This window comes from Nyctereutes procyonoides, unplaced genomic scaffold (genome assembly GCF_905146905.1).
Source record: "Nyctereutes procyonoides isolate TBG_1078 unplaced genomic scaffold, NYPRO_anot_genome, whole genome shotgun sequence".
In the NCBI taxonomy this organism is placed as follows: domain Eukaryota; kingdom Metazoa; phylum Chordata; class Mammalia; order Carnivora; family Canidae; genus Nyctereutes; species Nyctereutes procyonoides.
Genome location: NW_026575051.1, coordinates 70,046,959 through 70,623,674, shown reverse-complemented (window position 1 = coordinate 70,623,674; position 576,716 = coordinate 70,046,959). Strand labels below are relative to the sequence as shown.

General features: G+C 45.2%; 5 protein-coding genes across 6 annotated transcripts; 4 read left to right on the top strand and 1 right to left on the bottom strand.

Annotated features, from left to right (window-relative positions):
* Window positions 1-61,703: 61,703 nt before the first annotated feature.
* LOC129512435 (basic proline-rich protein-like) lies at window positions 61,704-82,582 on the top strand. Its single transcript, XM_055329636.1, has 6 exons — window positions 61,704-61,828; window positions 66,244-66,286; window positions 73,850-74,002; window positions 75,116-75,182; window positions 80,407-80,950; window positions 82,513-82,582. The coding sequence occupies exons 1-6, from the start codon at window positions 61,704-61,706 to the stop codon at window positions 82,580-82,582; spliced, it is 1,002 nt and encodes a 333-aa protein (XP_055185611.1).
* Window positions 82,583-174,566: 91,984 nt separating this feature from the next.
* Window positions 174,567-422,812, top strand: HS3ST5 (heparan sulfate-glucosamine 3-sulfotransferase 5). 2 transcript variants are annotated; one of them, XM_055330394.1, is made up of 5 exons: window positions 174,567-174,662; window positions 275,816-276,006; window positions 325,205-325,309; window positions 414,675-414,813; window positions 421,135-422,812. In XM_055330394.1, exons 4-5 carry the CDS (start codon window positions 414,707-414,709, stop codon window positions 422,063-422,065), a joined length of 1,038 nt encoding a protein of 345 aa, XP_055186369.1. In that variant the 5' UTR covers window positions 174,567-174,662; window positions 275,816-276,006; window positions 325,205-325,309; window positions 414,675-414,706; the 3' UTR covers window positions 422,066-422,812. The 2 variants fall into 2 exon arrangements, with proteins under 2 accessions (XP_055186369.1, XP_055186368.1); XM_055330393.1 differs by having other exon boundaries at window positions 325,205-325,313.
* A 6,193-nt stretch (window positions 422,813-429,005) lies between these two features.
* On the top strand, window positions 429,006-447,253 carry LOC129512434 (translation initiation factor IF-2-like). The gene is made up of 4 exons (XM_055329635.1): window positions 429,006-429,169; window positions 430,068-430,442; window positions 431,557-431,733; window positions 446,941-447,253. Exons 1-4 carry the CDS (start codon window positions 429,006-429,008, stop codon window positions 447,251-447,253), a joined length of 1,029 nt encoding a protein of 342 aa, XP_055185610.1.
* A 29,325-nt stretch (window positions 447,254-476,578) lies between these two features.
* HDAC2 (histone deacetylase 2) lies at window positions 476,579-505,236 on the top strand. The gene is made up of 14 exons (XM_055330176.1): window positions 476,579-476,777; window positions 486,824-486,936; window positions 487,970-488,087; window positions 490,182-490,256; window positions 490,857-490,995; window positions 493,426-493,567; window positions 496,961-497,053; window positions 497,134-497,242; window positions 500,174-500,314; window positions 500,538-500,646; window positions 501,463-501,593; window positions 502,430-502,585; window positions 504,139-504,196; window positions 504,866-505,236. The coding sequence occupies exons 1-14, from the start codon at window positions 476,726-476,728 to the stop codon at window positions 504,894-504,896; spliced, it is 1,467 nt and encodes a 488-aa protein (XP_055186151.1). The 5' UTR covers window positions 476,579-476,725; the 3' UTR covers window positions 504,897-505,236.
* Window positions 505,237-567,468: 62,232 nt separating this feature from the next.
* Window positions 567,469-574,760, bottom strand: MARCKS (myristoylated alanine rich protein kinase C substrate). The gene is made up of 2 exons (XM_055330825.1): window positions 574,026-574,760; window positions 567,469-571,433 (listed from the first exon to the last, which is right to left on the bottom strand). Exons 1-2 carry the CDS (start codon window positions 574,125-574,127, stop codon window positions 570,510-570,512), a joined length of 1,026 nt encoding a protein of 341 aa, XP_055186800.1. The 5' UTR covers window positions 574,128-574,760; the 3' UTR covers window positions 567,469-570,509.
* Window positions 574,761-576,716: the final 1,956 nt, after the last annotated feature.

Genomic DNA, 576,716 nt, shown 5'->3' with positions numbered 1-576,716 from the left:
CCCACCTCCTAATACCATCACCTTTCGGGGGCAACATTTCAATATATGGACTTTGGGGGGATGCAAACATTCAGGCCATAGCACAATCCCATTGGTTTCTCCCATTTTCTAGACTAATGTCATATGGAACCATTGACATTTCTGCCATGGTTTCTCCCCTCTGCTTCATCTCCCCTCTGAACATCTGAATGTCCTGCTCTCTCTGCTTAAAACGTTCTCCTCTCTCCTGCACCCTTTGCCTGGACAGCTGTTGCTCATCCTTCAGAGCGCAGCTTACAATTCGCTAACTTGTCCTCTCAAATCTTTCAATTCTTGGTAAGTGTTGCGTCTCTGGCCTCACACTGCATGCTCATAGTTACTTTGCCGTGGAACTTACCACGGAACTCACCACATTATGTTGCTGCTACCTGCTTACTTCTCTCTCTCTCTACCCCACTAGATGTAAGCCCCTTCGAGCAACTGAGCACACTGCTTACCACTGAATCCCCAGAGCAGGTCAGTGTTCTGCACGCAGTGGGCAGTCGACAAATACAGACAAATGCATTGAAGATCAATTTATAGCCCAAGGTGGTGTAATAAAGAAAACTCTTTTAAGAGAATTCAAAAATAAAGGAATGAATGAGAGAGAAATAAAATTCATTGTCCACTATTAAGGTATATACCACTATTTTTTATATGTATGCACTGTTTATGCCTTGCCTTCTTTTAAACAGATTTGGAGATAGATTACAATACACATATTCATATGCTTTATTTCAGACTGATAGTTTTTTGAGCCAGTTGATTTTTTTTTTTCATTCAGATTATCCACGTGGTTATGTGTAACTAGGTAAAGCTAATATTAGGCTGTAAGAGTCTGTTGGCCTTGCTTATTCCTTCTTGCAGGTACTGTAATTCAGTGAATTTGAAAAATGTAAGACAAGTTGTCAAAGAAGATAGGAGCATTCACATAGGCCCTAGTACTTAGATTACTTTTAGAAAATGTTCTATCAAATCTTGCCTAAGGACCAGATGATGATGTTTCACATCTGTCCTCAAGTTAGTGGATATTAAAATGTTCTGGTCTTTCAGACCTCTTGATTATTGCCATTCCCTTCACTCTGCTTATGGTAATGAGGAGTCTACTTCTAATCCTCTCGAAACATGTGCCAGATAATGTGACATTTACAACTGGAATGGGCAAATTTTCAAATCCTTTTTTTTTTTTTGTCTGAGGCCTATTTTGTTCATTATTAAATGATAATGTTTTTACATGAAACTTCATTTTCGTGGCTCTCATTCGAGCTACAAAGATACACAGTAAGCATCGAAATGGGACGTCAAAATACAGTGTTGTAAGAAGCTTATTTTCCCCAATAACCCCATGATGATGTTCCCCTGTTGGCATTCTGACCCAGAATACCTGTGGACATTTGTTCCTCATAGAGCTTGTTTAGTTAGACTAAGGTGGCCGGCCAGAGCCTGCATGAGTCACTCAACACAAACTGCATTGTGGGTGGTTGACTTGGCCACAAAGTTTACGTGCTTTTTTTTAGATGGAACAATTTCCTGCGGTGTCACATGGCCAGATAACCTCCAATGGTTAAAAAAAAAATTCCATCCTCTGACTTGGTGCTAGGTTCTTTTTTTTGTTTTTTTTTTTTTTGTTTTGTTTTGTTTTTTGTTTTTTCCCTTCCTTTTTCCACTGTTTGGCTGTTAGTGATTATATAAAAGAGAACTCCCAGAGCTTCCAAACCATGTACACTATTTGAGGACACAAACAAACAAATTTAACTGTGCCATTAATAACTCCAGCACATCTTGGAAGCGATCAGAGAGACTGGCTCCTGCTAGAGTTTCTCAACCTTGGCACTATTTACACTTTGGGCTGGATGACTCTTGGTGGTGAGGCATATCTTTTGTATCACTGGCGGGCGAGCAGGGTTCCTCACCTCCCCCCACTAGATGCCAATAGCAATTCTTCCTCCAGGTCTGACAAAAAAAAAAAAAAATCTCCATATGTTACCAAATCTCCTCAGGGAGTTGGAGAGAGAATCACGCCGAGGTGAAAGCCATGACTTCTCTGCTGCCTTTCAAGTCAGGAGATTTGCTGGCCATCTTTGCTTTCATAACTGGAATCTCTTCCAACCTGAATTCAGTTTCCTAAATATCTAATGCGTTGTGTCTATAGAATTATAATCTTCAAATCATGTTATATTCTGTTTGCTTGCATCTTTGATCCTATTACATGCGCCCGAAATCCTAGTGTCCCCGCTATTTCCAGCAACGCCAACCTCTCACTCCCATCCCTGTCACTCATTCAAGCACATTGTTGTGATGACTGTTCCCGCTCTCCTGCTTTAGCGACTTCCCCCTTGCTTCTGCCCATTCCTGTCTGAATAAAACACGCCATTTCTCACTTCACTTTAAAAACAAATTTTAGGGATCCCTGGGTGGCGCAGCGGTTTGGCGCCTGCCTTTGGCCCAGGGCGCGATCCTGGAGACCCGGGATCGAATCCCACGTCAGGCTCCAGGTGCATGGAGCCTGCTTCTCCCTCTGCCTGTGTCTCTGCCTCTGTCTCTCTCTCTGTGACTATCATAAATAAATAAAATAAAAAATAAAAACAAATTTTAAAAATATTTAAAGATAAAACAAAACTCTGTCTCCTGACTCTACTTCCTTCAGAAATTGGTCCATATGTTCCTTCACCTTTAAGAAAATCCTTCCAAAGTTCTTTAGGTTCACTGTTTCTAATTCTTCCCTCTCACGCTCCCTTGAGCCCAATCCAACCCAGAGTGCGTGATGCCTAGGGGCACCTGGGTGGCTCAACTGGTTGAGCATCGAACTCTTGATCTTGGCTCAGGTCTTGATCTCACGGTTGTGAGCTCAAGCCCCATGGTGGGCTCTACCTTGTGCTCTGAGTCGGGCTCCACACTGGATGTGGAGCCTACCAAAAACAAACAAACAAATCGTGTAGAGCCTAAAACATGCATAGTTGAACGAATAAACTAATCAACTATAGCCCTACCTTTGTGCAGGGACCCTCTTTCACATTCCTCAAACTCTCAGGTCTCTATTCTCTTCACCTACAGGAGCTCTGACCCAGGAAGTAAGGGTGGTGGGCAGAGCTATGCTAACATCCCCGTTTATTGTTTTCCTCTCCCAATTCTCTATAAACTCCTCACCTATGAACATGATGTGTTTTAATACCATCCTCCCTAGATAAACAAACAAAGAAACAACAACAAATACATCCCGGCTTTCCATGATACCCTACGGCTTCCCACCTTGTGGTTCCACATAGCTCTGAAGCTATTGAGGTAACTCAACTCCCAAACTACTTTTCTCTCAAGTTCCTGCTTCTCGCAAATCTAATGCATCTTGCTTTCAGACTATTGTGTCTCCTGGGAGATTAAATAAATTCCTCCATTGACTTAGTCAAGGTGTTTGTTTTCAGCTGTATCTACCCTCCCCTTCTTATTTTCCGTGGCGAAGAGTCTCAACTTCACAACCTAAAGTGAGTGGTGTTGAGGTTGCAAGGAAGAAACTATGAAACGAATTACCCAAGAAGACTATTTAGGGGATATTTCAGAGTATCATTATCCTGCTGTGCATGACCACCTGCCAGTCCTATTTATCACTCTGTAGCTCAAGGGGAAAAAAATTAATAATAATAAGGCACCAAGGCACAGAGGCTATAGTGCATTGAAATATTCCTTGGGTATGAGGGAAAGACAGAAATTTTCAGAGTTCTGTTCCCTGAGTTTATTCTCTGTGTAGCTCTACTTGGTAACGAGCTGGAACTTGTCACCGGACCATTGCCAGTACCCGGAGTGGTCTTCTCTAACCTCTCTGATTTCTGCGGAGGCCAAAGTCTGCAATGTCTCCTTTTCTTAGAAACTCACAGCTGTGACATTTCATTTGACTGTGTGACGTCCTGATCCATTAAAAAAAAGAAAAAGTGGCATAGTCACTCTCCTCTTAGTCCTACCACAGAAGTACTTCAAGGATTTTCTTTCTCAAGCTCTATATAGTACAATGCCACACTCAAGTTACTGTAAGATTGAACTCTAAACTGCGCTTGCCTCACTGGATTTTCGATGTGGATGTTGCACGGTATTGTTAATGCAGAGAAAGTTCTTATGAGTTTCTCCATTTGGTCCAGTTCTTGAGAAGCTGAGCATCTGGAAATGATACCTCAACACATTCACCTTCTGGAAATAGTCATCCCTAAAAATAGGTGCTCCACCTATTCCATGGAGATAGGCAGCGTGTGCTCTTGCGATGGCACGTCAGCACATCAAGGGGTGATACAGTGAGCTAAATTTGACTTTCCTTCACTTTAAATTCTCATCTAAGAGAGATCTGCCATTTCCATAATATTAAAATAAATCATAGATTTACTATTTTGTTTGTTGCTATGACTTGTTAATTAAATCACAATGTGGTTATGTTTATTAAGTCACAAATTATACCTTTTGGGGAAGAACAAGTTCTGAAATGGAACATGTTTACTTGATGTTTTCCCTCCCATCTGCCTTAAGGGGAGAAATAATTAAACGTAACAAAGCAAGAGGCAAGTGAATGTGAGGAGAAACATGGTGAGAAAATTTCTTCCAGCTGAATAAACCTGTAAAGTTCTCAAGGCAGACAAATTGCTGCAGATGAAAAGCTAAGTTGAATCTAAAATAAGACTTAAAACTGGAAGACTTCACATTTCAACCTCTTTTCTGGAACTTTCAAAATGGCCTGAAACATAATGAAAAGCTGAGGGCATCACATGCCTTCTTCCTAATCTAGCCAGCTGTCCCTCCCCCACCCCCACCCCCAGCCCCCCCCCCCCATGCCCCAAAGAGCCCCTAAGACTTCATAGATGAGCAAATGGCAAAATAGTACCAACCTCACTTGGAGACTCTGGTAATTGAAAATGTGTGGTTTTCCAAACCTGCTCTGTCCCATCCGGTCACCACTAGCCACATGTACCTATTTAGACTGTGAAACTATTTATTTTAGGAACTCATAATAAAAATCAAAATGAAGAATTAAGTTCTTCACTAGTTAGTCACTTTTTAAGTGCTCAGTGGCCCCGTGTCGCTAGGAACCACCGTACTGACTGGACAGCGCAGATATAAAACATTTCCAGGATCAAGAATACTCCGTTGGACAACACTGTCTCGCTGCACGTAAGACTGTTTATCTTTCTTATGGGCTTCTAGGCCGCACGCCCCAGCAGGACTTCTTGCGCTGATGGCAACGTTCTATGACTGCGATTTGCCACAACACAAGGGAGAGGCAATAGTAAGATGCTGTCCCTGAGGTCGAGACTGTGAGTAGATCAGAAAATACCATCTCGGTGATACGACATAACAAAAATTAATATACTCCTTTAAAATGTGTCTCCTCTGGCCTGCCCACACCACATGTAAAAATGTCCAATTTTAGTCAATCCCCTGAGTTAAGACCAAAGCCTTATTAACTGTGTCATATAGGAGTGATCATCAGTACCAATTATTGACACCTTAACACCAAATCAAACTTTGTCTGATGATGGAATATGACTGTTGAGCGTGTAAAATGTGGCAAGTGTGACTAAGAGACTGAGTTTTCAGTTTTATGTGACCTGAATTCATTTCAATGTAAGTAGCCACAGGAAGATCCTTGTGGTATTTTAGGTGGCACAAGTCTATAGGACGGTGCAGAAGAAAGGACTGGGCAGGTTAGGGAACGCAGTAGACAGAGTTGAACATGGCCCCTAAAACACTGGTACCCTGGATACCCTTCACCCCACGAAAAGGCAAGGTCTAGGTATTTGATGGGGTTTCCCCACTGCGGTTAAGTTACTATGCCATTAACTCCGAGTTAATCAAAAGATAGATTATCCTAGGTGGGCCTGACCTGCTCAGGTGAGTCCTTCCAAGGGACTGTGCTCTCCTTGTAGAGAGAGATTTGAGCATGAGAGAGGTTGAACTTGCAAAGCGCTATGTCACAGGGAAGGCTGGGTGGTGAGGGGCAGCGGGTGACCTCTAGGAGCAGAGAATCGTCCCCAGCCAGCAGCCAGCGAGGAGAAGAAAAGAGGCCTCCTTTCTACCATTGCAAAGTAGGATCCTGATCATGGCCTGAATAAGCTCGGAGAAGGACCCTGAGTCCAAAATGACATCACAGCCCTACCAACACCTTGCCCGTGGTCCTGGGAGACGCAGAGCAGAAGATGAAGTCAAACCACGCCTGGACACAGAACCCACAGAACCTGGGAGAAATGCATTTGTGTGGGTTAAGGGAAGCACATCTGTGGTGCTTGTGATGCAGCAACAGAAAAGTGATACGGAGACTCTACGCTCGGCCTATTTCAGGGAACACGCTTTGTAAAAACTTTTCCCAGAATGCATCCATTTACAGGGTAACATTATCTATTGTTAACTGTTTCTTAAAATGGATACACAGGTATTTCTCTGGCAAATTTTGTTGGCCTGACTTTTGTGAATTGGAGGAGGAGGAAGAAGAGGAGGAAGGAAGAGACTGCATGGCGATGATGATGCGGGCAGTAGTGATGACAATAACACTGTTCAAAGTGTTGATGGCAGTGATGCTGAGGATAAATCATTCGTATGAGTGCCGGGAGGATAGCCTGTATTTATTTCCATGGGTAATAGAGAGCCAAGAAAATGTTCTTGCCATCAATAAGGGAGATGTCATTTTTGAATCAGCCATTGCTGTGTGATTCGCTAGGTGATAATCAATACGTAAAACGCGTGATCTGAATTCAAGACATTATATGGTGAAGATCTGGGCCAAAATAAAGCAGAAGCATTCTAGCAGGAATTCATATCTGAACATAACCTCAAATTAGCATTTACCTTTTCCTTTCAAAGAAAGGCCGATTCCAAACTAACTTCTTGGATCGAGACACGAAAAGCATTAGCGTCACCTCACCTCTAACTTCAACTAGATAGAATTATTATAATGCTACAAAAGACGTTTTGACCTCTGTGTTTAGTTTATTCATTTTGTAAAATTAAATGCTGTATCTGAACCAAAATATATAAAAAGATTTCCTTTGTGACTATATTTCATTATATGCAAGCTAACTTGACCCAATAAAAGCTGAAGATCATATATGCCTACACGCAGGGGCATAATCTCCCCTCACAATAAACCACAAGTAGAATACAACGTTCTTTTACATGATAACAGAAAGGTAAAATGTAGGTCAGACATTCAGAGAAATTTAAAAAAAGAAAACATCTTTATCATTTTATTCAAAAGAACTAAGTGTACCAGGTCAGCCCCCGTTCTCTGGCCCAGAGCGATGGTGTGCTGAGGCTAAGCAGCAAGGCGGACCAGAGCCCTGGCCGTCGGAGCGCCATGATGCTCACCAGAGTAGGCCAGTAAAGCTCTCCCTGCCTTAAAATCGACGTGCACACAGCAGACAACTTCTTGAGGTCCTGAGCTCTTTTCAAATCCTTGTCAGTCAAAACCCTAACCGGACTCGGGCACTGCTACTCACAAGGGTCTTTCAATAACAGACCAGCTGACATGGAGAGAACACTTAGGACTGTCTGTCTTCAACCCAACGCAGGCTTCAAGCAGAGATGCTCTGGTTTTTCTGACCCTAAGCTTTGGGGGCGAAAATCGTCCTGCCCTCTTCATTCTCCGTTAGTCCAGAGAGACGATGAGCTAGGTGGAATCATATACAGGCAGCAGGGAAGCATCAACTCCGTGTCACAACACACCACACTGAACAAAGGATCTCTGCTTTCGGACAATTGTCCATCTGTGCTTCACAGAAAGGACGGAGCCCTGTACCCAACAGAGGAAGTTCCTGTCCTAGAGAGATGATATAGCGTGGCCACAACTGAAGGGGGTGAGGGGGCAAAAGCATCATCTTCCTCCGTGACTCCAAGCCAATCTCTTTTTTTCTCCAAAAATATATTTATTGGGATCACTTCTCAGCCTTTTGGCTAAGATCAAGTGCAAAAATTACTTATTGAGGACCGACTCTGGAAAGACATCCAGGCGGAGACACTGGAGATATGTGGTGCCAAAGCATCGTCAGAACAAGTTCTAGAGGTTGGCTGTGTGCTTACAGTAGGTGGTACCATATTGTGCAACGTAAAATTAGTCAAGAGGATAGAACTCATGTTATCTGTTCTTACCACAGTAACAGAAGGATATGCCTTATACTTGTCACCCCAGGAAATACGTGTAAATAAATTATGCAATCAATCCTTTCTGGTACATTAAAAAAAAAAAAAGTCTAAAAAAGGACAGCATCGACTTCGCCTCGTGGTGGATTATGGAGCCATCGGGGAACCAGACATGAACATGTAAGCACGCAAACATATATGGTGAGATATGTGGTGAGCGTTATAACAACACACGGATTGGCGAGTGCTCCTGTGGACATTCACAGAGATGCCAACCCCTGAGCAAGGGACAAGGAGGCCCGGAGAGACGCTCTGTGGTTGGGGCAGGATGTTCTAAACAGAGGGAAGTGGGGAGGGGTGTTGGAAGAGACCTGAAGCAGGAGTGAGCCTCACACATTTGAGGAACTAAGGGCTAGTGTGTGGCAGGGGAAGAGCAGACACGGAGGCCGAGAACAGGAGAGTGAGCAGGGCCCAGACATGCAGGGCCGTGTGGGCCACTTCAGGAGGCCAGATTCTCCCCGAGAGTCATCTCTTCACGTGTTCTAAGCACACGAGGTTCATAAACCAATCTATAGTTTAAAAGAAAGAGTTGGGGGAGATATTTGTGAAGGCAGCAGGGCTCATGAATGCTAAATTATCTTGCTGGTTTAAAAAGCTACGTAGGAATACGTGCCCCAGGCTCACTCGGCCGTCAGTACCCAGGTTTCTGACCACACGAAATGAGACTGCGTAGGAACCCGAGTACGGACTCACATGTCATTGCCTTTTCCTCAGCCTAGGCCTTGGCCAGGCATTTTCTTAAGTGCGGCCCTACTGACGTTGGGGGCCGGGTCATTCCTCCTCAGGGAGGCTGTTACATGCCTACGCAGAGGCACCTCTGGCCTCCACACGCTGGAGGCTGTGGCACACGGTTCCCCAGGCCCGCTCCTAGCTGTGGCATGAAACAGGCCCCAAGATCTGGCCAAACGTCCCTTGCAAACCCACACTGGGACGCACGGAGCTGGTCGTAGTCCAAGAGGCAATATTACCCCCTTAGCATATATGGTATCTTTGAGAACCCACAGCTACAAAGGACCTCAAGAGCCACCTCAGAAATTCCCTGACCGATCCCACAGACACATAGAACACTTCATTTCAGATCATTGTTAACATCACCTTGGGCAGCCAGGGTGGCTCAGTGGTTTAGCGCCGCCTTCGGCCCAGGATGGGATCCTGGAGACCAGGGATCGAGTCTCATGTCGGGGTCCCTGCATGGAGCCTGCTTCTCCCTCTGCCTGGGGCTCTGCCTCTCTCTCTCTCTCTCTGCCTCTCATAAATAAATAAATAAATAAATAAATAAATAAATAAATAAATAAATAATTTTTAAAAAAATCACCTTGATACTCTTTGCACCTAAAATATACACCTTGGGGCACCTGGGTGGCTTAAGTCAATTGAGTGTTTGCCTGAGGCTGGGGTCCTGACCCCAGTGTCCTGGGATCGAGCCCCGAGTGGGTCTCCCTGCTTCATGGGAACCTGCATCTCCCTCTACCTTAGCCCCTCCCCATGGCTTGTGCTCTCTCCCACTCTCTGTCTCTCTCAAATAAATAAATAAAAATCTTTAAAAAATAAAATAAAAATAAAATGTGTATCTCAGGTGAATACTTTACGTTCGGGAGCAACACGGATTTTGGCGAAAATCCTGGGGCTTTGTGCCAGGCAGCACCACCTTCCTGTGCCCCAAGACACTGGGAGGGCTCCACCACTGACTTGTCGCTCTCCTCCCTGCTCTTAAAACTTTCCACCTGACCCCTTCGTTTCAGATGATTTAATCTCTGATTATCCTCGAACATCTTATTTAGGAAGCCCTGGAGATCGCTCATAAAACAGCTCACCTTCAAGGAGAAAGGGGGTTGTAAGAGATGAGACCTGTCTGGGATTATGCCCGGTGTATGTTCGCTGGTGGTAAACACCAAAAAAAGGGAAGACCCTTCTGAAATGTCGGGTTCTGCAGGCTGCGATTGAACCTACCTTGCAAAGAGATGGCTTTGTAGGGCTTTCAGGGAAGACTGTGGCATAAAATCACAGCTATATATATATTTGGAGCCACTAATATGGGGTATTATAGTTTTGAGGTCTCTTTGGACTTTTTTTAAACTATTAGTACCATTTGCTCTTCAGACTTATAAGGTTGTATGATGTGCTGTGGGAACCCCTACTGCAGGAAAAGGAGCGAGTGCCTGCCCGGGGCCCAGAAGAAGTTGAGAGCATCTCCCTCCTCCCACCACAGATGCTTGAAGATCCCACCCTCACACCCTGTCTCCTCGGGTGTAACTGTGCAAACACATTGAACCAGAAGAGTTCGCTCAGCCCAGAGGGGTCACCCACTCATTGGGAAGCAATGTGAGCACAGAGAAGGGCGTAGATTTGCAGCCAAAGTCCCAGGGCTGGAAATCTCATTCTGCCACGATTCATTGGGGCTTTTTTTTTTTTCATCTTTCTATGATTTGGTTTTCCCATTTGTAAAATGAGGCTACTAACTAGGCCTGTTGTTGGGCTGTTGTGAGGAACAAATGAGTTCACACATGTGAATACGAATTAATCGACGTGACTACAGTTCCTGGAACACTGGAAGGCCAGTTTCTGTTTTCCTTGTTAGTTCATAAAAGTCTAATGGTATTAACCGTCTTGTATTTAGCTTCATATATTTAGGAGGGGATACATCAAAGATTAGATACATTCGGATGGAATAAAATAAATCAGCAAACGCCTAGAACATGGGAAATTGCCCAGAGGCCACAAATCAAACTGAAATAAAAATCAATTTGTAAGTATTAATATTTGAAGAGCTCCTATTATATCAATGGCCTTTGTTATACATGAAGGGAGAGATGGTAAAGAAATGGAAGGCCTGATTCCATGCTCCAGAGAGCTTATAACTATGTAGAAAAAAATTAAATATATATTAAAATAGATACTCAGGTATCACAGTGAGCATATGAAAGAGCCAGCTGCTGGGGATCCCTGGGTGGCGCAGCGGTTTGGCGCCTGCCTTTGGCCCAGGGTGCGATCCTGGAGACCCGGGATCGAATCCCACATCGGGTTCCCGGTGCATGGAGCCTGCTTCTCCCTCTGCCTATGTCTCTGCGCCTCTCTCTCTCTGTGACTATCATAAATAAATAAAAATTAAAAAAAATTAAAAAAAAAAAGAAAGAGCCAGCTGCTGCGTGGCACAGGGAAGAAGGGCGGGGGGCGGGGGTGCTGCAATGGTGTGTCCTGCAGACGAGGGTGCCTCACAGTTGGTAATAATGAAATGGGTGAAACACAATTCAGGTGTTCAGCAATAAAAACCTAGTCTGTCATGGGGCAGACATCCATCCACATGATGACGTGGCTTTTCTTTTTTTTTTAAACAGAAAGACTCCCGTGGCATCTTAGTGTAAGAAAATGCAAGTGACAGAACACAATGTTTGTCATGGGCCCACTTTATAAGTGTGTGTGTGTGTGTGTGTGTGTGTGTGTGTGTGTGTGTGTGTACACAGCCTCCATGAATACCTACAGGTAAATAAATATACCAAAGTTCCAGCAATTACATCTTTGGATGGGAATTCTTCTGGATGACTTCTACTCTAGTTTTACATTTTTTTATCTACTGTTTACATTTTTTTACAATAAGCACTGAAATATTGTATTTTTACAATAGCATTTTTTTACAAATCTACAATAAGCATTTTTTTACTCTTATTTAGGAGAGAATAAGGTGGGGGGGGTGAAGGGGAGAGAATGAGAAAGGATTAAAAGAAAATCTGTTTTTCCTAACCCTGACAAGGCCTATTAACAAGCTGACGTGGTGTGCATTTTATTTTATAGATCTCTCAGAATTTATTATAGAGCCACTCAATGCACTTTTTTATATAATGATTAGCTTATATTATGCAGTTCTTGAGTAGAATTCAGGACGGCTCCGCATGCTCATTATTTGTGCAAGTAGCCAGGACAGCCAACTCTCACAGCATGACAGGTATTGACACCACGGATGGATGAAATGTTTTCTAAGCACTGAAATGGCACTTTAAAGGGGTGAGGGGAGAGCTGCAGGCTTCCTGGTCATTGGAATATATATGAGTCATTCGGAGACTAAGAGCTCCAAACGTTAACTCTCTAATCAGAGGACACAGCTGGAGAAGAAGAAATGGTGGGAAAACACTTGAATTTCAGGGCCGCGGCTTATCTTTAGCACCACGAGTCTGCAGCCGAGAAAGCTTGCTGCACGATACGTTCGTAAAAAGGCAAGGGAACGTCCCAAACGAGTTGGCTCCCCCCACCAAAAAAAATGGATAATATCCCAAGTTAAAAAATTGTAAAGACTTCCTATTTGGGAGGAAATAGTTCAAAACCCGCACACACATAAGGCCAACTTACCTTTTTCCTCCGCACGTTCCCAGGCAACCAACCAACCAAGGAGGAGGTGAAATCCATCTTTTACTCCGGCCTTCCACCTTCACCCTCTCTGTCCCTTCCCTCCCCACATGAAGCCCAGGCCTCTCAGGCTGTCGGCCCTTGCTTCTCAGAGGAAAACAATCCACCATCACCAAGTAAAAATACCCAACCAGGATCGCATATAAACTGAGCCAGTTTCGCGTCTGTAGCTGTGATCGTGGACACGTTACCTCAACTGTCTGGACCTCAACAGGTGAATTTGGAACTGGAGACTTATCTTTAGTCCCGTAATCCTGTGCCTCCATCATAGTCGAATCCCCTGTGCCTTAACCACATTAGGGAATATTTGAATTTCAGGTCAGCAGAGACTGGAAAATTCTAGCTCAAAACAACAGCAAACAAAAATGTGTCCTCGGGATAAAATTCCAAGCACTGACAACCTGCATAGGACAGAGAACGTGGAGCCTTTCTAGGCTTCTCCAGGCTGCACGACAAATGCACCCCTGCCCCCGTCCCCCCAACTCATGTCTGCGATAGAATCCTGGGCCACAATTCCCAATAGGTCGGTTCTGGCGAGGCACCTGGACCCCCCTGCTCCCCTGGCCTCCCCCTCTCCTGGGTGTCTCTTCAATGGACTCTGCCCATTAGTCAATGTGGCTCCCGAGCCCGCGAGCGGTGGGCACACCCTGCTGGCAGCGCGTCATCATCAGCCTCTCTAAACCTCAGGCCTCTGGGCGGCTCAGGGCTGGAGCATCTGCCTTCGGCCCCGGGCATGACCCCGGGGCCCCAGGATCGAGTCCCACATGGGGCTCCCAGCAGGGAGCCTGCTTCTCCCTCTGCCTGTGTCCCTCATGAATAAATAAATACAATCTTTAAAAAAAAAAAAAAAGAAAGAAAAGTTCTGTTACATATCAAGTCAATCCCATGATATAAATTCTTCTGTTTGCCTTCATCTTACCAAGGAGGGGACCAGGGCTTGAATCCATTAATCAACTTACCCCAAAGCACAGCAGGCAGAAAAGGGCAGACCTGAGATTTGAACCAGGTTCTGCCCGCCTCCAGAGGCTGAGCCCTTCTTAATCACTGCTCGACGCTGCTTCTGCATCGTCTGACCACAGCTCCAGCAAACTCTTCACGGAGAAGGTCTCCAATCCCATCACACCCTATGCACGATTGGCCTCGAAGTAAGCTTTTTCCATCAACACAGCTTTCTTTTCCCCTGGTACTCCCCTCTCTTTAACTCACTGCGCCACCGAGTAAAGTGTTTTCCATTGGCCCTGGATGCAAAGCGTGCTGATGGGGATGGATGGAAACTGAAGTTATTGTCGTTTTAATTCCCCAGTTAGGATCATCACAGGAACAGCCCAGGATCAGGATGGGACCAAACCTGAAGACTACAAGGATGATCGCAATAACTAGCATCCATTAGGCATTGACTGTGTTCTAGTCACTTTGCTCTGAACTTTGTATGATTGTTTCATTTGATCTTCATGCCAACTTTATAAAGTAGGCGTCTTTATTATACTGCTGAACAAATGGGGGAAAAATTGAGATGGGAGAGCTTACGTAACCTACTCAAATCCATGCATTTGTGATTCCTGAAACCAGTCATCAAAATCAAGCAACCCAACTTGGCTCCCAACCACAAAGCTACATTAATTCTCTGGAGATTGGCCTCTGTTGACTCAGCAAGCCTCCGTGGGGAGGAAAGAAAAAGCCAAGGAAGAGACAGGAGCCGTCAGTGTGGGCTGCCTCATTCCTTTCCCATCCGTGGAGGCAAATATTGGAATGACGATCATTTAGGAGAGTTGCAGTTAGGAACATGTAACACTTCGGTGGAAGAAGTCTAAGACATTCCTCCAGAACAAGAAAGAAAATGGCAACCCTCGAATTCTGGAGAAGTCTCTGACCGCTGACTTCCTGACATCTAGACAAATAATTAGGACAGACGAGTTCGGTTGGCAGACAGGTCAGGTAGGTCCATCGCATTCTAGCATTTACCACATGTATCACGACGATTTGTTTACGTGGCATTTCTCCTCCTAGACTTTTGGGGTATTTGAAAATACAACTGTCTTAGTTCTTGCTAGCACATCAGACACGGTGTGGATGCTCCGTATCCATCTAGGATGTTTCTCCTCCCAAGAGGGAGTTTTACTGAAGAGATTGCAGATCAAGGCTGCTCAACATGAATGATGTAATCCCTGGGGTATCACAGGATTTGTTTACTCATTTTGGGGGGCGGGGGGCAGTTATACTCACACATAGTTCAATGTTCACGGGGCACAAGAGAGTTTGCGATGCAAAAATCTGCCTCCAAATCTTGTCCTTAACCACCCAATTATCCCCACACCCTCAGGGGCAACCAAAAGTCATCAATTATTCATATAAGCTTCAAAAGGTATTGTATGCGCACACTAATGTAAATTTGTTTTCTTCCTTCGTACCCTTTCTGCAAAAAGGCAGAACATGATTCCCATGAGTTTTTCCATAAAAAGAAACCCTAAAGTTCATTCACATGAATATATAATGAGTTTTCTCAGTTGTTATGCTTTTGTTCATTCGCCTTTTAAAAATTTGTTTGTCTTTAAGAGTTCTCTCATGTCCCGTTGTAAGGATGCTCCATTGTTGGTTGACGCAGTCCCTGCCATGGGTATTGAAAATGTTTCCAACAAAGCTGTTCTTTGTTGGCTGTTCTCTCCAGGAAAACCTCCTGTTTGGGGAGCAGATTTTGGAGGTCATTTCGTTAATATTATTATATAACATTGAGGTTCTATTTTTATTGAAATTACGCATGCCTAGCTTAAACAGCAACATTGTTCTACAGGTTTTTTTTATTTTTTTATTTTTTTTCTACAGGTTTTTTTATTTTTTTTTAATTTTTTTTTAATTTATTTATTTATGATAGTCACAGAGAGAGAGAGAGAGAGAGAAGGAGGCTCCATGCACCGGGAGCCCGACGTGGGATTCGATCCCGGGTCTCCAGGATCGCGCCCTGGGCCAAAGGCAGGTGCCAAACCGCTGCGCCACCCAGGGATCCCTACAGATTTTTTTTAAATAAAAAATTATGAATATGATAGAAATTCAACATCAAAATCACAGGTGTTCACACAAAAGGAATTTATGTCCTCTAAAAAACAACAATCAATATATTTCGAGCTGGCTTAAACTTCCCTGATGTGAAAAAAAAAAAGCCCAGAAACTACAGAAGAAAAAGGGTTGATGCGTTCCAGGGAAAATTATATCTAGACACATTCTGTCAAAATTTTGAATTACCATAACACAGTTAAATCTAGGCAGAAAATATGTTCATAATAAAAGGGAAAATTAACTTAGATTTATAATTCTCTGCAATATAAAACAGTAAAAGTCGTGGAAGCAACATTTGAGAAACTCTTAAAAGGCGAATTTTAATGGTGTTAGAAATTGTGATGAAATATAAAGATTGAAAAGGCACAAAACTAGTGATAGAACATATACATCTGTTGTAGAAGGAAACCATTTGTACTACTTTAAGTACAAAGAACTTTCATAGGAGGAGATAGAGCCTTAAAAAATCATTGCAAGACATGCAGGTATGGGCTCCACTATCTGGTATTCTAGGAATGACACCCAGGAAAAGCCACCGTGCCCCTCTCTTTAATATTCAGGAAACAACTGCCCAATGACTACATTCCCCAACTCCCCTGAATGTAAGAAAATCCACCCTGGCCAGTAGGACTGAACAGGAGTGATGCGTGTCATTTGTGGGCTAGGGATTTTAAGAGGTATGAGTGCTTTTTCCATAATCTCTAGCTTTTCCTGCTATTTGGACACACAAGATATGAAGCCTGGGGGAAGTCAAAGCCGCAAAATGGAAGGACAAGTGTCAGCCAACAGGAACGCTGGCATTGAACTATTATAAAAGGAAGAAGTGGAATGTGTGCAGGCAGGGAGATTTTAGGGTTGATTACAAACAACTGAATTACTCTAATAAAATAGCCAGCCTTGGGATCCCTGGGTGGTGCAGCGGTTTGGCGCCTGCCTTTGACCCAGGGCGCGATCCTGGAGACCCAGGATCGAATCCCACATCAGGCTCCCGGTGCATGGAGCCTGCTTCTCCCTCTGCCTATGTCTCTGCCTGTCTCTCTCTCTCTCTCTCTCTCTCTCTCTCTCTCTCTCTATCATAAATAAATAAATTTTTAAAAATAAAAATAAATAAAAAAATAAAATAGCCAGCCTTGCCTGTCTATGGACTTGGAGTCGGCATTGCAATTGGGAAGTTAAGGAATCAAGAGACTCTTTGGAACCACTGACATCCAAGGATCTGGACGGGGCCACTGTCACCCAACTGCCTCAACACAGCTGCGAAGCCAGTGACTTCAGGCTGGGTTGCAACTGCTGCAGACACCATCCCTCTGGCTGTGCTTGCCTGGCCGGACCTGGCCGGAGCGGGGAGCAAAGGCAGAAGGCTGCTGCCTAGCCCAACCCCACACAACTCACAAGGGGGGATCTAATTGCCAAAACTCATTTACATCCAGAGTGTTCTCTCCAAGAGCATCTAGAAAATACACTCCTTAAGCTTTCTAGCCTCTGCAGTATCAGGAAGCATGATGGAAGGAGGCGCGATAAGGGCCTGGGGGACCGTCCACCATAAGCACCACTTCACTAGGACTCCCGTGTTCTTGCATCTAAAACACACCCATGTATACATGGAGGTCTACAAGAAGATGCACTGCAAGATTAAGTAGAGTTTCTCCTGAAATCAGAGAACACGGGCATAGTTTCCTTTCTTTTCTACGTTTCCCAAATTTTCTAGAAACATTCTTTTAAAGTATAGTAATGTAGCAATGGTGACAACTCATCTCTTTTTATATTTGAAATTTACTGTGATTCCATTCCTTTACTTCTACCACTTATAACTACTCTCACATAGAAGACCCACAATAATATAAAAAGAAAAGGATTGTTGATAAGTTAATCATTAAACGTGTCATTCTCCTGCCTCTCCTCTGATAGACTACTTGTGCGTGATTTGCCTTCATGGCTAAATCGGAAACTACCTTGAATACAGGAACTGTTTCTTTGCACACACATAATCATGTTAAGCAATGGATTGTTGATTACGCTAAGTACATTTCTCCATGATTAGTAATGATACAAAAATAACCTGTCAACAAAGCTTATCAGGAGAAAAATGACAGACTTGAGAAAATACGGTGTTATTTTGGTAATGAGTAGAGGAGCAAAAAGAAAGAGATAAACCAAAAAATTATATGTATGTTTGTGTATATTTATATCCCATTCCTCCTAGAAAAGGAAATGGTTTTAACAGAGATTTCCAAAGGGGTAGCAGTCTTGTTTTCTATTCAGTGGGCCAGATAGGGGGAAAAAAAAAAACATAAAAAATGAACAGTCGATGATGAAGTGTGGCCAGTTCTAGAGTCTCCACTCAGTGAAGGGAATTGTGGTTTTTCAAGCAACATTCAGAATCCATTTTTCTGCCATCATTTATCTCTATTGCATATCGAATGTTCTATCTTTCTAGCCAGCTACTCTGATAAAATGTAAGTAAAGAACCACCAGTGATGTTATAAATGAAGTACTTAGAAGCTTGCAGTAATAGTAGATATTAATAATAACCTTAATGAAAATTTGTAGCAACCCAATTTATCATTGGAAAAAGTGGCAGTAAATGGTATTTGGTGCTGTTGTCAAGAGCTCACAAAGAAAACCTATTAATTAATAATGTGTAAGTACAAAGTTGCAATATTATAATCGCCACCAAGATGTATGAGTATAAGCTACCTCTCAATATTTCTAACTATTAATATTTCCTTAGATTTTTTTCTGAAGAAATGTACTTGGAAGCCTTCAAGACAATGTGTTTACTAAAAACCCTCCCCCGCCTACCAGCAGGTACAACAATAACTATGCGGTTTGCACTCCCCCAAATATCCCATCTTCTATAGTATGACTGTCTCCTCCTTATCAAGCTGTGGAGTTAATTTCCCTCCCTTGGAATTTGGTAGGCCTGTGGCTGCTATGAAAACTACAGAGGAAGGTGACACTATGTGGCTTCCACAGCTAGGTCATATAAAGCCATGCAGCCTCTGATTTAGTCTCTTAGAACCCACACCCTAGGATACTCTCTTAGGACCTTCATGTGGGGAACCAAGCTGCCATGATTAGAAAGATCCAAGCCAAGGTGAGGTTGCTTGTAGAATCGTGAGTGATAGCACCAGATGGGCCCAGTCATAATCAACCACATTGGGCCCGGATGTTGTACCATATATAATATCAACTCAACATGAATTAAAGAGATGGAAGACCTAAAAACATAAAACTCTCATAGACACAGAGGAACATTTCTTTGACCCTGGTCTTGACAATAACTTTTAGAATATGATAACAAAAGCTCAAACGACAAAAGTAAAATTAAACAAATTAAACAAGTGAAACTATATCAAACTAAAAAACTTCTGTACAGTAAACAAAATAAAAAGGCATTCTATGGAGTGGGAAAGAATATTTACAAACAACATATCTGATAAGGGGTTTATATAAAAAATATATAAGGAACTCTTCTAATCCGAAAGCAAAACAAAAGAAAAAGAACAACTTGATTGAAAAATGGGCAAAGAATTTGAATAGGTATTTTTCCAAAAAAGACATACAAATGACCACTAATACATGAAAAGATGCTCTATATCAGTAATCGTTTAGAAACTGCAAATCAAAACTACAACAAGGTATCCCTTCACACCTGTTAGGATGGCTATTACAGAGAAAAAAAATTAAACAATAAATCTGGCTAGGGTGTGGAAAAAAAAGGAACCTTTGTACATTATTAATGAGAATGTAAATTGGTACAGCCATTATGGAAAACAGCATGGCAGTTCTTAAAAAAATAATAATAGGAATACCATATGATTCAGCAATCCTTCTTTTGGGTATATTCTTGATGGAGATAAAGTCAATATCTTGAAGAGATATTTACATATGCTCAGTGCAGCATTATTCACCATAATCAATATATAGAAACAACCTAAATATACATCTACAAATGAATAAATAAAAAAAAATTGGAGTGCATATATTCAATGGGATATCATTCCGTCTTTTAAAAGGGGCTCCCATCTTTTGCAACAACATGGATGAACCTAGAAGACATTATGCTAAATGCTGAAGCTCAGGAAGTTTTCTTACTCCAATACTTTCATTTTTTTCTCCCTGCCTATAAGACTTCTTGAGCTTCAATGTTCTCACCTGTAAAATGACTAAAAGAAAATGTATCTTATGTAAATAATTATGAGGATCAAGGAAAAATATATATAATGTGTTTGGTGCAATCATTTGATAGGTAATCATTATTATTGATAACAGCATCAGAGAGCTCAACGTACAAATAAGAGGAACTTAAAATTACAAAAGAAAGAAAACGAGAGCAATTATGGAGAGTCATAGGAAAAGCCTCCAATGACTAATTTTTACGATGGTAGAATAAGGAGAAAAGAGTCATAAAGGAATCTCCTTGAATGACTGTGTACACATATCTTCTCAGAGAGAAGTTAGTCTAGAGAAAATCAGCAACACACAGGTGCCATTACTTGTTCCTCAACATTCAAAGTCAAAGTAGGTGACTTGAAAGAGGAACTGCTTCATGACCACACACAACCTGATTCCAGGACTGCAGGTAGATACAGGAAGGTGATGACTTCAGCAGATTCCATTTGAAAGACAAGAGTGTAAAAGTTACAGTATTTCCAGGAAGAGATTTATGCTTTCAATGTGTTGGCTCTTTATCATGTTTTTCTTATTATAGTTCACCAGAAAAGAAGAAAAACAAACAAACAAAAAGCTTTGGCCTCCATAGACAAAGACTCAACTTTGTCACAGGCCTCAGAACTCATACAAAAACTAACTCCAAATGGATCATTTTAAAACATTAAACTTTTAGAAGAAAGGTTAGAGAGAATTCTCAGTATTTAGGACTAGGTGAGGAGTTCTTATTGTTGACATCAAAATATGGTCCATGAAAGAAAAAAAATGGGCCAATTTGAATTTATCAAAATTTAAATTTTTTCCTCTGAAAAAGACACTGTTAAAGGGATTAAAAGACAAGCTCTAGACCGGGAGGAAATAATTACAAAACACAAGCAAAGACTAGTAGCTAGTATCTAGGATTGTCAAATTCACAGGGGAACAAAGCCCAATCATAAAACAGGCAAAAAATATAAACAAATATTTCACCAAAGAGGGTATAAGATGGCAATAAGGACATGAAAAAGTGTTCAGCATCATTAGACAAATGCTAATTAAAGCCCCAATACAATATATCACCTTACATGCATCAGAATGTCGAAAATAGTGACACCACCAAATGCTGGTGAGGATGCTGAGAAACGACATCACTCCCACAATATACATCAGATTGTAAAGTACAGGGAAGATAGTTCGGTAGTTTTTTGTAAAAACTGACACGCGATGACCATACTACCCAGCAATAGATCCTCAAGCATTCATCCCAGAGAAATGATAATTTGGTATGTCCATACCATGGGATACTACTCACTAATAAAGAGAAATGGACTACTGATACCCATTACAACTTGGATGAGTCTCTAGATTATGCTGAGTGAAAAGAGTCGATACCAAAGATTACATACTATATGATTTCATTTACATGACACTCTTGAGATGAAAAAAATTATATAAACGGAGAGCAGGAGAGTGGTTATAAGGGGTCGGGAACGGTAATGGTTATAGGAGGAAGAGGTTACCAGGCATTAGAAGTTAAGTTCAGGGGTTGGAGGAGGGAAAGGACATCCACTAGGAATTTCTGTAGCGATGCAATTACTTTGTTTCTGGACGGTGGTGGATACACAAACTCAAATGTGATAACAGTGCATGGAACTAAATATACACACGCATATAATTGGGCAAATCCAAGGAAAATTGATGGATTATAGTTTTGCAGGATATTACCATTGGGGGACACTGGGTGGACAGTATATAGGATCTTTCTGAATTATTTCTTATAATAGCATATGAATATAAAATTATCTCAAAACAAAATTTTGTATTCTTTTTAAAAAGCTTTGACCTGGGGTGCCTGGCTGGCACAGTCAGAATAGCCTGTGGATTCTTGATCCCCGGGGGCATGAGGTCAAGCCCCACCCTAGGTGTGGTGATTACTTAAAAATAAATAAACTTTTTAAAAATTCAAAAACTCAAAATCAAAACCTCTGACCTATGAATTTAATGAATACCCTTAGTTACAAGCTTATGAGAAGAAAAACATCACTTTTAAACAACTACAAAGTTTTAATACCGGATATATCACTGTATAAGAAAAAAAAAAAACTTCATAGTTTTCCTCAAGATAACTCTGGACTAATTAAACTGATTTCATAACTTTAGTCTAAAAATAGTTCCATATGTTCCTCATGATTTACCAGCATGTAAAAATACCATTAGCACAATGTTCTAGTTTATGCAAATCTTGGATGCATTTTCTTATGTATAGTCTATTTTGAATTTCCTAAACTTCCTCTCTTGGTTTGGTGTATCAGATAAACTAAGATCACTTAGAAAATTGAAAAACTTTGGGTTTAACCCAATTAATTACTAAAAAGTATTGTCTTAATCAAAAGAGATCAGCATATATGATGTTACAAATCAAAAGGGTTTCATATGTATGTTAGCCTAAATTGTAATTTCCAAATCTTTAGTTAATTTTAAGATCTTAAACTAACTTTAATGTGATTCAGTTAATAGTCTTTATGTATATGGACAGCTCAGTTTTAAAATACCTGTGCTCTTATTTACTACATTATGAAGTAACCATCAGGTAACAGGTTAAAAAGGCAAATGAATCTGTTATGTTAGAATTCACATTCATTTTAAAGAAATGCAAAAATACGCAATGGTAAGGAAATATGTACACAAGATAATGAATATATATTGGTTTGTTATGGGACAAAAAGAGAATAATTTATTCTTAAAATAACAATATACTAAATATAACAATATATAAATATAACAATATACTAAAATGTAAAAGATAATAAAATACAAATCCGATGGCTTGTACCATAAATGTAGGTCTGAGAAGTGAACCTCATCTGCTTCGATGTATAGTACTTAGAAATAATGAGGAAGGAAACGATAAAATGTGTTGAGATTTTTGACAAAGTTGGATAAATGTGATGAGTTTATTTATAAGGAAAAAAAGACTCGTGAATCCTTTATTGAATATGGTTGTATAGATAATATCTAAAAAAGTGAAAGTAAAATCTGTGCTTTATTTGTAGAAGGTCCAAGTCATACCCTGTTCAAAAAATGTCCCTTTCTCTCTCACAATAACTGTGTTTTTCAGCATCCTCTTAAATCATTCCAATGGAAGTGCCTTATTTTTTGAAAATGTTGTTCGTGCTAATAATTGCTATTCACTGCAGCGTTAAAGCATTGCCTGTTAACTTCTGTTGTTAGATACTGTGATATATGTTCTTTCCTTACCTCTTCTGACGACTCTTCTTGACTTTGTCTTTTGCAAATTCAGGTTCCAATTTCAGAATAATAAAACTATTAAGACTTTTTTTTTGAGATGTAAATTGTATTTGAGCTTCCTAAATGACCAGAAAGTAACATAGAGATTTATCCCTTCATTTTTAAAAGGAGGCATATTAAAAATAATTAGCTATGTTTGACATGCTCCAGATGTTCAATCAGCTCAGTACTGTTAGGAGAGCTGTCCTGTTTATTTTTGCTTTCTAAATGAAAAAAGTCAGCTTCTTAAGTGAATTTTATATAGGTAAAGGACAGTCATATGTAAGTTTTTGTGTTTTTTCCCCACTTAAAAATAAACATAAGCATTTTCATGCTCAAAACCTGACAGTTATGTCAATAAATTAACTTTTAATATAATATTATTAGTTTAACCTTACCTATTTTGCTGGCATTCATTCCATTTATATACAGCATACATAGGCTATATATAGTGTATATATTATTTAATATATATATTAGCTTGATAATATATAAATTAATTAAATAAAAATATATTAAATATATAAATTTCAATATATATTTATTTATATATAGTATATGTATATATCAATATAATTACATAATAGATATATCATATGTACATATTATATATCTATATTTAGACACCAGCATACATAATTGAATACATCATTGGCCTTATTTTGAACAAACTGTTGTCAGATCAACTAAGAATAAGAAAAATAAAAGTATTTATTTTACTTTCACTAATTCCTTCTTTGATGCTTTTCTCCACTTTACATAGATCTCTGTTTCTGACCTATTTTATTTTCCTTCTCCCTACAGAACTTCTTCTAAAATCTCTTGCAAGGCAAGTCCATCGGAAACGAATTCCCTCAATTTTTGTTTGAGGAAGTCTTGATTGCTCTTTCACTTTTTTAAAGATATATTTATTATTTATTTATTTATTTATTTATTCCTGAGACACAGAAAGAGAGAGGTAGAGACACAGGCAGAGAGAGAAGCAGGCTCCATTTAGGGAGCCCGATGTGGGATTCGATCTCAGGATCCTGGGTCACCCCAAGGTCACCCTGAAGGCAGATGCTCAACCACTGAGCCACCCAGGCTCCTCTGCTCCTTCAGTTTTGAAGGATAATTTGTCAGGATACAGAATTCTAGGGCAGTGGGGTTTTTTTCTTTTACTGCATTAAATATTTCATTCCACTTTCTTCTTGCTTGTGTGGTTTCTGAGGGTAAATTAGATGTAATTCTTATCTTTGTTCTTTGGTAGCTTAGATGTATTTTCCCTCTGCCTTCTTTTAGGATTTTTTCCTTTAACTCTGGTTTTCTATAGTCTAAATATGATATGTGAATGTGTAATTTTTTGGCATTTTTTTCTGTTTGATGTTCCAGAGCTTCCTAGATCTGTGGTTGGTGCCTGAGATTCACTGGGGGAAATTCTCAGTCTTTATTGTCTCCAATATTTCTTCTGTTTCTTTCTCTTTTTCTCTCCCTTTCAGCATTCCCATTACACATGTGTTATACCTTTTGTAGTTGTTCCACAGTTCTTGAGTATTCTATTTCAGCCTTTGTTCACTTTTCCGTTTTGGTGATTTCCACTGAGATTTCCTCAAGCTTGGAGATTCTCTCCTCAGCCATGGCTTGTTTACTAATAAGGTCATCAAAGGCACTCTTCATTTCCATTACAGCGCTTTGATCTCTTGCACTTCCTTTTGATTCTTTCTGCAGACTTCCATCTCTCTGTTTACATCGCCTATTCTCCGTGCTGTTTATATCACCCATTACAGCCCTTAGCATATTAATTAAAGTTGTTCTAAATTCCTGGTCTGATCTTTCCAACATCCCTGCCACGTCTAGTTCTGACTGTTATCTTTTCCAACTGTGAGGGGTTTTTTTTTGCCTTATACTATATATTTTAATTTTTCTCGATAGCCTGACATGATGCACTGTAAAACGAACTGTTTTCCTAATGAGTTAATAAGGCGTAAGGGGAGAGGAAGTGTTCAGTCCTAGGATCAGTCTCTTAGTAAGCCTATGCCTTCCAGACTCTGATTTGCATTTGTACTTATTTCCACCTCTCCTCTTCTTCTGGGACAGGATGACCAGAGCCAGCTAGAGCTGGGGATTTCCCTTCCCTGAGGTCAGTTTGGCTCTAATTAAAACCCCAGCAGGCTAAACTCTGGTTAAGTAGTTTTTCCTGAGGGCAGACCTTGTTAAGAGGAATAGAATGCTCTCCTGAATTCCAAACTAGTTCCTTCTTCCTTCACCCTGCATCAAGCACAAGCGAATTTCCTGCGAGAACCCGGTCTAGCTCTTGGAGGTAAAACTCACAAAAGTGGAAGGGACCCCCTATGACTGGGGCCCTCGCTGTTTTTAAGTCACAGACTTATTATCTCTGAGCCTCCAACAATTCATCAATTACCAAGCAGTGTCTCCCATCACGGCACTGGATCCCACAGGCATTTCTACTCAGAGGTTTCTGCTTCCATAAGTTGTGATTTCATGTATTTGCCTATCTTTCCAATTTTGGGGGTAGCAGTTTGCCCTGTGTCCCTACTTCTCTTACAGATCTAAGAATAATTATTGATTGTCCAGTTTATTCAGCTTTTTACTTGTTAGGATGGTGTGTCAACTTCCAAGCTCCTTACATGTGGAACCAGAAACTAGAAGTCTTGTTTCCTTTAGATTTAAATACCTACTTAGAGTACTATAGATGTATTATAGCCTATTGTATTACAGCCTATTGTTATATTATTATAGTATAGCCTATTAATATTGGTGACATTCATAATGTACTTAATGGTACAAATTAAAGACTCTAAAGATTTAATAATAGCCTCACCCTATCAAGATGATAATTTATTAAAACTTTATAAATTGATTATATATTATAGTTCAACAGAATAGACCATTCCCTTCCATTCTAATATTTTTAGCTATTGTAATAAAATAACCACAGGCATTTAGCCTTATCCACAAAAAGCTTTCTTCTCTTTGCTTACGTTAATCTAAAGGTTCTGCTACAGAAATAAAAAAATCAAGTGTCCCGGAAGAAACACCAGAAAAAACCTCAGCAAAAGACTGTAACAGAGAGACGTGACCTTTGTTATTATAAACTTTTTGTTCAGCCTTCCCAAATTATCACCATGGAAGGGCCTTTTAAAACTGATTCAGACTCCCTGCGAGGAGCCTGCTTCTCCCTCTGCCCGTGTCTCTGCCTCTCTCTCTGTGTCTCTCATGAATAAATAAATAAATCTTTTAAAAAATTAAAAAATTAAAATAAAAAAATAAACTGAATAAGAAAACTGATCAGGATCTCCTAGATTATTTTGGTCTAGAAGCACACGAATCAGTGGGAATGGACTGCTTCACCCAAGGAAAACTACACAAGAATCAATTACCTATGACTCAATGGACTAAATTAACTGATTGAACTGGAGTAATGTTGTATTTTTAATGCACATTTTAAAAATTCCATTTTTTTCCTCTTAGTTTCAGTCTCACCCTCAAGGTAACATTTTATTTATACAAATTTGAAGAAAACATTCCATCACTGGCACCTTCTTCCAACAAAACCCTCAAAATTCAAAAGAAGAAAATCTTAAAAAAAAACAATATAGATACTAGGCTAATATGACATAGAGTGGTTGACCTTGTCATTGAAACAATAACAGTGGTTGAAACATAGGAGTGGTAATTTTACTAGATTGCTTTGTGACCATGTAATTATTTACATAAATTGAAAGAAGTGTCTTCTTTTTCCTACCAGAATAAAATTGAATGAATCAAATTTGTAACTTTGACCAAGCCAAAAATCTTGCTTACCTGGGCCAGATAAGCCCACTATTTAGAAGGAAGGGCCCTCCTTCACATGTGGAAATGCTCCCTGCAGCATCCTCCCAGGAGAAATTACTGATACCCACCCCATGGCTCATAAGGTCCCAGACTTAGAAGTAGTAAAAAATGTCACATCTGGCAGGCCAGGATCACCAATTTTTAAAAAATGGAGTCTCAGAAAAAGATAACATCCTCACAGTTACAGGTTCTGCATGAGAAACCTGGTAGAGAATCACAGGATGGTTCTTCCTTTTCAACCTCTGTAGGATTGATTAGAACAATGAAAGTCTTCAGTGACATAAAAGTAAATTACAACCTCAAGTTTTTAAAATACCTCCAGATAAAACTTTGAGGCTTACTATTAAGGATTGTTTTTTTTTTTTTAGTCATACTAAGAAGAAGTCAAATCTTTGTAATCCACTGGCCACATGAAACGAGATGTTAAGGATACTAGAAAAATAAGCACTTAACTGTGAAGAGTCACTGTAGAAAGCAACTAATACTTTGCCCTGCTTCCAAAATGAGTAAATACTTCATGTATTCCAGTCAAAAAAAGAACTCTTTAGGGGGAAAAAAATAGTAGGAATTTTAACTGGTTTGATCCCCCAAGTAATAATAATTTGAACATTTCAGATAAGCCTGAGTGCCCAGACAAAAACAATTTTGGCCTCATCTTTTCTATGCAGATGTTGAAGCCGAGTCTTAACCTTTGTGAATATAATAATCCTCTCACAAAGTTGTCGCTTTTTTACTTTGAACAGACAAATGAATTCAGAAACCTTCCTAATTTTGCAAGGTATTTTTTTTAAAAAAAGAAAAATATTAGGCATGGTGTTATTTGGAGAACTAGCCTTCCTTGTAGGTCGACTCTTTTGTTTCTTTTTTAAAAGTTTCTGAGTGTTTTTCTGACAAACCGTATATTGGTAGAGAGCGAGGCGAACAAATATACACATTTAGTGCCACAAAAGGAGCCATCATTTTTGGAAAATAATCTGAAGATATACGATATATAGTAATATAATTAACAAAGATTAATTACAGTAGGAAGTGAGTTCCCAAATATGAGACTTCAAACAAATGCAAAAAGACACTGGAAAGGGATAAATCAGGGATGCTGGGACAGCGGAACAATACTTCTGAGAATCAGTCATCTTGTGGCAGGTAGACACGAGGTATGTTATGTAGAGAAGAGGCCTCAGAATGGGAGGAAGGGGGCGCCCGGGTGGCTCAGTCGGTTAGGCGTCTGCTTGAGTCTGCCTTCGGCTCAGGTCATGATCCTGGTCCTGGGATCCAGCAACCCATGTCAGTCTCTCTGCTTCTCCCTCTCCCTCTGCCCCTCGGCCTGCATGTGCTTGCTCTCTCTCTCTCTCTCTCTCTCTCTCTTTGTCAAATAAATAAACCCTTAAAAAAAAATGAAGGAAGAACAAGAGTGTAGGCAAAGAATAACAAGACACTAACTCCTCTCCCGATGAACTCGTTAAGGTTTTCCTTGACTCTTCCAGCACAGAACTTCACATGAGAAAGACAATTCTCATTATAAGAAAAATTTTAGAGGTAAGAAAAAATAAAAACAAAAACAAAAACCCACCTCATACCGGCTCCTGGAATTTGAGAGTTATTGGAGTTTTGAGGAATTTGGAAAAGGTCTTCATTTATTATTAAGCAAGGTAAAATTAAATGTATTTCTGCCACACCAGAGATTACTAAAAAAACTTATTTTTCTATAAAAGGTCTACACATTCTCCAAACAGAATCAGATTTTGGCAATGAGAGAAAAGTAGTCGGCAGCATTTTTACTCTGCTAAATCCAGAAAGACTCAGTGCTGAAGATTCACCTTTGATCTTTATTCTTTATTCTGCTACTGACATTTCTTTGTGAGATTTTTGCGTTGGATGCTTTGCCGTCAGCGGATTGGTAGCGGAAGTTGAGTTCATGTTGTTTCCCTATATGCTTAATTTTTAATGACAGGTCTCTGAATTACCAGATTGTGTCAATTACCCCTCCAAGAAATCTAATTTTGTTAATGAAATTAGTTGCTTGGAAGAGAAACATAAGCATTAATTTCAGTTTAGCAGTTTCTCTTGGAGCTGTAGCAGGTGCTATTTGACTAAATTGCCAGCACTTGATAAAAGGGTGTATCAGGCCTCACACTCAAATCAAATCAAAGCTGCCCCAACAGCCCCACCACCAATGATGCGGCACGTGGTGGTAGATCTGGAAAACAAACCTTCCAAACCCCCAATAAGACACGTAGTCATTTCTCTGAAAAAGAATAAGCATGACTTTTTTTTTTAATTATCTCAAGGCTCACAGTTTTTTGTTTTTTTTTTTTATTTTTTATTTATTTATGTTAGTCACAGAGAGAGAGAGAGAGGGAGGCAGAGACACAGGCAGAGGGAGAAGCAGGCTCCATGCACCGGGAGCCCGATGTGGGATTCGATCCCGGGTCTCCAGGATCGCGCCCTGGGCCAAAGGCAGGCGCCAAACCGCTGCACCACCCAGGGATCCCTCACAGTTTTGTATAAATACAAAAGAAAGTTAAAAGTGAAAGACATTACCTATGGGAGTTTAGAACTAAAGCACATTTTTTTCCCGTAGGGGCACCTCTCTATAAAAACCTAAAATGTAATTTCTATTTCCCTTATCAAGATGATTTTCTATTTATTGTTTTACTTCACATTGCTAATCACAAACTCTTGGTATAATCTATGTTCTCACTTGCAATGACAGGGAGAGCATATAATCATCATTCTTCTTTCAGCAAAATCACATTTTTTGCCATCCACTTTTATTCCCAATACATTTAAATGTTATTTCCTTTGCACAAAAATGCCGGAGTCCACAATTCCACCGAAATGCAACATTTATTTTATTTTTTTAAAGATTTTATTTATTTATTCATGATAGACACACACACAGAGAGAGAGGGAGAGAGAGAGGCAGAGACACAGGCAGAGAGAGAAGCAGGCTCCATGCCGGGAGCCCCACGCGGGACTAGATCCCAGGATTCCAGGATCCCGCCCTGGGCCAAAGGCAGGCGCTAAACCACTGAGCCACCCAGGGATCCTCCATATTTATTTTAAACCCCGTAGAGAAGCGCACTTAATTCTTAAAATAGAAAAAAAAAATCTTAATTTTAGTTAAGAGTTTCAACTTCCTTTTATCTATCTTTTCCCCATAGCCTGCTAAAAAGACCATATATCAAACAGCATTTGTTGAGCACTTACTTCAGGCCAAGCATTGCTCGGGTTTCTGAGGATACAGCAACGAGTAAAATCCAAGCCCCGTGTCTGTTGGAGATGATGTCCTGGTAAAAAAACTCATCAGATACAACTTCTACAATCTGGGAGGAGCTCCGCTCACACCCTAAAGAGAGTGGGTTAGGATTCCCTGAAACCCTATTGTGAGGGCATCACAAGTAACAGGAAAAGATGGAGGTGGGCAGGAAAAGTTTTGCTGGAAAGGAGTTATTGTTTTGGTTTATTTATTTATTTATTTATTTATTTATTTCTTTATTTATTAAAGTTCAAGTTGCCAACATATAACATATCACTCAATGCTCATTCTGTCAAGGGCCCCCCTCAGTGCCCATCACCCAGTCACCCCATCCCCCCGCCCACCTCCCTTTCTACTACCCCTTGTTTGTTTCCCAGAGTTAGGAGTCTCTCATGTTCTCTCACCCTCACTGATATTTTCACTCATTTTCTCTCCTTTCCCCTTTATTCCCTTTCACTAATTTTTATATTCCTCAAATGAATGAGACCATATGATGTCTGTCCTTTTCTGATTGACTTACTTCACTCAGCATCATACCCTCCAGTTCCATCCACATCAAAGCAAATGGGGGGTATTTGTTGTTTCTAATGGCTGAGGAATATTCCATTGTATGCATAGACCACAGCTTCTGTATCCATCATCTGTCGATGGACACCGAGGCTCCTTCCACAGAGTGGCTACTATGGATATTGGGGTGCAGGTGTTCTGGTGTTTCACTGTGATCATCCAGACAGTGTGGTCCTGCACAAAAACAGACACACAGATCAATGGAACCGGATAGAGAACCCAGAAATGGGCCCTCAACTCTATGGTCAACTAATATTTGACAAAGCAGGAAAGACTGTCCACCGGAAAAAAGACAGTCTCTTCGATAAATGGTGCTGGGAAAATTGGACATCCACATGCAGAAGAATGAAATTAGCCCATTGTCTTACACCAGACACAAAGATAAACTCAAAATGGATTAATTATCTACATGTGAGACAAGAATCCATCAAAATCCCAGAGGAGAACACAGGCAACACCCTTTCTGAACTTGGCCACAGCAACTTCTTGCAAGATACATCCACGAAGGCAAGAAAAACCAAAGTAAAAATGAATTATTGGGACTTCATCAAGATAAGGAGCTTCTGCACAGCAAAGGGAACAGTCAACAAAACTACAAGACAACCTACAGATGGGAGAAGATATTTGCAAATCACCTCTCAGATAAAGGGCTGGTGTCCAAGATCTAGAAAGAACATATTAAACTCAACAGCAAAGGAAAGGAGTTCTTGTTAACTAACCACTAAAAAATGAAAAGGAATGGAAGAGTCATTCAGTCACTTGATTGGATAACCCATTCCTGACAAGTTCTCTATAACATCTGTGCTTTTCCTTGCATCACAAGGCATCGTGGCCCAAGCCAAGGCAGACGCTTGACCCACTGAGCGACCCTGGGACCCCCGCTCTCATTACATTGTTGAGGCTATTTGGAGCTTCCTAGCTTTAAGATTATAACTCCAAATAATAAGTAATATTTGTGACCCTTTATAGTTTTCCAAAATACTTTCGCCTTTATCCCTTTATTTGGTCTTCCAAGGAATGCTGCAGGGTAGAAAAAGTACGATTACCCTCATTTTACACTTGAGGAAAATAGGCCCAGAGGTTGTTCCCCCCGAGGTAGGGCTTCCAGGAGTGCCCCCCTCCTTCCAAACCCATGGGGTCTGTGTACCACATTGGCGTCATCATGTGGAAAATCTAGTTGTTTCATTCCAATAAAAATTCCTTTTTTAAGTAATGATGTGGAAAACACAACCCTGGGCTTCTCTGGGCCAGCATCCCAGCTGCGAGGACACAGGTGGGGTGCGGGACCCGGTGGCGGACCTGCCCTCCAGCAGTGCCGGAGCCCCCAAGCCTGTGCACTTGCCTCCTGTGCGGCTCTCCCTCCAGCCTTGGCCCCCGGCCGCGCCCAGAGACAGGTCACCCTGCGGCCCTGGGCCCTGACCCGCCGGTGCCCGGACCCCTGGGGCTGAGCCCCACCTGCAGGGCAGGTCTCTTTGTTGGCAGGACCTGCTGGGGGGCGGGGGACCCCCAACTCTGGCCTCCAGAGGGTACATCTTCTTGAGAAATAAAATAATGATCCACGTGAAACAAGACATAAGTCAACGTGCCCGAAGTACAGGTTTCCCTTGAACACAGTCTCCCTTTGTCTTGATTACAACTAATCTTTAAGGAAAGCCACTATGGGAGACTTTTATGAAATTCTCATTTTAGGGTTAAAAATGTGCTGGTGCACCCAGGTCCCTGAAGGTTTTCTACTTCCTCTATGACTTTGTAGGGCAAATAATAACAGTGTATTAGAAACATTTTCCCAGGCAGCCCCGGTGGCTCAGCGGTTTAGTGTCTCCTTCACCCCAGGGTGTGACCCCGGGGTCCTGGGATCGACTCCCACATCGGGCCCCCTACAGGGAGCCTGCTTCTCCCTCTGCCTATGTCTCTGCCTCCCTCTGTGTCTCTCATGAATAAATAAAAAAAATCTTTAAAAAAAAAACACTTTTGCTACCAGGTTACCATACTCTTGTTGAATTTCAAAATAGCACAGGATATTTGAATTAAAATACATGTACTGGGGCACCTGGGTGGCCCAGCGGTTGTGCACTTGCCTTTGGCTCAGCTCATGACCCCGGGGTCCTGGGACAGTGTCCTGGGATCAAATCCTGCATCAGGGTCCCCCAGGGAGCCTGCTTCTCCCTCTGTTTCTCTCTCACTTTTTCTCTCTGGCTCATGAATAAATAAATACAATCAAAAAAGAAGAAACAAAAAAAAAGAAGAAACAAAAGAAAGAAAAGAAAAGAAAAGAAAAGAAAGAAAAGAAAAAAGAAAAAAGAAAAGGAAAGGAAAAGGAAAAGAAAGAAAAGAAAAAAGCAAAGAAAGAAAAGAAAAAAGAAGAGAAAGAAAAGAAAAAAGGAAAGAAAGAAAAGAAAAAAGAAAAGTAAGAAAAGAAAAAAGAAAAGAAAGAAAAGAAAAAATAAAAGAAAGAAAAAGAAAATTAAAAGAAAGAAAAGAAAAAAGAAAAGAAAAGAAAAAAAAGAAAAGAAAAGAAAAAAAGAAAAGAAAAGAGAAAAAGAAAGTGAGGCAGCAAGCAGCCTAACACCACAGGTGAGATCCAGCACCTCAGCCCGCGGCTCAGGACGCTTCCACCTGCTGCCGATGCCCGAGTGCTGGGCCCTGGGGGGTCCCGCTGCGGCCTCCGAACCGGGATCCAAGCCGGCCCGCCCCGCCCTGCAGGGACACCCCTCCCCCGCCCACCCCGCCCTGCGCGGTCACCCCCTCGCCCTCCCGCCCCCTCCTGTGGGTTCACCCTTCCCCCTCCCGCCCTGCCCTACGGGGTCACCCCTCCCCCTCCCCCTCCCACCCCGCCCTACGGGGTCACCCCTCCCCCTCCCGCCCTGCCCTACGGGGTCACCCCTCCCCCTCCCCCTCCCGCCCCCTCCTGTGGGTTCACCCCTCCCCCCCACCCGTCCTGCGGGGTCACCCCTCCCCCTCCCCTCCCCCTCCCACCCCGCCCTACGGGGTCACCCCTCCCCCGCCCACCCCGCCCTACGGGGTCACCCCTCCCCTTCCCCCTCCCACCCCGCCCTACGGGGTCAACCCCTCCCCCCGGCCCATCCTGCGGGGTCACCCCTCCCCAGCTCCGGGGCTGCACCCGCGCCGGGGGGACCGCCCAGGTCACTGCACCCCTCTGGGCCCCGCAGGCCTGACGTGGTATGACGGTGAGGTCGCACCTTGTGCATCTCCTACAGGTGCCCCCTGCCCCCGAGGAAGTAGAAGAAGCGGAGCTGCCGGAGGAGAGACCCCAGGTGACCCCGGAGGCGACGCCGAGACCCCCTACCCGACGGCAAGGCCCTTGGAGCTGGTGAAGGCGGCGCAGCCCCGGGGGCGCCCGAGGGCCCGTGGACTTCCCTCTCCCGGGGCCTCCCACCCCAGATTCTTTCCCACCGCCGTGTTCTCTTTCTCCCTTTGTTCTGGATTTGAAAAATAAGTGTCCCTCCTCCTCCTCCTCTTCTTCTTCTTCTTCTTCTTCTTTTTTTTTAAGATTTTATTTATTCATCAGAGACCCCCCAGGCAGAGGGAGAAGCAGGCTCCCTGCGGGGAGCCCACGGGGGACCCGACCCCGACCCGGGGTCACAGCCTGACCCCCGGCGCCCCAGTGCCCCCCCTTCCCCACCGTGTCGGTGTTTGCACCTGGACCCCCCTCCCTTGGAGCCCCGGCCCAGCAGGGAGCAGGCTGCGGTCACTAGGGGCCCGGGCATGGCTCTGCCCCCGTCCTGGGTCATCCAGCACCTGCTGGTTCACACCCCACAACCTCAGGCTCTGCCCCTGAAAAATGGAATTGTCCCAGCGTGTGTCCCGGAGGAAGCTCTGGAAAAGAGCGACATGTCCTACCATGGCCCCTCTCTCTTTCCTGCACCCTCACTCTTGTCTCTTACCCTGATTCTCTTTCTTCTGCAACAAATCTCCGCAGTTCTCCTGACCTTGACAGCACGGCCCTCCACCCCGCAGCGCCCTCTCCTACCACGTCTCTCCCTTTATGGCCACTTTTTTGGAACAGTCATACCCCTGCAGTCTTGCCCCAACGCTCCACATCTCTCGAGTTTCGCTGCTGATGTTACTGAATTTGCTTCCTCAAAGGTAACATTGGCCTCCTAGTCACGGAGTCCTGTGTCTTTGCTCTATTTTTAACTCCTTGAAACATCTGTGCCATTCAGCACAGTCGAATACCCCTTTGTTTGAAATAATTTATCTCTCAGCCTCTATTTTTGTGCTGTATCTGTGTATTTTTGATCACTCTTTCTCCTCCTATCTACAGATGTAGCCGTTTCTTAATTTCTTCCCTTCACCCCCTCTGATTAGACGTGCACAGTACTCCTGAAATGTCACCGAATCCAGCACACTTATCCGGATGACCCAGTGCCCCCGACGCTAAGTTAATAAAACACATTGGGGGATCCCTGGGTGGCGCAGCGGTTTGGTGCCTGCCTTTGGCCCAGGGCGTGATCCTGGAGTCCCAGGATCAAGTCCCACGTCGGGCTCTGGGCATGGAGCCTGCTTCTCCCTCCTCCCGTGTCTCTGCCTCTCTCTCTCTCTCTCTGTCCATCATAAATAAATAAATAAATAAATAAATAAATAAATAAATAAATAAACAAATCTTTAAAAAAAATAAAAAATAAAACACATTAATTATCTGGTTGCACATTCTGTAAACTTTTGAACTCAAAACACGCCATGGACCAAAGTCATCCCACTCCGCAAACTGGGTCTTCCTCACAGGGCGTGAAAGGTCGTGCATCCTCGGGGCCCCTGGGTGGCTCAGGGGGTTGAGCATCCAACTCCTGGTTTCATCTCAGGTCACTATCTCAGGGTCTTGAGATCAAGCCCGGTGTCGGGTTCCACACTATGCTCAGCAGGGAGTCTGCTTGAGATTCTCTCTCTCTCTCTCTCTCTCTCTCTCGTTTTCCCTCCACCACTTCCCCCTGTGTGGGCGCTCTCTCTCTCTCTCTCTCTCTCTCTCTCTCTCTCTGTTTCTCAAGTAAATAAATCTTAAAAAAGATATTGGCATTCTCCCTGGCAACCAGTTTCAAAGTCTCCAGGTTACTTCCCCTCCCACCATCTCCTCCTCCCCCCAGCCAGTCACCGATCCCGTAAACTCCAGCTCTATGATATTTTCACATTCATCACTGTCTTCCAGTTTAATTGGCATCTCCATGGTTTGGGGTTTATTACTTCTTATCTGAACTATTATAATAATCTCCTAATTTGTTCTGACTCATCTTAAGTCTCTCCCTCCAGCTTCCCCCACCCCCCCCCACCTTCATTTCTGAACAAATCCATCATCGGTGTCAGATAAAGCCTCAGTTTAATTTGATAAGTGTTGATGAATAAGAAACTTGAGAAGAGAAGGAAGAGGAATTGGCGTTTGGTGCAGCAGCTGGTACCAGTATTTCACTATATTTTCATGTTTCATATTGAAAACACATTGTGACAGATGCACAGGACTGCCCACGCACCGTCCATTCCATCCATTCCCTCCTTCCTCTTAAGGAGGGGACCCCCGATTTTGTTCAGGCTCCCGTCTCCATCTCTCCCACAGGAGGATTCAAAGTCGTCCGTCCTTCTTTCCTGACCGTGATCCTGGCCTAAGGGTAATCGGGTACCCCAAAATGATTCCTAAGGAAGGGTTTGTATTTCATGGTGGGCTAAGAATGTCTCTCCCTCTTTGGACGGGAAAAGGGAGCATCTCACTCACTTTGCCACAACCACCAGTCTGGGCCGATAAGAGGCACCAGGCCGAGAACAAAGTGGACGAGAGCAGGGCCGAAGGTCAAGAGTAGTGAATAGAGTCAGGGAGCAACACGCTGCCCGCACCCCCCCAGGACCACTGATCCCACGGGGGCACGTCTGTCCCTATGTCTCCCCATTTGCCTGCTCTGCTGTGGGCTGATGAGTGCCCTGATGACACAGTTGAGCCCGGGGGCCCAAGGCTGCGGGGCTGGTGGCGGCACAGCCTAGCCTGGAAACTGCCTTTCCCGCTAATCCATGTGCCTGGATCGCAGCTCCCATCAGCTTGAAGCCTGTAGGAATATTTCAGACGTGCATTGAGACAGGAGTGTGTTCTGCAGGCGTGCGTGCTTCCCAGCTGTTAACTCCGGGCTCCTTGAGATAACGTGGGAGGCCCGTGCACTATCCTCCTCTCGCAGACACCGAGGGATGATAAATAACTTCCTCGGGGTCGCACAGCAAGTCATTATCGGGGCGTGGAGTGGAAACAGTGACTCCCGACGAGGACCCCCGCTCTTCACCAGGAGCCCTGCACAATGGGCACAAGGCTTCCCAACCGGTGTGCTGTGGGTGCGCCGCGCTCCCGAGGAAAGGCGTGCAGGAGAGAGCTGGCCGGTGGTAGTAGCTCTGCGTCTACTGGAGGGAGGCTGGCAGCGGGATGGATGGGGCTCTTGGATGGGGACGAGCCACCTGAAATGCAGTCAACCTTTGGCTAAAGGGGGGGGCAGTCCCCGCTCTCCTGCCAGGTGGGAGGCCTGGTAATGGTGCAGGCAGGGAGGTTCTCACAGAAACCTTCACAGATGGCCTGGTGTGACCTTGCAGTGATACCAGCCGTCCAGGCCAATGACCCGAGGGCTTCTGCACAGAATCAAAGCTAATTCCAGACCCCCTAGCAGAGCATCTACCTTCTACGTCCAACCTTCCTCTCTGGTCCCCTACCCCTGGCCCCCCACCCATCCTTCTCCCTTACACATATCATTTCTTCTCATTGAACTTGGATCATCCAAACTATCGTACATTAGCACTGATCATTCCTTCATGGGGAAATTTAACTTGCACAGAGATGATTTTAGGGCCACAGCGAGCGTCTATTTACTAGAAACAGAAATAACCTCAGCAGTTGGACGTCTTTGTAATAATGCGGTGGGACATATGGTGAGGGCAACGGTGGCCTCCTAGAAAATGAGGTTAGCCCAGTGGGAAACTCTGTCTTATATTTCCAAAAAAAAAAAAAAAACTCTGTTCAAGTTCTACTCTACTAACAGATGAAGTAAGGTCCCTGTTCGTGCTCCATCATGGAAATGTGCATTCTCTGTCCTGGCTCCTAAAAAGAAACCAGGGGCACAAATTAGCCGGGCTTGGTAGAGGAGCTTCATGCAGCCGTCATTTCATAAAGTAACTGGAGAATAACAACTGCAGGGTTCGTTCCTGACTCTTGATTTTCATCATCTCATTTTCTTTTTCTTTTCTTTTCTTTTTTTTTTTTTTTTACTGTGGACATAAAATATCCCTCCCTCCAAAGCTGCTATGAAATAATATCTCGGAAATAAGTAAATTATCACTTATTATCTCCATTCAGTAATGGTAGCTTGCTAAGGTGCTTCTTGTATTGGCGTAGCAGGCTTCATCAAAAGGCAATCTTCCAGTTTTTTCTTAGGATTACAAGTGTGCTATCTGAACAGGATAAATATTTGGCATTCATCTTTCTTCTTCAACTGTCACTAAGATCTCGAGGAGAGGACACAGCAAGGAGGGATTAGCAGTGGTGATACTTGGGGTGCCAGGGTGGCTCAGTCAGCTCGGCGTCTGCCTTCAGCTCAGGTTGTGATCCCAGGGCCATGGGCTCCTCGCTCAGCAGGGCGTGTGCTCCTCCCTCTCCGTCTCTTCCTCTCCCCCCCACTGTTCATGCTCTCACTCGAGCTCCTGCACTCTCTCTCTCTCTCAAATAAATAAATAAATAATCTTAAAAAAATACTGATTATAACTGCATTAACAGTCTTACATCATCAATAGTATGAGTAAGGAAAACTCTTTCGGGTCACTGTCAATGAGAAATCAAGGAAAAACAAGGGGGAATTCAAGGAAAAACACAAACCAGGTCTGGTACTATCGGGAGGTTTTGCGTGTCTCACTGTTTTTCTGGCTCCCAGGAGAAAGGTCATTCACATTACAGACCGCGTAGCAGCATGCTAAATTTTATTAGTGGAAACCTATCATCTCTCCAGTTGAAGGAATGTAGAGGACAAATAGGTTAAAATATTTGTCTCAACTATTAATTAATGTGCCTCAGGTGATCGCCTTCCTATTAATTTCATTGTATCACAAGAAAATATAGGAAGAACAACTGCACATGCTAATCAGTGCTGCTTACAAAATAATATAAGATAGACTCTCAGTGCGTCCGTGTGAGTCAGCAACACCACCACCACCATCAGGGCAGCAGCTATTAAACACTGTTGAGCCAACACATGCCATGCTTAATTCTACCAACATCTGTGTTTCCAACTAGGTTGGTGTTTATGCCAAGATAACCAAATCAGCAAAATGCCTTACAACCCAGCCATGCCCTCCATTAAAGTCGTAGTGACAAGAACACAAATTAAAGTATAAAAATAAAATTTGTATTATGCTGATTCTATCTGGTTTGGGGAATATGTAAATATTGGATTTTTTTTTTTTTTAGGGAAGGAACATTTATTAATTTTTTTTCCTAACCCAAATATAACACGTCAGAATTGGAATCTCAAAAAAGTCTTTAAAAAAAATAAAAGAAAGGTGTATTAGGATTTTTTTTTTCATAGAAAGTGACATGATCACATTCTATCTGGCTTAAGAGAGGAAGGGAATTTTTCGCTCAAGTAATTGAGAAAACAAGTGTTGCACCCAACTTTAGGGAGAGACAGGGATCAAAGATTCTCTTACTACTCTTTTTCTTGTTTTTCTTTTCTCTTTCCCCCCCTTTTTCCTTCCTTTTATTCATTTTTTTCTTTCTTCTTTCTGTGCGGTAGTCTCATTTTGTTTGTGATTTTTTTCCATCTTTACTGAGAAATAATCGATAAGTATAAATGTGTGTATTTAAAACATACAACATGATGATTTGAGATAGATGAGTGGAATGATCGCCAAGAGGAAGATAACACATCATCACCTCACATAGGTAACGCGCGTGTGTGCTAAGAACATTTATGATCTATTCTCAGCCACTTGCAAGTGTACAGCACCGTATTGTTAACTACAGTCACCATGCTCTACGTTAGATCCTCAGAACGTACACATCCTATAACTGGAAGTTTTTCCCTTTCATCAGCAATCTCATTTCTCCCTGTCCTCCCTCCCCTCACCCCTGGCAACTACCACTCTAGTCTCTGTTTCTATGAAATTGGTTTTCTACCTAGATGTCTCCCTGTGCAACCACACCTGAATGGACAGTAGCGGAAAACCAAGAACACAATGGTTGGCATAAGAGAGGGGCAATTTCCCAAAGGAAGTTTGAGCGGGGGACGAGGGCTGAAAGGATGCCTTCGCAAGAGGAGGGAAAGTTGGGCGGTAACTCCAAACGATAGGCATCTTCTACACGGGTGCTTCCCCCTGTGGTCTCCAGGCCAACAGCACATGCATTTCCTGGGAAACTGTTAGAAACGTATATTCTCTAACATCTCTCCAGACCCACGGAATCAAAAACTCTGGAGGTGGGGCCCAGCCACCTGTTCCACAAGCCTCCTAAGTGACCCTAATGCTTGCTAAAGTTTGAGAGGTATTGTTCTACGTGAGGATTCCCGAGGAGCATCATGAACATATATCCTGCATATCCGACTGTCGCACCTTAATTTGTATGCCTTAAGTCTAGGGATTTGTGCTAGGGCTCATCATAATCTGCCAACGTTGCTCCCGCTCTGATGTTTCTGCTGTCGGTTAATGCCACCACGTTCCATCTGGGAACTAGAGATCCATCCCGGAGTTCTTTTACCCTAGACCCGATTACTGTAAATTATAAAGTCCTGCCTGTTTGACCTCCTATCTATTTATACCAGCTTCTTCACTGATCTCTCTTGCACTTCCCTTTCCCATAACCTCAAATTCATTTCTTCTCGATAAACAAAGTAATACAATTAAAATGTAAATCTGATATGTCTCACCCCTGCTAACACACTCTGAAGGCCTGCAGAATAAAGACTACAGATTTGCATGCTCCTTAGCTAAGGCACCAACCATCTGGGTGGACCTTTGCATTGCTCTGCCCCACATCTTAAGTTGCTCTCCAAAAAAAAAAAAAAAAACATGCTATATTTATATGCACATTTTTCTAGGAAACAGGTCTTCAGCTTTCATCAGATTGTTATAGACTCAAAAGGTTTAAGCAAATGTGGACACAACAGAGAAGAAAAATAATCTGCATTGTCAGGTACGTGTCAATGGCTGAGAGTCTTGTGATAACAGGTGAAGATTAACCCATCAATATGAAGCCGTTCCGATGCTCATTAGGGTGACAACATAGGTAAACTGCACTATAGAGTCATTGTGCCGAGTTAACCATGGTAAGAAGGATTTTTCATAAGAATGAAAATACCATAGTTCTAATCACGGTAATGATTAGACTCATGCTAATTATTACCTGAGAAGGTTGACGTAGGAGCTAGAACACAAACCAAAGCAAACAAACAATGCTCTGAAGGAAGAATGCATTTAATTTGAAAAGATTTGGTCAGGAGAGTGGGTTAAGATTGTGATAGCTGTTTTTGAGGACTACCCAGCACATTTCCCATTAAATCTCATTATTTTTGTAATGTCCCACAGTTACTCTCTCGTCCACTCTTCGTGGCGAACGTGTGACCCACGAATGACCAATTATTGTGACAGATTTTCCATCACAGTAATTGATGCTGGGGTAAGCATTTAACAAATAAGCAAGACAAAGCAGGGGCCTTCTTAAGTCGGTAAGTGGATATTGGAAAGTCGTTCTCATACAACTGTAGGTGCTGAGACATTGCCCTGGAAAACGAAGACTGTTTATGGCAGTGGTGGGGACTTGCGAGAAGGGGGAAACTGAGTCAATAGATAAGGAAAAGCTAAAACAATAAAAGGAGAGAGAGGAGGAGAGAAGCCCTGAAAACGCTGTGTGAACCCTTGAACTCTTACTTTTCTGTATTTGAAGCCAGGTTCACTTTGGACTTCCCAGCTATATGGACTGATGCATTATCTTTTGTTGCCTGAACTACTTGAAGGAGGATTTCTATCATTTGCAACAGAAAAAGATCTGCCTAATATAGGCTTTGCTGTCATTCCACTTGTCATGGGGACAGACACCAAGTCAGAACCCAAACCAACCCCCTAGTGTCAGAGTAACTCTCAGGCGTTACTAGGGATGAAAGGCACCATGATGAGGTGCTTTCCTGTTGACATCCTGAGATCATCATTTGCTGTGTATGTTTTTCGTGCTTCGGTTTTAACAAATACGGTGTTGAAGGGCCCTATCCGATCTGTACACAAAGCACCGTTGGCGTATGGAGGCAGTACGGAATCAGCAAAATTGCCAACCACCAGCTCCGTACGTTTGGACAGGTTGCTCAACCTGCTAAGCCTAGTTACACTGTCTACCTCAAAAGATCTTACAAATAAATGTGGTAAATTATACACGCTACTCTATCTGTCATCACATATTTGCTTGAATAAATATTCTTTGTCACAGATGCACGCATGCAAATAGAAGAAAGACCAGCTGTCTTTGCTCTCTAGACCTCCCTCCCGCCCATCTCTTCGTGACCTGGAAGGATGGGCCCTACAGATGGCATTACTCAGCCTCCTCCCTCGTCCTCTGGCTTCTGTGCAGGCCCGAAGATGGTAGACACCTGCAGGATAATGGAGGTGGGAAGAGAGCGAGTTCAGAGTAGTGATCTCATCAGGCCCCCTCATTCTCATGGCTGTACCCCACGCCGGCTTCTGGTAATGACTCTCCAGTACCACAAGTCCTTATGTACCTCAACGGCTTCAGTTGGTTTGCCTATCCACTCCCATCCCTTTGTAAACAGTCCCTCCTTAGCTCTCTCCGGTCAAATATTTTGTGTGCACCTCTTTCCTCTCAGTACCCAAATACATCCAATGGGTAAAACACAACGAGCAAAACTGCATGGTCTAATTAGCAAGTAAGAAGTTGGTCCTTTTTTTTTTCCCCATTTTCAAAATAACAGAAATAAATAAAATTAAAAAAAAAAAAAACCCTTCCTAACATCCTGGAACTATAACCCTTTTTCTCGTCTTCCCACCATAGCACGCCTTGTAAAAAACAGTTTACAGTGAATCCCCCATTTCATCAATCCTTTTCACAGACATCAGCCACCACATCTTTTCATGAGAGTCTCCAGCGAAAGCTTCTGAATTGCAGGTATCCTTTGTTGGGTTAAGACAGTTTCCTCGGACTTCTAGTTTGCCGAGAGTTTTTATTATAAATGGATGTGGAATTTTATCAAGTGTTTCTTTGCATCTATTGAGACTCATATGGGTTTTACTTGCAGTCTATTAATGTGATGAATTACACTACTCAATTTTTCAACTTTAAACCAGCCTGGCATTCTTGGCATAAATCTCACTGGGTTATTTTTCCTTCCATAATCAACTAGGTTCCAGTTACACATCTCAACTCAGAATTTTTCAGTCCATGTCCATAAGGAACATTGGCATGTAATGCTCTTTCTCATTGTACCTCTCAAGTTTTGGTATCAGGATTATGCTAGGCTCAAAAACGGAGTTGAGAGGTGCTCCTTACATTATTTTCTTTTTGCTTACTCCCTAAGTGTTTTTCTCATAGTTTTGTTTCTTTGCAGCCATTTTTTCTACATTTAATTCTGTGTCCGTGCTTTAGGTCTTAGAATTTCCCAAGATTCTATTTATTGTCTTAGTGCATGGCAGAAAAAAAAAATGGCATAGTAAATAAGTAGGTTGGGTCCAGATTAAAAAGGGATTTGTAGTAAGCCCTTGTTACATTTCTGCCTGAAAAGCTACTCCAACTTCTGTCAAAAGCCTTCATAGACTCTCAATCACTGGCAAAATTAGAATTGCATTTGGTTCACACGTTTCCCTCCTCCTAATATGTCTTTCTTTCTCTCTTTCTCTCCTTTTATAAACTTCATTTCTTCTGCTGTTCATTTCAAAGATAGCTCCTTCCATGAAGACTTAGTAACACTCTTGGTTATAAAAGAACACCATCCCCTCCCGTTTGGGCTCCTCACATTATAGCACTGAACTGATAGCTCTTTAACAAAACCCATTTACTTTTGCCTCCTATAATAGTTGCGTATGTACAAGTTTTATTGCCACCTCCAAACCCAATCAAACTAAACTACTTATGGGAAGAAGTATATCCCATCCATTTATCTCCTGCTGAGTCCAGTTCAATGTCTAATCATTTTTAAACCATTAAAAAACTATTTGTAGCTAATGTAACATTGTCTGTCAACTATACTTCAATTAAAAAAAAACTGTTTTTTAGAGTGAATTCAATTAAAATTGGAATGGACAACCCAGAATGTCTGGCCATCTTAATCTGTATCTTGTTGGGATCCCTGGGTGGCGCAGCGGTTTAGCGCCTGCCTTTGGCCCAGGGCGTGACCCTGGGGTCCCAGAATTGAGTCCCACGTCGGGCTCCCTGCATGGAGCCTGCTTCTCCCTCTGCCTGTCTCTCTCTCTCTCTCTCTCTCTGTGACTATCATAAATTAAAAAAAAAAAATCTGTATCTTGTTGAACAGCAGGCCAACCGAATTCTCCTTGTAGGCAAAGGCCTTGTCAGCACCCTTATTCTTTTCCTATGGCATTTTGAATCCTGCTGTTAAAGTAGATATGTTAAGAAAATATGTTTTTCATAAGTAAATTGAATGTAGATAAAATTCTTACAAAAAACTAAACGTCCAATTAGTATGTTCTATTAAATCCATGAGCTTATACAAAAGGTACCATAAAAAAAAAAAAAAGGGATCCCTGGGTGGCGCAGCGGTTTGGCGCCTGTCTTTGGCCCAGGGCGTGATCCTGGAGACCCGGGATCGAATCCCACGTCGGGCTCCCGGTGCATGGAGCCTGCTTCTCCCTCTGTCTGTGTCTCTGCTTCTCTGTCTCTCTCTCTGTGACTATCATGAATAAATAAATAAAATTTAAAAATTAAAAAAAAAAAACAAAAGGTACCATAAAGTTCTACAGCAATGCACAAGGGAATTTTTACAGACTTTTATATTAAAAAAAAAAAGTCATGATTATTTTCTCCAATGTTTATTCTTTCCAAATGTTTGTATCTATGCTGGATCTTGATGAAAGGAAGGAAAAAAGGAGATAAACAAACTATGTCTTACAGTACTATTTCCAGCCTGTAGTAGCTAACCTGCAATAAAATGAATATATCTATTTATATTGACTTCCTAGTGAGGAAAAAAATTGATAAATAAACAGCAACAACAAAAGAGCAGCAGACCTTCCATCCCCAAGAGTATTACCAAGGCTCCGTGCTGAAGTATAGAACTCAGCAGTCATGCCATCAAAGCATCACGTAAAATCTGAGAAAGCAGGCTATTTCTAAATCAATAAAACATCAGATTGGTCCTACTTTTGCTGGAAAAAAATTCTAGTAGTTTAAAAAGAGTGAAATACAGAAATAAAAAAGATAGAAGATCAAAGTTTTACTCAATATTACTTTTTTTTTGTTTTGTTTTTTTAAATGACATTTGAACACCAAAAAAAAAGAGTCACATATTAGAATGCGTATAAGAATTGGTAGGGTTTTGTTGTTGTTGTTGTTGTTTTTAATAGAGGCACAGATACCTCTCGGCTGAGGCTAATGTTAGCATCATAGCTATAGAAGAAAACGGTTGGTAGGATTAATTGAAGTCCCTACATGCTTGCTGATCTTTCCTTCACATAACTAACTTGTCCAATACTTTCCTAAATGCATTTTCCAATTCCTCTCTCTGACTCTTCTGGCCCACGCCGTCTGTTGTCCTAGTTTTCCTCTCCCCTCACCTCTTCTAGAAGACTATCTTGGCACGTATTAGTCCAGCCAACGCCCTTATTTTTCAAAACATGAAATAGGCTTTTCAAATATAATTCAAACCCTGGCCAATGATCTAAGTATTCAGAAACATTTCGGGGGGAAAAAGAGAACCCAATCTTATTTGTTTTCTGTCTCTGTTTCTGCACTTGCGAGATGAGCTATCTTACAAACATAAATTGGTAAATTTAAGTTTGGGTCGAACAAGAAATCATTCAGATGACATAGTTCACAGGAAGAGAGAATGAAGGAAGATGAGATGATCCTTATTAAGGAGAAGGACAGGAGGGACAGCTATGTGAGGGAAATAAGCTACCAATCAAGGGCAATGAGTAGTCCACCAGAATCTATATAAAGAGAGAGAGAGATATCCAAAGGGAAGGAAGTTGAGGTGATTTGGAGGGTCAATCAGTCTAAAGAAATGGGGATAGAAATAATTAGCAGATAACGGTGTCAAATATCTAGGAAAAGAAACAAGCTTAAAAGAGTATGGATGTAACCAATTTTTTTTTCTAATAATTGTGCCACTTGCATTGTAGACTATGTGAACAGAGCTCCTGAAGTTGTGCCCTGCCCAGTGAGTGTGCCCACAGGTGATGGCCGTGGCTATCAAGAAAATGCTTTAATTAAACAGAAAGCCCTCCATCCGAGAATCTTCCATAAAGTACTTTGTGTTGTATATCAAGCCGACAGCACGGCGCGCTAGAGAGACCGTTCTGTAGGCGTCTGAAGACCAGGCTTTCACCATCGTACCCCTGATATTTTGAACTCTGTGAAATTACCATGATTTGACTTTTTTTATATTAACATAAAATGTCGGTTTCCTATCGTTCAACCTAATAGTTGCATGACCTTGGTCAAGGCATTTTACCTTTCTTGGTAACTGGGTTCTTATCTTACCTATAAAGTGAGCACTTAGGACTAGATAAGTGAGTGCCAAACTGTATTTTGCCTTTCGTCTTTCACATCGCTACACACTGCTCTCAGCAACATCTCTCCTCCGCACGGTGATTCCTAGGGGTACAGAGGCAGAGGGACCACATTTTTTTCTCTCCTTCACACAGTTATTCTGATAAGCTCCTTCACTGAGCCATTCCTTTTTCCTGCCCCCATTGAAAACACTGGACTGAGATGCTGGACTTGTCTGGGGGAAGAGAATAGTTCTTTGAGCGTTAGGCTAGCTAGCTGGCGCTGACCTTCTAGAAAACTAAACCCCATAGTTACCATTTTAATCTATCCACAGGTATATTGAGTATTCTGAGATTCTTCTTTTGCAGCAAATGTAGGTCACAGGCAATGAGCTGAAAGCATAATTATTTTGATGGCCCATTACACAGGAAAAACTTTGAGCCCAAGGGCAACACGCTAAAGTGGAAAATCCTTGGCTGTCCTTTCAGAGGGCAGGTAATGAAAGGGATAGGACCAGCCTTACATAGGAAAAGACAGACTAGAGCTACTGGACTTATGGCACTGGTGACAGCATTTTGTAATTCCTGTTTAACTTCCTATCCTCACAGGGGGTTAGAGACTCTTGAAATTATCCGTCTTTGCATCCCATTCATCTTTATATCCCAAATATCACTCAGAATGCCTTCTCGGCATTTGGTAAACCCTTAATGTTTTTTTTTTCTTTAAAAAAAAACTTTATTATTATGAAATAACTTGAGAATCTGGACAGAAACTTTGCAAAAATAGTCCTTTATGAACTAGTTTCAGGTGTTGTTAACATTTTGCCGCATTTACTCTGCCCATCTAAGCTATTTTAAAGTAGGTCACAACTATCATGCCCTTTACCCTTGAAATACATCAGGACATTTCTAAAAATACAAGATTATATAATCATATTACAGTGATCAAAATCCTACTATAATCCGTTTCTGCAGTCCATGATCACAATTTGCCAATAATCTCAGTGTTGATATCAACATTTTCAGTCGATGATACAGATATTACAGTTAATTGATAAAAGATTAATGATTTCCAAATGAAAACCGAGGATGTTCTATCCTCCTCTTTTTTCTTACGACTGAATTTGTTAACACCTGGAATCTCATAGACAATAATGCAAAGAAAATGAGATTTGAAATCAAAAGACTTAAGGTCCCTGGATGTGTAACCCAGAGCAATTTTCTTAGCTACCAACTTCTTATTGGTAAAATGTATTTCACTCTCACATTGTGAGGTACATTGTAAAAGGGTTTGTAAATGGAAACTATCCAGGTCTTAGTGATACCCCTAACTAGCTAACTCTCTCCTGATCACAGAGTAGACACTGCAAAATATCCAAAGATAAAAATACTAACACTCACTAGAATAACAAAACACATATCCAAAAGAAAGATAATGAGATTATTCCAGCAAATTTGATTGCACGAGTCTAAGGTTTTCTCGGCTTTGTCACTATTGACATTTTAGACAGAAGAATTCATTGTCATGGGGGCACGGGGCTGTCCTGTAAATTGTATGATGTCAAGCAGAATTCCTTTTTAAGTTGCCCAACAAATTGCTACCAGCTTTAGAGTTACTCATTCCCACTTCGTTGTGAATATGTGCACATATACATGTACTTTCCAAACATTATTTATTGTACAACTATATTTTTACATGTGTGTTTTGCACACTGGCCTGAGAGCTCCTCATGTGTCGGAATCATGGTATTTCTGACTCTCTCAGTACTGTAATATAATTCCTGATAAGGGAAAGGAGAGGAGGGAAGGAGGAAGGAAGGACCCCAAAAACATAAGAGCTAGTGGGGTAATTTGCAGAAGGAAAGAATGACCTGCATCCCACAATGCCTCATGAGAATCTATCCCAGAAAGTTACTGATATTGACCACCATGTTGACTGAAGAGTCTAAAATTAAAATTCATTAAGCACCAGATGCCATATGCTCAAATTTCCTAATTTTAGCTTTCTGTCAGGAAAGATACATGCAAGGAACCTTTATGTATGTTCGTACGACACTCTTGCTTCCAAAATGATAAAGTTAATATTACGGAATTGTTGTTTCTTCCTTTTCTTCTTCCAAATAATATGAGAGGCATATGCACATTTAATTAAATGAAAAAGTTTCTCTTACTTTTTTTTTTTTTTTTGGAAAAGATATTTGATGCTGTTGTTTTGTTGTTGCTGATTTCGGTTAGTACACAAGAGAGAAGGTCAAGATAACTTTTTTTAGCTATCTTTTTTTTTTAAGACTTTATTTTTATTTACTAGAGAGAGAACAGAGTGAGAAAGAGGGAGCACGAGCGGGGTGAGGAGCAGAGGGAGAGTAGCAAGCAGACCCCTTGCTGAGCAGGAACCTCAACGTGGGACTCTATCCCAGGACCCTGAGATCATGACCGGAGCAGAAGGCAGATGCTGAGCCTATATCTAGCAAACCTATAAAACTATGTTATTAAGTTCCTGTAGATAATATGGAATTGAGTTATGTCTTATTTTCATACATAAAGTTCCAAGGAAAACTTGGAAAATCTTATATAATAACTTGTTTTATACCTTTCATAATAAAACTTTCCTTTCATTCCCTTTGATCTCGATATTTAGTTATCTAGTGCCTGTGTTTCAACAAGAAATAAGAAAAAAAGTGTTTAGGTTAAAATGTATTTAGGCATAAAACACTTTATCTTACTGTATTGAATATTGGTGTTTTGACAAGAAGAATAAAATTGTGAAAGGTAAATGGACAAATTGAACAAGAGATTTTTATATAGAATGCTGTAACAGAACCAATACATGAAGACTAAGTATGTTAAAAAAAAAAAAAAACCCTTCATAGGCTTCAAGCTGCCAGAATGCCTGTAAAATAACCTAAAATCCTGAAAAGAAAAAAGGTTTTCCTCTGCTCTCAATTGCAGATAGTAAGAGAGATGGAGCTAAAAAAAAAAAAAAAAAAAGTTATTGAATGTGGGACAGTGAAGGCTTCCTACTATTTTTATTTTTCCTCCTATTCATATATTCATCAGATATGAAGTGTTCATGAAGCACCAGTTATGTGTCAAACACTTTTAAGAAACTGGGGTGTATTAATGAATTAAAACAAAACAAACATTTCCAGAGCATCTAAGCAGCACAATAGGTTAAGCTTCTGACTCTTGGTTTCAGCTCAGGTTAAGATCTCAGAGTCCTGAGATCGCCCTACATGGGACTCCACCTTCAGTTGTGGACTCTGCTTAAGACTCTTCCTCTCCCTCTGCCCCTCCCCACCTGGTTCTCTCTCTCTCTTTCTCTCAAATAAATCAATAAATCTTCAAAATAACAACAGAGATTACAACCATTGTGGAGTTTACATTATAAGCAGGCAAAGAGAGACTAACAGTGACTGCAATTAATAAGTGAAGCACGTGTTACGTTAGAAGGTGATAAGTGCTATGAACCAGAGGCATATCCTAGAGAATACTAAGGGGATCACGCATGGACAGAAACAGGTTGAAGCATGGAGTAGTAGGATCAGGATAGTCCTCAGAAAAGATAAGAACACATACTTAAAATATCTAAAAGAAGGGGAATTGGTGACGCAGATTCTGGTAGGAGAAGCATTCCGGGCGGGAGAAGCAGGTAAAGCAAAGTCCTCGAAGGCATCATATTCGGAAACCAGCAGGAGGGAAGCATGGCTGGAATCCAGTACGGGAAGGAAATCAGGAGGAAATGAGGCAAGACCCGGGCTTCCTAGTCCCTTGTATTTTGTACGACTTTTGTCTGAGCAGGATGGGAAGACATCATGGCATCTTGAACAGAGGATTGATGTCGGCTTTTCGTTTCTTTTTGTTTTGTTGTGTTGTTGAGCCACACAATTGAAGCAAAAGCCACACAATTGAATGCACGTTGAAGTGTACAATTCAGTTACACGTACATGTAAATACTCAAGTCCTTCCCCAAACATGATAGAGCACAATCCCATCACTCCAGAAAGTTCTTTTATGGACTTTGAATCACCTCCTCCAGAAGCAACTGTGGATTCTTTCATACACAGACTTCTTTCAACAGGGATTATTTTACCTGTCCTTGAACGTCATAGAAACAGAATCAAACTCCAGGTGGGTTTTTGTGTCTAGTTTCTTTCACTTTGCGTAATGCTTTTGAAATCAGCCTATGTTGTTGTCTGTATGGGTCGTTGATTCCTTTTTGCTCCTGAGTGGTATTTCATTGTGCAAATACAGTAATTTGCTATTTGTGATTCTTTTGATGGGCGTTTGAGCTATTTCTGGTTTTTGGGAATGAGAACTAGAGCTGCTGGAAACATGCTTGTACAAGTTACTTCCTGGACGTGTCCTCACGCCTCTTAGGTTAATACCTAGAACTACTGACTGTTACATGTTTGGCTTTACAAGAAACTAACAATGGGTTTTCCAAGGTGGTGGTAGCACCTTCTGGTGCGACCAGCAGTGTCGGAGCTCCAACCTTGCCGAGAATAGAGACTGACTTTTTTTTTTTTCTGGTTGTTGTATAACGGTCTATTATTGTGATTTTCATTCGCTTTTCCCTGATGATTTGTGAGGTCAGCACCTTCTCAGATACTTTGTGACCATTACATATCTTCATTTGTGATCGACTCAATTCCTTTACTCACTTCATGGAGTACTTGACTCCTTAGTGCGGATTTGAAGGAGTACTTTAAATATTCTGGGTAAAATTCCTTTGTTGGGCATGTGTATTGTGTTGGGTCCGTAAAATTCCTTTGTGGGGTATGTACATTCTCCTAGTCTCTCGTTTGGCTTTTCTCCCTCTTATTGGTATGTTTTAATGAACAAAAGTCATAAATCTTGATGGCCTAATTTATGATTATTTTCTTTCATGTTTGGTGCATTTTTATTCTAAGAAATCTTTGCCTATGCTCTTGGGTCACAAAACTATCCTCCTGTATTTTCTTCTAAGAGGTGATAGTTTTGAGTTAGGGACAGGTGGGCTAAGTAGGGAGAGATAGATGGGGGGCAGAAGGGGGGTGGCTATGGGATCAGGCTCCCAGAGATCCCAAAATCCTGAGATATAAGGAAACCAGAGATAAGGGGACAGGCCAGACCACTTGCCCGAGGTGTGGGCAGGGAGGGAGCCTTGTTATGACAAGCACCTGTGACCAACGAATAACCTGACCCCAAAGAAGTAGCCATTAAAGATGTTCTCACCAGTCCCCGCTCAAACCAAGATGGCACAAGAATCTGGAGGCCACAGGCTTCCCAGGCGGTTCTCCATAAAAGACCAACCCTACAAGGCCTCAGGGGCAACCCTGTGGGGACCCCCCTCACCCTTAAGAGCTCTCTCTGTATCCTCACTTCACGAACTCCTATCCCTTTACTCACTCTCCTTCATCCGCAGGATTCATTCTTACTTGGGGACACAAGCACCAAGCTCTCTCATATCAGTTTTAGCTTTTACATTTAAGGCTCTAGTTTATCTTGAATTTATTTTTGTGCATAGTCAAGTTTCCTTGTTCCCATGTATTTATCTAGCTGTTCCAGTACCTTTTGTTGAAAATGTAAAGTCCGGGATCCCTGGGTGGCACAGCGGTTTGGTGCCTGCCTTTGGCCCAGGGCACGATCCCGGAGACCCGGGATCGAATCCCACGTCGGGCTCCCGATGCATGGAGCCTGCTTCTCCCTCTGCCTGTGTCTCTGCCTCTCTCTCTCTCTCTCTCTCTCTCTCTCTCTCTCTCTCTGTGACTATCATAAATAAATAAAAATTAAAAAAAAATGTAAAGTCCATCCGTCGTTTCCTGGCCTCTACTGTTTGTAATGACAATTTGGCCAACATTTGTATAATTGTTTCCCTATGTGTAATTTCTTTTTTTTTTCTCTGACTGCTTTCAATATTTTGTCATTATGTTTGGTTTTCAGTAGTTTTACTATGATGAGCCTAGGTGTGGTTCGTTTTATATTTATATCGCTGAAATTGATCTGAGCTTTTGTGATCTCTGTTCATCAAATTTGGGAAATTTTTGGCCAATATTTTTTAAAAAAATAATCTTCCCTGCTTTCTCTTTACAGTTATCTACTTTGAAGTTTATTGACCCTTTTGTATTAGTTTTGAACTGGTGTCATAATAAATTACCATAAAGGTAGAGACTCAGATCCACATACATGTATTATCTTGTAATTACGTAAATCAGGAATCTGACGTAGTTTTCATTATTTTAAAATCAAGGTGTCAGCAAAGCTGTGTTCCCTTCTGGAAGCTCTAGGTAAACCCATGAAGGCTGTTCACAGAATTCAGTTCTCTGTTTTTGTGAAACTGAGGTCCCTATTTCTTTGCTGCCTGTCAGCCAAGGATCATTCCCCGATTGTAGAAGTAACCGGCTTGCTTTGGCATGGGATTCCTCTTTCTTCAAAGCCAACCACTTTGAGTCATGCGTCTCTCATACTGCATATCTTTCTATCTTCTTCCATTGTCTCAAATTTCTGATCAACTTCCACTTTTAAAGGACCATGGGATTACACTGGGCCTAGCTGGATAATCCAGAGTAATCTCCCTATTCTGAAGTTCGTAGGCTTAATTTCATGTGAAAAATTCTTTTTGCCATATAAAGTGACTATAAAGGAAAAGTTTGCTTCCTCCTCTGTGACTCCTTTGTATTGACACTGAATACCTCCGACACGCCTGGTCACCAAATGCGTGTGGGGGTACAGGGTGGTTTCCACACACCAAGAAATTCTGTGGTACCAGGTGGGTGTCCTACAATGTAACACAATTCTGACATTACCTATCTAGAGACAGCATCGGATCCTACCAGGTTGAAGGTTCAGTCCTACAAGACTGCCCCTACCGTGGATGCCAATAGCAAGTCCAGGTTGTTACCTCTACTTCCGATTACCAGGGCTACAGATTAGAGGTTTCCATGACCCCCTTCCTGGGTTTGATTGCTTTGCTAGAGTGACTCACAGAACTCAGTAAATGTTTGGGGTTTTTTTTTGTTTTGTTTTTTGTTTTTTGTTTTTAACAGGATTGCAGGTTTATTATAAAAAGATATAACTCGGGAACAACCAGATAGAAGAGATGCATGGGGCAAGATATGTGGGAAGGGATGGGGAACTTCCATGCCCTCTCCAGGCCACAGCTTTCCCAGCACTCCATGTGATCATGACCAGGAAACCCTCTAAACTCTGTCCTTTAGGGTTTTTATGGAGGCTCCATTACTTAGGCATAATGGATTAAGTAGTGGCCACTGGTAATTGACTCAATTTCTAGCTCTCCTCTCCTTCCCAGAGGTCAAAGGGTAGAACTGGAAATTCCAACCTTGTAATCCAAATTTGTTTCCCTGGCAACAGCCCTCATCTTTAGGTTGGGAGGCAGTGAGTTAAAAGTCACCTTACTAAAATAATAATAATAATAATAATAATAATAATAATAATAATAAAATAAAATAAATCACCTTACTGAGACAAACTGTGGTGTGGCTGAAAGGGACTTATTATGAATAACAAAAGACACTCATCTTACCTTTATCACTCTGATGACTTGGGAAATTCCAAGGTTTTTTGGAGCTCTTCCAGAAACTGGGATAAAGATTACATATATATTTTTTTATAAATCACAATATCATAGTGACATATTCACAGATCCCAGGGCTTAGGATGTAGACATTTTAGGGGGACATTCTTCTGCCTACCACAGCTTTTTAACTGCTAATTCCAATCGGCTGCTAAATCCATCCATAGAACTTTTTTTTAGATGCTAAAATTTTCATTTCAAGAATTTCTATTTGGTTTTTTATAGTTTCCATTTCTCTACTGATACTTCCCATCTGTTCACTCTCTTTACGACCATCTTTTAAATTAAGTCCTTGTGATAGATTCTTTAGTGTCCTTGACTATTAATTGTGTACTAATTTTCATGGTCTATTGATGATTGCTTTCATTTTTGAGAGTACCTCACATTTTGCCATATGTAATAGATTTTTATTGTACACTTGGTATTGTGCACATAGACTTTGGATTCGGTTATCTTCTTATGAGAAGGGATGATTTTTTCCCCCTAATAACTAGTGAAATTATTGGTTGATCACACTGAATTTTTAAAGCCTTGATTTTATACTTTGTTGTGACAATATATGGAGAGATAGAAAGAGAGATCAAGAGAGAGCACACACGCACTTGTGCTAGTATTTGGGCAAATCAGGAACGCAGTATTTGCACCTATTATGAGGAATCTCATAGGTTCCAATAGAAAGCCTAAAATGGTTTACTTTTTACTTGGCAAGAAACTCCAAACTCTGTCTTCCCAGTATTGGTCACCAGCTATAAGCTATGCTCAGTGTTTTCAGACATCAAGTTGATTTCTTCCGGGCTTTTTAGTATATGCGCTCTGTATATGAATTTTAGGGAATCATCCACAGGTTTGAGGGGGTCTTGCATGAGTGGCCCCTTCTCCAGGCTTTCTCCTCCTAGCTTCTAGTTACTCTGATATCTCCTAACTCTGTTCTCTGAAATTACAAGTCAGTAAAACTGACTTCTGCTTAGTTTCATTCAACTGCAACACGTATTAATTAGATATTGTCCTTAGGGAGGGAAAAAAAAAAAGCCTTGTAAGCATGACCGTTACCTTCTTTTAAATGTCAAATCCCTCTCAGTGTCTGCCTACTTTGTGTACTTCTCTAGTACCTTCAGATAGCTATTTAACACATACTGTGTCCAGTGTTCAAAATTGCTGTCTCCAGAAAAATTAGTCTGTTACAAGCAACTCTACCATTAATAGAACTGGAAATTTCTCCCCAATTTTTAAAGAATAAGGATACCTTTTTAAAGGATAAGTCTGTCTTCTGTGTTGAGAATATATGGTGGGACAGGGAGACAAGGATAGAAGCTAAAAGACAACTAGGAGCTTATTGCAGTATTTCAGGGAAAAAACAAGGTGGGCTTGTAGCAGAATGGTGGCAGTAGGTGGTGAGGGGGCGAATCAGGATAGTTTTTTCATAGAACCTAAAGAATTTTCTCATAGACTGAGGGAAAGCATAGAACATAGAAGTCAAAGATTTCTTGAAGATTTAGTAACTTAGCAATTTCTAGCAACTAGCTTGGGAAAGTTATGCTGGGGCCTTGGGAGGAGGAGAACAAAGAATATACGTTTAGTTTTAAAGATGTGCATTAAACATCCGGGTACAGATAGAAAGTAAGCAGTTGGATTATAAGTCTGGAGTTCATGAGAGAGGTCTGATTAGAGGCATAAATTCAGGAGTTTTATCAGTTACCTATTGCTGTGTAATAAATTATCCCCAAACTTAGTGTCTTAAGTGTCTAAAAGGAAAAAATATATATATATATATACACACATATCTCACACAGTTTCGAAATGTCCCAAATTCAGATATGGCTGAGCTGAGTGGGTTTCTCATAAGGTTGTAATCAAGCTGTAGCCAGGGCCATAGTCTCAAGACTTGATTGAGTCCAGAAGATCTGCTTCCAAGTTCACCTGTGTGGCTGTTGGCAGGAGGCTTTAGTTCCTCATTATATGGGCCTCTCCACAGGGTTCTCAGGATGCTCCACACAGACCACTTGAGAGAACCCTAAATGGAAACCCTGATTTCAAAGGTGACATTCCATTACTTAGTCCTATTCCACCCATTAGAAGAGAATCACCATGTCTGGTCCACACTCCATACCGGAAGTGGAAGTAAGCTCAGTCATTTGGAGGGAGGAATATCAAAGAATTTGAGAACAGCTCTTTAAAACTACCATGGAAGGGATCAGCACATAGATGATATTTAAGGTCACAGGATCAGATAAGTTTACCAAGGGAAAGTATGACATACAGAGAAACCCAAGACCCGATCTCTGGATCATACTAACAGAAAGAGATCAAAGAGAAGAAATGAAACAGGTAAACAAGGTTAAGGGAGACATCAGTGAGGTAGTAGGAACACAAGGATGGTAAAATCCTTGAAACTAAAAAAAAGAAGTGTACGGTGTACACTGGGATAGACCTTACAATGAGAAGTAGACTTTTTCCTTTTTTACGTTTCAGCTTCCTGGCATTAATTGTACTTAACATGTGCTGTATAATCGTTACGTGCTCAGGTATGTTTTGCATTTTAAATGTATTATTTCATCCAACTAAGGAAGACAGTTTTAATATGTACACAATGGAATATTCCTCAGCCATTAGAAACGACAAATACCCACCATTTGCTTCGACATGGATGGAACTGGAGGGTATTATGCTGAGTGAAATGAGTCAATCGGAGAAGGACAAACATTATATATTCTCATTCATTTGGGGAATATAAAAAATAGTGAAAGGGAATAAAGGGAAAGGAGAAAAATGAGTGGGAGATATCAGAAAGGGAGACAGAACATGAGAGACTCCTAACTCTGGGAAACGAACTAGGGGTGGTAGAAAGGGAGGTGGGTGGGGGGTGGGGGTGACTGGGTGATGGGCACTGAGGGGGGCACTTGATGGGATGAGCAGTGGGTGTTATTCTATATGTTGGCAGATTGAACACCAATATAAAATAAATTTACAAAAAAAATTTTAAAAAAAGAAGACAGTTTTATTATTTAGCATTTTAGAGATAAGAAACAAATGGTTCAGAGAATTACGTAACTTGCCCAAATTCACATAAGTAAACTGCAAAGCCTATAAATGAATTACAGTCAGCCTAATCAACACCCCAAGTTCTAGCACCAGCTTTCAAGCTAGTCACTAAATCATAAATGCTTTAAAATGGTTATGTCTTTCATTTACTGTTATTTAGTTGTTTTAGTCATAGAAACAGAGTTAGTGTTTATGAAAAATTGACCATAATCCCTAAGATTCTGACAAAATGTCTTTATAAACAAAAGGATTTACTCCAACATGCAGAGTGTTCAAACCACATTGCATAAAAACAATAAAGCATAATGATTCTTCTTCAGCAATGTCCATTGCATTCAACTTTTTTCCCCCATGTCCAATGCTACCTGTTTTCCTATTTACCAGTTAGTCCTTTTATTAGCCTCCCATGGCTCTCCCACAACATTCCTCTCTATACATAACTGCCACATTAGCCTCCTGAAACACAAATATCAACCTGGCTTATCACAGCTCAGGAAGCTCCAATGACTGAATGGAGCCAAGTCCAGACCTATGGTTCTGGCATTTCTTTCTAATCTCATCTTCTTAGCCTGGCATCCAGGACAGCCAGACTGTAAATATTTCATGCAGGCCTATCCCCGGTTCTTTTTTCCTTTCCTTCCTGAAATGTTCACACCTCTTCCAATCTTCCTCCATATAATCAATAAACCTGTTTCTTGCCTGGGGCCACAAGGACCTCTCCATTCACTGAACTCTCGGCACTTACCATTCTGCTTTATATTCTTCATTTTCTTTTTAGTGCCTTCCTTTGCCATTGCATTCACTGAATCTGCGAATCTCATAGTGTGTGTGTGTGTGTGTGTGTGTGTGTGTGTGTTATACATAATACATGCTTAATATTAATTTAATATAAACTACTATTCTTAAGCTGACAGCAAATATTCTATATGCAATAATAACAAATGCAGAGAGCTTACTTACTGTGCACTTTGTTCTCTTCTAAGAGCTTTACATATATTAACTCATAAATTTTATCTTTTAACATTCCTAAAACATTGCCAAGTGTCTAAAATCTATTTTTGGGAAAAAGAACTATTGAATAAGCCGACTTGTGTAGTTTAAATAACATGTACGAGGGGCACTTGGGAGGCTCCATCATTTGAGTGTCCAACTGTTGGTTTCATCTCAGGTCATGATCTCAGCGTCATGAGATCGAGCCCTGCCTCAGGCTCTATGCTCAGCAGGGAGTCTGCTGGAAATTCTCCCCATCTCCCTCTGCCCCTCCCTCTGCTCTCCCTAAAAAAGTAAATAAGTCATTAATTAATTAATTAATAACATGGGCAATGTAGACCGTATATACCACGTATATGACTTAAGCAAAGTAGTGTCCTGTGCTCTTGGCTTCACCCTCAAAGTACAGATGGTGAATACTGAAGTGAAGCTACCACACTATCACTCCTTTCTTTGTAGTCTTCCATTTGCCTTCTTAAGTCATCACCCTTGGCAAGAAGAGGGAAGGAAAGCAATGGGAGAAAAATAAATAAATAAATCATTCTCTTTATCCCATCTACTTTAAATACCGAATAAATGTAAACACCGAATGATGTTTCAATGTACATTTAGCCTTATTAGGTAACTTCATTATAAAGCACTTCATTACATTGTGCATATAGGTCCAGTTTGGTCCAATTATGTCTCATACTGCAAAGTGACCTTGGGTGTCTAAAACAATAAAAACAAAGAGAAGTTATCCTATTTTATTGATTGTAGTATCTGAGCTTGGAATGATGGTAATCATAGACACATGTAAAGTGATTGTATCAACACTATGAAGTTTCATCCTCGGAGCTTTTTTGTTTTGTTTTGTTTTGTTTTGTTTTGTTTTCACAAGGACTTAGGAGGGCAGACAGCTAACATTTGCTTTTTCTTGACAAAGAACAAGTCTGTATTGATAGCTGAGAAGAGAAAATCAACCCATTTATTTTTACAATCAACTTATTGTATTCTGTGGTCTTCTTTCTATACATTGCCCAAAAAAGGCTACTGATTTCTGTGGATCTAGCAGTTTCAGAAATGGAACATTTTATGAGTGATATCAAAGTAATACAAAAGTTCCAAAGAAAGACACCTGGAATTAGAAATCCTGATAAAGTAGAAACTACTTTGCAATTTCCTCAAGGTGCTCGTTTAATATTGTTTCCTAGTACTTGGCAGATTCTCTTCCTCATCTCTGTCTCGCTGCACCTGAACGCAAAGACAAATGTACCCATAACACTCCCATCTCTAAAGGAAAGAGGGAGAAAAGACATTTCCGGACCCAGCAAAGAATTGTGCCAGGGTGATTTGATGGGCTCCCCAAAACCTAGTCATAACGTTTGCTCTGATTTGGATTTAATCAAAAGCACTATGTGGAGTTTTAATTAAAAAAGAAAAGGAAAAAAGAACTATTACTTTCTTGAGCTATTACAAAGGAATAATTATGTGGTAACATATTGTTTTCACAGAACCAGATGAAACTTCAGTATATCCTTCCAAATCCCCTCATGATTTAATCTTGAATTGAGCAACACAGAACAAAAGAATCAATTCCCTTTTTAAGAAACAAATGTTTAATCATCACACTGGACCTAAGCCAACCTGAAAAATCCTCAAGACTGGCAAAAAAAGCAAAAATAAAAACAAAAGACACTTAAAAACTTTTTCAAAGATAATGCCAGCACTGTCCAGTATTCTTAAATCGTTCGAGTTTGTCTTTGCAAATTCAACTATCCTACTTCTCTATCCTTTTTTCACTTGCTATTATTTGTCTCGAGCATCTCACCTTAGGTGCCTAGAGCTACCAAATCTACCCTTGAACCTCAATGTAAATATGTAGAGAAATAAGCAAAAAAAAAAAAAATTTTTTTCTAAGAGATGCCAACAGTATTACTTTTTTCCAGGGTTTTTGCCTTTTAAATGCAATTTTAAAGGAAACATCTCCCGAGTACGCATTCTGTTTCCAATTCTGGAAAAAGTGAAGAAGAGGCTTGGGCCCTGCATAAGGGTTCTCACAGTCTACCATGGGAGATAGAATTATACCAAATGACCAACCTACACTAAACTAAGCTTATGAGAGTATAGTGTGAAAGATACAGAGAAAAAAGAGACATTTTGGAGGCCATAGATATCTGGAGATATTCAGAGGAACTGAATATTTGGGTTTAGAGCTCTGTAAAACATCAGAGCTAAAGACATTATCTTGAAAAACATGATTGTTATCTATCCTTCAGTAACAGAAAAATGTGTAGATGAGTATTTTGCAAAACCCATGACTTCGACTAGTAATCTCATGAGACTCTTTGGAGAAAATGGAGCTCTAGGATTAAATAAAATGAAGAAACACCACATGCTTTACTCCCTCCTTTGGACATTTGCAAATGACATTAGCATTTTAAAAGCACTGATAATTCCTACATTTAGGCAAAATGTAGGAGGAAAACAAGAAATATTTATTAAAAAAGCCAAAAGAACAAGACATTTCAAGAAGATAAATATGATTGTCTCAATCCTAGAAGTCCTGAAAGTTAAGAACTGGCTGAGAGCGTGTCTTGTTCATGTTGTTGTTCCAGGACCCAGCAGAGACCCTGACATATATTATGCATATTATGCAGATTAATCAGCGAATAAAAACATGTAATTCCTCGTGCAATTCCATTTAACACTCTACTAAGTGCCCATAAAGATAGAAAAAAAAAGGCAATTGTACAAACAAATTCAAACAAAAGAACATCACTCCGTTTTGAAGAAAGCTTCATAAAATACGTAGCATTTAATATAGATTTAGAAGCGTGTTCTTAGACTCTATAGTAGTCATTCTCAGTAGAAAGCAGGGAGGGCAGTTTTGCTCTCCAAGGAACGTTTAGCAATGTCTGGAGACATTTTTGGTTGTCACATGCTACTTGTACCTACTAGCCAGCCACCAGGGAGACTGCTAACCATGCGACAGTGCGTAGGACAGCCCCCGAGAGCAATTAACAGCTCCAAAATGTCTATGGCACAGCAGTTGAAAAATCCCGCTCCACATTGTAGGATAGATCCTCACATGCAGAGCAACACCGGTGAGTCCAAATCGGGCCTAGCAACAGCCCTTGATTTACCCTTCTTTGTCTGGCTGAGCTGCCTTCCCCTTCAAGAAAGAAATTAAGTCCATCCTTTCCAGGCTAATCACCATTAGAAGCATCCTAAGATCTGTGCAAATCGATCTGCCTTTGGTTCTAGAGCCAAAGAATGGACCTAGAAGTGCCTGGACCTAGAAGAAGAGCAATCCAGACTCATGAAGACAAGAAAATATCCTTTGGAAAATGCCAGGTCTGGATGAATCACCTAATTGTGGTGAGAAAACCTTGCTTGCCTGACCTGTGGCAAATTAAGTATATAAAAGAATAAGAAAATATGTGATTTTCGTATTTTAATAAATAAAACTGAGTTAAGAGTTATTCACTGAAGAGAATAAATCTTTTCCAACATCAAAGATTACTGATGTTTTTTATAAATTGTACCTTAATCATAATGTCTCTCCCCTCTGTTTCTAATGACTCCCCTCCTTTTTCCAGCTCCGATGCAGTGTTGTTTTGGTAAATTGGCTCTCTGAGAGGGGAAAAAAAAAAAAAAAAGTCTTGATTTGCCAATTTCCATGGTGTTGATATTTTCACCATGGCGAAATTCGAGCTGCCAAAGGTTAATCAACCAGCTGTCAAGATTCCTGGCTATTTAATCCTGGAGCAGGGAAGAGCCACCTCCATCACACCACTGAGAAACGTTACCTTCATTTCATTACGGTTAGCTGCCTGCATTGATGTTTTTATCGCCAGGCTAGGAATCACTTGAGGGTAGGAACTGCACCAACAATGACAAAACTAATAACATCATTAGTTTAGTACAGAGGGGGATTATTTGGCTGAGAATCTTGAATCTTTAACAGAAAGGCTACTGGCTTTTCCCCACAGCAGATAGAAATGATCATTGGAAAAGACAGCAAGTACACACATTTTATCACTGGAGTTTGACCTCAAGACTTGGAATAGAATCCCAAACTCCGGTGAGCAAGAATGGAACCCAAATGAGTCGCCCCTGGTGAATCTCCGGCCTCTATGAACACGTGTCACATATTTCCCTTTGCTCTTTTTCCCTAAACACACAACCTAAGTCGAACATCTTTCCACATTAGTAGTAGGAGGTAGCCTAGGAAGATGGGTTCAAGGCCTAGAATAGCAAGCTAGCACATCCCCTCAAGTATTCCTGGAGTGCAGACTCCATCCTGATGACGAGGGGACTTTCTGAGGAGGTTAGACAAGGAAACATTTTTTTCAAAGGAGAGAAGACAAAAAAAAAAAATAAAAATTTAAAAATTAAAAAAAAAAAAAAAAACAAAGGAGAGAAGACTTTGGATCCTCGTAAGACACAGACCTAAAAGGAGAGAAGCCCAAGTCCCAAAAACTTGAAAGCATTTGCAAATACCAGAGATTTTAACTCCTTTGCTCATCCCACCACAGCTCTGCCCTCCGGAAGCCCGGCGCCGAGGTGTCTCCGAGGAATTCCTGTTGCTCCTGAATCGGAAGCAGGCCGACCCGGGATGGAACCGAGGGATGGTTGGTGTGCGCAGAAAAGAGCCTTGAACGCTCACTAGAGGCAGACAGTGGCTCTGGCGGGGATCAGCAGACTTTTTCTTCAGGGCCAGATAGTAAATATTGGAGACAGAGAGACAACACAGTCTCTGTTTGCAGAGACTAAGGCTTCATCGTTCCCATGTCGTGATATTTAAGTTCTCTTAATTTAAACAGAGCTAAGTCAGAAAAGAGAAAAATATTAACAATGATATTGAATAGAACCTAAGTATTTTGATCATTCCACCAAAACCAACACAGGATAAGAACAACGTAACGCAAGGATCAATACCCTCTTCAGCACTGAAGGGCAGCAGGAGTCACCGGAACGCCTCGCTGTTACTCTAGCAGGTACAGCCACCTGTTTTGGACAGAAGACTGCCAAGCAAACCTCTCCTTGATGTGTCAGCACCTTAAATTATGCTCCACGTGGGATTCTATTTTTAACGTGCAATCTGTGAAAACAAGAATTATTTAACTGAAACTTCGCTTTGGACACAGGCTTACCGTTCAAACGACCGTTTGTGAACGTGAGGCATTTTACGCGTATTCCCAAAGCTCTTTCCCCACAGCACGTCTGTACACGCTGAATCGACAATTGCACCAGAGTCACTCCGGTATTTGCAGCCGCCTTAACTACCAAATCAAATCGCTACATGGTCAATCGGTTGATCAATGCCTAATTGATTGTGAAGATGGCCAGAAATATCAGCCAACTTGTTAACTGTTGATAACTGGAGATACAAAGTCAGTAAGCGAAGTGGAGCTAGGAAGTTAAAAGAATATACTCAGAATTGCTCTGATCAAAAGAACTATTTGGATGAATGAGGACGAAATTTTATTCCATTTTTTTTTCCTCTTGGAAAACTCTGAACATTTCATACTTAGAATTCTTGACATTTGTTAACTACTTCCCCCAACGTCTTATATGGAACTTGAAATATGGACTCCCTCAATCCTCTACCAACATCACCACTTTGCATTTATTAAAATACAAGTAGGAAACAGTATGTTTCCGGGAGTAGACCCAGATAGCAAGGCCAGTGAACCAGTGAGTTTTCATAAGCAATATTGACCATATCAATACATAAAAAGGATGGGGTAAGAAAGCAAAGGGGAGAGGAAGCTACAGAAGAAGCTACAGAAAATCGACTTCTAAGAAATTACATAGAAAAGTAGGTGAGTGGTTGAGAAAACAACCTCACATAATTTAAAAGTTATATTTTACTAATTAATTTGATTTTGCATATAGTTTTATAGGTGTACCTAACATACATGAAACTAAATGAAATTAGAACTATATATTTGTTTACATGTGTTGTATTTTATAAAAAATATCCATGTAATTTCCAACAAATAGGCTATCTTGCAGACAGCATACAGACGCCCTGGTTGATTTTTTTTTTTAAAACTTACATCCAAAATATGTGTGGCTATGAGTATGCAAATAGATGCTATTATATTATAAAAACTTTTTGGGATTTAATGTTAAAGTCCTAAGGCAAAGGAGCTCTCTGTAGCCTTTTAACACCTTTTTTTTTTTCCGTTCATAACTTCCTTTGAGCCTCCAGCCCAAATGATCAAGAATTAGCCTCAGTCTTACTGTTAGAGATGAGCTACCTGCAGGGCAAATGCACGAGGTGACTTTCCTGAGATCACGCTGACAGCTAACGGGTACAACTGACGTACGATCAAGCTCTTCTGACCTTTTCGACTGAACGACGCTGCTTTCTACCATATCAATGCTGAGACATAAGAAAATAAGCCTTTTATCTTACAAACAAGCAATCCTTTTCCTGAACTTGCTGAGAATTTGTATTTACATTGAATATAATGCGCACGTTTATCAGGAAGAGTCAGAATAAGTGAAGCCACCGCAGTGAATTAGACGTCTCTGCTTATAGAACAATATGAAAACACACCCAGTCTCGGCCTCATTTGAATTCATATTTTAAGAACTTAATTGCCTGTTTGTCCAGACACACTGTGCTAACCACAGGGGAAGGAAACCAGACCTGCTTCTGTTTCAGCCCAGTTGACATGGGAGCGATAATTCCTTGTTGTCTTAGAACGAGAATGTAAAATTATCAATATTTAATGGTTGAGATGTGCTGGTACACGTATTTTCTTTGACCTAGGTTTTCCTCTTCTCTTCTTCTTTAGCCATGCCCTGTCAAGAAGATAGAAAAATAAATAAAAATTGTGAAACATAGTCACGGCAACAAGTGACTAGATTTTTACCACCAGTGGGATCTGTAGCTTATCAGCAGTAAGAATGAGAAGTAACCGAGAGAAATTCCACTAAAAAATGTTAAAATGCGAATAGAGGGGCACCTGGGCAGCTCAGTCAGTTAAGCATCTGCCTTCAGCTCAGGTCATGATCGGGAGGTCCTGGGGTAGAGCCTCACATCGGGCTCCATGCTCAGGGGGGAGCCTGCTTCACCGTCTCCCTCTGCCCTCCCCTCCCCACCCCACGCTCGCTCACTCTCTTTCTCTCTCTCTCAAATAAATAAGGTCTTTTAAAAATATATAGATAGGTAAGTTTTCCCCTAAAACCTGCATCTGAATAGTGTTGGAATCAAAAATACTAAAATACAAGTCAGCTGACTCTGGCTCCGGTGGGAAAGCAAGACATTGCCTAATTGTCCACCCTCTCATTTGTCCTTTATGGGTCCCCTTCGAATGCAGCTTCTTTCCCACTTCACATCTTCATGATAATTCAAATTCCGCAGCATATGTTGAGTGTCTGTCATCTGCCAGGCGTTGGGAAAAGCACAAAGTTCATTATTATTGAGCTGTTCAAGTCTATCTTTCTTCATTTTACAAATGAACAGGTGAAATATGTAGAGTCTTTCAATATTACTCATAGTTTTTATCATTGCTGTTTCTCCCCTAATTTTTTTTTATCATTTTGTTTGGCTTCATATCAATATTTTGACTCCTGCTTTTTTTCTTTTTGTGAGTCACAATTTTTTGAGTATTTATTATACACCAAACCCAATGCAAATATCTTATAGATATTATCTCATTCCGTTTTTCTTGACCTTCAAAATCCATAAAGTAGGCATCATTATTCCCACTGTGCAGATGGGAAAAATAAGACTCCAAGGTTCAGTCATGGGTGGTCACACATTAATTCAGCAGCAAAGAGGGATCTGAAATCCCCAAGTCTGTCTGATTTTAGATCTCAGGCTTCTAACTTCTAACCAACTGAGCTTCTGCTTTGCTATGCTATCATACACATCAACACATACAAATATGGATTGAAATTATAGACTTATGGTGGATATTCCTCTAATAGTTTATACGGAAGAGGAGTAATTGGTCTACCTTTCTTGCACACATTACTCTCGCCATCACACCCACGACCCCTGCCATTGCCCATGTGAACGTCTTAATTTCCTTCTATTGACACTGAAAAATTCATCAGTCTGACTAACATTCACAGGATGTTAACTTTGCACCCCCCTGGAGAGGGAGAGGAAAGAAACATTTCTCCCTGCCAAGCTAAAGCATATTTCAGCTGCTGCATGTAACAGATAAATTCCAAGTCTTCCATACTTCTCCCATTTTCTTTCTCTTCCTTTTAGATCTGGGCTGGCCTATCGGTTTGACCAACAGAGCATGAAGAAAGTAACGCTATGCTATTTCGAGGCCCAGGCTTTAAGTGAACCAGATGTTTCGCTGCATTGATGTCCCAAAGCCCTGAGACACCCCAGAAGAAGTCTACCCCGCTGAAGAAACTTCATGGAAAGGCTTTGAGACGAATAAGAGCCGTGGACTCAGCTGGACCCAGTCCTCCACCCATTCCTACCTAATTTCAGGTGGGAGTCTCTTAAGTCATCTTCCCAGGAGACAGATTCTGAGATTTGTGTTCAGGAAATTATTGGAAAGGTCTCCCAAGAGCAATAGTTATTAGGGACAAGGAAAGCAGGTTGGACAGAGGGAGAAGTTGAGCTGTGATACAATCGAAAGAGGTGAGCTCTGGAGCTAAGATGGCCCATGAAAGTTGTCCTATGTTGAACCTAAGAGGCAGAGCCCTTATGCTTCGGTGGGGAGGAGCATTTGGTGACATGCTACACCCATGCATGCAGAAGGGGGTCAGACAAAGAGACTCCTGAAGAGTTCTGAGCATGTCCCACCACATCCACTAAGTGGAATCTCCGTGAAAAACATTCTTCGATTGACTGACTTTAATTCATAGGAATCTCAAGAGAACTGCCCCGGCGGAAAAGCCTTACACCCTTAATTCAGCTAGACATCAGACAAAAAGAGCTTAATTTTGCAAGAAATGTTGCAATGAACATGGCTTTCTTTCTGTTAGGCTTTTTAGATATAAGGAATACTAGGTGTGAGTCCAAAGAAATTATTTGTTAGTCATGTGATCTCAGGCAAATCACTTATATGACAATAGTTTTGAGTTTGTGCCATGCCCTGAATGGAGGAGCAGTGGGGGTTGGGGAGGAGAAAAGGCTTCCATCACCCTCGGGAGGCTCAGGGAGATGAAGTCAGTGACCTTCCCAGAGCTTCGGAGGCATCTTTTGTAGAATGGAAACAATTCTCTCTGCCTAAACTGTATACTAAGTTTTTGCCAGCGGTGAATAGTTGATTGTGTAAAAGTCTATAAAATAGTGAAGGACTAAAGGAAGTTAAGGTGGTATTATTATTATTATTATTGCTATCTTTAATAATAAATGAATTTTTTGTGTTGCCAGATATCTCATTCAAAAAAATTCAGTCAAAATGAACGCGTATTTGTATTTAATATCTTAAGCGTCCGGTGGAAAACATACGCTGAAGGTTTGGTGATAAAAAAATGAAGAAACAATTTTTTTAAAAAAAGCTTTTATTGGATCCCTGGGTGGTGCAGCGGTTTGGCGCCTGCCTTTGGCCCAGGGCACGATCCTGGAGACCCGGGATCGAATCCCACATCGGGCTCCCGGTGCATGGAGCCTGCTTCTCCCTCTGCCTGTGTCTCTGCCTCTCTGTCTCTCTCTGTGACTATCATAAATAAATAAAAAAATTTTTTAAAAAAGCTTTTATTCAGGAGTCTGTGCAAATCAATTTTCATTGTTCTTTCTTTTCTACAAAGGAATAGCTTCTTCAAATATGTATCGCTAGCATGTAAGTTATATTTTTGCGAAACGCCCTAAATTAAAACTGACAAGATTCTTCTCGCAAACCCTATTCTCATAGTCCTTTCCTGACACCCACAGTCTTCAAACTAATTTTAGTGGAGAAGTAGGAAAGTCAAATTAATATCAGCCTACTGGGAGTATCTGGTCCAAAAACCTTCCAATTCCAAAGTTCTTTTCTTAGATTTTGGTTCCATTTTTGTCCTAATTGAATATATGGAGAATCAGTTAAGACGTATATAGATAAGAAACAATAAAAATCAAGTCTGACTATGTTAAACTGATAATAAAACCTTCAATCTATCTGCCTCTGATTTCCTAGACAGACAATTTATGAAGCAGGAATCACAGAGTAGGCTGCAGATAATATTATTGTCAAAACTGCTGGAGAAGGGATTATTTTTTTTCTTTTTTTTTTCTTTTACAAATTAATTTTCAATTTCAAATGGCCTAAAGCAGCTGTGAGCCCTTGTTACTCTTTTAATTTACATCAAATTATCAGATGCAGGTCTTGATGAAGTGGGAGCTTTCTCTTCAGTCAAAGCAAGAAGGAAATTGTTGCCTTTCCCTGGGTCAGCGTTCCCATTTTGCTGTCACAAAATGGCCCTAAAAAAGCTACTGCCTGTTTTCCTTACTCCTGTTGGCATCAATCAATAAGGACATGGTTTTTGCAACAGTTTAAGCTGAAATGAAATGACACCACCCAAGAGCTCTACTCATTTAACTACTTAAAAGCTTTTTGACCCGTTTAGATAAGCAAGGAGATCTTACTTTCACTCAAAATCTCACCTTTTTGTTGAGGTGTTTGAATTGTTTACTTTTGTTTCTGTAACAGAGGTTGATTATTAGACCAAAATCACCTCTTCACTTCTGTGCCTGGCCCAGCACCCAAACATCCCAACTAAATAATGCTCAAGTTCTATTAAGACAATAAAAAAAAATGTTTAATGAGTTATTTTCTCAGCATTCCCACAACCCACCTCTATTTGATTTGAAAAATCCTGCAGCTGAGCTCAAATCAGACTCTCACAGGCTCACAGTGGCATGTCAGATTTGTGCTCTGTGCAGCTGGTATCTGAAGCATATGGTTTCTCTTGATTCAACAAGAATCCTGGCCTTTAGAGCACTCATCAGAGAATTTCCCTAAGAACCGACTTCCTTCCAGCATTTGCCAAAGACTCGCTTAAGACAATGAACGCTTGATACAAATGGGATAAGGGACATTTTAATTATCCCCGAATCCTGGATATTGCAAACACTGTACCTTTATCACCAGCTACCCAGAAGCTTATCAAGAGTTTACAGAAACAAGCACTTTTATGTTCTCTTGCTGGAAGTAAAAACTTATTCAAACTTTCTCTTGGGCACATAACAGTGTGAAAGAAAATTGAAAATGCCCGTTTGCTTTGACCTGAAAACTGCACGTTCAAGTGTTCACTCTAAGCAAATTACTAGACTTTACACAAACTTACATGGATGCTGACTGAAACATTTTTATAGTGAAGATAAATGGGAAATTCATACTCATAGATACAAGGTTAATTAATTTAAGTGTGACCTAGCAATACAACAAAATACCATAAATCCACTGGAAAGATTAAGGTAGCTCTCTCTGTATATAGATCTGTAAAGATACATTAAGTAAAAAAAAAAATGTGGAAATGCGAATGTAATTGGATCTGGGTTTTGTTCTTGTTTAAATGTATATAAACATACACGTGCATATAAAAAATATAGAACGATAACAGTTATTCAAAGGTGGTGGAAACTCCTTTTAGACTTCGTATGTCTCTGTATTTTTAACTTTTTAACAATGAGCCTATATTATTTTCTTATTTTAGGAAAAAGTGTATGTATTCACTACAAAAATACTCTGAAGGAAACCAGATTGCATTACAGTATTATCTTAGTTCCCGCTTAACTTGGAGAGTTAAAACGTAATGTTAAATTCCCAGATTTATAGAAAAGATGATAGAATAAATTTGAACGATGTTTCTAAGCAAACTGTAGTAAATCACAACCGTAACCGATAACATCTAGTCCTATGCTAAGTGCTTTACATGTTTCATTTTAATGTCCAGAATGTCCTAAAAGAGGTACTATTATTAGGGTTCTATTAACAAAGGTACGATTTTTACCCATATTTTACACAAATGACTAAATTAAGATTCAGATATATTTTAAAATGTTGCCGTTTTGTAGTAGAATTGAAACACTCAACTAGGGATCCCTGGGTGGAGCAGCGGTTTGTTGCCTGCCCTTGGCCCAGGGCGCGATCCTGGAGACCCGGGATCGAATCCCACGTCGGGCTCCCGGTGCATGGAGCCTGCTTCTCCCTCTGCCTGTGTCTCTGCCTCTCTCTCTGTGACTATCATAAATAAATAAAAAACTAAAAAAAAAGAAACACTCAACTAAATATGTCTCACTCAACAGCCAATGGTTTTAACCATTGTAGAAAACTACCTCAGTATTTTATTACGGTAAGACCATGGTTGGGAACAAAACAGCCATTCTTCGCCTTCTTGATGTGACATATTTAACATACGGATTCAAGGCTTCAAAAAGGTTTAAAAAAAAAAAAAGTTGAAAGAGCTAGGGGCAGGGGCGTAGTCTGAGAAGCCTCCACCAATACCTAAGCCAGAAGAAGGTCAGAGGTAGGTGGCTTTAGACCGCTCACAGAAGCTTCCACATTTATCAAAATCTCTGGAAAGCTTCCATCAACTATAGGTAGTTGGTAGGAAAGCAGCTGCTTGTCAACGGCCTGTTGAGGAGGCTCCACGACATCTCACGTCTGCTCATGCATCTGGCTGCATCTGCCTCGACAGGACACTGGCTTATCCAATCCCACCTTCCAATCTCACCCAGCACCCCTCATTGGCAAACGCTAAGCTGAAGCAACATGGAACAATTCCTGGCTTCCCTGCAGCGCCAAAGTGACCTTCGAAAGACGAGGCACAGCACTGAGTAGACACCAAGTAATCCAAAATTATTGATGTGCTCAATATTCCCCATACGTGTGGACATCTACATCTGAACACTGTTAACCAGATAACCGCGGGCCCGAGGTGAGTCACTTGCCCTCAGGACAGCAAACCAAGACTTCATTGCAGTTTTGACCTCTCCAGGAGCAGAATTTCAAGCCAATCTAACTGGGATTTCTGGCCAGCACCCATGAGGTATCTGGCACATAGTCTCTTTCCATCCATCAAAGGAAGATAAGGCAATCCACCTACTAAGACCCCCTAAGAGGAGGGGACCTTACCTGAAACCATTCTTTCTTTTTGCTAATGACTTTCTCGCCCTGCCTTCCTTCCCATAAAAACCTTCCATTTTTGTACAGCTGCTCAAAGCACCCACCCCTCTACCTGTTAGATGGGCTGCTGCCCAATTCACGCATCATTTAACGAAACCAATTAGAACTGAAAATTTACCCAGTTGAATTTTGTTTGTGTTTGTTTTAAATATTTTATTTACTTATTCATGAGAGATGCAGAGAGAGAGGCAGAGACACAGGCTTCCGGAGGGGAGCCTGATGCGGAACTCGATCCCAGGACCCCAGGATCGAAGGCAGATCCTCAGCCACTGGGCAACCCAGGTGTCCCAAATTCTGTTTTTTTTTTTTAACAAATCCGTGTATGGCTAGATCAGTACACACACACACACACGCAGTTCAGGTGTATATACAGGCACTATAGCCTACTAGTTAAGAACATTGACCCTGAAGGCCCATTTATCTGGGTGACTTTGGACAAATTGCTTAATCTCTCTGTGCCTCAGCTTCTTTCATCTTTAAAATGGGCATAATTGGGATCCCTGGGTGGCGCAGCGGTTTGGCGCCTGCCTTTGGCCCAGGGCGCGAGCCTGGAGACCCGGGATCGAATCCCACGTCGGGCTCCCGGTGCATGGAGCCTGCTTCTCCCTCTGCCTGTGTCTCTGCCTCTCTCTCTCTCTCACTGTGTGACTATCATAAATAAATAAAAATTTAAAAAAAATAAAATAAAATAAAAATAAAATGGGCATAATCATATTACCTACACCATAGGATCATTGTGAGTGTTACATATAAATTTTATACAGCGTACAACATTGCCTGGCACATCATCGTGGTGTATCATGTTTTAATTGTTATTGTTTGATTTATTATTTGACATCACATAATCTTCTGGTCTGCAGTGCAGGGAAAAGTTGAGCTTTCTGAGACCACGTGAAGCCAGGCCTCAGCCTATTTGACTTTGTTTTTGCTGAAGCTCGGAAGCAAATTCAGCATGTGTTCAGAATAACTAACGCGTGCCAAAGCCTAACTCTTCCTTCACTGCTCTTGGTAGACCTTTATTCCACATTCTGTCCTCAATGTCCCACTTACGTATTCAATTCGGAAGATAGTAGAATATAAAGAGGAACTTAGGAGAAAAAGGAAGAGAAGGAGGGAGAGGACCGGCTCTTCCACCCTACACTGCCTGATTTCCACCTTCCCTCTCTCCTCTCTTATTGTTAAGTGCTTCACAGACTTTTTCAAAAATTGTTTATTTCAGTTATTATATCTGGTTATAGCATAATTCATTTATAAAGGTTTTTTTAAAATTTTTTTTGATTTTTTTTTATTTATTTATGATAGTCACAGAGAGACAGAGAGAGAGGCAGAGACACAGGCAGAGGGAGAAGCAGGCTCCATGCACCGGGAGCCTGATGTGGGACTCGATCCAGGGTCTCCAGGATCTCGCCCTGGGCCAAAGGCAGGCGCCAAACCGCTGCGCCACCCAGGGATCCCAAGGTTTTTTTTTTTTTTTTTTTTTTTTTAATGTTTCCTATTGGTTTCCTTAGAAAACACACCAACCATGATTTAATAACAAAAATAAATACATAAAAATAAATAAATAAGTAAATAAATAAATAAGTAAATAAATAAATAAATAATAAATATTTTTTAAAAATCCTTGCTGCAATCCCACAACTCACCCTTGAGTGAGACATAGCTGCCCCGGTGAGAAGCAGTTTGAATGCAAACCATTTCCTGGAATTCCAGGCATCTGTCCTGTTATTTGTCAAATCACCGGTTGTTTTCACCATCCAGTGTGTCTTCTAATACAGGACGGCTCATTCCCAATGAGTAGCAAACAGACCTGATTTACTTCTGTTTTCAAACTCTGGAAGTTGAATTTCTCTTTACCTGACGTGTCCCCAGATCCCCTCAAAAAATCATTTCAAGTATGTCACAGCCTGTTTTTTAAAGTCAGTCACATATCTTTTATATTCGCTGGGAAAAAAATCCCCCCCTTCATTCTCTCTCCCCTTGAGGTGGTCTTCAGAGCTCCCAGAAGTGAATTCTGTAAAAGCTGCACGGCTTACGTTTTCACAGCAGGTCACGCGGAAACCTCTCCTGTTAATCTGGTGACAATTCACTTATCCATTTTCTCATGATGCATTAATGAACCAGCAGACAGATCTCACTTTTACACAGTTTTGAAAGATTAAGTAAACGGGGGTAACGTCACCCCCACACGCAGAATATGTAGATATGATTACCTCTGACTCGAGCTGTCAGTCTATTCTTAAAACTCAAAAAGAACCGGGAAATTAATAAAGGTAGTTTGCGCGGCCTTTGAATCAGGACAGGTTCTCCTCTCTAGGCAAGACTGATAATGGATTTGGAACGCGTGGGGAAAATTTGCTGGCATTTAAAAAACCTATACCGCTAACTCTCCTAAATGCAGTTTTCGAATATACAGTAGCTCTACCCGCCACAACAGCACTTAACATTTATAAAACGTTAAAGGATCAAAAGTGCCTTCCTCCTTTTTCTCCAACAGCCCAGCTTAGTAGACGGGCACGTGCATACACGCACCCACATTCAGTCTTCATTTCTGTTTGCCTTGTCAAGAGAGCACACGTCATGAAGAAGTAACGGTGATCACAGTGAGGGGGAACCTGGAGTGTCCACATAAATTCCGTGGAGCTCGTGCTTCAGCCTCGTCGATACCCTAACCCACCCCTATCCTTGCTTTATGGCTTTGAGAAAGACTAACGGGGGTGGCGCACCGAGCTACCCCTCTGTGGGTAACAGGTGCCCGTGCTGGGCCCCTTGGGGGTCACGGACCCCAGCGTTAACCCAAGACCCCAAAGCAGCACCAATGGTTCCAGGTACATTCGGCAACGAGGGAGGGAGAGAAGATTCGGTCCAGATTCCTGTGGCCGGGCCCCTGCCCGGCTCTTGGAGGTGGGAACAGTGTGCAGAGGTTCGGAGGCCACTGGCCAGCCCTCAGGGGGTCGCCTGCCCTGGGGCTCCGTGGGCAGTGCCACCTGAGGGGCCTGCTCAGGCCAGACTGAGTATCCTGCACCCAGGACTTGCCTGCGCTCAGCTCATGGAAGGAGGCAGAAACCACAGGCCCCGGGTCGAGGCACCGGTCGAGAGCTTGGTCTTAACCAGGGGTTGAGGTGCCTCCGTGCCCCCCAGCAGCGGTCCCGCGTCCCTCACTACCCCCCAATACTTCAGCGCCTTGCTTTGCCCCCGCCCTGCTTCGTGGTCCCTGGGACTCATGCATTCGGAGAAGCCCTGGGCTCCCGGCCACGCTCCCTGCTCGGGCAGGATTCCGGGGTCACTCCCGCTTGTCCCCAGGACCTTCAGGAAGGTGCCGCCTCCAGGGATCCAGCTCAGCCCGCCCCACCGATCCGTGCTCTCCGCAGCCGCTACCTGATGACCAAAGGACTGTCCCCCCCCTCCCCCTGGCTGCCCACAGAGGGTAGCACAACCCCCGACCATCGGCCTGTCTCTGTCTGGGCTGCGGCGACATCCTCCCCTCTGAAGTCCTGCATCTTCCCGCCTCCCCTCCAGGGTGTCCCCACGATGCGGCCACAGTGTTTTTTCAAGATGCGACACTGATACCATTTCTTATCCCCAAATACTGTCCCCTTCCCTCATCCCCTGCTTAGGTCAGATGCCAGCAGCCTGGACCATCACTTCTGGGGGGCACCTCCCCTGGCTCCCCTGACCTGATTTCTTTAAATCATCAGACTTAAACTATTTAAAATATTCTACATCCTTTGGGGATCCTTGGGTGGCTTGGTGGTTTAGCACCTGCCTTTGGCCCAGGGCCTGATCCCGGGGTCCCGGGATTGAGTCCCACATTGGGCTCCCTGCATGGAGCCTGCATCTCCCTCTGCCTGGGTCTCTCTCTCTCTCTTATAAATAAATAAATAAATAAATAAATAAATAAATAAATAAATCTTTAAAAAAAATATTCTACAGCCTTGTAATACCATGAAGCACTTATTCATAGGTCGAGTTGCAGGTTGTGGTGTCACATTCACGACGTTTGCTTTTATCTTCCAGCTTATCCCGAGCTGTCCGGTGGGTGCACAGCCCAGAATACAGACTCCTGGGCGCGCGGCGGATGAAGGTAAGCGATCTGGTAGGTGAGTGGGGGCCCATTTGCAGGACCGCCTGGCCTCCCCCGACCTTGACTCCAGCGACCGACACCCCTTCAAGTTCACTGATGTGAAGTGTTTCTAAAACCTTTATAAATGATGCCCCTTTTGCAATAGTATAAGGACCATCGTTCACAGTCCTAGAAAAATTTAAGTAGTATATATTTTTAATTTTTCTTTATTTGTGATAGTCACAGAGAGAGAGAGAGAGGCAGAGACATAGGCAGAGGGAGAAGCAGGCTCCATGCACCGGGAGCCCGACGTGGGATTCGATCCGGGTCTCCAGGATCGCGCCCTGGGCCAAAGGCAGGTGCCAAACCGCTGCGCCACCCAGGGATCCCCCTGGAAAAATTTATATGAGATAAATAATGGCAAGGAAAAAAGTAGCATGTCTTACAGTTATGAGACATTGCTTTGATCTTTCCTGTGTTAAGTTTTGTATCAAACGAACCGGCAGTTACACTGCATTTGGGAAAACCAACGCCCCTTGATCATGAGGCTGCATATTACTTGTCTCTTCCGAGCAAAGGCAAGGAAGTGGTTCTCTTGTCTTGAAGGGATCAAACCGAAACACCCCTGGAAGGAACGTTGTTGGCTGTTTCACTACTTAATCCTCAAGTGGAGGTGGGTCGCCCAACACCGCTCCTTTGCTGAGTTCAGGTGGCACGAAGTGACAACCCAACCCCGAATCACGGTTCTGGTGCCCTTGCCACAGCCAACCCACACATTCTAGTGCTCTTTTGTTTCTCCCCCCTTTTTCTCCCCTTTAACATGGTGATAATCAGAACAAATTGATTTTGTTTCTCAGGTTGCTAAAATCCTCCCAACTCTTTCTTCAACACCGGTGCTGAATAAATCATTGTAATGTCCCCCCGAAGTGAATTGAAAATTAATTTACACAACCAAGATGATCCTCCTAATAACAGGGTACATGGAATGGGGAAATTGGAAATCATTACCCAGCAAACATTATCTGCATTATTTTTGTAGCTGCTTTAGATTGCATTGTAATAGAAAATTAGGAGACCGGCTGTGAAGAAGTTTAAGAGGGTCCCCTGAAGAGCGTCTGCTTTAAAATTGATTCTTTAAGAAAGCATTAAAAAGCTATTGGAATTGATTGCCTGCTAATATAAAGGAAAAACTCTTCGCCACCATTTGAGTTAAAAAAGAGCATCTTCATTCATGCATGTTATTAAAACTACTGGCCTGAAAGCCCCTGTAGAAAGATAAAGGATATGGATGGGATATTAAAACAGCAATCTTTACCTTATCTGGGATTTAAACTTAATATGTTGCTTTTATTAATTTAGCAGGAACCATTAGTTAGGATGTCAAAGAGTGGATTTACAATTAAAATGCTATAGAACGGCAATATCTTTAATAAACAATGGACCAGGAATTCTTCATTAATCTTCCAAGCATGAGGCACACCCCTACGAAGAATAAATCCTGAATTTACAGTTTCCTTTATTGCTAAGTTCTCTGTGCAGCAGCAATAAAAGTCATAGCTGATAAGGCCCCTGATTAGCTCTTGAAGCTTCCCCCGAAATAGGGTAATGACCAATCAGATCCCAGCAGTTGGCCGGATAGAAAACGGCATTTGCCATCTTAAAAATATGTCTTTTGAGTGTGGAAAGGCTCCCACGTATCTGATGCAGGGGGCTATTGTTGAAGAAATGATATTGTAGACAGATATACAAACATATAAGCAAACCCCATAGGGTGCCTTGACACTAAATTATTTTCTTTTTATAGCCTTTTGATTTTCACCACATTCGGTGGGAAATTGCCTTGTCTCTTTTAATACATGATAAATAGGACTACTTAACAGCAAGGAATAATGAGCAAGCGATGCCTTTTCAAATGCAATATATTACCTTTTTCTTTAAAAGTTATCTCGGATTTAGTTAAACTTCGCCCTTACCCCAATCGCTGCCTTCGTCCCACTCACTCCTAATGGATTATGAGTGATTTCTACACAGATGAACTTCATCAGCGATTTAGCGGGGAGAGAAATCGTAGCATAGACAGATCACATGTAAGCGAACACTACCTTCATGGAAGGACACCCCCCCCCAGGACCACCTTGGAGCCTCCCTTTTACTGTCATCATCAGGTCCGTGATGATGTCATAGAAATAGCCTCAAAATCGGCCTCTGGGGCACCTGGATTATGAACCCTCTGGAGATAACCTCCATGGACCCACTCACGTTCTGCGCTCTGCCGGCTATCCGGGCTCGCCTGACACCACATTGCTCACATGTCAGCTTCCAGCATGAACACGAAACCTAAAATGTGCCTTGGATTTCACACCGGAACACTTCTTTACTAAGAATACTTCTCACAGAGATTGCTTAATAAGGTTTCCTATATCGATTTTATTAATATTTTATTTTTAGTTGATTAGTAGGGCGACTGATGCGACACATCCTTGTTTTACCTGGCACCGTCCCAAACAAAGCCTGTTGCCTCGAGTCATTAGTAAGAGGGTCTCTTTCACTCTCAAAAGTGTTCTGTTTTAGAAGATAAATCATGTGGCCATTCTATTTGTAAGTAATTTCTGAAATATGCAACTTTTAGGTCATTTGTCATGGAACCTAGAGTCATTCTTGTCAAAATAGGCTTTAAGTTTAAAAAGTAAAGTTTTTATGCTTTCAAAATCAATTTCAGTTTCTTTGCCACCCATAAAACTTAAAAGCTGGGACTAGAAATGATTCCATAAGTCGTGGTTATAGATATTTAATTTTCTTAATGTCAGTGATAATAGAATCATTGTTCAAATGTAAAAAAAAGTACTAGAAGGAATTCATATAAACAAAAAAAGTTAATATTTTTATTAATGATTTATGAGAATTTTGGACTACAGAGGCCTTATATGGTCTCAGAAAGATTTTAATGACTAAAATACTAAGTGAAAATCTCCATAAACTTGTTTCACAAAGACAACCATTGTTAATGGCTCTTTGTCTCTAGACCCAAAAAAAACGGGCTTTTTGGTTTGGGTTTTTTTCAAATGAGATCATATATTTTTAAACTGGTCTTTCACTCTGTTGCCAGAAACCAGAAAGAAAAGCTGTCTTAAATAAAACACATAATTGTATTTCTTTATCATGTTTCCTGATTTTGTTGGTAAAATGGCATAGGTTAAGTAAAGGAACCCTGTTGAGCGTGTCAGCCTCTTTCATGTCCATGTTCCTGGGCTTCTATAAGTTTTTTTTTTTTTTAATTTAAATTCCTCACCAATATCACTAGGATTGAATACCACACCAAAACTAAAACTAAGACAAAAAAGTGAGATTAATATGAATTTTTTTTTTAAATCTCCAAAATCAACCATGCAGGGTCTTCTTTAAATTGAAAGCTCTGTTTATTGTATGGATATTATATATCAATGACTATTACAAATAATTAATAGAGATCTGCTAATGTTTGTGATAAAAATAATAATTACATTGTTAACACATATACCAAAGCAGGAGAAAATTTCCTGACAACCCAATAAAAAATTACTATAATCTCTACTAATATTATTATTGATTTGTAACTTGAGATTACAGAAGTCCTGTACAATTCAGGAGAGATATATGTGAAATTCCTCCTTGCTTGAGCTTTAGAATTTCTTTAGAATTTCTTTTTTTTTTTATTTTTTTTTATTTTTTTTATTTTTTTATTTTTTTTATTTTTTTAGAATTTCTTTTCATAAAAGTTCTCACTACTTAGAATTTGAAATTTTTATTCCCACCAACACACAGGCCCAAATAACCCCAAGTATATTTCTTGGATATCAAACTGATTCTAATATTAAATGAGACCATAACATTCTTTTTTTTTTTTTTTTTTTTCAAAAAACAAGGTCTTTCAGAACCATTGATGACAAACACCAAACCAGAAATGTTGGCACTTGCAGTTTTACTGTCCTAGAAGGAAAATGGCATAGTAGCCACTTAAAAGTCAGGGTTTTTTCCCTAAGAAAATGTTTCATATGGGTTCTTTCCAAACAAGGGTCTGGGCACCTGCGGCTCAGGGGGCTGAGGTCCACCCTCAGGTCTGGAGGGGGCCTCGGGGGCCTCGGGGAGCTCTGCTCACCCCTTCCCCGCCCTGCACCCCCACCCCCAGCTCCTGCTCCCTCTCTCTCACTCTCTCAAATGAACAAATAAATTACTGCATGTCATTTTTTTTAGTCAATTCATCTGTACCGTGGTGCAAGTCCCCTATGGGAGCCCACCCGTCTTAGGTGGACCCAGCGGCCGTCACTCCCCAAATAGGCACGAAGCCAGAAACTCCTCCCAGGATTCTAGTGCAGAGGAAGGTCACCCGCCAGGAGGCATATCCCTCTGGAAACTGGTCGAAAATCACTCTAAAATAAAAATATAGATAAAAGAAAACTATTCCAGAACCGGCTCCACGTGTCGAAAGGCCAAGGTGGAGGGGGAACAAGAGAGGAGAGCGAGGCCCCGCAGCGCCCACCCCCGCCCCCGCCGCCCTGTCCCGGTCCCTGTGCTCCAGGGGCCACACCCGTCGGGGGCGTCCGCCCTGCACCCCACAGCCCGGCCTCGCCTGCTACCGGCAGCGCCACCACCTGCGCAGCTGCCCCGGCCCAGGCTGGGGGGGGGCAGGAAAGGAGCACGTGGGAGCGACCGGGGAGGGCAAGGGTGCGGGGGGAGGCAGGGGGGTGCAGGGGGGTGCAAGGGGGGGCAGGGGACCGCAGGAAAGGGAGCACGTGCGAGCGACCCGGTCGAGGGCAAGGGTGCAGGGGGAGGCAAGGGGGTGCAGGGGGGTGCAAGGGGGGCAAGGGGCCGCAGGAAAGGGAGCATGTGCAAGTGACCCGGGCAAGGGCAAGGGTGCAGGGGGAGGCAAGGGGGTGCAGGGAGGTGCAAGGGGGGGCAACGGGGGGCAGGGGGCCGCAGGAAAGGAGCATGTACAAGTGACCCGGTCGAGGGCAAGGGTGCTGGGGGGGCAAGGGGGGGGGCAGGGGGCTGCAGGAAACGGAGCATGTGCGAGGGAACCCATGTGCACACACAGGCCCACGTGCACACACGCCCCCACACACGTGCGCGCACAAGGAAAGCCGGAGCTCGGACACCTGCGAGGATTCCCATCCGACCCGAGGCCTCCGGGTGAGCGTCGGCCCCGGGAGCTCAGGTGCTTAACACGAGGCACGTGGAAGTCCGAGCCCCTCCGCTCGCGCTGGCACAGAAAGCGAACACGCGGCAGGACCAGCCCGCAGACCGCCTGACCCCCCAGACCCGCCGCACCCCCCTGCACCGGCAGCCGGGCCGCGCTCACCACCCTCCCTGACGGGTGCAGGCGTCAAGAAGAATTCTTTGAACAGCTGCATCCCGAGCAGACGGGCTTGGAGACAGGGACGGACACACCCCCGAGAAGAAACCTGCGGAGGCCAGGCCGGGGTGCACGGCCGCCCTGCTCGGCCCTGTCCCCGGGAGCCGGTTCTCCAGCCCCCCATCCCGCCCCCAGCAGCAGGCCGCGGAAATACTGCCCGGCAGCTCCTGTCTGTCGGGGACCGGCAGCTGCCGTCCCAGCTGGACGCCCCGTGCCCCCCGGGCACCTGCCAGAAGCGCTTGGGCGCCGAGCAGCCGCGGGGGACCCAGGTGACCGCACCTCACCTGTGCGGCCACCCGCTGAGGCCTCGGCCGCGGGATGCCCGACCCTGCGCCCACAAGCCATCGGCTGAGGCCCTGGGTGCCCCTGAGAGCCCCCCGTGCTGCTCACGACCCGAAAGGTAAGGACCCCGGTGCCTCTGAGTAGCGGCGGGGAAGGCAGCTCTGCGGCCTTGGGGGCAGCAATTCCGCTCACAGGCACACCTGGAGACACGCGGCTCTCTGTCGCCGAGGGCAGCGGATCCTCAGCAGAACCCAGAGCACCCAGCCCGGACTTGGGCTGGCCCGTCACTCGCTTTGCTTTCAGAAGATAAAGTCCTTCTGAGTCCTTCTTTCAGGAGGGAAAGCCCTCTCCGTCCTTCCCGAAACTCTGGTCTCCATGAGCCCAGATTTGCTACCAATCCTGTTGCATTTATGATCAGCAGTAATGAGAGGCCCTTACTAAGGGCTCTAACCGTGTCACACACGTTGTCTCACCTACCTGGACACTGTTGGAGCTTGTGTAGACAAGGGTGGCGCAGGCGACCTGGCTTGACATTGGTCCCAGAACTGCCCTCCTGCCCTACAAGTCTTGTTTTTGCAGGTGCAGGACGCTGTGCCTTCAGTTCTGCTACGGTCCCACTTCCACACTGGGTGGGACTCTAGGGGAGCTGTTGCTCACCTGGGCTGCGACTTCCTGACCTAACCTAGCCAGTGGAGGGCAGGGGGATGTCACCAGAGGGTCAGTCATGGGGAATAGGGTCGTCGGTCTCTGAGTGCACGTGAGCCTTGTGGAACAAGGATACAGGGAGCAGGGAGAAGGCCCCCACTGCTGCAGGCCAGAGAGCATTAGGAGCCAGGTGTAGGGCAGCCCGGGTGGCTCAGCGGTTTAGTGCCTGCCTTCAGCCCAGGGCCTGATCCTGGAGACCCAGGATCGAGTCCCATGTCAGGCTCCATGCAGGGAGCCTGCTTCTCCCTCTGCCTGTCTCTGCCCCCCCCCCATCTCTTAATAATAAATAAATAAATTCTTTAAAAAAAAAAAAAAGAGCCAGATGCAGTCAGAGCACCACTGGTTTCTTTGTCATGATACAAACCCAGCCTCCTGGTGAGTGAGGCCACGACTGGGAAAAGAAGACCTGAGAGATGAGAAGAGAGCGTGGGGGACAACACACCCTGAATCCAGGGAGGGCGCCGCGGGTGCCAGGCCTCGACTTGCTGGCGGCCAAAGCCGACAAAAGCCTGCTCTGTGTAGCTAGAGTCGGACTGGGGCCAGCGCGGCAGGACAAGCCCGGGTTGCCACACTAGGAGAGCCACTGGACCCAAACCTCTGACTATATCACCGTGTCAACTACTGTGTGTTCCCTGAAGGCCACTTAGAGATGGGCGTCCTATGGTTGTTGATAACGCGACCAAGATAAAACGCAGACATTGCACCTAAATGCCCCACGCATAGACCCAAGATTGGTAACGAGCATTTTTGTTAAGATTACTCTTTTTTTTACTTTATTTATTTATTCATGAGAGACAGAGAGAGAGAGAGGCAGAGACACAGGCAGAGGGAGAAGCAGGCTCCACGCAGGGAGCCCGACGCGGGACTCGATCCCAGGCCTCCAGGGTCACGAGGTGCTAAAACTGGGTCAAAGGCGGTGCTAAACTGCTGAGCCACCCGGGCTGCCATAATTACCCTTTTTATGTTTTTATCCAGGACTGTCCTGACGACGGGTGCCGTGCCTCCCCCCGTAACCCTTCTACGGGGCCCGGGCTCTAGGACGTAGAACATGCTCAATACCTATCTTTTGAATAAACAAATATTTGTAGTAATTTACCAAGAAGACTTTTCTACCTGTTATTTCAGTTAGTTGGGGGGTACCCTTGCCCAAGATAACTGCACGTCCTACCCCCTTCGTCTATTCAGATCTTTGCTTCGAGGATCTGACTTTCCCTGCGAGCTCTCCCCACGGGGACTTCCGACCCGCTGCCCTCCTCACTGCTCTTCCTCCACTTTCCTTTCCTTTTCTTGGCGACACTCTCACCTGCTGAAAGGGACATAGTCTGTGCCTGTCACTCCAGCGGGCGAAAGCTTCTTGGGAGTAGTGCCTGCATGTAGGAGGCTCTCAGAAATGGTTGAATGATTAAATATTTACATCGTCAACAGTGTATTTGACGTCGATGCAGTCTAAGGAAACGAAGATAACGTCTTCCAATTATGACGTGTGTGTCCCTCCGTCAGATGGCTGGCCATCGCGTGAACTCTGAATCCAAGACTCTTCTGCTGAATCCATGCTGGTCATCATATTGATTAACACGGCATTGCCTGAAGACAGTCTGCTCACCCGGCCATCTGTTTGTGCATGTTGTTATGCTAATGATATCTTAGCCTAGATTAACTGTAGTAATATGTTGAGGCTTAGTGAAATCTAGGTGTAGATCGTGACCCAGCCAGATAAACTGGACATATGTTATTTCTTAAAAGGGCTTTCTTTGGCTTTGATTTTTTAACTATGACCTAACGCATTTGTTTACCATCATCGGTTTTTAAGTAAATACGGATGCAGACCCCCCCCCCCCAGCAATGGTAATTTGCTAGTAAAATTATATTTTGAAAAAACTCACCAATTTAAAAGTAATACATAGGGAAAAAATTCAGACAAAAACCTCTTTTGCTAGAAAGTGATTATGAAAAAATAAATATATCAAGGCAGATTAACTAGGGAAAGCATTCAGTTTTTACTTCTGTTTCATTAATCTCCCGGTTAGATTGACTTTGAGATAGAGCTTTAAGAACCGTGACAACCATCACTGTTCTCTGTCTCCCGGCTTCTGTGCCCAGGTATTGCTCTTATTGGTAACCTTTAGGGCTATTGAAAAATGACATATTCGGGTACTTTTCCATGAATATCATGAACTTTTAGAAAAATATTAAATTGCAATTACAGTACAAATCAGTAGCCCCGTGTAATTAAAATAATGACAGTGCATTGTCTCTTGCTGACTCCAAATGTCTAGCTCCTTCTTGCTCTTTATTCCTCCAGTTATCAGAGAGAACAGCTGTGGTTCTACATGGGCTACACCTGGCAGCTTGAAGCATCCAGATGCCAACTCTTGCTTTAAAAAGAAAAAGGGGAGGGGAGAGGGGAGAAGGAAAAAAGCACTCCTTTTCAAAATGATGTTTATTTCAGACGCAAGTAGTGCTTGGAGTGGAGATTAAAGGAGAGAAACTGGGGGAAGGAAAGGAGCCAGACTTCCATTTGATTTTCATCTGTGACGAATACAGATGACGTGTCATTAAAATACCAGTTCCCTGAGCGAGGGATCACTCCTTTCTATTGGAAAAGTATAAGTTAAGTCTCAGCTCACGCCTTTCTGTGCAAATGGGTGACTTGGCTGTAGTTTCCCTCTTTCTTCTGACAACGGAGGTAGGCCAGGGCTTTCATCCCTAATGCGGAGAAGAGGTCGCCATGTGACATTTATACCAAGAGGGGGAAGCCGTAAGAAATATCAGAACCTGGGACCCTAGGAGAGAGAGGGCAGGAAAGGTTTTACGTGAATTAAATGGAAACGCAACCTCCTTTGTTTTGAAGCTTTACATAAAACATCAAGTAAATTAACCTAGAAGTTGCAAACTCCAGACTGACCACATGTTCTTCATTTAGAGTCTATGTAAAATTATGCAGACAGTGTGATTACCCCCTTGAACACAGCAAATGATCAGAGGGGGCTTAGGGTGACTTGTCTCATAAGGATCACAGTAAAACGTTGGGTTTGCAAGGGCTAGCAGGGAATTACCTAACGAGGAGTACCTATTCCTGAGGACTTCTCCTCGCTTCCCACAGAGGGAAATATCCAAGTGATACTTGTTTTTGAACTGAGAGCAAAGGAAGAAAACAAACCCGTCATAATTACAGTCGTGTCCTGGACAATGGCATTCTTCCCCTTGCAGTTTTGGTTTCTTTTGGGAAAGAATCCTTTTTCTCTGCTTATTCTAATCATGAATTACAACTCAGCTGGCCTCAGTAATTTTTACAGAATGAATTTACCCACTTGTATCAAAAACTCAAGTTCACTATTTACTCCTTAACATTCTCATACTCTATCTATGTTGATATACAGACGTTAAGACTGAAGTATTTTTCTTCCTTTCTCTGTTAATTCTCATTAGGAATTCCTGGAGGCATTTTGCAGCTCCTCTTCCTCCAGTCTAACTCCATTATATACATGTAATATTGTTATTTGCCTCTATATGTGTCCCTAAGTCATGCCTTTTCTTTCATGCCAATTTAAATAACCCTGGAAAAGGAAAATCTATCTTCTTTCACTACTTAATACTTGAATCATATCCCCTACAATTCACAACTGGTACCAGGACAGTCTTATAAATGCCACCATCAAAAAATCATCCGTAGCCAAAAAATTAGTAAGTAATTCATCCTCAGACTGAACCTAAGTACACATATTTAATCTTTCGCTCACATTCTTCAAGTTGGTTGTTTTGTTTTGTTTTGTTTTAGTTTACCACTCAGCCCCTAGCTCACATCGTAATCAACAACACCAACCATTCTTATTTTAAATGTATTCGTACTCAGGGATCTCAGCTCTTATTCTAGTTAAAATCTCCTGGTGTAGCTAATACCTTCTCCGCAGAACCTACAATTCTAAGAGCCACGTCCCTCAAAGACGAAGAGCACCCAGGGACAACTCAATCGACAGATCGTCTTTAGGAACTCTAACAGCTTCCACTTACAGACTAAGCAACGAGAAATAAAAAGCAGAGCAATATTTGGAGAAACTCAAAAAAAAAGACCTTCTACAATTCAAACAACACAGGGGCGCCTGGATGGTTCAGTTGGTCAAGCATTTGACTTGATTTCTGCTCAGGTCATGATCTCAGGGTCCTGAGATCGAGCCCCAGGTCAGACTCCATTCTCAGCACAGAGTCTGCTTGTTCCTCTCCTTCTGCACGTCCCCCCCACACACAGTCTCTCCCTCTCTCTCTCAAATAAATAAAATCTTTAAATATATATATACATAATATAAAACAAACACCACAAGCACACAAAAATTCACTTAAACTCCTTACAATTGGCTATTGCTAGTTAGAATACCAGTGGTTTGTTAAATGAAAAACCCCAGCTTTGTAAAAAGTAGATGGCTATATGAAGGATGTTTAAGCAAATAAGATAGTGGCTTATTTGTGTCCACTGGCAGTTGTAAATTCCAGTCCTCACCACCAGTCCTGGAACTAGCTCAGGGGCCGGGCCTGCACAGGGCACCTGCCTTCTCAGGGCAACCAATGCTCCCGTGCTGGCCTTGGCAGTAATGATCACAACTCTCCTCCACAGACTCCTGGGGGACAGACAAGCCCTCGCTGACCCACGGGGTTCCCATCATGTCCTCTCAGCTTGTAGGCCCCATCCAGAGGTCGGCTTCTCTTTTTTTCACTGGATATTGTTCAAACCCCTGGAGAACATGACTATTTTTAAGAAATTGCTTCATCCTGTACTCATCCCATTATTTCCTTCTTTCCAGCCCAATCTCTATAATGCAAGGAGTATTATTTGACCTACTCCTATGTGCAGACACCATTATCTGGGGAGATATAATTGCTAAAAAGTATGACTCTTGTGGAACTTCTAGTCACGGTGAAGCTTAAAAACTTAACCACGGCTTAGAAAGAGGATAGTAGAAGACACTATGCATTTAATTGCCAAATGTTGTGTTTCAAATATCAAGAACAAGGGCTGTTCTTGACCTCCTCTAGGCCAGGTCCAGGCAATTGACACTCTTAGAAGACTTTCTAGGTTATTCTAATATGCAGCCAGTGATGAGATCCACTGTGCTGGAAAGTCTCCACTCTGACCCACAACTAGCTTTCTGTCATTGTTTAGGAAATCAAGAGGGTGAAGATACAGATACTAACCTATTGTATCTCAAACCTTAGTCTGCAGGAGAAATATCTGGGGTTCTGTTAAGCAAGCATGGTTCTGGGGCTTAGCCTCCAGAGAATCACTTTCCACTGTCCTATGTGGGGACCCAAACTCACATTTTCAACAAGAGGCCTTGATGATGTTGATGCAGATGGTCATTAGACCACACTTTGAGGAAAACCACTCAAAATCCCGTCACTATAGACCTGGATTGGATACACTTAGCATCATAATACGTAACCCAGAATCAACAATTCAATGTGAAAGTCTTGAAAAACTAAAGTATCTTACAAATATATCTTAATATCCTTGTCTTGCACTACTTCATAAATATTCCTTTTAATTTTATTTTTATTTGTTCACTTTTGAAGTAGTCTGTATGCCCAGTGTGGGCTTTCAACTCTCACCACTGAGATCAAAAGTACGACCCTGAGGGTATCCCTGGGTGTCTCAGTGGTTTAGCCCCTGCCTTCAGCTCAGGGCATAATCCTGGAGTCCTGGGATTGAGTCCCCCATTGGGCTCCCTGCATGGAGCCTGCTTCTCCGTCTGCCTGTGTCTCTGCCTCTCTCTGTGTCTCTCATGAATAAATAAAATAAAATATTAAAAAAAAAGAGTATGACCCTGAGATCAAGAGTCGCACACTCTACCAACTGAGCCAGCCAGGCACCCCTATTTCATTAATGTTCTTAGTAGGTAAAATGAGTCTATAAGAAGCAGTTTTGTTTTGCAGTCAGTAGATAGACGTTCATAGTGCTTTGGAATTATCCTTCTCCTGGCACCATCATGACTTAATTGGAAAAGGAAACAGTTGAGATTCATTGTTTTGGGAAAACAAAAATGGAGAAAAGATGAAAAAAATGGAAAGAGAGAAAAGGACTTTCTTCCAATATTGTGCATGCACGTGCCTGTGTGTGTGTTTTCCTTGTCTTGTTTTTTGGGGGAAGAGAGAAAAGGGGTAGCAAAAGCAACGTAAAGTTTTTATTGTAAAATTATTAAAGCTTTCAACTAATGATGTACCCCTATGGTAAAAAGTCTATGACTTGCTCATCTTGGCTCAGTGTAACCAAATCGTCTTACTTAAACTACAAAGAAGACTATTAAAGCCATGTCTGGTCCTGAAGGTAGAATTTTTACATGAACAAAAAATAGGATAGAGACAGAGTCCCCTCATGGAAACTGCACAAGGCACATAGTCTTCCCATCAGTAAGTACTTACTTACTGAAGTACTGGAATTAAAGTACTTACCGAAGTACTGTACTGAAGTCAAACGTCAAGGTACGGGTTGGAAAAAGGGCCTCGATGCTATCAAATGCATAACAACGTCTGCCAACCCATATAATGGACTCCCTATAATTATCTTTGTTTTATTTTTAGACTAAAGTTTCATAAGTGACGTTAATAAAAAAAACGGATTTTGATACTTTTAAATCTCTGCAATTATTTTAAGATCACGAGCGAGCATTTTATTCATTTAGTTGGCTTCACTCTCCTCTTCCAAATCAAGCCTTGAAATTCAACTGCTTTAAACCGTCTGAATCCGGCCTCCCTAGGAACAGACGCACCTGCAGAAGGATCAAAGTTCTCATTGACCTTGAGAACGCAGCAGTTCAGCGGAGTAATCTCATTTAGTAAAAAGAAAACCATATGTGAATCAACATTAACCACTCTTAGCCCACATCAGGGAGGATGGCTCCCTTGGCACCCGTCTGAATTTCGAGCTGAGGAATTTGGCCAGAGCTTCCTCTCGCTCAGCCAGGACAGAGTGATGAAGAGGTGCAACATTAGCATAATCCGTTGCTCCGTATTTCTGCAGTTTTCCAGCCCTCTCCCCCATAAGTTTGCTTTCAACAGAAACACAGAAAGGTGTTTTCACAGACGTCGTACTCTCCAAGTCAGTTCCCTGTGCGTCAGGGAGACCTGAGCTTAGTAAACCTAAGTTCCCACAACTACTAACACCTTAACGGAGAACGTGCTCTGTGCCTGACCTCAGACGGGCAGCTTCACACGTACTCTGCTGCTCATATTCACGAAACCCCTCAAGTAACTCCCGTCACCTCCACCGCACGGAGGAGAAGAGCAAGGTTGGGTAAGGCCCAGCGATTCCCCCCGAGGACAGAGTGAAACCGAGGGCAGCCGAACCTGTGGGACACAACCGCGGCCCAAACGCTTTGAATCACCCGTTTCCACTTTCTGTGCGGCATCGAAAAAGCGGACAGCTAACTTTTACTTGGTGTTCACTGTGTGTCCGCCACCGACTAGGTGCTCCCATGCGTGAGTCCTTTTAACATTGCTACTAACCCTGCGAGGAAGGTGTGTTATTGGTCTCATTCTGCAAGTGATGAAACCAAGGCACCAGAGGTTCAAGCAGCTTGCTCCGTCTCCAAGCTCGTACACGGGGGACCCCCGATCTTCCCCGGACAACCCGCATCACCGTACGTGTCTTTAACCACGAAGCTGTAGGAATACTAATAGTTTCCAAGTAGCCGTTTTTTAGATTTAATTAAAACGTGCAAACACATGCTCCAACCGTCACATCAGGGTTTATCCCAACAAGACGGAATGTCAGTGTGAGTAATCGAGTTGATAAAAAGAAAGACTCTAATGCTTTACCTGCCAAAAGACAGGCAGGGAAGACCAACCGCACATCAGAGACCCCGCGCTGTGTGAGATGACTCCTGGGTCTTTCCCAGAAATCAAGAAATCTCAGCCTTAAGAAGCGTTCCGTCCTAAATGAAGGTGTTTTGTGCAAACCCCTTAGCAAGCCCCTTGGCACACCTCAGTGGTGCAACAGACAGCACACGGGGCAGGTGTGGGTCACGACACTGCGGTGCCGGGGAGGGGACACTTCACATATTATTTCCACCACTTTGCCTTTTCTGAGTTTTAGCATCACGGTTGTGATGCATGAAGATTAACATAATAAATCTTACAGGAAATAAACGCACAGCACTTCATAGAAGAGGAGAGCTCTCAGGGAAAAGAAGGGATATCGTTTATAATAGTAGCTTCTGGTGGGTTCGGCAAATTTGAAGGAAGAGGCAAAGAGACGATTATCAGTCTGTCTTATGGGAACTGGTCGGGACCTACCAGCTTGAGTTCTGAGGCTCGTTCTCCGAGAACAGTACGACTTGTTAGCAAACACTTCCATTAAAAGAAAGGGGGGGGGGGAAACATGTATCTGCAGAGGAAAAGAAAATTGCAACACTCTTTTACTTAATAAAATAGCAAATATTGACACCGAATGCGGACGTAGCCCCTGCCTGAATGTTATGTATCAAGATGCCTACAGAGATGGAGCATCTCTGAGCTGCTTTGGGGCTGTTTGTCCTCACTGGGCACCCCGCTGGCGCCCCTGGGAGTCCAGCCGGTGACCCTTACGGGGTTGCCCTCGCAGCTGCTGTCCCTGTTGCGTGGTGCTGATCCTCTGCCTGCAAAAATGTGGGCTCCAGGGAGGCCCGGCCGTGCGGGTCAGCGTTGACTATGATTCTAGTCTTCAGGGAAGACACGGTCAGTCACGTTAATAAGGAAAGAAAAACAGAGTCGAAATTCTGTCCTTAGAATTTGGACTGTTGTCGTTCTGGTGTCATTTAACCACCGATCCTCTGAAATGAATCACTTGTACAGAATTCATGAAGTGAGCGAACAAATAACTTAAGGAATTTTTTTTTTTGACTCCCGGTTTCTGACCCTTATATGAAATTCATTTATTTTTCTTACATAGAATTTAACGAACAAACAGGAAAAGAGAGAAAATGGCAACAGGCTTTGCACCTTACATGAGTGCGTTGTTCCATAGGCACCTCCGTTTTGAAAAGTTTGTGTTGTCTCTCAAGTTATTAAGCTGACTCAGATGACTTTAAAAATAAAAGTTGCTTTCTGGCCTTTTTTTTTTTTTTCTGAGAATCGTCTGATCCATCTCAGAGTCATTGCTACATTCCTAAACGCCACTCTCTGCTCACTACCAAGAGAGGATTTCTCGGTCGTCTCTTAGATACTTCAAAATGCGTAGTGTTGGGGAATTAGGTACTCCTTGCAATTATATTCAGAGCTTGTATCACAAGCTACACTCTTATTTTTTGAAATATAAATACTGCAATTTAGATGGCGTGGCACTATTCGGGGCGGCTTGCCATATGCCTTTAATTTCACTGAGAGACATGCCATCTGCCACGACATTCAATAGTGATTACAAAAAAAAAGAGGAAGGAAAGAAGAAGGAAAGGAAGAAAGAAAGAAAAAGAAAAAAGTGTCAAAGAAGAAGGAGATGAAGGAAAAAGAGAAGAAGAGCAGGAGATTGTGACCAAATCCAAGAATGTCGTCCATCATGCGCACCTTGGTCTGGCCCGGTGCCGTTCATTACCTGTCATCAGAAGTCAAAGTCAGACAATTTGAACTAATTACTCTTTTTCCGTAGGCGATGAGCTGAGCGCGATGCGGTGCACTCAGCATGATTATTGATATTGGTTTAGAGAAAAGTCTTTGATATGAAGTAGAAGCCAAAGATCCTCGGGCAATTTAAATTTTAAAGGAGTTTTGGCCCAGAGACTAGGATTAAAACAGGGAGAACTCACTTATATATATAGTTAATTTATTTGTGAAAAATTAATACCTTCCTGGGTGGGGGGAGGGAGGTTAGAGAAAGAAGAAAATAGCAAAAAGTCAGGATTTTGAGGGAATGTTTTTCTGTTGAGGGAGATGTCTCCATCTATTTTGGTCCTATATTTTATCAAGTGTGAAATCATCTCAGTGTTTTAAAGCTACATAATAAAATTGCTGTGATAAATCCCTTAAGATGATTCCCAAAGAACGGAAGTAATTTTTCTTAGAAGCTTAAAAATAGAACTCTCCTCAAATGTATCCAGACAGTGCCCGCACAGTCCGTATTTCGTCAAAGAAACAAAAAACAGCAGAGTGAGTGTAAGTTTTATGGGAAAAAAATTTATAAATAGCTGTGTGTTTGTTTGGTCTCATTTACCTAGACAAGGAAAATATTTAAACCCTATGGACCAAATTTTGGCTGAGAGAATAGCATCTGAACAACACAGCTGGATTGTGACCAAAGTTTTCCTTATAAAATAGAAAGAGAAAAAAAAATGTTGCTAAACTGTAAAACTCGTTTTGAGAATGAAATACAATCTTGTTTTAGAAATCTATAGCCAATATTATAAGGCAGTCGTGTGCCTTGCTTGTGAGATTTATTCGAAATGTTTTATCCCAGAAACTTAAGCACGGGTAAAAAATGGTTTCCAAATAACTGAATTTCTAGTACTCGTCTAGGAAATAAATCTTAACGGAAATATTTCCAGCTCCCCAAAAGTGACTAATTACAATAATTATATTTGTCCTGAAATTATATTTGGCCTAGAAATTTCATGTCATCATTCATTTAAAAAAAAATTAGTGGGTATCTAGAAAAACACTATGGGAAGTTCTAAAAAAAAGAGCTCAAGAATAGTGTATGGTATTTATATATTGCTTTATCATTTATTTACAATGTGTTTGTACCGGCTTTATCTCTAAAGCGTATTTTTCTATTTTATAGATAAGAAAGCTCCGGCTTATCAGGGTTAATCACCCACCTGACGTCAAATTGCTAATAAGAGTTAGAGTCAGAGGTGAGGGGATCCCTGGGTGGCTCAGTGGTTTAGCACCTGCCTTTCAGCCCAGGGTGTGATCCTGGAGTCCCGGGATCGAGTCCCGCGTCGGGCTCCCGGCATGGAGCCTGCTTCTCCCTCTGCCTCTCTCTTTCTCTCTCTCTCTCTGTCTATCATGAATAAATAAATAAAATATTAAAAAAAAAAGAATCAGAGGTGAACTTAGGTCTTATGAAGCCATGTCAGAGCTTCCTAGGGACGGAGCAGGCGGGGAGAGAACCCCCGAAGCTTCACTCTTAGCCCGAGACACCAGGGCGTCAACGTTCAGAGCTGGACACACACAACCCCATAGAGTTACCCTCAGGTTCTCCATCTTCTTTGAGTGGAACTAATAACATGTTCGACTATTTTTAGCAACAGACTGTATAAATTAAGGATTTAAGAATTTATTGGAAGGGCACCTGGGTGGCTCAGTCAGTTAGGGGTTGGCCTTCAGCTCAGGTCATGATCCCGGGGTCCTGGGATCGAGACCCACCTTGGGCTCCCTGCTGAATGGGACGTCTGCTTCTCCCTCTCCCTCTCCCTCTATTCCTCCCCCCTGCTCATGCTCTCTCTCTCTCTCTCTCTCTCTCATATAAATAAAAAAATCTTTAAAAAAAGAATTTACTAGGGAAAGTGAAGGGGTGTCTTTACGTCACAGCTTCCTACAAACTTCTCAAGTGACCGGTCATACACACATGAAACACCGTAGCAAACAAAGTGTGCTTGCTCGTAATATCACACCTTGAGGTAGGAGAGCGAAGACTTGATCAGTGCAATTAAGGAGTCAGACACCACCTAACAGGGTTTACAGAGAAGGAACATCTCAGGGTTTACTTTTCTAGGCCAAAACTTGCACATATAAGTCACTAAAACTTGTGAGCATGGCACAGTGGCATTAGAGAATTTCGAATTCTTAAAACGAGTAATCACTCTGCAAAGTATCCAATAACTTATTTGTGGAGACGGTTTCGTCTCAGAAACTCTTCGGTTGCTGTGCGACTAGAACTGGAGGTGCAGGGTCCGCTCCACACAGAGGGCGTCTGTCTCCCAGGGAAATCCTCACGCGGGCAGCGTGAGCGGGACGGCGCAAGGGAAGTTGCAAGTGCGCTGAATTTCTTAGAGAAAACACTTAAGGCCCTGAATAATATTCCTCAGAGCCGTGCCGCATCTCCCGATTCTAGAAATACGTACAGCTGCTAAAAGAGAAAAGGGAAAAAGGAGCAATGGGAGGAAAAGACGAGGAAAGTAAAGCAGGTAATAAAACAAAGGTCATCCTTGCGGAGCCGCCCTTGGGGGGATAAAACCAGGTTGAGACACCCAAGGCCGTGGGAATGTGGTTCTGTCCCGTTGGCACGAAAGAAGCGGAATGCGGGCGGACAGACGGACAGGTCGCCGGCCCTGCTGCATCCTTGTCTATGCCCTGGACGAGCCCAGCAGGAAGTTGCCAGGAGCTCCTCACTCACGGGAGAGCGTTGCCTTCACCGGGCCAAGCTGCGGTCATAAAACCTTCTTCTGCTTTTCCGTGTGTTAATCAAACACAACCCACGTCCCTTCCTCCAAGAAGCACATGTTACATAAGAAGGTGAGATGACATGACCGCCAAGGTCTCTCCAGCTCTCGCAGGAGAAGTTGATGATAAGTGAAAAAAACGCCTTCACTGCGTTTTGAAGAATCACCAAGTTGGAAAGTTCTGTTAAAAAAAAAAAAAATGCTAAAAAAAAAAACAAAAAACAAAAAACAAAAAAAACATGCTTCTGAGACTCTTACCCTGAAGTTAGAAGAAAGGGTGGATGATTCATATAATCAACTTCCCATGAAGTTTGGGGTGAAGTGTTTGTCCGCAGAGCATATGGATGAAATTCCCCAAACTGAGATTTGTTTTTAGTTCTCCTCCCGCCACCTCCCATTTGCCAGTTGCTCTTTTTTACACTTGCTGGTCTAAGAATTTGCTTGGCTCTTTTCCTCCATTTAATGACTATATTTAAAAAAGGATTTGGCTAGATGCCTAGAGGCTCTTGGGTATTGGGTGCCATATAAACAAAATTAATTACTTATCTGAGCGCCAATGCCAGGTCACTGGCAATGAGAGGTTATTTGATAAAAAAAGTGGGGGCTGGGACGTGGCACACGGTCGAGAGCATTTCAACAAATGGCCCTATGCTCTCTGCATAAATCAAGAATGTGCAAGAATTGGTAGAAATGATCCTACATTTGTGTTAATATGGACATGGTGCTTTTGTGGGCTTTCTTTTTTTTTTAATATTTTATTTATTTATTCATGAGAGACACACAGAGAGAGGCAGAGACACAGGCAGAGGGAGAAGCAGGCTCCATGCAGGGAGCCCGACGTGGGACTTGATCTGGGGTCTCCAGGATCACACCCTGGGCCAAAGGCAGACACTTAACCCCTGAGCCACTGAGGCATCCTTTTTTTTTTTGTTTTTTTTTTTTTTTAATATTTTTTGTGGGCTTTCTTCCACGTGTTTTCAGGTACGTTATTTCCTTTAGTTGTCAGAACAATCCCATCCGCTGGCAACTTCCGGAGATGACTGACTTCATCTTACAAAATTAAGGAACCAAGGTCCCGAGGTGTTGAGCTGCCATGTACACGTTTTTTTTGGGTCTTTTTTTTTTGTTTGTTTTTTTCCATTCACTAAGGAGACTCTGTAAGCTGCTACTAAGGCCAGATGTCACCCTGGGAGTAGCAGAGTGACCAACGGTCCCAGGTCACCCAAACTGAGGCGTCTCATGAGATGCAGGCTCCCAGCGCTAAAACAAGACAATCCTGGCCCGGGTGGGGCGGTCGGGGCCACCCGAATACAGTTCCCGTCACCTTCACGACACACCACAGCGGTGGGCCCGTAGGACATCTCCGTCTCCCTCTTTCATCATTTTTCCCTCACTCGGGACTTCTCCTTCTAGACCCCAACTCCCAGCTCTGTACCAAAAATTCCCTTTGATGGGATCCCTTAGGGACCAAAAATTGCCCTCCTGCTCCCCAGGGTCTCCGAGTTATTTGGCATTGTCACGACCTGGGGTTCCCTCTTCCTCACTTTTTTCCCGGGCCTTTCTCTGTCTGTCGTAACGGCCTGGGTGTGCCCGTCTAAACGTGCACTTGAACGCACGACCTCGCCCCCGTGGCCGCAACAAGGCAGCTCTGACACAGGGATGGGACTGATGCAAAGACTCCTCTACTCCCGGCCTCCCACCAACTCTTCCAGCACAAAATCTCTAAATGCAAAGGATCTTTTTTTTTTTTTATCTCGCAACCAATGCCTGGTCTTGACTTTCCTTTCTCTGCTGTTTGGCAACATCCCTTGGCCCCGGGTCCCATCACAAGCCACCCTTGGTTCTTTCCACCCCATCTGATGTCTTGCCCGTTCTTAACAGGCAGTTTTCTAGAAAGTTCTTCACATTCATCCGTTCTTTGCTTTTCTAGCTATTATCGCCAAGACGAAGTTCCTCTTTCCCTCTCTCTAGTTTACCGGATGAACCAGCTACACCCAACCTATCCACTCCCCCTTCAACTCATTGCTTTCCCTTCACTCCAGTTTAGTCTACACTGCTGCCAAGTTCAAGTGTGTTCTGATCTTCATTCCTAATGTTCTTTTAGATGCACATTCTCCAGCCAAAATAAACCACTTGCCATGGAGTCCTTTCCTCTCTATGCCTTTGTTGGCCTCATTTCTTTTTTTTTTTTTTATAAATTTATTTTTTATTGGTGTTCAATTTGCCAAGATATAGAATAACACCCAGTGCTCATCCCGTCAAGTGCCCGCCTCAGTGCCCATCACCCAGTCACCCCCACCCCCCTGCCCACCTCCCCTTCCACCACCCCTAGTTCGTTGGCCTCATTTCTTATGTGTGGAATAGCTTTGCCGGTCGAGATCTTACTCATCTTTCAAGACAATCTTAAATTTTGGAAGTTTCTTTTTTTTAATTTTTTTAAATTTTATTTATTTATTCATGAGAGACACACAGAGAGGTAGAGACACAGGCAGAGGGAGAAGCAGGCTCCATGCGGGGACCCTGATGTGGGACTCGATCCAGGGTCTCCAGGATCACACCGTGGGCTGAAGGCAGGCACTAAACTGCTGAGCCAAGGGTTGTCCAAATTTTGGAAGTTTCCGATGAAATTTTTGTAGTTCCAAAAGGAGGTAAACCTTCCTTCCTTTGAACCCTTTTTCACCTTGCACTCCCGAATGACTCCTGTCACCTGCTTCATATTGTAATGATGTGCGTCCTCTTCTGGGTCCTCCCCACTAGACTGGGAGCTCGTTGGGACCGCGACTGCATCCGACCCATCACAGGGCCGCTGCGTAACACAACAGGCGCTTATCAAGCTTGTCTTAGGGACAGAAACGCACTAACCCCTCTCCTAACTCTGGCCTTGAAAGTGCATTTTTTAGAAAATTCATTTCGGATGTTTGAAATTTAGCCTGTGACCTAAACAAATATAGGACGACTGCATGAATGTTGTAATTAAAAAAAGAAAAAAAAAAAACCAAGTCTCAAGCATCCGAGGGTTATCTAACATCAACGCGAAGTTTGTGAGCCCGGAGGGATTCGCACCAGGAGCTTTACTTTAGGGTGTAGGTTTGTGCACGCACGTGTCGCCAGCCCAGCCAGCTCCTTATCAGCTCCCCTGCAGAAAAGGCCGCGGAGAAGAAGAGCTATTCCAGGATGGGCAATCACTTGCGTTCAGAAAATAGGCTTTAATTGAGTAATTTTTCAGATGATTGAAATTGAATTGATATTGCACTACAGGAAAAATGCGTGATTTTGGCCTAAATTGTTTCTCCCCGTCTAGAGAGGGCCACAACAGAAGCATGAAATTCATGCAGTTGGGGAATCATAAACATTTGGATTTCGGGACCGTCCCCAAAGAAACCCATCAATCTGCGCCTTAAAGGGTTTCGCTTAATTAACCTGGAATCAATTAAAACATCGGAACCGAAAAGGTTGGTGATATTTGTTGAATCTCTGCGGAGGCAAGTCCCGAAAGAGCAGAGTTGAGGAGAAGCAGAGGCCTTTTTCACAAAGTTTTCCGAATGTCCTGAGGGCTTCGGGTCTGCATCCGGAGGGAAAAAAACAAGGGATGGGCGAGAAGAAAACCCTATGAGAGTTTACCCTGTCCACTGCCCCGGCCCCTTTCCCGTCTCCCCGGGCGCCCGGGCCCCCCAGCCCTGCACCAGGCCTCAGGGCCGCCTCTCGGGCACAGCCGTCTTGGGGAGGCCTGGGGCTCGCCCTTGGCCTCGTGAGTCAGCTGAGGCCTTGCCCCCCAGTCTGAGCCGAGCCGTGTCCAGGAAGGGGGGAGATGAATGCGTGGCCCGTGCACCTGACACCTAATATCTGCTACTCAGATTTGGGGTTTGATTTAGCGTCTCTATCAGAGAGGTGGAGGAAACAAAGTCTTTTATCTTCTTTAAATAAATCCACGCGCTGACGCACAATTTACCTTCTCTGGCAGTTTTATTACTCAGAACAATGGGCTTTTTCAGTTGTGCGATACTGTGGCTTTTCCCGTTCCTCTCACGCTGATAAACAGAAACATTGAGGGTGGCACCTTGCACGGGCCGCGGCCGGGGGCAGGCGCGGCCGTCACACTGCGAAGCTGCCGGCTGTCGTCTGTCCCCTGAGATAGAGCAGAGGGTGCAGAGCAGGCCAGCCCTCCCCCCCCAGGGGGCCTTTATGGACTTCGCGATAGGGACACGCGAAACTGCACAATTCAGTCCAGGGGCCAGGAGGGCCTCCACTGTGCAGAGGCCGGGCCGGCGTGGTGAGTGGGGTCCGGGTCCCTGCACCCCGACCCCGCGGCCCGCAGCTGAGTGCAGGTGCTCTGCCTCCGAGCCACACGCCTCCCTCTTGCTCAGCACGGCCACCACCTGCTCGACAGGTGCCCAGGTGCCGCATCGCCCGACGGCCGGGCGTCCCCTGGTGACCTGCACGCGAGGCCTCCCTTGTCTCGTTTGCACGAAGGCGCCCACGAGCTGCAGGTGGGCCTTGCGGATCTGACGCGTGTCTCTCTGGATCCACAGCAGGAACAGCGTGCAGCGGGCTCCCGCGGGCCGGCCTGCCCCCCAGGAACCCCGCGGTCTTGCTAATGGAGCGTTTGCTCCGTAGGAAGGCAACTGAGGGCAAGAGGACAGGCCGGGAAGACTCCTGGCGTTCTGGCCGAGGGCCCCCTGGGTGGGGTGGGGGGGCGGCGTGAGGGCGCCAGTGGTGTCCCAGGGGGATACACCAGAGCCACGTGTAGCTGGCCCTGCAGCACTGCCGCGAGCCCCCAGGGAGCGGCTCCCAGGGAATAAGCCGGCTCTCACCCCGGGGTGACACGTGGCTCCGGGTACAATGTGCCTCCCACGTTTGAGTCACATCTCGCGTGTGACAGGGCAGTTCCTGAGGCAACAGAAGGTAGCAAAGACCGAGCTGCACGGTGAGGTCGCCCTCGGGAGGAGCGGGCAAGCCCAGGTACCGCCTCCCTCATCTCCCCGCGGGTCCCGGGGGAGAGCAGCAAGCGAGGTGCAGCAGGTGCTGCGGTGATTCCGTGCTCTCTGCTGTCGCCCGCCCGGGCCTGCTGCTCTCTCTGTCACCCCCACCCCCACCCCCACCCCGGGGTCTTCCTGGTGCTTCTCCACGCCCGTCAGTCTCTGACCCCACCTCCTCCCCCTTTACTTGGAGCAAATGTGAACTAGCATTTCACAGAGAAGTTGAAGATGAGCTGCCGACCCCCTCCCCTGCCTTCCTCATCCGTCCCATGAGTCGACTGAGGAGCGGCTGCAGCCGGCGCCGGAGCAGGTGCACCTGCGCGGAGACGATGGAAGAGGCACCTGTGGCCTGGCGCCCACTGCCCTACACAGAGCCGCGGCCTCCGCATTCAGCCCTCCCTTCCTCCCGCCGGTTTCAGGAGATCTTCTCCAATCTTATTGGGCCCGTATCAGGGCCTGTGGTCTGGTTCTTATCCCACGAGCCTCTCTCTTAAAAACTCTCTCTTCTCCTTTATCTTCTGTTTCTTTTTCCTCTCAGCGTGTAAGACTCAGTGCTCTTAAAAAAAAAAAAAAAGGGATCCCTGGGTGGCGCAGCGGTTTGGCGCCTGCCTTTGGCCCAGGGCACGATCCTGGAGACCCGGGATCGAATCCCACGTCGGGCTGCCGGTGCATGGAGCCTGCTTCTCCCTCTGCCTGTGTCTCTGCCTCTCTCTCTCTCTCTCTCTCTGTGACTATCATAAATAAATAAAAATTTAAAAAAAAAATCTCCCCCGAGTCCTGGCTACTGATCCCTCTCTTTCTCTGTCTTTCTCACAGATTTCAGGGACTCCTTGCTGACTCTTGGCGTATTTACTTCCTCCCGACCAGCCTGAAATTGCTAAACTTGCTCTCACTCCAGTCCCTGAATCCCACGTGCATGCTCCAGGTCTCACTGGTAGCATTTTCGGTAGTGCACGAGCTTTCCTAAGCTAAAGCCTCCCTTCTGGGGACCCCTGGGTGGCGCAGCGGTTTGGCGCCTGCCTTTGGCCCAGGGCACGATCCTGGAGACCCGGGATCGAATCCCGCATCGGGCTCCCAGTGCATGGAGCCTGCTTCTCCCTCTGCCTGTGTCTCTGCCTCTCTCTCTCTCTCTGTGTGTGTGACTATCATAAATTTAAATAAATAAGTATTTTAAAAAAATAAATAAAGCCTCCCTTCTTTAGGCTCCCAACCTTCCAGCACAGCACACGCTCTGGTTTTCCTCTTCAATTTCTGGCCCCGGACGCTCAGTCTCCTTTACGGTCTCCCGATAAACGCCGATGTTGTGTGAGACCCTCGTCTCCTTTCACTCTGTTCACTTCCCTTGGGTGACCTCGATCGACGGTGAAATGGTTTCAGTTACTTTAACCCAGGAGAGTTCAAATGTTAGCGGGCATAAGAATCAACTGGAACACCTGATTCAGGCAACGTAAACCGGGGCCCCATTCAGTATCGGGCACTGCAGACAACCCTGAGCAAAGCAGGCCCCACATTCAGATTCCCCTAAGCACTGAGCCAAGCTGCAATTTCTGTGAGGTCACAGACCGTGTGTGTCGTGCCCATCTTGGAGCTCCCTGAGCCCAGCAGGGTGTCCAGCAAACTGACGTGCCGCGCTTCATACCCGCAGAACGAGTGAATGTGCGTGCGGGGGCCTCCCACCCCGGAATCGCCAGCCCGGACTTCAGCTTGCGTTCCCTCCTGCCCCCCAGGTCGGTGAGCAGCCACGTCACCCACTGATGACATCCCTGAGCCCTCCATCTACCTCAACCCTCCATCCGATTACTTTGTAAACGGACCACGTTGATCTTTTAACATCGTGCAAGACCCTGCACTCCTCTCTGTCACCATGGCTGGTGTCCTAGTCCAGGCCACTCTCCTTTCTCAAGTGCACGGCTTCAGGGCTCCTCTGACCAGTCCCACTGCCTCTTGCTAGTGCTCCAAGCTCCCTTAAACCAAGACTGCATCCCAGGGTCCAAGCAGGTGAATACGGCTCCCGGGACCCTTCATGAGAGGGCCTCTGCTTGCCATTTAACAGACCCGTGTGCAGCCCCGTTCACCTCCATTCACCCCACTTTAGGCTCTACTCATAATAATTCGGGGAAGTATTTTTCTTGCTTTTGATTCTAATTATTTCTTTCTTTTTAATTTTTTAAGATTTTATTTATTTATTCATGAGAGATACAGGGAGAGAGAGAGAGAGAGCAGAGACACAGGCAGAGGGAGGAGCAGGCTCCATGCGGGGAGTGAGACTCGATCCCAGAACCCCAGGGTCACGCCCTGAGCCAAAGGCAGACGCTCAACGCTGAGCCACCCAAGCGCCCCTAATTGTTTCCTTTGACAAAACCTTTATAGCCTACACTTATTGACGCTCCAGTTCCATGTGAGAAATCTTATTTTTTAGGTCTCACCTATATGAGCTATTTAGTTTTTCACATTTTTACTCCTTCACTATGGAGTTTACAATTTCCAGCCTTTGTTGACTTAATCTAGTGTTTTTGACACAGCCTGTTGTTATTTTTGTTGTTCCATGAAGCCTCCATCATATTGTTAATGTCTCACGATGTATTTTTATTTTCCAGATTAATTTTTGAAATTTGAATTATTCCTCTAACAAAATATTTTTCAGCTTGTCTCTAACTGCTGTTTTGGTGAAAATCTTTTTAAGCGCTTTTGTGCCTCCTCTCTCACTCTGTTGGAGTAGGTCTCTAAACGGCTTTTCGAGAATGTGGACAGATAACATATTCTTGTAGCCCTAGCAAAACCTGAAATTATCTTTCTGTTACCTGAATGACAGGTTGATTCTATAAACTATTCTTGGGTCACAGGATTTTTTTAGCCCTCGGTATTGATTTTTGCCATTCGTTTTGCATTAGACATCTAAGACCAAACTGGATTTTCTTTCTTTGATGGTGAATTGCATTTGTCTGCTTAGGTTCTTACGAGGTATGTTAATCTATGCAGTTCAATACTTTTTATTTTATGACCAGGTGGGGATATATTTTCATTGACTTTTTTTTTCTCCTGGAAGACAGTGAGGGTGTTCAATCCCCTGTTGAATGTTGGCTCCCTAATATCACCAAATCAACCTGTTAATAAGGCAAAGTTGAGTCTGTTGCTTACCTGGCTGAGGGAGCACAGTACCTCCTCTTCCTAGCGTCGCTGGAGGGAAGAAGGCAAAGTTAGGATGCTTTATGAGACTTTGAAGTCTGGCTGAAGGTAGCTCCTGGGGAAAAGGAGGAGATTTGCTTAGGACAGGGTAAGCATCATGATATAATAGTATCGGGTTGGCAGGCGCAGCAAGGAGAGAATTTTGTCCTGGGGTTAAAAAATAGGACAACAATACCATTATCACACCTGAAATATTAGTAATATTTCTTCTTATTATTGACTACGAGTGTTCAAGATTTCCCAAGCTGCCTAATAAATTCGAGGGGCAAAACAGTGTCTTGGGAGGTAAACTTTCCTTCAAAGCTTCCTATCGAGGAGCTGATGGGTCTTCCTAGACTTTTCCAGAGTAAACAAAAAGGTTAATGTCACTTTTATGCCCCTGAACAAGAGTTTCTGGGAATAATAAAGCCGCGTGAATGCGGACAATAGCAGGGGCACCTGAGGGCTCAGTGGGTTAAGCATCTGCCTTGGCTCCGGTCGTGATCCCAGGGTCCTGGGGTCCAGCCCGGTTTCGGGCTCCCTGCTTGGTGGGGAACCTGCTTCCCCCTCTCCCTCTGCCCTAATGCCCCAGGTCTCTCTCACTAACTCAAATAAATAAAATCTTTTTAAATAAATAAAAGCAACGAGAGCAGTGTGGGTACACACAGATGGTTTCAGTTTTCACTGCATAGACTTGTCTTTCTTCAGCTCAGGAAAGGATTACTGATGGGGGGGTTGGGGTCTTCCCGCATTTGTCCACAGCTCTTCTTCAGGATTAATGATTATTCGTATGGTGTCTTTGCAGTTCTAGCTCCCACATCTACTCCCTTCCTGATGATCTTCACCATCTTGACTCCTTGTCGCTTTTCGCAGCATATTCTGAAAGATCAGACTAGTTTTTTTTAGTCCACATCAACACCAACGTTCTGCAGCATCAGGTCTGCGCTCTAGTGCTCTCAGTGTACATGAAAATGTAAAATCTTCTCATTTTTCTTGTTTGAGACTTCCATTTTTAGGTCTCCATGTTCATGTTTATTCATTTCAGGATGATCTTTTCCTAATGGAACATGTCCCTACTTCATAGTGGACCTGGCCCTGGCACTTCCCTGCGGGCTCTAGATAGTTTTCTGAACTTTATTTTGGATTCTGTAGTAGATAATCTGCACGGTATTTCATTCCTGGAATGCTTATTAATCTTTTCCTTTTTCTGGCAGCATTTGTCAACACGTTCTAGATTGTTGCCCTGCCCAAGGAATGAGGAATTCATTCCTGGTCTTGCTATTGTTTCTCCCTTTCTTTCTCTTTCACCCTGCTTGTCCATGAGTAAGGCACGTTCCTCTATATTTAGTGGTTATCAAAAATTTAAAAAAAGATGATGAAATTGCCCGATGTCCTTTTTTAACCCCTGGTACTGTGGTAAAATCATTCTTTCAGATCTCAGCTCGACTCAGTTGAACATCTCCTCCTTGAAACTCTTCCTTACACTGATTTTTACCTGCCTCACTGGCTATTCTTTCACCGTATGCTTTGCTGCCCTTTTATTTTGTTGCTTTTTTGTTTGACTTTCAATTTTTAAATATTGGAATGTTTCAAGGCCCTGTCTTGACCTCATTCTATTTTTCCATTTCTTTAAATATTCATGTGCTGGTGGTCCCTGGGTCTACGTTTGAATGCTGATGCACATACATTCTCTTTGGGCTTCTAGACACATTTTTCTAAATGTCTATCCAGCTCTCTCTCTCTCCCTCTCTCTCTCTCTCTCTCTCTCTGGCTAATAGGCAAAGCAAATCTAACATAAACAAAGTAAAACTATTGATATTTTTTCTCACTTACCCTCCCCTGGTCCTCTATATCTTAGTATCACGTCACACTATCGAATCCTTCATTGAGGCCATTAATTCAAAACAGTCGTAATTTCTCTCTTTCCTTCAGTTTCACTTCTAGCCTAGTAGCAACTTCTGTTGATCCTACCTCCAGGAGGTAGCCAAAATCCTATATGCTCAAGCCTCTCCACTCCATATATGCTCTTGTCCATGAAGTCCTGGGCACACCCTAAGGTAATTTTTATGTTTGCAAGACCTTTTCTCTGTTTTTCTTTTTTAAAAAAAAAAAACAAAACGATTTTATTTATTTATTCATGAGAGACACAGGCAGAGGGAGAAGCAGGCTCCATGCAGGGAGCCCGATGTGGGACTTGATCCCGGGACCCGGGATCACGCCCTGAGCAGAAGGCAGAGGCTCAACCGCTAAGCCACCCAGGTGCCCCTCTTTTCTCTGTTTTTCATCCCCACCCCCAGAACCTTTCATGGCAATTTTTTTCTTTTCATATTCAGTCTTGAATGTTGTCTCACTGAGGTCTTTCTAAAATAGCTTCCCAATTACAAATGATGTTTACATCATCTTGTTTTTTATCTTCTGTATAGATCTCATCAATACATTATTTTTCTTCTTATTTATTTTTTCCATTGGCTTATTTTCTACTCTTCTTAACTGCAATATTAGTTCTGTGAGGGAAAGACCTTATCTACTTTTTATATTTCTATATCCATGGTTCCCTGAAATTGTTTCTCATAAATAGTTTCTCAAATGAGCAAATCTATGGCCTGAGGGTAGATATTAACGCGTTTAATTCCTTAGCCAAATCACAGGTTTTGTCAGACTTGGATTAAATACACAGGTGCTCAGAAGTAATGTAATATATGACAATATATTCTTGACTGCATTGCTATCAAGAAGCATCTTATATCATTCTCACCTCCTGTCTTTCGCTAATGAATGCTAGGGATCATATCTTCTGGAAAATTCTATGTCAAGCCAATCCTCTCTTCCATTTTCTTCCCACTTACTTTTCCGTGATATTTCATTATCTGCCTTCGTTGGGTTGGGGAAACTGACCCACAGAGCATCACCTAAGAGGAAGAAGGTCTGGGCTTATGTTGGTTCACACGTTGGGTTTATGGGTATGAAACCCATAGGAGAAGGGAGAAGTATAACATCATAGTTCATTTCATTAGGTGATAACCTTCGTGATATGAAACCAAGGCTCAAAATGACCTAAACCCTAGGAAGATTTTCCAACAACCCATTTTCATTTACCTAGTAATTATTGTCAATCTTTTCCAAATAACTGGCACTTTATCCCTGTGATAAGAGGGTTCCCATTTATCCCTCACCCAGTTCATCAATTTTTGTCATCTTACTTTATCACAGAATATGAAGTAAACCTTACTAAACTGCAAACTTTCTTTGGATTTCACCAGGTTTTCCATTAATGCCCTGTTTCTGTTCCAGAATCCAATCCAGAATACCACATGGAGTTCAAAAGTCATGTTTCCTTAGTCTCCTCTGGGTTTTCACAGTTTCTGCCCTCCCTTGGTTTTTTTTTTTTTTTTTTTTTTATGATTCTGAAAGTCCCAAGTAGGACTGGCCAGGTATCCTGTAGAATGTCCCCTGAGTCTAGATTTGTATCCACTAGAGAAACAGAACTAGGATGGATGGATCTGCAGGTGGATAGATAGATGTGTAAATCAAGGAATTGGTTGAGTGATCATGGCTGCCAGTTCGGCAAGTCCAAAATCTGGTATGCACGCCATCAGGAAGGGGAGGCTGGAAGCCCTCCCGCAGGAGCTGATACTGTGTTCCAGAAAGTCTATTTCCTTGGGGGAACTTCACTTCTTTTCTTAAAGCCATTTAATTGAATGATTGGATCTGGCCCACCTCAATTATTGAGAATAATCTCCTTTGCTTAAAGTCAACTGATTGTAGAGGCTAATCACATTTATAAAACACCCTCCCAGCAACACCTAGATTAGTGTTTGATCGAATAACTGTACTATAGCTGAGCCAAGTTGAAACATTAAACTGAACATCACACTGGAATTACAGATTTTTTTTTTTTTAAGAATGCACTGGAGGTATATATCATAGCAGGAAGTACAAGCTATCCACATCACATCACTGATGAGTTGACCTTCATCACTTGGTTAAGGTGACATTTGCCAGGTTCCCCACTGTAAATCGACCGCTCCTCCCATTTCTGACTCTAATCTTTGGAAGTTATCCACAAAATCTAGCACACTCTGGGGAGCAGAAGGAATTAAACTCTCCCTCCTGTAGTGAGCAGTTTCTCCATCTATTTTTTGCATTCTTCTGTAAGAAATATCTGTCTCTTTTCCCCATTTATTTCTTTATTCAATTATTTATTTTTGTCAGGGTCATGTATATATTCTGGATTGCAATCTATACTGCATCGTTTTATTGATCGAATTGCTCCAGCTCCAGCTCTAGCGATCGGGAGCTCTTTCAACTTGGTTCCTGTGTCTCTTTGACACACCCCCAACCTCTTACTTGTGAGCACTTCCTTACTTCCTGGTACTTAAAGGTAACAGACTCCTCTTCCATTTTCCCTGCCCTGGCCTAGAAACAGTTATTTCTCCAAGGAGCTTGTTGATCTTATTGGAGAACGATATTTAGAAACCAAGATCTGGGTGCGCATTGTGCTTGTTGCTACTGGGGTGTCATTGCTGCCAGGCCCTCTCAGAGGACACTGCTATGTAATATATATACTTCTACTAACCCGTGAATCTTTAATTGTCTCTATATTTATCCAGGAGTAGCTATAGTAAGCTGAACATGAGCTGCTCCTGATGTCTCGGACTCTAATCAAGCAGTACAGGGTTTATTCTAGACTTCCTTTCTTGTTCATCTGTAATTCTACTCACTAACAATGAGAAACTTGTCCCCCGCCACCCAACATCCATTTTCTTTGTGCAACCCCAGTGCTCTTATTAAAGCAATTTCAGAATTGTTAGTCCATGCCTTCATAAGAAAGTTGCCAAGTAGACTATGCTGTTTACAAGTAGTTTCTTTTTTAGTTTGCGTACTTTTTTTAGTTTTTTTTAAAATTTTTTATATATTAAGCTTGACTCTTCATTGTGTTCCATTCTTTGGATTTTGACAACTTGATTTGTGTAAACGTAATCCCAGGACCATATAGAACATTTCCTTCGTGCTAAAATCTCCCCGGTGCATCCTCTTTGTAGTCAACCGCTCCCACTACCATAATAGGTCTAAACTTTAAGTATTATTTTTACTTTTTAATCTTTTTTCTTTATATGTTTATGGTAATTTTATTAAATAATTACAGGCAGAGCTAAATTGGGGTATGCTAAGCGTAAGGCCTTTTTCTATTCATTCTATTTGGAGCAAATGTTTAATAAGCTTTTCATCTTACCATGCATTTGTGCTGGGTGTAGAGTATATACAGAAGAATAATACTTCCTGGGATGCCTGCGTGGCTCAGCGGTTGAGCGTCTGCCTTCGGCCCAGGTCATGATCCTGGGGTCCTGGGATCAAGGTCACCTGCTTCTCCCTCTGCCTGTGTCTCTGCCTCTCTATCTGCCTCTCTCGTGAATAGATAAAATCTTTAAAAAAATAATACTTCCTTATTAAAGGTGATGCTTACTTCAGATACTATATTTAAACTTTATTTTTATTTCTTTCTAATGACACTTTAAGATTTAGTCGGAAACTGAACAGAAGCTTTAAGAAACCAAAAATGCTTAATGTCATACCGATGAAGATATAGTAGGGAAGAAAATAAGATGGTCTTTATGAACTCAACTTGCTCTTAGTCATTGATAATGAATGACATATCTGATTCAATGTTTTAAGACAATTCTATACAAAATGTAGCGATTTACCATGGGTCAGCTTTTAACTTTAGAATATAATATATATATATATATATATATATATAAGTCCATTGTCATATTTATTTTATAGTTTACAAATATCAAACCAGTAAACCTTGCTTGTTAAGTTTTATTTCCCATGAAGTTAAGAAAGCCCAGGCGGCCACTTGATACCTCAGCCAAGTGTGCAATTGTATATTTGTGTTTATTGGGGAAGGGAGTTTAGATTCATCTTTGAGGGGTTCATGATCTCATATTCCCTGCTGTCTTCCCTATTTGATTCCATATATCTCAGTCTGCTTTGACTTCAAATACCGTTAGAGAAAAGGTATTCTGAGAATTCCTAAATAAAGTGTAATTATCGTAAAAAGAGACGCAAAAAATTAGATCATTCTTTCCATTATGACAATTTGCTGCTGTGGAAAATGGGAGCTAGATGAATTCAGAAAACGAATGAATTAAGAAATAAAACTTATAGTCCCATTTCACTGTCTCATTTTTAAGACAGAATTCCTGAATTAATAAATCACCTACTATAGGACTCTCAGAGACTTTTCCCATTACTCTGCATACCTCAAATCAACTAACAGAAAAAAATTGCAATTTCGTCTCATCTGAAATTCTGTGGGATAAAAATGATTTATCTGTTTTAACCAACCTGATCCGATGACTCTGCTTTCAGAAATATTTTTGGAAAGATGGCTGCCTTGACAAATACATTCTGAACTAAATGTATAAAATGCATTTTGAGCAATTTAAGCGGTAGGAGAGAATACAGAGGAGCATTTGTAACTTGGCTAAATAGAATTGAAGACCCCAAGGGGTGAGGATGATAATTTTCTTGTATAGACCTGATAAAACCTTTCTTTGACTTTACTCCCAGGGCCTGGGTATTACATAGAACCGGGGAGGTCATCTAGATACCAGGTTTTGTAATTCAATCTTGTGTTTACAGCCGAATGTCCCTTGTATTCCCATTATCTCTTCACTGAAAATAAATGTGGTGGATGCTCATAGCATCTGATCTCTTTGGGAAACTGTTCGACAGAATGATTCATTCATTGAGAGAAAGTTTAGGTGCAGACCGAAATGAAAACGATGCTTTCTAATTCACCATTCCAAAACACATTTGACATTTTGTTGTAAGCTGTGTCTCTTGCAGCGGTTAGGGTGATTGTTTTGCCCGTCGCTGGTTGCAGATGTTGGCAGCGGGAGATCCGGAGCAAGTAGCAGCTTCTTGAGGGGATAGAATTAAATGTGTGAGAACATGGGATGACGTCATGCTTTTGCGGTCATCTTCCGAACTGCTCTGCAGAGCCGAGTTCTGGAATCCCCAGTAACCGCTGGGAAGGTCTGCTAACCTTAAACCCTGAAGAGCTCGAAGCCTCTGCTGGTCATAAAAAAAGCACGTCATCTTTCATAAGTAAATTAGATGACAAAGAAGCCTCCATGGCCAGCGCAAAGAAAGAAAACTAAGGATTTATTTGAATAATTAAATAAAAGAGGAAGTTTTATTGAATTATTCAGGTAATTGCTTCAATTCCCCCACTTAGCCTTGCCTGTGAAGACCTGACAAAATGCCCTTTTCTCCTACGTTGAGCCTCTAGAGCAACCTAAAAGGATGCCGACAAACATGAATTTTGCATTATAAAATAGTCTCAGTGAGTGACAGCAATTTCGAGATTAGGGTGTTGGCCTCCTGAGAACACGTTTCAGGAACGGAAAAGGTGCTCTTAGAACTCGTTCTTTGACTCTTACATAACGCCGGTCGCTGTATCAAAACGACCTTCTCCAGCCGAAGCCGCCGCCCTCCCAGTCCTCCTCCCATGGCCAGTGTCGGTGTGTGTCCCTGACGCCGCCGTGGGGCTCGGGGTGCTGCCTTGCGATGTGCGTTCAGGTGCAGGGTGGAGGAGAAAGGCCATACCGGTGCGGGACCTGAGGTCCTGCGGAAAGGAGGCACAGCCAGGCCGCAGACTGGCAGGCCGTTTGCAGGTTACCTGGGTGCCAGAGAGCGGCGCCCAGCGCCCAGCTCCCAGCGAGCCCCCCAATTCCGCAAAGTAAGTGACCCAACTGGGAATGGGCAGAGACATTGGGAAGATGCTTCCCCCGAGAGCATTGCGGGTGACAACCACAGACAGGAGACACGAGCAGCGTTGCTGGGCCACAGGAGGAGCGCGGGAGGCCAGCGCGGTGGTGGCCGGTGCGACCCGGAGCCACTGAGTTTGCAGACACCTGGGCGGCAGGTGTGGCCGCGGCCGGTGTGGGGCCGCCGCTGAGCAGCCCGCCGGTCCACCAGGGCCCCCGGACGCCCGAGTCCCTCGGTCGGCGACGGGCGGGCCAACTGGGCCTTGTCCCCGCAAGGGACAGCCCTCGGCGACGCCAGGGACGGAGACGCCACACGACCGGCTGGTCCCCAGGCTTGGGCTGAGCCTATAAGGCAGTTTCCCACGGGGACAGCCTGAAGGAGCTCAGGACACGATGCTCCAGCAAAGGGACGCCGGGGAGCAGTGGCCACAGGCGCCCTGGGCCCGGCCAGGACATGGCCCGCCGCCCACCCGCGCCGGCACCAGCAGAAGGTGCACCTGGACGCCGGCCGGGCCAGAGTCAAGATTTAAAGACTTGCTTTGAAACGCGCTCACATGGGGATGTGCTCATCTGCCTCCTCCGGGCTTCCCTGTTGCCTCTGTGACCGCCAGGGACCCGGGGACCTGCCGGGGACGCGAAGGGAGTGGCCCTCATCAGCAGGCCCCTGCTCTTCGGGTGCAGGCATTTGGGACGCCGAGCGCCTTGCCTTCGGGTCCGAGCTCGGAGCCACCATCAGACCCCATCTGGGGCAATGGGAAGCAGCGCCTGAGACTCCGCTCGTCCTGGGGAACGAAAGTCGCTGGAAATGTCCCCGCGCCCCCCCCCAGAGCCAAGAGGTAAACCTGACAAGGGGGACCTCCTGCCTCCCAAGTTCTCCTGACAGTTGCAGAGCAACCGGGTGTCACAAAGGGAAAAAAAGCCTGCAAAGTGGGGCCTCCTGGCGCCGAGGCACCAGCCGGGCACCCTGGTCACTAGGAAGCTCCATCTCCCTCGGCGGCCACCAGGGTGTCGTCGATGGACCAAACCCAAGCGCTCAGCCAAGGGGAAGCCTCTTGCTAGTGCCCAGGGGAGCAGGGGAAGGCGGGTGCCCTTTGCTCGCCCTCCCTGGCTGCCCCCGGCTGCTGCGCCCTCCCCCCCTGCACCTCGGGCCCCATCCTCCTGCTGACTCTCCCGGCCGGGCGAGTCCAACACCCACGCGGATCACAGCAGAAAGCCGGCTCGCGGGACTGTAGGCCCTCTGCTTGGGTCCCCGGATTCCAGGTGCGGCATCAGGGGAAGGGTCCCGGCCTAGCCCCGGGGGGCTGAGTAGGAAACTGGGAGCGGAGACAGGTTAGCTCCGGGGCCGGGCCTCCCGCTAAGGACAGGGAGGTGAAGGCTCGAGACCGCAAGGCCAGGGCTTTCCGGGCTGATTTTCGCAGGAGCAATGGTGCTCAGTGCATGAGGAGCTCTTAACATCTTCTACTTTCAGAATTCCATGTGTCTAGCTTTAAGGAGTTGAAAAGTTGAATCTTTTTAACACTCTCAAGGAGAAAGGTAGGATATTGGCCAATAGACAGGCCCTTATAAATCACCCCTTGTGATTTCTGTATAAGGAATCATGAGATCAAACAATGAGCAATTTTTTTTTTTTTGAGATGAGCAATTTTAAACAAAGCTGTCCAAAGACCAGGGTAGGATGTTAAGTTAATGACCGAACTCTGAGCCAAGAAGCATCCGTATCCTGAAGCAAGTATCCCCATGTGCTAAGCCTCCTAGCGTCTCTCTCTGGCTCCACCGGCCCTCAAAGCATGATTTCATGCTGCGTAATCCCGCTGAGGTCATCCGTAAACTTGTTCTCTATATAGTGTTGGCTTTACAGTGTGCCAGGAGTGTCTATAGTGTTGGCCGTAAGTCAACCAATTACTCACCGTACCTATTTTTTAACGGTAAGTTAAAAATGGTTAGATTAAAATGGTCTGTGTTGGGGCGCCTGGATGGCTCAGTCAGTGAAGAAGCGGAGTCGTGATTTTGGCTCAGGTCATGATCTCAGGGTCCTGAGCTGGAGCCCCACATGGGGCTCTGCGTTCAGCGGGGAGTCTGCTTGTCTGCTTGAGGATGCTCTCGCCCTCTGCCCCTGCCCCGACTCACACTCACTCACGTGCTCACGCTCTACCCCCCCCTCAAATAAACAAATCTTTAAGAAAAAAAAAAAAGAAGGAAAGAAGATAGTGTGTATATTCGCTGCTATACCTGCCAACAAGTAGGGGTAAACACAGCTCTTTTCAGTGGTATTAGTCTGTAGAGGAGGAAATAAATGGTTTGAACGAAGTCTGTGGCTCTCATTGTCTTCCAGAAAGAGCAAACTCCTAAGAGCCCAAACTTTCAATTTAAAAGGGTCTCTTGTGTGAAATCCAATAGGCAAAGAGAAGGTTGTTTAATAGAATCTAGGAACCAGAGAGCAGATATGAGTTAAGTCTTGGCCTCAGGAAGATTCATACTGGGACTTTATTTATTTATTTATTTATTTATTTATTTATTCATTAATTTATTTTTATTTTTTTAAGATTTTATTTATTTATTCATGAGAGACACAGAGAGAGAGAGAGAGAGAGAGAGAGAGAGAGAGAGAGAGGGGCAGAGACACAGGCAGAGGGAGAAGCAGGCTCCATGCAGGGAGCCTGATGCAGGACTCGATCCCCGGGCTCCGTGATCATGACCTGAGCCAAAGGCAGACACTCAACCACGGAACCACACAGGCGTCCCCATACTGGGACTTTTTAAACTTATCTGGGCCTTTTTAAGCTATATATCCCACTAGTGAAAAACAAAAACAAAAACAAACAAAAAAAGACTTTATAGCTTTATTTTCTCCTGTTTTGCAGTAGGTAGAAGGCTAGTGGATATTCTTTATGCATCAAATGCCCCTTGGCTCCTTGAGGAAAGGTTCTGTGCATTCTCATTCCCCCAGCCCCACACCAGACATGGGTCATAGAAAATGCTGCGCAGCTCAACAGGTGTTTAATTATTTACTCAATCAATTCAAGGCAGGAAACGATAATAGGCTGCACCAGACTCTGGCTGGTTCTAGTGCTATGGGAACCACTCAGCATTTCAGACAAGGGCACTCACTGAGGAACTGCAGTCCATTTCTAGATCGTCTCTGCATCTCTCAAAAGAGAGTCCTAGGAGAAGACCGTTTTCTCCTCCCCAAGCCCTGTAATACATGCGTGTAAGACACTGCCAAATGCAACATCATCTTTGACCCCAAATAGGTATTTATTCTATCCTGTATTGGCGTGTGTGTGAATTATCTCTCCTAAACAAGGTAAATGTCTGACAAAGAGAAAAATATTGTAAGGGACATAATAATGCCTTCTTTCAAAAGCAAGGCCAATTTCCTAATTAAATTTATGGGGAACTTATTTAGATTGATGAATGACAGTTTAGATAGAGGGTTCCATGGGTTATTTTGCTGGGACAAAAAGTTCATTTGAAGAAAAAGTTGCAACCATCCTATGTATTCAAAAGCTTTCTCTTAAATTTTTCTTAAGAATATTCACTGGTCATTAAGCCCATTCACGTTCAGAGTTACTATTGAAAGATATGAGTCTAGGGTCATCATGATATCTATTCAGTCCCTGTTTTTGTGGATTGTTCCATCGGACTTCTTAAAGGGGAATTTCTCATTCATTTGGGGAATATAAATAATAGTGAAAGGGAATAGAGGGGAAGGGAGAAGAAATGGGTAGGAAATAGCAGAAAGGGAGACAGAACATGAGAGACTCCTAACTCTGGGAAATGAACTAGGGGTGGTGGAAAGGGAGGAGGGCGGGGGGTGGGGGTGACTGGGTGGCGAGCACTGAGGGGCGCACTCGACAGGATGAGCACTGGGTGTTATTCTGTATGTTGGTAAATTGAACACCAATAAAAAATAAATTATTAAAAAAATAAAATAAAATAAATAAAAATAAAAAATAAAATAAAATAAAAAATAAAAAATACCTAACATCCTTTGACCTCAAAAAAAAAAAAAAAAGAATATTCACTGGTTGACATCAGAGTGGGATTTCTTAATACGTAGTTCCTTTTTTGCATGTTCCTGTTTTCAAGTGAGGAGAATAAGGCCTATTTTTAAAAAAACAATTATATCCAGAGAGTTGCTTTAGAATCTCTTACTCACGGACACAATATCACAACACTGGCCTCTTTAGACATCAAAGTCATGAGTTCCTGACGACCCTGTCTGCCATCTCTTCTGACCCATTGATCTTTGTCCCCACAGTCCTACCAAACTGTTCGAGTCACTGTACCTCCATAAGGTGCTTTGAGACCTAGTAATCCAAACCCAACTAATCAACATCTAAAAAATAGTTTTGGCAATCCTCACTGGCTGTTCTTACTGTTATAATAGAATCGTTTTCCCAATACTTCTTTTCCTCCAGCCAACAAACTTATCAATTTACTTTGAGCCATATTAATCTATAACTATTGAAGTTACACGCTCTACTCTCCTTGTGGGCAGAGACCATAACTTGCCCTTGTATAGGTCGCACGTGGCACAAAGCAGGGTACAGAATCAATAGTAGAGCTTGGTCTGTGTTTAATAACACCTGCTATCTGTTTGCCAAATAGTGGTCAACTGTTATACTTGCCCTGTGTTCTGGAGGGGAAAAAAATAGTACTTCTGATAAATCTCATGGCTGTCTGACATCTATCTCCAGGATTCAAAATTTTCTTCCTTTCCTGCCATCACACCTTACCAAGAATGCTCCTCCAATGCTGAGCTGTATTTGGGGACTCTTTCCTTTAGAGTATTCCAGACCAAGACTAGGCAACTTCTGAACCTGTTCCAGAACCTTTCCTAGTTTGTGGAATTTCATCTTTTCCCCCTCCGCCGAGCCAGAAATCAGACATTTTTGTTCTGTTTTTTAGTAAATATAAGTTCATCCCAATTAATGGAAGCCATGCTTTCCTTGACACTAAAAAAAAAAAAAAAAAAAAAAAAAAAAGATAATTAAGTTCAATAGAGTCATTGCCTAATACAATACTTAAGAAATGGGAAATATCTTTGCAAAAAAAAAAATAACCATCATATACTGAGAACTTACTATGTGCTAGGCTCTGTGCTAACCTTTCTTGGAACATTTAATTTAATCACCACAACACAATGAGGTAAATATCATGTGGATTCCTAAATTCCAGTCAAGGACGCCAAAGCTTGAAGAAGTCAACAGGATCCGTAAAGCAGAGGTAGAGATGGCATCGTAAGCCAGGTGACTCTGACTTAAGGAAAGGGCCCTCCAGCACGATGCTCCAACAGCCCCTCCAGTTCACGTGTGCAAATCCCCATCTCACACCAAGACTGGGGGTAACTTTAAACTAGAGTCCCAGTTTGCGTGCTCCATTCCGATGCCCTCCTCCCGGCTTCCACGGATGGAAATAATGGCTGGACTGAACAAATCTCCAAGCCCTGGGGGGGTGGGAGTCCTTCACAGGCTAATCGTGATGTGCAAGGGTATGTTAACCACGTTAAGTGGGCAAAAGGTGAGAGAAATTAGAACGTAAGACGAAGCAGATGTATTTCTAAGGCCGCTCTCTTGGAGCAGAGTGTCTGGGACCTGGGAGTGTTGAGAAAAAGACTGCTCACTGACAAGCAGGATAAAGCCAAGCCGCTGGCAAGCAGGACAAGGCCTGCGCAGGTGGGGGCCTGGCTGGCCGTAGCCACCTGCATTTGCCAGGTCTCCTAGTCCACCTCCCTGCAGCCACGGGACTTCCCCTCACCTGCCCATTTAATACTTAAATTCCTAAAGTGCATTTTTAAGGACTTGTTTCAGATGTGCCCTCTTGAAAAGCTATTAAGCTAGTGACTCTGCCGCCCAGAGGGCTCCTCTTCAAGTAAAACTGATTGTACCACTGTACGGCCATTAAAAGAACCCTGCATAGCCGCCTGCGTGACTCCTGTGAAAGGTCACCCAGACTTCAACTACGAAGGCCTTCGGTGTTTCTTTTACCAAAAAAAAAAAAAAAAAAAAAGAGAGAGAGAGAGAGAAGAGAAGAAAGAAGGTAAATCAGCTATTTTCAATTTTTCCAGAACAAAAACCAGCATCAAAGCCCAGATACACATTTTTCCCTTCTCTTCAACATACTTAAAATAACTGCATCATCCAGTTGCAAAATGTTGGAAGGAAAGTTACCTCGCCATGTTATGACCTAAGCCAAAATCCATTTTAATTTCTATTCCTGTATCTATTGATTCCATTCTTCAGATATCCCACCTGTAAGTGTGGAATTTTCAATTATTTGATGACATAAAGCAGAAAGCAGGCTCTATGTTAGGCCAATTTTTTTTAAAGATAAACCGATTCTGGGGGCTCCGTCGGTTAAGCATCTGCCTTCAGCTCAGGTCACGGTCCCAGGGCCCTGGGATGGGGCCCCGCATCCGGCCCCCTGCTTCTCCCTCTCCCTCCACATGCCGCTCCCCCTGCTTGTGCTCCCTCCCCCCCACCCCCTCTATCTCTCTCTGTCAAATAAATAAATAAAATCTGAAAGAAAGAAAGAAAGAAAGAAAAGAAAGAAAGAAAGGAAAGAAAGAAGAAAGAAAAGAGAAGAAAGAAAGAAAGAAGAAGCAATCCACTCTGCCGTGGAGTAGTAAACAAGCTCCTGCAAGATGCCAACTGGGGAAGCACAGTGAGAAATAGCGGATCTCCCGTGCGACATTAGCTCAAAGCTCGTGTCCTACAGCCACCCTTGAGGCTGGGATAGCGCCCTCTGTAGTGGACTCGCCCACGGTGGGCGGTAACGGGGCTGCAAGTTGCACCGAGGTGGCAGTTACGGGTGATCAGATGGCCAAGGTTGCCTTCGGAAGCGCCTCCCTTCTCGCAGCCAGGCCTCCCGCAAGTATCTCCATCTTTTAAAACCTCCCTCTGAATATAAGGGAAGGGAGAAGAAATGTGTGGGAGATATCAGAAAGGGAGACAGAACATAAAGACTCCTAACTCTGGGAAATGAACTAGGGGTGGTGGAGGGGGAGGAGGGCGGGGGGGTGGGGGTGAATGGGTGACGGGCACGGAGGGGGACACTTGACGGGATGAGCACTGGGTGTTATTCTGTATGTTGGTAAATTGAACACCAATAAAAATTAATTTATTAAAAAAATAATAAAAATAAAATAAAATAAAATCTTAAGGGGACACCTGGGTGTCTCAGTCAGTAACACATTTGACTCTTGATCTCAGGGTCATGAGTTCAAGCCCCACGTTGGGCTCCACACCCAGCATGGATCCCACTTAATGAAAATAAATAAATAAAATAAAATCTTTAAAAAACAGAAAACAAAGCAAGGTGAGCAGAATATTAGAAAATGAGGTGCAGAGAGACAAAACGTGTAGCTCTACAACTGGTACTGTCAGAAGGAAGGTAGAGAAACTTCTGATTCTATTTTGGCTTCCTTGGGGCCCTCATCTCAGGAAAGGGCTGGGAGCTTGACCATCCTGACCATGAAACAGTGACCATCCTGGTAAAAATAATAAACTAAGCTTCATTCAGCCATCAAAAAAAATAAAAAATAAAAAAATAAAACCTCCCTCTCCTGTTTTCTGTGAGCGGACTCTAAACGAGCAGGATGGCCAGAGCACGAGAAAGGCTAAAGGTGCCACCTTTCATGGAAAGGTAGGAACTAAGGGAATGTTCAGTGAAACGGCCTTTCGTGTCAGAAGGAATAACAGTTACTATTGAAATACAATTACTGGATGAAATGTGGTTTGATTCATATTATTTTTTTCTGATTTCCCCTAAAGCAACAACTCTTCCTATGGCTTGTCTCTGACTCGTAGAAGGACAATTTTTTTTTCCTCGATTCTTCCTGAGTTAAAAACAGCTTTTTCCGTAAAGAAGACGAAGGACTGGAAAGCTCCAGAGTTGTGAGGAAAACAGGACATTAAAGGACAAGGCTCTTGCGAATGCTTCTGCCAATTCAAAATAAACTAAGACCCCCAAATATATATATATATATATTTTTGATAGTGAAGCATGGAGACTAGTAACGGTGGTTAGGACCAGCCTGCCCCAAAGCTGGCTCGGGGAGAGAGCTGCTGCGGCCCAGGATCTTCCCCTCCCGGAGGGTGAGGCCACGGGGCAGCGGGTGGTGAGGGCGGGCAGGAGGCCGGAGCCTTCCGGCGTCAGGGCAAGCAGGCAGCCCCGAAGATTCATTGGCAGCTGGACGTGGGTGGAATTTTCTGGCCGGATTCTGGGAGTGCGTGTGATGGATCCATAATAAAGGTGGAAAAATCGAGACACTAAAACACTAGATGCTTTGTAGGAGGGCTGAGTCCCATGCCCTGGGCCCGGTTCCACGGCCTCCTGGCCTGTTGCAACCACCTTGCCATGCACCCCCGCCCCCACCCATGTCCTTGTCTTGGAAAAAAAATAAAAAATAAAAAAAGAAATGTCCTCTGAAGTTTTCCCCCAGATAACTCTATCTCCGGGCGCTCCTGATGCTGCTCAGGGTGTAGAAGGGACGACCTCCCCTGTCGGTGATCATGCGGATGAAGTGAGGCTGGGAGGGAGGAAAGGGCTGCAGGGACAGGTGGGTGCTGGTGGGGACAGGTGGGTGCCGCGGGGACCGATGGGTGCGGCGGGGACAGATGGGTGCCGGCAGGGGACCGGTGGGTGTGGCGGGGACAGGTGGGTGCCGGCGGCGGGGACAGGGTGGGTGGTGTCGCGGCGGGGACAGGTGGATGTGGTGGGGACAAGTGGGTGCCACGGGGACGGGTGGGTGCGGCGGGGGCGGGTGGGTGCTGGCAGGGACAGGTGGGTGCGGCGGGGATGGGTGGGGGGCCGGGTGGGTGCCGCAGCGCCGAGCGCCCAGCCCAGCCCCAGCCGAGCCGCAGCCCCGCGTCCCAGGCTCTCTGTCCGCGGGCCCTGCCCTGCCGCTGCGGCCCCAGCCACCGACTCAGGGGTAGGCCCAGATCCTGGGGGGTCTCGGCCAGCTTGGAAGGGGACGATGCCCACACGGGAAGCCGAGGGCAGCCGCCCCGTCCCCCGGCAGGTGCCTCCGCCCTGACCCCGCGGACCCTCGGGGGCCCGGGCCGCAGCGCCGTGCACCTGCCGCGTGGACGCCGCCTGCTCCCCGCGGGGTAGGTAGCGGTCCCCGTGCACGCCCGCACCTGCCGCCCGCTCGGGGTCAGCCCCGCAGGACACAACCCCCGGGGAGGGTGAACCGCCTTTCCGTGACCCGAGCTGCCCTCCTCAACAGGACGAAGGTCGCTTCTTACATCCGCTGCTGGATTCTTCCCACCCGAGCGTTGCTATTGCTTGAAGAGCGCAGCGTGGACCGTGCGCTGAGACGCGGGGCTGCGCACACACTCAAGGCTGCCACGCCTGCTGCCCCGGGGGGCCTTGCAGGGGCGCTTGATCCCTGCCCTTGCAGGTGCGCTTGATCGCTGGCCTGATCCCTGGCCTTGCAGGTGCGCTTGATCCCCGGCCTTACAGCCTTACAGGTGCGCTCGATCCCTGCCCTTGCAGGTGCGCTCGATCCCTGCCCTTGCAGGTGCGCTGATCCCTGCCCTTGCAGGTGCGCTCGATCCCTGCCCTTGCAGGTGTGCTTGATCTCTGGGCCTTGCAGGTGCGCTCGATCCCTGCCCTGCAGGTGTGCTTGATCTCTGGGCCTTGCAGGGGCGCTTGATCCCTGCCCTTGCAGGTGCGCTTGATCCCTGGCCTTGCAGGTGCGCTCGATCCCTGCCCTTGCAGGTGTGCTTGATCTCTGGGCCTTGCAGGTGCGCTTGATCCCTGGCCTTGCAGGTGCGCTTGATCCCTGCCCTTGCAGGTGCGCTCGATCCCTGCCCTTGCAGGTGTGCTTGATCTCTGGGCCTTACAGGTGCGCTCGATCCCTGGCCTTGCAGGTGTGCTTGATCCCTGGGCCTTGCAGGTGCGCTTGATCCCTGCCCTTGCAGGTGTGCTTCATCCCTGGCTTTGCAGGTGCTTTTGATCCCTGGGCATTGCAGGTGCACTTGATCCCTAGCCTGGAAGATGCACTTGATCCCTGGGCCTGATCACCATTCTCCCAAGGATGACCTGAATCAGAGCTCTGCAAGCTATTTCAATCGGGGAAATAGAACCTGTGAAACCTTTGATTGACAAAACATATTGGACAAATAATGATGAGGCATTACGTATAGGATTTAGTGACTGTGCCGTAATGAAGTTCAGGAAAAAAATTATTTGGGAGGACACCTGGGTGGCTCAGTGGTTGAGTGTCTGCTTTCGGGGGCCTACTCAATCCTGAGGTGCTAGGATCGAGCCTGCTTCTCCCCTTGCCTATGTCTCTGTCTCTCTCTCAGTGTCTCTCATGAATAAATAAATAAAATCCTTTAAAAAAATCATTTTGTACTATTTGTTGGGTTGTGACTTGGATTTACACGGAGGGGAAATAAAAAGAAATTAGAACAAGTCTGAAGTTTTGCTCCTCTAAGATGATTCCTTTTGTAGCAAACCCTAAAGGGGCAATTAGATGGGAAAACAGAAAACACACTTTTTATTTTTTTCATATAAAGTCACAGCAAAAAAAAAAAAGTAAACAGAATTATGGTAAAGCAATAGGTATAACAAAAGCATTAAAAATAACCATATAGTATTTTGTGTACCTTGTCACCCCATAACCTCCCCAGGAGATATTTTCTATTTCTGAGATTTGTACCTTTATTTCAGTCATCCATAGCTTCTCAATAACTAAATATTACGAGGGGTAGGTATTATGGCAATAAAAAAGAGACAAATAATGTGGGTGAGTAAATCAGAAACTGTTTAAGGACTAAAGCATTGTATTTAGTAGACTTCCCTAAATACCAAAGTTCTAGGACTGGTGATGTTGCCGTGTTCCTTTTCCCTTCCTTTATGCGCAATCCCCATACGACAGAAGGGAGAGCGGGTCCAAACAACCATCGGGAGCACGAAGGCTTATAACTATCATCTCATACAAAGGACACTTTCTAGGGTGAGAAGTAATTTCCTGGGGAGCTATTGAAATTCTGGGATGATCTGAAATAATATGAATTTCCAAAAGTTCAGGGTTTTTTCAGCTTCAGCTCTATTTCGCTATTTCACAAGATAAAAAGGAAGGGTATAGAGAATTAAAAAAAAGTTTATCTTTTCATTCTCATGAAATATATTCTTAGTCTGGGCTTTTTCATTGTTTGGTAGGACATAACCATTTTAAGTCATGAAAAAAAATTGTGCAGCAACAAAAAAAAAAGGGAATTGTTGGCATTATTGTGGTGTCGTTAAATAAGAGAACTTGGCAATCATTCATCGAATTACCGACTTCCCACAATATAATCACCATATATGAAGAAATTGCAAAATTCTAGAAACTATCATGTAATTACATTTCACAAGTGTTTTCTGTACTTATATTTTGAAAATGCTGTTTAACATACATTTTATGTACTTTTATCTACTATATACATACAAAGATCTGCTGCCCCGTTTGCCTTGAACTGTATTAGGTACTAAGGTAACCACAGGTTTTAGCAGCTGTCTCTCGCTGCAACCGCAGTATATTAAAAGCAGCTGAAGTTTCACAGATGTGCTTATTTTGCTGACCTTCCCTATATCACCAGAAAGTGGGACAATTTCATCTTTATTTGCAAGCCAAACTCACTCTAAAATTTTCATGGAGAAAAGATGAAATTAAAAAACACAAAATGCCAAATTATCAAAATGAAATGTAGTTTGTTTCATTCACGTAAGTATTTTCTTTGGAGGAGGAAAAAATAAAAGAAGGAAAAGACAAGGAATGGGGAAGAAAGGAGTGAGGAGGCGGAGAAGGGAGAAGGAAGGGGGGAAAAAGAAAGAAAGAAACATCTTTTTTCTTGCCATTTTCAAATTAAGTTACTTGGTTTGCTTCCAGCCAGAAAAGGACTCTGTATTTTTATTTAAAAACCTGAAGATCGGGATCCCTGGGTGGCGCAGCGGTTTGGTGCCTGCCTTTGGCCCAGGGCGAGATCCTGGAGACCCGGGATTGAATCCCACGTCAGGCTCCCGGTGCATGGAGCCTGCTTCTCCCTCTGCTGTGTCCTCTGCCTATGTCTCTCCCTCTCTCTCTCTCTCTCTCTGTGACTATCATAAATAAATAAAAAAAATTTTTTTAAGGAATCACAGGTTAGTTAATTAAGGTTAACTTTAAGGTTAATTTTAATCTTCAACATGTATCAAGATTGGGTTGTGGTAAAAGATGGCAAAACTTGTAAAAAAAAAAAAAAGAAGACGACAGGAGAGGAAAGAGGAAAGGAGAGGAGAGGGGAGGAGAGGAGGGGAGGGGAGGGGAGGGGAGGGGAGGGGAGGGGAGGGGAGGAGGGGGGGTAGGAGGTGGGAGGGGAGGAGAGGGAAAAGGAGAGGGGGGAGGAGGGGAGGGAAGGGGAGGAGAGGGGAGGGGAGGGGAGAGGAGAGGAGAGGAGAGGAGAGGAGAGGAGAGGAGAGGAGAGGAGAGGAGAGGAGAGGAGAGGAGAGGAATTCCCAGTGGTTTTGTGATTCGGAACCTAAAGGAGCACAGACGAAGTGCTGGGGGCTGACTGTGCGGCCGCCTGGACAGCCGTGCAGGACAAGGTCAGTGGACAACTTTGCCATCGGGCCATTGGGTCACATGCTCGCTCCTTGACCAGGTGCGGGCTCCTCAGCAGAATGAAGATGGTGGGGGGTGGGGGTGGGGGCAAAATAAAAGGAAAAGAAGTGACGGAGGGAAGGAGAGAAGGAAGCGGGAGAGGAGGGAACCATGAGGTCAGTTTCTTGACTCACATTTAAAGAGGGTCTAAAAGCTCCTATTTGGATGTTTCGGGCAAAATAATAATAATAATACTTTAAATATCTTGTGACGAGAGATGCTCTATGAATCGCTGACACAGCGGAGCACATTTGCCGGTTGCATCAATGAGAAACTGTGGATTCGTGTCACGACCTTATAATTTCACTCTGCACACCCTGCGAGCCTGGGCGCTCAACGAGCTCGCCCGGGGACACACTAGGAGCCCCCGAAGACGTGCAAGGGCTCTTCTTACGTAGATGGAAAATTTGTCTCCTGAGTAAGCACATGGGGCAGAAAGGAGCCCAAAGTAAATAAAGCATAAGTTTCCAGAATGTCTTTAAAATCTCATGATTTAAAAGTCTGGTTACCGTCTTCCACTGAACCACGAAGTGACAACTGTCCCTCGCAGCAGGGTGTGGGCCCTCATCCCCGGGCCGCGACAGACGCGGGCACACTTGAAACTAATATTACAATGTGTGTTAGCTAACTGGAATTTAAATAAAAACTTTTAAAAAGGTAAAGTTATTTAAGTCCTTGATAAGATCGGTGTAGCCGACAAACCTCTGATACGCTTGATTAGATAAAAAGGTGGAAACTAGATATATACTATTATATAGAATTACAGGTAATATTTTTAAAATAATGAAGGAAAATTGTGGAGAGTCTGACAATAAATCCAGACACTGGCCATTTTATCTGTGTGCAATAGTGTCTTCCTTGGTCAAAACTTTTAGGAACAAAGAAAAATGAAACAAAGTCCCTTCCTCTTGCACTTGGGGAGGCCGCCGGCCCGAGTCCCTGGCTCCTCTGTGGGCCCTGTCCGCCCCCTCCCCGCCGCCTGCGTATCCACAGAGCCGAGCCTCTCTGCTCTCTGCTCGTTCTCGAAATCTGCTCTCTGGGCAGGAGAGGCCCTCGACACGCACTCCTGCACCACCGCCCGTCGCGGTGCCCGCACTTGCTTCCCCGTAAGGCCTTCTCTGACAAGGCCATCTGCATCCCCACCTGCCACCTGCAGCTCTGCTTCTAGCAGCGTGCGGCTTCAGCACACCTCGTCCTCCCCCCTTCTCAGCCCTTGGCAACAAAACTGTATTATGAATTATACACACATCACGCCAGCATCTCGGCTTCAGCTCAGGTCATGATCTCGGGGCCTGCGATCGAGCCACCGGTGGGGCAGGCTCTGTGCTCAGTGGGGAGTCTGCTTCAGACTCTCTCCCCCTCCCGCTGCTCCTCCCCGCTCACACTCTTTCTCTCAAATAAATAAATAAAATTAAGAAAAAAAAAAAGAACTAGTGCAAAGGTAATAATAAATATGTTCAGTGTATTTGCTGGCGTTAAAAAAATTCACTACGTGCCACACGCTCTTACCCTTCTCGGATCTCCAATTCCCTATCAACCAGTTCCTACTCTTCGAGACGCAAGAGAGGCTTTTCATACTCCGTTCCCTGTGTGAACCGAGCGCTTTCTCTCTAGGTGGGGGTCACCAGCTTCTTGCGGGGACGGCAAAATGCACTTCAAACAGGATGCATCGCGTTATAATCATTCGCTGATCTGTTATTTTCTTCTGGGAACAGTGAGCTTCTCAGAAAGCAGAGAACACTTGCGTTCCAATGCGCTCAAGACATTTGACAGATTCTACGGACAAACATTTTAGTGCTGAACGAAGGAAAGTGCGCCGACTCCCTCGACGTCCTCGCGGGTCGCACCGGGTCCTGCTCACATGGGGCAGTGAGAAGTCCTCAAACCCGAGCCAAAGACTCGTCTACCTTGTATCAGCGATAAACATACACGGAGATACCAAAAGGGCTTTGTACGCACAGACGGGGCAAGTTCAGTAACTGGACACGTCTAGACGAACCTAGTGGTTTCCTAAAGGCTGAGACGTGTAGCCTCTCTACAACTGGGCGCTCGGGTTTTCGTAGTCTAGTTAATCTATAAATCGGTAAACTCCACCGCTTGGATGAAATGTTCTGTGTCCCAAAGAATATTACTACATCCCACAAACTCTCCATGTGCGCGCAACGATGAAGCATGACCATAAAAGAATTACATTTTACTTTACGCATTCTGTTAAAGTAGGACCACTGACACCACGTTTAAACTCTATTCTAGAAAATTCTTGAAAAACGAAGCTCAGTCAGTAGGTCTCCAGTAAGAAGTGTGCAGTGAATGAATCGATAATAAGTGTGGCTATTTAAAATATGATTTTGAAAAATAAAATAAAAAAAAATAATAAAATAAAATATGATTTTGCAGAGTCATGGTTTAAATCCCTACTTGTCAGTTAGCAGCTTGCAAAGTTACCTAAGCGGAGCTTTAAAACTCATACTATAAAAGAATTACATTTTACTTTATGCATTTTGTTAAAGTAGGATCATTGACATTAGCTCTAATCTCCATTCTAGAAAATCATTGAAAAACGAAGCTCAGTCAGTAGGTCTCCAGTAAGAAGTGTGCAGTGAATGAATCGATAATGAGGACGGCTACTTAAAATGGGATTTTGCCGAGTAATGGTTAGATTTCTACTTATCAGTCAGTAGCTTGTGAGTTTACCTAAGTAGACCTTTAAAACTCATTTTTATACAGGTTGGTTCATCTAAATATATCCTTCTTCAAAGGATGTTTAGCAACATAAACATTAAAGCATATTTTTTACAATATGATCCCAGAGGTGATGGAACCGAGGACGTCGGGGGGCAGCTCTCCCGGGCTACGGTGAGGACGGGGTACCCCCAGCCCTTCTGGAACGCAGCAGGGCCTTGTCTAGTGCCCTGGAGAGCGGTCAGGTGAATGCTTGCTTTATGATTACCTGTTAAACCGTGCATACATTCTAGATGCTTGGTACATATGTTTTAATTCATAATTCAAAAAAAAAAAAAGAAAAAGAAATCGATGTGCTTCTAGCATCTAGCATAGTTCCCTAGGGCCGCTGTAACCAAGTGCCGCAAACTGGGTGGCGTAAAATGATAAACATTCATTTTCCCACCATCCTGGGGGCTGGAAGCCCAAAGTCAAGATGTCAGCAGAGCCACAATTTCCCCGAAGGCTCTGGGGAAGAATCTGTTCCATGCCCTCCTTAGCCTCCGTCGTCCCACAATCTGTGACATTCCTGGGCTTCTAGGTGCATCTCTCTGATGTCTGCCTCTGTTGTCACCGTACTTCTCCCTCTACGTCTCCCTGTGATGCTTCTCCTCTTCCTATAAGGAAACCGGGGTCCTCCTATTGCATTCGAGGCCGCCCGAACTCACCGTGACCTCATCTTAACATCTTGGACCTGGAAAAACTCTATTTTCCAATAAGGCCACACCACCCGACCCCTAACCACATCTATCTCGAAAGCTTCACTAAGGATCATGAGAAAGGAAGGCTACGGCTGTTATTATTTAGCTACGGGCCAGCTGTTTGGAAATATCCGTGTATTTTTTCTTTCAGTAACTTAGTGTTGGTGATGACGAGTGCAGAGTACAGCACGCGGGGCAGGGTGTACGGGAGAGAGCGAGAAAGGGGGAGAAGGGAGCGATCAGAAATTAAGGGCTATCCTGAGTCAGGCCTCAGTTAAATTCGGCCACATCATTTCTCCCGTTAGTTAAATGTGCCGGAAGTGAGATTCACGTTGTAAAACCAAGACGGTGAGGGGTTATGGCTCCTTGTTCTTTTAGTGCTGACTTTTTTTTTTTCATTTTTTTTTCCCTCTCTGGATTCTTTGTCATGTTTGTCTTGCTTTTCTGTTGCTTTTGCAATCATTGGTTCTCAAACTTGCAATTAAAAGTTAAGCGAAAGTTTTTGTTTATTTTGTAGCAGCGTCCTTAAATATTTATGAGGGCTCTTAAGTCTGACTCGCTTTGAGGAAATATAGATGAATTAATAATTGATGTGGCTGCTTTGCAGAAAATTAAAGGTTGGAGGCACGTGTTAAAAAATTAAATCATCGATGGCTAAGACAGCGGATGTTATTTATTTAAAATCTTGCAAAAAAAATGTACGATCAGGTTCTTTCTTCCGTCCACGTCAACTGAAAAACCTAATGATCCGTTCCAATTGCTCAGGTTCCAAGACCTGAGGCTCATCAAAGACTGGACAGTGAAGCAGAAAGAGAAATTTCACTTTTTTATCCCAGAACTTTAAAGCATGCTGCTTATTTACCCAGACATGTAAAGAGAGGAGGGGAGATTCCCTGTTCTGTAGTATTTGAGTCCAGAGGCAGAACCGATGAATAGCGTCAGTATTAATTTATGATCACAGAAATCCTATTGTTTATTAGCCATTTTGGTACAAAAGAGCTTTAAAGGGCGTGATTACATTTCTTGCACTTGGGTATTTCTTTCTGTATTGAAAATAAATAAAATAACGAAAGACAAAGATGCAGAAAATGCTAGATTAAAAACGCCTGCCGCCCCCGGTGGGCATCGGTAACTCCAGCAGCTGGGAAAGGAGCAACTCACGCTTGGGCACGAGATTTATGGAACTTGCAGTGTTGGCTGGAAGTGTTATTTAGAGGGCGACCTTTCCATGAAAGTTTAGTGGTTTTATTTCTGCCTAGAGAATGACAGAAGGTCTCACCCAAATACTATCAGACTATTCTAGAAGCAGAAGCGCGGAAAGCACGACCTCTACACGTCCTTACCAAAGCCTCATTTTCTTATCTCACACTGGAAAAAATAAAGGAAGTCGCCGAGGAGTCCCGTGAGCAGCCAACTGTGCTACTGCGGTGGCTTTCGGCTATGACCCGCCGTCCGGGCTCCCGGAGGGCTCCGTTTGCGAGGGCGTCTCTCACCTCCCCAGAGTTGGAGCCTCTTGATCTCCTTGTAGTGCGACGCCCCATGACTTGAGGAGCCCGCGCTCAGCATCGGGTTCAGGCGTCTCTGCCCCTGGAGGGTCCCCTGCAGCATTGGCCTCCCGAGCCGCGCTTGGCACCACGAACTTGCGACACACAGGCCGGGTCTTTAAGTGAGAGTAGGAATCCGGGGAAAACTTTTCCGGGTTCCTCAAAAGTGAAAAGTTTAATTTTTCTTATATTAACAGACTTTGAAGGTCATGGGTATCCCGGTATATCTAAAGCGTCCTGAAACCTGAAAATAATTTTTCCGTGGGACACCTGGGTGGCTCAGTTGGTTACGCATCGCCTGGTCCTCAGGCATCCAACGCCTGGTCCTTATGCATCCAACACCTGGTCCTCAGGCATCCAATGCCTGGTCATTACGCATCCAACGCCTGGTCATTACGCATCCAACTCCTGGTCCTCAGGCATCCAACTCCTGGTCATTACGCATCCAACACCTGGTCCTCAGGCATCCAACTCCTGGTCCTCAGGCATCCAACTCCTGGTCCTCAGGCATCCAACTCCTGGTCCTCAGGCATCCAACTCCTGGTCCTCAGGCATCCAACTCCTGGTCATTACGCATCCAACTCCTGGTCCTCAGGCATCCAATGCCTGGTCCTCAGGCATCCAACTCCTGGTCCTTATGCATCCAAAGCCTGATTCTCAGGCATCCAACTCCTGGTCCTCAGGCATCCAACGCCTGGTCCTCAGGCATCCAACGCCTGGTCATTACGCATCCAACACCTGGTCCTCAGGCATCCAACTCCTGGTCCTCAGGCATCCAACTCCTGGTACTTACGCATCCAACGCCTGGTCCTCAGGCATCCAACGCCTGGTCATTACGCATCCAACACCTGGTCCTCAGGCATCCAACTCCTGGTCCTCAGGCATCCAACTCCTGGTACTTACGCATCCAACGCCTGGTCCTCAGGCATCCAACACCTGGTCCTTATGCATCCAACACCTGGTCCTCAGGCATCCAATGCCTGGTCATTACGCATCCAACGCCTGGTCATTACGCATCCAACACCTGGTCATTACGCATCCAACACCTGGTCCTCAGGCATCCAACTCCTGGTCCTCACGCATCCAACTCCTGGTACTTACACATCCAACGCCTGGTCCTCAGGCATCCAACGCCTGGTCATTATGCATCCAACTCCTGGTCCTCAGGCATCCAACTCCTGGTCCTCAGGCATCCAACTCCTGGTCCTCAGGCATCCAACTCCTGGTCCTCAGGCATCCAACGCCTGGTCATTACGCATCCAACTCCTGGTCCTCAGGCATCCAACTCCTGGTCCTCAGGCATCCAACTCCTGGTCCTCAGGCATCCAACTCCTGGCCATGAGCTCAGGGCCCTGGGACGAGCTCCAGGGTGGGCTCCACACTCACTGCAGAGTCTGCTTGAGATTCTTTCCCCCTCTCTCTTCCTCCCTCTGCTCCTCCCCCAGCTCTCTCTCTTGCTCAAATAAATATTTAAAATCTTTGAAATATTTTTCCCAAATTATCAGAATTAACTATTTTTAAGACTTTATTTAATTCAGACTCATATATACCCATGTGGGCCTAGCAATTAGTCACACACATACACACGAAAGGAAGCCAAGTCTCCATCACAGAACTGACTGGAAATCCTCGTGGCGTGATTTGCTCTGTGGTGAGGGGAGGCAATCTGGGGTCGAAGCCCTGATTTGTCAACAGCCTCATGAATGGAGGTGTCAACACAACACTCTTGCTTCACGTGACTCCTACCAAGTGGCCCTTGGCCCTTGGCCGCTTGATGGAGGTCCCTGAGCGTGCGTGGGGCCGTGGAGAACGGACTCGCCTGTGCATGTCACGGCTTCTTACATTGCCAAACGGTCTTCTTTATAAATTAAGTTTTCTAGTCTTCCCTAAATGCCTAGTGGCTGTCTTTTCAAATTAAGTATATAACCTGGGGTCCTACCTTATGCTCCCCAAATGCACTTATCACTTTTATTTCTCTTTTTTTGCCCACGGTCCACCATGAAATGAAAAAATACCGTGCTGCTGAGTAGCCAGCCTCCTCCGGATAGTTAAAATCAGACCAGTGTCTTCCACGCATTGTTTTGTAGCGTGTCCTCTTGGTATAATATCTGCCACAATGCTGCACAAAATCAATACGTTTGTTCCAGATTGGACCAATGTATTCAAGGAAACACAAGAGAAATGCTTTCAAAGCTTAGAGAAGAGTGCACCGGGGTGGCTCGGCTTCCAGGGATGTCAGTCACGCGTTCTGTGCCGTGATTGAAATACGCAGCGGACACGCCGAGGAGCAGCCCTCGGGACTCCCCCTCACCCCCCGTTTGAACCTATAAACCATTTCGGTGGGAGTCAGTTAGGCTAGAGCTTTAAGAACAACCTTCCTCACTTCACAGCTGTAGTGGGGGCCACGGTGAGCAGTGGCCTCGCCTTCAGAACCTCAGGATTTACGCCCCACCTGCTGAAAGAGCTTGTCCTCACCTGCCGGTCACCCCTCGAAGCCCCTTTGGAGGATGCCCTGGACTGACGGCGGCCTTCCAGCCACAAGGCCTCTGCTGGGACACGGGTCCGCGGCCGCTGTGACCCACCAAGGAGAACCAGCAGCACAAACCACACGTGACCGTGGCCTGTTCGCACGTGCCGGCTGCACAGGCCACTACGTACAGTACTACTGTCTCGGGTATAGGGTCGTATATGGAATCAAGCAGTCACCACACAGCACGTAGGACCAGCGCCACACATGTAATGGTACATAGTATGTGACCACAGTACCTAGTATTCAAATAAAGTCTAGCAGAGCGTCGGGCACGTCTACAGGATACCGCCTAGGGCAGGAGCGATCGTGTGGCGTAGGGTGTACACAGGGGGAACAGGCCCAGCAGCCCTGCCCGAGGAGGGCAACTCTCACCGAGACACCATCAGGCCCCCCATCTCCGCCCAACCTGCTACCTGCCCGCTGCTCCTCCCTCCTCCCCTCTCTCCCGCCCTTCTCTTCCCTTCTCCTCCCAGCCCGCTTCCCTTTCCCTCCCATCCCTCTCCTCCCCTCCCCTGTCTCTCTCTTTCTCCCTTTCTCTCTCCCTCTATGATTATTGATCTGGAAACCATCCCGAGCAAAGTGCAGCACGTGGGGGACAGCTTCCCAGGGGCAGTGCGTGTCTCAGGAAAACGAGAACGTGACCCAAACAAGCCTGTGAGATTCCCTTTCTGGACAAGACTTTTAAAGGCATAAAATAAGTGATTATCTTTCTAGAACCATTTAGGTTTCAGCCAGCCTGGATTTTTTTTTTCTTTTAGGTTAGATGATGTGGATGATCCAGTTGTGGAGAGTGTAGGAATAGTCTTAAAAAATCAAGGAGTGTGCACATAAGAATGATTCAGCAGCCCAGAGTAAGTACAAATCCTATAAAAAAAACATAATATGATTTCAACCAGGGATCCATCTCTGTACATTTCTGACATTCTTTTACTTTTCCATTAACAGTTATTTTTTCTTGTTAATTTTTCTCACCTTGAAATAAAACACATAATTGTCAACACAACTGTCAATTGTCATTGCCACCAAAATAAATCTTAAAGATATGCCATCTCTTTGCTCTGTACATATCTTTTTATGTCCCTTTTGAGAAATAAACTGCAATGACTTTAATGAAGGTCTAGAAACTCATCTGTAAGCACCAGTGTCAAAACCACATACAGAATCTAAAAGCATTTAGAATTTGGGTGCTCACGTCAACAAGAGGCCCTGGACATTACCGATTGCAAAAAAGCACCGAGTACAGAGTCGCTCAGTATTACCAAAAGTCTCTCATCTAGGCTTAAAATAACGAAGTATCATTAGGGAGATCGGGGTGGGGCTGGAGGTCGAAGAGTTTTCAAACTTGTTTAATTTCTACATTATTGTAACCAGCGGCTGATTTGCACTACAGAAATCCTGCCATCGCTTCAGAAGGGCGGCCCATGTCTGAAACCAGGAACAAGTGTGTTCTCCTTGACGTTAGAGCATCCATGTCTCATTACACAGTTAACGTCCTGTTTCATCATCTCACGAAACATAATGTGACAAGTAAGCCTTGAGGAAAGAAACCATTTTTTTATGTTAGAGCTACTTTCTTTGGGAAGAGCTGGTATCAGCCTCCACTTCCCTGAACACACCAAGCAGTTCCAGGGCTCAAGCCAACATCTGCGTGCAAACATCGGTTAATGAGTTGATGGCTGACTTTTAAAAAATCTAAGTAACTTGACACATCACTTTCCACCAAAAAAAAATTATGACATATGATGTTCTATTGCTTCCAATTTGCTTGAAAAGGCTGTGTTTTTCTTGTGTATCATCTTTTCCTGTCTTGTTTATATATTTTACCACCTACATGGATTCACACAAAAATATCGAGTTCCTTTCCATTTCCTTAATTAAGACAAACTACATAATTCCATAAATGCCAATGGAGAAAAATATTGTTAAGTTTTGTTCCTTCTAAGATAAAAACACAGAAAAATATGGGCCAAGATTGTCTTTGCCTCCCATATGTTCCAACCCTGAAGAGAATGTACTTCTATGCCCCAGCTGACGTGGTGCATAAGAATTTTTGGGTGCAAATGCATCATTCTGCCTCCAGTAGCACAGATCTCAATCTCTGGATAAGGTTTCCATGCAGTTTTAGAACATTCAATGTTCAATGATTATTAAAATGATTTTTAAATTACATCGACTTCTAATATAATATTGAAGAACTCTCCTATCGGAGGATCAAAATTTTAATTATTGACACTGAATCCAATTCTTCGATCGTGCTGTACCATCCTTATTAGTGTTGTTTACGCTGCTGCTATTATTATTAGCTCTGCGTTCATCGTTTCCTTTGTATCTCATTGACTCTGAGTTAAAACAATGGAAATTTCCCGTGGGTAATTTAAAGATACTGCCTTGAACGGAAAGTAGCAATGGTGTTGAGAGGAGGGGAAAAATCTGAAGCTTAAATTTTTAAGAAATCTGTTTCATCCTACTTAATTTTTATAAAGCATCAGTTGTATAACTGATATAGGACAGAATTTTGAAATTCTCATTCCTTAATGAAAGATTAATCCAGCCCACCACCTGTTCTTGGATGCCCCACAAGCTAAAATTGCTTTTCATGTTTTTTAATGGCTTGTCAATTTCTATGACAACTATGATCACTGGAGGCAGAGACTACTACCCTCAGAAGCTAGCAGTGCGAGTGAGTCTAGGAAGGATGTTTCAGGGACATGGTTTGGTTTATTTTCCCACCTGTTTTCTATTTGTATTTATTTTATTATCTTTTGGCTGTCAATCCAGCACTCTGTCTTTCTCCACTTCTTCAGTATGCTTTTCCTTCCAGACGGAAATAGCATATTCCTTGAGAATATAAATACAACACAAATGTCACCTATTTGTGGACAAGTGGGGACTGAGTCATCATCGGTCCACCTCTTGTTACTGATGTGGACATAACTGAATAATGAATACACATCAACTATAATTAAAACAGATCAGTAGTATCAATATAAAATAAGGTGTTTTTTTTTTAAAGATTGTATTCTTTTATTTGAGAGAGAGAGAGGGAGAGAGCACACCAGTTGAGGGGAGGAGCAAGGGAAGCGGAACAAGCAGACTCTGTGCTGCTGAGTGTGGAGCCCCAGGGTGGGGCTTGATCCCACGACTCTAGGATCATGACCTGAGCTGAAACCAAGAGTCGAATACTCAACTGACTGAGTCACTCAGGTGCTCTAAAATATAAAATGAGCTTTAAAGAAAAGAAAGATGGTGGATTTTTCCCCTCGGCTAAGCTTTGGGTGGGGACATGGGAATAAATTTTGTATTAAATGAAAACGTGAATAACTGACCCAAATTATCAACTTAGACATGTGTTCATTTGGTTCACTTGAAGTATTTTGACGTGCATATTTTACTTGATGGTGTCAATAAGTTTGTTACTGATGCCTCAGACATGGAATTTTGAGCAAACTTCCTTAAGTTACAGGTTGACATCTTTTATAAAAGAACAATTTTTCTATCTGTAAAAATGACCTTTTCCCTATGTCAGTTGTATGACTCTATTTTTTTTTGGTAAGATCTTATTTATTTATTTAGGGAGAGAGAGTTGGTTGAGTGAGAGAGAAAGAGAAACAGACTCCCCACCGAGCAAGGATCCCAACGTGGGGCTCGATCGCAGGATTCCGGGATCATGACCTGAGCCGCAGGCAGACACTTAACTGACTGAGCCACCTGGCGCCCCTATGGCTCTACTTTAAATAAGCAATATTTTAGGACCTAGGTAACTAAATGCCTTTCTGTTAACTAAATGCATGCTGTTAATTCACCTTTCTAAATGATAACAATGAGTTCATGCTCATGGTTCAACAAAGTTGAATAGCACATTAGTATTTTAAGATGCAGAACAAGAAACACATTCCCTGTCAAGCAGGTCTGACTGTCCAGGCTATTCAAAACGAAAAAAAAAAAAAGCCCATAAATCTTACACTGTGATTGGGGATAGCAAATAAGAGGGATGACATTTGAAAAGGAACCTCAATCCTTTCATTTTAGAAAAGAGAGGAACCGAGATCCAGGGGGATAGAGGGGAGCTCTGAGGTTCTTCCAACACTTAGCTTCTGTGATTTTTATTCCTAAATGAGTAAACATGAGCTTCTAAATTTTCACACTTGGAGCAGAATAAAATAGTATCTAATGCAATTCAAAACAGCTTTCGTAAGTCATCCTGCGAGTATCATAACATTTCTCTTTTTGGTGCATCTTTCTTCCAAACCCAATTTTTCGTTTAGCACCAAAAGAGACTACACTGCAGCACTCAGAAAAGAAATAAAGGTTTTATTTTTAAAGAATGTTAAGTCTACAAGTGACTAAAGAGTCTTTGATACCAAAAATACTCTAGGTAAAGGGGGAAATTTCTCAGTTTGAGCACTCTGCAGTCATAAATGTGACAGACGATTAGCCCAGACGGTGGGATGAACAGTCGGTGAGGCTGCGGCTCTTTGCTGAGGAGCACAGGCCAAACCAGAGGGCGTATGGATAAGGATGCTTCCTTCTCCTGTTGGCACATACACACCTGTACACTCACGCTCACATGTGCTCAGACACTCGCATACACGTCATGTCACATGTACACACATACTTAGAAACACACGTACCCAGTCACACACACATTCACAGATACACACACCCAGACATTCTTACGTATACAAACATATAAACAGCCTCGGAGAAACACATACCGAGGCGCGCGGGCACACATACACACACATGAGAATTATAGGTACCCAAAGTAGCTACAGAAATAAGAACTGTAGGGGGGCCTGGGGGGGCTCAGTCCATTAAGCATCTGCCTTTGGCTTAGGTCGTGACCCCAGGGTCCTGGGATCAAGCCCCGCATCAGGCTCCCTGCTCATCAGGGAGTACGCTTCTCCCTCTGCCCCTGGCCTCTGTCGCTGACGCTGCTCATGCTCTCTTTTCCCTCTTTCTCTCTCTTTCTCTGTGTCAAATAAATAAATAAATAAATAAATAAATAAATAAATAAATAAATCTAAAAAAAAAAAAGAACTGTAATTTGAAGTATGTCCCTTGTAATCATTATTGGTCCTGTCACATCTAAAGAAATTACCCCTTAATTACCAAAACACCTTGTCACCATATTGAAAAATGGCTTCTTACAAACATGCCAGGAGCTTGGTCAACTCGGGATTGTGTCAACATGATGATATAACAAAAGGAATACATTTAAAAATGCACATGAAGGAAAACATGGCTTCTCATCTGTTTCTGAGAAAAGCTAAGTGACTCACTGTCAAGTCACCCTGGTTCCTCATTTGGGCATGTGGGTGCTGAACTAGTGTCCCCCAAGCTCTCATACTCTAGGAACATATGCTTAGATTGGCATAGGAACAAGAGTGATGAACTCTTACTGTCTGACCTCAAACGGGCTGTCAAAGCATTTTATTAAATCATTTGCTGCACACCTGAATATTCAGTACTAGAGAAATTATAGCATTTTCCATACAAAGCATTTAATGTGTGCCTTAACTAAGCAGGGAAAGGGTTGGTTGGTTGGTTGATGTATCTACCATTGACCTTGACCACATAAGTAGTGAGAGAGACTTATAATCCTTGGGAGTTATCAATAGTAAACCATCTATATCACCATAAAATAAATCATTCACTAAAAGCATGAGTGCCTTGGGTGCTGAATAGACACTGTGCATGTTAAACAGACTCCAGATAATGATGGTGAAAGCAGTACACTGTATATGAGAAGCAAAACTTCCTGTGTGAGCCTCTGTAGGACTTATGCCTGACACCGGATTTCACCCACTCAATATGGCTTTAATGTAAGAATCTGTTCAAAAATCTTTTAGGTTCGGGAAAATTGATGGTGTGACTTAAGTAATATTATACTCATCTCATATAGAAAAACAAATCAGTGAATTACCCACAGTTACAAACTACCAACTATTGAGTTCTTAGCATGGTCGGTGGTTTGACATTTTATTTAACATTGCCAACACTAGGCCACAGTGCTTAAAATTGCTATTTCCATCTACAGATATTGTACTAAAGCTCAGAGATAAGCTAACCTGCCCAAGGCCACAGAGCCAGGAAGTAGCTCATCTAGCTCGGAACCCAGTTCTGATGGATTCTTGGCCACTGCACAACTGTGGCTTAGATGCATGCAAAGGTCCGTGTGAACACAGGCACTCTTTTGGGGTGGCTAGGAAAGTGACTTCATGCTAATCATAGAAAATACAGAGGCTCTTATCTTCTAGAGAGTGTGGCTCCTGATCCCAACTCATATTAGAAGCATGAGGAATAATAGGGCCTCACACAAAACCAATTATCAGAGAATGAGGCCTTGGCCTTGGTATATTTTGAAAGCTACCCAGGGGAATTTGACTTGTGACTAGAGCTGAGAATCACTGTTGTGACCAGTGGTTGTCAGGGTGTAGTTCCAGGTCAGCAGCATGAGCATCACCTGGGAGCTTGCAAATTCTCTGGCCTCACAGACTAGCTGAGTAAAAGCTCTTGAGTCTGAAGCCCAGCAATCTGTGCTTTCGCAAAGCAATCTTGCTTTAACAAGTCCTCCGGGTGATTCTGATGCATGTTAAGGTTTGAGAAGCACTGCTCTAGATCAGGGATTCTGAGACATGGTTTTCAAAAATTAAAATGCGTAAATGTTAAAATGAAGATGATAATTCAAGAGGTCTGAGTGGAGCCTGAGAGTCTGCATTCCTAACAAGCTTCTTCCAGGTGATGATGATGCCCTCCACAGAGGATACTCTGAGTAGAGCTGGTTTCCAGCCTTTTTTGTCTTTTTTTTTTTTTTAATTTCCATCATCAGTGCCAATTTTCCATTCAAGTCAATAGTCTGGTGCTAAAAAACAGGACTCTTGGAAAGATATCTCCCATAGTAATAGACAAGGGAGCATAAACTTTCCACTATCGCATATAAGATGCAGCAAATGAAAAGAAGCAAGAAGAGGGTTCCAAAGCTAATTCTGAAGAAGTTTGAGCAAGCCCCTTGACTTCTTTATGGCTACTTTTCTTCCTTTTTAAAATGAAGAATTTAGAGTGGATTATTTTAGTATTTTTAACTCAAAAATTTTTGTGTATGTAATTAACCTTTTATTACTCTACTGAGCACTCACCCTATTTCTATGCTCTGTTTAGAACATGCTACTGAATACAAAGACCATCACTTATAAATCCTTATGCTCTTAAGGCACTGGGATATTGCACAGCACCTAGTACGTCCTTCCAACTACCTGATGAAAGCACTAGAAGCGAATTATAAACTATTTTCTCAGAAGACTCTAATTGTTAAAACAATAGCTGTAATTTCATTTTTTTCTTTATAGAGACATTTCTTTGCACTAATGAAGAAGATGCACCCCCTTAAAAATCTTGTTTCTAAGTAATCATCAAAAAAGGCTTCCATGCTTCCATCACAAATGTAGCAACCTCTTTATGCTTATGCAATCTACACAGAGTGAGCACAAAATGCCAAAGGATTTAAAAATACCAAAAAGGACTTCTCTCTTAGAATAACAGCATTTTAATTTTAAGCTACAATGTGTAGATATTCAAGACTGTCATTTTGCCCCTTTCCCAGTTGTTGTCGTTGAAACACAAAGTAGTCAAAAATTTTGAAAGGCTAACAACAAATGACCAAAGAAAATAAAATGTATGATTTCACTGGGTTCAGTATTTTTAGAGACACCCACTTCAAACTCTCTCTTGTCCTTTATTCCTAAAACTGTGGAGGCAAGATAAATCCCTCCTTATGGGTTGCAAACCAAAGACAGGGAGAGGGCATCCTTGAGACTTGGAGGAAGGTCTGTAGATTTGGGTAAATAGTGAAACCTGAGAGTCAAAGTTTATCAGGAAGCTGTAATCATCAGAATTAGGCCAGGGACATGGGTGAGACTCATTTGGTTGGGTTGACAATGAACAAAATACTTTGAAAGTTTTAACAGATGGAGTTGAGATCCTTAGAGAACATGGGGACCTGTCTTAAGAAGCAGATGGCTGATGACCCAAGTGCAGCCTTGAGAACCAGATCCAAAATGAACACATGAAGGGAACAAAGATGACTGTAACCTATTCATTAGTGTTGTTCTAAAAAAAATGGATCTGGGTGCAAAAGACAAAGTCTAAATCATAAATTAATTAATAATAATAAAATAATAATAATAATGATAATGCATTTCCTATCCATGTAAAGAATACCTCTTATTCAGCTGGATAATTCATAGACGTATACAAATGCAAAACAAGCAAAGAGGACTCAAGGATGCTAAAGTAGCAGAAGCAGAAAGCCAGCATCACCAGTTAAGACATGTTACTCTGGACTTTAGCAAAAACAAGCAGAACTCTCAATCACCATCACTGTACTGAGTGTTGGGAATACAATATTGAGTAAAAACAGACACAGTGCCAGCTCATATGGAGCTTATCATCCAGCGTGGAAGATGTCTATACAACAGTCGTGTAAATGCAAACCCTTCCTAGGAAAGAGAAGTGCAGTGGTGCTCCGACAGTTGGTAAGAGGGAGTTTGACCTCAAAAGGATGGTGCAGGACATCCTTGAGGAAGTAAGGACTTTGGTGAGACCTGAACAAGGAGTGGAATTAAGAGGATGATGCATATGTTGGTGGTGGGGAGAAGGTTTTGCTAAACAAGGGATGAGATTGAGAATCCCTGAGGAAAATGGGTAGTGAGTGATAGATGACGCTGGGGAGAGAGATGGAGGGAAGACTAGCAGAGCTGAAAAGGCCTTTTGAAAAACTTTGGTTCTGATTCTAAAGTTGATGAGAAGCTGAGTCCTTATGTCAACAAGGGACTGGCATGGGAAGTTACATTTTATAAAAAAAGTTTTAAAAATCATTCCAGCAGTGGCATAGTGCACAGCGTAATGCAGCCAGATTTGAAACTAATAAAGCAGAAGATTTTTAGAGGCTTTTACAGTGCCCTGGTGAAGATGATGGCAGCTTGAACTAGGGTGGCAGCAATGGAAACAGAGAGAAGTTCTTGGTTGGAGAGATATTCAGAGAGTAATATCAGTAGGATCTGGTGATGCACCCACTGGATGTGGCAGATAGAAAAAAAGCATGCCTTCAAGGATGACCCAGATTTCCGGCTTGCTTACCTTTGAAACAGCAATGCAAAAAAAAAAAAAAAAAAAAATCTGCTTTGTTTGGGATGGGAAGGTGACAAGGATCATAAATTCAGTTTGGGATGGGTTGAATTTAAAATGACTTGAAGATACCCACATGGAGACAACCAAATAGGCAACTGAACACCCTGGCCTGGAGCGCCCAGGAGAGCTCGGGGCTGAGGATAAAAATAGAACATGTAAGGCCTGGAGGTGGTAATCAAAGTCACAGGCCAAGGTGAGATTCCCCGGGGAAAAAGTGGATAAAGGGACAGAAGAAGAAATCTCAGGATAAGATTCAAGTCAGTCTAATGGAGAGAGATGGGTATGCCATGCCCTCCTGACTCTGACCGGACTTGACCCTCACCTAAATAGTACCTTTCAGGTACAGCAAAACAGAAAGCAAATGAATAAGCAGAGCAGAGTACACCAACATCATCATTTCAAAAGTGGCCTATAGTGGTCTCCGATTTAAGTAAACTAGGTAAAAAGTCAAATAATCAAAATATATATTAAAGTCTGATTTTCGCATAAGAGATGTTTTCATTTACCATACAAAGGGGTTATCCTATGTTCGTTAAAACTTACTTCTTTCTGGGCACTTGAAATGAAATTTGCTCAGCAGAAAGAGAAATTAAGAAAACAATCCCATTTGCAATTGTGTCAAAAATCATAAAATACCTAGAAATAAACTTACCTAAGGATGTGAAAGATCTATACTCTGAAAACTATAAAACACTGATGAAAGAAACTGAAGATGACACAAATAAATCGAAAGACACCGCATGTTCATGGATTAGAAGAACGAATATTGCTAATATTTAGGTAGTATTTCCATATTACCTAAAACAATCTACAAATATAATGCGATCCCTATCAAAGTACCAACAGCATTTTTCACAGAATTAGAACAAAATAATCTTAAAGTCTGTATGGACCCTCAAAAGACCCCGAAGAGCCAAAACAATCTTTAAAAAGAAGAGTAGGGGCAGCCCAGGGGACTCAGTGGTTTAGCGCTGCCTTCGGCCCAGGGTGTGGTCCTAGAGACCTGGGATCGAGTCCCACGTCGGGCTCCCCGCATGGAGCCTGCTTCTCCCTCTGCCTGGTGTCTCTGCCTCTCTGTGTCTCTCATGAATAAATAAATAAAATCTTATAAGTAAGTAAGTAAATAAATAAATAAATAAATAAATAAATAAATAAATAAATAAAGGAAGTATCGCAAGCCTACATATCAGGATGTACTCAGAGCTGCAATAATCAACATAGTATGAACTGGCACAGAAATAGACACATAGATCAATGGACCTGAAGAGAGAACCCAGAAATAAGCCCACAATTATATGGCCAATTAATCTTCAACAGACAAGGCAAGAATCGACAATGAGAAAAAGTCTCTTCAACAAATGGTGTTGGGAAAATTGGACAGCTACAGGAAAATGAATGAAACCGGATCCTTTCTTACACCCCACACAAAAAGAAACTCAAAAATGGATGAAAGACCTAAAGATGAGACCTGAGACCATAAAAATCCTAGAAGAGAGCCCAGGTAGTAATTTTTCTGACATCAGCCATAGCAACGTTTTTCTAGATATATCTCCTGAGGCAAGTAAAACAAAAGGGAAAATAAACTATTGGGACTACATCAAAATAAAAACCCTCTGCCCAGCAAAGAGAATAATCAACAAAACTAAAAGACAACTTACTGAATGGGAGAAGATAAGTGCAAATGATATATCAGATGAAAGGTTAGTACCCAAAATATATAAAGAACTTGTACAACTCAACACCAAAAACCCCCAAATAATCCAATTTAAAAATGGGCAGAAGACATGAACATATGTTTATAACCAAAGAAGATGTCTGGATGGCCAGCAGACGCATGAAAAGATGCTCAATATCTCTCATCATCAGGGAAATGCAAACCAAAACCGCATGAGGTATCACCTCACATCTATCAGAATAGCTAAAATCAAAAATACAACAAGAGTTGGTGAGGCTGTGAAGGAAGAGGAACCCTCGTGCACTGTTGCTGGGAATGCAGGCTGGTGCAGCCACTGTGGAAAACAGTGTGGAGGTTCTCAAAAAATTAAAAATGGAGCTACCCTGTGATCCAGTAATTATCCAAGGAATACAAAAACACTAATTGGAGAAGATAACATGCGCCCCTATGTTTATTGGGGCATGATTTGCAATAACCAAACTACGGAAGCTGCCCAAGTGTCCATCCATAGATGGGTATTCCATTGTGTATCACTCAGCCATTAAAAAAGAATGAGATCTTGCCATTTGCAGCAACAAGGATGGATCTGGAATGTATAATGCTGAGTGAAATAAATCAGTCAGAGAAAGACAAATACCATATGATTTTACTCATATGTGGAATTTAAGAAATGAAACAAACAAGTGAAAAGAAACAAGCCCAAGACCAGACCTTTACTAGAGGGGAGGTGAGTGGGGGAATGGGTGAAATAGGTAGAGGGGATTAAGAGTGTACTCGCCACGATGAGAACCAATAATGCACAGAATTGTTGAATCACTGAGCACCTGAGGCTGATGTAACACTGTCTACGAACTATCCTGGGATTAAAATTTAAAAATGAAAGTGAAAAAACAAGGGCACCTGGCTAGCTCGGTTGGCAGAGCACGTGGCTCTTGATCTCGGGGTTGTAGATTTGCGTCCCATGTTAGGTGCAGAGATTCCTTAAAAATAAAATATTTTAAAATAAAAATTAGATTTAAAAATAAAAAAGCAACAGTACAAATAAAGTGGGGTTTGCTTTGGCATCCAGATAACCAAGTGAACTGTCCATGCATATACTTCAGACATGAGGCTGAGGCTTCCAACACGCCCTGGGCAAGGGAGACTGGACCGTAGAGTTTAGGAGGCGTGTTGGGTTTCCAGAGAGGAGAGGGAGCTCCCAGAGTAGCAGGACAGGAGACTAGAATCTCCTTTCTGAGCTCAGCACACATATTCGTGTCCATACCTCCTGACAATCTCCCTCCTTAGCGACAATCAGGCAATCATGGTTCTGAAGAGGAAAATGAGGAGGTTGTTTGTAGGTTACTAACCAAGAGGTTAAGGTTGACCTGGAAGCACACATGTGAATTGAGTAAGGTGTTTCTAGAAGGAAAATAATGTGTCTCTAGCTCCCTTTCTATGATTCTTTTTTTTTTTTCAAACGGTTGAGTCTGTAGCTTTTGCTAGCAAAAAAAGAAGAAAAAAGCACATGTATGAGAAATGCAAAATCACACAGAAAAAAAATCTGTAAACTTATTTTTCACATCTGAGTTTTTATGCAAGCGCTCACATTTTTTTTTTTCCATTTTAAAAACAATGGCTGCTAAGGGGACCATCGCGGCACACAGCAAGGCAGATGAACACACCCAAGGATTTGTGAAAGACTCCCAGTTGGTAACTTCATCACGAGAAAGAAATATTCTCTCAAGGCTCACAATGAGATTTTTAAATCTTGTGTTTGGGTGATTTTTTTTTATGTCTACTATTTTTAAATTGTTCTGAGAAATGTTTTTGTCCTCTGGAGAAAACCAACAAAAGCATAACTGACAATATATGCACCATTTTTTTCAATATCTTTGTAACCTTTTTTAAATTCTCTTTTTTATATTTCCTCTAAAAATATATTTTTTTATTCTGACATTGCCATTCTATTATGAATTTTAGTTGCCTTAGCCTAGCTTTGCCTAACTCTACAGATTTAAATACCTCGACAAACTTAAAGTATAAGGGAGGAAAAAAAGAGAAAAAAAAAATCCCTGATGTGATGTCAATGTGCCAACTGAGTGGTATTTATACTTTGTAGTCAGAAATGTTACGATGAAATTGTCTCTGCTTGTGATCTCACATTATGGAGAGTTCTGAGGGTCTGACAACTCCCGACATTATGATATACTCCAGTTACGTGGTTAAATCAGACAGCCGGAGCAGAGTTCTCCGCAGAGCATAAGGAAAGATTTATAGACATGGCAAAAGAACACTTTGCCTGTTCCCTTCTTTAAATAATTATGACTTTCCATGAATCTCTTTCTAAATCAACTCCAGAATGACAAATATCTGGGCAAAGAGAAGGCCACAAAAATATCACTTACGGTAAGCACTACTGAGGTTTTAGAAGCACAGTATTGAATTCTCTGTTGTACGTTCCGCATATGATACATGATGTGGGATGCTCCCCACCTCTCCACACACCGTATATTTCTCCCATTATCATTCAAAAAGAACTTTAAGAACGCCCTCTTTCTGTCAAGTTCTTTCTTTTCTCAATACAACAGGTCAAGAAGGAAATATTTCAGTGTATTTTGCACTCAACAGTTGAGGGGATGGGCTAAAAAATATTGGCCTAGTTGAGGACATGGTATGAGTACTCTGGAAGAATGTGCCAGGATTTGGAGAGAAAAAAAAATTACAAGTGTATCTGGGATGTCTATTTCATTTAATCCCAAGGTTTTACATAAAGTAGAAATTTTAAAACACTGAGTTTTCTTAAATGCCCACTTTTCGTCAGTGAAGGGAAAGGGAACTCAACGTTTATGGAGCATCTGTTCTGCAAGGGCCTTTCCATATATCCGTCAATCTTCACAGCGGTCCCAGGAGGGAAGGGGTACGAGCCCCGTTTCACAGATAAGCACATTGATTTTCAGACAGATGACGTCCTCGAGGCCGTACAGGTATGTTAAAATCGTCTCCTTTAAGTACGTGATTGCTACAAACCTAGACAAGTGTAATAAGCAACTCATCACTTTCATATTTCCACATATAAGAAAACTCTGTAATTATCATTTTAATTGTCTAAATAATACACAAATACTGTTTAAAAATCTATTAAAAAAAAACCCAATACAGAAGTCAGCTTTAAAAAGTACCATGGGATCTAACCTGTTGTACTCCCTACTAGCCCTACCTTCCTCCCTAAAAATAACCTCCGTTCACAGATGTGTCCCTCTAGAGTTTTTCAGTGCATCTTTCGAATATATCACATGTAATTATAATTACACAAATATAATTTGAAGTCATAGTGTGCCTTTTTAACCTTGTCTTAGGGCTCTTTCAGTGTAGGGACACGTAGACACTTAGCTCTATTGCTCTCATTCTTCATGCCCGAATAGTTTACCATGATGCAGACACACCACATTTTAGTTTTCTGCTCCATAATTGATGGACAGCATGTTCTTTTCTGGGTTCTTTAACTTTTCTCTAAAGCATCTATCTTGTGCTCGGCCCACCTGCCATGTCCAAAATGAAATTTATCGCCATCCTCCACATTGCTAATCCCTGTAGGGATGTGTGTTCTCGAGGTCAGTGCTACTGAAAGCGTGCGCTGTGGATCAGTGATGGTCTGGGGATTATTTGAACTGGTCCATGAAGCAAGGAGAGAAACTGAAAGTAAGCATCTGGAAACTCGCACCGCAATTCGACAATGCTGCAGTATCTAACTGCATGCTTCTAGTCATTCGTTTTTATCGTATTTTACAAAAAGTTTACAATGAATGAGAAACATTTTTATTTTTATTTTTTTGTTAATTGGAGTTCAATTTGCCCACATATAGCATAACGCCCAGTGCTCATCCCATCAAGTGCCCCCCTCAGTGCCTGTCACCCAGTCACCCCCACCCCCGCCCACCTCCCCTTCCACCACCCCTTGTTCATTTCCCAGAGTTAGGAGTCTTTATGTTCTGTCTCCCTTTCTGATATTTCCCACTCAGTTTTTCTCCTTTCCCCTTTATTCCCTTTCACTATTTTTTATATTCTCCAAATGAATGAGACCATATAAAGTCTGTCCTTTTCCGATGGACTTACCTCACTCAGCATAATACCCTCCAGGTCCATCCACGTCGAAGCAAATGGTGGGTATTTGTCGTTTCTAATGGCTGAGGAATATTCCACTGTATACAGAGACCACAGCTTCTCTATCCATCATCTGTCGATGGACACCGAGGCTCCTTCCACAGTTTGGCTATTGTGGACATTGCTGCTGTGAACATCGGGGTGCAGGTGTCCTGGTGTTTCCCTGCATCTGTATCTTTGGGGTAAATCCCCAGCAGTGCAATTGCTGGGTCGTAGGGCAGGTCTATTTTTAACTCTTTGAGGAACCTCCACACAGTTTCCAGAGTGGCTGCACCAGCTCACATTCCCACCCACAGTGCAGGAGGGTCCCCCTTCCTCCACATCCTCTCCAACATTTGTGGTTTCCTGCCTTGTTAATGTTCCCCATTCTCACTGGGGTGAGGTGGGATCTCATTGTGGATTTGATTTGTATTTCCCTGACGGCCAGCGATGCGGAGCATTAAATGAGAAACATTTTTAAAACGAATCCTTCGCCATAGTCTGAGAAACACTGGCTACTGCAATTCAGTGAACAGCTTTACTATGCCACCAGGCACCTAACCTGGTAACGTGGGCATATCCCTCTGACCAAGAATACACAGACAGACAAGCAGGAGGAAGACCAGGAGAGGGCATCCCGGGTGGCTCAGCGGTTTAACACTGCCTTTGGCTCAGGGCATGATCCTGGAGTCCTGGGATCGAGTCCCACGTCGGGCTCCCTGCATGGAGCCTGCTTCTCCCTCTGCCTGTGTCTCTGCCTCTCTGTCTCTCTCTCTCTCTCTCTCTCTCTCTGAGTGTGTCTCTTGTGGATAAATAAATAAAATCTTAAAAAAAAGAAAACAGGAGAAGATGTCTAGGAAAAAGGAATTGTTTTCAAACTCTTGTCTTCACTGCTCCCTTTCCCACTAGGATTAAAACACGCTGATTTTTCTCTAATCTCTTAAATACCCTCTCTCAACTCCACACGACCCTCCAACTATTTCTCTCTCTTTCTTCCCCTTCATGGTAACACTTCAGTTAAAACGTATGGGGGAACATCATGACCCCTTCTGTGATCCCCATCAGTTTTGATAACCTACTGCAATATGATTATTTAACTTCTTTGTTGAAAATCTTAATAAAATAGCCAATGATGACTTTTTTTCTAAATCCACAGTTGATATCCTATCTCTGCAACATTCAACACCATTGACCAGCCTCTTCCTGATACTCATCTTGGCCAATGGTACCTATTCCGAAACTGTGAAGTAAGGTATGAGGTCATCTGTCAACAGGTATAGAAGACCTAAAATTGCTCTGGTGGAGGTTAAGCGAGGGCAGTGTCTACAGAAAATAGATAGACGGCCAGGCAGTGTTGAGGGCCTGGATCAGTCTGGAGACATCAATGTGGATTAGCACCAACTGCTTCTTTCTCTTATTTTCTCTAGTGAACGCAGCCGCTGGGTGGTTGGATTGATCCAGAAATTATTTTGACGGTTTGGGTAGTGGCTAAATACCACGAGTGAACCTAAGATCCCTTAAGAAACACAGGTTGAATGAGAAGCCAGAAGGACCAATGACAAAATTCCAGATGATGTCAATATTTAAAGAGTTGGCAGAAACAGTATTTACTGATGATGCTGAGGAAAAGTAGTAGCCAGATAAAATGATAAATATAAAAAAGCAGGACCTAAAAATTATAGAGACTTTTAGAAAGTAGAGATCATCAACAGTAGCAACTGTGAACAGATTACGTAAGATAAGGCAAAAAAAAAAAAAAAACACGTGATGGTGCAAATGAACGTCATTAGTGATTTTATCAATAGTAGCTTCCGAAGCACCGGGGACGTCCAAACAGCTACAGCTTTTGCTGAATCGGACACAAACACCGCCTCTGGCAGCACTGGGACTCGTGCTGGTAGCCGTGATATTCCCAAGGCCATAAAATATATGACCACAATTAGTGGGCAGCAGCAAATCTCCCCGGAAAAATCCTTCCGTGCACGTTGCCATCCCAAAGGCCTTGACCTGAGAGTGTTATCTGTCATCATCGACTCTACAGCATAAACCACCCAAGTGCCTTTGTGGAAACTGTTCAACCAAGGCAAAACTCTGCTCGCTTGGGCAAAGAGCACGTGAAAAAGCTGGTGTTGCCTATCCAGCACCACCTCCAAGCTCTGTCTGAATGGACTTCTAGGCGCTCACGTCTGATTGTTGGTAATAATTTTCTTTCTCTCTTCTCCAAGAGAGAAAGAACCAAGCAAATCAGAAACAAAATCAAACCAAACCAAACAGAAAAAGCCAACCCTTCTAAATCAACATGAAAGTCCTTATTAAAAAAAAGACTAATCTCCTTTGGCTGTCCCTCAACTTTTCATTCATATTTCTCATCCCAAAGGATATTCCAAGAGCCCTCCATGTTTCAGCACGTGTGTCATGTAAGTCCCAGCCAATCCTAGTCCCACCAGCAAAGCCCTCCGTACAAGGAGTGCAAATTTCTCAACGTGAAACTTGAGCGATGTGAGGTTGGAAATTTGGAAACTTTTGATGTATTAAAAGACCAAGAGAGCCCTACGAACCACCCCTCAATGTCAAATGTCACTCCTGCTCTTTCAGAGTACACTGAGTGACAAACATACTGTAAATGCCATGATGTCTAAGACGAGACTGAAGACACTGTTCCTTCCACCACAGGCACTCCCCGCTCTGTCCTGGGCTAGCACCGTGGCAGAGGTCATGCTATGTGTCCACCCAGTTCCATTTTCTTTTTTTTTTAATTTTTTTAAAATTTTTTTATTCATTTATGATAGAGAGAGAGAGAGAGAGAGAGAGAGAGAGAGAGGCAGAGGGAGAAGCAGGCTCCATGCACCGGGAGCCCGATGTGGGAATCGATTCCGGGTCTCCAGGATCGCGCCCTGGGCCAAAGGCAGGTGCCAAACTGCTGTGCCACCCAGGGATCCCCACCCAGTTCCATTTTCTACATCTCTTTCAGGGACGTGATAATAACTACATGTCCAGCTGGCTAGCCTGCCGTTAGGCAAGGCCATGGCTCTCGCTCTGGACGAGGAACTGTGAGAGGCAGGGGCAATGGGGCTGGAGATTGGGCCCCCTGCCCCAGTGAAAGTCGGGTGCTTGTGTAAAGACAGCAGAGAGACGAGATTCAACCACTTTGGTTTGCTGGGAAACCACCTGGAGGACAGTCATCATTAGGTATCTCTCAACTTGCAGGCAGGCTTTTCATGTGACAATTTTTTTTTTTTTTTTTGGTTTAAGCTGCAAGGTTTGGGATTTAGTTTGTTACGCCACAGCAACCTTTTTCCCATCTTTCCCATCTTCATCAATGCAAATACTACATAATTATAGATCTGATTGGGATTATTTACCCCAATTTATTTTTTTTTAATTTCTTTTTTTATTGGAATTCAATTTGCCAACATACAGCATAACACCCAGTGCTCATCCCACCAAGTGCCCCCCTCAGTGCCCATCACCCAGTCACCCCAACCCTCCCCCGCAATTTCTTCTTTTTGGATATGAAGCTCAGGACCAGTGAGTCCATGTGACATGTCCAAAATCACAAATCTGTGCGGTACAGAGGAACACAGAATGTAGGCCTTCTGACATTTATCCCACTGCTCTATTGTTTATAAGAGATAGAATAATCTAAGGTGATAGAACAATGATAATAGATATTTTGAAAGCGTGTTATTGATATTTTAGAAAAACAGGCACATCGATATGCATGTGCACGATAAATCCATATTATTAAACATACGTGTGTGTATAAACACATATAGACACGAGAAGGCTGGCTCCTTCATGACCTTAGTGCCTCTCAAATGACATAGAATCTGGTTCTGCTCATCTTAACAAGGGTAATAAGATGAGGGCGTCTGGCTGGGTTAGGCACGTAAGTGTCTGACTCTGCATTTTGGCTCAGGTCATAGTCGCAGGGTCGTGAGATTGGACCCCGCCTCGGGCTCCATGCTGAGCGTGGGACCCGCTTGGGATTCCGTCTCTGCCCCTCTCTCTCGTGCAAGCTCTCGCTCTCAGAAATATTAATAATAAAAATAATAATGACAATAAGAGGATATCCTCGTTTTAACCAGGATATGTCTTGCACATCATGTGTTATTTAGGGTTTCCTTTGCCATTGGTAAACAAGGAAACGGAAACCCAGGAAGTAAGACAATATCCCAAGTTAGGACGATCAGTCGGTAGCAAACACAGCCAACACATCCTTCCCCTTCCCCTTCCACTCCCAGTTGAGAAAGTCATTGAAAGTTGAAATGATTTGAGGTTTGAGGAAGGAGAGAGCAGTTTCTTCCATAAAAGTGGTAGGCCCCAAAAAAGATCCAGAACTGGGACAGACGGAGCATTAAGAAGTGAAATAAGGAGATTATTGGCCTGAAGAGGAAGGAGGAGACAACGGTGATGGTTAGGAGCAAACGGAAGAAGCGGGCCCTCAAGAAGTCAGGAGTTCGTTTGAGCTGGGGGAGAGCAATCTTTGAGGCGAGAGTCAGTGGGTCCTCCTCCCAGCCCGCTCCTCCTACTCCCTGTCTGCGAGGGGTTAGGAACAGAGCAAAAGGGCGGGGAGAGAATCGCTGCCCCTTACAGAAGACTGGGTGGCCCCTGGAACTCCCAGGGACAGGCGTGATGAAAATAATGTCATTCCAATGCCTGTTCCCTCGCGGCTGAATCAATCATTATGATAAATGCTCTCCCACTTTCTGGGCCCAGTGAGGCCTCTGAACAAGGCTTTCCTTTCTGTGGGGCTTCAATCTCCTTTCCCGACGCCCTAGATTCCAGAGGCCCTCTGTTCCGAACTTGGACTCTAGCCTGTAAGCGAGGCTCTGAGGTCTCTGCTAGAGACCCGTGTGGTTTGCGGTGGGCCAAGAGCGAGGAAACCCTTCCCGAAAGGTCTGCTGGAAAGGTACCATAATGACCTCATGTCCTATGACGTGTTCATTAGGAAAGTGGCTATGTATGTGGGTGTGCATATAAGTCCAGCAACCATCTTCCGTGGCGGAGGGGGGCATGGAGATGCAAAAGCCTGTGCCCCCACGTCGGTGGCCCAGCCCAGCCCACACGGCTCCCGACTTCTCTCTGCCAAGTGGCTTTATCTCCACTGGTCCACCGGCAGAGGCTCTGTAGACAGTGAAAGCAAATGGAGGCCCCAGGGACCGTACACTTATCTGAGGACCTATTTACTTCCATCTTAAGAATTGCCTATTTGTCTACTAAAAAAAAAAAATCAGCATTAAAGGATCACCAAAAAAAAAAGAGAGAGAGAAAGAAAGAAAGAAAGAGAAAGAAAGAAAGAAAGAAAGAAAGAAAGAAAGAAAGAAAGAAAGAAAGAGAAAAAAGGCAGAAAAGGAGGCAATGCCGCTATCCCTCCCCTGACAAAACCACGCACCCAGCGTCACCTCCCACTGGTTAGCGACCACCATGACCTCCCCGAAGCCTCCACGATGCTCTACACTCGTGTTCCTTACACACTATTTTGTTGTGACTTATTCATTTGCATGACTCCCTCTTGGTAAACTATACATGCTGGAAGGTCAGGGAACCTTTTGTATACATTCCTACCCCCAACTCTGACACCAAAGTCAAAGTTCAAATTTTGTTTGTCTCAGCAAACGAATGAATTGCTATGAAAGCCAACGACTTGACAGGAGAAGAAAGGATCTTGCAGATAAAAATAACACGCATGAAGGTAAGGAAGCCAGAATCAAATCTGCCTCTGACTTGTCTATGCTAAATTTTATTATCTGTCCATCTTCTGTTTGTTTTTTTTTGGGGGGGGGTGGTCAGGCTCTCAAGCAGCTGTGTCTGCTTTGGGGAAATATTTTCCAAGATGCATGGAAATACTTATTTTTGGCTTAGGAAATAAGAGGTAAAGAACCAGGCCCTGTGTAGAAATCATACACCAAGGCATGACCCAGAAAGGTGGTGGCCCAGAAACTCTGTCCTCCAGCAGGGTAGGAGAACGTGTCCTCTCCCACTGACCCTGCTGCTTGGACCCATCAGGTCTCCCAGGAGCTGGAGACTACCCAGCAGAGAGAGAAAGGAGGGGACCTGGGGTGCACAGGGTTTGTGGGAGTCCTGAGCAGAGGCCCAGCGCAGACGCCTTGCAGGCGAGCGGCGGGAAGCTGACCAGGTGGGACAGCAGCACCCAGTGGGCCCCCCAGCACGATCGCGGTGGGTCCAGGAGGAACCCAGTAACACGTGCACACCTTCCTGGTGCACAGAGGCCTCCCCGCTCCCCATGGCCTCACCGGCCCCCCGGGACCCCACGCGGGGCGTGTGTGTGACACGGCCAAACCCTCAAACACCAGCAACTCTGGGAGTCCGGGCTGTGATGGCCCCTCGGGGTCCCGGTGCTCCCTGTGACTTACACTGCTTCCTAGAACTCAGTTCTCTGGGGTGACCTTGCATCGCTTGTATCATATTTTAGATAAGCCCGTCTATTAATAATTTACTCATTTCTCATTTACATTATGTTATGTTTGTTTTCTTAAGGAAGTAAGAGTATTGATTTTAATTTCTATATCATGAAGCAAATTATTTCTGACCTCTCTATGTACAGAAGATATGCACTTAAGCGGCCGCTCCTGCTTGCCATAAAATACCCTGCTGAATCATGAATATTAAAGCAAAGAACTTTCCATCTTGGGGCCAAGAGTGTACACTTCCATAAAAAAAATAAAGAGTCCATTTAATTTTAAGTAAAAAAAATTTTTTTTAATTGAATCATAGAGATGTTGAGAAAAATCTTAAGGGGAATAGAAGAGCTTAACATAAAAATATCTAAATGTTACTGCCGTGATTGTAATGCTATGAGAGAAAACACAGAGTTGCAGCCTTCCGTTCTAATTTTAAAAATTTGTATTTTCCTCAGCCAGTGAGCTGCTTCTTTAGTGATCACTAATCATTACCCTCCCTTTCCAGAATACTTTGTGGGGGGGGGGGGTGGCGGCGGGGGGGCGTCTAACCACCCCTTGGAATGACTCTTCACATACACATACACAAAATAGCAAATATCTCTGTTATAATCAGAATTCCCTAAATTTTATTTTATTCCCGATTCACCATATAACAGTCCTCTAAGATATATATAGATACATCCTGTATAGATACATAGATCCTCCATATGCATGATAGTAATACTCTTTCCTTCCAAAATCAATATGTCTCTGAATTTTTTCTTTTTTCTTTTTTCTTTTTGAAATGGACTTTCCCAAATCGTTTAAGCTATTTGTGGAAGGAAGTGTAGATGCACCAGTGGGAAAAAGGCGAAGAAGGATGTGTTTGGGGCAGGGGGCGGTTCTCTCTAATAGGATCTCCGTGAAAGTGACAGGTAAGAGGGGTTCATCACAACATTGATTTGCAATAGATGCAAACTCTCAGCTTCCCATTGATGCTTTGTTCACGTTATGATGCCACAAGCCACAGCATTTTCTAAGTTGTAGCCTTCAGACATGTATTGAAGCTCGAGTGAGGAGTCTCCTCTTCAGGACCATCCTCAACGTTACCCTGTCTCCCTCGATGTTGGGGCACACACCAACCCCTACTTTTCATGCTCACCTACCTTATAGTCGTTCCTGAACAATGTACCATGTTGCGTATATGTGATTGTATTTCCAATTGTTTTCTTGTCTCCCCAGTAATATTGTAAATTCCCTGTGGGCATGGGGTCTGTTTATATGCACCAGAAAATCCAGCACCATGTGTGCCTCTTTATATTCCCAGCTTCTACACAGCGCCTGCTAGCGAGTATTAGATAAGCTCATCTTTATATTTTATTTTTTTTAAATGCTTAACTATTTTTTTTAATTTTTATTTATGAAAGTCACAGAGAGAGAGACAGAGAGAGAGAGAGAGAGAGAGAGAGAGAGGCAGAGACACAGGCAGAGGGAGAAGCAGGCTCCATGCACCGGGAGCCCGACGTGGGACTCGATCCCGGGTCTCCAGGATCGCGCCCTGGGCCAAAGGCAGGCCCCAAACCGCTGTGCCACCCAGGGATCCCTCATCTTTATATTTTAAATGTAGTTTCAATAATGAATGATAGAATAGGTGAAGGTGGCTATAACAGTTAATCCAAAATACACCTGAAGAATGATTTATATTATTTATCTAGAACCTAAAGATGGTATTTCAATCAGCAGAGAACAAGAATGCAGCTTAGCTCTTGATCTTTAATGTTATCACAGTAGAGCTCTCGAAGGGAAAGACATCCATTCCATGTGGTTTTCCACTCCAAAAAACAAAAAACAAAAACCCACAAAGGATCATCCAAACCTCTGGGACAGGGGCGCCTGGGTGGCTCAGTCAGTTAAGCGTCCAATCCTTGATTTCAGCTCAGGTCATGATCTCAGGGTCGTGGGATCTCCACCCAGTGTGGAGCCTGCTTAAGACTTTCCATTCCTCCCTTTCCTTCTGACCCTACACCACCCCTCTCTCTCCCTCTTAAAACAAAACAAACAAACTTCTGGGAGAGATGTGAGTGTACCTGCCTTCCCTTCTGCTCCAATTAAAAAAAAAAAAAAAAAGCACCCTGAGCAACTGTAAAGGACAAATGAATAGCAAAGTATCAGGATTTGTGATTTCTTGGCATGATTGTTTAATGTGCAGTTTTGCACATGCATCCACTTGATCATTAAGCAATATTTGTGATAGCTAATTGTTTTATCATCATTTAGATCTGTTTGATGCACCCTAAAGTCATTAAATTCTTGCATCCTTATAAATATTGAGATAAGGCATCAGTGAACATACTTACGTTACTCTAGTTATTCTTATAAAAGACTTCATTTCATAGTTATACATGAAAAAAATCAATATACACTTGAAATAAGGCATGCCATTAATATTTACACACAACAAATTGCATTTTCTCAATGTTGAAACACGTGGCAAGATGGCCATTTTATATTATCAGTATTATTTTCTTTATGTCCTGGAGGTGAAACTACACAGAGAATTATGTCATAATCAAGTAAGATAAGAAAAACATATTAAGTGTGGGCTGTGAAGGAACGTGTGCTTGTGATCCACCTCCATTTAGATTTATTGATATATAATAGATATCAAGTAACTCTAAATGGTTGTCTAGTAATAATAATTACATTTTGGGGCCACACTTTATCAAGTTGATTCTATATATAAGAATTTTACTACCCAACCGACAATGCAGTAATGAGCTCCTCTCTTGTAACTAATGACCGTCTATTAAATGGCGTGATCAAAGCCTTAGCAGTCCTTGAAGTTAGGCTGTAGACATGTTGCAAAATTCACACTTCACATGTAGTTAGAATTTCATTGATACAGTCAGCTCTTGAGACAGTACGAAATCAGGGGATAATATTTAGCAGCTCTTTTCGCTTTCAGTTCATCAAATTTTCTAGATAAATAGAACACTGACCTGAAGAAGTACGTTTTCTTATGACTTTTGTAATCTCCAATATCTTGTTCCATGTGTATATTTATAAAGCTTATATCTTCCTATGCAGGGTCAAAGTCGATGCCCAGCAGCTTCTCTCTGCTTCCTGGCATTAAATTCATAGCACATGCCTCCACCAGCTTTTGTGTAATTAAACTTGCTGTTCTTGACACTCAAGCAGAAACCATTGAAAATATAATGGTAACTGTTGTGTGGATGAAAAAGGCCTGTTTGTCACCATTCATTGTGCCAATTCAGCCATGATAAATTAACAGAAGTGGAGTATTCTCCATATTTCCACTACAACCCCCGTTAAGCCTCAAGGTCTAAAGGCTGAAAGAGGGTGCCTGGCAAAGAAATGGCATGCAGGATGCTGGAATACGTAGCAGCGCTTTGCAGGCTGGAGCCCCAGTGGCCCGGATCTGATTCATCTCCATGTCAGACTTGCTTGGCATGTGGCTAATGTGTAATTTTGCTTTGACACGAATCATTGAAGCTTAAACATGTTAAACTAAATATTTAAACTCTACATAAAACTTTCATTAAAGATCTAAAGTATATATTTGAAGACTTTTAAAAAACATCTTAGATAAACATAAAATAATTACACATAATAGTCTCCAAATTTCCTGACTTTTCTCTTTTCTAAGGGGAGACTATTCCAGGCATATCGCTATTTTGCTTTCAATGAAAGGAAGATCATTTCAGCATGAACTTGTCTCCTCGGGATGAGGTGATATGAAAGCTCAGCATTTATTAAGTAACCTAGAAAATTGACTCATTGGTGACAAAGGATTTTTGAATCCATCAACACCGGAGAACTAATCTCTGAATTATCTGGGGAGATGCCGCCTTTCTTGTTAGGCCACTTAAAATTGAATCGAGAAAGAGGACAGTTAAAATATAAAGTAGTGATTTTTTTAAAAAGGAGATGTTTTTCAAATAATTAAAAATAACTTTTCAGATGTTATCAACATCTGATATTGATGACCTGGAGAGAAGAGCTGTGATGGTAAACCCTAGATTCAGCAAATATAACTTTGCATTGGATAGTAGAGCATAGAAACCAACTTTGAGCAGTGACCTTCTGAATCTAGCAAAGAGAGAGTCTTCCAAGCTAGTAAAAAAAAAAAAAAAAAAAAAAAATCCTTTATCCAGAACAGGTATTTTGAAACTTCCACACATTATAAAAGATGACTCCCTACCTCCTTCATTTCAGGAGAGCTATTTGTGGACACTATGGGAGCTTCATACTAGTACTGAGATCAAAATGGGGTCCCTTATAACCTGACCCCAACAGGCCTCTCCTCCAAGTAGGTTTCCTTGGAACTGTCTCTTGACTCAACTTTGGGAACAGCAAAAAGATATTTTTGATGACAAACTATGACCAAATGTTGAAAAAAAGCTCAACTTAACAAATCGAAGTAATTTGAAATATAAAAGGCCTATTTATAAAGGCGATAGAACCCAATCCTAAAATACTACTTCAAGTGGTAATTAAATGAAACGCTCTGTGTCTTCATGGGGATATTGAATCAATATAGGAAATATAGGAATGTTTGCATTTCTAATTTTGCACTAGCAACAAAAGAAGATGAGATTAGCCTGCAATAATGGTACCAAATGCAGAGCCATGGTCCTCGCAGCTATGGTTAAAGCAATGGGCTCTAAGAATGGAATGGTATGAAGGGATGAAACCCTTCTCTCCCTCTCCTGACAGCTGCTCAATTCTCTCCAGCTGATTTTTTTAAAATGCCCTTTTGCACTAAACTGACCTTTTCCGTGAATAGGTCAGCCAGGTGCTAGCTACCAGATTTGACTTCCCATGGTTTCTAAGCCTCAGGAGGCCATTTATCTCTTCTATTAGATAGGACTCAATGCTAACAAGAAGCGTGGCGGAGCAGCATTTTGTTAGGATATGTGGGTCTGATAAAACTGTGTGTTCTCCAGCAAGAAAAGCGCTTAAGATGCGCTGTTTCTTTTTATTATAACATGATTATGTTATAAAACAGACTTCTCAGTGTTTGGGGAGTAGTATGGAGATACTTAGAAAGCCATTTCTGATGGCCTAAATTACCTTACATGCCTATAAAATGCCCCTTTCACTTTGTGTAGACTTTTTTTTCAATGGCTCAAAAACATGTTGTATGATTTATGCCAAGACTTCAACAAACTTAGAGCCTGCTGGACTAGCTCAAAAATCTAGCTGGGTTTTCTGGAGGACCTCAAACCACTGAAAAATGCACTTCTACTTCCTTTGGGTTGTCCTCCACACCCAAGGTCAGGCCTCCTTGAATGCTTTGTGGCTCTTTTCCTAATAAATAGGACATACTGTCCCTCTCCCCTGACTAGGAGCTAGAGGGCTTCTGATCCTTATGTTTCCATGTCCCAGTACCTGAGGCTCACTGGCTCATTAACCTCATCAGAAAAGTTCATCTCAGCTGATGTTTCGAAGGCCTTCTTGGTGATAACATGTATTTAACATTCCCTGAGAGATATAGCTTATGTAACTCAAAACCAAAATCTGAAGAGCTTCTTAAAAATGATTCTATAAGGGCAACCAAGATTGGGAACCATTTGGTCAACTCACTAATGGCTATTGTGAGAAGTTTGAGAGCACAGTAATTAACGGGATGCTATCCCCAGGCCAAGGAAAAATCTATGGTCTTTGTTTTTTGTTTGTTTGTTTAAAGATTTTATTTATTTATACATGAGAGACACAGAAGCAGAGACCCAGGCAGAGGAAGAAGCAGGCTCCATGCAGGGAACCCAATGTGGAACTCGATTCCGGATCCCGGGATCACATCCTGAGCCAAAGACAGATGCTCAACTGCTGATGCCACCTGGATGCCCCAATCTATGGTCTTTGGAATTACATAGAGCCAGGTTCAAATCTCTAGTCTGTCACTTATGAGGTGGATGGTCTTTTGAGCCTCAATTTTCTCCCTTAGAAAATAAGGCAGTAATAATACTTGCCCAGATTAAGTGATTTTGTTGAAGATGTTAATATGAGGCAAGAAAAAGAAATTGAGAAAAAGAAGATAAAATGGATGGTAGTATAGAAATCATAGTTGTGTAATACAGTCCTGGAAGAAATAGTCAGCTCTACCACTTTTCTGATGAGGAAGTCAAGTCATTATGCTCTTCTGGGCCACGACATGGAATTATCCTGGGTGAAAATTAAGAATTGAGATTGAGAAGTGGCCCTGGTCAGGATTTAGGGAGCTTCTCCCCTTGGACAACCTGAAAATTCATCCATATGTTCATTCAATATATGTCTGTTGAGCATTTATTCTCTGCCAAGCAGAAAGGATACCCACAGAGATTTAAGAGAGACCGAGAAACATCCATGCTCTGTTGTAACTCATCTTCTAGTGGGAGCAAGGCTGATAATAAACAAATAAACAGTAAATCAATGAAAAAGAAAACACCAGATTGTCATAAATACGTGGAAGACATTAAAAAGGCGATGTGAGATGCAAGATCTGGACAGACCCTTACAATAAAGTGGGAGAAGAGAGCATCTCCCCCAAAGTGACTCCTAGGCTAAAACATGAAGCTCAAGAAGGAGCCAGCCATGAAAAGGTGAGGGGTCAGGGCATTCTTGGCAAAGGTCGCAGCTAGCACATAGGTTCTGAGATGAAATCCTGGCATGTTCAAGAAACAGGAGGAAAGCTGGTGTGGTTGAGGCATAGTGGGCGATGGTGAGGGGGTGGGACACAAGGTCAAAAAGATGAAATACAAAGAGCTTTGTATTTCAGAGTCAGGAGTTTGGATTTTATTCTAAGAGTGATGAGAAGTCACCGGAAGTTTTTAAGTCACAGTAATTCCATAGTTAGATGTATGTTTCCCCAGGACCAATCTGGGTCCTCAACGGAGAACAGGTTTTAAATAAAAATAATATCATGGTTCAATATTGTTTCCCCAGGATCAGCCTGAGCTTTTAGTGGTGGATGAAGTTTCCAGCAAAAGGAGTGAAAGCAGACACAGCCTTCAGGAGGCTACCACCGAGGTTTAGGCAAGAGGGTCGGTGGATGTCCCGTGGAGGACGGTCGCAACCACCGAGAGCCAGAGCAACAGACGGAGTCAAGAAGAAGAAAGTTGTAGAAGCGGTGTCTCCAGTTCTTACGATGTAGTAGATACGGGAGAAGAGGCCAAAGAGAGGAGCCAAGGGGCAACCAAGGCTGAGGGCTTGGGTAAGTGGGTGATGGCTGGCAAAGGGCAGGTTGAGAGAAGCAAATTCGAGAGCTCTCCTGGTGATATTCCAGCTGCCATAAACCTTAAACGACAACCTTGAACCGAAGTCACAAGCCTGAATAGACCCATGAGAGTCATTCAACACTTACCCCAGGACCAGAGAAGCTACCTCTGAACTGACAGGCTCATCATACAGTAACTGAACTTTATGTTTTATCCTAAGGGATTTTTCAAAAGCATTTTCCAGCGCATTTATACGAAGAACAATTTTTTAGGAATCATCCTCTCCTGGGATGAGACGTACACAACCACCAAATGGCGCAGCCAAGTGTAGGTGCAGTTGAACCTACATCAGGGCTATGTTAGGACTCGGTGGACTTGTGGCCATGAGGCTTAGCAAACTTCCTTCCGCACCCGCTCGGCTATCGTGACGTGGGGCACACGGAGAGCTCCCCGTTTACCAGGCACTGCCTGAGGTGTGAGCTTTTCGGTGACCCTGTGAGATGAATCCCAGAACCGTGCTTGGTTCCCGGGAGGGGGGCCCTGGAGTCACATCCTCACTGTCACCACCACCTGCGAGGGGAAACAAGGCTTGAAGTCAAGTCTGACTCCAGGACCCTAAGTCATGCTAGAAAGCCAGCTCCTCCCAGGCCAGACATTTCTGGGACCTTCAGCATCAGTGGAAAGAGTTAACAGCGTCATGCTCCAGGCATCCCCTGGAGAGCATTCTGTCCACATACGCCTGAAGATAAACAACCCCAAACCCTAGGGGTTTGAAAGCTATGATGGAAGAAAAGATAATTGTATCATTAACCAACCAAGCTCCATGTAATTAATGTCAAGAAATACTACTTTTTCTTCTTAGAATTCTTTAGGGTCTTATTTATAAGCTGGAGAAATTCAGGTTTTTTTAAGAGTCATTTTTTTTTTCCATGAAGATTTTACTTTAAGTCATCTCTACACCCAACATGGGGCTCAAACTTACAACCCCACGATCAAGAGTTGCAGGCTCTACCAATTAAGCTAGCCAGGCGCCCCAGGAGTCGTTTATTTCTGATGCTAGTGATTAAATCTGTTACCAAAGTATTTTATACTTACGATGCAGTATAAAACAATCAGGGCCTTTCATAAAGTAGAGTTTTTACGAACTTAGCTTTATTACTTGTTAATACCCATTTATATCTTAGCTTAAAATATTAACTTTCCTTGAGATTATGAAAACTCCATCCCTTCTCAAACATTTTCTCCGGCAGACTTCTCACTATTATTCCCAGCGAATGAGGTTTTAAACTGTTCACATTTATGGGGCTACGTATAAAAATAATAATAAACACCAACTTTCAAAATTATGCCCTTTTTAATTTTGTGGAGACTGTTTAGAGAAATAAAAATGTAAATGATACAAGTTTACAGTTCTTGATTCATGGAGCAATTCTTCCCAAGTTGATGCAAGAAGCCAGCAAGTGCCCATAACCACATAAGATTTTTTAATTATAGCTATTTCAAACACCACTAGATTTTTGTCACTCATTTTTAGGAGGAAAATCTCCATGCTGAACAATAGGAAATGATGAAGAGCTGGTTTTGATTGATGCCTACTTTGCTTTTTTTTTTTTTAAAAAAAATAATAATTACAGGACAGAGAACTCACAATAATTTGACCCAGGACAAATAGTGTTCACTTTTGAGAGGAGGGAAGTCAGTTGGTCATCAAAGCTAGGATTTACTGAGAACTTCCTATGGGCAACCCCTACTTCAGTACTTTGCGGGAGGCGTGGCGTCTAACTTTAGACCCCTGCATGTGCCCCACTGGGGGGAGACTGGCATCCCCGAGGGGGCGGGAGGGCCTAGCTCTGAGGCTGGGACCCCGTGCATCATCTCTATCACTTGGCTCTCCAGGTGAGCTCTGTCCCCAGAAGTGCCAAGCAGTCGGCATCCCATCTCTGCACGGCCCTGGCTGCAGCAGGTGAGAGGCGGTCATGTTTTCAGGCCGTGGTGGGAGGATGTGCCTGGCCCGTGGCCGCCCATGAGCCATAGAGCGTGGAGCCGAAGCCAACAGCTCGCTCTGTTTTGTCCAAACATCCTACTCGTTTACTGGAAGCAAAGCTGTCATCCAAACCCCTCGACACACTGACCACTTCTCTGACCTCAGGGTCTGTTTCTTTGTTTTGTTTTGTTTTGTTTTGTTTCTTAGTAGAAATTTTCAAAAAAAAAAAAAATTCAATCTGTTCTCATTTCCCAAGTTTAAATCTCCCAGGGGCATAATACATGTTCACGACTCCAAACTCCCCTGCACATTTCTCTCCGGTTGTCTTCCTCTGGCTTCTCATCACTTCCTGCTTTCTCTTTTCCTTTCCTCTCTTCTGTTCCCTTCTTGTACACCTGGTGGAGGAGGAAAGAGGAGAGGAAGGAAAGAAGAGAGAAAGAAGAGGCAAAGGGGGGTAACACGGTCGACCTCAGGATTAACATCGTACGTAGACTATTTTTGTGCCCCTGTCACTTCCTGGATGATTGCTTTCTGGTTTTAAGGTTTTTATATCATTAAATGAAATCGTTTGGGGAACTATGCATTTGGACGGGGGTAGCTTTCCTTTCCTCACCCTTCGTGTGCCTCCAGCAGAGAACATGGGTTCTGCTTTCCAGCCGCGTGACCTCCTGAGTTTGTGACTTTGGATGAGCAATAGCTTGTCGCATGCTCACCTTCACTCTCTGGGGGGAGAGAACGCCACCTGCCTCCCCACCTGGATGGGGTGGCCATGGAGATGGAGCGTGACCCCGGGAGGCATCCACTTGCTAGGCCTGATGCTCTTGCGGCTGTGGCAGTCCAGGCCGCACAAGCCTTCTGGCTCTTTCCCTGTCCCCTCTCCAGTTCCTTCCTCCCGCCCCTTTTTTTTTTTTTTTTTTTGCTTGTCTCATCCACCACATCAGCAATGCCTCGTTTATTTGACACGCCGATAAATATGGTGTTCCACTAGAAATTAATGAGTTTTCCATCGAACTAAACCATGGAAATTTATTTTTTAGCTCTAATCATTTTAAATGAAACATTTTTAGAGTAAGATTATTCATATCCTGCCTCTTTAAACATAGTTAATTAAAGGTAGTTTCTGTTTCCTTGATGGTTCAGGACTCTGGTCGCTCTCGATATATGATGCCTCCCCCCTGGTAGACCGGGTGTCACCCACCCCATGCTGCCCCTGGTACCGTCTCAATGACTTGTCCCCGCATCTGTTGGCGTCCCTATCTCTACCACTTAACTCATCTGTGTAGTCTCTCTCCCCAAATAATCCCTTGATAGCATGGACTGGCTTTCTTATGACCGTATGTCATCGTTCCACGCGGTATGGATTATTCAATTTACGATGTAGTATGAGTTTAATAAGCACGATCTGGATTTATAAAATTTAGTGATCACCAGGGAATCATTTCTAGGAGGGAAGGAAGGAAAGGGGACCTTCCCACACACCTGTTGCTTTACATACATTTCATCTTCCTAATAATGGGATAAAGAATGTAGTATGAATATCCCCATTTTAGAAAAAAGGACGGTGAGATGATTCAGATCAGTCCAACACCTGCCCAAGATCGCACAGCTACCCGCAGGAGACCTGTAACCTGAATCTGAACCTGTTTAATGCCAAAGCCTCTCCTCCTGCTGCTACACCACATAGTCACTCTGAGATCGAATGGGCCACCTGCTTTTTGGTTTGAGATGAAGTTCATAGGCTTCTACAATTTTTCTGCCCCTCCCTCAAAGTCACTTGTCACCTCTTTGCCTACGGCTTATTACATACCCTCTCCCACGCTGTTCTGGTCTGCAGTCGGCCTAGAAAACACTCCCTATACTCGTTAGACTTGTTTAGAAACAAGAATAAAACATTCTCTGTAACAACATAAGGAAATGATGACAAATGGTATTAAAGCTGCACGCTCGACCCCAACAGAACAGTAGTAGCAGCCTGGAGAGCTGGGTTGAGGCAATATCCAGGCTCTGCTGGAAGGAGGACCCACAGGGAGTAGCGAAGTCTGGCATAGTGAAGGGAAGGGAAAGCGGTGTCACTCTTCCGGGGCCTGGGGAGCTTTCAATGAGTCAATTGCATGAAGGTTACTGTGTGGTCTTGGCATCATCCATCTACATTCTCACATGTGCCGGTGCTAACGCCTTCGTTCTCAGCTAGAGTATACATGGTTAAGGAGGCTAGACAAATGACTTCTGGATGACTGAAATATATACAAGGGCCTTTTTCTTTCTCTCTCCCTTTGGTTTACTTTTCTTGGCCCCTGCTCTTGGCTTAAGATCTTCAGTTGGAAAATAATAATAATAATAATAATAATAATAATTTAAAAAAAGATCTTCAGTTGGACACTACCGCCCACAGCACCCACTGGCTTTATCTAAGTCATTGAGAGCACGTAAGGCTAAAAATGTGCAAATCTCTTGTATAGATTAGACAACCACAAGTAAGTAAACAAGCAAAGAACCAAATGATTACCATCAGCATAAGAGATGGTTTTCCAGGAATATTCAGCGTGTGAAGATTTAAATATACATGGAGCCCCAACACCCACTGGACTACTGATATTAACTCTGAACATCACCCTTGCATCATTCTTTCCCACTGTCCCCAGGAGCTGATGACGTGTCTTGGCCCCCAGGCTACCATTCCTGTCTTGGTTACCACTACTGCTCCACATACAATCTCCTTTGCTCGCTTTCCCTTTCTCTTTGCCTTTCTTATTTCTTATCTTCTTGGATCCCTGTCGTGTCATCTGAGCTTCTTGGCTTCTACTTAAAACAACTGACCTTTTATATACATCATTATCAGGCCAGAAGATATCTTCCCTCTTGTTGGACAATCAATCATTCACAGCTCACCTGCTGTAACCTTCATTTGCTGGGCTCTTCTTAACTACATTCGGAATGCACAAAACTCACAGTTATTTCTTTTTGCAAGATACACGTTCTTTTTAACCTTTTGTATCTGAGACTAATCCTGGTGCTCAAATGCTAGACTCTGGATAGCTGAGGTTCTGCTGCACCATATAAAGCCAACCTCCTTGAAGTCACTTTTTCATTGTTCCACACATGATGTGTCAGTGTATGCGTTCATGACCCCTCCCAAGGGGTACCCAGTTTAGGCCCAACTCCCAAGTGGCCAGCTCTAACAATTCCCTTTCTCCCCCACTCTTCAACGTATGCCTCAAAGGAGGGGGGGGGATGTCTTGTTAGAGGAGTAACCTCAATTTTACTAGGAGTAAACAATCACTAGAATCACTAGTAATCTCTAGAATCACTAGAAGTGATTTATTTAAATCATTTGCCAAATTCCTTGTGGCAAAACGTAGTGTGTTTTGGTCCTAATATTAATAACTCCTGATAGCTCAATTTGCTAGGGGTTCATCCTAAAAATATGATTGCTGATGGTTTGTCATGACTCAGAGATCCAATTCATCAAGTGGTATCCTAATGGACATGATCATGTCATTAATCTAAGACCAGAGTTACCCGATTACTGAAAATTTAAACAGCCTTGTGAAGGAAAGAGAAAATAATAGAAAAATAGGTTCTGGGTACTAAGAATAAGACAGATTTTATTGCTGCTATTTTGTTGTGGTTGTTACGTCAGATACGAAGTTTTATTTACCTATGTTTACCTGTTGAAGAGAAGCAAGAGGAGAGGGAAGATAAAAAAATATATATTGGTGAGGGTTGCCTGGTGGCTCGGTCAGTTAAGCATCTGACTCTTGATTTTGGTTCAGGTCATGATCTCAGGGTCCTGGGATTGAGCCCTGTGTCAGGCTCCAAACTCAGCAGGAGTCTTCTTGGGATTCCCTTTCTCCCTTTCCCTCTGCCCCTCCTCACCCTCTCTCTCTAAAAGAAAACAAATAAATAATAAACCTTTTAAAAAAGAGAGAATATATTGTCGAGAGGAGGTTATTCATGGTATAAAATTGTCCAATATGGTAGCCACTAGCCATAAGTGGCTATTGAGCATTTAAAATGTGGTTAATCTAACATGAGATGTGCTGACCATATAAAATACACGTGGGAGTTTGAGGATTTGGCAGGAAACAAAAGCATGTCAACTATCACATTATTTCTTCTTCTTCTTCTTCTTCTTCTTCTTCTTCTTCTTCTTCTTCTTCTTCTTCTTCTTCTTCTTCTTTTTGTATTGGTTACGTATTGAAAAGATAGTATTTTGGATATGTCAATTTAAATAAGAGATATCATTAAAATTATTTTCACCTGTTTCTTTTCACCTTTTTAAAGTGACTAGTAGAAAATTTGAAATCATGTATATGGTTTACAGCTGTGGCTCACATGACATTGTTTTTAGGCAGCACTTGTATAAGGTTTTCCCTACTGGGATTAGGTTCAACCGCAAGTAACAGAAAACTCCAAAATAACATGGGATTACTCAAGATAAGTGTGTATTGATTCCTGACACAATAGACCAGAGGTAGACAGGGTGATTAGGGCCAGTCCATATTCATCAGAGACGTGGCTTCCTTTTATCTTTATGTTAGGATACGAGAAGTCTGCTGCCTCGTGGCTCAAGACGGCTGCTAAAGCTCTAACCAGAATAACCACCTTCCAGCCACAGGAAGGGGAAGGAGCTCAGTAAGGATACTTTCCATGTGCAGCTTTCTAAAGACATTTTCTATATTTTACCCTGATGGACGAGAAACCACGTTGGTCAAGATATGGGCACCCCGGTAAAACCTTAGGGGGAGACTTACCACTGTCTTCTGGTACCACTTTGGTCACGAGGTCACCTGCAAATACAAAAGAGGCTGGACAACGCAGTCTTTACCTCTAACAATCAAGGATTCAGCTAGAAATCAGGATTTATTTTTAGGATGACCATGTGTCCTAGTTAACCAGAAAGTCTACTTTGCGTGTGTTGTCCTGGCATAATTATTAATAGCTCCCCCTTTCTCTCTCTCAAGTGTCCTAGTTTGGATGATAAATTATATGGTCACCCTTGCTGTATTATCAAGAAAAAAAAAAAGAGAAAAACAGAGGATGGGGTAGACAATTGAGTATCTGCTAGAGATTCTTGAGGAGTCGCTTGAGAAAACCTTCGCAGGTGGGTGTTTCCTGGGGCCGCCTCCCAATTGCTCTGAAGCTGTGCTTGTGGACATTGCTTGTGACCTCATATTGATAGATTAAAGGACTTTTGTCCCTATTATTTTGTCCCTACTATTGTCCCTATTATTATCATCCAGATGAATTGGATCTCTGAGTCACTTAAATATCTGTGACTCCATGTACTGAGCACTATGCTTTTGGGGGGCATGGGGATAAAATAGAATTCAATACTATTTGTCCTCATACTCTTAAACCCATCTCCTATTACAGTGGAGTAATAAAAATCTGAATTGTCTGGACCCTGAGACTATTGTTTCTCCCACTGGATATTTGTCTAAGTCTCTTTCTTTTTCTGCTTCCAGAATATTCTAGCCCATCGTTTCCCAAAACGCCTCCAATAAATCACTAGTGCTTCAAGAAAGTGCCATCGTCAAAAAAATACTTGCAAGGGCAGCACACTTAGAGCCTCGCAATGCACGTTATCATATCAAAAGCTCTGAGAAGTACACAGTAGAAATCTCTTTTTGACTCTTCTAATCTGAACTGGCTGTAGGGTCAATACCTGCTAATGGCTGCTACAACATCTCTTTCGCGCTGCTCTGTTTGCCCGAGAAGTATGGAGGTCCTAAGAGTGAGTCTCTATCCGTAGATCCCCCCTCCACATTCAGCCTCCCGATCCATTTGTTCCTAAGGAGACGACAACCTTTGCCTCATTCCCCACACAAATTCAGTGGTCACCTCTACTTGAGTAGAGCATCCTCGTCTCAAGCTTCATGGTCTTGAGCTTAACGACCTAAGAGTTGAATTTGCTTTGTGTCCACCATCAAGTCTCCCCTCATGCACCATGATTTGGGGAGTCATACTGCCTGTGCTAGATATTTTGTTTCTTTTGTTGGTTGTTTCCTCCTTTGGGTTTGGTTTGGTTTTGGCAAGGGTTGCGGTAGGAGTTTGGGGGCAGGCTGAATGGCCTTGCGGCTTCATTCCTACTTTTGGAAAACGTTCCTTTTTGTGCAGTCTGGTGAGACGCTGTGCATTGCCAATGTCTCCCGGCAGCCTCGGCTTGAGCACGGGGTCTGGGCTCAGCCAGTCAGCCTCCCACTGGGGACTCAGAACCTTGAGTTATCAGCACAGAAAAATATGGGAGAAGAAAAGAACAGAGAAATATGAATGGTTACAGTTCACTCTCATAGGGTGGCAGTGGTGGTTTTAGCAGAGTCCCTTTACAACGCTGGCCTGGTCACCCCAGATGATCTGATGCATTTTAAAGTTGACAACCACTGCTTCAGGTTCCTCTGCTTCAGGTCTTTCTTATATATCAGCCTTTCCAGGAAGATTTAGTTATTATTTAACTCTTCCTTTTCTAGAGTCTTATGACCCTTAATGTCTGTATTAGTTGCTGAACCTATGCTATGTTGCTTTGCGGTTAATTAAGTGGGTACCTTATTCCTAAAACTAGTTTCTAAGCTTCTAGAAGGCCGGATAGAAGTCACCATGACTTACATAAAGTAATAACTCACTTGGGAATGCATGAATAGTTACTAATGACAAATTAATTGCGCCTGATATGTAAACTTTCGTATTTTCTAGAAAATGAACTTTAAATTAGTTCATCTCTGTTCAAGAGCTTCTAAAGCAATGGTTCTCAAATTTGCGATTCTTTATCTTTAAGGAATTTGTGTATTTATTTATTTGAGAAAGAGAGAGAGAGAGAATGAGGTAGGAGGAGGGAGAGGGACAAGCAGACTCCCTGCTGAGTGCAGAGCCCCAGGCTGGGCTCGGTCTCAGGACGCTGAGATCACCATCTGGGTTGAAACCAAAAGTTGGATGTTTAACCCACTGAGCCACCCAGGAGCCTCTCAAATTTGTGGTATTTTTAAATCACCTAGAAAGTTATAACAAACACATATACTCCAGTCACACCTTCAGGGAATCTTACCTAATCGATTTGGGGTGCAGCAGTCTGGTCGTTGTGATTCTCAAAAGTTCCTAAACGATTCTACACGACAAGCAAGGTTGTGTTCATCATTCTGATATCGAAAGGGTGGTTCAAAAACCAGGAGCAGCAGTTCACCGCGGAGCTTCAGAATGTGCAGCTTAACAAGCTTCCCAGAGGATTCCTATACGTATTAGAGTATGAGAAGCACTTGGTCTAGAGCAGTGAAAGTCAATAGAAACATAAGCCTGAGATACTGAGATTTATAAGAAATATATATTTGGTCATTCAAATGACCAAAATACATTTTTCTTACCCGTACCCATATTTGGTCTTTGTCCACACTTCCTAGCTGACAGCTCCCACCACCCTTGGAATTTCCTGAACAAATAGGAGCAACAGGCACATCTTTTGTTAAAATATTTGGTCTCTTGTCCTCTGTTCCTGAAATCCCTTCAGAGCCATAAAGATGAAATGGGTGTCTTGTTATTCATAATAAATTTCTTTACACCACAACTGGGCTTGTACTAATGAGATGACTTTGGAAAATACCTACAAATGGAGGTGGGTTGGAGGAGAACCTCAGTCCCATTCGGTGATTTTCAGGGAGAGCCTTCCATGTGGAGGCTGAATTGGTCATCATTGGCCAAAGATTTAATCAATCACACCTGTGTAATAAATGCCTAATTTATGTAATTAAGCCATCATAGAAACCCAATGGGAGGGGATTCAGAGAGCTTTCAGTTTGCAGAACCAGAAACTACCACCCTGCCAGGCCCCAAATTCTACAGGAATAGGAGCTCCTTTGTTCAAGTCTTTGACCTACATATTTCTTCATCTCCCTATTGATTTGTATCTTCCAATAGCCTTTGCAACCGGTATTCTAGTGAGTAAATGGTTTCCCGGGTTCTGTGAGACGCCCTAACAAATGAATGAAACCCAAGAAAAGGATAGTGGGAACTTCTGGCTTACAGCCAGTCAAGCCCAGGTAACAACGTGGGCTTGCGATCGACATCTAAAGGGGATGGGGAGCAAGCCAATTTTGTGGGACTGAGCCCTAACTAGTGGAATCTGATGCTACCTTTGAGTAGTGTCAGAGTTGAGTTCAGTTGTAGGACTCCCAGCTGGTGTCTGAAGATGGTCTGTTGCTGTGGGGAGTCCTCCCCCACGCAACATACACACATTAGAATTGGGTGCAGAACACTTGTTTTTTTTAAAGATTTTTATTTATTTATTCATGAGAAACACACACACACACACAGAGAGAGAGAGAGAGAGAGGCAGAGACCCAGGTAGAGGGAGAAGCAGGCTCCATGCAGGGAGCCTGACGTGTGACTGGATCCTGGGTTTCCAGAGTCATGACCTGGGCCAAAGGCAGACGCTCAACTGCTGAGCCACCCAGGCGTCCCAGGGTGCAGAACCCTTTTAAAGCCACCTCTACAATTTCAAATCTCCTAGTAGCCATGTTTAAAAAGCTTTTAAAAAGGAAAACAAAAATAAGACTATATGACCCAATGTATCTCAAATATTATCACTTCAATAATTAATATAAGACTTTCAGTTAACTGTTTTACAGGGCCCTCTTTCTTCCCACTAAATTTTTGAAATCCAATGTGTATTTCACACAGTCAGCCTGTCTCCCATCAGTCCAGTCACATTGCAAGTGCTCCCAAGCCACACGTGGCGACTGGCTACCATGTTGACCAGGGCAGCTCTAGAGCTCGTTCACGTTTCCATCTCTGACGCCAACTCCAGCTTGCCTTACAAAAGCTTTGCGCCGTAGTCAAAGGACCTTTGCACCGGCCCATCGACCATCACTTTCCTGTCTTTGCAGTGCTGTCCCCATGGCTCCTCGCAGCCTGGAAAGCCCTTCCTCTTCTCCCTCCTGGTCTAGGTTCCATTCTTCTTCTTCTTCTTCCTCCTCCTCCTCCCTTCTCCTTTCTTCTTTTCTCTTCTTCTTCTTCTTCTTCTTCTTCTTCTTCTTCTTTCTTCTTCTTCTTCTTCTTCTTCTTCTTCTTCTTCTTCTTCTTCTTCTTCTTCTTCTTCTTCTTCTTTTTTTTTCTTTAAACCAGTCCAGGTCTATATTTCCTGGTTAAAACTTTCCTAGAATGGTCCCAGATTACATTGGTTAGTTTCTGCTCTAGGTTTTCTATAGGGTAAGATTTAAATTCTTACTTATTAGTGAAGATGGCAAAAGATGATTTTAGAAGACTAAACATGGGATGCAATTAGAATTGGAAAAATGCGTTCCTTCTCGATAAACACAAAATGGAGGCCTCAGAAGGGTGGTATCGGAAAGCAAGTTCCCGTTAAGGAGGAACAACCTTCCTAGGAATCTAAATCAATCCACAAATTCTTCTCCCGGAGATCTTTCACAGTTACTCTTGCCTGCCATTCCCCACCCCACACTACTAGAGTTAAATGACTAATGCTCTACCTTAAGCATAGACTCACATGAAAGCAACAACTCCTCTTAATTGCTCCAAAATGGAACTGAGACAAAGATGGAATATTCAAAAAAAAAAAGACTTTATGAATAGTCCAGTTAATAAAGTAAATTTAATGAATTTTGACAATATGACTTGTGAAAGTTAGCCTGTTTTCTGCAAGAGCAAGAATACCTCATTCCCATGGGACGCGGGCAGGGACTCGGGAGAGAACCCGCACACTTCTCCCTTCCTTGCTCCTCTTCTTCCTCCACAGGGCGACATTATCTTTAGCCTACAGACCTAGCACTTCCAAGATATCTTGATTTCTCTTGGTCTGAACTTGTACCGTCCAATATGGTAGCCATTCACCCTCCTGGGCTCCTGAACACCTGAACCAAACTGAGATGGGCTGTAAGTGTTAAATACATACTAGATTTCGAGGTTCAATACGTGTATGAGTTTTCCATTGCTGCTTTAAAAAATCACCGTAAACCAAGTGGCATTAAACACTCCTTTGTTAGCTCACATTTCTGTAGCCCAGCAGTTGTGGTGTGCTGTGGCTTAGCCGAACCCTCTGCTTAGAGCCTCACGAGGCCCAGAGCAAAGCCTCCGTAGGCCTGTATTCTTCTCTGGAGGTGGATCTGCTTCCAGGATCATTCCGCTTGTCGGCCAAATTCATTCAGGTTGTCCCTTACAGTTGTTGGTGGGGGCGAGGGGGGTGGGGGTCTCATTCCCTTCCTGGCTGGCAGAAAGGAGCCCCTTCCATCTCCCGAAGGCCACCCCCATCCGTTGTCCCGTTAGCCCCTCCATCCTTAAACCAGCCACAGCATGTTGAATCCTTCTCGTGCTTTACAATCTGACTTCCTTTTCACATCTTTTCTTGCTTTTCAGAACTCCTGTGATTGGATCCACTGCAGCAAGCCTGGATAATCTCCCTATTTTAAAATCTGTAAACTTAATTACCTTTGCAAAGTCCCTTTTGCTATGTTAATGTCACATATTCGCAGGTTTCAGGGATTAAGGCCTGGGAGCCATTCTATTAAAATGCAGGAAAAAAAATGGGAAAATATTTCATTAACACTTTTTAATATTTCTCTTATGTTGAAATTGTGATATTTTAGATCTTTAAGCTTAAATAAGATATATTATTGAAATTAATTTCACCTGTGTCTTTTTACTTGTTTAACTACCGTATATTTGAAATTGCACGTATGGCTCGCATGCTGCCTTGCATCACACTTCTGTTGGTCAGCGCTGGTCTAAACCTAGAGGAGGTTAAATCCGCTTTACCGTCTTTATAGCCTGTGACACCTGCCCTGTGGACTACTTCTTCCATAAGAAACGCTTCCCTTGCAATCACGTGTGTGTGGCCTTACACCTTCAGGACTCCAACCACAATGCAAAAATCACAACTTTCATACAAGACTTACTCAAATAGGGTGATAGATAGAGTGCGGAGATGTAGGTTCAGGGACTCATTTCCATATAAGGGAAGGACCGCAGGCCAACAGGATGGATCTATAGCCTAGATACGAGCCTCTGAGGTTGAGCTTCTTATTCATCTTTTCATTTCTGGTTGTGGGTACATAGAGGGGTTCTTTGAACGACTATTTGCTCATCCAACTTTATCTAGATGTCAGCACCTGGCTAGTTAAAAGGGGGGAAAAAAAGGTGGCTATCCCCTCTTTCCTACAATGACAAATACTTCAACGCTATAACTGAAAGGATCGGCCTCCATTTAAACTATAAGCCGGGGATCCCTGCGTGGCTCAGCGGTTCAGCGCCTGCCTTTGGCCCAGGGTGTGATCCTGGAGTCCCGGGATCGAGTCCTATGTCGGGTTCCCTGCATGGAGCCTGCTTCTCCGTCTGCCTGTGTCTCTGCCTCTCTCTCTCTCTCTCTTTCTGTGTTATGAATAAATAAATAAAATTAAAAAAAAATAAAATTAACTATAAGCCAAACACTATTTAACATTGAGTCTCTGCGAGACAAGAGAGTGTGGTGATGCTCAGAAGAAAAAAAAAAATCTTGACCAAATGATCACTCTAACTAAATGTTTTCATTAACTGTGTGCTTTCTTTGGCTTCGGTACAAAACCAAACCAGAATCTATGACTGTTTTCAAAACTGGGTTTCGAAAAGATTGTTTTGGAGGTGCTACTTTGCCTGGCGTTTAGTTTTAATTCAACACGGTACCAAAATGTTACTAGTGAGTATGTTAGACTCCCCCCGCCCGGCCCACTCTTCATCCGGTAAGCGGGAAGGCTGGGATACCCCGGGGGGGGGGGGATTGAAGAGCCGCACACAAACAAGGTGCAAACACCCCGATGGAATCCTCCAACCTTAGGCAAGGTGGAAACCCTCTCCAGGGGCTCTTTGCTTCTCAGTTTCTGGGTCTGTAGCCGCTCCCAGCCCCAGGCGGGATCTTGCACACACTAGGCCAACTCACTTGACTATCATGCCCGGCATCAGCTACGGAGCCAAGGACCCTCCGAGGAGAGGCCCGGCTTGCTGAGAAGCACCGGCTGCTGAGTGCTCCTCTCCTGCGGGACATAAACCCGAAGCAAGGCAGATTCTGAGAAGCCAGAGTCCTCTCACCCCCTGGTCCTTCTCTGTAATCTTCCTGGCACCAAAAGACAAAGAAAGAACAAATACCCATAGAGAGATAATATAAACATTTTTAAATAAAGTCCACTAATTGGGAGGACTCATAGATGAAGGGAGGCGTCCTTCAAAAATCTGTTGTCAGGCCTTTGTGGACTTTATTGCTTATCAGCATTTTCCCCCTGGAGAAAAACAGAACAGCAACATTTGTTCGGAGAAAAAAGCCAATTGTGCTGCTTCCTTTCTTATTACTTTTATTGTTTGAGGCTTCTTTTAGACTATCATGTGGCATTGTGATTTTGAGGGGGGGGAGAAAAACCAACCCCTCGTCTTTCAAACTTAAGAACGCGATCCTAGGCTGTTGTTGCCAACAATGAGCTAAAGAGGTTAATGGATCACACACCTGGCAAACAGCCATTCTCCCTCCTGCCCAAATAATATCAGACAACACACGTTCTGTCGTGGCTGCTGAGCTTATCATTTTGTCCGAGTAGTCGGTGAATAAGTTTTTCCTGACACGCGAGTCATCCCTTTCTAGAGCTCGGCGGCTTTGTCCTTCAGGCTGGGCCCTGGAAGTCTGCATGAAGTGCAGTCTGGGATCCGAGCGCAGGAGCTTCCAAAGTGATGCTAAGAGCAGGCCTGTGGGAAGGGGCCGGGCCGGCTGTGGAAGGCGAAGCTGGAAATAGGGCGCCTCGCCCAAGCCCCTGGCGTCCGACCTTTCCTCCTCCATCGCCTGCCTTGACCGACTGGAGTCAGCGTGATACGAAGACACGGATGCCGGAGGGAGCATCTCCGCCCTCGTCACCCATCTCGTTACGCGGAGCCTCCTCTGCGGCCCCAGGGGGACCCGATGGGCAGCTGTGACTGTCCCTGGGATGCAGACAGGCCGCAGGGGCCGTGACGTGGGATGCGCGGCCCAGACTTGTCCGTGTGCTGCATCTGCACCTGAGTTAGCAACAGCCCAGTGGGGGGGGGGCGTTGCTCATCATCATCATCATCATCATCATTTATTATTTGTTATTATTATTATCATCATTATTATTATTTCCAAGGAAACTCCGGAGAGAAGAAAGTTCATCAATCAGGGGGGGCGTTAGTTTTCCGGGGCCTTCCGCCTGGGTGGGCGTGGGAGCCGCTGGGCAGCCGCGGGGCGCGCGGGGTCCCGGGCCGGGGAGGGGGGAGGGGGGGGGAGCTGCACCTGCGCCTCCCGGGCCTCGGCGGCCGCGGCGGGGCTGCGGGTTGGGCTGCGCGCGGGCGGGGCGTCGGCGCGGGCGGGCGGGCGGGCGGCCTGGCGGGCGGTGATCGCCCCCTGCGCCTCGGGACGCGCACAGCAGGCCGCCCCCCCCCCGCTCCCCGCCCCGCCCCGCCCCCCCGCGCGCCGCGCCCCGCGCACCTGTGCGCCCCGCCCCCCGCCCCCGGGCTCCCGCGGGGTCCCCGCGCTGCGCCCTCCGGGGGGGACCCCCCGCCGCCCCCCGCACCTCCCCGCCCGCGCTGCGGCTGCCGCCCGCCTCTGGGAGCCGGGCGCGCCCGGCGGGGGAGGAGCCGGGGAGGAGCCGGGGCGGGGCGCGGAGGGGCGGGGAGGGGCGGGGCGGGGAGGGGCGGGGGGGCCGCAGCCAGTCCGCAGCCGGCGGGGCCGGGTTCGCCCAGACGCGCGCGCCCGCAGCCGGGCTCGGGCCGGGACCGCCGCCGGGAGGGGGACCCCGCGGCCCGGAGCGCTGCTGCCCGGAGGCCCTCGGCGCCGCGGGCCCGGGAGGATGCGCGCCGCCCCCCGCACGGCGGCCCCGGGCCTGGGCGAGCCTGCGCCGCGGGAGCGCGCCCTGCAGCCCCGGCAGCCCCCGCCGCCCGCCCCCGCCCCCGCCCCCGCCCCCGCCCCGGCCCCGGCCCCGGCCCCCGCGCGACGCGCGCCCTGAGCCCCCCGCCCCGCCCCCCCCGCGCCGCCCCGCGCCGCCGCTCCGCCCCGCCCGCCCTCCCCGCCCCGCCCCGCCCCGCCCCCGCCCTCCGGAGCCCGCGCCGCGGCTTCCGAAACTACGGGACCAAGTGCCGCCGGGACTGCGGGAGCCGCGCCGGGGACCCAGGTGAGCGGCCGCGCGGCCCTGCACGCGCCGGGAGGGGGCCCGGGGCTCGGGGGCGCCCTCCTCCGCGCCGCGCCGGCTCCCCCAGGCGGCCCCCGGGCGCGGGGTTCGAGTGCTGCGGGGCGCGGAGGAGGGCGGTCGTCGGGGCGCTGCGCCCGGGGCTTCGCGGAGGCCGACACCTCGGGGCCGGCGCTGGCCGCGCTCCGCAGAGTTGGGGGTCGCGCCCCGGCTGCCCGGGCCGGGCGCTGGGGGCCGGGGACTCGGGGACTCGGGGTCCGGGGGTCGGGGGCTGGGGGTCGGGGGCTGGGGGCTGGGCGCCGCGGCCGCAGGAGGACTGCGGGCCCGTGAACTTGCGGGCCGGGGGCGCCCCATCCCTCGCGACCTCATTCCTACCTGGCGGCCCCATCCCATCCCTGGGGTCCCCATCCCTCCCTGGCGACCCCATCCCATCCCTCAGGACCCCATCCCTCCTACCTGGTGGCCCCATCCCTTGGGGCCCCACCCCATCCCTGGCGGCCCCATTCCATCCCTCGGGGCTCCATCCCTCCCTCGGGGCTCCATCCCTCCCTGCGGACCCCATCGCATCCCTCCCTGGCGGCCCCATCCCATCCCTCCGGACCCCATCCCTCCCTCCGGACCCCATCCCTCCCTCCGGACCCCATCCCATCCCTCCCTGGCGGCCCCATCCCTCCCTCCGGACCCCATCCCTCCCTGGCGACTCCATCCCTCCCTCCGGACCCCATCCCATCCCTCGGAGCCCCATCCCATCCCTCCCCCGGGCCCCATCCCTCCCCCGGACCCCATCCCTCCCCCGGGACCACATCCCTCCTCCGGACCCCATCCCTCTCCCGGGACCCCATCCCTCCCCCGGGCCCCATCCCTCCCCCGGACCCCATCCCTCCCCCGGGACCCCATCCCTCCCGCCGGACCCCATCCCTCCCCCGGACCACATCCCTCCTCCGGACCCCATCCCTCTCCCGGGACCCCATCCCTCCCCCGGACCCCATCCCTCCCCCGGGACCCCATCCCTCACGCCGGACCCCATCCCTCCCCCCGGACCCCATCCCTCCCCCGGACCACATCCCTCCCCCGGACCCCATCCCTTCCCCGGGCCCTATCCCTCCCTGGCGGCCCCAGCCCCCGCCACACGCGCGCACACCCCGACACGGATGCGGTCGCGGGCGCAGAGGCCAGGAGGTCTCGGGGTCGCCGCGCCGCTGCCCCGAGCGAGCGCCGACTCGGCCCGGACGCCCCTACCTGGGCTCAGGTACCCGCGAGCAAGCCCCCGCGCCGCCCGGGCCCCGCGCCTGGCTGGCTCCGCTCGCGGCTTGGCTCCCGGGGGCCGGAGGGCGCCCGCGCGGGACAGCGGCGGCCCGGGCCTCCCCCCGCCTCCCCCTCCGTCCATCGCAGAACCACCTTCTTCTTGGGAAACGTTGATCCCTTCAGGGGAGGTTTAATATTTGCAAAGTGCTTTGTATCCTATTACTTGGTGGATGCATTTAATCGCACTGTAACTCTTCCCTGATTTATGTAAACTTGGCCTGATAAATAGCAAACAGGGCCAGGGGGTGGGCGGCAGTGGGGGGTCCATCTAGCTCCAAAGACGCCCCTTTCCAAGCAGGTTTGCTGGAAGTGCTGCCGGCGCGGCGCTTCTGCAAGCTTTTGCTCAGTAGTTTTGACATATTCCAGGGCTTTTTAGACAAATGTGGCCGTTTCCATTTATCTCCAGTGTCTTCGGTTTCTGTTCCAAGAAAAAGTTGAAGTGGAGGTAAGGAAGGAGATCACAAATTTGGATATCGGGACTATTTGTGAAAGGTATTTTAAGGTATGACATTTTATTGATATCGATGATGTAGCAGATTTTTTTTTTTTTAAAGTTGCCCTTAGCGATTTCTCCGAACGGAGCTCTTAAAAGGAGAAATGAAAAAAATACTCCTTAACCCTTTTTTTTTTTCAGATAGGTGCTACGTCAAGTTACGGGGGAGATGGTGAGCCTAGTATTTAACGCAGTTGCACCGAGGCGCTAGGATGGTGGTTTCTAGGTGAAGCCAGACCTGATGCTTCCATGTTAATACTGGAAGTTGCTCCCTTTTCGGCATCTTTGTGAGGAGGTGCTCCTTCCAGTGTTTTGATTATGCTTTCATCATTGTCCTTCCTTTTTCGCTGGCGTACACAGATGTTTTTGAATGAATAACCTTCTTACTCACTGAATTTTCACTCATTCAAAAAGTATTTGTTGAGCGCCTGAGCACACAGGCATATGCAAAGCTAAGCTGGATGTTATTTTAAATAACAAGGAAGGATTTTCGGTAGAGGCAGGATGCTTCCTCCTACACTGTGTAAAAAGAACTGCAAGATCAGGGGCTTACTTGGGGGGAAGCAGCGTCTTGCCCAAAGTAGGTGGTCAACAAAGAGCGGTTGACTCAAAAATCCTCCGAGACACGTTAACCGGCCAACTTCGCTGCTTTCACCCTAAAATCGCCCACTATTCTTAACCCACCACCTCCCGGAGCCGTGACTCAACCTCAGAGAATTGATGCTGACTTTACTCATCTTGCTCTTTGTCTGGATACTTTGGAGAAATAGCAGCATCCATGCCCTGCTCTAGCTTTCCGCGTGCGATTTCTGTGGAGCCGAGCCAGACCCGCTACGTCATTAGTATTCATTTATGAGTAAATGCAAATGTTCCTGTTGCATTGAGAAAGTGCCCTCGGATTCATAGAACACAGCATACATTTTGCTCCTTTCTTTCTCTTTACAGTCTCAGAAGCTGTAACGACTCTTACAAATGCGATCCTATGTCAAAGAGCAGGTTAGTTATTATTTTTATTTAGAGAAAAGAAAAAAAGGTCGCTTAAGATGATTTAAGAAAAGGAGACCCTCTTACGGAAATTCTAGTCGAGAATTTTCTTTAGCTCTCTTGACATGTCTGGCAGGATGGTCTTTTATTTTAGGGACGTTCATTCATGAGTGAAATAGCTCTCAAGATAACTTCCTAGTAAAGGGAGCTGGCACGGGAGGGAATGCTTGCTAAAAATGATGCTAACAACTCTGGGAATAGAGTGTGAGCAGTACCACTAGGTTTGTGCCATTGGAATTATGGGAATGCTTATATTTGATTGGTTTTTATAGGCGTGGCTTTTTTGGGATTTCTTTGTGATACTTTATTCAAGTATCTTCATATTTCGCGGTTAGTGCAGTCAGGTGAGGAGTTATTGTTTGGTAATGGACTTAATAGTTTTTTTTTGTTTTGTTTTGTTTTGCTTTGCTTTGTTTCAGAAAAGAGAAATAGTTTGAAAGAAGAGTCCAAGTTGAGTTAAGGGACTAACTGTTCAAACCACAGATTCATCTTCTTTCAGGGTTTATCCTCTTTCGGTAGGAGGGAAACTTCAGAACTGAAATAACTGGTTAAACTTTCCACATGACCTAAATTGCTACTATTTAGAAAAAAAACCTACATCTTACTTTTTCTACAAATTTAAGATGAATTCTTTAAAAAGATTCTTTAAAATTCTTTAAAAGTGTAATTTTTTTTCCCCCTCCCCGGAATCTACTTTCATTGTGGGTACATTTTGGTCCCTCTAGGATCAGTGCTAGTTTCTGAGAGTCATGATGTTTCCCTAACCTTTATAGCAGAAGTACAGTTAAAGCAAGACATTTATAACTGCGTTTAAGAAAATCACTGATCTAAGTCAAAAATATTTCAGAGCAGCTAACACCTCACAAAAGTGGAAGCAAATGATGGTATCTGGAGGTCCACAGAAGGTATAGGCAGGATAAATGCAACTTTATAGATCTCCTGTGCAAGCTCCATTATCATGTCTTAATTAACGTTTGGTGCAATGGATTGTTTTCCATATGTTTTTTTAAAGTTTTTTGAAAGGCAACTATGTCAGTTTAAGAGGTGATTGAAGAGTTAGTTGGCTTGCCGTTAGCCCGCTTGACCTAGGTTATGAATGGGAGGTGGGGAGGTTTTACATGGGTACACCTATGCTTTTAGGTCCATACATGCATATATACTCATATACATACACATGGAGCTTATCTTTATTCATTTATGTTTCCGCATATTTCTGTGCTTTGCCCGATAACTCTACGTAACAGGAAGAGGGTCTCCTTTGTGGCATGCGTAGTTCGTGGAGTCAGCATCCTTTTGAGAATGGTATTGACAAATGCCCAAACGCTTTGATGTTAAAAATTGGAGCATATTCACCCCTTTTCTTTTCTTGAACAACTTAATCCAGAAGCTCTCTTAATCGTAACGTTTAATATGTGCCTGCCGCCGTCTAAAGAACTCTCCTAGTATTTACTCACTGAATCCCGCTAGGCACCCCTTCACAGAGGGGGCACGGTCCTTACTGGCCTTGAGAAGATGAGCCAAGTGAGGTGCAGGGGGCCGCAGAAGGGGCTCGGGCTCGGCAGCTCCCGGACGGCCGAGGCCGCGGTCAAGGCCAGGCCGTCCACCGCGCGGTGCCGCTGCTCGAGGACGGATGCCGTGTAAAGTGCACTTGAATAGGGGCCGAGTGCGGAGCAAGGTAGGTCATATGACAGGTGCCTCCTGGCAACCGAGATTTGCCACGGTTTTCAACTTTGAGCGAATTTGTAAGGCATTCCTCAGGAAGGCCGTTGTCCTGAAGCACCCACAAGAGCGGGGCTGGGACTTCACGTAGGTTTTAGTGGGCTCGATGATTTCCGTAGGTTCAGCTACTTTTAAATTAGGTAACTTAAGGACGGATGCCGTATTTAAGTAGTTTTAATAGCTCAGAGGCTCTGGTACTGAATGTTTTATGTTTCCCATAATATCCTTATAATGGGAACTTCTCGTGTAGAGGTCGATGTTATGTGTCACTCGCTGGTACTCGCCAAAGGAGCGGGAGTTTTTTATGAAAGGGTGAAATGAGCCTTAATCTGTTCTGATGCACAGGGCATACCGTTGGCATCCAATTAATGTTTACTATGTGAATTGATACAGAATATGCTACAAGATGATAGTCCAGAGGTCAAAAAAAAGAAAAGAAAGTCTTTATATTGCATAGTTGCAAGACTGTGATTTAATATCGAATAGGCCTTTTCCTTCCTCATGATCTCAGGACATTACTGTCTGCGAAACCCCGCGGAATAATAATCCTTATGAGACTGAATGGCCTGAGATAGGAAGAGGAGGGCATAAAGAGGGTGAAATAACAAACTCATTAACGTGTTTAGATCTAGAGGTCGACCAAAGGGAAACTGCCGTAATTGTACCTTTAATTAAAAAAAAAAAAGCAGCATATGAGACGTAATGAACATTAAGGAAAAGAATCTTTACACTGCTAATGAGCTCGCAGGACTGTCCTATCATAAATATTAACAATCTTACTAAATGTATGGTTTGGAGAACTATGTATGAACATGTTAACATGTCACCATAATCTCTCTGCCTGTGGCTAACTAGCTCAAGTCAATGGAAGAAAAAAAATCACAATTTCTGCATGTGCCGCAACATAAATAAGGTGTTTTTTATGGTACAAGTACCGGAGCCAGAGCCGCCTGAACTAGAGGCCCCGCTTCAGGTTTTATTAGCTGTGGGATCTTGGGTAAATCACTTACCCTTTCCGTATCTTAGTAATATTCTCTTACGTGGTTGTGGAAATGCCAATTCCGGATTTCCATATGATGCGGTACGTGAAAGGAGTAGCAGGGAGGGTGGTGCGCGGTCAAGGCTCAGGAACTCGTAATCGATACCGCTGTTAGCGTCGTCACCGACGGTCAAGCATAACGGGCCCAGGACCCCGGGCTGGTCTTTGTATACGTGTGCGTACGTGTGGGTGTTGCACCGGTTGTTCGTTACCATAAGACGTAGGTTCTACGGATTCTCTTACTGTCAAGGGAAAGGTAGAAAGAGAAGAAATTCGTGATTCAGACTGGTTCCAGATAAAGGCCTGTGCCAAGCACCGAAATTACACGGAGGCGTTGGGCACAGCCACTCCACTATTTCCTCTTGCTGGGCCCGGCCATGCATTTTCTTACGGTTCTTTGGAAGACGTAGTTATAAGTTCTAGTTAATGGGAAAGAACAAAAGGCATTGCAAAGCATTGAGATATATATATTTTTTAAAGATTTTATTCATTTATTCATGACAGACACAGAGAGAGAGGCAGAGACACAGGCAGAGGGAGAAGCAGGCTCCATGCAGGGAGCCCGACGTGGGACTCGATCCCGGTTCTCCAGGATCATACCCCAGGCTGAAGGCGGCACCAAACCGCTGGGCCATCAGGGCTGCCCAAGCATTGAGATATTTATATTTATTTTTATAACCAATAGGAGTTGAAGTATTAGGACACACAGAAATTTCTTACTCTTTTATGTCTATTTCCTTTTTTAATATTTTTATACCATGTGGAGTTTGTGGTTTAGGGGTAAAAACGCTGTTTTCTAACTCTGGTCGTTTTAAGCTTGCGTAAGATAATTGAAAAGATTAATTTTATTCTTAGATTTTTTTATTTTTATTTTTTTTATTTTTTAAAATTTTATTATTTTTTTATTATAAATTTATTTTTTATTGGTGTTCAATTTGCCGACATATAGAATAACACCCAGTGCTCATCCCGTCAAGTGCCTCCCTCAATGCCCGTCACCCAGCCACCCCCACTCCCCCGCCTGGGAATGTGAACTGGTGCAGCCACTCTGGAAAACTGTGTGGAGGTTCCTCAAAGAGTTAAAAATATTCTTAGATTTTTTTTTTAATTTTAAGTTTTAATTTTTATCTATTTTTTTTAAAGATTATTTATTCATGAGAGACACAGAGAGAGAGAGAGAGGCAGAGACACAGGCAGAGGGAGAAGCAGGCTCCATGCGGGGAGCCCAACGTGGGACTCGATCCCGGGTCTCCAGGATCACACCCCAGGCTGATGGTGGCGCTAAACTGCTGAGCCACCCGGGCTGCCCTATTTTTAGTTTTTAAAGATTGATTCATCTGAGAGAGGGAGAGGGTGTGTGTGCAGGGGCCAGGGAGGGGGGCACAGAAGGAGCCGGGGAGAGAGAGAGTCCCTTGAGCAGACTCCCTGCTGAGCGCTGAGTGGGAGCCCCGACATGTGACTCTGAGATCATGACCCGAGCCAAAACCAAGAATTGGTTGCTGACCCAACTGAGCCAGCCGGGTGCCCCTCTTGTTTTTTTGTATCTCATTTAGTTTTGGTAGGTATCTGGCTCTCCTCACTTTGCAGATTTAGAGAGTTTAGGAACTAAGCTTCATGTTTAGTTTGCTGTAACGAGTGTACTTATTTACCCCCTTTTCTTTGGAAAAAATAAATGATAATAACATTTAATTAATATTTACTCTGTACCAAGCATCCTACAGGTCCTAATGCATTTCAGCGTTACTAGTATTCCCATCTCACAGATGAGGAGATTGAGGCCCAGAGCAGGCCCGTAGCTGGAGGAGTGGAGCCATGATCCAAACCCACGCCGTCTGGCCGCGAGCTCCCCTGTGCCCACACCAGCAGCCCTCTCAGTGGCATTGAGCCCCAGAGCACCATCCCTGGATTTCTGGACCTTGAAACTCATGCCTCCCTACTCCACTGTGTCCTTCCTGCAATAAAAGAGGGATTTATTTTTAATAAAGTGTAATTTGTTGGCTTTGAAATATCGCACTATTTTCCAATGTATATGCAACAGCCACTAAAGCAAAGAATGAGACCATACTAATTTTTAGTAAACTGTTGGATCTATTTTTAAATAGACTTAAATAGGTCTGCCAAGATCCCGCTAAATAGTTGCATCCGTGCTTTGTATGCAGTGGTAGGGAACTGATACTCGGTGCTAGTGGAATGTCTTCATCTGGTGAGCCAGCTGCCTGTGGGCTGAACTTCCTAATTGCCTTACTTTTTCTGAGCTGAATGAAATAGTACAGGATCTGGGGCATTGGAAAAGGGCTTTTCTTCCCAGGCATACAGTGTGGAGAAGTGGAGAGGCTCAAGGCGTTGGAGCTGCAGGGTTCCTACACGTGTGCACGGTTCCTTTCTCCTTAGAGCCAGCGGAGGCCCAGAGAGCACTCACTGAGCCCCCGGCGGGCGCTCCCTCTGAAGGGCAGGGCCTGCGCTGGGCCGTGTCCTTGTTCCCTTCACTTCCACGGAGTCTGGCACATGGTGTGATGGGGCAGATGCAGGGCTTCCTCCCGTGGGCATTTCAGAGCCTGGCGAACAGAGCTGAGGGATCCAGGCAGTGGGGACGCGGGAGACAGCCAGAGACGGGGTGCACGAGGGATGGATGGGCCAGCAGGTGGGTCGGTAGCCAGTGGGGCTCCTTGTTGCCATTTCCTTTGTAGTCCAGCGCGGCTGTGTTGCTCCTGCCCCGTCTGCACTACGTGCGCGGTGCCCACTGAGCCCTGGGGTCTGACTCTAGAGAGAAGACCGCTCTCGCTAGTTGTCCTGGTGGCCGGCTCTAGCACAGCACAAAGTCCTCGTCTTAGCCTCGACTATTGCCCGACGTCCTACAGAACTTCAGGATAAAGTTCAAACCTGTTCAACATTCAAAGCACGGGAGTCCCTGGGTGGTGCAGCGGTTTAGGGCCACCTTCAGCCCGGGGCGTGATCCTGGAGACCCGGGATCGAGTCCCACGTCAGGCTCCCTGCATGGAGCCTGCTTCTCCCTCTGCCTGTGTCTCTGCCTCTCTCTCTCTCTCTGGGTCTCTCATGAATAAATAAATAAAATCTTTTTTAAAAAAAAAAAAAAAAACATTCAAAGCTCTGTTTTTTCCGTCCGGTGTTTCTGCAATTCGGAGATGCAAGGCCAGGGGTGGCGAGGGTGCGCGTTTGCACGCCGGGCCTTTGCACGTCCCACCCGCCCGCCTGGCCCAGCCCCCCCTCACCGCTTCTGCTTGCTCCCCCTCTCCTTCGGGCAGCTGCCCACCCCCACCCAAACCAGGGGCTGGCTTCCCGCGCCTCCCGCTATAGTATGGACTCTCTCTGGATCCTGGTCCTCAGGGGCTGCTTGGTTTGTCCGTGGCCTCCCGGAACGCGTGCACGCACCCTGCTCCCGCCCCAGCCACTAGCTGCACCTCCGGGGCCTGGCATAGGGTCTGCATCAGCAGAAGCACTAAATACATCTTTTTTTTTTTTTTTTGGAGAAATAATCATCGTATGTTTCCCTCCGCCTTACTTCTTCCCGCCTTCTTCTTACTCGCTGACTTGTCCGCTGATGTCGGGATGTCGGTACACACGTCTTGAGCAAGGCCTGAGTTGCAGGCGGTGGGGTGGGTGCTGAAGAGGCCAGTGGCTCAGTCCCTGCTCTCAAGGAAGGTGCAGGGCCAGAGCAGATCCAGCTGGGGGGGGGGGGTGTCCGTGCGCTAGATGATGGGGGAACATTGGGGACGCAGCCAGAGGGAGAAGCCCCGTTCAGCCTGAGGTGAGGGAAAACCCGCTCCCCGCCCCCAGCCCGTCCCCCCTCCAGCTTTCTCAGCGTCCCTAAGTGGCCTCCATCTAGCAGGACTGCTTCCTTTGAAGGGCCCATTTAGGTCTCCATTTCTCCTGTAACGGTCTATAGAGAACTACGCAGTTTTAATCTTTATTTCCTACCTAGAAGACTAAGGAAGCTTCAGAAAGTTCCTTAACAGGCCATGAGCTAATTTTTTTTTTTTTTTTTTAGTTTTTCTCCTATTAAATTCTTGTAAGTATATCTAATAATCCTATAATTCCTTAACGGTTTCTCCTTGTAAAGCAAGACACTTCATGTTTAACCAGCTATGAGTATTTACTGAATGAGAGATGGAAATTTCTCTTCTAAGATTTGCGACAAACATGAAATTAAATTCTTTGACCATGAGCAAAATGGAAAATGCCGTAAGACCAAAGGGTTAGCTGACAATATATGATAGGCACAGTAACGTCTTATCTAGTTCTACAGAAACAGGAATAGAAATCGGTATCAATCAACAGACCTATACACGCACATAATTTGTTTTTATTTTATTTTTATTTTATTTTATTTTATTTATTTATTTTATTTTATTTTATTTTATTTATTTATTTCATTTTATTTATTTATTTATTTATTTATTTATTTATTTATTTATTTATTTTTTTAAGGATTTTATTTATTTATTCATGGGAGACACAGAGAGAGGCAGAGACACAGGCAGAGGGAGAAGCAGGCTCCATGCAGGGACCCCGACATGGGACTCGATTCTGGGACCCCGGGGTCATGCCCTGAGCCCAAGGCCGACGCTCCACTGCTGAGCCTCCCAGGCGCCCCTATAGGAAACCTTTTTGGATGTGTGTGGCTATTCCCTGGTGAGTAACCAAACATACAAATAAGATAGAAATTCCCTTCAAAAATACAAATACAAAATTACCTTGAAAGCATAACATATAAAATATGACCGACTACGCTCTAAGAAGACCGATACACGTAATATGGTATCTAAACCGTGTTTGGGCTGACTTCCTCTAGTAAGGTATCATTTCTAAAATGAAAAATGAAAACGATATTAAATACTACGTTGTTTGCTTCCCCCGAAATACACGAAAGGATGGATTCCTCCTGTTCCCTGGATGTACAGACGCTGCAGTCCCGCCGATGCCTTAAAGCTGCGACAGGACCAGGTGCAGTATGAAAGTAGAACCAAGTTAGTCCCGTTTGCCGTCAGTTAGAAGTTCACTTTGAAATTTTTGTACTGTTGTCAGAATTTAAGTATATTCTGTGTTAAAAGCTACCTTAGTTAAGGGTATATATTATAGGGGCACTGGGGGTGGAGGGCTCAGCGGTTGAGCGTCTGCCTTGGGCCCACGGCGTGACCCCGGGGTCCCGGGATCGAGTCCTGCGTCAGGCTCCCCGCAGGGAGCCTCCTCCTCCCTCTGCCTGGGTCTCTGCCTCTCCGAGTCTCTCCTGAATGAACACATACAGTCTTTGTAAGAAAGGGCAGAAGCACGTGTACATCCCTGTAAGTGGTGTTGCGCTGGGCGTACTGCCTGCCGTTCCCATCAGCGCGTGCACGTCGCCAGGGTGCACGCGGACCCCGTGTCTGGACCCGCGCAGTCCTGTTGCCTTGACGGAGGGGGCGCTTGGATTCCTGTGTGAGCCGGAGGCTCTCCGTGACCCGGTCCCGGTGCAGTGACCATCAGGGTCCATCGGCAGCTGGTCCCCTGCATGCACGACACACTCTGGACACGTTCAAAGGTGAAATGTCAGGAAGCCGAACGGGAGACGTGTGCACTCCAGGTGGCTGGTTGTCCAACCCCGGCCGCCCAGGGGGAGCCGCTGGGCCCGTGGCCCCGGGAGCCCCAGCCGCACCCCCTTGGCTCCCCCGAGGCCCCCGGGGCGCACGTGCCAGCCTGTGTCCTGGGCCTCTTGTACCCAGTGGGCGTGAGGAGGAGGCCTGGGTTTTCTTCCTGCAGACACAGCCTGGGGGTCTTGGGTCCCCCGGCTGGTGGGAGGGAGCCGGATAAGGAGACCAGGTGTCCCGGTGTGCGCCCGGGGAGCCCGGGGTGCAGGTGCAGGTGCAGGTGCAGGTGCCAAGACAAGGCCCAGGGCCCATCCCTGCCACGCCGCCCAGGAGGCAATCCCCCCCCCAGCCGTGCTGTGTGCACTCCAGCCCCCGATGGCCCTCGGTGGCTCAACTCTGTCCCCACCCCCCACCCCCGCTAGGAGGGGAGCCAGTGGTTCCAGTGCCCGCTCACAGGTCCAGCCACGGCTTCCCGAGCACCCAGCATATCCCGGGACCCCGGGATCACGCCCTGAGCCCGGGCTTGGCGGAGGACAGACCGGCCCCTGCAGAATCGTCGCAGGGTCCCGCAGGGGCCCACAAAGTCAGCGGCCGCCCTACAGCCCCCACTGCCTTCCCAGCTCTTCCCTTTGAGTAAACCCAGCTTCGGGGCAGACAGAGCACCTGACTCAGTGAACCCAGCCGAGGGCAGCAGGTGACTGGGTGACGGGCACCGAGCACGGCACCTGATGGGATGAGCACTGGGTGGCACTCTGGGGTGGCAAATTGAATATAAATCTAAAAAAAAATAGAAAAAAAAGACAAATGGAAAAAACAACACAAGAACCCTACTTCAGAGGAGCTGAGTAGCTATTCGGTGTGTGCTTTCTTCTATAGAGAGATGCTGATGGCTTCAAATTTTTGACATTTTGGTGTTTTAGAGATACGTGGAGTAACCCAAGGATTCTCAACAAAGGACGTAAGAGCTCACGCCACCGGGAAGGGAGAACTTACGGCCTCCCCGCTGGGCCTTGCATCCCTTGGGGGGGGGTCCCAGGGGAGAGGGTACAAGTCCGTGCCCTTTACCTACTGTATTTCAAACATGCATTCTACTGGTTCTCCCTCTTTCCATTATTTTCCATCGGGAAGGCTTTTTCTAAAAAATTCTCTTCCTTTCGGTCTGGGAGGAACAAGCGAATTATCAGTTGTATGTGAATATTGTGCCGCTGCCAGATTTGTGGGGCCCTGTAAGGAGGTGATTGATTACCCGGTGACCCGCGGACCACGGATGTTGGGGAGAAAACCGAGGGGGAGGAGGAGGCCGGGGGGCGCGTGGGAGCCCGGGGCGAGGTGGGGGGACAGCCTCTGCCGGCGGGGCCGCTCGGCCTCCCTGTGCGCCTTCCCTGTCGGGCCTGCCACCCGCATCTCTCGGCTCCTTGAGGCCCCAGCCTCCCCTCCCTCCGCCCCGCATTCCTTTTAAATGTCAAGGGAACTAAAAGGGGAGGTGGAGGCCGGAGCTCTGTACCTGGCCCGGGGGTCGGGCTGCCGTGGCCTTGTCGCGACGACCCTGGCGTCGGGGGGACACACACGGCCTGGAGGACTCGCGGCCCCTTTCGGAATCAGAGGCGATACGTTCGTGCGACGAGCAAAAGCCGTGCATTCCTCTGCCGTCTGCAAATTTCGGAGCCCCGAGCCCAAGTCGAGCCTGTTCCCGGGCGAGACCTGCTGGGGCGTCTGGGAAAGGTCTAGAGGGCAGCGTCCCCCCCCCCCCCGCCGCCCGGCCGCCCGCCTGCCGCCACCAGCTGTCACAGTGACCCTCCGTCTGGTCCACGTGCAAGAACCAGGAGGAGCCTTGCTCCCGAGGACAGGGCGGCGACGTCGCCGGGCTTGGCTTCACCGACGGCTGACGCTTAGACTTGGGGGGCGAGAAGGACCCCTGACTTGCAGACTTTGTTACTCGGCGGCAGGTCCCTCGTTCATCATAAAGAGTCAGAAAAGAGCGAGGCCCCGACCTGGGCAGTCGGGGGGGGGGTCACCTTGCCCAGCCCACCGTCCCGGCGTCGGGCCCATCCTTCATCACTTGAAGTAGAGCGTCCGCCACAAGGCCTCTGACCAGCAGTGATGACTGACAGCTGCGTCCAGTTAGCGCGGACTCCTGCTCCCGACAATAAAGCATTATTGCACGTTTGGCCCTGGCACTGGCGGTGGAAGAGGTGACTTTGCTACCTCGGGACGACAGGACCTGTTTTCTGTGGTTGAAGGTCCCACCCCAGCCCGCGCGGAGTTGGGCTGCCGTTGAGCGTGTGCGACGCGGGAGTGTCTGTGTCGCAGGGGGAGGGAAGACGGCGACTGTGAGAGTGGTGGAGGGACAACAGTAAGTAAAAGCCAGGCAGGTTGTACAGGGGAGAAGAGAGGTCCACTGGCCCCCAGTCCCCAGTGTGTCGGGGGGCAGGGGGAGGAGGTGCCCGGACCGTCTTGGCCCTTCCCTTTACGCCGTGGGCCACTCCGCAGCCGGTGCCTGTCTTGCTGTCACCGTCAGTCTTCCGAAGGATTTCGAATGACGAGGCCTGGACATCCCGGAGGGCGGCAGGTGGCAGGGTCGTGCGGGGGCCCCTCCCGGACCTCAGCAGCCTCCTGGAGGACCCGAGGGCGCCCGGAGCTCGGCGGCGGAGTGTGGCCCAGGCTCAGGCCGTGACCCCGGGGCCCCGGGATCGGTCCCCAGGGGTCCCCCCGCACAGAGCCTGCCTCTCCCTCTGCCTGGGTCCCTGCCTCTCTCTGTGCCTCTCAGGAATAAATAAAATCCTTAAAAAAAAAAAAAAAAAAGGACCTTGGAGAGCACCAGCACCAATGGACGCACTTGGACTTCGGTGGCACCTGCTGTTTCCGTTACTTGAATCTATGACTCGGGCCGCGTAGACGCATCAGCGGTTTGTGGCTTTATCAGCAGAACCAGGCCGGGAACTTGACGTACGTTCTCCCGCTGGCGGAGCCCGGGTCTGAAGCACTTACCTCCGGGAGGCCCCAGGTCCCGCAAGAAGAGTGATGTCGCACGTCCGGGAGGCGTCTTTGTGCGACGGCCTGGTGTGTTTCCACGGCGCTGCTTTAAGTTGTCTCGAAGGCATTTATTTTTTACATCGTAAAAAATAGACTCCGTATAATGCACTGCCGTCTTGGAACTTGCCGTTATAAGTGCTGTATTCCTAAAAACTTATGTATCCATGGCAATGAGAGGCAAGCTGAATATGAATCAAGGAATCCTAAATTGATTCTCCAGAAAAAAAAACATTTCCATCCTCAAACTGGTCAGCAGACTTTCCAAACGTAACTTTTTTTTTTTTCCTTCCTCTGCCCCCACTCACCCTCTAGTCGACGTAAGGGCCGCAGGGGCGCCCGGGTGGCTCAGGGGTTGAGCATCTGCCTTTGGCCCAGGTCGTGACCCTGGGGTCCTGGGATCGAATCCCACATTGGGATCCCCGCAGGGAGCCTGCTTCTCCCTCTGCGTGTCTCTAATGAATAAATAAATTCTTAAAAAAAAAAAAAAAAAAAAAGAACGAAGGGGCTGCCCCAGCCAGTGTGCAGCAGGTAAACAGTGGGGATCGCCCAGAGGACGGGGCCGGCCCCCTAGTTTGATACTTATCAATAGGCACAAGGACATGTGCCCACAGGCTGTGTTCACAGCCCCAGACCGGGCACTGCACCATCTCCGCTTCCACTACGTGTTCTAACTAACAAAGGTACTTAAAAGAAAAAAGAAAAAAAATTCAGGAGCACATCTCTCGTTCCAAGGAGCTTTTGCAAAAAAGTAGATTCTGAGAAACAGCATTTGTATGGATGCTAAATATAACGACGTAACTGAGCGTTTAGTTCAGACCATTAAGAGTTATTTTGATTATTAAACTGCAAAACTTCACTAACATCCTAAATTTAAAGCCCTGCCGAATCTTGTAATATATTGGCATTTAAATCCTATTAAGAATAGAGGTTTTATTTTTATTTTGTGCTTTAGAAGCCAACCAAGAATAGAAGATTATTCACTGAAAACAGTTCATAGGATTCAAGGACACTGACTGAGAAGAAGTATTGTCATCATTGAAACTGGGTATGTTTGACGACTGGATGTTTCGACCATAGAACTTGCCAAAATTAGATCTATAGATTTGGAAACTCTACCTACCCCCCACCCCCATCTGCTCTTAATTACGGTGCTAGCTCATAAATTAGCACTGAGGAGTAAAGGCTCGAATATTCTCTTTTAAGAACATCTTTGACTTTTAATATTGTCATTATTCAGAATTCCGTGTCTAGTCGTCAGGCAGATACTCGCCGAGGGCCTCCCGTGGGCCGGAGAGATGAGCAAACAGTCCTCGGGCTTCTCGGAGTCCGGCGGAAAAAGCCGATTATTACATTACGATTAAATAAAGACGATTTCATTGTCACCTCTTCCCTCCTACCAACTAGAACGTAAACTCCACTGAGAACAAGATCTTTTTTGTTCGCCGACACACCCTCAGGCTGCCAGAGTGTTGGCTGCACCTAGTACGTGCTCGGTAAGGACTTGTCGAACGAAATCCTGGTTTTAGGACATATTAAAGAAGATGCGCCTAGGAACAAAGAGGAGGCTGTGCCGGAAAGGACTAAGAAAGTACTTCCTGCAGTAGGTAAACCTTGAATTCAGTCTAGAAGCTCTCAATGAAAAATCACTTGAGCGAAGCCGACAGGGGCCTTCTATACTTGCTTAAAGCTGAGCGGGGTTTTCTTTTTCTTTTCATTTGTTTTTCTTTTTATCTTGAAACACGTCTCACATCGAGTCAGAGAAGTGTCACTTTGATGGCCAAAATAGTAAGCCGGCGGTTTGAATCTCGGGATGCAGCACGGCTTCTTGAGACCCGTTTTTTTTTTCTTTTTTTTTTTAAAGATTTTTATTTATTCATGAGAGACACACAGAGAGAGGCAGAAATCTCTGCGTGTGTTTCACCCGCACCACAGCCATGCCCAGAAGCCGTCTTCCTTCTCTGCTGACTCCTGAGGAAACCGTCCTCCAAACCCAACCCACCTTCACAAGGAAATAGCGCTCCCGTCACGTCTCCGTCCCACCCTGCTGTGGAACCAGCGCCCCACATTCCTATCAGAATTGGTCTAGACTTCACATTTTTAAATGGGAATCAACCTTTGTTATGGAGCCTAGGTAACTTTGTGGTTCTTTTTGTTTTTTTTTTAAGATTTTATTTATTCATCAGAGACACAGAGAGAGAGAGAGAGGCAGAGACCCAAGCAGGGGGAGAAGCAGGCTCCATGCAGGGAGCCCAACGTGGGACTCGATCCTGGGTCTCCAGGATCACGCCGTAGGCCCAAGGCAGGTGCTAAACCACCGAGCCACCCGGCCTGCCCTCTTTGTGGTTCTTACATTGGTTCTTGTTTTAGCCGTTGACCAGTTGTGCCTGGGTACGACCAACCCCATCGAGTTGACCTGTTAGAATCCTTTCTGCTCCAAGCCGTATCTACTGCGGCGGATTCACAAATCATCTACAGGTGCTAAATGTAGCAAACTGTTCATTGAGAAAGTAGGGGATTGGGCTGATGCATTCATTCAAGGTTCATTTCCTGCTGCAAGGCAACCCAAAGCGTTTTTTAAGTCTTTGTTTAAATGTTCCTTTCTCCAGATTGTTGGCCTGGAACCGCAGTATAGACATTTTCTGAATGTGTAACAGTCATTTCCTAGTTTGACAGCACGTCACTGACTGGCCATATGACTAAAGTTGGCCTGTGCTCAATCGTGCCCCTGACGTTGGGTAAGACACATTATTTGCAGTTGGAATCCCTAGGAAGCATAGGAGTGATGATCCCATAGACGGGTATGAGTGAAGGAAGGCTACCATGGGGGTTTGCTCAAGTGCACAGATCTATTCCTGGCCCATCTGCATGCTCTTGAATATGCAGGCCAGAGTCTTCTTTTTGGAATGTTTCCATCCCAAGAGACTATTGATAGACTGTGCATCCAGTTGTCTCAAGAACTGGCATAGACTTTTCCTGGAGAAGGCAGAGGACATAAACCAACGTCATTAAGGGACAAGTGATGCCCAAAACGCACAACGATACAGTCTGCCACGCAATACCCTAGCTCTTCTTTAAGGGAATTTATTTTGATGTGAGCAATATCTGCAAGAAGCGCAGGAGAATCAATCTTAGCCTACATAATGGTTAAATAATTTGGGGGAAGGGTGTTCATTTTTTAAAACTTGGAGTCGGAGCCATCAAACTAATGTTGCATCAAAATGTTTGAGGTCCAAGGATTTTGTTCTCTTGTACTGTGATTGAATGTCAAAAGCCATGTGTAAATGATGAATAAAAGTGATGAGCTGAAACCAGAAGCCTACCCATGTTAAGAACTACTTGCCCCTCCAGGGCCAAGTTAGAAATGAAAGTTTTCAGGAAAAGACATTCGCGGGAATGCAAGGGTAGCTCTCTTCCCCTGATGGAGAATCTTAGAAGCTTCTCGATTTTTTATTTTTTCTCACCTAGGAATTAAACTGGGTGTCAGTGCTACCTGCCAGCTATCGTCTACAGGGAGCCGGGGCGGGTAGGCATTTCAAGAAGGTGCATTTTACGCGCAGCAGCGACGATAGCGATGCACAGTATCTCTTCTGTTAGGTGGGGTTTACCTCCTACAAACTCCTTGTCCTGCCTCTTTGCGAATCTCACATTCTCAGGAGCTAAGAAGGAAAGGAAGAAGTCCGTGCCCACTGGTGTGCCTGCTGGAGTCGGCTCTGGATGGTCTTTGTTGAACTTATTCCCCACTCAGCATCCCTTCAGAACGGCCGTCTGGATCTCTTTGGGCCTGATGCTAAAATGCCTTGTTCTTCTGGGCACCTTTGAAAGTACCCTCTGTCGCAAATTAAGGTCCAAAGTCTGATACTAGTTCCTTAACTCACCCTAGGGCCGCCCCTAGCTTTAGACTCTGGATGATTTTGTGTCCTTTAGCTTCCTATTCCTTGTGTAAAGTAAATATAAGCAATAGGATTTGTCCTCAGGTGAGCAGCCCTGTGTGCCGCGTCCTGGGTCAGGCGCTCCAACACGCCTTCTCTGCTACCTTCACAAAAACCCAACAGAGTCTTCCACGCTCCACTTCCGTAGAATAGGAATTGGACTTGAAGTTAAATCGCTCAAGGTTGAGCATCTAGGAAGAGGTAGAGATAGGAATTAAACTCCTACGTGTCTGATTCCATAAACTCGTGAAACCCCTGCCACCTGCCATATTACCCACGACAGGTCACAATGAAAAAAGTGCTTTAAAAAAAACAAAAACAAAACAAAAAAAAAAACAAAAAGAAAAAAGTGCTTTGATTTCTGAAGATGAAATTTAAATATCCCCGTCCTGCTGGTAATTACTTACCAGCCATTGAATGTTTTCCCTGTATCCCCCCTTTGGACACTTAATAGTCATCCAAATAAAGGTCTGTAATCTCTTTATGGTTACATATCATTAAATAAGTTACTTTTCTCTAATCCCACCAACAGCCCTGCTTTATGGTTTTGGTTTTGGTTTTGTTGTTGTTGTTGTTTTTCTCTTGCACCTTCTAGGTAAACGAGTTCCCTTTCTTCATCCTGGTGTCTGACTTCTTATCCGCACGTGTTAGTCAGGAATAGGCTAGGGTGTGCTGAGGTGACGAATGACCTGATGTCCCTGATTTCATGCCTCCGACGTTCACTCCTCCCGCTGCCACATTTCCATGGCTGGAGGGCTCTCTCCGAGGGGCTGTGCTCTGGGACCCAGGCCGTCAGAGCACCATCCACGGGGACCCGTGCTCCTCTTTTAGTGCAGGGAGGAGAGATCACAGTGGAGGACGTGCTGGCTTTAACCTCCCCCTCCCCCCGGAAGGGACACAGGTCTCTCGTATTCATGTTATTATCCCAACCAGTTCCTCTGGCCAGCTCTTGACGTGAATGAGGCAGAGAAATACAGCCCTTGCTCAAGGAGGAGCATCAAAGACCTGGGAAGCCTAAGACCGTCCAGGGCATTAGATATGGATGCTTGCCACTTCTCACAACCACTGTGTATCTAGTCTTGTTAGTGACTAAGTCAAAAAAAAGAAAAGGAAGGAAGAAAGGGAAGGGAAGGGAGGAAAGAAGGAAGGAAAAGGAAAGGAAGGGAGGGGAGGGGAAAAAGGGGAAGAAAGAAGAAAGAAAGAAGGAAGGAAGGAAGGAAGAAAGAAAGAAAGAAAGAAAGAAAGAAAGAAAGAAAAAGAAAGAAAGAAAGAAAGAAAGAAAGAAAGAAAGAAAGAAGAAAGAAAGAAAAAGAAAGAAAGAAAGAAAGGAAGAAAGAAAGAAAGAAAAAACCTTCAAAGAGATTGAGAAGGTGTAGAAAAGGGAAATGTCTGCAAGGAAATCTTCGCAAGGGCTCTCTTAGCAGCTTCTACAGAAATGACCTCCAGGATTCCTGTCCTTTCACAAATAGGTTTCTTCACATCTATTACTTCTGCTAAAATGGATTTGAGTCCTTATCAACAGGGAATTTATAGGCTTCACTGTTGCCTTTTGAATTTAGAATATATATTTAGAATTTGGAATCATTTTCTCTGATGTCAGTTCTGCGACTGATTTTTCTTTTTTTTTTTTTTTTAATGTGTTACATGAGCAAATGTAGATTGTAACTATAAACACCGTGCAGGGAGAAAGCAGGCCCATCTGTCTCTTTCAAACTTGATTAGGGAAGGTTGTGCAGACCATACTTTTAGGATGGTCTTAAAATTAAGGTTGAGTTGCTTTGAAACCAGTTGACTACCGTAGACTCCTTCATTCTGAGGGTTAGGATAAGACAAATGGAAAACGTGTACGCATTCCCAAAGACGCCTTACGCTGCCACTTTCAAACCACATTTATTTTTTTGGTTGCACAGGAAATACACTTGCAGGGATAGAGAGCGTTCCCTGTCTGACTCTGGTGATAGAAATTTTGAAATGGCTGGCAACTCTATGGGAAATTTTGGAACGGCTAACAGTTCTATTATTAATAAGGGTTGAACTCGCTACCAGGGGGTGGCCTGCGGACTGTCAAGCTTTGTCGAAGGGAAGAAAGTTATGTTATTTTCATCTAAATGATAGAAGAGTAAATTCAAAAGTGACTGCAAGAAAAAAGTGCCTTTTTCGTTTGCTGTGAAGTCCGATCTCAATAACGAATGTGAAAGAAAGACTGTTCGGTGGAGTCACAAACTTACTGAATCACTCCGTGACCCACAGGCACCGGACTAGCCTCCCATCACCACGGGGAAATAAATAAGTGCCAGACAGTCCAGTAAAGAGTCAGATGCTGGGTTAATTGAGAAAGGCTGTGGCAGAAAGCCTTTAGTGGCTCTGATGAGGAAAAGCTTTCAGGGAAAAGAAAGGAAATTCCAGGTCTGTTTATGAAACAGCAAATGGATTTTGGCCTGGAGAGTGCGTCAGGTGCAGAGGTCAGGCTGTTGCGGGTCCTCTGTTGGGGACTTCACATTTTCAGTCTCCCCAGTGCTGCTGCTGGGTGGGAGGGGACGGGGGTCACAGGAGGGCGAAAAGGGGGCTTACAGCAGTGGGGTGACTTGCCCAAAGTTTCCACTAGGACCCCGGGGGCCCAACAGGAATTAAATGCATACATCCGTGCGTCCCTTCAGCAAAGGCTTATCGAGTCCTTTCTGGGCACCATCCTGGGCACCGAGCATGTGCAGTCAGCGCGCGAGCAAAGAACCTTCCTATCCTAATGGAGCTGCTATTTCCACAACATTCGTGGTTTTTTTATTTTGTTTTTCACTATTGGAATGTTGGGGGATTTTTTTTCCAAATGAAATCTCATGGGACCCCTTCCCCCTGGACACAAGGCAGAGGGAGATCCAGGCACTGTGCTCCCCGTGAGGACAGGGGAGCCGGAGCCCTCGCGGATCGGTGCCCCCTCTGCACCTCCCTGCTTCACTGGCAGGTGCCTAAGCCCCTGCGCCCTGAGGTTGTGGCCACAGCAGGGGTGGGGGGTGTCGGGGAGGCCGGGGAGCCCTCACGCTGGGAAGGCCTGAGAAGCGCCTGAAGGAGTAAGATTCGGTTAGTGGGGGGGGGGGGGGGAAGGTATCCGCCAGGAGCCCGCAGCAGGGCTTTGAGGGAAGTAACACAAGGCAAGGAGACCCTGCAGGGGGCTGTTTCCGAATCTGCCTGAATTAGTGAGACAGGGGTGCACACCGAGGGGATCCAGAGGATTCAGGGGGGTGATGAACTTCCGTATAAGCTGATACCCTACAGAGACATGGATTTGAGGGCACAGGATAGGTGTAGGAATTAAGGGAATCTGGGTACACAGCCTGGCCTCGGTGCTTTGTAACTTTGGTCGCATTGCTGATTTGACCCGAGCCTCCATTTCCTCACCTGAAGAATGGGCATAATAAACCTGTCTACCTGTGTGAGTTAAAGGTAATGCATATCAAACCCCAAGAACAATGCAGTTGCCTACAAAGCACCTTCCCATCACCAGCAATTTATAAGATTTTCTAGGGAATGTCTTTTGTGTAGTTAAGAACAAGTTCTGTTATCTGTTGTTATCATTATTATTCTTACTATTATTGTTGTCATTACCACCACTATTTCTTCTTCTCTAAGAAGAGATGGGATGCAATAAAGAAATGATTGAATCTGATATGCCGTCTATTATTGTGAAGGGTCAGAGACAAGAAGATTCTCAGCCTGATTGGGATAATGGTGCAGCCATTGACAAAAAATTAGAATCCGGTAATTACATGCATGGGTGCAAAGGAACTGAAGTATGTCTATTGCAATATTGTTTGTAGTAGCAAAAAAACTGGAAAAAAACGTAAATTTCCATCAGTGGGAACTGATAAATTAAGCTATAGAATACTATAAAACCGAAAGAGTGAGATAGAAATTTAAATAAAAATATGTAATGATTTCCAACATAGTTTTTGACTATAAAAGGAGGATGTATACCCTCTGAAGAGTGACATGAAGATTTCCCACATGATATTTATATTCGGAGTACTGATAAAGAGAAAAGATAGAATAAAAAATGAGCAAATGACATTGTTGTTTAAGGCTTTTGAAGTGGCCTTCACGAAACATCATCATGGCCATAACCGTGGATTGACTTAGAAAATAGTCGTGACAGCTGGTAACCAGAGCCTATACTATACATGAGTCAAATTTACGGATAACTTGAATATTAAGAGATCATTCTCTTACGCATTATTTGGCTATGAGATCACTCCCAGCAATTAATATCTTTGAACTCCCAAAGGAGAGGAGGTGATCGAAGTCACAAGTGTTGCATAATGGTGCATGCAAATTAAGTAACCCAAAAGAAAAGTGTAAATTTTGAGAAAATTAAGCAGATTCAGTGCTCACTTTCTGTAAGAGCTTGGAATATATAGGGACGCCTGGGTGGTTCAGCGGTGGAGCGTCTGCCTTCGGCCCAGGGCATGACCCCGGAGTCCCGGGATCGAGTCCCACATCGGGCTCCCCGCATGGAGCCTGCTTCTCCCTCTGCCTGGGTCTCTGCCTCTCTCTCTGTGTCTCTCATGAATAAATAAAATCTTAAAGAACAACTTGGAATATATAACATCTTAAGAGACAAGCAAATATACATTTATCACATTTAGCAGAGGTTGCGGAAACAAAATTAGATGCATAAACAAAATTCGAGATATATACTTTGGATGGTCACTGATTTGAGGGTGGTGGTGGTTTGCATTCAAGTTTGCAAGCAAAGCAAAACAAAGAGGCTGTCCAGATAACAGGAAATGCCTAAATCTTGTTGCTCCTTGGGTTGATAGGAGCTGATAAAAGTGCTATTTTAGTCATTGTTAGAAAAAGCTTATGGGGTCATAATAGCCAACAGATACTGAGCACTTGCTGGGTGCAAGCATGATGCTGAGTGATTTACATATTACTTAAATCCTCATAACAACTTGATGAGGTAAGTGCTTCTGTTTCCCCAAGTGGTTCATTTACGTGCCCAACATCCCACAGGTAATAAGAGGTCAAGTGGGCATTTGAACCCGGGTCGGCTGACGCCAGAGCTCTGATTTGTAACTAAGATGCTGGATGCTCTGAGCTTGCAGTGCATCCTCCACGAGGCAGATCGGTAGGATTTAAGTTAGGCAAAGCCCGAGGAAGGACCATTCAAGAGAATGGGTTTGGGTAGAGAATCAGGAAATAATGATGTGCAGACTCGGTGGGCAGATTCAGCGACCTATAATTCACTCTCAGCATTTGGCCCAGGACAGTTATTTATTGTCCGGCAGTTATTTATTTATCTTTAATCTGCTTAAAGAGTCTGAGATTAGATCCCTGAGAATGAGTGAGCGAGGGGGAAAAAAAAAACTAAAAAATTTGGACAATGCAGCGATGCGCAGTAGATGACAAAAGTAAAGCACGTGAATTTCGAAATCAACGAGGAAGAGACTGAAGTTGAGTTAAAGCGTTGCTAAGAGTCTTCGCCGAGAAAATTCGCACGATGCTTTTGGCTAGGGTAGGCCTCGCGTTTATTTCCTAGTCGGTCACCTCATAGTTTGGGCCAGCGATGAAGTGGACAGAATGTAGTAGGCTCCAGGCTGGGGAGCCGGGAATAGTGAGGTGTTAAACGGTGGAAATTAATGAGCCTTGGCAGGTCAGGGTAGGGGAGCTTGGGTGGCATCTGCTCTCCCGGCAGTGGGTTTAGCTCTCCCCAGTCGTATGCGTAAGAGCTGATGATAGTGGAGAAAAACTTACCTCTTCCAACACGGAATTCTAATTTTTAATTCTAACTTCCCCACCTTCCAGCCCTCCCGCAGCCCCTGTTATTACTCTGTGGTTCCCGCGTAGCCTCTGGGCAACTCGTGGATGTTTCGGTTGACTTGGGTTGGTGTCAATCTCCAGATAAAACCAGCTCTGCACGGCCAGGCCCATCCCTCTCGGTCTCGGGGGCCGGGAGGGGTGGATGCATCGCCCGCCCCAGTGGTGCTCTGGGAATATCTGTTAGATGAGCAGGTGGATGCGTGAACGGTCTCCCGTTATACGTGGGCTAGTCCGAAACAGCGCTGTGTGCTCGCCAAACGGCATATCCATAGGTCTTGGCCCGAGGCCTGAAGAAACCGTGTTTTTCTCCTCGTGGTTTAAGACGCTCCTAGAATTCCTTTGCATTTCCGTTACCCCTTTCGTTCTGAAGGGAGGTGAGCAACAGGCACGAGGTGCTTCGCTTTCCTCCAGGCAGGTCAGCGAGGGCTCGTGGGTGGTCTGGGTTGAAGAGCGCTCGGAGAGGGGCCGCCCTCCGCGTGAGACCAGGGCCCATCCCACCGTCGACCTGTGTAGGTCACCAAAATGAAATGAAAGCCTTTAGGTGCTTATAACGCCTTAGCTTTTGCAGAGGTATCGGACACAAATTCTTCATTCGTCATTTCCACGTATTAAAGAAACCACGAATCAGGGAAATCGAATCCCCTGCGCCAAGTCCCCTCACTAAGAACTGCAAAGTCTACGGTGTTGAATCAGATCCTTGAATCAGACTCCGGTGAGTTTGCCATGAAAACGCACTGGAATAACTTACATGAAAATCTCATTTTAGTCTTCAGACTAGCCGTGGAACTGCTTGCTGGGCCGTGATTTCGTTGCCGTTAGAACTAAACAAACAAAAACTCCAGCAACCCAATGGGTTACGCTATCATCTTTTTCCTACAAACTCGTCTAAAATATTAGCATTTAAAATAATCTAAGACATTTTTGGGGCAGCCCGGGTGGCTCGGAGGTTTGGCACCGCCTTCAGCCCAGGGCATGATCCTAGAGACCCGGGTTCGAGTCCCACGTCGGGCTCCCTGCATGGAGCCTGCTTCTCCCTCTGCCTGTGTCTCTGCCTCTCTCTCTCTCTCTCTGTGTCTCTCATGAATAAATAAATAAAAGATTAAAAAAAAACAATGCTGTTTAAAAAATAAAATAATCTAAGACATTTTAATTCTATCTAAAGTTTTTTTTTTTAAATTATTGTAAAAGCTTAAAAATAATTCGTGCTGATGATTCGGTGACCTTGTTCATCCAGGAGAGCTGTATTTTTTCCAGCAGCATTAACTAGAGAACACATAGGTAATATTTATGGTGAATGTCTGTTAGCCAAATAATATAAATAATAAATTTGGCGTGTGTAATGCGGGTTGCTCTTGCTCCGAGATCATCTGCTTTTATTTTATTTTATTTTTCTTTATGAATCGAGTTGTCACTTGAATACTCTTGGATGTATCTGGAACCGTCTCCCTCTTCTGCTCTACACTGCTTGTCCCCTTGGAATTAAAAAAAAAATCATCAATTTGATTTCGGTGCTCATCTGATATGTGACAGAGTAAACAATACTGGACGTGTTCCAGGCCCACATTACATTTAATGCCATCCCTCCTCCAACAGATGGCCAGTGCGGTGTTCGTTTTATGAGTGTCCTTAGATCGGGGCTGCTTCCTGCATCGTTGGTTTATTGCAACCGGTAGCGATATGGTTGGAAGAGTTACTTCCAAAAGCAGATGCCGTTACGGTATAATCTATACAAATAATTACCTGTCCACAGGCAAACTACTAAAATACAAAAAAAAAAAAAAATGATTTCTGTTGCCTTGAAAAAGAAAAAGCAGGTGGAGTTATGGAAGGTCCTTGCGTCCTGATGGCCTAATTCACTTGATAGAACAATGGACTCCGTAATTGTTGATAAGAAAAAAGTCACCTGCCTGCTTCCATGTCTCTTGATGGCACTGCAGGCTTAGATTGCAGCGTGAATGAAGAGATGGTGTGTTCTCAGAGCCTTGGCAGCCTGCAGTGACCTTCAGGAGAAATGAAATGCTCTGCTGGCTAGAGAAACAATTGAGCTGAAACCAGCGAGGCGCAGAGAGCTCAGAGATAGACTCCCGAATTAAAAGCTGTTAGCAACAGCTCAGACAAGAAAAGGGAGAAAATAGTAGCATTCCGCAAGGTGATTTTATGCAGAGATTCAAAAATGGGGGAGAAAGAGTTCAAATGGGAGTAAGTTTGCTTTTTGTCTCCTGCAGAGCTTCGCGTCTATACCTGATCTAGACCATAGATGTATGTAAGTCTAACCTGTTGGAAAGCAGGCGGAAAAAGAAAAGTCAGACCTTTTCGTAAAACAGAGCGTGAACGAATTAGTAGTAGTGGTCGTAATATTTTACAGCCACGTTGTTTTCTCTGCGCTTTGGAGTCACAGGATATCGGTCAGTGGACCCCACACTTGTAGAAGCCGTTTGACATGTTTGTTACGGAATATGAACGCTAAATAGGTTTACCAAGTCTGTGGATGGTGAAGCTCTATGATTGTTTGCAATGTTTTTCTATTTTATGGAAATAATTGAATGTAACAAGGTTTCTGAGCTTGTCGAGAAACCAAATCAACCTCCTCTAAATGTGTGTCTAGGATAGAGACCAGATAAAAGCAGAAGCCCTTCTCTTTTATATTTGCGGGGAATAAAGGGAGTTGTAGTGGACAACGAGTAGAGAATTGGGCTGTGTTATAATATTATGTGTGACGGTCCTATCAACGCTTAAACAGAATGCAAAATAGGTAGGAAATAATCCTATCCGTGTTTGCGCATGAAAATTTACATACACAAGTGAAAATGTTCTTAAATCACAGAAGAGGTATTGTTCATAGATCGTCCGAGCCACATAGCATAGTTATTAATTTTACCCCATTATTTGTTGTTTTAATTTACGTTGAAGCCAAAGAGTGGGGAAAGGTGAAAGTATAACAACACAGAATTAAGAATATCTTAATTTTAAACTTGGAAAAAATTCCACTTCTAGAATGTCTTGCAACTCTCAGAAGCTCTTTCTTTGCTCATTACTTTTCCGTGGTGAATACATTCATTCCTCTCCACTGTTAGTGACCTACATAATATCTATGCCAAGCCTTCAATCTGAAACTTCTGAGTGCTCAGCACAAATAAAAAAAAAAATGAAATTGTAGGCTTTCATGTTCACTTACTGTTTATCTTTGAAGAAAACTCATGTATATGAAAATTAAAAATGGAAAGGATACTCTCAGAGTTACTTCAGTGTATCTTAATCTTTTTTGATCATATTCACTTGAAAATTTGATGAAAATTTCATCTTCTCTCTAGGGGAGAAGGAAAAAAAAGCACGCACACAGAAAATTTGTGTTGAATTTCAGAGCACTTGCCAACCCTCTCTGTAAATTTCCCGGGACTCCTGGGACCCACGAAAGCAAATAAAAAGCTCACTTTATTTTTTTCAGGAAATTACTCAAAATACTAGATTTTATTCCCATTAAATGGAGACACATACGTATGGCCCTAAGCTGCTAACACTGCCCTGTATCTAGCTGCAGCCAGGCCAGCTTGCTGAAATTGACCTATCTAATTGACTCCATTTGGGGATCATTTTGTCGGTCTCTATGGCAATAGTTTTCCAACTGTGCCCTAGAGGAGCAATGTCAGCATCCCCTGAGAACTTGTTAGAAATGCAAATTCCTAGGGCATCACCCCTGACCTACTGAGTCAGAAACTTGGGGTAGGATCCAACAATTGCCTTCCAGGTAATTCTGATGCAAGCTACAGCTTATAAACCACTAGTCTAAGGAATTCCCTTATTTCTAATCTTCATAGCCAAGCATCTATTTTAAATTTCTTGATTGGTACACAATTTACATACAATAAAATGCATGCATTTTAAGTGTACATTTGGTGAGTTTTGACAAATCCATGGACTCATTTAACCACCACCACAACGAAGATATCGAGCATTTTCTTCCATACCCCTAGCAAGTTCCCCCATGCACGTTTGCAGGAAATCCCTATCACCTTTTCCCCAGCAAGCTATTAATCTGATTTTTACCACTATTGATTAGCGTTGCCTGTTCTAGAACTTCATATAAATGAAATCATATAATCCATATTTCTCTACGTAATTAATAAAAGTTCATCCAGGTTGCTGTGTGTATCAGCTCATTTCTTTTTATTGCTGAGTAGTCTGTTGTATGGATATACCACAATTATGTTTTCCCATTCATCGGTTGTTAGACATTTGGGTTGTTATCAGCTTAGGGTCATTATGAGTAAAGATGTTATAAACATTTTTTGTGCAAGTCTGCTTGTGGACATGTTTTTATTTATCATGGATGAATAAGACCTAGAAATGGAATTGCTAGATCCCGTGGTCAGTGTATGGTTAAACTTATAAGACTGCCAAACTGTTTTCCAGCGTGATTGCCCTCCTATCAGAAACGTAAGAGAGTTTCAGTTTTTCTATCACATCTTCATTAAGAGTTAATATTGCCAGCTTTTTGTCTTTTTTTTTTTTAATGTTTGCCCTGCTAATGACTGTAAAGTGGTCTCTCACTGTGGTTTTAAATTTCATTCCCTTGATGACTTATGTTGAGCGTCTTGTGTTTATTGGCCACAAGTATATCTTACTTGATGAACTGAATTCTTTCGGCCATTTTTATGTGAATTGATTTTCTCCTTATTATTTATCATTGAGATTTTTTTTTCTTTTTTCTTTTTCCTTTTCTCTTCTGGATATAGGTGATTTATCATTACACATGTTAGAAATATTTTCTTCCAGTCTGTGGCTTGCCTTCTTATTGTCTTAATGATATGTTTTTGAAGACCAGAAGTTCTAATTTTGACAAATTCCAATTTATCAATTTCATTTTTTGAATTTCATATGTATTTTGTGTAGTCTAAGAAATCTTTGTCTCAAGGATCTTGTCCTTTTACTGTAGAAGTTTCATAATTTTAGCTTTTATATTGATAAATATCTTATATTTTTAATTTAGACCTAAATCCTAAACTTATTTTGCGTGTGGTGTGAGGTACAGATCAAGGTTCATTTCCTTTCCTCCCTACTTGGCTCTGTCTTGTTGTTTCAGCACATTTGTTGAAACGTGAGACGAGTATCTGTTTCTAACTTTCAAATAGTTTGCATTAACTTTCTGTTAAAAGTTTAAGACTCTTCTCCATTATTCTTACATTTTTGCCAGAGGTTCTGTTAGGTAATGCTAGTTTGTAAATATATTAACAAGAGGGGCTCCTGGCTGGCTCAGTTGAAGGACTGTGTGACTTGATCTCGGGGTTTTGAGTTCAAGCCCCATGTTGGGGGGGCTGACTAAAAATAAATAAATTTTTAAAAACCCTATTAACAAGAAACCCAACTATTTCTGAGGAAGTTAGTACTAGTCTAGATACTAGTTCGGCTTAAATTCAGCTAAAGGAAGGAAAAGACAAAAATGCTCTATGTGGAACTCTACCTTTTTGGAAAGGCAAATATAAAAGTAGCAAATAACATGTTAATGGAGGACATTACTCAAGTTGCAAAATAAAAATAACTACGAATTTTCAAATCAGAATGCTGAATTGAAAGTAAGAGGACTCAAATGGTGAGCTACCTAGTAAATTATTCATTGATTCAGTTATGACCATAGAAAAATGTTTTGCTCAAGGTTTTTTTCAAGTGGTAGCTATTTTTTAAGTACTTGGTTTTTTAAAATATTCTAACAGAAGCATAAGTTTATTTATAAAAAATGAGAAATCATAAAAAAGTATAAAGAGTAATTCAAATAAATGATAGTTCTTCCCATCAGAAGTAATGTATCTTAACACACTAGTGCGTGTTCTTCCAAATGTGGAACCATAAAGATCAAAACGGAAATATAGTCTAGATATCATTGTTTTCCTCAAGACATTTCAGATCCCTGTATGTCTCAGTAAGTGAATATTAGAATTGTGTAAATTTTTTTTATTTGAAAGTTCTGTATCTTAATTACTTCTGTATAATTTTGTTTGTTTTCTTTTTGATTTTTATTATTATAAACACTGCTATAATTAACAGCCTGGTGTATAATTTTATATTCTTGTCTGATTGTTTTATAATATAGTATTTATTTCAATAAAAGTGCTTGTTGTGTTTCTTTGTTTATTGAATGTATTTATTCTTGAACCTGAACATTTAATCTTGATGACTTCAGTGATAATCAGCATATTCAACCTACTGGAACATTGATAACCGGAACTAAAACCTGAAAGTTGCCAAACTGTACTTATATTTCATGGGGATTTTGACGCCTTAGGTGAATTTAGGTATGTGAAATAGATGAAACATTCATCAAACATTCTTCTCACTGAAAATTGTGGGGAATATAATATCACTAAATGAACATATATTTAACAACTCTTTATTGTGTACGAGACCCTATTTAGATGGAAGTAGGCTGAAAAAAATTTTTTTTCTGGGTGCCTAGGAGGAGTAAACAAAATGGTCTCTTCCACAAAAAAGCATTTTTAAAGTTTCTGCCTTTTATAATACAACTGAATTTGACAGCTTAAAATGCCATTTTAGTAGGAGTTCCTTTCTCTAGAGTCTGTAGGTAACTTTAGGCCTATTTGATTTCTTAGCTCCCTGGAGGGAAAAATATCTAGGCTTCCAAACTTTTTTTAATACAACTACATCTCCCTGACCATTACTACACAGTGAAGGCAGATTTTTCCTTCACTTATTGAGGAGTTATTATATAATAGATGTTGTATTGAGCACCCTGGAGGAGCTTGACACCTGCCTGGGAATTTATTTTTTATTTTTTATTTTATTTTTTATAAATTAATTTTTATTGGTGTTCAATTTACCAACATACAGAATAACACCCAGTGCTCATCCCATCAAGTGTCCCCCTCAGTGCCCATCACCCATTCGCCCCCACCCCCCGCCCTCCTCCCCCTCCACCACCCCTAGTTCATTTCCCAGAGTTAGGAGTCTTTATGTTCTGTGTCCCTTTCTGATATCTCCCACACATTTCTTCTCCCTTCCCTTATATTCCCCTTCACTATTATTCATATTCCCCAAATGAATGAGAACATACACTGTTTGTCCTTCTCCGGTTACTGTCCTGCCTGGGAATTTAAAGCTAGAAAGATATTTTAGATTTAAGAATGTTAGCTTGGATTTAAATCTGAGTCTTCTGTAGAGACTATGACTGTAATATTTTTCCCCGCCATTCCATTGTGGGTTCACGATTTCCTTTCTGCTGTGATATTGAGAGGAAACAAGTTCACTGCCGTCTTCCATGGATTCATAGGTCTTGTTCTCTGCACATTACCCTTAAGACCTTGATGAAAGGCCTGTTCAAAAGGATAAATAAGTATAGAGAAGATCATTTTCTTTAGATACACTTTATATTTATGAAATAGAAATTGGAAAAGAGCCCTGGCAGGCAATATTTAGTGCAGACTTAATTCTCTGCTCAAAATGTGAAACGATCTTGGTCCAAAGACAAATGCAGGACTGTAGTTTTCAGTGTTTTAGTCCTTGCATAGAAAATGAAAATGTTTCACACAAAAGGCTATTTCAGTATTTTTAACCTGAGGTTACTATTTAATTCATTACATCGAGTGGATATATTGGGAACGGTATTATCGATGTGCTTTATTGACAACTTACCCAAATCATAAGAGGTTTCACCTACTACTGCTTAAATCTATGTCTTCGATCATTCTGTTTGTACTTTATTACAAGTTTAGGTTATTTTCTGCATACGGCCCTTGTAGGGTTCTCGTGTCCCCTGGTCCTTGTATGTATTCTGTGAAAGAGTTTCTTTAGTTGGTCAGCGAAATCCTCTTCTAAGCATCGTCCCCTAGGTTTCTTGTAAAGAGCCAGCTTCCTTGGCCTTACCTTTTCTAAATCTGAATCTTTGGATGTGGGGCTCTGTCTTCTGCAATGTTGACCACATTCTAGGTGAGTGACATTGACTGTACTTTAGAGAACCTTCTTGGGATCAGCTCTCATTTCTGCCTCCTTCTTGCCTGTTGACCTGATTTCCCACTCTGAAGGGAGGGTGGCCCTTTCCGGGTTTCACACCTGCCTGACTCAGAGAACACCTGGTTATTAAGGTCAGCGGTGGCCCAGCTCTTGGGGAGCAGGAATGTCCCTGTACAGGCAAGGGTTTCGTTGTATGTGGGGAGCTGTCAGAGTCCCCTCGCCAACCATTTTGCTCACTCCTCTTGCCTCCGCCTGGGCCCCTGTTCCGGGGCAGCGAGAGCTCTGAGGCACTGCACAGTTACAGCTCCAGTCAACAAACAGTGAAAGAGCTATAATCTCCTGTGCTTACACTTAAATGTTCAGTGAGTGTTAAAATGGATTATTTCCTGCTATGCAAGTGAGTTGACAAGGGCAAGAATAGTAAGAGACCTGTGCTTTAAAGAGAATTTTTAAAAAATTCAGTGTCCTCTTAAGATATTCCTATATTTATTATTACATAAAATTTCAACCTAAAATTCGTAATAGGCATGTATTATCATTTTTTTCTACATTGTTCTTGGAATAAAGAATATTTTGTTAATTGTTTCCTCTCTGTGAGCAATGTCAATGTATAAAAATTTTCTTTGCGAATTAATGTATCCACTTTCTAAAGCAATCATTTCTAAGTTCATTATATGACTCAACACATTAAATTTTTGACATCAGTCTTAATATTGCATGTGAAGTAATAACTATGTTATAAATTAGAGTAATATGACAGAGCCAGAACTCTCAAACATTTCAATCAAAACCAGTATGAAATTGGTAAATAAGAATATCTTTAAAAATAAGTTAGAATTCATCTCACATCGCTATTAATTAAAATAGTAGCATTCCAAACTTTCTTAGATATGTTGCTATCAATATTTTATTATCTATTAAAAGAAAGCAAATCACATCCCACTAGTAAATGCCAGTTCATCTGCTTTTTAAATTTAAATGCAAATTATTTCCACCCTTACCTTTACATTGAAATAAGTCAAAGTAGAAATTGCTTGTTATGAATTACTTTCCACAGACTTCAATATCAAAATTATTTTAATCACTGTTCTCCAAAAACTTATTTTAGACCAACATCAATGAAACCAATCTTTATCCTAGTTTCTATATTACATTTTAATACGGTAAAATTCTTAGACGTTTATAGGAAGTTTTATGATAGTTCTTAGATATCCCTATGTAATTTTCAAGAGATTATTATGTGAAAAAGAATGTAAGGGTATTTGTGGTAGACATATGTCAAATGTGGCATTCTGTGTTGTTCTTGCAAGGGAGAGAGAAATGTTTTTTATATTATTCCACTGGTATAATGAGTAATGACCCAGAGGATGTCCTAGCACACCCTCTGGGTGATCTCATGTTTAGGAATCAAAGTTTGGGGTTTCCTCTCCGTGCCCACAAAGTCCAGAAACTGCAGTTTGACAACAAAAGGCTGTGGACGTTCCGTCTCAACAGTTAGAGGAGGTCCCATCCACATGTTCTCTACTGATGATGTGGGAGGCCTTGCTTGATGGGACTATAATAGGATGCTCACGCCGTCCTCGTTAATGCAGTTTCATGAATTTCCCTAGTGAGTCTCCACCAGATGCTGCTGCCACCAGTAAGTACTGTGGTGCTCAGAACTGAGTTTCAAGAGGAGTAAGGATATATTGAAATGGAAATAGGCCCAAAGAAGCAGTCTTAGGTTCTCATGTCTGTTCCTTCAGTAGGGGCTAGGTACTTAGCACTTGGAGCCCCTCTTGGTGATTGAGATTCTTAGCTAAGTCAGGAATAGGTAGGATTTCCTACATTTCTCACTTCCGTGTATTAAACTCATTGGATTCCTGGTTTATAAAGCACTTTATACTCTTCCACGAGTTAAACGTGGGTGCTCAAATAGCATCTCTCAAATAGAGCTGTTTATATGGCAACTGTACCTGTGTCTAAGAGAGCACTCCATACATATCTCCTTTTTTCCCTAACCTGTGAAACGTTGAGAATGTTTTTTCGTCTCTAATCATCTTGATGGATAACACTTCGTAGCTAGAACATAGAAACAGAACACTCTCTTGAAAAATTATTATAAGCGTCGTGTCAAGGCATTAAAACACCAATGATGTTTGTTACAATACAAACGTAGCCCTGAGATTTATTCTAGGTCAAAACTATACACTGTTTGTGATTTCATGATAGAACTCTGCCCCTGGAAAATCCATATACTGTTCATGACAGAAGTTTTGCCTTAAACAGTCCTTGAATGAGCCAAAAGAAAAAAAAAAAAGCTAAAATAAAGAGTTCACCCGTAAAGAAAGTGGAGGGAGTGCGTTGAATATCGTTCAAGAGTCGTAACTGTGTAAGGAATGCGTGTAGACTAAGAATCTCAGAACTTAAAGTACCTTCTTAGAGACAAAATTCAGTGGGAATTGCGCGGGAACCGTGTGGCCTTGACTGAGTCACCTTGACGTCCTAAGCTCCAGTGTTTATCTCTGCCAAGTCAGGGAGCCGACCAGCGATCCCTCAATCTCGACATCAGACTCCAGTGTGTTAGATAAACCCCGGTTGTCAAGGTGTGGTGGGCGGACTCCTGTGGTCTTCAGGTCACTGTCGGGGTCTCCGGGGTCAGAACTTTCCATGATAATATTGAGGCGTTCCTTGTCCTTTTTACTGTATTACATTTGTGTCGATGGTGCAACCATCAGAGGTGAGTAATACTTCTGAAGCTTGAGCACGCGTGAAGGCAGCGCCACCCAAACTGGGTGTGTTCTCCACTGCCACGCACTCAGATTGAGAGGAGAAGAGGGGAGGGGGGCAGCTTTCCTTAAGAATGTCCTTGATAGGGACGCCTGGGTGGCTCAGTGGTTGAGCATCTGCTCTGCTCTCAGCCCAGGGTGTGACCCTGGGGTCCCAGGATCGGGTCCTGCATCAGGCTCCCCGCAGGGAGCCTACTTCTCCCTCTGCCTGTGTCTCTGCCTCTCTCTCTCTCTCTGTGTCTCTCATGAATAAATAAATAAAATCTTAAAAAAGAATGTCCTTGATGAAGCTGTAAAAATTATTAGTTATATTAAATCTCAGCTCTTGAGTATGACCTTTTTAATAGCTTGCATGGTGAAGTGAGAAGTCTGCAGAGAGCACTTCTGCTGCACATCAAAGGACAAAGGTTGTCCTGAGGAAAACCTCCTGTGTATTGTTTGATTTGCTCAACCAGCCACGTTTTCCATGGAACATCAAGTTTACTTGAAAGAATGGCAGACAAACCACCGTCATTCGTATTTGGGTAACTCATAGCTGTTTTCCCAAAACCCAGCGAGATTAGATTAGCCTACCACTGCAAAGAAAACAACTGACAATACTTAACGGCCAATGGGAAAGAAAAAAACCAAAAACACAACCTCAAGCTTTGAAATAAAAATACCAGAAAACTTGTATGTGCTGCTATTAGCGTGACTGCTTCCCAGACGGTAAAGACTGTTCTGATGAAATGGGTAGAACTGGAACATGTACAGGAGTCAGTGCACTATTTTCCAAGAGACCGGTGTATAATAAAATATATGGTTGGTGATAGAGTATAAAAGGTCGTTGATACGGTTTCAGATTCCACAATACAACTAACCTTTAGGAAACTATTACTTGTCAAGTTTTGGTGTAGTATTAAAGGAAAATACCCAGTTATCTGAGAATGCTATTAAATCGCTCTGTATCTAAATTACTGTATACCTCTATGTGGGCCCTTATAGGTAATGTAGTTGGATTGAGAAGGAGTCATTTAATATATATATATATATTAAATGTTTATGTGCGATATATATATATATATATATATATGCCTCTATCTCAACCAACATGACCTATTGCAACAGATCTAATGCAGAAGGATTTATGAGAATCCAGCTGTTGTAAGCCAGACGTTAAAGAGACTTGTAAACATGTAAAACAGTACATCTCTTCTTAGTGTTATTTACATTAATATTTAATGGGTCTATCATTATTTTTAAGTGAATTGAAATTCTCTTAAATCTCACCTTTGACTCCTAATATGGTAAATAGTGATAGATACAATATACATGAACAAAAGGTTCTGAGACCATAAAGTTTGAGAATTGTTAACATAAACCGCAAGGTCGGTGTGGGGCAAGCTCTTCAAATCTAAAATGGACCAAAAAGAGTCATTCTATAGCCACTAGAGGGAGCTTTTATTTTATATAAATGTATAGTGTAGAGGCATTAAGAATTTACATGAAAAATAAATGCAAAAATTCTAGAATCGCAGCACTTAATATATACACCACAAAGCTTTGCGGGAAGCCCCAGTTTTTGTTCTTTATCTCTGCAATAGCTCCTTCAACAAAATGGGAGGACTTTTTTTTTTTTTTTTTTTTTTCTGCAGCCATACGTTTGTCTATGCCGAGTATGCTTAAGAAAATTATGTTTACATTAAAGTAGACGTTTAAGAAAACGTCCTGAGGTCTTAGTATATGATACCATATGGTTAGGACTCGTTAATTTTTCTCCCTCTTTCTAGCTACTTCTATAAATAGGAGTTGATGTGCTGCTTTCTTCTCACTGACCTCTGAGTAATTGCTAGTTGCGCGTAGGTCAGTCAGAAATGCTTCTTACGTATTGTATTCCTCCCAGAGACATTTGTATCCGTTACAGGGGAATGACTATGCATATGGAAGCAATGACTACGATCTGAATGATTTATTTCTTCTCTTCTCTGGGGTCACGTGAAATCACACTGCGAGTGCAGCGTCCACGCCTGCGGTGTCACACGCTCTCCCTCGATGACATCTATCCTTTACAAGAATATTTATTATTTTTTCTCTGTCTTGCAAAAGCCTCAATATGGAGAACCATATCCTCATTCTTAAGAGATGAGTACAGGCTCAAGGAAAAGCTGCTAGATGACTTTGGTAGGTAGTTTAGAAATAATTGCATGCAACCTTACTTGTATTTCATGAATAACCTTCAGCAGTCAGTGGCACAGTAGAACTAAACCTAAGTACATCCACATTTGCAGCAGCTATGCTGTTCCAAACTCCTTAGAATTTTTTTTTTCAGGTGAGATATAATGTGCCCTGATAAGGACAAAGGTGGGGAAGCCTCCTGCAAGAAAAATTATTTTCATCGAGTACTTTTTTTCTCCCTACAGAATGCCTTCTTGCGCTCTTTCAAACCGGCGGTTCCTAATATATTGAAGTCTTACAAAAAAGAAAGAAAAGAAAAAAAAGCTTTAAAAAAATCAGGTGAAAGCTGTGATCCCCTGCCCCCGAAATACGTAATCACAATATGCAAACTTTTGCATCTGATTTTGAAGGTTTTTAGATCTCCTGAAGTCCACAAGAAACCCAGGTTAAGAATTCTTGTTTAAATCAGTAGAAAAATCAGTGAAGATAGAATGTGATGGGTTTCGTTTGTTCTGAGTGGGGAGGACAAGTATCTGGGACTCTAAGCATTAGTCATTTTTGTTGGAATCACTAAAAAAAAGATCTTTTGAGTATCTTGAAATACTTTTAGTAAAGGCTTTATAACCCATCTCTATTAAAAATGTTACAAAAGCTAGAGCTGAAAGCTGTTGGGGCAGAACTGGTGATACCTAGTAACCCCCAGTGCAGAAGGCCCACGCATGAGTTGTTTTCACAGATTTAAGAAAGTGACTTTTTTTTTTCTTTTTGAAAGTGACATTTTTAGAAAAACCATATTGAGTCAATCTTGGTTTTAACAAATTAAAATGTTTTGAGTGATTCAGAGCACACAGTTTCCAGGAACCAAACTGGTCTTGAGAATTAATGAGGAATAAACTACACAAATTTAAGTCATATAGAGTAAGCTAAGAGCATTTTAAACCCAGGCAAGCCTGCATAGTAACGTTAAAGTTGTTAATCCATATTCTCCCTGCAGCATTTTCACTCTTAGTTAAGAAGGGATTGGCATAATGTATTTAAACTGTGAATGATGAAGCCATAAATGATGACACCAGGAGATGAAGGATTGTAGGATCACAGATGCCACCAAAGGATCCTATAGGAATGAAAAAGATGAGCGAGAAGAGTAGAAACGAACTTTTGTTCAGTAATTCCGGGCAGGTGTTGATCGTTGAAGCTTACCCAGAAAATGGGATGCTTGGTTTCTTTCGAGATGGATATTCCCCACATCTCTGCTCCCTGAAATTTTTATAAGGAATTTTCATTGTTCTACGTCGCTTCCTAGGTGCCTTCACTTCTTTTAACCTCATGTCTGTACATCTGAATTATTGCCATTGGTTTTAAGTACCTTACGACTGATCAAATTTGTTTGTTATGCGTGGATGTAGTTACAGAAAGGAAATAAAAACCGAGTAAATTTTATCATTAATAAACTTCAGCATGATCTTCCCTCAGTATTTCACATGTGCTGCTGTGTTCCGCTGATCGTGAAATAATTTTCCGTGACTTTCAGCAACTCCAGATTGTTACCTTGATTCTGCTTTTTGAAGGTTTTTGATTCTGCTTTATTGATTGAAATAAGCGATTTTTCTATCTCTGTCATGACTCGCTGATCCCAACAAACATATGTAGGGGTATCCAGGGTCAGCACACGTAAAATTAATGCCTACCTCCTTCACACCTAAGGTTCGTGGGCTGCCATTTGGCAAGAATAATTCAACACCTTCCTGAGTGGCTTCAAATATTTGCAAATCTTGGAGAGAAGAACAGCAGACAGTATGATTTGCAGCTTGGAGAGCAAACGTAGTGAGTCATCAATGATGTTCAAAGCCAACAGAGATCTGATGAATGCATGCCGTGGTTTTTACATTGGGAATCAACGGTCAGTTATCCAAAAGGCTATTTTTTTTCCCTTAAAAAAAACCTCTTTTAAGCCCTTGGTTGCCCTTCCATTCTCCTGAGCTTGGCAGGCACAAATGATGAGCCGATAGTGGTGCATAGCAGGGCTGTGTCATGGTCCTGGGAGACCGGTCTTTTTCTGAAAAGAAACTGGTGAAGTAGCTAAGGGCTCAGCCAAATGTCCAGGTGTAGGGGGAGGGATAATAAGAGCTAAGGGGCGTGTCAGTGTCCCCAAAATTGAGGTAAGGTCAGGGATGCAGCTCCAGGTGGAGAAATATCTGCACGTGTCCTGAAAGTAAATTGTATTAAAGGCCAAAGTAAAGTTTTCATAGGAAACCAAAGATCTGCCATATTTGGGAAAGAAGGGGGTGGGATGAGGAGCCATGTGCTGATGGAATAGGGAGAAAGTCATGGCTTATTTGGGATATAGATGCCGTAAATGTGCTCCGGTACCTCGGCCACCAATGCTGACTCTAGGCCTCATTGGCTACTGGCACTGGGTCTCTCGAAGTATGATGCCTTGTTCAGCGCTGACGCCGGCGGGTTAGGACTGTAAATTTTTGACAGTTGCTCTGTGACCAAAAAGGCAAGGACGTCTTTTACCCAGGACAACACTTTAACTTCCCAGAGGATGCTGTGTCCTGTGCGTGATCTTTAGAAATCAGTTTGCTTTTCATTAGAAAAACGACAAGGACGTCAAGATGGTGTGTATTTATGTCCACCATGCTAAAACTGAACTTATTGACAGAGAGGTGTATATACATATATATTTTTTTATTTTTAATTTTTATTTTTTTGGTAGAATCAACTTTTGAAGAGGCCCGCTCGTCATTTTTTTAAAAACGGCTTTACTGAGATACAATTCCTCCGTCATAACATCCGTGCGTTTGAAGCGTGCAGCCAAGTGGCCCTTGGTGTATCCACGGGGCTCTGTACTGTACCCACGACGGCCGGTGCCTCCTCCTCTCCCGAGCCCACCGGGCCTAGGCAGCTGCTCAGCTGATTTCTGTGTCTGCAGCTTGGTGTCTCCTGGGCGTTTGACAGACGTGGAAGCGTGGGACGCGAGCTCGCCCGCGCCTGGCTGCTTTCCCTCGGCGTGATGCTTCCCAGCTCACCCGCGTTGTAGTTCGCATCCACGTTTCGTTCGTTCTGACTGCTGAATCCTATCCCATTGTGATAAGTGCGCCGTTTCGCCTCTCTGTTCACTAGCTTGTTGGTCCTGGGGTGGTCTCCACGTTCGGACTATTGTGACGAATAGCCGTGTGCAGGTGGTGCGTGGACACGGACGTATGTCTTAACGTGTCTTTGGTGTGTGCCTATGAGTGGAATTGTCAGGTCGTGTAGTAACTGCGTGTGGAATGTACTGGGGACTTGCTAAATCAGCTTCCAGGGTATAGTCCCACCGGTACCGCCCTCTCTGCGTCCTCGCTAGCGCTTGCTGTCGTCTGTCTTTGGTTGTAGCCATCGCCATCCTACTGGAGATCAGGTGGGCTCTCGTGGCTTTGCGGTGCATCGTTTTTGATTACTACTCGCGTTGGGCATCTTTTCGTATGCTTGTTGGCCACTTCTATGTCCTTTTGGAGAAATGTCTATTCCAGTCCTCAGACCATTTTTAAACTGGGGTACCTTTTTATTGTACTTTATACTTTCATTGTACTTTAAGATACTCTTCATATATTCTTTATTTTTTTTTAAGATTTTATTTATTTGTTCATGAGAAACACACACACAGAGAGAGAGAGAGGGCAGAGACCCAGGCAGAAGGAGAAGCAGGTTCCATGCAGGGAGCCCGACGCGGGACTCGATCCCGGGACTCCAGGATTGCGCCCTGGGCAGAAGTCGGCGCTAAACCGCTGAGCCACCCGGGCTGCCCACTCTTCATGTATTCTTGATCAAGTTCCTTTTCAGATAGATGATTTGCAAACATTTTTCTTCTGTGAGTCGTCTTTTTACTTTCTTGATGTTCTTTGAGACACTATATATTTTAAGTTTTGATGAAGTCCAGTTTATCTATCTTTTCTTTTGTCACTTGCGCTTTTGGTGTCGTATCTCAGAAACGACTGCCTAAAGGTACTGGTTATTTTCGTATATTAAGTCATTTTACATTTTAATCCTTAGGTTTTTAGACTTGCACTATTTTATGTCTTGCTGCATGGTTGGCTATCTTTACCAGCACGTAAGGGCCAGTTTTCTGATGTCAGGCCATGGGAGAGGGAACGATATTCAGGAAGTGCATTTTTTTAGTGATCAGTTACTTCCTAGTGTCACCAGCACTGAACTTGGGAAAGAGCAGATGAAAGCACTAAACATGTATTTCCTTCTTTCCCCATTAAGGAATTTAAGTAGGTAGGGTATGTTGCTCATCACACTTGATAGATTTTAACTAATAATACCTTGAATGCCCACGAAAGGCATTATCACCAGAAAATTCTGCATTATCCGCCCACATCGGGTTGTTGGATACTGTTATCTTGTAGAGGACAAGACTGTCCTCTGGGGTCACACTTCTGGGGTGAATCCTGACTCTGTCACTTACCAGCTGTGGGAGTTCAGGCAGGTTATAGCATGATGTTTGAATTCTCATCCATAAAGTGGCAACGACGGTAGCAGCCACCCTGTAGTTGTCAGGACTAAATGAGAGACGGGTTAACCAATTTGAACAGTGTCTGACACATAATTCGTGCCCGTTAGTTTTAAGGGGCAGTGATGATGTTATGGAATGGGTGTATCTGTGAAAAATTGACCAAAACGAATTCTGATGAGCCTTTTGTACTGCTTTTGAAATATTTCAGACAAAATAAAATATAAGCCAGAAATATGAATAGCACTGGCTATGCGTAACTGAAACAGAAAGCCTGATGATCATTCTTGTATTTTCTGTGTTTTTCTAAGGAGTTTTTTTGTCTGATAAAAATAAATCATATCGTCTAATAATAAGGAAGTTACCTCCGTTGATCTTTGTTGTTTAGTTTGTTTGAATTCTGACTATTAAAATAACCCATTACTTTCAAATGTTGAAAATACGCTAATACTTTGTATATGACAATCGGAGATTTTTCAACTACTTTTAGTTGCTGCAAATATACTATTTTATATATGGCAATCACAGCCGGGGAGGGAGGAGGGGGAAATCTTTTTTTTTTTTTTTAAGATTTTATTTATTTATTCACGAGAGACAGAGAAAGGCAGAGACACAGGCAGAGGGAGAAGCAGGCTCCCTGTGGAGGAGCCTGACGCAGGACTCGATCCCAGGACCGCGGGGTGACGTCCTGAGCCAAAGGCAGACACTCAGCCGCTGAGCCACCCAGGCATCCCTAGATCCCTTTTTATTCGTTATCTTTATTATTCATTCTGGTAGTTTCCATTGCACTGTCACTACTTCTTGGGATTAACACGCTATTTTCCAGTACAGATCCTGGGGTGATGCCTGTGTCCCAGCTAGACAGCCAGGCCTTGGAGGAGGGACCAGCCTGGCTTGCTCTGCATTGCTAGCATCCGATGTGGTGCTTTGCTTGCAGGAAGGATTCTGTAGGTTCCTAGAGGACCAGCTACAAGAGAAAGGTCTTCATTAAAAATGGATCAATTCCTAGCGTATTCCTAGGATCTCTGAAACGGAATGCGCTAACCCTGCGTGGAGAGAACCACTCAAGGGGCGCTTCTCCCCATGAGTCCTACTCCCACTCCTTCCTCTGCAGCTTTGGTCTGGTTCCTTGTCCTCTTGGCCGTGCCATGCACATAGCTGCCTGGGGAGGCTCTAGAGGGGGTGGCCCTCCGGTGGGTCCCCACCTCCCCCTCAACCGCCTCTTTGCGGCACAGACCCCCGTTTGTCAAGGGCTCGCTTTGCCGCCTGTTGGACCCTCTCTCCCAGAGTGCACGGATCCCGGGAGCCATCCCCGTCCAGGGTGGGTCCCGTGGCTTCAGGGGCGCCTGGCCTGGAGCACAGGGTCCCCCGGGGACCGGCTGGTGGACTGCAGGGCTGGGTCAGCGTCCAGCTCTGCCCCTCAGGGCAGGTGGGCCGCGGGGAGCCCACAGCCTCTCCAGGCCTCAGTCCATCCACGGTGGCTGACGTGGCCTGGATCCAGAGGAAAACAGCTCCGGGCCGAGCAGTACCTTATCTTTACTTCCCTTCTGTTCGTCCCAGAGAAGCAGGTGCTCCCACCAGCCACAGCCCCACCCTCGGGCTCCTGTCACCCCAGCAGCTCCTGAGGCCTTCGAGGTGGCCGCCCCGGCCCTCAGATCCTCTGTGTGAGCCCCCTCCATTCTGAACTTTGGATTCCACGATGTCTAGAAGAAGTATGCAGTTTTACCCCTCAGCCTGCATTTCCTTGTCACAAGGAACTTTTATTCACATTGGGTTGTTTTCGGGAATATCTTCCATTTTGGCTCTTTCCAACTGGTGGCTCTTAGGGATTACAGAGTTCCCACATCATCCTTGCTCTTCGCTCCGTCCTTGACTTCAACAGAAGAGATGATACGTATTTGTCTTCTCTCCAGATAGTTTTATAGCACCATGCGAGGGGATTATCATTGGGATGATAATGTTTCTGGGGGACAAGAAATTACCTTTAAGAATAGATATATGAGGGCAGCCCCCGTGGCCCAGCGATTTAGTGCCGCCTTCGACCCAGGGTGTGATCCTGGAGACCCGGGATCGAGTCCCACATCGGGCTCCCTGCATGGAGCCTGCTTCTTCCTCTGCCTGTGTTTCTGCCTCTCTCTGTGTCCTGTGTCTCTCATAAATAAATAAATAAAATAAAAAAAAAAAAAGAATAGATATATGAATTTTAGAAGTTCTTTCTTATTCGTGTGGCTGTATCTAGTTCGGTGTTTTTCCCGTGGATTATACTCGCATCTCTGTGCTGGGTACAGAGATGTAGGATCACGTTTTAATTCTGAGCCTAGCAGTAATATGTCTAAGTTTGTGTACATGGGAACATATGGACGTGTTAAATATCTTATTTTTAAAATAATTTTAATAACAGTAACTTGATGTAATCTGAATAAGGTCACCTTTTCGTCAGAACAAAAGCAAATAGGGATCCCTGGGTGGCGCAGCGGTTTGGCGCCTGCCTTTGGCCCAGGGCGCGATCCTGGAGACCCGGGATCGAATCCCACGTCGGGCTCCCGGTGCATGGAGCCTGCTTCTCCCTCTGCCTGTGTCTCTGCCTCTCTCTCTTTCTCACTGTGTGCCTATCATAAATAAATAAAAATCAAAAAAAAAAAAAAAAGAACAAAAGCAAATACAAAAACTTAAGATAATCCTCCATGAACCTGCGGCGGGATCTCTGATTAACAGAGGTATCATTCTACAGATATTGCTGCTTCGCCGAAGGAAGTCTACTTGACGTGTACCCCTAGTTACTGACAATTGAGCGGAACGCAACAGGCTTCTGCTGGGTAAAAACATGAACGTCGTCCAGTAGCTTACGAAGGGCGAGATGAGCCACTTTTAGTTTCGCTCTGGAAAAGTAGATAAGAAATCTAAATTTTGTGAGTACTTTTTTTCCATACTGAGCAGAGCAGGAGCCTTTAGACTGAGAAATATGTGACCGTTTGGCCTACTGTGACTGCTTATTTTAGAACATTCTGCATGGTTAGCTCCTTGGAGCGTAGATTCACAATAGAAGCAACTTTCAAATCTAATAGAAACCCGTGGGACATACACATGGGACTGTTCAAATAATTGAACTCCCTTCCACTTACGACTATCTTATTTGCCACTTGGTGGAGGCCTGAAGATTGTACAAGCTGTGAAGGAGCCACTCGGATATGGTCTGGCGGTCCCTGAGCAATCTTTTTAGCTTCCGTCACAGTAGACCTAGTTTATAGAGCGCTAAGGAGCACCGTCCTTAAGAATGTTAAGGAAATAATTGCTCATACATGAGTTCTGAGTCGTTGCTTCCCTTCTGTATATTTTTCATGCTCTTCTACTGTTATTCTCGACGAGGTTATCTCAGGTGTTGGGATATTCGCGGTCCCCGGCTAAAAATGACCTTATTCTATGACAGTTTGATGTTTGAAGCAGCAGGAGCTAGACATGTCAGCTTCCCATAGAAAGCCTTGAATTCATTGTTTGTACTTTAAGAGAAGTTTTACTTATCCGACGTGTCTGCAAATGTCGCAAAGTTAAACATCGCAGTAGTCAACACGGTTATCCTCCACGTTTGGCCAAATTCCCCTTGTCCTAAATCAAGCATTTAATTTCTTATTGGAGAAGGGAACGTAAGTTTTTGAGGATTTATTCTGTGCCCGACACTGCTTGTGTTAGATGGCTGCTCACTTAGGAACTTACCACCTTATGGATGAAATTTTTTTGATACCTGATTTGACGAAGGGGCATTAGAAAAGGTAGTTATGATTCATATTCATTTTCCATTCATCTTCTCTTAATACATTTTTACCTTATTTCCTAATTTTTAAAAACTATTTATTTATTTATTCATGAAAGACAGAGAGAGACAGAGACAAGGTAGAGGGAGAAGCAGGCTCCATGCAGGGAGCCCGACGTGGGACTCGATCCCGGGACTCCAGGGTCGTGCCCCGGGCCAAAGGCAGGCGCCAAACCCCTGAGCCACCCAGGGTCCCCTTATTTCCTAATTTTGTGAAGGGTGTGTGTGCATGTGTGTGAAAACAAGAAAGAGGAATAGAGAGAGGAGCGTGAGTACACACTCTTCCAGGATAAAATCTTGTGCTTGGTTGTAATTTAGCTCTGTTTCCAGGCACTTGGGTTTCGAAAGGGTTCCTAGTGCCTTATTAATTAGCATGTATATGATTATTTGTGAGATAATTATGTGTCCGCCATTAGTATGTAAATAATTATCTGTGAGATTAAGCTTCTCCATCCAGTAAGGAAACTGTAATCCTTGAATACACAGACATGCTCACCTTCAGGTATTAGTTCAGAATTAAGGGGGGGAAAAAAAGAAAGATAAATAGAAGAATTAGACATTTGATCTTCACAAGAATTTCCGAAAGGCTTTTGAAATACGTGTATTGCAGCCAGTATGATTGGAACATAATCAGTGACTTCATATTGCATGATCTTAAAACTACTTCAGAGTCATGAAGAAAGCTCTTTCTATATCAGAAGTCATGTCTTTAAATTGATTAGATGTGGGAGAAAAGTTTTATAACTTCAGACTTAGCCAGATTAATTTTAGGGGTTCAAAGAGACATCTAAAACCATCCAGTCCGTGGGGATCCCTGGGTGGCTCAGCGGTTCAGCGCCTGCCTTCGGCCCAGGGTGTGACCCTGGAGTCCCAGGATCGAGTCCTGCTTATCCCTCTGCCTGTGTCTCTGCCTCTCTCTCTCTCTCTCTCTCTCTGTCTATCATGAATAAATAAATAAATTAATTAATTAATTAATAAAACCATCCAGTCCAACTTCCCATCAATAGCTAGTGTGATTACTGCGCATCCCGGCCAAATGTAGCCAGGCTCTGCCTGAATGCTTCAAAGGCAAGAAGTTTGTAACGTGGTCTAGCATGAGCACCGTGTTGTTGACTGATTCTAATTCTGCAGGTTTTTCCTACGTTGAGCCAATGTCCACGTCCCTGCGTCAGCCCTCCTTCTCCTAATGCTGCCTCCCGAACAGGAGCAAAAGTTGTCACACTTCCAAATTCCACATTTCCTGCAGCTGCCTCTCCTTCAGTTCTCTCTCCGTGACGTATGATTGGGATCCAGTGACAGCCTGGTCCCCTTTCTGGATGAAGATCCTCATCCAGCTCTTTCCATAGCTTAAAATCTCTCCACGATTTTATGTCAAGCTTCATGGGAGAGATGTTTGCCCTCATTGTTCTTGCTCCTTCACTTGTAGTTTACTCCAGCAAGTGCCATAGTCCGACTTCTCCTTTGGCCTAAATTCTTCTGAAACGTGCCTTTGTGGAGTTACTGATGATCTTCCGGGCACCAGATCCTGAGTGTATTTAAGTCTCTGCAACATCCAGCCCTGTTGGGATGGAAGCTCTTCCCTCTTTTGAGGTCCTCAAACTCCCTCCTCCGTTTCCTCCCGCTTCTGACTCATTCCCCTCAACTCCTTCACGGGTTCACCTTTTTAAAGGTTGGAGTAGCTTTCCAAGGTGGCATTCAGCATTTGCTCATGTCGTACGCGTACTTAGCGAGTGGTTCTGTACGTTGTGTGTGTCCCATTCCATGTTCTGAGGATTCACAAAAGTATGTCCCCAATTTAGATCTCGCTCCTAGCTTATAATTCAGTTGCCCCATGAGCTGCTTTCGCTTGGGACCTCTTCATGTCTTGCCTGTTTTTCCACACCGGTCTCCTCGTGGGTCTTTACGTCCAATCACGTCTTCGCTGGGACAAGAGAGAGCTTTCTGAAACAAAACCCAATAATCCCTATCCGGCGTAGGAGACTTCAGAGACGCTGCTTAGTCTGGTGGGTACTTCTCACACTCCTCAGTTTAGCGTTTGAAGCTCTTCCTGACTTGTTACTTCTGCAGCGTAACCTGAAATCACTTTCAGGGATTGTCCCCGAGAATTCACTTCTGAGACCTCAACACTGGAAGCTCTTTCTCCCCTCTGGACCACAGGCGACTTCTTCTGCCTGGAACCCCCTTCCTTCCTTGGCTACTCTCTTTTCATTCGACCACCTCTTACACAGCTCAGAGATCCCATCCCACCTGCCTCGTGGCTTATTCTTTCCAGAGCTCAAGTTAAGGGCCTCTCTCGAGTGCTCCCAGGGTCCCAGGACACTCGGCACTCAGCGCACTGTGATTATCCTTGGACTTGTCTCTCTCCTCGCCAGACCACACCAGACCATGGGCAGCGTGAGAGGGGAGTGTGTCTTCTCTAGTGTCCGACTCCCAACACTTGCTAAAATGACCTTTGCACTTCAATTTAGGCCTTATTCATTCAGTCACTCAGTCAACCCACTTTTTTTTTTTTTCTTGAAATCTCCCAAACTCTGTAATAGATGCTTGGAATATACCGATAAGCAAGATAAAAATGGACTGGCCTTCATGAAACTCGTTATTCCTTTTAAAGGTTGTTTATTCCTCCCTTATTCCCATACGTCAGGATTACTTTAAATCCTGATCTTGCTGTAAACCACATAGCTGGTCTTTCTTTCTGTGTCCTGTGCAGGCTTGTTTTGTAGAACGCACCTTGGGGTATTAGGTACCTACTCAGTGCTCCGTGCATCTGCTTTCATCCTCCAGGCGATTCTGAGAAATCTCGTCAGGACCCGTATGCTCTTTTCGCAGGCGAGAAAACAGAAGCTTGCAGAATTTAAATTCCAGATTTGTGTCAAAGCCCAGTTTCAAACCCAGGGCCCAAGAGCTTTACACTAAGCTGATCAAGAGGCTCTTTGTATCTTCATTAAAAGCGCTGATAACAAATGGTGGATAAGAAAGAACTGAACTCTGAGGCCCCAGGGCTGACATTACCGCTCTCCTTCCTCGGGACGCCGCACATTTATCAGACATTCCTATCAATCTCCCTATTAGGCGGCCCACCTTTCTTCATTCTGTCCACAAGGACATTACAAAGGGCTCACTAAATGCCTTGCAGAAGTCAGTACCCACCTCACCCACGGCACTGCCTTTATCTATAAATCCAGCGCCCTCATCACACGGGGCGGGGCCCAACACCGGGTCTCATAAATATCTGTCAGATGAATGATTGACTTGACTTTCTTTCCTGTTCTTTCCATTACATCCACTAATAGCTTGCAGCTCCCTAAATGCTTAGTGCAATTACCCTTTAAGTCCTTAGATGAGCTGCCTCAGTAGTAGCAGTATAAATACAAAACAAAAACCATCCTAAGAGATTGGATGGCTCCCTCCTGTGAAGCGTACACAACTGTGTACCTGTTTTAATCAGCCCGCTGCCTGCCCCAAGGAAGAGGTCTCTGAAAGCATGTGCCTCCCCACCCCCCTCAACTCAGTAGTTACACGGGAGTGCTTAGTGGTAGGGCCGGTGGGACTGACCCCAGCTACGTAGAGACTTGGTTCATCTCCAGGGGAGCAAGGTGTCCGTCAGCCTTGCCTTGGACAGCGGACTGAGAAGAGCCCATTTGACAGAGGACAGAAAGAATCGTGCCTAAAGGAGGCTGCGTAGGGCTGACCTCCCATCACTGGGCCCTCTTAGGTCCCCACCCCAGACCCAGTTTCACACTTGCTACTTGATCCGGCAATGAGGAGCAACAGTGAGGAGATTTTTTTTTCTTTTTTAATAATTGACAGAGTCCCCCATGGAGGTTAATGGTTTCTCTTTAAAAAAGAAAAAAAAAAAGAGTCACACAACTCTTGTAAAAAAAAAATACTATCTTTTTTTTTCTTAACTTTCTTAGGCGGATGTGACAGTACCAATACAAATGGCACCTAGTAATTGTGAAGTTGTAGCTTTAGAAATAAAAAAAAAAATGTGTTCCCGATGAGCCTATGTTTCAAAAGAAAAATTTAGCATCGACTTTGATATACCATCTGGTATTCAAGTGACTTTGAAAAAAAAATTATTCATAGTAGTGTGAATTCTCTTAGGACAAGGCTGGTGAGGAACAGGAGACTGTGGAATTGAACAACCTTGAAGAAAATAAAATCCCTTTTGGCGTTACCTCTTTCTGTGTGATCTCCTCTGTCAGGAGTCCAGTTCTGTCTGATCTTGATCAGAGGGACATAATTTATAGAAGAAATCCCAGTTTCTAGTTTATTTATTTATTTATTTATTTATATTTATTTATTTATTTATTTATTTTAAACCATGCTCTCTGTAAAGCACTCTGAATGCTCCCCTTAAACATAATTGACTCCTGGTTATTCTGGGATTCTAAAAAAGAACAAAGGATTGACCTGTTGGACTTCTTCAGCCTGCACTGCTGAAGGCAGGAGCCAGTGCATTTGGCACAGGGCACACTTACTGAAAGCCGATCCTACGGTGTTTCATGTGTCTTTTAAAAGATTGCATTGACGCGTTAATTAGATTCTAAAGATGTGATTGTAGTTGAAATTAAAAAATAAAACCCCCTCACCCTTGTATGTCATTTAAATCTCTCTCTCTCTCTCTGACCATTTTCAAATAGGACACAAGTATGAAACTTAGAGAAAGATGCCACCTGTCACTGTGCTACATTTCACTGACTCCGAAGGACAGAGAATTCTTCTATCGGTTGATGTCGTCAGTGTTTTAGGCTCCTCAGAGCTTGTATATCATTGTCATAAAGGAAACGTACTCCTTTTGTTCTTTATTGGGCAGACTAGTGTATGTTTTATTGCACATACAGTGCTCACTGGTTGATACCCAGGGCTGGCCGCCGATCGCCCACGGGACGTCTTGTGCTTAATTAACCGCTGTGGTCAAGAGAGGTAACCTTGAGCGTAAGGTGTGTAACTTTGGTTTCAATGTTCATAGAAAGAAAGTTTGGAAAATCGGAAGCAGATCTTGTTTACTCTTTTAGATTTCGATCTGTCCATCACTTAAGTAATGATGCAAAGTGTAAAATTCGCGCTTGTAGAACATGTTTGCAGGGCGAGCGTTGGAAAGTATTGCTCTCCAGGGTCTTCCTGAGAGTGAGATACATGACAGGTATTAATGTCCTCAGCTGACAAACTGAAACAAGGTTATGATTGACTCAAGGTTTCATCATCTGCAGATTTATAAGGAAACCAGCCTCCTGGAGTAGCTTCTCTTTCGCTTACCTGAGGGGAAATAAGATGTCACGGGCAGGGGAGAATCGTGGTAAATTAACTCCATCAGTGCTTACCTGGAGCCCCTTGGAAATAGCAAGAGGGAGGGGTGCTTGACTGGCTCAGTTGGGAGAGCACGTGACACTTGATCTCAGGGGTTGTGAGTTTGAGGCCCACACTGGGTGCACTTAAAAATAAAGTCTTAAAAAACAAAAAGTCAAAAAAAAAAAAAAAAAACCAGTAAGAGGAAGATAATTGATTGGGTAACTTTCAACTTTACGTCTTCAGTTTTTAAGATAAATAACCAGAGTTAGTTGTTCTTGCATACGTATAATATTTACACGTCTCTTGGACTTACTGGCTGTCTACTTTGCTGATTTGGAAGCAGTTGCAGCATTTTTTTTTTCCTACTCAAGGAACAATTTATAAATAGTACTGATGGGTATTCAACGTGTGTTATTTCTTTAAATGGTGACCGAATTGTCTTTATACCAGGAATATATTTTCAGTGTAAAAACCACAGTGTTTTGTTATGAAACCTCCCATGAAATAGACTTTAAAATGTGTGTATTCCAGACTGAAACATAGAAGAGGGCATTAAATAGAGAAACTTGGTCAATGGCTAAAAATATTCATTCATCCATCCAGATGTTCCACCCACTAGCATTTAACAAGGACCTGATGCGTGTCAGGCCCCGTTCCTGAAGATGTACTGAACATCTTCTCTGCCCCAGGAATCGTGCGAGGCATCTGAAATGTAAAGTTCATGAAGTATGGTCTGTGTTCTCGGGGAAGTACGGATCTGTGCTATTACGGCAAGTCAGGATGATTAATTAGTAGCTGATTAGGTCAGGGAAAAGCCCCAGGGTGATAGGGCGATGGTCCCCATCACTATTGGACAGAATTACTTTTATTCAAATCCTTGGGCACAGACTACATCTAATATCCTGGTTGTTTTGGGGGATGGCAAGAGGAGACAAGGGAAAAATTCTAGAGACGCATGGGGCTGGAAATACAGCGTAGGGGCCTTCTTCTGCATGAAATCTTCAGCAGTCTGTCCAGCCAAAGATAATCATTCACTCAGACTCTCAAAGCTCTTGGGCCGTGGGTCATATGTCTGTGTGTCTATATCTGAATATCCTTCTGTCTGTCTTTCTGCCTATCTCTGCATGGCCGCCCAGGGCTCTAAGAGCAAGTGTTCCAAGAGGCAGGAAGTAGATGATACCGGGCTCTTATTAGAGAAAGACAAGATTTCAAAGAAGAGTTTTTTGTTTGTTTGGTTAAGCCCTTAAGTATCCCTGCCTGCCTGGCTACCCTGCCAGTATACTTGGTGAGATTTTTAGAACCCCATTAAATTCTAAGTACACTGTAGTATGAGTGGGTGATGGGACTTTCAGTATATATACAACAAAATAAAACATACGATTGCATTGGTTTTCTGATTTGCACTGTGAAGAAATACACCCGATGAATGTTGCCGCTCAAGAATTGCCCTTTGGTTACCTTGCTTGAAGAATGTGTTTTTAAGGGCGCGTGGGTTTAGTGCCAACTCTTGATTTCCACTCAGGTCATAACCTCAGGGTTGTGAGATCCAGCTCCATACTGGGCTCCACACCAGGGTGGGGAGCCTGCTTAAGATTCTTTCTCTCCCTCTGCCTTCCCCCTCTCCCTCCCTTAAAGAAAAAAAAAATGTTTTTACAGTACATTGTTAATGGAGGAAAGGATTATTTTATTGAATGCTATAAATGTTGTTGTTTTCACTGGCGCTATAGATTACCTGGCAGATATTTTCTTATAAATGTAATGGATTAATTATGTATATGTGCTTGGTATATTATGTATTTATAGAAGTAGGTACAATAATTTCTGGATTTTTTTAAGCCACCCAGGAATAACTCATGACTTTGTATTTATAGTGCATATGTGAGCGTGTATGTATGTGTTAAAATAACATCTTCACACATGACTGGTTTCAGTAGGATAAAATTTCAAGGACTATTCCCTCTAAAGCATTTAGGTGGGAGAAGATGAGAAACGGGACGAAGGGGAAATTTTCATCTTACTGTGGCGAATCACACAATTAGGTACTTTATGGGGGATTTTATGTCTCCTGCCAAAATAGCCAGCGTTGGGCATTTTCAGAAATAGGATATTGGACTGGTCAGATCATTGGTCAGTTTTGCTATGATAGTTTCTGTTTGCCTAAAGAGGGTGATGTTTGCTTGATTTGAATACATGTCAGAAAACAGCATTTCTTGTTTGGGCCAGCAACAGCCATACTACAGGGTCTCTCACTTGTCAGTACGCTGCTTTTCCAAGTGCCCTGGTAGGTGATTGCTTCATGATCTGAGAAGAGGTTCAGAGTATGTTACATGGACGAAAAACAGATTATAAAACAGTATATATGGATTCCAGTCCCTTTTTATACACCCAGAGAAAAGCCCCGGGTAACAGAGTTGTGGGCTGTGATCACAGTCTTGGGGAGGGACCAACTTCAAATCCAGTTTCTCTACTTCTTAAACATGTGAACTCTGCCTCTGACCAAGTTGCTAAATCATCTCTGCACCTTAATTTCCTCATCTGCAAAATGGAGATGATGATTTTATACATAGAGTCCGTTCTAAACTATATATTTTGCTTCAAATATATATTGTGTATGTGTGTGTGTGTGAGACTGATACAGAGTAGGTGATCAGTATAGCTATAATTATATTATTATTAATGCATAATATTAACGGTGCTTTATCTCTGGATAATTGGGCTTAAAAGCAATTTTTGTTCTTCATTTTTATTGTATTCTCTAAATTGTCTAAAATGCACACGAATAAAGCCTACATATATTGTTTAAATGAGAATAAAAAAAGGCTAATACAGTAATTTATGTTAGAAATCTTGAAGCATGACTCCAGTCATCTTTAACATCTTCTAAACAGACACAACTGTTCTAGTCTAGTTGTTATTTCATTTTTATCTTTTTCTTAATGCATTAAAATCGGAATGTTACTAGGATCTTAACAGCTCCACAGAAGTGAGGGTAGCAGGCAAAAATGTAGGTAGTTTTTCTTCTCAACACATTATTTATAATAACTATTAAGACAGACTTTTTTGTCATCTGTTATAACTTTCTAAGTTTCTTTCTAAATTTATTTTCTCTAATTGAGAGTGAATAACAAAATGCGAAAAGCAAAACTACGCTTGAGGAAAAGAATTTTAGTGAGTCACTGTTTGAAATTCCAGGTTAGTCTAAAAAAAAAGGAAGAATGGAAATTAACAATTTATCTGAGACGTTTAATTGGGAAAGGAAACGAGCTTCTTCCCAGTAGAACTTAACATGCCCGTTATCCTCTATTTTTATTTATTATACAAATCAATCAATACATACGACATACTTGGCTAATAACCATTCAGATATGTACTAGCCAATGTCTCTGATGTCATTAAACTGATATGCAGATAGAACAGTCTAGCACTTTAGAGCATGGGTCCTGTAAATGTATATAGAGATTAACTGGAGCTGCACACCAACCTGAATTTTAGTCTTATGGATATTTTTTCTCTCTCTCTCTTCTGACCTAATTTAACTTGATAAAATGTAGTAATTTTTCCCTTAAATCGGCTGTTCGTGTGCATCTGTGTACACGCATGTGTGTATATCAGAGAAAAACATCTTAAGATTTACTTTTTCACTTCTACAAAATAAGTTTAGTCTAGCTATAAACTCTTAATACATAATTTTTGCTTCCCACCACTTATTACGGAAAATGTCCTAAGGTTTTGCGACTCTCATAGTAAAGGACTTCTCAGCTCTTCTTTTCTCTTGCTCCAAGAGTCCTTGGCCCAGACTTTCAGGAGTTGGAAATTCAAAATTCGCCTTGGGTTGCTGTTGAGGAGATAGACACACAGGTGAAAGTGATCACAGAATTTTCTGGTTCTCAGTTGTGCCTGAGACTAGATGTCTCCCTCGTCCAGACATAGCTGCTCAACATCTGGCACCATTCTTCGGTAGTGAATGATTTCACGACTGGTTTCTCACCATAAAAAAAGGACACGCTTAAGAAAGCATTAAAAATATTTGACCTGCAACAACTCTGCAATTAGCACCCGAAAAACTGCCTTTTGTCAAGGAACGGGCCAGCATAGCACAAAGCCTCCAGCACGTACATGCTGACCGGACTCGTCAACGAAGACCCCGCTGTCAAGGTGAGAAATGGAGTCCATGTAGATTCGGTGTTAAACTCTAAACTTCTTTAATGAGTCTTAAATTCCCTTGATAGGGCGGACCAAGCAGTTTCGAGGTGATACTGCACGAGCACAGAGTCATTTTGTTGTCACCTTTAGAGGTGGGGTTAGAGTTCTGTTTTGTTTTTCTTGACATTGAATGTTTAAGACCAGATTCCTGGTGGCTCAGGGGCCGACAGCAGTTCGCATCCAAGGGTCCGCGGTGCACGGGGAGATCCACCCCAACTGGTACAATGGGTTGGGTTCCAGCTTTTCCAATCCCAGAGACACATGCAGTATTAAGTTCTTTATGTCTCTGTTTTCTGTCTAAATAGTTCACCCGCTGCTAAAAAAAATTTGGGGGGGGGATTAAAAAAATTTAAAAATTGGGGGTTATTTTTGAAGAGAGATCTTTTTTTTTTTTCATCCCAGTTTCTAAGAGCATTTTTCTTAGTATCAGCAGCAACTTTCACAAGCTCTCTGGCTCATTAACTAGAACACTTGTGTAGCATATTTTTTCTTCGCTACCTTTTTTTCCTTTCCCCCCCTAAAAACAGACTTAATGTGCATAAAAGGGAGAGAATCCCACTGCGCCGTAAACCCCGCAACTTCTTTCTGTGAGCACACAGACACGGAAGAAAGGGTTCTAAAACGTTATTTATTTAACTGAATGACTTGGAGTGTAAACCAAAGATGGTGTTTCTCTCATTACATGAAAAAAATCATAGCGAAGACATCTTAATTCATATACCACTTCTGAGTTTTGGAAAAAAAAAAAAAAACACTTTGCTGAATACAATCCTGTTGGAATTTTCCAGGTTCTCAATAGTGTTTATATTGCTACTCCTTTTTCACAGGTGAGAAAATTATTTTTAAAGATTTTATTTATTTATTTCTGAGAGACCCAGAGAGAGAGGCAGAGACCCAGGCAGAGGGAGAAGCAGGCTCCCTGCGGGGACCCCGACGTGGGACTCGATCCGGGTCCCCGGGATCACGCCCTGGGCCGAAGGGAGACGCTTATTCGCTGAGCCACCTGGGGATCCCCGCATAGAAGAGAAAATTAAGCCTCCGAGAGGCCTGGCAGGTGGTGAATAATGAACAGAGCCTGGAACTCATGGCAGCCCTTCATCCAGGGATACCACAGAGCATCTCGATGCTGACTTTGGTTACAGAGAAGCCACGGTGACAACTCAGATCTGGACTAAAACTTAGAATAGAAGAAGGCTAGGGTTGCTATTTTCATAAGCAAAACCTAAAAACGTTGATCAAGGACTGGAATCTAGAATTTAGGTTCGAAACAGCATTCGCGTATATTAACTCTTTGTAGCTTCCACAGGAACGATCTAGAGTTCTCCGGCTGGTTCTGTGTTAGGAGTGAAACCAAATCAACAACTTCTTTTGACGAGATGCATATATATATTTTTCAAAGAATTTTTTTTCAAGATTTTTATGTATTTATTCATGAGAGACACACAGAGAGAGGCAGAGACACAGGCAGAGGGAGAAGCAGGCTCGATGTGGGGCTCGATCCCGGGGCCCCGGGGTCACGCCCTGAGCCAATGGGAGATGGTCAACCGCTGAGCCACCCAGGGCCCCCCTAAAGAGACGTATATTTAAAGGCTCTGGAATGCTGGCCAACAGATTACATAAATTGTACGACTTTTTCTAAAACAGGGTTAGGGAATGGAGCTTGATCCTTGTGAAACTTTTTAGTTGAGAGATTCCTTTTCTTGGGACTTGACACGAGTAGTCCCTAAGAGATAGGCCGTAAGCAGTTCCATGAGTTGAATGATCAGTGCTTGGGGCTCCCCGGGTTCTTGCCTTTAACAATGGGAGCAAAGGGAATGAGAAAGGAAAGGACGAGGAGGGAGGAGAGGAGGGTGGGCGGAGAAAGAAACCAAATCTGTGAAAAGAGAACAGTTCCAGCGCGCCTCCGTGGGCCAAGCGGAGCCTTCGCGACAGTGTATTAACATGGGCTTGAATAATTCAAACTTTCAAACCACAGGAAGAGGCTTTCCAGGGGGAGGAAAAGTCACCATAATTAAAGCTTCCCTGGCACATGGAGGCAGCTGGATCTTCCGACAGACCGAGAAAATTGGACGTGGCCTAATAGCCTAAGAGAACAGGGATGCTGTGGTGCCGCATTGTTCAGAAGTGTTGGGTTTATTTTGGTGTTCTCCAATTATAAAGTCAATTCTCTGGGTACCAGCTTCTTTTACATATTAATGGCCTAACCCTTGGCATATGGCAAGAATGCAGGATTCAGCTCTGGAGACTGCTTGAAAAAGGAACAGTGAGCGCAGACAGGCCCGTGGCCACATAGTACATTTTTTAAAAGCCAGCGTTCAAAATAAACAAGAAGATGGGGGAAAAATTTTTTTTTTTTTTTACACCAATATGCAGTTCATTCTGGAGGGCGTACTTACGTCTTCACTTAACGTCTTCACATGAGGCGCTTAGGGGTCTCGGGGTATTTCACAGACACGCGTGCCTACGCGATGCGAGCCCGCTGAGGATGTGCTCTCCAGAACGTTGTTTCTGTGACGTACGATCCTTTCCAGGACAAATGTGAACTTCTCCCTCAACTCACGCACGTAAAACATTGGAGAATCCCGCTTGGTTTCAGTGCATCCGGGTGCCAGGCTCCCTCAGCACCCTGGTGGGGTTTTTGTTATTTTTTGCTCTGCTGCGGGTCTGCTCTGGCCCGGCTTGGTGCGAGGCGCCCGTGTCCCCTCTAGGGCACTTGCTCCCTGGGCCTCCCCGTCCTTTCCCCTTGTCTTCGGGTCGAGGCTCACGGTCGGCCTGGTTCCTGGGCGGCGGCGGCGAAGGCCCTTCCGAAGCAAACCATCCCCTGCAGCCCTGGAGGCCTTGCCAGCCTGAGGAAAGCGGACGGACGTATTGTGGCGTTCCCTCGGGGACTTCACAGCGGGTCTCGGCCGAGGAAGGTGGGAGGAAGAGGGGGGCCGCGCCGCCTCCTGGGTCCTCCGTCCCCGCTGACCTCTCCCTGGGCGTCTGGTTCCCGCCCCCCCCCCCCTGCAGGCCGGGCGGGGGCCGCTCTCCAGGCCACAAGGGATTGGAGAATAGAAATGAGGAGCAAGGAGTCCGAAGCCCACCGCTCCAGGGAGAAAAGAAGTTTATTTATGCCCAGCAATGTGTAAGCTGGCCAGAAAGCTTCTGTGGCCTTCCAGAACCCTCTTCGTTACTTGCGGGACGACTTTTTAAGACTTTCGGGACCAAACTGCCTTGCACAGGACTATCATTCCAGGAATGGGGCCCCACACCCGCGGACTGTATGTGCTTTGGGGAGCATCACCCATATTCTAATGAAGGGGCCCTGTTACCCTTGTTAGTACCTGTCCAAGTTTTACTACTGAGAAAAGATGAGATAAAATCAAAACTTAAGTGGGGGGCTCAGCGGTGGAATGTCTGCCTTTGGCCCAGGCCGTGACCCCGGGGTCCCAGGTTTGGGTCCCACGTCGGGCTCCCTGCATGGAGCCTGCTTCTCCCTCCGCCTGGGTCTCTGCCTCTCTCTCTCTCTGTCTCATGAAGAAATAAATCAAATCTTGAAAAAACAAGCCAAGTGCCACACCGAGCTGCATGGGCAGGGCCCATCGCCGGCCGCGATCTGGGGTGTCACCTGCAGAAGTGGTCCCCATGTCTTAGGACACATCTCTTGGCCCGAATTTCCAAGTGAAATGCTACCTGAGCTCCTGTTCTCGGCTCACAGTCCAATCCTGACGAGAATTTGGCCGAACGGATACGACTGGGCCGGTACCTTGAGCAGCGGCGTGGGTGGCCCGTGCTCCCACCCGGGCCGCTGAGCCACCGGGGTCCCCACGGCGCTCACACTGTACACTGCGTTGGGAGCCCGGCGTCAGGACCGCTGCGGCTCCGCGTGCCCGGCTGGGTGGGGGGCGGCAGCACCCCCGTCCTTGGGGCCCGTGGGCTTCCTGCGCCCGCTGGCTGCCCGGCTCCGTCTCGGGCCCTCACCCACCCGCCCATGCTGCTGCCACGGGCCTCTCCCCCAGCCGCCCCGGAGCACGTGAGGCGAAGGGGCCTGGGCCCTGCACCGTGGCGGCCCCACCACGCGCCGCCGTCCGTGCAGGAGTGTTTGCTGCAGCGCCGAGCCGCGAGGGAGCCAGCTCCGTGCCCGTGGCCCCAGCCGCGTGGGGACCCCAGGCCCGGGGGGAGGGCTGCCCCGCTGCAGGACACGGCCCCGGGATTCCCCCCGCCCCTGTGAGGAGGCTCCCGGGGCGCAGTGGAGGCAGGACGGTCTCCGGAGCCACCAGACACGTACACAGGCCGCCCGGAGTGGGGACCGCCCCTCCTTGGTGTTCTCCTCCTGAGTCTGGCTGCCATTGCGGCCCCAAAACCTGGGACAGCGTCCTGACGCCCCGTCCCTGACGGTCCACACTTGGGGCCTTGGGGACACGAGCACAGGTCGCACCTGTGTTTCCCTGATCGAGCAGGTCACGGTTACAGTCGAAATTGGGCTTCGGTCTCAGTAGCTCAGCGCCGCTTGTCGCACCTCGGCCTCCCCGACAGCTGCGGGCCCGCACCTGCTAGACGGCCGGCCTCGGGCTCCCCTGCGCGTCGCCCCAGCCGCTGGTGTGGCTCGCAAAGGACACTGGGCTGGGGATGGCCCTCGAGTCCCAGCACCCCAAGTGGCTCCCGACACCTCCGTCTAGGTGTGAGGCCAAGCGGTGGAGCATCCTCGTCCCAGAGGCGGTGGCATCCATCAGCCACCCTGAGGCCCACTGGCTGCCTCTGCGCCGACGGGCCGCTGAGGGGGGGACGCAGGCCGAGGGGGGAAGCGGGCCCGGGGGGGATGTGGGCCGGGCCGGGTGAGACGGGGAAGTGGGCCCAGGTAGGGTAGCAGGTCCGGACGGGAAAGTGGGCCAAGGCCGGGAAGTGGGCTGAGGAGGGGATGGGGGCCAAGGGGGGTAAGAGGGCCGAGGGGGGGGAAGTGGGCCTAGGAGGGGATGGGGGCCAAGGGGGTAAGCGGTCCGAAGGGCATAAGCGGGCTGAGGAGGGGATGCGGGCCGAGGGTGGTAAGCGGGCCAAGAGGGGGAAGTGGGCCGAGAGGGGGAAGTGGGCCTAGGAGGGGATGGGGACCAAGGGGGGAAGCGGGCCAAGGGGGGAAGCAGGCCAAGGGGGGAAGCGGGCCGAGGTGGGGGATGAGGGCCGGGCCTGGTAAGTGAGACGGGGAAGTGGGCCCAGGCAGGGTAGCAGGCCCGGGCGGGAACGTGGGCCGAGGGGGGAATGGGGGCCAAGGGGGTAAGCCGGCCGAGGGGGGTGAGCGGGCTGAGGGGATAAGTGGGCCGAGGGGGGTAAGCAGGCTGAGATGGGGAAGTGGGCCCAGGCAGGGTAGCAGGCCTGGGCAGGAAAGTGGGCCGAGGCCGGGAAGTGGGCCGAGGGGGGGAAGTGGGCCGAGGGGGGGAAGTGGGCCGAGGGTGGTAAGTGGGCCAAGAGGGGTAAGCGGGCCGAGGGGGGGAAGTGGGCCTAGGAGGGGATGGGGACCAAGGGGGGATGCGGGCCGAGGGGGGAAGTGGGCCCGGGGGGGGGAATGTGGGCCGGGCCGGGTGAGATGGGGAAGTGGGCCCAGGCAGGGTAGCAGGCCCAGGCAGGAAAGTGGGCTGAGGCCGGGAAGTGGGCCGACGGGGGGAAGTGGGCCTAGGAGGGGATGGGGACCAAGGGGGGAAGCGGGCCGAGGGGGGAAGCGGGCCCAGGGGGATGTGGGCCGAGGGGGGAAGTGGGCCCGGGGGGGGGGGAATGTGGGCCGGGCCGGGTGAGACGGGGAAGTGGGCCCAGGCAGGGTAGCAGGCCCAGGCAGGAAAGTGGGCTGAGGCCGGGAAGTGGGCCGACGGGGGGAAGTGGGCCTAGGAGGGGATGGGGACCAAGGGGGGAAGCGGGCCGAGGGGGGAAGCGGGCCCAGGGGGGATGTGGGCCGAGGGGGAAGTGGGCCCGGGGGGGGGGGGGGAATGTGGGCCGGGCCGGGTGAGACGGGGAAGTGGGCCCAGGCAGGGTAGCAGGCCCAGGCAGGAAAGTGGGCTGAGGCCGGGAAGTGGGCCGACGGGGGGAAGTGGGCCTAGGAGGGGATGGGGACCAAGGGGGGAAGCGGGCCGAGGGGGGAAGCGGGCCCAGGGGGGATGTGGGCCGAGGGGGGAAGTGGGCCCGGGGGGGGGGAATGTGGGCCGGGCCGGGTGAGACGGGGAAGTGGGCCCAGGCAGGGTAGCAGGCCCAGGCAGGAAAGTGGGCTGAGGCCGGGAAGTGGGCCGACGGGGGGAAGTGGGCCTAGGAGGGGATGGGGACCAAGGGGGGAAGCGGGCCGAGGGGGGAAGCGGGCCCAGGGGGGATGTGGGCCGAGGGGGGAAGCGGGCCTCGTCTTTATGAGGCCCCGAGGCTGCCCGACCCCCGCAGACTGGCCTCGGGAGCCGCGCGCTCCTCCGACGCGGAGAACACATTTCCGTCTGGTTTTCTACAGGAGGCCCTGAGAGCCGCCCGCGTGGCCCGTCGGCACGGAGAAGAGCGTGTGCTTCGAGGCCTGGTGCGTGGGAGCCAGAGGCGCTGGGGCCCGGGCCCGCGCCCGCCCCTCCTGGTGTGGCCCCTGCCTCAGGCCGGCCCTCCCTTCCCTTCCCGCCCACAGCCCTGGCCTCCGAGCGGAGCCTGATATTTGGGAGTCCGGATGCGGCTGATGAACAATTAAAATGTTGGCCGTTTGTGATAGAGTCTATGGTGTCCCGCTTTCCCGGTTTCTAAAGAATTCTGAAATACCTGTTGTTTTTTTTTTTTTGGATGACTGTAGAAAGACCTCACGTTCCTCCCAAACTGCTCGATTCCCCTGTTTTCGGTTTCGTCTGTTTCACTGCATACAGGGAGAAAATTTTTGTTCGTTCGTTTTGGCCCAGACCTCGAAAGGCTGTTGAATTTGTAAAGCAAAAACCATGCAGAAAATGCAACCCTCGGGCGGAGAAATTAGTAATAATGACAAGAAAAAGAATAATGCCTTAAATTGCCTGCATTCAAATTCAAGAAGTAGAAGCGAACAGCAAGGATCGCTATTGACTTCGGTGTATTTATTTTTTTATTACCGCGCGGTGTGCATGTGCGGAGCTATATAAATCTCATGAGAATAATTGAGGAGCACGTGTAAGCCCGCCCCCGGCCCCTCTGGGGCTCCTCCCTCCTGACTTAACCCCAGAGTCGGGCGCAGCTGCCAGTCACGGGTGGCCTCTTTGATGGTCTTGGGTTTCTCCTGCTAACCTGCCTGCCCCGAAGCCCATCCCCGTGGCCCTCACCCAGAGTAAGAGGGGAGACCCACGGTGCCCTCTCATCACCGATAACCAGGGTGACCTTCTCCTGTGTGGGGGGATTTCAAAATATATTTTATTTTATTTTATTTTATTTTTTTATTATTTTTTTTTAATTTACGATAGTCATACAGAGAGAGAGAGAGAGAGAGAGAGAGAGAGAGACGAGGCAGAGGACACAGGCAGACTCCATGCACCGGGAGCCCGACGTGGGATTCGATCCCGGGTCTCCAGGATCGCGCCCTGGGCCAAAGGCAGGCGCCAAACCGCTGCGCCACCCAGGGATCCCTCAAAATATATTTTAAAACAGGAGAGTAAAATGTTAAAAAGTCCTCATTTGCTCTTCCGTAATTAAGACCGTTGCCTGGACAAGGCAGCCTTGAATGAGAGCGCTTTGGCCTCGAGAAGGGACATAGAAGGAAACTCCTGGAACTAATAACCCTTTCAGAACATCCCCGAATAAAATCTGCATTTGTCTTTTCCCGAAGTCCGTGGAATTTCTCCACATACGTACTCAAGCATGGAACAGTTGAGAATGAATTCCTTGATCAAGGACTGTTCCCTCTTTCCTTTGCCTGTTGGACATTCTGGGCAGCTGACATCATAACCCGGGAATGTATCCATTTATTCAGCGGATAGAAATGATAAAATTGCAAAACCAAGAAGAAAAGAGGGATAAACAAACAAACAAACCAACCCTGAGATATGCATTTATACAAAGAGGGTTTTATTGTTGTCATAATTACTGTTACTGCTTGTGTAACTGCTGGTGTAAGCAGCTGGGTGTTTCCTATTGGAAAGAAGCAAAAGCAGTGTGACTCAGTTCCGCCCTTTTTCCTAAATCCTGCTTATTGCGTTATTTACTATTGACAGTCGATATGCTATTGATAGTGTAACCAAGGAGAGCCACCCCTGGGTTGGAGAATCTTAAAAAGGATTTAATTAAGAATTAAAAATTAATAATGCATCATCCTTATTAGGGATGGAAGGAATCCGGCAATTATTTGCAACTTCAAATTGGAAAAACTGTGAATCTTGTGGATTCCTTTGGACCTTTCTCCTTGGTTTTAAAGCAAAATAAAACATCAAAAACATTCTGACTGTACACTTTCCTTCGCTATGAAGGAAAATCGATATGGGGAAAAGGGAAAGCCCAAATAGGTCTCCCTGATGTTCATTCTTTGCCAAATGGATCCTTCTTCCCTTTATAGGGTAGCACCTTTACCGGAGATTTGTCCTAATGCAGTCAAAGGATCGTAATGTCTTCCAACAATATCTAAACTAACCCAAACTGAGCATCGGTCCATTTCATTACTTCCTTAATGTAAAGTAGAGAAAGAGCAAGTACTTCCTCAAAAGTGAGCTAAGTGGATCAGGTCAGAAGGAGGGGACAAATGCGTGTGCTTAGAAAATAGGCCTCTTTGTGCCCATTAGACCCCAATCTTCGCTGTCGGAATTGCCCTATGTTTTATGGAATTTGGGCTACGTAGAAGAAACTTGAAAAAGCAGTGCTGAGGTCATGTGATGTGTTTCACCTGGAAACTTTCTCCAATCTCAGAGATTTTTTTTTTTTTCCTTGTCCCTCTACTCTCATAGCTTTTGGAGATTTAGCTGTGGCGGATCATGGGCTCCTTTACCCAAAGGGAATTTGTGCCAGTGCAGAAAGAGTGCTTTTTGCTCTTCAGTGGCTCGTCCGAAGAGTACCCTTGTTTGGCATAAATGCATGAGTTACCTGTTGGTTATGACGCTACCGAACCCTTACTCTGTGACGTGTCACTACTTAAATATTAGTCGATTCGTTCAACTAATAAATACACACGGGATCCCTGGGTGGCGCAGCGGTTTGGCGCCTGCCTTTGGCCCAGGGCGCGATCCTGGAGACCCCGGATCGAATCCCACGTCGGGCTCCCGGTGCATGGAGCCTGCTTCTCCCTCTGCCTGTGTCTCTGCCTCTCTCTCTCTCACTGTGTGCCTATCATAAATAAATACAACAAAAAAAAATTTAAAAAAAATACACACAGAGCATTCCGGGGGGGGGGGCGCAGTAACTGTTGGCATGATTTGCATCACGCTGTGGCACAGGATGGCCAAGGAGATGAGGACCCACGGGTCTACGGTGCTGATCCTGGCTCTGTCGCTTTCGAGATGTGTAGTCTTCAGAGAATCACTCGATATCTCTATTTCTTGGTTTTGTAAAAGTACTAAAGTAACCGTGACGGAGGGTCTCCAGGTCGCCAGCTTCCCTTCTCTGTTTGCTACCTTTTCTTTCTATTTTTTTTTGGGGGGGGGGGAATGAATTCCTCCATTTTTCTATTTTTGGTCATCTGCTTTCCTAGCCCTGTGAAATTTGGCCAGTCAATAGACGATGCTTGGAAAATATTTTTTAGACGGTGACAAGATTATACCCCGTGACCCCAAAGCAAGGGCCACGAACACAGGAAAGATGCTGAGCTCCCACCAATGTCGAAAACCGATGTCTGCCCCAAGCCCGCCAAGACTCTGCTCTCTCCCAGAAGTCGGCCAACTGCGGCCTTGGGGTCCAAGGCCTGGGCCCAGGTCTTCGACGACCACTTATACTTTTATTTTTTTTAATTTTTTTTTCACTTCTACTTTTAAATGGTTGGGGAAATAAATCAGAAGAAAACGAACGTATCGGGACACGTGCAAACCAAGTGGAATGCAGGTGTCCGGGTGTGCGATAGGGGCTTATTGGAGCACAGCCGTGGGTGTCCTTCCCGTGGTGACTGTGGCCACACAGGCAGAGGTGACTGGTCGCTACGTGGCCCAGGCAGCCACGAGAGGAGAATATTTACTCTCCGGCCTTTTGCGGGGAACATTCGCTGGCACCTACCGTCCTCGGGGAAGCCCGGCGGGCGTGTCCCCCATGCCCGGCCGCGGCCACCCCATGCTGTTGCCCATGGGTCAGTGCCACCCCTGGTTCTGGCCGTGCTACAGGCCCCGGCACCGGACTCGTGGAAGCAGCCGGAAGGCCAGGCAGCCGGGCCCATGCAAGCTGTGGCTGTGGCTGCTCCTCTCTCGTGGGCGGCCCGTGGGCAGCGACGTGGGGCCCCGGGGGCTGCACCCCACCAAGGGGCTCCGCACAGATCCAGGGCCGTGGAACGAGGCACAGGGAGCGGGGTGAGTCATGGCGCCCGCGGGCCGAGCCTGGCACCACCCAGGAGGGCCGTGTGCCGGGGCTCCAGGGTCCCCGCTGTCCCAGCACCGGGGGCTGCGCCCTGTCATCACCTGGCTGCCCGCCTCGGCTCCAGCACCGCTCGGAGCGCTGCCACCTGCTGATGCCACGTCCCCCGCATGTGGCCCTGTCACAGCTTTGCCGCCCTCCTGCCCACGCGCTCATCTCATCCTGCGTGAAATGCCCCCCCCGCTTCCAGCTCAGACCCCTCCGTGAGCAAACCTGACCTCCCCGTGGGGCCTGCACCCCGGGATCTCTGGGCAGACACCCCGCCGTGCTGGCTGCGCTGGCACCTGCCGGGCCATCAGCGGCCTCGGGTCACTGCGCCCCGCACCCACCCATCACCGTGGCGTCTGAAGCCCCCGCGTGTCCCCGTACCGCCGCCCAGCCGCTCTCCGTGCTCCCCGTTGCATTCACAACAGTAGCCATCAGGGGACGTCCGGAGCCCACGGCCACGGCCACCTGCTGGCCGCTCCTCTGAGCGAACCCCAAGGATCCTGACACTCACTGGTCCCCCGATCCCGTCCCCCGCGCCCCTGCCAGCTCCCCCTTCACCCTGCACCATCCCAGCGGCCTCGACTACCTCATTCTCACCCCAGGTAAACGTGCTGTCATCCCTCCGTGTTGAATCCGTTGGGTCTCGCCCCCCCTTCCTCCTGATGGCCACCTAGTCCTTCTGCTACCCTCGAGGGCAGGGCTTCTCCAGACAGCTGTCGCCCTCCGTCTCCGGGCCTCCCCTCCTCTCTGGGACCCTCTCCAGCCCAGCGGCCACCCCATCGCCTCCCTGAAACTGTTCCTCAGGGTCACCAGTGACTCCGTGTGGCACACACGGCGGTCGGCTCTCATTCTCCCTCCGGCTGGACCTTCTGGCCTTTGGCACACTTCATCCCCTTTTCTCTGGAACCTTTTTGTTTGCACTTGGCTTTCAGGGACCGTGCTTTCCTAGGTTTCCGTCTTTTCCGCTGCTTCCCGTTTCTCCGCCTCATTCCCCCTAATGTCCCCAACCACCTAACAGGAAGAGCTCAGACTTCGGGCCTCAGCGGCTTTCTCTTCTCCCTCCCATGATGATGTATTGCGGTCTTAGGGCTTTAAATACCATCACTAGGCGCATAATTCCCACCCAGCCCCGTTCCTGGGGCTCCAGACTCCGAGACAACAGAGTATATCACTGAGATTCTAATAAGCGCAGCAAATTTAAAGATCCCAAACCAATCTTGATGTTCCTGCTAATTCTCTTTCAGCCCCTTTTTCCCATTTCAGCAGACGGTGATGTCATCCTTCCAGTTGCTCGGGACACAAGCTTCTTTCTCTCCTACTCCGTATCTAATCCATTAGGATTACCTGTGGGTTCCATCTTCAAAATACATCTAACCACTTCTCAGCTTCTCTGCCATCATTGTCCTCGTTCTTGCCACAATATTCTCTCACCTGCATTATTCCAACATCCGCCCTTCGTCTTTATTCCGCTACAGTTAATTCTCAGCCGGCCGCCCTTTAAAACTTAAGTTTGACCCCATGGCTCCTCTGCTCAATACCCTCCAAGGGCCTGGCCATTTCGCTCAGAGTAGCTGTCAAATCCTTGCCGAGGCCTGCGACGCTGCTTTCACCCCTCCTCCACTCCCCGTGAGTCTCAGTACCTCAGTACCTCAGAACCAACTCTTGGTTCACACCACCGTGCAAGAATGGACATTGTAAGGCTCTTGCACTTGCTGTTTCCTGGACCTGGAGTGCTCACCACCCCCCCGCCCCGATACCTACGTGCTAGCCCCTTTACTGTATTCAGCTCGTCCATCCGATGTCATGTCAGTAATTGCACTTTCCTATGTGTGCGCAGAGGGAGTCCCAGAGTTCCTGTGGACGTCCTACAGGGATCTGTGGCTGAGACCTGGGCTCAGGGTGAGCCCCCCGCACCCCCCCCCACCCCGAGGCTTAGCAGCGCATGACTGCTGAGGGGTTGAGAATGGAACAGCACTGGGCAGATGCTGGTTTTCCATTCCAGCCATGTTAGTGCCTCCTTCACCTCCTGTTATCATCCTCGACTTCTGAAGTTGGACTAGAAAGGCCTTCCCCTTTGGAGTTAAGATCACACCCTACCCTTCAGAGCTTAAAAGCAGACATGGTAAGATTCAAAAGGAAGATGCTTCAAAGTTAAGTCTTGTCCACTTACAGGGCATAGAGGAACACCTTGAGCGTTCCACGGATCCACCCTAAAAATGTGTAGACCAAGCCTACCCAGGACCGAGGTGATCAACTGGTTATTTAACTGCCTGCTGGATAGAATGAGATCAGCACTCCTCACAGGGAGAAGACAGGCTCCAGAATCTCTGTCGTTGATCTTGTACCACGTCTGGTATTCGAGCAAAATTACTGTGTGTGTAAGGAGACAGGAAAATGTGGCCTATGGTTTTAAAAAAAAAAAAAGTGAGAGAGAGAGAGAGGGGAGAGTCAATAGAAACTAACTCCTAGATGACCCAGAATTAGACTTTAGCAGTCAAAGACTTTAAAGAACCTATGGAAGGGGTACCTGGGTGGCCAAGTCACTTCAGTGACCTGCTTTTGATCTCAGCTTAGGTCATGAACTCAGGCTCCACGCTCAGAGGGGAGTGTGCGTGCTTGAGAATTCTCTCTCCGCCTCTCCCTCTGCCTCTCCCCCCGCATGTGCTCTCCTTCTCAAATAAATAAGTAAATCTTAAAAAAAAAAGGAGAGAGAACTTGATACATATGTTCAAATTATTAAAATATATTCAAAGAAATGTAGCATTAGTATGCATTTCAAATAGGATTTGTTCAGTGGCTCACCAGGATCATCCATGATCTAACATTCTGACATTTTCCTGCTTGTTTAATATGTCGAGGACACATTTAAGGCCGCCAGGAAGGGTGAGAAATGTGAGAAAGAGAGGACTTAACAGAGTAAGGTCTTCCTGTGGGCAGGTGGGAATCAGATGGAGAGTAGAAAGTGTAGGATTCATGTTAGGAAGTTGGGTAGCAAACTCTTATTCTGGAGCAGGAGAAAAGGAGAAAAATGACAAAAGATGTCTCTTAAGATAAATGTTCATTTTAAGGCGGAAAGAAGACTCACTGGGACCTCCTATTGAATGTGTGCATTGGCATTGCCTCCTGTTCTATAGGAGGATGTTATCTGCAATGAAGGGGCAAAATGTAGCGACACTGAAAAAGAAAATTAGAATACAAGCCTAGGAAGAGGGATAATGAGTCAGCAATATGCTAATTAGATTTTTGCTTCAATTTGAAGTTATAATTGGTTTTTTAAATATAAAATATATGCATGTTAAAGTTAAGCCTCCCAAAGACCTGCATTAATTATATTTATAATTTAGATTATCTGTTCATCCAGGGAAATTATATTATGAGCTACTTGACTTCTCTATCGCTCTTTGCTAGTCTAGCTACTGATTTACTGTCTATGTACATCGTCTCACCTGTTTTGTTTCAAGAGCTCCAAAAACTATAGGAGAAGGGGTCCAGGAAAGGATAGGCACTGGAGAGGAAATCTCCACTGTGGATTGTACCTGAGGGATGACTTTGAAGATTCCTTTCTGATTCTAAGACTTTGCAATAAATTGTTTTCATAAGGCTAGTGGGAACTTCTTCCTCAAATGCAATATCTCAACTGAAATATACTTAATTTTTCTAAATCCCCACTTTCTTTGTGATCATTGTTAATTCTTAACAACTCATTCTTGTTGATCTAGTTTAAATGTCATTTACGTGGTTAACTCTTTCCTATTATGAACATATGCTTCTTACCTTAATATTTAGGGATAAAAATGTCATGATAGAATCAGATTTAAAATCTGAGAGCAGAGGCTAGGTGATATGCCCAAGCTCACGCTGTGTGTGTGTGTAGAACTTCCTGGGACCTCATCTCTGTTGTGCATGTGGTCTCTTGCCTCTTTGTTAATTTAAGTGAATTTTTCTGCGTGTGTTTATTTCAAATATCTGATTTATTTCAGTACTTGCAGGGATCATGTTAGATGACCAAGAGCATGCATCAAATTGAACCAAAGTGAAATTTTGTAATGCAGTCGAGAAATACAATTTATTTTAGCAGTTTCTTCTTAACTCAAAGTCTAAAGATTTTTAAATAGACTTAAAAAAGTTTCTTCTTACATTTTCACTGAGAAAGTAATCAATAGAATCATAATGCTTTCAAATAATGGTGTAGATAAAATGCTTTCATTTGTAACAGACTAATTAAATTACTAATTTTTATCATTATAAGTGGGCTTATATTAGCAAAATTGCCACAGTCTGCATCATTAAGTTGCATTTGAGAAGTGCATCTTCTGGGTTGGTGGGGTCTTTTTTTTTTTTTTTTTTTTTGGTTTATTAATTCCAAATACAAGAATCTTCAGCCTCATGTCAACTTTTCCTGACATTGTCTGCAGACCACACTGGTGCCAGACGGCTGTGGTGCCACCACAGCAAATCTGATTAGAACTCAAAAACTAAATAGTATTTGGTTATGCTAGATCAATATGAGAACTGGAAGGGGCAATTTGAGCATGAGCCCATGATTTCTCCTTCCCTTGACTGACCAAGGAAGTACAGATGATGGCCCAAAGTGACTGATTGTCAGGGAAATATTAAGTTCATTATCAAGCCAGTGAAACGTTATGTGACAATGTATGAGTCACTCTAGCCCTTTGGGTCTTGGTTCTGTCATCTGTAAATGGAGGGAATCGGACTCTATGATCTCGAAGGATCTCCCAGTCTAAAGTTATATTAATGAACCTCCGGTAGCCCCCAGGGTGTACTGATAACCAGAAATTATATGGAGAGCCGCCAAACACCACACATAGCCAAATGGATTCTCATATATTTCATTATTATTTAATCTTCTTCTTTCTAAGGTTTCCAGCCTTGTTTCAATCACTGGAGAAAATTGAGTATGTTGGGAATAAGCTCAAGATGCCATATGGTGGAACTGAAGCTGAATATGGCTGTTACTTTCTAAATACATTGAGTGCAGTGGTTTTTCTAATTTTATGGCTTGACCTTTGGGAATTCAGTGAAAATTCTAAACTGTCCCTTCCAAGAAATCACATAACCACTCAAATTTTGCTTTGATCAGAAGCTCATGGACCTCTCTAGAGCCAGCCATGTCTGTTTCCTTTGATATGTCCCTGTTTTGATGGGTGGTATATAAATAATGTTTTTTTTTAGAGCAATATCATGATGTGATAGATAGAGCAGGAACTTTGGAATTAGACCTCCAAGCTTTGTTGCATAGATGCTGGGTAAGATGGTTAATTACAGTGAGTCTCTTTTCACCCATAAAATAGGAAGATAACTCCTTCTTCACAGGATTTGAGTTATATAAGATGATAACAGCATTGCCTGACACCATGCTTGATACGTAAGTGTTCAACAGAGCTTTTTGCTCTTTGCTTTCTGAAGTGTGACTAGTTTATATAGTTTAAGTGTTAGAAAGCAACTAATGAAATTTTAGAATCCTATAATGTTAAGTGTTGGAAGATAGTGATCTAATAGCCATAAAATTCTTAACCCTTAGACCATAAGTTCTGCAACTTGAGACACTGGAATGAGGCCTGAAGAGCATATTCAGAGCCCCATATCTTCTCTTTGGCATATTCAGTGGCCTTCTTGGGTCAGTTTTTGTCTTATGTGGGGCTTCATCCAGACCAGGAACCACCATGAGCACCAGCCTCATCACTGTTCCTCATCAAAACTCATCCAGCCTGAGTTTCCACCCTCAATGCCTTACTCCCTCAACTTATTTGAGCTAGAGTGTTAACCATGGAGAAGAAAATAATTGTTACCACGCCGATAGCTTTTTAACTCCTGCCTTCAGTACTTGTTACCCAAAGAAATGACTACAGTTGACCATTGAACAAGGCAGGAATTAAGGGTGTGAACCCCTAGACAGTCAAAAATCCACCCATAACTCTGACTCCCCCAAAACTTAACTACTAATAGCCTACTGATGACCAGAAGCCTATGATAAAAACATCAACAGTTGGTTAACCATATATTCCATATATCATATGTATTATATACTGTGTTCTTACAATAAAGTCAGCTGGAGAAAAGAAGATATTAAGAAAATCATAAGGAAAATACATTTACAGTACCGTACTTTATTTATTGAAAACAATTTACATGTAAGTGGACCTGCATAGCTCAAACCTATGTTGTTCAAGGGCCAACCATAATTTCATGAAGTGGCCCAATCCTTCATTTCTGAATTGTCACTTGGTTTCCCACCACCCTGCCCCCCAGGTCCTTGGGAATTCCCAGGTCTAATGGCAGCTCGGCCAGTCTTGTTTGTTCCCTAGATTCAACAACTGATTCCTTTGATCACATCCTCACCTAATAACAATATATGAATAAGTAAATACTCCTGCTCTGGAAGCTCGAATTACATCTGCTGCCCTGTTTCTGGGAAGAGGGCCTCTCCCTTGTCTTCCGTAGATCTGAATCTCCGCTCTGTCCTGTGGAACTTGGTGTCTGCTTCACTCTCCCCCACCCCAAGGCCTAGGGCCCCACCCTGAACACGGTGTGTTCTGGACACTCGATTCTCAATGGTCTGCCCTAATGGTGGGAAAGAGTGGGTGCTAAATATATCTTATTTCCAGCTCTATGTTAGCCTTTTGTTCTTTGGTGCTGATTGTCATGGAAAAGTGTAGACAGCCCTAAAAAATGAAGTGGGTTTTTTATTTTTAATTTTTAAAGATTTTATTTATTTATTCATAAGAGACACACACAGAGAGAGGCAGAGACACAGGCAGAGGGAGAAGCAGCTCCATGCAGGGAGCCCGATGCGGGACTTGGTCCCAGGACCCGGGGATCACGGCCTGAGCTGAAGGCTGATGCTCAACCACTGAGCACCCCCAGGCTCATATATGCATTCCCACATATATGAAGTTTTTAATCTTTCTAACAAAGCTTCTAGCTTACATGTAAGTTTATCTTCTTTAAAAATAAGTGCCACTGCCTTTTTACTGAAGTAGATAGTTGGATCATTATTGCAAAAGTGACTTCATCTTACCGACTCATTCTTATCACTGCCATTCTTATAATTATTAAATTATCCACCAGTAAATCTTCAGTTATTTAATTTTTTTCATTCTATATCACAGTTGCTAATTTTTGAGAGTTTGTGTCAAGAATATAATGACTATGCTTTGGACCCAGGCTGACATTTTTGTGTAGAGGCAAGACGATGAAAATGGGGGAGGCACTGTTCTCTGTAGAAATGAGAACAATGGTACTAAACAGGACATCTAGTTGGCAACTAGACATGTTTCTTGCAATCGAAACTGGATTTTCCCCAGGTTATTTGAACTGTGACCTAATATTTGAGTGCTCAGTATGAACACGGATCTTATCTTGGCCAAATACTTTGATAATTTCAAATAGAGATGTCTTGTGTGTCCTTTTGATCAGAAAGATTGGGGCAAACATTTTATTTGAAAAAAAATCTAGTACTTGTCACCTATCAAAAGGTTCCTGGTGACATGTCTGTGAGGCAGAAAACAGTGACATGAATATTGGCAAATTTATTGTTCTCAAGCCTGCATGATAAGTATTAATGTTGTTCTCTATTCCTCATAATTTGATGTACTTCTGAGAATTTTTGGAAAGGAAACCCACAACATTGCATTGTAAAATGAAAATGAAAATCAGTGATTGTTTTCTTGCTTCTCTCATGAACTGACTTGTATATGGTTAACTAACGCTTCTCCACTGAACTTAATTTAACAAGTTAAAAGTTAGGAAAAATGTGTCTCCATTTATTTTCAAAACGTAACTTTTGAATTTTTACAGGTTCAGATTCTTGCTAAGTGCTTTCTAATTTGTGAACCTTATCTCTGAATTCAAGCATTTTTCCTTTAGGCAGATGTAGGGCATCAACAAACATGAGAGAAGGGATATTTCAGGCAAGCAAACTTACTGATACCTGAGAAATTAAACTACTTGCCTTTCCAGTAGATAGCACTGATGCCACCTCTGAGCTTGCTTTCTGTCTTGGAGACCGACAACCTATGCAACAGGGCACAGGAGTCCAAGGACTGTAATTGGTTTCACCTGTAATCCATCCTCAGTAAGTTTCCAGTGAACTCTAGAAACTGCCAGATGAGAATACTCATTTTTTTTTTAATTTTGTTACTGATGTCAGAATAATATCAGTAAGTAGTCACTTTATTCATTGGTCCCAACGTCATATCTACATTGTCAGTCCTATTGTATTTTCCTACATAGCTCTCTTTTCAGTTTCCTTGACAATAGTGAACCTTCAGTCACCCCCACCCGTCACATCCCAAACACGTTTTTCCTCACCATCTACCTCTCTACACGGACAGCCTTACTTCTTCAAAAAAGAAAGTCAATTCTCCTTAATCTTCAACCCTTTCCTCTGTCATGATTCTTTTTTTTTTTATTTTTTTTGTCACGATTCTTTCAAATCAATAATCAAATATAGTTAAGTCTTATATATGAGGAGGGTGGGAGGGGAAGGGACAGAACATGACCGAGATATGTGGATAGGGCAGCTGGTAGTTGACAACGTCATTAGCTTAGAGAATAGAAGATAGGAGGCAAATCTTAACGTGAAGTGAGTGTGATGAGTTCAGAGTGGGATCCTTGAGTCGTAAGTACATGTGAGACATATAGGTGAAGGTCTCCATCAGATGATTGGGTATAAAATCCATTTGCCAAGCTTAGAATTACGTTGCGATGCATGTGCCATTGACAGTTTGCCTGGAAGGCTAAAAGTGATCACTTAGGGAGAGGAGGTAAAATGAGAAGAAATAGGAACCAGAGGTGGGATTCTGAAATGCACAAAGGATAGGTGGACAGGGAAGAGATGCCCCCAAAAGAGGTTAGAAAATATACTTGGAAAGGTTAGATAAGAACCAGGAGAGACAGGTGTCACTAAAGTTGAGGAGCAGAGGGAATAAATGGTCATTTGTGTTAACTGTATCTAGTTTGATGAGAACTGGTCTGAAAGACGGTGACTTTGGCCAGAGGTATTTAGAAGAGTCGATCCTTTTGCTAGAACCCATTGCCGTTTACTTTCTTAAAAAAATTACCTCCTTAGTCTTTCTCATCATTCTCTTTCAGTTCAGATTTTCCTCTACCGGATCATCTCCATCAAAGTGAGCTGATATCTCCAAACTCAACCCAGACTCTCCCTCCAGCAACTGCCCAGTCTTTCTGTTCCACTCCCACAGCCTTACCACTTGAAAAAAGTGTTTATGCACGCTACATCTGCCATTTGCAATCCAGTTCACTCATTAACCCGCTCCAGGTTGGCTTTGGCAACATTACCACCCCAGCCTTCTACTGGAAAGAACTACTTTCACTGGGTCGCCAGTGACCTTCAGACAGCCAAACCCTACAGACATTTTTTAGGCCTCTCAGCAGAATTACATGTCATCAACCACTTCCTCCATTTTGATACATTCTTTTCCCTTATTGTGACTCTGCATTCTTTTGACATTCTTTCTGCCTTATTAACAATTCTAGCCTTGTTGATTTTGCTGGCCTTTCTTCCTTTGCCCAACTTTCCAACGAAAAATTTTCCCAGATTCTGTCCTGGACCCATCTCTCCTTGTTTTCTAAACTCTCCTCATAGGTGCTCACATCTGTTCCTGGACTTTAAATACCTCTCATGGGCTGCCACTTTCAGATTTACATCACCAGCCCACACTTGTCACTGGACATCTGATAACACACCCACTAAATGGAATGAAAACCATGAAAGACTCTTAGAGTAGTAAAGCAGTAAAAAGAAGGAAGAGAAAAATACCACATTAGGAAATTGAGAGACAGAAAAAGGTTAAAATGGCCAGTAAACGCATGAAAATATGTTCGACCTCACTAGTAGTAAAAATCAAGTTAAAACTAAACTCCAAAGGGCAAATGAAAGTGAGTTGTAATAGTTATTGTGAGTAATGTTGATGAAATGGACATTTTTGTATAACATGAGTGAGGCATAATATGGTATGTTTAGAAATGCAGTTTATAAATATGCATCAAAATGCAGATTATATATGTCCTTTGATAGAATATTACCACTTCTAGAAATGCATCCTGAAATAATTCCACAAATGCATGATGTACAGACAGTGTTCTTCATCACAGAGTTTATAAGAGCAAAGGTCTGGAAGCAGTCGTAAACCCCAATCAATAAACAATGAGTTAAATAAATCATGTATTTTCTATATAGGAGATTACATGCATATGATAATCTGGCTCTTTTTATTTTTAGAACAAGAACAATACTATATTAAGTAAAAAAGCAGTTTTGAAAATAATATTGATATTATGATTCTTTCAAAAAAATTTTTATTTAGACATCTCTAGAAGAATCTGGAAAGAGACCCAACAGAGGGTTGATAGTCTTTTTGGGTTGCATTATTAAGAAAACTCTTCATATTTTTCTTTTGGTATTTCAGATTTTTTTCTGCACTATAGAAATTACTAACTATAACCACATTATTAGTTTTTACCTCCTTAATTATAAAAACCTATCTCTCTGCAAATGAATATGGGTGTTACTCTTCAGTTCTTAATTATTGGTTTTTAAAATTTCACCTTTATTGAGGTATAATTAACACATAAAATCAAGAGATATTTAAACTGTGTATCATTGTGATTTGCTATGTGTATACACTGTGGAAGAATTCCCTCATCTACTTAATTAATACACCCATCACTTTATAGATTGTAGAGAGGTGTAGTTACAGATATTTAATTCTACTCATAGCAAATTTCAATTATGCAGTGCGGTGTTACCAACTGTAGTCATCGCATTTTATATTAGATCCTCAGGCCTTATTTATCGTCTAGAAGAAAGTTTGTCCCCTTTTACCCTCCTCTCCATGTTTTCCCCACCCTGCAACCACTTTTCTTCTCTCTGTTTCTATGAGTTTGATTTCGTTGTTGTTGTTGTTTGAGATTCCATGTGTGATTGACAGTGCCCAGTATTTGTCTTTCTCATCTGGCTTTTTTCACTTGGTTAATTACTTTTGACACTTGATGACTTTGGAAGAAGAAGAAGAACATAATCCCTGTTCTCCTTTGCCCAGTTTTGCAAGGAGACCAGTGGTTCTGTGCCCCACACTCCTATAGTCTCTCCTTGATGCCGTCAGGGTGTTTTCAGTATTGTGGCCCATAAATACTTCTATGGAAAAAAAAAACCCACAAACACGACTTCACACAACTTCATTTTGAGACTTTGGTTATCAGTAACTTTTTTTTTTTTTTAATCAGTAAGTTTTTTTTTTTTTTTTTTTTAAGCTTTTCTTTTTCTGTTAGAAACCAGTGGTGGAAACTTTAAGAGAAATGAGATTCCATCTAAAACAAGGTTGGCGGAAAGCTACCTGAAAATAACAAATTCCAAAGCTTTGAAGATGAGGAGATATGTTAGAAGTTCAAATAGCTTTTTTCTTATCTGGAGTATTGGATAATTCACTGTTTAACTAGCTAAGAATTTTTTTTTTAAACTAGATTTAATGAGAAAAGAGAGTACATAAAATAAGAGTTCAAACCGTACTGAAAATCTTTTTCTTTCCAAGTATTTTTTTTAATCTGGTTTTAGATGTTAACATGGGGGTTATAATTGTCTGAATCAAAGTGGTTAATAAAGATCTTGAAGTATTTTACAAAAAAAACTATGTCTAATAGGCCCAGAGTCCTGAAAAAAGATTCTAATTTAGATAATTATTAAATGCTTATCTACTAGAAAAAAATGTATACATTGTTTGAATATTTTGTAAAAATCTCAGTCACTTACAGTCCAACAGAGATATCCATTATTTCACTCCTTATTTCCCAACCTCCACTGGTGATAATTAAAAGAAAGCAAACTTACATTAGGCATTTACTGGAAACAACAGCAACCTGATACCATCATACGTTAATTTGATTTCCTATGCTGTCTACATTTTTAAGAATGCTATGAGTAATATCTTGCTTATATTCATAAGCATAGCAAAATCATTAGTTATCAAAAGAAGATTCATTTAGCATATTTTCAAGGGAGAAAGGTATTTTGGATGGCATTTCTCCAAAACTTACCCAACAAAAAGAGATTCCTGAATCACTGTCAACCTGAAAATATAATAATTCATAATCTCCTGTGCATTCCAAGTCATGGAGTTTTTATATTCCTTTGACTTTCATCCTCATTGTTAAGTAGCTGTTGTTTGGCTATTTCAGTCATTTTTAAGATGGGTATATGTACATGTTATGAAAAAATTAAATGTATTTGCAATGTTAAAATACCTTTCAATTTCACTTTAATGGTGAGAGGAAATGTGTTGGCACAACTTAATCAAAAGTATGTGTTGGGGCATCTGATGGGCTCCGTGGTTGAGCGTCTGCCTTCATCTCAGGGCGTGACCCCGGGGTCTTGGGATCGAGTCCCATGTCAGGCTCCCTGTAGGGAGCCTGCTTCTCCCTCTGCCTGTGTCTCTGCCTCTCTCTGTATCTCTCATGAATAAATAAGTAAATCTTTAAAAAAAAAAGTTTGTGTTATGAGATAGTTTTAGAAGACATGATAGTAGAGTGCTCCATAGACCAGAGACAGAATTACTGAGTCCTAGTTTTGTAGTTTGATTCATAGATCGCATCTCATGGAAAGATTCCCTAGATGATCCGTGGCTTCATATTCTTAGAAATAATCTGCAAAACAGGATGATGCAAAACAGAGACATTTTAAGACTTTATTTTCTTATAGGAATCAGAAGTGCATGATATCCACTTAATGGAATTTTATTGAAAGCAGTATTCATTTCCTAGAGAAAGAAATTTCTGGCAGAAAAATGTACGAGGAGAGAGTATACAGGAAACAGTAAGTTCTATGGGGACAAAAGTGTTTTCTCATTTTAACGTCATGCCTAGACTGAGGTTCTCTCTAGCTACGGGTTCAGTGAAGGAATGTGGAGGCAGAAACGCTTTTCTGTAGGGACTGGGCAAGGTGAGGCACCCTGGGATAGGGAACGAGGAGCTTTGTCTTCTCCTTTATGTGAAAGGACTGGTCTGTCGACAGACTCTAATTGAATTCTTACATTGTGCAAAACAGGATGATTTATGGGCGCACAGAACACCAAGAGATGCCATTTGCCGTGGGTAGGTACAGTCTGCGGGGGGACACATGATGCAGTCATAAGAAGCCAGCATTCCAGTGATGCCGAGTATTAAAAAGAACTGCAAAAAAAGTCATTACATTTACTGTATAGCCGTAGAGACTGATGAAAAAGCAAGCACGCTATCAATTACAGATACAGAAACATCTTCCCCAAAAATGCTGCCCGAAAGGATTAAGGACTCACGTTTTGATTGGCTGTGGGAAAGGACTCAGGTAACCCAGAACTGATTGCTGGTTAGTCAGGCACACGTAGTGGTTGATCCGTGAAGGGTACTGAGGAGAGACCTGGGAGGATGGAGGCTCACGGAAGGCTCCAAATCCGTGAGAACGCTCACAACGATCATATTAACCGTTAACGTCAACCTACCTAACTGCTCAGACACTGTGGTGAGGCCCAGGCGCGCATTACACGCGAGAACCTACCTTTACTACCTCCCAGTGAGAAACTGAGCCACGAAGGCATAAAGTCTCTTGCCCAGAGCCTCCCTGTAAATCTGAGCTTCCCACGTCATCTCCACTTCAGACCTCATGTCTTTATTAGTTCTATTGTCTCTATGATTTCAGATAACAGTTCAGTTGGAATCAAAGAGCCTTACCAAATAGACATCAACGTGGGTAGAACAGATCAGAGCGAGGAAGATCAAAGGTAGGGACCCCAGGCAGTTCAAGGAATATAGCGAGAGGTCAGGCCAGCCAACGGCTTTTAAATCGGGGGAAAATTGCCTTCCAGCAAGGACTGGGAGCCAGGACAGGGAGATCGGGCGAACGGGGCTGCAATTATAGTTGTAGGGGCACCGGGAAAGGGTTCCCTGTCCCCAGATGTCCCCCTAATGCCTCAGAATCTTCGTATGGCATTGGACTGCCCTGCTGGTGTTCATCCCATGGTGCTAACCATGCTGCCCAAGATAGTGGGCCATTGGTCCCTTAGATCTTTTTTTTTTTTTTTTTAATCTGAATTCAAATTTTTTCTGAAAATTGGTTGGGACCCAGGATTTCAGCAGGGAATCTTGGGCCTTAAAGATCTGAATCTGGAGAGGACTCCTCATGCCCTTCCCCCCCCTTGGGTCAGATCAGCTCTCCAGGGGGAGGGTACCTGCGGGTGAAGGCACTCATCCCAGTCACCGTCTTTCATCTGTGAATAAGCAAAGGCAGTTGGGGGCCTCTGCATTGAATGGCTCCGCTGTTCAATTTTTTGGAAGACAGACTCAAGCACATTGTGTTTGGATTTCAAGTTCATGATAACTTATTAAAAAGAGGTTCACAGGTAAGACGTATGCAAATACGGGGATTAAAGACCAGGGCAGAGCGTGGACACAAGTTACTTAGTGTCCAGGACCTTGACAGCAGACATACAGGTTCCCCCAACCAGGGGTTCCTGTCGGCTTCCATCAGTTCCTGAGTTTTGTGCAGCCTGTGACCTGACACAGGTGTGTGAGCCACCCGGTAAACCCTAATTACCTGGGTTCAAATCCTGCCGCTGCCCTTTCCGAGCAACTTTTAGCCTCTTTATGACTCGGGGTCGTCATATGTGAAGAGGGGTGCTAAGAACAGTACCTACATCATAGGGCTATATGTGAAGTAAGGGAGTTATTTGTCAAGAGCTTAGAGTAATACCTAGCATTTGGTACATATATATTTTTTCCCAAAAATGTCTGTTTCCCTGGGTCAGGAACCTGTCGTAGGCCCTGACCTGGCTCTGCGCAGCCCCCACTGCCCATCGTGCCCCCCACGCTGAAGCCGACCTCGTGCACTCCTCCCTCTGGACGGGCGGCTAGGCCGGTGTCGCTCATGCGGAGATAGCTTTGTCACGGGCCGTGACCTCAGCTGGCGCCCCGGCTGTGGCGGGTCCCGGTCCACGGACGCAGCTGTGCAGGCCGAGCACGCAGCTCGTCACGGCCCACCCGAGAACTCTCCTGCCGCCTGGGGAGCCTGCCAGCGTGGTAGGAAGTCGTGGGACACTCACGTCTTCGCGGTGCTCCAGCATCTGGGGGGGCGGACAGGAGGGGACGTGGCCTCGAGGCTCCCCCCACGGTGGTGGCGCTGCTCCTCGCCCAGGCTCCTGGGCCGGGAAATCTTCCGGAACCTGCCTGTCCTGCCCACCTGTCCTCCCGAAGCCCACATCGGGTCCGGGTGTGGCCTGTCCCCGGGGAGCCTGGGGAAGGGGGCCCGTGTCAGACACTGTCTCCTCACTCTGCTCACCTTCTTCCCTCTTGCTTCTGTCCTGCTCGGTCCTCTGCTTGCTTCCCTGTGACCCATGTCACCGCCTGTGAAGAGGCCCAAGGCAAGTGTGAGCATCTCTGTGTCTCCTTGCCCGTTGCTCCCCTGTGGCCCAGGGCAGGGGGCTGCCGTCTACTAAGGCGACAGGGAAGAGGGACTGCAGGCGGGAAGGGGGGCGTCTAAACCACGGGCTGGCCTCCCGGGGAACGTCCCAAAGCCAGGGAGGTGGCCCAGGACCTAAAGCACGAGGGGGGCCCCGCTGCTACCCTGCACGGACGGACTCGTCCAGTAGCTTCCAGCTGCACGGGGTGCGCCGTCCAAGCTTACGGGCCCGGCCCCCGGCCCAGACAAGGGAGCAGGAGCCCCCCTCCCACCCAGGAGGAGAGCTAGGCCGGCTCCTCAGATTTCAGCTGCAGCGTGCACCTGCTTCATACCCCAAAGTCCACCCAGTGCAAAGAAAACCACCCAAAAGTCAGGTGGAGGCAACTGTCCTCTCCATCTCTGTCGATCCCTACACGCCTAGGAGGCTACCGAGTGCTTGAAATACCCTCAGCTCTGAATCAAATATCCTGTAGTTTCAGATTCCTAAGACGGAGCACTGAAATAATAATAATAATAATAATAATAATAATAATAATAAATATCTCATTAGTAACTTCTTGTATTGAGCCCGTGCCAGAATGATAATATTTGGGGTATATGGGGTTAAATAAAATAGATTACTAAAATTAACTCCACCCATGTCTCTACTTGCTTTTAATGTGGCTGTTGGAAAATGTAAAACTGTGCATGTGGCTCACTTACCTCCTGTTTCTGTTGAATCTGCTCCAGATGGGGACGTAATGGAGAACGACCTGAAAGATGGAGGCTTATAAAGAAAGGACTGAGATTTTGCTCCCATCTTATCTGCCAAAGGTCCAAACATGATGGTGCTTTGACATGCCTCAGACAGGGCCAACCTTACATTGGTGAGGCTTTATAGGTGGATCGCATTTTTTTCCAAAAAAAAAAAAAAAAAAAAAAAAAAGCCTTTCCATTTCTAATACATTCTGCTCACAGACTCACACTATTCTAAAATTCTGATTAAGAATTCCACGTATCCCTGCAATTACCCTCAAATAATACGGTTTTCTCTTGGCAATCATCTAGAACTTACACTCATCCCCTTCCACAGATGTTCAGGAAACTCTTAAGCAAATAATAATAATAACCCAGCTCTGACTCCCATGGATCCTCCGTTCCTAGTCTCCAACATACAGCTTCCCCGCTGTGGGTCACCATAATTTCACACTGAGGCCGTCGGCGGAGGGAGGACCAGGACCACCTTAACCCACAGCTAATGAAAAATCCTCAGGGCTAAACTTGCACATAATTGAATCAATGCATTAATTCTCAAACCTCTGCAAGTTGGCTGAGGAGCAAATATATGAGAAATCATCAGCACAAAGGCACAGAGAGCCTCAGAGCGTTGGAGCAGAGATGGACTTTCCAGCACAATCTGAGCAACCCTTTGGTTTTACCAGTAAAGGACGTACGACCTGGAGTAGTTAAATGAACTGTCAGGAGCAAAACTGGGATTAGAACCCAAGTTCTAACTCTTAACTCATTCAGTCAACAAATATTTGCCAAGCTACTCACTATGTGTTAGGTCCTCTTGTAGGTGCTGGGGGACAATAGACACCAGTTACAGTATTTTCCTGTTATAACAGAAAACTCAGTTAGAAGTTAGTTTAAAGGATAAAGGAAGGGCACCTGGGGGCTCAGCGGTTGAGCGTCTGCCTTTGGCCCAGGCCGGGACCCCAGGGTCCCGGGATCGAGTTCCGCATCGGGCTCCCTGCGTGGAGCCTGCTTCTCCCTCTGCCTGTGTCTCTGCCTCTCTCTCTGTGTCTCTCATGAATAAATAAATTTAAAAAAAAAGGAAAAAAAAAAAAAAAAAAGGAAGGACACCTGGCTGGTGCAGTCGGTGGAGCGTGTGATTCTTGATCAATCTCAGGGTTGTAGGTTCGAGCCTCACGTTGGCTGTAGAGGTTTCTTAAAAATAAAATCTTAAAAAAAGGAAATTTATTTTCATGGAACTGAGAAGTCAGACTGGTTTCAGGCAACTCTTGACCAGTAGCTCAGATGAATTCACCGGAATGACTGTCTCTAGTTCTCAGTGCCCTTTCCTCCATGGTTGGGTCCATTTGGGGAGCCTTTTCCATTATTGTCACAATATAACAGTTCGGCAGCTTCTGGGCCTATGTGCTTTCGGGTACAAATCTAGCACAAAAGAGAGTCCACTTCGCTGTTAGGATTCAAAACCAAAACAACCAAAAAATAAAGACCAGCCACTTGGACCTGATGCTCACCGCTCTGATTACCCGAGCTGCACCCCGTACTCCCCGCTGAACCAACTAGTGTGGCCTGGAGATGGGATATGCTGACTGGCGTAAGCCAAACACGAGCCACTTTCCAGAGTCAAGAATGGTGTCGAATCCATCCAGAATACGTACTGAGAATGTCGAGGTACTGTTAGGAAGGGGAATTGGGAAAACGATGCTGGGAAGCAACAAAAACTTTGAATAACCTGTAACCTCCGGTGCTCGTGGTTGAGAGTTTCCTCCTACCCCCCGTTGGTTTTCACACTCTGCTCCGTGGGGTCCTGGGAGGGCTTCGGTCGTATCTCAGGGTGTGAGGGGGTCCGCACCGCTAACATCCCCAGCCCACTCCCTGCGACTTCAAGCAGAGCTAGTCCTCCTGCTCCCTGTTGTACATCTTGGGCTCACACAGAAGATTCCGTTTGAAGAAAGTGCTTCGCTTTCGAACTGAGATGCGGTTTCCGAACCACTCTCCCACGTTGATGCTACTGCAGTGGCAACGTCATCCACGTTTCATGCTTCTTGTGCGTTACTTTTCCTCTGGCTCAAGAACGTACCCCCATTGCCGTAGTCCTCTTCCAGGGCTAACAGAATGGAGTCAGGATGTCGTGAAGGCATTTCTTGGAACTTGGGTCTTAATGCCAAAAATTCCGTTTCATAGGCTCTTGGCTCGTGCTTCTGATGTTTTGCTGATAGTTGTCATTTCATAGACATTCTTTCCATTCCCTGCTCCATTTACTCACTCAAAACACTTGAGAAAGACTTCTACCTCTCTAACGCTTCTAAATACTCACCTTTAAGGTCACGAGTAAGCAAGTGAAATTCTCAACGGATGAGAGCATCTGCCAACGAGTTCCACTAATGCAGATACTAAGCAAGTTTTCTGTGGCTGTTCCCTCCAATAATCCACTTATTTACCCGGAATGAAATTATACCGTGTAAGTTTGAAATTAACGCTTAAAGCAACAACAAGCCAAAGTTTAACCCGAGAGAAGACAAAATGTCCCTCGCTTCATGCCAAAGCTGACAGTAAATTTGTGATGGTCACGTGTACTTGGTGAATCCTCTTTCTCTGCTAAATCTTTATCTCCTTCATCGTCTAGTCAATGAAACGTAAAATATGAAAGTATATCACATTCGTTGTTAAGATTCACATCTTAACGTCGTATTTATTTGTATTCCGTTTAGTTCCTTCCCGTTTCATCATTATGATGTACTTGAATTATAAAACATTTAATATCTGGGGCAGCAGGGTGGCTTAGTCCCTTGAACGTCGGACTCTTGGTATCAGCCCAAGTCATGATCTCGGGGTTGTAGGACTGAGGCCTGTGCCAGGCTTCACGCTCAGGAGGGAGTCTGCTTGAGATTCTCTCTCTTCCTCCCTCTGCCTCTCCCCCCACTCACACACACACTCTCTCTCTCTCTCTCAAATAAATAAATAAATGGATCTTTAAAAAAAAATTTTAGGGCCACCCAGGTAGCTCATTCCATTAAGCATCTGTCTTCAGCTCAGATCATGCATGATCCCAGGGTCCTGGGATCCAGCCCCAAGTTGGGCTCTCCGCTTGGCGGGAGTCTGCTTCTCCCTCTTCCTCTGCTTCCCTCTCCCCCAGCTCATGCTTGCTCGCTCTCGCTCTATCTCAAATAAATAACTAAAATCTTAAAAAAAAATTATCCCTAAAATCTATTTTCTGAGAAGCATTTAGAGAACTCAAAGTATTTCCTGAATTTCAGTCTTAAACAATGATTAATGTTTCTATCATAAGTTTTTGTGGAAGGTACTATTACATAATATTATTTCCTCACTTGTAAATTGAATAAGAATCACTCAGATTGGTGGAGATACACCAATACTTCAGGTTCGTATTGGTTCATTTTTATGTTAGTTATCTTTGTCTTTTATACGGTGCAGTGTCCTCCTTCGCGTTTCCTAGAACATGCTCCGTGGGACATTGGTGTACGTGGGATTTGGGGATGTGTTTGGGAACAACAGCAATTGAAGGAACCCGAATTGGACAGAGGGTCCCAACACAGGCCCCGGTTATCATGAGAGCTCTTCACCTGGCTGGATCTCAGAGTTGTCCTAAATTGAGGAATGGGTCTTGGCCTTTGTGTCTGATGTTAACCAGTCATTGGATTTAAACCAGCTCTTGAGGAGGAGGCCTGTCTTGGGGAGGGCAGTTGCCTTCAGCCAAGGGCAATGCTAGGAGAGGAGCGCCGCCGCCCTGAGCTGCCTGTGTCAACACTCTCACAAGTTGGGGGAATGTGTACCTTAGTCCAGAAGGGAGCATTCATGGACTTCACGGTGCCCCCGGCCCCACCACAGGAACGGAGCTCTAAGGGGTGGAGTAACAAGAATGTATTTAAGGAGTGACAAGGGCTTCTGTTTCTGCTTTATACCTCAATCCACTCCAAACAATTATTTCTTGTAACTGTGAATGCCTGATTGAATAAAGGCATTTGTTGAGACGATGAAAGTACAAGTAATAGATGGTTGCTAGAAGAAGGAAAACGTGTAAGAGCTTCCCTTGGGCCTCAACGGTTAATTATTGATTAGCATGTATGTGCTAAAAGAGTATTTAAAAAAAAAAAGCATAGACACAGGCAGCGAATTTGTGGAAGTTGACTTTCTTTGGTATGTAATACATTTGTAAAGAGTAAATCACAAGGAGATTATCTCCTGTATCTCACTGATTAAATGGGCCAGTCTTGACAAGACTCTGAGAAGCTGGGCGGCCCTCTTGCTATCCAGCAGGGACCGACCACCAAAAGTATCACAGATGGGCCCACATAGCATAGACACACACAAAAAAAACGTTGAAAAACAAGTCAGAGTAGATGTAAGATCAAATAAACATTACCTTAGGCTTAAAAATTCTGCTTTTGGGATGGAAACAGCTGATGATATGCGACAGGCAGGCGATCCTTGCTTTGCACACGGTACCATAGTAATCGGAATTTGTACACATCGGAACCGTGGAAAGTGAGGATTGTCGTTGTTTTTCGGTTATTTCAGTTTTTATTTTCCTACAAACTTGCCTCTTTTTAAAGCTTTTTTTTTTTTTTTAAGTTTAAGCTTATTTAAGTGATTTCGGCACCCAACATGGGGCTCGAACCCACAGCCCCCAAATCAAGAGTCGCATGCTCTTGCTGAGCCGGCCACATGCCCTGACACATTTTTTTTTTTTTAATTTATGATAGTCACAGAGAGAGAGAGAGAGAGAGAGAGGCAGAGACACAGGCAGAGGGAGAAGCAGGCTCCATGCACCGGGAACCCGACGTGGGATTCGATCCCGGGTCTCCAGGATCGCGCCCTGGGCCAAAGGCAGGCGCCAAACCGCTGCGCCACCCAGGGATCCCCCGACACATTTTTAAATTGTCTGAATCATTAGATGTCAGCTTCATGAAAAAAACAGCCTTTGTCTGGTTTTCCTTAGTAGAATCTCCACAGCCTAACACGGTTCCTGGCCCCATAGCAGGTGCTCAATAAATATTTGATGAGTGCATGAACCATCAGCCAGATGAAGTGGTGCACAGCAGTCTAGTGACCATACAGTCTTTTCAGGGTGTCTCCATAAATACCTGGATTATTTGCTGGGTGAATCTTTTTTTTAAAAAAGATTTTATTTATTTATTCATTAGAGACACAGAGAGAGAGAGGCAGAGACACAGACAGAGGAAGAAGCAGGCTCCGTGCAGGGAGCCCAACGTGGGACTCGATCCTGGGTCCCCGGGGTCACACCCTGGGCTGAGGGCGGCGCTAAATCGCTGAGCCCCCCGGGCTGCCCTTGCTGGGTGAATTTTGAAAAGTGAACAGAACTTTCTATAATGAATATTAGCGCTTGCTTTCTTATGCAGAGATGCAGCTTTTGTAGCAATATTTCATATATTATACCAATATTTCATTGGTATTCCAGTCAAAGATTAGTAGTTCTTTCATCTTCAGCTCTTCACTGGACATCTGCTTCCCCCCAAACGGTCAGCATCTCTGCCAAGTTGTGATTGGTGAAACCTGTTGTGGCTACTTCCTATACGGTTGTGAATAAAACAAGCTTAGGCTTTTAGTCTTTGGGGTTATTTTTTATTTAAGTAAACTCTATGCCAACGTGGTGCTCACAACACATGACCCCGGATGGGCTGCACTCTCCTCCAGCCGAACCGTCCAGGTGCCCCAAGGCTTTTAAATTCAGTTAGTAGCGTAATTTTTCATGGACTTCGAAAACAAATAAAAAAGTTTCTAACTCTGCTTTGTTTTCCCGGGCCAAGCAGTCCAGCATATGAAACTGAAAAAAATGCAGATATTAAAGGAGAGAATTGCAAATATGGGAGGAAACAATGTTCAAGGGCACTAGGAAAACTGAATAATGCCTGGAAAACAAGGTGCTTACCCCCGAGGAGTTTCCTAAGTTCATTTTCGACTCTCAGACTTCTAAACGTGAGAGTTTCTCGACAAAATATGCTCCGATGTTTTGAAATCCCCAGGTCTGTGTGTTGCCAACCGTCGGTAGGAGCTTTCGTGCTTTCTTCAAGGTCATCCTCGTCTGTCACTTTCCTCAGGCTCAGCGTAGACCTCAAGTTCATTGTCTACTTTTTAAAAATTTGTCTCTCCTCGGTTTACCGGTCTCTCATGTCTCATGAAGATCCGTAGTTTTGTTTCGGTCACTAAGGAACCAGTGGAAAACGGCCTACTCGGTAGTGGCCCGTGGGTGCAGCGTCCTGGCCTGAGCGCCCGGTCGTCCCGGTTCGAGCCGAGGCCACGACCGGTGAGCGCACCCGCCTCGGGCCTCGCGTGTCCAAGTCTCGGCCGCGGGAGAAGCCCGTTTGGCCACGGGACAAGCCACAGCAGAGCTGAGACCTCGGGGCGGGGTTTGCCAGGATGAGAAACAATAACCCGCCGCTGTGTGGATCACCAATTCCGCGATGGAGACGACGGAAAAGGAATAGAAGAACACGTAGATGAGCGTGGCTTCTAGTTGGGAGCTCTGATTAGAGGGAAGCGGAAATCAGAAAAGGGATTGTCGTTGAATCCTATGTGCGGGGACGGTTCCTGTCCCGCGACCCCAGTGCGTGAACGCGGGTTGTAGTAGAAGATCGGAGTTTACTTTTTAATTCAGGGTTGTTGGTGATTTTTGTGTTTTTGTTCTCTTTGGGTTTTTCTTTTTTAAGATTTTATTTATTTATTCATGAGAGACCCAGAGAGAGAGAGAGGGAGAGGCAGAGACACAGGCAGAGGGAGAAGCAGGCTCCATGCAGGGGGCCCCACGTGGGACTCGATCCGGGACCCCCGGAGTCATGACCTGAACCAAAGGCAGATGCTCAACCACTGAGTCACCCAGGTGCCCTCCTCCTTCCTCTTCCAACCATGGTCCCTTACAACCTCACTGTCTCTGAGTCCTCTCGTTTAAAACTTCTTCACAAACCCTCTACCATCCCAGATCTTCTGCATTTTGTCTTTTAAAAAAAGACACAATTCTCCTAATCTTACCTTTCTACTTTTCTACCCATAATTCCAGTTCTCTGTCATTGTCAACATTCTTATTGAGCATCACAGAAGCCCAAAGAACCCACCAGGCCCTAGTGGGACCTTCTCGGGAGCATGTTGAGGGGAGGGTATGGAGTGATTCGCGTGGACAGCCTGTACCATCTTCAACAAGCAGTGAGATAAAAATAAATAATAATAATCTGGGAGTATTCATATATTAATAGTTTTTCCCCAATAGCAAAAAACCTAGGAACAACCATGGGAGGGGCCTTTTAAACAAATCCACCATTTGCTTGGAAAAATAAGAATCCTGTTGTGCTAATTCCATTTAAGGTCTAGCATTCCTGCTGATGCTTGCCCTAAATCTCTCCATGATGCCCAGTGAGTTATACCTCTGGGATGGACTTATCCAGCTTCTTGTAGAAATCTTCTCTAGTTCTCATACTTGCTGTCATGGCCAAATATATTTTATCTGAGAGGTTGGAGAGGGGCAGGTTTTCAAGTGTGCCTTAAGGTTTCCAGTGTGATTTGTCACATTAAAAAATGAAAGCTCAGTTATGAAGGTTGCACTTCTGTAGCAGGGGGTATCTCAGAAGAGGCTGGGTAAGAACCCCAACATCTTGGCAGCGTGCAAAAATAAGCACGTACCTAGCACACGGTTCTCTGGGTCATCTGGAGTTGGCTGATGTAGGCCGTGCTGCGCTGGTAGCTGTGATGATCTCTGCTGCTTGCTCATGGGGCTGGGAATCAGCCGGGGATTGGCCTGGGCTCTACTGGGGCAGCTTGGTTCTGTTCTGCACGTCTCCCGTCTTTCTCCCTGGGCAAGGTCTCACGACACTAGCAGAAGCACTGGAGAGCAGAGTCAATAGTGCCAGCATTGTTCAAGCCTTGGGTCTCTAATGTTTCATTGATCAAAACAAGCCACATGACCAAACCCAAAGGAGAGGAGGAGTAGAAAAGGAGTAGAAGACATTCTGTGTCCTTATCAGGAGAGCTTACAAAGACACGTGGCAGGGCACATAGATGCTGGAAGAGGTGGGGAGTTGGTGACGTCGGTAAAGTCTACCGCAGTTGTTGACCTATTTTTCTTGAACGTCATTCTATCAGAAGTGAAGTAGTGTTAGCTCTAGATGGAGGCCCCTTTCGTTCATTCAAATACGCGTTTGGCCATTGTTCATTTAACACATAATGCGGAGTTCTTTAGACAAGTACTGCATAGTAGAAATGTATTATGAATCAATTTTCTAGTAGCCACCTTTAAAAAAGGTAAAATATGGGACACCCGGGTGGCTCAGCGGTTGAGCGTCTGCCTTTGGTTCAGGGCGTGACCCCGGAGTCCCGGGATCGAGTCCCCCATCGGGCTCGCTGCATGGAGCCTGCTTCTCCCTCTACTTGTGTCTCTGCCTCTCTCTGTGTGTCTCTCATGAATAAATAAACAAAAATTCTTAAAAAAATAAAAAGGTAAGAATAAACAGGCAAACATATGTTCAATAATGTGTTTCAAATATATCCAATATTATCCAAATATGGATATGACAGTATTATCCAATATTATCCAATATTATTATTTTGACATGTAATCAATGTTGAAGTTCTTAAGATATTTTATATTCTTTCCTTTTTCCACTAAATCTTTAAAATCCAGTGGGTACTTTTTACTTGAAGCACATACCACTTTGGACTAGTCACATTTCAAGTACTAAAGCCGTAAGTGATTGTAAAGCTACAGACTATATATTGACCTTGGTGCTGATGGATGTTACAATCTAGAAAGGAGAATTAATCTAGATTATTTAGTCATTTTATGTCTTTCTGAGAAGTACACATTTTTAACTGACTTTTTTGGGAAAATGACTATGTGTATACCCCTTGGATGTGGTCATGCCACCGTGTGGCAATTCTTTCCTTATTGCAGCAGTTCTCTATTTCACCTGCCCATACGATCTCCCTAGCCTCGTTTAGTCGGAGACATCTTAACACGCCTTCTCAAAATCTCCTATGCAGAGCCATCACTGCACTTTGAAGTCTGGCAAATAAATAAATAAATAAATAAATAAATAAATAAATAAATAAATTGTGGCATTTTGCAAAATCAATATAGTGAAGGGATATTACCTGAGATCTTATTGCTAGGTGGATAAATTTCCACATTATGACTTTACCTGATAAGACCTGAGAATCCTTCATGATAGAAAAGTTGAATGGAAAAGTTATCTTTCTTGGTGGATATCTGCTTTAAAAAAATTAATAATAAAAAAAAAAGAAACCCTGGATGATTGTAGAGAGAATGTATAATAAAAGTAGATAAGCAGGAAAATATTGCTTCAGAGGTAGTACAAGAAATAACAGAGGCAAAGCATGGAGAAAAAGAGAAGGATAAAAAAGGGAAACATTAACAATGTTTATCTGTTCTTGACCCGATTAAGCATATAACTGCCTAAAAGAACATTTTGACTTTTCCACACTAAACTGTCCAAGCAAGATTTCTCAAAGAGGGTAATTTTCAGAAAGCAGCTATTGTCTTTTGAGGTTACAGATACAGGGCCTGGCAAGAATAGGGAGATCAGATATTTTCCTTGTCTAAAGCAATCTGGTGTTGCTTTAAATATTTAGGCATAGCTTAAAGAACTGAGAGAGGTCTCTCTTAAAGGCCGTGAGGCACCTCGTGATGTCTTTTCTGTTTTTTGATCCACCTCTGCTTAGTACATGTCTCTTCGGTGGTGATGCGTGGCTTTGATTGTCTAATCCACTGATATCAAAACCGGTCGGGCAGATGCCCTCACTCTCCTGTTACTCTGGCAACACGGCAGGTCCGGGGACGGTGCTGGAGCGATGCTCTAGGGCGGTCCAGGCCACCTTTGGCTTGCGTCGTGACGTGACCCCTACTTGCGTCCAAAGAGCCAACGTCGTAGGTAGTTTGGGGTGACGCCGCATGGAGAACAGCGTACTGGATTTTAAGCTCTGAGATGCTCTTTTCATAAGATATTACTGAAAACTACAGTATGGTCTGTGTTTTCATACCAGACACTTTAGAAAATGACTATAATTACATAGAGAAGGGAGTCCAGATTACATGGTGGGCTTTTTTTTTTTTTTTTACACTTTAAATTACAAAAATATATTTGTGAGTCTACTCCCATTCTTCAGGAAGCGTTTAAATCAGAACAACAACATTGTCTTATGTTTAGTGACAAAGGATGATTTCAATAATTCCAAGAACTATTTTCCACCACCAGTGGACGTCTACCAGATATATCCTCTTCCCAATCACCCCCACACCTGACATTCTTTGCTTTTAACATTGAAATATTTTGGGTCCTTTCCTCTCATTGAGACATTCTCAGATGGGAATCAAAAATAAATTGAAAAGAGCCAAGCTTAGCAAACTTTGATGACAAATTAGTGATTTATGAATTTGGGGGTTAATGAATGAAAAAACAAGAAGGCAGCCGTAAGGGGTTGTACACCATGAGGTGGAAAGCTTGTCCTCCCCCAGGTCGGGAAGCGTGCAGGGCTTTGATTAGAGTGAAAGACTGGGAAGCCACTAATTCAAGCACAGGGAATGGAGGAAGTTCCACTGGGCAGCTCCCAACGTCACTTTAGTAAAGAGTTAAAAAAAAAAATGAGTGGGAAATATCAGAAAGGGAGACAGCACATGAGAGACTCCTAACTCTGGGAAAGGAACTAGGGGTGGTGGAGGGGGAGGTGGGCGGGAGGTTGGGGTGACTGGGTGACGGGCACTGAGGGGGGCACTTGACGGGATGAGCCCTGGGTGATATTCTATATGTTGGCAAATTGAACACCAATAAAACATAAATTTATTTTTAAACAAAAAGAGTTACTGGTGGCATGGGGAGTAAGGAAGATGCGTGTCTGTGTGTAAAAGCTTGAGAATTGACTGGAAACCATTTAAAAAGAAGCCAACGAACGAGGTTGTGCACTTGCAGATCATCTGAGAATCTTTATATCCTCGGGGCTTTGGCAAAGGCGCCCCAGAACTGTTGGGTGGACAAGTGACTGCTGTCTACCTAAGTCAATTTTAGTGGCTATGGTTTTACTTTTTTTTTTTTCTGCGTATTAAACCCCTACACCCAGAAAGGAGGCTCTAAGAACAGGACAGCCTCTCAGGTACGACCGTCAGTAGTCCGTCCCCGCTGTCATTTCTCAAAGACACGAAGGAGTCCCACCAGCTGCAGAAGTAGAGGCCAGGGCCGGGTGTAGGGGGCAAACCAGCCCGTGGTTCTCCTCTCCTGGTTTCAGACCCTAACTCCAGCTTCGTGCCTGTGGCCTGAGAAGCGCAGACGAGCGGAGCTGGAGCTGTGATCCAGCTGCCCTGTTACTTCCCCCGTGGGCCCCTCTCCCTGATGAGACCCGGTGCCCGTTCTAAGACTAGGGTCGGAGACGTTCTCGATCTTTTAGCAGCGGCGAGCCGTTAGCATTTTCCTGGGAAGGATCTTTTCCAGTCATCAGAGAACCAGAAGGTCTCCATTTAGGACATGGGGGAGTTTGACTCATCCAGTAAACCATCATCAAGCATCCTCTTCCTCGGAATAGATTTGTCTCCTGTAATGAGACCGATCCTCAGTGTTTCTGTAGCGGTGAACTTTGTTTCCTCTGTCATGATTATCCTTTCGTAGTTGCTAAGATATGCTCAAAGTAGAAGAATTATAAAAAGCTTGGGATTCTAAAAGTCTATGTGTAATCCTATATGTATGTGGATTCTGTGATAAGCAGGTTACAATATTAGAAAGTTTATTTTCTGACAGCACTTGTGTTTTCTCTACTTCTCTTTCCTATAACTACCCTCCTTGTTAATTAATATTTTATCTGATTTGCATGCAGGGTGTTAGTTGAAAATCTAGAGCAACCCCTGATTTGGTCAGACTGCTTTCCATGTGGATAGACAAAATAAAAACCTTTGGGTAGGGACCCCCGGGTGGCTCAGCGGTTGAGTGTCTCCATGGGGCTCAGAGCGTGATCCTGGAGACCCGGGATCGAGTCCCACGTCGGGCTCCCTGCGTGGAGCCTGCTTCTCCCTCTGCCTGTGTCTCTGCCTCTCTGTGTCTCTCAGGAATAAATGGAATAAATAAATACGTAAAATCTTAAAAAGAAAAGAACCCTTTGGGTAGGAACTATGTATCTCAGGCCATTAGGACCTGAATTAGAAGCCACATGACCTAGCCCCATTTCAGAGCAATTTCCGTAACAATCCGGCACTAATATCTTGTTTAGTTTGGACTTGTTTGAACTTTCCCTTGAGAACATTAACGGGAGGAATCATGCTTCTTAATTTTTTTTTTCTTTTCATCAACTACACTTGAGAAAAAAAAAAAAAACCCACCGTGCTGTGCAGTAGTATAAATCAACACATGAATTTCCTACATTTCTCAGTGTCACCGACCTTGCCTTCCACCCAAAATAAGCCAGTCTTTGATTGTTGTGAGGAATTTTCGGAACACTTTTATAACTTTCATTTTTCACAAGGCCGGAAGACATCTCAGATAGACCCATTTTTAAATTCATCATATAAAGTAGACACAATTCACTTCCTAAGGAACACCCCAAGAAAACAGCCCTGGTAACATGGCTCACAGTTAGCAGTGTTAAGAGAGAGATGGTTAAACATTTTCCTGTTCTTTGACATCTATCTTTTCTGTATGGATATATCTGTTGAGCCCATCAAAGTCTAAAATATTTCAATTCGGCATAAAATCGCAGTACCAATTGTTGCGTGGCATCTATTTTATCTTGCGGAGAGATGGAAAAGCCTATCTGACTGCATCGTGCCTCTGCTCAGAGGTAATGCAAATCTCCTGTCTTGCCAGTTCCAGAAATAAATGAAAATGATAGTAGATAAAGGCTGGAGACATTTTTCTCTTTTGCACTCATGCAAAATCTCATGTGCAGTGATCATCATCATGCATCCAGCATCTGCCGTAAGCCGGACAGTCTACTGGGGGCCGAAGAATGTTGACGGCATAGTCCGTGCCCTCAACTCTTATTAACGAGCGCAGATACATCAACAATTACAGCTTCAAGTAGGAGGGAGTGAAGAATAAACGTTGGACTAAGGAAACACTTGTAAGGACAAAGGTATCCCACACATGATGAGCAGAGCAGGTGCGTCCACACTAGTCTCAACCTCTTGTCGGCCTCCGGTATCGGACTGAACATGCGTGTCTCTAAGGATCTTTTGTGAATCGTGTAGGATTTGTAGCAACCGTCACTGTAGTGCAAGGAACTCAAGAATAGCAGGGTTTTTTTTTTTTTTTAATGATCCCCTTTTTTTAAGGGACATGAAAAAAAATGCCCCTTGCAGAACCACAGAGTAAAGACCAGTGCGTTAGGAAGAGCAGGACAGATGGCAGCGTGTCGCGGGGCCCTGATGCGCTTGTGGCCGTCCCCACACTCCTCCGGAGCTGAGGTCCTGCAGGACCAGCCTGGGAGCCAGATCGGGGGATCCCATCCTTCTGGCCAGACTTCCAAGGGCCTGAGCTACCTGAGCCAGGAGGCCGATGCACCGCTGCGGCCCCTCCGCTACTCTGTCCAGCCTACGGGCGTCCTCCCACCAGGCTGTCTCGGGGGGCCCCACCGCTAGACGTGGGCGGTCGCAAGGGATGTGCCACTCGGGCCCCAGGCGATCTGAGGACTCTTCTAAGTAAATGACGTCTGCGGCTACAAGGAGATGATAACGTGACCTCCGGGTCAGCCCTGGCAACCTCTGGCTCCTGCTTTCTCTCCTTTACTCTCAAAGCTAGTGCGGCCCCGACCGTGTTCCGTGGAATTCTGGGACGCTGTGTGCCAGTTGTTTTATGGGAGATGGATCTTCTCAAAAAGAAAACATTTTAACTACGGTCATCCAGCCATCCTCTCCCCAATGTAATATAATTTTAGCTTCTCTAATCACATCCCACTCCTGCCTCCTTATGATGACATTACTTCCAGATCTCCTTGATGGAGGATTGGGAGGGAGGCCCCAAAGTCTTGAGTCCCTCTTCCTGAGAACAGCACAGAAGTTGGAGCATCTCGGGGTAATCACGGACGTCTTGTGCGAGGCTTTTACTTGTTTAATTTTCATTGCTGTTCTAGAGTGTTCCAATCTTTGGGCTAGAGGTAGGCAAATAAAACTTCTTGGATTTTTATGCAAGATGGAGAGGAAAGCCTACACAAAGTACACATAAACGGGCAGGCGCGGTTTGGTTTTTTTTTTTTTTTTTTAGCACTCTAATAAACATCTTTATTCCATGCGTTTTTTAAAATTATACAACAGCACTATAGAGAGACAATGACATCCTTCGGCAGTCTCGTACTCTGAACAGAAGAACTGATTTTTAAAGAAATACAAAAGGCTTGTACTCTAATCTTGGAACATGTATCAATTTTCATGCAAAAGGACAAATCTAATCTCGTCAGTCAATGAAGAAATTAACAAATAAAATGGAAATGTTTCGCAAGTGAACTACTTTGCAGTTGAAAATCATTTTCCCTCATCCAGCAAAGAGGCATGTGTGAAGGGGAAGAGCTTAAGAATCTGTCCCTCCATCATGTAGTTAAGCTTATCTTTTATTTATCAAAGAGCAAAATGAACAGTGCCACCTCAGCCTGTCCCTTGGAACTTGGGGAAAAAAGAATATGAAAGAAAGAAAGAAAGAAAGAAAGAAAGAAGAAAGAAAAAGAAAGAAAGAAGAAAGAAAGAAAGAAAAAAAAATCAATCATCATGTCTATATCCTGGTACGATTTCTTATTTTGCTTGAAAGCAGTTAACTACTAAATCATGAATCACTGGTTTCCTAAAATATCTTTTAATACCGTAGGGAAAAATTGTACAATACCCTGCTCCCTTATTTTTAGGACAACTATTTGTAGTCATTCGCAAAATGCGTTTCCTGAACAAACTTTCCATTTTTTAAAAAAAAATTTCTTGCCGTTTTTTTTTTTAATTTTTACAAACTCCGTAACAGATTCAATACCCTGAGAAAACTAGAAGATATTTATAACTGAACAACAGGCCTATAGAAACCCAAAGGCAATTATCTCGTGTATAAATATCCCTTGGGCAAACTTCAACTAATTTTTCAGAGACAGAAGGTTAAGCCTACTCGAGAGTTTTTTCAGGCAGAGCATTTGCATTGTCTACTTTTGCATTTCTTGGCCTTTCCTCCTTCTAGATCCTCTCAATCCTAATTCTGTTTACCATTCCCCAACCTGGACAACATTATCTGGCCACAGCTAATAGTCCAAAGCCTTTGACGTGCATGGATCCCTGTGTCCTCCTGTTTCGTTGCTTTCGGGTTGCTCATGTGTGTTCTCGCTGCAGGCTCCCCTCAGACATATTTCTCTTATTTTAGATAATATCAGTTTATGGCATAGGCTAAAATTTCATACCTACCTTTGAATCTCAGAAATTCTTTTTGTCCTTTCGGGTAAATATCCAATAACTAACAATTAATGTATCCTTGGGGTAACTATTTTCCAAAATCAGTCTCTACCCAAAAAGACTTCAGCTGTTAGTTATTTTAAAGTATTGGAGTTTTGCTTACATTTTTCAAAGGTAAATATTTCTAAAGAAAAATATGAAATATCCGGAAAAAATGACAGCGAAAATTACAAACATGATGTTTGAGTGTTTGTCCACATAACTCAGGGCTGACGTGATGCTTTTCCATGAGATGCAGAAGATCAGCTCCTTTTTAATTAATCTGTGAAAATGCCTTAGAATTGTGATCAGGAACAAGTTTCCTATTTTTTTTACTGCCATTGTTTGCACTTAATAAATTTCCCCTTATTCATTTTTAACCTTCTAGACAGGTGATAACTATCCATTGCATGAGAGAGAATGAACTTCAACCTTTTAAAAAGGAAATCAGAGTAGAAATATCAACAGCAAAATAATTGAATACCTGCTGAACCCCTCTTACTCACATAGCATTCTGCTATAGGTTACAGAGAAATATGACACTTCTTTACTGTCAATGTACTTATAAGTAACACAGAAAATAAAAATATATAAGAAAAATTAACAGTGTGGCTCATGGTTCAGGAGGTATTTGTGAGGCAGCTGTTCATTCAACAAATACTTATTGGGTACCTAGTAGGTGCTAAACACTCTGCTGAATGTTGGGTTTTTAAAACATAAGGCTATTTTTTTTAAGATTTTATTTATTTATTCATGAGAGACTCAGAGAGAGAGAGGCAGAGACACAGGCAGAGGGAGAAGCAGGCTCCCTGCGGGGACCCCGATGTGGGACTCGATCCCGGGTCTCCAGGATCACGCCCTGGGCCGAAGGTAGATGCTAAACCACTGAGCCACCCAGGGATCCCCAACATGAGGCTATTTAAAAACAGAAATGGTCACTGCCTCCTGGGGAGATGAGGTTGGAGCTTCAGGCAGGGTTGTGTGATATGAGGCCTTGTTCTTTTCCCTAAAAACAGTGGGAAGCCATTGAAGGTTTATTTATTTATTTATTTTAAGTTTTTTTTTTTTTAATTTATTTATTTATGATAGTCACAGAGAGAGAGAGGCAGAGACACAGGCAGAGGGAGAAGCAGGCTCCATGCACCGGGAGCCCGACGTGGGACTCGATCCCGGGTCTCCAGGATCGCGCCCTGGGCCAAAGGCAGGCGCCAAACCGCTGCACCACCCAGGGATCCTGCCATTGAAGGTTTTTAAAGAAGGGATTGATGTGATCCACTGTGTATTTTCAAAGGATCATTCAAAATGCCACGAAGAGAAAATATTGGAGGGAAACAAAATGTGGGATAGGAGACAGAAAAACATCTAATAAGCAGCATTCCAGGCAACAGACAAGGTGGTGGTGATGGTACTGGAGCAGGAGAGGGATTACAGAGAGGATATAGAAAGAAGGTAGACAAAGTAGAGAGGCTTTACAATTATTTAGGAAATAAAATCAAAAGGGCTTGGTGATCAGATACTGGGGCTGAAGGAGAAAAGATCAAATCTAGGCTGATTCCTTTTTAAAATGTCGACGATCTTGTTTTTTTGTCTTCTCCAACTAATGTTGATGGTGCTGTTTTTTTAAAAAAAAGGAAGCTAGAGGAAAACTGTACTTAAGAGGAAGGTGTTTATGAGTTTGGTTATGGACAGATTCAGGTTGTAGAGCCTTTAAGACATCCAAGTGGAGACGGGATGTATTCAGTTAGAAATAAAAGCCTGGAGATAAGAAATTGTTAAACTAAAAATTTGGAAGTCATGATGAAATGATAGCTTATTATTACATCATTATATAATTGTTCTACAATAATGTATATTATTAGTATATACAATGAAAAGTAAAGTTTTTTTTTTGTTTTTTTGTAAAGTGGTTTAAATTTTAAATTAGGATTCTCTCACTATGAATTAGAAGAATCTGGGAATGTATCATGGAGGAAGAGGGCTTGATCTTTTTAAAGAAGAGAGAAGTAGAAATGAATGAAACGGCAGACACACAAACACGTAAATACATCGGAAAGGTCTTTTTGGTTGCAGGTTACAGAGGATACCGACCAGATTGGCATAATAATAATAATAATAATAATAATAATAATAATAGGGGGTCCCTGGGTGGCGCAGCAGTTTGGTGCCTGCCTTTGGCCCAGGGCGCTATCCTGGAGACCCGGGATCGAATCCCACGTCGGGCTCCTGGTGCATGGAGCCTGCTTATGTCTCTGCCTCTCTCTCTCTCTCTGTGACTATCATAAATAAAAAATAATAATAATAATAACAATAAGTTTATAAATGCACACACAACTGATATGTTCAGGATAGTCCACCTACAAGCAAAACTCTGCCCAGGGATGACACAACAACCTGTCAGGCCCAGCTCCTCTTTTTCTATTTCTCACCTCTTTCCTTGGTGTTGACTTAAGTTCAGCAAGTTCTCCCATGATCCCAGGGTGCTTGCCAGTAGTTCTAAATGTTAAGGACCTTGGGCTTAATCCCGTTGACCAAAAGGAGCTCTTGTATTTTGTACAGAAAAGGGATCTAAGGAAATGTTTTAAGAAGCTAAATCTTAAAGCACCTGTAGGACATAGCGGAATGTTTAAGAAAAAAAGAAAAAGAATCTGTTAAAGGGTCTATGGCAATAGTTTAGGAAAGAGATAGTGAAAGCTCAGACTATGATTAAGAAATGTTGATGAAGGGCCCCTGAGTGGCTCAGCCGTTGAGCGTCTGCCTTGGGCTCAGGGCGTGACCTCGGGGTCCCGGGATCGAGTCCCACGTCGAATGAATTTTACAAATCGAATTTCAGACTCTTCCACCGAGAGTTCAGCTGATGTGATAGCTTTGGCCCTGAAGCCAAGACGGGATTCTTTTTTTTTTAACCGTGATACTGGGCCCTCTTCTTCCAAACCTGGCTCTAGAGGAGACTTTCCATTTCATCTTATTCTAATGGATTACCGTTACCCTGTGATCCAATATTCCCCACGTGTACCGCTTTCCTCAAGTGAAAAGGGAGGCAAGTCCCAGCCCCTGTCATCATGACGGCTGTCCCGGACTCCACGGAGTGAGAACTTGCAGCTAATAACGTAGAAAGGCAGCTAGCACTACGGTTATAGCAGTGGCACTTACTTTTTAACAAATGTTGTTTTCAACGCTCTGTCAACCTGCAATGACTCTGTTAGCAAGCAGCAGAAAACCCGGTAGTTCAGACAAGCAGAATTCCAGAAGCAGCAGCCAAGTAGTGTTGAGTCAGCTGCTCTTCAACAGACGACCTGTATCTTTGTGTTTCTCTAGAACATCATTGTGCTTTACATTACGGTGACAAAATGAACTGCTCTCCTTGCAAATACCACATCCTGGTGCAGGGCAAGCAGTTGTGTGGAATAGAGAAGGGGGACAGGAACCGTCTCCTCAATGAAGCCCGTGTTTGCCTTCATTTTTTGCCCGGCACACTTCTCATAGCTCACGGGCCAGAATGGAATCATGCAAGCATTCTTAGCAGCAGGGGGACTGGGAAAGTGAACACTTTATTCGGTTTGATTTTCTGTTCTGCATTTGTGAGACTTAGCAAGAGGGAGAGAGTTGGGAATGGGTTTTGGGTGCTCAGTCCTTAAAGTCTTCCATGAAAAACTATTGTTTTCCAGTGCACTCTGTGCTGACGTCTATATTACGCTCTTGTCACTTTGTATTTGGTGTTGTATTAATCTGTATATGTTGCTTTTTCTACCCTTGAGGAGAATATTTGCATTTGTCAATTACCAGTTTTAAAAATAGATGTTTCAGTCTCTTTTTTCCATGAGCCACTAGCAATGTCTGCTTAACTCATTCAGCAAAGTGCTAGAATTTTGGTTTCCCCGAGGAGGCAACACATATTGACGAGAAAGGATATTATTTTTGTTTATGTCTAATTATCCTGGCAAGCATTACCCAAGTGAAAGAAAATATAGCAAACGTACCAGATGATTCCCCTGGGATTTTGTAAAAGTATCACATTTTGTCTTTTATGGGGTGTGATAGAGGCTCGTGGAGGGATGTATTTCCAAGAGAGCTAATCAACCTTGACTTAGAAAGAAATTCAGCACCAAAATCTAGCATCTGCATATCAAAAATAAAATTAGTAATACCACTTGATGCAATGTTTAGAAGAAATAGTCAATTAAAGCCATATGAATTCAACCAGAATCCTCCGCAGGCAGCAGCATCATGCAATCCTGCCTTCACAATGACATGAAATTTTAAATGACAACTGTGCTAAATCAGAGAGCAGCAAACCCAGGCCAAGTTTAAATTTAGTAACACTGCCAGTTTACTGAAAATAACCTTCTCCGTAGCAGATTCTCTGTGAATTTCAGGTGACCGACTACTTGTTTTTCTGTTCTGTTCAGAGATAATCAGGTACCCAGAGGCTCCAGCAGTGGTGTCTTCCCTTCTCGATGGTGTTTCTGATGTCCGCTTCAGGAGTCTCCTTGGCCAGACTTGAGATACGGGGATATTAGAGAAGCCCCTGCATATATTCTTCTTGAAAACTTCCATCATAGAGGCTCAGAACTTTCTGAAGAAGCCTGAGGATTTGAAGGTAAGTGAGTTTGGGAGGTAACACACATTGCTGTGTACCCTAGCTTACATCTAAAGTGAATATTTAATATATTTAGCAATATGTGCCTAAGTAGAAGCAGTTGCTGAAGATGAGGAACACGGCCGTCTATGTACAGTTCTACAGCCAAAAGGGAAAAATAAAATGCAAACTGGAAAAGTTGTTGTACGTCACGTCGGTGTAAGTACGAGCAAGGTGCGGTGGTACTCTTGATAACTGAGGATCAGTTTCACGCACACACACGAAAATCGTGACCATCACAGCGGTTCTCAAATTATAATGTGCGTGAGAGTCACATGGAGGAGGAAAGGGTCTGTAAAATTCTCTAATTCCTGGGCACATTTCACAGAGGGTTAGAATCCCTGCATCTCGGATGTGACCCAGCAATCTGCGTTTTTATTTCCTCACCCCCAGATGCTCCTGATGGAGGTGGGTCTTGGGCCTTTGAGAAACGCTGAAGCTGGCATTCAAAACAATACACTTCTAATTTTCAAACTTTATATTAAATGGGATTTTATGTTGTTTGTTTCCTTCAGCTACAAGAATAAATAAGGAGGCACGTTTAGCGGCGAGGTGCTAAATTAGTGCTCCTTTTTTGACCCCCCCCCCCCCCCGTTGAATTGTTAGTTCTCTTCGATACTCCTTTTTCAAGTTCAGTATGATGGACTAAATCCAGGGGTCCCTGTCTTGCTTTCAGAGTGAACATGCACTCATCGCTGTCTTTAGCTGGTTCTCTTTTCTCTGTAATGTTTTAATTTATTCAGATGTTTATGCTTATTGAATGAATTCTAAGAACTATCTAAGAAGATAGAAATAGAGTTATTCCCAGGGTCAGCTAAGCATTTCTTCATTTTTGAAGGTTTTTGTTTTTTTTTTTTTTTTTTTTTTTATCTCTTCATTTGGAAAACTCAGGGTTAGGTTTTCAAAAGAACAGATCTGCTTAACACCTCATTAGCTACTCATTGTCCTTTGCGGATAAAAACTTCTAAATCATGTGATATCTTTATAACAGGTTGCACGTACATTTATTGAATATCCTTTTATTTCTTTATCTCATTTAGCAATTTCATCTTTATTATGTGCAATTTTAAGTTTATGAAAAGTTTGCTTTTTTTGCTCCAGGGATGAAAGTGATTAGTAGAGGCATAGTCACACTGAAATTGTGATGGTTCTTTAAAGGTATAACATGATACTATTTCATGGTGAAGAGCGAAGTTCTTAATTAAAAGCCTTTGAATTTCAGGCTTATAGATGTTTTTTCTCTGTCAGCCTTTGTGTGCACATGTTCATATTCTAAGGAGTTTCTTGTCAATAAAATATCAAATGGCAAAAATAAACCCTTAATCAAAAGGAAAAAAGAGTATATCCCCGTGGCGGCAATTAGCTACACATATTAGTTATTCGTATTACACAGAGAAAATGAATATAGATATGCATGAAAGAAGATAGCACTTTTTTCAAGTAATCTAAAGATTTACAGAATTAGATTAACTATAATAATGAATTTTCACATGCATTTGTTGTCAGTATTATTCTCAATAGGCAATGCTCTCACTGCCACAGCTGATGATAAAATCCTAAAATTTGTAGTACCCAAATGATAAAATCCTCAAATAGATACTATACAAGTTTATGGTTCAAAGACATTCTCAAGGAAGACTTAATATAGCTTTTGGTGCAAATCTTCTGTAACATTTTTATTTCAGAGAAACATAGAAACTACTCCTCTGCTTTTTCTTATTTTTCTTTTCCTATTTCCTCTGCAGAGGAGCAGGTGGAGAGAAAATGAAATAGTGTCCTCAAGTGGGTCACGTTCATTATCACTGGCATATTTGTCTTAAGTTGTGACTCCCTAAAGAAAACTTACCGTGTAGTTTCAGGGAACCTGAGTGAGATAGCCTCCACACTCAGGAAGCAAAATACACAACAAAAGAATAAATTACATAAACTTTATTAAAGCACAGAAGAATGAAGTTTTAGAGCAGAAGATGGACCATTAAGATCTTCTAGTCTGGTCCCTTCATATATAATAGCATTTTTTTCTCTTCCAAACTTGCTGTATAAATGGCTAATACAAAGGGCAGTCAACATCAGTCTGGCGAGGTGTGACTTTTTGAAAAGAGAAACTAAGCAGATGTTTTTCAATAATGATTTCTTGGGTGAGGAAGTGTAGGAGGAAATTTTCATCCAAGATGAAAGTTGAGGAAGTGAAGAGAATACCTGAGCACTTATGAATGTAATCGAAATTAAAACCATTACTTATTTTAGTTATCAGTAAATAATCTTTCATGTCATTAATCTAAAAATGAAAACAGCCAATTTAGGTCTACTTCAGGTTTGGTCAGCTTTATATGGAAATCTGATCTTGAAGGAGAAAAAAGAGCTAAAGGTCAGATACAGCTTTAGAACAGTAGAGCCATCTGGGATCATTTAGTACAGGAGAAAGGAGATTTAACTATGTAAGAGTCTCTGGAGAGTGGGAGTGTTCTTATGAAACCGTATAATAATGATATTTGTGAGATACCCAAAAAGATGAAAATGTGTTTATTATTCTTAATTTAAGAAGGTGGAAAGTCACTAAAATGTATGTAGTAAAAGTATAATTATTGATGTGGGTGAAATGCCCATTATACACTGAACATGAAAACAACAAGTGGGATCCCTGGGTGGCTCAGCGGTTGAGCGCCTGCCTTCCGCCCAGGGCATGATCCTGGAGACCCGGGATCGAGTCCCACGTCGGGCTCCCTGCATGGAGCCTGCTTCTCCCTCTGCCTGTGTCTCTGCCTCTCTCTGTGTATCTCTCATGAATAAATAAATGAAATCTTAAAAAAAAAAAAAAGGAAAGAAAAGAAAAGTTACGGAGCATATTAGGATGTGGTCCTATTTTTATTAAAAAGACAACAGATGAGTAGGGAGAAAGTTGAAATGATACGCATCAAAATACAATTAATGGTCATGTTCCACTGATAAATTATGGTTGATTTGTATTGCTTCTTGGGGTATGTAAAACTTTTTTCTAAAATATGTATTATTAATGTAATTTGAAAATATTCTTTAAGGGCTGGGGAAACACTCAGTTTTCTGGGAAACTTACTTTTATAGAACTATAGGGTAGTCCTGATAATATTTGTTTAAAATAACCTTAAAGTGAAACTCTTGCATCTTGTAGTATTTTTTTCTAAGGATTTTATTTATTTATCCATGAGAAACACAGAGAGATGCAAAAAGAGAGGCAGACACACAGGCAGAGGGAGAAGCAGGCTCCATGCAGGGAGCCCAATGTGGGACTCGACCCCGGGACCCCGGGACCCCCGGCTGAAGGCGGCGCTAAACCACTGAGCCACCCGGGCTGCCCGCATCTTACAGTATTAAACTGATTTAGATATAAGAACAGTATTTCCAGTTAGATCAAAATGATTTTTAGATATGACTCTTTGTTAGTAGATATTGCAATACACAAAAAATTTTCAAGTTTCCTCTCCATTAAACACTGATAATTTCAAATTATGACAATTACTTCCTTAGAAATATCCTTTACTTCTTGTATCAGATAATTCCAACGTGCTTTCAAGAATTTTCTAACTATAATCGTTTGCTCCATTTGGAGGATAATTTTATATGTTTGGTTACATTAGTGTTAATACATCTTTGTTCTTTAAATCTCCAGTGTAACATACGGTTAGTCTCACCATTATTACTACCAGCTGCGGTTGGCCTATGATTTTGTTCATTCTGTCTGAATCCAAAGTAATTAGCTCTTTAGTTTAATGACAATATTTGTTAATGGGTTTTTGGGGCCAAATTCTGCTGTTCGAGAGTGGGTGGTGTATTTGAAGATAGAATCTGGCCCTTATGTTTTAAGCATAAGCTGTGTAATTTGATTTCAAAATGATGGCTTAGAGAGTTTAGGGTAGGAAGACAAAATCTACATTTATCTGAAGTTTCTCAGTTTCAAGAAACAGAAAATGAAAGTGACAATTTATGTAAATGAACAGCAAACCCTCTGAAGATTCTCTAATACAGCTATGCTCTGTACGTAGTTGGAATGAGAAATGAAATCATAATTTTCAAGCGGCCATTAGGTAGATTTTCTTACGTCGTGGGGCATACGTTGAGTCCTTTAAGTGCCATGAAACACTTTATCATTGTATTTTTTCATTGGTATTTTTTTATTGAGATGTAATTGACATATAACATAATGTAAATTTAAGGTATACAACGTGATGATTTGATATACATATATATTGCAAAATGATTACCAAAATAAGGTTGGTTAACATACCCATCAGCTCACATAAGAGAGCAGATGTTAAATGTTCTCACCACACACAAAAATTGATCATCGTACATTTGAAGGACTCAGTGAAATGAAACGAACCTTTGCCAGGGGATCTCTGGGGTTCGAGGTCAGACTCAGCTTCCAGGTGATGGCGTGCGCTTGGTGAGCTCTCTGTAGCTTTCCTTGGGCTTCAGTTTCTTCATGCTAAAGTAAGGCCTTTGCAGCAGATGATCCCAGTGGCCCCTTCCAGCTCTGACAGGATTACTCTAACTTGCTCTAAAATGGCCATATGGGGGATCCCTGGGTGGCTCAGCGGTTTAGCGCCTGCCTTTGGCCCAGGGTGGGATCCTGGAGTCCCGGGATCGAGTCCCGCATCGGGCTCCCGGCATGGAGCCTGCTTCTCCCTCCTCCTGTGTCTCTGCCTCTCTCTCTCTCTCTCTCTCTCTCTCTCTATGTCTAAAATAAATAAATAAATAAATAAATAAATAAATAAATAAATAAATAAATCTTTAAAAAAAATGGCAATATGGAGAAGGCACAAAGAAGGAAAGGGAGATGCAATCTGTTACTGAGTAGCAAATCATTAAGTCTACTCAAAGACTTTTTGGAGACATTTTGGTTTTGGCCTTAAGAATTCTCCTTCCTTGACTTAGTACTTTTAGCCTAGATTGGGGGTTTACGTGGAAGGGTCTATAGGCAGCTCCATTGGAAGTTTTCAAGGAGACCAATTTTGGAAAAAGTTATAAGGAGAAACAAAGGCCACCTAGGAACAGTTGAGATATCTAACAATGCAGTAAGATGCCTTGGGAGGTTACGAATTCACGGTCACCATAGGAAAGATGTGGGTCCCAATGGTCCCAAAAGCAGACCGTCCATATGGCTTTCAGAGTATAAAAGCAAGAACCAAATATTCTGAGCATAGAGGAACTCGGGAAATGCTGTTATTAGTGAGCCCTCCTGGGGGCCACCATTGGAGCACAGAGTCCACCAAACCAAGAGGTGAATACGGCAATGACTGCGGAAGAACTGCTCGCGAGCATTGAACCTATTTAACCCTAAAAACTAAACCTGAAATACATATGTAGGTGAGGGTGACAGAGCAGACGAGTGTAACATCTTATAGAACTAAAGCAACCAATAAAAATCAGGAGGACACAACAGGAATAAGTTGGTGCATATACTAAATTGATTTATAGCTTTATTCTCCATATCTAGGATCAGTGAATATCCTTTAAACCTAACAAATCAAGTTATAGAAGTATTTAAGAGTAGGGGAAAAAAAAAAAACATTAAGAAAGTCATGCTGTTGTCCAGCACTGGGTCACAAAGAATGGGGAAGAGAAAGAAGAAAGAATTGTTTTTTTCTATACTCATCATAGGGAATCATAAATGTTCCAAAGCTATAAAAGATCAAGGTTATTACATGAAGTTACCAACTTCATATGTATGTTATTACGTGAACTTACAAATTAGTTATAAATTAGAAGAAAATATACATCCTGTTGAATATGCTTAAGAAGCTATATATAAATATTAAGGCAAACTGACCATATAATGATTTTCAAAACCTTTAACAGAAAACTTAAAATATTGTGAAAAAAAATCCCTTTCATATTAATTAATGAAAATACATTTTTTTCTTTAAGAGAAATTACTTTAAATTAGATTACAGTGCAGGACCAAGTTCTAAACTTGCATACAAGGATAGGTCCAACACAAAATTATTTAAAAATTTGAAAATGAAAGGGTGGGCAAATACAATTTAAAGAAATTAGGAGTTAGAGTCTTAATATCAGAAAAGATGAAATTTAGGGGTGCCCCTGGCCAGGTCAGTCGGTGGAGCATGTGACTGTTCATCTTGGGGTTGTGGGTTGAAGCCCCATGTTGGTTGTAGAGATTACTTGAAAATAAAATCTTAAAAAAGTTTAAAATAAAAAAAAGAGCAAAGGTGAAATTTAGGGCCAAAAAGCATTAACTAAGATGAAAGAGGAACTTTGTAGTGAATGCCCAATAATGAGGTATACAATCATAAATAAATAATAGTTTTAAGGGCTACTAAAGGAGTTTGTTCAGCAAATAAACCTAACTCCTAAAAAATATCTCACAAATCACCCACATTTTAGGCACTGGACTAAGTCCAAAAAGTCACCTTTTCTGTTATAAAGCCAACACTTATGCTGAAATTTACTTTCAAGAGAAAATATTTCTGTATCAAAGACAAAACCACCTATTAATCAAAAATTAAGTACTTAACTAATGGCAATAATTTTTTTTTCATTATCAGCAAAAAGGATTTCCAAGTTGCTTGTCTTTGGGAAACCAACCAGCCATAGCTTCCACTGAGACTGGAAAGTGTGTACATTAAACTTACTCGACTTAAAGAAAAGTGGCCCGGTCAGCCTTCCCCCACCCCAACAGGTATTCTTAACAGCAGGATCTAATTTCAGAGTTTTTGCGGTCAGGAGGTTTCCACTGAGCAAAAAATTTCATTCGATTTAGGAATGCAGATTATAACAGTTCCCCATCCTCCTCGCAGCGGGTTTCCTGCTCTTATTTTGCAGACTCCTGAGTTCAGAAGGCACCTAGGTAACTTCACTTCCAGGTTAACACCTCCTCCAAACACAGTCCCAGCAACTCCACTGGGTTATCATGCAAAGCCGCTTGGCCTCACAAGTGAAATGGAATACAGTTGAGTAGCTTTTCTAATGTAATACCTATTTATAATAAATGCAAAGTGGTTTGTGATGGCAAACTTTGTAGAGCATGAAAAATCACGAGGGAGAAAAGCTTATTTTTTCTGGTCTAAAATTGTGAAGAAACGTCATATATGCTAGCAGGTGACACTCGTATTAAAATAAAAAGGGAAAAATATTCAAAAATCAAAACGTAATACATCGGCCTTTATGATCTATTACCTCAGCAAAAAGAAATGTAAATGAAACGATTATATTTCAGAATAGCGTTTTATTCCTAGATAGCAGAGTTTTTTTCTAATTTACATAAATTTCCTCCGGCCTAATTTCTTTCTCTCCTCCTGGGCCTCAACCATGTGAAGCCAAAACTTCCTTACATTTGTTTGAGAAAGTAAAAGATTGCTCAAAGCTCCTCTTTTGCCTCTTTTGCTGATATTAGAATACCTACGTCTGTAATAAATGCAAGTTGAACTATGGAAACCGCCCATTATCGAGGTTATTGGTTTCATCCTTTGAATAAGAAAATTCTAGATGGCAGTTTCATCAAGTCGGCTAAAATCAAATAGATGAGATGAGTGTCAGAGCCAGTATTTTACAACCACAGACTCTTCTATCTCCGTGCTCGCGCTCAGGTAATCCACTCTGCCCGTCTACGAATTGCTCTTCTTCCGCAAGGTCTACGCGCCCCAGGCCGTGACAACGACGTTTCCATCGCGCCTGGTCAACACTGCCAAGTTTGATGATGGGTTTTTATGACAAGGGACGTAAATGTCTAGCCAGGCCCAGTATGAACTTCATAAACCATACTGGCTCGCAACGTTATTTGGGTTTTTTTACACGTAGCACTAAGGTTCCAGCTGAGACTCCAGAGCCATAGCTGCGCGTGTTATAACCCAACGCGAACGTCATTTCTTCTTTCACTCAGCAGGTGTTGGGTCAGTAACTCTCCGTGCCAGGCTGCGCTAGGACTTGAGATGCATGAGTGAGCAAAGCGTGGCATTTGAAGGGGGGGAACATGCGGACAAGAAACCCGAATCCTAACGAGCGAGTTCTGTAACAGTAGAGACCCCAAAGGAGAGAAGCCAGTGAGCAAGACGGGCAGGGGGGCAGGAGGGTAGGGGGGCAGGGGGCAGGGACAGGGCAGGATGCAGGCCCGTGGGCTCCCGGCCGCGCTGCAGGTCCCCGGTGCTTTCTGTGCCCGGCCGACTCACAACCAGAGGATGTGGTTGGGCGTGGAAGGGAGCATCATTGCTAAAGGATTTTCCCAGATGTTCCAATGTCAGTGCCCGGCTTCGTCGCCGACCTTCTCACGTGGGATCTCTACCTGGGGGGTTACCTGAACCAAAGCCGCCCGCCTCGCGGGCTGCCTACGTCTGAGCCTTCCTTCGAGTGCTTTGCCCGCTTTCGTTCTAGGGGATCTTCATTAACAGACGCTCCCCAGGGATTGCGGTGGGATCTCCCAAGGGCTCAAACAGTGAAGAATAAATAATGGCGTTGAATTTGAACTTTTTGTCTTTTGTCCTGAGAGTTTATCATTTATGGAGTAATTTTAAGTGATGGCATCAACTGTGACCACAGTCCTTGTCCGTGATGTTAAGCAATCCCACATGAGTTCAGAAAGATCCAAACATCACGTGAGAATATATGAGCTTTTAGAACGAATCTGGATTTTGAAGGTGCCTAGTTATGGCCACTTGAGATGAGACTCTGACCTGATTCTCAGAAAAATGAGGACGGAACCCTAAATTTGAGTATATATTTAAAAAAGAAGGAACCCATAGTCAGTTTTATTTTTTTTTATTTTTTTTTAATTTTTATTTATTTATGATAGTCAGAGAGAGAGAGAGAGAGAGAGAGAGAGGCAGAGACACAGGCAGAGGGAGAAGCAGGCTCCATGCACCGGGAGCCCGACGTGGGATTCGATCCCGGGTCTCCAGGATCGCGCCCTGGGCCAAAGGCAGGCGCCAAACCGCTGCGCCACCCAGGGATCCCCCATAGTCAGTTTTAATGTATTCATACTGTGATGTCACTTTAAGAATTATTTTCTTGCTTTTTTTTTTTTTTAAAAAAAGAATCATTTTCCCTTGGATCCTCAAGTACTACGGGTGCTAAGTACCAGTGCTCTAGCATCACAGCCTGTTTGAGCTGGAAGTCATCCCAGAAATGGTGTTCCAACTGCTTATATTTTGCAGGTGTGAAAACGGAGTCCCAGAGAGGGTACTTAATTTGTGCAGGTTAGACGGTGTGTGCAGATCCAGGAAGCCAGTTAGTGGAAGGACTGGGGCAGGAATCCATTCTTTAAAATCCCAGTCGAGTGTGTTTCCGGGTACATCACCCTACCCGAGATTTTTCTGGGGCTTCTTACGAAAATATTGGTAGCTTTAAAATGAGAAACATTGACCGACCCTACCTTTGAATTCTGCAAAGTCATCTTCCCCAGTGAGTGTGTCTGAGCTCCCGGAATGGCCTGCCTCACTTGATGACCACTGTAGCCCCACCAGAAATGACTTAAAAGAAAAAAAAAAAAAAAAGAAAGAAATCGAGAATAATCGTTTGAGAGGTTTTTTTCCTTTGAAAAATAAATGAAATTATTCACGAAGCCCTGAACTTACTTACCTATATTCGTCAGCCTATAGAGCACAAATGAAATACGACTGCATTATATTCCCATGAATCGTGGAAGGAGAAAGTTAAAAATAGTAAAACGCTGAGTTTAGAAAACAGCATGAGTAGCATCTGGGCCCCGCGTCCCTCGGCGTCCCTGGGAAATGATACAGAGTCATGTGAGAACTCTTTGAGCCCTCAGAAGGGAAAATTATGCAACCCTTTGGAAAATAACTTCAGTAGATTTAATAGAGCAGAGAGGAAATCTATTCAAAACACAACCAAAAGCATAAAAAAAAAATTCTATCTGCCAAGCCCAGGGAGTTTCATATGCCAAAAAAAAAAAGAAAAAAAAATTGTAAACAATTAAAGCAGTATCAATTAATTTTCTAAGACAGCTTCTAGTTTAAGCGTTATAACGCATCTTACAACGTTCTGCATTTGGTCCTCACAAATGGATTCTAAATTTGCTTGAAATGAAAGATAGAACCGTGGCCTTAAATAGTGACAAAATTGAGGTTTCTCATGGCACAGGATAGAGGTTTCATACGTACTTCTAGGCATCTCATTTATTCCACCGATGTAATTTAAATGTAAAGTAAATTATAAAGTATGTGCAGCAGTAGGTACACGGCTCTAAATGATTGATGATGATGATTATGGAAAACAGCTGTAAATACCCACGGTCCGGCCGACGTAATGAGTACTTTGTGAACTTACCAAGGTTCTGATGGTTTTTGTCTGATAGTGAATAAAGTTCACAGTACAGTTTCCCCGTTTTTACTTGTTACTGGACACTTGTGAATCTCGTAGGACCAGGAGGCTAAAAAACTGCATCTTCTATGTGCTCCGGTATCTAAAACACCCTTCGGTTAAAGTCTTTTATAATAAGTAAACCTAATGGAAAATTACAATTTAAAACTACATCTGGTTCTTGTTAATGCGGTGGCTAATTATCAGCATTCAAACATTAGGCATTTTAGACTAATTGTTTATTATTTTCAATAATAACAGGAAAGGATATTTAGGAAAATACAAAGCTAATATTTTTTCAGATTACCAATGAGGGAGGAAACTGTGAAAATAACTGATTTATGCTTATTTGTGATTGATTGAATTCATTTTATCTGAAGCCCTTAGTGATGTCCTTGGAAATTTCTATCCCCCTTTTTTTTTCCTCTCCCCCTCTTCCATGAATATGTATGTGATTTAGAAGGCACCACATTTTTTGCATATTCTTTTCCCAAAGGAACATTTTTTTCCCATTTTTTAATCACTTCATAGATGAATTGTTCTCTGATAACCAAGGGAATTAGTGGGCCAGACTACTCTTCTATGTAAACCAAGGTGATCAGAGGGTCTTGGTTTGCCTCTCGAGCTGAACAAAATTGAATATACCTTTGCTTTTTTTTTTTTTATTTTATTTATTTATGATAGTCACACAGAGAGAGAGAGAGAGAGAGAGAGGCAGAGACACAGGCAGAGGGAGAAGCAGGCTCCATGCACCGGGAGCCCGACATGGGATTCGATCCCGGGTCTCCAGGATCGCGCCCTGGGCCAAAGGCAGGCGCCAAACCGCTGCGCCACCCAGGGATCCCTACCTTTGCTTTTCATTGTCTTCTCACACATTATGTAAATTGGTAGAAAATAAAGTAATGTGATTGAAAGTAGGGTTTGACAGACAGTATCATGTAATATAATATCCAGATACTTATAAGCTGGAAATGGTGCCTCGAGGCACCGCATTTATTGTGAATGAGCGTTTGCATTTACACGCTTTTGTCTAGAGTTCAGACTTGCATAATAAATCGATTACCGTGGAAACTAGAATTGTTTTCAAAAGGGTCACAAAGAAACACCAAATGCAGTTTCCTCCCGCAAAGAGCTTTCAGTCTATCCGGGGAAGTAGAGCACAGAGGCATGAGAAGGAAATCAGATTACGCAGAGTCAGTAATAAATAGGAATTCTATACGGATGGACGTGGCCATGAAGAAAAATCCCCTTTCTGTATTTCGTATGTGAATAGTTCATAATAGTTTGGTGCAAAAGCTCGCACCCAGAGTTGTATTCATGTACATTCCCCAGTAATTTGGAGGCAACAGAGGAGAGTGGGGTGGTTCATCCTCAGCAGGGGGCAAATACTACCACCTTGCTCTCGGCCTCATCAGGGCCTCGCGCCCCCCGTTTCTCCAGAACCGTCTGTGTAAATCCCAGCCCATCAGGAGATGCCATCAGCCTTTCGGAAGCTCGGGCTTGCCCGGGAGGCCCCGCACCCTCTCACCCGGCCTTCCCTCCTTTCCAGAAGCATCAACATTCTCAACGCTCAGGTTCTGAGTATTGTTTATTTTTTCCAAAGAAAATTATTCAAACCCGTATATACTTAAGTAAATGTCAAGGACATTCGTCACTGAGCCTGGAACTGCTTACGTATTCAGGTAACAAGATGAAAGTTCTTTCTTACTTTGTCGTGCGCCTTGGCACTGAGAAACATCTCCTTTTCACGGGGGGCGAGGAGGGGAGGGGGCCCGTAGCATCGGGGCTCGTGGAATAGCCTGTATAGAGCGGCGATTGGGGATGCGACCTGCAGTCAGGCCCTGTCCCTGGGATCCGGGTTCAGCCACTCCCTGGTGGGCCTAGGACACCGCCACCTGCCGGTGTCGGTCTCCTGGTTGCCAGACGCCGCTGAGCACGCGGGGCCTCGGCTGCAGGAGAGGAGGCCTGGAGAGAAGGGCAGGGCCAGGCGAGGCTCCTGCCCGCGGCTTCCGTGTCGCAGGGATGAGACCTGGTCACGCAGCGGCTGGCGCCCTGACCGCCCCTTGGTCTTCATTGACCCCACGAGCCCGGGAGTGAGGAAGTCATAAATGCGAACCTTTGTGTCACTGTGCGGCTGGGTGCGTGCCCTGCTGTGGGCCAGCGCCTAGGGACTGGGAGACGCGTCCTTCCGCAGGCGTCTGCGCCTCTGGAGCCGGGCCTCAGTGGCGACGCAGTGACCATCATCATGGCCACACCACGGGGCTGGGCGCCGCGCAGGCCTCTGAGCCCAAAGGAACCCGCCCACCAAGGTGCCTCGCCCATGTGGTGCCTCCAACCGCCTGTGCGCGTGTTGCAGCGGAGCAGGTGTGTGGGCAGGGGGCGGAGCAGGTGTGCGGGTAGGGGGTGGTGCAGGTGTGCGGGCAGGGGGCGGAGCAGGTGTGCGGGCAGGGTGCCGTGCAGGTGTGCAGCAGGGGGCGGTGCAGGTGTGCAGACAGGGGGCGGTGCAAGTGTGCAGCAGGGGGCGGTGCAGGTGTGCAGACAGGGGGCGGTGCAAGTGTGCAGCAGGGGGCGGTGCAGGTGTGCGGGCAGGGGGCGGAGCAGGTGTGCGGGCAGGAAGAGGCCGGTGGCAGAGCAGGTGTGCGGGCAGGGGCTGGAGCAGGTGTGCAGCAGGGGGCTGTCCAGGTGTGCAGGCAGGGGGCGGCCAGCAGGCATTGTCCCTGCACATGGCAGCAGCTGGACAGCACGAGCGCTGCCGCCACCCGGCGACCCTGGGGAGTACTTTGGGAAGTGGAGGTTGCCTTGGGCTGCAGGGAAGGACCATGCTGCCCGGCCCGGGCCCAGCCCCTGCACCTGCCTCCGCCCCCCCTCCCCTGTCCTGCACCCGCCCTCCCCCACCCCACCCCCACGCCCCACCCCCAAGCCCTGCACCTGCCCCCGCCCCCGGCCCCTGCCCACCAGTGGCGCTGCTCGGGGACCCCTGGGCCTCGCCATCTCCCTCCAGCTGGAAAGGGGCAGGCTTCCCATTCCCAGACACCGGAACCCCGGAACCCCGGAATGAGTGCCTTGTGCACGCTGCACGTTCTTTTCTTCCCTTTTTCTTTCTTTTTTTTTTTTTTAATGGAGGCTGTTTCTAGACTCTGCCGAAGATTCTCTGGGTCGCGCCGTGGCGTCCGTCCAGAAGGGCCTGCGGGACGGACCTGCCTGCGTGCACCACGGGGCGCACCACCAGTTTGGTGTCCGTGAGCAGGTGGGGACCGGAGAGGCTGTCCCACCCGGAGCCGCGCCGATGAGCCGATCTAGCCCAGCAGGGATGGCAGGTGTCAGGGGAAGGGCTTTCCCGTCGGCAGCCCTGGAGGTGCGCACCTGTGGGACTCAAGCCCAGCTGCACAGCCGTGACCGTGCAGGGCGCACCCGGCTCACCGACCCCGGGTCCCGCCAGGGCACCCAGCTTTATTTGCTGACCTAGTAGAAGGTGATTTATTAATGAGTTCTTCACCCTCTATTAAGCCCGATGTCCAGACCCCTCTGTGGGACCCTGCGAGGCCTGTTTCCCCCTCGCCGATGGGGCAGTGCTGCAGTCAAAACCCCACAAACAGCGGCTCAGCTCCTCTTGCCCCGTCACGTGTTATTTCTGAACCTTCGTGAAAGATCGGAAGCGAATGCAGGGGAGAAGCGAACTGAAGGAACGTCCTACTTGTCCTACCTGGGGTGTCAGTAGTTAGAGTCCCTTCGAACAAGGCAGAGCTCCTGTGGCCCAGGAGCCAGGGGCGGGGAGATGACTCCTTGGCAGGCCGGAGCTCACAGGTGCAGCAGGGGACGCCCCTGTCCAGTCTCTACAGCAAGAGCGAGGAGGTAGGGGTCGGGCAGATGGCACCATCGTCGCGGTTAGCAACACAGCGGAATATCTCAGCGTGTTCCCACGTCACATCGCCCTGCTGTGGCCTCGGGTCTTCCTAACATCCCCCCTTAAGGCGGCGCATCGATGCCGGGGACAGAGCCCGGGGTGCACGGGTCATGAGAAGGAATTTTTTTCTCCCCTTCATTATGTTTTGTTTTTTTTTTTTAAGATTTTACTTATTCATACAGACACAGAGAGAGAGAGAGAGGCAGAGACACAGGCAGAGGGAGAAGCAGGCCCCCTGCAGGGAGCCCGACGCGGGACTCGATCCCAGGACCCTGGGGTCACACGGCGCTAAACCGCTGAGCCACCCGGGCTGCCCCTCGTTATGTTTTAGACCTTAGCAATCCCCTGATCTGCCAACAATTCCAAGGCCTCCGAGCACTCGGGGTCTGTTTGGGATCCTATCTGATTCTCCGAGCTTCGTCGGTTGCCCCGAGTATTTCCTGTAGCACCGCAGACTCCTAAATGGAAATGACTTCTTGGTCCTTCTGTGCAATCCAGAAATGAAAGCTGGATTTCCTCCCCGACATACAAAAAGTTAAACACTCGTCCTGGTGAGTGAAATCTTCATCTTCATGGAATGTGACATGATATTAAGAAATATAGGCAGCCCCGGGGGCTCAGCTGTTGCACCGCCTTTGGCCCTGGGGTGTGATGCTGGGGTCCCGGGATCAAGTCCCCATCGGGCTCCCTGCAGGGAGCCTGCTTCTCCCTCTGCCTGTGTCTCTGCCTCTCTTTCTCTCATGAATAAATAAATTAAATCTTTAAAAAAAAAAGAAATACATTCATAAGACTCGTAAAAAAACTTTCTGAAGTTAACAGAGAGGAAACTTACTTAGGGACCACATGAAATGTCCGTAAGATTTATCTTTAATTTTACTCCGGTGAAAGCACTTCTGCAATGGGCCTTCGGGACCCGTGGCACCCGGGAAATCAACTTCTCAGAGGACGTGAAAAACTGAGGAGTAACTCACACGGTGGGAGCTAGAATCAGGGCTCAGAAAGGTCGGTATCGGCTACGACGCTGGGCCAAATCTGGGGAAATGAAATGAAACGGGAATAAATGCAACGTCCCATCTTCCAGGCAAAAGACAGACAGACGTGCGTTGGGAGGAACTTGGAAGGGACACACGTTTCTTTTGTAGCATCCGTTTCATCGTTAACAGTATGACTGAGAGATGATGTCATTGCCCCCAAAACTCATATGACCTTAGATCCTGTTTATGATAAGAATATTGGGATCCCTGGGTGGCTCAGCGGTTTGGCGCCTGCCTTTGGCCCAGGGCGCGATCCTGGAGACCCGGGATCGAGTCCCGCGTCGGGCTCCCGGTGCATGGAGCCTGCTTCTCCCTCTGCCTGTGTCTCTGCCTCTCTCTCTCTCTCTCTCACTATCATAAATAAATAAAAATTAAAAAAAAAAGAATATTCCCGGAGCAAAGAGGATGGCAGCCGCCCCCACCGTAGGTCGCGCTCACCCGCAACCGTGGCCGAGAGAGCACAGGGCTCTGCACGGTGACCTCTAGCCGGACAGGGGCGTGTGTGGTGGGCACCGTGGGAGGCCGAGGAGCACCCCGGAGGCGCTGGGGATGTTCAGGTGGGAGGGAGGGAGACGGGGCGGGGGGTCCTGGAGGCTGCAGCTAGAGGCGAGGACAGACAGGGAGAGGAGGGCGGGAGACAGGGCGGTAGATCTGGTCCCGATTCAAGTGCCAGGTGTGCAACGGTGGCAGCCGAGAGGCGCGGCCTTGCAGACTCCCAAGCTGGGCTCCCCGCCACGCCGGCGGCCTGGGCCTCGGCCACGACTCCTCTACCCCGGCCCGCGACCTGAGTGACGTGGGGGGGGCCCGGGCCTCGCGGGGTAGGGGCCGTCTTGGGAGCACAGCGGGGCTCCTCCAGCCTCCTGGAGCCGCGCCACACGTGGGTGTGATGGGCGCACGTGCCGTCCTCCCGCTGGCGTCGCCGCTCGGGCCCGGGCGCGGGGACATCGGCCGTCGGGTTCTCAGCAGCTGCGGCGGCGGCTAACATAAGCCGAAGTATCACAGATTCTTTTTTTTTATGCATTTTGTGGCGGTTCATTTAATGAAGGTCCACGACCACACCAGGCCTTGGCCTTCAGGCGCTGCCGGTGAGACGTGGGGCCTGCCTAGGGGGGCGCACGGGAGCGGAGCCACGGAATCACTCCCGCCACGCGGGACCAGCGTCGCCCATTTGAGTCTGCAGTCACTACCAGCAGTGGGTATTTTATCTCAGCAGCTCACAACCTTTCCATTTTAGTCCATCGGGTCTTTTCACAATACCATCTTGCCGTCTTGCCACCGATGATGCATCGATTTGACCACCAAGGTCTTTGACAAAAATTAGGGACCACAAACGACCTGGGCACGATGTCAAAACTCCATGAGAATGACGGGTCCCGTGGATTTTAAAGAAAAGCCAAAAATTCTCTTTATGCTATTCCTTGAGAATTACCTGGGCAGGAGGAAACCCTTGAGCCTCCTGCCCCTGCTCCCCAACACAGTCACTCACCCCGTCCCCGCTTGCTCTTCACCCCTCCCTTCTCCGCCTTCCTCCCTTTCTTTCCCTTTTCCCCTCCCGATGCCCAGGCAGTTACCCACGTTCTTCAGCGGGTATTTCTAACCAACTTTTTTTTTTTATTTCTAACCAACTTAAATGCAAACTTGCACGCCAGTTCCTAGCATAAAGGATTTCAAAATAAAAATTGGAACAGGGACAAGTACTTTCCCTCTTCAGCTTAAGCAGCTTTCTTTTTTATTACAATGAGTACTCAGAATTTGAATCCCAAAATTGTTTATTCTAGGACCACTTAGTGAGTTGGTGAAAAGAAAGACAATACTCAGTAGAAAAGCTGGGATGTACAGGGGGAGGAAATGTGGGAAGACGAAACAAAAGAGGAGAAAATTTGGGTCAGAAGAGAAAAATGCTCGAGAATCATATACCGGGAACGTGTTTTTAAAAAGAAAGTCGTGAAACAGAAGATAGACACGGTTTTGTTTTGTTTTGTTTTCTCCGTAATTTAAAAGGGAACTAGGAATGCATATTTGTTAAAGATTTAAAATACATAATTAATAATTCTCGAAGCAAAACAGTGCCCAAATTTAGCATGTATTTAAGAAATAAAAACAAACCTGGCTTAACTGAATTGAATCAACTGCGGAGAATGTATGGCTTCACGGAAAGCGCAGGATGAAGGAAAGGATATTGTTCATATTTCCATTTGGCACTAAGGAAGTGACTCTGAAGGTCTGTACGGCCCGCATGACCCCTGCCCACGATTCCACGGTACTGCAGCTGGGCTAATTGCCGGGCCCTCGGGTGGGGTCGGCCCTTTCCTCCCCGTTTGCCCTTAGCTGGACCCATTGTATTCATTGCCCAGGAAGATTTATTGAGCGTAGTATAGGTCTGTAACCACCGTGTATGAGAATCGAACATACAACCCAAGTCCACCTCCGATCTTTAAATACTGACGAAGTGAGTGGTGTCTTTTCCCATCATGAGTCACGGTTTACGAGCACTTTGTGTAAACCCTTACGAAGTAGTGAAAACAGGCATTACTGTCCCCTCCTCAAAATTAAAAAAGCTAAAGAGTGGAGAAGTGGGGAGAAAAAAAAAAAGAAAGAAAGAAACTTAACCCGGGGCCACTGAGGAAATCAAGGACGCCCAACTGTTTATTTCCTCCAAAGCAAAGCTAAGAAGCGTCTCTATGGCTTGTGTCGGAGTGTGGACTGACCAGATCCACGTCACCGGGGAACGGGGATGGGCTCTCGGGGGGTCGCGGGCTAGCCCCGGTACTGACACCCGCTCCGGTTCCAACAGCAGTAGGATTCTCACTGCCATCCTCCCCCCACCCAGAAGCATCTGGCCTGGGCCTTGTCCACCATCACATCACAGAGATTGAACGATGCCATTGGCAGTTAGCCTTGAGGAGCGAGAGGTAATAATCGCCTGGGAAAGTAACCGGCACCCGCAATGAGAAGATCTTCAGCCCTAAATGTGAGCAATGCCCTTGTCGAAAAGCACTTTTAGGGTTAATTACTAATAGTCATTAATATTTTTTAAAATTTGGCCCTCCTAGGGCACCTGGCTGGCCCAGTCGGTTAAGCATCTGCCTTTGGCTCAGGTCATGATCCCGGGGGCCTGGGACCGAAACCCCACGTTGGGCTCCTTGCTCAGTGAGGAACCTGCCGCTCCGTCTGTGAACTCTCTCTCTCTCTCTGCCAAATAAATAAATAAAAATATTTTAGAAAGAAAAACAACTTGGCAATACTAACCTAAAGTTGATGATTATCAGAATTTATCAATTGACCAAGAGTCTGACCACTGGGCAGCACTCAGAAGCTTCCTGCAAATGCATCTACAGCGTTGAGGTTGCCCCAGCGTCCGGAAAGAACGTGTTATCATCACGGCCTCGACAACGTGGGTTTGAGTTGGTCGGGTTTTCAGGGGCTGCGACTCCTTGTTACACAAAGTCACCCATTCCCTCTTCTGTCCGTCATGAGCTGTTTGGCTAACTCTGAGGGGCTGAGCGATCCCTCCTTTACGAATAGTAAGTTTGGCCCCTGACTTACAGGGACTGTCCGTACGTTGCGGTACAAAGACGGGGCATTCCTGCGGCCTGTTGCGAACGTAGGTATTTGCCCCAGCTCCCCTCAGGAGCTACGTGGTACCGTCTAGCTCAGCGGGGCATCCGTGGTGTGGGCCGGTAAGCCGCAGCGCAATGCTGTGCTGCATCGCTGGTGGAACTGGGCGTACTCGACTAGGAACAGCACAGCGTGGGGTAGCGACTACCGTGTACCGCGGCGTGGCCGAGGGGTGTTACCACCGAGAGGTTTTCTTTCCCCCCATTGGGAATTGGGAACAGGTGACTTGGGTGAGTGATGGGGTCTACTTTTCCCTACCGCAAGGGCTGCCTACCAAAGCTGGTTTAAAAAAAGAAAACAAAGGAGCCACTGGGTTAAAGTACTGCCTCACCTGGGCGGGTCTCGGGCCTGGACTTCCTGCTCCGAATGGTTGGCACGAAGCAGGGGGGGTGGGTTCCCTCCCCACTGCCGTCCTTGGGGACTCCCGTGAGGCCGCTCCAATGCCGCCCTTTGTGTGGTGTCTTTCTTTTCTTTTCTTTTTTTTTTTTTTAAGGATTTTATTTATTTACCCATGAGAGATACAGAGAAACACAGACACAGGCATAGGGAGAAGCAGGCTCCATGCAGGGAGCCCGACGTGGGACTCAATCCCGGGTCTCCAGGATCAGACCTTGGACCGAAGGCGGTGCTAAACCGCTGAGCCACCCGGGCTGCCCGTGTGGTGTCTTTCTAATGAAGTGTTTTGAGACCCTGTAGCAGAGATAATATTATTCTTGTTTTAATATCAACTGGTACCTTTTGTCTACAAGGGGAAAGTGTTTCATCCATAATATTTATCACCTTGTCTCTCGTTTTGTTGAAAACTACCCGAGTGGGTTCCTTTTTTCCCCCCGCCCCCCCCCGACGCTTTTTATTAAGAAAATATTAGGAAAGAAGCCATAATACTAAATTGCAGAATTACAAAAGGGAAGCTTGTACAGCTAAATTTTAAGATCCTCTGAGGGGGACACACACACACACACACACACACAAAATAAGCCGCCAGTGCTGGGTAAGAAAAATGTGCGGGGACGGAAGGATGCAATGTGATTTACTTGGTTGGCTACTCTGTAGGAGGATAAATTCTATAATCTTGCCAAAACCTGAGGGAAATGTGAATTGAAAAGCAATAAATAACCTTATTGGAAAGAGTTGAATGTGATATACTGTATCCTCCAGCCTTTATGCGAGAAAATTTCCCATTGATTAGAGCATCAGGCCCAAAGTGCACTGAAGACGAGATCATTTTTAATACATTTCACGATGTCCCTTCTGCTCCGACGCTGCAGCCTCCTCAAACTTTATGAGTTGGGAGGTCAGATGGAACCATATATGCAACTCCAAAATTTTCAGCCTCTTTCGGGATTAAATAAATTTTATAGCTAATGTTTTATTCTGTACCTTTTCATTAATATTCTCGTGCCGTTCAGAAGTCAGTCTTACATGTTTATTAATGTTGTATGTTTAATAACATCTTAATTGCTTTTATCTGGCCAGTGTCTTAAAGTTACAAGCGCTTTGGCACATTCTCTTATTTAACCCTTAAAATATTGCCGTGTTTTTAGAGAGGGTTTTGTTTTTCCTCTGTGTTAGAGTTGAGAACATTCAGACTTAGCGTGATCATACGGCTTGCCCAATCATAGGTAGTGAGTAGGTGGCCGATTCGGGGCTCAGTATCGGGGTTTCTGCATCCCGATATCTCATTAATAAGAATTTCGTTATATGAAATATTATAATTCATATGATGGTTTCATTTCTATTGAAATGTCTAGTTCTGTCCTGTGAGTATTACTGAGCCGTGTTGTAGACTACTGAAGTGCAGTTCTCTTGCTTCATTCGAACAGTTAGTTGCTCCTTTATTAAAAATTTTTCAGTATCCACTTTGTGTAGTGGATGGGGGGTGGGGGAAAACAGAAACAATTGCCCTCAAAGAATGCACAGTCCAAAGGGAAAGCAGATAAATGCATATGCTCGCTGCAGTACCGAAACCATTTGTAATACACTAAAAAATATATTTAGTCTTTGTTCCTCCTCCCCGCCATTCTGGAGCAAAGCTCTTAAAACTGTTGGGAGTTTTCTGGGTGAAAGAGTATGTCATGGTCTGCTAATAATGACTCATAGGGGAACAGGGGACTCGAAGAACCAACCACGTGATTCAGTAGCTAGAATTTTCAGCCCCACGCCCCCCAAGGGAAGAGGCAGGGAGAGGGGTTGGAGACTGAGTTGGTAACCAACAGCCAGTGATTTCATTAGTGATCCCCGTGTATGAAATCCCAATTAAAAACCGAAACAATAAAGCTAAGGGAGCTTCTGGGTTGGTGCACACAGTGATGGAGCTGGAGGGCAGCACAGCTGGAGAGGGCATGGAAGATCTGCAGCCCCTCGTCACCCTCCCTTATCTTGCCATGTGCACGTCTTCCATCTGGCTCTTCCTAAGTCGTGTGCTTTGTGTAAGAAATCCATAATCATAAGTGTTCCTGAGCTCTGTGAGTCATTGTAGTGAATATTGAACCTGGGATGGGGGGAACCCTTGAGTGTGAAACCAAGTCAGGCAGAAATGTGGGCAGCCTGGGGACCCAGGACTAGAGGCTAGCATCTGAGGTGAGGGCAGTCTTGTGGAACTGAGCCCTGAGCTTGGGGAGGTCTCTGCTACCTCCCCCACTTTTGGGTAGCCAAAATGGAATTGAATCGTAGAGCACCTGGTTGATGTCAGACGATTGGAGAACTGATTAATGTTTGCAAAAACCAAACACCAGTGCTCACCGTGTCCTCGACGAAATGCCCAGTGTGGCTCGGGCATGAGCGGCCTGCGGCCAGTGTAGCAGTCTCTAGACCACTCTGCATTTTTGTTTCTGCCACCTGTGCCAAGCACATACCAATACCTGGTCGTGTTTGCCCCCAAACTATTTGTGCTAATAGTATTCTACGTAGTTATGTATTTTAATTCAGTGTTGAGTAATCTAAATGTGAAACTCAAACGTGAGGGGCGCCTGGGTGGCTCAGTCAGTTCAGCGTCTGACTCTTGATTTCTGCTCACGTCAAGATCCCAGGGTCATGAGATGGACCCCCTTTGCGGGCTCCACACTCAGTGGGGAGTCTGCTGTCCCTCTCCCTCTGCTCCTTCCCCCACTTGCGCACACTCCCTCTGTCTCAAATAAATAAATAAATAAATAAATAAATCGATCCTGTAATAAAAAGTCATTTCTATGAAAACTAAGCTGACCTCTTTGGAAAGACTCGCTAAAGTTAAGTTGCAGAAAATTCTGTCGAAGTGAACAAGAATAAGACAACTCTAAAAGACTGAAGAAAAAATTAAAATCTAAAAGAAATTAAAAGTAACGTGTAACAATTCCGAGAGTATAACCCAAGAAATTACTCCAGAATATACTTACAGAATATACTTTTATAAAGTTGATTGTGTAACTATGAGTTACAGTAGAAAAACTAAATTCAAAAAATTAATCAGAAGACGTCTCCACTCAAAATTACTAACAAGCGTCTTTAAGGTTTTACTTTAAAGAAACGAAATGAATTTGTAGATGAAATCTGCAAGGAGGAAAATAAGGAACATGGGTCACCAGACCCACAGTCAAAAGCCTTCATTCTCCTTCAAAAGATGATTTATGTATTTTAAGTTAAAATGAAATGTATAAAGTGTTGTCATATTCCCACCTTAGCCATTTTTTTCCAACTAATCAACCAGCCATCGGTTTGGATTGTAAAATGTGAGGATGGAGTATACATCAACTTCATAACTCAAGTCTTCCTTCAGTTTTTGGTTAAGAAATTGAAGTTATCACCCGTGAGCCTAGAAGGTAATGTCAAATTTAAATTATTTGCAACACCACTTTGTCAGTAGGGATTTATGACCCCAGTTTTCATTTAAGAAGAGTTAATAAGCTCCTAGTCAGTAGATTACTCTCAGATTGATTTTGAAAGAAAAGCGTAACCCTCAAGTTTCTTCCTTCTCCCCCCCACCCCCACCTAGAATGATTTATAAAATACTAAAGCTGTCTGAATCCACCCAAGTCAACCTCGTTACCCTGCCTCCAGGCCAGCTTCTCCTCATTGCGCTAGACTGTTTAGAAATCTACTGTAGACGTACGATTTCCTTGGAGATGATTCTGTGATTTTGCTCATTAACCTATAATTGAACCTGACGACCAGCCTATTGAGATTTCTTTTTTCCTGTGCATCCAATCTTAATCTCACCTACTCCTGGCTTCAGACTCTAATTTTTTAATTTGTTCAAATATTCACTGACTGCCTCCTATGTGCCAGGAACTCTGCAGGCACTTGGGATACAAAGATCCCCACCTTCGTGGTACTTAAATATTAGGCTAGGAGAGGAGAGTCAGAAAATATCAATCAACATAAAGGGTTAAGTAAATTGCCGAGTATATTAGAAGGAAATAAGTACGATGGATATGGAGGATGGGGTGAGAAACAGCAGGATAACAGGGATCAGGAGCTCCATGAGTTGGGGAGCGGGTTGCAAGTAACGTGGTCAAGGCAGACTCATTGAGAAGGTGACATCTGGGTAAGGACTTGAGGGTGAGGAATGTGGCCATGCCAGAGAATATTCCAAGCAGAGGGAGAAGTCGTTGCAGAGATTTTCAGGTGGGACGTACTTAGCATGTCTGAATAGTAAGGAGCACAGTGCCTGGATGAGTTCAGAGACAGAGCATGTTAAAAGGACCCGTCCGGCTGCCATGCTGAGAATAACTGGAGGGCAGGGAGGCCAGTGGTGCAAACAGACCAGTAGGAGGCTATTGGAATAACCAGACATGAGATGGTTGTTTCTCACTCCTACGAGTTGCACTACAGACAGTAGGAGCGGCCAGCTCTAGACATATTTAGAAGATTCCTTTAGTATAAGTGGACGAGAAGGGCCGAGGAAGACTCCAAGGTTTTTTTGACCTGACAACTAGAAGAATGATATTACCATCGACTGAGACAGAGCAGCTATTTTGAGGAACAGGATTAGGATGAAAACTAAAGTTCCACACTAGACCTATGAGTTGAGAGGTTTCTTAGACATCTAAGTAGAAATGTCAAATCAGGAATTGCCCTGATGGACCTAAAGTTTGGAAGAAGAGTCATCAGCGTATAAATTGCTCTGCCCTGGGGGCACCTGCATGGCTCAGTGGTTGAGCATCTGCCTTCGGCCCAGGGCGTGACCCCGGGGTCCTGGGATCGAGTCCCCCATTAGGCTCCATACATGGAGCCTGCTTCTCCCTCTGCCTGTGTCTCTGCCTCTCTCTGTGTGCCTCTCATGAATAAATAAATAAAATCTTTTAAAAATCAAATAAATAAATAAATAAATAAATTGCTCTGCTCTTAGAGGAGGTGGAGATGAGCCAGCCTTTGTCAACTAGAGTTTCATAAGAGAAGTAAGCCTTTTTGCCTCAAAGATCGCTCATATGTAAATAAATTAAGTTCTGTCCTGTGTATTTAGAAAAGTACTAGCTACGTGGTATCCTCGAAAGAATTGAGAATCTTTGTTTTGTGTTTGTCGTTCAGATGAGGAAGCCCAGTTGAGAAAGGTTGCTTGGGATAGATACCTGAACAAACTTAAGTTCTTTGTCACTTTTTCAGACAAATTTCGTTAATTCTTATTATTTTTAAAATATATGTATTTATTTTTAAAAGATGTATTTATTTATTTGAGAGAGAGAGAGAGAGAGAGAGAGAGAGAGAGCACGCTCAAACTCATGAACTGGGGGAGGGGCAGAGGGAGAGACACAGACTCCCTGCTGAGCACAGAGCCCGAGTGGGGCTCAGTCTCACAGCCCCCAAGATCACCACCTGAGCCAAAACCAAGTACCAGATGCTCAACCAACTGAGCCACCCAGGCGCCCTTCTTAATTCTCATCCTCAAAGTGATTGAGATCTTGAGATATTTTGAGTCATTTGAGAAAACCATAAATGGAATACTATCAACCGATGTTTCCCAAAATGTGTCCAGTTTCAACTGGTGTTTGTATAAAGTGTGTGTGTTGCGGGGTGTGTCGAGGGGGAGCATGGGATGGGAGTCGGGGATGATAGCTCAGATATGTATGGTGTTGAGGAAAATTAATTAAAACAAAATCTATCAACCCCGAAATCCTGTCGGCAGATGCAGTAGAAAAGGAAAACACGTTTGTTACTAACTAAGCATTGAACCAAAATGTGACGTGCGTCATGGGCGATCCACTGAGAGAGATTGGAAGGACAGAGAGGAATCGTACCCCCTTTGTAGGCGAGCAGATGCAACCCATTAAATACATGTTTTCAAGATAGATGATAACTAGTCCTCAAGTCAGAGGACTTAACAGCGCTGTGTTTCACACATAGTTTACCCTAACTTTAGCATCCGTGTTAGCTTATACTGGCTTTATTCTTGAGAAAAATATACCTCGCATCTCATGACAGCGGGTAGCTTTGCAAATTTGCAAAATTGGGGCAAGTCTCCCACTGAAGTTAGGTTCTATCCTCCCACAGAAACTGGGGGGTGGAGTCCTGGGTTTTTGTTTTTGTTTTTATTTTTCAGATTTGCTTTTCAAAAAGGTGGCTTCCGTCTTCCTGGGTCGTAATGCTGATAAAAGGCCCATCTAATTTTCAAGACGATTTGTATGTTTTAAAGACAGAAGGAAGTGGGGCCCCTGGGTGGCTGAGTCAGTTCAATGTCTGACTCGTGATTTCAGCTCAGGTCATCATCTCAGGGCTGTGAGGTCGAGCCCCATGTCAGGCCCCACACTCAGTGAGGAGTCTGCTTGAGATTCTCTCCCTCCTTCACCCTCTGGCCCTCCCCTGTGCTTGTTCTCTCTCTCTCTCAAATAAATACATCTTTTAAAAAATAAAATAAGAAGAAAGTACAATTATAAGTTTTCTCAAGTAAATACTCTTTAAAAACAAAGGATGGGGGCGAAGTCTGTCTGCTAATTGTCAACAAAGAGAATGAAACCTCTTGGTTTTTATTTTTATTGGTCCTTATAAAGGTGAGCTGTAGGGTATAAAATGAAAATAAACAGTTCTTTACTGTAGGACTTCTCAGGGCTTTCAATTTGCTTGTGTGCATTATAAAATTCCAAGGGAGAAATACGTTTTGCAAGATTTCACAATGTCAGTTTCTCTATGATGAAATCTATTTGACCGTAGACCTTTTTTTTTAACGATATGTTGGTTTTATTTATTTATGCATTTTTAAATATTTTATTTATTTATGTATTCATTCATTCATTTATGTATTTGAGAGAGAGAGAGAGAGGAGAGAGAGCACAAGTAGGAGGAGGACAGAGGCAGAGGGAGAAGCAGACTCCTTGCTGAGCGGGGAGCCCGACATGGGGCTCCATCCCAGGACCCTAAAGTCATGACCTGAGGCCAATGCAGATGCTTAACTTACTGAGCCACCCAAGTGCTCCCAGAACTTTTTTCCTTAATAGAGTGTCTCATATGACCAATATTCCTCAAACTAACATGCTGGAAAATGCCATGCCGACTTAATACAAACCTGACCAATTCCAGAAAGAGTAGGTGCATTAATTTTGTCCTGATACCTTATCCCATCCTTCAGGGCTATAGTTGCCAAACTTAAGTCATTTTTGCACGTGAATTTTTAATTTATTGCTTTTTTCCGTGTTTATTTTGACATGTGTTATGCTACTCGTTTCCCCTATTTTGGTTCAGGCTGTGCTATTTTTATGTTCCTATTTATGTGTTTGGCTAAACTATAAATATTCTGGATTCTTATTTTATCACTCTGGTAATAATGGCATTAATATTTTATTATTTTACTGTTTTTTACCCCACCACTATTCCCTCAATTCTACTTCTGGACAGTTGCTTTCTATCTTGGAAGCACTTAAGCATCTATCTGAAATCACGTGTCATGTTTTAAGTCCCTGAGATATTTGATATTCTAAAAGCAACCCTTTATAGGCCAATTCAGTGCTTAAGGGCACTAAGCCTCTGGGTAACTGCTTCCAGAGAAAGGAGGCATAGGTGTATTTGTCAGAGATAGGGGTTTGGGTGTCCTAAGCATAGAGCACATTGAGAATTAGGCATACAACCCATAATTACCTCATGAATGCATTTATTTTCTTTAAAATGAGAACTTGTACTAAGGAGCAGCTCTTTTCATTAATCTCTAATTTCTACTAAATTACTTTCTAAATCCACATGACTTGAAAAGCAGAGTAAAGTCCACAATAAATACAGAATGCTTCCAAGTAAATTCAGTCATTTCTTTAATTTATTTAATTGTGCATTGAATTTTGTGCACTTTCAGAGCTGTCCTGGATGGCTTTCCTCATACAACCTGACCCATCACTTGGCATATTAGCCCTGCTGGTGTGTGTGTGTGTGTGTGTGTGTGTGTGTGTGTGTGTGGAGGGGAGAGGTGCTAATTGCCCCCTTAAACTTACCTCCTACCTTTCTCCATTAATTCTGATTGTTCCGTAGAATAGAGAAGTCCCAACTGATTTCATCCAAAAATGGCTGGTTCTTGGCCAGTGGGTTGGAGCCCTGGGGCTTCCCTGCTGTTTCCTGTAGCTAAAATTATCTTGTCTTTTCAAGGCACACAACCACCAAAAAAAAAGAACCATACACCTTCGTGTCTTTGCCCTTCAAAAAAAAACTGTTCCTCAGGTAGTCCTCTCTTACCTCTTGCTAAATGCTTCTTTTTCATTTGCAAATTTGCCAGGACTTTACTCTCTCCTTTCTATTGATTCCAAATCTCCTTTCTTTAACAACAACAAATAAATAAAAATCTTTCAAAACACCATTAAACAAATAGGAAACCTCAAAAAAAAAAAAAAAGTCACATAGTAGTGTATTGTCACCGCCCGTACTAAAATCTGTACCTAGTGACTGCCACCTTATGGACTGATCCTCAGTTCCACGGGTCTTGGGGTCGTTTTGTGGTGTCTCCGCATGGCTGAAGGTGCTAGGAGAGATGCTAGTACTGGAGATGTAGGCCAGGAAGGGAGATTTTCGAAAGGCCACTCCCTGATTGTTCGGCCTTGTCACTGCGATGTAGGCAGTTCATTTTCTATTTACCATTTTAGAATAAAAAGTAAATAAAAAAAGAATATGCTAAAAGAAGCTGCTTAAAGGATGCAATAAAGGTTTATTTGCTCACAAACCCCCCCTCAAGAGAAGGACAGATTGGGGGGAAGGTATTTATACTCTTCTGTTCACTCTGCCTTCACCCCACATCACAAGCTAAACCTAAGAGATGCTGAGGACAAATTGGCCTGATCTAGAAAAACTAGAGGAGTTCTCCTAATATGGCACTTTGTTCTGCTAGATTTGGGCTCTTGGGGAGCGCGTCCCTTTGTGCCCGTTAATGTCATCCACGCAGCCGTTCCTTAGCGGCTCTCTAAACCTAAAACGATTTAAAACTTTCACATGGAAAGCAATGAAATACGGGATCTAAACGTAAGTGTTGTGTGTCCTAACTTCTCTTGTGTCTCCCAGTGATGCCTGTGGAAGTGAGAGTTGAGGTCTACTGAAGTGATCGTGATCATTTAATATTATTCGGGTAGAAGGACCCAGCTTTTAGAAAATGAATTTTGTCAGGTCTTTCTCCCATTCCAATGCCCAGATTTAGTCAATAGGAGGGTAAGATGTCGAAGTCAAATTCCATTAAAATTACAGGGTTAGTCTGAGTTATCTGCCTCAGACGAGAACTTGTTCTTCTCAATATGCTCCATCTCCTCAAAGAAGGCAAACCTTCTATGTCTCAAATAATAATTTCTCTTTCTAAAGTGTATACATAAGGTATCTAGGACAGTATGAGTTTCTTGCACTTATTTTTTTGTGCCCAATCATCTGACTTCAGGATTTAGGAGATCTGCATGCCTGGGTGAGCTGTGACCTAGCTGTCCAGGCATCAGCCAGAATTCCTGAGGTCGGAAGCTGCCTCCCAGGAGTAGCTTTCTAATTTGTAGAAGAGAGGACCTGTCCAAGGGAATCGATAACCATAATCTAATATTGCTTATTGTTTACGTGAAGACGTATATGGAGGAGATTTCACCTTAATAGGCAATTAGTTGTCTCTTTGGGGTCATAATAATAATAGCTAACACTTATTGTTTATTGTGTGCCAGGCACTGTATGAAGGGCTTTGTAGCACCAGCCCGTTTGACCCTCCCAAACCCTACAGTTTAGTTATTGTTATTTTCCCTGTTATCTAGGTAAGGAAGTGAGGGCACAGAGAAGTCACTAAAAAACTTGCCCAAGGTCAGCTCCACGGTTCATGGCCAGCGGAATGATACCAGAGTTTGCTTCTTAGCTCCATGTGACACCACCTTGTATAGTTATTCCCCGGCCACTGCAGGCCCCCAACACACCAAACTCTGTGGGTTCCAAGTTTTTCCTTTATCGATGGCACCCTTGCTCACCAGGACCATCTCGTGACTTGCTATTTCACCTTTAAAATATGATTTAGATATCACTTCATCTCTGAGGACTTCCCTGACTTTAACAAGGAGAGTCCGTTTTCCTTCCGTATCGACGCTCCTGTGATACACACACGCACCCACGTACCCTCCCTTCCCCCTTCTCGTCTGTCTGTATTTCTTTTTTAGCCTGCACCATACTGAACGGGCATCATCTGTTTATATGTCTGCGCCTCCCACGAAGCTGATTAAATCAGGAGGTGGGTAGCTTTGATCTCTACTGTCCCACACATTAGTGATTAATAGGAGCTTGTTGATTCAGTGTGCTTCATGAATGGGCAGCAGGGCATTACCCACTTAGTCCTGCTTCCATTAATACTGCTGTGATGTTAGCAGACAGAATCTGGAAGGGGAAAAAAAAGAAAGGAATAAAGAAAAAAAAAAAGCAAATACATCCATGCTATCAGGTTAAATTTTTTAAAAAAAGGAAAAAGGAAGAAAAAACAACTTAGCATGCAATAAACTTCTATAGGAACTATGGATATGCATTTAAAAATCATCAAATCCTGTTCCGTGCTGTAGAGGCTCAGGACATAACTTTTTTTTAAAAGATTTGATTGATTGATTGGAGAGCCTGAAAGAGAGAAAACAGGGAGAGGGACAAACAGACTCTGTGTGCAATGTAGAGCCCCACGGGGGGCTTGATCCCATGACCCCATGAGATCATGACCTAAGTGGAAATCCAGAGTTGAATGCTGAACTGACCAAGCCACCCAGGCGCCCCGCGTGATATGACTTGTTGAAGAGAAGCTGTGATAGCGTACACAGTTTACTGACGTCAGAGTGATCTATTTCTCTTTGCTTTGTAACCCCAGGGTAAAAGCTATGTAAACCTAGGTCCAATTTTACCCAAAAATAGAACTCTGAGGTTTCTAGCAGAATAATAACCTGTGGCTTCCCTCTGAGACCATAGGCAAGTCTTCTAAATTTTCAGAAATGGAATGTCACCCTTGCTCCTGGGTATTGTTATTTTAATTGACGCTTTAGAATTCCAAAATCATAGGCCCTGGCCCTTGGAGCTTAATTTTGAATTTATCACTATTCAATTTCTTCAAAAAAAAAAATCCTGGCAGAAAGAAGTTCTATATATATTTTAAAAGGCATAGGCCCCCAACAGTGGAATATACCTTAGGTAGACAGGTTTTGGCCTTGTGTTCTTGCCACTTAACAGGGTGGTATTGGGCGAGATGTTTGCCTGTGAGGTAATCCCCTCATCTGTAGAACCGGAGGAGAATAGCTGTCTAGCTCCAATGGATACTAGGAGGATTAAATGGGTTCATGCATGTAAATGCTTAGAACAGGGTCTGGACCACGACAAGTACCTTAGGAGTATTTGCAGGCATCATTATTGAGCCATTGAGAAGTCTATGTGGATGCAATAAATCTCAACAAAAGTTCCTTCAAAAATTGTTACAAGACTCTTCCCTGGACTTACTGAAGGTAGTGCAAAAGAACCCTGTGAAAAACATTTAAGCTTTAAAATCCTTGTGCAGAAAATTGGGCATCCACATGTAGAAGAATGAAACTAGACCACTCTCTTGCACCAGACACAAACATAAACTCAAAATGGATGAAAGATCTAAATGTGAGACAAGAATCCATCAAAATCCCAGAGGAGAACACAGGCAACACCCTTTTTGAACTTGGCCACAGCAACTTCTTGCAAGATACATCCACGAAGACAAAAGAAACAAAAGCAAAAATGAACTATTGGGACTTCATCAAGATAAGAAGCTTTTGCACAGCAAAGGATACAGTCAACAAAACTACAAGACAACCTACAGAATGGGAGAAGATATTTGCAAATGACGTATCAGATAAAGGGCTAGTTTCCAAGATCTATAAAGAACTTATTAAACTCAACAGCAAAGAAACAAACAATCCAATCATGAAATGGGCAAAGGACATGAAGAGAAATCTCACAGAGGAAGACACAGACATGGCCAACACGCACATGAGGAAATGCTCCACGTCACTGGCCATCAGGGAAATACAAATCAAAACCACAATGAGATCCCACCTCACACCAGTGAGAATGGGGAAAATTAACAAGGCAGGAAACAACAAATGTTGGAGAGGATGTGGAGAAAGGGGAACACTCTTGCGCTGTTGGTGGGAGTGTGACCTGGTGCAGCCACTCTGGAAAACTGTGTGGAGGTTCCTCAAAGAGTTAAAAATAGACCTGCCCTACGACCCAGCAATTGCATTGTTGGGGATTTACCCCAAAGATTCAGATGCAATGAAACGCCGAGACACCTGCACCCCGATGTTTCTAGCAGCCATGTCCACAATAGCCAAACTGTGGAAGGAGCCTCGGTGTCCATCGAAGGATGAATGGATAAAGAAGATGTGGTTTATGTATACAATGGAATATTACTCAGCCATTAGAAATGACAAATACCCACCATTTGCTTCAACGTGGATGGAACTGGAGGGTATTATGCTGAGTGAAGTAAGTCAATCGGAGAAGGACAAACATTATATGGTCTCATTCATTTGGGGAATATAAATAATAGTGAAAGGGAATATAAGGGAAGGGAGAAGAAATGTGTGGGAAATATCAGAAAGGGAGACAGAACATGAGAGACTCCTAACTCTGGGAAATGAACTAGGGGTGGTGGAAGGGGAGGAGGGCAGGGGGTGGGGGTGACTGGGTGATGGGCACTGAGGGGGACACTTGACGGGATGAGCACTGGGTGTTATTCTGTATGTTGGTAAATTGAACACCAATAAAAAATAAATTTATTATGAAAATAAAATAAAACAAAATCCTTGTGCAAACTAATATCCAGGATGTTATTTGACATTCACTATTTTACTTCCTACACAAGGACTAGCTGACAAACTTCAATTTTGAATTAGTACCAGAAAAATATTTTTTCTCTCCAGGAATGGATAACTGTTTCTAAAAGGTATTGAAACCTCTATGCCACTTTTTGCTTTGGGGAAGAATTTGCCAACGGAATTCAAGGTTTCGGCCTCTGGAGGAAACTTAAATTTAAGTGGCTGTTGTGAAGATGCGTGTGCTTTTATGATAACCAAATGGAAACAGTGACATTTTGCTCACAGGAATGAAGGAATCTATTCGGAGAGATTGCCTCAAAGATGGTCACTGGAGCCTGAGTGGAGGTGGGCCAGGGGACCCCAGGGGCAGGGCCACGCCTTTCCTCCAAAAACTGCCTCCTGCACACACATCCCAGAGTAACTGGGAAGCCCCAGACTTTGATGCCGTAGATCAGGGAGCGAGTGGGTGTTTGATGGAACAGGGCTCCATGCTGAGGATTCTCCACGCGCTACCTAGCGCTGGCGTGAAAATGGAGATAAAGGCTCTGGCCTGAGCCAGCATCTGTTGTTTTATTTTCACGGCCTAGGAGTTCCCTGCCTCAAGACTGATTCTCATCGCATGGGATTCTCACATTCTTTCTCTGTCCCTAACGTGACATTTATTTCAGCATGAATAAATGCAGTTCGAGGCCGCCTGTTTAAGGGTGGCCCGAACAAAAACAAGGAGCCTATTTTCATATGTATAACGTGTGTTCATAACCAACAAGGCAGGACTGAAGGACAACAATGATCGATTTTAAGGACATTTTCACTTTAACATAAGTATTACTTTGTAACTGAAAATAACATAAGGAGGGGGAGCCGAAGAGAGAACACCCAAGCACATGGAATATACATTCGAAGTACTTCTTTTCAGGGGAAGAAAACACTTCAGGAAGTAGGCAGTGGGATTCTTTTGTAAGTCCATGTTTTCCTTTGTCTCATATTTTCTATATTTAATGTGATTAGACTGCCATTAGGTCTGTACCAAGAGCATCTGTCAACAGTTGAAGTCATTTTCTCTTTGGCCACAGCTGCAGTTTGAGGTTATTCATGATGACCCCATACTCAAAGGGCAGCAATAAAGTGACCTTCGCCATCCAAGAATCTATTCAAACAACTAATATACATGTTAAGTGGGAACCAGGACAGATGGCAATATCAGCCCCGGAGTTCTTTGTCATTGTTGGAGACTGGTATTCAGTTCTGGTCTACGTAGTGCATTAGCTCCCCCCAAAAAATATCTTCACCGTAGTGATCAATGTTCTGGGAGAGCAAGGAGCTCCATACATGGTTTTATGTTAGAACAGCAATGAGTATTTAATATCTCAGAGTATTTGGAGACATCTGCATGGGACAAATACAGAGAATTTGTTCAATTGGTAGAGCCTCATTTCTATGAAGAGGATGAGAAGAATTACACGTGGTGATGATTCCTTCACTTAGTCGGCAGATATTTATTTATTTATTTATTTATTTATTTATTTATTTATTTATTGTCGGCAGATACTTATAAGAGACTTTCTCAGTGCCAAGCACTGCCCTCCCCGATGAGGTGCCACAGGTGACCACGGTAGTTATGGTGTGTTAACTACCTTCCAGACCCTAATGAAACAGCTGAAAAAGAATTATTTGAAAAGCACACGTGTATAAGGACCAAAGCATGGGTTAGGAGACAAGAGCAACACATGGTTTAAGCTGGAAAGTAGATGTAGACGGAGAAACTGCTGAATCCTAAAACCAGCAGTGGGCAAAGTCCAGAAGCAATGCAGTTCCCACCGAAGCACTCCCCGAGGCTCAGGAAATGGCCTCTATGTGTATCTGGAATTGGGAAGTGAACATGAGCTTAATCACAGGAAGATAGGCGAAGAGCAACACTGGACCCCCTCCGGATCCCCTCATTCATCCATACAGTTGGGACCCCACCGTTTTATTCCATGATTAGGGCAAAACAGAGGGTCAGTGAACTTGGGAACATCTGGGGGAAGAGAGAAAGCGGTACCACACTAAAAATAATGGGATTAAAAATGTGAGCGTTCACGTATGGAATGTTGAGATCCACAGCCTTCTTTCTCACCAGACTCAGAACCCTGGCAATCAGGTTTCCCCAGGAAGGCTATTTGAAGAATCTTTGGGGAGTTTGGTCAGTCCAGAAATAAAAGAACAAAGGATACAAAGATTCCTTAAGAAAGCAACCTAGCAGGGTCACCCTAGAGTAAGGAGCCTAATTACCAGTTTCTGTATGCTCACAAGCTCTTCGCTCATAATTGTGAGTAGACAGCAGTGGATCAAAACTTGTCTTATGGAGGGCATCTCATTTGACATATGAAAAACAGACAGTAATACCCTGCAGGAAAGAGAGACTACATGAAGAGATACGATTTTTGCTTCACTTTAATGAGAAGAATGCGCTCCTAAAACAGGTACTTTCAGAGAACAACCACAAAAATATGCCTGGAAGTTAAAATTATCATAGCAGATATGAAAAACTAAAATAAAAGATTGGAAGACGACATTGCATTTTCCCAGCAAATGTAGCAAAAAGATTAAAGAGATGGACAATATGAGAGAAGTTTTTTTAAAAAAAATTAGTCTAAGGATTCTACTTCTGAATAATAAAAATTCCTCTTTATGAGAAAAAAAATTTAAATGAAGCTAAAAAATCATCAAAGGAATATTCTGAGAATTAACTGGAGTTTCCCCACTGATAGGGTCATGGAGTGCCCAGCACAATGAATTAAAACAAAACAAAACAAAACAAACAAACAAAACAAAAACATTCATTGGACATTTTATACCACTGGGGACAAAGAACAATCCTAAGAGATTCCAAAGCGAAAATACAGACTTCATAGATCAGATAAAGTATCTGAAGAGTATCAGTCCTCTCAACAGCAATACTGGGTAGCTGGAAGACACCAGGTGCCTTCAAAAATTAGAGAGAGAAGCATTTCTAAGTTAGAAACTTAGAAATATCAAGTGGCCCCAATGATTATTTGTGAGGATAGACATACCTTACAATATCCTACTTTTAAATAAACAGGATTCAAAATATATACAGGATTCAGAAAACTCTTACCTTACACATACCATTTTCTCAAGGAGCCTTTGGAAGACATACTTCACCAAAGAGAGAAACAAAGAAAGCAGGATACAAAGGATTTACAGAATCAGGAAACACAAGTAATAATCCAAAAGAGAACTTTGGACATTCCAGAATGGCATCTGTTCAGCAGCTTGCTTAGAATGGAACCAGCCAGAAGATTCCAGAAGAATTCTCCAAAAGAGGAAAACTGATGGAATACCTAATAAATGTATAGAGATAGTTGCACAATTAGAAAAGAGTTAGGATTGAAAGAGTGATAAACTATTGAAAACACACTACAGGTAATTATTAACTTAGCATCAGGATTTGTGTAAAGGGGAGCACGAAAATAGTATGCTCCACGACTCGGCAGAGAATCCGTAATAATCCATAATGATAATTCGAGATAATGCTCATGACAATCACTGTGGGTCTTTGTTGGGAGAATGGGCTCAGAGACAGTGTCCGTGTGGTCAGCATAGTGGGGAAGTGGGAAGGAGAACCAAAGCCTTCTCTTCCAACAGGGAGCTCATCATTCAGTGTTTACAACTAAAAATCCAAGAGAAAGTAATATAAGCATGATGTTTACAAAAATAGCCCCAAAATGCCAAAGTATTCAGCTGGAACAGTTGAAAGTAGTTGTTTTAGAGGAGGTGAAAATGGCATTGGCGTGGGCAGGGCATGGCCCCATACAGCTGTCTGTTTAAGATAACATCCATTTGTTAACTTGAAAAAATAAAAAAAAAAAAAATTAAAACCAAACCAAGAACAGCCTAGTCTTAGTTGTCTTGGGATTTACACCCGAAAGAGGGTTAGGACACAATTACACAGGTATGTAACTATCACTACCAATTATGCTAAATGCTGTGACCCAAATTTCCTGTTCAATCTTGTATAAACCCTGAAAGAATGGGAAGGTGGCCATTCTGAAGTCTGTGCCAACCCCAGTAGTGGGTGAAAGATTGTTATGAGTGATGAACTCCGGAGAAGAGTAAGGAACCTTCCAACGTGGCATCTGTTGGGCTAGAGTCACTAACTGCGAGATGCCCCCTGGAGCATTCTGTTTAATGATGGCAGGTTAGCCACTGGGACCATGGGAAGGATAATATTCACCTGGAATAACCTTCACTATTTCCTCTCTTCTTGGACATTGACTTTAGTGCCCCTAGAAACAGGGATAACCACCTGGAGCCACAGGCCAGGGGAAGCTGTTAGGACGTCAGAGCTCACCTCTTCTCACCTAATTCCCTCCTTTAGCAGCCCGGAAATCTCAGGGCCCAGAAGGTTTAGCAGTCTGCCCCTAGTCTCAAAGCTATTTAATGCCAGAGCCAAAGCAAGAACTCACATCTCCGAGTTCCTTATCTAGAACTCTTCTCTACAGTTTATAGAAAAATATATAGCTTGGCCTGTTAGAGGAGCTGAAATTAAATTAAACAAATTAAACTAATTATCATAGTGTTGCCCAACTACAGAAAACTTCATTTTCTTTGTTCAGTGATGAAAGAAAATGTTGCAAAAAATAATGACTTTTTCCTTTTGAATTTTGCATTATTGTCTAAATTTAGTATCCAATAGCAGCTTCAGGATGATGGGTGTCTTCTTTAGGAAATAAATAATTTAAATTTTATATTCAGTAATTATGTGAAAAATCTAATGATGACTTGTTACAATATTTCCAAGAAGCTCCTATAAATACTGCAACATATGTGACTGGCACATAGTCCCATCCTGGCTTAGATAACAGCTTTGCATTTACTGTGGATACTTATATTTTAGTAGTTTTAATCACATGTAGAGGACACGCTATTGTATCTTATGCTAATGAAACGGATAAAGAAGTACCTTCCCTACAGAGGAAACTGGTAATTCCAGACAGCGAGTGTCCTTATCACACACACATTCAGATCCCTGAATTCCCTAAAGGACATTGCTCAGAGTCGGGAGACCCACTTGTACCAAAACGAGAGCTCTTTTTAGTTCACACAGCTGCACCAGGACTCACGTGTTAGTCATCTCGACAGTAGTCAAATATACAACAGCATTTTTGGACTCTCGGTGGGGCCCCTATACTCTTCTACAGGATTCACTGCCACCCCATAGAAGCTTACTACAAGTTCCGAGAACAAGGCTCTTGTTACCGAAGAGAGGCTGCTTTGAAGGTTTCATTTTTCCCCCCGTAGTAAGGAAGCTTTGTAATAATTAGGTCAGAATATGATTTCTGATTCTGAGATCTGATTCCAAGAAATACTCAGGATAAGCCCAAGGAACATTTAGAGCTGTAAGTTAGGGTTGTACTGACCCTGTGATCATTGTCTGCTCAGAACAAATTCTCAGTGACATGTAGGAAAAGAGCTCATTGAGATGATGACCATTAGAAACGATGTTAGGCCACACGGTAGCTATGAAACTTCCCTTTGGCAAGCAGGAAGTGTCTATGATTTGGTAGATTTAGACAAAGAATGATTTAAAAATAGGTATTTTTGTGAATCTTCCCATATCTTCTCTGTCAATCAGCTAGAAAGGAGGGTCAGCACTCAGGTGTATGACCCCATGTCTGTGTTTTCCTCTGTAATGCTTGCTCTGGAAGACCCTGGAAAGATCAAGGAGACCCTGAAGGACTATTGTTGGAAAGATTGCATGCCTTGAATTTGAATAGTTCTTCAAATCCAATACAGGATGTGACTGAAATATGCCTATGTGATCTCTAGATTACTGAGGCAGACATTGGCAAGAACAGAAAAGGTGACAAAAGAGTCATCCCTGTGAATATGACAGTGAGTCATCTGATTAAAAGCAGGGAAATGGAGTGTAATTGGTTGTTACTGTACCAGATAGTTTAGCTCAGGACACTCGCTGTGGACTGGATTGTGTCCCTCACAAATCACAGTTGGAAACCCTGACCCCCAGTGCAATGGTATTTGCAGATAGAGCTTTTAGGTGGTGATTAAGGTTTAAATGAGGTCATAAGGATCTGCGTCCAGATCCAGTAGGATTGGTGGCCTTACAAGAAAAAAAAAAATCTCTCCCATTCTCCCTCTCTCTCCCTCTCCCTCTCTCTCTCTCTCATTCTCTGCATGTGCACACACCCAAGAAAGAGCATATGTGCCCCCAGTAGGAAGGTAGCTGTCTGCGAGCCAGGAAGAGAGGTCTCACTGGACTCTGACAGTGCTGGCGCCAGGATCTCAGGCTCCCACACCCAGGACTGTGAGACAACCAACTGTTTAAGCCACTAGGTGTATGAATCTTGTTGTGGCAGCCTGAGCTGAGACACCACCACCCAGGGGTCCTGGCGAGATTGGAATGTTGAAGCAAAGCCATCATCAGGCACAGGGCAGGATCCCGAGACCAGAGTTGGAGCAGAGTTTAGCTAAGACCAGGGATCAGGGTAAAGCCAAGACTGAGACCCTGCATGGGGCCGAGTCATTGACCTGAGGAGCACCCATAACCAGGATTTGGTGCAGCGAGTCAGAGCTTCGGCTTGGGACCTAACCAGGTTCACTTTTACCTTCCACAAGTTGCAGGACTTCAGGCAAGTCACTTAACTACCTCATTGTAATTCTAGTACTTACCCCACTGACCCTACAATGGAGATAATGATGCTTTTTATCACATGGCTGTTGTGAGGATTAAAGGAGTAGTATTTTACCAGCTGACCTGTCTATGAGTCGGGAACGACATATGGTAGCCAAGGCTGGGGTATTTGGGGTCCGACCTGGTCCACATCCATTTGTTCCTACTCCAGATATTTGCTGCATCTGTGCTATCCTCCAGGCAAGGTTAGCGGTGCCAGACATAGAGCAGGGAGCAAAAAACAAACAAAACCAAAACCTACCCTCGTGGAGCTTACGTTCTAGAGAGCGAATGAGCCTAATGGCAAGATCCTGAAGTCGGCAGGCTCCTGAGTCCCCAGCCCCGTCCCACATACACAATGGCTTTGTTCTGGGCAGCTCACACAGTTCCTGGGAATGGCCGGATATACGTAAAAAAAAGAGACAAAAACGTGTGCTGCCAAAGAGCTCGTCACATGTGTGATAAATATTGCTCATTTCTTCTTCAAAAACACGCGAAGGACTCTTAGTTGACGTGGCTTGTAAAAAACTCCCCCCACCCTTACCCTCTACATTGCTCCCCTCCAGAGAGACGGCCTTCATGTAACGACCGCATTCTTGTCCTGGAAAGACGTATACCTCGATCTGTCCACCGTCCCGTGATGTCTTCTTTGCTTTCCTGAATCTTGTTTCTGACAAGTGTCAGCCTGGCAAGAAGGGAAACAGATTCTTAAATGTAAAGAAAATTGGGGAAATTTAAAGCTCCACAGGGACACTTTCTGAAAGGGGCCCCTTTGGGTTGCCAGCTCCCTTTCTTCCCGTGTGTGGCAAGTCTGCGTAAGACAGTTCGGGGAACCTCCTTGGTGTTGGACGTACGTGTGATCCCCTTTTTGCCTTCATCTTTCCGTCTTGATTCACAAGGCAAGCTAAAGCGGGTGGCCCTTGGCTACATACGTAATTGCAGAGCAGCTTTTGTTTTCTTGGGTGGCCATACAGCATGTTATCTGTTGTGTTTTTCATCCTCCTGTCATCCTTACGAAGGGCCCATTGGAAAACGAACTTGGTTGTGATTAATAAGCCATTTCAGATAGCTAAAAACCCACTCTCCGAGACACTTCTCTGCAGTCACCGTGTAGTAAAACCGGTTGTTGGTTTGCTGCTTCGGAGATGTGCCTTGTTTTCCTTTATTGCTGGAGGCAGCCTGAGTTCAGGTACATACGATCCAAGATCAAAACAGCTGAGGGAAGCGCTGACATCAGCTGCCCATCGTCTTATGCCTCCACAAAAGAAAGGGAAAAGAAGTAAGAATAAGTGTATTTGCGAGACTTCCGTGAACGCACTATTGTGGTAAATAAGTGACCACCAGAAACGATGCAGAAAACGAACTGGACGTAGCCCCAAATTCTTTTCATGTTTAAACCCAGTGTGGGATTTCTTTTCCTCTTCCCATGTGGATGCGTACGGTACCAGCGTTGCCCGCGACAGAAAAGTCCTGTCGTTTCAGTTAAGTCTCCTCCTTTCGGTGCATCATGTGGATCACGGGAAGGTATATGATTTTAGAATCTGTGGCTTTTCATGCACGCGTATAAATTAATGGTGCCAAATGGAAACAGCCTTTCAAATAGCAAACTCTTAGTGAAGGAAATTCCTCTTTTATAACTAGAACACCTCTCACAGGACTGAGTCCTTTGTTAGTAAGGTAAGTTCTGGAAATGGATTTCGGAGTAAAGACCCCAGTATTTGTTTTTATTCTCGTGAAACCAGTAAAGTGCTGACAAAGAGCAATGTGTCACCATAGTTAGAAATAGGGCACATTTAAGTGTGTTCTTTATTGCCTTTGAGGGGTGGGTACTGCTGTCCTTAGCCACGCCACGGTTCTGCAGAACGGCGGCGGGACGGTTACGTTCACTCGAGCCCCACCTGGATATTACACACCCTCTTTAAAAATGTCAGACCTTTAGGAACATTCGAGTGATTATAATACACCCTCGTCATGTTCCCATAGGTCTAAGTCTGAAATACGCTGAATCTAAAAGAGTGTAAGGGTATGTTTTTCCGTTGCCCTTCATGCCATATTATTTCCTATCAAATGGTAGCCCCGTGTCGAAAGACTTGGCTATTTCAAGTGTCTTTTTTTTTTTTTTTAGGTAATAAATGTAGGTGCTATTTTGATACATACCTGTTTTTTTTTCTTTCTTTACTTATTGTTTTTTTAAGATTTTATTTATTTATTCATGTAGAGACACAGGCAGAGGGAGAAGCAGGCTCCAAGCAGAGAGCCCGACGTGGGACTGGATCCCAGGACCCCAGGGTCATGGCCTGAGCAAAAGGGAGACGCTCAACCGCTGAGCCCCCTGGACATCCCCATACCTGTTTCTTTAGATTTGGGTGTTAAGAGGTGTGAGGCCTCACACTCAAAGGACAGTCGATTTGTGCGCAAGCTCTGAGCATGAGCAAGGGGGGACAGGGTATGAGCCCTGATGAGAGCCTCCTTGGTTGAGAGGGGAACACAGGTGTGCACAGGTGTTTCGCTGGGGTGAAACTGGGCAGGGACTTGGGCAGCAAAGTGCAGAGCGAGAGGCTCGAGAGCAGGCTTCCCGACGCTGCTGCACGCAGAGCCCCTGGCGCGGCCGAGCCGGAGCGTAGACATGAAAGTAGACTCACGACCCAGAGCCTCTGTCTGTGCTCTTAGAAAAGCCTGTACATATTCAACAATTATACCTCCCCTCGTTTTCCTGTCTGGGGGTGGGGGGCGGTGGACGTTCTACCGTCTGCCCCGGGTGGGCCTTCGGGAAAGGCCTCGCGGCCGGCCCGACGGCAGGGCCTAGGCAGCTCGTGGGCATCAGGCTCCGGGCGAATGAAAGGCACCGCGGCTCCTTCAGAAACGTTGTCTTAGTTCTGATTAAGGACACAAATGAGGGCTCTGAGTCTCCGCCTCGCTACAAGTGGCACTTCCTTGCCGCGGACCCATTTGTGGACGGAGAGGAGGGACGGGGGGCAACAGCCTTGGGGTGAAGACGCAGGTCAGCACCACGGACGCGCTTCTTTGACGGGGGCCCTGTAGCCCGTGCTCTTAAGTCGCTCATCATGGTTATTGTCCTCGAAATTGTTTGCTGCTCCCCTGCACCGCCGGCCCCGGGGGGCCCCGAAGGGAGCAGCAAGAGCATCTCCACGTTTGCTCCTGGCGAACTCTTACAATATATTGCAAACAAAGAATTACTAAAGACACAAATATTGAAGGTTTGACGGCTACAAAATACCGAGAAAGACTCTCTTTATATACACGATGGCCCATCGGTGCCCGCGCTACTCTGTAAACCTGTGGCCCCCGTGTTAAGTACTTTATACGGGAATAAAAACTGTTTTTTTTTTTTTATTGTCTTTTGCTGTGGGAGATCACATTCCGTTAGCTCGTCGTGTTTTTATTTTATTTTATTTATTTATTTATGTTTTTTTTTTCCCCGTCGTGTTTTTAATCCTGACTTAAGAAAAGCCCTGCTGTGGCAATTCTGAAAGTAAGAGTCCCACGCATCTCCCTGCAAGAGCCGGTGCCTTGGCCCCGGGCCCTCCCCTCGCGCCCCGCTGCACGCTGCACCCAGCGCCAGCCACCCTCGCCGCTCGCCACAGGCCGTCGGGACACACGGCGGCCCTGGCGTCACGCTGCTCTCTGGCCGCCGTGTTCTGGAGGAGGCCGCCCCTACTGCAGAGGGGGCTGGAGGAGGTCAGCTAATGCGATTTCACTTTGATTGCTTATTTGAATTTTGGATGCAGGGAACCCTGAACCAATTCCCTGAATTTGTCATAATCATAATTTAGTTATCCGCAGCTGCTTCATTAGATTTAAGGTCCTTTCAAGAGAATATTGATTATTACAGCTCTTGATTATCTACTAACAATATTCATAAGAGGCCCCCGTCTCCCCCTCCCTCCCCCTGACTCACTCGAAGGCCCCGGCTTGCCCTGCTGTCCTTGCCGGTCACAGCAGCCCCTCCCGAAGTCCCCACCTCCCGGTGACCCGCGATGTCAAGCAAGGCCCTCTGTCCTTGCAGATGCCCCGCGTCCCCCTCCGTAAAACCCCTCTGCCCCTTGGGGTTCACCCTCTGGCTGCCGTTCGAGTCTGGATCTCCACCCCGGCCAGGCGCCCCTGTCCCCCCCCCCGACCTCAACACTCTGCGGAGGCGCCTCCTGCCCCCCGACTCTCTGCGTCCAGCCAGGGGGTAAGGAAGCTCTTGCACCGAAAGGCGAGGCCTGTTGGCCCCGCTCGATGACCTAATCAAACAGGAACATGAGCGGGGACACCTGCCGACTCGGTCTTCAGAGTCGTGGTGTGTAACGACGTGTGTTGTCGCCTGAACGGAGAAAGTGGACATTGATCAGATAGGAGCCTGTCACTTAGGCGACTCCTCAGGCCGTTTAACAGAGTGTTTGAGAGCATCTGGACTATTCCAAGCAGGGCCAGGCGGCGGAGGTGCAGCAGCAGCCAGGACAGACGTGGCCTTAGCCTTCGTGGGGCTTCCAGCCTGTGGACGTCGCGGGCGAGCAGGGAGGCCGTGACATCACCGGGCGGCGGGGCCTTGCAGTGCAGAGGACACGGTTCCCCAGGTCCCGGGAAAAGGTTCCCGGGGAGACAACTGCCAGAGAAGCCTTCCTGCGGAGAGTGACCCCTGGAGCGGGAGCCTGCACATCGGGGGGCTGGGTGGAAGGCCTTCGGGCCGAGGACGAGCAGGGCCGGAGGAGAGACGGAAGAGGCCAGGGCAGAGAGAGGAGGACGTGATGTCGAAGCGCACGACCTCGTAGGAGAGCTCCAGGTGTAACGAAGAGGGAGCTGAATGTCTCGAGAGTCCTTGGCTAGTCTTCTGGAAAATTCCTTGACTTAGCTCCCGTGGCGTATTCGTAATTCACTGACCACTGTTTCTGTAGCTCCTTTTCTCAACACATTGTAGAATTTTATGCTTAAAACGCATTTTACTGACGCCTTACATGTTTCCTATTCTAATTACTCACCTTATTTGATTTCTCTGTGGGTTTTTTTTTTTTTCTTTTTTCTTTTTTCTTTTTCTTTTTTCTTTTTCTAACCAGAAATGGATAGAATTAAAAGCGCTGTGGTCTGCCATGAGGGAAGTAGGAAACAGAAGATGTAACGGGCTACACAGCCTTGCACTTAGAGCGGATTCTGTGCAGGTTCAGTTCCCCCACGCTTGTCAGAAGTTGTTGAAACATTGCATGCCTTTTTTGAATATAAAATGTGGGCAGACATGTACTAATAGATCAAAAAATGACACTTTGTCAAAGAGGGCTTTCATGGGAAAATGTTCTGAATAAAATGTTTTCTTTTACAAAGAACCCGACCTGTTTAACATTCCAAAGCAAACACAAAAGAACACAAAATGCCTGGACTTACTGCCAGTCACAACCGCCAGTTTCATTTACCCTTTCATACTTTTTTTTTCATGAATATATTCCAAAACTCGTTCCCCCAAAGAATTATCAGTTTTACTCCATGATAACCCTTACTTGAAGTAAAATAAAAGTAGCTCAGACCCTCCTCAAAATGGATTTCTTTCAGACTTACTAGCACTTCTGATAGTACGAAGATGATACGCTTGGCTCTGTCCACCGTCAGACTCCACGTAATTATATGGGAAGCAACAGCTCCCTTATCTATTAGGAACACTTGCTGAGGCTGACTGTACTTCACTATTTGGCAGATGAAATACAGAATTAAAACTCAAACTAGTTTTCAAGTTGAGTTTTTTTTTTTCTCCCCCCCACCCCCACGGTCATTTTAAAATCTTTTAACCTAGGGAAAGATGGTAGCCAGGAAAGAATGGAAAACAGATGGCATTTAGAGGCCTTAGCAAGATGAACAAAGCAGATGCGCCCGTGTGTCTACCCCTACTCATTCCTCAAATAGTACTTCCCCGTTATGATTAATTTGTGATGGATCCGATGCTTCGGATCTTTTGAGGATTTCCACAATGAAGATAAGGGTTGAAAGTTGGAAAGGTAAACTGAAAAATCAATAGATAATTGGCTTTGATCACAGCCTCGTATCGTCTTACCTAAACAGGAGGGATATCTATATATGTTAACCCACATCCTTGGCAGGGAATGCACGAAGTCTGGCTCTTGAGTGGGAATATCATTCATTGTTTAGGGTACCAGGGAGGAGGGTTGAAAGAAATAGAAAACAGATGGCAGTTGAGGTAATGGAGATACGGTACAGCTTAAAGGCATCCTGGAACGCCGCGTAATTGTCCTGGTGTGAAAAGAGGAGAAACACTCTGCGGAGCTTCATTTCACGCGTAAAGCTGAGCCTGCTCAGAATTAGGATTCCTCAAGGGCGGGAGGCGATGCAAAAGGTTTGAGCTTCTAATCGGAGAATGGCAGGAACAGATTCCCCCACCGGAAGGGTCCAGGTTTTAATAAAATACCAGAAAATTCTGTGTATATCGATATGAGAGAGTCTAATATTGGGAGCAGTAGATTTTAATTCCTAAACAGCTGAGCCAACTGTGTTGCCTTCGTCTTTTAATTAGCTCACACTGTTATTGCAAGGGAGAGGTGTTTGGTGCTGGTGGTGGTGGTGCTTATAAGCATCTCACGACTGGAAATGCCTCCTGGAGGGCTCTGGGTTGGGAGCTGGGGCAGTGAGGCGTAGAGCTGTGCCGTGAGGTTGTGCATCCTGCCTCTTCCGCTACTAGCTACGGGGCCCTTGGCAAGTGCCTTGGACTCCCCAGGCCTCACTTTGTCCACCTGTTAAATGGACCTTATAACGCCAGCTCATGAGGCATTAAGGTCAGTGCCAACACGTGTTTGGTAGCTAATACATGGTAGCAATATCATTAAGAGATTTGCACAGCCTGGCAGTTTTTCCACCAGACACACCGAGGAGTGGGATATTCATAGATGGAGCTCCTCACTGGCCCCGGGACAGCCACTGCGATGGTTATTGTCGGTGATTCGGATTTCCTTGGAATCTGTAAGCCCGGAAAAACTGCCGTACGTTACCACCTGTTCTCTCTTGGTTCCTAGGTATATAAACCATGTTGTGTGTTTAAATAGAAGGTGAAGTCAGAACATGTCCTGGTTCCATTATCAGACTGACTCAAAGGTTTTTTTTTTAATACCGATTGTTACACATTTTTTTTTGATTTTTATTTATTTATGATAGTCACAGAGAGAGAGAGAGGCAGAGACATAGGCAGAGGGAGAAGCAGGCTCCATGCACCGGGAGCCCGATGTGGGATTCGATCCCGGGTCTCCAGGATCACGCCCTGGGCCAAAGGCAGGCGCCAAACCACTGCGCCACCCAGGGATCCCGATTGTTACACATTCATGAGTCATGTGCTAAAAGCAGTGGTTTCCCCTAAATGTATGAAAACCAAAGTTTAAAAAAATAATAAAACAAAACAAAAAACAAGAATCAGTCTATAAAATTTAGTTCCCTTTATAGTCAGAGCAATCAGATCCTTGGCTGTATAGACTGTTGTTACCTAAGAGGTTAAAGCACGCGTCCTATGTACAAAGGAAACATCAATGATGCATCAATATTGGATTCTACTACCTATGAGCCCATCGAGGTAGCCTAGAGTCACACCTACTACAACTGGCTCATTAGGAGTTACAACTGAAACCAACACAAGATACAAAGGAATCCTGATTTATCTTTTTTTTAAATATTTTATTTATTTATTCATGAGAGAGACACAGAGAGCGACACAGGCAAGGGGAGAAGCAGGCTCCATGCAGGGAGCCCGACGCGGGACTCCATCCCGGGACTCTAGGATCACGCCCTGGGCCGAAGGCGGCGCTAAACCGCTGAGCCACCGGAGCTGCCCCTGATTTATCTTAATGTTAAAATTTTACAGCGCTTTTTGAGCTATTTTATAAATTAATTAATTTCGAAATGGATGAAGCAGTAACGTTGAGGTTTAGCTAATTATGTGTAAATTAAATATAAGCATTTAAAATAACCATTTTAATTAAATACAAGACTCAGGCAACTAATCATTAGAAGTGGAATCAGTAACTTGAGATTTATCATTCTGAAAGGACTTGCATCACATTTCTAATGAATTCTTTCCTCTACTTAAATGAAAGGCAAAATGTATCTTTCCAAAGTGGCAGCTAGTAAAAGATAACTCTTCCTTAGGTCATTGTTGTCAATTGGAAATTGAATCGAAGCAAAAAAGTCTGCTTTGCTATAGCCTCTTAGATACAAAACTGCAGTTACTGTTTTCTGAGCCACTTCCAACTTGACGTACTATTTGGGGTCTATAAACATCTCACAAAAATTCTGATAACGGGAATAACACTTATCACTACAAAAAAATGGATATCTTTTGTAAGGAAAAAAATCTACTTCTCATGGATGAGGCGCTGAGGAAAAACGCTGAATAGTTTGTGACTCATTTTTTTTAATTAAAATAATTTAGTACAACTTCAAGAGTAATGCGGAATAATGCATTGAATAGCTTCATTTTCTAGGTAGCAGCTATCTATGTATACACCAAACTTTATATTTGTCAGAAGATAAGACTATATCGCTCTGTTCAAACTTCTCTCTGGTAATTTGTATAGAGTCAAAAAGAAAAAATAACCATTGGCTGGTTTTTATAGTGCGATGGAACTGTCACTTAGCGTGAACCATAACACGGCAAGTGCTTAGTCAATATTTGTAGGTTGAGTAAAAAGATTGATAAATCTTACAAAATATCCTTCAAAAGATTATCTTTTAAAGCTACTTATTGGGTGTGACACCTTCTACTTGAACCTTTCCCAGATGCTGAACAAAGCCCACGAGCCTCGCCTTAGCCCCGTGGGGCGGCGTGTTTTTCTTGCCATCCTGCTCTCTCTTGCGTTTCTGTTTCCTGGGGTTAGTATAGACCTTAAAAATCCCGAAGAGAGCAGTGCCTCTGCTGGCTGAGAGAGAGTGACCTAAAAGCAAGTTAGCTTGTTTTCTTCCTTGTGCTAAATACCTGCAATTACCGATTGTCACATTTTTCTTGTCGTAGACCCGACCTAATTGAAGGTACTACCCTTAGGGGATGGGTTCCGCGGCGTGACGAATGTTGAGTGCCCTCTTGAGTTCAGCATTTTAATTATTCATAATTACAATGATTTCTGTTTATTTTGGGACTTTACAAATAATTCTCGCTTCTCAAACAAATTGAGAAGCGGAGAGGTGGAGGCTTTTTTCGCTTGGTCTCACGCGGAGGTCCGCGGGCGTGGGGAGCGTGCGGGGGTCTCCCGCGCGGTGGGTCCAGCGTGCGGGCCGACGGGTGCACAGCATCATTCACGCGTGCCTCCTGGAACCGAGTGTGTGGGCTTGTTCCTGCTGCCTCTCCGGCTTCTCTGGAACCGTCTGGGCGGTGTTGGGATAGTGAGGGGGGAATGCACGAGGAGCAGGTGGAAGAACTGGAAGCGATGTGTGAAAGGGTGTTGGAGCAGAGGGGAGAGTCGGCAGCTGGCTGTTAGCCAAGCATATACAATTTTTTAAGAAATATTTTATTTATTTATTCATGAGAGACCGAGAGAGAGAGAGAGAGAGGCAGAGACCCAGGCAGACCCTCTGCCTGGTCTCTGCCTCTCTCTCTTTCAGTGTCTCTCATGAATAAATAAAATCTTTAACAAATAAAAGAAAAAGACTTGGATATTGCCAACCTATTTTATTCTTTTTTTAATTTTTTTTTCATTTTCTTCCTTCTTTCCTTTTTTTTCTTTCTTTCTTTCCTTCCTTCTTTCTTTTCTTCCTTCTTCTTTCTTTCCTTCTCTCTCTGTAATATGGCGCTTTAGTGTTAGAGCCACAGGTGTACCCCGCAGCTAGAGAATCACTCAGGTCTCCTGGTGTCCTGTCTTCAACTTAGGAAGAAGCAGCAGGCACTTAATATATCAAAGTGGTAGCAAAGGTAAACGTGATCGATGTGGATAATCGCCATACGGCCATAAGGGCAGACTGGAGATCCGCAGTGTGCAGAGAGTACATCGAACCCCTCTCACCTAAAAACTCCAGCAGCAGCACGGTCAGCACAAGGTTCTGCTGCAGGAAGCATTACCTGAAAGTGCATGTGCGTAGCCCCCGTCTCTGATCAAAGGGGGATGAACGATGACATATGCCAGGGTTAGGCTCACATGTGAGCTCTGCTGCTCATCAGCAAATTGTGTGATAAAGGCCCTGGGAGTACCATATAAGAAAGAAAGAGACGGAAGAAGGAAGGAAGGAAGGAAGGAAGGAAGGAAGGAAGGAAGGAAGGAAGGAAGGAAGGAGAGAGAAATGTTCTGAGCATCTGAAATACTTCTGCTTCTTCTCATAACACATCTTTAACCATAGCTACTAAGGAGCAGCAAAATAATAATAATCACAATGAAACAAAAGACTAACTGGGAAACCACTCTGTCTCCATCTCCACCGCCAGGTGCTAACAAGCAGAGAAGAAGCCACGGGGACAGGCGGTGGTGAGTGGGCCATGGAATATCCACCAACCAGATAATCCTCGCGGATCGCCGAGACGTGTCTGAATGTAGGTACGTGTGCCCTCCCGGCGCGCGCTCCGATCCCCACCCCGCGGTGCCCCCACCCCGTGCGTCCTTGCCCTGCCACCTCGTCAGCCTCCTGCACGCGCCCGTGGCTGGCATGGCACAGACCCCCAGGAACCCCCGGTGGCCGTCCCACGGGAGGCCCTCGCTCCTCTCCGGGCTTCTCAGACGCCGCACAGACGGCTTTAAACGTCCTCCCGGTCCCCAGTTTCAGTGTTCCCCTGTAGAAACCTTCCCCACTGCCTCCGAGCCTTCTCTCCTGGACGCAGAAAGCCTCGTCCTTGCTGTGCCGACGATCTGAAATAACTTCCCCGAATCCTCCTAGCTGGTTTTAGTTCTGTTTTTCCTCCAAGGCCTAAGTCCAGTTCCACCTACGTTACAAAATCGTGCCGATGCTCCATCCCAAATGTGTCCTTCCTCCCAACCTGCTGTAGAACTTGTGGTTACACCCGCCTCTGACATTTAACGACTTTATTGAGTAGCACTTTGTGTCTCCATATGCACGTGCCCTGTGTCCTCGGTGTAACTCTTTTATTTCTGGAAAGGTGGGATCTGTTGCATTTTTTTTTATATATACTGCAATCCAGGGTGTGCAGCAGTGGGCATGTAGTGAGCTGCGATGACAGAGCAAGGCCCCAAAGCAAGACGGTCGGGAACGCAGATCTGGAGCGAGACTAGCAGACTCTGAGTTTGAGTTCCTGCTCAGCAGCTAGTAAAAGACTGTGGCAAAGTGTTTGTTTGTTTTTAAAGATTTTATTTATTTATTCATTTTTTAAAATATTTTATTTATTCATGAGAGACCCAGAGAGAGAGGCAGAGACACAGGCAGAGGGAGAAGCAGGCTCCCCGCGGGGACCCCGATGTGGGACTCGATCCCGGGACCCCGGGGTCACGACCTGGGCCAAAGGCAGGTGGCCAACCGCTGAGCCCCCCAGGCACCCCCGTGGCAAGGTCTTTAAAAATACTTTCTGTGCCTTGATTTCCTTATCTCTAAAATGGGAATAATAATACATCCATCCCCTTGAATTATGGTAAAGCTTAAATCAGTTAAGTGAAAAGTGCTTGGAATAGCCTAATACTTACTGAACGCTCAAAAATTGTGACCTGTGTTTTTATGTGACGGTCCATCTCAGGCAGGTTTCCCGGTAATGCTATGAGATAGATCCTATCATACCCATTCTAAAAACAGGAGGTCTATGGCCCTAAGAGGTTGGGTTGTTGCCTGAAATCACAAGAAGAGGCAGGACGGCAGCCAACGTGTCCGACCCCAAACCCGGGCTGTCTCTCGCCGCACTTGGCCTCACACGCTAGTTCCTGTGGCTGACGGTGAGGTGTATAGTTTAAACCAAAGCATGCTGAGATTTCAGTAGATTTGAGCTTGAAAAGTCTTTTCAAGATGCTCTAGGTGGCCATAAATACCCTCCTTATGAAGGGCTCGTCCAGATGCAGTGGGATCATAATCACCGCGTCTGTCTGTCTGTCTGTCTGTGAGGTTTGACGCAGAGGCTAAAACTCAACCCAACAAATATTTCTGTTCCCAGGCACTGAAGGAGGATAGAGAAAATACCAAATGGGTAGTATTGCCCCAAGGTATCTTATAACCTTGGTGACTCAAGTCCTGGAAACCAAGCCGAAACTCCGCACGCATTTATGATCCTTTCGCCCCTGGGCCCCTCTGAGACTGGCTCTTCCATGTTCCTTCCCTCACCCCACGTCATGATATGGTCTGGATGCAGCAACCCCTGCCCAGGAAAATAAGACTTTGGGGTTTGGCAGAGCGTGCCATGCCATGCAAGAGCAAACTGTAGCACCTACAAGCTCCTTAAGTCCTTTTATTCCATTTGGAATTATTTGGGAGAATTTTCAAAAGGCCCGGTTAAACTTGGCAGGCGGGCCCCTCGTGGAATATCTTTATTTTCTAGGAAATCAAGACTGGTTCTTGTTGCTGCCAAAATTCCTTGGCTGCCGCTGCTTCATGTGCGCATCTGTAGAACTTAGCACCGTGCTGAGGTCTAGTAGAGGACTGATAAACGCTTGCGGGGTTTAATGAAATGTTGGGGCCCCGGTGATACAGTAATACGCTCAGCCCCCGGCCCACCACGGAATTAGAGTGACTTCAGGTAAGCTCCGCAGACCTAGGGCAAGTTCCTTTAGGTGGAGACTCCCAGGAGGGGACTGGGAGGACCAACATTTTTAAACGCTTTCCTTTATTCTAGGTTTTTTACTTTCTGTGTACCGTTTCATTTCGTCATCAAAGTAACCCTATGAGGTAGGCATTGGGATCCTCCATTTACCAACAAGGAAGTCAAAAATTGAGGGTTTAACACCAATATATTCAAAAATCACATAGCTGGTGAGGAAAGAATTCCCAACACCAGCCTGATCCAAAGACCAACAAATGATGAAATAGGAACGGGGGTGAAGTGAGCCCAAACTCAGAGTCTGTTTGGACACCAGCTTCAGGCGACTCAGGCGCGTCCTATAACCTTTGCATGCCTCTTCCTCGTCTCATGTCCCCTTGTCACGAAGACCAAAATACGTTACGGGTAAAACTGCTTTGAAAGCATCACTGACGCTGTAAACATCGGTGATGGTTAATGGGTCTGGTAAAAAATAAACACTGGGACAGTCTCGAGACCCCCCCAGACGGTCTGATATCCCTAGCAGGTAACAGGAGGAAGGTAGAGGCAGTGAACGAAGGAGAAGGCTTCAAAACAAGCTGACGCCGTGCCCCTGGAGGGATTTTGGAAGCAGATCTAGACAAGAGCGCTCTAGTGCTCGCGCCCATCCAGGGCTGTGCAGTCACCAGTTACTAAGAGGCGGTCACCCATGCAAGAGGTCACATCCTGTGGGTGTAATGGGCCCTGGTCACGAAACCAAGGACGGGATGGAGGATGACACGGCAGCAGTGAGGAGTGTGGCACCCGGAGCCGTGTACCTTGTCCCAGGCACGGCTGTTGAGGCCCCTCACTGGAGGGTGAAGAGTGATGCTGCCCTTACACCCTCGGGTCTCTCAGAGTCCGGGTGTCCCGGAAACACACCCTGGGCGCCTCAGTGGGGGCCGGGCTGCTGCTTCTTGGAACGATCTATCCAAAAGTTTATCAGAGCAATTAATGGCACTTCAGGTTGTGGCTGATGTCTGCTTTTGACCTCGTACACGTAGGAAATGTTGTTGATGAGTCTTAAGCATCAGTGAAGTTTCTGTGCCGGTAACACAACTCAGTCTTACAGGAGGTGCTTTCCGGTCCTCGGCATTTAACTGCAGTCCTAGTGAGCTCGGAGAATAAACCCTTCGTCTCAGCATCTGATCTAATCCATGTATTTCGATTAAGAAAGTTACCCGTATTCTTTTCATCTGTTTACATGGTAAGTTCCAGAAACCACCTACCAGATTTTTTTTTTGATTGTATTTTAACCTCAGTGACAACAGGCCACCGAACTGACCCTTTAAATATTAAAGGGTCAATATTTAATATATAAATATTCAAGGAGTCAGAGAAATTACAAGAGCATTTCTGGAAGTGTCTTCGTTGAAGCCTGCCTGGGGGAGGCCTCCACGGCTGAGATGGAGCATCTGCGACCCATCGTTCAGGCTCATCTAACCCGTTTCAGCTGCCAAGTATTTCTAAAAATATAGGCCTGTGACAGTAACACGTTTATTAACATTCATTATTAGCACATTGAACATTTTAAGTAACCGCCTTCATATTTGAAGTTTATCATCGTTGTTCATTATTAAACATCTTGATGACAGAGCGCGTTGTCAGAACAGTGATGGGAGTAATCACGGCCAGGAGCGGCTACTTTGGGGAACGATTTTAGAGCGTAGTCTCAAAATATACGGGTGTTTTGCAAACTATAAGTCATTATACAAATATTATTTAAGAGACTTATGTATAATGTATTCATGAGACATTAATATATGATATCTTTAATATGAAATTATGTTTTTCTGCAAAGTAGTGAAGTATATGGAGGAAAATTTTCCTACTTCTACTTAAAAAAAAAGTCCATGAATGTGGATTTTCTAATACAGAGCAGGAGAGCATCGGAGAGAAGACTCGTAAGAGTCCGTGTCTGCCGTTACAGAGAGCTTGTTCTGGGCTGGACACGTTGTGAAATGGATCGCTTCGGCCTTCAGAATGGCTCTGCAAGATCTTGATTTCTTCATGGATCCGCTTAGACAGCGGGGCTCAGATCTCTTAGCAGTAGATTAGTGGACTCGTGACCTAGTGCCCGGTGTAAACCCGGGTGTCTTAGGCTCCTGTCCTCATGCTCTTTAACTATTCGGGAAGCCATTTTCCTCCATAAACAGAGAGGACGTAAGGAGTAAAAAAAAGAAAAACTCTCCAAACAAAAATGATAATGGTAGCTGTCATTATCCACGTGCCAGGCCTGGGGGCAGGTGCCACACGGCGCCCTTGGCTTCATTGACCTCATCGTGAGTTCGTAGGGGGTTCGTTCGTCTCAGGGTTTTCAAGCGAATTGGATATTTGTGAGAATTTTAGAGTTCAGAGGCGTTGAGTCACTGACCCCAGCAGCAGAACGGAGTTGCCAGCCCAGGTCTCGAGGATTTCCAAAATCCATATTCTTTCTGCAGAACATTATCAGCTGACACAGATTTCTGATCTATAAGATAAAGACTCTGCCCTGCTGCATACTTCTCTTTGTTTCTCGGAATTGATTCGAAGAATGACTTTAGTATTATTCAGAGATTACTGCTGGTAAGGGACTTTCAGAAAATCAGCATTAATTCAGCGCGTATGCACTGTTTTGTGTTTAGCCTGTGGCGCCCGAGTTTACTTCAAAGTCATATTTTAGCCTTATAAGCCTCGTGTGCTCAGCTTGTGTTTCGTGATCTAGAATTTCACTAAGAACTTAAAAATTAAAACAGATTTATTAGGTTCAGGAAAGCTGCCTCGCATACAGAAATGGCTGTTCTGGAACACCACGAGCTGCAAACACACCGCAGTAGCTTTCGTGCTCATCTTGCAAGAAGTCGAGAGAGGCGTTTTGCGTTCATCCGTTAAACAAGTGTCTACTGATTGCTAACTATTTTCAGACCTTCACGCTAGGGAGATTGGCAGATAATAAGAACACAAACACCCCTACCCTTAAAGAACTTTACAAATTAATTAAGGAGAAAAGACATGGAAACCGCTAAGCAATGAAAACTGAAGTTAATCCATGTTGCAAGAGTGAAATTAATCATTTTGATAATAATTTAAAAAATGAGTGCTCCAGGCTCATGGCTGGAGGTGCTGACTATGGGTTGAAGTCGTGAAAAAGGCGTCACAGAAGGAAGGCAACTAGCTCGGCAGGCAGGATGGATGGTTCCCTCCAGGCAGGCGCTGTGGTGAACGTGGCCAAGCAGCAGGTGCATTTATTATCCTGCAGGTTTGTGCAGAGGGACTGGAAGAGGGGAGATTAGGAAAGGAGGTGAGGCCGGATAGCCAAAGGCTTTGATTTTTAGCTAAAGGCTCTGGCCTTTGGCCTCCAGGTGATGGGGACTCTCTGAAAATTTTTTAGCAGAAGAATGACATGACTCACATGGTGCTTTAAAAAAGATTGATTTGGCAGGAGTGGGCCGGATGGACTGGTGGAAGGAGAACAGGAGCAGAGAAACCCCTGCAGTAATTCGGTTCTAAGGTGACGAGGTTCTAGACGGAAGTGACGATGAGAGAGAGGGAAAGAATAAATGCAGGAAATGGTGCAGAGAAAGAAAGGAGAGAAGGTGATGACCGGATGTGGGAGAGGAAGACACAAGACCTGCTACCTTCGTATTCGGTTTGGGAAGTTAAGTTCACAAAATATATGGAGCTCACGGACATGACACATAGCACTGATGGCCGGAGACACTACTGCATGCCAGCAGCATCTTGGTTTGGTTCACTGTAGCCTTTCTTCTGGCAAAATCCGCAGTGAAGTCCTGAATTCCAAGAGATAAAAAATACTATCATAAAAATGCCTGGGAGGATAATTGTGGCTTCATGTTGCACTACCGCCACCACCACCACCACTACTAACCATGATGACTGCAGTTACAGGATGGGAGCATAGTTAGATGAGTAAGCAAAACCCAGCTAAACGATGATATTTACCCCCAAAATTCTAATTTTCTTAGTTCAGCCGTTGTATTTTTTTTTTTTACCAAATTGACTTTCAGAAGTCGTTAAATGATTGTCCAGAGTACATTATTTTCACAAATATATTAATAGGATTCTCTAGTAGTTTAGGGTTGACTTGGGGCCTTCCTACTAGGGTTAATCCTAGTAGCTCTTGGAAATGTCCTCGTATAATCATTGTTTCACGTTTACAAATGGAAAAACTGAGCCGTAGGCTCAAAATGGTGTGGGGGCTCAAGAATCTATCTTCCCGGTGGGTCCAGTGGACTACAGAGATGAATAAAACTAGAAAGACATCGATAATCTTTCTAGTTACCTAGGTTTAGTGAAAGACCCGGTGCAGGCAAACAGCAGGTGTCGTTTTAAAATTACTTGGATGCTGTTTTTAATGCCTCGAGTAAAACGTCCTGTAGCTTCTAATATTAATTCATTCCCCACTTAGAATTGTTAAAAATATTTACGATCTTGTACAGAGCAGAGCATTTTGTTATCCGTTTTCTTCGGCTTTGATATAAAAGCATTCTTCCGCTGTTTTCTAGGGACGGCTGTTGTCAAAGTTTGATGGTAATTTATGTTGTCAGTCCATTAAGTTGATTTTATGGCAGCCAACACAACTATTGTCCATTTATGAGAAACCCGAGGACCACTCCGGGTCCCCACGAAGGCCGCTTGATACCTGCCCTCTCATCTGGCTGACCTTGAGGGGAGTCGACTTTGGTAATTTATGGCAAACACCATCTAGGAAGACCTATTTGCAAGATTCACTGTCATTTAGTGCTAAATGATCATTGCTGAGTCCAGAGACAATCTGAGCTCCTGACAGAGCAATCCCATAAAAAATATTGCCTACCCACCCAGGTGTCCTTTCCAATTATCTGGAGTAGAAATTAATACTTTTAAAAGCTGCTAGTTTTTGAAAGGTTATTACAATTTATTCCAGCGGTTTCTTTTGCACATTATGATGAATTAGTTTATTACACCATTATTTTCCACGTCAGCTTTTTAGAAGATTGAACCATAATGTTGAAACATTAGTGTGAATGGCAAACATACTATTTTACAGCTGAGCAATATATTTCTTTGAGAAAAATGTGCTCAGTTTTTAATAACAGGTAATTTTATGTTTATGCTCCCTAATGCTGTTGTCAGATATTATTTATTTCTGTTTGGTAAGAACTGGAGAACTTTCTTTGAAAATGTTAATGGGAGTTTGGACAGATTTTAGAGTCGTAGTAAGAATATACTACTTAAAAGTAGAAAATATAAATTGTAAGTGTTTTTTTTTTCTGAAAGCTAATAATTTCTAAGGTTTTCTTGACACCACTTTAATATATGATTACTTCCAGGGAGAGTGAGACTACTCTCAATTTTTTTCCTAAACGCAGTTGGTGGGAGGAGATCTTTTTGTTCATGTTCCTAAGGTCTTAACGACTTTTGAGTTTTTCTTTAATAAAACGTCTTTATTTTAAATGATTTATTGCCTCATAAATCATTTAGCAATGCTCTATCATTTACAGGTATTTTGTAGATAATAGTAATTAGCACTATGATGGAGATTTATTTTTTTCGGCCATCATTCTCTATTATATGTCTACTAAAATAGTAAAGAGGTATAGGTAATTTCCTTTTACCAGGTATTTTAAAACCACTCATTGTACCTCTGTGTGACAAAGATTGATGAGAAGTAGTCTAACGAGTGCCCAGTGTACTATACTTTTATTCATATAGCAAATATTTTTTGAATGCTTGTTATGTGCCAGACATTACACAACTGTGCGTAGCTGGGACCTAGCCAGAGCAACGGTTTAGAAATTCAGTCTTTTTTATTTCCATTACAATTATTTTTATCCCTACGGTTTGTTTTTTTTAAAAATACAACTCCTCAAAAATCCTGAATCTTGAGTAAACTGAGCGTGTAAGCAAATTCAATAAGAAGTTGGAAGTTTTACATTTGCTACCTCCAATCCAACAAATGCTCGCCAAAGGAAATACTGTTTTTTTTTTTTTTTGTCTTCTCATCAAACACATTTGTTTCTTTAGCAAACGTGTTCAATATTGAAGTATTTATTTTTGTTGACAGGACTGAAGCAAATGTTGGTTTTAGCAGAATTAAGATTTGCAACACTGACAAGTGTTTCCCATTGTGTCTGAGATTTTCTTGATAACGGAGGAGACGGATAACAGGAAGTGCCAAGGTGTCTCCTTTTGGGGGGAAAAGGGTGTGATTTCTACTGAAATATGCATACGGAAAAAGATGCACCCACCTGCTAAGTCGGCAGCTCTAGACGGTTTTTTGAGTAAATTTGTATGAGCAAAACCATGACAAAATTATGACTTCCTCTGCTCAGCATCGTGTTTTTGAGATTTAGCCACGTGGTTGTATGTGGCTGTACTTCGTTTTCTTCAGGACAGGGTTGCCCGGTCTACTACTGATGTTCACGAGGTTGATTCCAGTATGGAGTTATTGCAGAAAAACAGTATGCTGTTAGCATTATCATCTATATAATTTGCTGAAAAAAATAAAAGCATTTCTATTGAGTATATTTCTTGGAGTCGTAATGCTGGGCCTCAGGATAGGTACAGGTTCAGGTTTGGAGATGCTGCCGACCAGTCCGCCTGAGTCCTGGCGATCTCTTACGCTTACTACTTATTTTCCTTTGGATCCAAAGCTTAAGAATACTTGGGGGAGAATGGAAGTAAATAATTTCTAGGTTTCTATCAGGCCTAAAATACTGTAATTCGGTACTTGTTTGCAGAGGAGAGCGCTGGCATAGATTTTAACAAAAGGCAGATAATGAGAATCTGCTATTTGGTTTTCCATTATATTTCGTGATTTGCATTTGCATCTGGATTTGACTGTTAATGAACCTGAGCATTCACATTTTATGCTAAATAATGAAATTACAGTATCTGGTGCAGAAAAGCTGGAAAGTTTTCTGGTGTACCAAATCACATTCTTTTTGTAATATAGCATATTTCTTGCCAGGCTGATGGTAATAACTGGCCAAATGCAAAACAGAACAGTACCACTCTTGAACGTTTCTGGTTATTTTCACTGGAGTTAAGTGGTGCAGGGATTGTGTGGATGCATCCCTCATGGTACTTTACACAAAACAAGTATTCCATACATTTTGTTGAACACATTTATCCATTTTGTTGGATGGGTTGGGTTTTTTTGTTTGTTTTTTGGGGTTTTTTTGGTGGGGAGCCTTGGGGCTTTCATATAATCTTGACTCTGCCAACTGACTTTGGCCAAATTGTTGATCTCCTTTTGCCTTATTTTCTTCATCTGTAATGTGGAGAAAATAATGGCTCCCACCTCATAGATCACGGTGGCAACAAGATGACGGGGTGTGCGAAGCACCTTGCACAGTACCCACACACGATACTCCATAACTATTGGGTTTTGCTGTTGTTTTTTTTTTTAAGTTGAGCATTCTTCCAACTTCTGTCTTAAGATAGTAGAGGTTCTGTTGCTCATGTTTTCAGAAAGTAGACAGACATGCTACAACGTCAATGAGAACTTGACAACTAGATTTCATCCTTTCTGTTGTCAGTGTTTCCACAAATATTTTTGAGCACATGTTATGTGTGATGTACTACACAAGACTCAGGCGATCCACCACAAACAGGTCAGACACCACCCCTGGGCACACAGAGCCGACATGGCTTGCAAGTCCTCGGGTGGTTAAAGCGGTAGGATGAGGCAGGAGTGGGAGGTTCAGACAGGAGATGGCATAGCGGGGCACGTGGCCCCATGAAGACTTCCTGGAGGAAGTGACACTCCAGTGACAGCTGACAGGCATAGGAGCAAACCAGGGAGGCGAGGGAGGAGTAAGAATTGTACCGGGACAAGGGCCTACCAGGTGGTAGAAATAGCGTTAGAGGACTGGAAGATTTTCAGAAAGACTGAAGCTTAGAAGGCTACGTGTGGGGAAAAGAAGAGAAAAAGTGTCGGGAAGAAAGAGAGAAGGCCAAAAAGGCAGGGAGGGACCAGTCCTTTGAGGCCATATAAACTGATCTTTGGATTTGGGACCAGAGTCCTGAGGCTAATGAGAAAGTATCCAATGATTTTAAATTGAGTGTCAGACTTTCAGTGTGAGTATCAAGATCAGATTTGTATAATAGACACAGCATTGTTGGTGCACAGTGAAGAATGGATTGGATGGGGACAGGACAGGAGGCAGGAGGCCAGTTAGGAGGTCAAGAGAGTGAACAGGGAAGAGGGTGACCATGGTCTGAGGGCTTCACAGTAGGAACAGGGACAAGAAAGTAGATACTAAGAATCATGCTTGGAAATCTAGTATCATCCCCACAAACGTAGCTTGGACAACGGGATGGAGAGTCACGGAAGTCACCAAAGGAAAGGATGCAGAAGGAAGAGAGGGCGGAGGTGGAAGGTGGTTGTGTGCCACGGGGCACATGAAGATGGAAGTGCTCTTATCTAAGTGCCAAGGGCAGGAGGTGTTGACTGCGTGGTGCTGAGTTGCGGAGAGAGATCTTAGATGACGACGTGACTAACACGGGTGCTTACAGCAGCCATGGACATAGGGCAGGCTGCGTCAGCAGGGTTCACAGGGAGGAGAGAGTGGCTGGGAACAGGGCCTGAGGAAGAGCCATTAGGTAAGATACAGATGCAAGAGAGACTTCAAGGGACACTGAGAAAGAAGAGGCACGGAAGTGGTGGGAAGATGTGAAGACTGGCGGGTCTCGTGATGACCAAGAGGATAAAACGTTTTCAGAAGAAGGAGCGTGTGGTCAGTAGTGCCAGATATTGCCAAGGCTGTGACGTAAGTTGGGGACCGAGAAGTGTAACCACCAGATTTAGCAACAAGGAGATCCGCAGAAACTGGGCTAAGAAGAGGCTGGCTTTGAGCAAGTTAGGGTGAAATAATAAATAGAAGCATGACTAAGAGTTGATGGAATTCCGGAGAACACATTACTAGACAGCATGTTACGCGACTCTAGGATTACGGCGGCTGCACTAAGGCCTGTGAAACATGGGCCTTAAAACGTAAATACCAGAATTACAAAGCACAACAGCTACAAAACACAGACCACTTTTGATCATGTTTAATTTTTTTCTCAACGAGTGGGCATCACTGGTTAGACATCTACCTTTGAATATAGAAATGTCCTGTAGAAGAATATGAATTTTACGCCCTAATCGCATTGTTAGAAATTTGTGTCTTAACAATGCTCAGCTGTAGATTTGGAAGAAACAGGAATGAATGGGGTGAGGAGGAACTGTCTCGTGGGATAAGTCCCCTTTGAACACTTCTCATTAATGTTGGGGAGAATAGGATGTGAAAGTGCAGCGTAGAGAATTCCAAGTGGAAAAACAGGTCCCGTCCTTGCATGTGCATCTATGCAGAGTCAGACTCAGGGAGAGGATGAAGTCCTGGAGGAAAAGTCAGTGATTCATTGTTGTGAGTTAAGAGGGGACATGTGATAAATCACAAGCAGGAAAAGCACAGTTCTGTTTTCCCTGCTCGGTTCCGCTGTGGAGAATTAATTTTGCTCAGGATTTTTTTCCTGGTGGCTGTTATTTACAGTGTTGTCCGGCCAGACCAGCTCATCCATCTACATAGGCAGGTCCTGCTGGTACACCGGGGGGTAAAGCGTAGCAAAGTGGTCTGGGGGTGGTAGGGATCCTGGGTGGTGCCTCCCGTTTGGTCTATACATGTGGGCTGTGTTGACCCGCACGTTTCACACCAAGGCCCAAGCCCAGCTGGGTACATGAGGTTCGTGTTTAAAAGAGCATTTGGGAGGATTGTGTGGGGGGTAGCTTCCTTCCTCCTAGGAAGACGGAAGGTCACTTACATGATGGTGTGATACCCTCAGCCCTTCCTTGGACGTGGCATCTCCTCACCGTAGCTCTGTTGGCACAAGTGCTCCCCTGTCCAGGTGGCCGGGGGGTGGCGGGCACCCTTCACCCCTCCTCCGGCCTCCCGGTGACCATCCTCTAGTTACCATGAAGTAACACCAGAACAGCCTCCGTTTCCCCGATGGAAGCCGGAACCCGCAACATCAAGCCATTTGCCCAAGTAGACAACCAGTCAGTAATAGGAGCTGAATTCAAACCCACATTTTCCCACAGTGGCCTAATGGAACTACAGAGGGGTCTAGGGGCTTTTTTTTTGAGGGGGGGTAGTTGTGGGGTGTTTCTGTTGTTGTTGTTTTGCTTTTTGTGTGTTTTTTCTTTTTATTTTCGAGTTGCTGAATAGAGTCCACTGGCTTGGTTAACGGAAGACGAATTATTTTGTCTTCTAACTCTGCAAGCTTCACTTTGCTTTCCTTTTTTTTTTTTTATCAGTGAGAGAGAGAGAGAGAGAGAGAGAGAGAGAGAGAGAGAGGCAGAAACACAGGCAGAGGGAGAAGCAGGCTCCATGCAGGGAACCCAATGCGGGACTCAGTCCTGGGACTCCAGGATCATGCCATGGGCTGAAGGCAGACGCTAAACCGCTGAGCTACCCAGGGATCCCCTCACTTTGCTATCCTATCCATTTTTTTATTCTTTATTCTTTACATGTTTATATCCCATTTATTTATATTCTATTTATATCACTGTAGGCACTTAAAATCGAAAAGAAGATGACAAAGGAGATACGTTATGAAGCCGCAAGCTAAAGCATTATTAAAATGTAGTATGATAAAATGAGGCACCGGAGATCAAGCCAAATACATTAAGGGTTAAGCGTGAGTGAGATTATTCCACGAAGTAATTAGCATAAATTCATGCAACAAATAACTTCTTGAGCACCCCCTGCTCTCTAGGGGCTCCCTCAGCTGCTGGGCCAATGGCAGTGACCAAAACAGAGGGCCTGCCCTCCTGGAGCTGTCATTCTAGGGGAGGCTGGGGGACTGGGGAGGCAGGCAGCAAATACGTATGTGATGAGGGGAGGGGGGCTCAGGGGAGGGCAGGAAAAGGTGTATTCTGATCCACAAGGTCACGGGAGGCTTTTTCAGGGGAGGTCATGTTTGACGGAGGCCTCAGGGAGCAAAGCCTGGTCACCTAAGGGTGAGGTGCATCCTATAGAAAGAGGAGGCCCAGCCACGCGAACTCGCTAAGTGTGTGTGTGTGTCCCCACCCCTGCCTTTCCCCAGTGCCGCCGGAGTAGAGCAGGCCCGGGGAAGGGAGAATGGAATGTTCCTAAATCAATGGACAGGGCTATTTGGTAGGGTCCCTAAACCACTGTAGTCGGATTCGAATACGGTAAAGAAGCCACATTTACAAGTAATACTGCTTTGATACTTGCAATCCGATTTTTACCCATTAGCCCCTCTTTTGTGTTTCTTTTTGGTTATGAATAGTTCCGGTCGGATTATTTGTCCCAAATCCAAAAGGAGTGGATCAGAAATTAAGCAGGCCGCCACTTCCTTCTCCTCCCTCGGGGCAGGAAGCAATTAGTGGTCACAGAGTTCTCTAGTCCTCTGCAAAAGGTCAGAGCCAACCAAGAGATGAGCCATCCCAGCCCTTCACGTGCGCATCTTGCCATCCCTGCCCCTCACCTGCCCTGCCTCATTAGTAGACTGATGGCCAAGGTCCCAGCCTCCAGCAGCGAGATTGGCCTTTGCTTCAGCCCAGTTGCCTGACCCAGAAATTAAAATGCCCTGGGATCCTCTCTGCTCCACACTGACCGACCCTGTGTGCCCTCGGCCCCCGAGGTGAGTCCTCACTCCTCACTGTTGCCCACTTGAAGGCACCTGAACAGCAAAGAGCTGAAGGCAAGATCATCTTGACCTTTCTAGGTCTGAGCTCCCTCATTTGCAAAACAGATCTGATCTTGCCCCGCCTGCAGGACTAGCGGGAGTGTGGGGAGTGTGACGAGGCAGCTATGAATGAAGTGACGACCGCTGGCTCCAGTTGCATCCTTGATCTGATAGAAGAAGAAAGGAAGGGAAAAGTGGGTCCCAGAAACTTGAAATAGAAGAAACAGGGGTGAAAGTTACTGATGTTTTCTACTGGCCTCGTAGCTTTACTGCTGCACCTGTCCTGTCTGTCTGAGCACAGGAGAGTTACCTAGAGTGAGAGAAGACGGCACACGTGGTCCAGGACAGAAGCTTGGTGTCTCCATCAATACGATGAGATGGGAATCGGCCCCGCTGAGAACATGAACGTGAAGATGATCATCGGATAATTGCTGCCATCGAGAGAGGACAGAGGTTTCAACAGGTGGATGGGAAGGATGAGCACGTCAATGGAAACATGGAGACAGACAGCATTTGGAAAATTAGGAAGTGCAACAGAATTCCAATCGCATACATAAGGATTCCAACCTATCGTCACTTCATGGGGGATTGTTGAACATTATTCATTTAGCTCTCCTGAAGCAGGGCCGACTCGGGCCGGGGCCTGGCGCTCCCCCACCACCAAAGAACACCGTCAAGAAGGCACAGATCGGCCATAAGTTCGCTGAGAAAGTCTAGACTAGGAGCCAAGTCCAGTACCTGAGTGACGGCAGTCACCACGTTCCCACCACCGTGGACGTCGGGCAGCAAGGTGTGTTGAGGTGGACGACTTGAGTAGAGCCACCGGAAATATTGCAGCCAACGCAGGGGACCTCGACCATTGGCAGGGGGCTCAGAGGCAGGACTTCTACTCCTGGTGCGGTGGAACCAGAAGGGTCAGGGGAAACGAGAACTAACGTGGGGCAAACCAGGGAGCGTGGAAATTATAAGGCAGGTTCCCAGGAGATTCAGTGAACAAAACTGTGACCCAATCAAGGCAAGGCGGACATTTCGACATCACAGTCGAAAGCGCAGGCCAGAGCGCGTAGCCACAGAGGGGCCCGGGTGCTGAGCTCCTACCTCCCTCCTGGCCGAGATGGGACCCTGGTCAGGCGATTCCCTGCATGGTGGGGGGGTGGGGGGGGCCACCTGAAGGCAGTGGGGAGAGGCAGGGGAGGGAGCCAGTGCTCGCCCCTCTCACCTGACAGTCTCAGAAAAATCCCGTGGATTTCCTTGGGCTGCAAGATGAAATTCGGAGGAGAGAGATGAGGGAGGTCCATGTGGAAGCCGCTGGAGAGTTCTGAGCGCTTCCTTCTTCCCAACCACCGGCCCTCCCGTAGCTCATGGAGGTTTGGAATTATTTTTCATTGTCTAAAATGTCGACCCTCACTGGATTTCAGTGAAGACCGGTGTCCTTAAAAACTTAGAGTTCTGGAGCTGAAAGTAAACACATTGATAGTGCAGGTGTTTTACTCCCAGTTCATGAAGGCTCCAAGCCACGTGTGCCAGGCGTGTGTGCACACTCAGGGAGACGCACCTGGGCTCTCGCAAAGACAGACTTTATTTTTTTTTTCTTTAAAAGTAGAATCTTGGGATCCCTGGGTGGCGCAGCGGTTTGGCACCTGCCTTTGGCCCGGGGCGCCATCCTGGAGACCCGGGATCGAATCCCACATCGGGCTCCCGGTGCATGGAGCCTGCTTCTCCCTCTGCCTGTGTCTCTGCCTCTCTCTCTCTCTGTGACTATCATAAATAAATAAATTTAAAAAAAATTAAAAAAATAAAAGTAGAATCTTGTGTGCTGATGCTGACAACCGAGGCCCAAATTTTCCTTTGGGTAAATTAAGGAACGTAAACTCGAGCTTGCTAGCTTAACAGTTAACCTGGCCACAGAGAATAGGACATAAAAATAGAGCGGAACGCATTGAATGGGAAAAGAATGACCTTATAAACGCTGGCGCGAGAACTTATGTTTTCCTCTTTTAATTTACAGTTCGCAAAGTGTTGATATGGTTTCCTACATTTTACATAATTTGATTATAAGTGTCTTCTTGCAGAGGGGCTTTGGATATATTGGGATCTACTGGGCAAATGCTTATTCAGGAGCAAATGGTTATTCGTCTACTTATTGGCTTCCAGAGAGGGGTTGTGCTGGTTCACGTGGGCGACTGGAATCCTGTCCACCAGAAAGCTAATCAACAAGATGGCCAGTTACGTTCATGAGTCTTTCTTTTAGAGGCATTCCGTTTCAATCCCACAGATGGTGGCTGCAGCCCATTAGTTTGCGAGCCAAGCTTTTCCGTGTCCTATTGTACTTAGCAAAATTGCTATTGCAGCAACACCATTATTCCGAATTCAGTGAGACTCAGCAGGGCTAAAACAAAGCTATGTCATAACAATTTAATCCCAGCTCACCTTCCCCTTTACTGGATAAACAACCAAACACCTGCTGAATTCTGTTCCACATAATGAGAACATCTGAGCAACAAAGATCAAAGAACACTGACATCTGATCCCAAAACCAATACGGCGGAACCCCATTTCGGAAAAGGTTTTTATTACGTGGTTTCAGATAGCTGTTCTGTGGGTCAAATCCTAGCACCCAAAATAAACAATACCAGAACTCCTGACTGGACATGGTGAATGCGTAAGGCCTGTACTTCATCACCAACATTTTTAGGTGCTTCATGCTCTCTAAATCAGCCTTCATTTGAATGACTCGAAAAATGGTTGTCTAAAATTCATAGGGGCACCAGAATATGTGTTTCCTGCTTTAAAAAAGCAGTAACAAAAAGAAATAATAAAAATAAAATAAAAAATAAAAAAGCAGTAACAGATGCAAGATGAAAAGCTATTAAGGATGTTTATCTCCCCAGTGACACTAGAATCTCCGCTGTCAACAACAAGCAAAATACTTTGATCTTTGAAAATATCCCAAATAGAAGTTTTCCACTGTAATTCACATAAGACACCTCGAGTGTCCCTTTTGGGGTTTTCTTTTCCCCCGTGCTTCTAATGAATGAATAAATATGATCACAAATAACAATGCTTTCTTCCAGCGTTTTTTTTTTCTTTTAAAGATTTATTTATTTGAGAGAGAAAGAGAGAGCGTGAGCAAGGGGAGATACAGAGGGAGGGAGGGGGAAGCAGACTCTCTGCTGAGCTGAGCGGGGAGCTCTACTCTGGGCTCCATCTCCCCACCTGAGCCACCTGGTTACCCCTCTTCCGGGGTATTGATGTAAGTCTGAATACGTCTCCTACACTCAGGTGTCACCTTCTCCTGTGGGTCTTTTTTATTATTTATTGCACTATACACTACAGCATGGAAGCCCCCTTACCTTCTCCTAGTGAACCCACATGCCTGTAAACCCCCATATTCTTTATAAAACCTTCCCTGAATGGACCTAGAATGGGCTTCTACTCCAGTCCTCTCTATAGGTCCAGTTACAGCTTTCCCCACGTTCTCTCTTCTATAAAAGGGTCCTTGTATAATTTCGCGTATATGAAGTAAATACTTAGTTTGATGTTCTCAGTCTGAAGAGCTCCTCGGTCTCCCTATATTTGCTTGTGAGATCGCCTGTCTTAGGGGGGATCCCTGGGTGGCTCAGCGGTTTAGCGCCTGCCTTCAGCCCAGGTCGTGACCCCGGGGTCCTGGGATCGAGTCCCACATCAGGCTCTCTGCAGGGAGCCTCCTCCCTCTGCCTGGGTCTGTCTCTCTCTGTCTCTCATGAATAAATAAATAAAATCTTAAAAGAGAGAGAGAGAGAAAGGAGGTTTTGGTACGGAATTTAAAGAAAAAGAGAGAGAGAGAGATTGCCTGTCTTAGAAAACCTTAGGAAGGCAAACACAGAACAACAGTCAGGCAATAACACTGTGGACACCTGGAGCCTAAGGGAACTGACTGGTGTTTTTATGGCCGTGGTTGTGTGGATGTGGGCTGTGTGACACCCAGATGCACGTGAGTCCTGCGGTATGCTTGGACGTCCAAAGCAGCTCGTGGTGTTGGAACTATTGTTAAATTCCTTCTATTTAGCTAATAATAATGAGCAAGAGGCTAGTTTTCAACAAGGGTAATTGATGGCAGCCACGAAAACCATAATTAGCTGTTCCCTGCTCCCTGTAGAATATAAAGTCTCGTCTCCAGAGGTAACCCTAGGCCCGCAAGGCCAGAGCATCCTCCTGGCACAAGGAGTCTCCTTTCTCTTTGAGCCAACACGCTCCTCTAGCCGGCAAAGGAGAAACGTCTCTGTTTGGGACTAGAGGGTGCAGAAGTACCAGGACCTAGAAGCAGGCTGTAACTCGTTTGGGGCTACCTTTGAATACTTGATAAAACTGGGACTTCCTTACATGTGATTTCAGGTTGGTGACATACCCCAGATACTAAACTCCTGCTGACCTAAGAATTTATAATAAAGTCTGCAAAAAAAAAAAAAAATAGTTTGTGGTACCTGGAATTAAAATTTCAAATTCCTTTAGAGGCGATGCTTTTTTTTTTTTTTAAAGATTTTACTTATTTATTCATGAGAGACACAGAAAGAGAGGCAGAGACACAGGCAGAGGGAGAAGCAGGCTCCATGCAGGGAGCCCGACGTGGGACTCGATCCCAGGACCCCGGGGTTTCACCTTGAGCCAAAGGCAGATGCTCAACTGCTGAGCCCCCCAGGCGTCCCTAGGGGCAATGCTTGTATTTGTTCTTCTATAAAATCATTCTGGAGTTGTGATGTCATGCACTGGGACAAAGGAGGATGTATTTGCCGTGACAAGGAGACCCCAAACGACAGAAGCTTACATCCACTACGGGGCTTATTTCTCACGTTCCTAACAGTTTGGCGTCACCAGTCCAGGCTGGTAGGGTGACTCTGTTCCAATAGGTTATTCTAAGCCCCAGGTTCCTTTGTGTCGTTTCCAACCACCTTCATCTTCATAATTGAAGCTGACATCGCTCCCACCCGTGGAGGAACGGAAGTGAGGTGTAGGCAACTTTCTCTTAAGTAAGTGATTTGGAAGAGGCACCTGTCGCTTCCTTTCACATTCTGTTAGTGAGATACCAGCCATATGGCCACTTCTAGCCACAGGGAAGGCTGGAAGACGTAGTCTGTGGAGTCCTCACCCGACTTCATGTCCCTGGGTAGCCGAGTCTCCACGTGCTGTCAAAGTCCCACCCTGTCTCTGCATCCAGCAAGGGCATACACAAGTTTTTCCATTAGGATCAGAGACATTTGCCATTTTCTGGTGACCTATAAACAGTCAAGTTGTCTGGCTCTACCCATTGACCATCTCTGTATAGTGTTGATGTGGGAATGAGACAACTACAATGACATCTCCCATTCAGAAATGAAATAAGCCATCCCTGGTCCACGCCAGGGCTGAAGTGCCAAGGCAGGAACGTCAGAGACCACCTGCCCTCCTAGACGTGTCCCCTTGGGTAGACCCCGGAGGATCAACTTGACCATCAACCTCCATGGCCTCAGACATTTCCCTCTGCGAGGTCCTTTCTTTTTTCTTTTTTTTTTTAAGATTTTATTTATTTATTAGAAACAGAGAGAGAGAGAGAGGCAGAGACACAGGCAGAGGGAGAAGCAGGCTCCATGCAGGGAGCCCGACGTGGGACTCGATCCCAGGACTCCAGGAACACACCCTGGGCCGAAGGTGGCACTAAACCGCTGAACCATCAGGGCCGCCCCGTGAGGTCCTTTCTTATCCATTATTGTCCTTAGCCACATCCGAGCTGAGATGGGATACCTTCTTTGGGGTCCAGTGTAGGGATCAAATGATCACAGTCTTTCATGGGCCAGATTTCTGCTTTCTCTCAAATATTAGTCAAGTTAGGCCCAGTCTCTGCCATAAGAGAGGGACAAAGTTGGTTACTTTTTGTTTGTTTGGTTGGTTTTTTTTTTTAAAAAAAAGCAGTTACTCTCAATGCTCACAGTTTGCCGTCTCGGATATCGCACTTTGCCATCTTTGTAGTTGGTCATCAGGATAAAGCTCTACTCTCGGGCAATGCTTCTTCCAGAACTCTGGTTTAAAGAGAAGAGTTACTTGCAGAAGCAGCTGGATTAGGTTATTTTTGTCCTTTCTAATGGAAATAACCGTAGGCAGTCTCATTTCCAAATCGGACAGTCCTTCTATTGAAAACGATGAGGCTTTGGACCCATTTTGTTAGCCAGTGTCTAATAACAGTTCACTTCAGTGCGACCTTAGGAAGATGTACCTTCCCTTCAGTTGTCCAGTGGCTTAGAGGGGATGAGACGGGATGGTCACAACTTAGTCAATGTCACTTCCTACAAAGTCTTTAAATTCAGCTATGGTGAGTACAAAGCTGCAGGGATGGTCAGCCCAGGAGGCAGAAATCCTGCTCCTGCTGAGGAAAGCCGGGGCCCTCCCATGGCACACCCAGACGAGCCCTCCCTCACTCACACTTGCCATTTCCCAGACCTCTCACTTCTGCATCTGCTGTCATCACTTGCCTTGGTGTCCTTGACCCTACCTGCTGCACATCCTTGGGCCCTCCCACCCAACCTCCACTGCTTGGTCAGCAGTCATTTCCTGTCCATAGAAACCACCTTGGCGCCTCTCTCTGGTTTCCCTCTTCCAAATCAAGCAGGCTCCGGGGCTCCGTGTGAGCACCCTCATCTTTCCTACTATGGAATCTGCCTTTCTGACCCTAATAGTGTCATTTCGTTTCAGCCTTGCCTTAAGCCCGGGTCCACGTAGGCCAGGCTTACAGCTGGGACCACCACACATCACACCGGAGATGGAGCTAGAAGCACACTAAGCCCTTTGAGAAAGAATCTCCCATTAAAAAGAAACTCTATTCCTGTAAAGATGGTGAAGGGTTGATATGAAGTGTTTTGTTGTGTTGTGTCCTATTATTTTGTTGTTGCTTTGGGTTGTTCTTTTTTTTTTTTTTGTATTGTTTTGTTTTAGTGAGACAGTCTTTGAACTTTGTGTGAGCCAGGACTGGAATGCGCTATCTGGAACAGCCTAGAAGTTCAAAGCCAAACTGTAGGTCTAGAAGGACACAGGACACAGACTGTATGGGCACAGGTGAGACTTTACCTGCTGAAGGTTGGCACTCTCCAGGGCCTCGCTAACCACAGAGGGGGGAGCCGGAGAGACTCAGGTTGGCTGGACCACTGTGTCGTAGGAGCTATTTAAAAGTTGCCCATTTGGGATCCCTGGGTGGCGCAGCGGTTTGGCGCCTGCCTTTGGCTCAGGGCGCGATCCTGGAGACCCGGGATCGAATCCCATATCGGGCTCCTGGTGCATGGAGCCTGCTTCTCCCTCTGCCTATGTCTCTGCCTCTCTCTCTCTCTCTCTGTGTGACTATCATAAATAAATAAATTAAAAAAAATTAAAAAAAAATAAATAAAAGTTGCCCATTTGATTCCTTTGAATTCTTTGGATTCTTTTGACACCACTTTGAAGTCTATGTCAACTCAACATTTTCCAGGTGAGGAAACCAACGCGTGGGTCAGATCCCACAGCTGGCAAGAGCCCAGCCGAGGACCAGTGTCCAGGTCTACCCGATGCCCCGGGCTTTGCATTTCTCATCTACCGGGGCTGGAACACAGTAAGACAGTGTAAGACAGTCCATGGATTTTCTGGGCCTGCCACATTCGGTGTCCATTTCTCCGCCCGGGTACCATAGATGTGTTGGCATGCGGGCGATCTTCTGGCCAGGGAGTTGGGCCGCCGTTAAATGGTCCTGATGGTCAGACTGTAGGACCTTTCAGAGAGTTTTAATGCATAGTCCTTGTGCAAATCTCCTTTTATCAAAGACAGTCCCAAGGCTGGAACAGATTTCTTTCTTTGTGATGTAAGAAAGAAGACCTTCGTGGGCCTTTGATTTTGTTTGTGAAATTCCAGTCTTTGATCCGTGAGTGGTGGAAAATCACATTAATAATGTAATCATTTCATTAAATGTAGCGGTCTTCGGTCACCCAAAAGCGGTGAGAGGTCTGTGGGTGTCCGCTGCCGGGGTTGGGGAACCCCGCACGCGCGTCTTTGTGTAGTCCAAACCGAACGAACGTCCTTCAGCCTCAAAATGCAGGGAGACCATCTTCCCGACTCGCGGATCATCCATCCTGTCAGGAGCAGTTGTGCGCCGGTCAGCTCAGGCTGCGGACCGGAGGGTCGTGAACACACTGCCCCTGGGGACACCCCGAGTGCATCTGCATTCCTGCCAAACCCTGACGCTGGAGCGGCGACGACGCTGTACACCGAGGCCCCTCCTCTCCTGCCTCAGACATGGAAACAGCTCCTAGGGAAGCACAGGTCTAGAAGAGGGGCGAGCCGATAACTGCACAGTGACCTCCCCCTGAGCACAACGCATGTGTCCAGCGACGATGACCGCTCTTACGCATCAGGGATTTATGCACCGCTCCGTGCACGCTGGCTACCTTTCTGTGCGCTGTACGGACAGCAACTCGTTTAATCTTCCCAACAGTCTTCAGAAGTGGGTCCTGATATTATGCCGCCACCGAGGGTGAGGAAACTAAGGCATTGGCCCGTTACCCGACTTGCCCAAGACCACATACCTCGTTTGGACTTTGTCGCCACTTTTCAGCCGCTACTGAAATCATGCTCCTTGCTGGAGGGAATGGCGAGGGGACAGGTGTACTGGGTAACAGCCACCTTAGAATCACTGCAGGGAGAAGGTGACCTCGGGACCCTTACCCACGTAGCCAGCGCTGGCTCCATCCCCACGCTCCTCCCTGTGGCCCCGTCCACCACCTGCATCTCTCCTACCCCAGAAGCCTGGCCGCTTTTCTTTGCGAATATATGTAGGAGACAAAGCTGTGATAATGAGGCAGGAAATGATGGGTGAGGTGGGAGGATGACTTTTACCTAAAAACAGTTCAAGGGAAATGATGCCATTCTGCACAGCCCTCCTCTCTCCCCCCTTCCCTATCCCCTGTGAACAGACACCTAGGGAAGCCTTGACGTGGGATGATTCTTTGCATAAGTTCATCAGCCTCGGATCACTTAAATGTGGTTAAATGTGGTTATTTTAGCCCCTCTTCGGAGACTTTGAAGTAGTTTTGTTATACAGGAGACTTTTCCGTAATGGCATTTACTGTGATGCGATTGCACGTGCAAGGGCAAAAAAATTTATCAGACTTCGCGGTGATACAATTATTCATCCGGACAAATGTCTTCCAAACTGGCCGCATTGAAATTCTCCTCGCCTGCCAAGGTCTGCATCATCCACACCTGCTTGGGCTTACGGGCCCTCCCTCCTGCCAGGCCCCCGTGCCCCGTGCCCCGTGCCCCGTGACCGCGTGCGGTGTTTCCACCTGGAGTGGACTCTAAAAGAAGGTCGATGGCATTCCTTTCTGCTGTTACTCCGTTGGACCAGTTCCTTTCGTTGGTTGCCAATCCCAAACTTGACACCTTCTCTGAACTAGGACTTTTTTTTTTGGTGTTTTTTTTTTCTTAATTCCTAACAGTGTCTGTAAGTGGCACTTTCCTCTCCTGCTCTTCGGAGGATTCCATACAGAGGTGGGAGGTTCGTCACCCTTGGCATTAACCAGGCAGCGATGCTCAAAGAGAAAAGCTTAAGAAATAAGAATGCGGACGACAGAAAGGCAGGGCAAGACTGCAAACATCGAAGGGGAGGGCGTTAGGTCGTGAGAGAGAAAAGAGAGACCACATGGAAGCCAAGAAGTGTCTCATGAACATTCCAGACGACTGACTGTTGATAATGAAGGTTAAAAATGTGGGATAAAAAAAAAATGAAGCAGGGAAGTGTTCGTTCTATTCAGGTAATGTAAGCATCTGAAGGCCAATAGAGTATTCTGGTAGCCTTTAGGGTACAAGCCCACCTTGGAAGCCACAGGGGGAGGATCACAGCAGGTGGAGCCCCTGGGAGGAGGCGGAGGGCAGGGCGGGCCTTCGGGCTGTAGCAGGTGGCTGCCGGGCAGGAGCTCGTGGGCCGGAAGGTCAAGCTCACCTTCCCAGCCTCACCTGCCAAATACCCTCGGCTTCCTTGGTACAGCCCAGCTGAGTGTCGCGCGTTTGGTATCGTACATGGTATTAAAATGAAAATTAAAACTGTCATCCTTGGGTGGCTGGTGCACATTTATAATTTGTCACTTTCCTTTATAGTTAAAAAGGACAACCAGGGAGATGCAGCTTAGCCCTCACTCACAAACTCTCAGCACCGCGTAAAGCATGCTCGGGCCTCGTAGGACAGATATACTGCACACATTTAGCATATTTATTTCTCCCCTTATGGAACTTCTTCTTATCCCCGGGTATGCTTAGCTTTAAATATATTCAGAGGCTATAAATATTACATGGAATTTTGAGATCTGAAAAATAACTTCTTCGTCACTGATTTACTGATACGCCGCAGAACAAGTTTAGTATCTATATTTACGTGATAAAAAAATTTTCGGTTAATACACGGGCCGTTTTTAGCCATCCGTGGCAGTGCTATGATTACATTTCAATCCTAGAGTGAAAAGGGAGAAAGAGGAATCCGTTGGGAGTGATCCCAGGTTTCTGTCCTTGGTTCATGGGTAAATGGAGATTCTCTGCGTTTGAGGAGGCAGCAGGAGACCTGGGTTTCCAGTGGTAGAGGAGACGGGTACATTTTAAGGAGGTAGTAAAGGGGGAGCTGGGGGCTCAGCGGTTGAGCATCTGCCTTGGGTTCAGGGCGTGACCCCAGGGTCCTGGGATCGAGTCCCACGTCGGGCTCCCTGCATGGAGCCTGCTTCTTCCTCTGTGTCTCTGCCTCTCTCTGTGTCTCTCATGAATAAATAAGTAAAACCTTAAAAAGTAATAATTAAGACTTTAAAGAGGTAGTAAAGCCTGACGCCCAGTTCCCTGTCCTTCTAATGTTAGAATCATATACTTCATGTATTTTCCAAATGCCATTTTGGTTCCCAAATGAATAAAAATAACACCTGCCATTTATTGCTGGATCTGTTGCAGGCATTGTTGCTCACTCTGTCTTACTTGATCCTTAGAACAACCTTGTGGGCATCGTTCCCCATCTTACAAATGAGGAAATTGAAACGTAGACGCTGAGTAACTTGCTCGCAATCGTTTGAGGACGAAACGCAAAGAGCTCCCAGCCTAGAGATGCTGCGCCCTCACGCTGCCCTGTGCGCTTCCCACTTGGGAGGGAAGTAGCAAACTTGGCCTGTCTCACAGGGGTGGCGCTTCTTTCCAGTGGCCCGGTCCCCGAGCAGCCCTCGCGGGTCTCCTCGGCGGCCTCCAGGTCCGAGGTGCTCTTCCACACGCCCTGGGAGCACGTGTGCTCGTGACCCCAGTGCCCTGTGTGTGGCCCACAGCCACGGCGAGGCCGCGCTGCTTTCTACATCCACGTGGGGCTTACAGAGGAGTCGTAGGATGTTCTCAGACATTTTCAACACCCAATGTGTCTTGGTTTCAGCCGGTCAGTCGCCCACCACCGTCATGACGTCAGCCAGGTCACCCCACCACTTTTATCATCATTGAAACTACTGCTTAAATAAACTTTTTTTTTTTACCTTAAATGTATTTTTTATAAAGGGAATTTTGACATCACGGTTATAAATGGAAAACCAGTATCACTTTCCACAAATTGAAGTTAGTCATTAAAATACGGGCAAACCAAAGTCACGTTATTGAATTGTAGCCGAATATTGCCCGAACTCTGGAATTGATAGCACGGTCTTTCTTCTGGCAGGTATTAGAAATGGTTTGGGGGATATTAAAGACCCTGTGGCATCACACTGAGACTTCTCTCCTTGAATAAATAGGAGGATGAGAAAAAAGGCTTTGGAAGGAGATCGATCTCCTCTTGAGGTAGTTCGGGATTGCTTGACGCTATGTCTGTGCGTTACTTACCGTCATCTCTAGCATGACCAGTACTTGGTACTCATCACTAGGAAAACCCTGGTCTTGTCTATACCCCACGTTTTCCAAAAAAGAGAAACTAAGGTCCAGAAAGGCGAAATGATTTTCCGTGCTCACATATCTGATACCTGGCATTCAGTAGATGTCAACGAATGAATGAATGAATGAATGAATGAGCTATTTGGACATAGGTGGACTTTAGAATCAAATGTGGATTCTAATCCTGTCCCTATTGCCAGTGTGATCAAAACCCAGTTGGCCTCTTGACTCCCAGCAGTGTTCTTGTTAATGCTGCATGCTGCCTCACAGGTTGAAGATGACACATAAATAAAGTCCTAAAAAGTCAGAAAGACACCTAAAGGTAAAAGAGGCGGATGCAGATTTTGCCACAGATCCAAGTTCTGCAAGGGAAAGCTTAGCACGGTGTTGAGAATCCAAGGGGATGGATGGATAGATAGATAGATAGATAGATAGATAGATAGATAGATAGATAGATAAAATAAATAAATAAATAAATTCCAAGGGGTCTTAAATAAGTAATAGTACAGGAATCTTTAGGTGGATTCCTAAATCCATTCCTAAAGGATGAATCTGGTATCCTTCATCCTGCCTTCAGCAATTAAATTCAACGTTAATTGATTGGGCATCTTCTGTATTTACCCATATAAATCAGAATTAAAGATAAAGGAGGGGAACCTGAGTGGCTTCGTTGATTGAGTTGGGGGCCTGCTTGAGTGTTTTTCTCTCCTTCTGCCCCTCTCCCCACTTGCATGCTCTCAATCTCCCTCTCTCTCTCTCTCCCTCTCTCTCTCTCCCTCTCTCTCTATCGCTCTCGCTCGGACTCAGACTAAATAAATAAAATCTTAAAAAAAAAATTTAAAAGGTGGGATTACTCATGCTGAACGACCACCCGGGAAGGGATGCGGCCTACAGAAGCCTGCCTCGCCCATTCTTTCCCCCTCTGTGCTTCAAGCCATTGGGAAGAGTTTTATAGCCTAAGTTCTTCGCACACCTTCCCGGCTGCTTTTCCTGCCTCCTTCAACCTCCTCACCCACACGCGTCCAAGAGCGGCCGCCATAAGCAGTTGCCTTACTTCATTCCAAATGGCCTAGTTGTTCAACACCACAGCTCAGGGCTAAGGGGAGGCTAAAAGTTGCAGGCACCGCAGCAAAGACAAAAGGTGTGCTCCTGAGAGGAAAGTGGGGAGGAGATCCAGGCGGAGGGCAAAACTGTTTGCTGTCAGGCTAGATGGTGCTGCCCCGGGGGGGGGGGTGTCCTCTCCCCGCCGCCGTGTTTGCTGGCCTGCACAGCCCGGCTCTGCCTTTGGAGAGTGGAGCCTGCAGGAGGGTCCCCTCTAAATGCCCACTCTGGATAGTTACTAGAAGAGCCACATAAATGGGTCACAGATGGACTCTGAATTGTGGTGTTTTCAGCCATTCAACCTCATAAGCATGGGGCAGGTGGGAGGGTGGGGCGAGTGCTAGGAAAGAAGTTTAAGTGTGTTTAGAACATCGCTAGGGAGGCCGGGGGGGGGGGGCTCCATCAGCTGAGCATCTGCCTTTAGCTCACGTCGCGATCCCCAGGTCCTGGGATCAAGCCCCACATCAGGCTCCCTGCTTCTCCCTCTCCCTTTGCCTGCCACTCCGCCTGCCTGTGCTCTCTCTGTCAAATAAATAAAGTAAAAAAAAAAAAAAAAGAAGAAGAAGAAGAAGAAGGATATTCCTAAATGGCCCCTTGTTTATTCCAACCCAGTTTCTCCTAACCCTGTCTTCTGCTTTTATCCAACCTCTCCCAAAGTCGAGACCTTTGGCCCCCTCCAACATTGTCATTTTTTTTAAAGATTTATTTATTCATGAGAAACAGAGAGAGAGAGAGAGAGAGAGACAGAGACATAGGCAGAGGGAGAAGTAGGCTTCCTGCAAGGAGCCCGATATGGGACCCAATCCCAGATCCCAGGATCACGCCCTGAGCCGAAGGCAGACGCTCCACCACTGAGCCCCCCCAGGCGTCCCACATTCCGTCATTTTAAGCAGCAGTTGGTCTAGCAGCAATGGCAGAGAAGATCCTATTAACCCAAATACCTTCTACTTCTAACTGCACAGATAACTGTACGAGTCCCCCCTTTTGGAGAATAAAGGAAACCTGAAAAGTGAATTTGTGAAAAGAATTTTTAGGTTTAATTCAGTAGCTGAAGGCAATGTGCCCTTCATTTCATGAAGTCAGTGACTGCCCAGTCCCCCCATACATAGAGCCTGCCCTGGATTATAAGAGATGCTCAGCGGGTGCTGGTCAAATGAATAACTGTACATTTGGGCATATAGTGAGTTGGGATCAGATGAGGACGTTGGCCGCTTACTGTCGGTGTGACCTTAGGCAAGGTCCCCAGCTCGCTGAGCCTCCATTTCCTCACGTGTAAGATGCTGGCGGTTCTTTCAAGATGAGGGATAAAGTGCGTGGAGCACCTGTCACGGGATCTAGCCCAGAGGAGAAATGTAACCAGTGGGAGCTAAGTGCATCTGAGCTGTGTGCTTATTATTCGGGAGTTTTCAGAAAGTCTAAAAAATGTCTTTTCCCTCAAAGATTCAACTATTCTTAGCCAGCGCCGCCAATAGGGTGTCACGTTGGATGCCAAAGGGAGTCCTGCACAGTGGAAAATGAGAAAAGTGGGAGAGATGTCATAAGGGTAAAAGAATCGAATATAAAAGGCCGACAAAGAAAAGGAAGTCAAGTGGAGGAGCAGAGTGACCGGCCAACAATGCCTGCGTCATTAGCGCCGGGGACAGAGGAGCTCCCCCCTCTCACTTTGCCCTAGAGCATCCACTCAGACGACAGGAGAGACCGAACCTGGCGATTTCCGAGTGGTCACCTGGAAAACATTTTCTTTTTTGCCACCATTTTGTGTTTCGCTCTCTGGTATGGCCAAGCTGGTATTTGCTGGGTATGTCAGGTCAGCAGGTATTAGTGGAGCAATTCAAAGTCCAAAACCTAGTAGCTGGCACTCTACAGTGAGACACTCAACATTTCAATTCCAGGACGGCAGACGGTCTTCTCTCCGAGGCATCCATGGGTGCGCATTTCTCTGATCACTTTAATAAAAATAAGTGGCTGCGTCGTATGCAGGGATAATTTTCTCATATCCAAGAGTTAAAGCCAGCGTGCCGCTGCTTTCCTACTTTGAAATCACAGATGGGATCTGTGAGAAGGAAGGGAGAAATGGGAATTGTTCTCATTAAGAGAGAAAAATACCTTTTCCAGATAACCCACTGGAAGAAGAGATCATTCTCCGCTTGCTACTTTGGAAACAGCCATTATCCAGAAAGTCACTGAAATCAGATTGCTGTGATGCATCATATTGTCATATCCACATATCCATGTAGGAGGAAAAAAAATACTCTGGTAACAGTTCCTCAGCAGAACAGATTATGTTCTCCGAATGAGTAAGATCGAGGAGGCAAAATATTGAAGAATGATATTCTCTCCAAAAGTAATTCTTAGTAAAAAAAAAAAAAAAAAAAAAAAAGACCAGGACTTCTGGTACTCCATAAATACCATTTTCCTGACTATTGTCATTAAAAGAACAAAAATGAGGCCACAAGCATGTGGAGCTCAATAGGAAACCTATCCCCGTGTCTTACCCCGTGAAAATGTCCAGAATGATTTTTAAGTGCTCGGATTATGCAAATGGAATGAGGAATTTTCTACAGTGACCTCCTCTTGAACTACACAAGGCTTTCAAATTGCCATAAATTCCCTGAATTGTATTTTCGTGAGCGCGCGAGTCAGTGCCCGAACCGTATGACAAGGACAGCGTGTCCCCAGAGCCAACAGCCAAACAAACTGGGCCCCGAAGGAGGAACCGAAGGGTTTCAAGCAAATGCCCAGTTCCATTCAACACACAGACAGGGGCGAATTTTTGTGTATAGACGCGGCACGGGGCACGAGGGGGATACGGAAACCGCGCTTGCTCCTCGGGGTGTAGACGCGGGACAGCTGCTCCGGCCGACGTCGCGCAAGGCAGGAACCCGCCGTCCATCCGGCCAGCGGTCACCAGACACTGGCTACGTGTCGCTCTCTGGTCTAGGTGCTGGAGGTGAAGCGAAGACAAGTATCTCTGCCCTCCAGGTCGAGGTGCCAACGTACGGAATGCCGGAGCAATCCTGACCGACGTGGAGAAAGACAAAGCAGAGACGGAGGGTCCGGTGTGGCTTCAGTGACCAATGAGGTCCCCGGGGAAGTCTTGATGGAGAAGGTGACATTTGAGTGAAGACCTGGAGGAGGCATCAGGGGGAGATGGATCCGGGCGGGGGAAGAGCGAGGGCAGAGTGAGGAGTATGGGAGGGCGCACATGCAGAGGGCCCGCGTGAGCAGGCCGCAGCCGGAGGGAGGTGTGCCGGCACGCAGGTTTTCAGGTTTCTCCCCTGACTTAATTTTTCTGACATCTCCCCACCACACCCCGCCCCCCCCCCCAAAAAAAAATCAAACGAGAGGGCTTGGGGGAGAGAGACGACATTGGAGGGTTGGCTGGAGGTTAAGTTGACGCAAAGTAAAACAGAGGCAAGATCGAGGAGGACAGAGCAGGGAAAATGGCATTTCATGCACCGACTCCTTGGCCTGAACACGTCCCAGAACAAGGTCAAAGCTCAGGTCGTCCGGGGCCCAGGTGGCGAAGGGGCCGGGAGCCCAAAGTCCGGCGCGCCGCCCGTGGTCGGGATCCAGCCACCCCAGCCTCGGCTCGCAGCGGCACACGGGCCCGCGTGGGTGCCGAGTGGGAAAATGAAGGGCGCGTCTGCACAGTTTTGCTGGGAATTCATAAAATCACGCAGGGGCTTTGTTACGGATCCGCGGTCTATACCGTCCCGTGCGCGCATGTGGGACCCGTTGGGTCCTTCTTGTCACTTCCCCGTGGCATCGGTTGGTGGACTCGCGTCCCAGAGCCTCTGCCTTGGGACGGGGTGGCTCGAGGCTTCTGAGAAGGGACCCATTAGTACGCAGAAGAAAATTTAAAAGACAGGGCACAAGTAAGATAAAGACCCAACGTACTTACAAGATAAAATACAGAAAAATTAAGCCGAAGGGGGAAAAAACACACCAAATGGTAGTGGAGGCAGTTTCCCAGTGGAAGCCCCGTCGCTCACTCCCTTGGCGTCGGAGAAAGGGCACATGCTGGAATATCGAATATTCACGGGACTGAGGCCAGAGCTGACGGTGAGCGCCGGTAATAAATTCGATTAGTCAGAAAGAGCAACGTAGACGGGAAAAAAATGGCAGAGCGATTTTGCAGAAGTGAAATTTATGGATTTTTATACATGAAAAGAAACTGAATTGGACGGAGGTATTTGGTAGCTTCCTGACTTCTTAGGCTTCCGAGCAAACTTTATTTTTTTTTCCGAGCAAACTTTAAACAAGGATGTTAAAGTCTTTCAAACGTCAGCTTCCTGAAAGATTCAAAAAAAAAAATTTTTTTTAATGTTAAATTATCCAACCCCCCGGTTTCCAATCGTCACATAAAAATTCATCGTCGTCCCCTAAGCACTTTAAGAACATTTTCTCTCCGTTCAACAAAATTCTTCTAAGCTATATCTCTTACGAGCTCGTATCTTAATGTATTTTTATACTTGAAAAGTTACTGCCAAAAGCAGGAAAAGACGCTTTACAGTTTGTCACTCCCTCCCCTACTGTATAGGGAACGTCGCTGGTTTTCTCAGACTTTACTTTCTGCGACATTTTAAGAACAACGTGTGTACTTTCTACTTTGTTCCCTATTTAAGACGGTGTCTCTTCAAATCTGGTCTACTTGAATCTCACTGACCTCCTCCTGCTTTTCCTTTAAAAAAAAAAATAAAAAATAAAAGATTTTATTTATTCATGAGAGACCCAGAGAGAGAGAAAGAGAGAGAGAGAGAGAGAGAGACAGGCAGAGGGAGAAGCAGGCTCCATGCCGGGAGCCCAATGTGGGACTTGATCCTGGGACCCCGGGGTCATGCCCTGGGCCCAAGGCGGCCACTTCCACCCCGAGCCACCGGGGCTGCCCCTGCTTTCCCTTTGGATCGTCTCCGTAGTGGGTGTTTGCATCAGCTTGTACGGCAGTTGGAGCATTCAAGTGGCCTCCACCCCATTTCCAGAACTGCACGTGCAACCTTGAGGGTCCTCTGACGACGGCCGCCCATTGTTGCCTGTGACGCACCCGCGAGCCGGGGCAGATCTTTCTAGAGGCTCGCCATCGCAGAGGTGATTTTAGAAGGGCTTTTGGAAAATTCGGTCGTGCTGTCGAGCTGTTCCTTCATTGTAAAATGATTTTTATAACTAAACGTGGCATTTCTCTCTCCCTGCGGAAGGCTCACGCCGGGCGGCCCAGGACACCGTCTCAGGCTGATGGGAGGGTCGTCTGCTAGGACAGCTGGCTCGGCTCCCCCCCCACCCCCCGAGCCCGTGAAGGGTCTCCAGGTCAGCTGGGAACTGCAGGTCTCCTTTGATTCCACGTCCAATATTTTCAATGTGAGTAGCCGCCCGCGGGCAGGGGACAGCAGGTGGCGAGCACAGAGCCTCGGGTGGGGCCGGCCGCCCCTGCCTCGCCGCCGAGACCGGCCCGCACTCCCGTGCCCACCGTGCCCCGGTGCCCCCCGGCTGCCCCGCGATCGGGAGCGTAGACCGCGCGCTCTGGGCCGCTCTCGGGGGTGCAGAGCTGTCTGACTGTCGCGTCCGTCTCGAAAACCCCCGCTCTTTACACGCAGCTTTAGTTTTATCACGGCCTTAACCTCAGATGTCACGACGTGAGCCTTCGGTAGCGTCGGTGGGGACAGCCCTCGACAGAGTTTCATTCACGGCCGTAGTGATCGGCGCACCCACGGCCACGATTCACGCAGACGGAGCGACGGTTCCTGCTAGAGCAGTGAGAAGGCTCGTTTGTGGGCCTCCCTGGGCTGGAGGCTGGACGTTCGAGTCCCGCCGCAGGGCGCGTCTCCGTGGTCTTGCACCCTGGGGCCCTGGAGGTTCCTGGATGCCCGGCGGGGGGCTCACCGGTGGAGCACCTGCCTCCGGCCCAGGCCGTGACCCCGGGGTCCTGGAATCAAGTCCCGCATCGGGCTCCCTGCGTGGAGCCTGCTTCTCCCTCTGCCTGTGTCTCTGCCTCTCTCTCTCTCATGAGTGAATAAATAAAATTAAAAATAAAAATAAAAAATAAAGCTATTTTTGTATGTTGCCCTAAATGTCAGAGCTCACTTTCTCAGAACATTCAGACACTTCCAGTGACCCCTAGAAGGCCCCGCTCCGACCTCGTAGGCACCGGGTAAGGGGATTTCTGCCGGAAACCGTGGAGTTTCCAAGTGGGGTGCACTCTTCCCAGTGGAGAAGGACGTGTTAGATCGCTCTTCATAGATGATGCTAGAAAAGCTAAAGTACTAATTCCTTCTAAAGATATTTCAACTTCAGTAGTGTTTTGTTTTTTAAGAAAGAAAAAAAATTCATTGACTGTATTCCATGTTCCATATTTCAGTAGAATATCCTATCTTCCAGGGGAAAATCAATCCCGTCCTATTTACTTTCCCCAGACTGATTTCAGTGCCAATCTGAGAGAAATAAACCTGCGTCTTGGCTGCGTCTCTGAAGAAATTTCTAGCAGAAGCAGCCACCCCGGCACAGGTGTAACACCACACGGCTAGCATCGCCCCACGGAGCGCGCTCGGAAATCTCGCATCTTATTTGCTCGTCTCGTGCACCACCGTCAAGCATGTTGCTGGAGAGAAATACACTAAATGATCCCAGACAGTGTAAATCTGAACATCGGGAGTTGATTGTTAATAATGTGGTTCCTTTGTCTGTGTCTTTGAAAGAGGAGAGGCATCTCAATTACACGGTTTCAAATGTACCAAGAAGGTAGGATGAGAAACTTCAATCCTTTGTGTTGTTCTTTTTTTTTTTTTTTTTTTGCCATTCTCAGGGTTGAGTTCTCATCATCCGGTACCGTTCGACTTTTTTTTTTTTTTTCTTTTTTAAAGGCTGATCTTGGGCAGCCAACTGAGCCGTAGGAGTAGGAAAGTATAAGCCAAAAACCTTTCCAAAGCCCATTTACCTAAATCAAAATATCCGTCTGATACAGGACAATAAAAGCAAAGACAAAAATAAAACCTAACCCAGTCTTCCAGCCTCAGATGTGAGTGGGCCCGGGGAGTGGGCTTTGGTTAGTTGAAGCGCTTCTAGAATAAGGACAGTAGGAAATCGTTGACTCCACCCCCGGGGAAACAGCCGGGCCCAGCGTGTCTTTTCCGTGTGACCTGCATTCCCAGGTTCCTGGTTTCCTGCAGGCCGGAGGCAGGCGGGCCCGTCCTGTTCAGCTTAGAGCTGGGATGGAAAGGGATGGCAGCCCTGAGACGCCTGGGTAGCCCCAGGAAGGACGGGTATCTGAGGTTTTGTTTTTTTGGTGTTTTTTTTTTTTTTTTTTTTTTTTTTTGGTATCTGAGGTTTTAGGTCCACAGTGGACAACCCTGTCATGGGGAGGACGAGACAAAAAAGCAGGGACAGAAATTAGAAAAAGCAAAGCTGGAGAGTTCAGAAAGCCAGGTGACTGGAAGCCGGAGGAGGATGCTATCTGTGGGAGCTTCCTCTGGCTGGGAGGGAGCTGTGAAGGCCAGCTCCGACCTCCACCTCAGGGAGTGGATGTGACGGTGACCGTGGAAAGAGCAGAAGGGAGGCAGCTGGTATCCTCGTGTGATGCTCGAAAAAGAAATCCAGACCGACCGCAGCAACACGTTCTCTTCTCCCCGGTGCATTCTAGCAAGTTATAAAAAAAAGAAAAAAAAAATTGGGGAGGAGGGGATGAAGCATTTGGAGACATCAAATGTCAACGTATGCAAAGAGTCATTACATTTCTAAAGTGACATTTTGTACTCGCAAGTAAATGTGTCCCTGTGGAGTACATGTGAGCCAAGGATCCGTGGCCAAAGAAGGACCCGTTTGTCCGGGGAGCACGGGGGCTGGAGGTCGGGGCGAGGTGCGAAGAAGGTCAGGCCGCGGATGAGCCTGCTGCGAGGCGTAAGGCATCCGTGTGCTCGTGGTGACATGTTAATTGTGTTCAAAACCTGAGTTGTCTGGACAGGAGACCTCGTGTTAGTTGGAAACCGGAAATGGACCTTGACTGTCAAGCTAAGGAATTTGGATTTGATTTGATTGGACAACTATTAATTAATCTTTATTTTCATTTCTTTGGCACTTTTTGAAGAATTTTCCCCTTGGGTATAGACCTTGCTCTGTCCACTTCCTTTGCAGATACACTTTTAATTGCCTTTGGATGTTCCATCTCTGAAATGAGAGAAGCTCGAGCCATTTAACCTTGGCTGACTTTTCCTCATTTCCACGGTGGAGGTCTTAGGCGAGAATATTTCTTAGATCTCTTTCGACTTACAGTGGTGAGTCTAGACAGTGTTAAAATGAAATGCTGTAGACACCTGACACTGAAATAGGAAAAAAGTTGCTTTCACCTGCTTAATGATCCCATTTCTAAAAATAGCAACCTGCAGATTGGGAGTTTGATGGACCACATGCTACAGTCTTGTGCAAATGATGATAATATGAGCCATGAGTCGTCCCCGTTTCTTTGTTTCTGTGCCCCGCACGTTACCGTTCAACACACACTCCTCCAGAGGTGAGGGATGTGTAGGGGGCAGAGGCCTCGTTGGCTGTATGGACAGTAGCATATTGGTAACATCTGTTAGCTAACGTGTAGTTTGGATATCCTAGGCGACTTCTTTTCATCCAAGCTTAGGTTGACAAGGATTATCACGAGTTTAAAGGGAAAACTATAGGCATAAAGCACACAGGGCTAAAGATACCAGAAATAGCCGGTGCCGCAATCATTCCAAACCAAACATAATCCACCTCCCTGCTCAAGATGAAGGTGAATTCCAGAGAAGATTTTCCAACTGGATGTGATAAATGTGCTTGCTCTCGGTCTCTCCCTGTCTCTGTCTCTCGCTCTCTCCCTCTCTTCTCATAATTCCCCAGAACTTCTGAAACACGGACCCACTCCGTGAAGGTGGCGATTGTGTTATTCACAGCTGCATCCCCAGGCCCAGTCTTCCAGACGGGAGGGGCTCACTCAGTTGTGTGGTAGGTGAAGGAAAGAGTGTTGATGTGACACGGGGAAAGGCTTAGGCATAACCCCAAAGGTCAGCCTCAGGCATGGCATGGACCCCGCCTATGTGATTCCTGAGGGATCCTGGCAGTGAAGGCATGACTCCCAGGAGCTCGTCATACGTCTTGGACGTGGTCAGTAGCAAGGTGGCTAAGCAGAGGGCAGCAGATCCCAGCTGGACCTCTGTGTCGGCATTACCCAAACCAGGCTCCTCCCCGGGGACGGGGCTGGTGTCTACGCCGGACCAGGGAGGAACCCTCGTCTCATCAAGAGGGAGGTAAGGACAGAGGAGTCAGCAGGCCCTGGCATCCAGCTCTCAGGCTGGGCCTGGGGCCTGGGACAGGACTTGCAGGGCGTTAGATGATAGGATAAGCTCTCAGACTAAGATCTAGCACTTGCTTCTTACTCGTCACCCGTAACTGTATTCCCACCTCCAAAATATTATTTTTTAACATATGCTAAACATAAACAAATGTACAGATACTAATTATTTAAAACAATAACAACTTTTAAAAAACATTCCATTTTTTTCCCAAAGACTGTGACAAAAAAAAAAATATATATATATATATATATATTTTTTTTTTTTTTAAGATTTAAGATTTTATTTATTCATGAGAGGGGCAGAGACACAGGCAGAGGGAGAAGCAGGCTCCATGCAGGGAGCCTGATGTGGCACTCGATCCCAGGACCCCAGGGTCACACCCTGGGCTGAAGGCAGATGCTCAACCGCTGAGCCACCCAGGTGTCCTGGCAAATATCTTTAAGGAAGGGTATTATAATAACCCAATATTGGAGACAACCTTAGTATTCAAATCCAGTGGTTGATTTAAAAAAATATATATGGGATAATTATACACTAAAACTATGTAACTATGTAGAATGATCTATAAATAATTTTTTATCGTGTCATTAAATGAAAAAATAAGTTAAAAAAAAAACTAGTATTGTTTTGTTTAAAAAAAAAAAAAAAAGAGGGATCCCTGGGTGGCTCAGCAGTTTAGCACCTGCCTTTGGCCCAGGGCACGATCCTGGAGACCCGGGATCGAATCCCACGTCGGGCTCCCGGTGCATGGAGCCTGCTTCTCCCTCTGCCTATGTCTCTGCCTCCCTCTCTCTCTCTCTCTCTCTCTCTCTGACTATCATAAATAAATAAAAATTTAAAAAAAGGAAAATATAACTCACCTACAAAGCAAAGAATTTAGGAAGATTTAAGAAGATACAAGCCAAGATATTACTAGTGGTTTTTGTTCAGGAACTGGATTCCGTGTTTTGCTTGTCCATCTAGAATTCTTAATTGTTAGTGAACAGGAACTACTTTTTAAATTCTCAGAAAAGCAGCAAACGTTTGTAAAAACGTAACAAGCAGGAAATCTGTGCCTGATGCCCCGGCTTAGGGAAAGGCATCTAGGTGGACTGTCGTGTGTCTTTACGAGTCCTGAGAAATGGGCCCACACCCTGCCGCGCGCGTGTTCTCTGGAGGAAGCACTAGCACAGAAGCCTCCGGCATAGATGTCTCCACGTCTGTTACATCCGAAGACCGTGGGACATTGTCGTGGGGCATGAAAACTGTTGGCCGGGGCCGTAATACAAAAATAATAAGAGTAGTTTTGCTTCAAGAAATCCAACTTAATTTAAGGTGACTGAATTCCAATTTATAAGCCTGAGGTCCATTAGAGTTTGGATGCTTTTTGTTTCCTTTCAAATATACATTAATATTTGGCTCAGTGCTCATAGGGAAGCAATTCAGCACCAGAGGTGCAATTTTTCTTACAGAATGCTAAAATCAATTTAGCTGTTTGGCGTGTGCTAAACGGTGAGTTGTAGTCTCTGATGGCAAATTTCCCTCCAATTATAGGTGTACATTACTGAGACTTCTAAAAAAAAAAAGTGTATTAAGACTTCCCTCTTTTAATTCCTAGAATTCAAGTCCCAAAGAAAAAGAACTGATCACTCCTAGACAGAAATTACAACCTCCAGCTATAAATCTGTAAAACCAGTGTGATCGTTGCTTGTCTTCTTTAGACAAGATTTTATTACTTTATCTAAGAATAGCCTTTTTTCTGTATTAAGTATGATTTCTAGACGCTTTGCTGAAAGGCAACGTAGCATTTTGCATGTGACTGAGTAAAAAGATCCTCAGAATACGGCTTATAAATCATTAATGTCCTAGGAGTTTCTAAAACCATCCTCCAGTTGAACTGAAAAAAATATCCAAAATGTAATCACGTAGAAAGGCAGTTGTTCTGTTCTTTCTTCCCTTCAATAAATCCACTGTCCATTTACAGCATACACACGCACACGCACACGCACACACAGCACACTAACATTTCAAAAACACTTTAAAAAAAAATCACATGATTTGGGGGCACCTGGACGGCTCAGTGGGTTAAACATCGACTCTTGGTTTGGGCTCAGATCCTGATTTCAGGGTGTTGAGATCCAGCGCCGCATCAGGCTCTGCGCTCGGCATGAGTCTGCTTGAGATTCTCTCCCTCTCCATCTGCCCCTCCCCCTGCGTCTTCTCGCTCGCGCTCGCGCTCTCTCTCTCTCTCTCTCTCTCTGAAATAAATAAATAAAATCTTTTTTAAAAATCACATCATCTTAGATCTGAAAGGCATCGGGGTATGTTTGAAAGAACAAGATGTTGAAATCACAGAAAATGGATTTCAAGTCCCAGTTTCGTCGATTTCGGTATGAATATACTAAGGCCGAATTAGTTCGTCTCTCTGAGCTTCAGCAAATAACCCCTACACAGCAAGCTTGTAAACCTGAGGGGGAGGGGAATTATATAAAGACCGTGTCATAATCACTAACAAATACTAAGTATTTAGTAAATGCTAGCTGGGGGCTTGTGGGTTTCTTATCTGCTTATTTGACTACACTGCACGCTCCTTGCGGGCAGGAACCACATCCTCTGGACCCTCAACATTTTAGCACAATTTCTAACTCCTAGTAAGTCCTTCAGCAAACATTTGCTGACTAAATTAATGGAGCAATATAGTATTTTTCAACGACTGAGTGTTCCTCACTAGGATCATTTGTGACTTTATCATAATGTAACATGCTAGATCTTGCCGGATTCCCAATCCCTTTTACATGTGATGGTTTCAGTTTCCTAAGTATCTTTTTCTACATCTTTTGGATTCACTTCTCTACAAGCTAGAGTACTTTTTTTTTTTCCCTGTCCAGTGCTCCCTATTCGGGTTTCTATGTAATCTCCCGTGTTTTTCACTACTTCCCTAACATGAAGTGGCTCCTTATTGAGCCAGTTTAATTCCAATTTACAGTTCTCCCGGCTGCCTCCTCAGCTTTGGAAAATCCCACAAGTGCTACTCTTGAAAGATCACTTTATTTTCCGGGTGAGTCCAGAATCTATCGGATCCTGCCATTTTACCAGAACAACATACATCAAATGGGTAGAGTCGTGGTGGTCTGACCACCACGCCAGCTTCGCCATCTGTGTTAGGAAGACGTTTGGCTGAAGCATCCCAATGACATCACTCCTCTGCTGCTTCATTTATCTTCCATCAGACACGTAGCATTCTACTTTTCCCTTTAGGTCTGCGGGTACCCCTCATTATAAATCTTTTCAGGTGCTTTGTTAATCGCTTATTCCCTTTAGGGTATCGGTTCCTTTGGAATAAGGCGGACTTTTCAGTTATCACCGTCTATCTTGCCTTTTCATTACAAACAATTCACAAACATAAATGGTTAATTTTTTTTTGCCCCTTGCAACCCACCATGGGTTGGGTGCTCTTCAGTTCCATTTGGCCTCAGTTTAGTACCAGGCAAACAGACCAGCTACTATCTGGAACATAGTCCAACACTAGGCACGACGGCAGAAGGACACTTCCTGTGGGGCACACAGGCTCTGAAAGCTTTCGCCTATACAGGCCACACGTCATTTCTGCTCATAGGTCAATGGCCTGAAAAAGCCCTACACCGTGCCTGTCTTAAAAGCAGATGAGGCATTGCCCTCCTACCATCTTGTCTAAAAGAAAAACCAGAAATTGCAGGTGAAGAGATCGATGCCTGAGACATAGAACTTTCTACCAGTTCATTCTGATTCTGAGTCTTGTCCCACCCCCCGGAGCACATTTTAAAATCTCGAGTTCACTTATTAACTAGAGTGGAAACTTTCCTGGAACAGAGAAATGGAAACCAGTAGTCAAGATAATGGTAGACAATGGTAATAACGCCGTGTAATTGTTTTATTGCATAAATACTGTTCTAAATACAATTAAGGGACGCCTGGGTGGCTCAGCGGTTGAGCGTCTGCCTTCTGCCCAGGGCATGATCCCGGAGTTCTGGGATCGAGTCCCACATCGGGCTCCCTGCATGGAGCCTGCCTCTGCCTCTCTCTCTCTCTCTGTGTCTCTCATGAATAAATAAATAAAATAATAAATAAATAAATAAATAAATAAATAAATAAATAAAATTAATTCTCATCCTTAAGGCATCAAAACTTCGAGAATCACGAGTCTACTAGACATCAAACTCTTAAGACAAAACACAGTTGCAGTCCTGTTTCATCACTGTATTTCCTGCCCGACTATAGATCAGTCTCTTTCTAGACATCATTTTGACACTGAAAATTGTGACTCCCTCTGGTGACATGTGGGAACGGCTGAGCCAGTGAGAATTGCATATTGTCCCATCAAGCCCTCAATAGAACCTCAAAATTACCTGCTTAGAGACTGGTAAATCTGATCATATCCAGAAAACCCACAACCAGAGGAACAAAGGAATCCCCCTTGCCACCAGGAGAAGGTCCTGTGAATGTGAGCATGAGCTCGATTTCCCTCTCCGACGTGAGGCAAGTCACTTAGTCGCTAGCTGTCTTCCTTCTCTGGTCCAAGGATGATATTAACATATTTCTCTAGGTCCTTGTGAGGCACAATGCGTAGAATCGATAGCAAAGGCATTTTTCAGAATCTGAGACACTGTAGACGTTTGATGTCCTCTGGATGCCCAACAGTTCCCCTTCTCGAGGGGAATGTCTGTCCAGAGAGAGAAATGTCTGAAGCCAGGCGTGTTTCTACAGGGCAGAGGTGTCTGTCCCTGAATTCCCAATTAGGCAGAGTCATTTATCTGTGTTGTTGATTATATTTGGGCTGCTTGACGGGCTGATGTGATCTTCCTCCTTTCTTGAGGCATTTTCCTGGTTTCTATCCTAACCACTTGGCAAAAGAGATAAAATTCAATTTTTGCCTGGTATAGTAACTCTAGGAAAAAGTTGGATTGGAGAGCTGGTTTATAAATAATACTGATGCTTTGGTCTTAGCGTTAGAGTAATGACATATTTATTTAGCATTTAACTCTTTGCAAAGTGCATTCACAGCCTGTATAATCTTATGTGAGCCTTGCTGTTGCTCGGTAAGGTGGGCATCATCCTAATTTACAGAAGAGGAGACAGAGGTCTAAAGGATTCAGTATGTGGCCAGAGCTGCCACACTAAGAAATGACAAACTCCCAGATTTTTCTGATTCTTCACGGAGTGATCTTTTGCTCCATCATTCTAGCCTGCCTCTGTGTTTTCTGGCAGAGACGGGTAACACTCAGCTTTAAACCATGATCAGCTGGAACCAACCGACGTCGAGTAGTAGGCAAGGAGGGAATTGATTAAAGAAACAGACAGAAAGGAGCTGATCATCTGGAGCCAAATTTAAGATTCTTTTGCTTAGGAAGTAAAAGGAACTAACCCTTTCTTCAAGACTAATTTTACTATTCTATTGAGATCAAATTAATGTAGTTACTTCACTAGTTATTCTCTGCTAGAACATTCAGCCAGAATTGGGGAGGGAGAGATATTTTTAATTCCCAGTGAAAATGATGACTTGATTTCGTAATGATGGTATCAACCAGTGATTCAACTCCATTCCCCAACTCCCAGAAAATAATAGCGATAAGGAGAGTTGATTTTCATTCATTTCTTATGCACTTATTTAATACCATTTGCCAACAAGTTTTAGTCTAACAGGTGGAGGGAGAGGGAGAACAGATAAGTACAGGGATTCATATAATATAGTAAGTGCTATAATATAACAAAGGATGGCCCCAAACCCAGAAGGAGAAGTCAAGACTTTTTCTTGGAAAAGTCAACCGTTAAGGTGAATGAAGCCATTACTTAATCTCATGAAGTGAGAGTTACTAGGATCAACGGTAGGGGAAATGGAGCTCTGATTGAAAGAGCAGCAGCGCCTGTGGCTCTGCATGGTAGGAGGATGGGGAAGGACATGGGAAGTGGAGGGAGATGGGCCAAAGAGGTATGCACAGGCTGGACCTTGAAAGGCCTGGTGTAGCCTGCTAAGACTTTTTAACTTTATTCTTAATGCTGTTGGAGCCACTGCTGAATCTGACAAAATTAGAAAGATCTGTGGGGCAGACGGATTTAGGGACCTGGTAGCAGGTCTGCTGGCTGACTCAGAAACACTCGAGGAGGTGGTTCATGAAACCCAAGCAAGAAACGACTGGGTGAAAAGAGATATAGTCTTTGCTGAATGTCATCGACCTCAAGCTGGAGCAAGTCAGAGGCTAGAACTCAGCTTTTCTAATGCCATGGCTGACAGTTCTTTCTCTCATCCTACAGTGCCTTCCCATGTCTTTGGCATTTCCTTTCTTTAGAGAACTCTGTTCCTTTTGGAATGTGTGCCAAGATGCTAGAACATTTTTAAGGTAATCTCATTCTCTGGTAGAACTAAATATTTATCATGATGATGTTAACATTCAGACACTTCCCACCAGCAATCCCATCTATGTGATCTTACTTGATTTTCTTCTGGAATGCCAAAGCTATCTTTACTTCGATGGGTAAAAATAAAAATGCTCTAGATTTCTCTAACTAAATAATTTAAACTTTAAGCTTTGGCTTTTCTTTATATTAGAGTTTGAGGATAAAACAAAGCCGTTGTTTTATTTTATTCTTTAGTATCAAACAATAACTGCTCAATGTTAATGAGAATTGTAGGGCCAGTTCGACTGCAATGATATGTTCAGAGCATAAAAGATCATATATCAACATGACCTCACTCACCTTCTCTGTACTAGATGACAAACTGCTAGAAATAGCCTTTGGATCAGGTCATGGGCACACTAAAATACTTACCCTTCACCGTGGAGCTCTGTTGAACCCTATCTATCATTTACCACCTTCAATCACAGAAGCCAGCTTCCGTGCTAAACAGAATTTCAAACAAAAAATAAACGGAGTGACAACTTCCTTCAAATCGTTCAACTTCTGATTCGATTTCACGTCTCTTTGGACTTTTGCAATAACATGGAGAAAAATCCCAGCTAGTTACACTGTGCTTTTTGCATTTGTAGAGGGATTGTGGTATCGGGGAAAGAATAAGGTTTTAGAGTCAGTGGGTTACCCCTTCCATGAGGGGCTACTGTCGTCTCCCTGCTATAATGATAGGACGGAAGTATGACATTACTCCTTTCTTAACAGCAGAACTAGACCCAGCTAATAAAGATGTAGTTAAGCTTTTTGAGACAATAGTGTGATTAGCCAAGCAGTTCTAGGATGGCCAGGTTCACGTTCTACACACTGCACACACCTCATCCCTACCTTCCAATAAACGTCATTGTTCCCCGTCCTGAATGTGTCAGTGAGAGACTTTCCCAAACTACTTAGAAAATCGAGATTTTAAATCTATTATCCTCAAGGAAATAAATACACTCTTTAATCATTCTAATACTCCTGTGTCATTTTCATATATTTTTAATATGAGAGGGAAATATTTGGGAAGGCATAAAAATGAAAATGCATCCTCACATAGATGGTTGAACTTCATAGTTTGTCGGGGGGTCCTAGTTGCGAATTCATATAGAGCATTTATGCATTCGACTGTGGGACAGGCAGTTCGGCTAACCTGAGAAACAGCACCGAACCAGGTAGACAATGTCCTTGCGTTTGTTAAGCTTACAAGGGGAATAGCGAGGATGACTTGCTGAATGAATGAATGGCCCCTGGCTTCACACAACCTTTTATTTTTAATTGAAGCAGAGGTGACATATCCTGTGTTAGTTTTAGGTTACAATATAGTGATTCAACAGTTATATACATCATGAGTGCTCACCAGGTGAGGCTAGTCCCCATCTGTCATCATACAAAGTTATTACAATATATTATTGACTGTATTCCCTATGCTGTACTTCTCTTCGGATCATTTATTTATGCTGTAACTGAAAGTTTGTACCTCTTAATCCCCTTCACCTATTTCTCTGGTCCCCTCATCAACGCCCCCCTCCACTAGCAGCCACTAGTTTGTTTTCCAAATTTCTGAGTCTCTTTCTCTTTCTCTCTCTCTCTCTCTCTCTCTCTCTCTCTCTCTCTGTTTTTCTTGTTGTTTGTATGTTCATTTGAACACAGAAAAGCTATATTTTCCTATATGGCTGAGCCTGAGTTACAACAAAACAGCTAATCAGTGGAATTTAAAAAAAAAAAAAAGCTATCTGTTCTATTTTTAACTTCAACTTTTCCTTTATTTTTTTTTCAGCTTTTCCCTTAAAAGTTTTTTGCCATTTCCTTGATAGTATTTATCACTTGTCTTCTATATTATTCTACGGTTAATTTAGTCAAGAAAAAGAGAAATCAAAGCATGAATATTGTACCAATCAGAAAGGCACATGTATAATAACAAAATGACCTATAATCTGCACGTGGTCAGATTTTAAGGCATTTAAAGTTTTCTAAATGGGAAAATGTATGACTTTATGTGATGCCAAAGGACATAATGAAGTCTTACGCATTCCTGCCTTTGCATCCCATTCTGTGGGAGATCACTTTATCCTTGGATCTTCAACCACTAAGCCTTTGTTGAAAAGCTCTTAAGAGCTTATATCATGGAAAACCCAGGTGGTCAGTAGTTGAGCTTCTGCCTTCAGTTCAGGGCATGATCCCAGGACCCCGGGATCAAGTCCTGCATCAGGCTCCCTACAGGGAGCCTGCCTCTTCCTCTGCCTTCCTGTGTTCTGCCTCTGTGTGTCTCTCATGAATAAATAAATAAAATCTTTTTTTTAATTTTTTTAATCTTTTTTAAGTGCTTTTTTTTTAAAAAAAAAAAAGAGTTTATATCATTACCATCCAATAAACTTCAGTAACATTCTTTTCTGTAAATCACAAGTGGGAATGCTTATGCCAAGGCTTGTGGCTGACACTCAAAAACAACAGTATGGTGAATAAGGTAGGATGTGGATGTGCTGTGAGGTGTGGAGGAAAGGAAAGCCCCAATAAGGCAAACAGATTTCCTGATTCCATTGAAAATCCACCAATGAATCCAACTATTCACAGAGAACCTAGTACACACTTGGTTCAGTGATTTAAAGAACTATAAATTGATTCCACCGTCAAGATTATTCTATTCTAATCTGAGAAGCCCAGTCAGTGCACGAGCAACGAATGCAGAGACAGCCAGCACTCATCACTGCAACGGCAGGACAAAATTAAAACACAGGTGTTCTCAGTGAGGTATAAGCTGTTCCTTTGAGATACTTATCACTGTCAATAGTTCGTCACAGAATCAACATAGAAACAAGCCAACGGAGGGTGCTGCAGCCACCCAGCCTGACATCTAATGATGCCAACTTTGGCCACCAGGCCTGGTGGGAAGGCTATGTCCATACCACTTCTAAGAAAACAGACATGTAAAAAAGACTTTGGCCTGCCCAAATTTTGCTTCAACCAAGTTAACTCTGGAGTAGAATTTAGAACATAAGAGTCATAAAAATTTCATTGAAAGACTATATGCCATGCATGCATTCTGATGGGGGCACACAGAATAAAAGAATAAATGAACAAAAGAGTAAATGGATGAATGGGAGTTTGGGTACCGATGTGTGCCATGAAGAGTTTTCTTAGGCATGATGTAATAGAACAACTTTGGCCAGGGTCAGTAAAGCCTTCCTAAAAGGGGTAACATTTGAATCAAGACAACGAGGAGAAGGCAGCCCTCCAGTGAGGTGGAGGAGGATGATTCTTTTTTTTTTTTAAAAGATTTTATTTATTTATTCATTAGAGACACACAGAGAGAGAGAGACAGAGAGACAGAGAGGCAGAGACACAGGCAGAGGGAGAAGCAGGCTCCATGCAGGGAGCCCGACGTGGGACTCGATCCTAGGTCTCCAGGATCACTCCCTGGGCTGAAGGCAGGCGCTAAACCGCTGAGCCATCGGGGCTGCCCAACAAGGATGATTCTAAGCAGAAGGAACAACAAATGCAAGAGCCCTGAAGTAGGAACAAGCTTGTTTTTGTTGAGGGCAAAAGAAGGAAGACAGAAGGTCAGCATGACAGGAGGAAATGAAGAGAAGAATTATAAAAGGGGCGATGGGAAAGTCAACAGGTGTCCAATTACATAGATTTTTGTAGCCCAGGGTAGGGTCTGGATATTTTATTGGGTGCAGTGTAGAGACTTTTGAGGATTCTAAGTGGGGAAATCATTCAATTTAGTCTTTACTTTAGAAAAATCATTAAGGCTATCGTGCCTTGGGAGGTGAAGACAGGGAGGTCATTGCATCCGTCCAGGTGAGAGGTAGAGGGGAACTGACTAGACCCTCGCAGTAGGGATGTGAGAAGTCACTGAGTGAGGGGCACACAGATACTACTTACACGTCTGGGTGTGGTCGGTGACGGGCATTGTGCAATTAAAACTTCTACAAGTTTTGCCTGGGCTAGTGAGTGTCACTGCCACTAAGGGGGCCCCTGAGAAGTTAGGAGGGTTGGGATCCAGGCCTCAGCGGAGGAGACTGGTTTTCCGATGGGGCTCATGGACAGTTTATCCATTCAGCGTGTGGAAGACAAAACGCACCTGAAGCAGATTAGGGAAATGGTGGAAAGATGCCCTGTTTCCCAACTATTTATCGTTTTTTTGTTGTTGTTTTGTTTTTGGTTTTTTTTGTTTTTGTTTTTGTTTTGTTTTGTTTTTTTTCTGTGAGGAAAGATAGAGTTGGAGAGGTGAAGAAAGAAAAGCTAGTAAATGATCATCTTGGGGAGAAAGTGAACTTACAGAAGGATATGATCAGATTGTCTCAAAATGTAAAGAGGTTGCTTTTGACATCTAGTCATACTTTTTTTTTTCAAGGTTTATTTTTATTTATTTATTTATTTATTTATTTATTTATTTATTTATTTATTTATTTCAGAGAGAGAATATGCAAGTGCAGGGAGGGGCAAAGAGAGGGGGACAGAATCTCAAGCAGACCCTGTGCTGAGCTCGGAGCACGGCCTGGGGCTGACCCTGAGGGCATGACTGGGGCTGAATCAAGAGTCAAATGCTTAATGACAGAGCCGCCCGGGGCCCCATGGTCATTTCTGCAGTGGGGCCGGTAGGCATGGCTGCGTGGTGTTCCTAGTGATCAGCTCTGGGCACCGGCATGGACTGAGTAAGTGGATGGTGGTTGGATTTCACCCGGGTATTAGTTTGCTGTTGCTGCTATAACATACCACGAACTCACACGTAACCAACCACAAGCCAGTGCCTTTGAGCAACACAAAGTTACTATTATTGCCAGAGGTCAGAGTTCAAAAACTGAGTCTCACTGGGCTGAATTTGAAATGTCAGTAGGGCTGCATGTCTTCTGGGGACCCTCAGGAAAAACCCATCTTTGCCTTTTCCAGCTTCCTGAGCACATTTCTTGTCTTACTGCTCCCTTGAGTCCTGGAAGCAGCAATGTGTGGCCGCGTCCTCCCCATGCGGCCAGCCCTCTGCATCTCCCCCTTGTGCCTCCAATGTGACTACCTTGGGCCCGCCAGGTAATGGAAGATAGGCTTTCCACCTCAAGGCCCTCCCCTTGGCAACATCAGGGCATCTGCGACTCTGAGCCCCCTTTGCCGTGTGTCCTGACGTATGCACGCTGTCAGGGAGCAGGCTGCGGACGTCTGTGTGTCTGCCTCATGCTGTGTCTGTCGGCTGTGGCTGCCATAACGAAATACCATAAACGAGGTGTCTTAAACAATAGACATTTGTTTTCTAACAGTTCTGGAAGCCGGAAGTCTGAGATGGGGGTGCCAGCACGGCCGGTGTGTGGCCAGCACTCTCTAGCCTGTAGACAACTGCCTTCTTGCTATGTCTTCACATAGTGAGGTTGGGAGTGGATCTCTCTGGTGTCTCTGCTTATAAGAACACCAATGGTATGGGATCAGGGCCCCACCCTCACGCCCTAATTTAACCTTAGTTACCCCGTATAGGCCCCACATCCAAATACAGTTGCAATGGAGGCTAGGATTTCAACATACGGATTAGGTGGGGGCACAGATCAGTCCACAGCACGCACCTTGGTTGGAGTTTGGCCAGATGAAGGATGATGAAGAGAAGGAAGGAAAGTGAGGAATGGTTATAGGGCCGAACCAGTGAATCCCATCTGTAGGCAGAGAGCCGTGGTTTCCAATGGGTGGTTACAAGGTGACAGACTAGTGATGGATCTCCATGAGATCAGGAAATTTCTGGAGGCGAGAACTGGAATCGTTAAGCCGGAAGGACAAGAGGCGGTGGCCAGAGAGCATCAGATTTAAAATGGGGTTTCAGAGACTTGGGCTTACTGGAAATGGCAAAGTTGATGAGTTTTGAAAGTGAAGGACCCAAACACACTCCTCACGAGTGGTGTCCCCCCAGGTAGGTCAGATACCTGGTGTTGACCCATGGAGCCAGGAAGGTTTCAGGGTGCTTATTGCTCAAAAGAATAAGCGCCATGTATCCGTTTAGAAAACTCAGTTTCACGTTCCATCCCTGCCCCTGGGCCTGCCGAGGGGAAGCCTCTCGTCCAGCCTCAGGTGGGTGGGTGTGGGAAGAGAGGGGCTTGTCATGCGGGGCAGCGGGGACCAGAACAGCAATGCAGAAGACCCTTCATTCTGTGTGAGGAGGGTAGTCATTCTATTTAGGGACTAGTCCATGGCTTGGAAAATCACGGGTGCCTGCTTCCCCTCAAGTGCAGCAGGGTTATTTGGGGTGCCCTCCGTGGGACCAGGGGGGCTCCTGCATCTAAATTGCTAAGGATGTTTCTATTTTTAACTTAAACCTGTTTCGTGGGCCACATCATTGCCATCTTCACGGAGAGACCTCTCTCGTGTGCTCTGCCCGGAGGGTACGCAACGAGTTCTGCTCTGTTGAAACCAGTACAAAATCACCGGCGAAGAGCCTGGTTTCCATGTCACATTATTAAAATATCATTAATTTCTTCCCGGTCTCTGTATATACGTTCTTCCAAGGCCAGTAGAAAAATGACAGCTTAAAAAAAAAAATAAAAAACATTAAAAAAAAAAAAAAGAAAGAAAGAAAGAAAATGACAGCTTACCGATCCAGGAGGCCAGGTCTGCACGCGCTCTGTAATTTGGAGGTGAATCTGAGTTGGATGAAAAAGCTACTGAACAAAATTGGAGAATAAATGGAACGGCACGTTATGTGTTCTGGGGTCAACACGTAGTGAAATGTGACGACCACAACAATATTATTAGATAATAAGGATTTACCTTGTGCCTTTTGAAGAGAATTCAGAAACCAATTGCTGTTTTAAGTAGACACTACGTCTTGCTAAATACGTCACTAAAATAATAATAAATGCCCCTACATTATGGAGTGTGCAAATTCAAGCTGCAGTGTCAAAAAACTCCTCTGATTACTTCCGTGACACTTCTAATAGCCTCACGTGTCTCATCCCACATCGCACATTTGTCCACACTCTCACTCCATCCCCCCCTTCTTTCACCTTCTTCATTTTCCGAACATCTGACAAAGCGCAGCTGTTCCACAGAGACCTCTTTGACCCTAAGACCCGCACACCGCTCCTCTCAGACTTGCTTGGGGCCTGGGCTTAGTAACCCTGTTCTCAAGTCGAAGGGTCTCTGTTGACCAGTTTTAACATTTAACAACGTCCCGTCTGTAAGGACAAATCAGACCACGTCCCTGCAGAACCAGCCTGGCCATGGGCACAGCGTCATGCGCAAAAGCATGTTTTATGTTTTTTTCGATTTAGGGAGTAACTGAAGCATGCCTCAACTCCCCATGGCACCCTAACCCACCCCAGCCGCTCGCTTACGGGTCATGTGGGGACAGCGGTGGGTGCAGTGTCAGGGTCACAGTCCTATATTTCATAATTTTAATGCCTTCAGACAGATTAATGTAGAGTAGACTAAGGGGAAAAACAGCCCAATCCTCAGTAAGCGCTCATCTAGCAAAAGGTCGCCCAAAAAGGTGAGTGTTCTGCAGGTAGGTGGTGTATATGGAAGCACAGTCTCTATAATGCACCGCTTCTGAGCCCCTGCCCTTGAGAGGCTCACAATAATCCTAGCTTGAGGAATGGCATGGCATGTCGAGAGAGATTTCTGCTTCTCCTTTCTAGATTCCCACTCTATGTACGCTCCATCGGGGCAAAGACTATGTCTGGATTGTTCCTTGTTTTAGCCCTCACCATTAACACAGCACGCGCATATAGCGGTCGCTAAATTAAATTAAATTAAATTAATGCAGGATTGTTGCCTGACGTTTGGGACACAGGGAGTGAGGGGAAGGCACGCAGTACTTTCCCAGTCTGCAAAGGCAGCAAACACAGCTGTACCTCAGTGTGTGGTCTAAATCTTTGAATGAGCAGCAGCCGTGGACGCCGTCCCCCAGGAGAGAGGGGCCTCCAGGATCCAGGGGTATCCGGCCACACCAGGAAGCAAGACCTGAGCGGGGAGGGATGGGGGGCAGCCGGTAGGTGCCCGTGGGAACCAAGTCTCAGGTGAGGCCAGCCCTGAATTAATGCAAAGGAAATTTGTTTCATCCCTGGCGCCCCGGACAGGCAAGTGGGGTGAATTTTCTCAACCCCCCGGACTCAAGTCAGATGGATCTACAGGTAGGGCCTCTGGAGGATTCCCCTCCTCGTGAAGCAGGGGGCCCTTCACCGTCAGCAGCTTTGTCTTCCTTGTGTAAAAAAAGAATAAATGCACACAGACACCTTCCACTTAAGCTTCTAATAAATGCGAAGGTCACTTCTACTGGGGGAGCAGTAGAGCAATGCTGCATATTAGCTTTATTGATCTATAATCGACATACAGTAAATTGCTCATGGCGTAAGGTGCAATTTGATTAGTTCTGACATACGTCTGTACCTGTGGAACCGTCACCCCAATCGAGGTAACAAGCCTATCACACACACACACACACACCCCGTGCAAAGAAAAAAAAAAGATTTCCTCGTGATTCTTTGTAATCCCTTTGTGCTATCATTGATTTATTGCCTCACCGCTCCAAATGCATCTTTTTTTGTCTGCTCCGTGAAGATGGACCGGGGCCAGTTTGGCAGCTGGCACCTCGTTTAGCTTTGTCCGTGGGGGGTGCTGGGGAGCTACGGCAGGAGGGAAGGGGTTTGCTTCTGGATTGGGCCACGTCTGCAGAGCCCAGCAGCCAGCAGCCCGGGGGGCAGAAGCTTTGCCCCACGCTCCCATGGGCTCCTTCCTGGTCGAGGGCCTCCGGGAAGTCCTTGTCCACCGACAGCTCCCCCCGCGCCCCAGAGGATGGATCCAGGTCCCGTTGCACAGGGCTGCACACAGCCACCTGCTTAGTGAGCCCGGGAGCCACCGCCGCACCCTCTGCGGGAAGGTCTCTACGTCAACCTTGGCAGGAGCCTCTTCACCTCTTACCAGGCGCCTCCAGTTACTCCAGTCTCCTGGTGGACTTAACTCTGAGTATTAGACTTTCTCTGTTTGACGTGCCGCCTTACTTCCGTCTCCTGGTTGGACCTGGACCATCTACCTATGTATCTGTCGATTGATCAGTCGGTCATTTCTCTGTCCATCTGTCTGTCATCCACCCACCTTCCTCTATATCTACACCTGTGTATCTATATAACCTCCTAACCATCCCCTTTCTGCTACTCCTCCCACCCCAGGAAAACACTGATGTGCTCTTTGTCACTATAGATTCATTTTCTCGAATTTCATATAGATGGAACCCGAAGATTTCCTCCTGTGTTTTTGTCTACGAATTTTATGATTTTAGGTCACACATGAGGTCTCTGATCTGTTCTGAGTTGGTATGTATATATGGTGCAAGATATGGATCCCAGTTCTTTGCATATGGATACCCAGTTGTCCCCACACGGCTTATTGGGAAGATGATCATTTCTCCACTAAATTGCCTTGTACCTTCATCAAAAAGCAGTCGTCCATATACATGTGAGTGTATTTGTGGGCTTGCTCTCTTCCATTGATCTGTATGTCCATCTGTATCCCAGCGCCACACTATATATAGAATTATACATAATTTGTTAATATAGCTTTATAATAAGTTTTGAAATCAGGTGGTGCTAGTCCTCTAGCTTTGTTCTAATTTGTCAAATTTGCTTGGATCATTACAAGCCAGTGAATTTCTATATGAATTTTAGAATCCTCTTGGAAATTTCTACCCCTTCCCCCCACCAAAAAAAAAGCATACTGAGATTTTGATTGGGATTATGTTGAATTTATAAATCAATTTCAGAATTGGCAGCTTGATAATATTGGGTTTTCCAACCCATGAGCAAGACCCATGACCCCATTTACTACAGGGTCTTCTTTAATCTCCCTCAGCAACATTTTATGATTTTTGGTCTACAGGTTTGTGTATCTTTTATCGCATTTATTTCCCAAATACCCCGTATGTGCATGGTATTGCAGTGGCATTGAATTCACATCGATCACTGCTAGTCTATAGAAATAGAATGGATTTTTGTATATTGAATTTATATTCGTAAGCCTTAGTAAATTCACTTATTCTGATAGCATTTGTATAGATTACATCATTCTCCATAATCATGTAGTCTACAAATAGTGACAATTTTACCTTTGCCTTTTCAGTCTATCTTTTCTTTTTCTTGCTTTATTATCATAGCTAGAATTTCCCAAACAGTGAGGAGCAGGAAGGGTGAAGGGAAACATCCTTGTCCTGTTCTTGATTTTAGGGGGAAAGCATTAAATCTTTCATCATTAAATATGATGTTAGCTGTCGGTTTTTTCATAGATGAGCTTTATCAGGTTGAGAAAGTTCCTTCAGTTCCTTTTACTGGGAGCTTTCATCAGGAATGGACGTTGGATTTTGTCACATGCTCTTATAGTATCTATTGAGGCGAACATATGGTTTTTCTTTTTTAGTCTCTTACTATGGTGAATCACATTATTTGATTTTCACATGTTAACAGTCTTGCATTCTTAGGATAAACCCCACTTGGTCATGATTTTTTTTAATATTTTGCTATTTTTCTTCCCCAAAAGGCAGAAATTGAAACTCACAAGAAGGAAGAAAAGAAAACAGCCAGAAAAATATGGTGTTTTCTTTTTAATTCCTTACTCAATTTTAGTAATTTGGGCATTGGGGAAGACTATAATTTATGTTTGCTGCCAATTACTTCTCAATATGATTTCTAACACAAGTCTTTTTGCGCAATTTCTGAGATGTAGTTAATGGAATTATTTTTAATATGCCATCTGCTCGCCTTCTAATTTTAGCGCCAGTAACAGAAACTAAGATTTGGTAAAAATACATAACAAACCTTATAGAATTGGTATCTTGTAAGTTTTCCACAACGGAAATAATGTTCAAGTAGTTTTTCTGCATTATTTTCTAAGAATAGATGATTGTATAGTTTCTCAGAACCTTATCTTCATTTCCAACTTTCACAACGCACCTGGCACATCATAATTAACAGGAACAAGTGAATTCTTGCATCAGCCTCAACCTTATTCAGGTATAAACTTCAACTCTAAAATAGCAAGGAAGTTTTGTCAAAGGGAGACTTTCAATTTCATCCTAAGCAATCTCCCTTACTATTTGGGTGCCGCTTCTGGGCAGTCATTTTAGCCGTAGTTGTCTCATATCAGGACAATATCTTTTATACTAGATAAAAGAGGTAGTTCTAGGTAATGTGTTTAGAATATGGATCAATGGCCCCTGTACATATAGCTTTGACTGTGCTGTTGTTCATGGAGAAATACAAATAGAACATACTACGAACGGAAAAGGATGAGTGTCTTTTACGCAAGTCTTTGTTTATTCGATTCAAGGAACATCTAGGAAATGCCAACTCCACACAGGGTTCTTCTGTTAATAGTATTTCTTAATCTGTTATCCCTCTCCTAAATGAGGGTATTTTATCATTTCATCCGGTAGGTCTGTTCTAACAGGGAAATGGCTACTGCAAGATTAGTCATATGATGGATGATGATGGGATTTATTTCATTCAAGTAAGGAGAGTTTTTGCCTTTCTGGAAATCCCATTATCTTTAAAACTTTGCCCTATTTTCTCCTTTTCATGAAATTACCTCCCTAGCTTAATTACAAGTGTAGTGTTTTCCCACAGGCAATATAATATCTACTTACCCTAAACACCCCAAAGTCAAGAAAACTTAGACCGTTAAATAAAATTGATTCGTTCAGTTCAGATCGAAAACAACCTTACAGCTTACTGGTTAATCAATGTGAACCTTGCTCATGCCACGAGGAGTCAAGTCCATTTATACGGGAACACGGGCCCAACCCATTGTGCGAATCCGTCTCTCGTGTGCACTCTTAATTTGATCTCACCCAGGTAGTTTCGTAAGTCAGAGAAGACTGTCTTCCCAAAATACTCGAGTTGTGTAACATGAGATGTGTCCAAATATGGGAGGAGACGCGTGCGCGATCACACGGAAACATTAGTTGACATGGAAACTGCCTGAGCTGTTGGGAATGTAAAACCCGACCGGCTAGTTCTAGCAGCGTCCTTCTGCGCTCCATCCGAAGGAAAAGTGGAGACCGTAGTGGTCAGGAGACTAAGGAGCCCACACTCTTCACCAAATTTAACTCTGGAAAATTACTTGGAAGCTGACAATGATATTTCTCGCACAGGGGAAACTGGTGGTGAATGGAAGGTGTGATCAGTAGTATATCACAGTAGCAAAGACGCCACAAACAGAAACTTCCATCCGGTAGGATAGTAAACTAGGCCGCCCCGTGTGTAGGACGGGACAGGTGGGCCGCTGGCCAACCCCTCGTGGACGCCGGAGTCCTAGCTCGCAGTACCAAGCGACAGCCCCCGCCACGCGGCCTCCTGAAGCAGCACACCGGCTAACACACGCTTTAGTTAAAATTATCCTAAAATGGGATCCCTGGGTGGCGCAGCGGCTTGGCGCCTGCCTTTGGCCCAGGGCGCGATCCTGGAGACCCGGGATCGAATCCCACGTCGGGCTCCCGGTGCATGGAGCCTGCTTCTCCCTCTGCCTGTGTCTCTGTCTCTCTCACTCTCTCTGTAAGACTATCGTAGATTAAAAAAAAAAAATTGTCCTAAAATGTCTTTGGCTTAAGATTTAGGAAGACTGTTGAGGGATTGTGTGGCTTTTTCAACTCTCCTAAAGCTATCCATAGCTGTTGGGTTGCAGCCTTCTTTGACCTAACACGTCTTTCCCTCGGCGAAGCAAAACTTCCCGTTCACAGTTATCCCCTTAACCTTAAAATCACCTCAGTATAACGTAGCCACTGTTAACAGCTGTGAGGGTGGTTCACCCTTCACTGGGAGCCCATAAAAAAAAAAAAAAAGAAAGAAAGAAAAAGAAAAAGAAAATTCACCAGGTCCAAAGCATAAACTTTCTAGGCTTTTTCCGGGAGGTTTTCGGAGCTTTGAAAGTGCTTTGAAGGAACTGAGGGGGTGTGAGAGGTGTCGCAGAGCACCCGCACTGGCTGCAAAATCTTGAGTTTTAAGTGAATGGATAAAGGGAACCAAAAACTGAGGTTTTCAGAAAGCCTGAACCGAGGAGGAGGATATTCAAAGCCACAGAAATGTCCCGTGTTGTGGCTCGGGTACATCCTTGGGGAACTTGGGCCAGAAGCGTTCTCCTGTTCCTTCGCATTTGGTCCCACATCCTCGTCCTGCAAAACTTTCTAAGGAAGGGTAAAGAACCCAGGTCCAGCTGTGGGCCAAGCTGCACCAACTTTTCAAGACCACGCCCTGCATAGCTGAGGTCTCACCGAGAGCTGAACAGCATCAAGCCCTGTCAGGACAGAGTCAGCCCCGTTCAAGGGGCACTGAGCGTGGCTTTCGAGAGCAGGTGAAGTGCAGGGTCCTGCGTGGTTCAGGGCAGTCTAGGGAACTAGGACCGGTCCTGGAAAAACCCCAAACTGAACAAGTTGGAGAAAACGCAACGTAAAATGGCAGCAGGGGACCTGGACCGATGGACCCGGCCCCACTGATGGACATGGTTGCTGATGCTCCGAGGAGGTGATGAGTGGGGATGCGAAGCTCCCAGGCTGTAAATCCAAGCTGCCCCTAGTCAACAGCGGGAAGAGGCAGGGGAGCCCATGTGTCTGGAAACCTGAATGCACGCAGGTCCCCAGCTGTTGACACTTCCTACGAATACACCACCCAGACCCGGTACCAGAGGAAGTGAGTACAATCCCAGCCTCGCCGCTAGCTTGTCACGGGGTTCTTAGAATTCATACAAATCTCTGTGGTTTAAGCAGTTTTAAGATGCAAGTCAAATGCTTCTCTCCTTTGGATCTCAGGATTGTTTTAAATATCAAAGGGGATACACGGTGTAGGAGTGCTTTGGAAATGAGGACACTGGGTAAGATGCTAAGAATACAGTCAGTCAAGCAGTAAGGACTTGCTAACTGCTCTCCGAAGCCAGCTAGGGCTGTGCGATCGCAGTTCTCAGACGCAAACACCATTTGCAATCCATTTTCATGAGCTTTTTTTATCCTCCTACCACCTATACTATTATTTACATATATGTTTCCCATAAAACAGGTCACTTTTTAATTTTTTTTTTTTGTGCTTACGGAAGTCTCACCCTATAGGTGACATTCATTAGTTTTCAGAGGTTGGTGTGCTCCTTATATAGTTGTAATGCATATTAAAAGAAATGCAAACTTATTAAAACATATTAAGTTCTCTATAGTATGCTTTCATTAACATTGCTAGAGAAGAAGGCTTTAAAATTCAGGCAAGAAGTTAAAACTGTTCGAACAAAGTACAACATGGAAGCTATCAAGGGTCTTGGCAATTGTTTTTTGATGCTTTTTCAGATATAATCACTCTCCTCCTAAAAAGTGCGGGGTATTGGTTTTTAACGTCTAGTGAGTCGGAATTTTATTTTGAGATGTATTTATGATAACTAAGTCATCAGAAGCGTAGAGTTCCAAGAAAACTTACTTGAGTCTTTAAAATTCTGTCTTGGTCGAGCTACTTCTGTCCGCCTGAGGAAGGGCACAGAGTCACACCCTGCAGTCCAGAAGCCTGGGCTTTTCTGAAATGCATGCTTGGAAAGCCAGATTTTGCATTTCTTCACACAGTCCTAGCTGTAGTTCCACCTGCTGGCCTTACAATGTAATCGTAATGATAGAATTTGAAGTAGGGTTATACTGTGTGACTGTTTGGCTCAAACATTCAATGCGCTGAGTGTTGTGAAAGGGGAAACCAAGACCATGTAAATCCATTCAGGCCAGAGTGCTGTCCTGCTGCTTCCTGGGGTATAATTACTATCATCAAGGGGTTTTTTGTGTGTTTCTTTGGGGGGTTTTTGTTGTTGTTTTTAAAGGTTGTATTTATTTATCCATGAGCGACACAGAGAGAAAGGCAGAGACACACGCAGAGGGAGAGGCAGGCTCCCTGCAGGGAGCCTGATGTGGGACTCGATCCTGGGACCCCGGGGTCACACCCTGAGCCGAAGGCAGACGCTCCACCACTGAACCACCCGGACGTCCCCCTATCTTCAAGATTTATTACCACCTTGCAAATTCCCCAGGTCTGCACCCTCGCCCTTCACTGCAAGGTGTTTCCTAGGCACTGAAGGCGCACAGGGCCCGTATCCCTGCCATGTCCAAAGTGCCGGGAACACCAGTTGTCATGCTCTGTAGGGTCAGGGTGAAGAGACAAAATGTGGCAGGTCCTGCACGTCTACAGATCAGCACCAGTGTAGAGGTTCCGGAACCAGCTCCAAGGGAATGCCCGACGTCCCCGGGGAAGAGGGTCACGTGTGACCGTTTCTGAGCCAGGAGTTCCATACCACATACCAGGATGGTTAGGCAGTGGAGGAGATGCTACGGGAAATAGAGTCTCTTTTGCCAAAGGTCTTTTTGGAGCTTTTGATATACCACTAGGCCCTATAAACCACTAAGATGGGGTGTATCAATCCTCAAACTGGTTTTGCGACATACTCCTTTTTCAGGGAGTGCGTGAGGAGACCAGGGTCTCAGGGGAGCGCTGCTCTAAAAGGATACCATTGTTATTTGGGGCTAACATAAAAATAGTGCAGTGTAATCGCGGAGGTTACCTTTTCATGTGTTTTCTTGAACACGTTGTTTTTGTGCTTTGGAATTGCCCTGGATAAATATACCGTAAGCCCTTGTGAGTCTCTGCGTATTCGGCTTAATAACCTCTTTCTTCGTGGCTTCTGAATAATGTAAGAATTTGATTCATTATTTAGAAATCCGAGTCGCCGCAGTAATGAAGTAGATACCACATTTAATCGAGACTGCCAAACTGCGGAGACTGCCAATCTCACATGGCATCAAACCCAACTGAATTTTCATGCTGGCTCAGAGAGAGAGAGAGAGAGAATTCACTTTCAAAAGTCAGAGAAAAACACTTTGCCGATTGCTCGTGACCCCGGGCCTGACTTTTAGTCTATAGAAGGGCACAGGTTAATTGTCTTTCAATCCAAATGCTAAGACTCTTCGGCAGCATTTTAATCTTAAACAAATCCTACTCCCGCCTTGCGTCCGAGGCCCTACCTACAACTCTGGGAAGGACCGTGTGGCGGGTGGCAGCCCCAGGAGCCGTGTGCCATCTATGTGTGGGAAGCGAATATTTCTTCTTCCCATTGACTCTTGACCCCCTTAGAACAACTGTCGCCTCCTTCAAACACTAAGTAAAAAGTCAATTGGCGGTAAGTGGTGATGAAGAAGATGTCATGTGATTAATGCTACAGTTTAGGCTGTTGTGATTTAGTCCCGGGAAAACCAGTTAAACTTCCTCCCCGAGAAACGTGGTATGTTAACAGCAAATGGCCTGCCTGCAGCCCAGTAGTAAGAAATAGTTGGGCAGTGTTAAAAGCTGCCTATTGATTTGTGCCCCAACTGAAAGCCATGCGCTGATGTAAATGAAAATGTGTCAAGAGTTGATATCGATTTTTTTTTTAAATCAGACGATCTCTGGGGAAATACTGCTAGCCATACTACTGCTCTTGTCTATGAGTGAAATAAGGTTCCTTTCCACAAGACTACACATGTCCAGACATCAAATTTTCCTCTTTAACTGAGGTAGGGTAGGATGCTAGTCTATCGTCTGCAATCTCTGCTTGGGAAAAAAAAAAAAAAAAGGGCCCAGAGTCCCTATACCCAGAGCTAAAATAAGAAAGAGAATATAAAGTTTAAGAGGGATGTGTGAGTGGGAAGCTGTGGGGATCCATGCACACCTACCTACCAGTTGGCCCGTAACACACACGTGTGCTGAAGCGAGGGATTCTTACCCCGGGTGTCCCAAAAGAAATCATTTCAGGAGGATAGGTTTATTTTTTTTTTAATTCTATGCGAAATTAACCATAAAATAGGGTAGGAAGTGAACTGTGTTAGGGTACGAACCATGAAGTTGGAGCCTTTCTTCTCCTTCAGTCCGTAGGAAAACTAGCCACCTCCCACTGCCCACTGCCCCCACCCCTCAGCCCGTTGGAATAACTTCCCAAGCCGTGCTTTATCCATAGGCCACGGTGCTTGTAAATATTGATGAACAATATAAGAAAAGGCCAAGAGTCCTAATAATCATGCCGCTTTGGGTCAGATCTGTGGGGGTTCAGCTGCCTCGCTAAGGCTGCACGTCATGATCCAGCTGGGGGAAGGCATGGACTTTAATATTGGGCAATTAAAATGGAAAATTAATATGGAAAGGGAGAGGGGTCATCGTCGGCCAATATATGTGGATTATTTGGAATCAACTATTGAGATTAGAGAAAACCCTAATAAACTGATAAGGGAAAGGCCATTCCCTCCAAGGAAGCTTAAAGAGCTAAAGCCACTTAGTTTGATTCACTGGCCTTAGGCACAGACCTGTGATAAAAACTCCACATTGCAAATTGATTAACTTCTGTTGATTACTCAGTGACCTTTGAAATATCCTAGATTTTATGCTCTGTATACTTTGCCTTTGAGACGACAGGAAAAACAATAATCTGAAGTAGACCTCAAGGAAGGAGGATCACGATGATGAGATCATTCTACATACGCGATTGTCCTGCATTAAAATTCAGGAATGTGTAGGGAAAACTTGCAGAAGACAGTTCATTACTGTGCTGGTAACGGACGATCTGAGTAGATGGGGCTTTTCTGTTTAGGCCACTGTCTTAAAACAGTTAAAATTAATCTGCAGCTCTTGAAACAGGTGGCCTGCTGGACCTGTAGTTTAACCAACTGAGGCTCGTGACTGATCCTCCAGAGTTTCCCCCCCTGCAGCTGGGAAAAGCAGTGCAGACCCGGGACCTTAGCCCGCGATGGTTCAAGGCCAGCTCTTGATTGTTTCGCCTCCTGCCATCCCTAGTCCTGACTTGTACTGTCATTTAACTTAGAATATATGTTTATTAAGTGTCTCTGCCAGCACAGGAAGCTCAGTAAAGACAGACACATGCATTATTGGTCATGGTGCTGCCAGCAATGTATCACTTCATAGCCACTCGAGGAAGAAAATCCGCAAATATACGCACACATCCCATACATCTACGGACACGCAGGTGCATGTATGCAGATATTTATTTAAATATGTGTGTGTGTTTAAATGCAAGATGAGCTAGCCACCCCTGCGACGTTGAATTACCTAGCCACTTTGACACTGAAATAAAAAAGCTGTATACGTACCCATGGCTTTGCACATTCATTCTAGGATAAGCCCAAATCCACTCAAAAAATGTTATTCAGAATGAAAAATGTGTCTCCTTCCTTGTGGTTTATACAGCTGCTTAATACAAACATTCACCAAGTAATGCCAAGTGGCCTTCCTCTCTTGCTCAGGCATTATTATTTTCAAATATATATATACTTGAGACAAAGAGGTAAAATGATTTGAGAGTGGCTATGAAGTCTGGAAACATAGGATGGTATTAATTTGTTATCTGTATAATATCAGTAAATCGTTTATTATAGGTTTGCCTGTTTCCAGAATTAATGGCCACCCAGTATGTTCAAATAAGATTGTCTGGAAGTGTTGCATTTAACAAACTAATAGATCTTCTGATTTTGACTTTGGTTACCAAACTGGAGGTTTCCACTTGGTTGATTAAGTTTTAAGTTTCAAAGAAAAAAATTTAGCAAAAGACCCTCACAGTCAGAAACTTCCGGATCAAGCAAAAGATCGTAACTTTATCATGAATGTTTCCGTTCAGAGACTGTCTGCTTTTTTTTTCAAGTACTGCCAAAAGGGGCAGATGAGTAAATGTCTATACATAAGTCACGCATTTGTTTTTGTTTGTAGAAAAGAAATAGAACAAAAAATGGAAAGGGTGGGAATTACGTACGAACACATGCTAACTCAGATTTGTTTCTGAGTGAAGAGCATACTAAAACATTCAAAGTAAACATTAAACCTAAAAATAAGAATGAATTATTTTCCAGCCCACAAAATTTTGTCGCTGCTCTTTTTTTCCACCCCTCTCAGGATACGGTTAGTTTTTAAAATCTGTATTTGAATTTTGAGTGGGGAATTAAGGATCCGAGAGGGGAAACAGAAAAGAATGAGAATATGGAGTAAACTCTGATACAAAGAAAATAGTTAAGGAAGGAAAACTAAGGACACTCACCTTCCCTTTCGTATCCCCCACCCCACCCCCAAAATATTTCTGATTACTTCGATTTGAAGGGTACGTATTTTCCAGGCGAGATGGGGCACTTTCAGGGTGGTGTGGCTGTAGGCCAAAGAGTCCATATTTTCCGAGGCACAAAATATACTCCAAATACAGTTCTGCGTGGAATTTTCAGATATTCATGCCGCAATATTTGACAAGAATGGGAACGAACAAGAAATACATAACGCAGTGCTCATGATTTGAACGCATCTGAGAATCTGTGGAAACAAGCATGAATCACGATATATTATAGGACGTGGAATATCCAGTATTTCCTTTTCTAGTAGTAACACTTTGTGTCATAAATATGATGTAATATGACTGGGAAAAAAGTTCTTAAATGATTTTTGCATTTTACATGCCCTAGAACAATAAATCAAATATATCCTAATAAGAAAGGTGAATTTTATCTTAAATACATCTACGTAGGATCAAGCCTTTCATAGATTCCTCTTATTGGTAATATATCAGTATTTGTAATTTAAAATTTCTCTTCTGCGTATCCTGTTAAATAGAGTTCAACAATCAAATATCCAGTTCCCCGTGCATCTGCATAGAGAGATATTTATTTTAAATCAATGAATAGTGATCTATTAATTGTAGGCTAATTCAGGTGGTAAAATTTTTAGTCTTTTTATTATGTAATCCTCAGGATGAAAAGTAATCAGGTAGCTAGATGAAGTTCTATTTTTCTCCCTTTTATTACACCAAAGAAATTGAGTTCAGCCAAGCACATCATGCCTTTCCCTATCAGGTGCGCATTTACATTTGCATCGCTAAATTATTTACCATGAATACATTTTTGACGCTAGCAAACCTTAAAATAATAAAGTTCCACTTTCAGGCTTTATGCAAACATGCAAATGCTAATGTTAGTGAGGAATGTCCTTTAAATTACAGAGCATTTTTATTCATTATTCTATTGCCCCTGCTGCGTTAGTCGGGCCTCCCAACAATTTTAGGATATTGGGGGGCCCCCTAGTGGCACCTGTGTTCCTGGTAAATTTACAAACTAAAGAATAAAGTTAGTTTTTTTTTTTCTCTTCACTAACTACTTAGACCAGTTCTGGTACCTAAACATATTTTGCTGACTTCCCACCCCCTCCCATCCCCAGTTTTTAAACCCCAGTGGACTTCGTTTCACGTCCCACATACATTGCACGCACCCCTGGCATCAAAAATGCAATCATAATAATTCTCCTCTCCTGTTACTCAAATGCACAACTGCTAAAACCCCTTCTCTTTTTTTTTTTCTCGTCTTGTGTGACGTTTCCAGTCACCTCAGGAGCCAGTTAGAGATTCCACATGAAAAAACATTTTCATGGGAAATAAAATTCCTATATCACGATAAAAACATACATCCGCCCGAATAGATGCGTGTTTTAATGTCATCGTAGTTCCGAGGCGGATCTTCATTATACTTCCGTCTAGCTGAAGACAGAGGGACACACAATGACACCTAGACTGCATGGTCACCGGGGCAGCCGGACAACATACTTAGAGCTTTCTAACATTAGTATCTTCATGAAGACTGAATGATGAGCTGGAGAGTGATGTCCCCTTGGAGCAAATGAATAATTTGCAATAGTTCTGACGCCTTTCTAACCACACCCCCCAAAGCCTCTCTTCCAGCCGGATCCTCCTCGACAGGCAAGTGAAGGCCTCCTGGAGGTCATACTGTTTCCACAGAATCGTAGACGGTGAGGTGAAATCAGTCTCAGAACTTTGTGGAGAGCGTTCCTCAGAGTGAGGACAACTGCCACGGGGATCTGGAGGTGACAACAGCATGCCTCTGCCCTGGGAACTACGCTATAAATGGCCAATGTCATCGAAACCCTGAGGGAGAGGTGATGGGGTCATAAGAGGCATATCCGGAGATGGAGCAGGCCCGGCCAGACTATGGAAGGGTTAGGGGCTGCACTACGGGGTTGGAATTTATCCTGAACACAGAGGAAAATGTTGTGAGATAATCAGGTTTGTTTTAGGAACGGAGTCTAGGAGGATAAAGGAGGATAAATTTAAGGAGCGGTAAGATCTAAGAGTGAAAATTTGGTCCAGGCCGGAAATGATGAAAGTTGGTAGAATGAGTTGTGAAAGCGCCTCTGCAATGAAGCGAGGTCACTTCTGGGCTTCTGATGCCCCAGGCAACAGTGGCATTAACTGGGATCTAAGCAAAGGCCCTGGCACCTCCCTGCTCAGCCCAACAACCCGACAACCCGTCGGTTTTATCTTTGGTTGTTCACCCCTTGCTCTTGGCAATACCACTGCCTCGGTTCTCTCTCGGAGAGTGAGCTCAAGTGACCGTCTCATCGCCTCCAGCTCGAAGACACACACAGTCTAGGATGCACTACTTTGGAAGGTGTGAAGCCCGGAGAAGACCCGAGGAAGAGTTGGGTCATGGATTGTGCCTAACGGTCAGATGTTAGATGTTGGGCATAAACGATGAAGAGAAGGCCAGGAGTCCTCGGCCTCCAGCAGGGGACTGGGAAGATGGGAGCACTCCTCACTGGTTTGCAGAGCCAATAAGACAGAAGGAGCAAAAGGACCTGTACCCATCTTGTAGGGTGTGTATCAAAGTGCCTCCTACTTGGCAGCTCAAAACAACACACATTTATTATCCCATCCTTCCTTTGGGTCAGGAGCCTGAGCCTGGCTTAGCTGGGTGCTCCGGTCCTACGGGCTTCGATCAAGGTGCCAGCAGAGCGTGGTTCTCCTCTGGAGGCTCACCTAGAGACGTGTGAGCTTTCCTGCCCACGTGATTGTTGCCGGCATCCGGTTTCTTGCAGCTGAGGGTTCATGGTTCCTCCTCCAAAGCCAGCGACAGTCGCTTAGAGCAAGTCTGAGAGCAAGACAGTCTCATGTCAAGTAACAAGACCACAAGGGTGATAAACCATCATCGTCACCATATTGTGATTGGAAGCAAGTCGTGGGTCCCCGGGCAGACAAGAAATATCCAAGAAAACAAAATCCCAGAGGACAAAAGAGGTCGTGTGCAAGGATTTTTTCGGGCTCTGGAGGGATGGGGTAAGCAAAGAGGGTAGGCAGATGCATAGTCATCTGCTTGATAAGGCAACCGCTTGATAAGAAATGCAGTGACCCAGGATCTCCATGACCCAGTGTACTTCCCGCCCAGGCAGCTGGGTGCACATGGAGGATCATGGTCTTTCTATCAGTCCTGGGTTCAAATTCTTCTTTTTTTTTTAAGGTTTTATTTATTTATTTATTCATGTAAGACACGGGGCGGGGGGGCAGACACAGGCAGAGGGAGAAGCAGGCTCCATGCAGGGAGCCTGACGTGGGTCACGATCCGGGATCTCCAGGATCACGCCCTGGGCCAAAGGCAGGCACTAAACCGCTGAGCCACCCAGGGATCCCCAGTTCAAATTCTTCTTCCGTCATTTGTTAGCTGTGCGACCTTGGGCTAGTTATTGAGCTTACTCAAGCGTTAGTTCATTTATCAGCAAAATGTGGATGATCATACCAATCTTAGGGTTTTTAGAAGGATTAAATATATACATTATATATTAAATGTACATACATGTGAAATATCTGACATCTCACAAGTGTATACATATTGATTTTTATCATTTATTTTTATTTGCCGTCTGCCAAAACCGAAATGGCTACAAAATCGTCTCTGAGATCCGCAGGACCTTCTTCAAGTGATCCAGAACCTTCTCTCGCGATCCATTCAGTCAGCCTTACGCATTGTGCCATTTGTCACAGAATGCTCTGTGGGTTCGCTAAGTTTCAATTATTTAAGCTAATTTCCCCAATGATATTATGAATTCCTTGCGGAGAGGCTTCCCACTGCTAAGCTCATTAGAAAGACTCAGACAGCAGTTGCTATTACGGAGCATTTCAGGGCCCACTTCATGCATTCTTTCAACAACTATTTATTGAGCACCCACTATGTGTGATTCGCTAAAAAATAAAGGCTTGGTTTCCTGGAAGGAGGCATGGATTATATCACCAGGGCATGGATTATATCTTAAAAACGGAAGGACCTATGAGATGGTCTAGCCCGACTCTGTAATTTTACAAAGATGCGATTGAGGATCAAAGAGACGACACTTGGCTTTTGATTTCTTCTTCACTACCTCCTTTTTTGCCTGTTCAGTCACTATAGTTCTAAAAAAAAAATGAAGAGAAAACTGTAGGATGTTTTTAACCGAGTAAGAGTTAGCAAGTGAATTGTTCTGCCGTCTGCCGGGTTGCCGTGTCAGTGAGCCCACTCCTCTCGGAACGAGGACACGCATGGCATAACCTGCACAGATCCACCAGAACACTGACAAGGGCTCTCTAGGGATGCCGCGCTCTGGCTCTTTGCTTTTGCCCCAGCGTGCAGGGCGGGGGGGGGAAGAAAAGGAAAATCCATCCTAGAAACAGAGGCCGTTCTGGAATATGCAAAGACGTTTTTTACTTTCTTTGCTGGGGAGGGCCAAGATGGGGGCTTCCCCCAGTGGTCAATCTAGACCATTGCTCAGTACGTTTGAAAAGACATATCGACGCGTTTATATAAAGAGATGCCTTTGAATCAATACTACGAGACTGGCATCTGAAGACTTGGTGGCTTTAATCAAACTGTTTGTTCAACTGCCTTCAACACCTCAATACTTGATCCACAAACTTATTTCAAGATTAGAATGCCGAGGTGAAGATTAGCACCTCTAGTACAGTGGGGCTAGTGAGACATGACTTATTAATCCTACAAGAAAATCTTAATTAGACATTGGAGCACTGCTTATTTCATTGTTAAATACTACCCAACCCCTGAAGAATTGGAAAATAAATAAGGACTAAAATAGAAAGTGGTGTTATAATTAGGCGCCCTGAAATGAAAGCAATACTTACTTTCTCCCACACGGAAAGGATCTGTGACTTGTTTCCCCTAAATAACTCAGTATTAGCATTTTTAACAAAAATTTGCCACAAACACTCTTGAAATAGCCAGACATGTGGGCATTAGGGAAATAGCAGATTATGACTCAACAGAACTCCAGGTTTACTGCTGACTTTCAGCTGCAGCGATGTTCATCATGTCCAGGCCACTTAGCAAGATGACTCGTCATTTACTTCTTGTACGTTGGCTAGTTTCTTCCTATTAAGAGACACCAAGGGTTTCATAGCACAAGCCCGCGTGTTTTGGAGCTGTGTCACTGTATTTCATTGGCACTTTTTTCAGTCTGTCCATCAGACCCAAAAGGGAAGGGGGGGAGCAGGACTGCACCCCCAAGGGGATAGGAGACGTTTACTCCCACTCCCCAAACAAAATGGTAGAACATAGCCTACCCTTGGTAAGATGCATGGGTACCAAGCATTCCCATAATATGTGATATTCTAAACTGTTTTTCGTGAGTAAGTTCATGATGAGCCTGGAAAGGAAGAAAAGGGAGGAGAGAAGGAGGGCAGAAAGGAGGGAGAACCCTTGGGTCATTGGTCTACTGCTTTAGAATAAGTCTCCTGGCTGAGATCTAGGTGGGAAAAATGTCGTTGGCATTTTACATACAATTACTTACAAAGTAGACTAATAAGCCAGATTGTCAGATTGTGTCAATCACCTCTAAACAACAACAAGCAAATTGCCTTACACAGATGGAAAATGTGCAAGACGCACAGATCTCCTGTGTAAAAACAACCTCAACTAAGATCTATTGATTACTTTTGTCCTACTTATCTATTCTCTTTAAAAGCATAGCTTACATTCATTTCACCTTCTTTTTTTGAAAAAAGAAAAATCATTAAAGCCTAAGCCTCGCATTTCAAAAGCTTCAAGCTTTCACAAGTCTCCTAATCTTTAGCAGAAGGGGGATTCCACAAGTACAGGCTCCCAAAAAAAATGTCACCAACTCTCTCCCCATCACTGGAGTTTCAGAAATAGAGCAAGCGGACCCCCAATATAAAGTTTCAGGGAGCCGATTTAGCAGTTACTCTGGTTATTGTTATATTAGATGAAATTATTAAGAGAAAGGTTATTTGCTCTGCACTCAAACTAAACCCTGAAAGTTGTATTTTAAAGAGAATATTCTGGGAGCACCTGGTGCTCAGTTGCTAAGAGTCAACTCTTGGTTTCAGCTCAGGTCATGATCTCAGGGTCATGAGACGGGGCCCTGCGTCAAGCTCTGTGCTGGGCATGGAACCTGCTGAAGATTCTCTCCCCTCCACCCCCCGCCTGAATAAGTAAATAAACAAACAATTATGAAGAATAAGAAATTAACTGGTGAAGCAAGCTAAGGTCATGAGGTTGACCAATTTCTTCCCTCTGTTCATGCCTCAAACAATAACCTCCTGCCCCAGCCATAGGTGTTCTCATTCATAAGTAACTTGGAAAATAGTAGGGGGTGCATTGAGAATATTGGGAAACAATACAGAAGACACATGTAGCCTCATCACTTCTTAGCTGTATGATGTTTGACTGGTTTAAGTTAACTTCTCTTAGCTCCGCATGTCAAAGTGATGGTACTAACAATACCTAGTGAGTTTGCTCTGAGAATTTTAGGATATATGTGAGAGGAGTGCTCCATAAAACACCAGGCAACAAACAAATGCACAATAGGGACCAGGACAAGAAAGAATAAGGGAAAATCAATGAAAATCCACCATTGCTCTTGTGGAAATTGCTGAAAGCACAAACTTTCTTCTGCACAGATGAGGAGGAGCAAGATAAGCACCACCCACTTGGAAATGAATGGGAAGGACAGATAGCATTCACTCTTATAAATCCACATATGCTTAGATGCTCTTGTCAGACAAACCGTTAAACGATTCATCTAATGGTCGACTGAGACGAATGTTTTGAACATACCTCGCCATTGCTTCCCAACTTGCCTTCTCCCCTCTGTGTGGTAGAGGGGAAATCTCGCTACGCTGAACCAGGCGGTGGATAGTCTAGTTGCACTTCACCAGGTGTGCTTACCTTGCATTATTCATTCATTCGCTGGCCTGCTGTTCATTGACTTCCAAGGGTCAGGTCCCGCACCAAGCACAGGAGATCCAGCGGTCTACCTCGCACATGGCTTTCATCCAGCCCCATCACTCCACTTCTCCAGCTGGCGCTCCTTCATCTGTGAGACGACGGAAACGGACGTAGTGCTCTCTACAGTCTCTTCCAGTGCTGATGTTCTGAGTCTTTGTTTTCCTCCCTGTGGATGTTTGTTCTTTATTCTTCTCCCAAGACTCAGAGTCTTCGTGGTGATCCTTTCCCTTTTCATTAAATTAGGAAATATTTATAAGTATGTATATATATAGCATAACACATACACATGTTTATACATATATTTGACAGAGAGAGAGAGAGTAAGCAAAGGAGGAGGAGCAGCAGAAGGAGAAGGAGAAGCAGACTCCTTGCTAAGCAGGGAGCCAAATGCAGGGCTTGATCCCTAGGACCCCGGGATCATGACCTGAGCCGAGGGCAGACACTTAACCGGCTGAGCCACCCAGGGGACCCCCAGAGAAGGTTTCTTATAGGCAGTGGAGCTAACATGAGCCTGGAAGGAGGAATAGGATTTTGATAAGCAAAAGGAAAGATAAGAAGGAAATAGTATGAGCAGAAGAAGAAAATAAGGACAGGGTTTCTGAAAAAAACACTGGTCTTGATGGACGTTTCATGTGTGAGACATAAGAGATGAGGTTCTTAGAGGAAATTGAGGCTACATGTGAATCCCAGTGCCAAGCTCAGGTGCTGAACTTTATGCCCTTGGCTAGCACTGACTAAAAGGGTATATCGCAAGCCATCTATATAATCTTTAAACTTTAGTGGCCTCATTAACAAAGATAAAGTGAACAGGGGAAATTAGTTTTAGCAATACGTTTCCTTTTACCCAGGGCAAGCAAAATATCTTAACACATAAACAATGCAAAACATTATTAATGTGATAGTTTGTATTCTGTTCATACTATGCCTTTGAAACCCATGGGCATTTAATACTTTCATCACATCTCATGTTGTCTTTATGGCCATTGACTAGTAACTGCCACACTGTGCAGTGCAGCTTCAGGCTACAGGGAGACACTGCTGGGTTTTGAGATGGAGAGTGGCTCAGTTCAAGCAATTTTTTTTTGGCAGCTGAATAAAGTTTTAGTATGTAGAAGTAGACACAAGATGGGGAGATGATCCTGTTAACGTTATCTGGGTTTGAAGTGTTGGAGATGGACTGCGGTGGTCAACTCGCACATTACACGAGTTTGAGAGAAATGTCAAGTCTACACAATCCAACTGAAGAATACAGTAATGAGCAACAAGCCAATTCATACAAAGAGAAAAACAGATATGTTCTTTTGCATCACCTGATTATCTTGCTTATCTCACTAGACCCAGCCTCAGATTTATGGTGTGGCTCAGACATCTGTTAATGAACTGTACCAGTTTGGGGAGATATATATATATATAGTTGTTCCTAAAGATAGTAATTTAGCAATAACATAGGAAAAGTGGACATTCGCACAACAAAGAGCAAAAGCTTTGGGAACACAAAAGAGGGAATATATAAATCTGCTTGGAAGAATCTAGAAGAGATTCTTGGGGGAAGTGACATCTGAGCTGAATATGGAAAGATAAATACAGTTTCTGCAAGTGGAATTAGAAGAGGGAAGGAAGAGCAATGAGGAAAATTAGGAAGGTATCTGGCAGGTCTTGGAAACAATGAATACTCGTCCAAGTCAGGGCTGTGTCCAAGTCAGCATAAGAAATGAAGCAGGAAAGGTGAAAGGCAAGTTGAGGGCAGGGAAGGTCAACATTTGGTTAAATGCACAGTGTTCCACTATGTGCTGCAGAGACCTGGAGCATCGTCTGGGAGGGAAGCCACCTCAGAGCCCACAGGGGTGTTGGGGAACGTGGATTTTGCTTGAGAAAAAGACACAGAGGGCTCAGTGTCTAAGGGAGTAATATGAAGACAGTAGCTTGCACGTTGCAACTCAGCGTACTGACTTGGTGTCAGATGTAAGGATCTGCCTTTTCACTGAAAACTGTTCGACATTTCACTAAATTGACCTTTTCTTGCCAATAGCGAACACAATTGCATTACCGTCTCCGTTCAACGTTTGAGCACAAGAGCTAGCGTTGTTAGGGCACTTCCTATAGATCTCTTGAAGCTGAGCTTTTGCTATTTGGCGCTCAGTACCCTGTGAGGAGAGAGCTCCAGTGAAAAATCACCACTACTTTTTTTTCCCCCTCAAAGTTACAGATGATGGAGAAATATGCCTCTACTAGTCATAACAAGTGACTACAAACACCGTGACATAAACCAGCAGCCATTTATTAGCTCACAGTCCCAGAGGTCAGATGTGCAGGTTGTAGGGGGGCCTGGGTAGCTCAGTCAGTTGGGCATCTGACTCTTGATTTTGACTCGGGTCATGACCTCAGGGTTGTGGGATCAATCCCCATGTTGGGCTCCACCATCAGCAGGAGTCTACCTGGGGATTCTCTCTCTCCCTCTCTCTCTGTCTCTCCCCTCCACACTTGGTGCACACTCTCTCTCTCTCTAAATTAAAAGTAAATACATCTTGAAGAAGAAGAAGAAGAAGAAGAAGAAGAAGAAGAAGAAGAAGAAGAAGAAGAAGAGGTGCCAGTGTGTTCAACTGGAATGTCTGTGGAGAGTCTCCTAGGCTGAAATCAAGCCATCAGCTTGACCGGGCTCTTATCTGGAGACTGCAGGGAGGAATCTGCATGCAAGCTCATTGTCGCGGTTGGCAGCATCTAGATCCTTGTGGTTGTAGGAATGAGGTCACCTGTCCTTCCTGGCTACTGGCCAGAGGTTGCTCCAGATCGGAGGCTGCTCTCCAGGTAGGTCCTTGCACCTCGGAGCTCAAAACAGCATGATAAACCCTTGTCTTGCTTGAACACTGAGCTACCAGCTGAAGAGAACTTCCTGCTTTTCAAGAGTTCCTCTGATTAGATTAGGCTCACCTAGATGATTTCCTTACCTTGAGATCAACTGATTAGCAACCTTAATTACAATCCACAGAATCCCTTTGCTCTGTAATAGGATCAGAGCAATAACATCAGGGGCAAAGGTCGTGGGAGACATGAGAAATCCTTCCCTGCCTACAGTGCCCTTTGCCATGTTGTCAGAGCACATATCAAATGGATTCATTTTCTTTTCTTTGTAAATTGAAATAAATTGTTGGCCACTTTACAAGATGAAACAAAGAGATAACATTCCTTTGAATGTCTATAAAGGGAGAGATCTTCTCCCGGCTAAGTGATTAAGTAGGTGAACAAGAAATTTGTGTGAGTTTTTGGGCAAAGGAATAAAATAAAAGACACCTTCATTTCTGGCAGAGTGGTCAGATAGATAGTCTGTGTCACACTTGCTACTGAAATAACTAAAATGTATGGTGAAATGACTAAACTGCATGTCAATCTCTATAAATATATATCTATAAGGCTGCTTGAAAGTAAGGAATCAACAGAGGCCCAACATGAGATAAAATCAGGAAACATGATTGGCAAGTAAGTTCCAAAATGAGGATTACTCTGAGAATTTCTGCCAAATTCTAAAATCCTTTAGCATCCACTTTGATGATTTTATCAGCTCAGCTGTGAGAAAAAAAGCACAGGACCTGGTCAGTGCAAAGAATCTAAACAGACACTCATAAAAATAGTATTCTAGAGGATTATACTGTCATTGTTAAGAATGAATTAGAAATAAAACCTAATTCTATAAAGAAATCAATGTGGACACAGAATAAAAGGACAAAATTCCCTGAAGATTCATAATCACAAATTTGTTCTCTCTTGAGGGTGGAGTTCTAATTCATCCTACATGTATGGTCCAAAAAATAAAAATAAAAAATAAAAAAAAACCTCAACCTTGATCCCAGAGGACCACGCCTCCAGGCAATTGACAGCAGCAAATTTGTAACTCCTTTGGAAAATTCAACCTCAACCCAGGCTTCAAAGAATACCAAAAAATAAAGCTCCTTGAAAAATGAACAACCCAGAGAGAATTACAGAACAAACAAGGAAATAAGACATTGTGAGTAAAACAACAAGCCCAAAGGTCTCAGATAATGAGATTTTTGACACTGAGTATAAAATAGCTATATTTAATGACATTTACCAAAAGCTTGGAAATATGACCAGGGACCTTGAGACCATAAAAAATGACCAACCCTATTTCAACAATATTAGATTTTAGAAAATAATATATAACCATTGAAATTTAAAATGCAATGAATATACTATCCAAAAGATTAGATATAGTAAAGATAGTGAACCGGAAGATAAATCTTAAGAAATGAACTAGAGGGGCCCCTGGGTGGTTAAATCAGTTAAGTGATTCTTGATTTTGGCTCAAGTCATGATCTTAGGGTTGTGAGATGGAGCCCTGCATCAGACTCCGCGCTCATGGGGGGAGTCTACTTGAGATTCTCTCTCTGCCTCTGCCCCTTCCCCCTCTCTAAATTAACAAATAAAAAATCTTAAAAAGGGATCCCTGGGTGGCTCAGCGGTTCAGCGCCTGCCTTCGGCCCAGGGTGTGATCCTGGAGTCCTGGGATCGGGTCCCACATCGTGCTCCCTGTATGGAGCCTGCTTCTCCTTCTGCCTGTGTCTTTGCCTTTCTGTCTCTCTCTCTCTCTCTCTCTCTCTCTCTCTCTCTCTCTTTCTCATGAATAAATAAATAAAATCTTTTTTAAAAATCTTAAAAAAAGAAATGAACTAAGATTAGGTCAAGACAGGTAGAAAATAGAAAACATAGGTTAAGAGTTATAGAGAATAGAATGAGAAGGTTTAACATGAATTTCATCAGTTTTAGAAGGCAGTAGAAATAACAGAAAAAAGAAAACTCAATAAGCTGATGATTCCTATTTTTTTCCAAATTTACTAAAACATATGAATCCTGAGAACCAGAAAACCTAGTGAATCCCAAATAGGGTAAATAAAAGGTTTCTTCTACACAAGGACCTAGAAAAAAGCCACAGGTCACCAAAGTGAAGGAGAAGATCTTAAAAGCGGAGTGCAAAGAGGCATTTCTTTGAAAGAACCAACAGCCTGATTATCAACTTTGAATGGGCACCAGTGGAAACTGGAAGACAGTTGGTATAATATATTTAATAGAATGTGCTTCAAGAAAATAACCACTTCCTTGAAGTCTATACCCAGGCTTCCTTATAAAAATGAATGTGAGAAAAGATGTTTATATTTCAACACGGAGTCAGTGAATTTTCACCTAAATTGCTTTTCCTAAAGGCAAATTCTGTCTCAAATAAAAGGTAATGATCCAAATGTTTATTGTATTAAACAATAACAATAGTAAAAGTGTCCAGTTGGTAGGGGGAGAATTCAAGCTAAGATGGTAAGTCAGGCTCAAACTCAAATAACATAACTGTTAATAGCCCAGCCTTAGGAATAATAAGATCCTTGACTCTGCCACTTGGGCAAGTTTCTTTAAATGGTTATGACAGTGACCACCCTCCCAGAGCCATGAAAAGGGGTGCTAAGTACTCATGTATGCTAAGTACTTCATACTTCACATATTGACCTAGTGTAAGTGGCTACACTAAGTGACCAATAAGTAATATCTATCACTATTGCTCGTCATGATTCTCTGAGACAAGTTGAGACCTTTTGATTTGCTGGTCAAGAAAAAAAAAAAAACAGAAAACGTAGTTTTCAAACAAGAGCTCATGCAGGGACCTGTGACCTCCCACATGGAAGGCGCTGCCGAGGACTCTCTCCCGTGACAACTCCAGTCAGGTTCCTTTGGACCCTCTTCTCAGTGAGGCCTCAACCTTAGTCGATAAGCATTGCAGACACTCAGCACAATTTTGTCCACCCTCCCCCCTGTCACCCCACCACCCCGCCACACACACACACACACACACACACACACACACACACACTCGCACAGACGAGCATGGCTTCAGGCCACATAAGGACATATCCCGGGGATCACCCAGCCCTCCTTAAAATGCCTGCCTGTTCTCAGTGCTGTCAAAGGAATTTACTGTTTATTCCAGCCAAAACCTGACATAGGCCCATGAATGCAAACCTCTCCAGGGAGGGAGCTCTCACGCCTCCGAGTCCTGGGGGAGAGTAAGGGCCTAATTTGTTGGGTGCCTTGCTCCAATTTATAAAAACTCCTTCCTGTTCTGAAGGTATGAAAAGATTGTTTTTCCTCCAGATGAGGACCAATTAACAAACCCAGATGGTTTAATCACAGTGACCAACCCCCTCCTCCCACTCTAATTTTTTTTACTTTCCCAACCCTACTAGAGCCTCCCTCCGTTCCCTGCCCACTCCCTCATTCTCCCTTTTTTTATTTAAAACTCTCAGTCATCTTTGTCCCCCAGAGGTGAGCTCAGCTCTATACTGAAATCTCTCCCCTGGAGCAGTAGTAGTAGTACTGGAAAAAATCTGTCTTTACCACCATTAGCAAGTGTCCAATTTTGTTTCCCTTTAACACCACTCGGTGAACGAGAGCTTTATCATGACATCTCAGCGCATTCCCCGGTCCCAGTAAAGTTGTTTGCTTCCTCGTGCTGCCTGCTTCACCGGCCCCTATTTTCTTTATGTTCTGGAGGTAATTACTAGCCTGAAAGGCCTTAAGGAACACTAAACATCTTAAAACCCGTTGTTCAAAAAAGGCTGATTTTGGAAGAGCCCATTTTAGCACTCTATTATTTTAAAATAAGTTTCAGCTCACTGCTAGTTCAACAGCTAACAAATCCTTCAGGAATGAGATCATCCTAATGGAATAAACAGATAAACGAAAGAAAGGAGGACTACCTGTTTTTCCCTTTGGAAAGAAAAAATGGGGGAAAATATTTCTGCATTCGGTATGATATATATGCCCCAACTTTTGTCTGCTGAATGGGAAGAAATCGTACCTCTGGCAAAAGGAAAATGAAATGCAAGATGATCAGTCTAAGGTAAAAAGTGGGGGGGGGGTCCCTGGGTGGTTCAGTGGTTTAGCACCTGCCTTCGGCCCAGGACATAATCCTGGAGTCCCAGGATCAAGTCCCACATCAGGCTCCCGGTGTGGAGCCTGCTTCTCCCTCTGCCTGTGTCTCTGTCTCTGTGTGTGTGTGTGTGTGTGTGTGTCTCATGAATAAATAAATATCTTTAAAAAATAGTGGATCAGTGGTTGCCTAGGACTAGGGGGAGAGGTGGGGAGGGGGGCTACTCAAGAGTAGTGTTTCTTTTCAGGGTGGGGGAAATGTTCTAAAATTGATTATTGTAGTGTAACCATGCAACTCTAAGTATACTAAAATCCACTGAATTTATGCTTTTAAATGGGTGGATTTCATGGTATGTGAATTATACGTCAATAAAGCTGATAACGAAAATAATTCATTTAAAAAAAATAAAGCTGATGACAAAAAGAATAGTGTCTGATGACAATACTAAATGTGGATAAATCTAAACCAAAAATAATTGTGCAAAACAGTAATAACAAAAATACTGCGTAACTTACAAGGGGTTGAGGAATCAAGCTGGAATGGAAATCCTGACCAAAAGTATACATATGAGTTGGGAGAAGGTGATTGGAGTTAATGTTCTAAATTCACAATTGGCATAATGATCATTATACTTGGGAATTATTCGATTAACTGGTTTATTTCCTCTTTTGCTCTTCCTGGTGAATCTGTCACAATCCTTATCCTACTGGAATATTTTTCCAAGAGGAACGGATGATCCAGCCAGAGAGACACAGAAAGCATATCATTCAGTCGAAATTACGTAATATCTCTTTCCTCTTTTCCAAGTCTCATACTTTAACAAAAAAGTATTTTATCAGTCTTTCAAAATCCATAGCATCCAAGGATTAGATGTGCACTAATGAGTGAACATTAGATCCTTATAGTAAAACTAATGCCACATCTTCATGGAAAGAGGATGAGTTTTCCCAGCACAAATATGAAGTCACTACAGCTGTATTTTATTTTGAACCCTGCCCGTCATCTGCCAGGTGGACATGAGTACCATCCCTACGCCAGGCATTGGCTTTCTTATCTAATCAGTAAATGGAGAATAAGATAGGTATTGTGACCCTCGTGTGTTTGTTGTGAAAATCCAGTAAAATAATGTTTGAACTAGAACTTGAAAAACTGTAAAAATGCCACACAAATGGATATTGGTATTCTGGATTGTGCTTTTGTGATGATTAAGTGGAAAATAAGAATTCTGTCTGTAAAGGATTCAGGAGTACCCATTCAAATTCCCATAAATTTTACGTTAAACAGGTTGAATTTTCTCAATCCAACTTGGTAACTTAAACATGTGCGTTCATATTTATGTATAGTCTACCAATGGTTTGATTCTTCACTTAAAATGGTTAATGTTAAATCGGCATCATTTTCAGTCGTTGTGAGAGAAATATATAGCTTAGTCTTACTAAGATCAAAAGGAAAAAGTCACTGCCGAGAAAGGATAATGAGAACTGCAATCAAATAAAAAAAAATCAGTGATAAAAATACCACCATGCTTTTCACTTATATATGGCGTTGAAAGACGCCGTTTCTTTGATCCTCACCAAAAACAAAACATTTGTGAGAGAGGAAATAAGACGTGAAAATGGACTTTCTGACTGGTAGTGACTATCACTCTTGATTTTACCGGGTGTGACAAGCAGCATATCACAATAAAGCTGACGTTCGCTGTGCAAGGGTGGAGGGAAGAGCTTATCCAGGTAACTTGACCTTTTGTACAGCCTGCACCTGAATTACTGCAATGACCTCCCTGGGCCGCGACAGGTGAACTTAAATACCTGGATTCTTGTTTCCTCTCCAGCTCGCACTTTCCTAGATACGCACAGGATCAGAGAAGGAAAGACTCTCCTTCTAAACTCACCAGCAGGACGATTTACGGAACCCCAACAACTGCTCAATGAAGTGAAGAGAAGCTTGAGGTTCCCCCTGGGAAAGGCACCCTCCTTCCGTAAACGTTAGCTACATGTAGCCACGACGTCCTGGAGAGTAAGAGTAATCGGAACTCTGTGCCGAAATACAATTCGGTTCCCATCTCTTTCCCTAAGACATCGGTCTACTCAGTGAGACCCCTGAGCAGAAGCAGAATGGACCGGCTTCTTCTAAGTTCCATGGGTGCGAATGCGAAGGGAGTGTCTTCCTGCAGCGGGAGGCCCAGAGGGCCAGCCAAGCTAACACAATCGTGGTAGCTGTGTGGGATCAGTTATGTGTGCGAGATACCAAAAGCTGAGTGGAGGGAGGCAACGGAGAACCCATTTGAAAATGTGGACTTTGCTCAGCGCCGCTCCTGCAGGATTTCCCAGGAGGATAAGCACTAAAGCTCAGCGCAGTAATCAACTCCACAGTTCTGTAGAATTCATCAGCTTTTTTCCTTTTCATTTCTAACATTGACCCTTCATGGTTAACTGAAGAAACAAAGAGCTAAATAGCTTCCTTAGCTGTTTGATAGAGCAATTATGAGCATCCTGACGGATGCATTTTCTGCTTAATCTGCTAACAAATGGTGTCCATTTCCCTCAGTCTACACCCTGGCTCCACATTCGACTTGACACACGCAGAACACTGCTTTCCGTGCCCTTGTTCCTGTGCCCCTCTTCAGTGGCTGCTTTTTCATTACAGCTCTCTTATTTGATCATTGTAATAGAAGAAAAGCGAGTTCTTTATGACGATTCTCCTCTCCTGCCCTTGGCTAATTTTTTTTTTTTTTCAAAATGTGATTCCTGCGGGTTCTCTGGCAGCTGGGCAAATTGAAAGCTAATCAGTAGAATCTTCCTTAAGTGTCGGTATCTTTTCAAAGAAATTTCATGTCTGAGAATGAGAGGATTGTTTTTCACAGGAATAAGCAGTATAATGGGATGGAGCCGTCTTGAAAGGGGTCAAACTGTTCAACCCTGGGGGATAACAAGAAAAATTGAGATTTACTTCAGGCACTAATTTCCCCCCCGCTGCAGTTGTCCTTACTTCCTTATCCACGAATCTGTCATTGTAGGAATGCTCGTGTGGTGCTCGTCTAGGGGCATCCCTTAGAGTAAGAGAACGTTAGCCCCAGAAGGCACTGCTGAACACATCCCTTCAACACCCTTTCTTTCTTGGGTTAAAAAAAAAAAATATGGGAGGTTAAGAGACTTACCCACAGTCACATAGCAGGTGAGTAACTTAAACTCCCTAGGTTTTTTGCCTTGAAGAGTGGAGGGGGTGGGGAGATAGTTTTCAGGCCACGGAAGGAGCAGATGCATATAGTCCTTAGGTCTGTTTTCCCATCTGTGTGACAGGGATGATGACACTTCTTCCTCCCGCAGGATTTCTGCCCACTAATCTATTGTAATGAAACCCCCATGCTGTTGTGCGTGCTTGTGTGTGTCAACATCATCCTTGTGTGGCACTTGCTCTCCTGTAGATGTCGTTGGCTGTAGGACGGTAAAACTGCGTCCTGAAGGCTGATGCCATTTTTAGTATTGGGGATCCAGGGAAGATATGAGCCTCAGGGAAGGCCACAGAGGTGGAAGGAATGAAGGGGAGCGGAATTCCCAGCTCTGTAAGAAGACGTGAAGGGCTGTGTTCTTGTGTGATGGGTCTTAAGACCATGTCCACCTCTTGAGGCCAAGCATCTGGAAAGAGGAGGAGGTGCCGCTGACTATGAAGAGTCATAGCCAACATGCAAGTGGAAGGCCTCCCCGGAAGGCAGAAGGTCTCACTGCAGGACTGTGCACATGATGTGTACAGCCCAGTGCAGAATGAAAATGTGGGGCCTCTTGTTCAGAGATTACAGAGAATTTGAAGACCGTGACAAGAAAGCATTAAACCAACCATGGGATCCTTCTGAGTACAGAGCCCCATACAAACGCGCGGGTCACATACCCACGATGCTAGTCCTGTTTGGTCACAAGCACTTAACTTGGCAAAGTCTGGTCTAAACATGCTCAGCGAAGTCTTCACTCGGCAAAGGGCTTTGAAAAGAGGAGTCTTGTTAGAGGAAGAATAGTACCTTTTAGAGAGTTGGTTTGCCTGTAGCTACTTGGATAGCAGGCAGGGACCTTCCATGGGGAAAGTCGATCTTAGGGCCAAGAGACGAGTCTGGGAGGTCCAGCAGACCCTGAGCTTGTGGGAAGTCTTTGTTCTCTGCCCTCCAAGAGGATCTGGGCTCTTGTGTAAGAGAAGATGCAGTTTTCTTACACTTTTATCAAGAACTGGCCTTGAATACTAGAAGACGGCAGCAGACATGATGCGTGTGTCTTTGGTTCTTCATATTCTCCGTGGTGTCTGCAGTGGCTAGCGCATGGTAGGTCAGTAAACATCCGTGGAGGACCAGGGACATAGGGGGTTATCTTAGTGTCAGAGTTTGGTGGAGCCCCTCTGCCCTTGAAAGAAAGATCCGAGTGGCAAAGGAAAGCGGTGCCCCTGGTAATAAAAAGAGGAAATTTTTAAAGCATGTGACTAATACTGCAATTTAAGAAAATGTTAGCCTGCCAAGAATGGACAGCTTTTGGTATTATTTTGCATACAAACTAATTGTAGATTATTTTATGGATTTGCTCAACCTTTATAAGATTTTTTTTAATACCTTTTGCTGTACTGTTCTTTCACCATCAATGTTACGATGGATAATAGCACTGCATTCTTTCTTGTTAAGCCCTGGTATTTAGAGAACATAGGCAGGGGCTTGGTGCGGGGAGGAACTGAAAGGAGGCACCGGAAGCTGGGGAGAAATACCTAGGAAAATGAGAACAGAAAAGAGCTGCAGGGGCCTCAGAAATGAAAACAGACCCCTACAGGAAGGCAGGGGCGTGGAGGAGGCTAAAAGAGAAGGGGAACCTGAGAGGGGGGCTCAGTCTGTCCCCAACTGCGCCTGGTTACATGCTGCACACATGGTGGGCACTCAGGAACAACTTGATGAATGTACACGGGAGAAATGGTTGGAGCATGACCAGCGGAGTGCTGGGAAATCCTTAACAACCAGCTCGTGGGGACAGCGATGATTCCTAGCAATTTAATCCCTGTCCCTCCAGTTTTGACATCCAATTCCACCATGAATTCACTGAATGTGGACTTAGAGATGCACAGTAGTATCCTCTCTGTACAGATACAGTAGACTTCATCCCAAGGCATAGATAAATAGGAAGATGTAGTAAGATAATTAGGAAATAATGAGGTTTTAAATATTTATTGCCTTTGTTTTCATTTATTTAATCGTGAATTTCTATAAGGTGATTCTTAACCATGGCATTAACAACTGGCTTGCCAAGTACGACCCAGCTCGAGCACTCCGATGGATGGGCCCTCACAGGATGCTACTGATGTTATGTAGAGAGCGCTTTTCCAATTCTTATTTCTTTAAGGGAACTGAGAAAAGAAAAGTAAAATACGAGACAGGATAAGTAAGGAAATGTAAGTTGTTTTGTGTGCTGAAGTTTGTAGATACAGGTGTTGGGGGTTGTGTGAAGCCGCAGTGGAAAGGAGCATGGGGTCTTTTGAAACCATGTGGATGATAGGGACACATTAAAGTGCATTAAGTCTGAAGGCAACATGATCAGATTTCTGTTTGGAAAGACCACTCTAGCAGGACGCCTGGGTGGCTTCGTGATTGAGCGTCTGCCTTCAGCTCAGGTCATGATTCTGGGGTCCCAGGATCGAGTCCCACATCGGGGTCCCCACAGGGAGCCTGCCTCTCCCTCTGCCTGTGTCTCTGCCTCTCTCTGTGTGTCTCTCATGAATAAATAAATACAATCTTAAAAGAAAGGGGATCCCTGGGTGGCTCAGTGGTTTAGCGCCTGCCTTTGGCCCAGGGTATGATTCTGGGGTCCCAGGATTGGATCCCACATTGAGCTCCCGGGATTGGATCCCACATCGGGCTCCTTGCATAGACCCTGCTTCTCCCTCTGCTACTCTCTCTCTCTCTCTCTCTCATAAATAAATAAATAAATAAATAAATAAATAAATAAATAAATAAATAAAAATAAATAAATAAAATCTTAAAAAAAAAAAAAAAAGGAAAGACCACTCTTGCATCAGTATGGAGAATAATTTGAGGCAGGAAAAAAAAGTAATGGTGAGGAGACCAGTGAGGAGCCCATAATACTCTAAGGAAAAGAGAACATGGCTTGAAGCAAGGCACTCACAAATGACCATGCAGAGAAGTAGGTCGATACTTGTAGTATCTTGGAGGTAGAATTTCACTGGCTGATTGGAGCCCAGAAGGAACTCCAGGGTTTTCAGTGAGGGCAACCCTGTGGGCAGAGAGGGTGCTGCTCACTGAGATAGGAGGGGAAGAGCTGAGAAAGGTGGGAAAGGGGTGGGGTGATCACGAGAGGTCACCACAGACTTAATCAAGATCTTACAGAGATGAGCACAGAAGAGTCTGAATCAAACAGCAGTAAAAAGCAATGTTATTTTGATAATCGACTATAAAATTTATCAAAAAGTAAGTCAGTTCTGGAATTATGGGGAGGACAGATGGGGTTCCAAAGACTCTGGTTGGTCTTAATTAGAAATGATAAGGTAAGGAACCTCCACACCATTTTCCGCAGCGACTGCATCAGGCTGCGTTCCCACCAATAGTGCATTAGGATTCCTTTTTCTTCAAACCCCCGCCAACACCTATTGTTTCTTGTGGCTTTGATTTTAGTCATCCTGACAGGTGTGAGATGATATTTCATGGTGCTTTTGACTTGCATTTCCCTGATGATGAGTGATGTTGAACAACTTTTCATGTTTCTGCTGGGCATCCAGATGTCATCTTTGGAAACGTGTCTGTTCATGCATTCTGCCCATTTTTTAATTGGATTATTGGGCGTTGACTTGTATAAGTTCTTTATATATTTTGGGCATTAACCCCTTATTGGATTTATCATGTGCAGATATCTTCTCCCATTTAATGGGTTGTATTTTTGTTTCGTTGATGGTTTCCTTCACTGTACAAAATCTTTATGGAGGTTCCTCAAAAAAAATAAAAAATAGAATTACCATGTGATCCAGTAATTCCCCTACAGAGTATTTACCCAAAGAAAATGAAATCAGAAAAAAAGAAAAAAGAAAATGAAATCAGTAATTTGAAAAGTTATATGCACCCCTATTGCAGCATGATTTACAATAGCTAGGATGTAGTTGGAAGCAACCCAAGTGTCTATCCATAGATGAGTGGATAAAGAAGAAGTGGGGCGGGTGTACGTGTGTGTGTGTGTACGCACAGTGGAATATTATTCAATCATAAAATGAATGAAATCTTGTCATTTGCAATAATGTGAATGGACCTCATAAGTATAATGCTAAGTGAAAACCATCATTCAGAGAAAGACAAATACCAGATGATTTCACTCATACGTAGAACTTAAGAAAACAAAGAGACGAAGAGACATCCAAAAAAGTAGATGCTTAAATAGAGAGAACAGACTGGTGGTTACCAGAGGAGAGCTGGAGGAGGGGGAAAAAATGCATAAAATAGGTGATGGGGATTAAGAGTACACGTATCCTGATGAACACTGAGAAATATGTGGAATTGTTGAATCACTATGTTATACGCTTGAACTAATGTAACACTGGATGTTAACTATACAGGAAATAAATATATAAATAAAAATGCTAAAAGAAATAAGCAATCAACCAAGGATTGGTTGATATGTCACAAATGACCTCATTTCTCCATCAATGCAAGAAAAAAAAAAACCTGAAAGGACTATAAGTGAATTAAAAAAAACGTTGTAACATAGCAACCAAAACAACAGAAGAAGCAAAAGTAAGAGAAACAGTATGAAAACCACTTTGTAACATACTAAAAACATCATTTTTCCGTAAGAACAGCACCTTTCATTTTCGTCATCATCGTCATCACTTATTAATATTTTCCCTTGATTTTATCAGGTTCAAATCATCCAAAATGCCCCTGTCGCTTGCCCCTCCATGGAATCTCTGTTCCTCTTTTACTTTTTCTCACCTTCCCATCTTCTACCGCAAGGTTCAATGGCAGGTAATTTGGGTGGCGTTAACCGGTTGCGTCCGCTCTCATCAATCAACAAACAAGTATTAGTTAAGGGTGTCCCAGGGGAGCTCTACGAGTGACATTGCAATCAAGGGGCCTCGTTCTTTGGGGTCAGATAAGTCTGAATTTAAATTCTCCTTCCGCAGTTATCAGCTACACACCCTCGGGTAAATAACCTGCTCATCTCTCTGCTCTTTGATTCCCATCAGAGGAAATAAAAGATAACGCTTCACAGTTCCCTTGCATAACAACATGAGATAATAAATGTGAAAGAAAGGAACAGAGAGCGGATTGCTCAATAAATGTGGTTCCTGTCCACTCCATAAGGCTGCTGCTAAATGAGCTATCACGCAGCAGACCCTTAATGATTTCCTTGGAATAATTCTGCTCTGCGACGAGTCCTGCCGTCTCTAATGAACTCTGCTGCTCGTGTCTCTGTTACTGTCTTTACTGCTGCCAGGGGCTTGAGGTAACCATGTCTACAGGCTTTGGAGCAGCACTTAGCCATGGCTTTATTATGATTATTTTTGAGTTCCCTTATTTCTTTGCTTCAGCTTGGGAATCACTTCTCTCTTTGCTTGGTGCCGCTCTCAAGAAACAGCCAGATGTCTGCACGATGTGTTGTTTCTGGCCGCGGACTCTGTTATTTAGATACTCTGCTCTGTTGGGCTAAGATACCGGGCCTATTAAAGCTTTAGGAATCTGGAGAAACAGTAATTGTGCTGTTCTTGGCACACCAGATGCAAAACGCTGAGAGCTTAAAAACCGGAAATGAAGGAGGGCTCAAGTGTCACGGTTTGGTCTCTAACCTTTTTTTGATAAGGCATAAAAAGAAATAATAAGCTTCAAAAAAAAACAACTTTATATAAATTGCCTATTACCAGTATGATTGATGTGATGAAAATTTTTTAAAATAGCCATTAAAGCCGGTAGAGCTAAGGGGAAGGAACTTGGGGGTTGGAGGAGAAGTTGACCTTCTCCCCAGTTTAATACCATGTTCAGTGAACCTCGGACGGCGAGGCTTCTCTCCGGCGGATACGCTCCGAGCAAGAGCAATGACTCCCCACTCCTAAGACCCCACCTGGCAGGGTCCTCAGATGGTAGAGACCGAGGGGCACCTTCAGGGTTACCGCAGCCGAGCGCCTTTGGTGTCCCCTGGGCAGGCCTTCCTGGGGGGCTGCAAGGACCCTGCCTCTCAGGACGTCCTGTCTGGAGACTAACCTCAGAACAGGATGAGATTTCGCTTCCTGCGCCCTAGAGACGCTTATTAGCAACCACTGGCCTGGCTTCCTCATTTCTGACAAATTCCAAGAGATTTCAGCCTAACAAAGTAAGTGTTGACTTCTCGTCCTTGTCTTTGGTGTTTCTTTGCTTTGCCGCCCTTTGCCGTCTTGCTTTGAAGAGGGAATTACAGCGTTAGCGTTCTCGTAGGTAGCAGTCGTTTCCATTAAAAGTTATTTATGTATAAAAAAAAGAGGGGGGGCTTACATTTTTTGCAGTCTAATTATATTATTAATGAGAACTGCATTTATTTTACTCTCTCCCTCTTTAAAGTGCATCGTGAGAACAAACATATCAGCCTCCCGAGCTCTGTCATGCCCCATTTTTGCAAAGTGCCCATATATTCACAGTTTTATCTCACATCGTCTTACCCAAGGCTCACGTCATAAGAACGCCGTGAGATAAGCATTGTGATCCTCACTGTGCAGACGAGGATGCCAAAATTCAGCGAGCTTCCATTCTAAAAGTAAAGCAGGATGTCAATCAGGGTCTCGGACTCCTAACCCAGGGCTCTCTGCACTTCACCACGGATGCTCCGTTCACAGTAGCTGAGCCCTCGAATAAAAGCTCTAGTTCTCCTCGGCCTCCTAGTAGACACGGGGGTGCTTTGGAGGTGCAGCAGGCCTGGCATCCGGAGGGGAGGCAGAGCAGGAAGGCGTTTGGAGAAGCCCCAGTGGGCCGATTCAAGGCATCTCAGACATGAGCTGGACTGGCTGCAGCCGCTCGTCCCACGGGGCAAAACCCCCATGGTGACAACCGGACTGGCCATAAAGGGCCATCGGAGGGGGGGGGCAGTGGAGCTTTTGACCAGGAGAGATCCTCAGTGGCTGTAGACAGAGCCTCGGCCTTGTGTGCAGTAAGGTGTCGTGATCCACCGTTTCCCAGATGACGTGTGCATCTGTGCGTCTCCGTCGAAGGCTCGAAAGCTTGGTTGTGACATTCCCCTGGGTCTTGGGCCCCTCCCTCCACAGCCTTCCCAGCCCTGGTCATTTCCCCCCCTGCATGCAAGCGTCTCCCCAGGGTGGAGCCCCTCCCACCCCCGAATGGCAGTGCACTGGGATTTCCCGCCCAAACTGCCCATCCGCCACGATCGCCCTCTCCAGGGAGACACTAACAGGACCTGGGAATCCTGAGGAAGGAAAAGTGCGAGAGCTGTGCCGGGTCAGTGAGGACGCTGACAAAAGCAGAGAGACGAGAGTGGACAGGTCTGCAAAGCAGGAATGAGGCTAACCTGGGGGGACACAGGCTGGAGTTGGGGAGTTTCAAGAAGGAAGGAGGCTGGCTGTCCGGGCTGGGCCCTCGGACCGAAGGGCCTGTGCTTTCAAGAAGAGATTGGACTTTTTTTTTTTTTAAAGATTGTATTTATTTATTCATGAGAGACCCAGAGAGAGAAGCAGAGACACAGGCAGAGGGAGAAGCAGGCTCCCTGCGGGGACCCCCTGGGACCAGGCCTTGAACTGAACGAAGGCAGATGCTTAACTGCTGAGCCACCCCGGCGCCCGGAAGAGATTGGACTTGATCCAGCGAATAGCTGAAAACCGATGGGGGACAGAAGAACTGGGGTGAGGAAGGAAACTCAGACCACATGGGCCATAGGAGCACGTCCCCAGATGGTAAGAGATGGGGGGGGGGGTAGGAAGTGCTTCAACAGGACGAGGCAGGAAGAAATTAAGGAGGAGTTTGACAAAATTGGTGACTCGAGAGAAACAAAAAAGTAGACAATGGGGACGCCCGGGTGGCTCAGCAGTTGAGCGTCTGCCTTCAGCGTGGCGTGTGATCCTAGAGTCCCGGGATCGAGTCCCGCGTCGGGCTCCCCGCAGGGAACCTGCTTCTCCCTCTGCCTGGGTCTCTGCCTCTCTCTGTGTCTCTCATGAATAAATAGATAAATCTAAAAAAAAAAAAAGAAAGAAAGAAAGAAAGAAAGAAAGAAAGAAAGAAAGAAAGAAAGAAAGAGAAAAAGAAAAGAAAATCTGGGATTTTCACTAAAAAAAAAAAACAATGAGTGTGATTAAGGTGTGTATGTCATTGACTCCACTGTGAGAACAAAACCACAACAACAGCAATGGTGCAAGGTTAATTCTGGCTCGTTGGCCTGGGATCTCTGAGGGCGGCGGGTGCACGCTCACTGTAGGGGACCCAGCCCGTCCAGCAAGGCACACAGGATCGGGGCTCCCCCCTCGGCTGGCTTCCCGGGACCTGTGAGCCAGGAGCACGCTCAGCCCTGGCCCGGAGCTGCGCTGCTGCCACAGCGAGGCAGGCGCTGCCTCTAACCCGCCCCACCCCCCAGCACCTCGGAGACCCTGACCCTAAGAACCGGCCCCTGGAGACCCTGACCCCCAGAGACCTTGATCCCTGGAGACCCAGCACCCGGGAGACCTTGACCCCCGGAGACCGTGACCTCCAGAGACCCTGACCCCTGGAGACCTGGCACTTGGGGGACCTCGACCCCCGGAGACCTGGCCTCCGGAGACCCTGACCCCCCAGAGATCCAGCGCCCAGAGACCCGGCCCCTTGGAGACACAGCACCTCAGAGATCCTGATGCTGGAGACCGTGACCCCCAGAGACCCGGCCCCTCAAAGACCTGGCACCCAGGAGATCCCCGGAGACCTTGACCCCTGGAGACCCGGGACTCGGGAGACCTGGCCCCCGGAGACCCTGACCCCAACAGACCTGGCACCTCGAGACCCTGACCCCCAGAGACCCAGCACTCGGGAGACCTTGGCCACTGGAGACCTGGCCCCCGGAGGTGGAGGGAGACGGCCGGGGCGGGCAGCCGGGGTGGCCCTCCCCGGGGAGGCGGCCGTGCCCCCCTTGGCAGCGGGCTCCACAGCTGGGGCAGTGGGCAGAGCCCGTGGCCCGTGGGAAGCAGGAGGGCTGCCGGGGGCCAGGCGAGGCGCCACCGCTGGCCACTCCCGGGGTGGCTGTCCGTCGGGGCCTCTCGTACCACTTGGCACCCCTCTGCCTCGCTCTGGGTTCACGCGAAACTCAGCCGCCCGAGGCGCAGAGGAGCCTCACCCCACGCCAGGCCCTTAGCAATACACCTTTGTGCCGCAACGTTACTGGTACAAAGCTCACTCCGCTCTCGGCGTGGGGGCCGGAGTGGGGACGTCAGAGACCGTCCCCATTTTACAGACGGGGAGGGAGAGGCCCCCGCAATCTAAGAAGCCCACATCTCTGACCTTTCTTTCTTTCTTTCTTTCTTTCTTTCTTTCTTTCTTTCTTTCTTTCTTTCATTTTTTGTTATTTTCTTTCCTCGACATTTATTTCTACATTAACATGAATTAGGTTGCATCCTCTGGTCGTTTTGCGATTTCGTCTGTCATTATTACTTATTCAAGGGCTAAAACTCACTCAGGGTGTTTTCTGGAATCCTCCATAAACCCAGTAGAATAGCTGGGAATGTTCTTGGGGCTCCTAATCTCGATGAAGGAATGAATAGACCAATCAGTCCACCCTAGTGTACCCCTTGCCACCTAGCAAACATGGAAATACCATTGCAAGAAAATAATTTCTACCCATGACCCACTGCTGCAGTCCCTCTTCTTGGGTTACTACTTTGAGTTTCAATAAGAAACAAACAATCTTATCTTGAAAGGGCGATCGGATTTATTTTTAATAAGAAAGGCTGAATTGGAGCTTGCATTTTTTTTCCCCAAAATTTAATAACGGCACTAGTAGAGCCTTACATTCCTCCGCCAGCCTTATTTCATGAATAAGAGTCCAGAGCTTCCAGGTAAGCTTCCGTCATGACAGGAGAGTGAGACCCGTATCGGCAAATCTGTTTAAATCCATCGAGAGCCAAGAGGGGGTCCCCACAGCAGGGGAGCCTGTCTCGGCATGTCTCCAGAGTCCGACCGTCCAGTTACGGCACCGGGCAGAGGAGGTGAAGGGCAGCATCAGGTCACCTTGAGCCACTGGCCTCCAGCATCTGAGGGCCTGAGAGTTACCGCTGATAACCTCGGAAGGTAAAGAACTAGCCTTTGATCTTCCCTCCCTTCGCAATTAGAACTAAACAAAACCAAAAAACATGCAAGTAACATATGTCACTGCAATGCCCCAGAGGATCACTCGCTGAACCGGAATTTCTACGTTTGTCGTGTTGTTCCGGGGCAGGACCCTCAGCTTACTGCCTGCCCCACCGGCACACCTCAGGTTACCCAGTTGCTCATTTTATCAGCGTTCTTTGAATGACTAATAATAACAAATACGTGTGCGTGTTCTCTCTCTCTCTCTCTTCATATATATGTATGTATGCACCTTAATTCACTTTGACAATTGTCCAACAGGTTCCATCTAGTTGGGAGCCTCCCCTGGCTTAGCCTTTGATGTTATAACATGGGTCAGGGAGAGGAAGGCAAGCTTTGGTAAATACCTGTCACACCCTCAACATTGTCGCGGTCCGTATGGGATCTCTTCCTCACGAAGCATCACTCGATCACCCGTACCCCCGTCCGTGGCTCTGTGACTAGTCCCGGAGCCTCTGAGACATGACAGCTGATGAGTGCCTCCTATCCCTGTCTCTCAGGCCGCAGGAGTCCTGAAGGTTGATGGAGGGCCATGCTATTCAAACAGCAGGCGTGGCTGAGACAGAAGCTCCTGGTGCTGGGCAGCCTTGCCGTGGGGAGTCTCCTGTATCTAGTCGCCAGAGTTGGGAGCTTGGATAGGTGGGTACTTAAACACAGAGGTAGGTAATTACACCCAAGCCCGTGTGACTTCAGGGGTCTCTCGATTTAAACTCCCTTAGGACATCATCTTAGATCTACCCATTTATTTTCCTCTCTCAAAATTGCCCAGAAACATGGTTTTCTGCCGTATTGATTTTGATTTATTGAGCCTTTAAGAGAAAGAGAACCTGGTTGCTCAAACCAAGGCGTTCGTCGGGATCCACTGGTATTCTGTGTGCGTTGACGTTTGTTTTCAGAGAAGGGATAAAGCCATCTACGGTACAAATGTCATTTACTGGAGCTCGGTGTGGTCTGGTGTGCGCCTGGCTGTTGCCTCCTAGCCGGGGCAAAGCAGTGACGTTGTATTTATTTCTCTTCATTGCTGGAATTTATGAGTGAGCAATTAACGTGCTACCGTGAGAGTGAGGATTACAACGTGTGAGCCTGTGGAGGGGCTCCTCAAGTTGGGAATCCAGTGCCCTGGAAGGATGGCTGCGGGCCGGGGGAGTTTTGACCGTGTCAATCAGGTCTGGTTTCCAGGAGCTGAGAGTAGCACCAGCTGAGGAGCCCGTCGCTCAGAGGAATTGCCCAGAAAACAACCGAAAATCCAGGGAGGGGAAACTTACGGAGCCACCCCGGGCTCTCAATAGGCGCACGGTGGCGAGGTACCAGCTTGCGGAAGGCCCGGCAAACATCAGCTGGCTGCACCTTGCGTGTCTCTGGACCGTCCCACATTTGGGGTGGTTGGAAAAGACGGTGAAGTTCATCTCCGCAATGGGAAGCTCCCTTCTTTGCCCTTTAAAATGAATCCTCACGTGGGAAAGACTGAAGTGTGTTCTCTATGGATTCGGTTCCCATTCTCCGTGAAAATGCAGCCACGCTTAAAAATGAAAGTATCTTCCGTACAGTTTTCTAATATAGAGATCTTTTCACTGGGTCATTTAACAAATCATATTGCAGCGGTTTTCATCTTCCTTCAGCCAGTGTCAGTTTTGACCGGTCAAGGGAACCCCTCGGATGCTTTTCAATCCGAAATTCTGAAGTCAACTTCGCGCTCACTGGTTGCTAACGCTGGGAAATGGCCTAATCCAGAGCTTATCACTGACTTCAGGTAGTTTCCCTAGAGTGGTACTTAGTTATTCGTGAAAAGCTTTGAGGTGGGCACCACTGTCCTGTGTCCCTAGTGGAACTTTTATGTCAAGTTCTTCCCAATACCTTTCATTAGCTTCCAGTCGTTTGCTTTTTACTGAGCGATTGATCCAATGATCCTTAACACAGTAGCCATTCAGTCGAGGATTCTTTTCATTTTTTCGGTGTCCAGTCTCTAATGGGATAGCTTTTGGACTTTCTTTCCTAAAACCTCTCATTTGAGGGTTTGATGAAGAAAATTATGTCTGACGTTGACACACACCCGGGCCTATCCTTTAGTCACTGAGGACCCTGCTCTCTGGGTGGGAGACTGAGCCCAGTTCCTTCTACTGTCCCTTCCAGTCCTAAGATTCCATGTTTTTTTCCCATGTCTGAGGCCCATGCCCAGAATTTACTCTTCAGGAAATGGAAATAATATATTTTCTCCTCTCATGAGTTAGGAAGTCAAAAAGGCAATTGTTCCATAGGGTATGAGCTCCCACGGTGGAAGGTAGAAAGTGGAAGCAAGGAAAAGAAGGAACAGCCCCGAGACGGTCTGTTTCAGCCTTTCTCGGCCAGAATTGTGCAAGAGAATGAAGTCCTTACAGAAAAGGATTTGACTGACTACTTCCTCAGTTCTCCCAAGGATGGCACTCGCATCTAGAGGCACAGGAGAGAAGTCTCTCCATTCCATTCAGTGGATGCTGTAGGGAATCAGGGCTTAGTTCTCGGCCAGAACCCAAAAAGAGCTAAGAGATGGATTTGTGATATTCCAATCAATGTCACAATTGAAAATATCTTTGACTAATGTATGTGTTGCTACTTCTGTAGCTTCCATTTATTTTTTTGTATATATATTTTTATTGGAGTTCAATTTGCCAACATATAGCATAACACCCAGTGCTCATCCCGTCAAGTGCCCCCCTCAGTGCCCAGCACCCAGTCACCCCCACCCCCCGCCCACCTCCCCTTCCACCACCCCTTGTTCGTTTCCCAGAGTTAGGAGTCTCTCATGTTCTGTTTCCCTTTCTGATATTTCCCACTCATTTTCTCTCCTTTCCCCTTTATTCCCTTTCACTATTTTTTATATTCCCCAAATGAATGAGATCATATAATGTTTGTCCTTCTCCAATTGACTTATTTCACTCAGCATAATACCCTCCAGTTCCATCCACATCAAAGCAAATGGTGGGTATTTGTCGTTTCTAATGGCTGAGGAATATTCCAGTGTATACATAGACCACATCTTCTTTATCCATTCATCTTTCGGTGGACACCGAGGCTCCTTCCACAGTTTGGCTATTGTGGACATTGCTGCTGTGAACATCGGGGTGCAGGTGTCCTGGCATTTCATTGCATCTGTTCTTGGGGTAAATCCCCAGCAGTGCAATTGCTGGGTCGTAGGGCAGGTCTATTTGTAACTCTTCGAGGAACCTCTACCCAGTTTTCCAGAGTGGCTGCACCAGGTCACATTCCCACCAACAGTGCAAGAGGGTTCCCTTTTCTCCACATCCTCTCCAATATTTGTGGGTTCCTGCCTTGTTAATGTTCCCCATTCTCACTGGTGTGAGGTGGTATCTCATTGTGGTTTTGATTTGTATTTCCCTGATGGCCAGTGACGCGGAGCATGTCCTCATGTGCTTGCTGGCCATGTCTATGTCTTCCTCTGTGAGATTTCTCTTCATGTCTTTTGCCCATTTCATGATTGGATCGTTTGTTTCTTTGCTGTTGACTTTAATAGGTTCTTTATAGATCTTGGATACTAGCCCTTTATCTGATGGGTCATTTGCAAATATCCTCTCCCATTCTGTAGGTTGTCTTGTAGTTTTGTTGACTGTTTCCTTTGCTGTGCAAAAGCTTCTTATCTTGATGAAGTCCCAATGGTTCATTTTTGCTTTTGTTTGCTTCATGGATGTATCTTGCAAGAAGTTGCTGTGGCTGAGTTCAAAAAGGGTATTGCCTGTGTTCTCCTCTAGGATTTTGATGGAATCTTGCCTCACGTTTAGATCTTTCATCCATTTTGAGTTTATGTTTGTGTCTGGTGCAAGAGAGTGGTCTAGTTTCATTCTTCTGCATGTGGATGTCCAATTTTCCCAGCACCACTTATTGAAGAGACTGTCCTTTTTTCAGTGGATCGTCTTTCCTGCTTTGTCAAATATTAGTTAACCAGAGAGTTGAGGGTCCACTTCTGGATTCTCTATTCTGTTCCATTGATCTATGTGTCTGTTTTTGTGCCAGTACCACACTGTCTTGATGACCACAGCTTTGTAGTACAACCTGAGATCTGGCATTGTGAGGCCCCCAGCTGTGGTTTTCTTTTTTAATATTCCCCTGGCTATTTGGGGTCTTTTCTGATTCCACACAAATCTTAAGATGATTCGTTCCAACTCTCTGAGGAAAGTCCATGGTATTTTGATAGGGATTGCATTAAATGTGTAAATTGCCCTGGGTAGCATAGGCATTTTCACAATATTAATTCTTCCAATCCATGAGCATGGAATATTTTCCATCTCTGTGTCTTCCTCAATTTCTTTCAGAAGTGTTCTGTAGTTTTTAGGGTATAGACCCTTTACCTCTTTGGTTAGGTTTATTCCTAGGTATCTTATGCTTTTGAGTGCAATTGTAAAGGGGATCGACTCCTTAATTTCTCTTTCTTAAGGGGATCCCTGGGTGGCTCAGCGGTTTAGTGCCTGCCTTTGGCCCAGGGCGTGATCCTGGAGTCTGGGGATCGAGTCCCACATCGGGCTCCCTGCATGGAGCCTGCTTCTCCCTCCTCCTGTGTCTCTGCATTTCTCTCTCTCTCTCTCTGTATCTCTCGTTAATAAATAAAATCTTTTTTAAAAACTTTTCTTTCTTCAGTTCCATTGCTAGTGTATAGAAATGCCACACTGGGCATTTCTGGGCATTGATTTTGTATCCTGCCACACTGCTGAATTGCTGTATGAGTTCTAGCAATCTTGGGGTGGAGTCTTTTGGGTTTTCTATGTACAGTATCATGTCCTCTGTGAAGATGGAGAGTTTGAATTCTTCTTTGCCAATTTGAATGCCTTTAATGTCTTTTTGTTGTCTGATTGCTGAGGCTAGGACTTCCAATACTATGTTGAATAGCAGTGGTGAGAGTGGACATCCCTGTCGTGTTCCTGATCTTAGGGGAAAGGCTCCCAGTGCTTCCCCATTGAGAAGGATATTTGCTGTGGGCTTTTCGTAGATGGCTTTTAAGATGCTGAGGAATGTTCCCTCTATCCCTACACTCTGAAGAGTTTTGATCAGGAATGGATGCTGTATTTTGTCAAATGCTTTGTCTGCATCTGTTGAGAGGATCATATGGTTCTTGTTTTTTCTCTTGTTGATATGATCTATCACGCTGATTGCTTTACGAGTGTTGAACCAGCCTTGCATCCCGGGGATAAATCCCACTTGGTCATGGTGAATAATCTTAATGAAGTGTCGGATCCTATTGGCTAGTATCTTGTTGAGGATTTTTGCATCCATGTTCATCAGGGATAGTGGTCTATAATTCTCCTTTTTGGTGGGGTCTTTGTCTGGTTTTGGAATTAAGGTGATGCTGGCCTCACAGAACGAGTTTGGATGTAGCTTCCATTTAGAACTCCAGCATATTAATCTTGTTAACAAATTTATAAAAACAAAATTCAGGTTTTTCTAAAATATTAAATGTAAACCTCATTATTTTTACACTATTCCATATGTTCATGGTTTCCACAATGAGCATGAGTTGTCTATGAAATAACAAGAAACAAACACCACGAACGAGAATATATGAAACAAACACCATGAACGAGAATATATGAATATCGTTTTCCACAAGCACCACGATAGATGTTCAAACAGGCCATACTCTTCTCCCTTAGTTCTACAGAATGTCTTGGTGTGACAAAGTTTTCCCCTTCTCCGTTTAATTGTATACATTACAGGAGATGAGAATGGTACAGTAGGTTCTCTTGGGAAAAGCACCAGACAGCCTCATTGCCTCGGAGACTCCAAGTAATTAGGATCGCTAGAAGCTTCAGTTGGAGGATTGGCTTAACAGCCATTTTGACTGATGTTACACCCTTCAGCAAGAAGACTAAAATCCCTTTTCAGATAAACTTAGGGAAGTGATAATGAATTTCAGTTAGGTTCCAGACTATTACCCAAAAGGAAACTGCATTTGCCACCCATAGACGTTGGCCATGCCAAATCGAGCAGTAACTCTAGTCTGATGTCATTATGATCATCACCACCCCTTTCTCTCTGACAAAAGCGCTGGTGGTGGTTCATTACTTAGGGCAGTGCTGCAGTACAGATCCTCCTTTCTGGCTCCGTCCATTGCATTCCTTCCTTCCTACGCCGGAGTCCCTGATTTCCACGGGCTTGGCACTGAGGACCCGAAGCTTCTGGCTCTGCCGAGGTCTGGTTGATTTCTGGTCCCAAGAGTGGGAGGTGATAGACAGTGCTTGCTGACGGCATTGGCTTTGTTCCTACATTCAGCAAAGTAAAAACATAATCTCGACCCCTTTAGATAGAAAGAGAGAGGAGAGAGAGAGAGAGAGAGAGAGAGGCAGAGGAAATATAGTATTTGCCTAGCTGTCCCCAAGGCCAGCGGCAGAAATTCTCATAGAATGAAAAGCTCAGCAAGCGCCAAGATTGGATCTTTGCAGGTTAGTGATCCAACTAGCCATGGGCAGAGACTGGGACCTCTATTCAGAGTAGATCTCAGAGATTTCTGAGACCACATGAGTGCTGCTAAGCTGCAAGAAAACAGTACCACACGAAACCCAGAAGACATGGCCTCCCCGCCAGCCTTCGGCCTCGCAGCTGAAGATGATCTTCTTCTGCCTTTCACAATTTCTAAATGAAGTTAACTGGTGAGCTGTTAAAAGGCTATTAGTATGGCTGGTGTCACTTGTCTGTCCTGTGCTGCGAACATAAGTACACGCTGTAGTCAATTAAGTGCTTGGTGAATAAAAATTTTTAAGGAGCACTAATAAAAATAATCCCATCAATTATGTGTGCTCCATTTAATACAGGGTTGCTTAGAATAAAATTTCCCAAACATATGTTCATTACGGATGGCAGCAGGCTGGGAACCAGTGGTTTTATTTATGCATTTAAAGTCTCGCTCCAACTAGGGAAGCAGAAAAATGACAAGTCAGCTGCCACGAGCTTCTAAAGGCCTCTCTCTGTTGCTTTCAGGCTACAACCCATTTGCCCCATCGAAGGCCGATTCGGAGCGCGCAGCCAGGCCGAGTTCCCTCTCCGCGCCCTGCAGTTCAAGCGTGGCCTGCTGCACGAGTTCCGGAAGGGCAATACTTCCAAGGACCAGGTTCGCCTCCATGACCTGGTCCAGCAGCTGCCCAAGGCCATTATCATTGGGGTGAGGAAAGGAGGCACCAGGGCTCTGCTTGAGATGCTGAACCTCCATCCCGCTGTGGTCAAAGCCTCTCAAGAAATCCACTTTTTTGACAATGACGAGAATTATGCCAAGGGCATCGAGTGGTACAGGAAAAAGATGCCCTTTTCCTACCCACAGCAAATCACAATCGAAAAGAGCCCCGCGTATTTTATCACGGAGGAGGTTCCGGAGAGGATTTACAAAATGAACTCATCCATCAAGTTGTTGATCATTGTCAGGGAGCCAACCACAAGAGCTATTTCTGATTACACTCAGGTGCTAGAGGGGAAGGAGAGGAAGAACAAAACTTACTACAAGTTTGAGAAGCTGGCAATAGACCCTAATACCTGTGAAGTGAACACCAAGTACAAGGCGGTAAGAACCAGCATCTACACCAAACATCTGGAAAGGTGGTTAAAATACTTTCCCATTGAGCAGTTCCACGTTGTCGACGGAGATCGCCTCATCACGGAACCTCTGCCAGAACTTCAGCTCGTGGAGAAGTTCTTAAATCTTCCCCCGAGGATAAGTCAATACAACTTATATTTCAATGCTACCAGAGGGTTTTACTGCTTGCGATTTAACATTATCTTTAATAAGTGCCTGGCGGGCAGCAAGGGGCGCATTCATCCGGAGGTGGACCCCTCTGTCATTACCAAATTGCGCAAATTTTTTCACCCTTTCAATCAAAAATTTTACCAGATCACTGGGAGGACATTGAACTGGCCCTAACATGACAAGCCCCATAACACTGTGTGTTGTGGCTGGAGGCACACAAGGTCTCCCTCTAGCTTAAAACATGCACTTTTCTTAGACACAACCATCCAAGTCATTTTTCCACGTGCACTTGTACATACACCGTGGGCGACCAAATAGAAGATGGATTCTTTTTCTATTGAAAATCCACAAAAAAAAAAAAAAAAAAGAAAAAATGATTTGCTGTCTGAGTAGTTGCATCTTTGGAGCTATATCCAGAAAGAAAAGGTGGTGGTCTTGGGGGGGACAGTGGCGTCAGCTGTTCTCCAAGAGTTAGTCTTCCTTGGAGTCAGAATCTGTGCCTGCTATTTTCATAGAGTTAAGCCAAAAGATTATGCGTGAAGACGGTACGGACGGCCGTGGAGCTCCGGGAAGTAGAGGATTCGGTCGCGCATTCTCTTCCAAGGGAAGGCCGGCTCTGTAATCCAGATACTGAATTGGTGCCGCGAAAACAGAAAACGCTATTTTCTTATCATTTAAAAGAATGTCTCGTCTCATAGAATTGACATTGTTCCAAAGTTCCTGTGGTGATTTTGCACTATTGTTTTCTCGTACAGACCATGGTGTCACTTGTAGCATGTCAGCCACACATCTGAAAGTCGAGGTCCTTCTACGTCCATGTTCTGTGTCAACAAAGAGAAACGTCATGTACATAATGTATATTGTTGTAAATACTGGTTTCACACTAAGTAATTCTATTTTGTAAACTGAATATGGCTATTTAATTTATTGTGAAAATTAAATTTATTGTGGTATTTAAAAATGGAATGGATTAAAATTACTCTATGTGCAACCTTTTTTTTTTTTTTTACTCACTTTGTTTTACACGCCCCCCCCCCCCTTGCTGGCTCCCCAAACCGAAGCTGTTTATGCGCATAAGAGCGCGCCTGGAAAGATGCGCGTCTCCGTTGGATTTCTGTACCCTTGTGAAAATGTTTTCATGAAGTGAGGTTGAGTATATTACAAAAAAAAAAAAAACCTCAACCATCTGGAAATCTAGTAATAGAGCCACTTCAAAGAACACTAGCTTACTCTGCGACAACTGCGTAACAATTAACTTACTTGCGATGGCTGCTGTGCCAGGAGAGAGAAATACTTTCCCATAATCAAGGCCTAGAAGAATCACGATTTTATCTGAACCTCTAATCAGAGTCAGACCAGTCGAGAAATTAAATAAAATCAGATTAGGGAACTTGTGTGGCCTCTGTACTGAAAGCTGCTGATGCTACAAAAATGAATACAAACTCTCAGAACTCCCTCTTTGAGATGGAAAAAAAAAAAAAAGTCAGTCTGCTCAGAAATGATCAAATGCATAGTGCTGCTATTACTGACATAAACATATGGCTCGTGTTTCCATCCAGAGAAATTAATGCTAAATTGGGTGCTTGCTAACATCAGATACACTGTATCGCGCTCTTAAATATAATTCAGAAAGCCGCGGAGAGAGGTGTCAACAACAACAACAAAAAGATGGATTTTTCGCAGTCGTGGCGGCTGATCCAGTTAGAAGACGTCTGAGGGAGTTTTGCTCAGCGTCACACTGAGGGTGCCCAGAGAAGTCACAGCAGAGTACAGCGGATTCCCCCTCTTGCTTGTGCTAAGTGTTGGTTCTCTCCATGAGTTGTTTCTCCTGTCCAGTGATTTGATGGTGAACTTTCCTAAATAAATAGCCCTTTCCCCTCTGGTGTTGGTATATATTGCTTCTCAGGCCGCAGCCTTAGTGACCACCTCTGCCGATCCCCCAGCACGGAATAGGCGACGCAGCACCTCGCCCCGCCGGGACCTGGGGAGGACCTGGGGAGGGGGTCGCGGGTCTCAACGCCAGGCCCTCTAAGCCACGGGTGAAATCGAACCTAAGGAGCGGGGCCGCGTTAGACTTCCTCGGGCCTCTGCTCTCCACTAGCCCTCAGCCTGGACTCTGAATACGCCACCTTCCAGGGCACGATCACCCGCTGTCACTGATTCTATTGTAAGTCTTTCGAGAGCGGTGGCAGCTCATACAGTGTTACACCAGTGACTGTAAAAATAAACCCCCACGTTGGGACCCTGATGTCTCAAAACCTCACCCTGAGTACCCCCCCCCCAATAAAATTGAGAGACGGCAGTGTTTTCCGAGACAAATCGAGACATGTTTTTAAAATAGTGAAATTTATCAGTGATGAGCTTGTATTCCAGACTGTGTCTTAAATTTTGCTGCTGCTACCAACAGTGTGTATTATCAGAGTTTAGTCAGAGACTCTATCTGACTCATACTGACTTTTCCAGTTGGTTATTTTGAGCTCAATAAGCCAGCATTTATTTCTTCACCACACTCAGAAAAAAAAAAAAAAAAAAAAAAGCTCTGATTGCCAATAGTTCTGCTTCCTGAATAAGTTTAAGGATTGTTTTAGACCCCAGGGCCTCCCCCACGGGGACCTAAAGCAGAAGGCCTGGCTTAGGAGGACGTGTTGGGGGCAGGTTTCATTTCACCGAAATAAAACCAGCCACAGCCACTGCTGACTGAGTAGCCCAGAGAGAAGTAAAAACCCTATAACTTAATAGCATGCTTCCACTGGAGGTTTTCAACCTCCCTGTTTAGAAAAATGTTTCCCGTTGTCATCAAAGAGGCAGCGCATCTCTAGAGAAATCCTCAGCTCATTACGTTAGCTCCACCAGGGCTCTCTTGAATAAGTTATTTCTTTTTACATCATGAAATCTCTGCATTCCTCCTGGAGGCTTGGTGGCACCATACGGCTTTGTGAAACAGCCCTGACTGCAAAGAGGAAAAAAAAAAAAAAAAAACTTTAAGCAAGGGTGATGTTTCTGCGGGACCCAAACTGAAATGACACCATTTTGGAAGCCAAAAAATTCCAATTATACGTATTCGAACAGGAACCAGAGTCCCAGCGGATCAGAGAGAGAGAGACAGACAGACAGACTACAAACCCATAGATACACATGCCAGTTCCAAGTCCAAGTCCATCACCGACTCCCCTGAAATCACCCCACAGAAGCCCTCATTTGATGAAGGCGCTCACTTTTCCTACTCCCTTCACACTGTCCTATGGGAAACATCTAAGACATGAGGGTCCTTCCTCACGTATGATAGAGCAAAGGCATGTGAGCCATCAGAGTCACATCTGATCTTGGAGTTGGCACCTCCCATGCTGAGGGACCAGTGGGAACAGTCACTACTTGCCACTAGGGCTGACAGCCCCCCGATGGCACTGTTTGGGGGCCCCACCTGGTTCAAGGGCCCGCAAGGCCACGTGAGGAGCATGACCTGGGCCCCAGGAGGTGTTGTGCTGCTGCCAAGGGAAGGTGGGAGCCAAAGACAAGGGAAGTCCAAGTGCCAGCCCTGCCAATAAGCTTTTGCTTTCTCCAATTAGCAGTTAGCTAAATTGGATTGCCTTCATAAGCCTAATTTGAGAATTTTCCAGAAATGGAGAAATTTCAAATGATCATATAAGCAGTGTCTTCCTGCTGAAGTCTTTTGTACTCTTTTGGCTCACTCAGCAGCCATTCTCCACTCAGGAGAACGGTCTCCAGCGTAAGCAAAAAAACAAAACAAAACAAAACTGCCGAAAACATTCCCCCTAAAAAAAGGCTAAAAACAGCAAAACCTTAGCAATTCGGGCTAACCAGGTGAAAATATAGACTACCTTCAAGCAAATTCACCGCAACGTGTTCCCAAATGGGTAACGTGCAGAACGATCCTGACCATATACTGGAAAATATCTCATTGCATCCACTTTACTAAATAAGAGCCTCTTAATTGGCCCAATTTTTTTTTTTCCAAATTGGTGTTACTCAAGGATTTTCAAAACAGTCTGTTCTCCTAAGCAGGTTCCTGAGGCCCCCTGGCATCTGTTTCTCAATTTTCATAGCAAACCTTTCCCTTGTAGAGAGGCCCAGGATGAAATTTAGGTCGAAGGAGGAGCATTTGGGAAGGCTCTGGTGGAGGGAGCCTCCCTGCACACGTGGCAGGCACACGCACGTGCACTCCCAGGAGCGCCTTTCCCAGTTCCTCCTATGGCCCCTCGTGGGAAGAAGCACATTACCCCCGAGGTTCCCGGTGGGTCGGGGGCACGGCGGCCGAGCTGACCCCACGGCAGGGTGCATCCCCGGGAGGCCCCGGCGCCTGCACCGCAGCCCAGCGAGGCCTGCGCTGGATTTCTAGGCCTGCGGGGATGTGGGAAGAACTTTGTGTCATTTGGGGCCTCTAACTTGACGGTCACTTGGGACAGCGGCCGCAGGAAACAGCCACCAGGGGTGAAGGGAACCGCAGGCCCCCGAGGGCCACCGTCCGGGCCTCCACCCCCAGGCTGGCGGGCCTGGGCAGTGACCGCACCTGCACGGGCCGCGGACAGAAGGCCTGAGGACCGCTGGGCCCACGACGTCCCCAGAGGCGAGGGCAGGCAGGGTCGCCCTAGAGGAGACCATCCCCGGGGACAGAAACCAGGGCAAGTCTCATTTCTCCTGGGACACTTCCACCGAAGCTCAAAGGGTAAAAAAATAAAAAATTAAAAAATAAAAATAAAAACACAAAAACACAGTTTAATGGTAACTTGCAGATAAGCTTATGACAAGGTAGAGATTATGTGACAGTTTTCAATATCTTTAAGGTTTTTACACTAAAAAGAGGAGATGTTTCCGGTCATCTTTACACGTCCATAGAATCTAGCCTCCACCCAAAAGATCCGAAGTCTCCAAAGATGGGAGCCAAGAGATTTGGTCTTTTTCAAATAGGTCCCAGGGCCTCCTCCAAATGGCCTGAGAAACTGTCCTGTGAGGATAACAAAGACCTGAGATTCTTTCTCCTGGGATTAATGAAATTCAGAGGCATTTATTGATCACCTAGTATGTTCCCAGCCTCTGAAAGATCCAACAAACAATCACTAAAGGTCACTAGAAAAAGGCAGCGTCGGAGGTGTGACCAGAATGCAGCCCTCCCGAGTTGCAGCCCGGGCCTGCTTGTCAAGAAGTCTCTAAATGGTTCTCTTTATTATTTACGTCCGCCTACTTCCCACAAGGATTTGAGGTGGTGATTTTCTAATTAAAATTTGTTTCTAATCTCTTGCTAATCTTGCTTTATTGGCTGCATTTCAACCCTCTTGTACTTAATCAACCTCGAATAGTAACGTGTATCGGGTCTGTATAAAGATATGAATTAGCATTAAAATTAAAATGTACGCACATTTAGTACACCTGTAATATGTAGGGGCATATTTGTACTTGTAAGCCTGTTGGAAGGAGCTAATGATCACGGTTCGTTACGGGACTAATCAAAACCATTCTTTGGTTAGCGATCACCTATCGCATCTGCACAGCGGCCTTTTAAAAATTACATTCCGAAGGTGTCACAGTCAGTCCAGCCAGCCAAAGTGAACAGACGTGAAGAAAAGACAAACCCAATAAATTAATATTTCAAAAGCGCATCAACTGACCTGGAAGCAAACAGGCTTTGATACAAGAATACAATTTACCTAATCGAAGTGACGCTACATCTGGGATAAGGAGTTTTAATGGTAAAAAGACGTATGTGGTGCTGATTCAAGGGCACGGGAGGCGCTCACACGGGAGGTGGTACACGTGCCACCGCTGTGTGCGTGTGCGTGGACGCGTGTGTGCCCGTGTGTGATTCTCGGCGGTTCTGTAAGTGTCCCATCCCCGCGGCACTACTGCATTACTTCGGCCTGATCGCCACCCTGAGGCTTCCACCTTGGAACTGTAGCACGTTTCTCTGAAAGCACAATTAAATTTAAAGATAAGTTTAAGAACAACACGTTTACCTGGCATTATTACCCGTACCTGTGGGGTCTGAGGCGCTAATGCAAAACTAGTGGGAAATTAGCAGGTACACAGGCCCACGCCTCCAGCTCTGAGATCACGGAATTGATAACCCCCTCTGGGACCCTCCAATGTCTCTGGGATTCTATGCTGAAGACTCCAGACTCCAACATCACGAAAAACAAGAGGGTTTGAGGTGAGTGGTCAGAAGCATAATTGCCCCGGTGCCCGGCTTGTCGCCCCGAGCCCCCTCACGAGAAAGGCTGCAAAGGGACCGGACACCCACTGGGTGTTTACACACACAGACCAACCAGCTGAATTCAGCCCCACAAACCCTTATTTTGAACTGTCCGTTAAATCGGCCCAAGTATTGGTCATTAGGGGATCATCTTCCAAATAAGCCACTTTAATCTTTTCAAGTTGTCCTTCAGACATGGTGTCTGAAACATTTGGAGAAATAACTTAGAAAATATTCACATAAAATCAATTATTTTTCAGTCTCTTTGGCTGGCTCGTGCCCTACGTGGGCCCCAGCCTGGGCGACCTGCTCTCAAACCACCCCCCCCCCCCCCCCGCCCGGAGTCCTCCAGAGCATCAGCTCCACAGGGGCGGGCCTGCACCACGGTGCACCTGTCAGGTACGGCCGTCTCGCGGCGCCACAGCCACTTTGCTGGATGCTTCTCCTGGGTCAATAAGCAACTTAGGACAAGGATTACGTCATCTACGCCTCCCGTCCCATGCAGGCCCGAGACACGCTTTACGCCATAACAAATGATTTTTTTGAAAGTTGTGAATGAAAAAATGTATTTAAATAATATCAAGAACACCAAAGGACCATTGTTTGCTGAAAAGTAGCTTCTGATGCCCCAAGGCCACGCAGGGACCACCAAACACGGGTGCTCCTAGATATACGCGTTCAGGGCAGGGCTCCTCACCAGCATCACGAGGAACAAGAAGGGCCACTGGCTCCCAGCCTCACGCTGGCAAAGAGGTCAAAGCCAGACGAGGGCCATTGCCTCCAAACGAGATGAGAGGCCGGTCCCTAAGAACTCCGGCACGCATCATGATTTGACATACCTCATGGCTCTCGTACACCCAAACCTCAGAAAACGGGGGTAGGCCCCGGGACTCTGAGAAGCAGAGCCCCATGCGTCGGGACCTACCCCCTTCCCAACGGGACGGTGGGGTGGAGCGGAGCCCTCTAGCCTGCCCGCATCGCCCGCCCTCGTCCATCTGTCTGGGAAGCAAGAGCGTGGGCTCCCAGGCCAGCACGGGAACGCACCCCGGGGAGCAGATGCTAACCGGGGGCAAGTGCGGGAAGGCTGCGGTTTCCATATTCCCTTTGAAAAACGTAATTTCTCTAGTGAGGTGGTCACACTCCGAGAGGAATTAAGCTCGAAAGAAACTTCAAAAGCCCAACTGAAAAGCCCAGACCCGAGGCTGGGAAGGGCATTCGGAGGAGGGAAGGATTTTAATTCCGCTTTCAGAGCATGCTCGCCCTCCTCTTTGAACGTTTCTGACACCCGGGGAGCTGCTGGAGAGTTTCCCACCCGAGACATCTTTCAGCAGAAAACCATGAAATAACAAAAAGCTATTTCCAGGTGGGGGGGAGGGGGGGAATGCGAAAGTCAGTTAAAATAAGTTGCTTCTGGTTCTGCTGATTCTTGCGTGCACGTGTGTGCGTGTGTGGGTGTGCGCGTGTGTGCATGCGTGAGCGTGTGTGCATGCATGTGTGGGTGTGCATGTGTGTGCGCACGTGTGTGGGTGTGCACGTGGGTGCATGCATGTGTGCACGTGGGTGTGCGTGTGCTGCATTGTGCGCGTGTGTGGGTGTGTACATGTGTGGGTGCGCATGTGTGTGGGTGTGCGTGTGTGCATATGTGGCGTGCATGTGTGCATGCATGTGCACGTGTGTGTGCATGTGTGCGCGCGTGAGTGTGCATGTGTGCATCCATGTGGGTGTGCGTGTGTGTATGTGGGGGGGTGCGGGGTGCATGTGTGTGCGTATGTGTGGCTGTGCATGTGTATGGGTGTGTGTGCATGTGTGGGTGTGCGTGTGTGCACGTGTGCGCGTGCATGTGTGCGCGTGGGGGGGTGCGGGGTGCATGTGTGTGTGCATCCGTGTGTGTGCACGTGTGCGCGTGTGTTCTTGTGCAGCCTGACCATCGCCGAGAAAGCGGCCTGGCCTCGCCCCCCCCCCCCCCCGCAGCCCCGACGCCGGCGGGCGCAGCCGGGTCCCTCGCAGGAGTCTCCCAAGGGCGAGCTCAGGCCCCTCGGCAGGTGCCACAGTCGCGCCGCCGCCCCGCGGTCAGAGCGGCCGGAAGCCCCGACGGGGAGGCGCGGGGGGGAGGGTTGGGGGGGGCCCGGCGCCCCCACGCACGGCCCCGCACGGCCCCGCCCCGCCCCGCCCCGCCGCCCTGTCCGCGGAGCCCGTCCTGCCGCGTTTCCGGCTCGCGGAAGCCGCCGAGGCTCGCGGTGGGCGCCGCCGGCACCAGGCGCGGGGACCCGGGCGCACCGCGCAGGCGCTGAGCCAGCCCCGAGCCCGCGCCCGAGCCGAGCCCGAGCCCCAGCGGCCGCCCCCACCGTGTGCTCGGCGGGGATCGGGGCGCTGAGGCCACGTGCCGCGCGGGCAGGAGGGAGGAGGGAGGAGGGAGGAGCGGGGCGGGGCGGGGCGGGGTGGGGCACCCACCGGGGCAGGCGGCGGCCGTGAGCCCCGCTCGGGGAGGTCCCCGGGGTGACGCCGGGTCGCGCACCGGGAGCCCCGCACCGGGAGCCGCGCACCGGGAGCCCCGCACCGGGAGCCGCGCACCGGGAGCCGCGCACGCCCCAGGCCAACAGCAGAGCGCGGGGCCCTCCCCCGACCCAGTGGGCCCGCGGGGGTCACGGCGGCGCACACCGAGCGGCCCGTCCCGGCTGCCCCGGAGGCCCTGGGACCGCGGAGCCCGCCCGGACCCCCCCCCCCGAGGGCGTCGGTGGGGCTCACCTGCACCCCCCCCGGGGCGCGCCGGCCTCCAAGGCCCCAGGCCGCGGGGACCCCGAAGGAGGCCAGGCCAGGGCGCTCCAGGCCGCGGCCGCGGGGCTCGGAAGGGCGTCCCGGGCTTGGGGTCCGCAGCTCTCGCCCTTCGCCGTCCCTATCCCGCTGACCCATCAGGCTTGGAGTCGTTGCAGAAAGGCCTCAGGAGCTCACCCCGTCTTCAGTGCCAGCTCGGGCATCAGCACATTTTCCCCGAACGCGTGGGTAGTAAGTTCTGCAGGCTTTGTGGCCCACGCCGCCTCGGTGGCAGCTGCTCGCCTAGTCCCCAAGGCAGCCCGAGACAACAAGGGGACAACCAGGGGACGAGCCGGGACTGGGGACCGTGCAGTTAGACTTCACCCAGGAAAACAGCCGGCGGCCCGCCAGATGGGATCCGCGGGCCTGGGTGTACTGACCCCTGTTCGTCTATAGGGCATACGGACCCTATGGCCTTGGGAAGTCGGGTAGAAACACACCTGCACCTGGGCTCAGTGGAAAAGTCTGCGGGTTTCCGCATTGGAGGGGGTCCCAGGGCATCGCAGCTTGGCCTCGAATGGTCGGGGGCCCGGTGCCGGCTGCCCGCTTCTCCAAGGACTCAGCACCCACGTCTCTCCCTGTACAGGCCCCTCGGCCCGCGCTAATGGGCGGTGGAGCTAGTTTCCCTTCGTAGTTTTACCTTTTTCAGATTTTGCCCCAGGATCTTCGCCGCCTCCACCAACCACGGAAAGACAGAGAAGGCCGCCAGGATGCGCGAGCCAGAGGCGGGCTTGCCCACAGGCCCCGGGCGGAGGCGGAGGCCGACCGTGGGCGTTGGTAGCTGGACAAGGGCTGAGCCTGGGCCCCAGCATGTGCGGCCCCGGAGGTGAGTCCGGGAGGGGGTGACAGCAGGCCCCGGGCCAGTGAGGCAGGTGAATCCGGAGACCCGGCCAGGGGGCTGGGTGGCAGGCCCGACTGTAGGGGCTCAGGGGCCCGAGACAGGGCCACCCGGGCGGTGCTGCCACGTGTCCGCCAAGGACAGGGAGGCCCGGGGTGAGTGAGCCCCACCGGGAGCCCAGCACGGAGCGAACGAGGCCTCGGTGGGACTCAGGTGAGCCCCAGAGGTCGCCCTGGGCTCCTAAGGGCCCCGGCCCGGTCGCCTCGGGACTTGATGAGATGACGTCTCTGATTCCTTCCTCGTCTCCGTCTAATCAGCGTGGTCAAGAGCACTGAGGACTCGGGAGCCTGGGTGGCTCATTCAGTTCCGAGTCCGACTTTCAGCTCTGGCTCAGGTCGCGAGCTCATGGGTGGTGGGACAGAGTCCCGGGCTGGGCTTGGCGCCCGCTGGAGTCTCCTTGAAGCTTCTCTCCCTCTGCACCTGCCCCACTCGTGCCCGTGTGTGCGCGTGCGCGCTCTCTCTCTCGCTCGCTCGCTCTCTAATAAATAAATAAGTCTTTAAAAAAAAAAAAAAAACAGCCCAGGAAGACTTCTACTTTACCAGCACATTCTGTGTACCAGGCATGCACTCTGCCAGACGCTTGACGTACGTAAAAGGGAAGAAAACTAATGGGATTTTGTCACCAGTGGTGTGTTGGGAAATGTTCAACAACCAGCTCTCTGGAGAAGGGTGGAGGAGGGGACGCGAAGCCCTGATCTGTGGCTTTTGCCAGTATCTGTGGTACCAAGACTTCGAGTAGGGACGCCTGGGTGACTCAGTGGTTGAGCATCTGCCTTTGGACCAGGTCGTTATCCCAGAGTCCTGGGATTGGGTCCGGCATCAGGCTTCCCACAGGAAGACTGCTTCTCCCTCTGCCTATGTCTCCGCCTCTCTCTGTGTCTCTCATGAATAAATAAAATCTTAAAAAAAAAAAAAAGGCTTCAAGTTACTACCAAGTAGTCCTTGAACGCGGAGTTGGGAAGAAATGTGCGATGGGACACCGTTAACTGGTATTTCCATCCTACAGCTACAGTAGATGTGAGTAGCCTAAGAGCGGAGATAGAACAAAATATAATAAAATGACTAGGAAGTGTCATGTTTGGAGTATACAGTTGTTTTTAATAGAGCTTATTTAGTTTTAAGTCAATATTGCCTGTGTTTGACAACCGGCTCTCGAAATTTCTAATGATTTATCAGTCAGCTCCTGAGAGCTGGTCCGGGCCACCTGCAGCGCGCCGCTCCGGATCACTTCCTGTCTGCCGGGTGCCAACATTGCTATTTGAGACGCGTGCTTTCACCGATCCTCACTGTGATCTTCTGAAGTAGTCACGATTTCTCTGATGAATAAGAGGATCTCTAGAAAGGTCGAAAAACTCGCTTGGGGTCCCACAGCCGAACCATGGTGATGTGGCCTCCACCCGCCAAATGCGTGTATTCTATTATACGACACCGTCACTCCGGTTGCAAACATTTGATTTTACGGCGTCTTATTCTTGGGGCGCCCGGGTGGCTCAGTCAGTTAGGCGTCTGCCCTCAGCTCAGGTCATGATCTCAGGGTCCGGGGATCGAGCCCCACGTCGGGGGGGGGGTCCCCTGCTCAGCGGGGAGCCTGCTTCTCCCTGTCCCTCTATTCCTCCCCCCTGCTCGTTCTCTCTCTCTCAAATAAATAATCTTTTTTAAAAAATGAATAAAGTGTTTTATTCTTTAAGAGAGCCGATGGTGCTCCACAGACGCCGAGGTCCACTGAATTCACCGGGTTTGTGAACACGGGTGTGTGTGTAGGGTCACTGGCGCGGAGTCAGTTTGGTCTCAGAGAGTCCCGGTAAGCTGGATAAGACGAGCGAGTGAGGCCGAGCTTGACCGGCGTGGCAGTCCTCCAGAGGAGGAGGGCAGCCCCGGTTTCCTGGCAAGAAGTCCTTCCAGAAACAGTGGGAATCACCTCAGGCTCTCCTCTCATTTTCCTTTCTCTTCCCTAATTCCAGCTCACAGAACGAATTCTTTTTTAATCAAGCCGACGTCTTACACGGTGAACCTAAAGAGGAGTGTCCGATAACATTTCGGCCACTGTTTTCAACCGATTCACAACATTTGCTATGGTTGTGATTTTGGGGAGTCGGAGTTATTTTTTCTCGTGAAAACAGAATCTGACGGTGTTTCCTTTGTAATGAGCAACATCACTGTAAAGCTGCAATAGGAGCCCCTAGGAACAAAATAATTTTAAATCTTGAATTCAATTATTTCTCACAATAATCCTCCGCAGTAGGAAGTATTCTTCTCCTGACTTTATAGTAAACAGAAATACAAGGAGATTAATAATTTCTCCAATAGCATTTTACTGGTCTAAAGACAAGCTCCAGATTCCTTAGGTTCTCCATCAAGGCCCTCCGTAATTTGGCCCCAAATGCCTCTCCAAAATGAGATCCCATTCCTCATTGACGCTGGTGCTCATTAGGACCCGCCACATCTTCTGCTTCTTGCCCGCTAGCCTCGGTCCCACTACCGTCCCCATCCAAGATGCCCTCCTCCTTGCCCTTTGTCTGGATCCTCCCATCACACAAAACTCTGCTCTAGTGTTGGCTCTTCCGTGGAGACGTCTCTGACCCTTCTCACCCAATGACACTCACAACCTGCTTGCGCCAATAATAGTACCTTGTCACTTCTCTTGACCTATTGCCTTATATTGTCATTTAAGCGTCCACATCAGAGTCTTATCCTCCAGCTAGCATGCTAATGTGCCGTAAATCGTACCTCCGCGGTGCCTAGCGCAGTTCTAAGTACACAGTTTCCTCAATGCCTTTTTTTTTTCTTAAGTAAGCTCTAGGCACCCAATGTAGGGCCCAAACTCATGAGGCCCTCAGATCGAGTCCCAAGATCCACCGACTGAGCCAACCAGAGAACCCCTCAATGCCGTTTGCATCAGTGTATTCTATGGTTTATGCAGAGGCTCTTCTTTTTATCAGAAGGGCACTCTGTTTTTGGACCCACACCTCACACATCTTTGGCATAAAAAAATATTTATATGCCTGAAGATTGCATCCATTTTGGTAAAAGAGAATTAGTGAGAGTTCTCCATTAATCAGGATACTTGCTGCCCCAAGCTCATGTTTTTTTTTATTTTTATATGCCATAAAAATAGAATATTAGAACAAATTACCACCTTAAGCAAACTGGTTAGAGTAACATTGGAAAAAATCGCAGCTTAGGCAAGAAACAAGAAATTAAATATTTCTTCTAAAAATGGACAAGACCGAAAGGAAGGCAGGTGTCAGAGGTAGAGCGCCGCACTCTACTGGAGTTGTTTTCAGGAACTTCAAGGATCCTTGGATAAAGAAAAGTTGCAAAAGTTAAAATGAAGAAGAAAGGGTTTTTAAACGGCAGATTAATTCGAAAGTTTGGAAGACTGTTCGGGGCAGTAACTCACAGCTTTTTGAATGTATTTAAATGAGGTGGAAACTGACAAAATGGAATTGTTTTTAGAAAACTTGCCCCAAGCAGACAAAGAGCAGATGGGTGGAAGATGAGAGTGAGCACACAGCGACTTAACTCCAGTTTGGAAATGGACCATTAGGCCAAGGATGAGAAGGAAAAAGGGGAAAAAATGTTTAACTCAAAACGAAAGAAATAAACAAGCTAGCTACTTTCAATGTTTTGTCCCTGATCCTACTTCAAACTGCTCTTTAGGGGATCAGAAGTACATCAGCTTCTGCGAGCAGGCAGTGGAAACCGTCTTTGTGTTCCTCGCAAGGCTCATTTGCTCATAAAACAAAAGAATGAACAAGACTGAAGCATCAACACTCACTGGTCGCCTGGTCCACATTCGCGTTGACTCGTTTTAAAAAGTCCTGATTGGCCAAACTTACAGCACAACTTTCGAACATCAAGGTGATTTAATTGGAGTCCTATCAGTCAAGATTCAGGAGAGATTCTCGAGGAATTGAAATCAAGTGACAATCCTAAAGATCCAGGGATGCCCCAGGTCCAGACGATCATTGACTGGCTGGTTTAACTTCTGTCCTAGAGAAAGTATTAGGCTTTATTTTTAGAAACCAATTGGGAATACTGACGGACAAAGCCTCCCTTCGTGGAGGGGAACTAACCTGGTTGCAGGAAAATACGGCCACCCTCACTGGCAGAGGTAACACGAGATGCCGTTTGAAGATAGCAGAGCTGAGGAAGACCAAAAGGGAAGGCCGACATCATAACTGGATTGCCACAAGGAGCGTGAGAGCATTTCACACTCCGAGCACAGGGCATGAAGGGCAAAGTCAGCGGCCCGCTGGTGGGGACACTGCCAGCGCCCAACGTCAACCCTCAGATGCCAGATAAAAAGGTTCTGTAACCTCCCATGCTTGGAAGGTCTGGGTGGCAGCACCTGACATGTGACCCCGTCATGTATGGAGGATCCGTTTTTTATTAAATATAAATAATAGATTACAGCTTGCCTTAAAGCCCATTACAATGTGATGGACAGCATGAGACTAAGGACCATCCTATTATAGGATGTAATAGCCAATAGGACACTAAGTAAGAACCGTCACTGAGTAATGAAAACTCAACCCAACACAAAGCTTGGTACGTTGGGGCTATATTTCATCTGTGCTGCCTTCTGGAGAAGGCACGAGCAGCCAAAAGTACGTACACAGAAGCTTGTGAACAAAAATAAATGCCTTCTATTTCTTGTTGTAGACTTTCACTTTAAAAAAAAATTTTTTTTTTAAATTCTGAGCAGAACATCTGGCCAATTTGGTCCAAAATCCCATTGGTTTTAGGAATAGTCTCAGGCAGCTGGATTCATGACCTTTTTTACGTACGGACTCTCCATTTTGGTGTCACGGTATGATATTATTCAAGGACATAAGTTACTTCTTATGAGAGTGGGCTCTTTGATGGATGCGTTAACTTTTTAATTTTCTAGACTTTGAAGCAGCATAGACTACTCCAGACTCAACAACATCACTAACATTGACTGAGGAGACAAAACCAAAAGGCACAGGAACATGAATTAAAATAACAAAGTGGCGTGAACTACCTACCACGGGACTGCTAAGGACAACAAATGCCACAGAATGAGGTAACACTGGTTTGGAAAGGTCAAGGAAGAATTTACAGAGAATGCAGACATGAAGCAAGTTAGAAAGTCCTGGAAGAATTAAATAAATGGAGAAGAGCAACCCAGACATCCAGGGTAAGGAAAATGTGTCAGCAAAAACCTAAGGGTTGTAACTCACCTGGCTCGTCCAGTCTGAATACAGTGCAGAATTCCTGTAGCAGGTGCAATGAAAAATTAAGTTGGAAAGATAACTTAGAGCAAAATGATGATGTAGCTTTTTTGAAAGTCAGGGCTAGCGATTTGTGCTTAATCTGCAGATAAATGGATTGATGACTTAGAAAGTTCGAAGGGAGATCGGTGAGCAAGATGGGCCAAAAGAATGAGGGTCGAAAAATCAAGTTAAGACTGTTTCGCTAATCCAAGCCAATCAAACCAAATTCATCCCCTCGTAGCCCAAGGGCCCAGCCTGGCCCACAGCAGGTTCTATTTAGCCTACGTACTGTACTATTTTTTTTAATTGAGATATAATTGGCACATAATACTGTGTAGGTTTAAGACGTCCAAAGTGATTTGGCACCTTTACCTACTGCGGTGTGATTACCACCGTAGCAGCGGTAGGTAACATCTCTAGCACGTCACATAATTATCACCCCTTTTTTGTGAGGAGAACACGTATGACCTAGTCTCTTAGCGACGTTGAAGTCTATGATAGTGTTGACGACCATCACTACACTGTGCGTCAGCTCTCCAGACCTTACTCATCTTCTGGTTGCAGGTTTGTACCCTTTGACCGAAATCTCCCCAATTCCCCGACCCCTAGCCCTTGGCAATCGCCATTCTATTCTGTTTTTATGAGTTCAGCTTTTTTGAGCTTCCACATAGAAGTGAGGTCATACAGTATTTACCGTTCCCTCTCCGATTTCTCTCCCTTAGCGTGGCACCTTCAAGGTCTACCCATAGCGTCACAAATGCCTACATACTTTTTAAAAAACTCAAATTAAATCAGTCGCCAACATTTAAAATGAGAACATTTCCCATTACAACCTGAACCACCAACTTCTCCAGAAGGAGAAGTTCAAGACTCTCCTAAGTCCCTAGGGCCGAGGCACAGAATTTGGCGACCCAACCCCATCTTCTATCAAACATATCCAAGTGAACCCAAATCCCACATTAAATATAATCTATACCTACTTGTCTAAAAGTTGACTTGCATTAGATTAGTTGATAACATGTTAGGTTTTGCAGATATTTAATTAAAATACTTATTGATTTTAATATGCAGTTTTGTTTTTCAAGTCAAAACCTTGGGGCACCTGGGTGGCTCAAGTCCATTGAGTGTCTGACTTCTGCTCAGGTCATGATCTTAGGGTCCTGGGATCGAGCCCCAAGGTGGGCTCCACGCTCAGTGGGGATTCTGCTTGTCCCTTTCCTGCTGCCCTCCCCCCTACTCATACAGGTGCTCTCTCTCAAATAAATAAATAAAAAATCTTTAAAAAAAAAAAAAAGGAACGATGCCTTTCATTTAAGTAGGAAATCAGAAAGAAAAAAAGAATAGAATGAATCATTTTACACATGTTGAATTTGAGGTAACAGCAAGAAAATATCAAAGTCCAAATATCCAACAGGCCATTGCTGACACACAATTGGATCTTGAAAGAGATGGGGCCTAGAGATTTAGATTTTATAGTCACTTACACAAAAATAACCACGGGAGTCATTAAAAACGATCCTTGGAGAACATGAGGATTAGCGGGCTGAAGGCAACGGACGTCAAGGAAAAGGAGAAAAAGGAAAATGAAGCAACTTAATTGTCTAGGGTTTAGAAGCCAGGAGAATACTGAGTTTCAGGGCAAAGCCAACCGAGCCTGGGTCAGCGAGGCACTTCATACACAGTAGCTTATATAAGCTATATGGCGGCCTTTCAAGATGGGTCATTATACCCATTGGACGGATAACACCAAAATACAGAGATTTCCTAATTAGCCCAAAATCACACAGCTAAGAAGTGATGAATCTAGCACAGTGTTTCTCAACTGGGAATGATTTTTTCCCCCACAGGACAGTTGGCAATGTCTGAAGGAATTTGGGGTTGTCACAGCCTGAGGTGGGGGCTTGTGGGGAGAAGTCAGAGAGGGGACGAGGGCAACGAGTGGATAGAGGCCGGGGATGGCGCTAGATATCCTGAAGGCACGGGACAGAGAACAGCCCCCACAACAAAGAATTACTTGGCTCCAAATATCAATAGCGCTGCTGCAGAGAAACCTTATTTAGCATCTAGTCTTTGAAATATGGTGTAGAATCTTCCCACAGCACCACTGCACCCACACCTCACCCAGGTTGCTCCACTACTGCCAACATTACAGTAAGGGAGCTATGGCGGAAGTTTCTAGAATATGCCTTCTGTGTAGCGCAAGCGACTGAATTAGAAACTCTAGGAGTAAGGCCCAACCATCTGTGCTTTCAAATCCTTCCAGATGATTGTGCTACACTCTGAAGTTTGAGAACCAGTAACTTTTTTTTTTTATACAAGTCTGATGAATTTAGTCATTTGTAGACCATCACTGTCTGCTGAGAGGGTTCCTTTTGGGAAGGTGCCGGCACGAGAAGCTGGGGCAGGAGTGGAGGGCAGAGCCCTGTTGCAGAGGATGGCTGCAAAAATCCCACTGCTGGACAAGAGAAAGTCCATGGAAAAGGCGATTCTTAGGAATCAATATAATGATTTTTAGTGATATGGATGCATGCAGGAAACATTTCAGTGTGCCCTCCTCAAACCCCAGGCTCACAGGAATATGGTTTTAAAAATCCAAGTTATTTACCTCCTCTCCCCTCATTTTTTTTGAGGGGGCTCATTCTAAGACTATTTCAGATAACAAATCACAGACACTAGCAAGCCTGCTTTCCTTCTAACGGGCACTGCGACGTTCGCGGGCTATGGTTTCCCTTCTTATTCCTCAACTAGCTTTTAAAGTCAAAAGACCAAAAAAAAAACAAAAAAAAACAAAAAAATAAAAAACAAAAAAGTCAAAAGACCTGGCCTTCCCTGCATAGGGCAGGGATTTCTGGGGGTGTCACCTCACTTTGGGATCTGGAGTCTGTAAGTGCTTAATACAGAGACCACCCTGGGGTTTGCAAAATCCAAGGCTGTTGCTGAAGGTACTGAAGTGGATACGTGAACATCAGACAGGGCACCCGAGCGTCCTCCCTCGCGGTTCTGTGGTGTACAAAGTGCTCTGATGCAGGTGGGAGGATGGGGCGCCCCGGAGGGTGCATCTGCTCCCTAGCGTACAGTGTCTTTCAGGGACATGGTCAAAGGAAAGGGAACCACCGTCATTGTGCAGATAAAGCACATTTTTTGCCTAGGGGCCTGCTGTAAGATGTAATCAGAGCTTTCCTTCAATGGACCAAAACCCCAAACCAATGAGAAGACCGTCTGAGCCAAACTGTAGTCCAACTCCGACTCTGCGAGAGGCTGTTGTCTTTCATGGACTTCACCTCTCCCCTGAAACAAGCTCTGCTGTTTTCGAAAAGGTTACGTTGATGCCCAGGCAGCAAGATCATGAACGGCCTGCCTACGAGGAGCAGACGTGGAAATGACATCCTGAACCCTTACCCTGAGCACGAGGAAACCACCGTCGTGGAGGAAGCATGGCACGATATTTTCAGGCGAAAGACCCGCAGAGCTGAGGAACGGAAAGCTTTAATAAACTGATATTCCTTAAAAGAATACTGAGGAGTTTCAGGCAGGTTTTCTAGCCCTCTCCAGGAGGGAAGCACAAGTCTCTGTATGTCCACACACAGAGGGAAACAGTCTCTATTTTCCGACAGGAGATACAGGGATACGCTGGGCCCACCCATGAATCCCAGGGCCTAGAGGGTCACAGAGGGCGCGGCGGTGTGAGCAGCAGAAATGGGAGCTCTCCAGTCCTTCCTTCAAGTGCACGATGAGACCGACAAGACATTAATTGTGGAAGAAAACAGGGGTAGGCTGTATTCACCAAAATCTTGCTTTCCTCAGCCGAATCATCTGCCTCCCCACCTGATGACATGAAAATCCTGAGCGGACCGACAAGGACCGCAAAATCCGTTCCTCAACTTATGTGGGAAGAAAATGTACACGAGCGGCTAAGGCAGGTCATAGACCATGAACTTCCCACGCTGTGGAGAGGAGAGACGGTAGGGCCAGGGCTGCCCCCCACCGCCTCTTGGGCAATCTTTGGCTGGCGGGCCGGTCACTCGTGGATCGCCTCATGGTTCCCGGTGCGTCCTTCTTTGCTGCGTCATGATGCTGGAGCAGGTCCCTGTGAACCCTTCTCCTCTGTGGGCTAGACCATGGCCGCTCTGCCAACAGAGGGTACTAGAGGGGCTCCGCAAGGGCCAGAACGGGAGGCAGAGATCTTCCTTACTTCATTCCTGGTGTGAGGTTTCCACTAGGCCATCAGCCCACTTGGCACGTGCGGTAACCAGTGGGCAGCCTCAGCCACCTCCGGCAAGACTGGGGGGTGCCAGGGAGCCACTCACAGGCTCTGAATCTCGGCACAGGTGACAGGGGAGCTGCTCCTTTGTGCCTGGAAGTGCCTTCTTGGGCTCTCTCTCTCAGCCTAGGGGAAGCGGTGTGTTCTCTACTTAGTGCTTCTCTACCTCTTGGGGGCCCTTTTTACACCTTTTAGTTGATTACCTTTTGCAAGTTTACAATCCTTCATATTAAATGTTCCCTCTTCACCTCGCTGGTGTGATTTCTACCTCCGTGAGGTCTCCGTGGAAGCCGGGTCTCCAAGGGTTACCATGAGCCAGGGTCTGCTACGTGTCTTTGCAGATTTATGGACTCAAAAGGATATGGGGCATTTCAGGTGTGCTCTACTATTGGAAAGCCTTGGAATCAAGTCTTAGCTCCACTGTGTCCTAGCTCTGTAATCAAGAGCAATCCGTATGAGTAACAATTCTATGTATTGGAGATGATTCATTTATTAATAAATGTGTTTTTTGGGGATCCCACTATGTGTCAGGTGCTACTGTAGACATTAGGGAAATAGAAATCCCTGCCCTGGAGGACCTCATATTCTGGTAGGGGAAGACTGGCAATAAATAAAAGCCATGTGTGAAGTACACAGCATGACCTGTGGTCACATCGGCTAGGCAGGGAAGGGCGATGGGAAGCGTCGGGACACTGGAAGCTTCCATAGCCATTCTGTGAAGGTAACCTGTGAGCCAATTTTTGAAAAGGGAGAAGAGAATTAGCCACAAGGATCCCTGGGGGAAACGTATTCCAGGTTAGAAATTACTCCCAAAAGTGTTACTTTGAGAGTTCATGGACCAGAGTGGCAGGAGCAGAAGGAGTGAGGAGAGGAATCCTAGGTAATGAAATCAGAAAGCGACAGTGAGCACAGCCATGCAACCTGGAGAGCACTTGACCCCGTGTCTGGCATGTGCTCCCTCAAAGGTGACCCCAACAGCCACCTCCGGGACTGTGAGCTTCCAACCGAGAGAAGCCCTCGGAGCAGCATCCTCTTCATTTCTGAATATCTCGCATCTCCTGGAGTGCCCAGCACACAAGAACAAAGTATTTACCATCATGTTACACCTAGGACTGTGATGTGAGGTCAGAGCATGAAGCTATTAATTTATAACATGTGATACACCCCTCTCCTCCACGGATTACATCAGCCGCTACCCAGGACACTTCCTACCAGACATCCAGGTAGTTAGGTAGCCTAATCAATCATGAGAAAGCTGCTTAGTAAGCGTGGAATAAGGTCAAGGAGAGCTGGGGAAGCCTAGGGGGTGTCCCTTGTGGTCCTCCCTGCCCTGGCAAGTTTACAAACCACATGATGTGTCGGGCGAGTACTTGGGATCAAAATGGGAAATGGAACACACACACAACAGGGACCTTGTTGGTTGTTGTCCAAGACTTGTCCCCTGTTCCCATCCCATAATTCGTAGCTAGCAGACACCAAGGAGCCACATGCTTCGGGGGAGGCTGAGCCCCCTCCCGCCCCCCCAGGAGAGATTCACAGTGGATCTAAAGCCATCACAGTGACCCCATTCTCCTTGAAGGGGTTACTTAGGCAAAAGCCCATGACACAATTCTGACTAACAGGACATGACCAAAGGACTATGGGGAGGGGGGAGCTCTGGAGAAGCTTCTTCACCCAAACAGATTTGCATGAGGAGAAGCTGGTTTTCTGCTTCTTAAAGAGCTGTGAGTGGACGCAGCACGGGAGCTGATACAGCTCTCTTGCATCTGGGCGTGGACACCCTAGGGGTTAAAAGTCAGGTTGCTGAAGATGACAGAATTGGAAAATGGAAAGAGCTCGGGTCTTTGTTCACATTACTGAGCTGTTAATTAGTCAGCCTTGGAAATGTCCTAAGTCTAGAACTGTCTATGTCATATGGGATAATAAAGGTGCCTTTTATCTAAAGCAATCTTGTTTGGATCTTATATTAGTTTGCTGGGGCTCTCATAATAATACGCTGCAGACCAAGTGGCTTAAACAACAGAAATTAATTTTTTCACAGTTCTAGAGTCTAGAAGTCCAACATCGACATGACGGCGGGTCTGAGGAGGCCTCTTTCTTAAGCTTGTAGATGGCCACCTTCTTGTGCGTCCTCACTGGGCATTCCTCTGCATGTGCATCCATGGTGTCTCTTCCTTTTCTTGTAAGGACACCAGTCATATCGGGTTCAGGCCCCATCTTGATGACCTTATTTAACTGCAATGATCTCTTTAGAAGTCCGGTCTCCAAATCTAATCACATTTGGCGTTAGAGCTTCAATGTGTAAATGCGGGAGAGGGTGTGGGGTGGTACAATTCAGTTCATAACAGGTCACCCCTTAGAGATAATATACCTCCTCTTAGGTCATTGTGATAATCTTGGGGTGTCAGTGCAAGTCTACTGTCACAGCATCTGATGGCAATTATAGGTTGCCCCCTCAAACTTTTAATTTATATAATTGGATATATTATTTTTCAAGCCTCTCCCAACTCTGAGATTCCATGAGTATGTTTATTGCTAATATTTTGAAAGTTATCATCACGGTTATATAACAGTTGAAGTACTTTCAGCTTCAAGGAACAGAAATATCTAGAAAAATGCAGCTACAAGGAACTTAAGATGCATCATACAAAAAAAAAAAATCCAGAGGCAGAGAAGTTCCAGAATGAGTTAATAAAGTTGCTTAATAAATGATCAGTCAGGGCCAAGATTCCTTCCATCCGTCCAGCCTGCCAGTTGCCAATGTGTTAGCAGTCCCCCTATGGTCACAAAATGACTGCAGCAGCTCCAGCTATCAGATCATTATATAGAACCCCCATAAGCAAGACGAGGAGAAAGAAAAATATCTTCTCTTCTTTCCATTTTATTTTAAGAACGAAGAAAGAATTCCATAAAGTTTCCCTATTAGCCTCTTGCTAGGCCGACCTCTGTTGCTAACTTACCATGATTGGTCTAAGTTGGCAGGCTTCCCCTCATTTCTCCTTGATAGAGGCAGGTAGCAAACATGCCAAATCATTTAAAAGCACAGTGGGGCGGGGGCATCTGGCTGGCTCAGTCAGAAGCGTGTGTGTGACTCTTGATCTCATGGTGGTGGCCTCAAGCCCCACATTAACTACAGAGATTACTAAAAACAAGTAAATGAACTTTAAAATATTTAAAAAGAAAAAAAAAACCAAAGGGGGATGAGGCCTAAGCTAATTTCTTTTTAGAATTTTTTAAAATTTTAAATCGATTTTGCAACATCTACTATACATCATTAGTTTCAGATGTAGTTTTCAGTAATTCATTAGTCGTGTATAACAGCCAGTGCTCATCATACCGTGTGCCCTCCTTAATGCCTGTCACCCAGTAACCCATCCCTCCACCTACCTTCCCTCTGCAATCCTCAGTTTTTTCCCCAGAGTTAAGAGACTTCCATGGTTTATCTTCCTCTCTGATTTTCCCTATTGTTTCACTTCATTCCCTTATAGTCCTTTGCACTGTTTCTTAAATTTCACACAAGTTGAAGTTGTTTCTGTCCCAGCCAGTTACATTAGCGTCCGAACTCACACTCAGAACAGGTCTGTAATATGTTACTCTTCTCCTCCAACACCCCTTCCAGGATTACGTCTTTTCTTTGGCCGTCTAACATTCAAGATCCATGGAACTACCGCTCATTATCGTTCTCTGGCTTTGATTAATTTTTTTTCCAACTTCCTTGGAGCTGATGAGAGGTCAGCCTCTGCTGGAACAATGTGCCCTGGAGAAGAACTAATCAAGTCAAGATTCCACGAGCAAGAAAGGACACGAAGATCTAAGATGTAACGACCACATTACTACCATCCCACACCGGAGCTGACTGTGGGCCTGCATATTTGATACCAAGTCCACCCTGAGAAATCTGAAAGAACACAGAGACAGTTGTTCCCACCCTGGTAGTCTCTAGAAATATCAGAAGGTAGGGACAGAAATTTTCAATATCTCAAACACCCCAGGAGAAAAATGTGTACAAAATGGCTGAAATATTACTTTTTTTTTTAAACTAACTGAAATTCTTTAAAGCCTGTGTGCTAAGGATTGTTCTCTCGTGCTCATCAGGAGCTCCAATGGCTCCGTAAGTATGTATTTAATAAAAGTTTTCAATAAATTAAGAACTAAAACATCTTTGAAAAATAGACACTGGTAAAACAAGGAAGACATGAAGGAAGAATGAGTTTCTCAGGTTATTGCTGAGAAAAACATGAGAGCTCACGGATGCCCAAACTATTCCTTTCCTCAAGGAAATGTGAGGGATTTCAACTAGTCGTGGCTCAAGAGGGCTTTCCTCTCTAAAGAGACAAGAAGTAATGGTTCCCAGACATTGGGCCATTCAATCTCAGCCCGCTCTGTGCCTGGGCAGCTATCTTTCACCCTGACCATATGCTCCCAAATCACCATCTTTCCGTATCATTAACTCAGGACACCACCAGAATTTCTTGAATAAACGCATTAATTAATCTAAGTGGAACGTAATAGGCACCCTTATTATCTTTTTGTTTCTAGAAGAAAAGGACCGATCGACAATAAGCACTTAAAATCTATCAGCAAGATATACTTCTTTGATATCATAGACATTTGCATTTTACGCCCCGCAATTGCCATTTGCTAACAGTAATTTAATTGTTTAATAAAACACTGCGAAGGAGAATAAACATGAATGAAATGGTGAACACTTTACAGGAGTCCTTCCAGTTTTATTTCTCAAAAGTGACAGCTATATTCAGCAATTTAAAAAAAAATTGATCAAAGCCAGAGAACGACAATGAGAGAGATAGTCCCATGGCTCTTGAATGTTAGACGGCCAAAGAAAATCAGTAATCCTGGAAGGGGCGTTTGAGGAGAAGAGTAACATATAACAGACTTGTTCTGAGTGTGAGTTCGGATGCTAATGTAACTGGGTAGGACAGAAACAACCGCTTGGGAAGAGCGTGCACTGGGATTGCACACACACACACCCCCATCCTCCTACCGTTTACATCAGGTACTACTAAGGCAGCTCGCAATGTGCCCGTTGTGGAGTTATCTACCGAGCACTGACCTCAAAGATTGTTGAACGATATACTCGAAGAAGGGTTTGTTTTTTCTTTTTGTAAGTGAACGACTGTGGCTGTATCCGTGCCCTGGGGAAGTGGATGCAGCAACGAATCTGATTCTCCATCTCAGACTGGAAAGGCCACGTCCTAAGGAACTCTCTGGTCCAGGTACTGGGGACATACAAGTGGGATAAAGGACAAAGGAATGGCCCCAGGGATACAGAAAGAGGAGCCAGAGTGGGGTTCAAGCTCAAGCCTCGGAGCCCAAGCAGAAGGGTGGGTCTTAACCCAAGATTTCTCTGGAGTCTTTGGGAATGGTGCGTCTTCACCACAGTCTATGGGGCACCACCTCTTCTCCACTTGCCTCTGTTGTCTCCTCTTCGGAACTGGCTTCTTCGCTCTCTAATCTCTGAGTCTTTCTCTGTCTTGAAGCGTCTGCTCACTCACAACCACAGCTCACGGATCGTTTTACGTCACTCGTGACCTAGCCCCATCCCAACCCGACCCCGGCATCTTCTTGCCCCGTCGCTGACCCCCTTATTCCCTTGGCACCTCCCACCTGCAGTGCCCAGGAGACACCGTCGACTTGGCTCAGGTTATGCTTCCGTGCCCAGCTCATGCCTCAGCCACTGACTGCCTTCGGGCCAGGCGTCCAGCAGGGTGTGCAGCCTCTGATGTCCGGGGAGAGGAGGACGCCTGGTATCAAATATGACGTGCCCAGGGCCCGTTCCCCACGGGGGCCTGAGGATGAGGTGCCTGCCTGCGGAAGCTCTGAAAGGAGGCCAGGCAGTGTGACTGACAACACTAGTCAACAACAACAACAACAACAACAACCAGACCCTAAACCAGGAGAACTCAGTTGGAAGACAGGCCGGTAGGCGGTTCTTAGCAGGCGGCGGATCTCCCGGGAGTCAGTGAACTGGGTCACCTCCCGTATCTACTTTAGGTAATATAACCATAGTCTAAACTTCTTTCAACCTGAGAGTAAATGCTGGTAATTACGACAGATACTTTTCCGGTCCGCTGGAGTCGTCCCGATGCAGCCAGCTTTTTGAATCAAAACAACTTTGACAGAGACCCGCGGGAACCTGCTGTCGTCTCTAACTCCCGGGAAACAGACGTCCTTCAGAACCCACGCATCAGGACTCTCCATCCTGCTGGTAATCAGTTCTGCAGGAGACGTTTCAAAATAAAGGGCGGTTATTATTTATTGTTTGTAATGAAGCCTACTCGGCCCGGAGGGACGTTGTGAGGATCACTGTCAGATTTTGTAAAATGTCTCTCGGCTTTTCAGTGGAAAGGTACTATATATGATAATAAAAGAAATGGCAATAATATTCTTGCACTACCCTGACACTGAGTTCATCTTTGTCTTAAAAAATAAGATAGTTCATCTTTCGGCCTTGTGGGGATTAGTGGATTCAATTTGTTCCGAGGATGCTAAGGCTGATGATACAAGGTACTCGTTACAGAAGCACGTCCTCCAGCTCCTGTTCGGTTCAATACGTGCTGCTCTTAACCTCTGTTTACAGGGAAGAGCTGACCACCATGTGTAAACGCACAATCGTACTAATTGGGGTCTGAACACTATGACACTTTCAGGGTGGCAGAGAAAGAACTATTCAAAAGATGAGGCATCAGGAGCTCTGCAGATCTGCGTGGCGAGATGCACTCAAGGGCTCGTGCAGCTAAATATACACGCATGGCATAGAGACATGCAAAAGCAAGAAAAGGTGCTTTTTCAATTTTTTTTAAAAGACAAGTTCTGCATCTGGGTTGTGCTTGTATTGCTTTCCAGGGCACTTTGGATATTTCGTTTCGGTCCTACTAGGAACCTTGGAGCTAGGCGGAGCGCTGAGCTGTTGGGCCGGCTCCCCTGCTTGGAGCCTCTGACTACCCGGAGGGCAACACGGCCCAGGGGACAGCAGGTGCGCAGAACAGCAGGTGTCTCCCGTGGGGGACACGAGGACAGAGCCCATGGAAGCCCAGAGAGCCAGTGAACCTGGAGACCGGGGTACCAGGTGTCCGTGGAGATTGCCGATTGGTGTTCCTTTAAGCCCACGTGGGTTGGGGTGAAGAGAAGGATGTCTTTGTGAGGCAGTGACATTTGAAGGGGGCGGATCACTTGCATCATCCCTTTCTAGCAATTTCCAGGAGCCAGTGGAGGCTGAGCTGACATAAGCCATGGAGCCCGAAAACAGGCACCCTGTGGAAGACAAGGAGGGGCCTTGGAAACCCCAGATTCACACCGGGGCCCGGCGGTCAGCTCTCTGAGACCAGTTATCCCTCACGTGGCTGACGTGCAACTAATCCTCTGCAGACAAACCAATGGTTCTGATCAAATCACAACAGGAACCCAGCAAACGCCTCCAGAGGAGGCCCAGCCTCGCCTCCCCAGACACTGAGCAATTCCTGCCCCTTTGGAGATTATCCCCCTTCTCTGGCTTTTTTGGATTCTCATGTTTCAGAATTTCCAGGCTGCCTCAAACGTGGCAGCCTAGCGACTCACTCCCCTTATAGGAAACTTGGCTGTCACTCCACCACCTCGAGATCCAATTTAGACCTGCTTCCCCAGTTCTTACAACTCTTGCTCGGTTCGCTCCTCCCTTCCTTTCCAAGTGCATTTCTCCTTATCTCCATCAATCTGTCACCTTCAGCTCCGCCCCCTCGCCCGCTTCTTGGCTTCTGGGCCGCTGCCTGTGAATGGGAGACTGAAGCTCGCATTTATCACCTCGAGGAGAAGTCTCGCAGGCAGGCGCATATGCAGAGCTTCCCTCACACCCCAGAGAGGGGAGGGGGGGGAAGCGTGACACCTAAAAACGAATCTCTAGGGAGGGAGTATCCTGAAAATAGAGCAAAAGAACAAATCGATGCTGTTCTGCTTTCTTACAAAAACGAAACGACTCACAATGGAACTTTCCCTTTGCCGATGAGCTATTATCGAAGTGCTCGATACTAAAGAAATTCCACAAATTGCTAAATTCTCTTTAAAGGAACAGGAAAAAAGAATCCATGCTGTTCAAACCACTGCAGTGAGCCACGACAGAAAAAGGCTGCGAAGACAAAGCCCCGTGTGTCCCTCACTCGGTCACTGGATACTGGCACCGCCCAGGTCTGTGTCACCACCGGGAAGACTCGGCCACTCCAGCACCTGTTCTAAGGCACACCCCGTCGGAGCCGCTGCCTCCATTCACGGTCCTTGCTTCCACGGGCTTCACTCATGCATGTGTCCCTGGCGGCCCCAGGTCACATCCAAATGGTTGCAACAGCCACCTCCCGTGTAGCAAACACTGCTCCCTCCACCCCCAGGTGGCAAAATTGAGATAACAGTAGAGGGTGTCCAGTGATATAAATGGGGCAGTGAGGCTCAAGATCCAACATTTTCCCTGCTGGCAGCACCCCCAGCCAGTGTGGTGTCCTCATCCCGCCACACTCCTCCCATGAGTGACAACAGGCACAGTTCAATGCAAAGGCGAAGAGACAGTCATGCCCGCAGGGTGTCTCCCACGTGCTGGCCAGGTGTCTTGTTGGCACCGCCCGGTGGGTTATGGGAGATGGAACTGCAAGTCCCGGAGGAGGCGGCCTGCCACCACGTTGGGTCTCTATGGATTAACCAAGGGTCTCCTGTCTCTGGAATGCGCTGAGAGATGACTCTCAAGGAGTGGGGTGCAAGCTGGGCAACGCAGACTACAATGTCAGAGCCAGGGGGGAAAGACTCGCTCCATTAGCAGGCTTCCTTTTCACTCTATAGGTAGAAAAGAAAGACATGACATGTCTAGCAAAAAAAAGAAAAGAAAAAAGAAAAGAATGGGAAGAGAAAGAAAAGAAGAGCAAGCTGCTGCTAGTGAGAACTATCACCACGTCCACCAGACTGGGGTCTCCACTTACAGATGGTGGTTAGCACAGACGAGAGCTTAAACGGCATCACCTATACGTACACCAGAGCTTCTCGGCTCTCCTGGGGACCCTGTTTGGTCTTCTTTCCTCGGGGTCCTTTCGCGCTCTACAGTTTTCCAGTGTTGCTCTTTGCTCTAGGCGGGCATAGCATTCAGATCCCGAAGGGTGTTAGGTTGTGAGTATAGAAACGAATCTCATTCTGATTTGTTTTTGTGTCCGAAACTTCATATAGGCTGAAGGATGTGTGTGTCATCTCTAGAGGGGCTGTGAGGAGTCTGCTGCCTGTAGTGCCGTGGCCTCTGAGGTGATCCTAGAAGGTGATCCATTGCTATTTCCATTAGAATTTATTCAGAGTCTTGGCACGTCCCTTTCTGTAATGTGCCAACATTCTGGCCTTATCCACTGTGGAAACGGGCTTAAAACATTTCTGGAAAGGCTGCGTGCTGCTCGGTTTACGTGCTCCCTAGCCACACGTGTCCTCTTCGCCACCTTCCCCCCATCTCACCAACTGCTGTTCCAATTCACACCTGGCTTTTCATTACATTTTCCCTAATTTGAACATTTCCATTTGCTTTCCTCCCTCTCTCGTCTCCCCGCTAATTCTCTGGAGGGGAGGAGATTCTATCATCGTCGTCGTTATTTTCTTTTTTTCTTCCAAAGACTGGAAGAGCGGAGCTGAAATACTTGGGAATTGCCTAGTCCCATAAATATCAAAATACAGGTAATCAGTGGAAGCGGGTCCAGAAATCCCAACACCTGGACTGTGGTCTATTTTTAGTGACCCACGTTAGACATGGATGTAGATCCAGAACCCAGGGGCCCTCATTAATTATTTTTGGGAGCGAAAATCAAATCAGGTTTCTCAAGTATACACACGTCACAAAGCAAACTGTGCCACGACGATAACCAATCGGTCGACCTTACCATTGAGTATGAAGTTCTCAACAGATTCCTGTACAAGCTGGAAGAATGAGGCTCCAAGCTCAAGAGTAGTTCAGTTCTGTTAATAAGATAGAGCTTTCTTTTTTCTTTTTTTAAAAATAAAGACAGACACGTCATCATGTTAGCTCAATGGTGTTTCCTTTTAAGGGTGAAAGGACAAGGGAGCCCCACTGGCCCAGCACCCAGCCGCCGCTGCTGACCTTTTTGGCGTCTGAATCAGTGGCTAAAAAAGCTGCTTGCAACCTGCTTTGGTAAAGTTCAGCGGCGGTGATTTTTTCGTTTTCACGTGAGATCTGCAGGGGTTACAGAGAAAAAGAGGGTGCGCTTGTCAAAACATAAATGCAGGATGGCGGCCTGGCCCCATGGCCGGGGAGCTGGGGCCCACAGGTGCCCCCGCGGGACCCCACTGTGGAGCCAGTGGTTACAAGCCACAGGTGGCGGGGGGGCCTCGGCGGCAGGGGGCTCTGGCGCCCTGCTCTGAAGAGCACCCGGGCCTTTCCAGGGAGCGCCGAGGGTGGGTGATCACAGGCGTCAGTGAGCAGAAGAATAAGATCCTCCGCTTGGAAACTCAGATCCCCCATCCCACACCCTCAGACTCGTGGGGCCCGGGAATCCTAATTTTATATCATCCACACAAGTGACCGTGATGCAGCTGTTAAGAACCCCCGGCTGGGGTGCAGCATCCAGGACCATCCGGAACACAACGATGGTGACAACCAGGCAAGTGGCAAGACTCAGCATGTCTACAGAGGGATCTGGCTTCCTTGGAACCCTTTAAAAATGATACCACTTACCCATGAAATTGAATTATTTAGGGGCTATTTAATTAGGTCGCTTCCGTTTTCTGGAACTCTGACGTTTTGCCAGAACCCACGTGTCTTGATGTGGGATGCTCTGAATATGATCCTCATTTTGGAAGAAACCATGCTCTCTTGCTGTTACAGCACGTACTTATCTTTGTGGCTATTACATTCTGGAAAAAATAAAATCCACATGAAGAGAGAGACCCAGGTCCTGCTTCTCTTAGTTGCTTAGAAATAAAAATAATCTGAGCTATAATTGAGCCTGACCTGGGACGAGCCTGCTCCGTAGCCACTGTCTGAAATGGCTGCCCAGGACCCTGAGGAAATCACCAAGGGACCCACTATATGTGGTGACTGCTGTTCCCCACGTGCTTTCTGCCACAGGAAGGCCCACCCCAGTTGGCATCCGTCCTGTCCCTTGCCTCGCCGTGGACCCAAGTGTCCATCTGAAGATGGGCCTCACCAGAGCACAAGGACACCGTCTTGTGACGCACATTTTTTGTGATCAGATGGAGGATATGAGTGGCACCAGATTTAATAACTGCCAGAGGCAGGTGCACTAAAACCTAGAAAAATAAATCAAAAGAAAGAAAGAGAAAGAAAGAAAGGAAGAAAGAAAGAAAGAAAGAAAGAAAGAAAGAAAGAAAGAAAGAAAGAAAGAAAGAAAAGGTTGTAGGGGAGTTACTTTAATCATATGCATCAGATTTGCAATATTTCTTAGGTTGTTCTTGGTGGAAGAGCTAGGCTCTGTCCAGGAAAGACAGTGCTACCGCCTTCCAAAAGATTCATATTCTTCTATTGTTACGGGTCAAGGTGAAAGCTCTGAAAGAATCAGCTATAAATCTAATAAGTGGCAAAGAAACTTAGTTTTATAGAAAAGTAAGGGTTTTTTTTTTGTTTTTTTGTTTTGTTTTGTTTTTTTAGACGATCTGCAAAAAAAATGTGCTGACCTAAAACCAGCAGTTACTAGTCTTTGAGATATGCAAGAGGACTATTGAATTTTAGGACTTTCGCAAAACACAAGTACGGAAATATGAAAGTAACTATTTTTCAAAGCTCTAAAGTGGATCATCAGCAAATCATCCCATAACCGGGCAGCTTAAGCATAAACATTACACCTTGGATAATTTGTACACATCGGAGATTCCTGCTACACCGGGCCTCCGGTCGCTCTGGGGCCGGCTTCTCCACCCTGATGTCTTATGCTGCAGGCCCCTGGGCTGGCTCCGTGGCAGCGGGATAGCTGGAGCAGCTGATCAGGGGAGAGAAAAGTAGTGAGACTCACGAGGGAGATGGGTGTGGGAGGGAACTCGAGTTTGCCCTCCGGAAGTCAGACAATTCGGTGTGCACACGCACGTTCTTACAGTTGCCATAGACACTGCCCAGTGCTGATTCCCTTTTCATCCTCAAATTCCTTCCCTGATGCCGGCAGATGGTATAACAAGGTCAGTGCCAAACCCGGGGTGGAGGGAGGGCTGGGGGATACAGTCCCTGGCTGGACAGCCGCCTCCCCGTGACATCTGTACCCTACATGGGGCAGCACCTGCCACCTGCACCGCCCGAAGGTTGGAGAGGGCACAGCGGGCAGGCGTGGGCCGGGAACCAGCCACCAGAGGAGCAGAGGCTGTTGGGGGACCGGGCAGGACACTTAGCTGAACGGAAGGCCATTTCCCCGGAGGCTTTTCATAACAAAGATGAGACGCGTGATTCAATGAGTTGCCATGGACGTTTTGGGGCCGAGACAGACGAAGAATTTAGGTATGACGAGGTTTAGGAGACGTGGCTGGGCCTGCAAACACAAGGCGGCCCACAACTAGTGCCGGCGTCTCCACTGAGCTGCTTTCCAGGTTATGAGAGGAGAGGGTCACCTGCTTTTGAATTGTTCATGTCCTGAGGGGGAAAAAAGCGCCGTTTGCAGTCGCTGGAGCGCCCAAGGCTTTTGCTGGTGGGAGCAGAAACAGCTGGAGTCTAGGCGAGTGGGGGAGGAAGGACACAAATGTGTGCATCGATGGCAACGGCCACATCTGTGCACCAGAGACAGTCGCCTCCATCTGTGCGAGGCTGCCGAGCCCTTGACACAAGGCTGGTGCGACCGCAGACCTGGATTTTTAATTTTATTTAATTCAGAGATGTTCCGGGTCACAGTTAAGCCCCCGGGGCCGGGATCCACATGCTAGACGGGGTGGCCCTGGGGGGCGACCGTGTCCTCGCGGGCCTCTGTCCCTCCGCAGGCCTGCTCAGGGGCTGTGCACTCGGGGACTGAGTGGCTGGCTGTTAAAGCTGGGGCGACCCTGCGGCGCCCCGAAGTGGGCAGCCAGAGCCCTGCCCTGGACGCTGGCCAAGGACAGGGTGTCGGTGTCCCCAGTGTTCCCAGTGTCCCCGGGCACAGCCAAGAGAGAAAGGCCTGCTCCAGGCTCCCAGCCCCTGACTCCCCACCCCACCCACCCCCACCTCAAGGTCCTAGGACGGGCCTGCCTCGGGCCCTTCAGCCTCCGACACCCCCCAGGCTCCACTAGCAACTCCTCTTTGGTAGGGACCCCAGGGCTGGTGGTAGGGGAGGCCGAGCCTAGGGGGCTTGGGGATGGTCCCCCTTGCATGCAGCCGGCCCCGGCTGGGCTCCCCGAGGCCCTCACAGCTGACCCGCAGCAGGAAGACTGTCCCGGGGCCACCACGCGGCCTGCTCTGCCCCTCAGCCTTGCTCACCCGGCCCCGGGGCCCCGAGGGCTGAGCCAACCTTCCAACCGCCCGGATGTCGGTTCTCAGCAATGGGGGGCGGTGGGCCCAGCTCTGCATCGCCTACCTAGTAAACACCGGTGGCATGCAATTCTGTAATGACCTGACCTCACTTTTTTTTTTAATTAAGCCTCGATTTCCTCCCACGCATCCCACTTTCTGTTGCACACACATGCCATGAATTTTTCCTCTATGTGTTTGCTCCTACCGTTAACTCAGCCTGGAATGTCGGACTTCACCTCCGCCAGTCAGTTCTAGCAACACCGTAGGGCCCATTTCCAAGGCCTAGCGCCGCCCAGGCTTTCTGCCTTTTTTTTTTTTTTTTAAGATTTTATTTATTTACTCATGAGAGACACACAGAGAGAGGCAGAGATACAGGCAGAGGGAGAAGCAGGCCCCCTGCAGGGAGCCTGATGGAGGACTCGATCCCGGGACCCCGGGGTCATGCCCTGGGCCGGAGGCAGGCGCTCCACCGCTTTTGTGGTCAGTGTAGACAGCCAGGGTCATACCCCTTAAGGATTTTAGCCCAGGACAACGCGGCACATCATGGGCAGGCTGGTGAGACAGCGGACGTCGGGTGGGGGACAGACGGCAGTGGGCATGGGAGCAGAGCGCAGGAAATCTGGCTTCAGTCGTGTCAGCATGGGACGGACTTTGAGAACAACTGCAGCAGGTAACTGCCCCGCTCCGGCAGCGAACCCCACTCGAGTCCGCGGCGGGCCTAGTGGGCGGCCAGCAGGGCCCGGAGATGCTGGCCACGGTGCGCAGGGCCTCGGGCTCAGCAAGCCCCAGGCCCCGGGGCAGCCCCGGTCAGCTCTGCCCCGCGACTCCCCGCGCAAGGGACTCTGCCCCGTGAGCCTCAGTTTCCCAATCTGGAACATGAGGGAAAATATTCGGGCTTTTCACAGAATAGTGGTGAGATTCCCGAAGGGGCTGACGGAGTGTGGCCCGTGGCCGCCCCGAGTGCCCGCGTCCGTGTCCGTCAGCTTGGCGGCCTGCGCAGGCGAGGGCGGGCTGGCCGCTGGGGGGCCCCGGCTAGCAAACGTCGGGTCGGGCTAGGCCGCGAGCCGGGTCGTGGTGTGAACGGCAAGGGTTAGCGACTCGGGTGGAAGACGTAGGTCAGGAGAAGCACGGCAGCTCCCGCCTGCTATTGAACCCTAAACCCGGAGCCTCTGGACGTCGTTGGCGCCTGTCTATGTGGCGGCTCCGTCCCACAGCGTCAGCCCTCCCCCCCCCGGGCCTCCAGCCTCCTCACTTTGTGGGTTGTCCCCGGTGACCTCACCCTGTGGCTTTGACCAGGTTTCTCCTGGCTGCTGCGGACCCCACTCCGCGTCTCCAGCTCCGCACCCACGAGGGAGCCTCCCCACTACCGGGCAGCCTTGAGGTCACTTGGCACCGAGCCGCAGCGAGCCCTTTGCCCTTCTGCCTGTGTCCCCCCGTCTTTCCTGAGGAACCGGAGCTCTGGCTCAGGAGTGATTACTGGGCATCTTCAAGGCATCGCTCTAATCAATCCCATTCTGTTACCAGAGCGTTAAACACGGACCGCGACCTATTATTAGGACTAGAATTAACTTTGAGAGTCACAACTAGCTTCTTCAAGCATAGAACACAGGGGCATCTGAATCACGCTGCCCTCCTTAACCATATGGGTTAAGCGTCTGACTCTGCAGCTCATGGCAGGACCTCCCGGGTGTGAGATCGAGCCCTAGTCGGGCCCCATGCTGGATACGGAGCCTGCTTGAGATTCTCTCCCCCTCTCTCCCTCTCCTTCTGTGCCTCCCCTTCCCTCTCTTAAAGAAAAAAGAAAAAAATGGAAGAACATAGAAAGGAGTAGAAATAGCAGAATGCGCGCCTCCTAGTAAGAGCAAGAATGAAGATGCTCTGTTCACCGTGTGAGCACTGGGTCACACCAAAAATTTTATTTTTTTTTTATTATGAGCCGATAGATATATCATCGACAAAAGCGGGATACCCATTGGAATAGATCGCAGTCTCTTCCAGAGAATCCCGAATCAAACTTTAAGACGAAGGATTTGGGAATTACCCTGGGTTCAACCACAAGCTCCTGTGCCGACTAGTGTTTCATGGACAAATTACTTTATCTCTCCTTCTCAATTTCTTCATCTCTGAAATGGGTATAAAAATAGTAACTCCCCATGGGCCCATTGTGAAGATTAAATGAATTAATACAGTTGTTGCCTGACGTGGATGAGTGCTCTTAAGTATTAACGATTCCTAAACCATGAAAATCTAAAGATCAGAGATATTAAACGTACGGACGTGTGCGAGAGGTAGCCCCATAGAGGCCCATCTTATATAATGTGGAAATAGACAAACTCATCAGATTGTTTCATTTTTTTTCATGACATGACAAATACGGAAAATGGGAGTGTTTGCCACTGCGGGATAACGGGAATCGTCGGCTCTGGCTGGAGATGACTGGCCAGATGTGACAGTGGCTTCTGGACAGGAACAAATGGCAGCCCCAGGGCCCGAAGGGATCGACCGGACCCATTCTCAGCACAAAGGGAGACGCTCTGGGCTCTAAACCAAGACGTGTATGTCGTCCCCATGGCTGTGGTTACCAGTTCAGGGTGGGCCCGTGATCAAGTCTGGCCAAGAAAACGGATGAGAGAGATTTATACCCCGCTATGTCTTCCTGCCTCCCCCGGCTGAGAAGAAGGAAGCCCAAGCTGATGGCAGCCTTAGGAGGGGGCTGACTCGACGGAGGGCGCAGAAAGCGAGCTAAGGAGCCCGGCCACCCACAAAATGCCTGAGCTGCTGCATCAACCAACCCTTAAGCGTGCCCCGTTCCAGATTCCCTGTATAGGGAGGCATGAGAAATGTGTTTTATTGTTTAAACCATTTTTGAGTTAGGGCTTCAATGAATCCAACACAAAGCATCGTAGGTGATTCAGCGACTCGCCCTATTTCATAGGTTTTCGAGCACGGATTCGTGAATACCGCGCTGTCAAGTGCAAAGGGCTAAGTAGTCCGTGTCACGGGCCGCAGAACTCAGACACTGCAGGTGTTTGCATGTGGGTTTGGAGGTTCTTCTCAGATCTACAGTAGCCCCTTCCCTGACAAAGCTTCCCGCTAACTAAAGACCGTTCCGTCTTTACCTCATCAGACTTTTTGTTTCTCCTTGGTCGAGTCAGTGCACTTTCATGGGCCTGGGTGACTCCGGCGCGTAACCTGCTGGGAGCCACAGGGCGACTTGGGTGTAGTTGCTCCTCCGGGGAGCCCACGGACGCTCCCTCCTGGGAATTCCATACGTGCTGTAAAAAGAGTTAAGTTCACAGAACTCAACAACTGTGGGGACATAGGAGTCGCTGCCCTCTGGACGGCCCGGGACCGACTGCGCTTCCCCCTTGCAGGTGTCCAAGGCAGGCGGGGAGAAGCCAGGCAGGCCCGTGGGGGCGGCTTCGCAAGCTGCCCGGGCCCTCCCGACTCTTCGCAGGCCGCTGCCCGGCGTCGTCCTCCAAATGCATTGGTACATATGGAGGATGAATCCAGGGAACAGGCAGCCGGGGAAGCCCTGAGAACCCCCTTATCGCCACCACCACGTCAGGCCTCTCGCCAGTGACAGGACAGGCGGGGTGCCCTGGCTGCAGCGTTGCCCGAGCAGGGGACTGTCTGCCAGGAGGGGGGGGGTTGCCCAGAGTTTACACGGACGACCGAAGAGTGGCTGGGACAATAGCAAAGCAGTTTTGAAGCAGCATTCACCCTGGCCCCTTAATTTTAGGCGACCCTAGAGGACACACGGTGGCGCACACGCATTTCAGCCCTGCAACCACCAAAGGGGACCCCCTACCTCTTCTCTGCCAGCCGAATTTATCTGGAAGCAGCCCACTAAGGCATGAGAGGGACTCCCTGCGACGGCTTGCTCATCCTTACAAACTCTCCCGCCTGCCTTTGTTTGCCTTTACTTTTAGTCTTAGAAACATTTCAGGTCGGAAGAGCTCTGGCTGCCGACCACTGGGCTGGCCTTTCCCATGAACTAGGTTCTGCTCCACTGCTGAGCAGCACTGGGAATCCCCACGGCATCTTCCCCTGGGGGGAGGGTGACTGGGATGGGCCGGGTTCTGGGGAGCTTCACGGGGGCCTCCGAATTCCATCGCTTGAAGATACGTGCAGCTCCATCCTCTGCCAATCCCAAGGCCAGTTCCAGATTTCTGCTCCTGTGGCCCGTGATGCTTCTTCAAGGACAACTTGTTAAAACGTTTACTTATCAGCAAGGGAATGGTCTTTTGTGCAGTTAGTGGCAGTTTTACTTCCTAGAGATGGAGACACCGCTACATTTGGGTTTGCTGCCATTTGTTTTGGAAAACTTAAGGGAATTGTTCACACAAAGATAAAGCTAGCTAGTAACCATCCACTGTCCTCAGAGATTAATTTGAGGTCACCTGGAATCTGTGACAGGTGCTACAGCCCAGGATTTTAAGGATTTTAGAGAACAATGAACATCTATTGAGTGTAGAGTTAGAACCTTCCCTCAAAAGAAAAAAAAAATAGAGGAGAAAAAGTTTTCAGTAAAAGGAAATTTAGGTGGTGGCCCTCTTTTAGGGTTATTTAATACTGAGTTATATTATCAATTAACAGCAATGCTTTTCTAGGCCATTAGTATCCTCGGTTGTTTATATGGAGCAAAAAAATCTGTATAGAGTTGAGGGAAATAGCATATGTGCACACTTGGGAGTAAACTGAGGAAAGGCTCATTTGGGGGACAATGTGTGGCTGATGCTGGAGCCTTCCTCACCCAGCACCTTGAGGATCCATTGGCAGGAACAGGAACAAAAGGGCTTCATCTAACAGACCTCACATGGGTAACTACGGCCCTTGTGGACAAAGGACCCTCAGTATTCTTAACTTTATCACAATGAGGATTCTAAAGACATCAGAGGATACAGGGAATGGGAGTCTCTTAAAAAGAAACGAAATTGGGACGCCTGGAGGACTCAGGGGCTGAGCGTCTGCCCTCGGCTCAGGGCGTGATCCCGGGGTCCTGGGATCAAGTCCTATGTTGAGCTCCCTGCATGGAGCCTGCTTCTCCCTCTGCCTGTGTCTCTGCCTCTCTCTGCTTGTTTCTCATGAATAAATAAATAAAATCTTTTTTAAATTTTTTATTTATTTATGATAGTCACAGAGAGAGAGAGGCAGAGACACAGGCAGAGGGAGAAGCAGGCTCCATGCACCGGGAGCCCGACGTGGGACTCAATCCCGGGTCTCCAGGATCGCGCCCTGGGCCAAAGGCAGGCGCCAAACCGCTGCGCCACCCAGGGATCCCCAATAAATAAAATCTTTAAAAAAAAAGAAATGAAATCATTTTTACCCCCAAACAGAGCATTAAAACCTATTCATACTATAAGCATGTGAATTAAGACCTATCTGTGCTGTAAGCATATTACAAGCATCTGCACCTAACGGAGACATTAATGACTGTACAACAAACGACGTGTGTTCAAAGTATACGATCGGATGGGTTTTGACCTACGACTCCTTGAATGGGATGAGACTTTTCAAATTTCCTCCAAAAGTTTCCACTGCCTTAGGAATCTCACAGTATGGAAGTCGGAGGGCCTCGGCGCAGGAAGACATGCGCAGATCCTAGCCCTGGAGCCTAAAAGTGACATCCAGGGAGGGCTGAAGAGCAAGGAGATTATAAGACCAACTGTTCTTCTGTAGTGGCTGAGGCACAGAAGGCAAGTGAGGGTCCTCTTCTGTCTGTGTTCTCCTCTCCCAACGTGGCTCATAGGAGTATGTCCCCTGTCATCTGGAGGGCTGCACTGGGGGGCAGCAGGACGACCGGGTCTCCAAATATCCACTGGGCGTTGAGAACAGGCTTCTCAGAGACCTACGATCAAACAGGCTGACCACTCGGTGGGAGGGGGGACGAAAGGGCTCGAGTCCGTGGGCGCCCTGCTGCTGCTGCTGCCTAGCGCCAGGCAGCATCTCTCAAAAATAGAGGCCAACACTTGCAGCTCATTCTTTTTTTTTTTATATAAGATTTTATTCATTTATTCATGAGAGACACAGGCAGAGGGAGAAGCAGGCTCCATGCAGGGAGCCCGATGGGGACTCAATCCTGGGACTCCAGGATCAGGCCCTGGGTCGAAGGCAGGCGCTCAACCGCTGAGCCACCCAGGCATCCCCTGAAGAAAGAGAAATTAAGGAGTCAATCCCATTTGTTCTTACAGGTGACCTTGACACCCTACGCCTTGTGTGGTCGTGAGTTTTAGAGCCCCCCGCCTTGAGTTGGGGTGCACCTTTGTGGCTGTCTCATCTAAGAAACTGCCATAGGAGTGAAGGTATGTGACTTCTGAGGCGAGATCACCAAAAGGTCGTGTTCTTTCCTTTGTCCTCTGGGTATGTCCATTCCCAGAACTCAGCCGCTGCCCTACGAGAAACACCAAGCAGCCCCACGGAGAATCTCAGAGTATCTCCTCACCGATAGCTTACTTACAAGGGGGAAAATAAAAACTCTACGGTGGAGAAGCCTGGTGGATATTACCTTAGCCGAGTTAACAGACCAGTTAACATGACCAGTAATGAGGAAAATAGAGATGATGTGTCTCCAGATATAACACACTGAGAAAGACACAGCATCATCTCAGTGGTATTTCTGGAAAAAAGAAAAGAAAGAAAAGAAAAAAAAAGAAAAGAAAAAGAAAGGAAAGGAAAGGAAAGAAACAAATTTGATAACAAGAAACATCAGATTAACACAAAGAGAAAGACATTCTATAAAATAACTGGCCTGTACTCAAAAATGGCAAGATGAAGAAAGACCAAAAAAAAAAAAAAAAAAAAAGGCTGAAGAACTGTTTCAAAGTAAAGGAAATTAAACAGGTATTTCAACTAAATGTTATATATGATCCTGGATCGCGTCTTAAACTGGGGCAGGGAGGGGTGGGGGAGTAACTATAAAAATATTGCTGGGGTAGCTGTGGAAATGTTAACATAGACCCCGGATTAGATAATAGCATTACATAACTATTATGTCTGCTAATTTTGATAATTCTACTTTAGTTATAGAAGGGAATTCTTAGTCCTTAGAAAATACAGACGGGAAGGTTTCCAACCTACTTTTAAATGGTCCAGAAAAAGAAAAATGTATGTGGGAATAATTGGCAAGTCTGGAAAAACGGTAAAGAGAAGGTTCTCCTTATATCCTTGCAACTATTCTGAAAGTTTAAAATCATGTCAAAGTAAAAGGCTCTTCTTGGGAAAATCCCCCCAAAAGAAGAAAAGGACGTACGTGTGTTTGGGGGCTGGGGCTGGTTTGGGCACAGAAGCGTCTAGAAGAGTCTCTGAATCCAACAACACTTACAGGCTGGTTGCGCTTCGGGAAACAACGGGCGATGGGCAGGGACGGGGGACTACAGAGGATGTCAGGGATCTGGGACAGGGCTTTGGACCAGCAAGGGGCTCCCGGAGCAAAGTGATCAGTGAGCGCAAGCTCTTCCTCCTGTGACACCCTGTGGCGATAAAGGGCTATTGCAGACTTCAGTGCCATCCCTACTTGCAGGGATTAAGAGGACTTGAACTCAGTCATCTCCCCATTCTTGAACAATCTGGGAGAAAAGATCGTAAGGAGACATCACGCTTCCTATTAAATATGGTCAGTGAGCTTTCAAGCTAGTAGGTGGGAAGAAAAGAGATGTCACAGCGTCTGTATCCCGAGTTAAGGGGATGCCAGTCCACAGCCTCATGTGCTCCTGTGCAACCCCTGTGTCAAAACCGAAGCCAACGCCAAGAGAAGATGATGGAAATACAGTCGGAGAAGTTCTCATGAATGGGAGAAACACAACTGCAAAACAAAGTGATGTGATAGTCCCTTCGCATGATTTTGTGTCCTTGAAAAGTCAGGAGTAAACTGAATGTTTATAACTGAAATCATATTTTCATCGCACCGAGAGGCACTTAAAAGAATATTATAGAATAACATTCTGAAACGTGAAAACATACACACTTTTTTCGTTTTCTAAGCCGAATTTTTAGTCTCTGAAAAAAAAAATCACATTCCTGTAAAGGGCAGCATTCCTTCAAAGTTGGGTGTTTAAAATAGATAGAGACTGGTGATAAGTCATGTAAGCTTGGGAGCAAAAGTTCAGTGTTTTACAATAGTAGGCCAAGGGGGGCACTTGATGGGATGAGCACTGGGTGTTATTCTGTATGATGGCAAATTGAGCACCGATAAAAAATAAATTTATTATTAAAAAAAATAGTGGGCCACATGACAGGAAATGCATGTGTGGATAGCTATTAAGATAATTTATCAATAAGACCGATAAATCTTTATAATTTTCATTTTTTTTATAATGCTACATGTATCGTCAAGACGGTTTTGGTTATAAGTGGCAGAGATCCAAATCAACTAGTCTAAGCAAAAAAAAAAAAAAAAACACAAACAGAATTTGTTGGCTTATACGACTGGGGAATCCAAGAGGTAGCTCTAACTCTCAGGCATGGCTAAATACAGAAGCTCAAATATTTCCTTCTTCCTTCCTCCCTTCCACCTCGCCTGCCTCCTTTCCTTCCTTCCTATCTATCATCTCTCACTTTTCTAATTCCCTCTTTCTTCCTCCCAATCACTCTTTGTACAAACAGCCTTCTCCTTAATGCCAGGGAAGACAGCCAAGAGTGGAGAGAGTAAGTCTCTCAATCTGCTCCATCAGCAATGTCTGGGGGAACAGTCTGGTCCAGTTTGGATCACAAGCACATGCCTGGGAGGGGAGGAGGGAAACCATGCGACTTACAACCTTCCAGGATCATGGCCCAATGTGGGGGGCAGAGTAGGATGCTATAAGGTGTAGCTCACTTGAAGAACCAGAAGGAAAAAGGAAAAATGTGGTCCATATAAAAACCATAGCTAAAATTTCCCCCATGCTGGATAAAGGCAGAGTTTTACAAGATAATTCTAATGGGCCTAGACATAGATAACCACACATCATCAAAAGCTCTTTAAGGTAAATATGGGACGAATGCACAAGGATCTACACCATCTTATAAGAGCCAAAGGTTTTTAAAAATCTAATAGAGGTTTGGTTAAACAAATCTTACTTTATGCTAAGCGAAATAAGTCAATCAGAGAAAGAAAATTATCACATGATCCCACTCATGTGGAATTTAAGAAACAAAACAAAGGGTCATAGAGGAAGGGAGAGAAAAAGAAAACAAGTCAAAATCAGAGAAACAAACCCTAAGAGACTCTTAATCATAGGCAACAAAGTGAGGGTCGCTGGAGGGGAAAGGGTGGAGGGAGGGGGTAACTGGGTGATGGACATTAAGGAGGGCACGTGAAACAATGACCCTTGGGTGTTATATAAGACTGATGAAGCACTGACCTCTACCTCTGGAACTAAATATATTACTTAACTGAATTTAAATTTTTTTAAAATATTTTATTTATTTATTCATGAGACACACAGAGAGAGGCAGAGACACAGGCAGAGGGAGAAGCAGGCTCCACGCAGGGAGCCCGACGTGGGACTCGATCCTGGGACTCTGGGGTCACACCCTGGGCCGAAGGCAGGCATCAACTGCTGAGCCCCCCAGGCATCCCAACTGAATTTAAATTTCAAAAATGTCTTATTTATTCATGAAGTAGTTTTGCATTTACTTATATACAAATGTATTCTTGAGAGGGAGAAGGTAAATTTAAAACAGTATATAATTAAAAAAAACAGTATATAATTATGAAACAGTATATTAACCCTTTTATTTGATCAAATTATTTGTGTTTCATAATGTATTATCCTTACCTGCTTACATAGCTTTACGTGCATTCAAAAAGTAGGATAGGGCAGCCCCGGTGGTGCAGCGGTTTAGCGCGGCCTGCAGCCCAGGGCGTGATCTGGAGACCCAGGATCGAGTCCCACGTCAGGCTCCCTGCATGGAGCCTGCTTCTGTCTCTGCTCCTCTCTCTCTCTCTCTCTCTCCCTCTCTTTCTCTCTCTCTCTCTCTCTCTCTCTGCAGCTCTATGAATAAATAAATAAAATCTTAAAAAAATAAAAAATTCAAAAAAACAAAACAAAAAGTAGGATAGTATATGCAACAAAATGTCACCCCGGGTTATTTCAGGCTAGAAAGAGATGGATGATAGATGATTTTTTTTTTGGCCTATTTGTATTTTATTCTTCTATAGAACTACATATAAAACAAAGCTCAAATTCTATGTAATTCAAAGTTTCATGCAACAACTTTAGTTGCAGGTGCTAATCCATTTCAGACTAGCACGGAGCCTGCAAGCAGTCGGTTTCACAATAGTGGCAACAGGTAGGTGTCAGGCCTCACCAGCTTACCTAGTTAATTTGGACTAGGTGGCTTGGTCAATAAGAAATGGTAATTGTGCTGACAAGAGAGGACTGCCATACATCCCAGGGCCTTCATATTGTGATTACTATCAATAGCCTAGTTCTTTTATCTAACATGAACACCAATCAGAAAATTAAAAAGTCGTCATTAGGCATCTTTGATTTGAAAAATAGAATAACCGTATTACATAGAGGGCTTCGACATTTTTTCCCAGTAGAATACATTCCAAATTTTTAGGGATCAAAAATTCATAAAATGCACAAAAATTCACAGTATAGAAACCACTCTAAGATCATAACTATGATGTTAACAAAACAGCCTTGAAAGAACAGGTAGTTCAAAAAGAAATAGAAACAGAAAGAAAGGAGGAAGGGACAAAGAGGGAAAGAAAAATTCATTAGAATTTTGTTGGGTGTAGGGCAGCCCCGGGTGGCTCAGTGGTTTAGCACCGCCTTCGGCCCAGGGTGTGGCCCCGGGGTCCAGGATCGAGTCCCGAGTCCCACGTTGGGCTCCCTGCATGGAGCCTGCTTCTCCCTCTGCCTGTGTCTCTGCCTCTCTCTCTCTCTCTCTCTCTCTCTCTCTCTCTGTGTGTGTGTGTGTCTCTCATGAATTAATATATAAAATCTTAAAAAAAAAAGAATTTTGTTGGGCGCCAACTAAGTTCCTAGGGCAAAGCACTTCTATAATCAGAAAATTCCATCAGGGTTGCTTTTTAAATTATTTAATATACAACTTTAATATATCAAAGTTCAATTTGCAAATTAACTTTTGGGAATCTACAATTTTAGATTTCTCCTATTATATTAAATTTTTAGTAGAATAAATGAGGAAATAAAAGCAAGGTGAGTAATTAACCCTGCTTCCATTCTACCTAGCCAATGAGTGTTTGCAAGTAATGTAACAGAAAGCAGGGAGTAATAAAGAAATAATTTCATGGAAAAAAAGTGATTGGGACGCCCGGGTGGCTCAGTGGTTGAGCGTCTGCCTTCAGCTCAGGTTGTGATCCTGGAATTCAGGGTCAAGTCCCACATTGAGCTCCCTGCATGGAGCCTGCTTCTCCCTCTGCCTGTGTCTCTGCCTCTGTGTCTCTCATGAATAAATAAATAAATCTTAAAAAAAAAAGAAGGAAAAAAGTGATTCATAGAATAAAATGAGCTAAGCTAAATTCTGATAAATCCTTATTTTAAAGATACTGAATGATTTTCCATTGGGAGTAACAAAAATCTTTATTGCCTATTATAAGTACTTTTAAAGTGCTTGGAAATACAGTGCAGAGGGAAACTCAGCAAAATATAAAAACTGAATTATTATCTTTTCAGTTATTTTCTTCTTTAGTTTCTATGGTGTCCTAATAGCTTAGAGAAAGCATCAACATCAGAGAGCTACGGTGTGCCAGATTTCAGCCATGTAACACACAGTTTATTCTTCAGTGACATAGTACTCATTCTAACTTTATGATTTTATTAGTCCAGGTTCTCCAGAGAAACAAAATCAATAAGATGTGCATATCTGTAAAAAGAGATTTACATTAAGAAATTAGCTCCTGCAATCATGGAGGCTGGCACATCTCAAATCTCCAGGGTGGGTCAGCAGGCTGGAGACTCAGGGAAGAGGTGATGCTGTATTTCAAGTCTAAAGGCCATCAGGCTAGAGATCCGGGAGAAGTTTGAGTCCAAAGGCCACCTGCTGGCAGAAATCCCTCTTGTCAGGAGGAAGTCAGTCTTTACTTCCATTTAGAAGCTTCAACTAATTGGATGAGGCCCACCCACATTACGGAGGGCAATCTGCTTTACCCAATCGACCGATTCAAGTGTTAATCCCACATAGAAACACCCTCACAGAAAGACCCAGAATAATGTTTAACCAAATATCTCAGCACCCCGTGGCCCAGTTAAGTTGACACATAAAACTAACCATCACTCAGAAACGTCCAAAATATTGTTTGACCACATACCTGAGCGCTGACACATAAAATTAACCATCACAATGACCTAAGTGAGATCTGACATCTGAGATAAACAGTAATTTTTCTTTACCTTCTATTCAAATGGCTCATTTTCTCATTGAATATAAGAAAACTTAAGTTCTCCAGGTTATTTTATGGAGAGAAGGATGAGACCTTCGGTATAAGACAGAGAAAACCAAGAGTTAATTTTACGTCATTTGTTATCAAGAGGGGAACATCTGAGGTGGACACTTTTGGGCCACCAGCATCTTGACCCTCTTCTTAGGTTTGGGTTGTCTGCCATTGGTGCAATTTAGTGGGCGCCACGCTCCCATCTTCTATCACAAACGCCACACACCTGGCTCCCATTGATTCCTGACAGCTCAAGCTGAACCATTTATTAGATGTTCCTGCTCATGACTTTTGAACTGAAGTAAACGCACAAAGAGGGGAGGTGCGTGACACTGGCTCCACAGTGGCAGCTGGCTCCAGGGACTTGAGCTGGGGTTGGTGATGCTAGCAATGACAGTTTCCAATGCCCACCGAGGAAGAACATCATAACCAGACCCCTCCCATGAAGATAGTTAGCTATGTTTGATCATCTGCCTGACTGGTTGATCCCTGCCAATCTTCCAAGCCTGTCCTTTGGCTTTCCCATCAACTTTCTGAAGTACCTATATCCTTCTAGTACATTTCTTTGTGCTTATTGTAAACAGAATCAGCCAACAACTCTGACCAATCTAATACTCTTGTCTAGGAAGCTTCAAAGGAGATTGTTTTGATATGTTTTATAGAGTGGATGTAGCATAAGGGGGACCATTCTAACACACTACGAAGCCTGGATTAATTTTAGAACATAGTGATGTGTACATTTACGTCAGTCATCCAAAATCCGAAGACCTATGAGACAAGTTACCCTCCTGTTACAAGCGGACTTGTGTTCCCTAAAATTCGTATGTCGAGGCCTTAATCCCTAGAAACTCTAAATGCGACGGTATTGGGAACTAGGGCCTTTAGAGAGGTGATGGAGTTAAAATGGGACTGTCAGGGTTGGTCCTAATTCTATATGACTGGTGTCCTTACAAAAGAAGAGGTTAGGACATGAGCAAAACAAAGGGATGACCATGTGAGGACGCAGCAAGAAGGCAGCCATCTGCAAGCCAAAGAGAGAGGCTCCAGAAGAAACCAAACCTGCCAACACCGTAATTTTGGACTTCCAGACTCCAAAACTATGAGAAAATAAACTTCTACTGTTTAAGCCACCTAGTCCATGGTATTTTGTTATGGCAGCCCTAGTAAACTAACATATATACGCCCTGAAGGATCTTATAATTTTTAAGAGAGATAAATATGGATAAGAAAAAATAGAGATGCTAAGATATAAATTGCACATAGGATAGTGGAGGATGAAGGCGGACGGTTAGGGAAGAAGGGTTAGGAAAAGGCCATAAGAATTTAGATATTATTTGTCTTATTTTTAAGCAAGATCTTTTCTTGAGCCAAACCATATATAAATACCGGTTGCTTAAGCAATGAGAATGTGTTTGGCTAATTAGCCTACCATCACAAACAAAATGCAATAAAAGCAAATTATAAAGCAACTGATGGAGGGCAAAGAAGAAGAAGGAAAAAAAAAAAACCCAAGCCTTAATATCCTGTTTTTAACATTTTGCCTGATGAATTTTTTTAACATACTAAAATACCAACAAATGTAAATACTTCTTATATCAACAGATAAGCTATAAAACTAGTATCGAATTATCCCTGTGAAGCAAGGTGGCAAAATTATGATACCGGGCCATCAACTATGAACATCCTGTGAAGCAAATCTGCCACTAGCTCAACTAAGACCAGAGCCTACAGTGACAGTTTAATGCTTTAGAAAATGAGAAGACTTCATTGTAGACAAAAGGACAGCACTAACCCATGCAGCCTCCGCCATCCTGCACACTCAGGGGGAGGTCATTGTTGTCCTAAGGACGGTGTGGTGATCTCTTGGGGCGGGGCAATGCGTTTGGATGGAAAAGGTCATAGGCCCATTATATCTCAATAAAACCGAAGAAAGATAAAATGGTTAGAAAAGAGCAAGAGGAGCACCTGGGTGGTTCTGTCCATTGGTGTCTGCCTTTGCCTCAGGTCATGATCCCAGGATCTTGGGACAGAGCCCCACATCCCATTTCTCCCTCTGCCCTTCCTCCCTTCTGACATCTCTCTCCCTGTCTCTCTCAAATAAATAAAATCTTTAAAAGAAAAACAAAAGAGCAAGAGAAAGTGACGAAAAAGTCAATTGGCATGATCTAAGCTTCAGTGCTACTGCATAATGCTGCTCTAGATTATCAGCATTCCCTGTCCATGTTCATATGAAAATGATACTGAATCTTCAGTAATTTGTGATTCTATTTAAGTGCTTTTGTTTAATACCTCAACTTCTTGGTATCCACATTAGCACAAATGGGATAAAAGCACATCAATTTTCCTCTGCTAACTATCGATCTGATGCAGTTTCCCAATTAAATCCATCTGAAGCTAATGTGCAGTTTTTTTTCTTTTTTTTTAAGATTTTATATATTTATTCATGAGAGACACACACAGAGAGAGAAAGAGGCAGAGACACAGGCAGAGGGAGAAGCAGGCTCCATGCAGGGAGCCCGACGTGGGACTCGATCCTGGGACTCGATCCTGAGACTCCAAGATCACGCCCTGGGCTGCAGATGGCGCTAAACCGCTGCACCACCGGGGCTGCCCTAATGTGCAGTTTTCTAGGAAGTTTTGCATTTCTCCCTCCATGATCGGAAAGAAGAATCTAGAATTCACCCTAAACTGGGTATACCTGTGGGTTCACAGTATAAGGAGCAATTTCTCATTGCTGACAACACTTTGGCATTATACGGTCATGAACTGTCAAGCCTTTGAGATTTTATCCCCTCCTGCAAGCTGGTAAGTCAGCCTATTACAGTTTCGTGGGTTCTAGCTAAAAGCAGGCGATGCCTGGGTCAGAGACCAAGTTCTCTACTGCTCTCGGCACAGCAGGCTGCATGAGCATCAACCTATTTGGATCAGTTGCTCTTGCCCCCTAAGTCCCAGAAAGAATACGCAACGGACCCAGATGACAATGTCCACACGGAGGGGCTTGCACGGCAAAAAGGAAACCCAGGACCAAGGCCCCAGATTTCTTAGCTGGCAGCAAGCAGCCAGCCTCTCCTACCCCGAGAGTGAGTACTTAGTAGTTCCCCATTAGTCGTGATGTGGTCGCCTTCCTCACTGGGCCTGTGACCAGCTAGGGAAACTGCTCAGTCTCAGGAGACAGAGAAGCCTTGCGATCTAGCACCCTCGGCAAGAACGCGCAGGGACCAGGCTCTCCTAACAATCCACCCTACACGTTCTTGACAGAACGGAAATTTTCACATGGATGTATAACCCCGTTGACCGCCCTGATTAATCCGACTGGCAGAGGCTTCATTCAATTTGTCTCGTACAGCGTTTAATTAAGGCCCTGTCACCAATAGCTAAGTGGCAGGATGAGACCCATCTGTCGTATTGACCTCAATCGTGCCCCCCGGTTCCTGGAATCCCATAAACCATCAGGGTCTACCTTTGAAAGCCACCGGCGTTCTCCTTATGGCTCTGATTTCACCTTCCTATCTGGTCTGAGGCATTAATCTCGGTTCAGCTCATGTTTTAAGGATGGTTCAAAATCTGCCATCTAGGGCAATTCTATTACCTATAACAACTCTGGCCAGTGAGTTGAGGCCGACCCGACTGCCCTCTAAGGCCGAGGTGGCATCAGTGATCACTCTAGCTAAACTCAGGGACAAATGTCCTACCATCTTTTCTAACTGGCTCACATCATCAGGATAACCAACCACAGAGTGCATGTACGTGAGTCCGTTATCTCTCTAGGAAGTTCCTCCAAGTACTAAGGGTGGCCCAGTCTCAGAGATCTCCACTGTCATCTGAAGCCTATGCAATCCATTGGAGGGTCCTTAAATGCTTGAAAAGCTCTTAGGACTACAGGTGAGGTGCAAGTTACTGGGATCCTGGAAGCAGTAAAATTAATGCGGGGCTTCCATACAAGCAGCACGGTCCTGGGAGTGAACAGGGTATCCCCAGAAAGAAAGTGTTGATTACCATTGTTGAGGATCCCCAGTGGGACCAACCTAAGTCTCAAAGCACAGGTCAGGTTGACGGGGTCTCCAGCGTGGTGAAGAAGGACCCCTCCAGGAGGAAAGTTACATAAGCAGGATACTGTCCTGCCGTCCGTGTTTAATCCTATTACCTGGTTGGGGCGCTTGGGTGGCACAGTTGGTTAAGCACCCGACTCTTGGTTTTTGTTTTTTGTTTTGTTTTGTTTTTCCGTCTCTTGGTTTCGTCTCAGGTCATGATCTATGGGTTGCGAGTTGCACGGAGTCTACTTGGGATTCTCTCTCCCTCTCCCACTGCCCCTCCTCCTCCTTTAATAGAAATAAATCTTAAAAACAAAAAACAAAAAACGTAGTCCCTGGTATTTAGCCTGCAACCCCTCAATTGCTCCTCATTAACAGGCAATATAGTGTAGGGCCATTTAATTTCCAGCTGATTATACAATCTGGCCAAATGTTTGCCACCAATGGACTTGCCTCAACTTCTGTTGACTGACAAGGCTCTTGTCTTTCCTTTTTTTTTTTTTTTTTTTTTTTTAAGAAAGTTACATTTCTCAGCATTCTAACCTCATCACCAAAAACTATGAAGACGTGTGAAGGGTCTGAGATTTTACCCTATTTGCAGGCTAACAAGCTAGCCAACTACAGTTTCATAGATGCTCGTACAAGACACAAGACTCCTGTGCTAAGGACAAAGATAATTTATAATTCACAGCAGTAGCAGTGACCAGAGTATAAGTATTATTTTTTTTTTTGTGCTGCCAAGCCCCACTTCCTACAGGTCATGAGGAAGGGGGCCAATGACACCTACACTCGTAGTGCATTGCATTATAGGAGATGAATCGTGAATTTAGAGAACCCGAATCATAATGGGTAGTAAGCATGTGCTCCTTTTGCTGCAGAGGAAGTCATCTTCTCTATCTCCCAAAGCTGTTCACTATACAAACATCTTTGAACAAATTGCTTGGGGGAAAAAAACCACATTCAGTACCTCCACTCTCAGGATATTCAGAAACCCACGGAGAGCTATCTCTCAAAAGAAATCTCTAATTTCTTAGTGGTAATTGCCAGAAGCCACTAATCTCTAATTCATATTTCACACGAGGTAGGATTGCACTCAACTGCATTTAACAAAATTCTGACTACAGTGGTTTAACCAAATGTTTGCTTTGATTTGCCTTTTTTTTTTTCTCCTGCATGTAACCAGAGGTGGACAGTCCAGGTCTAGTATAGATATAATCAAAGTCTTCAAGGACTCAGCTCCCTATCCTCCTGCTCCACTGTCTTCATCATTTGGTTTTTCACTTGATGGTCCCAACATGCACACTCTCCCTCCATTTGTACCATTCTGGAGCTCAGTTGAGAGGAGTAACTATCGCATTTAAAGGGAAGTTGAAAACTTTAAGAGAGGATAGATGAAGAATTAAGATACATATTAGGGTGCTTTGGAAACACAAGTGAAGTAGATGTTCCCAGACATGGAATGGTGTCGAATTTTACTAGAAAATTTATGTAAGTAGATGGACTGGGTCAAAGCAATACTTTGTTTTAAGGCACAGGAGCAAAGTATTAATCAGTGAACAAGCTAACAGGGGTGACTTGAAAGGTTTAATGTAACTGAATAATTTAGTAAATAACCTATGATTCAAAAATGTGTTTTGGGGCACCTGGGTGGTTCAGTGGGTACAGGTCTGGCTCTTGAGTTAGTCTCAGGTCAGAAGAGTCTGCCTGAGGCTCCCTCTCCCCACACCCATGCATGCAGGCACATGAGCACATGCGTGGTCTCAAATAAATAAATCTCAAAAAAAGACAAAAAAATGGGGGTGCCTGGGTAGCTCAGTCGGTTAAGTGTCTGACTCTTGTTTTGCCTCAGGTCAGGAGAGGCTGCTTGTGAATCCTTCTCCCCTACCACCGTCTCTCCTGCATGCACACATGGACACACACAGTCTCTCTCTCTCTCTCTCAAATAAATAAATACAAAAAAAAAAAAAAAAACAAACAAAAAAGCCAGGGCACCTGGGTGGCTCAATCAGTTAAGCTTCTGCCTTTGGCTCATGTAATGATCTCAGGGTCTGGGATTGAGCCCCACGCATTGTGCTCCTGCTCAGCGGGGAGTCTATCTTCTCCCAGTCCCCCCATATGTGCTCATGCTCTCTCTCTCTCAAGTAAATAAATAACATCTTTTTCTAAAAAAATGTTTTTAATAAAAATTAAAAGTTTTAAATTACACAAATGCACAGCTCAAACAGCACTGTAATCTTTCCTTGTTTGGTGCTACTGTTCAGATGAATGAGTTATGGCTTCTAGTACTAGGTAAAAATAGGAAATCAGAATGCAGCTTGAGGCTGGCTCAGTTTGTGACAACACCCTAGTGTTAGTTACTATACTTCTCTACCTTCTGTATTACCTTATGGAATTGCTACATAGAATTTTAACACCAAAAAAATCTATATTTCCTTAGAGTAGAAATAAGCTTATATGAACAATTCTTTTATAGTAACTGAAAATCAGACAATCTGCTACAGTTGGTATCAGGGATTCATTTTTAGCACATGCTGAGGCAATCGGTTTCTAGTTTCTAAATAATCAGTTCTGAATAGCCTAAATAATCCATTTACGCTCAACAGATCCTTTCAGTGTATAACCCCAAAGCACTAGGTATCTTCAAGAGTGTAAAGATAGGGCAGCCCGGGGGGCTCAGCGGTTTAGCGCCGCCTTCAGTCCAGGGCCTGATCCTGGGGACCTGGGATCGAGTCCCATGTCGGGCTCCCTGCATGGAGCCTGCTTCTCCCTCTGCCTGTGTCTCTGCCTATGTCAGGCTCCCTGCATGGAGTCTGTTTCTCCCTCTGCCTGTGTCTCTGCCTCTCTCTCTCTGTGTCTATCATGAATAAATAAATAAAACCTTAAAAAAAAAGATTACTATTCAATAACTGACTGTATGTTAGTTCTGATCATCTAAAGTTCATTATAGATGTTTAGGCGCATACTTCTCTTGGCCTGCTCCTATCACCAGTAAGATATCCTTCTCTAATGCCAGTTTCTCAGGGTAAAATAATTGCGTCTATTAGTTTGGAATTATTAAATGATAGATAACAAGTTCCTCAACAATAAAAACGTATGCCCAGGCTCTTCCCACATGTCCGAGGTGAGCTACTGTTCATGCAAAGAATGATCATTATTATTACTAGTATTGTAATAATCCCTTATATTCACACAGTTCTTTAATGTTTAAAAATGATTCCATGTTTTCTTATTCGAGGGACTCAGTATTCACATGGGGAATTATTCAAGTAATACTGCCTCATTTTACAGATAAGGCAAATTATACCAAAAAAAGTTTAAGCGACTCGCCCCATGTAGTGGGCATAGAGATATAATTACATTCAAAACAGACATAGTCCTTAGTCTTGTTAAACTCTATTCTGATGAGAAGTTCAGAGAAGTCGCGAGCAACCTCCGCATGGTATGGAGCCAGGGCGCTAGGAGGCCCCAGGACAGAGGATGGGAAGGGCAGAGAGGCAGGCCCGGGGCCCGGGAGGTAGCTGAAGTCCGGGAGATTTTCTTGAGGACCATAAAGTCCCATTTCAGCCTTCACTCTGTTGGTCCTGAGAATAGAGGTTTCTACTCAGAATCTACCAAACTGCTTTGGGACTTGAATAAAACTGTGAAGGTCAGTATCTTGTAATTAACCTTGAGCCAATGTTTCCCACCCTGCTGCCCCCCTACCAGCCGCATGGGTTGCATGGAGCGCTTGTTCAAAATACAGACTTGACTTGGCAGGAGGGGTGGGGAAGGGATTACTTTGTGGAGTTTTCTAGAAACTTTTTGGGGTGAGATCCAGGAAAATTACTGCTTTAAGTATAAACACCTTGGGGATTCTGAAGTCAAATAGCAAAATAAAGAAGACATTTTTGGTACTGGCTCTAAATGGCTCCTGCTCCAATAAGGCCTTTTTTTTTTTTTTTTTGGATGAGTACCTGGAAAAGTGTATTTGGGGTATTTGGGAAGGGATTACTTTGGAGTTTTCTAGAAACCTTTTGGGGTGAGATCCAGGAAAATTACTGCTTTAAGTATAAACACCTTGGGGATTCTGAAGCCAAATAGCAAAATAAAGAAGACATTTTTGGTAGTGGCTCTACATAGCTCCTGCTCCAATAAGGCTTTTTTTTTTTTTTTTTTTTGGATGGGTACCTGGAAAAGTGTATTTGGGTTATTAGTTTTTTTGTTTTTTTTTTTTTTGGATGGGTACCTGGAAGAGTGTGTTTTTGGGGTATTTGGGTACTTGGGGGGGGGGATTGTGAAAGATAGTTGGGATGAGAGCGCTACGTTGCAGATAGTCAGTGCCCCCAGGCCTCACGTGCAAGGTGTTGGCTTAGACTAAGTGCATGCTTGATGCATGTTTGTGGATTCGCTCATCCGGCATCAGTATTTGCAACTTCCATGAGTTTTGCAAGCGCTGTCTTTGGGGTTCCCGCTCCAACCTTCGGGCGCCCGGCCAGCAGCAGCTGCAGCAGCTGCAGCAGCTGCACGAGAGCGTGCAGGTCTGGGAGCCAGACGGAATGCACCGGGACCCGGGTCCTGCAGCCGGCAGGCCCGGGTCCCCCATCCGCGCTCCGGCCTACAGAGGGGGCGGCGACCGCGCCTGCGCCCCGCGGTCGCTGGGGTCTCGGCAGGTCTGTGTCGTGCACGGGACGGGCTCCGTGCAAATGCTGCAAGTGCACAGGCTGAGGGCTGTGCTGTGCGCCCCAGTGCACATGCGTGCCCTCGACACCCCTTCAAACCCAGGAAGTACGGCCTGCAGCCGACTGGCCCTGTTAGGTCCCCCTATGGGGTCGGGCCCCCGGAGCAATTAGCAAAAAGGAAAAGGGAAGAGAGAACGAGCGCAGGGGCAGGCGCGGCGGGCCCGGCGGCCGGGGGCGCCCGAGGGGTGCAGGCGGGGCTCCCCCCACCCCCCGGCGGCGGCGGCACGTGGTCGGCCCGCGCGGGAGCTCCGCGCCGTGGGGGAGGGGAGCGCGTGGGCCGGCGCCGAGGGGCCCGCGGCCGCTGCAGCCCGGCGGCCGCCACTGCGCAGGCTCCGGCCGGGCGCAACCACCGTGCGCGGGCGGGGGGGGGGCGGTCCGCGGCGCCGCGCTCCCCCGTCGGCCGGCCCGGCCTGCCGCGTCTGCCTCCGCCGCTGCCTCCGCCGCTGCCCGGCCGCGTCGCCGGTCCACCGCAGGCCCCCCGCGTCCGGGCCGAGGGGCGCTCCCCGCCCGGCCGCGCCCGCCCGCCCCCCCCCCCCGCGGAGGCCGCCGTGGTCGCGCCCGCCGCCCCTCGGCCCCCGGAGGTGGTTTGGCCGCCCCCGCCCCTCCCCCTCCCCAGTGTCGCGCGTCGGCGCCGCTGCCTCCCCCGCTCGGCTCCGCTCCGGCCCCGCTCGGCCCGCTCCCGCCCCGCGGCCCCCGCGGCCCCCGCGGCCCCCGCGCCCAGCTCCGCCCGCAGCCGCCCCCGCCCGCCGCGGCGCTAGAGTCCCCGCAGACCGGGCGGCCCGGCGGCAGCAGCAGCAGGCGGAGCGGCCCGAGCCCGAGGCGGCGGCGGGAGCCCATGGCGTACAGTCAGGGAGGCGGCAAGAAGAAAGTGTGCTACTACTACGACGGTGAGCGCCGGGGGAGGGGGGAGGGGGGGAGGGGGAGGGAGGGCAGGGGAGGGGGGGAGGGGAGAGGAGGGCCGGGGCCGGGGTCGGGTCCCCCCCGGCCTCCCCCTGCCCGCCCGCCCGCCCGCCGCCGCCGCCGCCGCCGCCGCCGCCGCCGCCCGCCCGGCCTCCCCCTGCCGACGCCCCCTTCCCGCCCGCCCGGCCTCCCCCCTGCGCGCCCCCCCTGCCTCCCCACTGCCGCCGCCTCCTGCCCGCCCGGCCTCCCCCCTGCGCGCCCCCCCTGCCTCCCCATTGCCGCCGCCTCCTGCCCGCCCGCCCGGCCTCCCCCCTGCGTCCTCCCTGCGCCTCCCCCCCCCCGCCTCTCCCCTGCGTCGGCCTCCCCCCTGCCCGCCGCGGCCGTGCGGGCCCCGCTCCGGCCCGACCCCTCCCCCCGGGTCAGGGCAGCTCCCCCGGCCCGGGCTCCGCACAAAGCCCCGCGGCCCCCAGGGCCCCGCCCCTCCCTCCTCCCCTCCCTCCTCCCCTCCCTCCTCCCGGGCGGGGGCCGCCGCCGCGCTCGGCTCCGCGCTCCGCCCCCAGCGTCGGCCGAGCCCCCCGCCCCGGTCCCCGCCCCGGGTCGGGCTGCAGGGCGGCCCCGCGCCCCCGCGCCCCCGCGCCCCCGCTCCCCCGCGCCCCCGGCCCCGTCCCGCTCCTTTGTCCGCCGCCGGCCCCTTCCTCGCTCAGGACTGGAAGGCGTGAGGCCGCCCTGGCGCGGCTCGGCGGGGCGGGGGCGCAGGTGCCCCCCGCGGGGCCCGCCCGCCCGCCCGCCCAGGCGCGGTCACCACCCACCTCTTTGTTGCTCTTTGTTCGGTCAGGAAGTAACACCCGGGCGTGGGGCTTGCGAAAGCCGCTGCCGGGCGCTGGGAGTTTCGGGTGGGAAAAGTTCCAGGAGGGCCGGGAAGGGCCAGGTGGGCAGGTGAGCCGGGGGGCAGCTGACCCGTGAGCAGGTGGGCAGGTGAGCAGATGGTGGACGGGTGAGCCGGGGGGCAGGTGGCCCGTGAGCAGGCGGGTAGGTGAGCAGATGGTGGACAGGTGAGCCGGAGGGCAGGTGGCCCGTGAGCAGGCGGGCAGGTGAGCCGGGGGGGCAGGTGACCCGTGAGCAGGTGGGCAGGTGAGCTGGGGGGCAGCTGACCCGTGAGCAGGTGGTCAGGTGAGCTGGGGGGCAGCTGACCCGTGAGCAGGTGGGCAGGTGAGCAGATGGTGGACAGGTGAGCCGGGGGGCAGGTGGCCCGTGAGCAGGCGGGCAGGTGAGCCAGGGGGCAGCTGACCCGTGAGCAGGTGGGCAGGCGGACAGGTGAGCCGGGTTGCAGGTGACCAGTGAGCAGGTGACCAATGGGCAGGTGAGCTGGTGGGCAGGTGAGCAGATGGTGCACAGGTGAACCGGTGGGCAGGTGACCAGTGAGCAGGTGAGCCGGTGGGCAGGTGACCAATGAGCAGGTGAGCCGGTGACTGGTGGACAGGTGACCAGTGGGCAGGTGAGCAGATGGTGGGCAGGTGACCTGTGAGCAGGTGGGCAGGCGGACAGGTGACCAATGGGCAGGTGACCGGTGAGCAGGCGGACAGGTGAGCAGGTGAGCAGGTGGGCTCCAGCCGTGCGGCCCACGGCGACGTCGGCTGCCCCGCCGTGTGGAAGCGGAGATGCCTCGGCCCGGCAACCTGCAAGCCCCGCGGTCCGTCTGAGGCCCCTGCGCGGGGAGGGGGCGCACCTTCCAGGCCCAGGTCACCAGACGTGCGGTTCTACCTTGAAAGTGGCCAGGTCGCATCAGGTCGGTCTGCAAGGCTCTGAATCTCGATGCCCCATTATGTAAAATGACCACCTGCGGCATTTATGGAAAAACTTAAAAATGACATGATAGTTGACGGCTGGTGCCCAACAGTTCACAGCTGCGTTTTAAAAACCGCTTCTGAGAGCGCTGCGTACGCGTGTAGTCCAAGTCGACATCATGCCACCCTGGAGGAGCAAGGACAGGGATACCTTTTAGTTTTAATAGGAATTCTGTTTCTTAACGATCATTCTTAAAGGGTTCATTCACATTTCGAGGCAGCGGTTGAACTCAAGCCCCGTGTTCCCTGATGAAATTGAAAAGTTAATAACCATGGGTATGAGTTCATTTTTAAAACGATGCTAGTAGTTCCTAAGGTTTAGAGACTTGTGCTTGTCAGGGGTTGGGTAAAGGAGGGAGGCTTAAAAAGTTGGGGAGACTCTTCCTCGGGCCCTTCCCGCAGCTGTTGGCTGCTAGCGACAGGGATAGGCTCCCAGGAAGTGCACGCCGCGTGTAGCCGCTGGGCACCAGGCTGGCACTGTGGAACCGGGAGGTGCACACGCAGCGGTTGTACGGACAGCTGTGTTTCTGGGCCCCTTTATGATGAGCCTTTGCTGAGGAATGGGGGGATGCCCAGGGCAGGATGCCGACGTGATAGGGAGAGCGGAAAAGTGGAAATATCAGGTGTCGTGATTGTTGCCTGATACTTTACCGTAGACCATTCGGCTGTTTCACCAACGGCCAACACCAGGTGTATAACTGAACATTTGGATATCTCTCATTAGGTCATCTGCCTTTTGTCTGAGGCTCATGCCTCATTTTCAGAATGGAATTTTTAGTTGCTTTCAGTTGGAATATTTTTTGGTTTGGGGGGGAGGCTAATAAAATGTTGAAATTGTCAAGTGGGTCGGGTATCCTTGTGTTGATGATTAACGTGCTGCAGTATAGCTATCAAGCTTTGAACAATTAATCCCGAAAGCTTACATTTCATTACTCAAAAAACCCTAGTTTGTCAGCCTGAAAAGGTAGTGGTGTTTCTTTGTGTGTGTGTGAGGAAAGATGCAAGTAAAGCGGCTTCTGCATCAAAGAATTGGGAGACTTGAAGGTATACAGTGTAGATGGGATTGGAACTAAAAATCTGCTAGCCTAAATCAGCTGGTTTTAACTTGCTGATCAAGTAGAAGGAAGAAAGGTGAAGACAGTTGCAGTAGTAGATTCTGTAGCCATAGGGATCCTGCCTTTAGGCTTAGGGGGACCATGAGGCACACTCTTGACGACTGTAGCAAAGAAAAGGGACTTCTAAAGACCTGCATTTTTCTCTGTGAGTTTTACAGTGTTCAGCATCATACCCCTCAGACAACTGGCATGCTGGGTCCAAGCTGACCTTTGGGCATTGATGGATCACGTATCCATTAAACGTTTGGGGAGAAGTAAGAGGTCACTTCTCTTGCTGTAGAGGTTGACCCATTCCCTCCAGAGTTTCCAAAAACTCAATTCTAAATCTCGGTCGTCTTGTACGTATCGCACGACTATCAATACTCTGTAAAATGACGTACCTAGTGTCTGAGATCCCTGCTGACTTTAAGATGATGTGATTTCTCTACTTAAATGTGATTAGCAAACCAACCCGGGTTAGGCTCCTATTACAACACTCACATTTATAATACTCTATCTAGGGGATGCCTGGGTGGAGCAGTCCGTTAAGCATCAAACTCTTGATTGATTAATTCATAATACTTTATGTAGAAGGGTTCAGTGTACTTTGTTTCTAACTAAGCTTTAAGCCAGTCACACTGAGTGCTTGTTTTATAACATATAGTAGGGCTGTGTACATAGACAGGGTTTACATGATTGTTTAGACACTGCTCTGTGCTCTGTTTCATCCTCCTCTGACAGGGTGCATCAAAGTGTTTGGAGGCGAGCGGTTGGGTGGAAAGCACTCAACACTATACAGAGAGAGAATATAAAAGTTACCAAGACCATGCCTCCCAGTATACTTGTAGTTTACTCTAGGAGATTATAAGAATTTATTTGGCAACCAACTAAAATGGATAGATTTTCTTAGACTTCTTTGTAACAGTGGTGCCAAAGTCTTTTGGTAGATAGCCTTTAATAAAATAGCACGGGCTCCTAGCTGTAGGATAAATATTATCCATAAAAATAAGTAATCATTTTTTCCAAAATAGGTAGTCAGCAAATCAGAATGCTAAATGAATCATAGCAGTAGTTCATAAATACCAGTATTTTTTTTAAAAAAAGATTTTATTGATTTATCTGAGAGAGAGAATGGGCAGGGTGGAAGGAGCAGAGGGAAAGGGACGAGCAGATTCTGCACTGACCGCAGAGCCCAATGTGAGGCTCCATCCCACCATAACCTGAGATTATGACCTGAGCCGAAATCAAGAGTTGACGGTGGACTGAGTCACCCAGGTGCCCCCCTAAATACCAATAGTTTTAATTGCACATCATTATGTAAAACATAGGAGAGTGTAACACTTACCTAAAACAGCTTTTTTTTTTTTTTTTTTAAGATTTTTATTTATTTACTCATGAGAGACACAGAGGGGCAGAGACACAGGCAGAGGGAGAAGCGGGCTCCATGCAGGGAGCCCAACGCGGGACTCGATCCCGGGTCTCCAGGATCAGGCCCTGGACTGAAGGCGGCGCTAAACCGCCGAGCCACCCCGGCTGCCCTTGACTGGTTTTAATGGCCCAAGAAGAGGTGGTCAGTACCTCACACCTAAAGATTTTTCTTCTTTCCTTTGGTGACAAGAGTGAAACTCTTCTGCTGCTACCCACCTCCCCCCAAAAGATATTAGTAGTTATTTCTTTTTCCTAACAAAAACATGTAAATGCTTTTGTTGACAAATGTTTAAGGAAACCATTGGAACTGGTAATCTCTTAGGGAATGATAATAGCATTGAAACATGGATGAGCTCAGATGTAAAAGTTACAGTATAAGGATCTTTGTACTGGTTAAGAAGTCTCATTTCTGTGTTTCAATAGCAGTTTATACTTGTTTATGAAATCAACTTTGGGTTTAGGAGTATCAAATGGGCTTAGAGCCCCTACTGTGTGCCAGGTGGACAAAAGATTATTTAAGTCCTATAAGAAGGAAATAAAAACCTGTATGCTAGATAGTAAGATTGGAGACCTTTGTAGGGTACTCAAGTCAGGGAAGACCTGAAGGAAGAGAATGGGTCAGCCTTAAAAGAGTTTTCCTGTAAGATACTGCAAACTGCAAAGGTCATGGAGTTAGGATTTGGCCCACTAAGCAAAAAGATAGACACGTGGGGGGAAACAATGGGATGCCAGGCTAGGTAGTAAAGGGCCAGGCCAAAGAAACTTTGTAGGAAGATATTTGAACTTGATTGAGGGAGTGGAAAAACCACTGAAAGATTTCTAAATAGAACTCAGGTGGAGAAAGGATGGTGAAGAGTGATGAATAGAAGATTGAAAGCAAGAATTGAATGCATATTGGTCCATATAAAATACAATGGTTGTGGCTGACGGAAATGGACACATTTAAGGGCGGTTTTGGGAGTACAGCAAATAGAACTTGTTGGATTAGAAATGGAGCTGGAACTGGTTGGTGTTGATAAAGAATAAAAGACGACCCCTCAGTTTTCAGGTTAAATAGTTAGGTGACTTACTCCTGAGAGATGGGGATTTTTAGGGCAGCACTCCTGTTCACTGACTTACCCAGGCACCTAGAATAGTGCGTGGCTCACAGTAGTCTCTTGAACGAACGTGGGAAACTGCTGATGCGTAAAGGTTGTTGTGTACAGAGGCTAAGGGGTAGAAATAAAATGCAGGGGAGTGGTATATGGAAGCCTGTGGCCAGAGTGTTTAGCTAGTAGTGGACCAAATAGTGTGTGGAAGATGAAAATAATACTGTACCTTTTTCTTTTTCTTTTTTTTTTCTGGATAATTTTTGTAGTCCACTTATCTTTAAGAATAAAGGCATATTTTACAATCTTAAAATTCAACATTTTCTGAAAACGGGAAGAAAAATCTGCAATTCCTTTGGAATCAAGCTTATCTGAATTAATATTTATGATCTTTATTCTGCTTACTGTGAATATTCACACATTTTGCTGCAAAAATTTTTTTATGGATTTTTTTTTTAATTTTTATTTATTTTTGATAGTCACACAGAGAGAGAGAGAGAGAGGCAGAGACACAGGCAGAGGGAGAAGCAGGCTCCATGCACCGGGAGCCCGACGTGGGATTCGATTCCGGGTCTCCAGGATCGCGCCCTGGGCCAAAGGCAGGCGCTAATCCGCTGCGCCACCCAGGGATCCCTATGGATTTTTTTTTTAAGTTTTTATTCATGAGAGACACAGAGAGACAGAGGCAGAGACACAGGCAGAGGGAGAAGCAGGCTCCATGCAGGGAGCCCGATGCGGGACTCAGTCCTGGGACTCCAGGATCACGCCCTGGGCCAAAGGCAGGCATTCAACCGCTGAGCCACCCAGGGATCCCCGCTGCAAAAAATATTAATGTTTGATTATAGAATGGTGTGCAGACCCCAGGGTATCACATAATACATAGCAGATGTAACATGCTACATTTATAAAACCCGAGAAAAAAAAAATCTAAAATGCACCTAGTCCCCCAGGTACTTTGGATAAGAGAGTGTAGACCTTAGTAGCCATTTCATTCTGATAGCTTCTTTTGAAGAATAAGCAATTTTCTCAAATTTTACAAATAACTAATTCTTTATGGTTATCTCTTCATAGTTACAAAGTTTGTTGCACTCAAGGAACCACCTTATGCTAGTTTTTCTGGATGTTTGCTTCATTGGTAATGCATTTTTGTGTATTTGGTTGAAAATCAAGATAACATTTAAAATGCCCATTATGTTACTGTTTAAATAATGACTGGAATTTGTAGGTTCTTGAAACTAAGAAAAGACATTTTATGTTTAATAAGAATTGGATGGCTACAAAGCAATCTTGTAGAGAATTTTGAGATACAATAGGATTAAACCAGAGAGCATTGGGAGATTTTTTTTTTATAACCTCCTTATATTTTGGAGGAATTTTTGATAAAATAGCACTTATCTTTGGCTTAACTCCCCTGTAGAGATATGTCATTTAGGTAGTGCACATACTTATGAAGGGACTCGGGCCCCTAAATTGTAAGCAGAGAAACTTGTTGAAAGTTATATATAATCTTACAAAAATCCAGGAGCCAATCGTTTTTTTTAACTTTGATTAATTGGATAAGTAGTTTCTTATATTCATTTTCTGTAAATTAACAAAGACTCTAAGCCTTTATTAAAATATTTGTATTCCATATTATATCATTTTCTTGCCAGGCTTTCCCCTACCATTTCTTGCTAGTGACTGTAGCGCCATTGCTCTCCTAGTAGCTGCTGCTAAAGATTGTCTGTGTTGCTCGGCACGTGTTTGAATCTAGCTCCTCTGGCTTGCTAGCTAGCTTACTTTGGCGATATTACCTGACTTAGCTGCCTTTCACCTTTCTTCACTATAGGGATAATAGTAATAATACCTACATCATGGGGTTAATTGAGAAGATTGACATATATGTGAAGTGCTTAGAGTAGTACCTCCTAGTGAGCACTCATCAAAATGTTAATTACTGCTATCATTTTTTTTTAAACAGACTTGCTGAGAAATGTAACGGTAGTCTCTCTTCTGTAGGTTATTGGTATCCTCCTGTTTTTTGATTATTGGTGACTTTCCATTGGATTCTAAGTATGTCTATAACTAGCATATTTGATCTTAAAGTGTGATAGGTGTTAGAGACATTTTGTATTAGTAAATCTTAGAGGCATTTGGAAGTTCTTTGAAGACTAATTTTTTTTATTCTTACTCTCTTGATCTCTTCTAGTAATGATGATTAGAAATACCTTCCTTGCAGTAACTTGTAATTCTAGTGGACTTTCCGTACCTTAAGAATTTGAGACCAGGCTGCTTTCAAGGACCTCTGTGTAGTGCCAGCCGCGTAGAGACAAGCTAGCTTTACAGCAGACCCTTATAAAGGTAGTTTGTTTCATGCATAGACTCGGAATTGTGGTAAGTGCGAGGAATGTTGCACATCCCTTTAGCCCTGCTTAGCCTCTTATGTATATTGTCTTAGTCCTGTTGGCTCTTGTTTTAAGAAAGGTGACTTGACTTTAAATGGCTGTGTATATATTGTTTTCAGAACAGTTGGTGTTGGAAGTGAAGAATTAGGTAAATTAGTGGTATACCAACAAAATCAAGCAATGGTGGCATTTAGAAATAGGTAAGTTATAAAATAGGCCTGTAAGAAAGCAGGAATGTACATCCTGAACCATGATCAAATATATGGAAAAGTGAGAAACACAACTTTCTGAGTTCTCAGTTTTTATTAAACAAAAAAAGTGTGTATTTAGGCAGGATTTTTTTTTAATTTTTATTTTATTTTATTTATTTATATAGTAACAGAGAGAGAGAGAGAGAGGCAGAGACACAGGCAGAGGGAGAAGCAGGCTCCATGCACCGGGAGCCCAACGTGGGACTCGATCCCGGGTCTCCAGGATCGCGCCCTGGGCCAAAGGCAGGTGCCAAACGGCTGCGCCACCCAGGGATCCCTAGGCAGGATTTTGAAAGATTTTTTTTTTTTTATCTTGAAGGTTAAGGAAATAGAGTTCTTTCGCTATAGCTTTTTTTTTTTTTTTTTTTTTAAACCCAGGTTTTTTTTTTTTTTTAATTTTTATTTCTTTATGATAGTCACAGAGAGAGAGAGAGAGAGAGAGAGAGAGAGAGGCAGAGACACAGGCAGAGGGAGAAGCAGGCTCCATGCACCGGGAGCCCGACGTGGGACTCGATCCCGGGTCTCCAGGATCGCGCCCTGGGCCAAAGGCAGGCGCCAAACCGCTGCGCCACCCAGGGATCCCTCGCTATAGCTTTTATATAAACTTGTGTTGAAATGACTGACTTCAAGCCATTAAAATCAACTTGACTGTCCTAATAAAATTTCGGGATTACTTATTTAAAGACTAGAATTAATACTAAAAGTGATGTCTAATTTAATACAAGCTGTTGCAAAAGGTGCTTGTTACATTTTAAAAATAGTATGTTTTTAGGGGTTTCCTTAACCCCAAAGTAACCTTTGTTTATTATAAAAACACTGGATCTGTACCGAAAAGTATTGATTTCATTGAAAATCAATAGATGAAAATTTGTGGTTTTGGTGTTATGTCTGTTCATTTTGAATTAAATTTTATGCGTAAGTATTAATACATTGGTACATAAGATGTTATAGATAGGCTGGCACTTACGACTTTTAATCATGAAGAAGGAGACAAAAATATTCTTACTATCTTAAAAAAAAATGTCACAAGTATGTCTTATTAGAGCAAAACTTTATTTAGGACCTAAATTTTATTTAGCAAAAATTTATAGACTGTGATATGGATGTGTAGAACGTTTAACTCCCATAATGCCAACTGTAAAAAATTTCTGGGATGTCAGTAAATATCAAGAAGCAATATTTGCGGGCAGCCCGGGTGGCTCAGTGGTTTAGCGCCTGCCTTCAACCCAGGGCGCGATCCTGGAGACCTCGGATCGTGACCCACGTCGGGCTCCCTGCATGGAGCCTGCTTCTCCCTCTGCCTGTGTCTCTGCCTCTCTCTCTCTCTCTCATGAATAAATAAATAAAATCATTAAAAAAAATTTGCTGTAAAATGTTTAACAATGAAACTCAGAATTTGCTTTAGGCGTCTCAATTTGTCCATAAATACAAAAAAATAATTTTCAAATTTAAGTAACTAAAACTACTTTTATAAGTATTTTATTAGGGCTAATCCTAAATAAATTTTGGCAAACTGAAAATCTGAAAAGCTTGCTTGCTTTTAATCTCTGATAAACGTGTATTAATGGAGTTACCACAGTTAAATGTAACACAGTATCTTGGCTTTCTAGTACAGTTTGAAAGTTGAAAAATCTGAGATCCTTTAAAGTTTTAAATCTTGATTAGGTGGTAAGCGCCTTGTGATGATGAACACACACATAAATTTAGACTGTAAAAGGATCCCTGGGTGGTGCAGCGGTTTGGCGCCTGCCTTTGACCCAGGGCGCGATCCTGGAGACCCGGGATCGAATCCCACGTCGGGCTCCCGGTGCATGGAGCCTGCTTCTCCCTCTGCCTGTGTCTCTGCCTCTCTCTCTCTCTGTGTGACTATCATAAATAAATAAAAATTAAAAAAAAATTTAGACTGTAAAGATTCTCTATTCAGTTGTCTTTTTTCTATTTTAGGTGATATCGGAAATTACTATTATGGACAGGGTCATCCCATGAAACCTCATAGAATCCGCATGACCCATAACTTGCTGCTAAATTATGGCTTATATAGAAAAATGGAAATATACGTAAGTATACCTTTTGGTAAATATTCAGCAGTGTTTTTTTTTTTTTTTAATCTACTTTGAAATTATTAATCCCCTTAAATAGCATTTAGCAGATGAAAACAAACTCTGGAAGAAAACAGACTCTTCTTTTTGTTTTAATCTTCAGAGAAAACAGTGTGGGAATGGTTTTTAACCCTCTTACTCGACCATTTTTCAAAAGTTTCTCCTATCCCACCTTTTCACATTTTGGCCAACAACTCAGTTTAGCAAACCAAATATCTTTGTTGCAATAGTGGTTCACCTGGCTGCGCTGCTGAAGAGTTGACTATTACAGAAGAATCATGTAGGAAATTCTACAAATACTGACATATGGAGCAGTGTACCAGTGGACGTGTACAGTATAGCTAACACTTAGGATACACCTACCTTAAGTGCTTTTGCACTACTGTGGAAGCATATGTAAACAAATGCAAGACACAGTTCTTGCCTGTTTGGGGAGAAAAGAAAGACTTGAAACAGTTACTAGTATTGAGTATATATGAGTTACTTTTTTCAGATATAAATATTTACAGGAAAGGAGGGGTTGGATTATACTTTCTGGAAGCCTCCTGGGAGAAGTGTGTTAAAAGTGAAATTGAGCTCTTGGGAATAAGGATAATTAGGATAGGCAAAGGAAAGGAAGAGATTATGAACAAAGACTTAAAATTGAGCATGAGTCTCAGTCTCACTTGATACAGAGCAGACGGTTTATGATGGAAAGTGAGAGTTTCTGAACTGATTCAACTTTATAAGCATTGACCCATTTCCACTGCAATAAAAGGAATGTATAATTGGGGTCAGACCTGTCTAATGGCTTTAAAGGAGTAGGAATCAGCTTTGGAATTGATTACTCATTTCTAAGAAATACACGTATAAATTGGATTCACTTTGGAATTTATTTTCTGGCAGAGCTAGTTCTTCTGAGAGGATTGTTAGGGGAAATTGTGTGCTTGGTGTTTGATGACTGATGTAACCAGTGTGGCTCCACCATTCTGACATTTGTTTTTCTTCACAGAGGCCCCACAAAGCCACTGCTGAAGAAATGACAAAATACCACAGTGATGAGTACATCAAATTTCTACGTTCAATAAGACCAGATAACATGTCTGAGTATAGTAAGCAGATGCAGAGATGTACGTTTCTATGTTAAAAGTCTAAGTTAATCTTACTAAGGATCAGTGAGTATTTTCTAGAAGCATATCATTAGAATATCCACATGTAGGTATTCCGCCTGAGGAAGATACTTCCTTAGTTAATTACTGGTTTGAAAAGTCAATGTAAAAATTAAAAATACTAAAACTGCTTTAAAAAAAAAAAACAAAACAAAAAAACAGGCGCCTGGGTAGCTCAGTTGACTCACGATTTCACCTCGATGCTGAACTCCAGGCTTGCGTCGGCCTCCGCAACCAGCGCAGTCAAGTCCCTCTCTCCCCCTGCTTGTGGGTGCGCCCTCACGTGGACCTGAGCACTTTCTCTCCCAGAAAGAAGGAAAGAAAATCGTAAAACCCAAAACAAAATCTACCCGAAGCCTGAGCTCTTGGGAAAAAGGATAATTAGGATATCCATCTGCCAGACGGCCCAAGAGCTGTCTGGATGTTCCTCTAGTCTTTGTTTTGGTCCCATGTTAACCTTGGGGATGATGGGTATTGGTGGGGAGACCTTACTTCCCTGCCTTTTTAAAAGAAGTATACTTGGATTGGCCTTAGCTTGGTGTATATACGGATCTTTTACCTCTCTCTGTGTGTTTTAGTTAATCTGTATTGTTAATACATAATCTGGATTGTTCCATTTGTTAGTGAAGCTTTTGATTTTCTTCTACATGATACTCTCTTTTATAGATACGTGTTTTATTAGCGGTTGCCTGGCTTGAAAGTGGAATGAGAAATGTCTTAAAATGATTGAAACAGGTTCTTTTTATTTTATTTTATTTTATTTAAAATTTTTATTTATTTATGATAGGCACACCGTGAGAGAGAGAGAGGCAGAGACATAGGCAGAGGGAGAAGCAGGCTCCATGCACCGGGAGCCCGACGTGGGATTCGATCCCGGGTCTCCAGGATCATGCCCTGGGCCAAAGGCAGGCGCTAAACCGCTGCGCCACCCAGGGATCCCGAAACAGTTTTTTTTAAAAGCATGATACTGAAGTTCATTCTCATCAGCAGTTCTGTTGATAGACTTCAGTGATTTTTTTTTTTTTTTGAGAAGAACAATTTCAGATACTAAATTAAGTGTAGTGGCTAGATAAGTTATACATTCATAGAACGTTGTACCCATTTCTACCTTAGATTATTTCATTTACTCAATAAAATGCTATAATGCATGTAGAACATATTTTTTATACCTTTTTTTTTGGATACAGGTTCAGGCTTAGATTAAAAGTCCTGTATAGATAGGGCAAATGAATTAACAGGATTGATTTAATACATAATACTGAATTATATTAAGATTATGATTAAATAGTAAGAAACTAAAAGCTGTTCATTATCCTGCTAATAAACTAAGGGTATACAAAGCTATGTAAAATAATTACCCTTATTTTTGAAGAGGTTATAATTGGGGTGGGAAGAGGCTGGGAATGGGCCATGTACATAATATGTCCCTTTTATCCTGTCGGTACTGAGGAACTAAATATATTGCAATGTGTCACGTACCCGTGTTGTTTCCTTGTGCTTTATATACCCCTTCCTTCTATGTCTTGGCTGCTCCGAACCTAGTTAATTCTTACCATCCTTTAAGATTGGGTAGGCAGCCAGCTGCTTTGTCTTTTTAGTACTCACTAAAATATATTTCAAAGTTATGGATGTTCTGTGCATTTAAGGAGTTTTAGAAAAAGTAAATCATAAAGGAATTAAAGTTGTTTAAATTTTTTAGAACCCTGATTAATTTATTGTATGTTTTAGGAGAAATGCCTAATATTTAAGTGCATGTTTTAATTTAAATAATTCAAATACCTTTTATATTTTGGTGGCTGTTGATCTTCTGATAACAGAGCTGAGATTTTCTACAAATTATCCTGGTAGGATTTGGTGGTGATGTTTTACATATGACAATTAAAATTACCTTGGATAAAATGATAAATTATATTTTTAAATAGGAAACTTTAGATTTATACTGTGATGTGTGATCCATGGTTACATCATATAAAAATACCTGTAAGGAATAGTTTTTGTAAGAAAAAACTTCATTAATTTGTAGAATGGATTGTAACTGAAATCCGTCTTTCACAGTTAATGTTGGAGAAGACTGTCCAGTGTTTGATGGACTCTTTGAGTTTTGCCAGCTCTCAACGGGTGGCTCAGTTGGTAAGTGTCCTGATTCAGATCTAAAGATTGATTTAAACTTGGTATTAACCTTCTGGTTTACCTGTTTAAAGCAAAGCGTTTTAGTAATAATGGATTTTGATACTAAAAAGTGATCTGTATGTTTATAGTACAGTTGTCTTTAAAAATCCCCATCTTTGGGGCACCTGGCTGGCTCAGTGGTAGAGCTTGTGCCTCAATTTGGGAGTCATGAATTCAAGTCTCATGTTGGGCACAGAGCTCACTTTTTAAAAAAGAAATAAAGCAATGGTTTCTTTCTTTAAAAATAAACCCCATGTTTTATGATCGTAGTGACTTGAACTTTTTTTAGGTTCCTTACTTTTGTGTTTTCACTTAGAGATTTCTCTCCTCTACCTCTCTTCTGGCTACCCCTTTCCATATATACTCTTATTTAATCAGATCACAGCTATAGGATAATACTTACCTAAGGAGAAACTGTTGTTAGTGTCCTAGACAATGATCCTTTTTGTAATTTTGAACTCTTACTTATACGTGGCATACTCTTTGCTATAGGGCTTTTGTCTTGTTATATTAATTTTTTTATTTTAAACACTTCTGAAGTCTACCCTGTATTTTTTTTAGCTGGTGCTGTGAAGTTAAACCGACAACAAACTGATATGGCTGTCAACTGGGCTGGAGGATTACATCATGCTAAGAAATCAGAAGCGTCAGGATTCTGTTACGTTAATGATATTGTACTTGCCATCCTTGAATTACTAAAGTAAGTTAATTTGTGTTGATATTTTTCTTATGGAAAAGTTTTAATTAAAATGATACAAATCTATGACTTAAAAAATATCAAGGAAATGGTGGGTGAAAAATAGCTCAGTGCTGAGTTCTATGGATTCATTACAAACCAATGTAGAAATACAGAACATTTTCCCATTCCTTGAATTAATAAGCATGAGAAATGCACATACATGTCTATAAAACTCACATTAAATATACCCTTTTACAAAAACCTAGAAGTCGTTCAGTGATTTAGATTTGAGTTAGTTTCATCATCATCAGTTTCAACTAATGAAAGATGACATGACTCTGGAAGTTTATGCTCTAACGTTTTCTAAGTTTTAACTTTTGAAGGCAGAAATTTGAAACTCGTGTTAAAGGAAATTTGTTTATTGATGAATCTAGCTAATTGCCTAGCTTCCACATGGAATGGGGCTTTGTTCTTTACTAATGGGGATAATTATCTCTAAATTACTAAAGGAGTTAGATTTACAGTGATCCCCGACTGCAGTTTGAGGGAGAGATCTATAGAGGGACATTAGAATTTGGAAATTTACAAAGGTTTTTTTTTTTTTTTTTTTTTTTAACCATTATCAGTTGTAACATGTCTTAATAGATTTCACTTCAGATTGTAGTGAAGGAGTTTTTTTGTCAGTATCAAAAAAATATTCTTGCCTGTAGTTATTCCATGCATATTGTTTATTGAGGCTAATTTCTTAGTTGTGTAAAATTTGGTTTTACCTCAGATAAATAGCTAAAATGTTTCAGTTAACTCCTTGAGAGCCAAGGAAAACCACTTAAAATTACTTGCTTGTTTTTTTTTTTTTTTTTAAAGGTTTTATTTATTTATTCATGATAGAGAGACAGAGAGACAGATTCACAGGCAGAGGGAGAAGCAGGCTCCATGCAGAGATCCCGATGCAGGTCTTGATCCCGGGTCTCCAGGATCACGCCCTGTACCAAAGGCAGGCGCTAAACTGCTGAGCCACCCAGGGATCCCCCTATTTGCTTGGTTTTTAATTCAGCCAACCGTTGGTGTTGTTGGTTCCTGTGTCTCCATCTCTGAGCAGTGGTTCTTGACTGCGTAGACCCTTAAACAAGCTTAACATAATTTGTCTAGACATATTTCTCTAACTGTCATGATCTATCATGATTTAATTGGCTGTTGATAAGCCACTTATGAACCACTCAAAAATTTACTTGGCTAACACCTCTTATTTTTGTGAAGAAAATCTATAATGAGACATTCTGCTTTTTAAAAAAAAAAAAAAAGATTTTATTTATTCATGAGAGACACAGAGAGAGGGGAGCAGAGACACAGGCAGAGGGAGAAGCAGGCTCCCTGCAGGGAGCCCAGTGTGGGACTCGATCCCGGGACCCCGGGGTGTGACACCCTGAGCCCAAGGCAGACGCCCAACCACTGAGCCACCCAGGTGGCCCGTGCTTTTTTTTTTTCTTTACTGAATGGTGCTTTCCTGTGAGTTGAGGATATTATCATGGGTCCTTAGTCTGATGTCAGTTTGCTTATTTTCTTTGAGCATAGTGGTGGTATCCTTCTATAATAAACATGCAGTGCTCTGCCATTTTATTCAATAACAAAATAACACTCCATTATTATGTCATAGAAGGATGACATTCAGAGTTCATTTCCTTTTGTTTTGATATGGGTATGTATTGGCAATGGGATGTCACAGTATGGTGATATACATGGCCTTAAAATGTATTTGAGTTGTGACTGTACCGCTGCAGTGTTTAGTGCTCCAGGCAGCACCGTGAAGGGACAAGAGTACCAGATGGTTGGTTTCTGTCACAGCTTACTACTTGCAGTTGCGAGCACAAAAGAAGCCATAGATCATTTATAATCAAATAAACATGGCTGTATTTTAGTAACACGTTATGGACATTGGAATTTGAATTTCCCTAAATTGTCACATACGAAATATTCTTCTAATTTTATTTTTCAGTGATTTAAAAATGTAAGAACTGTTTTAATCTCAAGGTTTACAAAAAGACTCCATTGGTCAGATTTGGGCTATGAACTGTAGATTGCCAACCACTGTTTTATAATACTGAAGATTTATTAGACGTTTTAAAGTAATCATCCATCCTGTAAGTGCAGTATAATATTCAGTTGTTAATATATAGGAGCTGGTAGTATGTTTCTAAAACATGTAGAACTGGACAGATTTCACAGAGAGTAAGTACATTTTTCTTACCTAGATTGGGGCTAAAGAGAGGATTTGAAGATCGGAGGCTCAGTCTTGTAACTTTAGATGTTTGAATGGTCTCTTAGGCTGGAAATTAAGAGAAAGGATTCAACATTCTGAAATGGCAGAGCTTGAAAATATTTCTGAACCCATTTCAGAAGAACCTGGTTCTCATTTAAAACCTTTTAAAAACTTAACCGATGCTTTATTTTCAGGTATCATCAGAGAGTGTTATATATTGATATTGATATCCATCATGGTGATGGTGTTGAAGAAGCTTTTTACACAACAGATCGTGTAATGACTGTATCATTCCATAAATATGGGGAGTACTTTCCTGGAACAGGAGACTTGAGGGTAAGACTGAATTTCTATCTGAATAAATATTATGATATAAATATTAGAACTGAAGAAGATAATAATCCTATATCTAAACTAATACTGTCTAGAGTCATTTAGAATTTATATGCAGAGTTGAGTCATTTTATATGCTATATAACGTTTGCTAGAATTCACTTTTGTTGACTATAAGCAAAAATTCAGTGAGAACTGAGAGGACTTTTGCCCCGCCATTTTCTTTGGTCGAATAATTATTTTTGAACATCCTTGAAGCCCAGAAGCAGTTTTCTTGATGTTTATTTGGATCTTCAAAACCTACTTGACAGTAAGTAGCCAGCATTGCTGTTGATTGTAAAGATTGGTGGATGACAATAGAACTAAGTCTATTTTATTTTAGGTTCTTGTATTACCCCCCCTTTTATGATTAGTCTTGGTTTAATAGGTCTTACTTTAATCTCCCCCCCCCCCCCATTTACTGCTCTTTTATTTTATAAGTATAAAACCACTGGTCACATCTTGTTTGTACAAAGTTCCTCCAGTAGTTTTGCTTTGCTGGCTTTTCCTGACCCAAACTACCTGCATGTTGAAAATTTATTCAAAGATTTAAATGACTGTTTTTAAATTCATCCTGGATTGTATAGGAATTTTCTCTTATCGTGGCATTCAATATTAGTTTGGAATTTTTTAATGTTATTTTTCACATCTGTGGTATGTATTACAGCTTATTTTAGCAACTAATATTTTGAAGAGTAGCCTTATTTTTCAAATGCGCTTTCTTTATTTGACCACAAGATGGTGCTCTTTCAGTTAAGAGTCATGATGGTGAAATCTTACAAATGAGTAGAAGGTCAGTCGTTTTAATTTGTTGGAATTCAAATTATGTGGCTTTTAAAATTGCAAATTTGTATTTTCAGTGCCATGCCTGCTAGCTCCGTCAGTGCGTTTCTCCACTTGGCCCTAACTTACATACCAGTGATTCTTAGAGTATGAGCCTTAGGCAAGCGGAATCGGCATCTCCTGGGGACATCCTGTCAGGCCTCGGGAACTGATTCTGCGCACAAACTTTGAGAACCACTCACTACCCTAACCAGTAGAATTCCTTTGTCTGTAGCCGTTGCACCCGGTAGAAATTCAGCAGAAACCTTCGCAGTTTTAAGCTTAAACTAAGTCTTTTAATAAAAAATGGCAAAACACGGCCTCTGTTTTAATTTCTGACAGTATTCTTATTGTTTAAAGTTGTTGGAACATATTGGAGAGCGGGTATCTTTTAAAGGTCATAGAATGACTTTCAATATTTCTTTTATTCACTAAAGATTTTGTGCTTACTATAGGAAATGTCAGCATATTTTCCCTTTAGTTATTATAAAGGTGTCCCTAAAATTTTATAAGGAAATCAAATTATACTCTATTGTACATGGAGTACTATTTGGAATTTCATAAAACTTGTGTGTATCTCTGGATGTTAATAAACATTCCCTTTTCTACCTGCCGGTTCATTCTAAATTAGAAAAGAAAGCTACTCTGAGCTTAGATCATTGTTAACATTGCTTGTATCGATTAGATTGGGAGTCTTTAAGTGGAAGAAAAAGATATGGTAGAGTAGCAGTTGAGGAATAAGGAATGGAAGGGAGAAAGCTTGGTGCAACAAGGGAGCAGCTGAGGCGCCAGGTTTTGGTTAGAGTGAGAAGAGCTGACCAACTTGCTGTATTCTGAAATCTTACTGTCAAAGTATGTCCCAGGAGTTTAGTTTTTTAAAGTGCAGAATTTTACGGATTCACAGTGCTTTAGTTTATCAACATCTAAATGGTTTGTATTTAGTTAAGCATTTTAGGTTTCTTCAAGAAAAATTGTTGCGGGAGATATGTAATTCCACTACTTTTTCTTCATTGGAATTTGGATCATAACTCTAATGTTGAAGGATAAACTATGCTTTTTTTTTTTTTTTTTAAGATTTTATTTATTTATTCATGAGAGACACAGAGAGAGGCAGAGACACAGGCAGAGGGAGAAGCAGGCTCCATGCAGGGAGCCCGACGCGGGACTCGATCCCAGGACCCCGAAGTCATGTCCTGAGCTGAAAGCAGAGGCTCAGCCGCTGAGCCACCCAGGCGTCCCTAAACTATGCTTTTTAAAAATGAATCAAACTCAATCATTATATGAGAGATAAGGGGAGACTTGTAAAAAAGCGTTAGTAATCCTAAAGATTCACATATATTGAGACCTAATTTAAGAATGTAAGAATCAGCCACCACCAGTCCTTTCGTGTTGCAGTTAAAGAACTATTTGGGGGCACCTGAGTGGCCTAGTTGGTTAAGCTTCTGCCTTAGGCTCAGGTCATGATCCTGGGGTCCTAGGGTCAAGCCCCGTGTCGGGCTCCCTGCTCTGCGGGAAGCCTGCTTCTCTTTCTTTCTCTCCTACTCCTCCTCCCCCACCCAGTACATTCTCTCTTGCTCTATCTCAAATAAATAAATAAAATCTGTTTTTTTAGAAAAAAAACGTACTTTGTAGCAATTTTTGTGCTGTACCATTTCTTCGAGGAATTCTGTGTGTGTGTGAGCGCATATAGGTAGATTTACACGCATCTGCGTGTCCATAATGTATATGCATAGTACATGCAGTGTTAGGGTATACGCATGTGTGTGTGTATATGTTGCTGAACCCAGCTCTCAGTTTCTCTTACTTCTTTGGGGAATATTAATATCAAGAGTGGTATTTATTCAACAAGTAGAAATAAGACTTTATTTCAAGCCCAATTATAGAGCAGATTTTGGTGCTTTAGTCTGCATTTGTCAAAACTTGAGGACAGTTGGAGCTTTTGTTTCATCATAAATAAACTTATATCATGAAGTGAGCTTCAAAGGAGGATTCTGCGTTATAGAGACAATTGTCCTGCACGGTTCTTTGGCTCAGGGTATCTGTTTTCCATAATGTCTTACATATTCTGTTCATGATTAATTTCTTGGTCAAATATAATACTGCCTTTAATTGTTAAGTTTCTTTTTCCCCAAAATAACCATTACAAATTAATTGGAATTGATTCTTTTCAGCTTAATAAAGCAATCCATTAATATTGAAATATAGACTTACTCTGTATTATTTCCTTTTTAAAAAAAAAATTCTTAAAGATTTTATTTATTTAGAGACACAGAGAGGCAGAGGGAGAAGCAGGCTCTCTGCAGGGAGCCTGTCTTGGGACTTGATCCTGGTACCCCAGGATCACCCCCTGAGCCGAAGGCAGACGCTCAACCGTTGAGCCACCCAGGCGTCCCTATTACTTCCTTTCTTAACCCAACAGATGAATTCAGAATTTGATATTGTTACCTAGTTTTTTAATCCTGTAAAAAAAATTAATAAACATGCAAACGTTTTTACTATGGAACACACTAAGAGCTGTTTATTCATGCATTTTAGGATATTGGTGCAGGAAAAGGCAAATACTATGCTGTCAATTTTCCAATGAGAGATGGTATAGATGATGAATCCTATGGGCAAATATTTAAGCCGGTAAGTAGTATTCTTTTCAAAATTAAAATGGAATTTTAAAATATTTTTAGAGAAGGTAACAGTTGTTATTTTGTACATAGATTATCTCAAAAGTGATGGAGATGTATCAACCCAGTGCTGTGGTGCTACAGTGTGGTGCAGACTCACTGTCTGGTGATAGGCTTGGTTGCTTCAATCTGACAGTCAAAGGTAAGCTGTTTCCTGGGTGATAGTCCCAGGAAAATTTTTTTTTCTTTCCAAGAACTCATAAAAGTTGTCATTTTAATATTTTGCTTACTGTATTAACCCAGAACCCTATGTTTTGCTTTTTTGTTATTGTTGTTGTTGAATGTATGTATGCATTTGGAATTGATTTTCATAACTATAGTCTTCTTTCAGTGAATTAGGTGGTTTTTATTTTGTTGGTACATTCATACATGAATAATTTTATAAAGCTGCTTGAAGTCCCAACCAAGGCAGCCATTGTCAATCTTTTTCCAAATAACACGCAGACTCTCTTCTTCCTTCCTTCCCCTCCTTCCTCTCTTTCTTTCTAAGATTTTATTTTTAAGCAATCTCTGCACCCAACATGGAGCTTTAACTCAAAACCCCAAGATCAAGAGTCGCCGGCTCCTCAAGGCTCCTGAGTGGCTCAGGATGTTGAACTTCTGACCGTTGATTTCAGCTCAGGTCATGATCTCAGGGTCGTGGGGTTGAGCCCTTTGTGGGGGACTCTGCTTGAGATTCTCTCTCTTAGTCTCCCCCTGCTCCTCCCGCTGCTGATGTCTGTATCTCTGTCTAAAATAAATAAAATCTTTAAAAGTTGCATGCTCCTCCAGCTGAGCCAGCCAGGTGCCCCAGACTTTGTTACTTTCAATTTCAGCTTTGTTTATTCACTTCCCATCATGGAAGAAGAGGGAGGGATTCAGGTCTTTTTCACCACTTTGCCTCCAGCACATGCACACACTCTTCCAGTACCTTAATTTCTACAGTTTAAATCTGATTTTGGTTGTGGCATTCAGTGTTTAGTGTCATCAACATTAAAGCATGTTCAGCTTAACAAATTTTTCTTTATTGTATAACTTCTCTTGCCTGATTTTTTTCATTACTTAGCTTTTTCTTTACTCATTATTAAACTAAGTAGCTTCAGGTGTTCAGGTGCATCAAGTATTCCATTATGTTGACCTTCTTGAAGAATAGCCTTCTGACCTGTTACTGTTGGATGAGTATCCCCTCCCTATAGGCTTGGTAGAACAAGGAGCTCTTTGCTTCCCTTCTGTGTGCCTGCCTTCCCTCCCACATTACTCTTTCCTCTGTCTTCATCTTAATTTTGGTCTCATTTTGGTAGAGCACATTCTCAAGTAGCTTTCTGAGAAAAGATGTGTGGGGGATTAGGAGTGCAGCACCCAAGATTTAAATTCGATCAAGTGTTGGAATTAACGTGTACTAGGAGTCCAGACCAAAGTGAAAGATCACCATCATGGAGGGAACTTCTAGGGTAGGAGGAAAAATCCTGAATTTTATTTAATAAGTTCTTAAAATTTGTTATATGAGAGTCAGTAATGATGAATGTTGTATATGGTTTTATAGTTGTTTTCCTTTTGAACTTTGAGTTGACAAATGGCTGTTCTTAATCACCTCGTAAGATGTGAAGAATTCTCAGCTCTAACTTTTTTAAAATGACTCTTGGCTTAAATGGAATTACATAACTAAACCCAGATGTCTAATTCTTTTACTTAATGTTATGATTGCTTCTGTACCCAGTTAGCATTAGAATTATGGTATAATCTGTTCTGCCTCTCTTAGGTTGAACCAGTACAAACTTGATTCCCCCTTTTCTTGGTAGATCAGTGGCGGTCAAATAGCAGTTTTCTATCGTTCAACTTAATGTGTTGATAACCACCTCTTGGTCTCAAAATGGACATGATCTTCCTAACGTACACAATGGGCACTAACTGTCCGTTTTCATGTCCTGGCTCTTTGAAAATGCTTTAATGCTTTCATGCTTAAAAGTAACAGCATTCATAAATCCTATACTGTAGTGTTTTACAATAATCTACCTTTCAACTGTTAGAATTTCACTTGTATGAAGCATAAGGGTATTTGTAATCCTAGATCTTAGATTCTAAGTTTTCTCTACTGCCAGCTTCAATTTAGATTTCTCAGGTCTTTTGAAGTCCGTTACCTCTTGTCCATCTCCTTTTTATCTTCATTTATGTTGTTACTGTTGTGTTTCTGCCATTCTTCATTTTTTATAGGTGTTAGTTTTAGCCTTTAAAAAAAATTCCTTTATAGTCCTTTTTATCAGGTTTTGAGAAGAAGGAAAAGTGTTTTTGTTTAGCCAACTTTTTTTTTACTCAGAGGTCTATAAAGTAACTTTCTGTTTACTTTGTCTTTAAAAATACTGAAGTGGTTTTTATCTAAGAAGACTGTTTTTTCAGTAGCAGCAATAGAAATTGGGTTATGAGTTTCATAGTGCAACAGTTAAAGAATACTTAATGGAAATGTACTATCTTTGGATGATGGAGTTTCATATAGCTTTTTCTGTGTACTTGATTATACCAAATATTCTTTAGTAAGCATGATTTTTTTCTGTAATCGAAGGGTTTTTTTCTTTAAAGATTGATCTGTATGCCTGAATTTTTGATATATCCATAATACTGGTAACTAGCTTATAATTGATTATTAAATAATCACATTTATGCAAAGAAAATACTTTGTTTTTATATTTGGTTTACTTTCTGTTCAAGTTTCTACATGTAGAAATTTGTTGAAGTGTTCCTCATGTAATAGGTAGTAATTTTATAATCTTAGCTAAGATTATCCATAGTACTGCGATCTGATGATATCTGCATAAAGTTCTGTTCATATTTTTAATCTTAATGGTATAATTTGCTTTTCTGTCAGGGACACTTGTTAAAATAGCCAGTTGTATCTGAGTTGTACATATCCTTGTATGAAAGGTATTTGATTAAAAAATCTTAGACTAAAAATTCCTTGAGATTTTTGCATATTCTTTAAATACTTAGAAAAACCATTTTGGTTTATGTAAAACTGTTTGCATTTATTATCTTTTTAAAACTTATTTTTCAAACTGCTAAAATATTTAGATTTGCTGTTAGCCAATCTTTTTTGTCTCAGGTCATGCTAAATGTGTAGAAGTTGTGAAAACTTTCAATTTACCATTACTGATGCTTGGGGGAGGTGGATACACAATTCGTAACGTTGCTCGATGTTGGACGTACGAGACTGCGGTTGCCCTTGATTGTGAGATTCCCAACGGTAAGCATTCGTGTTAAGACCCATACATACAAATGTGGGTGGGTGGATGATGAGCTTCTAAAGCCATGTGAACAGGAGAGCAGTCACTTAATAAATGCCCTTTGTGTTCACTTTTAAGCGTTTTCTTGGGGAATGTTTCACAGCTTGAATCTGGGTTTTGTGCATGGATTTGTGTAGAAAACTGAGCTTTTAATATGTTACTTTATTTTATTGTTTTTAATAGAACTGCCATATAATGATTACTTTGAGTATTTTGGCCCGGACTTCAAACTGCATATTAGTCCTTCAAATATGACAAACCAGAACACTCCAGAATATATGGAAAAGATAAAGTAAGAGACCATTGAATTGATTTGATAAACATTTCATCTTTATTTTTATATATCAGATGTTTCCTTTGTCTTTTTCAGAAGCATTTGAAACGTTAAGATGACTGATTTAATTTTTTTGAGATAATGAAAACGTATGTGCTTCGTAGCTCAAAAATATTTCCATTTTCTACCAAAATGGATTTTTAAATTTCAAAAGGCACTGTAAATTGTATACTTTCTTGCCTTACAAAAAGTGAAATTTTCCTTTTTGAAACATTTTGGTAGGAGCACCTGGGTGGTTCAGGGGTTGAGCGTGTGTCTTTGGCTCAGGGCACGATCCCAGGGTCCTAGGATTGAGTCCCATGTCGGACTCCCTGCGTAGAACCTGTTTCTCCCTCTGCCTGTGTCTCTGCCTCTCTCTGTGTGTTTCTTATGAATAAATAAAAATAAAATCTTTAAAAAAAAAAAAAAAGAAACTTTTTGGTAGAACTTTATCTCCATGAACAAAGTGTTTAGAGATCTGTTGTACTATACAGACCCAAGTTTGTGTCTTCTCTGCCAACACACTAATTTTTGTGACATTTGGCAGGTTAATTTGCCTTTAGGCTTATATTTTCTCATTTTTGAAATGGGGGATGAAATAGTATATATATATGTTGTAAATTTTGAGGATTAAATGGGTTAATGATAGTCTGAATGTCATGCTTTTATATTATTATTTAACTCATAGGTTAAGTCAGGTAAAAGATGAAATGTTTGCTTAATATTTCCTCTTACGTTTAAGAGGAACATGAAAAGAAATGAATTTTATCTAATAAATTTGCATGTGTAATTTAGACAGCGTTTATTTGAAAATTTACGCATGTTACCTCATGCACCTGGCGTCCAGATGCAAGCAATCCCAGAAGACGCTGTTCATGAAGACAGCGGAGATGAAGATGGAGAAGATCCAGACAAGAGAATTTCTAGTAAGATAATGCCTTGTTGTGTATTGTTACATTCAACTTTCTTATGTCTTAAAACCTGATTTGAATGTCAATGTTTTTAGTTCATGTGACTCTGTGTGATCAAGGGGGTGCCTGGGTGGCTCAATCGGTTGAGTATCTGACCTCTTGATTTTGGCCCAGGTCATGATCTCAGGGTTGTGAGACCAAGCCCCACACACTGGCTGTGGAGTCTGCTTGGGATCCTCTCTCCCTCCCACCCCCACTCCCCATGCATGTGCATACATGTAAACATGCTTTCTCAAAAAAAAAAAAAAATCCTGTATATTTGGGAATGAAATGAAAAGTAATACCATTTATCCAAAGTAGGATGAGTTGACTAACATCAAGCACCTTGCATTGGAGTCTCTAGCCTCCCATTCCACTTAATATTGCCTGCTAGAGTTCTAGCATAATGGTATGCTATTGTGGTGTAGACCTTCTAACATACTTGGTAGTAATGATATTTTTAATATTGTCTATGTCTCATTTTAGCTCTAAAATGATTACGGTTAGTCCTTTGAAAAAGACGTTATCCCCACCTCCTAGTAGTAAAACATAGTTTTCCCCTCCAAATTTTTCTTGGTGAGATCCCCAAATGTTTTTCCTGTTGCTTTGAATTATTTCTTCCTAGCCTCCGATCTAAATTTTCAGTATTGAACAAACCATGCATTCAGTTCTAATCTTAAAAATATTACGTATCTGTTACCCTGTACTTTTAGATGTAGAAATTGGTTGGTGCATTTGTACCTGAGTGTGTTAACAACAATTAAACCTCTGACCATCTTTGTCAACTTTTCTTAAAATCCTTATATAATCAGTTCGAGCATCAGACAAACGGATAGCTTGTGATGAAGAATTCTCAGATTCTGAGGATGAAGGAGAAGGAGGACGTAGAAATGTGGCCGATCATAAGAAAGGAGCAAAGAAAGCTAGAATTGAAGAAGACAAGAAGGAAACAGAGGACAAAAAAGCAGGTCAGATTTATTTTTTGTTAAATATATTTTAATTATAAGTTTTAAAAATGAGCTTCGCTTCAACTTTTTATGAAATCTGAAGCCAATTACACAAGTATTAAAGGGGGTGGTTTTGCTGGGTAGATGACCTTTGTCCCCGGTGTCACAGGTAAATGGTGCTTACCTTTTAAATCTTTTATTTAGAGCTCTGTCCATGTTACTAGGTACGTTTGCTTTTATAATATAGAAAACCTTCTTATCGTCTCTTGTTGACAGAGGCACAAAATGATGAACATCACACTATGATAGAGATCCGGTAGAAGACAGAGGGGTTCTATAGATCCATTTGTATTCTGAGCAGAGCTGAAATTCTAAGATAGTCTTTAACTACCTAAAAGTTTATTTGATGGGAATAAAACATCCTTAGACCAATTTCACCATTGTGAAAAAGCTGAGAGAGTGGACTTTGCTCAGAAATTATTTGATGAGGGATCCCTGGGTGGCGCAGCGGTTTGGCGCCTGCCTTTGGCCCGGGGCGCGATCCTGGAGACCCGGGATCGAATCCCACGTCTGGCTCCCTGTGCATGGAGCCTGCTTCTCCCTCTGCCTGTGTCTCTGCCTCTCTGTCTCTCTCTCTCTGACTGTCATAAATAAATAAATAAAATCTTTAAAAAAATTATTTGATGAGAATATAAAAACTGAGGGAAAACCGGAAGGGATTTGGAAGCTAGGTTGGAGGCGAGGTATAATACTTTGATACCTTAACTTAAAAATGCCGTAGGCTTGTCTTTTGACAAAACGAAGGTTTAGGCAGTAAATTTAGTACCAGAATATATTATCTTTTATCTGAGTTCGCAGAGCACTTAAACACACTTTGGTCATTTTATTTAATATACATTATAATGCCTCATTACCGGGTTTTACGTGCCTGCGTTGCTAGATTGAGCCGCTCCTGGCTAGGGAACGCCGCGGTATCCTAAATACCTGTATTCCTAACACTTAACACACCTGCGTTTGCAGTGTTCATGTTGCTGTCTCACTGATCTTTACGACAGTGGTCGAGTTTGTCGGGACTTGGCCTGCTTATCTTACCTGATTCTCCCCTCTTCTCACGTACTTCAGTCCCGGTGGTCTTTCAGTTCTCCCTCCTATAACCTATTCAGTCTGCCTTGCCTCAAAGTCGTCTTAAGTTTTTTCTCTGTTCTGGATACTTCATCCCTTTTACCACCCAAAAGCTCTTCATTCTTAGGATACCTCTCAAATGTCACTTTTCTGTGGTAGCCTCTCCCAGCACCGTCGCTCGGTGCTGCGCTCCTGTCTGTAGGCCGACCTGTCCACAGCGTACCCGCTGAGGTGGTGTAGAGGGGAAGCACCTTGACGGGGGCAGGGCCTGTGTTACATCGGCCCCTTGAACCTCTGTCTTAAAGGCAAAGTGTAAATAGATGGTTGCTGAGTTCATGAATAGTAAGATTGTATATGGCAGCTTTTTATATTTTATTTTAAAGTTACATATTTTATATTCAAAAATAGGCTTCAATCTCTTCCCAATTTCTCTTCCCAATTTATGTTTTTAGATGTTAAGGAAGAAGATAAATCCAAGGACAGTAGTGGTGAAAAAACAGATACCAAAGGGTAAATTATGTTCCGTATCGAGTGACTTTTCTGTGCTGTAAAAATAAATACATTGACTTTGGGTGTGGATGTATCGTATTCTTTTGAGAAGTGCTGGACTGAACTTGATTGAGAGCATCAGTTGTATGAAGTGCTCTAAATTCTAGTCCGTATTGGTACATAAGGTAATCTGTAACATATGCCGTCTTAACCATCCGTCTGTGTTGTCTGTTCGTCTGTTACTCACGTAGCTTGCCTTAGAAGATGGTAAAGAGTAGTCATAATACTGTATAACTGAACATAAATCGGTTTGTACTCTCGTATGGAATGTATCTCGGGCCTTTTGCTGTTAACTTTATGTGATCTTTTCATGGTGCTCTTATTTCTTTGTGTACACGGATTTTGTTAGTTTTGGGTAGTGGTGGATAAATTGAAACACGGGGCTAGCATGAAACAGTTGACAATGCAGTTACATTTAGAGCAGAATCATAATTGAGGTTTTTATCATCAGAAAGCATATAAATCCCTGACCTCGTCTGATTTTGTGTTAGCCTTTATAGGATAACGTGGACTAGATTGTAAAATCACTGGGAAGATTTAAGGTAGTCAGTACTCCGGGAACAGTCAGGACACTGTGTGTTTGGGCCGTGACCCTACGGGGCCTTAATGTTTTATGTTGTCTCTTAACAGAGCCAAATCAGAACAGCTCAGCAACCCTTGAATTTGAATGTCTCACCAAGTTCAGAAACCATAAACGAGTGAGAAAATATTGGGAAGAAAAAATTTTTCTTTTTGAAGACTTCCGGCTTCATTTTATACTACTTTGGCATGGACTGTATTTATTTTCAAAATGGCTTTGTTTTTGTTTTTCTTGGCAAGTTTTATTGTGAGTTTTCTAATTATGAAGCAAAATTTCTTTTCTCCACCATGCTTTATGTGATAGTATTTAAAATTGATGTGAGTTATTATGTCAAAAACTGATCTATTAAAGAAGTAATTGGCCTTTCTGAGCTGATTTTTCCATCTTTTGTAATTATCTTTATTAAAAAATTGTACTTGGATTGTCTTTGTCTGTTTATTACAACAAATCTTTTTTCGGGGGCTAATAACAGGACTTTGTACAATTAGGATACACGAGGAGTGAAAGATAACTGATCACGACTTTAAGGACATCCGTTTAACTGTTCAGGAAAGACTGTTTTCCGGTACTTCTTTCTTAATGTGATAGCAGTTCCTCTTCTAGCATCTTCTTTTTATAGTTTGGCTAGTTACTACCAGTGAGGATTGGCATCTTATTTTAATAGTTTATCTCTAAATTAACAATATAGGCTATGTGATTGAAATACAGGAATTATATTTGAGCTGAACCAAAGATTCCCAAAAATTGGAAATGAAAATTTCTGAATTAAGACCATAATCAGAGAAGGAAACTTGTCTTCCATACTGAGCAATATGTGACTTTGTTGCCCACCCCCACTGTGTACCAAGTAGACAAGGATTGTATGGCTGTGCTTGACCAGAATTTTCCTGTATTCATACTAAGTCTAAAATAAAACCTATTTAGACAAAACCTGGTCCTTTTACTGCATTTTATAGAGCATCCAGTTTCCACTATTGCACACAAGTCTCCAAACCAAAGAAAGAAACACTTAAAGAATTTGTTTATCTATCTGTTCCCTTTCATGTCCTGGGTATGCAACTGAAGATAATGGGAAAATGCACCCAGAGCTTACATTCTAGTGGTAAAAAGCAGACAAATGGGTAATTTATACTTATTCCAGGGTGTGCAATAGAAAAAAATAAAACATTTTAACTTGTCAAACTTTTTTGCCCATCCTGAAGTAATTGTTTTGAGACAAAAATCATAAAATTCTGGAAGATAAGTGGAAACTATTTCTCTGTAAGCCCCTATGTTGAGAAGTACTTGAGACGTTCACGGAAACACCTGGATGTAGGTAATGAGCAGCCACGTACTTGCTCTGATTCAACAGACTTCGCTTTTGCCATATTTACTAAGTCCTTTTTTTTTTTTTTTTTTTACTTTAAATATATTACACCAGTTTGAAGAGTTTATACGCTTGGCCATTTAATTTAACTCCCCTTTCCTGCTTTATGGAAGTAACCATTACTCTGAAGTTCGTGGATATTTCACCCACTGCTGCAAATCTGTCAACCTCCAAGCCTTTATGACGCTAAGTATTAACTCATTTCTTCATTTAGTTTGTGAAACACAAAGTATCCCATACATTCGCTTCTGTGACTTGGTTTACCCTGTCGAGCAAGTGCTCATTGTAACGGCTGTGGATTACTGCTCTGTTGTGAGGACGTACCAAACCTGCGTTTCAATACTGTAGTGAACCTCCTTGGTATATTTACCTCGTTTTCCTATCTACAAGTTTAAGTGTTACGTAAAACTGAAGCTTCGAGGGAATTAGGAAACCAAGCAAATTCACCCTAAGTGACTTGGTACAACCTACAAACAACTGCTGGAAGAACAAAGGCCTCGTTTACAATAGCAATGACAAAATTTTCTGGAAATAAAAGCACAGAGAAGGTGCGGGTCTGGTGTGTAACAAGAGCAGTGTAACAGGATGTCAAGATCAATGTATTTGGAAATTGATCATGGATAAATAGGCTGGGGAGGGGAGAAAGGGCTTATTCCCTAAAGGACTGTTGGGATAGCAGCGGATGATCAAATGGGGAAAGGTTTACACCTCCCACCAGAAGATTCAAGTTCAAATTAGGGAAAATGAGACCATACGTACTAGAAACCATCTAAGAGACTTGAAAAAGTAATTGGAGAAGGCCTGACTCCCAACTATAGAAGAAACAATTGTATATTTTGATTTAAAAAAGGTAGGCCAACAAAACTAAGTTGAGGGAAATGACAACTGGCGGGAGGCAGCGTGCAGAAAGAATTAGGACTTGGTCACGGTTCGGAAGGTGGCACCAAAAGCTAGTAGAGGAAGACCGAAGAGGCGCAGGAAGGATACGAACAGCGGGAAAAATACAAATGGTTATAAATCCAAACCTCTTGAACTAATTAGGAAATACAAAATAAAAACTGAAGATTTGGATTCCCTGGGGCCTCAGCCCAGGCTGTGACCTTGGAGTCCCGGGATCGAGTCCCGAATTGGGCCTGCTCCATCTGCCCGTGTCTCTGCCTCTCTGTGTCTCTCATGAATAAATAAAATCTTAAAAAACAAAACCTGAAGATTTAACTTTTTGACCTAATTTTTTTTTTTTAAAGATTTTATTTATTCATGATAGTTACACACACACACACAGAGAGGCAGAGACACAGGCAGAGGGAGAAGCAGGCTCCATGCACCGGGAGCCCGACGTGGGATTCGATCCTGAGTCTCCAGGATCGCGCCCTGGGCCAAAGGCAGGCGCCAAACCGCTGCGCCACCCAGGGATCCCTTGACCTAATTTTTTTTAAACCTAAATTTGAAAAACAGGTGTTGGCAAGAGGATGAGGAAGTTGGTTTATATCGTAGTAGAGCGTGAATCGCTAACGTATGGTGACTTAATGTAACAGCGTCTGTCAAAATGACAAGAATCTGGGGGCCTGGGTGGCACAGTTGCTTAAGCGACCGACTGGGTTTGGGCTCCGGTCATGGTCATGGTGTCGGGGGGGAGATGAGGTCCGGGCTCTGCGGGGAGGCCGCTTACGATTCTCCCCCGCATCTTCCTACCCTGCTCGTGTGCACTTACATCTTTTTTCTTAAAATCACAGATAAAAATCTGATCCAAAATTCCATTTTGAGAAGCTCCACACCCTTGTGCAAACGACTTCCAGGAATCCCTGTGCAGGTTGGGACAGGTCAGAAGGGCCATGTCCTGCGGAGGAGGAGCCGCGGGGCGCGCCAGCCGCCAGCCGGGCAAGTGGAGTCGGTTCCCGGGAGCACCTCTAAGGGGCGGAACGCGACACGGGCGACCTTTCCTCGTGTGCAGAGAGCAGGGCAGACCAAACTGATCCTACAAATAATGCCTGGAACTATAGGAGGTGCCGCCCTGGCCGCTTTCACGGGCTTCCAACGTCCGGCTGGTGAACGTCGTGCAAAAAGTCCATTAAAAAACCAGCGGATGGTTTGTCGTCAAAGGGGTAGACACTTTACACGACCCTATGGCCTCCCTTTCCAGGTCTCCAGTTAGCTTCTGGAATGACTGGCGGGTCCACACAGCTGGTGTCCGGGCCACAGGGACGGTCTCAGCCTCGCTTCTTCCCGGGGACGAAGGTGTGCGGCGCCCGCCAGACTCAACGGTCACTAGCATTTATTCATGAGACAGAGACACAGAGAGGCAGAGACACAGCAGAGGGAGGAGCAGGCTCCATGCGGGGAGCCCGACGCGGGACTCGATCCTGCGACCCCAGGATCATGCCCTGGGCCGAAGGTGGCCCTAAACCTGTGGGCCACCCGGGCTGCCCAGCATTTCGTGTTTTAAAAAATGCACTTTGAAACTGAGGCCTCACCTCGGGGAAAACAGAAGAGTGGGCCTGGAATGACGATGTGCCCTGTCCTTTCTTCGCATCCCTCGGGCCACAGGTGCCAGGCCCACGGCGGTCTGAGAGGCGAGCGTGTGGACCTAAGCCCCGGTGTCATCAGGCGGCCGTGCAAGGACTAGTCTTCGTCCTGCCGCCAAGACCCGGCGTCCTGCCACTGGGAGAGTTCTGGAAGCTCTTCTGCCGAAGGCCCTTCCCTGCACCTTCTGGCTCCAGCGCGTGCAGCGGAGTCTCGCTGAAGCCTCTCGGTTCTCTGCGGTCCCCACCCTCCACGGTGACACAGACGACATGCGTCAGCAAGGTCTAAACAAAAACCCGGGCGCGTGTAGCACCACAGGTAGGACACCTGCACGGCCTGAGACCCTTTCTCCTCGCCCCAATCCCGCGTGAGCCCCTACCCCCGTGCCTCCCTCCCTCTCGGACTTAACAGGAAGGTGATGCTGGCTCGCCGGTCGGGCCACACTGCGAGGCCAGACCCATAGGGACCCACTGCCCAGGGAGCCCGGCGGGCTCCAGCCGGGGAGCACACGACTTGCTCGGTCCGGGGGTCCTGGAGCCCGCGCCCCGTGTCGGGTCAGATGGCTTCTCAGAGAGAGAAGAGAAATGCAGCCATCCGCGTAGGCCAAGGGAAGGGGCGTAGACGGCGCTCGGGTGATTGGGGGGCAGAGCCAGCTCTGCGGGGCCCGGGAGCAATCGGGGAGCGGGTCTGAGCCACGAAGCTGGTGACTCGGCAGCTGCAGCAGGACCGCGATGCCCCGCAGTTTGCTTGAGGATGACCTGCCAAGCACAGTGGCGAGCGGGCCCTGGGAAACTCGGGGCTCCCCCCGCCAGGGTCACGGTCCTGGAGGAGCCGCCGCGCCTCCCCAGCTCGCCACCAGATGGCATGTATTCCATTGCTTGCACGGTTTTCCTTTTCTGCTTTTTAATTTTTTCCTGTAGACACTTGACCCGTTGAAGCAGTAGAGCAACGCGAACAGGCTTTGGGGGCGCAGCACTGGATTCAGGCCTCTGGGAACCACGCTTCAGGGGGTCGCACTCCCGCGGGCCTTTAAGGAGATCGTAACGCTGGCGCCTGAGCTTTCTATCCACCACACACGAGAGGAGAGCGCGGGCCGGGTGGTGAACTGTGAGCTTTCTCATGAAAGGCAGAAGAGAAATGAATATGAGAAGAAGAAGAGCGTCCCCCTTTTTCTGGGGCTTTGATCATTTACTATCCACCATGGAAAAGGAGAATTGAGATCTCGTCCTCGGGGTTGCAGCCCAGCACGGTGAGGGTAAGGTGCAGGGGCAGTGGCTTCCTGCCCTCGGCCTCGGTCACCAAACCAGGCCCGCAACCCTGCCCCCCGGTACTTCCCAGGGCTGGGATCAGGATTATGGGGGGATCCTGGTGGGACAGATTACCAGGGAGAGCCGCTTCCTCCCCTACATTCTGTTACTACTAGACGGCGGGACCGGGGAGGTTTTGGGGGAAGCTCACCCGGCGGCAACTGGTGCGTGTTCAGGGGTGAGTCCGACAGCTGTGATCCAAACTCTGATCCCTCTGGGCTGGAAACTTTGGGTTCTCTGGATAAAGCAGAAGCTTCCGGCTTGTGTCATGGATCATTCAACTCGTTACCTTTGTCTTTCCAGAAATCAACATTTCCGGGGTGACCTCCAGGCATGTGGCCCTACACTGAACAGGCTGGGGCACAGCTAAAAATCATAAACAGGAAGTTAGCCGCGGCCTTGACATCCTATCGTTTTGCTTTTGGTCACGTTTTGCTTTGAGCGCCGTGCCTCAGTTTACCAATCTGTAAAGCGGGTCAGCTAACAGCTGGCAAATAACCATGCTTCTCCACCCTTCCTCTGCCACAAACCGATCGGTGCTCGCGGGCCTTAACATGCTCAGGGCGGAGAGCCGCAGCAGTGACTCAGAGCTGGCATTAGGGTCGCGCTGTGACACAGGACACGTCTGGGTCAGCGGGGACCTCGCGCCACTGTGCACCAACGCGCAGTGTATTTCCTGCTGCTGGACCACGGTAGGGATTATCTTTAAGTCACTATTGTCCTCACATGTGAACAGTTACCATAGAGGTTCATGTTTAGAATCTGTGCTGGAGCAGGTATCAGCATTTCATTCCTCTTTGTGGCTGAGTAATGCGTGTATATACATACTACTTGGGGTCCGTGGTTTTTTCCTGTAGCATCTTCCTCTGGCTTTGGCGACAGGAAAGACTGGCTGTGCAAAGCAAGGTAAGAAGTGTTCCTTCCTCATCGACTTTTTTGGAAGAGCTTGAGGACTGGTGTTAGTCCTTTAAATGACGGATAGAATTCATTAGTGAAGCCATCTCGTCCTGGGCTTTCCTTTGTTGGGAGGTTTTTTATTAAAGATTCAGTGTCTTTCCTTGTTATAGGTATATGGAGATTTTCCTATTTCTTTTTGAGTCAGCTTTGGTCATTTGTGTATTCCTAAGAATTTCTCCATTTCATCCAGGTTATCAAGTTGCTGGCACACACTCCTTCATAGTATTATTCTCTTATTTTCCTCTGTTTCTGTAGGGTTGGTAGTAACGTCTCCACTACCACTGCTGGTTTTATTTATGTAATGGAAACATTACACTAAGTTAAAGAAGCCAGAGGTAAATTCTTTGGTGAGGGCCGCGGACGGGCTGGGCTGGGGGGGCGGGAGGGCCGCGGACGGGCTGGGCACGGCGGGGGGGGGGGGGGGGGGCGGGAGGGCCGCGGCCGGGTCCCAGGGGTCGGGGGGCTCCTCTCCCCCGCGGACTGGCTGCGGGCGCCTGCGGCGGAGCGAGTGGGTGGCTGGGTCGCGGCCGGAGCTTCAGCAGGTCCCGCAGGCCCCGAGGCTGCTGTCCCGCCCTGGCCGCGGCCCCTGCGGCCTCCCCGCCCCCCCCACACCGCCTCCGCGGCCCACTCAGCCCCTCCCCCTCCTCCTGGTGCCCCGGCCCGCGCGTGAGGGCCCCGCACCCCGGAACGGCCGCAGAGGCTCCCGGGGACCCCGCGGCCACCCTGCCAGCCCGGCCCTCCAGACAGGGGTCGCGGCCTGTAGGACCCGCGGCCCAGCACGGTGGGCGCCTGCCCCGCGGTGACCTCCGTCGTTCCTCCAGGGGCAGAAAGCTCACGGCTCAGCCCTGCGGCCCCGGCCCTCTGCCACCCTGGCCTTCTGCGGGGAAGCCCCTGGGCCGTGGGCACCGGCGGCCACCCCAGCCAATCTGGGTCTCCATCCATTTTTTCAGAAATTCAAAAAAAAAAAAGTGAAGGAAGAAAAGAAGGTGAGTAAAAGACCAAAACTGAGGTCGCATCGCTGCCACCAGGGCCTGAGTCAAGGCGCGTCACTGAGCCTCCGGCTGCCTTGGGTGCGGAAGGGGGAGAGGGAATGAGGAGGGAAGGGTGCTGACCCCACAGGCTCACGGCCAGAAGGCCTAAGACAATGCATACAAAGTGCCCATGGGTGCCCGGCGTGTTTGAAGTGCATAGTTTCCATTACTTTCTTTTTAAAGATTTTATTTATTTACTTACTTATTATTTATTTATTTGAGGGAGAACATGGTGGGGAGAGGCTGCAGCAGACTCCCGGCTGGAACCCACAGGGCTTGATCCGAGGACCCTGCGACCATGGCCCGAGCTGAAGGCAGATGCTAAGGGACGAGCCCCCCAGGCGCCCCGCTGTTCTGTTCCTTATTGTGAATACTTGGATTCTAGTCTGTAAATCAGAACAGAATTTGGCGATTGAGGTTAATCTGTGATTTCCGGGGCGGGTAGTTTTTCTGTCGTGTAACAGTGTAGACATTCCCGGTTGCTAGAACATACTTTTAAAAATGAAACACGTCGTGATTGGGAAATTTGCACATCTCGTCATGGGTCAGAATAATCTTGTCTCCCAATGCTTTGCAGGTACGAAAATAAACGACTAAAACTGTAGGTGGGAGTGAAGCAAGAGTTAGCCAGTGAAGATGGGAAGGTACTTGGAAGCCAGCTGCACGGTTTTGATGACAGCATTTCGGCCCTTCCGCATCATCCTTCCCAAGGACCCTGGCTCCGGGTAGCCTTAAATATCCAAGGAGAGCGCCCGCTCAGGAGAAGGAGAAGGCTCATCCCTTTTCCTTCCTTGATCATAAGTGTGAAGACTCTTCTTGTGTCACGCTCTCCAAGAGTGGTGCTGGTAAATATGAAGAATGTGTGAATCTGTACACTTTTATAAGTGGTTTTAGGACTGATTTAAAAAAAGTTATTGGTCAAATTGAACACCAATAAAAAATAAATTTATTATAAAAAAAAAGGTTATTGGCAAACATAAGAAAATTAGTTCCAAGATGTTCATTTTGGTGTTGTTTATAATAACAACCTAAGCGGTCATTCTTGTAAGTTTCTGTAAGGAATTATAGTTTATTAATTCCCTGGAATATGAAAATGATTATATAAATCAATATTTTAACGGGGACATATATTTAGAGATACTAATTGGTGACAGAAAAGCAAGTTACATAACAAACACATAATCTCATTACCTTTTTGTTCAAGTGATAAATACACGTGTACGGATTTGGAGCAACCAAAGTGAAAATATTAAGTGACTGTCTCTGTATAGTGCGTTTAATGTGCTTTTAAATTTCTTCTGTGTGTTTAGTTCTATTTTTGAACGTATCCACAATGAAAATACATGTTACTTTGATAAAATAATTTCTTACAAGAACTCACTGACTCCAAAATGTGACTAATTTAACTTTCTATCACTGAAATGTTGCTAACATTCTCTAGCTTTCAGTTAATGGAGGAAAAGCTAGAGGTAAAAACAAAACAAAACAAAAACAAACAAACAAACAAAAAAAACTTCCCGATAGAGAAGCAACCTTTGAGATGCCCTGTGTTTTATTTTCAACCAGAATCTTAAAGAAGTCCTAAAGAACGCGTACAGAGAATCCAGAACCTCTTGTTGAGCGAGCCCGAGGAAGACTTGCCACAGAAGAAAGGACGGGCCACGCACTGACCTGCCCTTTGGAGAGGCCGAGAGCCATCTGGATCCCTGGAGTCCATCTGAATTTCCTTTAAGACAAGCTGAAAATCCGTAACAAAGCTCAGGATCCACATTTAACCCCACGTCTCCCGTAGTCTGTCCTCCAGGGCCTAGTTCCATGGAGTATTAGCAATGGATAAAGCCCGACGAAGGTTCCACGCTCAGTTGGGGGAGCATTCGTAGCAAATGCTGGCAGCCTTATTTCAGGAGCTCCTGGGCAGACCTGGAGTGGGGGGCTGGGCCGGTGGCTCCAGGGAGGCACCGTGTCCTCGCTTCTCTGACTGGTGTCCTCTCAGGGTCCTTGTGGGGAAAACAAACCAAAAGTGTCCTGTGGTCAAAGAGAAATCAGGGCGCCTGGGTGGCTCAGTTGGCCGAGCGTCTGCCTCGGGCACAGGTCATGATCCTGGGGTCCTGGATGGAGTCCCGCATCGGGCTCCCTGGGGGGGGGGGGAGTCATCTCCTTCTTGCCCCTCCCCTGGCTCCTGCTCTCTCGCGCTGTCTCTCTCAAATAACTGTATCAAAGTTATTTTTAAAGATGGACTAGATACCGCTCATCTTTGTACATCTTTCTTCCTTTGCTGTGTTCAGTCCACTAGCATTTATCTGTTGCTCCCTTCACCATATTTTTCAAATGTGTCCATTTAAAATCATATATTAACATTGAGTGTCTATTAAACACGACGCACTTAAAGAGCTTTATAATTTAGCTTTTAGAACAACCATGTATGCTAATTTCACCTCTGTCTTCCAAGTAGAGAAACTGAGGCAGAGACACATTAGGTCAAGGGGCTCCTAAGAGACTGAGCTTTGATTCGAGCCCTTGAAGTGGTTCTTCCGGGAGCGCATTTCGGGCCTACTTCAGTGACCTTTGTCCTTCTCCCCAAGGACAACGGCACAGTTTGTCTTCCTTCCCTCCAGGCGCCTTCTGCGTCCATCCACCCAGCTCTGTCGTGTCCCTGCTGCCGGTCACCCCCAAGATCAGGGGCCCCCCAAGGCTTCGGGCTGAACCCGGCAGGGGAGGAGCTGTGAGTTTCCAGTGACTTCACAGACCTTCACTTGTGCGAAAAATTTTTCTGCTGCCGTTAAAACTTCCAAAGAGGAAAAAGATGATAAATAATCAGAAGAAGGGGGACGGGTCTAACTTTCACGGTGTTCGAGTACGAGGCAGGTGGAGCCCCGCCAGGAGCAGGGACAGAGAGGGCCTCTGTGGCCTGCTTTCCCCATGTTGCCCCCTCCACACCAAGGTGAGGTGGCCCCCTCTCCGCTGCACCGGATTCCAGGTCTGGGAAGCCTCCCAACAATCCAGGGTGGAAACTGGAAGAGGAAACTGATGGTTTTGATTCAGCGAATATTTGAAATGATTTCATTCCAAGGAAAAATATCCCAATTAAAGTGCCAGGCATTCAGTGTCCACGAACAGAAAGCAGATGCAGCATGTGTTCGGTTTGAAAGTGACTTGGGAATAACCTTCCCGAAACTGAGTTTGGACACGTTGAAACAATGTGATTCATCATGGGGCTCTGGAGGGTTCTGGAAGAGGAGACCAGGGAGCACCAGGGAGCACCTTGGACGCCCAGTGAGCCCCCGAGAGCCTGCCCACGTACCACGTGTAACAAATACATGCCTGCTCTTTGGCTCTGCCGTTTCAGAGCTTTGTCAGTGACTGCTTGACTCATCCCATAAGACGCTCAACTCTTTTGGCAGGAATACATATGGTGGTAACGGTTTTAGAACCAAATTATAAAATTAATGAACCAGTGGGAAGAACATTTTTTTCCTACTTCTCAAGTTCAGTATTTTCCTAAAAAAAAAAAAAAAAAAAAAAAAATTCTGCTTCCTGATTTGGAGAATGAACTTGGAGCCAAGATTTACTCTCTCTTAGAAGGGAAACTTCAATAAAGTTCTGTTGTCCTTTGATCCTTTTAGAAAAGTGAGGCTTTGATTAGTCTTCGGAAAACAAAATTCTCTGATAATTTCTTGTATTGCTTCTGAATAAAGGTAGGAGTGTGCTTGGAGTGCAAAATAATATTGTAGTTAAAAACGATTGCAGTCAGGATGGCTAAGATATAGTCAATCTTCCGTCCAAGTGAGTACAAAGTTTTAGCAGGTCTATAAAATGCCTCCACGAATTTCTACCCAGAAAGTTGATGGCGGATCCCAAATTGTAATGTTTTGCAGTTACTACTGTCATCAGTATTTTGTATGTTTTGGGTTTTTTTTTTTTTTTTTTGGTTTTCCTTTGTTTAACAAATGAGATTTCTCACATTTTTTAATGTGTTGCTTTAGCAACAGTTCTCACATTCAAAATAGATTTACATAGACTCTACTCTGCAAATATATATTGAATGCTCACTACGTACAAAACATCATACTGTGTTGTTATGAACCTTCCATTTGAATTAAACTTGGATAGAGGTTGACTTGCATGTTAATTTCGTAGACTGATGTTGAGAAGCAAATTTTCAATTTGCTTTCCCTTATCCTAGTTTCTCACTAACCTACTCGACAATGGACTTGTATGTATCTGTGTAGTCCCAATTAATAAAGAGTGGGTTTAATATGGTATATTACATATCCAATCAATTTAAAATTATTAATCCTACTTAAAAATGTGGAATGAAGCTGAAATAAAATTGGAAATATAGAGATATAGTATGCAATTTAAGACCATATAAATATTTAGGTGAACACCTAAGCTATGATAGATTACATTATTTGCCCCAATTTCCCCCACCTGCCTTCCCTCCGCCATACCCACACTCGATGCCATGCTGCTCTGCAGTGCTTCTTCCTATGGTTTACGCTGTTTGACCTCTACCGTTGGCTTAGTCACGTGAGTTGCCTTGGTCAATAGAATGGGGCAGAAGGGATGGTGTGCTAGATCCAGAATTAAGCCCTTAGGGATTTTGCATGATTCCACTTTGTCTCTCATGTTTCCAGCATCCATGAAGGAGATAAGGCTGGGGCTAGCCGGTTGCCAGAAAAAGGAATTTAGACAAGTGGAGGTGAGTTGCCCTCCCCCCAAGGCAACCTAGCCAGACTCGGCCTAGACCGGAGCTCCCAGCCACCCTAGAGCTGCAGCCCAGCTCCCATCAGCTATATTAGTTTGCCAGGCCTGTCACAACAGAATACCACAGACCACAGGGCTTACACAACAGAAAAAAATATATATTTTTTATAGTCCTGGAGGCTGGAAGTCTGAGATCAAGGCAGGTTGACAGATTTGGTTTCTTCTGAGGCTTCTCTTCTTGGCTTACAGGTTAGCCGTCTTCATGTTCACATAATATTCTCTCTCAAAGCGTGTCTGTGTTCAAATTTTCTCTTGTAAGGACACCAGTCATCCTGGATTAGACCTACCATAATGACCTAATTTTAACTTAATTACTTCCTTGAAGAGCCTCTCTCCACATACAGTCACATTCTGAGGTAGTAGGGGTTAGGACTTACACATATGGATTTTAGGGGGATGCATTACAACAACCAAACTCAAGTGGCAAACAGATTCATCAGCTATAATAATAAAAATCAGAATTTTAAGACAGTGAATTTTGAATTTTGGTGTGCTTTGCTACAAAACTTTACATGTAGCATGAAAAAATTTTTAAACGATTATTAGTGATGAGATCTGGGGTGACTAAAAAATGCTTTAAGATTGTTGCTACATATTCATTGAAATTGGCTGTATTTTTTTCTGTGTGTAAAGTAATGCTTCTTCATTGTTACAAAAAACAGAAAATGTGGTGATATATAAACTGTAAAAATAAGAATCAGTTGTAATGTTTCCCCATCCATGATAGAAAACCAATGTTAATTACCTTTTAATTACTTTCCTATTTACAAACACACACCTACCCATATATATATTTTCACATATACCCATACATATTTTCACAAAAAGATACTATATTTTACATATTTTAAGCTGCTTTTGTTTTTTTTTAAGTAAAAAGTTCTTCAAGGATAGTGTGCTGTTAATATAGACTAATATCATAATTTTAATGACTATGTAGTATACCATTTTATCAATTACCATAGTCTACTAACTTTTTATTGGATATTATTTAGATTGCCCTCATTTCCTGTGATTATTTTCTTTTTCCCATTAAAAATAAACATTCAATAGTGTTTCTTTCTAAAATTCTTTGAGATTTGGGGTTACAAAATAAAATACATGTGGAGATTGTTACTTTTTTAGAAAAAGATTTTACTTATTTATTCATGAGAGACACACACAGAGAGAGAGAGAGAGAGAGGCAGAGACACAGGCAGAGGGAGAAGCAGGCTCCATGCACCGGGAGCCCGATGTGGGACTTGATCCCGAGACCGTGGGGTCATGACCTGAGCCAAAGACAGATGCTCAACCACTGAGCCATCCAGGCGTCCCACGTGGAGATTATTACTTACTCTAGTTTACTGTAGATTTTTTGGGCCAACTTTACCTAGATGGCTCTAACAAAGTGTGGAGATGATCACGTATTTGGCCTCAGTGTAAAGGTCAGTGAGGGAAATAAGGATGATGATAATGGCTGAGCCGATGGTTTCGTTTTAAAACATTGATTCAATCGATACCTCCTGAGTTGCCTACGAAGTGTGTGACACTCGCCTACACACTGCGGAAATGAAGCAGACCTGGAGGGAGCGCACAGGGGTGTGTACAGGGATCCCAAGGACCACAAACACCAACCCACCCTTGAATCCACAAGGTTGCATATGGGATGATGAAGGAAGTTCAACGTAAGTGTTGGAAAGAATCGGGTTTTCTACTTTTGTAATTAATAACCTGTTCTTAGGAGCAGTTTTCTTCCTGGTTTCTCTTTCTGCATAAGAAAAAAGTGAAATTCTCATTTTCCTAAGGTCAGGATGCGTTTAACAACCCTCAACATCTTTCGAAGGAAGAGCCTCCGAGGCAAAGATCTTCTGTGAAGTTTCTGAGGTGGTTCCTTTCTCTCCGGAGCTGTGGCCTGCCTTCTGTCTGTCACTTGTGGGTCTGGCTTCTTCCCTGCCTTCTGTCACCCTCTCCCAGGCGGCCTGGCCACAGCCGGAAGTCAGCACCGCTGAGGCAAGGACACCCCCCTCGGCGCCCCCGAGGCGGGCTGCACTGCTGCTGCCGGTCGTTCTGTACCTCTGGGGACCCCACGATGGTCTTGACTCGAGGCCAGAGTCTTTACTTCCGGAGAAGGTGGTGGTGATGCTCTTGTGTAACCTCTCCCCCAGAGTGCAAGGCCACCCCCGGCCTCAAGTAATGTACTTCACAGAGGCATTTTTGGGAAAAATTGGGAAGCTCACGGGAGGAAACAATACTTTCAGCTGAATGTACTGTTTGCATTTAGGTTAGTGTGATCCAGAAATTGTACAAACTCCGTGCCAGCTTATTTTCTTCACCTCCGTCAGTAAATTTAGGAAGCACAGATTAGTGTAGCTCTACCAACCCTATTTTATTTAATGCTTTTAGCAGTGCCGTGTGTTTCCAACGCCAGGCTCCCAGGAAGCAGATACTCACACTGCCAGATGATGTAAAAGACGAGTGTATTTGTTGTAGCCTTCCTGGCTTCCAGATGCACACCTGGTCACAGGGCTGAGACGCAGAGGAACGAGGCTGGGGACCGAGAGGCATATGTATTTTCGGCCAAGATGACAAAAATCTGAGCCAAGGTGGACATCAGGTTTTGTATTGAATGATTTGTTAGCAGACTAACTACGGGAAGTGGAGGATAAAATCATAAAAATATTAATAATAACAGGCAGCGACAATGGTAGTGGCGACGACAGCCAGAGTTTACTGGAAGCTTCCTATTTCCCAGGTCATGCTAACCACATTATATACTTACTTTGCTTCTCCTCCCCAACAATCTACTGAGGCAAATACTATTATTACCATTATTACTCTATTTTTTGAGATGAGAAGATTGGGGTGCAACGGGATTAATTGGCTTCCATCACTTAAAGGGTAGAAAGTGACAGAGCTGAGATTTTTTTTTTTACCGGATCCTGGGTTCTTAGTTACTGCACCAACTACTTACGGGCATTTATCTTACACTTTTCTGCACTGTGTAAAATGTAAATCTTACATTTACACTTACACATTTATCTTACACATTTCTGCACTGCCCAACCTCTTATTACTTTCTAATAAGATAATTCTATGAACACTTATGGAGGGAAATGTTCGTTCAGGGTTTCTTATTTGAAGAGGACCACCATTGCAGGGGGTTAAAACCCAGGCCTGTCAATGGGATTTTATTAATTAATTAATTAATTAATTAATCCATGAGAGACACACAGAGAGAGAGAGGCAGAGACTCGGGCAGAGGGAGAAGCAGGCTCCCTGCGGGGAGCCCAATGTGGGACTCGATCCCAGGACCCCGGGGTCATGCCCTGAGCCCAAGGCAGACGCTCGACCACTGAACCACCCAGGCGTCCCTCCATGTCTAGATCTTTCTAAACGCATGATGAGATAGGACTTTTAAGGAATTGCTTTGGGACTTTTGCACAGAGCTTCCTATGGATGAAATGTACTGTCATGCAGAGTGTACTCTCCCTACAGCATAGGGCCTGGGTTGTCGTGGGTGGGGTACTTGCAGTCGTTTCTCTGTCTCTCTCAGAATCATTAATAATGACTTCACTCTCCATCTCTTCTACATAATACCCCCACCACTGTTCCTCCTGTGCCTACTCCTAAAGCTTCCTTTCCTCCTGAGCTCATCTCCACCTGGCTCATTTCACAGGTGTCACCGGTGCTGGCTGTGGCATCATCCACCTTCACAGCCAGCCTTCTGGACAAGAGTCTTACCTCCGGGGCAGAGATGATGTGCACTGTAATCCAGGCAGCCTGGGGCCTAGAGGGAGAAGACCAAAGACACACTCCACTCTTTTCCCTGCTCTTTCAGGTCTTCAGAAGCTGCCTCCTTAGGAGCACCGCGAGACGTCCAGCCACTCATACAGGAGTGTGTGGTTTCTGTCACAGCTCTAATGAACCTTTGGAGTGATCAGTGGCTTCAACACGTCTTACTGATGCCATGTCCACACTCAATTATATCCATGTTGGCGCTTACAAGTTGTGAATCTGACAAAGTATCTGGGGTAGGCATTGTCTGGCCAGTAATTAAATCCATCTCAGACCTCATGGAGGCCAGTGAAATCTGTTATATCTTGTGTTTTTATTAACTGCAGAGGAGTCTTTCAGAATTCATTGTCATTTGTCCTTCTGTGAATCTGGGCAGCAATCAACTCCATGTACAGTTTCTATGTCAGTAACCCCAAGCTTTCAATGGTAGTCGACTCTTCCCCCATCTAGGGCCAAGAGTACACAAGCAGATGGGCTTGGCTACCGGACATTAGAACTAATACAGTCAATGGGGAGGGGATTCTCAAGCCACGGCCTCTTGCCCCATGCCTGGATTCACATGCGTGTCAACAGTCGCATGTGGAGGCTTTGAATTTTAAAATGTTTTAAGAGGGATTCTCAACCCTGGAGACACAGAAGTGCAATGACTTCTTTTTCTCTCCCTCTCTTAAAGAATCATTAATAACTATTTCCTTAATAAAATGTTTAAACTAGCTTTCTAGCTTTCTATTGATTTCTAATATTGTACTAAATATGGGGCTTCATTTTTCTTTTTACTTAATACTTTGATATGGTACATAATACATTCACCAGGTTCAAGAATAAAAGATGTAAAACATGTAAACCTTCTTTCCTACTTTGGTCCCCCGACTTTCCTTCACCATCATGGCTAACCATCATTTTCAGTCCTTTGTATCATTGCAGAGTTTTTAATGCATAAAAAGGCAAATACTAATACACTTGTGCACACACACAAAATTTTTAAGAACAAATTAGGCAGCATTCATCCATTCATTTACTTAGTCATCCAATGAAAGGAGGCATCATAAAATGTCTAAGAATGTGGACTTTCAAGTCAAATAGGCCCAGGTTTGAATTCTGGCCTCATCACTTTCTAGTCATTTAACTGATGAGTTATGAAACCTGTCTGTGCCTTTAATTCCCTTGGCATCAAAATGAAGAAAGGAATGTGTGTGACACTTAAATGCAAAGAAACATATAAAACACTAATCATAGTTCCCATCCCATAATTAGTTTCCAGTCTTATTATCATATATTTACAAGTCCCTATGATGTGCTTTGTGTAACTCAAGATCCCCACTCTTCTGGAGTTTGCAAATAACAGGGAGCATGGCATCACTGAATTTAATTTTTTTCATAGAGAAAAACAGTGAAGGAAAGTTTTAAAAAGGCAAGCCACAGAATAGGAGAAAATATCTGCAAAGTGTATCTGACAAAGGACTTTTATCCGGAATTGATAAAGAGCTCTTATAACTGAATGAGATGAACAATTCAATTTTAAAAATGGGCAAGGCAGGCATTTCACCAAGGAAGATACACAGGTGGCTGATAAATACCATGAAAAGTAACCTCAACACAAATAGTCCTGAGGGAAGAGCAAAGTGAGACGGTAGTGAGATCCCAGCACACCCACTGGTCTGGCTAAAATTAAAGACTGGTGACTAAGTGCCAGTGAGGATGTGAAGCAACTGGAACTCTCATTTGTTGACGGTGGGAAACAGTTTGGCATTTTCGTATCACCCAACAATCGTACTCCTAGGTATTTTGTATTTCACTCCAAAGAAAAGTGAAAATACATGTCCACACAATGATCTGTATGCACATATTCATAGCAGCACTATCCATAGGAATTAAAAATAGAAGCAATTCAAATGTCTGTCTACTGGCACATTTTGTGGCATATCTTTTTAAAAAGGATCAAAATACGGATACAAACAGCATGGATGAATCTCAGAAACTTTATCTTAATTGAAAGCCTTATAAAAAGACATCATACTCTATGATTCCACTTATATGAAATTCTAGAAAAGACACAACTATAACAACAAGAAGACCAGAGGTTGCTTTTGGCCAGAGTTTGGAGGAGGGGGTCGACTTCAAAGGGGCACAAAAAGGCTTTTGGAAATAAATAATAGAAATGTTTTATATCTTGATTTTGATGGTGATCCACATATAAAATTCATCAACTATGCACTTAAGATGGGTGGATTTTTATTACGTGTAAATTATACCTTAGCAAAGGGAGGGGGACACAAAAGCCTTACAGTAGGTATGAAAGGAATAAGCATTATGGAAATCGAGGGGAGAAAGTTGGCTCAGATGACTGAAAAAGTCGTTCCTGAGGAAGTGGCATATGTGAGCTGACGCTGGAAGGATGAGCAGAATGTAGACCCGGTTTTGTTTCTGTGGGAATAGTCCATATGATGAGAACGGTGTCAGTGTGAAACAGGAGCACGGGAGAGTGTGGAGGGGATACCTAGGACTCCAACTTGATTCAAATTAAAATTGTGTGATTAAGCAGTAAAGGAGAAAGATAAGATTGGAGATATAGGCTGAGGCCCCAAATCCTGCAGTGCTGTAAATGGAAGGTAGGGATATTGGACTTAATTTGGCAAAAAGAATGAATGAATGAATGAATGAATGAATGTATAAATAAATAAATAAATAAATAAATAAATAAATAAATAAAGGTTTCTGAGCAGCAGCACAAAGGGTGTCATGTGTTGTTGGCAACATAATTTGATTTGTGCTTTTGATCAGGACACAACTAATTAAGGTCTGTGGGCCAAATACAGTCCACTCCCTGTTGTTATAAATAAAGTTATATTAGAATATAGCCATGCTCATACTCTTATACAATGTCTATGGCTGCTTTTATGGTCGAGTTTTTTATAGAAGTTTGCTGACCCCTACTCTACTTCAGATGAACCAACCCGTCAGACTCTGGAAAGTGAAAAACTCTTTTCTCCTCATAATATCTTGAATTAACAGAGAATTTATACTTAGAACATCTTGTCAAAATTCTTGCATGAATTTCTTTAAGTTACATGCAGAACCTTATGGCCTGAAATATAGGTACAAATTGCTCACTTTAGTAGGATTACACTGTATGTATTCTTTTGTGACTAGTATTTTTTGCCTAATAGCATGTGTATAAGACTCATTCAAGTTGGTGAATAGATGTGTGGTTGGTTCATTTTCATTGCCTTATAGTTTTCCACTACACAAATATGCCACAATTTGTTTATCCTTATCACCTTCATGTACTGTACAAATGATATGGCTAAACCCATTCTTAGTCTGGGGCACATTGTGATCATGTCTTTGCATCTATATTTAGGAATGAAATTCGTTGCTAGTCATAGATTATGTATGTATTCAGCTATATTAATAACTGTCACATTATTTTTCAAAGTAATTTTTGTGGATGAATTATGTCCCCCAAAGAGATATGTTGAAGTGCTAACCCCTGGTACCTGTGATTGTAGCCTTATTTGAAAACCGGGTCTTCGCAGATGTAATCAAATCGAGATAAGTTCATACTGGATTAGGGTGGACACTAAATCCATTAATCAGTGTCATTATAAGGAGAGAGTGATGAAGAGCTAAGCAGACACACCCAGACGGAAGAAGGCCCAGTGAAGACAGGCGGAAATTGGAGTGATGTAGCTCTATTGCTGACAACCACAAGAAGCTAATTAGCAAAGGCATAGAAGGATTCTTCTCTAGAGCCTTCAGGAGGAGCCTTGCCTTGCTGACACCTTGATCTTGGACTTCTAGTTTACAGAACTATGAGAAAATAATGCTATTCTAAGCCACTCAGATGTGATAATTTATTACAGCAGCCCTAGGAATTGAAAACAGTGATCATATTGATTTTGTTCTCAATAGCACTTCTCTGAGTATTTCTTCTCCTGTGCATACTCATCAACAATTGATATTGGGGACACCTGGGTGGCTCAGGGGTGAGCATCTGCCTTCAGCTCAGGGTGTGATCCCGGAATCCAGGATCAAGTCTCACATCGGCTCCTTGCAAGAAGCCTGCTTCTCCCTCTGCTTGTGTCTCTGCCCCCACCCTGTATCCCATGAATAAATAAAGAAAATCTTAAAAAAAATGATATTGTGAAACTTTTACTTTGCATATAGGATTGGTACAGGAATAAAAAGTATATCAATGGAACAGAAAAGAGGGCTCAGAAACAGATTCTCATATTTACAAACACTTGATTTATGATGAGAATATACTTCATAGCAAGGGGGAAAATAGAAAGCACTTTTAAATAAATAATGCAGACACAATTGGGTATCCTTATGGGGGAAAAATGCAGTTGGACTCCAATCTCACACCATAAGCAAAAATCAATTTCAGGTAGATTAGACTTAAACAGGGGAGGCCACAGTATAAACTCTTTAGAAAATGATATAAAAGGATATCTTTACCACTTGGGGTAAGCAGAGAAAAAAAATAATAAATTTTATTACTTTAAAATTAATAGTTTCTTAAAATAAAAAATAAATAAAATTAATAGTTTCAGAATTTTACTTCTAACCAAGATGAGGTAACACATACCAGATTTAACCTCCTTCCTGAAACAACTTAAAAATTGGGTGAAACATATGAAGTAATAGTTTTCAGGTATCAGACAGAAGAGTGATCCATGAGAGACAAGAAACACAGTATTTGTAGTTATTCTAGGACTCTCTGAATGTGACTGTATTTGAAATTAGGGCCTTTAAAAAGTGTTTAGATTTTAATGAAGCAATTCGTGTGGGCCCTAATTTAATCTGATTTGTCCTTGTAAGAAGAGAAAATTGGGACACATTGAGAGACATCAGGGTTGTTGGTATACACAACAGAGAGAAACAAGCCACATGAGGACATAGCAAGAAGGCAGCCATCTGTAAGCCAAGGAGATACCTGAAGAAACTAAGCCTCTCAACACCTTGATTTGGACTTCTAGCCTCCTGAATTGTGAGAAAATAAATTTCTGTTGTTCAAGCCACCCAATCTGTGGCATTTTGTTAAGGCAGCTTAGCAAGTTAATATAGCCATAATTGCTCGTACTTACTTCCTAGGGAGAGTTTTTAGGCCACAACACATGGAAGGGAGAATGTGAGTGGAGTTCAGCAGTCTCCCTGAGTTGAAAAGATGGAGCTGGCAGTAAGGGGAGGTCAGATGGCTAGAGTCTAAGGACAGAGCATATATACACATGGATATATGTATACGGAGAGAGCTTCAGAGATCTGCACCAAGTTTTCAGCTAAGGAGTGATTAGCATATGCTTATGAGAAAAAAACCTAGGACCAGAGAAAGAACCGTCCAAAAGAAGCAGAGAGAATAATAGTTGGGGCTCAGACAAGGCCAGAAATAGTCTGTGTTTCTCTTAGCCAGACTAGAAAACCACACAATTTGTGCAGCATCAGGTAAAATTCTCAGAAGGGCATCACCTCAGTAATGGGACGAAATCAGCTCCAGACTAATGGCTGCTCGGTGTCATGTAACAAACTTGAAAAATAAGCCTTGAAAGATCAAGTTTCTTCCAAAAACTACATCTCACAGCAAAGCTTAAGATTCTATATAGGAACACAAAAACCTAGTCCCTAACAAGTTCATAATGTTTGACAAGCAAAAAAAAAAAAAAAAAAAAAAAGAAGAAGAAGACACAAAATGAAAAGAATCAATCATAGGAGACAGACCCATAAACCATACAGATAAGAAAATTAGATATGTGAGCAAGGGATTAAAACCATTATTATTATAACTATGTTCCACACGTTTAAGATGGTAGAAACAGGATTGAACATGTTATGTAAGGACATCAAAGATAAGTAAAGGATGCAAGTAGAACTTCCAGAGATGAAAAAATACAATGTCTTAGATGAAAAATACTGGCTGGGCATAAAAGCAGATTAAACACTACAGATGAAAAGATTGGTAAACTTGCAGACAGGAAGTACAAACTACTCAAAATGAAATATAGAGGAAAAGAAGGAAAAAATGAGAATTTTACTGCACTGTAGGACTGCATGAAGTGGCTAAATATACCTGTAATTCTAGTCTTTTCAGGAGAAGAGTGGGAGTAAAAACAATAATCAATAAAGTAATGACTAAAGTAATTTGATGTCTGACAAAAACTATGAACCCACATATCCAAGAAGTTCAACGAACCTCTAGTGCAAGAAACATGAAGAAAAGGTCACCAAGGAATATAATAAACAGATTGATTACGACCAGTTATAAAGATAAAAATCTTAAAAGCAACTACAGAAATAAGGCACACTATGTACAGAGAAGCAAATGTGAGGGACAGGAGACATCTCGCTGGAAACGGCTCAAGCCAGGAGAGAATGAAGCAGCATCTTTAAAACGCGGGAAGAAAAACTGGCCATGTAGAATTCTATACCCAGCAAAAATACCTTTTAAAGCAAAAGCTAAGCAAAAGCTGAGTGCTTTTATTCAGACATTAAATTAAAAATGTCTATTTGTTTAAAAACTAAATGGACAGAAACAGAATGGAGAAAGTATTAAGAATATATACAACAGCAACAACAAAAATCCTGGTATCCAGAATCCTAAATACTAATATAAATCCATAAGCAAAATGGCCAGAAGACCTGAGTAGGCTCTTTACAAAAGAAGAAACCAAATGGCTGATAAATAGACAAAAGATCTCGGAATCTCTAAGTAGCCTGATGATCACAAATTATGACCATATCATTAAATATCTATCTAACTGGAGAAAAATGTAAAAGTTCACACTTTATCATTTCTTTTTCTGATTTGTGTAAAGAGAAAGGAAAATATTTTTAATACTTCTCTATTCAATAAAAATAGACTCTTATTTTTCCCAGTATAGTGATAATAATATATTGAGATGACAGAAGTGTTTACATAAAAATGCCTATAAACTGATTTTCTTATTAGCGACTTGTCAGATGTTCTTAATTAGAACAGATGAACTAGAACATTGGGTAAATTATATTAACTTTTATTAATAATGTTCACAATCATGAAGCTAGACTATTGGGGGAAAATATCCTTAACCTAGTCATTAAATTCAAAAGAATTGCTATAGAAATGCTAACCAATTAATTCAATAATTAATCATTGATTTTATAATTAATGATTAGTTTAATTCAGTGAGCAGAGAGAAGCAGACCGTGGTTTCACTGTACGAGGGCATCTTACCAGAAATAGCTGCTTTTACATTCGAAAAGGAGAAAAGAGAAAGAAAGACTCTCTTTAGGGTCAGAGAACTGTCTATTATTCATTTCTTTGTCCCCTGTTGTGCTTCTGGGAGTGCTTGGGACATAGAAAGTTTGTCTGATATGGGCAGCCCGGGTGGCTCAGCGGTTTGGTGCTCTCTTCAGCCCAAGGCATGATCCTGGAGACCCAGGATCGAGTCCCACATCAGGCTCCCTGCATGGAGCCTGCTTCTCCGTCTGTCTGTGTCTCTGCCTCCCTCTCTGTGTCTCTCATGAATAAATAAATAAAATCTTAAAAAAAAAAGAGTTTGTCGGATAGAAGTCTGTGGTGCCACGGTATTTGTAGTTATTTTAGAAAAGACAGGGCCAAGTCTTGACTGGGGAGTTGAACTCCCTACCCCTTCTCTTACAGTGCCTGACAATGCTTATTGACACTGATCAATACATATATAACTAAATAATCGTCTTCAAAATTCAAAGAAAGGGGGCTGCGATTAAAGCCCGTCACACATCCCTGCAACTCGAGGCTGACCTTAGAAACCCCGGCAGGTCCAACTATACTCAGGAAGATAGACAATCAGTGCCCTAGTTTATGAAGGTGATCAATGTGCAGGGGAACCATCCATGAGCTGCCAACCAGGAAGACGGGAGGAAGGTGGCCAAATTCTTTTCTACGACTCAAAGAAGATGTGAATATGGGCGTAAGGAAACAAAATTCAGACTTGAACCCAGCACGCATTACTGAGCATCTATTATGTGATAGTTCACATGCAAACCTCTGGCTTGATCCTTCCAGTAGCCACAGTGCATCTGCCCTAAGTTGGAAGAACTGAGTTAGAACAGTGAATAAAGTAATGGATGACACTAAAGTGGATTTGTGTCAACACAGAAAGAATTAAACTGCCGGCTAGCAGGAATATTTAGGGTTTTCCGCTGATTGCCCCGTTCACTGGGATTTGACGGCGATCTTTAAAGGCAGAATGGATCGGATCCGATACACACGCATCTGCATGTAGGCTCTACTTTTGTGCTCCTCATAGTTTAGCTGAGTCGTTTTCACATGTCAGGGTTTGTAGGGCTCCTGGGCCTGGGTTCTATGTACCAACCTGTGTTCATATGCATCATTTTATGGATAATTTAAGGGAATCTCAAGGGAAACTCTGAGTATGCACAATTTTAGCTCTCCTGCTGGCTTCAGGTCTCGGCTGGCGACCAGCCTCGGCTGCACGGGGTCGCAGCTCCAGGATGAGGCCGCCGTGTTAGCACTTAGGGGCAGGATCGAAGGCTGCAGCAAAGCCACCGACTCCTTCCACTCCCAAATCTTTCCTGTGTATTTTCATCGATGACCCGCTACCAAGGGACTTCTGGTGTTTCCTTTTGCTTAAAACAAACGGCTCTGGGCATGTTTGGCTTCGAAGCCAGACACATTTTCCGAGGTGGCCCCTGATTACCTACTTCGACACTGACGGCTCCTGCTCCTGGCTTTGGCCTTGACCTGGCGGTCATTGTCCTCAGTAAAAAAGGTCGAGGTGAGCGGCAGGCAGCGATGCAGCCACTGGGGCGCCACTCTCGCCTTGGCAGGAGTCTTAATTACCCCTTCAGAGTGTCAAGTAGGTCATCTGGAAAATGGGAGATTAATCATTCACCCACTCCCTGAGCGGCGGCCAACCTGAACTAATGGCCTCTTCTGACTCCAGGTCTCTGGCCACCCTGTCCCTCTGCCGGGCCGGCTCCCCAGCCTCCTTTGGGATCGAACTTAAGATCCCCTCTTCTGAGAAGGGAAGTCTTCCCGGTTGTTCACCTCCCACCTCCCTGCAGTTGGGGTGAGAGCCGCTCCGGCCCCGGGGCTCCCACCTCTCCAGTGAGCTACACGCATCGTCTCCTTGGTGGTGGCTCTGAGCACCGTGAAAGCGGACATGACGTCTACATGGCTCTTGTGTCTTATTTTTTTATTTTATTTTATTTTTTTGGCTCTTGTGCCTTATTAAGGTTTGCAAGAGTTTGGAAAGAACACGTTGAACAGAAGAGAAATCGAATGATATGCCTCCCGGGCCTCACATGAAAATCTCAGGTGTGAAATGCAAAGCCTAATGGTGACAGCAGTAGGACCCTAGTGTCGCTCCGTACTCTCCTCCCACAGCCCTTGGTGACTTCTGACTGAGACCCTAGGGTGACAGGTGACTCGCGGTGGAATCTGCGGGCCGTGCTCCCTCTCTGGGGGAATTCGCATGGGATCCCAATTAGGAACACTCTCACTTGAGCTAGTTGTAAGAGGATATGGGCTCCTCAATGAGGATGTTGCATAGAGTGACAAACAGTGACGTCATTTTCTTGGAAAACGTAGAGTCCATCAGCTTTATGTCAATTGGGTGATAAGGGCCTGCTGGTGAGGTCTGCACCGCAATAAACGCATTATTGAACACCGAGAATTGCAAACAATAATAGCAGACGTTGAGACGCATCGTGCGTGTTGGGGATCCTGATCAATGCAAAGGAAAGAAAAATTTTAAAGTGCAGATTCAGTGCTAGAGGAAGTTAAATCTTCCGAAAATTGTTTAAATAGAAATGCCCGCAGCGGGTCTGGGCGAGCGTAAACACTATCTTGGCCACTGGAGGGAGCTCATACTTTAAAAAAAAAAAGTTTGGAGGAACCACATTGTCCAACTCGGGCCAGGGTGGGTTTTAAGATCAGTAATGCCATTGCTCTGATTTGGGGTGCGGGGGCAAGGAGGCGGGGTCCCACACGACTAACGTTCCAGAGGGGTGGATAAGTGACAAAAATTGTAAATATATTAGAATTGAGCTAAAAACATTCGGAAGCATAATCTCTGATGATACGTATATTAAGTTATGGATTCAATATACTTTTTCTCCTGGAACATAAAGCATTTTTTTGTTTGCTTTTTTTGGTTTTTTTTTTATAGATTTATTTATTTATTTATTTTTGGTGTTCAATTTGCCAACATACAGAATAACACCCAGTGCTCATCCTGTCCAGTGCCCCCTCAGTGCCCGTCACCCAGTCACCCCCACCCCCCGCCCACCTCCCCTTCCACCAACATAAAGCATTTTTAAAGGTATTTTCTTACAACAGCAACACAACGCATTTCCATCAGTGAAATGAAGTGAAAGCTATGGAATTACTCATTTTGTTTTCACTTACTCGAGGAATGGGGAGTTTGTGTGAATAACGGCATCGTTACGTGTATGGGAGGCAAGTAAGGTGTCAGGCTCACCCCAACCTTTGGAACGACTCCTGAATCCATTCTCGCTACCCTGTTCTCACTACTACAGCCTTGGCTTAAAGATTTTTTCTTTTGTTCTCCCCCGGGTTTTCACGGCAGTTTCCTTATTGGTGTCCCCACCTCCGCTGACCAACCCTGCCTCAGCTCTCCCAAAGGCAACCGTGTCCATCCCTTTCAGACTCGTTCTCATGAGATACACTTTTGGTGACGTGGGCTCTCCGCGCACCAACCTTCAGCCCCTCCCTATTCCTACAAGACGACGCCCCTTGGCATTCAAGATCCTCGGCCTACCAGCTCCAGGCTTGCACGAACTCGTTCCCTCTCTCTTCTGAGTTCTCACAGCACCTCTTTTGGGCACTGATCTTTATTTTATGGTTCCTTGGGAGCGTATCTTACCTGTAAGCCAGCTCCCTTGAAGGCATGAGTCCCTGCTCAGAAACCAGAAAGCAAGTTAACGGGTTGAAGGTCGCCGAGAGAACCAGATTTGGGAGGCTTTCTGAGGTGGGACTGAGAACCTGGGGTCCGGTTGTCCATTGCTCTGTCGCTACCTCAATATGTAGTGGCTTGACGTCATTTATTACTCTGTCTCGAGACTCTGCGGGCTGACTAGAGCCACCTGGGAGGGTTTTACTTGGCTTCCCTACCCAACTGCAGTGAGCGAGGAGCCGGCTCGAGCCACCGGCACGCTCCAGCAGGCCGGACGGCCAGGACGGCTTCCTCCCCGGGTCTGGCCTCCTCCCCGGGTCTGGCCTCCTCCCCGGGTCTGGCCTCCTCACCGGGTCTGGCCTCCTCCCCAGGTCTGGCCTCCTCACCGGGTGTGGCCTCCTCCCCGGGTCTGGCCTCCTCACCGGGTCTGGCCTCCTCACCGGGTCTGGCCTCCTCCCCGGGTCTGGCCTCCTCACCAGGTCTGGCCTCCTCACCGGGTGTGGCCTCCTCCCCGGGTCTGGCCTCCTCACCGGGTCTGGCCTCCTCCCTGGGTCTGGCCTCCTCCCCAGGTCTGGCCTCCTCACCGGGTGTGGCCTCCTCCCCGGGTCTGGCCTCCTCCCCGGGTCTGGCCTCCTCCCCGGGTCTGGCCTCCTCACCGGGTCTGGCCTCCTCCCCAGGTCTGGCCTCCTCACCGGGTGTGGCCTCCTCCCCGGGTCTGGCCTCCTCACCGGGTCTGGCCTCCTCCCCGGGTCTGGCCTCCTCACCAGGTCTGGCCTCCTCCCCGGGTCTGGCCTCCTCCCCGGGTCTGGCCTCCTCCCCGGGTCTGGCCTCCTCACCGGGTGTGGCCTCCTCCCCGGGTCTGGCCTCCTCCCCGGGTCTGGCCTCCTCACCGGGTCTGGCCTCCCAGACAGGGCTGGCGGGACTCCCTGAGGGCTTGGCCAGACACTTGCTCTCTCCCGGCAGCTCCTCCTTCCCCCAAGACTGGCGGTCTCAGGGTCTCAGGGTCTCAGGGTCGACTCCCTACACGCGGGCCCAGTCTCCCCAGAAAGAGCATTTTGAGAGCCGCAGGGGGCAGCGGCAGTGGGTCCTACGGCCCGGGGCCAGCCAGGCGGCGGCCAGTGCTGGTTCCTCGGTGGCCTCGCCACCTCCCGCTAAGCTCTCCAACGCAGAGACGCCTTTCCCTGAGGTGCAGAAGGTGGAAGCTGAGGATGGACCGCCCCGAAGAACTGGAGGGGATGGGGTGCCAACCAAGACGGCACGACAAGGAGGGGCCCGGGGCCGCCGGGCAGTAGCTCAGGGACCGTTCCCAGGCCTGCGGTCACGAGGCCGCCTGTGTCCCGTCCCCCTGCCACCCGCAGGCTGTGCTGGAGGTCTGGGGGGGCAGAGGCGATGCTGCGTACCTCCCACACCAGGGCAAACGGAGGTGACAACGAAGTTTCCACCACGATGGCCGGACGCTTGCTCCTGAGCCCTGGGGCCTGTGTAGACGCAGCCCGAGCCCGCAGGCCGCGGCTGGGGAAAGCCTGGATTGGCCTCCGGAGGACAGCATGTTCACGTCTTGTCATCCTTTAGTCGTTGCGGAGGGGGGACACCACATCCTCACTCTAGGGGGGCCCACGGTGGTCGGGGAAGCGGGGTCCCAGCAGTGGGTTCTGGGGGGCAGGAGGTCGGAGGCAGGGAAGCTGCAGAGATGCCTGCCCACCTGCACCCGGGTCGGCTCAGGGCCCGCTCTGCTCTTTTTTTCTTTTTTTTTTTGGAAGTCCCACCTTTGAAGGTTTTTTTTCTTTTACAGGGTAAAGGGCCGAGAGGGGCCACGTGAGTGTGAAAAGCCCGGAGGACGCGGCCTTGGCAGGTGTGGATACGGCGGCTGGAGGGAGGCCCTGGATTCCTCTGCCACCCCACAGCATTCCTGGGGGAGCCGGGGCCACTGGCCTCATCCCCGGAGGACCAGCGACCGCATCCCATTGCCTTCGGGAAGGGGAAGGACAGGACGTGGAGAGGCAGGACGGTGGGGGGGGGGGAGAAGGGGGAGGGGGAGAGGAGGGGGCAGAGGGTGCAGGATGGTGTCGTTCCCTGCACCCCCCCCCTCCACCCCTCGCTGCTGCACCATCACTCCTGGCCCAGCGCTTGGGCGATGCAGCCCGCCCTCCCCTCCTCCCCCCTCACCTCCTCCTCTCTCCTCTCCTTGCCCCCTCCCCTCCTCTCCCCTCCCCTCCCCTCCCTCCCAAGTGCCAGGGGCTGCTTCCCATGCCAGTCCCCCTCCAATTGCAGCATCAGCGTCAAGAGTCACCTCCTCAGGAGCGACCTGGGAAGGGCTGGGGTGGGCTCTGGAGGGACCCCTGTGATGGGCTCAGCGCTGGAGCACCTGCCTTCGGCCCAGGCCGTGACCCTGGGGTCCCGGGATCGAGTCCCACATGGGGCTCCTGCATGGAGCCTGCTTCTCCCCCTGCCTCTCTCTCTGTCTCTCTCTCTCTGTCTCTCTGTGTCTCTCGTGAACAGATACAGTCTTTAAAAAAGTAAAGAATATTCTTGCCAACCTGTAGGGGCGGCTCTGCGGTTTCCCTTCCTAGAGACCCCACCCTGGCCAGACTGCGCTGACCCTTCAGAGAAACTGGGCGGGTGGCCTCCCCTTGTGGTGCCCCCGCTGGCACCCAGAGCCCCCCGGGGACCCAGAACCCCCGGGGACTCAGGACCTCCCGGGGACCCAGAACCTCCCAGGGACCCAGAAATCCCGGGGACCCAGAACCTCCTAGGGATGGGTCGCTCAACGCTTGATCCCTCTAGGCGGCCTGGGGCACTCCGGGTGACAGCAGGACCTCAGCCTTCGGGGTCACCAGCCACTGGCCCGCACCAGGCTCCCATGGCTCAGGTGTCGAGGAATGCGGACCTTTTGCTCCCGGGTGGTATTTCCCACCGCTTCCTGAAAAGCAGTACCTTTCTCTCGACTTACTCTCTTCACTCTTTCCAGAACCACAGCGCAAAGCAGAATTTATTAACCAAAAATTGTGTGTGGTCAGGGACTGGGGTCAGATGCACTGGTTGGCGCCGGCGGGAGAGGATGCTGGTCCTGGACTGCGGGGCAGGCCCTTGCACCTGCAGGTGAGTGTGCAGATGCCTTAAAAATAAAATCCTAAAAAAAGACAGCGTCGCCTAAGGACTTTGAGGGGGACTCAGCTGTTTCGTCTCAACGGAGGGCAACTACCTTTTCTGGCATTTTCTCACCTCGGGAGCTAGGACGGATAAGTCACACGTCCCATTCCAGCTCAAGGGTTACCTGTGGGACCCTAGGGGCCGTGGGAGATGCCTCCCTGCAGTGAAGGACCTGGGATGGGGGAGCAGAGGCGGCATAGACCGGTGACCTTGTGGCCGGGAGCCTGCAGGCTGCGGATGGGCCTACCTGGGGCGCAGCAGCTGGGACCTGCAGAGGCCCCGCACAGTCCACAGAAGGGCCAGCCTCTCTTGATGGTTTTCCTCCACACATTTCTTTCCCCCTGCTCGACACCCTAACTTAAATTTCTTTTCTGGAAACAATCACCTGGCCCGGATGAGGCCTAGGTATTCCCGGGGAGTCACTTGCCACCGCTGGGTTCAAATGTCGCCTTTTAATGGAGTGTCCCGACAGGATTCATGGGGAATCAGGGGCCCCTGTGTGCTAGAGGCCGTTGTTGCATAGCCGTTGGCCAAGGCAGTGCTTTTTCAAACTGATAAAAGTTGCGGTGGATATTGAAGACAATTTTAAGGTCTATCATTTATAAAATGGGTGTACATACATATCTGTTTAAGACAGTGCCTGAGAGGGGTGCAGGTCTATTTATTTATTTCTTTAAGATTTTATGTATTCACTTGAGAGAGAGAAAGAGAGCATGAGCAGGGGGAGAGGCAGAAGGAGAAGATCTATGGGATAGATCGTTAATGAGCTCAATATTTTTTTTAATGAACTAAATATTAAGACATAATCACTAAAAGGACAAAATGAGAAACTGAACCCAACTGTGAATCGAGTTGATGGCACATCCTCTTAGAGAGGAAATATTTCAAGTGACTTTAAAACATGGGAATTGACTATAGATCCCAAGTGGGATGTATCCTTAGAACAAAAGGAGCTGGTTAAAAAAAAAGAAAAAAGAAAAAAGAGAAAACAACCCTTCAAATGTTTCCAGGAATTATATTGTTGCTATTGTTAGTCTGAGCCTGTTGTATGTGTCCTGTGGGGTAAGACAAATGAGTGATTACCTAGGTGTGTCGGGAACCAGGATTTAGACTAAGAAAGGAGACGTAGATGTAAGGTTGACAAGACCGAATAAAAGCCATGTGGCCAGTGCTAGGATTTGCACTGGAAGCATGAGTATAAACGTGTGATGCTTTCTCTGCACCTGTCTATCTACCTGTCTATCATCCGTCATCCATCTATCTCTAATCCCCTAGTTTTGTTCCCTGAAGAGGCCTGGAAACAATGAGCAACCCATGAGGAAGGAGCATCCCGAGCATCCCGAGCACCCCGAGCACACAGATTCCGATCCCCTCAGCCGGGGGGGCTCCTCAGAGAAATACATAGCTCCTGACCTAGGTCAAGAAATTCTCACGTGAACCTCTAACTTCTGATTGTGCCTCAAAACACTACTTATATGGGTCAGAAGGCGTCAGGAGCCAACGTCCAGGGCCTTCCATTTGATTATCCATGAAAGTAACACTTGCAGGAAGTTGAAGCCCATCAACTATATTCAAATCTATGAGTTTACGAAGAGTTTATCAAAAGAGAAGTTCCTGGGAACCGAAGTCAGTGTGGCAATGACAAATCTGAAGGGCAGGTGAAGGATGGCCCAGGTGATCAAGGGCACCTGATCGGGCGGCTCCCCCCAATGACGGCCCCAAGGCAGGAGAGCAGGGGTCAGGGATGGGCCTCCCAAGGGAGGGTCGTGCGCCAGGCTGCGTGCTGGCGGTCGGACGGGAGGCCCAGAAGGACGCTGTGGGGTTGTGGTCTAGAGGAGACACACGAAGACTGGAAACCACGGTAACTCGCGCCTTCACGGTCGCCCCCGTGGAGTCTTGTTCGTGACCTATGACCCGGGGTATCGTACCTGGGAGTATCAACAGTAGGAAATTGAAGCCAGTTGCCCTGAGAATCTCATAGTATTGTGGGAGAATCGAAACTCAGAGTTTTATTATTAAAATCAATCAATTTTATTAGAAACCAAAATGGATTTCCTTGAGTGTCCTCGCTCTTTTATTTCTGGTAGAAAATGTGTCTGGAAACGAAGCTCCTCTGGGGCCGTCGTGCTGGGATTCATATCTGAGAGGGGTTGTTATTATCGGTTGAAACTCTCTGCAGTTCCCAATAATTTCGCTTCACTTCCGCTCTCCAGGAGCCAAGGAAGTGACTCAGCTCGGGCTGGCTCTCGGTCGGGTCGCAGACGCGGCCTGTCCTTCTGGGGGGTGGGTGTTGAGCAGGGTCTGGGGCTGGGCTCATGTGGCTCCCCAGGCCCCACGCTTTTCCCGAACGAAGTGCAGTGATTGAAGTTACCCGTGTTCTGACTGCGGGCTTATTTCCTGGTTTCTCAGATTTAAAGAAACTATCTGAAATAATAACCTTCCTTCTTCTTGTCACTGAATCTCTGGTGGTAAAATAAATAAGTAAATAAATGCCACCATCTCTCCCTCTTCGTCCTCTCTCCACGCGTCCTCCCCCCCCCCCCATGAGGTAAATCTTCCAACACCTGGCCTCACCTCGGACCAAACGCCCGAGAGTGTTGAACACCGACTTGAGGAAAGCGTCTAGAGTCCGTAGCTTACGTAGGGGGATGTAAAGTGCATAAAGACACTTTTTTTTTTATTTGATTAAAATACTCCATTTGACTTGTATCTAGTGATGTGCTTTATTATGACCTGGGTACCTGAGCCTTAAAAAAAACAACGAAAAAAACCCCAAAGTTCTGGAATGCCCCTGTGACTTACCGGTTTGGTTGCGTGGACGGTGTCTCGGAAATGAAATTCTGGTTCACCCCCTAACCTTACGCCGGCTGTACGTGGTTTTCTGAGATTGAGCAGGGCCAATTTTTGACGTCTGCCCACGGTTCCCGTTTACACAGGGGCTGAGGAGATTGCTGGGAGGGTTGGACCCTGGGAAAGCTTTATAAGAGAGATGATTTATGAGACGTGTTCAATGAGGGGAAAGGACAGACAGGTGGAGAGGAGAGGCCAGAGGGAAGTTTGGAGGAGACCAGAAGGCCAGGCGCTGCACAAACAGGTGACAAGTGATGGGAGGGGAGGGGTGGGCGGACTTCACGGGCTGGAGCAGAGACATCCAGCCTATGCAGCAAAGCAAGGGGCTGTCGTGCGTGCAAGTGGCATTTGATGACTAGCCTTAAAGTCAAGGGGAGAGGCTCTAACTTAAAGCAGTGGAACATTTGCAGCTTGAATCTGCGGAATGACTCCGTGGTGGCTGTCGGTGAGTCTCTGAGCGAGGAAGGATGTCATTCAAGAGGACCTGAAAAAGATCACTCTCGCTCTTAGTCTCTAAAATCTGGAGGAGAGGCGCCAGAGGAGTCTGAGGGGCCTATGATGGGCGGCAACGGGCCGTGACTTGAGTCCGGGGAAGGTTCAAAGCACAGTATGGGGGGGGGATCCAGTGTGAGGGAGCAACTCCAGGGTTACAGGTGAGCCGCGGAAACGTTTGGTAACATGGGAGGGAGGGGGAAGGACGAGGGTTGCTGCAGGTCGAGAATGATCTCTGCATGCAGGACAACATCCTGAGAGGTAGAAGTTGGCGGAAGGTTGTGGGGCATGAATCCCGTTGGCGTCGAGGCCACCCTTAAGTTCTATGCGGATTCTGTAAAGGACGTCTCAGGGGCGCGACTACTTTGGTGTTTACCCACCGGGGTTTGGCCCACAAACATGTCTCTTAGCAGCTGGTGGTTTTCTCTGGAGGGTCCATTCCTGGGCCCCGGGAAGGCACACTGGGGAACGTCAAGGACCACTAGACGGCACGAGAGGCTAAACATGGAGACACTGGGGAAGCAGGGATTTGAAGCAGAGGGAGTGAACATACCCAGGTCAGGTTTACCCAAGGGGGCCTCGGGACCCCGTGATGCTTTTTCAAGCCAAGGAATGACATGGTCAAATGTTAAAGACACCTGGGGTGTCTGGGGGGCTCAGTCAGTTGAGCATCTGCCTTCGGCCCAGATCACGGTCCCGGGGTCCTGGGATCGAGTCCTGCGCTGGGCTCCAAGCTCAGCAGGGAGCCTGCTTGGGATTCCGTCTCCCACTTCCTCTCCCCCTCCCACAGCTTGTGGGCTCTCTCTCCCTCCCTCTCTCTCAAATAAACAAACAAAATCATAAAAGAAAAGAGAAAAGGAAAGGAAAGAAAAACCCCACTGGCAGTGGTAAGGACGACAGACGGAAGAGGAGGAGACCGGATAAGCGAAACCACTGCCTGGAGGGGGATTATTTAAAGAAAGTCCAGAAATCCCATTCTCCAGGAAATAGCAGTTCTGAGAATGCCAGGATCGGAACAAGCAGACCCCCCGGGCTCAATTCCCATGGTGTTTGGACTTAGCGCCCTGATAAGTCTCGCACAGTTTAGCTCACCGAGGGTCACGGACAGCTGGGGGGTAACTTACGCCAGAAATTGCAAAGAAGGAAGCAAGCAGGCATCCGAGATGGGCCCAGAACCTTAAATGGAAGGATCGAGAGTATTCTGAGGACACACGACGGGAGCTGCCCGCCTCACTCAGGGCCCAGCCAGAGAGGCCGAGCCACTAGGATGCGCGTGTTTGCACACGCACAGTCGGCCTCCACCGTAGGGGGGGGGGGCAGCAGCCCGGGCGCCCACGGGACAGGAGGGGGGCCCAGGAGCTCCTGAGTCAGCTGCAGGTCCACGACCCCAAGCTTGAGTTGCAGCTGGAGCATCCGGGCTCCGGGAGGGGCCGAGTCAGTTCTCAAAGGCCTCGCCCTCATCCGAGTCTGAGCCCGCCTGGATCATGGCCCTTTCAGGTGACTTGAAGCCAACCAGCTGGGGACTTAGGTCCTGCCTGCACAGTCCCTCTGTGGCAGAAGCTAGGTCAGTGCTTGGGTGAACAGCCGGGGGTGACGTGTGCACAGCCCGCATCGGCTCCGGTGTCCTGAGTAGGTGCACCTGCCGCCCGCCTGGGCCAGGACTGTGCCAGGGCCTCCACCCCAGTAGCCGGGACTAGCGACCCCGACGGAGACACAGCCATGAGTTGTCACTCTGGGCGACTTTTCTAGGGGAGAACCCCATTCTGGAGACTGTGGGAGCTGGAAGTGCAGAGCGCATTCCTTCTGGTTTTAATAGTCACGGGGCAGGGCGCCCGGGGGCTCGTGCGTGGAGTGTCGGCCTTCGGCTCAATCATGATCCTTGGGTCTGGGTCCCTGCTCGGCGGGGAGCCTGCTTCTCCCTCTCCCTCTGCAGCTCTCCCTGCTTGTGCTTGCTTGCTCTCCCTCTCACTGTGTCAGATAAATAAGTAAAATCTTAAAAAAAAGGAAAGAAAGAAATCAATAGTCATGAGGCTTAACTGTCTCCTTGCGGTGTCCCATCCAGGGCTTTCCTGCTATTAAATGAGAATGTCTTATTTCAGAAAAATGTTAGCATTTTTGTTGCATCTCCTTCTGTAATAAATAATATATACATTCATTTTAAAAGGTAGAATAAATATTTAAAATTCAAATAAGGGATATATATTCATGCTATAAAGCCAAACTTAAAATTGGGACACCTGACTTCCTAAGGAAAAGTCAGAAGGTTTGTGTTTTCTTCCAAGGCTTAGCTCCTAATTAGTTTAGTCCCCTAAGCCAAAGCATTTACCCCCAAACCCACACCTGACTTTTCTCACGGGTATTAGGAGCTGCACCGTCTGTTAAGATCTAGAGTCTATTGGCAACATTCATAAAGCAAGTTGTAGATTGACTTCTTAAAAATTGTCCGTTTGATATTATTGACTAAATTGCTTATAAAGAAGTCGACTCAAACAATCCAAAACCTCCTGCTAAACTGGCAACACCGTCTATGATTGTTTTTTAGGCCTATAACGTTCTAGAAATCTGTGTTTCATCATGGACTCATCAGTCCTACAGGTTAATCTCCTTGGGCAGTTTCGGAAAGCTTCAGGCCTCATGGGTTGGGAAATGTGATCCCTAGTGGGTTTTCTCCCCCAAGACGGAGCTGGGGTCATCCTGCGGCAGGTATCGCCCCCGGAGTCGGAGAGGCCCACACGGCAGTCCCTAGTTCTAAACTACTGCACATCCCAGACCGGACCAGTGCTTGCCAGCCAGACCCGAGGAACATTTACTGCTTATTGGGGCGACGTTCTGGGATGACCCCTTCCTCATGTGCTTCAGCATCACAACACTACAAACCGTCAGTGTTATTTCCCCGGAGAGAACCAAGACGCCTGAAAGGAACTTCACAGCTGTTATTTTCCTTCATGTGAATCAATTTTTTTTTTTTAAATTCTCCTAGGAGGCTATCCATCCCTCAGGGGATGTGGTCATCACTGTGTCCCCGGGGTGAGGCCCAGGACAGGCTTTCCTGACAACAATCAAAGATCTGAGTGCTCTTAGGCAAATTCTATCAACCCGTTAGCCCGACTTTTGATGGGAAGAAATACGAATGAGCCCCAAATAGTGTTGATTTCTCATCTTTTCAAAAGCCAATCTTTTTTTTTTTTTAACAAAGAAAATGAATGTAAAATACCACATCAGACAACCCATCAAAGCTCTCAAAAATATGGTCTACATCCATCATCCTGCTGCTTATTTTCTATTTGTCTCTTCTTTCTTCTATTTGTCTTTTCTTTTTTCCCTTTTTCTTCTTCTTACACCTTCTTTTAGGCTAAATTATATAAAAATGAAAAATATTTTTAGTATTCTATTTTTTTCTCCTTCGTTGGCAATAAGCAAAGAAATAAATAAGGATCTCAAAGGACTAAAACAATGAAAATGAGGAGACAGGGCAGGAGACCAGGTGCAGGAAGAAAAAGGAAGATGGTGTCTGACCACGCAGCCCCCTCCTCCCTAATCTAGCTATACGGCCTCCTCCAGGTAGACAGCACCTGTTACTGGAGCGATGGAAATACGATAAGCTGTCCTCCCTCTACATTTCCAGAGAAATTCGTTGATTCAACCAATACCTGCCGGGCCTGTACTCTACACCAGGCATATCACACTGTGACCCCAGGAAGACATCTTGTAGTTGAATCTCCTCCTGTGTCTCTTCTCAGGCCTCACACGACCTAAGTAGGAACGGATATTGGAAATGTGAGATATTTTTGCCTCCCTGCATAAAATCGGAATAAGAACTGAAAGAAAGCACAAAATCTTAATACTACCCTGATGCTTTTATTATTTTCGTAGAAGGAAACGATGGTTATTATGTCTTTCTAGATATCAACGGTCATTTTACAGTTTGTTCAAAATGATGCCTGTCCAAAAAAAAAAAAAAAAAAAAAAAACAAAAAAAACAAAAACAAAAAAACAAAGAAAGAAAAAGAAAAAAGAATTTTCATGATTTTTGTAACAAGCAATACAAAAATCCGGGAATGCTGTGATTTGCCCAGTGTCAAAATTTGTGCAGCAATAGCTGACCTTTGGCCTTCAAGAATCACATTTGTTTAAATTTGTGTAATTACCCTGTAAGAGGCCTTGTCTTTTAAATAGATAGACTTAAATATTTATAAATGAAATCATGTGATGACTGGAATTTTCATCAGAATAACCTTGGGGCAGAGAAGGTATGTGAGGATATAGATGAAACAGGAAAAAAACAAAAAACAAAAACAAAAACAGGATTATCCAAGAGTGGAGCATTAGGAAAGCTAGGTGATGGACGCGTGGCCTTCCTCATACTATCCTTGTTTGCTTTACATCTGTTCGAAGTGCACATACTAAAACACTTTTTAAACTATCATATACTGTAATACAGAGATTACTGTGAGGGATTGTCATGTAATGATGCAATATGTGTGACGTATAATATACCTAATATGTGATACCTAGACTATTGCCTGACTTTCTTGAATGCTTAGAATCAAAATGTGAATGATAGTTGAATTCAATCTACAGAAGAAGAGCACTCCCTGCCACGATAACTCTTTAAGAGTATTTTTTAAAAGATTTTATTTATTTATTAATGAGAGATACAGAGAGAGAAGCAGGCTCCATGCAGGGAGCCCGATGTGGGACTCGATCCTGGGTCTCCAGGATCACGCCCTGGGCCGAAGGTGGTGCTAAACCACTGAGCCACCCGGGCGTCCCAAGAGTATTTTTGATCCTCTGAATAATTGAAAATTTTAAGAGTGAAATCAATGGTCTTTATAATAGTAGGTCACATGTGAGAGCCTTGAAGGTTATGTTCTTGAAAAAAAAAAAAAAAAACAACAACAACAACTAGATAGGGGATCCCTGGGAGGCTCAGCAGTTTGGTGCCCGCCTTCGGCCCAGAGCGTGATCCTGGAGTCCCGGGATCAAGTCTCACATCAGGCTTCCTGCATGGAGCCTGCTTCTCCCTCTGCCACGGTCTCTGCCTCTCTCTCTCTCTCTCTCTCTCTCTCTCTCTGTGTTTCTCATGAATAAATAAATAAAATCTTAAAAAAAACTAGATAAATGAAAAAATAGACAAAGAGAAAAAGAGAAAGAAAAACCTGTAACATCTCAGCTATTCAACTAATCTGGGAAGAAAATAAACAAAAGTGTTCCAAGAGCCAAGTTGCACATTTGGTGTCCACGAAGACATGAAAACACTATGAATTGAGACTGTAGATACAAGACAAACAACGGTACTTACCAAATGGAAAATTGGGACTGTGAGTTGTCATACTGCATGTTTTGGGAGTGCTGTCACTTGATGAGCTCACGGACCATGTCCTTAATAAAAGTATTTGTGTCAAGTGGTTCCATAAACACCGAGTATATGAAAAATTGTGGTTTGGGAGACAGTGTCTCTACAATAAGAGACATCTGATTGGAAAGTTTCAATAATAATCAATTTTCGTGTTTGAGAGCGCAAGGGCTTCCGGTACTTTGCATTCATCCCACAAGTAGGTGTTGGATCCTTACTCGGCTCCAGGCACTGTCTGTGGAGCTAGAAAGACGGAAACAAACTAAGCCACCTTCCTGCCCTCCTGGAGCTTATATTCTCCTGGACGAGGCCAGGCAGTAAACAGTAAGAGAGACGTAAGTCCTGCAGAAGCAGGGAGCGCGATAGGGAGTGTGGGAGTCGGGAGCAGGGATGTGGTCCTTTTCTGGGAAGGTGCTCCCGCAGGAGCTCAGGGAGGGGTGGGTGAGGGAGCCCCTCAGAGACAGCTTTGGGGGGAATCCGGGTGGAGAACAGCAGGTGCCAAGGCCTTGAGGTCGGCACGTCTGGGTGCCAGAGAAGCACCGAAGAGGCCGGGTGTCTGGGTCACGGTGTGCACGGGAGGGAGGGAGATGAGGCGCTGGGGAGAGCCTACACAGGCCTGGCCAGGGCTCCCCGCCAGGAGTCAGTAAGGACTGCTCATTTCAGGGGTCACGGGCTGGTAGAAAGTGGTGGAGCTTCTGTGCCACTGCCGTGGTGGCTGCTGGAGGCCACTGGGAAAAAGGCCAGCACCTGGGGAGGGGGTGGGGGAGGCTGGGTGCAGCCCCTGGGCTCGGCAGCCCCCGCATCCACGCAGCCCCCTCCCCGCGGCCCAGCAGCGCAGCTCCCAGAGGAGCGACTCTCAGGCCCTTCACACGGAGGTCTCATTCCAGTAAATAAAATGTGCGGCTGTGTGGGTGTGCGGGTGTGCAGGTGTGCAGGAGTGCAGGAGTATGAGTGTGCAGGTGTGCGGAGTGTGAGTGCGTGGGTGTGTGGGTTGCAGGAGTGTGAGTGTGCAGCTGTGCAGGAGTGTAGGAGTGTGAGTGTGCGGGTCTGCAGTGTGCAGGAGTGCAGGAATGTGGGTGTGCAGGTGTGCAGGAGTATGAGTGTGCAGGTGTGTGGAGTGTGAGTGTGCGGGAGTGCGGGTGTGCAGGAGTGTGAGTGTGTGGGTGTACAGGTGTGGAAAAATGTGAGTGTGTGGGTGTGCGGGTTGCAGGAGTGTGAGTGTGCGGGTGTACGGGACCGCAGGAGTGCAGCTGTGTGGGAGTGCAGGAGTGTGAGTGTGCAGGAGTGCGGGTGTGCGACTGTGGGAGAGTGCGGGGATGCTGCTGTCCAGAAGTGCGAGTGTGCGGGAGTGTGGCTGTGGGGCTCTGCGGGTGTGCAGCTATGCAGGAGTGGGGCTGTGCAGATGTGCGGGTGTGCGGGAGCAGGTCTCTGGGGGTGCGCGGCTGTGCGGGTGTGCGGGTGTGCGGGTGTGCCGGTGTGCGGGAGTGCAGGCGTGCAGGAGTGCGGGAGTGGGTCCGTGCAGGAGTGGGGCTGTGAGAGTGTGCGGCTGTGGGGGAGTGCGTGTGTGCGGGTGTGCAGCCGCGCTGGAGTGGGGAGGGTGTGCGGGCCCCAGGGTAGCTCCCCTCCTGGGCCTGCTGCAGCCCTGGAGGCCTGGGGAGCGGCTCTCTCTCCTCGGGCCGCTTGCTCCCTCCCTCAGCCCCTCCCGGGCCCACCCCTCCCTCACCCTCCTCCCCCCTCGCACCTCCTCCCTCACCCTGTCCCACTCCCACCCCGTCCGTCCCTCCTCCCGGAGCCCAGCCTTTGGGGAGTGGCATGAGGGGAGAGTGGGGTCCCTTCTGCGGAGCTGGCGCCTGGGCTCAGCGCAGACCGGCCGGGAGGCAGGCCCAGGACTGGCTGAGGTCGCAGGCTCACATTAAACGGGCATCCAGAAACTCAACAACCAAGATAAATGGTTTTTAAACAGAATTTTTTTTTTTTTAATAAGAAGTAATGAAAAACCCAGGGGATCCGGTGTCACCTTTTCTCTGGGGAGGTGGGGGGGCGGCGGGAGAGCTGCTGAGGTAGGATGGAGACTCATACCTAACAGGTGACCCTGTGATTGTGGAAGTGCCTGTGCTGCCTGCGGGGTGCCTGCTGCCTCCAGCCTGTGAGCCGCCCCCAACCGCCTGGCCCCTTGTTCTGCTGGACTCACTGGCGGGACTCTCACTCCCCAAGGCCTTCCTGGACTCCATGTCCCTGCAGCCTTCCTGGACTCTATGTCCCTGCGGCCTTCCTGGACTCCATGTCCCTGCGGCCTTCCTAGACTCCCATCCCCCGGGGCCTCCCTGGACTCCCGTCTCCCGCAGCCTGCTTGGTTTCCTGTCCTCCCCCGGCCTTCCTGATCTCCCGTGTCCCCACAGCCTTCCTGGACTCCTGTTGTCTAGTAACTGTTCGCGTTTCCTGAAGTTCACACATGGCAGGTGTAGCCCTCGAGGTGAGGCCTGAGGAGGTGCGGCCTTCGGGAGGCCATGCCATCATGAGCCAGGGTGTCCCGGGGTGGGGGGGGATCAGTGCCCTCACAGGAGGGGACAGAGAGGCTTGCCTCCTTCTCCCCAGCACACGGGAAACCGGAAAGGGCCCTCGCTGACCCAAACCCGCTGGCACCTGGCTTCCCAGCTGTGGGGTCCTGTTGCTGCCGCCCAAGGGGAGCCCCCCTGCCAGGGCCCTGACGGGGACCATCACACCTGAGATGCTGTTCAAGCTCTATGTCTGTTGAGCGACTGTAAGCTCTTGCATTCTCCCTCCACAGCACTCATCCTAGCGTTTTCTTTCCTTTTTTAATTTTTCCACATGTTCCCAACTGAGAGAACTAAGCGCTTAAATCCCAAACCAGCTTCGACATACACAAACAAATTGAAGATCCCCAGTAACTTCTCTTTACCCATTTTTCCTGGGTGAGGACACACTACAAAGCTCAGCATAAGGTCAACGAAAGAAAGAAAAGAAGAGAAAACACAGAGTTCCAGGGCTTCGTGACTTCGGGGTATCCACGGAGCGCTCTGCTGGGACAGAGCAACTCCAAAGCTTCCTCCGTGGTGCTCTCCAGATATAAGAAGATAGAAGCGCTTGAAAACAATTACATAGAAAACAAAATAAAGAGAAGTTGAAATTTCAGGATAACAAAATGCAGCAAAAACACAAGTTTAGAAACATCTTGACAATTCAAACTAGGTTTCCCGTGATTTGGGGGCAGTTGAAGGCAGATGTGAAGAACCACACATGTCAGACACCAACAAATCCCCCCAATTCTGCTGGTGTTCTGTAAAAGATAGTGTGCGTGCGTGTGTGTGTGTGTGTGTGTGTGTGTTTAAGAATACAGTGTTCAAGGAAAAGAAAAACAACAGAACCCCCAGACTATCCATTTATAAACAGATCTTCCTAAGTTTCAAGGATTTTCTGACAAATTATCTGCTGTCATCTCAGAATCGCAAAGTCCCCAAGAACAGGCTGATAAGCTGAAGGCTGACCTCAGGGGTTACTCAGTGGTCAGGCCAAATGTCTCCACGCCCCTTGCAGAGGGAGACAAGGAGCGCTGGGACTCTCATTCTGCCCTCCCCTGCAAAGCCACCCCTCCGCTGACTTCACGACTGCAAACCTGAGGAAGCCTCACATTTCGGGGTCACTCACGGATATCTCTCTAGTCTCGGGACCATGCAAAATGAAGGGGTCAGGTGGTCTTCTGGGTCTCACCTGGAAAAAAATAGGAAAGCTATTTTTTTGGTTGCATAGGTTTTTAAACCTCTAGCTTTTGTATGTTTTTTTGTTTTGTTTTTGTTTTTTAATATATATATTTTTAAAGATTTTATTTATTTATTCATGAGAGACACAGAGAGGGAGGCAGAGACACAGGCAGACGGAGAAGCAGGCTCCCTGCAGGGAGCCCAATACAGGACTTGATCCCAGGGGTGACGTCCTGAGCCAAAGGCAGATGCTCAACCGCAGAGACCCCAGGAGCCCTCTCCTTTTTTATTCTATCCACTGAGTCATAACAATCTCTTGAGTAAAACGTTAGCATTTGTAAAGTGCCTCAAAGTCGACCAAGGCCTTCCCGCCACAGAAGCAGCTGGAGCAGACACAGTTCTTCACTTCCCAGCTGAGGTCACGAGTCTGATCCGGTCAAGGTCACAGAACAAGCAAGTGACCGCAGAGCGATCGGGACCCAGTGCTCCGGGCTCTGCACGATGCCGTCACGGTTCCTCCCGTTTCATACATCAAAGGTCTAAACTTAGCTTGAGAGACTGAGTTAGAAGAGTGAGGCCTCAGTCCGTGTTCCATGGGCACCAGCGTCGTGCTGCACACACGCTCCAGGTCACCCCCGCCGCCTGCGTTTCTCTATTCTGACATCTCCAGTGTGTGGCCGCAAACACTTGACGGTGTCTCTGACTCCACAGGGCGGTATTTGAAAGGAGGTCAGAGCAGGGCGTGGAAATGGTTGGTCTGGACGCGGGAAAGAAAATCAAACTTCCTCTGCAGAGCGCGATGAGCCGGGATTAATTCCATTAAGACGGCAAGACACGCAGCGTGGCGCCCTCAGGGACGATTATGCCTACATCGTTGGTGTGATTTAAGGGAAGGCGGTAAATTGGATTTTTTATGTGTGTAACATATTATGAAAAAATGTACAGAAAAGGAAAATTTCACTGAGTTTTTTTTTTCACTCCCACGAGCAATTCTCTTTTTAGCAGCGACTAGAGAAAGCTAAACGTTTATTTATATCTTCTCACTGTTCCATTTGGTCTCGTCACCATCTCTTGGTGGAATACAACGGAGTTTTTCACTGAGAGGGTCGTTGTTGAAGTACAAAGCGAACGGCAGAGATTAAACGTGTGTATTACACACGCTTACACACGCTTACACACGCTTACACACGCTTACACACGCTTACACACGCGTACACACACGCACCACGAGCTGTCACTCCGCACTTCACGGCGATTGTTGAAGGAGCCTGATACCAGGAAGCCCGGCCCGGGCCCTATGCTGTTACCTCTTCTCTGTGAAACTTTGGGCAACTCACACACTTTCTGAAGACTCATGTTCAGAATCACGTGACACTCGAGGAGGAGAAGGCATCTAAAGTAAGAGTCCACTTCTTGAAACATCGCGTTCATTTGTTCCTGGTCCATCCAGGTCAGCCCCTCTCGGGTGCAGGCCTTGAACCCGGCGCTGGGGGCACAGCAGCGAGCGAATCAGCAAGCACAGGCCCACGAGGGTTGCATTCTCGGGGGGCGGGAGACAGAAAACCCCAAGACGCACTCTGAGAGTAGCCGTGGAAATAATGGGGCGAGCGGAGAGGATGGCAAAGTAGCAATTTTAAGCAGGATGATGGGAAGGCTGCGGCGGGGAGGGTAGGTTGAACCAACGTCATCATGCTTATCAGAGTGACCCGGCGTCCCCACTGACGTGTCCTATCTGCAAGTCCCTGTGCGTGGACCCCCAAGGCGGACACTGTTCACCGCCTCCTGCACTCACAGTGGTCCCCCGCAGCCTGCGGCTCTGCAAATAATTCGATATGCGGGAATGCCCCCCCCCCCATCCTTACACTCCTGGTTTCCTGTGATTCTGTGATGCGGCGGGCGTGCGGGCGTCAAGGTCATGATAATGGCACGATCAAAATAAACATAAAAGGCAGATCTACTCCTTTTTTAGAAAAAAAAAAGTGCTTTCTGTGGGATGGAGTGTCCACCGTGCACTTCCTCAAAGGGATGGCGTCACTTGCCCCCCGTGGCAGGGTCCCGTGGAGCAGGTGTCACACGCACAGGAGCAGGCGCGGGTGCCTCCCGCTGCTGTCCTCCAAGCAGCGCCTTTATCCAGGTCCTTCTGCGACGCTGACTCCGCTCAGCTCGTCCCCAGCATTTCTTTCTCGCCGTGGCTCTCTTTCTGCCTTTGCCCCTTTCGTGTTCACCTTGTCTCCAATGCCTCCGTCTGGTCCTCTCTCCTGTGGTCAGCCCGTGGCCCTGCTCGCTCCCTGGAGAGGGAGAGGCCTTCCAGCGAAGCCCGGTAGGCACCTCTGTACGTCTCTCCCCGGGCACCCGGACGGCGCCCCACAGCTCGGCTCAAACCTCCAGCGGCAAAGAAGGGCCCGGCTGCGGGGACCCAGGTGCCTCGACCTCTCCGAACCTGCCTCCTCCACGGAACAAGCTGTATCGCCTGCCTAAAGTGTGTTCGACGGCGTGGCAAGGCCGCGACCGCTGCGTGGGACCCCTTCGGGCCGGCCCGGGGGATGCTCTGGAGCTCTTGAGCACGTCGTGAGCGTGATGCTCATCTCATCTCACGTCCCAGCAAGTGCATCAATAGCGTTGTTTTAAGCGCACGGCGTCCTGCAGGCCCTAAGAGGCAGGTGTCATCACCTGGCTCGCCACTGTCCGGCCGCTTTCCTCTCTGAGCCCGACCCCCCTTCTGTCCTCCCCGGTGTCTCCTGGGGACTGAGCTTGCCTCTTTCCGGGGCCTTCGGGCTACTGATGCAGCAGGTGCTTCCTCTGCCACCTAAAGCCCCTTGCCTGGGCCTGGGCTGGCGTCCACCTGGGTGCTGTCCTTGCCCCCGGGTGCTCCGAGTGCCCGGGCCGGCCCGGGCCCCCCCCCCTTCCCTGCACCATGCGGCCCTTTCCACTGCCGCCGCCCGCTCTTCCTTCATTGACATTCTTGCAGAACGTCGTGCACGGTGGCCCCGGCCGGCCGCAGCTCTTCCCGTTGCCAGGCCCATCCTACCTGCTTCCATGCAGACGATGCCCTGCTCCCGGGGCACCTGGGAGTGCAGGAAGCCCCCCAGCGATGTGGACGCTGCCCAAACAGACCCCAACGCAGAAACTCGAGAAAGTTACCGACAGATGATGGCTTCCGTCTGCCAGCACTTTCGATGCCAGCTAGCTGGGGGCTTTTGTGTTTGGGTTTGTTCTGTGCGCGTGTGTGTTTCTGTGGGGTTTGTTGGTACCGGAGCAGGCTGTGATTTGCAGCGAGCCTTCGAGGATGGGCACGGGCTGGGGGGCTCACCCAGCGATCGAGCCTGGCCAGCCAGGGCGCACACGCAACGCATTTGCCGGGATAGACAACGACCAAGAAAGCAGGGGGATCTTTTGTCTCCCCTTCTCTTACCTTAATAACCCGGGGCAAATTTAATACAAGCCTGAGTCACATACCAGGATAGAAAAAAAAAATAAGGTTGCAAGTTTCTAGTCACCCAGGCTTCTAGGTATTTTGAAATCCCAAGGTTATGGAGCGACCTGCCCTCTGAGCTGGATGCAGAAGCCAACAGCTTCATCTCCGCCCTGCTTCTGCGACACCTGCCAGCCGGCCCTCCACGACTTCCCCCACCTACGTGTTATGGATCCCCCAAAGGATTCCTGCTTCTGTGAGGGCCCCTAAGCCGCGATCCCGTAAAATCAAAATGATGAGATGGAAAACCGGGGAGGGCCCCGCCGAGTACCAACCACGGCACCTGGTGAGTCGCTAAGCCCGCTGCTCCCACGGGCTCCAGGCCTGCGCTTCCTCCCCGCCGTCCCTGCCCACCTTCCACCCTAGGGAGACTCCTTTTCTTTTCTTTTCTTTTCTTTTCTTTTCTTTTCTTTTCTTTTCTTTTCTTTTCTTTTCTTTTCTTTCTTTTCTTTTCTTTTCTTTTTTTTTCTTTCTTTTCTTTTCTCTTTTCTTTTCTTTTTTTCTTTTCTTTCTTTTTAAAGCTTTTTTTTTTTATGATAGTTACACACACAGAGAGAGAGAGAGAGAGGCAGAGACACAGGCAAAGGGAGAAGCAGGCTCCATGCACCGGGAGCCCGACGTGGGACTCGATCCCGGGTCTCCAGGATCGCGCCCTGGGCCAAAGGCAGGCGCCAAACCGCTGCGCCACCCAGGGATCCCCATTTTCTTTCTTTTTAAAAGAATTAACTCTACTGCTATTTCAACAGCTCTACTATAGTTTCTCTACCTTATCCCAGGTCCTTCCTTGGGATGCATTTTTAAACTGTTTCCAAAAAGCTCAGTCTCCTGTGAAGCATGAAGTTTTAGAGATTTAGGCCAGTTTCATTATCTTTATTGATGTTAGCTGAACGGTGTATTCTGGTAATCATGTGGATTTACATTTAACAGGTCAGCTTTTATTTCAACCCTATGGAGTTTGGAAAGAGCCCTAGAAACCAAGAAGAAACCAAACCTCTCAAGAAGCCTGGCAAGTTCCTCTACTACCATTTTCTCATCTGTCAGCAGGGCTCCGCTTCGGGCCGCACGGGTTCCGTACGGCACAGCTTCACTGTTGAGCAAAGAAAGGCAGCCCACCTACCATCAGACGAGGGGTGGGCAAATTAAATGATCTTCAAAATCCCTTTGAGCTAAAATTTAATCATTATGTCAATGTAGAACTCCAACTTTTCTTCAATTTTCCTCCCATTGGCTTTTAAGATACCATTTTGCCAATTATTTTTTTAATAATAAATTTATTTTTTATTGGTGTTCAATTTGCCAACATACAGAATAACACCCAGTGCTCATCTCGTCAAGTGTCCCCCTCAGTGCCCGTCACCCATTCACCCCCACCCCCCGCCCTCCTCCCCTTCCACCACCCCTAGTTCGTTTCCCAGAGTTAGGAGTCTTTATGTTCTGTGTCCCTTTCTGATATTTCCTGCCCATTTCTTCTCCCTTCCCTTATATTCCCTTTCGCTATTATTCATATTCCCCAAATGAATGAGAACATATAATGTTTGTCCTTCTCCGATTGACTTATTTCACTCAGCATCATACCCTCCAGTTCCATCCACATCGAAGCAAATGGTGGGTATTTGTCATTTCTAGTTTTGCCAATTATTTTTAACATGTGTTCTGGGCTAAATTTGGTTTATACATATTTTGAGTTTAAGTTTGCTTGCTACTTCTAAGAAAATGAAATAGTAAATATAAAGAAAATGTAGTGATTTTTAGAACTTTACGAACCCCGCAAAAATAAAAATCCTGTAACTCACGTGACATGTCATAGAGACAACCTACCCAGTGATTTAAACTGAGATTTCTAACAGATTTAAATAGATTACTAGATGTCAAATACGGTTGCTTCCCGGGACGCCTCGGTGGCTCAGTGGTTGACCATCTGCCTTCGCCTGCTTCGCCCTCTGCCCGTGTCTCTGCCTCTCTCTCTGTGTTCCTCATGAGTAAATAAATACAAACTTTTAAAAAAAATACGGTTGCTTTCCGTTGTAATTCATACGGAATATTCTTAGGGCTTAGACATCACCATAAATCCCGTGTGCTCGGGAGTGACCTTCCTTACAAGGATCATTGGCCTTGGAACCCAAGTAAGGGAGTTTATTTAGAAACCCTTGATGAAACGATTCTGCCTGTTAAGTGAGCCTAATAGTGTTAGAATCCAGCTCTTTTCCTGTAGGTAGTAGCATGTTTATATCAAGCCACTATATTTCATATCCAACCAAAAAGGACACAGAGAAGCTTCAAAGTTCATTCAAACCATGTTGACTGACATCAAGTAGCTTTTCCTTTCTTTGTAATTTCCATATCAACGGTATCTTGCCGTGCACTGTGCCAGGAAAGCTACAAACCCCCCGAAGCGTAGCTTTTCCTGCTATAAATTAAGCCTGTTTCCTTATTAGTATCAACCAAATGCTTAGTTATCACTCTCCTCTTCCACACGCCCTTCACAGGATGCAAGACTCTTCACTCTTCCCATTCTTTTCCATCTCCAGAAAAGGGACATTGTTTTATTTTTTATTTTTTTATTATTTTTTTAATTGAAGTTCGATTTGCCAACACATAGTATCACACCCAGTGTTCATCCCATCAAGTGCCCTCCTCAGTGCCTATCATCCAGTTACCCCATCTCCCCTGCTACTTCCCCTTCTGCAACCCTTTGTTTCTTCCCCAGAGTTAGGAGTCTCTCGTGGTTTGTTTTCTTCTCTAATTTCCCCCACTCAGTTCCCCTCCTTTCCCTTATAAACAAACCCTTTCACTATTTCTTATATTCCCCATGTGAGTGAGACCATATGATGATTGAAAGACATTGTTTTTTTTTTTTTAAGATTTATTTATTTATTTATGATAGACATAGAGAGAGAGGAGAGGCAGAGACACAGGAGGAGGGAGAAGCAGGCTCCATGCTGGGAGCCTGACATGGGACTCGATCCTGGGACTCCAGTATCGCACCCTGGGCCAAAGGCAGGCTCCAAACCGCTGAGCCACCCAGGGATCCCCGAAAGACATTGTTTTGAAACACCCACCTTTTTCATCACTCCTCCAAAATCTACACTGAATTCAAAAATGAGGTTGAGTATCTCTGTGATGTCTGACTGCACCCGGACCAGGCACTGCTCAGGATACCGTAGTTATACACAGTATCACCTCATTTAGTCCCCACGCCAACTCTAAGAAGTAGTTCTGTTAGTCTCATTTTACGGGTGAGAGACCTGAGCCACAGAGAGGTCGAGGAGGCGGCCCAACGTCGCACTATTGGAGTCAGCAGAGCAGAACCTGTGCTCCTAACCCCTGTTCTGCACTCCTCTACGCTGAGCTTGCTTGTTTGGCGGCCGGCTTTCTGAACACTGAGGATCACATACACTGAAGTGCCTTCAGAACACCCTTCTGGCGAGTGGTTATTGCAAGTCTAAAACTAGCTTGCTAATGGAACACACTCAAGTCATCAGAGAAACAAATTATGCTCTAACCATGTCTAGTCCAGTGCCCTCCCTCCCAGGCTGCTCCCACCCTCCTTTTCTGTCTGTTTTGCAATGGGACTTTTGACATTCAACGCCTTCCTGTCGAATACACTGGATTTCACTTTAATTGCCAGGTACTGTCTGTGCAGTGTTTAAAAATGAACCAAAAACGTAGAGATTACGACATAGAAAACTGTAGAAAAATTTAGACTAGTACCGGCAGTTAAAAATGATAAAATGAAAAATATAAAAATGACATGTTGTTCTGAATTTTGCACAGGACAGGCTAAAAATCTTCCATCGGAACAATTTTCTACATGCCATGTTCATGTTAACCACCCCATGGTATAAACGCGTATTTTCAGGTAACTGGGGCAAAACCGTAACTTCAAAGCAATAGAAATAAAAACAAAGTGAAACCATAGAAGGCTAAATAAAGCCCCAATTTCCAATAAATCTAAATTTATTTTATTTTATTTATTTATGATAGGCACACAGTGAGAGAGAGAGAGAGGCAGAGACACAGGCAGAGGGAGAAGCAGGCTCCATGCAGGGAGCCCGACGTGGGATTCGATCCCGGGTCTCCAGGATCGCGCCCTGGGCCAAAGGCAGGTGCCAAACCGCTGAGCCACCCAGGGATCCCTAATTTCCAATAAATCTAAACTTCAGTCTTTAATCTACTAAGGAGTGCCCTTGGCCTTTCAACTGAGATTCAGTGCACACCACTGACCTCTCCGTGTCACTGGTGTGCTTTCTTTGGCTCCCTTCTCCTCTATCTGTTGACCGGGTTTCCACTCAAGTGCCATAGATGTTCTCGCAAAGGCCACTAAAGATCACGGTCTTTATCACAGCTAATCTTTTCCCAAGGCAAATAGTATTCAGGGTGAAAAGAAAGCTCCTGGCTAATTTATGTTCCTTAGAAAACCAAAACAGATAAAGGAATCGCCTTCAAAAATCACCACCACACTGTAATATAATCAGGAACTCGGTAAACTCAACAATAGAAGGAAGTCAAATAGGCTGACCTTTCCCAAGTTGTTTTAAAACTGACATGTGAGTGGAAGTTACTGGTGTGGTTTTGTTGCAGCTTCTGTTTTCCTAAGGAATTTGGAATCTAAGCAGGGAAGTAGCCTGTTCTTTAAACTAGGAGTAGAACAAGAAAGAACACACCCATCCTTGGGGGGAGGGGTGGAGGGGTGGGGGAGGATTATTCTAGCTGGGATCCAACTCCCAAAAGACACAAATAAATTCATCAACCGGCAACTTAAACAAGAAGTATTATTTATCTCTTACAATTGACCTGGGCTGTTCCAAACGTTGGTAGAGCTCCAAGGGAACAAGGATGCAAAAGGAGTATTGGAATGGCCTGAGTGGAAAGATGGTCTCTTCTCTCAAGACGTTCTTAGCCTCATTCAACATTGTTGTCTTTTAAACATGTTTGGAAGTATTTAATTTTTTTTTTTTTTGCTTCACCACTTGTCATTTTTTTAAAGTTATTTCTGTAGTGTGGACATGAATTATGATTCTTGAATTCTCTCACACGGTCCCCAAATGCTGTGTGTGTTGTACATGGTGCCGTCTTTTTATATAAATACTTAACAAATTACCAAGAAGTAGGGGCCGTTGGTAAGCCAAGTGGTATTTTTTTTTAACTGGGTTTATAAAATATGGTTAGTAGAACCATGTCCTGGTGTGGTAAGTGGACTTACCCAATTTATACTCACCAGTCAAAAAGTAATGCCCCCAAGGGAAACATGGACGCTACATTTCTAGCAACCACCAGTAGAAGCAGAAGCCAATGGTCATTTATTCCCTGGACTGAACCCTCATCCGGAACTGTGCTGTGTTTGGAATCTTCACCCTCAAACCCGTCATCAAATTACCTTCTATTTGTCTAGCTTTATTGCCCTTGCTTCCATTACTACCCCCAGAGTCTTCATGCGTCCTGCTGATTCCTCATCATCTCCCACTTCTTCTGGTTTCCCGACCAGTATTGCGTGGTCCATAGCCTTAAACCTCTCACCCCACGTTCCACATTTTTTCATCCTTCTCCCACACCGTCCTGTCCATCCGTGATCTCAGATCAGTTCATCATCTGTTTTTTTTTTTCAACCTCTATTTTTATCTGTATCTGAGTTGGCAAAGAAAAATGTCATTGTGTTGAGGGCGGCGTTGCAAACTCTTATTTTTCAACCTATGATGCCAGTTCTTACTTCTCTTACTCATTTGCTATAAAAATGCTGCCAGACTTTTCATTCCCTCGAAGCCTTCCTTCTTAGTCCCAGAAACTCACATCAAGGTATGACCTTGTCTCATCTTTCACATAAAAAGTAGAAGTCATCAGACTTGACCCCTCTCGATTTCTCTTCACTACAGCTCACCAATATTTGCAACCTTTTTGTTTTGCTATGTTTTAAGATTTATTTATTTATTTGAGAGAGAGAGAGAGAGAGAGAGCATGAGCAGAGGGAGGGACAGAGGGTGAGGCAGGGAGAGAGAATCCCAAGCAGACTCCCCTGCTAAGCATAGAGCCCAATGTGGGACTGGATCTCAGGACCCCAGATCATGACCTGAGTTGAAACCAGGAGTCAGAGGCTCAACCGACTGAGCTGCCCCTTGCAGGCTATCTTTTCACTCTTCAAGCCCTAGTATAAAGGCCACCTTGGGTCATTCTCTCCCCATGCAGGTAGTCAGTCCTCTTCTGAGCTTCCGTCACATGATGAATATAATCACCATCAAAAATGACACTTTCTAGGGATAGATTTCAAATTTCCTGCTCTCTACTAAATACGTTTTCATTTTTAGCTCAGAAAAATGTAGCCTGTAATACTTATACTATTTACGGGTCAACTTTTTAAAATAGGTAATACATTCACACCGTACAAAAGGTACAAAGAGAAGTCAGTGCACATTTTTTCACTTCTGGAACTACATATCCCGTTTTTTTTGGTGTATTCTCTAAAAATAATCTTGGGCACATGTAAGCAATTAAATATAGGCGCCCCCACCCACACTTGTTGTACACATAGATCCGATCATTATATACACCCATCACTTAACAACGGACACCAGAAATTATCCCGACTCAGTCTATAAAGCATTCCCTCTTCCTATTTTACAGATGCACAGTTGGGTAGATTACAACACTTGATCTTAGCCGAAAGGCCGAGAAGCGATAGTTGGGTAGATTACAGATGGTCACAGATTCTTTGCCACTCTTCTCCTTGAAGCGATGGAGTCTATTTTCCTCACCTTGTACCTGGGCTGCCTGTGGAACTTGTCAGTTGGGTGAGGTAGGAATGATGCTGTATGACTTCTGAGGCTGGGCCTTAAGCGATCTTCAGCTTTATGTCCTGGGAACACGCCCTCTTGGAAGCCAGCCTTCGCGCTGGGGGAAAACCGAGCTGTGAGGAGAGGCCACGTGGATGAGAGCTTATGCTCACGCACCATGGTCAACAGTCCCAGCTGGTTCTCCATCCGACGGCCTGGACCAACCACCAGCCATGTGGGTGAGCCATCTTGGACATCCCAGCCTAACCGAATTTGCAGATGACTGCATCCCCACACAACATCACCCAGAACCTAGCTAAGGCCAGTCGCCCACAGAATTTTGAGAAAGGGTCAATAATTGTTCATTGTTTTAAGCCCCTGTGTTCGGGTGGTTTATGCATAGCAATAAATAACCAAAAGCACCGAGCAGTCCATCACACGGCTGTACTCTGTATAATCCATCCACCGTTGATGGACTTTCAGGTTGTCTTTTCTTTTGCTCCTCTTTGGTTATTACTGATAATGCTGCAGTTAACGACCACATATACGCGCCATTTTGCTCATGTGAGTGTATCGGTGGGATGAGTTCCTAAAGGTCAAATTGCTGGATACAAGAGGAGATGAATTCAGTCTTGATAGATGTTTCAAAATTGTTATCTGCACAGATTTTACTAACTTCCATCGTCTGTCAATAATATGTGAAAGCCACTGTCCTCCCAAACCCTTACTACCACTGTTATCAGGCTCTTTGATTTTTGTTATCTAATAAGCAGAAAAATGATGTAATTTATATCTGTAGTTCCATTCTTATAAATGAAATTGAACTTACTGTAGTATATTTTAGAGCCATTTATATTTTCTCTTAAGTGACCAGTCCCTGTCCCTTGCTCAGACTCCACTGTGATGCTGGTTTTTCAATTAACTTCTAAAAACTCTTCTGGATATTAACCTTTTATTTATAATATAAGCAGTAAAGAGTGCCTGGCTGGCTCGGTTGGTAGAGCATGTAACTTTTGATCTCGGGATCGTGAGTTCAAGTCCCATGTTGTGTCTAGAGCTTACTTGAAAAAAATAAATTGAATAAATATAAGCAGTAAATATTTTTCCCCAGTTTGTCACCTTTCTTTTGATCTCACTTAGACTTATGTGGTCCACTTTATCACAGTGGAGTAGGGTTTTTTTCCACTCTGATAGTTAGAAATGCTGCCTTAGACTCTTCTAGTACTTCTTTTTCATATTTTTATTTTAATTGTTTTTAGCATTTAAATCTTCTCTAAGATATGGATCTACTACTTTATTTTTTTCTTTCCAGATGGCTTTCGGTTGTATTTCACAATCTATTTACAAGTCTTGCTTGTAGCTCTCGTACTCCTTAAGGACAGGAAACCTGTTTCTTTAATGACTGAATCCTGAAAACCTAGCATAACAGCTCGTACGTAGAAGACTCTCAGTAATATTGATAGCTATTTGAGAGAAACTCTGGTTCTGCACCAAATTCCACAGACTTTCCACTCTTTCTGACATCATCTGGGAGGATTTTGTTGAGAAAGAACAAGAAAGCTTCCTTTTGAACACCCATGCTGGAAACCCTGGGACGTAAGTCTGGGTGATACGAGAGTACTTTTGAGTCTCTCTGTTTTCTGGCTGTATTTACTATGCTCCAGGTGTGACTGCTATTTCTTGCAATGCTAATCAATTAATACTACAAATGTCAAACACGTATTTATCACCCTGCACACAGAGACCTCTACCAGAGGTCTGGAATGCGAGTGGGTGGGTAGATCCTTTAACCTTATCTAACCTCTATACGATAATTAATTTTAATTGCTTTTCACACTGGTTACGCGATCTCCTAACTTCTTGGTGGTGGTCTGACTCTGTACACACACTGACTTAGAAAAGGAAAAAAAAAACAAAAAACAAAAACCTGATATGAAAGTCTTAAAAAACAGATGTGAAGTATGTTTTAAACATTCTGTAAGCAAATATAAAACATACTTAAAACAAAGGAAACTTGTGGCTTTCATTGCTTGCTTGGGGTCCTGCCTCTATTCTCCCAAGGAACGTCACTGCCTGAAACTCTATTCCTCAACAGACACTGCCTGCTTCTATAAATCACCTTCAGATTTATCTAGTGATCAAAACTTTGCCCCGTGGTCACGGCTCTAAGTCTGGTATTCCAGGTGAATAACATTTTTAGTGATTCTTTGTAATCTCTCGGACTAGGGGAATACATGTAGGCAGGCACGTGTGCATGCAAACAGAGTCTATCTTGCTTCTTCTCATTCCTGTGTGCTTCAGTCCAAAGAGGAGGTGTTTTAGGAATCAACGTACAGCGCGAGACTTAAAAAAAAAAAAAAAAAAAAAAAAAAAAAAAAACTACCACCCTGAAATATTACTTGAGATGAGCCATGGTTGAGAGGAACCAAAAAGGATGACATGAGGTCATTCTTTTTTTTCCAAGTATGGCCACTTCCCTGTTAATAGAAATATTACATATAATGATTAATACATTTATTTAATCCCCCTCAAATGAATCAGGTACCCCCTTTCCCTGGGTGAACTGTGTTTACACACTGGCTTTCCCTTGTGTTTCTCAAAAACACTGCAATACAGACATTCTCACGCGGGGGTTACGTTTAGTTGGTATATTTCGCCAACCAAAATGTTGGTTGCTGGTTTTTATGCTAAATGTACACATTTTTCACGTGGTGGCTGACCATATTAAAAGTATATATATATCTTTATATTTAAATACATATGGCTTAATGACACTTCTTCAATATGCTAGCCTTGTAGCAGATTATAATTATTCAGAAAATAGGACACCATCGATTTGAAATGATCTCTAGTGAAGCTTGTTAAAGTACAACACATCCGTTTGGAGAGCTGTAATCCTCTCCACCCCTTATGCCACTGCCCCTACCCCAGGCAGCTGAAAAGAAAAAAAGAAAAAAAAGAAAAAAAAAAAAAAAGAAAAAGGAATTCTTACAAAGGGAAATAAAGCACAGTAGATTCCCAATAGTGTAACACCCTAAGAAGATAATAAAAACAGGAGCTGATGTGTCCATCTCAAATGGTTTCACTGAATTAATTGTGTCTTAGTGATTTTTGGATCTTGATCATTTATATAGCTAAAATATACCATTAAATGAATAATATTGGGGCTCCTGGGTGGCTCTGATCTTGAGTGTCTGCCTTTGGCTCAGGGCGTAATCCGGGGTCCTAGGATCGAGTCCCCCATCGGGCTCCCCGCAGGGAGCCTGCCTCTCCCTCTGCCCTTCTCCCCTGCTTGTGATAGTTCAGTCTCTCAAGTCAACAAATAAAATAAAAGAAATAATAACACAATATTCTATAATAAAAACCAACAGTACTTACCGTATTACTCGATCGTATGTATTTATATCCAAATGCACCCATTTATACTATATTGGGGCGTAATAGCTCCAGGTTATTTGAAGAGCATTGCTTGATAGGGAGCAATGAAGACAGAGGATTTGGCAGGTCTTCCATTCCTTCCCCTCCCCCTGCCTTGTGATCCCCCCCTACCCCCAAATAGTTTATTCATACTTTCAATTTGAAGTTCTCTTTTAATCAGGAACATGGCATATGCAACAAGTGCTGTAGTGATTTAGAGACGGGTAGAAATGTCTTTGACAGTTCTCCCACCGAGAGGTGGTGTCCCCGTCCTTCTTCCCTAGAAGACTGGGTTCTGTGACTGAGAAAAGTGGAGTGGAAGTGAGCGGTGCCAGTTTGTGAGACCGGGCCCTACGAGATTGGCAGCTTCCCCTTCCTGTCCCCTGGAACAGTGTCTTGAAGCTCCCGGGTGGGAGCAGCCAGCAGCCGGGCCCCAAGGCCGACGACCCTGAGACAGCCGTGGGGTGGGCGCAGGGAGGGCCTGCTGGGTGGCCCCTCTTCCAGACACCCCAGCCCAGGCACCAGGACCAGGGTCAAGGGCCCATCTTAGGCCTTCCGATCCTATAGCCAACACCCCAGGAAGAAGACTGAAGATCTCTGACGTATCCCAGCGGCCTCCAGCTCTTCCAGCAACCCCAGCTGGGGGCCACCAACGTCACGCCTGGGAGACAAGCTGTCCCCGCCGGGTCTGCTCTAATCCCTGACCCGCAGAACCTTCATGGATGTGACGTTACCTTGATTCTGGGGAGGGTTTCACAGGTGTGTACATACGTGTGCCTATCAAAGTGTGTCCTTTAACTGTGCGCGCCTTATTGTATGTCACTTATATGCCAATAAAGCTTTAAAAAAGAAAAAACAAATTATTGTTGTTTTATACCACTGAGTTTTCGGGTCCCTTATAATCTGACACTAGATAACCTGAATATGCATCTTTGGTATTTTATGTTTATTTTATCCTGCTATTTATAACAATCTTATTAAACTATAAAGCTGACATGGAAATTTAAAGGCTATACTGAGTATTGTTTTTTAATTATATTTGATTTGTCTTCATCTAATGTCTGTAATCAAGGCTATACGATAATTCAATGTATTTGGCATTTAAAAAAAAATCACATTATAGGTTATTAGTGGTAGCATCAGCATTATTTCTGACTTGGGATTTTCCCACCAGAACAGACTCTAGGCACACAGCATATTCTTATAGGAAATGTTTCAAAATTGCAGTCCTTTCCCTCGAACATATTAGGTGTTCAACAAAAGTTTGCTAAAATTAAAAACGAAGCATGGCAGGTTCTTAAGTAGAAATATGACCTTTAAAAAGAAATCTTTATCTAAAACATCTTCATTCAAACATATTGCAAATGCTTACAGGGTACCAGCATAGGATCTAAGGTACATTACTCAGTTTTGAACCAAAAAGTGCAGAAACCATGAAGTAAATAATCGCAACTATTCACTGACTACCTCTCAAATGCCAGACACAACACTAGGTGCATTCACTGCTAGTAACTGGCATTCTTTTTATTCCCATTTTATACATGAGAACACTGAGGCTCAGCTCGATGAAGTAATGCACCTAATATCATAAAAAGTTTGCACGAGGTAGAGCCGGATCTTGACTCCAACACCCGAGTCCCTAATCACGACTTCATTCTTGTACTTTCATTAGGCAAAAACATTATAATCACAAGTCTAAGATCTATAAAAGAACAAAAAAGAGAGAAGAGTCAGTCATCTCTACTCTGCCTGTTTCTTCTTTATCGTAGGTCAGACGTGCACGATGATTATTATTGTAACTACATGTTATGAGAAATTAATGAGTGGCAAAACCAAATTAAAGATTTTCACACAGAGAATCTTGAGTGAAATCAACTTCTGGTCAAAATACCCTCCTTTAACCAAATCTAGAACCTTATTCAACCATTGTTCTCTATGACCTTAGGAAGCATTTGGAAGACATAATATTTTCCAAGGACTTTAAGGAGCAAATAAGGGAGGTGAGAAAATTGAAAATAGAGGACTTTTGTTTAAAATTTTTAATATTAAATAATAGCACCCATTCATATTTATGCCTGATTTTATAATATATTAGACATATATTTAAATTAAATACATACCACTATAAAATATATTTATGTGCTTATAAAGTATGTATCAAATCAGGCATAAATATGAATGCGTACTCCATTATTAATTTTTATCTGTAAATTTATTTATACATATGAAATATGTATTTATTACTTGTAACTACACTTTGGATAACAAAATTAGAGTTCAGGACAGTGAGAAAGTAGGGATGAACAGCATGCTTTATGAACAACTAGTTTTAACAGGTCTTCTTGATCTAAACAACAACAACAACAAAAAAAAACCCCTGCATTTCCTCAGTAAATATGCTTATTCTGTGTTTTAAGTCTCAAGGAGTTAGGGCAGAAATGCTTCACAAGAAATACTCTTCATTTGCTCTTAACCGTGACTGCTTTGTTACTGACTGTATATGAACTTCTCCTTGGTTTACTAAGCATTAGTAAGCGTGAAGACTGTTTGTGCTCTGTGTAAGAATGCTAAAAAAAAAATGCAGCTTTTTTCTCAAGAGATTTGAAAAATAACTTTCATTATTGTTCAGAGGAAACTCTGATATTTGCATATTTTTGGTTAGTTTTCAATAAATTCATCATTGGAATTCTGATAAGTTTCAGCTCTGGACTGCATAGAATCTTAAATTTAGAAGCTACGTACCACTACGTTAAAAAACTTAAAATTCTCATTTAAGAAGTGTCAAAATTCTTGGCAATAGCGAATCCTTTTAAAATATCAGGAAGCATATGAGAAAAGGAAAAATAGGCCATTCTTCGTACTACGGTAATCCAATTCATGAACTAGTTAGCACACCGAAGACAGAGGAAAATGACCCTTGTCGAGATAATTCATTTTTCTAGTTAATAATTAATATTTTACAATATACCCGACCAAGTCCGTAGGCTCCTTTTCCTTTACAATTTCACTGAGCATCTGCAAATCTATTAAAATGTCATCTACGTTGAAGGATCTATTGCCTCATCCAATGCTTGCCAATTTTTTAAAAAACATTAGAAGAAGTAGCCCTAGTTGGTAGTTTGCTTAGAAAAGAACTGGACCTTACAGTCACTTAAATTCAACCTCTTGAGAACTTCTTCTTCATAAAAGCTGTGAATTAATCCTGCCATTGGAGCCTCTGGGCTATACAACGAGTATAATTTTTTCTTTAAAAATGACCAGCTTCACTGACACAGATATCAGGATAGAAGTTCTGGTATTTTGCTGGTGAACTTAGTAAATCCTGCTCACGCCTTGTTCTGTTTAGGGCCCGGCTTGCTCGAGCGCCAGCACGTACGTCTGTGGGACTGGGGATTGCTGAGTCTCCTCAAACTCATAAATTTCCAGACATTTTTCTTACTACATGCAAGGTGTTATGTTGATATGTTTTGATGACATTTAAATATGATAATACAGCGGTAATTAGAGGGTAAGAAAAAAATGGCAACGCCTCCCATTTCTTTGAAATTGTATAAACAGACGGCTTCTCGGCATGAAACCCCAACTGAAATGAGGGATGTGCCAGCATGCAAGTCCGCAAACCCATTTCATTTGAGTAAAATAAATATTGAGTTCCATCTATCTTTTAGCACATTCTCAAGTAGCATCTTAATAAAATATAAACCGATTTCATTCATCGAACTCTATACCTTTAAAGCATAATCTACCATGAGCCAATTTAAGCATCGCTTATGTTACTTAAGGAAGTTTGATTTAATCAGACCAATACCATCATTGGCACCTTGGGAGGGTATTAGGGAACCAACTCATTATTCTGAAAATCAGTAAATAAAGGGAAAGAATTAAACATTTATCCTGACTTTCCATGAAGGAAGGACAACCGATGGACAACCAAAAGGTTGCTGAAGGAAACTTTCTCTTTATAGATATAACTGAACAAATAGGTGAAAAGGGAATGACAATTAGAATAACACCATTTGGCCACTTTATATTAATTAATGGATTTAAGCAAAAATCAATGGCTTTAAAGATCACAAAAAGAGAAGTGATGAACATTGTATGCCTCCTGATAGAAACAGAACATCACCTGTGATGTAGCCCTGTAAATCTGAATCTGATCAACCTCAACATCTATTGATCAACTTACAAAAACTACAAGAAACACAGGAAAGACAAAGTAATGTATTAAATGACAGCGTGGCGTGCAATCAGCAAAATCCATACTCTGGATACTAATGAACAAATAACTCGGTTTCTTGTACAAGTGAATCGCAAGGGAAAGTAGAGATGGATAAATTCAGATATAACATTATGTAGTGTTTTTAGACAATTCCTTTTTTTTTTTAATGGTTTGTGTTCCAGAGATCTTTTTTTATCAATTCATTAACGATTAAGATAGCCCTATAATCCACCTTTCTAATTTTGGAACTACCATTTCTCTCTTTTCTCAGGGAACAATAACAACAATAATAAAATTCTCAGGCTAGAAAGCAGTTTCTTTTCCATTGGAGGCAAGAGCAAAAGCAAGCCTGGAGAATTCTTTACATCCTCGGGTAGAGACCATCTTTCCCCTCCCACCAAGGAGTCCTACAGTCGTTTCCTAGGGCTGCCCTAACAGAGTACCCCAGGCTGGGGGGCTTCAACAACAGATATTTCTTTTCTCTGTTGTGGAGGCTGAAAATCCAAAATCAAGGTGCCGATAGTCTTGGGAGACCTGTGTCCTTGGCCGCTTTTTCATTGTGTCTTCACATGATCTTTCCCCTCCATGGGCATGCACCCCTGGTGTCCCCAGTGTGGGCAATCTACTTCTTCTTCGAAGGTCACCGGTCATGTTGGGTCCCCCTAACACCGTCTTTTGAACTTAGTGACCTCCTTAAAGAGCCTGTCTCCGAATACAGCCACATTCTCAAGTGCTGGGGGTTAGTGCCGCCACCCGACCCGGGGCAGGGGGAGGGCACACGGTTCGGCCTACACCAAGCCCATTCGGAATCTCACGTTTATCGATAACACCAAAGCCGTATTAACTGCTGAAAATGGTTTGGAATTTAGAAAAAAAAAACCTTCCACGTGAGCTCAGAAGCTAGACCCCTGAAGCTCATGAAATTCATCACGTAAGCCACACTTTGCCAAGTCTGTCCCCTCCTGCACTCCCAGACGCTGGCTCTTCACACCTGTGCTCTCCAGTGTGGTAGCCGCATGTGACCAGAGGACACTGGAAATGTGACCGCTCCAAACCGAGGTGTGTGGTCAGTGTAAAATACACCGGATTCCACAGACTTGGTAAGAAAAAAAAGAAAAAAAGTGAAATATGTCACTAAGTTTGGTGTGGATTACATGTAAAGGATCCTGGGGTTATTGGTTTCATGCTTGATCTTAGTTTTTTTTTTTTTTTTTAAATATGATTACTAAAAAAAAGTTTAAAGTCACATGTGGCTCTCATTCTATTTCTATTGGTTGGTGCTTTCCAAAATATGGGTGCATCGTTTGACCTAAGGCTTGCTTTGAGAACTGTCTTACACTGCCAATTTGTAACTCTCCCCAAGAATCGCCCTCCCCCCCTCCCGCCCCAGTACACAGGTATAGAATTGTAGCACCACATCCAGTCCCTTACATCAGCGTCCCGCTTGTTAGGAAGGCAGCCTGTAATGCCAACGTAATGGATTCAAAGGAAATGTGTTGTATTGAAGTGTAAGTGACAGGTAGTCCTGCCGCCTCTCACCTTTCCCAGAAATGAGGGAAGTTGTAATTAACAGCAATTGACAAAGATACCGACTTTTCAATTACCAGTCCTACTTAAAAAAAGTCTTATATTCTAATTTTACCAAAACACTAGAACTGAGATTATTAGGATTCCTAGAAATTTTGCAGTAATTAAATACTTGCAACCCCCAGATCTTATGGGGGGGGATTTTGCTTTTGTTTTAAAGTTGCTGTTGAGGGGCACCTGGCGGGCTCAGTCTGTAAAGCATGTGACTCTTGATCTTGGGGTTCTGAGTTCCAGCTCCAGGTTGGGTGGAGATTACTTAAAAATAAAATTTTAAAAAGTTGCTGTTGTGCAGTTGAGAGGAACTGTAGATAGAAGTATCTTAGGGATCAGTTATTTCTCACTCTTTTCAGGTACATAGAATAAAACACAATATACATAAAAAAATACAGTATTTCTTTCCCATTTTTAAAATGGCACTGTTGGATGTAAAGGGTGCTGGGAACCTGAATCCCCAGCAAGGACAGGAATATCTATGGACTGAAAGCATTTTAAGATTCATGTTTGATACATCCTGCTTTAAGCGCTTTCATGTAGCTGGGAAGTGGAAAGGGGAAAAAAAATGCTCAAAATTGCACAGTGAATGATGAAAGATAAAAGCTAGTGGCCCTGTCACTTAACCAATTACTTAATTTTGAAAGCGAACTTAACTATGTTAAACTACGGCTCCCCTTCCCAAAGTATGTGAATGTAAAAAGCACCTTTTCCCCAAGTTTTTAATTGCAAAATTTTATTGTTTATATACATGAGAAGAATATGTAGATTACACTGCATTCTTTCTCAAACATATAATCAAGACCTATCGGCACGACGTTTGTTGACTTGTTAACAGAGAACTCACCTTCAGTGGATATGATTATATATCCTAAATATAACGTCAAGCATACCTTCCAAATCCCTTAAATGGAGTAATAGTCATACTTACCATCGACCCTTAAAATTTTAAGTTTTTCTCTAAAATTTGCATTTTAAAATTAAGTTTGTAAAAAATCCTATTTTAGCAAGCTTGATTATATCAACTGGTAAAACTTTATTTTACAAGCAATAGGAATTGAATCAAATGATTATTATAATCCAGAGGAAGTATCTTATAACCATAGCAAATGCCATTTTACATACTGCCGATACAGATTTAATAAACAATACTGAACTGTACAAGAGTTATTTATTTTTCCTTAATCTCAAAGCTATTGTTAGTAATACAAAAAAGCCATATTAACATTTTTCCAGTAGAAAACAATGTGATGTACAAAACTTTGGATGAAAAGGTATATGTCAAATTTCATTTAATCGCTTGGTGGAAAATCCACCACTCCATCAATACCACCCAAAGTGTTTTAGGCAATTAAAATCAAAATAATGCATCTTAATTCCAGCTGTTAAAAAACAAAAACAAAACAAAACAAAACAAAAAAACCCAAGCCTAGCAATATAGTTGGCTACACAGTATTTTTGACTACTCACAAGTTAATTTTTTAAATCAATTTTTTTTGAGTCCTCCCACATACTAGGCCCTGTACTTGGCCAAGCAGGCATTTGAGAAAAAGCTGGTGAGGTTGGAAAGACCCTATAAAGCAGTCCTTTGGTTACCAGATTTGACTTTTAACTTTCAAACATCCTTCAAGACCAACACACCCCAACTAAAAGTACATACTTTTCCAAATGCTATTTTTAGTAGTGGGGAGGGTATTTGGTAAGGAGAGGTCATGGACTATCATATATGATCTACTCTTCCAATTATTAGCACATGTCAAAAGCTAATGTACCTTTCTAAGGAGTTTAAGATTTGGCGCTGGGTTGTCACAAATGTGGTTCAGTCCCACCGTGAACCCTACACAAGGCGTGCTGCTCAAAAACAGCAGAGGTGTGCGTCAACTATTTTCCTTCGCCATTTCATGAAGTAATGGTACCTGATACACACCTTTACCTTCAAATTCAATCCAGTTTAGGATCCAGTGAAGAAAAAAAAAAAATAAATCCAGTTATGCGGTGGTAAGAGCAAAGGTGAAACTGGTAAGGATCATTACTATAGAAGGAAGCATCATTCTCTATCTTTTCCCTTTGAGTAACAAGAGACTAACACACTACTGATTAAAAAAAAAAAAAAAAAACAACCACTCGCAACTATCGAATTGAGGCAAGTACTAAAGGCCCATAAACTGACAACATTGCCCATTCACCACCATCACTTCTTTACATAAGCCCGTTTTCCTAAGGTACAACACATAATCTACGCAGTATTTGGAAATCAGCCAAGCAGTAATCAATTACAATGGCAGGTAATACACCATCGATTTCGGAAACACATTTGGCCACTTCTGTGGCCCGTCTGCAGTTCGGATTAAATAGACTCTCGCTCAGGTTTCTGGACCGGCATGACCGAAAACGTACTTTACGAGATTTTCACATGACATTTAAATGGTCCGGGGGTGGGGTGGGGGGGGGTGTCACACCACTTTTGTATTAAATGGTTCATTCTGACATGCTATATAACTACCATAAAAATAACTGCTGAATTTTTTAAATGAAAACTCAACGTCAATGCAGGTAAATGGTAACAGACACGGAAGGCCGTGACTCCTTCCTGCGTGTAATCTGACACTGCTGATTATGAATTTCAGAGTCTGGAAACTTCAGATTACAAACCACAAGAAAATTTACTCTTGATGGCATGCGAGATGTTCCTCAAAACTATCCTTGAGACCTAGAGGTCTCGGTACTTTATCAGAACATAAATAAACACAACAGATTTGTACATTTTATTCACATTTATTTTTCGCTTTTAGTGTGCTCACAGAAAATTAGAACACCTTAAGCAGGAGTTTAATAGCAATTTTTGTAAGCAAAGTTACATTCCATCTCTAAGTCAAATTGGTCAAAGCTTCTCCAGTATTTACAAAACATGATAGACAAGATGCTACACAAAACCATTGCATCTGAAGATTTTTTTTTTCCTTTATTCTCAAAGACGACTGGAAAAGAAAGCATTGTCTGCTGTAATCAAAAACATACCACAGTATAAACAGTAACCATTCCACTTATCACAGCTTGGTTGAGTTTAAAATTTGTGTTTAAAAGGTCCAAGATGACTGCAGTTTTACAAAAATGGGCAGGGTGGAGAGTTGCAAACTTCATGTGCTTCTGGATATCAAGATTTGTTTTTATACAATAGTCACAGTTAAAAACACCCTGCTGGTAATACATAATTACACTTTATTAAGGTCATAAACCAGCAATAAACAATAAAGCCTATACAACTTGTAGTTCTACTTAATCACTGACTGGTACAGCTAACATGAGATAAGTGAAAAGTTCCTATGGTTTAAATGAACTCCTAAGACTATGATCTTTTTTTTTTCTTTTAAAATCTGGGTATTGGTGTTTTTTTTTTTTTTCTTTTTCCTTTCCTTCTTAGTCAAGACTTGTAGTGTTGTAAACCTGCCTCACAAAATACATTGTAATAACTTTTCTTTAAAAAAAAAAAAAAAAAAGACTAAGCCTTTACACCATCGCTTCTAGTGGTACATTGTTCTTGGCAATGTCACGCACCACTGGAGATTTCCCCTTCGTGGCCCCTATCACTTCATCTGATATCCCTTTTGACCCACCCATCTCCTTCATATATGGGCATGTCCATAGATTGACAAAGAAAGTTTACATTTTTGAATAAAGATGCAAAGTATGCAAAAAACATTAATACTGATGCAAAAAAAAAAAAAAACAATAAAAAATAAAAAAAAAACGAAAGAGACACACAAGGCGGAGGAAGGTGGCTTAAGCGCTCCTCGACCTGTTGGAATGGTGGTAACAATGATCTGAGATGGGATCTGTGGGGGGGGGGAGGCGGAGGGAGGAGGGGGGAACAGAATTTGCTGCATTAAAAAAAAAAAAAAAAGGTAAAATCAAAAAAAAAAAAAAAAAGACATCTTTAAAAATCAATCCCTGGTTGTAGACGAGTTCTCCAAAACCAGTACCTGGCACCACTCCAACAAACGAACGGGGGTGGGGGCGGGGGAGAAGAGTTCTCGGGTTGGCTCGGCGCTCGGCGCCTCTACTCGGCCGCCTCCGCCGGGGGGCCTTCCGGACTGCACTCGGGCTGGGGCTCCTGCGAGGACGCGGCCGCCGCGGCCGAGGCCGAGGCCGCCGCCGCCGCCTCCTCCGCGGCTGAGGCCGAGGCCGAGGCCGCCACCGCCGCCGCCTCCTGCTCGGGGCCCGCGGCCGGCGCCTCCGCGGCCTCCCCCGCGGCCTCCCCCGCGGCCTCCCCGGGCCCGGCGGCCTCCCCGGGCCCCGCGGCGGCGGGCGGCTGCTCGGGCGGGGCGGCGTCGCGGGGCTGGGCCTCCTGCGGGCCGCCGGCCGCCGCCTGCTCAGCCGCCCGGGGCTCGGCGGCCTCCGCGGCCTCCCCCGCGGCCTCCGCGGCCTGCACCTGCGCCTGCACCTGCGCCTGCACCTGCGCCTGCGCCTGCGCGCCCGGCTCGGCGGCCTCGTCCTTGCGGCCGTCGGCGGGCGCGCTCCCCGCCGCCTCGGCCTCCGCCTCGCCCGCCTCCTTCTTGCTCTTCTTGAAGGAGAAGCCGCTCAGCTTGAAGGACTTCTTGAAGGAGAAGCGCTTCTTTTTTTTTTTCGGGGTCTCCCCGCTGGGCGAGGGCGCGGCGCCGTCCTCCGCCTTGGGCGACGACGTGGACGACGCGGCGGACGCGGCCTCCCCCTCGGCGGCCGCCGGCGACCCCGGCGACCCCGGCTCGGCGGCCTCGGCCTCGGCCTCCCTGTCGGCGGGCGCGGCGGCGGCGGCGGCGGCGGCGGCGGCCTCCGGCTCGGCGGGCGGCTCCTCCTGCTCGGCGGCCGGCGCCCCGCTCCCCGCGGCCGCGGGCTCCTCCTTGTCGGCGGCCGGGGCGCTGCCGTTGGCCTGCAGCTCCTCCTTGGCGCCCGGCTCGGCGGCCGCGGGGGACGCGTCCCCGTTCACCTTCACGTGGCCGTTCTCCTGCGGGCACACAAGGCGGCAGCGTCACTCGGGCGGCCCCCGGGAGGCCCCGCGCCCCGCCGGGGGGTGGGGGGACGGGGCGTGCACCTGCTGGGGAGTGGGGGGCGTGCACCCCGCTCCGGGGAGGCCCTGCGCCCCGCTGGGGGGGAGGGGGCGTGCACCCTGATGCGGGGGGCCGTGCATCCTGCTCCGGGGAGGCCCTGCACCCCAATGGGGGGGGGAGGGAGCGTGCACCCCGCTCCAGGAGGCCCTGAGCCCTTCTGGGGGGAAGGGGGGTGTGCACCCTGCTGGGGGGGAGGCTGTGCACCCCGCTCCAGGGAGGCCGTGCACCCTGCTGGGGGGAAGGGGGGTGTGCACCCTGCTGCGAGGGGAAGGCTGTGCACCCAGGTGGGGGGGAGGGGGGGTGCACCCTGCTGGGGGGGAGGCCGTGCACCCAGGTGGGGGGGAGGGGGGGGTGCACCCTGCTGGGGGGGTGTGGCTGTGCACCCAGCTCCAGGGAAGCCCTGCACGCCGCCCCAGGAGGGAGGCCGTGCACCCTGCTCCCGGGGAAAGGCCGTACACCCCACTCTGGGGAGGCTGTCACCCCGGCCCCAGGGAGGCCGTGCACCCCACTCCGGGGAGGTCCTGCACCCAGCTCCAGGGAGGCCGTGCACCCCGCTCCGGGGTGTGGGGGGAGACCGTGCACCCTGCTCCCGGGGAGAGGCCGTGCACCCCGCTCCGAGGGGAGGCCGTGCACCCCGCTCCGAGGGGAGGCCGTGCACCCCGCTCCGAGGGGAGGCCGTGCACCCCGCTCCGAGGAGAGGCCGTGCACCCCGCTCCGGGGTGAGCGGGGAAACTGTGCACCCCGCCCGGTGGAGGCCCTGCATCCCGCCCCGGGGAGGCCCTGCACCCCGCCCCGGGGAGGCGGCGTCGCCTGCCCAGATGAGCACCCTCCGCGGAGCCGGGGCAGGGCCGGGGCGGCGCCCTGGAGGCGCGCGCCGGGCAGACGCCCCACGGTCCCACGGCGCCCGGGCAGCGCACGGGGAGCGGCGCATCGCCCACCGCAGCCCCCGCCTCCCGGGCTCCGCACGAACAAGAGCCACGTAACACACGATGCTCGGGGCGCCGTTAGGGCGCAGGCCCCGAGCCGGGCCGCGCGGTCCCCCGGGCCCCACGCCCTGGGGAGCGTCCAAGCCCCGAGCCCCCGGGGGCGCCTCCAGCCGGCGGCCCGGCCTGCGCGCGCACAGGCCCCCGCCCCGCAGGGCTCGGGGGCGCCAGGGGGCGCTGCGGCTCCACGGCGCGGGGCTGGGCGCGGGCGGGCGCGAGCGAGGGGCGGGGCCGCGGGGTCCCCCGCCCTGCCCAGCCCGGCCCGGCCCGGCCCTGCCCGCCGGCCGCGGCGCCCCCGGGCCCGGAGCGCGCAGCCCGGAGCCCGCAAACAAAGCTCGGGCGGCCCCGCGGCCTCCGGGTCCGCAGCCGCCCACGGGTCGGAGCCGCGCCCGTCGCGGGGGTCGGGCCTCGGCTTCCGCGCCCACACCCCTCGGGTCGGCGGGGCCGGGCGCGCCACGGCGGCTCCTTCTGCACGTTCCACGGTTCCGAGCCCCTCGGCCGAGCTCGCCCGCCCACTAGGGCGGAGGAGGCGAAGCCACCGGCCTCCGCTCTAGGAAAAGAGGCGTGGTGGGCGCCCGGCGCTGGCGGAGCAGCCGCCCGGGACCGGCCTCGCGCGCCCACCTGCCTGCCCCCCGGAGCGGGGTGCACGGTCTCTCCCGCCGGAGCGGGGTGCACGGTCTCTCCCGCCGGAGCGGGGTGCACGGTCTCTCCCCCCGGAGCGGGGTGCACGGCCTCTCCCCCCGGAGCGGGGTGCACGGTCTCTCCCCCCGGGAGCTGCGGTCTCCCCCCTCGGGTCCCGGCCGCGCCGCGCGCACCCACAGCCCCGGCCCGCCCCGGCCCGCGGGCGCCGGCCCCGCAAGGACCCGCGGAGCCCTCCCTCCCGGGGACGCCGTGCCCAGGCCGGGTGGGTGCGGAAGGCAGGACGCAGGCCCGCGGGAAAGCCGCTCGCGGAGCCCCCGGCCCCGCGCTCCGGGAGCCGCGCGCCGCCCGGGCGCACAAGGAGCGGCCCTCCGCGGCCCCCGGCGCGGCAGCCCCATCACGCCACCCCGGCCACGTCGGGAGCGACCCAATCCGGAGCGCAGACGCGGGAGCCGGCCCGACACCTTTGTGCCCACCGAGCGCACACGCGACCCGGCCGGGGGTGGGGGGTGGGGGTGGGGGTGGGGGGCAGCACCTAGCTCGTCACGTTCCGGGCTCCAGACACGCCATTTTAGGCGCTTGGCACTTCTCGGCTCGCGGCTGCGCGACCACTCGCCGGGGTCGCCCGGGCGCCGCTCCCCCGCCCCCCGGCGCCCCCCGGCGCCCCCCGCCGCCCCCCAGGACGAGCTGACAGTCCAGGCGGCCGCCTCCCAGCCAACTTTCCCGGCGGAACGCGGCCGCGCGCCTCCCTCCGCCGAAGGCGCCCCGGGCGCGACCCCGAGGGGAGGAGAAGCGTCGGGGCCGGACGGGGACGCCGGGACGCCGGGGACGCCGGGGACGGCCGCCCGCATCCCAGGTAGACGTTACCTGGCCGTTCGCTTTGGAGGGCGACGAGGCCACGGCCGCGTCCCCGGGCCTCTCGGCGGCGGCCTCTCCCTTGGCGGCGGCCTTGGAGAACTGGGCACCCATGCTGGCTTCTTCAACAAAGAAACTCAACAGATCCAAGGGGGGAAACAAAGAGCCTCCGGTTGGTGCAACGACGGGGCGAGCGGCGGCGGCGGCGGCGGCGGCGGCGGCGGCGGCGGCGCACACACCGGAGGGAGGGAGGGGGGAGTGGGGGTGGCGGAGAGGACAGGACAGAACCGACTAAATACACTCCGGGTAAAAAAACCTGAAGTCCGAGAGCTAAAAAAGCAGCAGCGCAGGAGGGAGGGAAAAAAAAAAAAAAAAAAAGGGGGGAGGAAAAGAGTCGAGCACGAAAAAAGGAGCCCAAGTGTAGCCTTTCTTTAAAAAAAAAAAAAAAGAAGCAATAAAAAAAAAATCCCAGATTCGTAGCCGCACTGTAGACAAGAGGAAAATGGAGAAATCTCCCTGGTTGCTAATAAGATGCGGGGTCCAACGCCCAAGTGCACAGATGAATGGGCTCGCGGGCGCTGACGCGGCCCCCGCGCGCGCCGGCCAATCCGCGCGCCGCACACAAAGCAGGGGGCGGGGCCTGCGCGCCCGGCGAACAATGGAGCCGCGCTTTGCAAAAGGTTTGAAAATCGGCCCTCGGACCGAGAATCAACGTCCCCCAAATAAATAAATCGATCAAAAAAATGCATGCCTCTCGCCTCCCTCTGCTTGAAAATGATGACGCATCCCTTGGTTGGCTTGCTTTGTTTGGGATTAATTAACGCGGGGGGAGGGGGAGGAGGGGGAGGGTGGGGAGGAGGATGGGGAGGAGGAAGCGGAGGGGGAGGAGGGGGGGTACTCGTGGACGGGGGCGGAGAAAGCGTTAACTTGACTCGCTTTGACTCCTGTCGGTCTGTATCCGCGTCTGGCTCCCCTCCCCCTCCCCCCAGCCTCCCCGTGTGTTTACGCGCGTGTGTGTCTGTGTGCGCGCGTGTGCGTGTGCTGGGGACAATGGCTGGGATCCGTGCGCGGCGTGTTCCATGTCGGTTCCACGGATCCTGCACCGAGTTTGTGTTGCTTTTTTTTTTTTTTTTTTTTTTTGCATGTGTGTATGTGGTTTTTTTTTTTCTCTTCTTTTTAACGTCGCAAACGTGAAATCGGCTTCCCCCCCACACACACCCCTTCCCCGTTGAAAGGCATTTAAACCACGAAGATCGAATTTCACCAAACGACATCTCGAGTTGGAATTAGGTCTGTAGGCCAGACGTGGAAGATGCAAAGGCGGCGAGGAGCCCGAGCGCTCGCACCGCGTAGCAATCCTTGCGTATTGGCCTGCGCCGCTCCTCGACTCGCCCCCCCCCACCCACTCCACCCCCGGCCATTCGCAATTAGTGATCCCCCCGCACCCACCACCAGCACCAGCACCGCCGCCGCCGCCGCCGCCGCCGCGGTGCACACTATAAAGTGAGGCTCCTAAGAGTCGGCGTCGCATCCCCGCCCGGCCTGACAGCGCTGCTCTGCCCAAACGGGGCGCAGCCTGGAGCGCGGGGACCCGTGTGCCCGCTGGGGGTGCGCCCCCGCCGCGTCGGTGTGAACCGCTTGCAGCGAGTGCGTGTGCCCGCCGGCGAGTGAGCTCCCGGAGGCGGGGCGGGCGGGCAGCCGCGAGGAAGCCCCGTGGAGACGCGGCGAGCGGAGCCCCGGGCGCTGCAGGTCCGGCTCGGGGTGCGGACCAGGCTCCCGGCACCTCGACCCGCGCCCCGCGCCACGCAAGTTCGCGGCGCTGTTTGTGCGAGACCAGGCGCGGCGAGCGGGGCTGCAGCCTGGTGGCCCCCCCCCACCGCCTGCGTCTTTGCTCCCGAAGTTTCCGCCCGTTGCCCCAGCAGACCCTGACCCTGTCCCCGCTCGCACCCCGCGCGCCCCCCCCCCGAGGAGTCCTCTACTCGCTTGGGGAGGCGGGCAGGGGTCTGCGGCCGCGGGCTCGGAATTCTCACGCTGCTTTATTTTCTGCTTATTGTAGGGAAATGGGTCACACTTGGAGCGAAAAGAGATGGTTCGAGCCAATAACTCTTTGTTCAAGGACGGCTCTGCCGGTGGCGGCGCCGAGCCCGTGCTCCCGGGCCTCCCCGGCCCCCGCCCTCCCGTGCCCCGCTCCCCGGGGCTGCCCACCCCGCCGCGCGTGCTGTCCCCGAGGGGCACCCGGACCCCGGCCCGCCTGCGCCGAGCTGCCCCGAGAAGCAGCTGCTGCTGCAAGGCCTCGTCACCTGAGGCTGCGCCCCCCCCGCCCCCCGCCCCCCGCCCCTGCGCAGGCGGGCGCGCCCCGACCCGGGGCTCCGAGCGCTGCCGGGCCCTCGCAGCCGCGCCCCAGCCCTCGGCCCGGGGGCCGCCCTTGCCGCTGCTTTGTTGCCCGACCGCCCTGCAGCTTTCCCCCCTTTTCTTTCTCCAACGCCTATTTGCCTGGTAGCGGCTGGTCTCCCTGGCAACGGCCACGGAAGATTCGGAGCCCGGGACCGGGGCGCGGGGGGGGGGGGGGGCGGGGCCGGGGACGCGGGGCCGAGCGGGCGAGACCGGGCCAGATGGCCGTGGGGGGGGGGTGCGGGGGCGGCAGCTGCGGGGCCGCGGAGCCGGTGCCGACGCGGAGAGCGGGTGGGGAGCGCGGCCGGGCGG

Excerpts from the sequence above, each read along its gene's own strand:
- LOC129512435 (XM_055329636.1), top strand. The coding sequence starts at position 61,704 with ATGGCGAAATTCGAGCTGCCAAAGGTTAATCAACCAGCTGTCAAGATT. Across the intron at positions 61,829-66,243 it reads GTTACCTTCATTTCATTACG|ATCTGGGCTGGCCTATCGGT; the intron begins GTTAGCTGCCTG and ends TCTTCCTTTTAG. Across the intron at positions 66,287-73,849 it reads ACCAACAGAGCATGAAGAAA|GTGCCCGTGCTGGGCCCCTT; the intron begins GTAACGCTATGC and ends TGTGGGTAACAG.
- HS3ST5 (XM_055330394.1), top strand. The coding sequence starts at position 414,707 with ATGCTATTCAAACAGCAGGCGTGGCTGAGACAGAAGCTCCTGGTGCTG. Across the intron at positions 414,814-421,134 it reads AGAGTTGGGAGCTTGGATAG|GCTACAACCCATTTGCCCCA; the intron begins GTGGGTACTTAA and ends TGTTGCTTTCAG.
- LOC129512434 (XM_055329635.1), top strand. The coding sequence starts at position 429,006 with ATGCGTCGGGACCTACCCCCTTCCCAACGGGACGGTGGGGTGGAGCGG. Across the intron at positions 429,170-430,067 it reads CAGATGCTAACCGGGGGCAA|CCCCGACGCCGGCGGGCGCA; the intron begins GTGCGGGAAGGC and ends CCCCCCCCGCAG. Across the intron at positions 431,734-446,940 it reads CAGCATGTGCGGCCCCGGAG|TGCCCAGGAGACACCGTCGA; the intron begins GTGAGTCCGGGA and ends TCCCACCTGCAG.
- HDAC2 (XM_055330176.1), top strand. The coding sequence starts at position 476,726 with ATGGCGTACAGTCAGGGAGGCGGCAAGAAGAAAGTGTGCTACTACTAC. Across the intron at positions 500,315-500,537 it reads TGATTGTGAGATTCCCAACG|AACTGCCATATAATGATTAC; the intron begins GTAAGCATTCGT and ends TGTTTTTAATAG. Across the intron at positions 500,647-501,462 it reads GAATATATGGAAAAGATAAA|ACAGCGTTTATTTGAAAATT; the intron begins GTAAGAGACCAT and ends TGTGTAATTTAG.
- MARCKS (XM_055330825.1), bottom strand. The coding sequence starts at position 574,127 with ATGGGTGCCCAGTTCTCCAAGGCCGCCGCCAAGGGAGAGGCCGCCGCC. Across the intron at positions 571,434-574,025 it reads CCTCCAAAGCGAACGGCCAG|GAGAACGGCCACGTGAAGGT; the intron begins GTAACGTCTACC and ends GTGTGCCCGCAG.